Source organism: Tachyglossus aculeatus, chromosome 21 (assembly GCF_015852505.1).
Source record: "Tachyglossus aculeatus isolate mTacAcu1 chromosome 21, mTacAcu1.pri, whole genome shotgun sequence".
NCBI lineage: Eukaryota > Metazoa > Chordata > Mammalia > Monotremata > Tachyglossidae > Tachyglossus > Tachyglossus aculeatus.
The window spans coordinates 36200826-36777541 of NC_052086.1; the positions used below are offsets into that span (position 1 = coordinate 36200826).

The 576716-nt window shown below is 43.9% G+C and overlaps 1 protein-coding gene and 2 non-coding genes across 4 annotated transcripts; 1 reads left to right on the plus strand and 2 right to left on the minus strand.

Annotated features, from left to right (window-relative positions):
• Positions 1-141379: 141379 nt before the first annotated feature.
• LOC119943127 lies at positions 141380-141517 on the minus strand. Its single transcript, XR_005455605.1, has one exon. It is a non-coding gene; the product is annotated as a small nucleolar RNA SNORA7 (small nucleolar RNA).
• Positions 141518-152004: 10487 nt separating this feature from the next.
• On the minus strand, positions 152005-152142 carry LOC119942944. Its single transcript, XR_005455436.1, has one exon. It is a non-coding gene; the product is annotated as a small nucleolar RNA SNORA7 (small nucleolar RNA).
• A 25008-nt stretch (positions 152143-177150) lies between these two features.
• GALNT9 (polypeptide N-acetylgalactosaminyltransferase 9) lies at positions 177151-437862 on the plus strand. Of its 2 annotated transcripts, XM_038763871.1 has the most exons (11): positions 177151-177725; positions 230678-230858; positions 279544-279710; positions 281035-281209; positions 307321-307518; positions 327628-327745; positions 414564-414749; positions 416524-416661; positions 417346-417441; positions 435568-435735; positions 437130-437862. In XM_038763871.1, the coding sequence occupies exons 1-11, from the start codon at positions 177482-177484 to the stop codon at positions 437274-437276; spliced, it is 1818 nt and encodes a 605-aa protein (XP_038619799.1). In that variant the 5' UTR covers positions 177151-177481; the 3' UTR covers positions 437277-437862. The 2 variants fall into 2 exon arrangements, with proteins under 2 accessions (XP_038619799.1, XP_038619798.1); XM_038763870.1 differs by lacking the exons at positions 177151-177725; positions 230678-230858; positions 279544-279710; positions 281035-281209 and adding an exon at positions 306279-306329.
• The last annotated feature ends 138854 nt before the right edge of the window (positions 437863-576716 follow it).

Consider the following 576716-nt stretch of genomic DNA (forward strand, 5'->3'; position numbering starts at 1 on the left):
ATAATAAATGGTTCCCATTCTAAAATAACTGCAGCTCTCTTTGTAGCTACCCAATCTCTGAACAGTGACAGCCTACTACTTGTATTAATATAAACCATATTGAGCAATCAGTAGAGCATATGCAGCGTTGCAATGCAACATCAGCCCTGAAATCATGATAAAATACTTGAGGGGCATCACTACACAGAAGCCCTGTCTTTCACAGATTAGTTTGATATTTTGGTGGAGAGCTCGTTGAGTCTGACACATGCCACTGGATGGAAGGGATGATCAGTTCCCATTGCGTATATCTTTCCACTCATTTAGACTGCGTTACCCAGGTCCTACAAACCATCTCCTCCAGGAGGCATTCCCTGATTCATCCTCCAACTGCCAGTTCCTGGCATCCCCTCAGATAGGAGATTAATTTATTTAAATTAATGTCTGCCTTCCCCTCTAGACTGTAAGCTCTCTGTGGGCAGGGAGTGTGTCTGGTGTTATATGTACCCTCTCAAGCACTTAGTACAGTGCTTTGCACAAAGAGCTCAGTAAATACAATTGAGTGAATGAATAGGCACCCTTAGATACATGTTAGTTGATTTTGCTATTAACTGATATACCTACATGGGGTTTATGTCATCTGTCTACTTGTCCACTCTTCTGAGGACATATAATAATTGATTTATTTCCAATCACCATCCCTGTTGGCTTGAGATTATAGTTTATGCAGCTCTGTGTCTCCTAAGTGCTTAGTACAGTGCCCTGCACACATTTGCTATTTCCTGTCTGCCCCCTACCCCAAAGCACTTATGTGTATATGAATATAACTATAATTCTATTTATATTGATGCCTGTTCACTTGTTTTGATGTCTGTCTCCCCCCCCCCCCCCCCCCCCCCCCCGCCAGACTGTAAGCCCATTGCGGGTAGAGATTGTCTCTCTTCATGCTGTATTGTACTTTCCAAGCACTTAGTACAGTGCTCTGCACACAGTAAGCACTCAATAAATACTGTTGAAAGAACGAATGAATTAATTAGGCACACAATAAATATTGGTGATGACAACATTCCTTGGCAGTCAATAGTGGCATTGGTATTGAGAAGCAGCATGGCTCAGTGGAAAGAGCATGGGCTTGGGAGTCAGAGGTCATGGGTTCTAATCCCCCCTCTGCTGCTTGTCAGCTGTGTGACTTTGGGCAAGTCACTTAACTGAGTCTCTGTGCCTCAGTTACCTCATCTGCAAAATGGGGATTAAGACTGTGAGCCCCAAGTGGGACAATCTGATTGCCTTGTATATCCCCTAGTGCTTAGAACAGTCTTTGCACATAGTAAGTGCTTAACAAATACCATCATTATTATTATTGATAATAATAATAATAATAGCATTTGTTAAGCACTCCCGATGTGCCAAGCAAGCATTGTACTAAGTGCTGGGATAGTTAAAATTTGATCACATCAGACCCTGTCTCTGTTCCACTTGGGCTCACAGATTCTGGGGCTGAGGGTGTGGGGATAACCACATTTGGTATCCCAGGTACAATTAATGAGGGAAACCCAAGGAATGAGTAGCCTATTATTATAGTCTAGGAAGATTTCCTGATTTGGGGGTTGGAAGGGGACCTCCTTCTCTGAAACTTATCTAATAAACTTGGTTTTGCTTTAGGAATATATTAAATTAGTTCTGATGGATCCTATCCACCTGAGTGACTTCAATCTTTGAGAGTAGAGGAAGATGGGTCACTTGTTTTGAGACCCCTCCAGAACAAAGAACTAGAAAATCATGGATAACCACAGAGGATTTTGACATCTGATTTGATCTAATAGTTTAAACTCTTCCACACCAAAACTTTTACTATGAAGCAATATTATCCCTCTTCAAATTCCTTTGATTTTCTTCACCTCTGCCCCTCGAAGGGCACTTGAGGTGATCAATACATGGGGAACAGGAAGGGGGAGAAGGCAAAGGCTTGTATCATCGATAAAATCTTGCATTGTGCTATTTTCTGGATAAGACCATTCATTCAGTCAACTCAGAGTTCTGATTCCAGTAGCTACACTATCAGTGAATCAGTTGTGTTTATTGAGCACTTTGTGTGTGCAGAGCACTGTTAATTATGGTATTTGTTACACTCTTTGTGCGAGGCACTGTACTGAGCTGGGGTAGATACAAACAAATTGGGTTTGTCCCACATGGGGCTCACAGTCTCACTCCCCATATGACTTATGAGGTAACTGAGGCCCAGCGAAGTGAAATGACTTGCTCAAGGTCACACAGTAGACAAGCGGCAGAACCAGAATTGGAACCCATGACCTTCTTACTTCCAGGCCCGTACTCTATCCATTATGCTGTTCTGCTATTATGGACTCCTAACTGATGGATTCATCAGTTCATTTCATTTCTCTGTGCTTGTTACCCTCATCAGTAAAATGGGGATTAAGACTGTAAGCCACCCGTGTGACAGCGACTGTGTCCGGCCTGATTATCTTCTGTCTACTCCAGTGCTTAGTACAATGTCTGATACATAGTGAGTGCTTAACAAATACCATTACAAACCTATCCCGACTGGATTAATGCATCAGCCTCCTTGCTGACCTCCCAGCCTCCAGTCTCTCCCTGCTCCAGTCCATACGTCACTCTGCTGCCCGGATCATTTCTCTACAGAAATGTTCAGAACATGTCACCCTACTCCACAAAAAACTCCAGTGGTTGCCCAACCACCTCCCCATCAAACAAAAAATCCTCACCATTGGATTTAAAGCAGTCACCACCTTGCCTCCTCCTACCCCACCTCACTACTTTCTTACGACAACCCAGCCTGCACACTTTGCTCCTCTGGTGCTAACCTTCTCAATGTGCTTCGATCTTGCCCCTCTCACCACTGACCCCTCACCTACATCCTGCCTCTCTGAAACGCCCTCCCTCTTCAAATCCGACAGACAATTAATCTTCCCCTCTCTCAGAGGCTTATTGAAGGTACATCTCCTTCAGGAGGCCTTCCCTAACTAAGCTCCCCCTTGCCTCTTTTCCCACTCCCTTCTGCCCCTTACTTGCTCCCTCTGTTCTTTCCCCCACAGCTCTTATGTACATATCTGTAATTTTGTTTCTAACATTAATATCTGTCTTCCCCCACCAAGACTGTAAGCTTGTTTTGGGCAGGGAACATGTCTGTTCATTGTTGGACTCTTCCAAGCATACTGGGAGCGCACATTGAGGTTCAATAAATATGATCGAATGAGTGAATCGATGAATCAATGAATGAATGGAATAGAAGGTGTTCTGCCTTTGAATTACTAAGCACCATACTCCTGGGTGGTTTAAACCCACATAAATTATAGCCCTTAAGTCCTTGGGAACTTACAGTGTAAGGAGGTGGCTTTCAGCATCTCATTTCATCCAAAACAATAAAATAAATCACCATTTAATTGGTACATCCAAAAGGGCAACCATCAACCAGTACAGCTCAGGTGGAGCAGCTGCACATTCTGAAATTCTGCATCATTCAAACAAAACTTCTTCTGCAAACGTTTCCACATTTAAGAACCAATTTTTAAAAGACCAGCATCCCCTAAAGGTGGTGACTGAGCTTGATATGTTACCAAATCAACGTGAATAATTCAGGAACCAGCAATAAAAGTTCCTTAACAGGCCAACTAGGGGGAATTGCCTCTATTTATCAGAACCTCTTCTCCCATTCGCTCAAAGATATTAACGTTCTGGATGAGTCTAGCCTCCAGAAAATCAAAAGATAAATATTTAATCCCCTTTGAAAATTACTCTTGACCTGCCTAGGTAAAGCCACGTGGCCTTCTACCTAAGCTTCGTTTTTGATACTGCTAATTGGAGAGGGGAGTAAAGAAGAAGAAGTAAAGAAATGGTGGATGTCTTTATGCAGAAGTGTCTTCTTTTGTTTCACTTGAAACTAGACCATGTAGTAAAAGGGTTCTGAAGGGTTTGTGATGTCCAAGTTACTTATGGCTCATTTTCACAGCTCTCTCTGGAATATCAGTCAATCAGTCATAATTACTGAACTCTTACTATGTTCAGAGCACTGTACTAAGTGCTTGGGAGAGTACGAAACAACAGAGTTGGCAGACCCGTTCTCAGCCAACAATGAGTTTGCCGATTATGTATATTAACTGAAGTAAAAAAAAACCTATATCAAACACCTTATTTTTATCCCCTTTGTTGCCTCCCCCTCCTGTTCTTTCATCTCCTCCTACTTCCCCTTCCCACCCCAAATGTATAGGACTAAGCCATTCCCAGCATTCATTCATCCAATCCTATTTATTGAGCGCTTACTGTGTGCAGAGCACTGTACTAGGTGCTTGGAAAGTACAATTCAGGAACAAATAGAGACAATCGCTGCCGACAATGGGCTCACAGTCTAGGTGTACATTATAGGTTTCTGAATCCCCAGAATTAGCCATTCCTCATGGCTACCAATCTTTAAGGAATTTTCCAAATAGGATGGCTGTCCAAAAGGCTGCATTTTGTTCACTGAACCTGCTGTGGAGAAGGTATGGCCACAAAAGGGAGAAAGGAGGAAAGCAGAGGAGGGTTATCCCCCCTATAGCTGGTCCTTGAGTATTGGAGAGTCAGCTTCAGGAGATTGTCTTCAAAACTCAAGGTGACTTGTTGTCTGGAACTGTTGGTCCCTGTTGCCATCCATTTTCAGAGAAACCAAGTAGAGGGAGGTTTACTGGATTGTAACTAAGCGACACAGGCAGGGCCATTTAATATTGATGATTTACCAGCATCGCGTGAATTCCCATTAAAACCTACTTTGTCCTCCGGAGAGAAGCACATGACTTTTAGAGAGACTTTTTAATTATTTGGGGAGTTTGTGCAATTACCTCCACTGCAATTATTTCAGTTATCCTGTTGTTCTGGAAGGGCTGAGAGTGGGTGAGGGGAATCGCAACAGAACTGGAGTGGAGGAGGGTGGGGGTTGGAGTTGCAAGGATAGGCAATTACCACCAGTCACATAGACACATCACCATAGTCAGACTCCAAGGTGAAGTCTGCTTCCTGGGAGGCTTTTTAAACAGCTATTCCATTCCAATCAGTCAATCAATCAAAGGTACATATTAAGCACTTACTGTCTGCTCTTCACACAGTAAGCAATCAATGAATACCATGGATTGATTGATTGCCTGCAATAGCAAAATGAGGAGAAAAAAAACCAACTGTCCACAGAACATAACTCCTTTCTAGATGCAACTTGCAGTAGAAGTGATAAAATGTATCATGTGTCTATGGGGTACAGTGCACTGAATTGCATGCTTGAGAAATCCTAAATAAGCAAGGGACACATTCTCTACCCATAAGGGAGCTTACACTCTAGTGAGACAGACAGAACAGCATTTAAGCACAAAGTAATGAAATTGATGATGGAATATGAACAATGGAATAAATACATAGTACTGAGAATGGGTGTAGGAGCGTATGTGCTCAGTGATCCATTTGATTCTGAGTGGGATAAAGGCTGTTTCTGAAGGTCAGAACAAAACCTGACCTGATTTTCTCATACAATAAGGGTAGTATTTCTTAAGCACTTACTATGTGCCAGGCACTGTTCTGTGTGTGGCAAATAGTAAAGCACTTGAAAGACACCTTTTTATTTTGAAAACCCCCAAATCCATGGTAGTTTACCATGGCAGGCAGAGAAGGGAAGAAGTGATAGGCATTAGTACAGTGCTCTGCACATAGTAAGCGCTCAATAAATACGATTGATGATGATGATGAGGAACTTGGCAATTATTAACTAATAATTATAATTGTATTTGTTAGCTTACTATGCACCAAGTATTGTACTGAGCATTGGGGTAGATACTAGAAAATGAGGTCTCAGATGGGGCTCACAGTCTATGTAGCATGGAGAACAGGTATTGAATCCCCATTTTACAAATTAAGGGAATTGAGATGCAGAGAAGCTTAAGTGATGATGATGATGATGATGATGACATTTGTTAAGCGCTTACTATGTGCAAAGCACTGTTCTAGGCGCTGGGGGAGGTTACAAGGTGATCAAGTTGTCCCACAGGGGGCTTACAGTTTTAATCCCCAAATAGTAAAGTACTTGAAAGAAACCTTTTTTTTTTTGAGAACCCCCAAATCCATGGTAGTTTACCATGGCTGGCAGAGAAGGGAAGGAGTGATAGAGTAACTTGGCAATTATTAACTAATAATAATAATTGCATTTGTTAACAGCTTACTATGCACCAAGTATTGTACTGAGCACTGGGGTAGATACAAGAAAATGAGGTCTTGCCCAAGGTCCCACCTCAGGTAAGAAACAGAGGCAGAATTAGAACCTAGGTCTTTCCACTAGCCTATGATGCTTCTCAGTCATATGGGACATGGTCGGTGGCCTACAGAGTTTAAGACATGTGGGTGCTAATATTGGGCAGAGGAGTGTCAGATAACTGCTACTTTGAGGTCAGAAACTGATAACATGAGGATGACCTCCTTTTCCAGCCAAATAGCAGCTGAGCCGGGTAACCTGACCCCATTTCAACAGTTTCCAGTACAGACTCGGTTGCTAGGTGTTAATTAATCTTTAAAAATCTAGCAGAAGGCATTAGAAGGGGTGAGCGGCCATATAATAATAATAATAGAATCTGCAGTGGTTGCCCATCCACCTCCACATCAAACAGAAACTCCTTACCATCTCTTTAAAGAGAAGCACCATGGCTCAGTGGAAAGAGCCCGGGCTTGGGAGTCAGAGGTCATGGGTTCTAATCCCAGCTCCGCCACTTGTATGCTGTGTGACCTTGGGCAAGTCATTTCACTTCTCTGGGCCCCAGTGACCTCATCTGTAAAATGGGGATGAAGACTGTGAGCCCCATGTGGGACAACCTGATTGCCTTGTATCCCCCCAGTGCTTAGAACAGTGCTTTGCACATAGTAAACACTTAACAAATACCATCATCATCATCATCGTTTAAAGCCCTCAATCACTTTGCCCCTTTCTACCTTACCACACTGTTTTCCTACTATAACCCAGCCAAAACACACCCATTTTGCTCCTCTATGCCAACTGACTCACTGTACCTCCATCTCATCTAACTCGCTGCCGGCCACTCGCCCATGTCCTGCCTCTGGCCTGGAATTCCCTACCTCTTTATAGCCAACTTTCAAAGCCTTATTTAAGTCACATATCCTCCTTGAGACCTTCCTTGACTAAGCCCTCATTTTTCTCTTCTACCACTCCCTTTCTGCATTACCCAAGCACTTGGATTTGTTCTATTTATTCACCACACAGACCCACAGCACTTATATGCATATTTGTAATTTATTCATTTATATTAATATCTGTCTCCCCTATTTTAGACTTTAAGCTCCCTCTGGACTGTAAGCTTGCTGTAGGCAGGGAGTATGTCTGTTTATTGTTATACTATACTCTCCCAAGTGTATAGTACAGTGTTCTGCACACAGTAAGCACTTAATAAATACAACTGATTGTTTGACTGATTGATTGATTCCTTTGGCAAATAGAATCACTAACCAGTTTGAGACCCATTCATTTGAACATAGTAAAAGAGGAACTTCTGAGAAGAGATAGGGAAAAGTGCCAAATGGTCACTCAGTCAGTCAATCGTATTTATTGAGCGCTTATTATATAAAGAGCACTGTACTAAGTGCTTGGGAAAGTACATTACAACAATAAACAGATACATTCCCTACCCACAGTGAACATGATGTCTAGAGGGGGAGACAGAAATTAATATAAATAGGAAGAAGAGAAACAAAATAATTATCACCAGGAGAATCCATCATTCAATCAATTGTATTTACTGAGCATTTACTGTGTGCAGAGTACTGTACTAAGCATGTGGGAGAGTACAATATAACGAAGTTTGTAGACACATTCCCTGCCTCAGTGAGCTTATAGTCTAGAGGGAATTTAGGGAGCTTATTTGGAAGACAAGACTGAAGAAAGAGAAGATGTACCAGCTTTGGAAAGAAATTCAAGGAGGCCAAAGGTCAGGAGCCTACAGAGGCTGCGAGATGAAATGTTGGGAAAATATTCCCAAACTGTGGATTCAAGAGCCCTTGAAATTTTTATTTCATATCCTCACCTGACTTTTCAGGGAACTCTTTCTGGGGCCCATGAAAGTTCCATACCTTTTCAGAATCAGTTGTCGCAGAAGATAACTTTCTCTTTGCTTCTATATGTTTTGAGAAGCAATGAGGCATAGTGGAAAGAGTATGGACCTAACAGTCAGAGGACATGGGTTCTAATTCCACTCTGTTTCTTGCCTGCTGTGTGACCTTGGACAAGTTCATTCATTCATTCAGTCGTATTAATTGAGCACTTACTGTGTGCAGAGCACTGTACTAAGTGCTTGGGAAGTACAAGAAACAGCGTGGAGAAACAGCGTGGCTCAGTGGAAAGAGCACGGGCTTGGGAGTCAGAGGTCATGGGTTCGAATCCCAGCTCTGCCGTTTATCGTCTGTGTGACTTTGGGCAAGTCACTTAACTTCTCTGTGCCTCAGTTACCTCATCTATAAAATGGGGATTAAGATTGTGAGCCCCCCGTGGGACAAACTGATCACCTTGTATCCCCCCCAGTGCTTAGAACAGTTCTTTGCACATAGTAAGTGCTTAATAAATGCCACCATTATTATTATTATTACAAGTTTGCAACATATAGAGACGGTCCCTACCCAACAGCGGGCTCACAGTCTAGAAGGGGGAGACAGACAACAAAACAAAACATATAAACCAAATAAAATAAATAGAATAGATATGTACAAGTAAAATAAATAAATGAATAGTGTAATAAGTATGTACAAACATATATACATATATACAGGTGCTGTGGGGAGGGGAAGGAGGTAAGGCAGGGGGGATTGGGGAGGGGGAGAGAAAGGAGGGGGCTCAGTCTTTGAACCTGGAAGAGGTGAGTTCTCAGTAGGGCTTTGAAAGGAGGAAGAGAGCTACCTTGGCAGATGTGCGGAGGGAGGGCATTCCAGGCCAGGGGGAGGATGTGGGCTGGGGGTTGATGGTGGGACAGGCAAGAACGAGGCACAGTGATGAGATTAGCGGCAGAGGAGCGGAGGGTGTGGGCTGGGCTGTATGTAGAAGGAGAGAAGGGAGGTGAGGTAGGAGGGGGAGCGGTTATGGAGAGCCTTGAAGCCGAGGGTGAGGAGTTTTTACCTGATGCTTAGGTTGATTGGTAGCCACTGGAGATTTTTGAGGAGGGGAGTAACATGCCCAGAGTGTTTCTCCATAAAGACAATACGGGCAGCGGCGTGAAGTGTGGAATCAAGTGGGGAGAGACAGGAGGATGAGAGATCAGAGAGAAGGCTGATACAGTAGTCCAGATGAGATAGGATGAGAGATTGAACGAGTAGGGTAGCTGTTTGGATGGAGAGGGAAGGGCGGATCTTGGTGATGTTGTGGAGGTGAGACCGGCAGGTTTTGGTGACGGATTGGATATGAGGGGTGAACGAGAGAGCGGAGTCGAGGATGACACCAAGTTGAGGGCTTGTGAGATGGGAAGGATGGTAATGCCATCAACAGTGATGGGAAAGTCAGGGAGTAGGCAGGGTTTGGGAGGGAAGATAAGGAGTTCAGTCTTGGACATGTGTTAAGTTCCTTAACTAATCTATGTCTCAGTTTCTTCATCTGTAAAATGGGGATTCAATGCATGTTTTTCCTCCTACTTTCATTCATTCATTCATTCAATTGTATTTATTGAGCACTTATTGTGCGTAGAGCACTGTACTAAGTGCTTGTGTACTAGATTGTGAGCCACATATGGAACAGGAATTGTGTCCAACCTGATTATTTTACATCTGCTCCAGCATTTAGTACAGTGCATGGCACAAAGTAAGCAAATAACAAATACCGCAATTATTATTAAAATAAACCTTCTTTCAACCTGGAATTTTGCCATCTCACTGAATCTTTCTTGTGATGTGCCCATGTTCAATCTGTTGCTTACTCTTTTCCCCTGCCTGAAAGGTTCTTCTTCCTTGTCTTCCACTCCCTCCTTCCCTTTATTGCTCTCCAGAATCACCTCCCCCAGGAAGCATTCCCTGGCCAATCTTCAACTTTTCCAGTCAAATCATCCCCTTAATACTTGTGTGTGTTGGGTAGGTTTATTCATTCATCCATTCATTCCTTCATTCCATTATATATTGTTTTATTTGTACATATATATTCATTTAGCTGCCGTAATGTTATTTATTAAGCATATATGTCATGCAACATACCATACGAAGCCCTTGGGAAACTATAGAGATCTTATATTCTAATGAATGTGCTTACGGTGCTTAAGGTGGATATACATGCCTAAATGCTGGGGTTGGGGGGAGGGGCATTTTCTTATCCATCATATATTCAGCAATTTATGCTGCTGAGTCCCCTAAGACTGCAAGTTCCTTGAGGACAGGGCTGGCATCTTTTACTTTCTTTACATGTCCCCAGGTGGTGCATAGTGCCTTGCACACAGCAGGTATTCAAATGCAGTTGATGATGATCAAAGCTGATGATGATGAGGATGGTGATGAGAATTGTGAGGATGATGTTGATAATGGTGGTGATGACAATGGTGAGGATGCTGTTGATAATGATGGTGATCATTCATTCATTCATTCAATTGCATTTATTGAGCACTTACTGCGTGCAAAGCACTGAACTAAGCGCTTGGGAGAGTACAATATAACAAGAAGCAGACTAATTCCCTGCCCAAGAGGGAGATTACAGTCCAGAGGGATGATGAGAAGCAGCATGGCTTAGCGGAAAAAGCCCGGGCTTGGGAGTCAGAGGTCATGGGTTCTTATCCCAGCTCTGCCGCTTGTCTGCTTTGTGTCCTTGGGTAAGTCACTTAACTTCTCTGTGCCTCCATTACCTTATCTGTAAAACGGGGATTAAGACTGTGAGCCCCACATGGGACAACCTCATTTCCTTGTAACCCCCCCAGCGCTTAGAACAGTGCATGGCACATAGTAAATGCTTAACAAATACCATCATTCTTATTGTGATGTTGATGGTGGAGGAACCCTCCTGATCCTCCTTAGGCTGCAAAGTGTTCTGGCTGTGGGGTGGCATGGGGGATTAGCTAGGATTTTAGCTAAAATTTACTACCATAGCCAGTGTGAAGGACAGCTTCATGATCAAAACATAAGCTAATTATTCATTTCATCACAATTCATCCTGAAACAAGTGGAAGTCTCTTTAGAATTCCCATAGCAAGCCAGATTTGGGGGAGGAATGTGATGAAAAGAGATGTTAGCAGCTTTTCAATTCTTCCACGAGTCTAACCTAAGCTAACCTAACCTATGAACGTATCTGTAATTTATTTATTTATATTAGCAGTCTTCCCTTCTAGACTGTAAGCTTAATGTGGTCAGGGAATATATCTGTTTATCATTATATTGCACTCTACCAAGGGCTTAGTATAGTGCTCTCCACACAGTAAGCACTCAATAAATAGACTGACTGGCTGATTGACTGACTAAGCCTTATTTGCTTCCCCAAGGGCCTGCCATGAAGCTGGCAATGAATTGGAAAGTTGGAGCCCAGGGATGCTCAGAGTGGAACCTGCAGGGGAAGAGTCTCTATAAATCATGTTCCTTTGGTTCTTTTTCAAAAGACAGATATTTTGTTAAGAGCTTTCCCCCCTTATTAGCAAAAAGCAGAGGAAGAAGAAAGGAGTCACATCTTTGAACTCAGAGAGATGGAAACAAACATTAATGAAGAATGAGATGCATACTTCAGAGGAACCAGTGAACTGTAATTGAGCTCAAAAAGCAAGGGAAGTATTTATTCTTTGGCAGGGTACATTCAGACACAGTCCAGCAAGGCTGCCCTTGGGAAAATGAAGTTCACAATCTAAACAAATTCCTGGCCTCACTACCGGTCATCAGAAATCAGAGTGGCTGATGTCAAGCCTGTATGCCTGAGAGGAGAGGTGCTCCTTTTACACTGTAGTAAAACAAAACCTGAAAGTCAGCAAATCAGTTGTCCAGTGTTTGAGTATTGTCACTCCTCACTCCTCACTGATAAAATTAATCACCGACAACTCACCTTAAGACTGGGAGTCAGGAGACCTGACTTCTAATCCCAGCTCTGCCACTTACCTGCTCTGTGACAGTGGGCTGGTCACTTATTTCTCTGTGCCTCAGTTTCCTCATCTGTCAGATGGGGATTCAATACCAAGTCTTCCTCCCCCTTGGACATTGAACCCCATGTGAGACAGGAACTGTGTCTGAACTGTTGGTATCTACCCCAGCACTTAGCACAGTGCTTGGCACAGAGTAAGCACTTAATAGATAGCTATTATAACTTGACACATATCTCTGGTATCTCTCACTAAATCTTGCCCTCAAACATCCCCTTAGCCGTATTTATGAACTTAGCCTTCCTTTGACCCTCTCTCCTGCCCCAAATATTTCAATCAAGAAATCAATCAATCATATATATTGAGTGTAAAACACTGTGCTACGTGCTAGTGAATGCTCAACCGAAGCAAAGCACATCCCTGTACAAGAGGAATTTGGACCTATCCCAATTCCTAGTCCTAACAAGATTTTTCAGTATTTGAAATTGTTGGTTGTTGATTTCAGTTATTGGAAATGTTACAGATTGGAATCTGCAACTGATGTTTGGTGAAAGGTAGTTGGTCTTGATATGAAGAAAGTCACTTAACTGCTCTGTGCCTCAGTTTCCTCATCTGTAAAATGGGGATTCAGTACCTGCTCTCCCTCCTACTCAGACTGTGATCCCCATGTGGGAAAGGGATTCTGTTCAACCAGATTATCTTGTATTCATCCCTGCAGTTAGTGCTGTGCTCAGCACATAGTAAGTGCTTAACAAATATAATAATAATAATGATAAAAATACAACTTAATGCTGAAAGTGAAGCCCTCAGAAGGAAGCCCTCACAGGCAGTGATTTCACTTTTCAAACCCCTGAGATGCATTGAGTAACAAAGCTTGAGTCTGTTAGTACTCCTGAAATTTGGAAGAATGTCACTCTCAGAGATGAGCATGCTCACCAGTAGTAGCCCACTCTAGTTGTCTTTGTTCTTGGTTCACTTATTGACCACAAAGATCATGAATTATTCTATGCATGCACACTGGAAACTCTATAATGGGAGCTGCCGATGGATTTTCTTCAGTTTGAGCAGGCATTCCATGAAGATGTTTTCACAGACTTTTGACCTATCTGAAGTTCCTCAGTGACTATGGTAGGGAGAAAAAGATTATCTTGGCAAACTTTCCTGGAGAATCAAAAGCTAGCGACGCTGGAGGAAAAATGACCCTGGTGGGCATGAGAAGGGAGTGGAGAAACTGAGAGAAAGAAGAGTGGTAGCATAGTATTAGCTCTCAGTACAGTGCTCTGCACATAGTAAGTGCTCAATAAAAAGCATTGATTGATTAGTAGTAATGGGAGAGAGAGAGAGAGAGATGAGTGAGTTAAGTACAGAAGGAGGCCCAGTCTTAGATGTGCTCTATAGCCATGTGAATATTTTTTATGGTGCTTGTTAAGGGCTCACAGTCATAAACCCCATTTTATAGATGAAGTAACTGAGGCACAGAGAAGTTAAGTGGCTTATCCCAGGTCACACAGCTGACAAGTGGCAGAACTAGGATTAGAACCAAGGTCCTTCTGTCTCCCAGGCCTGTGTTCTATTCACGAGGCCAAGTGGCTTCTCAGCTAAATTTCAGGTAAACTTGGCCTTCTCCTTGAAATGGATTTTTTAACTGAGGTGAGCATGGATATTATGATACCAAAAGTTAATAAATGCTGTATGCTTAGATAAGCTGCTATCCTGGGCTTTTCTTTTCACCAGTCAATGGTATTAACTGAACACTTAATGTGTGCAGAGCGGACACAATCACTGGCCACAATATATTCCTGCTTTTCTTTCTTTGATCAAATTCTTCATTTAAAGCCTTGTGTTTGTGCCCCATTGTTTAGGATGACCTCTACCAAGGCATCGGGACAGACCCAAGCAGAAAAGTCCCATATTGTAATGACCAGGAGAGACTGAAGCAGTGAGGTGGGTAGCTTGATACTCTGGATTCCTCTCCTGATTAGAACGTAGACTACAAGTGTTTTGCCTCTACTGTTGTTCTGAATCCCTTTTATTAGGTTAACTACAGTGTGTGGACAATGTGATCAACCTTGTCACAGAGATCATCAGCTCTGAACAGTAGTAATGAAAATGGTAATGGTATTCATTAAGTGCTTGCTACGTGCCAAAGACTGTACACAGTGCTGGGTTAGATGTAATCTAAGCAGACCAGAGTCTCTGGCCTATATGGGGCTTACATTCTAAAGGGAGACAGATCAGGGATCTTGTCTCCACTTTTACAGTTGAAGAAATTGAGACACAGAGAAGTCACTTTCTTAACCTAAGAAGTCACTTTGCCACTAACCTCCTCACTGTGCCTTGTTCTCGCATGTCCTGCCGTTGACCCCCGGCCCACATCCTCTCCCTGGCCTGGAATGCCCTCCCTCTGCACATCCGCCAAGCTAGCTCTCTTCCTCCTTTCAAAGCCCTACTGAAAGCTCACCTCTTCCAGGAGGCCTTCCCAGACTGAGCCCCCTTCTTCTCCCCCTCCTCCCCCTCCCCATCCCCCCGCTCTACCTCCTTCCCCTCCCCACAGCACCTGTATATATGTTTGTACAGATTTATTACTCTATTTTACTTGTACATATTTACTATTCTATCTATTTTATTTTGTTAATATGTGTTGTTTTGTTGTCTGTCTCCCCCTTCTAGGCTGTGAGTCCGCTTTTGGGTAGGGACCGTCTCTATATGTTACCAACTTGTACTTTCCAAGTGCTTAGTACAGTGCTCTGCACACAGTAAGCGCTCAATAAATATGATTGAATGAATGAATGAATTTACCTGTAAAAGATCAAGACCACAGATCAGACAAGTGACAGATTTGGCATTAAAATCCAGGTCTCCTTCTTCCCAGGCTCTTTCCACTATGCCATGATGACAGTCTACCCTTGTGCCTGGATCAGAAGAGAAAGGGCATGTCATGAACACCAAGTCACACATCGGAAGAGGCTACCCTTGGCTTTCACTTCTTCAAATTCTGTGTCTGTTAAAATTCTGTGCCCCCCTCCCCAGCCCAGAGTCTTTCCCTGCTATTGATGGGAATTTTTCACTAGGAGTGGGCCTGCCCCTCATTTCCTTGACTCAACCCCAATTCTCTTTCTATCTGCAGAGTTCTCCAAACTCAGCATTCAGAAACTCATGCTAGAATTGGAGCAACATATACAGGGTTTTTTCTCTACTCCTGACTGTAATGTCCCAGATCCCTGGTGAGGCAGATGCAATATAAAGGAGTGGCAGATGAGAAAAATAGATGTCTATTTTAAATGAGCCTGCTGGAACTGCTGAAGGTAGCTGTTCTCTCGACTTATTCTGCTGCTTGACAAAAAGAGTGGAATTAAATGGGTAGAAATGCTATGTTCAGAAAAAACTTTGCCCAGAAAGTTCACGTTCCTTAATCTTGAGCCCCTCTGATCTAACGGAGAGGAACTAGATAAATGGGAACACAATTGGCTAAGCAAATCAAAAACAAGTAAATGGACAGATAAATATATGAGATGTATCCGGAATGCAAGGTGGCTAAGAAGGTGGCAGGTCTGACTTAGATTGAGTTGGGTGGGGAAGGGGAGGGTGGGGATTCCTCTGGTTACGACATCCTAGAGTAGGTTTCCTGGTCTGGTTTGCAGGGTCGATGTTGATTAGAACTTTCTGCTTCCCTCTCATGCTCTCCGTTGTTCTCTGTCTTTTCTTTATGCCCCATTAATTTTTCAATTATATCCCAATTCAGAAGATTTACACAAAACCTCCACTGTTGAATGGGAAAAGAGCTCCAGAGTGGCAATCAGCACTGTGTAAATGAAATCAATCAATCAAAGATATTGAGTGCTTACTTTGTGCAGAGCACTGTACCAAGGACATGGCAGAGAATACAACCATTTTAGTAGACAAGTTCCTTGCCCACAAAAAGCTTACAGTCGACAAGGGGAGACAGACATCGATATGAATAAATTACAGATGTGTACCTAGGTGCTATCGGGCTGAGGGTGGGGTGAATAGCAAGTGCTCTAAGGTCACAGATCCAAGGGCATAGGTGACAGGGAAGGGAGAGGGAGTTGGGTAAAGAGGATTTACAGTCTCAAGAGGAGTTTACAGTCTACTGCTTACACAACCGTACTCTTCACTTAGCCTCTGCAGACATTAAGGGAATAGAGAAGACTTGAGTACAATATAATGATGTAACAGAGTATTATGTGCATGGCAGAGTGTAATACAACAGAGTTGGTAGACATGTTACTTGCCCACAACAAGCTTACAGTGAAGAGTAGGAGACAGACATCATTAATATAAATGAATTATTTCTGCATATGTACATAAGTGGTGTGGTGCTGAGGGTGGGGTAATAATACTGGTATTACTACTAATAAAAGTAATGATAGAAGAAGAAGAAGAATAGTGGCATTTGTTAGGCACTACACTAAGAGCTGGGATGGATACAAGCAGATCGGCTTGGTCACAGTCCCTGTCCTACATGGGGCTCGCAGTCTTAATCCCCATTTTACAGATGAGGTAACTGAGGCACATAGAGGTGAAATGACTTGCCCAAGTTCACACAGCAGACAAGTGATGGAGCCGGGATTAGAATACCAAATGCCCAAAGAGTTCAGCTCTATGTGCCTAGATGACACAGAAGGGAGGCAATGGTATTTACTGAACATTTACTACGTGTAGACCACTGCACTGAGAATTTAGGAGGGGACAACAGGAGATTAAAAAATAGATTCATTCATTCAATCATATTTATTGAGCACTTACTGTGTGCAGAGCACTGTAATAAGCACTTGAGAATCTCAGTTATCTGCAGTGAGTCCCAGGCAGTTTGTGGTTCGTTTATTTAACAGGTTACCACTTTTGTCCCTGGACATTTTCAGGTAGATTACAATACTTTATTCTGTGTCAGTGGGCTGTTCTCCTGATGTCCTGTCTGACTTCCCATTTGCTAGAATTCCAAAAAATGACTGGCTTCCCAAAAAGACAGGGACAAAGCTAGTTGGAATAAAATCCAAATTCAAGGTAATATATATAAGCCTGTTGGAAAGCCAGCCCCATTTCATCTCAGAACACAATGGTCTAGTGGAAACAGCATGGGCCTGGGAATCAGGCAACTTGGATTTCAATTCTGACTCTGCCCCTTGCCTGCTTTGTGATCTTGAGTAATTCACTTAATTTATCAGTGTCTCAGTTTCCTCCTCTATCAAATGGGGATTCAATATATGTTCTCCCGTCTATTTAGACTGTAAACCCCATGTGGGACAGTGATTGTGTCCAACCTGATTGATCTGTATCTACCCTAGTGTTTAGTACAGTGCTTGGCAAATAGCAAGCACTTGAAATATTATTATTATTATTATTGTTATTGACATTATTAGGAACTGACAGAGATGCAGGGAGAGAATGGGCTCACCTTTGACTTCTTTTATCAATCTGAGCTGTAGCCTTATTAAAGCAAAATAAGTGGTTTTGTTGAATCTGTGATTTCCTGAGTAGCTTTGTCTGTGAAGGTTGTAAAACAGTAATTGTTCCCTTGACAAACATCTCAAGAGGATTTTATAAAATGAAGGGATGTAGTCAGAGATAAATCAACTCTCCCTACAGAGTGAAATACTTTTTAATGCTAATCCAGGATTTAGGCTGTCACTTCAATCATCCAATTGTATTTACTGAGCACCATGTGCAGATAATTGTATTGGATGCCTTGGTGTATGTCAGATGTTCAATCAATCATATTTATTGAGCACTTACTGTGTGCTAAGCACTGTACTAAGTGCTTGGATTTGTAGAGTATAGCAGAGTTGGTAGGCATGTTCCCTGCCCACAGTGAGTTTACAGTCTAGAGGGGACAGTCTACAGTTAAAGACACAATTCCTACTCCCAGATAGTTTACAAACTAAAGGGGAGGGATTGCAGGCAGACATAAATTATTGTTTCAAATAGCAATAGGAGGAGAAAGGATAAACCAGGAAGATGTATGAGCATGTCAAGATGAATGTATAATTTAACATACATCTGTGCGTATGTGCTGAGCCAGGGAATAAAGATATTAGTTACTTATGGAGGTCACAGTAGTAGCAGTAGTAGCATTTATTGATCACTCATTTGGTGTAGTGCACTGCAGTAGTTTTTTGAGAAGTGCAGAATAAGGATGAGTCCTCCCCTTCCCACAAGGAGAAGACAAAAATATTTACCAGTACCATCAAAATAATTGAGTAGACTAATTGAGCAGGAAAATAAGGATAAGGATAGTGTTAATAAGTTCATAAGAGCTAGAGTTGGCTGAAGGGATGATGTGGGTCAGGGTGATAGGAAATCAGTCTGGGAAAGCCTGTTGGATTCCGTGGGATTGATTCTAAGAGGGTTTTGAATGTGGGGAGAGCTGTGGTCTGTCTGATGTGAAGAGGAAGGGAATTCTAAGCTGCAGGGGAACAACACAAGCGAGAGGGTAGAGATGTGAGAGTCAAGAGTAGGACCAGTTAGGAGACTGACATGGGAAAAACAAAGTAGGGGGTTGGAGAAGAGTGCTGATTTAGTTCATTACAACCCCTATGATTATGCTAATATGCCTGAAAGCTATCTCTACCTCCTCGGCAGTATCAGTGGCCATGGACGTTATAAAGTTGCTGAGTCTCGTCAGACTCCTAGCATAGAAGTTACACTCAACTCAATGCAGCTATGCTGGCTGGGACATGGGACTCATGACAACTCTATAACAACTGCCTGGGGAATTGTCATTGGGAAACCAAAAGCCAGGGGGGTAGAGGAAGCGTTTTGTGGATGCAGTAAAACAGAGCCTCAGACTATGCTGCTTCACAGTTGAAGACTGGGAGACAACTAATAATAATAATAATAATAATAATGATGATAATAATAATGGTATTTGTTAAGTGCTTACTATGTGCAAAGCACTGTTCTAAGTGCTGGGGGGATTCAAGGTGATTAGGTTGTCCCACATGGGGCTCACAGTCTTAATCCCCATTTTACAGATGAGGTAACTGAGGCCAAGGGAAATTGTGACTTGCCCAAAGTCATAGAGCTGACAAGTGGCGGAGCTGGGATTAGAACCCATGACCTCTGAATCCCAAGCCCGTTCTCTTTCCACTGAGCCACACTGCTTCTCTTAATAATAATGGTATTTATTAAGTGCTTATGATGTTGACAACACTGTTCTAAGCTCTGGGGAGGTTACAAGGTGATCAGGTTGTCCCATGGGGAGGCTCACAGTCTTAATCCCCATTTTACAGATGAGGTAACTGAGGCACAGAGAAGTGAAGTGATTTGCCCAAAGTCACACAGCTGACAATTGGCAGATGGGATTTGAACCCATGACCTCTGATTCCAAAGCCCGGGCTCTTTCCACTGAGCCACACTGCTTCAAGATGAGACCAGCATGGGACACCGCTATAAGGAAGAGAGTGGTCTTTTTATGCAAAAGTTGCACAATGAATAAGAGGCAAAAGAGTAATAACGAGTGCCAGGCTCTGCTCACATCAAATATAGAAATGCAACAAGAGCCTTTGCACCCACACCTGCAGTCATAGATGAATTTCACACCCAGAAATGTTTTTTTTTAATGAAATGGGCAAAATATATATTATATATATGATGCATGTATAAAGCGGGTACTGAAGCAACAGTGCTATTAATGTAGGAGACTTTTGTTCAGCGGATTAGTGAACTGTGGTGATTCAGTGTGGTGGCTCAGTGGAAAAAGCACAGGCTTTGGAGTCAGAGGTCATGGGTTCAAATCGTGACTCCAGCAATTGTCAGCTGTGTGACTTCGGGCAAATCACTTAACTTCTCTGTGCCTCAGTTACCTCATCTGTAAAATGGGGATTAAGACTGTGAGCCCCCATGGGACAACCTGATCACCTTGTAACCTCCCCAGCACTTAGAACAGTGCTTTGCACATAGTAAGTGCTTAATAAATGCCATTATTATTATTGTTATTATTATTCACATCTGTGTGCAGGGAACATGTCTACCAACTCTGTTATATTGTACTCTCCTAAGCACTTAGTACAGTGTTCTGCACACAATAAGGGCTCAATGAATATGACTCTGATAACATTACATTAATGTTAATGTTAAAGATAAGTCTGTGATAACATTTAGGGCACAGAGTAGAGAATTACAAATCAGCCTTGTTTATGTTTTCAGGAAGGAAGAAATAAGATGAATCTTCTCTTGCTCAGAACAGAATTCTCAAAGCCAGGGGGAAAAATGAATTGGAAGCAATATAACAAATTGTCCATTCTTCCAAAGACAACTAAGACGGTGACATTGAACTGTGCCATCTGGCGGAGTACGTTTGGGAAGCACCGTGTACACAGAGCGGGAGAGAATTACTAAGTTGACAGTTGGTATGTTTCCCTTTTTGAAGAAAAGGCTTCTGTGGTAAGTACCTCTGCTTCCAAAGTACAGAGATTTTATAGGAGGATTTCACTTTTCCTCAGGGAATTGTCAGAGGTGAGACACGAAACATGATGATCAATTGAGGCATGACGAGATGTCAGGTGGAAAGAAGGTGATGGCATGATGAGCAGATTTTCAAGAAAACTGTGGAGGAGCTGAGAGAGTCATGGTACAATTCAGGAAATTGGTATATCCATTCCTGTGCTCTGAAGACAGCTCATGCCCTGTCTACAGAAAATAAACTTCAGTTAACTCGGTAGGGATTAGCCTGTTTACAGCCATGTCCATCTTGATCCTTTCCAAGTTGCATCCGGAGAGGGAAGAATGTTCATCGATGAGGTTCAACTCTGAGGAAATGGGGTATTAGCACTGTGTTCTGCCACTCTTGCCTTCAGCCAAGCAGAAAACCAGTCTGTGGGATGACCTGGACACAACACTCTACTTTCATTTAGTGACTCGAGATTAATGGTAAGAAAAGAGGACCATCCTACTATTCTACTATGTCAGATACCAGTACTTAAGGCCCAGTATTTGATCTCAGTTGGTGGCAAAGAAAATCACATGTAGATCAGCAATTCAATCTTCTTTCATTTATTCATTCATTCATTCATTCATTCGTATTTATTGAGCACTTACTGTGTGCAGAGCACTGTACTAAGCGCTTGGGAAGTACAAGTCAGCAACATATAGAGATGGTCCCTACCCAACAATGGGCTCACAATCTAGAAAGGGGAGATAGACAACAAAACAAAACATGTAGACAGGTGTCAAAACTGTCAGAATAAATAGAATTATAGCTATATGCACATCATTAATAAAATAGAGTAGTAAATGTGTACAAGTAAAATTAATAGAGTAATAAATATGTACAAATATATACAAGTGCTGTCCAAAATCAATCAATCGTATTTATTGAGTGCTTACTGTGTGCACAGCACTGCACTAAGTGCTTGGGAAGTACAAGTTGGCAACATACAGAGACAGTCCCTACCCAACAGTGGGCTCACAGTCTAAAAGGGGGAGACAGAGAACAAAACCAAACACACTAACAAAATAAAATAGAATAGATATGTACCAGTAAAGTAAATAAATAAATAAATAGAGTAATAAATATGTACAAACATATATACATATATACAGGTGCTGTGGGGAAGGGAAGGAGGTAAGATGGGGCGATGGAGAGGAGGACGACGGGGAGAGGAAGGAAGGGGCTCAGCCTGGGAAGGCTTCCTGGAGGAGGTGAGCTCTCAGTAGGGCCTTGAAGGGAGGAAGAGAGCTAGCTTGGCTGATGGGCAGAGGGAGGGCATTCCAGGCCCGGGGGATGACGTGGACTGGGGGTCGACGGCGGGACAGGTGAGAACGAGGCCTAATGGTGAGATTAGTGGCAGAGGAGTGGAGGGTGCGGGCTGGGCTGGAGAAGGAGAGAAGGGAGGTGAGGTAGAAGGGGGCGAAGTGATGGAGAGCCTTGAAGCCGAGGGTGAGGAGTTTCTGCCTGATGCATAGGTTGATTGGTAGCCACTGGAGATTTTTTAGGAGGGGAGTAACATGCCCAGAGCGTTTCTGGACAAAGACAATCCGGGCAATGGCATGAAGTATGGATTGAAGTGGGGAGAGACGGTAGGATGGGAGATCGAAGAGGAGGCTGATACAGTAATCCAGATGGGATTACATAGTCCCATATAGGATTTACAGTCTAAGTCTCCATTTTGCAGATGAGGTAACTGAGGCACAGAGAGGTGGAAGCAGGATTAGAACCAAGGTTCTCTGACTCCCAGGCCAGAACCTTGGTTAAGTAACTCTTTCCACTAGGCCTCGTCACTTCTCTTTGTTACTTCTCTTGTCAGAGAAAACAAGACAAGAGATCCAGAGAAAGCGTAAATGAGGGCCATATGACACCCATGTTTGTCCTCTTTGCCCTGAGTCTGCATAGATTCTGAAGGCCTTCTCATCCAGTGAGGAGACATCATTGCCATAACTGGTTTGGACACTTTGGAGTACATATGGTAGTTAATTAAAAAGAATGAGTTCAGTGTAGCTCACCATGTGTTGAGTTAAATCTGAAGTGAATTTGCAAACATTACCTTAATGTTCCCAGTCCCTCTGTTCTGCCCTGATTACTCAAGGAACATATGTTATAGGGTAACGGCCCCATTTCTTATACAAAAAGTATGATTCCCTTGAGATTTGGAGCTGAAACAACATTCTTTGCAGCTCTCATTAGTAAGAATACTGAATAGTTGGTCAACTAGAGGTTTTAGCACAGGAAATGCTCGGAGAGATGGAGGGGTTCTCAGCCCATTTGGGGAAATCTTTGTGATATAATAATTTGGGTATTTGTTTAGCACTTACTCTCTGCTAAGCTCTGCACTAAGTGCTGGGGTATTCATTTATTCACTTGTATTTACTGAGCACTTACTGTGTGCAAAGCACTATACTAAGGGCTAGGGAGAGAATAATATAAGATTAGACGGACACATTCCCCACCCACAATGAGCTACAGTCTAGAGGGGCAGACACAAGATAAGCAGGTCCCACAAGGGGCTCACAACCAAAGTTGGATGGAGGACAGGTATTGAACCCCCATTTTGCATATGAGGGACCTGAGGCACAGGGAAGTGAAGTGACTTGCCCAAGGTCACACAGCAGGTGGTGGAGTAGGGATCCTCTGTTTCCCAGGCTCATGCTCTTTCGACAAAGCCATGCTGCTTCCCTGATGCTCTTGGAAACCAAGAATGGAAAGAAAGAGAAAGTAAACCACTGTGAGGAGAACAAGAAATATTTACTGAGCATTTCACTGAGTGCAGTGCACTGTAATAAGCAAACGTCTAACACAAAATCTCCTTACCATTGGCTTTAAGGCACTCAATACACTCTCTATAATAATAGTAATGATGGCATTTGCTGAGCACTTACTATGTGCAAAGCACTGTTCTAAGCGCTGGGGTAGATACAAGGTAATCAGGTTGTCCCACGTGGTGTTAACAGACTTCATCCTCATTTTAAAGATAAGGTAACTGAGGCACAGAGAAGTTAAGTGACTTGCCCAAGATCACACAGCTGACACTTGGCAGAGCTGGGATTTGAACCCATGACTTCTGACTCCCAAGCCCGTTTCCATTGAGCCACGTTGCTTCTCTGAGCCATGCTGCTGCTTCTCTATCTCCTACCTTACTTCACTAATCTTCACCAGTGCAGCCCACACACTCCACTCCTTCAAGGCCAACTTATTCTCTGTGCCTTTGTCTCATCTGAGAAGGAGCATGGCCTCGTGAGAAGCAGCACAGCCTAGTGGCAAGAACCCAGGCTTGGGAGTCCGAGGGCTTGAGTTCTAATCCCGGCTCTTCCAGTAGTCTGCAAGTCACTTCACTTCTCAGTGCCTCAGTTATTTCATCTGTAAAATGGAGTTTAAGACTGTGAGCCCTGGATGGGACAACGTGATTACTTTGTATACACCCCAGCACTTAGAACAGTGCTTGACACAGAGTAAGTACTTAACAAACGCCATAATTATTGTTATTATTATTATCTGTCATCACCAAGCCCTTGCCCATGTACTCTCTCTGGTCTGGAACTCCTTCCTTTTACTATCTCACAATCCAATCAAGCAATCAGCCAATCAATCAGTGGTATTTATCGAGCACTTACTGTGTGCAGAGTACACATCTTCAAAGCCCTACTAAAATCGTATCTTTTGTAGGAAGTCTTTCCTGACAAATCCCCTACTCGACCTAACTTATGTGTCACCTGAACCCTTGGTTCTGTACCCCTTACACACTTCATTATTCACCCCACCCTCGGCACTTGTGTACATATCCTTGTACTCTGCCATTTCCCCAACTGTAATTATTTTAATGTCTGTCTCTCCCTGTAGACTGTAAGCTCATTGTGGACAGCCATCAGGTCTACCTACTCTTAGTTTATTGTACTCCTTCAAACACTGAATAGGGTTCAACGCTCAGTAAATGCTCAATAAATACCACTGATTGATTGATTCAGCTCTTGGGAAGAACAGAAGCACAAGGCAAATTATCTGTCCACAAGGAGCTTACATTCTAATAGGGGAAACAGACATATAACTGATTGATTCTGAAGCCTATAGCTATCCTAATGTGAGACTACTTACACTTTTTTTAAAAATGTTGAATTTAGCAAAGATACAATGATTACTATCAATAATTGTAATAGCAGCATTTGTGGTATTTCTACATGCTAAATACTGAGCTAAACACTGGGGTAGATACAACATCAGCAGTTAAGTCACAGTCACTGTCCCATATATAGCTTAGAGTCTGAGGGGGAAGGAGAAGATAATAATAATAATAATGGCATTTGTTAAGCGCTTACTATGTGTGAAGCACATGTACCTTATCCCCATTTTACAGATGAAGAAACTGAGACACAGAAAAGTTCAGTGCCTTGCCCAAAGCCACACAGCGGGCAAGTGGCAGAGCCAAGGTTACAACACCGGTTTTCTGACTCCCTGTCCCGCCAGGACATTTTTGTTGTGGGAACTGTGCTTCGAATATCATCCAAGCCTCCTCAGATCACCCCCAAAATATTCCTCCAGGACCTTTTAATACAGTTGTCTTTCTCCCTATAAGCATTAGTAATTGCTTTGAACTCTTCCCGCTTCCCACAATAGAGCCACTATCCATTGCATCCCCTAATCCCCTTCTGTTTACCTAAGTGATATCAAGGCAAGAACAGCAAGCTTGCTTCCTGTTACTGGAATAGCTCTAAAAGCATCTGCCCATTAGAAATGGATCCAAAGTTGGTTGCTCTGCTAGTGAAGGTACCAGGTCTTTGTTTCAGGTACCTGTGCTGTGAGACCCATCTTTGAAAATGGTAAGCTGTGGCTAAGCCCCTAGATTTCCCTCAACATTTCCTATGCTTATTGATCTTTCCTTTATTGTGGAACTGAAGCTTGATATGGCTTTTATTGTGCTTTGATTCATATAGATTATTTCATGGCTGGAGAGTGCACTCCTGTATACTGTCCATATTTCCTTCCAATGTTTTCACATCCTCTGAAAATATTATGCCCATGAATAAATTATACTTTGAATTCAATTTACTAACTCAAAAGTCATGCAATTTAGATGAACTATTGGCTTTTTTTATTGCAAACTTTCTTCCAGAGATCATTGTTCTTAACACAGAGAGGCATCCCTGATTTACCTTGCACATTTCATACTTTGTTACCTCTCTGCTTGTACATTCTGCTCAGCCTCAGGCCTAGCAGGATGATCACGAATGCATATTTAAATCCTGAAGAATATAGTAATGTTAAATATTTTTGTGTTTTTATGCTTTTTGAAGTGCACTTAGATTAATCTGGAGCAGGGGCATTATCCAATCATGGAAGAGGACTGTGTGCAGCTTAAAATGAAAGAGAAAGAGGAAAGGCATTTCAGAAATTAAAGCATGGGAAATCTCCAAACTTTGTTGTCAGAGTGTAGGAGTCAGCAGTAAATAAAAACAGAATGAGGGGGTCCTTTCTTGAGTGCGGGATTATTATATTAGCATAAATATCAATAATGCATTAGCAATAACTCTAAACCAACTAACAGGAGCAATATTTTAAAGTGGTCTTAAAGTAGATATGTTGAAACCAGGTCTGTGCATTCTTCTTGGACATCTTAGCCTATTCTTTACAAAGAACCTATGCTCTGGGAAACAGCAAAAATGATTCTATAAGTTTCTGACATTGATATTATGTTCCAAAAGTACTGGTCAAGATGATGAAGAAGACAATGAAGATGATGGTAATGGTGATGATGATGATGACAGTGATGGTGATAGTGATAAAGATTTTGAGATGTCAGTGATGCTTTGCTCCAGCCTTTGAATCAAGGGGAATGCTCTTAAGAGTCTTGCAGATCTGAAGCTAAGAAACTTGGATTTCATTTCTTTAGCCACACTGATTTTTCCCTGTTGGACAAGACCTGCCTAGGTTTAATTGCTTTAATTTATTTCTTGAGAAAATGAGTTCTGCTGTATGATTGGCGATCAGAAGAATCATAGGAAATACAATCAAATCTGTTACTGGGGCAGGAAAGACCACTGGCTGGTAAGTCAGAGGACATGAATTCTAATCCCTGCACTGTCACTTGTCTTTTGTGTGACCTAGGGCAAGTCACTTCACTTCTCTGTGCCTCAGTTACCTAATATGTAAAATGGGGATTAAGACTGTGAGCCCTACCTGGGACAACCTTATTACCATGTATCTACCCTAGTGCTTAGAACAGTGCCTGGCACAAATTAAGTGCTTAACAAATACCATTATTATTATTATCCCAGGATTCCAGCTCCAAAATAAGCATCAAAGGGTGTTTGAAAGAACAGTAGCATGGTTGCTCTCCTGGACATCCCTCTTGGTGCTTAGGGATAGCTCATTGAACATCCCTAACTTTCCCATTACATCTTTATTTTTACCTCTTGCCATTGTAGATTATTAATCCCTGATTTTTTCCAAGCCCTCCTCCCTCCATCCCCAAAACCCATATCAACAAATGTTTCCTTTTGTTTGTTTTAAACCTATCAGCAACAAGTATCAGTGAAGGCCCCACTGACCTGGTGATGCAGGAATGGTGAGAATAATTGCACTTCCAATCAGTTAGTGGTATTAATTGATCACTTACTGCAAGCAGAGCAATGGATTAAGTGCTTGGGAGAGTACAATTGGATAAATAGGCACAAATCCTGCCCTCAGGGATTTTACAGGCTAGTGGAAGAGTTTACAACCTCTTCCTATCCACACCTTTCATAGTTTGGTTCATTTCAATCTTATCCTCCTGCCTTAAGTGTTCAGATCCTTTCTGCTTGTCTTCGTATGAACATTACACCACATGTAAGCCTGGCTATTAAAAACAACCTAATTACTAATTATTGAGACAACCTAATTACACTGTATCTACCCCAGCTCTTAGAACTGTGCTTGGCACATAATAAGCACTTAACAAATACCATCACCATCATTATTGTTGTTATTATTACTAACTAAGAGCTGATGAAGACTGAGATCTCTCAAGACTGTAAGTAAGCTCCTTGTGGGCAGGGAATGTGTCTACCAACTCTTATATGTACTCACCCGAACACTTAGTATGGTACAGTACAGTACAGAAGGAAACCCAGAACTGAGCTTGGGAGGCAGAATAGGAGTTTGCTAACTGAAAAGGAGTGGCAAGAGAGATGGGAGCAGTGTGGCCTAGTGGAAAGAGCATGGGACTGGGCATCAGAGGACCTGGGTTCTAATACTGGCTCTGTCAATTGCTTGCTGTGTAACCTTGGACAAGTTATTTAACTTCTCTGTACCTCAGTTCTCCTATTCTCCCTCCTACTTAGACTACAGGCTCATCCCTCTAGACTGTAAACTTGTTGCTGGCAGAGAATGTGTCTGTTTATTGTTATATTGTACTCTCCCAAGTGCTTAGTACAGTGCTCTGCACAGAGTAAGTGCTCAATAAATATGATTGAATGAATGAATGAATGACTGCGAACCCCATGTGGGATAGGGACTGTCTCCAACCCAATTAACTCCTACCTTCTATAAATCTTACAATAGAGTTTGACGCATGGTAAGCACTTAAGCAATACCATTAAAAAAATGAGAGAGATGAATCACTGATAACAAGGTGAATAGCTTGTGAGACAGGGAGCAGGGCAGGATTTTGGTGGAAATTTGAGGAATTCTGTTTTGCCATGTTAGGTTTGAGGTGTTGGCAGCCAGATGTCCCAGTAGAAATGGCTCGAAAGCCGGAGGCAATAAAAGCCTGCAAAGAAGGAGAGAGATTAGGGCTGGAGATGTAGATTTGGGAACTATCTGCAAAGAGATGATAGTTGAAGCCCGTAGGAGTGAATGAGTTCTCCAAGGGAGTGGGTGTAAACAATCATTCAATCAGTGGGATTTATTAATAATAATAATTGTGGTATTTGTTAAGCTCTTAATATATCCTAGCCACTGTACTAACCAGCTGGGGTGGATACAAGCAAATTGGGTTGGGCACAGTCCCTGTTCCAATTGGGGCTCACGGTCTCAATCCCCATTTTACAGAGCACTTAGTATGTGCAGAACACTGTACTAAGGGCTTGGGAAAGCACAATACAATAGAATTTGCTGATGCCTTTGTTGCCTATAACGAACTTACAGATTAGAGGGGGGAGATAGACATTTGTATAAATAAATAATTTATAATATATAATTTGAAGATAATGTACATTAATGCTGTGGGGTTGGCATTGGGATGAATAGCAAATGCACGAAGGTCACAGAATAGAAGACTGTGAGCTCGCTGTTGGGTAGGGACCGTCCCTATATGTCACCAACTTGTGCTTTCCAAGCACTTAGTACAGTGCTCTGCACACAGTAAGCACTCAATAAATACGATTGAATGAATGAATGAATGAATGAATGAACGGAGCCTGGGAGGTGGACTTGCAAAAGCCACTGAGAAGGAGTGGCCAGAGAGATGAGAAGTAGGAGAGGGCAAAGTCAGTGTGAAGCCAGGCTTAGATAATGTTTTCAAGAGGAGGGAGTGGTGGGCAATGTCGAAGGGAGCTGAGAGGTCGAGGAGGATTAGGATGTAGCGGAGGCCACTGGATTTGTCAAAAAGGAGATCACTGGTAACCTCTGAGAGACCAATGTCAGTGGAACGAAGGGGGCGGAAGCCAGATCAGAGGAAACCAAGGCACAGAGAACTGTCCAAGATTACGCAGCAGGTAAATCCATGTGCAATTGTCCCATTAGAGAGCATTTTTAAAAGAAGCAGAGCTACAGGTAACACTGAATTCGTTTTTGTGGAGGTTCATCCCAGTGCTGAAGAAGGCAGAGAATTGGTTCTGTGGACCATGTGAACCCCAGGCACTGCAACAGCACAGCTTAGTCACAGGAGACACAGCAGAGAGAAGCTCAGGGTTGAAAATTCAAATATGAGATGTAGAAGTGTCCAGTGCCTTATCCAGACCAGACAGGGCACAGGCCCACTAAAAAAAATCCTGTAAGGGCTAAAACCAGACAAGTGGTCTCCTCTTATCTTACTTGATCCTGGACATCATCTTTCGCTGCCCTCGGAGGGACGTGATCCCAAGTAATTGGCCCAGGGCTGACAAATTGGTAGTCACTGAAGGTCTGTCCGTGGACACTGCCTCGGGCTATAGTAAAGAGGAGGCAGAAACTAGGGTTTGGAACATTGCAGCTATTAAAGACTGTTTTCTTTGCCCCTTTGATTGCTACATTCACTGTTGCTGATGAGACCTGGGGGAGAGATTGAAAATGTGCTGAATATTCATTAGATGCAACCATTGCTCAAATCTTCCAACACACCAACAAGATGTGTGTATGTTCTTTTTGCTGACCTACTTTGTGGCTAAAGCAATATATTATGGACTCAGAATGCAATAGGAAGGTAAAAGCAATAACAGAAGTTTATTAAAAAGAGCCTCTTTGGCTATTTCCTCAAGCAATAGCGTCTTTTGAGGTCCTTTATCTCTTATCTGATTAGCATCCTCATCATCACAAGTATTTATTAAATATGCACTTAGTTTTAAATCCAGTATTAGACTCTAGGGAAATCACAGAGGTGGAACTGCATAAGTTACAGCCCTATACAGAAGGAGTTTACAGTACAAAGACGGGAAGGGGAAAGAAAGGCTCAGAGAAAAATGTGGATAATTTCAAAATGATCTTGACATTGGATAAATTTACCAAAATCAACTGGAGCAGGGAACTGAATGTCCAGACTGGAAGCTAGACTTGAGGACTTGCATGGCTTGCAGCCATTTTTTTGTGGTATTTGTTAAGCGCTATATGCCAAGCACTGTACTAAACGCTGGTGCAGATACAAGGTATTCAGGTTGGACACAGTCCCTGTCTCACATGAGGCTTACAGTCTTAATCCCCAATTCAAAGATGAGGTAACTGAGGCACAGAGAAGTGAAGTGACTTGCCCAAGGTTACACAGCTGACAAGTGGTGGAGCTGGGATTAGAAGCCAGGTCCTTCTGATTCCCAGCCTGTGCTCTATCCATTATGCAATTCTGCTTCACCTAGGGAATATAAATCCTGGAGACTGTGAACTCGTTGTGGGCAGGCATTGTCACTATTGCTACATTGTACTTTCCCAAGTGCTTAGTGCAGTGCTCTGCACACAGTAAGTGCTTAATAAATACAATTGAATGAATGATATGCAGACCCACTGAAGCAGGCTTGGAGTCAGATAAAAGTCTATGACTAGAATTGACTTTTGGGGAGAAGGAAAGATCCAAGAATCCCTTGTCACTATATGTGGGGTCTCTAATTAAAACTCTGATCCCCTGGCCAATCTACTCCTCTTTCCAATTTATCACCATGAGCCTCCAGAATGGTGCTACTAGGGGAGGAAATTGGCTGCAGGTAGACCCAAGTAAAGAACCCCAAGGGGTATTTTCCTTTTTCTGAACAAACCCAAGACACAGATGACCAGTGCAATAACTGTCAAGAGGCAAGCTGGGGACAGCAAGTGGGAGATGCCTAAGTTGACTATGTTTTCCATGAGTGCTAAAAAAGGAAGACATTTGGATTTGATTGGCTGGAGAAATCAGAGTAAACAAGCCACTCTTAGTCGACTTGAAATTCATTAGCAAGAATTGTTTTAGTTTGTCTCAGATGACCTTGTGAATGACCCCTGGTTCCAATTTTACCAACCTCATGATGAACAAATGAGCAGGTGTAGGGTTTAAGTGGAAAGTATGAAGACTGGCACTTTTCCAAACTCTCCAATAAGCAAGTCAGTTAATTCGACCCTGATTTACAGAGCTTGGTTTTTCCCATCCCTTTGAAAGGAAATCTTGGTTTAGAACGATTCTCGTCAAGATCAATTTCTATCATTGCCAACTACTGGCCTATTCCCTATTGGCCAGCTCAAAGTGGCTATCTTCATACTTGCTCAAGAGAACTGTCCTAGAAGGGCAGTCTAGCTCAGGGGTTTCCATCTTGGACCCACAGAGGATGACAAGGATACCCCCAAGTAGAATAAAAAGTTGGAAAGTCCTAATTTCCACCGCATAATTTCATCTCTTTCAGCCTTATCCCCACCCAGAAACTCAGTGATCCTCTCTTTTTGTACTTGCCAAGAGCCAGGATCCTGACAAAGCTAAAAATGGTGGCTTGTCCCCCAACAATCTGGGCTAGCGAGCTCAGTAGCTCATTTTCTTTCTGTCAAAGGGCTAACAAATTATTAGTGCTGATTGGGGCTGCGGGAATCTTGGGAAAGATGAAAGCACTGTGTAGCCTGGGTTTACATGTAAATTGGCTTCAATTTTTCATAGAGGCAGATGGGTCATTTTCTATTAGTTCAGTTGCATTGTTCAGTGATTAGGGTCTCTGTGGTCAATGCAGTCTCTCCAGTCAAAATACTACCCTCTGCTGGAATCCAACAATTACTAGAGATGACGAGTCTTGTTTCCGAGCATTATTAATGGCAGCATGGCATTGTGACATCCAGACATTTACTGACATCTGCTCTGAGGTCAGATGGGAATTAAGTAAATGTGTTATCCAGTACAACCCATGCAATCTCCACGATGTCCATTTTAACTGGGCAAATTGAGAGATAATAGATCCACTTTGGCCAACACGCCAATTCTAATTTGAATTTAAGAGGCAGCAGCCTTTTATTCCAAGTAACATCCTTTTAGGAAGCCAAGGAATATGACCAAATCAGAGGCTTTGGTTGGAGGAAACATCCGTTGAAACTTTCAGGAATCAATCAATCAATCAGTGATATTTGTTGAGGGCTTACTGTCTGCAGAACACTGTATTAAGTGCTTGGGAAAGTCCAATAAAACAGAGTTGGTAGACACCTTCCCTGCCTGCAACATGTTACAACCTACTGGGGGAGACAGACATCAATATAGACAAATTCTTCAATTATTCAGTTCAATCATATTTATTGAGTGCTTACTGTACTAAGCATTTGGGAGAGTATGCTGTAACAATAAACTAACACATTCCCTGCTTATAATACGCTTACAGTCTGGAGGGGTATATAAATGATGGGTATTTATATATGTGTTGTGGGGTTGAGGGTGGGGTAAATAATACCAAGTGCCCAAAGGGTGCAGATACAAATGCATAGATGATGAAGAGGGGAGAGGGGGTGTGAAAAAGAGGACTTAATAGGGGAAGATCTTTTGAAGGAGATGTGACCTTGATAAGGCTTTGAAGGCGGGTAGAGGGGTGGTCTGGCCAACAAGATGGCAGAAGTCCAGGGCATTGGAGAATGGTTCTAATGGACCTAATGCTCTAAAGGCTGGTGAAAGGGTAGGGGCGGGAAAGGATCGGAACTCTTCATTCTGGAAAGACAGGCTGAAGGGGAATGAGAATGGACAGAAGTTCAGAAAAAATATTTAACATTTTGGAGAAATTATCAGGTGGGTAGTGTCTTATTTTCAGGGGGCTTCCTCCACCCACTCTGTTTTCAATTCTCTACAGCTGCCTGCTGAATGTTTTAGCGGGCACTGAATCATTGCAATAAATCACTAAATCACCACTCGAATCAGTAAATCAGTGTTATTTAATGAGTACTTTCGGAGTGCAGAGTACCACGGTAATGTTAGGGAAAGTTCTGTGGGTGGGAGTGGGATTGCTAGCTGGGGTATAGTAAGAGAGAAGCAAGGAGTAAATCATGTAACTTCTTTGAGCCTAAGTTTCCTCATGGTAAAGCAATTGGTAATCTGTAGAACCCAGAGTTTAATTAATTCCCAAATGCTAGAAAATTTCAGTAGAGATGATTAACTGACTCATATTGCCACTGGGGCGAGTGAGACTGTAAATTCTCTAAGGGCTGGGAGTGGAGTGGGGGTTGGGGGTTGGCACTAAGGATTGCATCATATGACAGGAGCGGGGAGGTGATGCCAAGTAGGAGAGTAATTAGTAATTGCGGGATTTGTTAAGTGCTTGCTATGGGTCAGGCATTGTACTAAGTGCTGAGGTGGGTACAAACAAATTGGGTAGGACACAGTCCCTGTCCCACAAGGGGCTCACAGTCTCCATCCTCATTTTACAGATGAGGTAACTGAGGCACAGAGAAGTAAAGCGGCTTGCCCAAGATCACACAGCAGACAAGTGGCGGAGCCAGAATTAGAACCCATGACCTTCTGACTCAACCCCTTTGCCTTATTTGATTGGTTGCCCAGGCAAACTCAAAAGTCACAACACAGTTGTTATGCAAATCATACCCCTGTCACGGCACCCTTAAGAGTTTTTAAATATATGATGGGGTATTCTACAGAATCCCCCAGAGTCCCAGCACTGTCCCTGGCCTACTGTGTGATCTTAGGTAGGTCACTTAACCTTGCTGGGCCTGTTTTGTCATTTGTAAAATGGAGATTAGTTAGACTGTAACCCAGGCATCAATTCTATTGTACTCTCCCCAATTCTTGGTATAGGCCTTGCACACAGTGAGTTCTTCATAAATACTTTAGATTGACTTAACCTCTCCTGAATTCTTGTTGGAGGTTACTCCTTATCATTAGTAGTTTGCATTTCTATTTTTTGTTAAGCTAGCCTCCAATGGACTTTCCCTCTTCCTTCCTGGGGGTAGATTAGATGTCTCTGTCTCCAACCCAATTTCCTTGTATCCACCCCATTGTTTAGTACAGTGCCTGGCATCTAATAAAGTACTTAACAAATACCACAATTATTATCAGAGAAGCAGCATGGCTTAGTAGAAAGAGCATGGGCTTGGGAGTCAGAGGTTGTGGGTTCTAATCCCTGCTCTTCCACTTATCAGCTGTGTGACTTTGGGCAAGTCACTTAACTTCTCTGTGCTTCAGTTCCCAAATTTGTAAAATGGGGATTAAGACTGTGAGTCCCATGTGGGACAACCTGATTACCTTGCAACTCCCCCAGCACTTAGAACAGTGCTTGGCAAATAGTAAGCACTTAATAAATATTATTATTATTATTATTATTATTATTATTATTATTATCATTATTATTATCTCTCAAGGTGCTTGTCAGCCCACAGCCCATCTGTTACTGCAAAAGGCCCAGAAAATCAATCAAATAATCATATTGCTCAAGTGCCTGATGTGTACATAGTAACCACTAAGCAAATGCCATTGATGATTGATTGGCTCCTTGGTCTGACCAGATCATTTTAAGGTTAAACCATCCATTCCCCCTGTCCTCGGAGTAGACCATACCTAACGCAATCCACTCAAATGCTCATCTCATAATTTAAAATCCCTTCAGAGAAGGAGATGGTTATAGCATTCATTGTTACCTTTTCCTGACCTTTAATGGTCCCAGTCAGTGCTGAAAATTTTTCTTTCCTTCAAACCTAAAAACTGTTCGTTTCATTCATTCATTAATTCAGTTGTATTTATTGAGTGCTTACTGTGTGCAAATCACTGTATTAAGAGCTTGGGAGAGTACAGCATAACAACAATCATACACATTCCTGCCCACAGCGAGCTCACAGTCTAGAGGGAGCTCCTATTACAGTTTTGCCAATTTTCTTCGGCTCTGCCCTGGGAGAATTATATGATAGCCATTCAGATAAATAAATAGATTTGTGTGTTGCACATACGCAACACACACACACACACACACACACACACACACACACACACACACACACACACACACACACACACACACACACACACACACACCCCCCCCCCCCAGATACACAATAGTGTCTCCAACTGCTGGGTGACAAAATTTAAATGCTTCATTTTTGCTTCATTAGAGGAGGAAGGAGCCAATATGAGTTCAGAACACTGTTTATGGTCTCTGCTTTTCTTTTTTCTCAAAACCCGAAAGTATCCCTTCTTCTTGTCTGTCTTCAAAATATGTTCCATCTCATAACCCTCAGCAAAGCTGCCCCTTGATTCTATCACAAGTCTGTTTTAGTTCAGTTCTTCCCCCAAGTCTTGTGTAGTTCTGTTCCAGGCCCTTTTAACTCAGTTTTCCCGTCCTCCGATTTCCCTGAAACATAAATTTTCCCTCCATGTTATCTGCTCCCCTCACTGCCCGGATGGAGCTGGAGTCTATTAAGATTTAAAGAGATTTAATGCATCGAGACAAGCAGTGGGAGGAATTTAATTTAGTGATAAAAAAAGTAATCAAATCTCAACTTGTGGACATAGAACACTTATCCAAATTGCAGATTGTTTTTATACTTCAACACGCTCTCCATTATGAAGCAATTAACTCCAGTCCATAGATTTCAAGAATAACAGTGTTTGTTTCGAGGGAAAAAACTCCCTCTCCTGTAAAATATCCACTCCCACAGTTCTGCACCTTTCCCTACTGTAAGAAGAGTGCTGCAGGGAGCCTGTATCACTTTTTCACGAAAATCAAATGCGTAATTTAGGGATGTGGAATGTTTTTCTCCCCAAGGGAGTCCTTGTGTCCAATCAAATCCATCTCCTTAGAAGTTGTGAGAAATTTAGAAAACAATTCTGCTTTTGTTTTTGATTTTCAGCTGTCTGTGGGGATAAAAGCACAGCTAGTTTCCCCAGTGATTTCCACAGGCCTGTAAACAGCTGATGGTATTCCCAGCCTTGAGGGTTGGTTGCTTCACCCTAGAATTTTCTCCACTTAATGCCTTTGTTTTACTTCACTCCTCAGCTTCTTGACTCAAGAAAAGTCATCAGCAATGGGTGGATCCAGGAGGAAGAGTCAGATTCCCTAAGGAACTGCCTCCACCCATCCCTCCCCACCATGTCTGCAATGATGGCTGTCTCTCCTTCCCTATGCTCACAAATTTGCCTGACATATGCATTCTGAATCTAAGCCCTTCAGTACTCACACCCAATCGTATTTCATCAATCATATTTATTGAGCGCTTACTGTGTGCAGAGCACTGTACTAAGCGCTTGATTATCAGTCATATTTCTTGAACTCTTACTGTATGCAGAGCACTGTACTAAGCGCTTGTTCTAGTAAATATAACAATATAACAGAGTTGGTAGACACATTCCCTGATCACAATGAACTTACAATCTAGAGGGAGCTCAAGTACATATCTAAATACTCTACTACTACTAGTTTGAATAATAATAATAATAATAATAATAATAATAATAATAATAATATATCTGTTAGGTACTTATTATGTGCCAAACCATATACTAAGGACAGGGATAGAGTCAAAATAATCAGATTGGATATACTCTCTGTTGCTCATGGAGTTCCCAGTCTAAGGGAAGCAAAATGGCCTAGGGAAAAGAGCATGGGCCTAAGAGTCAGAGAATCTGGGTTCTAAACCCAGTGCCACCACTTGCCTGCTGCATGACCTTGGGCAAGTCACTTACTTTCTTCATGGCTGAGTTTCCTCACCTGTAAAATGGGGATTTGATTCCTGTTCTCCTCCTTCTTAGACTCTGAGCCTCATGAGGGCCAGAGACTGAGTCCAAACTGATTAACTTATTTCTATCCCAGCACTTAGACCAGTGCTTGACATATAGTAAATACTTAGCAAGTACTGTAATTGTTATCATTATGATTCAGAAGGGAGAAATAGGGACCTCCTCTTATCTTAATCAATCTGAGAATTTCTATCTCCTGATAGACTGTAAGCTGCTTGAGGAAAGGAACCATTTCTACTAATTCTGTTGTACTCTTCCAAACACTTATTCTCTGCATGGCCTAGGAGGAAGTACAAAGGACTGGAATTCATTCATTCAGCCACATTTATTGAGCGCTTACTTTGTGCAGAGCACTGTGCTAAGTGCTTGGAAAGTAAAATTCGGCAACAGAGACATTCCCTACCCAACAATGGCCTCACAGTCTAGAAAGTCAGTGATCCGCATTCTAGTCCCTGTTCTGCCACTTCCCTACTGGGTGACCTTGGGCAAGTCATTTTAACTCCATTTAACAAGTCATTTGCAAGATGGGGTTAAAATACCCATTCTCTCTACTTCTTAGATGTTGATGATGATGATGATGGTATTCGTTAAACACTTACTGCGTGCAAAGCACTGTTCTAAGCGCCGGGGTAGATGCAAGGTGATCAGGTTGTCCTACGTGGGGCTCACAGTCTTCATCCCCATTTTACAGATGGGTTAACTGAGGCCCAGAGAAGTTAACTGACTTGCACAAAGTCACACAGCTGACAAGTGGAGAAGCTGGGATTTAAATCTGTGAACTCTGACTCCCACGCTGCTTCTCTTCTCTTAGATTGTTCAGATTGCTTAGATTCTCTTAGTTGGCTTAGATTCTCATATTCTCTCAGAAGCTGCTGCTTCTCTTAGATTGTGGCCCCCATGTAGGAACAGGGATTGTACCCAATCAAATGATGATAATTCATCAATCAATCAATGAGTTGTATTTATTGAGTATTTTATCAGTGCAGGACACTGTGCTAAGCACATGGGACAGTACAGTACAATAGAGTTGGTTGACCTGATCTCTGCCCATTGCCCCACTGGTTTTTTCTCCTCCACCCTGCCCCTATACCCAGCTCCCTACCAGACACAGCCAGCCTTTCTGAAAGATGAACCGGCATCAGATGGAAAGAATGCAGAGTTTGACAACTGGCAACTCAGAAAGTTTGGGATGAAGGGGAGGTGGGATTGGGTGAGGGGGAAGCTGGTCTGGAAGCGATCCCTTGGCGAAATTCCTTCCCAAAACACTAGAAATTTAAAAGCCACAGCAACAAGCTACATTTTTATCTATCCTCCATCTGCCACAAGTTCCCTGATCTCTGGAAATTCCACCATTTGAGTTAAAATTTCTGAGACCAGCTAACTTAGGGTGCATTACCAAGATTCTCTATCCTTAATATCAGCTGCTAGTGAAACTGTTTCAAGAAAATCCCTGTTCCTCATGCCTGCCCATCCTGCTTCCGGAATATCCTTACCACAGTCTCCTCATGTCAGTCAAAAAACCAGGGCCACATCCTTTATGCAAGCAAAAGCTTTATTGCTGTGGCATGGCTCAGTGGAAAAAGCCCGGGCTTGGGAGTCAGAGTTCATGAGTTCTAATCCCGACTACGCCACTTGTCAGCTGTGTGACCTTGGGCAAGTCACTTAACTTCTCTGAGCCTCAGTTATTTCATCTGTAAAATGGGGATTAAGACTGTGAGCCCCACATGGGACAACCTGATCATCTTGTATCCCCCCCACCTCCAGTGCTTAGAACAGTGCTTTGCACATAGTAAGTGCTTAACAAATGCCATCATGAATTATTATTACTTCAGGTGCACTCCAAAGGGAGCTTTTCAACTTAACTAACCTCCCATAGGCAGCATGGCCTAGTGGAAAAAGCACAGGCTTGGGAGTCAGAGAACCTGTATTTTAATCCCAGCTCTGCCAACTGTTTGCTCTGTGACCTTGGGAAAGTCATTTAACTTCTCTCTTCCTCAGTTCTCCTGTTCTCCCTCCTACTCAGACTATGAGTCCCACGAGGGACAGGGACTGTGTCCTACCTAATTAATTTGTATCTACCACAATGTTTAGAATTAGTATTTAGTATTAGTATTTGACACATAGTAAGTGCTTAATGAGAACTATAAAAAAAAAAACAGGCAAGAAGACCCGAACCCAACTAAATGATTTTGTTATTTATACACTCCTAACTCTGGATCTACTCCTTCCGTGATGGAATGGTGTATTTTCTGAAAGGTTTTCCATTTTTCCAAAGAAACAGGATGTGGAGAGACAGGCAGCTTTCCTTAGTGGATAGAGCATGGGTTTGGGTATTGGAAGGACCAAGGTTCTAATTCCTTCTCTGCCACTTGTCTGCTGTATGACCTTGGGTAAGTCACTTAACTTCTCTGTTCTTCAGTTGCCTTATCTGTATAATGGGAATTAAGACTTTGAGCCCCATGTGGGAAAGGGACTGTGTCCATTCTGATAAATTTGCATCTACTACCCCAGCAATTACAACATTGCTTGTCTCATAGTAAGTGCTTAAAAAGAATTATTATTATTATCACTATTCTTGACCTCTCCATGAGATCCTTGTTGAAGGGTCTCAGCCAGTTTCAACTAGAGACTTGAGGTGCTCCCTTACTTCTTAGAGAAGCAGCGTGGCTCAGTGGAAAGAGCCCGGGCTTGGGAGTCAGAGGTCATGGGTTCTAATCCCAGCTCTGCCACTTATCAGCCACTTATCGGCTGTGTGACTTCGGGCAAGACACTTAACTTCTCAGTGCCTCAGTGACCTCATCTGTAAAATGGGGATTAAGATTGTGAGCCCCATGTGGGACAACCTGATCACCTTGTATCCTCCCAGTGCTTAGAACAGTGCTTTGCACATAGTAAGTGCTTAACAAATACCATCATTATTATTCTGTTCCACCCCAGCTCTAAGTACAGTGCCTGGCACATAGTAAGTGCTTAACTTGAGAAGCAGCATGGCTCAATGGAAAGAGCACAGACTTTAGAGTCAGAGGTCATGAGTTCAAATCCCTGCTCTGCCAACTGTCAGCTGTGTGACTTTGGACAAGTCACTTAACTTCTCTGTGTCTCAGTTGCCTCATCTGTAAAATGGGATTAAGACTGTGAACCCCTCTTGGGACAACCTGATCAGCTTGTAACCTCCCCAGCACTTAGAACAGTGCTTTGCACATAGTAAATGCTTACTAAATGCCATCAAAAACACCCAAATAGCATCATTAATATTATTATTATTCTCTTCCTCCTGATACATTGACTCACTTTCCTCTGGTGGTCAGTATCTTTTCCACAGCACCTGTCCTTCTGCCTAGGTTGCAAGCCTGGCTTTTTATTTTACCCCTTACATGTAAGACCTTCCACCTTACATCATTAAGCAAACCTGAATTCCACTCCACATTCCAGACCCATATTGGAGTCAGGTGGGACCTTCCCAAGCGCTTAGTACAGTGCTCTGCACATAGTAAGTGCTCAATAAATATGACTGATTGACCTAACACCTGCAATCCCCAGCCCTCTTCTGTTCCTCAAGGCCTCTATCCATCATAATAGAAACATTTTAGACAATTCTCACTCAGTTCAACTACTGAATTACTTCTCCTTGGTCTATTTGAACTGCTCTTCTCAGAGAATTCCAAAGGCAAAATGAACGCATTCCTTCAGATGACTCTTCCTACCGTATATTTGGGGAAAAGAGCAGTTTGGGAAGTTGCCCTCCCCTACAGAAGAGAAAAATTACTTCAGCTCCACAGAAATTTTCACTCTCTTTGCCCTCTTTCACCTCCCTGCCCAGTGTCTAGTGCTTGTTGAAAGGCGTATGGTTCTGAATTAAAATGAAGCAATTGACAGGGTGTAATAATCAGGATGAGCTCTAAGTCTAAAGTAGCCAGAAGAGAGCTGATAATCACCAAAATATTCCGAGCCAAGAATTTCACCCATTGGTTACTTAAACCAGCTCTTTTCAGGGTCAAGGATCGTCTCTGTAAGTGAATTTCCCTGAATGCAAACACCCATTTTTTCAGTAGAACTATCTTCAGGATGTGTGGGAGGCCTGGAGTTGTGAATGTAAAAGGGGGCAGACCCAAGAGAGAACAATAGCACCTTTATCAAGCCCACCCATTCCCACATCAAACCAGGGCAAATATAATTCTTGTTGATAAGGCTGATTGGAGTCCTTCATTCCATGGGCCTTTAGCTATTAACTGGTCAGGCAGATGGTGGTTCAGGGGTTAGGCATAGGGGCACAGGAAGAGGGGAAGGCAGAGATGAGGACTATTCTAGAATCAATGGGGTAAGAATAAAGAGTAGACAGACAGAAGACATAAGACCCTTGGATTTTCAACATTTGTAATCCATTGTAGTTTGAAAAGATGAGTCAACTCATCTAGACTAGATAGGTGAGCTGAGCAAACAATCAAAATGTTGAAATCCTACAGAGTTTGGAACAAATGTGCCTTCAGGTTTAGCTGCAGGTTGAGGGGAAATTGAAGAAGGGGTCTTCCCTCAAAAAAATCAATGTTTCCCAGAATCTGTGCAATCTGTGCAGTTGAGTTCAGAACAGAAAGTCTGAACCAGCAACCCTGCCCCCATTGGAAATGAGGGGTTTAGGAAATTGAAAACATCCTACAAATTTTATGTCCAGGCTGTGTAATCCTTGTTACATGGTAGAAGAGAACAGGATGGGACATCAGGAGACCTGGGTTCTAATCTTGACTCTGCCACTTGCCTGCTTAGTGACCTTGGGTAAATCACTAAACTTCTCTGGTCCTCAATATTCTCATCTGCAAAATGGGGATTAAACACCTATCCTCCTTCCCCCTTAGGCTGAGAGCCCCTTGTAAGACAAGGACTATGGTTTGTCTGATTATAGTATATCTATGTTAGCACTTAGCACAATACTTGGCATACAGTAAACTTTTAACAAATACCAGTTATCATATTATCATTATTATTATTGACTCTGTTCAAGCACTGTGCCTGCCTCTAATCCAGCACCCTTTCAGCACTCAGCAAATGCTGGAAATATGAATTTAAAATACAAATATTCTTCCCCTGGAAATCATTTTTCTGTCTCTGCAGTATTTTCCCCGGTTCCAAACCTTAGAGAACTTGTTCCGATTGCTTCTAGAAATAAGAGGATCATATTTGCCCAACAAAAAATACAAACCAGGGCATCCTGATATCTGTTGCCTGAGGGATAGGTTGTAATGAGGAATGAGGCCTTTTTGTTACATGAAGAAAATGTTTAAGCTTCTAAGGTTGAGAGAGAAGGAAAGTGGGACCGCCTGGGATTTTTTTTTTAATATAAATGGTGATCCTATGTGGAGAGTTTCTCTTCAGAAATGGCCTGTCAGGCTCAGCAGACTAGAACAGACCTAATCCAATTAGGAGATTCTTTTTAACAGTCCATATGTAGTGGTCAGCCTCTCCAAAGCCATGGGTACATTTACCCACCAACAGCCATTCCAGACGTAATGAAGCTCAGCACAGGTGGCTACCAAACTCCTTCCATTGTTTTCAACCTGGTCGTGTCATTCAGCAAGGCACTTTCAGTTGTGTTCTTCTTGCCTATAAATTCAATAATTCAATTTGGGAGTCTTAGGTCCCTTTCCCCAGAAGACATATTGCTGGTTTCCCTTATTTTCTCATCTCCCCTTTCAAGTTAATATGGCCTTTCCATTTTATTATCTCCAAAGCAGAGAGATCATCTGAAGTTTTATCGGTGGAGAAGCTCGTTTGCTTTTAAATGACTCTCAGCCTGGAAGTTTGAAGATTACAGGAGGCTCTTAAATAAATAGCTTGCAAATAAAAAGGGTTTCTCAGTTAACTGAAAATCCAAATCAGTTCAGAATAAAAGTTTAGAAGTTTGGGATTTGGGGCAGAGGTGGAAGAGGTAGGTGGGAGGTTGTTTGGGGAGTTTTCTTAGTCTCACTCATTCTTATTTTTGATTTAGTAATTTTATATCCTCAAGATCTGTCAAGCGATAAGAGGAAAGAGTCTGAGACAGAGGCAGAGAAAGAGGGGGTTGGCCCTATGGTGGGCATCTGTTGCTTCTAGACTCAGTAGAGGAGGACCTTCAATGCTCAAAGAATTCCTCGAGTAAATAATATCAATTAGTCGATTAATAGTACTTATTAAGCTTTTGCTCTGGGTAGGGAACTACACTAAGCACATGGGAGAGTACAATAGAGTCCGTAGATATGATTACTGTCTACAGGAATCTTAGAATCTATCAGAGACACAGACACTAAAATAAATTGCAAGTCAGGAGAAGTTCCCCTCTCAGGATGGCACCTGAAGAGTACTCTACTGGTCTCATCAACGGGAGGGAGAGTATAGGAGGGAGGGAGGGAAGCATAGGCATACCCATTCTATTCCTCGCTTGGGCAGTGGCTAGCAAATGAAAAGCAATCTGCTACAAGTTAAAACTCATCTGTGCTGGACAGAAGTGACATGAGAAAGAGCTGAGGACAGAGATTCAAGTTTACTGCACAGAAGGCAATGGCAAACCACTTCCATATTTTTACCAGGAAAACTCTATGGATACACTACCAGAGTGATTGCAGATGGAGGGTGTGGCATGCTGGGAGAGATGTGTCCATGGAGTCACTATGGGTCAGAGTTGACTCAGCAGCATAAGATAAGACAAGGGAGAAGTCATGGGAGCATGATGTCAGTACCTAAGTACTTAGTTGAAACAGAAGTGATGAAATGACAATAGGTGGGAAGTTAGGCTGTGGAAATGAGTGATTAATTCATTCGATCATATTTATTGAGCGCTTACTGTGTGCAGAGCACTGTACTTAGTACAGTGCTCGGGAATTACAATTCAGCAACAAGTAGAGACAATCCCTGCCCACAACGGGCTCACAGTCTGGAAGGACAAGCTATTAGGGGAGGCTTACTTCAGGAGCTGTGATTTCAGAAAGGCTTGGAAGAGAGAAAGAGGATGTGAAGAAGGAGGTTTTCCCAGGGAGAAGGGGGAATGTGAGCAAGAGGTCAGCAGTGAGAGAGACAAGAATAAGTCCAGACTCCTTTATTGGCCCAGTGCCATTTCTCCAAAGGCCAAGGGGGAGAAATCTTTCATCAGTGTCTATGAGGGAATGTGGGGTGGATTTTTTCTAACTCAGGGCCTGCCTTTTATGAAAGATTATGCATTTTTGTCCCATTCTAGTACCTCAGGAAAAAAATAGTCAGGGTAAGTAAATAATTTAGAATCAAATATGGCAATTGGGACCTTCAGTTTCTGGGCTGAGTTCCTTTCACAACGGGATAATGTGACTGGGCTGATGGTTGGACTTTGCTCTCTCTGAGCTGGGCCAGAGAAAGGGCCCAGGATCTGGTCTAAGGACAAGGTCAGATCTGCCCAGCTGGGGGCTGGATTTTCCTTTCAGTTCATCCCAGGCCCTGCTAAAGATGACTTTTTGCTATTTTTTCCTTCCAGCTGTGTCCCGGATGTGGGTTCTCAGAGCTCTGGCCCAGCTTCTCCCCCAGTTCTTACAGAGGCATGGGAGAAAAGGAATAATCAGAAAAACTGCAGCTTTCCTTTAAATCCCCCTTTTCATGCATTCAGAGAAGGATCAAACATCTTATGAGAGCCTTCTAATCTTTTCACAACCTTTTTTTTTTTCTCCCTTTGAACTTGAGTCTACCCCTTCTCCCTCTCTCTCTCACCTTTGAGGTCTCATCCTGTGCACATTAACAATGTTGAAAGAGAACATATAAATTAAAACAGCAACGGGCATTTCCTTAGGGTTTGGAGAAGAAAGGCCAGCAGCAACGTCTGGAAATGAACACGAACAAATGGTTGGTGTTGGCAGAATTGTCCCACTGAGCTGCTCACCACCTGTTGGCTGTCTCCACCAGAGGAAAAGCAGTAGAAAATCAAGACAGCAAGGCAAAATGGCAGCAAGAGAGATTGAGTTTAAAGAAAATGGAGACTTCTTAATAGCGAAGGTTTTGCAGACTTGGCTAAATTATTCAGTTATTTTACAGGTCTGTCAGTCAGTCATATTGTTTTTTCACTGAGCACTTACTGGGTGCAAAGCATGGTACAAAGTTCTTGGGAGAATATAATATAACAATAATCAGACATATTCCCTGCCCACAGTGAGCTTACAGTCTAGAGGAGTTTACAGTCTAGAGAAGAGTCCAGTTTCGATTTAGCTTTCCCTAAACAATAATGCTGAACATTCAAAGGCAATTTTGGCTAACTAAAGTTTGTTAATATTTAACTGTTTACTTAGGAGTCAACTCAAAATTATTGAATTTGTGGGAAATTATTCAGAACCTTTACTTTTTTGTCTCAAGAAAATAATGATGATGATGATGATCACAAGCGCTGTTCTAAGCTCTGGGGTAGATGTAAGATAATCAGTTTGGATATATCCCACATGGGGCTCATAGTCTCAATCCCTATTTTACAGATGAGGGAACTGAGGCCCAGAGAAGTCAAGTGATTTGCCCAAGGTCACACAGCAGACAAGTGGCAGAGATGGGATTAGAATCCATGACTTCCTGACTCCCAAACCCGTGCACTAACCATTATGCTGTGCTGCTTTTCACTGTCCACCTCTGTCAAAGTATATGAAATAACTAAGCTTTAATCTATTGAAAAGTTTATAAAAGATCATATGCATGTCAATATGCTGTTTTTGCAAAGACATCATCTTAGAAATTAGAATTAGAATTTGAAAAGACAGAGAAGACCCCACAGAATTCTAGAACCATATGATTCATAAGGATTTACTTTCAAGTGCTGGCTGTACTAGCCGGATTTTTCCTGGCACATCTAGGTATGAGGGGGTGTAGTGAGATTTGAAGTTCTGTGCCCCTGGAGATGGATAAATAGGAGATTTGGCTCTGCAGGGAAACAATGACATCAACAGCTACTTTCAATTGAGGAGGAATATTTTGCTTAGGTGATTTAAGGACAGACACCTTTTCCTGAACTACACTGAACCCAAGGCCTTACCTCCAACCAGCTCATGATTCCAGGAGAACAAAGAGGGATGTCAGTGGTAAAGAAGGAGTTCAGAGAAGGACAACCACTTGGCACAAATGATTATGGCCTAGGAGTTGGAATTTTCACAATATTAGTTCCAGATCACATCCTCATTCCCCTAACTACCACCACCACAAGGCGGGCTGCTGCTGAACAAAGTTCCATCATTGATAATTATTGAGCACTTACTACATGCAGAGCACTGTGCTTGGGGGAACACAATATAACAAAATTAGCAGATGTGTTCCCTGGCCATGACAAGCTTACAGTCTAGAGGATGAGTTTATAACCTGGAAAGCAGGCTTCATTACCAAAGAAAGTTTGCTGGGAAAATAAAGCTTTTTAACTGTGGTGATCACTACAGAAAAAAGAGGAGTAGAATGGACATGGCTTAGTGGATACAGCACGGGGCCTGGAAGTCAGAATAATTATGATAGTATTTGTTAAGCATTTACTTTGTGCCAGGCACTGTACTAAGCGTTGGGGTGGATATAAGCACTTAGTACAGTGCTCTGCACACAGTAAGCACTCAATAAATACGATTGAATGAATGAATGAATAAGCACAGACCTTGTCCCACGTGGGGCTCACAGTCTCAATCCCCATTTTACAGACAAGGTAACTGAGGCACAGAGAACTGAAGTGACTTGCCCATGGTCACACAGCAGATGTGGCAGAGCCAGAATTAGAACCCATGACCTTCTGATTCCCAGGCCTGTGCTCTATTCACTACACTAGATCCGCCATGCTCTGCCACTTGCTGCTGTGTGACCTTTGGCAAATCACTTCACTTCTCTGTGCCTCAGTTAATTCATCTGTAAAATGGGGAACAAGACAGTGAGTCCCATGGGGGACAGGGACTGTGTTCAACCTGATTAGCTTGTATCTGTCCCAGCACTTAGAACAGTGCTTGACACTTAGTAAGCACTTAACGAGTCCTCCCCCTTTTAGACTGTGAGCCCACTGTTGGGTAGGGACTGTCTCTATATGTTGCCAACTTGTACTTCCCAAGTGCTTAGTACAGTGCTCTGCACACAGTAAGCACTCAATAAATACGATTGATGATGATGATGATGATGAGTACCATAATTGTCATTGTAAAATGCTTAATAAATGCCATTATAAGAAAAAATAAAATGACATGATGGTGGTAGGAAGGCCTGCATCTCATGGGTCAGAGCCTGATTCCCTGTTCCAGCTGTTACTTTTTCCCTTGCTTCTTCTTCTCCAGCTGGGAAGCCCCTGAACTCACTGCACCTCCCACCCCACTGCATCTCCCAGACGCAAAATGGCCCTGAAAAGGTTTGAAACGGTTACTTCCCAAACTGCAGTGACATATGTTTTCTCTTGGCATTTTTATTGGCCTTTTCCTAACCAAGTTTTTGAAAATGCTTCCAGTTACAGCTTCAATATGTTTAAGGGTTTTTTTTTTCATTTTTTGTTTTTTCCCTAGGCACATACTATTTTAACAACTAGCACCCTGCTCAGTTAGCTCCAATCTTGTGCCTACAGCTTGTTACAAAATTGTAAGCACCGAGGGGGTGGCGGGGTGCAAAAGAAATATGCCTTTTAATTAATTGACGCCCTCAGTCTCACTTGAATGATGCATGTGGCAGGACCCGCTTTCCAACGCTTGCATCAAACTCCCCCTCAGGAGCGGGAATGGCTCCATTCTGCTAGGATCTGGAGATCATGATGATCAGAAGAGGGAAGTGTGAAACTGCGTGTGTGTGTGTGTGGGGGGGGGTGAAACCATTTATTCATTCATTGTCATATTTATTGAGAACTTACTGTGTGCAAAGCACTGTACTAAGGGCTTGGGAGAGTACCATATAACAACAGACGGACACATTCCCATTCCCTGCCCACATTGAGCTTACAGTCTAGAGGGGGAGACAGACGGTAATGTAAATAAATAAATTACAGATACATAAGTACTGTGGGGCTGGGATGGGGGATGAATAAAAGGAGCAAGTCAGGGTGAAGCAGAAGGGAGTGGGAGAAGAGGAAAGGAGGGCATAGTCAGGGAAGGCCTCTTGAAGAAGAGCATGGCTATGTACCATAAATACACAGATCAAAGAGAAACTTCTTGCCATGAGCTTTAAAGTACTTAGTTTTCCCAATCTTACTTTACCTCTCTTGTCTCCTACTACAGCCCAGCCCGACACTTCACTCCCCTAGTGCCAGATTACTCAATGAGCCTCGATTTCTTGCCAAATCCAATGGCTCCTACTCTATCCTAATCCTCCTCGATCTCTCAGCTGCCTTTGACACTGTCAACCATCCCCTTCTCCTCAACATGTTATCCAACCTTGGCTTCACGGACACCATCCTCTCCTGGTTCTCCTCTCATCTCTCTACCGCCGTTCATTCTCATCTCCTCTGCAGGCTGCTCATTCATTCATTCAATCGTATTTATTGAGTGCTTACTGTGTGCAGAACACTGTACTAAGCACTTGTGAAGTACAAGTTGGCAACCTATAGAGACGGTCCCTACCCAACAGTGGGCTCACAGTCTAAAAGGGGGGAGACAGACAACAAAACAAAACATATTAACAAAATAAAATAAATAGAATAAATCTGTACCAGTAAAATAAATAAATAGAGTAATAAATATCACCATCAATCGTATTTATTGAGCGCTTACTGTGTGCAGAGCACTGTACTAAGCGCTTGGGAAGTACAATTTGGCAACATATAGAGGCAGTCCCTACCCAATAGTGGGCTCATATATACACATGCTGTGGGGAGGGGAAGGAGGTAAGGTGGGGGGGATGGGGAGGGGGAGGAGGGGCAGAGAAAGGAGGGGGCTCAGTCTGAGAAGGCCTCCTGGAGGAGGTGAGTTCTCAGTAGGGCTTTGAAGGGAGGAAGAGAGCTAGCTTGGCGGATGTGCGGAGGGAGGGCATTCCAGGCCAGGGGGATGACGTGGGCCAGGGGTTGACCGCGGGACAGACGAGAATGAGGCACAGTGAGGAGATTAGCAGCAGAGGAGTGGAGGGTGCGGGCTGGGCTGTAGAAGGAGAGAAGGAAGGTGAGGGAAGAGGGGGCAAGGTGATGAAAAGCCTTGAAGCCGAGGGTGAGGAGTGCTCCTCCTCCTCCTCCCATCCCCTTACTGTAGGGGTTCCTCAAGGGTCAGCTCTTGGTCCTTTTCTGTTCTCCATCTATACTCAATCTCTTGTTGAACTCATTTGCTCCCATGGCTTTGGCTATCATCTCTACACAGATGATACCCAAATCCACAACTCCTGTCCAGTTCTCTCTCCCTCCCTCCAGGCTCGTTTCTCCTGTCTTCAGAACATTTCCCACTGGATGTCCACCCGCCATCTAAAACTCAACATGTTTCCTAGACTGTGAGTCCATTGTTGGGTAGGGACCGTCTATATATGTTGCCAACTTGTACTTCCCAAGCACTTAGTACAGTGCTCTGCACACAGTAAGCACTCAGTAAATATGATTGAATGAATGAATAAGACTGAGTTCCTTAAATTCCCTCCCAAACTCTGTCCTCCCCCTGAATTTTCCGTCACCGTGTATGGTACTACCATCCTTCCTGCTTCACAAGCCCGCGACCTTGGTGTCATCCTTGACTTAAGGGCTCTCATTCACCCCACACATCCAATCCGTCACCAAAACTTGCTAGTCTCAACTTCACAACATCACCAAGAACTGCCCTTTCATCTCCATCCAAAACACTACCTTGTTAGTGCAATCACTCAACCTATCCTGACTGGATTATTGCATCAGCATCTTTTCTGATCTCCCAACCTCCTTCTCTCCTCACTTCAGTTTATATTTCACTCTGCTACCCGGATTATCTTTCTACAGAAATGCTCTGGGCATGTCACCCCCCTCCTCAGAAATCTCCAGTGGTTGCCTATTGACCTTCGCATGAAGCAAAAACTCCTCACTATTGGCTTCAAAGCTCTCCATTACCTTGTCCCTTCGTACGTAACCTCCCTTCTCTCCTTCTACAGCCCAGCCTGCACACTTCACTCTTCTGCCGCTAACCTCCTCGCTGTGCCTCGTTTTCACCTGTCCCACTGTCGACCCCTGACCCAGGTCCTACCTCTGGCCTGGAATGCCCTTCCTCCTCACATCTGCCAAACTAGCTCGCTTCCCCCCTTCAAAGCCCTACTGAAAGCTCACCTCCTCCAGAAGGCTTTCCCAGACTGATCCCCTCTTTTCCTCTGCTCCTCCTCCCCTCCCCATTGCCACAACTCCCTCCCTCTGCTCTACCCCCCGCCCCGCCCCACAGAACTGGTGTATATATGTACATATTTAGTATTCTATTTATTTTATTAATGATGTATATATCTATAATTCTATTCATTTATTTTGATGCTATTGCTGCTTGTCTACTTATTTTGTTTTCTTGTCTGTCTCTCCTCTTCTTGACTGTGAGCCCGTTGTTGGGTGGGGATTGTCTTTTATCTGTTGCCGAATTGTACTTTCCAAGCACTTAGCACAGTGCTCTGCACACAGTAAGCACTCAATAAATACAATTGAATGAATAAATGAATTTCATCTACTTTGCTGCCAACTCTTTTCTATATCATCCCTCTGGCCTGGAACTCCCTTCCCCTCCATGTACAGGTCTTCTTCCTCCTCCTCTTCCTCCTTCCCAGACTACCATTCCCCATCTCTTCCAATCTTCACTCTTCCCCACTTCCTGTATTTGGTCTGCAGCTGCTTGGTTAACTATTTTAATGTGAAGACTTTTTCCGTACTCTTTTTTCATCCTGTCCTTCTATCCTTACCTGTAATTTTTCCCCACATGTGAATTGGCTCACAAAGAGCCAATGAAACAATTACCTAAAAAAGATACCATATCATGGTAATGTCTGTTTTAGGGAGCTTTTGGCATATTTCAGTTACTATATTTTGTTGCGTCACTGATAGAATAATATCAGATTTGAGCTGAGGTATCACAGAGGGGAAACCAAATTAGAGAAAATGGTTCAAAGACTTCCTGTTTTCATCCTCCCAGTGGCCAGTCAAGTCATCCATCATTTTTACCCAGATCAAGGACATAAAAAAATAAAAACTGCCATTTCTGGCTCAGGCAGGTGAACCAGTCAGCCTAGGACTCTTTAACAGTGCAACAAAAGATTTTTAGAGGAACCATTTGTTCTTTCACATCTATCATCAAGAAGCAGCATGGCCTAGTGGAAAGGGCATAGGCCTGGGAATCAGAGGATCTGGATTCTAATCCCAGCTCTGCCATAAACCTGATGTGTGACCTTGGGCAAGTCACTCCATTTCTCTGTGCCTCGGTCCCTTTCTCATCTCCAAAATGGGGATTACTACTACTACTACTACTACTACTAATAATAATAATAGTGGTATTTGTAAAGCGCTTACTATGTTCCAGACACTGTACTAAGCATCATCATCATCATCAATCGTATTTACTGAGCGCTTACTATGTGCAGAGCACTGTACTAAGCGCTTGGGAAGTACAAATTGGCAACATATAGAGGCAGTCCCTACCCAACGGTGGGCTCACAGTCTAAAAGGGGGAGACAGAGAACAAAACCAAACACACTAACAAAATAAAATAGAATAGATATGCACAAGTAAAATAAATAAATAAATAAATAGAGTAATAAATATGTACAAACATATATACATATATACAGGTGCTGGGTGGAAGGGAAGGAGGTAAGATGGGGGAGATGGAGAGGGGGACGAGGGGGAGAGGAAGGAAGGGGCTCAGTCTGGGAAGGCCTCCTGGAGGAGGTGAGCTCTCAGTAGGGCCTTGAAGGGAGGAAGAGAGCTAGCTTGGAGGATGGGCAGAGGGAGGGCATTCCGGGCCTGGGGGATGATGTGGGCCGAGGGTCTATGGCGGGACAGGCGAGAACGAGGTACGGTGAGGAGATTAGCAGCAGAGGAGCGGAGGGTGCGGGCTGGGCTGTAGAAGGAGAGAAGGGAGGTGAGGTAGGAGGGGGTGAGGTGATGGAGACTTGAAGCCCAGGGTGAGGAGTTTCTGCCTGATGTGCAGATTGATTGGTAGCCACTGGAGATTTTTGAGGAGGGGAGTAATATGCCCAGAGCGTTTCTGGACAAAGATAATCTGGGCAGCAGCATGAAGTTAGGATTGAAATGGAGAGAGACACGAGGATGGGAGATCAGAGAGAAGGCTGATGCAGTAGTCCAGACGGGATAGGGTGAGAGCTTGAATGAGCAGGGTAGCGGTATGGATGGAGAGGAAAGGGCAGATCTTGGCAATGTTGCGGAGCTGAGACTGGCAGGTTTTGGTGACGGCTTGGATGTGAAGCCGTTACCCAGTGATGTAAGCACTGGGTAGATACATGCTAATCAGGTTGGACACAGTTTCTGTCCCACATGGAGTTCAGAATCTTAATCACCATTTTGCAGATGAGGTAACTGATGCACAGAGAAGTGAAGTGACTTGCCCAAGGTCACAAAGCAGACAAGTGACAGAGCAGGGATTAGAACTCAGGTCGTTCTTACTCCCAGGCCCTTGCTCTATCCACTAGACAATGCTGCTGAATATCTGCTCGCCCTTTTACTTAGACTGTGTTTTCCATGTGGGACCTGATTAGCTTGCATCTACCCCAGTGCTTAGTACAGTGCTGGGCACATAGTAAGCACATAACTGTTATTATTATTATTATTATTAATAATAATTATTAATAATGGCATTTATTAAGTGCTTACTATATGCCAAGCACTGTTCTAAGCACTGGGGAGGTTACATGGTGATCAGGTTGTCCCACGTGGGGCTCACAGCCTTAATCCCCATTTTACACATGAGGTAACTGAGGCACAGAGAAGTTAAGTGACTTGCCCAAAGTCACACAGCTGACAATTGGCGGAGCTGGGATTTGAATGACCTCTCACTCCAAAGCCCATGCTCTTTCCACTGAGCCATGCAGCTTCTCTGATAATGATAATCAAAATGATAATGATTATTATCATTACTACTATCCAGCACTTAGTGTAGTGCCTGGAATGTAGTAAGTGCTTCACAAATATCATTATTCTTATTATCTATCTTAATATCCAGGGGATGGTTCTCTTCACATCCAAAAAAATTACCAGAAATTTCACCCATTTCATTGATATTCCTTCTGCAAGTCCATTATGGGTTGCTCATCCCTGAACTAACTCAAACCCCTTTTGGTCCTTCGGTTCTTTTCCACTTGGACAGCTTCCCGCCAGAGTGAATTCCATACATTGATCTCCTGGGTGAAGAATTATTTATTTTCATTGGTCTAAGACATGCCACTCTTGAACTTGATTGTGCATTCCCTCATCCTCTTGAAATGGAATTTGACAGACAGGCAAATACCACCTTTGCCCTGCCTAATAATAATAATAGTCATATTTGTTAAGCATTTACTAATACCAGGTACTATTCTAAACACTGGGGAGAATACAAGCAAATCAGGTTGGACATAGTCCCTGTCCCACACGGGGCTCACATTCTTAATCTCCATTTGACAAATGAGGTAACTGAGGCACAGAAAAGTTAAGTGATTTTCCAAGTTCGCACTCCGGGCACACGGTGGAGATGGGATTAGAACCCAGATCTTCCGAGCTCAATCCACTAGACCATTGCTTCCTACCTGTTTACTGATTCTGTGATGAGAAAGGATTAGATGAATTCTTGGACCTTGGCTATTTCTTTTTTCATGAGTATGCAGAGTTAGCATTCCACTGAACAGCAAAACCTCATTTCCTTTGTTTCCTACATGGGAATAATTTTGCGAATGGATCGCTAAAGTCAGCAACTGATTTCTCTGCTACCTCAGACTTTTTAAAATGAACTGCAAGGTTCGTCAATTACCTTCCCCTGGTCTTCTATTGCTGAGCTGATCAATACTGGGACACAATATAAATCTTAATTCCTACTTTTTCCACACCCCAGATGCTACAGGCAGGAGATCTGTAAGCTCATTCCTCTAGACTGCAAGCTCACTGTAGGCAGGGAACATGTCTATTAGCTCCGTTATACTGTGCTCTCCCAAGCACGTAGTACAGTTATCTGCACAGTATATAGTTAATAAATATGATTGTTCAATTGATTGGAAGCAGAAGAAACCTTTGCTAAAGGGCAGCTGACATTAGAATTCTTCATGCATGACACAGACAACAATCTGTGCAGTCCTTTTCTGAAGAAACAAATGAGACAGTCAGATATTTAGCAGCAAGATGCTAGGTGAGCAGGGGAACAAGCCAGAAGATCCTAGACTCCCTTTAAGGGACCAGCATTTTTAACTGTGCTTCTCAAACTAGGCAAAAATTGGTAGCTTGCACACTAAACGAATTATGGAAATCTGTTCCAATCCAGCTGCTTTATTGTTGCTCTCAGACCTTAAACTTCAAATCAAATGAAATTTTACATTATCCCATATTAACAAATCTGTGATAATGAATACCTTTTCCAGTTGGCCATGTTTAAACCTTTTAAAAAAAAAACCCCGAAGCCTCTTTTGTTTATAACTTCATTGCACGTAAGGGGAAAACAAGTACTACGCCCTAGCTGAATAGTCATTTTAATGGATTCAGAAATGTAATTATATGTATAATTGAAAACATAAATAAGCCTTTTTCTTGGAGCCAAATTAAAATGTTGTGGGTTTTTATACTGTATGTTTGCATCCAAACGTGTATCCAGTTAATGTCAAAATTGTAGATAAAATATCTACACAAACTAATTTCACTTAAATAGGTGCCCCAGAATTTAGAGCAATCTTAGACCCTTGCTTTATTTGAAAATGAAATGGGGTGAGTGTGTGTGTGTTTGTGTGTGTGTGAGTGTTTGTGTGTGTGAGTGTTTGTGTGTGCGTGTGTTTGTGTATGTGTGTGTGTTTATAGCTGCTATCACATACACTGGTCAATCACTGTCCACATGTCTGGGTGAGCCTTAAAAATTATATGTGACTTGCAGTCCCCTTCTCCCCTGCCCACCTTTAAACATTGCCCTCCGATGTCTGGCACCAATTTGAACCATGCCTTCTTAGCACGAGACCCCACTGAAGTCTTTTGCTCATGAAGATCTTCCTTATTCTGAATTTTATCTAAACTGCTTTGATAAAATGTCCCTCCTTGATTACTACATCAGCCTCTTGGCTGACCTCCCAACATCCTGTCTCTCCCCATTCCAGTTGATACTTCATTCTGCTGCCCAGATCATTTTTCTACAAAAACATTCAGTCCATGTTTTCCTCACTCCTCAAGAACCTCCAGTGGTTGCCCATTCACCTCTGCATCAGACTGAAACTCCTTACCATTGGCATTAAAACACTCAGTCACCTTGCCCCGTCTTGCTTCATCTCGCTACTCTCTTACTACAACCCTGCCTACACACTTAGCTCCTCTACCTCTAATGCCAACCTAATCACTGTACCTCGATTTCATCTATCTTGCCACCGACCTCTTGCCCACATCCTACGTGAGACCTGGAATGCCCTCTCTTTTCATATCTCTCAGACAATTACTCTCATTCATTCATGCAATTGAATTTATTGAGCATTTACTGTGTGCAGAGCACTGTACTAACCACTTGGAAAGTACAATTCGGGAATGGATAGAGACAATCCCTAGCCAACAACAGGCTCAGTCACTGGAAGACAGACAACAAGACAAAACAAGTAGACAGGCATCAATAGCATCAGAATAGATGAATAGAATTATAGATATATACACATGATTAATAAGTAGAGTAATAAATATGTACAAATATACACAAGTGCTGTGGGGCAGGGAAGGGGGTAGAGCAGTGGGAGGGAGCAGGGGCCATGGGGAGGGAAGGAGGAGCAAAGGAATAGGGGGGCTCAGTCTGGGAAGGCCTCCCGGAGGAGGTGAGTTCTCAGTAGGGCTTTGAAGTGGGGAAGAGAGCTAGTTTGGCAGATGTGAGGAGGGAGAGCATTCCAGGCCAGAGGTAGGACATGGGCCAGGGGTCAATGGTGGGACAGGTGAGAACGAGGTACAGTGAGGAGGTTAGCGGTGGAGAAGTGGAGTGTGTATGTTGGGCTGTAGAAGGAGAGAAGGGAGGTGAGATAGAAAGGGGCAAGGTGATGGAGAGCTTGCCAATAGTGAGGAGTTTATGCTTCATGTGAAGGTTGATAGGCAACCACAGGAGATTTTTGAGGAGGGGAGTGACATGTCCAGTGCGTTTCTCTAGAAAGATAATCCAGGCAACAGAATGAAGTATTGACTGAACTGGGGAGAGACAGGAGGTTGGGAGATCAGAAAGGAGGCTGATGCAGTAATCCAGTCGGGATAGGATGAGAGATTGTATCAACAAGGTAGTGGTTTGGATCTCTGGCAGGTTTTGGTGATGGATTGGATGTTTGGGATGAATGAGAGAGTGGAGTCTAGGATGACTACAAAGTTGCGGGCTTGTGAGATGGGAAGTATGGTATTGCCGTCCACATTGACAGGAAAGTCAGGGAGACAAGAGGGTTTGCCACCAAGTGCCCTTCCCTGACTAAGCCCTCTTTTCTTTTTCTTCCACTCCATTCTGCATCACCCTGAATATCTCCCTTTGTTCATCCCCACTCCCAGCTGCACAGCACTTATGTACATGAGAGAGTGGAGTCTAGGATGACTACAAAGTTGCAGGCTTGTGAGATGGGAAGTATGGTATTGCCGTCCACATTGACAGGAAAGTCAGGGAGACAAGAGGGTTTGCCACCAAGTGCCCTTCCCTGACTAAGCCCTCTTTTCTTTTTCTTCCACTCCATTCTGCATCACCCTGAATATCTCCCTTTGTTCATCCCCACTCCCAGCTGCACAGCACTTATGTACATATCCATAATTTATTTATATTAATGTCTGTCTCCCCTTCAAGACTTTAAGCTCATTGTGGGATGGGAATGTGTCCATTATAGTTTTAAACTGTACTCTCCCAAATGCTTAGTAAAGTGTTCTACACACAGTAAGTGCTCAATAAATATGATAGCTTGACTGAATACTAAATACCCCTCCAGGACTTGAAATGATTTGAATGAAATTTAGCCGTCAACTTTATATTTCTGTACTAAAAGTATCATTCAGCAGAATTTACTGAGTGCCTCCTGTGTACTATAGAGTTAGTACACCCAATCCCTGCCCTCCAGGGGCTTACAATCTAAAGGACAATATTTCCTTTTCTTAAATTCAGTTTAGAAGGACCAAAATAACACTTTGAATTGAATTACATTTTTTATACCCCTGTGATTGTCACGTATTACACACAACAATTGATTATTGTTGTATTGTGTGCCAGAGAAACGAGTTGCTTTCTATTATTTGATCAAGCAGTGCTCATCTTGCCTCCTAGATCTGCCTTCCTTTGACAGAAATCAAAACTTTGGAGGGCCAGATGGATATGCAACATCCCCTCTAGACTATAAGCACATTCTGGGCAGGGAACCTGTCTTCCAGTTCTGTTATATTGCACTGTACCATATTAGGACAATCACTCATCCTATCCAGACTGGATTACTGCATCAGCCTCCCTTCTGAACACCCAACCACCTGTCTCTCCCCACTTCAGTCTATACTTCACTCCGCTGCCTGGATTATCTTTCTATACAAACTTTCTGGGCATGTCACTCCCTTCCTCAAAAATCTCCAGTGGTTGTCTATCAACCTCCGTATCAAACAAAAAACTTCTCACTATTGACTTCAAAGCAATCCAGCACTTTGTCCCGTTGTACCTCACCTTTCTTTGCTCCTACTACATGTCAGCCCACACACTCTACTCCTCTAGTGCTAACATTCTCACTGTGCCTCATTATCACTTGTCTCACTGCTGACCCCTGGCCCACATCCTACCTCTGGCCTGGAACGCCCTCCCTCCTCACATCTTCCAAACAATCACACTCCTCCCTTCAAAGCCCTACTGAAGGTCCACCTCCACCAAAAAGCCTTCCCACACTAAGCCCCCCTTTTCCTCAACTTCCCCTCCCATCCCCCTCACTCTGACTCACTCCTTTTGCTCCACTCTGACTCACTCCCTTTGCTCTACCCCACCTTCCCACCCTACAGCACTTATGTACATATCTATAATTATATTTATTTATATTAATGCCTGTTTACTTGTTTTGATGTGCATATATTTACAATTTTATTTATTTATGTTGATTCTATTGATGCCTGTTTACTTGTTTTGATGTCTGTCTCCCACCTTCTATACTATAAACCCGTTGTGGGCAGGGATTGTCTCTCTTGATTGCTAAATTGTACTTTTCAAGCACTTAGTACAGTGCTCTGCACACAGTAAGCACTCAATAAATATGATTGAATGAATGAATGAATGACTACTCTCCCAACCACTTATTACAGTGCTCCGCACTCAGTAAGCACTCAGTAAATAACATGGGTGATGATAATGATGAGCTTGTTTGAAGGCCAGACTTCTGAGAGGCAGCTGCTTAACACAATCTGCCATTTCTGGGTGTCACCACTCAGTGAGGCTCTGAAGCTACAGAAACATAGGTTCCCCGGTCTCTAATATTAATGCTAACAATTATGGTATTTTTTAAGCACTTACTATATGCCAGGCACTACACTGAGTGTTGGTGTTGGTATGAGCAAATCAGGTTGGACACAGTCCCTGTCCCACATGGGGCTCACGGTCTCGATCTCCATTTTACAGATGAGGTAACTGAGGTACAGAGATGTGAAGTGACTTGCCCAAGGTCACCCAGCAGACAAGTGGCGGAGTCAGGATTTGAACCCATGACCTTCTGACTCCCATGACCGTGATCTATCCATTTCACCATGCTACTTCTACAGATAACACCACCTGAACTACTGGGGAAAGTAAAAACTCAAACTTTTGGGAGAGCATTGGGAAACCCTCCCTTGGATTCAGAGGGCTTTAGGTTACAGTTCTGAGTTGGGCCCAGCTGGAACTAGAGCAGGGCACAGACTAAAACTGAAACCAATTGAGAGCCATCTCTTTGCCTCTGGATTTTCCTAGCCCAAAAATCTAAGACAGGGAATTCCCTTTCCTCTGGATTTACAGCTCCAGGGGAAATCATAGTTGGAAGGTAAATATAGAAAAAAAAGAATCAAATTTTGGAAATGGCTTCCATAGGTTATTGTCCCTCTTCCTCCCTCCCCTGATTTTTCCTCCCCCAGTTTAAGACCTATAAAATTTAAAATCGATAGACTCATCAACAATGCCATTACTAGGTTAGACTGTTGTGACAAGTCTGTTGTGCCACAGATTCTGTCTCTGCAGAGGCAACAAAAGATGCTGGGAGTATCAGTCACCCAAAAAATCCATCCCATAGCTCTGAGGATATTGGTTTTCCCAAAGCATCATGACTGATCCACAAAATTCTTAAATAACCCAATAAACCTGCAGCCGTGGCAGAAAGAGAACTAGGTTTTCTCCCATCTCTTTGATACCCAGAGAAAAATGTTTTTTGAACTAGCTTTCTGTCTTTAATGACCATCCCTTGGATGACAAGACACGGCTGGCTTATTATACTTATTCCAAAGGTGAGTAAGGGATTTCCTGCTGGTGTTAAGATGTTTGATTTCTTTTTAGTCTCTTCTGAATTTCAAGAGACTTCCATGGGGCTGAAAATATGAGATTCCTTTCAATGTATGGAGCTAGACTTGGGGTTTCCGAGGCACCAACTACTACTGTGGTTTTTTCATAATTATTGTATTTACTTGAATAATTGCCTCCACAGCATAATTCTCAATCCCCAATCTTCCAGGCTGATTTTTGTGAAGGGATTAAAAGGGTTTTTTTTGTTTGTTTTTTTTAAGAAGTGATAGTAGTGCAACTGGAGTGAGAAGAAAGATAGGATCAGAATGCCCAGGGTACAAGCTCAAGGTCTTGTAGATTTCTTTTTTGAAATGTATTTGCACACATTGGAAGAGGAGAAAATGGGGGGAGAGGGAGGTTACCATAATTCAATAAATACCTAATGTATACAGCACTTGAGAGAGTGCAATAGAAATAAGTGCCCTTTCTCTTCTTTCTCTCCTCCTCCTTCCTCCTCATTTTTCTTCTCTTTATTATCCTGCTTCTTTTATTGCTAGACCTTATTCCCTGCAGAATAGCCCCATACCTGTTTTGGGGTTGCACAGTTGGTGCCCAAAGTGGGGCAATTATGTAAATTCATTTGGAGCAGCAGCCCAGACTGTCAGCCAGCTCCCTAGGTGGACAAAAACAAGGCATTGCCATGATGTTGTTCTGTTTTCCCTTCATGCTCTCCTTAGGTCCCAGTCAGTATGCAGAAGTGTAGGACAGAGAACACACGCAACTAGTTCCTTCCAAATCTGGGTTTGAGGGTGGAGATCCTCTTAGGTCTCCCTTCCCTTGAATTCTGATCTGGCAGCTAAGGCAGCAGCCTCACCACCTGGTGTTTGTGAAATTATCATTAGCAATTCCATGTCGGGAATATATTAGTTGGATTAAAAGAATGTATCCAGGAAAGGAAAAAAAAAGAATATGTGTCATTCCCCTGACTTTTTAATGTCTTTTGAGCCTTGAAGTGTCATGCAGAGACTTAAAACTGTTGGAACACATGCAGAGAGGCACACTGGTTTTGCCCACTTTTGCTTCAGAGTAATGTTTTTCAGGAGTTATACCATTCTCTCTTCAATGCCCAGTACAGTGCTTTGCCCACATTAGTGCTTGAAAAATACTTTTGAATGAAGTAATAAAAACCCTAAAACTGGGGCTCTGAATCACTTGTAAAGAGGGTGCACAAAAAGGAGCTCAGAAGTGTTAGTGGATTTGCCTCAGTCAATCAATCAACAAGGGGTATTTATTGAATGCTTACTATCTGCAGTTACTGCACTTATCACTTGGGAGAGTACAGTAGAGTTGTGGAACATCATCCCTTCTACCAAGGGATTTACAGTTTACAGTTTAGTGGTACTGTCCCTTTTCCATTTTCTTTCTCCTTAAATTGGTTAGTAATAAAATTGAGAAAGAGCCTAGCTTAGTCAGTCAGATCTCTCTCCCTTTAATCTATCCACACCCTTTTCCCACTACACCCCAGCTCACTCTCTTCATTCCTCTAAAGGTAATCATCTGAATGTGCCTGAATCTCATCTTTCCCACTTCCAACCCTTTCCTCATGTCCTTCCCTCTCCTCTCCTGATTGCTATGCCAGGCTGGTTTATCTGCTTCAGGAGTTTACCGATTGTTGATTGCTGTATTGTGGTGTTTGAGGCGAAGTTTCACTGAGTCTCTAAAATGTTTTCTTTGCTCCTCCCCATATTGCCATGGGAGAGATTTGGGGGTGTAGTGTGGGATCTACCTGGAATAAAGTTATCTCAAGAACTTGGGCTCGAAGTTAATCCCAAATCTCCCACATGGCTTCTTGGATGTGGGCTCCTCAGGTGAACAGCATTTAGCAGATAAGCAAGTGGATGTAAATTTTCATAAAAGACAGAGCTGTGTAAGCATATTGTGAAAAAAATCAACCCTGGTAGAGAGTTGAAATCAGTCCAGTGATGAAAACATAAATTATGCAACACTGCAATAGTTAATATTTTGCTTTACGTGTCCACATGCTTTATGAAAACATCCTTTTTTACAATGCAATACGATCAACTCCAAGGCTCATTATGCATCAGAAATAATGACCAATTACCTCTCTGAGTAGATGACCTGATACAATGCAGTTGTGAATCTCTGCCCTCCAACTGGGCAGATCTCACTGGAGCCTGCACAAAGCCTTCCCAGCCTACCTTGTGCTCAGGAGGGCAGTGATGAGGAGGTGAACCATAGGGTGGGCAATTGACAAGATGCTGGCAGTTGAGGAATTCTAACACCTGGTGACATCAAAGCCTTTGACAAGGAAAACTAATTCCAGCATGACTACTGCTGATCATTCACTCCTTGCCAGTCCTGCCTATCCCATGCCGGCAGTCATTCCTGCCATCCACAGACACCCTGGAACTCTCAAGGTACTTAGAAATGTGAGCATAAATGAATGAGATGAAAATGAAAGTGGGAGAATGTGTATACGTGTGTGTGAGAGAGAGGGAAAGTGTGTGGTGTCAGAATGACATGATAAAAATGCTAGTTGTATGTGGTTAAGGGCTAGCCCTGAAGGAAATCTGATTGAGGCAAAAACAGATTCAAGCAGGGTCTGTCCAGTACCCTCTGATTTCTCTAACAGCGAACATGAGAGTAATATTGGTCAACTTTCAGCACATGGATTATCCCCCTAAAGGGGCTGCAAATGCTGTAGCAGTTGGAGCCTTCTGCTCTGTGTCTGATTTCTCATAGTGTTTGAGGGGAGTCAAAGGAGGCAGCATTTTAGCATGTGCCCCCGTCTTGAAACTTCATCCAACCTTGGCTTCACTGACACTGTCCTTTCCTTGTTTTCCTCCTATCTCTCTGGCCACTCATTCTCAGTCTCTTTCTCAGGGTCTGACCATAGGGGCCCCTCAAGGCTCAGATCTAAGTCCCCTTCTATTCTCCATCTACACCCACTCCCTAGGAGAACTCATTTGCTCCCATGGCTTCTATTACCATCTTTTTGCAGGTGATTCCCAAATCTAAATCTCCAGCCCTGGCCACTCTCCTTCCCTGTAATTTCTCAATTTCTCCTTCCTTCAAAGCAGCATGGTTTAGTGGAAAACAGCATGGGCTTGGGGGTCAGAGGTCATGGGTTCTAATCCTGGCTCCACCACTTGTCAGCTGTGCGGCTTTGGGGAAGTCACTTAACTTCTCTGTGCCTCGGTTACCTCAACTATAAAATGAGGATTAAGACTGTGAGCCCCACATGGGACAACCTGATTACCTTGTGTCTATCCCAGGGTTTAGAACAGTGGTAGGCACATAGTAAGCACTTAAAAAATATCATCATTATTATTATTATAACTCATTATCTTCCCACCCAAACCCTGTCCTCCCATGTCTTTCCCATCACTGTAGACAACACTGCTAACTTCTCTACCGCACGAACCCCATCTTACCTCCTTCCCTTCCCCACAGCGCCTGTATATATGTATATATGTTTGTACATATTTATTACTCTATTCATTTATTTATTTTACTTGTACATATCTATTTTATTTATTTTATTTTGTTAGTATGTTTGGTTTTGTTCTCTGTCTCCCCCTTTTAGACTGTGAGCCCACTGTTGGGTAGGGACTGTCTCTATATGTTGCCAACTTGTACTTCCCAAGCGCTTAGTACAGTGCTCTGCACACAGTAAGTGCTCAATAAATACGATTGATGATTGATGACGATGATGATAACCTTGGTATTGTCCTTAACTTTTCTCTCTCATTCCACCCATATATTCAATCTGTCACCAAATCCTGTAGGTTCTCCGTTCAAAACATTATTAAACTCTGCCCTTTCCTCTCCATCCAAACTGCTATCATGCTTATCCAAGCACTTATCCTATCCCACCTTGGCTACTTTATCTGCCTCCTCACTGACCTCTGGCTTCCTGTCTCTCCTCACTCCAAACCATACTTCACTCTGCTGCATGAATCACTTATCAAAAAAAACCAGATTCAGTTCATGTCTCCTTCTTCCTCAAGAACCCCCAGTGGCTGTCCATCCACCTCCGCATCAAACAGATACTCCTTACCATTGGCTTTAAGGCACTAATCATCTCACCCTACCCTACCTCAACTCATTAATCTCTTACTACAGCCCAGCCCGCAAACTCCACTCCACTCCTTTAGCTTCAATTTACTCACTGTGCCCTGATCTCGTGTATCTCACTGCCGATCCCTTTCCCACATCCTCCCCCTAGCCTGTAACTCCCTCCTCCTCCATATATGCCAGATCACCTCTCTCTCCACCTTCAAAGCATTATTAAGTTCCCATCTTCTCCAAGAGGCCTTCCCCAATTAAACCCTCTCTTCCTTGGTTCACTCTCCCTTTTGCATTGTCTTTGCACTTTAATCTGTAATCTTTGGAGATTCAATATTTGCTCCACCCCCAACTCCACAGCACCGACTTGCATATCTTTAAATTATCTATTAGAAATTACTCCTTTATTCATATTATTGTCTGACTCCCCTTCCAGACTGAAAGCTCATTTTGGGCAGGGAAGGTGTCTGCTAATTCCAGCACTTAGAACAGTGCTTTGCACATAGTAAGTGCTTAATAAATGCCATCATTATTATTATTGTACTCTTCCAAGAACTTAGTACAGAGCTCTGCAAATAGTAAGCAGTCAATAAATATCATTGCTTGACTGATTCAACCTGAACCTCGAGATAACTTTCTAGGGCAGTTGAGAAGAGCTCCAGGTTTGAGAGATGTGCAGAGCTTTTGATTCCATAATGCAATTCTAGATGCATAGACCCAGCCCAAGGCAATACTGTTTCAGTGTTTTGTGGCTGTAGCAACCAAATTCAAAGAAAAACTGGGTGGGCTGTGGGTGTAGTGGTAACGCTATTGATAACATGAAGCTAGTCCAACTTTATGGACAGTGATACTCATGTTTCATGAATTCTCCAACTTTAGTCATTTTGGAAGCAGCTTTACAAAGCAATTATTCCTTTTCTCAAGGGGAGTAAGGCTCAATGTAGGCATTGCTATAGAAAAGAGGGTAGAGTTCAGGGAGGAAGCAGGGTGGATCAGGGTCCTCCAATGAATTTTTTTGTACATGTTTTTAAAGAAGCAGGAGTAAAGCTACCAGGGAAGTTCTCCTAGGCCCCTCTTTGGTGAAATTGGGGTCCAACCCCTTCCTCCCAGAGACCCCCCTGCCCACCATTTACCCTAAATTTTTCTGGAGCTGGAAATCTGGGTCATGTCTGCTCACCTCCCCAACCTGCTCCCAGCATGGAAGAAAGCAACGTTTTTTCATGAGGGTTCATAGGAAAGCAGAAGGAGAGTTGCCAGGAAGGATGTTGCAGGAAGAGAGTTGCCAGGAAGGATGTTGCCAGGATCCAGCCACTTCACCCTGATATCCTGATTTCCTATTTCCCAGAGTTTTTGGTTTTGTTATGTAAAGAGCACAGGCCTGGGAGTTAGAAGACCTGGGAAACAGAGTGGGGGACTCAACCCCCACTGGATTTTCCCTTCAATCATGTCTGGCCTAGGTATAGTGAGCACTCGGCAGACAAATTTGCCTAATAATAATAATAATAATGTAGGGAAGAGAAATGAAAAAGCACCTCAGTCAGACAAGAGCACCTTTGGTGTGGGGGAACCTAGGAGAATCAGAGTGGCCAAGGCATTTCCCCTTTCAAGACATTGGTGCATATACACTTCACAGATCAAGTCAGTCCTATGGGGAAATATCCTGCTTCCTCTGGGGCCAATCAATCCTCTCATGAGGTCCTTTCCTAACTCCCCAGTGAGCTCCTTTGCCCACTTGAGAAGCAGCAGTGCCTAGGGGATAGAGCAGAGGATTGGCAGTTAGAAGACCTGGATCCTAATCCTGGCTCTGCTGTTTGACCAAGGGGACTTCTCTGTGCCTTAGTTTCAGCCAGCCCCTACTGTGGCAGGGCGCTGTTCATGGAGCTGATGCTGCCTATGCTTAATTCATTCAATCATATTTATTGAGCACTTACTGTGTGCAGAGCACTATACTACATGGGAAGTACAATTCAGCAACAAATAGAGATAATCCCTGCCTATAACAGGCTCACAGTCTAGAGACCTTCCAATCACATCCTACCTGGGGGAACCAATCAGAAGAATTGCTAGGAGGGGTGTATCAATATTTTAATATTTTAAACCAATATTTTAATTGGAGGAATCTGAATAACAAAGATTTTCCCGAAGCCTTTCATATGTCAAGGAAGTCCTGCAACAGCAAGTTTCAAACATAATATCTACCCTTAGTTTTTAGTAGTAATAGCATTTAGTAATCACAATACTGTACCAAGCACCAGGAAAGAATGCTCGTGTGACAATTCTCTGACCCCAAAGGTGCTCATAATATAAGAATAAAGGAGGCAGAGGAGATAGGAGACAGGCACAGAAGGAGAGATGAAACAATAAAACACAACCATAGAGAACAGTGACTGGAGTATAGTTTAGGATGCCTCATGACTCACAGTCCACAGTCACAGCTTTAGTGCTAATCACAGCCCCAACAGCCACTGTAAAAAAAAAAAAAAAAAAAAAAAGAAATAAATTATAATATTTATTAAGCACTTGCTACATGCCAAACACTTTTCTAAGCTCTGGGATAGATATGAGTTAATCAAGTTGGATACAGTCCCTGTCCCACATGGGACTTACACTCATTCCCATTTTGCAGGTGAGGTAACTAAGGCACAGAGAACTGAAGTGACTTGCCAGTTGAAGTGATTTGTTGGGCTACTCTGTCTACTTCAGTAGGCAACCTGGGCTGGCAGGCTCCACTGCCCAAGCCAAACGTCTGGTGGGCAGCTGAAGTACTTCACTTCTGAATGGGACAAAAAACAAAGACAGTGATTAGGGGAAGAGAAGCACAGATCTGAAAGTAAAAAAGAAAGAAAAAGGAAAGTATCATACTAGCCTGACAACAGAGTGATTTTCAGAAAAAAAAACCAAAGTATTCAGAATTAGAATGTAGAAAGTTCAAAAACCTTTAAGATCTTCATTTTATAGGAAGTAGTTTGGCTCAGTGGAAAGAGCATGGGCTTTGGAGTCAGAGGTCATGGGTTCAAATCCCAACTCCGCCACTTGTCAGCTATGTAACTTTGGGCAAGTCACTTAACTTCTCTGTGCCTCAGTTACCTCATCTGTAAAATGGGGATTAAGACTGTGAGCCCCCCATGGGACAACCTGATCACCTTGTAACCTCCCCAGTGCTCAGAACAGTGCTTTGCACATAGTAAGTGCTTAATAAATGTCATTATTATTATTATTATTATTATTATTATTCTAATCCTGGCTCCACCACTTGTCTGTTGGGTGATTTGGGGCAAGTCTCCTCACTTCCTCTATGCCTCAGTTACCTCATCTGTAAAATGGGGATTACGACTGTAAGGCCCAAGTGGGACATGGACTGTGCCCAACCTGTTTAGCTTGTATTTAGCCCATTGCTTAGTACAGTGCCTGACACATAGTAAGTGCTTAACAAATAATAATAAAAATTGTCATTTAACCACATGCCAAGGAAGGACCCTGAGTTTGAGAAAGTAAAAATAACTTGGGGGAAAAGGAAATAATTTAAAGAAAGTAAATTTTAGATGCAACTCTACTGAAAACTCCCATGTGCAAAACAGTCTCTGCACAGAGCGAGCATACTCAATAAATACTATTGATTAGTTTAAGAAAACTTCTAATCAGTGAAGATAAATATATCTTCCTCTCCACCCCCCTGGGCTGGACCTCACTCAACTGTTCAATATATGCAAAGTGTTGTACTAAACACTGTACACATACATCCAGGCATGGAAGTATATCAATGCATTCTACCTGCAGATTAAGTCCTGCTCCACTTATTGGAGTTCTATCATCCCTGATGAACAAAAAATTGACAGATACATGAGTTGAGAGCTCATGCTGTTAAAACCACTTATCTGTGCCTCAGATCCTTGTGAACATAAAGGTTGTCATCAACCCAGAGTTTAGCACAGTGGTAGGGAGCCTAGTAAGTGCTTAACAAATACCATAAAAAAAAATACCTGGATGAGGTATAGACAGGGTCCCTGGTGCTCATCAGGGGAAGAAGAGCACAACTTCTCCTTTAATTCTTTCTCAACTTGGCACTTGATTCTTCCCAGTGTGGGTGGGGAGTCAGAGTGAAACAGCAACTAAAAAAACGTAAGTAGAAAGCCTAATTTTGTGTTGGTAATAAGCCATTCATTCAATCGTATTTATTGAGTGCTTACTGTGTGCAAAGCACTGTACTAAGTGCTCAGGAGAGTACAGTACAACAATAGACACATTCCCTGTCCACAACAAGCTTACAGTCTAGAGAAAGGGAAGACAGACATTAATAAAAATAAATATATGTAAGTGCTGTTGCAGGGAAGAACAAAAGGGGCAAGTTAGGGCAAGGCAGAAGGGAGAGGGAGAAGAGAAATAATAATAATAATAATGATGTCATTTGTTAAGCGATAAATATGTGCCAAGCACTGTTCTAAACACTGGGGAGATACAAGGTAATCAGGTTGTCCCACATGGGGCTCACAGTCTTAATCCCCATATTTCAGATGAGGGAACTGAGGCACAGATAAATGATTTGCCCAAAGTCACACAGCTGACGAGTGCCAGAGCTAGGATTAGAACCCATGACCTCTGACTCCCAAGCCCATGCTCCTTCCTCTGAGCCATGGTGCTTCTCCAACAGTGGGGGATAGTGGTATTTGTTAAGTATTTATGTGTTAAGAAATGTAGTACGTGCCAGGGTAGATACAAAATAACCAGGTTTGATACAGTCTCATTCCCACTTAGGGATCACAGTCTAAGGAGGAGGGAGAACAATTATTGAAACCCCATTGTACAGGTGAGGAAGCTGAGACCCAGAGCAATTAAGTGACTTGCCCAAGGTCACACAGTAGACAAGTGACAGATCAGAATTAGAACCCAGGTCCTCTGACTCCCAGGCCTTTGCTCTTTCCATCAGGCCAATGCTTCTTTTCAGGTTCCAATTAAACCTAGCCTAGAGAAGTGAAAACAGAGCTCAGACTTCCAAACTTAACCAAAAATAATCCCTTCGGGCCCTGGAGAGAGGATTTAAAATAACACAAAAGTATCAGAAGTTCACACTTCAAACCTACTTCGCTACAATCTATTTTACCATCATTCTTGGTTGTTTTTATACCAAGTTTCCCATTTCAAAAGACATTTAATACATCACTCAAACCGGAAAAGTATTTCATTTGTCCCTGGCTCATGGGACACAGTTTCTCCTTGCAAATTAAACAGAAAAATCATTCTGAACTTGCTCATTGTTTTGAGCATTTGGAGCAGAGAATTGTCAGGAGATGATTTCCTTTGAGTAATTGGATCCGTGCCAAGGGAATGTCTGTCTATGTTCTGAGGATCAGAGAATGAAGCATTACACACCGTAAAAGATAATACCATCTCTCCACAGGGGACTCGTGTGTTACAGACTCAATGCTTTCCGGGGCATAGGACATAGTAAGAAAGTGCCTTTCCTCAAATAAAACAGCAGACAAGGTTCTTGTTAGAAAATCATTTTCAAGATTCTTTTTTTTGTTAGAATTCTTTGTGGAACAGAGTAACCTCCAAGTATGAAGGACAAGTTCATACTCTTGACATTACAAGAAGCTTATGCAGATTGGATGAATTGGATGTTTCCAAGTTAACTCTCCATTTTGGATTGGGGATGCAGTACCTGTTATTTTCAACATTGTGAAAATCCAAAATGATTTTGATGACTGAAAGAGAAACAGGGGGACACTTGATGCCTGGGATATTGTCATTCTAATATGTCTCCCTCCATGGAGAGAGAAATGACTTGCTGTCAGGCACCTTCCCTGCAAATGTGGAGGGGGAAATGGGAATTCCTGGAAATTGTTGAGGCTCGGAGCAGAGTGGCCAGTGCAGTCCTATGTCAGAGGGAGACAGGTTGTCCTAAAGATGCCTAGGAAAGCTGACTTCTTTTTAATGGTATTTGTTAAGTGCTGTCCTATGTGCCAGAGTAGATGCAAGCTAGTCAAGTTGGACACAACCCATGGTCTCACACGGGGCTGACAGTCTTAATCCCCATTTTACAGATGCAGTAACTGAGGCACAGACAAGTGAAGTGACTTGCTCAAGGTCACGCAGCAGACGTGGCAGAGCCGGAATTAAAACCCAGGTCCTCAGACTCCCAGGCCTGTCCTTTTTCCACTAAGCCACACTGCTTCTTGCTTTGGGAGGAAGAAAGAAGCAATCTCAGAACCAGAGAGAAGCTGGAGGAGTAGAATTTGGTGGCTGTTGTCACTCCCACTGTCGCAGCTGTTGTCACTGCTTCTCTCCCTGACTGGGGAAGTGTATGTCTAAATTTATAGCAAAAGCTTTGGTGTGGAAGCCTCAGAGAGAAGCAGCACTGCCTAATCGGTAGACCACAGGGATGGGAGTAATAAGGACCTGGGTTCTCAGGTCTACCACCTGTCTGCTGTGTGATCGTGAGCAAGTCCCTTCACATTTCTGGTCCTCAGTTCCACCATCTGAATAATAGGGATTAAGATTGTGAGCTCTATGTGGGACATGGTCTGTGTCCACCCTGATTAGCTTATATCTACCCCAGGGCTTAGTATAGTGCCTGGCACTTAGCAAGTGCTTAACAATACCATTACAAAAAAGAGGACTTTCCATGTCAACTTTAGTCTTCTCAGTGGCTGAAATGTGGTGGACACTGGCAGGAACATACTCCTGGTGAATTCCTGTTTGCACTATCAATCAACTGCATTTGTTGAGTGCTTACTGTGTACAGAACCCTGTCTTAAGAGCTTGGGAGAGTACAGTGCAATAGAGTTGGTAGACACTGTTCCTGTCTTTGAGGAGTTTACAGTTTAGTAAGTCCCTACCTGAGCCCAGGTGTGACTCTGGCTTCTTTTTGTTTCCATGCAATAAGTCTATGCATTGTGCGTCTCTATTACCCTGACATAGAATAGCCATGAATGGCCAGGTTCAGAGGAGGCTGAGTTTGGTTATAAAAATCTTTCTGTTTGTGGAAGCTAAATCTTCTCCCACTGAAGGTGTTTTAACTGCCTGCAGGCAGCAATCTGAGAACAATCCCTCATCCTAGAACAGGGGACACTAAGCTTAAGTTTTACTGAAGGCACATCTCCTCCAAAAGGGCTTCCCAGATTAAGCCCCACTTTTCTTCGTCTCCCACTCCCTTCTGAGTCACCCTGACTTGCTCCCTTTGCTCTTCTCCCGGCTCCACAGCACCTGTGTATATATCTGCAATTTCATTTATTTATATTGATGTTTGTTTATTTGTACTGATGTTTGTCTCCCTGCCTCTAGACTGGGAGCTCATCATGGGCAGGGATTGTCACTCTTTATTGTTGTATTGCACTTTCCCAAGTGCTTAGTGTAGTGTTCTGCACACAGTAAGTGCTTAATAAGTAGGACTGAATGAGTGAAATGAATGAAGGTCTGATTAGATTAGCTGGCCCTTTCAATTTCTATTAATGTATTTTCTTCATTAATTCACTTTTGAATTGCAGGTAGAGAGAGGAAAACCTTCTTCCTAAAAGATCATGATTTTCAATTCTATGAATCACAAAAATGGGTCTAAAGTAACTTACTTTCAGAGATTACTGCAATTTCTTTAACAGGAATCTGCAGGAGAATAAAAAAAAGTTAGTGATGATGGTTCTTCAGTATCAGCAATAATTTGTACCCATATGGTAGACTTTTACCCTCAAGGATGTCATCCCACTTTATAGATGTGGAGACTAAGAGAAGAAACAATCATTCAATTGTACTTACAGAGCACTTATTGTGTGCAGAGCACTGCACTAAGTGCTTGGGAGAGTATACTAGAACAGTAGAATGGAGTTGGTAGATGTATTTCCTGCCCTCAGAGAGCTTACATTCTAGAGGGGGAGATGGACATTAATATAAATGAATAAATTACAGCTATGTACATAAGTACTCTGGGGCTGAGGGAAGGGTGAATAAAGGGATAAAAATCAGGGTGATGAAAAAGGGAGTGGGAGAAGAGGAAATGAGGGTTTAGTCAGGGAAGGCCTCTGGGAGGAGGTGCGTTCTCAATAAGGTTGTGAAAGTGGGGAGAGTATTTGTCTGTTGGATATGAAGAGGGAGGGCATTCCAGGCCAGAGGCAGAATGTGGGCAAGAGGTCAGTGGCAATATAGATGAGATCAAGCACTTAGTACAGTGCTCTGCACACAGTAAGTGCTCAATAAATACGATTGAATGAACGAATGAGATCGAGGTGAGTAGATTGGCATTAAAAAAGCCAGGTGTGCAGGCAGGTTTGTAGGACTAGAGGAGAAGGTGAGGTAGGAGGGGGCAAATTGACTGTTTTGAAGCCAATGATAAGGAGTTCTGTTTGATGTGGCGATGGATGGGTAATGGCTGGACGTTCTTGAGGAGTGGGGAAACATGGGTTGAACCATTTTGTAGGAAAATGTTCTAGCAGCAGAGTGAAGTATGGACTGGAGTGGGGAGAGATAGGAGGCAGGGAGATCACAAAGAAGCTGGTTCATTCATTCATTCATTCAATCGTATTTATTGAGCGCTTACTATGTGCAGAGCATGGTACTAAGCACTTGGAAAGTACAATACAGCAATAAAGAGAGACAATCCCTGCCCACATAGGGGATGCAGTAATTGAGGTGGGGTAAAATAAATACTTAGATTAACATGGTAGTAGTTTGGGTGGAGAGGAAAGGATGGATTTTGGTGATGTTGTAAAGGTTGAACCACAGGATCTATTGACTGTGACTGTGAGCCCACTGTTGGGCAGGGGCCGTCTCTATGTGTTACCAACTTGTATTTCCCAAGCGCTTAGTACAGTGCTCTGCACACAGTAAGTGCTCAATAAATACAATTGATTGATTGATAGATTGAATAAGTGGGTTGAATGAAAGAGATGAGTCAAGGATAATGCCAAGGTTATGGACTGAATCGATAGCGTTGCTCAGAGGAAAGAGCATGGGCTTTGGAGTCAGAGGTCACAGGTTCAAATCCTGGTTCTGCCACTTATCAGTTGTGTGACTTTGGGCTAGTCACTTAACTTCTCTGTGCCTCAGTTACCTCATCTGAAAAATGGGGATTAAGACTGTGAGCCCTCCATGGGACAACCTGATCACCTCGTAACCTCCCAGAGCTTAGAACAGTGCTTTGTACATAGTAAGTGCTTAATAAATGCCATTATTTTTGAGAAGCAGTGTGGCTCAGTGGAAAGAGCACGAGCTTTGGAGTCAGCGGTCATGGGTTCAAATCCCAGCTCCACCAACTCTCAGCTGTGTGACTTTGGGCAAGTCACTTAACTTCTCTGGGCCTCAGTTACCTCATCTGTAAAATGGGGATTAAGACTGTAAGCCCCTGTGAGACAACCTGATCACCTTGTAACCTCGCCAGTGCATAGAACAGTGCTTTGCACATAGTAAGCACTTAATAAATGCCATTATTATTATTATTATTATTAGGAGCTTATTAAAATTATTGTATTTCAAACTATAACTTCTGATTTCTATCTTTGAAGAATCGTGCTGGTTTAGGTAATTGTTTATGCTATAACTTCACTTAATATGGCCTTATCAATCAATCAATCAATAGTATTTACTGAGCACTACTGTGTAGAAAGCACTGTACTAAGCACTTGGGAAAGTAAAATCCAGCAGAGTTGGTAAACACATTCCCTGCCCACAGTGAACTTACAGTCTAGAGCCTTATCTTGGTGAAAGGACAGTCCAAGCAAAGGGAGAGAGAAATGAACTAGTTTGAGGACTCCGGTGTCAGAAATATTGTTAGTACTGGTTATGTCATCTCAAGATTCACTCTGTATTCAAGTTACTGTATAAATTGAGATGGGGTATGCCTATGTATCTAGACACCTGTTAGCAGGACAGAAACCTAGGTTATTTAGAGTTCCCAGACATTTTTGATACATGGAATTGTCTCATATTTTTTAGGAACAGAATAGTATTTATTAAGCACTGACTGTGGAGAAGCAGCATGGCATAGTGTATAGAGCACAGGCCTTGAAAGCAGAAGGTCTTGGGTTCTAATCCCTGCTTCGCCACTTGTCTGCTGTGAGGCCTTGAGCAAGTCACTAACCTTCTTTATGCTGCAGTAATGTCATCTATAAAATGGGGATTGAGACTGTGAGCACCAGGTGGGACAGGGACTGTGTCTACTCCAATTTACTTGTATCCACTTCAGCGCTTAGTACAGTGCCCGGCACATAGTAAAGCACTTAACAAATATAATTATTATTATTACAGACCACTGTACTAAGTGCTACCACTCCTAGTGAGTTGTAGCATAGAGAACACAGGGCCACAGCTCGCTCCAAGTCAGACTCCTTTAATACCACTCCCTCATGGAAGGGCTCAGCCCATGATTGCCAGACCAGGCACTGAGCAGTCCACATACTGAGCACAGGGGAGCCACTTATACAAGAGGGGTTTAAACACATTCTTTCATCTGCATGAGCCCACCCTCCTGGATGACAGAATCAGCTCCCCTTGGCCTTCTTGAAGATGCCCTTACAGTAACAAACCCTCATTAGTCCCCTACTGTCTGTTGGGTTCAGTGGCTTCTCACTGGTTGTTGAGCAGGAAGTGGGCATCCCTCAGTCTCCAACTGTCCCTGTTTATTGCTTCTAGTTCCCCCTTCAATGGTACATTGATCTCTACCTCGTTGCCCGGTCCGCCATCTTGGAACCATGTGGTTGTAAAGGGTGGGAGGACAGGAAACACCCTCAAATACTGGGGTTTTGGGAAGACAAGGGGCACTAGTGTCAGTCCCAAGCTGCGAATGGGTGGTGGTTGTAGGTGTCTGCAGTGGTTTCAGGAGTCACTGCCAGGCATTATTCAGGGGCTGGAAGACATGCTGCAACAACCTGGTGTTGGAATGTGTGTGTGTGTGTATGTGTGTGTGTGTGTGTGTGTGTGTGTGTGGTAAGTCGGCAGTGGTCCTGGGCTGCTGGAGCTGATCAGACAGTAGAGCCTGGCCGCGGGACTGGTAGAGAGTGGGTGGTGGCCCACCGGATGTAGGTCCAGACACCCGCTGCACACTCTGCAGTTGTTCCAAAGCAGTGGTGGCCCATGCCCTCAGTGGGCACCTCAGGGGAGAAGGGACAGTGGAGGAGAAGGGAGGGATGCTGGTTGGAGTCACCTCTGTGTGCTACCAGTTTCACCTTGGGCCATGACATGCTGCAGCATACTTTGAAGTAAGAGTGTTTCCTTCATTCACCCCTTCCTCAACCCCACAGCACTTGTGTACCGATCTGAAATTTATTTCTATTAATGTCTGCCTCCTCCTCTAGACTGTAAGCTCACTGTGGGTAGGGGACAAGTCTACCAACCCTGCTATATTGTACTCTCCCAAGCGCTTAGTACAGTGCTTTGATCTCAGTAAGTGATCAATAAATACAACTGATTGATTGATCTCCCTCCCCACACCACAGCAGAGCTCAGCACAGACTGTGGTTTGGAGTTGAGGAGGGGAAGAAGCAGTGGGAAAAAACCACTGGGGCAGTCCAGAGATGTCCTGTGGTGGGAAAGGCTCTCTGACTGGGGCTCTGTGTTAGAGATCATCCAGGACTCACCTCTCTGCTCCAGAGCCTGAGCCTGAGGAGGGCAAGGGGAATGCTAAGCATTAGAAAATGATATATAGGTGAAAATTAGACATGGTCCCTGACCCACAAGGGACTCACAAGCTCAGAATATGAGGCAGTATGACAGCCTGGATGCAGACGCATAAGGAGAAATGAAACACCAAAGCAAAATAACCTGATCCCATTTTCCTTTTGGGGGCTCAGAATCTAAATGGGAGACTGAAAGCTCCTTGAGAGCAAGGAACATTTCTGTCAACTCTGTTATATTCTACTCTCCCCAAGAGCTTAATACAATACTCTGCATACAGTAAGCACTCAGTAAATAGCACTAATTGATTCCCTGACTGGGAAGAATGGCAGGTATCTTATCTCCAATAATACACATGGGGAAACTGAGATGCTGAGAAGTTAAATGACTTGCCCAAGGTCAAAAAGCAGGCAAATAGCAGAGTCGGGATTAGAGCCCAGATCTTCTGAGTCTCAGACACATGCTCTTTCCACTAGTCCAGGATTGCACATTGATCAAGGCACTGGTCTCCTGGGGTTACATACTAAATCCAGGAGGGAAAACGAGAGGTCCGATAGTGTCAGAATAGCTACAGATCACATCGACAAATCTCCATAAATCATGGTTCAGTGGGCTTTGAGTTATGCATCTGTTTTAAAGAGTTTGGCTTAAAAGCCAAGCTGATAATCATGTCTTGAGGGCCAAGTTGACCAAGATGAATGGCTGATAGCCTTCAAAAGCAGAAGGCTCATTTGAATTCCCCACCTTACACTGTGCCTGATCGTTGAATCAGAATGGGAACCAGAGGATGTAGTGAGCATGGTACCCTTGAGGCAAATCTCCCAGGTGCCCAGCTCTGTTGGCCAGGGATGGGCCCTGAGAAGGGCTCTGAATATATAATTAGCTCCTGGAGTGATGGTAATAGTATTTATTCGGTGCTTATTGGATCAGAGCACTGCTCTTACTAAATGTTGGGAGAGAATGCACAAGTGAAAATTAAACATGGTCTCTGTACCTCGCAATCAAAGAGGAGTGTCATGCTAGACCTGGGGAACCACAGGGACTAGTGGAAAGAGTCCGGTCTTGGGAGTCAGAAAGACTGGGTTCTAATCCCAGCTCTGCTACTTGTCTGCTGTGTGATCCTGGGCAAGACACTTTACTTCTCTGGGCCTCAGTTACCTCATCTGTAAAATGGGGATCGAGACTGTGAGCCTCATGTGGGACAGGGACTGTGTCCAACCCGATTTGCTTCTATCCACCCCTGCACTTAGTACAGCACCTGGCACACAATAAGCACTTAACAAATACCACAGTAATAATAATGTCATTTTATTGTGACTCAGTTCCCTCATCTGTAAAATGGGGGTTAAGACTGTGAGCTCTATGTGGGACAGAGACTGTGTTCAACCAGATTAGCTTGTATCTACCCCAGAGTTTAGAATAGTGCCTGGCACATAGTAAGTGCTTAACCAATGCTACAGTTATTATTATTACTTTGGAACTTCCCTCTCATGCTTGCCAGTGTCAAAACCTGCTCCCTCATCGAGGTGATCATGAGCCAAATCACTGCGTAGACTCTCTTCAGGTAGCTCCAGAAGAGAACTGCTAGAATAGCACAAAGATCTCTGCCTCCAAACTGAGCTGATGAATGGGGTCACTAAAAGCGCCCCAGGGGACCAGGGTGATCACATCCTCCATTTATGTCACATTAGAGCAGTTTAAATCAAGACAGTGACTGCCTTTCCCAAGGGAGGGTTTTACATGCAGTAGTACATCCAGGAAACATCGAGATGTTACCTCCTGAATTGTCCAGAAGCATCATCACAGTTCACAAACCAGGGCACGAAGTGTTAAATTCTCCCCCTTCCCCCCACCCCAACAAATCAAAATCACTCTTGAAACAGTGAAATGCTTTTGGTGCATGTTCATTTAGCCCCACAAAATGTTTATTCATTTTCCTGGAAGTAGCACAGGTTTTCCTGGGTAAATACTGAACCTAGCGATTACATAAACACAGTTTTCAGCTATAATTTTTACACTTAACCCAGTGCAATTACCATGTAATCCCAGAACGGAAATAATTGTGTGTTTACCTGGTACTTATCAGTAATGTCTTTGATTTATGTTCTGCCGTCTGACTTGAAATGATCCCAAACGCCTAAGGGATGAGATGAAGAAATAAATACCTGTTTGGGTAGGGGAGGGACATTTGGGTGCAGAGTTATAGTCTAGAAAAAAACCACAGGCAGTGGTGAGTGCATCAGTATGGCAAAGGAGAAGGTTTAGCTGATACACCTAGGTCTTTTCATTTATAGCCCCTCTCCTGGATAAGATCTCAGCAGCTTGGGAGAGTACAGTATAACCAAGTATAACCAAGTTGGTTGAAACATTCCCTGCCCCCAGTGAGTTTACAGTCTAATAATAATTGTGATTTTTTTAAGTGCTTACTATGTGCCAGGCACTGTACTAAACGCTGGGGTGTATACAAGCAAATCCAGTTGAACACAGTCCCTGTCCTTCATTAATCCTCATTTTACAGATAAGGGAACTGAAGCGCAGAGAAGTGAAGCGACTTGCCCAAGGCCACACAACAGACAAGTGGCAGAGATGGGATTAGAACCCAGGGCCTTCTGACTCTCAAGCCCAGGCTCTATCCACTATGCCATGAAAGGTTACAGTGTCATCATCATCTTCAGTGAAGGTTAGCTCTTTTAAAGATTCTGAAAACTCCCCCAAGTATGGGTTAGTGAGGTATATTGCCTGAGCCTTCCCTACTCTTGTGCCACACTCCATTGGGCTAAAAGACATGTTGCTATTTTTTTCTGGTTATTGTTAAGTGCTTACTATGTGCCAGACACTCTACTAAGCACTGGGGTAGATACAAGCTAATCAGGTTAGACATAGTCCATGTCCCACTTGGGGTTCACAGTCTTAATCCCCATTTTACAGATGAAGTAACTGAGGCATAGAGAAGTAAAGTGATCTGCACAAGGTCACACAGCAGATCCCTAGGCTTCTCATATAAGTGCTTGACCAATTCTATGATTATTATTATTATTCAAGAACAAACTCCCACAGGACAGAGACTGAGGTTCTTTGTTTTGCCTTTCATAATGTCTAGTGTGGTACTCAGCACTGATCTATTTCCAACCATTTGAGAAGCAGCTTGTGTTAGTGGAGTCAGAGGTCATGGGTCCTAATCACAGCTCCGGCACTTATCAGCAGTGTGACTTTGGGCAAGTCACTTAACTTCTCTGTGCCTCAGTATCCTTTCTGATCTCCCAACTTCATGTCTCTCCCTGCTTCAGTCTATACTTCACTCTGCTTCCCGGATTATCTTTCTATAGAAACGTTCTGGACATGTCACCCCCTCCTCAAAAATTTCCAGTGTTTGCCTATAAACCTGCATATCAAGCAAAAACTCCTCACTATTGTCTTCAAAGCTCTCCATCATCTTGCCCCCTGCTACCTCACCTCCTTTCTCACCTTCTTCAGCCCAACCTGCACACTCTGCTCCTCTGGTGCTAACTTTCTCACTGTGCCTCGTTCTCGCCTGCCCTGCCGTCGACCCCTGGCCCATGTCCTACCTCTGGCCTGGAATGCCCTCCCTCCTCAAATCTGCCAAACTAGCACGCTTCCCCCCTTCAAAGCCCTACTGAAAGCTCACCTCCTCCAGGAGGCCTTCCTGGACTAAGCCCCCCTTTCCCTCTGCTCCCCCTCCCCTCCCCACTTGCCCCCACTCTCTCCCTCTGCTCTACCCCCCTCCCTGCCCCACAGCACTTGTGTGTATATATATGTACATATTTATAATTCTATTTATTGTATTATGTGTATATACCTATAATTCTATTTATATTGATGCTATTGATGCCTGTTTACTTGTTTTGGTGTCTTCTCCCCCTTTCTAAACTGTAAGCCTGTTGTGGGCAGAGATTGTTTCTATTTGTTGCTGAATTGTACTTTCCAAGTGCTCTGCACACAGTAAGAGCTCAATAAATACGATTGAATGAATGAATGAATAAAATGAGGATTAAGTCTGTGAGCCCTGCGTGGGACAATGTGATTACCTGGTATCTACTCCAGTGCATAGAACAGTGCTTGGCACATAGTAAGTACTTCACAAATAATGATAATGATAATGATGGCATTATTAACCACTTACTATGTGCCAAGCACTGTTCTAAGCGCTGGGGAGGTTACAAGGTGATCAGGTTGTCCCACGGGGGGCTCACAGCCTTAATCCCCATTTTACAGGTGAGGTAACTGAGGCCCAGAGAAATTGTGACTTGCCCAAAGTCACACAGTTGACAATTGGCGGAGTCAGAATTTGAGCCCATGACCTCTGACTCCAAAGCCTGTGCTCTTTCCACTGAACCACGCTGCTTCTCTAATACCATCATCTTCTCTCTGCTTGTGTAATACCATCATCATCATATACTGAGCACGTACTGTGTGTAAAGGGCTGTACTAACCCTGATGGTTTAGTGATACTCTATGGAGCAAGTAAGAAATATCCTGACTGCTTCTCTACTGATCTCTCCAGGTTTCATTTCTTTGGGTAAAGACTTGAGATGTTCTGTTGTACTGCTTGAGCAGTAGTTTAGCCTAGTGGAAAGAGCACAGGCCTGGGATTCAGAGCACCTGGATTCTAATCCCAGATCTGCTACCTGTCTGCTGTGTTACCCTGGGCAAGTTATTTAACTTCTCTGTGGCTCAGTTTCTTCATTTGTAAAATAGTGATTCAATAAATGTTCTCCTTCATACTTAGGCTGTGAACCTGGTAGTGAAAGAGACTGTGTCTGACCTGAATATCTTGTATCTACCCCAGTGCTTAGTACATAGTGAGTGCTTACCAAATATTATTATTATTATTATTATTATTATTATTTTATTACACCACTGTCAGGATTAATCAGAAAGTCAGTATAAAGGGTGATGGTATTCTCCCAGTTTGCAATAGGCAGAGGTTAGTTTGTCTTGGCTAATCTTTCTTTCCATTGCTAAAATGAATTCACAAAGGACAGTGGTAGTTTAATTACTGACTTCAGTTAAAAATGAGATCAATACTTAGGATAACGAAAGCTTGTAGATAATGGAAACAATTACATTGTTTTCTTTAAGTGCCCTAAAGGATATCTGTGAGAGAATACTTGTTCATACAGGCCGTATCACTAGGAAATTGGTTCTCATCTTTCAGGGGAAGCCAGAGAATTTCCAGCTGCTCCAATGGCATGGGGCTAACAAAAAAATTGAGTCAAGTAGCCAGAAAGGGGTCTGAATCTCCTTCCCCTATTACCATCCATATAGGCTGTCTTTCTTGGATTAGACCCATTGTCCTCCAGCCCAGGATTCTGTACCCAACAGCTGCAACCAGACAGCAGGATCGTGAGTTGGTTCCCCTCCTGGCCATTAAGAAAGCTTTTAGTAAGAGGAAAGTCTCCCATAAATCTGGGGAAATTAATCAAATCAGTCAATCACTGGGAGAGTACAATACAACAGAGTCGGTAGACACTTTCCCTGCTCACAATGAGCTTACGGTCTAGAGGGTGACAAAGACATTTATATAAATTATTACCATTATGTCAGTCTCCTAAAAGATGCAGGTCTTTATATTAAGCTGTAGGTAACTTCTGCCCTTGTTGGTTAGCTGAGATCTTTGGGGAATGGCAAAGAATCCAGAGACAATCAGTGAAAGTGTGTAAATCCAATGATATTTCACCAGATGACCCACTGCCTGAGCCAAGTGTAGTACCGTCTCTTCTGCAGTAATATTTGTTTCCATTTGGGAGTTTGGAAAGTAAGTGTTGGGAAGCATAGTATCTTAAAGCACAGATGCACCCTCCGCTCCTCCACCACTAATCTCCTCACTGTACCTCGCTCTCGCCTGTCCCGCCATCGACCCCCGGCCCACGTCATCCCCCGGGCCTGGAATGCCCTCCCTCTGCCCATCCGCCAAGCTAGCTCTCTTCCTCCCTTCAAGGCCCTGCTGAGAGCTCACCTCCTCCAGGAGGCCTTCCCAGATTGAGCCCCTTCTTTCCTCTCCCCCTCGTCCCCCTCTCCATCCCCCCGCCTTACCGCCTTCCCCTCCCCACAGCACCTGTATATATGTATATATGGTTGTACATATTTATTACTCTGTTTATTTATTTATTTATTTATTTTACTTGTACATTTCTATCCTACTTATTTTATTTTGTTGGTATGTTTGGTTCTGTTCTCTGTCTCCCCCTTTTAGACTGTGAGCCCACTATCGGGTAGGGACTGTCTCTATGTGATGCCAATTTGTACTTCCCAAGCGCTTAGTACAGTGCTCTGCACATAGTAAGCGCTCAATAAATATGATTGATTGATTGATTGATTGATTGCAGCCATATCAGAATCACTGCATCATAACTGCATCAAATCATTAACATTTTACAGGAAACTAATTCTAAGTGTTTAAAGTTCACTGCTTCTATATGTTTATTGGAAACAGTGAATTTTAAGCAGTTACAGATTAGTTCCATTTTACAGCATTTTCCCTGTAAAAATGCTAATGAACTGAGAGAATAGATTTGATACGGAAATGCAATCAAGTTTGTTTGGAACAAGCCTGAAAGTTGTTTACAAAGCACTTTTCCCCACACCTTGGCATACCACTGAAACAGTGTCTGACACAAGGTGATTTTTGTTATCATGGTTTTCCAGGAACACCTATTGCATTGTAGCATGAATAACCATAATGGCAAAGTAGTGGGAATACAGAAATATTTAAATACTAAATGGTGAGTGTCAGAGGGCTGGCTTTTCCATGTCCTCACACTACAGCGAATTTTCCACACCACTGGGGCCAGGTAGTGGAGGAAGATGACAACTGTGGTATTTGATGAATGCTTGTTATGTGCTAAACCCTAGAGCAGATAGGACACAATGCCCTGTCCCATAAGACGATGGTTGTCCCCTCCCTGGCTTCACCTCTGCTTGAGACCTTTTTGGCAGGAAAAGGGACAGGTGCGGCCATGGCATATCAATCAATGGTATTTATTGAGCACTTACTATGTGCAGAGCAGTGTTCTAAGCACTTGGGAGAGTACACTACAACAGAATCGGCACACACATCCCTCATCCATAATGAGCTTACAGTCTAAAGGGTGAGTTTACAGTCTAGTGACCAAAGCTGTTTTTTTTGGTTTTTTTAATTAAGATCTTATGGGAGTGGGTAGTATCCTAGGTTATTGTTCCAGGAATTATTATTATTTTATTGATTTCATTTGTTAAGGTCTTACTCTGTGCAGAGAATTATATTAAACCTAAGGAAAAGTATAAGAACAATAATTCAGGCCCACAGGGGGGCCCCATTCCATAATGAGTAGAGGGAGAGAAACTGGGAATTTTACGCTCTGAACACAAAACCCTGGAGTTGGCAGTATGATTGGAGAATGATCTTAGAACAGACAAAGCCTGTAACTAGCCACATCAGCTGCTGGTAGTGCACTGTCTCTGCAGTCTGGGTACTCTGTTGTGTGAGCTTGGGCAAGTCACTGCACTTCTCTGTGCCTCAGGCACCTCATCTGGAAAACGGGGTGTGAGATTGCTAGCCCCATGAGAGACAGGAACTGTGTCCAACCTGATTTGCTTGTACCCATCCTAGTCATTCATTCATTCAATCAATCGTATTTATTGAGCACTTACTGTGTGCAGAGCACTGTAGTCCTTAGTACAGGGAATAACACACAGTAAGTGCTTGACAAATATGACAATTATTAGTACTATTAGAAGGGATGGTGCTGGCCGTGGGGCTGGCTCCTACTGGGAGGAAGCAGTTGAGTGCTGCTTCTCCCCACAGTGACTCTAGTTCCTCTCTCCCTCTCTTCCATTTACCCCTCTCTCTTCCCTTTTCCTCGACCCCCGAGTTCTCCTGCCTCCCCCATTAGAGTGTGTCACCCCATTAAAGTGTAAGCTGGTTGTAGGCAAGGAATGTGTCTCACGTATGTGTTACACTCTCCCAAGTGCTTGATGTAGTGCATTGCACAGTAGGTTAATCAATCAATTCTATTTATTGAGAACTCATTGTTTGCAGAGCACTATACGAAGCACTTGGGAGAGTAAAATATAAGAGTTGCTAGACACACTCCCTGCCCACAATGAGCTAACAGTCTAGAGGAGGAGAAGGTGCTTAATAAATACTACTGTTACTACTACTACATGAGAGGCAGCATGGCTTGGTGGATAGAACACGGGCCTGGGAATCAGAAGGTCATGGGTTTTATTTCTGGCTCCACCACTTGTCTGCTGTGTGTCCTTTGGCAAGTCACTTCACTTCTCTGTTCCTCAGCTGTCTCGACTGTAAAATGGGAATTGAGACTGGGAGCCCCATGTGGGACAGGGACTGTGTCCAACCCAATTTGCTTGTATCCAGCCCAGTGCTTAGTACAGTTCTTGGCACATAGTATGTGCTTAACAAATACCATAATTATCATTATTATTATTATTTCTGCTACTACTACAACAACATGAGAGGCAGCATAGTGTAGTGGATAGAGCACAGGCCTGGGAGTCAGAAGGTCATGGGTTCTAATCCTAACTCCACTACTTGTCTTCTGTGTGACCTCAGGCAAGTCACTTCACTTCTCTATGCCTCAGTTAACTCATCTGTAAAATGGGGATTGAGACTGTGAGCCCCACATAGGACGGGGACTGTGTCCAACCTAATTTCTTTTTTGTATTTACCCCAGTGCTTAATACAGTTCCTGGCACATAGTAAGTGCTTAACAAATATCATAATTAATATCATAATTATTATAATTATTATTATTATTACACTCTGGGAAATAGTTGTCTTGGTAAATTCAAGGAAAACCAACAATTGAAGAAATATAAGGACAAGAAAAGCCACTGAACAGCACTGCTGAAGCGAATAGTCCTTGGGCTCTTCATCACTCTAATAATAATAATAATAATAATAATAGTGCTTATGGTATTTGTTAAGCCCCTACTACATGCTGGCAATCTTCTAAGCTCTGGGGTAGATACAAGATAATTGGGTTGGACATAGTCCCTGTCCCACATGAGGCTCACAGTCTTAATCCACTTTTACAGAAGAGGGAACTGAGGCACAAAGTGAAGTAACTTGCCCAAGATCACACAGCAGACAAGTGGCAGATCTGGGATTAAAACCCATGACCTTATGACTCCCAAACCTGTACTCCATCCATTAGGCCATACTCCTTCTCAATAAATCTTATCAGGACTGAACAGCCACAGATTCCCCAGCATTTGAATTGTTGAAACAGCTTACCCCTTCTTGCGCCCCCCCGGCTCAGTGGAAAGTGCACGGGCTTGGGAGTCAGAGGTCATGGGTTCGAATCCCGGCTCCACCAATTGTCAGCTGTGTGACTTTGGGCAAGTCACTTAACTTCTCTGTGCCTCAGTGACTTCATCTGTAAAATCGGGATTAAGACTGTGAGCCCCACGTGGGACAACCTGATCACCCTGTAACCTCCCCAGAACTTAGAACAGTGCTTTGCACATAGTAAGCACTTAATAAATGCCATCATTATTATTGCCCCTTTGCATGGGATAAGAGTAGGAAAGTGGTGACTACCAGCTTCAGGCAGCTGTGATAAGCAATGCCATTGGTCTCCCCTTGTCATTCAACATGGCATAGTGAATAGAGCTCAGGCCTGAGAGGTAGTCGGTCAAGGGTTCTGATTCCAGCTCCACCACTTGTCTGCTGAGCGACCCTGAGCAAGTCATCCTATCCCGACTGGATTACTGCATCAGCCTCCTCTCTGATCTCCTATCCTCCTGTCTCTCCCCACTTCAGTCTATACTTCATGCTGCTGCCTGGATCATCTTTGTGCTGAAACGCTCTGGGCATGTTACTCCCCTCCTCAAAAATCTCTAGTGGCTGCCAGTCAACCTATGCATCAAACAAAAACTCCTCACTCTTGGCTTCCAGGCTCTCCATCACCTCTCCCCCTCCTACCTCACCTCCCTTCTCTCCTTCTACAGCCCAGCCCGCACCCTCCACTCCTCTGCTGCTAACCTCCTCACTGTGCCTTGTTCTCACCTTTCCCGCCGTCGACCCCCAGCCCACGTCCTCCCCCTGGCCCGGAATGCCCTCCCTCTGCACATCCACCAAGCAAGCTCTCTTCCTTCCTTCAAAGCCCTACTGAGAGCTCACCTCCAGGAGGCCTTCCCAGACTGAGACCCCTTTTTCCTTTCCCCCTCCCCATCCCCACTCCCTACCTCCTTCCCCTCCCCACAGCACCTGTGTATATGTTTGTACAGATTTTTTACTGTATTCTACTTGTACATATTTACTATTCTATTTATTTTGTCAATGATGTGCATCCACCTTTACTTCTATTTCTTCTGATGACTTGACACCTGACCACATTCTTGTTTTGTTGTCTGTCTCCCCCTTCTAGACTGTGAGCCTGTTGTTGGGTTGGGACCATCTTTATATGTTGCCAACTTGTACTTCCCAAGTGCTTAGTACAGTGCTCTGCACACAGTAAGCTCTCAATAAATATGATTGAATGAATGAATGAATTTCCCTTCATGAAATGGGCCTAAGTTCCCTCATATGTAAAATGAGGATTGAGACTGTCAGCCCCAACCTGTTGATACCTAACATCCAGGCTCCCTTCAGAATGGAGCTTGCTCAGTCAATCAACAAATCAATCAGTGATATTTATTGAGCACTTGCTTTATGCAGAATACTACACTAAGTGCTTGGAAGAGTAAAATGCAATGGAGTTAATAATGATAATAATAATAATAATAATAATAATGTCATTTATTAAGTGCTTACTATGTGCAAAGCACTTTTCTAAGCGCTGGGGAGGTTACGAGGTGATCAGGTTGTCCCACGGGGGGCTCACAGTCTTCATCCCCATTTTACAAATGAGGTAACTGAGGCTAAGAGAATAATAATGATAATAATAATAATGGCATTTATTATGTGCTTACTATGTGCAAGGCACTGTTCTAAGCTCTGGGAAGTGAAGTGACTTGTCCAAAGTCACACAGCTGACAATTGGTGGAGCTAGGATTTGAACCTCTGACCTCTGATTCCAAAGTCTCTTTCCACTGAGCCACAATGAGTTGATTGATACATTCCCTGTCCACAAGGAGTCTTGAGGGGGAGATAGGCATTTGATAGACTATGGATATGTACATAAATGTTGTGAGGTTGAGGGTGGGTGAATATTGAGTGCTTAAGCATTCAGGTTTATATTCATAGCGGACACAGAAAGGGGAGGGAGTAGTGGAAATGAGGGCTTAGTCAGGGAAGGCATCTTAGAGGAGATGAGATTTTAACAAGGCTTTGAATCATATTTATTGAGTGCTTGCTATGTGCAGAGCACTGTACTAGGTGCTTGGGTAAGGGTAACACAAAAATTTGACAGATACATTCTCTGCCCACAACAAGCTTACAGTCCAGAGGGGAGACAGACATTAAGATAAAGAAATAAATGATGGATTATGTACATAAGTGCTGTGGGGCAGGAGGGTGGTGAATAAAATGAGGAAAAAGCAGGGCAATACAGAAGGAAATGGGAAAAGAGGAAATGAGGGCTTATTCCGGAAGCCCTCATGGAGGACATAGGTTTTCAGTAATGCTTTGAAGGTGGGGAGAGTGGTAGTCTCAGCAGGATGGAAGTACACCCTGCTGTGGGAATGGCCACGTTCATCACAATGTGTGCCTGATAGCTTGATCAAAAAGCCTCGTGGTATAAGAGTCAAACAAGGCTTTGTCCCCACTTCTGTGTTGCTCCACCTTCAGCCTAGCCCAGACCGAGATTTGCCCAAACAGAAAGTTATTGATGCTTTGGCAAAAATCCATTTTTTTACCCAAGTGCCAACCTGTTTTGTATGGTATTGAGGAAGCAACATCGAACTTCAGCGAGACCATTCATCTCATTAACCAGCAAGTTATGACAATTAAAAAGAATGTTTGATTACCTAATAATAATAATAATAATAATGGTATTTGTTAAAGCGCTTACCATGTGCCAAGAACTGCTGTAAGTGCTGGTGTCGATACAATGTGTCCCACAAGGGGCTAACAGTCTTAATCCCCATTGTGAGCCCACTCTTCTAGACTGTGAGCCCACTGTTGGGTAGGGACCGTCTCTATATGTTGCCAACTTGTACTTCCTAAGTGCTTAGTACAGTGCTCTGCACACAGTAAGCGCTCAATCAATATGATTGATTGATTGATTTACAGATGAGGTAACTGAGGCACAGAGAAGTTAAGTGGCTTACCCAAGGTCACACAGCAGATAAGTGGCGGAGCCAGAATTAGAACCCATGTCCTCTGACTCCCAAGCCCGTGCTCTTTCCACTAAGCCACAAATTCCTTTTGTTACTACTGGAGAAGTAGAGATTCTGAAGAATTCCAGTCACCTTGATGTTTGCAAAACCCTCACATAAATCTGAATTACCTCCACACATGCATTTATAAGTCTATAAGAGATATTTATTTCCCCTTATTTACTTCATCCCAGATTTTTTTTTTTATGTAGAGAATTTCCAGGGTCTCAGAAATTCACAAGCACCTACTCTTCACCCCAAACCCCTCCTATAATATGTTTGGAAAAATGTTTGGAAAATCCAACATTTCTAAAAAAGACGGTACAATGCGAGGCATACTGGCATACAGAAAAAATGCAGGAACTAGAAGGGTCTGGAGCAGTAAAAGAATGATGAATCTACTTCTCCATGCTCCTGCTTGTCTTTTCTCTTTGCAATAAGACAGGTGCTGCTTGTCACTCCCAAAATGGTGACTCTATTTCTTTCACTCTACAATAGAGAGGTTTTCCAGTTAGTACTGGGTGTAAAGGTTCCCGCTTGCCATGCACCCAGGGGACTTGGAAAACTAGGCTTTCACAGCTGGAATGGAGCCACCAGCCAGGGCAGATGCCTGACCGTGACCCATGCCGAGCCAGAGAATCTCTGATCCTGTTGCCCATATTCCTAGAAGGAAAGGCATTTAGAGGAGGAAGGGAGAGAGATTCCTCTGGAGCAGCCTGCTGGTGGTAGTGATGATTGTGCTATTTGTTTAGCACTAACTATGCACTTGATGCTGGAAAAGATACAATACAATCAGATTAGACACAGTCCCTGTCTCTCATGGGACACACAATATAATTGGAAGAGAGAACAGATATTTCATCCCCATTTGATATATGAGAAAACTGAGGCACAGAGAAGCGATATAACTTGCTCAAAGTCACAGAGCAGGCAAAAAAATGGTATTTGTTAAGTGCTTACTATGTGCAAAGCACTGTTCTAAGCACTGGGGGTTACAAAGTGATTAGGTTGTCCTACGTGGGGCTCACAGTCTTAATCCCCATTTACAGATGAGGTAACTGAGGCACAGAGAAATTATGTGACTTGCCCAAAGTCACACAACTAACAAGTGGTGGGGTCAGGATTAGAACCCAGCTTCCACTGCCTCCCAAACCCAGGTTCTTTACACAGGGCCACATTGCTTCTCACAGGCTCATGGAACAGAGTATTGAGGTTGGGAGTCTTTTTGAAAAGATTTCCTGAGAAGTCTACTTGGAGGAAGGTGCTTATGTAGGAAGCTCCAAACTGACTTATCTACAATAATAATAATTGTGGTATTTGTTAAGTGCTTACTATGTGCCAGGAACTCTACTCAGCGCTGGAGTGGATATGAGCATATTGGGTTAGGCACAGTCCCTGTCCCACAGTCTCAGTATCTAGTATACAGATGAGGCACCTGAGGCACAGGGAAGTGAAATGACTTTCCCAAGGCCACACAGCAGAGAAGTGGCGGAGCCAGGATTAGTACCCTTGACCTTCTGACTCCCAATTCTGTGCTCTATCCACTAACACCATATAAGAGTCCAGGTACAGAGCTAGTCAATCAACCAACAGGATGTATTGAGCACCTACTGTGTGCAGAACAATATACCAAGCAGGTTGGAGCCTACTAGAGTGTTAGTGAACAGTACCCCTGACCTCAAGGAGCATATCATCTAATAGGCGAGCCAAGCACTAAAATCCATCAATTAAAAGGATTTAAAACACAAAACTGTGGGCAAATGTTGAACTTTTATTTATTTGGTTATCTGTCCTATTTGGACTGTAAGCCCCATGCGAGACGGGGACTGTGTCCAACCTAATTAGCTTGTATCTACCTCAGAACTTAGAACAGTGTTTGACCCATAGTAAGTGCTTAACAATTACCATAAAAAATACCATACTCTCTCCCCAACTTTCCCCCAATTTGAGAAGTGAAGAGAGATCATTCCCAGAAAATAATCTGACCAGAATTTCAGATACTAGAACCAAGAATCGATAGTCATTTAGGTAGACCTGAGCAAATGGAACCAGCCAAGATGAAACTGAGGCACTTTTGTCATAGGACAAGGCAGACTTCTAGCTATCTGAGGCAAGCTGAGATATTAACTTGTTCAGTTTTATCAGGAGATCCACTAAGGCCTGTAGAGGTAGGAGACAACAAGGAAGCAAATAAAACAATTCCCACCTCAGAGGCTGAGAGGAAAAGGAACAAAGAAATGGATTTCTGGAAGGCTTATTTTTCTTTTTATCAGTTAACCAGGCCTGGCTGAATTCTCCAAAAGGGTTGGGGCAAAATCTGACTGCAGTGGTAAAAATAGTCAAATAATAATAATGTGGTTTTTTAAATGCTTATTCTGTGCCAAAGCACTGTAATACAAAATGCAAGATGACTGTATTAGGTCTTTCCTACATGGAATGCAGCTATGCCTAGTGGAAAGAGCTTGGGCCTGGGTGTTAGAAGACTGGGGTTCTAATCCTGGTTCTGCCACTTACCTGCTGTGTGACCTTGGGCAAGTCACTTAGCTTCTCTGTGCTTCAGTTCCCTCATCTGCAAAAAATGGGATTCAATACCTGGAGAAAAAAAGGTCACCCAGGTCTCTTCTGATGTTTCAGGTTAGCTAAGAAATCCAGGATTTTTGCTATCTGTTTCTCCAGCTCCAAATCACTGAATCAACCCTCTGATCCTCACAGACTATAAGAGGTTCCAACTTAGAGATCACCAGGGATTCATTTGGGAAGCAGCACAGCATAGTGGATAGAGCATGGGTCTCGGAGTCAGAAGGTCATGGGTTCTAATCCCAGCTCTGCCATTTGTCTGCTGTGTGACCTTGGGCAAGTCACTTCACTTCTCTGGGCCTGTTACCTCATTGGGGGAAGCAGCATGGCTCAGTGGAAAGAGGGAAGGCTTGGGAGTCAGAGGTCATGGGTTCGAATCCTGGCTCCGCCACTTGTCAGCTGTGTGACCTTGGGCAAGCCACTTAACTTCTCTGTGCCTCAGTTACCTCATCTGTAAAATGGGGATTAAGACTGTGAGCCCCAAGTGGGACAACCTGATCACCTTGTAGCCCCCCCCCAGCACTTAGAACAGTGCTTTGCACATAGTAAGCACTTAACAAATACCACTATTATTATTATTATCTGCAAAATGGGGATCGAGACTGTGAGCCTGATGTGGGACAGGGACTGTGTCCAACCCAATTTGCTTGTATCCACCCCAGTGCTTTCTTAAGTGCCTGGCACATATTAAGTGCTTAACAAATACCATAATAATGATAAATAATACCAATAATAATAATGTGTACCAGTGCTTAATGGGCCTCTCCTCCAGCACTTCTGTTGGGGATGGGCTTGTTGTGGGAAGGACTGTGTCTGTTGTTATTTTGTACTCTCCCACACTTAGTACAGTGCTTTGCACACAGTAAGCCCTCAATAAATGTGATTGAATGAATAAATGAATGATGGGGAATGGGGCAGAGGGCGGGGTGAAGGACAGTCTAGAAGCTCTGAGAACACGGTGACCTAAACTCTGCCACCTCCTCTATCTGTAATTTATTTTATTGTCTATCTCCCCCACTAGACTGTAAACTCCTTAAGGGCAGGAATCATGTCTACCAACTCTATTGGTTTGTACTCTCCCAAGCACTTAGTACCTTGTCCAAAGTAAGACCTTAATAAATACCACTGACTGTCCCACCACTAAGCTTTGATGCCTGATAATTCCCTGACTCTCCTCTCTCCTGTTTATCTTGCTCTCCTCCCTCCATGACCTCTTCCCAAATCCATTCCTCCTGGATCTGGAGCATTCCAATATCCCAACTTTCACCCCAGCCCTTATTCACGCCATAGATTACGGGTATCTTCTCTAGTTTGCATCTGTTAATAGATTTTTTTTTTGTCCGCTATTAGAATGTGCGCTTTTGAGTACTGGATGAGTGTTTTACTCCCACCTCCCCTAATGCATTGTAAGATTCTTGCAAGTAGGAACTGGGTATTGTGTTCTGCTCTATAAACACCTTGGCACACCTGGATGGCACCCTACATTCTGCACAATGAATGGATGGAGGGATGGATAGATATATACATGAATGAATGGATGGATGAATACATATATACATGAATGAATGGAAGAATAAATGTATGAATGAACACAAGAATGAAGGAAGGAATGAGTGGATGGTTGGATGGATAACTGAAAGAATGAATGCCAAAGACAGTGCTTACTGTCATCTGCTTATGGGTTTTGACCTCACCCTGAAACCTGAGCTGGTGTTTTGTTTCTTATATTTTCTTATCCATAGCTGAACTGTTACACAAACTCCTATTGAATCCAGGAAATAGAGAAAAATAGATCAAGCCTGAAGTCACGCGGTCTCCCAAATCCATAGGGCCCATTCCAGTGACATAGATTTATGAACTAAAAGCCTCCAATTATCTGTATTGATTACCTTGATCTTATAAACCACTGGTTGCTCACTGGCATAGTCTATTTTCTGTGTGGAGCAGCAGGAAGCATGATTAATTTACTCTCCTTGGGTTTGATAGCTCGCAAATCTCCTAAGGGTTGGAGAATTGGAATGCACTAAGACACTTCGGTATGGATTGAAGCCATAATGCTTTCTGATGTGTTTTAAGGCTCCGGAGCTAGACACCTGGTGGGCTGCTCAAGGAGGGAGATCACAGCCTTAGGCTCCCCACCAGCAGCGTGGCCTAGTGGATAGAGAATGGGCCCGAAAGTCAGAAGGACCTGGGTTCCAAACACAGCTGCGCCACTTGTCTGCTGTGGGACCTTGGGCAAGTCACTTACATTCTCTGTCCATCAGTTATTTCAGCTCTAAAATGAGGATTAAGACTGTGAGTCCCATGTGGGACAGGGACTGTGTCTAACCCGATTTGCTTGTATCCAACCTAGTACTTAGTACAGTGCTTTGTACATGGTAAGCACTTAACACATGCCACATTGTTATTATTATTATTATTATTACTCCAAGCTCCTCCCTCCTTCAGGAGCATTTGGCAAACAGAACTACCTTCCCCAAAGTTAGAGAAGTAAGGATCTAGATCAGCCTACCTGGGGCAATAAAGACACCTGAGGATTATTCCTTCCCAGTAGTAATATATTGCTTTTCCTGGTATTGGTTTTGCTGAGTTTTCCGTTTTCTTTTTTCAAGGGATGACTATACTTCCCTCCCCAACTCCCTTCCTTCCTTTCATTTTAATACAATCAAGTGGGGCCCCTCCATTACTAATAATAATATTAAGAAGAAGAAGAAGCATGACCTAGTGGAAAAAGAACAGGTCTGGGAGTCAGAAGATTGGGGTTCTAATTCCAGGTCCACCACTTACCTGATGTGTGACCTTGAGCAAGTCACTTACCTTCTCTGTGCCTAAATTCCCTCATCTGCAAAATAAGGACTCTCCCTCTAACTTAGAATGTGAGTGCTATGTGGCTGATTATCTTGTATCTACTCCAGCACTTAGTACAGTGCTTACAACATAGTGAGTGCTTAAATATTATTATTGATATTGCTAAGAAAAATTGAAATATTGAGTGAGCATCATCATCAATGGTATTTATCGACTGCTTACTGTGTACAGAGTACTGTACTAAGAACTTGGAGGAGTACAACTGAGTTGGTAGACGTGTTCCTGGCCCACAACGAGCTTACTGTCTGAAGGGGAGACAGGCATCAATATACATAAAAGTTTTATATTGTATAATTTATAGATTTGTGCATAAGTGTTGTGGGTTTGAGGGTGGGGAGAATATCGAACATCCAGATGTCGCAGAGCCAATTGCATATCCAAGTGCCATAGTTGACTCAGAAGGTGGAGGGAGCCAGGGGCAAGAGGGTTTAATTGAGAGGAAGGCCTCCTGGAGGAGATGAGACCTATATGATGGACTAGATACACTACAGTCATAACAGATACACTTTGTTTTCCACAAGAGGCTCAGAGTCTAAGAGGTAGGATGAGCAGGTATTTAATCCCCATTTTATAGATGAGGACACTGAAGCACAGAGAAGGTAAGTGAACTGCCCAAGGTCACACAATCCCCCTCTGCATTATTGGAGGGCAAAGCACCACATTGATGACATTTCTGCCCATCATCACATTTCTAAATGAAGTGATTCAGCCACTTAGAGTGGCTGCTTTCTCCGGCTGGAGGAGCCCAAGTGATTAGTTTCCAAAATGGGTTGGGGTTGTCCCATACCGTAGAGCATTCAGAGTCACCAACACTTTTGCACATGGGAGAAAATATCGCGGGACTTTTAGAAGTCGTCACTATTTTGTGAAATTCACAGACTCTTGAGAGAAACATTTTGCAGTTTTCAGACCTGAATGGCAAAAAGCAAGAGCAAAATTCCTCGGTCCATGAGAGCAAATCCAGAAAACCTCACAGTCCCAAATGATCTGTCCCACAACCTCCCCTTTCTGATACTTCCCAATGCCAAAATCTGGTAGAACATGAGTCATGCCATAACCGGGTGAGATCCATGGTCCATCTAGTCTGTGATTTTGTGGCTGAAAATGGGCACATAATACTAAGAGGAACCATGGGTTGCCCTCCCTGATATCCAACCTCAAGTTTTGAAAATTCAATCAACCAGTCAGAAGGAACTGGGTTCTAATCCCAGCTCCTGTCTGCTCTGTGACCTTGGGCAAGTCACTTCACTTCTCTGGGCCTCAGTTACCTCATCTGTAAAATAGGGATTGAGACTGTGAGCCCCATGTGAGATAGGAACTGTGTCCAACTCAATTTGCTTGAATCTACCCCAGCGCTTAGAATAGTGCTTGATATACAGTAAGTGCATAACAAATGCCATCATTTATTGAGTACTTACTGTGTGGGTGGAGGACTGGGCTAAGCAATTGGGACAATACAACAGAATACATAGACACACTCTCTGCCCTTAAGGATCTTGCAGTGAAATGGAGGAGAGCAACATTAGACTGAAAGCAAGTTGTGGGCAGGGAATATGTCTACCAACTTGGTTATTTTGTACTCTCAAAATACTTAGTACAAAGCACTTAGAACAGTGCTTTGCACACAGTAAATGCTCAATAAATATGATAAATTAACAGGTAGGGCAAGCAAGAGAGGACAAAGGTATGTACATAAATGCTAAGGGTGTACTTTTCCATCTAATTACCAATTGTGTAGCTATCATCCATCTATCTAAAGAACCTTTCTTAGAGTTTCTATTACACTCAACCTTCCCTTCTAACATTCCTATCTTTTCCTCTATAACCTATTATACATGTCTTTCCAAGTTTGTACTACAGTGCTGTTAATAATAATGGTATGTGTTAAGTGCTTACTATGTGCCGAGCACTGTTCTAAGCACTGGGGTAAATACACGGTAATCAGATTGTCCCACGTGGGGCTCAGAGTCTTAATCCCTATTTTACAAATGAGGTAACTGGGGCACAGGGAAGTTAAGTGGCTTGCTGAAGGTCACACAGCAGACAGGTGACAGAGCCAGGACTAGAACCCAAGTGCTCTGATTCCACTAAGCGATACTGCTTCTCTTAATATGATTAATGATGGTGATCACGATTAAGGACTTCATCAATCAATCAATCAATCAACGGTATTTACTGAGTGCTTACTGAGTGCAGAGTACCGTACTAAGTGTGTGGGACAATAAAATACAACAGAGTTGGTTGACATGTTCCCTGTCCACAAGGAACTTAAAGACTAGGGCTTAACAGTTTACAGTCTTTATGAATGTTTACAAAACCTTCATTAATTTCTGGGCATACCTCCTGCCATTTGAAATCATTTTTCCGTTAGTTTTCTTTCAACCTTCAACAAATAGCTCCTCACTTTGGGGATAGAGAAGCAGCGTGGCTCAGTGGAAAGAGCACGGGCTTTGGAGTCAGAGGTCAAGGGTTCAAATCCCAGCTCCGCCAATTGTCAGCTCTGTGACTTTGGGCCAGTCACTTAACTTCTCTGTGTCTCAGTTACCTTATCTGTAAAATGGGGATTAAGACTGTGAGCCCCCCGTGGGACAACCTGATCACCTTGTAAACTCCCCGGCACTTAGAACAGTGCTTTGCACATAGTAAGTGCTTAATAAATACCATCATTATTATTATGTGGCATCTGGTGGACAGCAACTCTGCATACAAGCCTTCCCCACCCTTCATAGTTTTACTCACTTCAATTCCATCCCCATTTACATTGAGAAATCTGAATCTAAGAAATCTAACCTCCATCTCGCTGATGCTTTAGGGGCCTTCTCTGTTGCTTCTCCACCCCTGTTATGTCTTGACAAAAGAAGACAAGGACTGTTTCCAACCTGATAAACTTGTATCTATCCCTGGCTTAGGACAATACTTTACACATAGCAAGTGCTTAACAAGTACCCTAATTGTTATTATCACTATTGTTGGCTAGTGCTAGGAAGTAGTGTGGCTTAGTGGATACAACACGGGCCTGGGATTCAGAAGGATCTGGGTTCTAATCCCAGCTCCACCACATGTCTGCTCTTTGACCTAGGGTAAATCACTTACCTTCTCTGTGACTCAGTTACTTCAGCTGTAAAATGGGGGTTAAGACTGTGAGTTCCATGTGGGACAGGGACTGTGTCCAACCCAATTTTTCTTGTATCCACCCCAGTTCTTAGTACAGTGCTTGGCACAGAGTAAGTGCTTAACAAGTACCACATTATTATTATTATTATTATTATTATTATTATTATTACTAACTGCAGAGTGAAAAGGAGAAAAGTGAAACCCAGGCCATTGGGGTCAGGAAATGTATCTGTTATATTGAACTCTCCTAAATGCTTAGCACAGTGCTCTGCACACAGTAAGCACTCAATAAATATTACTGACCGACTGACAGTCTATTAACATGATTTCCTGGGTTCTGGGTGCTAAGCAGAGTCCACCCAGGGGCAGGGGAAGCCCCTGGATTTGGTGAAGGAGACTTGATTTTCCAACATGCCCTTTCAAGTCGATTGTATTACATGGTCCTTACTGAATAAACCAATCTGTACAGATGTGTTTCTTCACCTTGTGACAGATCTTGAAGTCAGAGCTGTAAACTTTACCCGTAAAATCAATTCCGGATCTGTCCACTTCTCGGAATGAGGCGGAATGATTTTCAATTAAGAGAGGCTTCTCCTGCTGTCTCTGACCCGGGTCAGGATGGTATTATACTGCTTGGAGAAGCATAGCTTTGCTTGATTTTCGACATGCACTTAGCCAAGGCAACAGAAGGCCTTTCACACTACTTTAGATTGTGCTGACATATAGAAATGGCAGGCATTCCTTCCAAAGGGCAGCAGTGGGATCAAAAAGAATTTTCTTTCCTTTCCAAGGCTGTCGGCCTTTGCTTGAGGAGGCTTTTGAGACACATATGAAGGGGGAAGACCCTTTCTAAACCCTAAATTAATGGATCAAATATTTCCAAATGAAATTGGAATGGCAGCCGTGCGGGTATTATCTTTTCCTGAACAGGGCTGTCTTTGAGATGGGAGAGAAAGCTTAGCAAAAAGTAATTTCAGAACCCGACTGCCTTCTGATTACAATTCGGGATTACCGTTTTAATCATCGCTTATCAAGTAATACCACAAACCTCTGAGCATGACCATCTTTCTCAGGGGAAGCCAGATTTAAAAGCCAATTTTCAACAATCCTTCCCCTTTCTCCAACTCATCTGTGGGATAATAATCTGTGATATTACAAGAGACTTTAAGCGATGCCCCAAACTCCACTCCATTCTCAGGTTCCTTCTCATGGCAATTTCTTTCTTTCTTTCTTCTTCTTTTCCTTCTTTCTTTGTTTGGAGAAAAGAGTGGATTGTGTCAGTTGGCTGAAATATTCAAGCCCCCAAAGGGAAGAAGATTCAGATATTGGCAAGAAACTCATATATGAGTTATGCCCAGGAAAGAAAACAAGATGGCAGGCAGCCCCCATGCCTTGCTGGGGATTTTACTCCATCCACAATTGTTCCTGACACAGGAATCCCTTAAGGGTGTTTTTCTCTCCACATCCAAGGGTTACACCAGGTCAGAGACACAGCTGAGGGGAGGAATCAGGGGTCAGATACCAGGGGTATCTGTCTTTGGGATGGTAAAGCACAGGCATTGATAGAGGTGGACTTAAAGAAGGATAAGGGACAGGGTGGCACAGAGGAAAGTAAGCTCTGCAAGGGCAAGGAGCACATCTACAAACTCTCCTGCACTCTCCCAAGTGCTTAGTATAGGACGTTGCCCACAGCACATGATCAATAAATACAACTGATTAATAATAATAATAATAATGATATTATTTATTAAGCACTTATTATTTATCAAGTACTGTTCTAAGCACTGTGGTAGATACAGGTGAATCAAGTTGGACACAGTCCATGTCCCAAATGGGGCTCACAGCATTAATCCTCATTTTACAGATGAGGTAATTGAGGCCCAGAGAAGTGAAGGGACTCACCCAAGGTCACACATCCAACACATGGCAGAGCCAGGATTAGAAAGCCCATGTCCTTCTGACTCCTGACCCATACTTCCCAAGCGCTTAGTACAGTGCTCTGCACACAGTAAGCACTCAATAAATACGATTGAATGAATGAATGAATGACTGTTCCATCCACTAAGCTACACTGCTTCTCTAGAAGTGGTTCAAGAGTTGAGTGGAGAAGGCTGTAGTTCTGGGAATGGGGTACAGAATAAGAAAGGTTCTCTGTGGGGTTGGAGCCAAAGTTGGGCAGGGGATTTCAGGGTAGAAATTGAATTGAATTGGATCCCAAAAGAGGCCTCTAGCAGAAAGTTTTGAGACTGGGAGTCCTGAATGCAAAGAAGCATGTAACTGAGAATCCTGGATCTCAGTTGATGTTGACTGTTGATGCTGGAATCTGCCCCAAGTGGGAGGAAATCAACAAGAGCCCTCCCCAAGTCATCAGTTAGGGATTACACCAGGTGCCACACACTGTAACCGAGGCCATGGAAACATTCTTAGCTTTTCAAGGAAACTTTGATTTACAGGGATGCCATCTAGTCTAATAAGCACAAAATAGAGCCTACCTTTCACTTCCTTCAGCCCACGCTCTAAATCTATGTAATTCATCATGTATCCACCCTCTTCTCCACCAAGAAAATAATAAAACAAATTCCTGGTCATTCTTTTATAAACAAAATGAATCAATGCCAGCAGTCCCAGCACACATGAGCAACCTTCAATAAAGCAAAATGCACTGGAGGAAAAAGATGGAGAAAATACAAGTGAGAAACAGCTCTCTCATTTCCAGAGGGCTTGAAGAACATGTAGTGAGAAAAGTCTCAGCCACTCATTTAGAGAGGAGAAAATACTCCTGGAAGGATCAGGCATCAATTGCTACCCTGAACCACACTGAGGATGATGGGTAAGCACCAAAGGATGTCAGCTCTTCACTTTCACCTTTTTTTTTTTTTGTTATGGTACATGTTAAGTGCTTACTATGTGCCAAGTATGGTTATAAGTGCTGGGGTGGTTAGAAAAAAATCAAGGTGGATTCAGTTCCTGTCCCACATGGGGGACTCCCAGGCCACCCACTGTGCTCTGCACACAGTAAGAACTCAATAAATACAAATGAAGAGAAGCAGCATGGCTCAGTGGAAAGAACACAGGCTTTGGAGTCAGAGGTCATGGGTTCAAATCCCAGCTCCGCAAATTGTCAGCTGTGTGACCTTGGGCAAGTCACTTAACTTCTCTGTGCCTCAGTTCCCTCATCTGTTAAATGGGGGTTAAGAATGTGAGCCCCCCGGTAGCCTTAACCAAAGTCATCCCACTGTGTCACCCCACTGTGTCTTAGAACACAAGCATGTTCACAGGTAAACAAGCACTAGCAGAAACACAAGTGTTTGTTACTTACAACATCTCTCTGGCTGAATTATTGTATGTCTTTGCCACTGGGAAAGACATCTAGATGAGCAGCTTCAAGCTTGGGTATCATTTCTAACTTAAGATGATGTGAGGAATGTATTTGCATTTATGGGCAGGGAGGTGGAATAATATCAACCAGCTAGATACCAAGGCAATCTTGCCCCTACCAGGGCTACAGGTGTAACGAGTTACAAGACAGATAAGAGTACAGTGCGCTGTGATGTCCATTCACATTTTGTTTGCTTGTTTGTTTCATGTACATGACCTAGTTGGGTGAAAATGACCATAACCTAATGCTGAGGCTGTGTCCTGGTGCTTTTTAAGTAGATACTGCAGTCTGCACATCCCATGTCACTGTTGGGAATGAAAAGGTTAACCAATCAGTCAATCAGTGGTAATTATTGAGCACATACTGTGTGTAGAGTTCATTCAATCATATTTATTGAGCACTTAGTGTGCAGAGCACTGTACAAAGCGCTGGGTTAGGTACAAGATCATCAGGTCCCTTGTGGAGCTAGTAGCCTAGTAGGAGGGAGAACCGGCATTGAATCCCCATTTTGCAGAGAAGTTAAGTGACTTACCCAGAGTCACACAGCAGGTAAGTAGTTGAACTGGGATTAGAACCCAGGTCCTCTGAATCCCAGGCGGGTGCTCTGGGTTGAAAGGGTGAATCAATCAGTCAATCAAAGGCATTTATTGAGTACATTCTGTGTGCAGAGTGCTGAACTGTTTGGGAGAGTACTGTACAATAGATATGGTAGCCATGATGCTTTCCCACAAGGAGCTTACAGTCTATAGGAGACAGACATTAAAATAAATTACAGATAGGGGAATGATGGTGCAAAGATAAGAGCATCTCACCATTAGCTTTAAAGCAATGGCTTTAAAGCAGTCCATCACCTTGCCTCCTCCTACCTCACCTCACATCTCTCCATCTACAACTCAGCCTGCTTATTTTGTTCCTCTAGTGCTAATCTTCTCACCATGCCTCCATCTCACCTGTCTCACCACCAACCTCTGGGCCACATCCTGTCTCTGGCCTGAAACTCACTCCCTCCTCAAACCTGACAGGCAATTACGCTCCCGCCCTTCAAAGCCTTACTGAAGACCCATCTCCTCCAAGAGGCCTTCCCAGTCTAAGCCCCACTTTTCCTCATCTCACACTCCCTTCTGCATCACCCTGACTTGCTCCCTTTGCTCCCCCGGCCCCAGCCCCATGGCATTTGTGTATATATCTGTAATTTTATTTATTTGTATTGATGTCTGTCTCCCCCTGCTCTAGACTGTGGGCAGGGATTGTCACTGTTTATTGTTGTATTGTACTTTTCCAGGTGCTTAGTACAGTGCTCTACACAGAGTAAGCGCTTAATCAATGTGATTGAATGAATGAATGAACATGAGTGTCGCGGGGCGGTGAATATCAAGTGTTCAAGGGGTACAGCCAAACCACATCTAAGCCAGTGCTTAGTACAGTGCCTGGCACATGTAAGCACTTAACAAATACCACAATTATCTTCATCATCATCATCAATCTAGTAAGTTCTTTGTTTAGAAGTCTTGACCCCAGAAAACACTCCAAAATCCAGGTCTCCTGATTCCCAAGGACAGCATTATTAGGATTACCAGCGAGGTTCAGGAAGTACCCTGTTCCCAAGCACCATTTTGTTTTGGAGGTGCTTCCCTAGAACTTGTCCAGAATTTAGACGCCATGTCTCTGCTGAGTCTTCTTTCCACAGTCCCTCTGGTGCTGCAAAGGTCTGAAAGGGCTGGAAGGAAGGAGCAGAAGCTAATATTATTCCTCCCTGGGATCCATTTTTAATACCAGAAGGTGGAAATGGCTTGAGGCACATTACAGTGAGCATGTCCAGCCCCAGTGGCTCAAAGCAAGCTCCAGGAGACTAGCTCTCTCGCTAGTTTTCCTCCCCAATTTCAGGCTCAAGCTTTCTAACTGAAAAAGCACTCTTCCCTCATTTGAGCCCCATGCCCATCCCCAGACGACCCTGGGGAGCAAGAAGAAACATTCTTGTCTCAGAAAGGCCCTTTGCACCCAGGTTATCTAAAAGGGTTTCCCCCAGGAGGCCCCATTTTAAAACTATCCTTTTCCATCAGCTCTTGCAGCCAGAGTGAAAGTTTACAGATTTCAATTTGTTATATATATATAAAATATATATATATATATATTTTCCATCCTGCACAATTCTCCTAAGGGGGCTTGCCTTATAATGGGTGAGATATAAGTTGAGTGCACTGTAGCATTTGCTGTTGCCACATAGTAATGAATAACTGTTTAGGGCAAAGACTAAGCAGAATTTCCAGAAGGTTGATGTTTCCTGCCTAGTCATCTGTGTCCCGTATAAAATTGAAAGTATTTTTCTCCCCACATTTTCTCTCCTCCCCGACCTTCACAACCACCCACTGGTATTTTTCTCTTAGTACTCAGAGTTTCAGGTACATTAAGGATATTTTCTTCACCTAGGAAACTAATTACTTCTCCAAGGGATGCCTAGCAAACTTTTGGATTTCAGTTCACTCTATGGTTTGCCTCTACCAATCATCACAGTGGTGAGAATCTTGAAGAGAAGAAATGTTTTATTTTAATTCCAATTGCATTCCCTCTAGACTGTGATTTCGCTGTGGGCAAGGGATGTGTCATATTGCTATATTGAACTCTCCCAAGTGCTTCTTACAGGGCTCTTCACACAGTAAATGCTCAATATATATAATTGAGTGATTGTTTCTGGCAAGAGGGGTCTGGGGATGGACTGTTAAACCAGTAGGATGAAGGAATTAAAGTTGTGCAGGACCTGAGTTGTATCAGCCTTTGGAGAATCCCCACTGAACTAGTGTTCATGATGTGGGAATTCTGACCTCTTGCCCACATCTTCCCTCCTGTGTGAAGCTCCCTTCCTTTCACATCCAGCAGAGCACAGTTCTCTTCATCTTCAAAGACTTTCCGTAATCTTATCTCCTTCAGGAGGCCTTCACTGAAGAACGTCTCATCTCCCCATCCTAGCCTCCTTACCCTACACCTCAGCACTTCCTCATCACCTAAGCACTTGGGTACTCACCCCAGGACTCCTGGGAAGCACTTACGTACCTGAATATACACCATTACTTCGTCCTATCTGCAATTTCTTTTAGTAAATGATTTTCCCACTTGACTGTAAGATCCTTGTTTCTGTTAACCATTGCACTTTGTACAGTGTTATACACATGGTCTTCTTTTTCAAATACCATGGACTCACTTCCAACCCATAGCAACTCCACAGATACACCCTCTTTGGAATGTCCCATCTTCTGTCATAAAGTCGTTCTGGGATGTGTAATCATAGAGTTCTCTTGATAAAGATACGGAATTGGATTACCATTGCCTTCTTCCATGCAGTGTAAACTTGTGTCTCTGCCATTGTCTTTGATTAATGTCTTGATGACGTGATCATCTGCCTTTGACTCTTTCTCATGCCACTGCTGCCCAGCATAGGTGACTTGACTTTGATGCTTCAGCTTAGACCAAAACCAAAAACATTCCATCTTTCCACAGCCCAGGAAGTTGAACCAGTGGCTCTGTCAGTCAATCATATTTATCAAGCACTTACTTTATCAAGCGCTTGGCAGAATAATAATAATAATGATCGTATTTTTTAAGCACTTACTATGTTCCAAGAGCTGTTCTTAGTGCTGGGGTAGAAACAGGGTTTTCAGGTTGCCCTACATGGGGCTCAGAGCCTTAATCCTCATTTTACAGATGAGTAAACTGAAGCTCAGAGAAGTTAAGTGACTTGCCCGAAGTCACACAGGGGACAAGTGCTAGAGTTAGGATTAGAACCCACAACCTCTGACTCCCAAGCCTGTGCTCTTTCCAATAAGCCATGCTGCTTCTCACACAATAATAAACAGACACATTCCCTGCTAATAATGAGCTTATAGTCTAGAGGGGGAGACAGGCATTAATATAAATAAAAAAAGACAGGGACAAGTGCTGTGGTGCTGTGAAGGGGGATGAATAAAGGGAGCAAGTCAGGATGATGCAGAAGGGAGTGGGAGAAGAGGAAATGAGGGCATAGTCAAGGAAGGCCTCTTGGAGGAGATGTGTCTTCAATAAGGCTTTAAAGTGGGGGAGAGTAATTGGCCCATTAATCCACTGAGGAACTCCCTCTCCATACTATGCTGAATGTGTTTGTCAGCAAAATGAGAGAGAATTGAGGGCTCTGTGAACTTGAAGTAATGTCTAGTACTTTGTTAAAGTAAGCACTTAGTACAGTGCTCTGCACACAGTAAGCACTCAATAAATATGTTTGAACGAATAAAGTGCTGAATCTAGTTCTCTGCACATTGAAAGTGCTTAATAAATACCATTGGTTCATTGATGGATCTGTCTCACACCCTGGGTGGCAGCAGATAGATTTAGAGCTGATTCAACAATCTCTCTGCCCTGATATGCTCCCTTTATTCACCCCCACCACAGCCCCACAGCACCTATGTCCATGTCCATAATTTCTTTATTTCTATTAATGTCTATCTCCCCTTCTAGACTGTCAGCTTGTGGTGGGCAGGGAATGTGTCTGTGATATTCCTATCTAGTACTCTCCCAAGTAGCATGGCGGTAATTATGACAAAGAATATTGCTAAGATAGTCATCGGATATAATACTGTCAATGACTGATTGATATCTGTATGATTCAGGGGAAAACCACTCAGTATAACAGTAGCTCAGGTGTATGCCCCAACAACAGATGCAGAGCAAGAAGAAATAGATAGGTTTTATGATGAAGTGCAGAGAGAGAGATTGATAAAAGCTGCAAGCAAGATGTGTTGATTATTATGGAGGATTGGAATGCAAAGGTTGGTAATGGAATGGAAATGAAGGTTGTTGGAAAATATGGCCTTGGAAATCGGAATCAAGCCAGGGACCGACATTGATTTCTGTGAATCAAATGACTTTTTTTTTTGCCAACACCTTTTTTATCCAACCTAAATGATGTGGATTTCATCAGATGGACTGTATAGAAATTAAATAGACTATATTATTTGTAGAAAGAGATGGAGGAGTTCTATTTTGACAGCAAAAACATGGCCTGAAGCTGATTGTGGAACAGATCATGAGCTGTTAATTTGTAAACTCAGGCTAAAACTTAGAAAGATCACTCATGCTTTACAGCTGCCCAAATATGATCTGGTGAGTATTCCCCCTATATTTGAGGACCATGTAAAAAATAGATTTGAGGAACTTAATCTCACAGACAAGGAACCAGAGAAAATGTGGACAGAGATTGAAAATGTCATCAAGGAAGAAAGCGACGCAGTACTGCAAAAGGTCAGGAAGCAGAAAAAGCCAAAATGGATGTTGAACATAACTCTGGAAGTAGCCAGAAAAAGGAAGGAGGCAAAAAACAGAGGAAAAAAGAACCTACTTAAAAATTGAGCTGAGAATTCCAGCGCTCTTCCAGGATTGACAAACAGGAATATTATAACAGCTGTGTAAAGAAATGGAAGTCAACAGCAAATGTGAGTGGACAAGATCACTAGTTCAGAAAACTAAAGAAATTAAGAGAACAATTTGTACTCAGAGTGGCTTAGTCAAAAGCAAAAATGGACTGACAATAAATGACGCCAGTGGAATCAAACAGAGATGGAAGGAATACACACAGGAACTATACCAGAAAGAAAGCAATATACAAGTATTTGAAGAAGTTCCTTTTGAATTAGAGCCACTAATCATGGAAAGTGAAGTTACACTGTCTTGCCCAAAGTAAGGCACCTGGTTTTGACTGGTTTCCTATTGAGGTGTTTCAGGCAGAGGGAGAGGAATCAGTTAAAGTCCTTACCAAATTATGTCAACAGGTAGGGCTGACCACTCGATGGCCATCTGATTGGAAGAGATCAGTTTATGTTCCAATACTGCAGAAAGGAGATACACTAAATGTGACAATTATCATACAGTTTCCTTGATCTCTCCTACCAGCAACCTATTGCTAAAAGTTATAGAGCATTGAATTGAGGCCTACGTGGAACTTGAATTGCCCATGTTCAAGCAGGAGTCCGGAAAGGATGAGAGACGTGAGATATTATTGCTGATGTCTGTTGGATAATTGGAAGGACAGGAGACTATCGAAAGGAAATCAGCATGTGTTTTATTGATTATAGAAGGCCTTTGACTGCGTGGATCATGAGAAACTCTGGAGCATATTAAGGAAAATGGGCATGCCAGCAAATTTAATTACATTAATATAAACAAACCTGTACACTGAACAGGAGGCTACATTAAGAACATAATATGAAGAAACAGATTGGTTTCCCATTAGTAATGGTCTAAGATAATGAAGTATCTTATCGCCTTATCTGTTCATCCTTTATACCAAATACATAACGAGGGAAGCTGGATTGGATGAAGACAAACGGGGAGGAAGGAAGAAGGAATATAAACAAACCTTCGCTATGCTGATGATACTCCCCTACTAGTAGAAAGTGAAGATTTGAAGGGCTTTATTATTAAAAGTAAAGGAACTGAGCTAAAGATAGGCCTACATTTAAATGTTAAGAAAACAAAGATCATAACAATTGAAAGTTTTAACCCATTTGTAGTGGATGGAGAGAAGATTGAAATAGTTGACAATTTTTCTCTGCTAGGATAGTTAATCAATCATAAAGGAGCTAGTAGTCAAGAAATATGCCAAAGATTAATGTTAGGAAGACTTGCTATGAAGAACCTGGAAAAAGTCATGAAATGAGCTGATGTAATAGTTACCACAAAAATACGAATTGTCAATTCTACAGTGTTTCCAGTGACAATGTATCAATCCAAAAGCTGGAAAGTGAAAAAAGAGGATTGGAAATGTGGTGTTGGAGAAGGCTTTTGCGAATACCATGGACTACCCGAAAAACAACCAAATGGATTTTGGAGCAAATTCAGCCAAAGTGGTCTTTAGAAGGCCAAATGAGTCGGCTTATATTAGCATATTTTAGACACATTATCAAGAGGACTAATTCTCTGGAGAAGACACTAATGCTAGGAAAAGCCCAGGGAAAACAGGGGAGGCAGACCAGCAGCTAAATGGATACAGATCATAACAACAATAATGGTAGAACCGTTAGAAAGGTTGTGGATTATTGTAGAGGACAGGATGTTCTGGAGAAAGTATATCCATGGAGTCACTAAGAATTGGAAACAACTCGATGGCACTTAATGATAATGACAATAATAACCCTCCCAGGAGCTTAGTAGAGTGCTCGGCACACAGAAAGTGCTCAATAAATATGATCGATTGATTGACTGATTAGGGGAGTAGAGAATTGAAAGATGGGATTGACCGGGCTGCTTAGGTCTTAATCAAAATCCCTTAGAGGCTCCCCAGGGGAAATTTGCAAGGACCAGATCACATCTCTTGGGTAGGAAACAAGGCAGTTTGAAAAAAATTGACAGGAAATAGTTGATTGGATTTTATTTTGGGGCATCCTTGTCGAGCGTAATTCTTGTGATTCAAACTGAAATGGGATTTGTTTAAGTAAATGTGGTTATGAAATAACCCTGGTAATTGGAGCCTGTGGGACCATTACACTTTAGTTGGCATAATAAAGAGCCTCTTTTTCCTTCTGTTCTTCCTTTTGTACTTCACTACTTACTGTACTGAGGTTGCTCCCTCCAACATTGAAAATTACAATTGCAGCAAAATTCCATTGTTTCAGAATTGATTAGGGCCAAACTCAATCCAGACTCTGTTTTTCTGGAGAATTGAAAAATGCCCTTTCAGAACTTGAAAGGCACTTTCTTCAACCCATTCTGGGAAGTGGAGCTGGAGGGACCATCTGAGAGAAAGGCTCACCAGATGGGCTGGTAACAGCCTCCTGCCCCTGGTCCAAGTATGGCAGGGCTGCCAGGCAGGTGAGCGGTGGCCACCAGACCTCAGACTGGGCTTTCTAGCTGGCATTTTGGGGATTTCAGAACTGGAAGAAAATAGATTTTTCCTGGACTACAGAAGAAAGTGGCCCCTAGCTTGGAACTCCCTCTCCCTCCATTAATGCCAGGCCACCACTTTCTCCATCTTCAAAGCATTGTTAAGGTCACATCTCCTCCGAGAGGCCTGTCCTGATTGAGACTTCATTTCCCCAGCTCACTCTCCCTTCTGCATCATCTATGCACTTGGATCTGTGACCTTTGGACATCTGATATTTGTCCTACCCCCAACCCCACAACACTCATGTACATATCTTTAAATTATTTATTATAAATCTCTTATTTATTCAGATTAATGTCTTGTCTCTTCTCCTCCCCCGCACTGTAAACTCATTATGGGCAGGGAATGTGTGCTAATTCTGTTCTATTATACTCTCCCAAGTGCTTAGTACAGTACTCTGATGATGATGATGATGGCATTTATTAAATGCTTACTATGTGCAAAGCACTGTTCTAAGTGCTGGGGAGGTTACAAGGTGATCAGGTTGTCCCACGGGGGACTCACAGTCTTAAACCCCATTTTACAGATGAGGTAACTGAGGCACAGAGAAGTTAAGTGACTTGCCCAAAGTCACACAGCTGACAATTGGTGGAGTCGGGATTTGAACCTATGACCTCTGACTCCAAAGCCCGTGCTCTTTCCACTGAGCCATGCTGCTACTCTGCATATAGTAAGCACTCAATAAATACCATGGATCAACTGATTGGCAACCCAGTCCTCTACCCAGAAAGGCAGGATGCCAAGGGTGAGTAGCCAGGAGGATAAGGGCCAGGCACCACTGGTAGGGTACACAAGTGTTCTAGTGGAAAGAACCTAACCCAGGGAGTCAGGGGATCTGGGTTCTAATCCCAGCTCCACCACATGTCTGCTGTGTGACCTCAGGCAAGTCACTAAACTTCTCTGTGCCTCATTTAACTCATCTGTAAAATGAGTTTACAGAGACTGAGTTCAAGCTGATTACCTTGTATTTACCCCAGTGCTTAGAATAGTGCTTGGCACAATGTAAGCATTTAACAAAAAGCACAATTATTATTATTATTATTACATATGTAAGTGCACATTGGTTTTATTGCATTGGATTGGATCACGGGCATCTCTTCCACCTGGTAAAAAGGTTGATTTATGACACATTCATGAGCCACATCCTCTGATTGGTTCCTATAGGTGAGATCTGATTGATCAGAAGATCTGCTGACCTTCTCCTACAGTGAAATCACAGTGGCCCTCTAGACTATAGGCTCCCCATAGACAGTAAGATCATTTTGGGCAGAGAACAATGTCCACCAACTCTGTTATACTGTTATATTGTACTCTCCCAACTACTCAGTACAGTGCTGAGCACACAGTAAGCACTCAATAAATGTGATTGATTGCTTGATTGGACACAGACAATGAGAGAGATAAAATATTCCTGTAAAATCAAAATCAGTATCCTTACCCACCCCCACCACCAAACCACACTTAACTATGAGAAGCAATGTGGCTTAGTGGAAAGAGCCTGGGTTTGGGAGTCAGAGGTCATGGGTTCTAATCCTGACTCTGTGTGACTTTGGGCAAGTCACTTAACTTCTTTGGGCCTCAGGTCTCTAAAATGGCAATGAAGTCTGTGAACCCTACATGGGACAACCTGATTACCTTGTATCTATCTCAGCACTGTGAATAGTGTTTTGCACATAGTAAGCCTTAACAAATGCCATTATTATTATTATTATCTCTTCCCAGCTGGGCATGGAGAGGAGTTGTAGAGGTGCTCCAGAGAATGGAGAGGAGGTGGAGAGCAGGCGGAGTTGTGCCAGTGGAGGAGGATAGAGAGGCGGCTGCAGGAAAGATTGGAAAAGGTGTCACCAAATGCCCCATCTGCCTCTTCCCCAATCCACCCATGGTCACAAGTCCTGCACCTAACATAGTTTAAACCACTTAGACAATGGATAGGTGGCAAGATACTGTGATAGTTTATCTGATTATCTTGAAGGGCTTTCCCAGGTAAACTGGTTATAGTTCAAAATCACATAATCCTTTGTGGAACTCTCAGTGGTCAATTTGTGACTGAGGGATCCTGGTGTGCTTCAGGGTTAACCCCAAGAGGTCCGGTCAGATTTGATTTGGGTCTTTTTGTGGATTGCTCCTGGGAGTCAGCAGAGACTCTTCCAGATCTCTCGGGAAAACTCTCTCCTCTGGAGACCTCTCAGGGACCTCACCACGTGTTGTGATTCGGCATTATTCACTTACGTTAGAGAAGCAGCATGGCTTAGTGGAAAGAGCACGGGCTTGGCAGTCAGAGGTCATGGGTTCTAATCCCGACTCTGCAACTTGTCAGCTGTGTGACTTTGGGCAAATCACTTAATTTCTCTGTGTCTTAGTTCCCTCATCTGTAAAATGGGGATTGAGATTATGGGACAACCTGATTAACTCGAATCTCCCCCAGCACTTAGAACAGTGCTGGGCACATAGTAAGCGCTTAACAAATACCATCATCATCATTATTCTTATTATTATTTAATTCACCCATGGAACTTGCACATATATGCATTACCAATTATTTCTTCAATGATTTACCCAACTATTCTGCAAAAATACTATTATCTCAGGTTTTGTATAGCACTTTTCTTTTTCCAAAGCACTTTCACATCAATTACTACAGTTTGTTTTCACACCATCCCAGTGAATAAAGGAGAGGCAGGTATTATTATCCCGATTTTATAGATGAGGAAAAAGAGTCCCAGAGAGGTTAAGTGACTTGCCCAAAGTCAAACAGCAGGTCAGCAGGCCAGGACTAGAATTCAGGTCATCCTGGTTTCCAAGCCTATGCACCTGCTACTTGTAAACCCTCTGAGGGCCAGGGACTGTCTCATTGCCATCCAGTTCTTTTTCCCAGTGCTAAGCACACACAGCCTTCTACACAGAGTAAGCTATTACTACTCATACTCACAATATTACTACTACTACTATTAATATACCATACTGCCTCATGCATATGTTGTACTTACTACCTCTTGAATTCATTCATTCATTCATTCAATTGTATTTGTTGAGCGCTTACTGTGCACAGAGCACTGTACTAAGCAATTGGAAAGTACAAGTTGGCAACATATAGAGATGGTCCCTACCCAACAACGGGCTCACAGTCTAGAAGGGGGAGACAGACAACAAAACAAAACATGTAGACAGGTGTCAAGTCATCAGAACAAATAGAATTAAAGCTAAATGCACATCATTAACAAAATAAATAGAATAGTAAATATGTACATGTAAAATAAATAGAGTGATAAATCTGTACAAACATATATACAGGTGCTGTGGGGAGGGAAAGGTGTTAGGGCGGGGGAGATGGGGAGGAGAAGAGGAAAAGGGGGGCTCAGTCTAAGAAGGCCTCTAGAAGGAGGTGAGCTCTCAATCAGGCTTTGAAGTGAGGAAAAGAGCTGGCTTGGCAGCTGTGTGGAGGGAGAGCATTCCAGGCCAGGGGAAGGATGTGGGCCAGGGGTCGACGATGGGACAGGTGAGAACGAGGTACAGTGAGGAGGTTAGCAGCAGAGGAGTGGAGGGTGCAGGCTGGGCTGGAGAAGGAGAGAAGGGAGGTGAGATAAGGGGGTGAGGTGATGGAGAGCCTTGAAGCTGAGAGTGAGGCTTTGTATTCTTATCCTTCCTCTTGCTCCCTCTGTTTGTAAATAATGTACATCCACTTGCCTCCCCATTTAGATTGTAAGCCCTGTAAGGGGCAGGACCAGGTTGCATTTGACTTTTTTCCCAACTGCTTAGTACAGTGCTCTGTGAATAATAGGCAATCCCATTCATTGACTGTTGCATTATACCTCAGCGATGTGCCTTAGGAGGAATTGGGGTTTTCACCTAGAATCCTGAATTATCACCCATCCCCTAGACAGATACCAGGGAGCTGCTGATGGCTGACTGAGCTCTTCTCTCTGACTGCCTACCAATTTCTCTCCTACTCATCTGAAAGAGTTGAGAGAGAACAGGAGTCCAACTCAATCAATAAATCAATCACATTTATTGAGCACTTACTGTGTGTAGAGTACAGTATAACAGAATTGGTAGACATATTCCCTGTCCAAAAGGAGCACCAAGGCTGAGTCATTTCTAAGCAGTCACCCTAGAAATATGGGCCTAAAAATATGAGAAACTGGAGAAAACAGGAAAGAGGAAGAGGGTTTCTAAGGAAAGGTTACTCTTTTCATAATAATAATGTTGGTATTTGTTAAGCGCTTACTATGTGCCAAGCACTGTTCTAAGCGCTGGGATAGATACAAGGTAATCAGGTTGTCCCACATGGGGCTCACAGTCTACAGATGAGGTAACTGAGGCACAGAGAAGTTAAGTGACTTGCCCAAGGTCACACAGCTAAGTGGCAGAGACAGCATTAGAACCCATGATTCCTGACTCCCAAGCCCTTGCTCTTTCTACTAAGCCACGTTGCTTATCCTTATCAGCATCAGAAACGGCAGGTGCTTTTACTTTTCTCTGTAGAACCAAGCCTCTGTGATCTCGTTAAGTAGTCAATTAATCCTTCAAACGGTGCCATTTATTGAGCACTTATGGTATGCAGAACACTGTACTCAGCACTTGGGAAAGTACAATACAATAGAGTTGGTAGATGCGATTAAGAATGTGAGCCCCAAGAGGTGTCCAACCCGATTTGCTTGTATCCACTCCAGAGCTTAGTACAGTGCCTGACACATAGTAAGTGCTTAACACATACCACGATTATTATCATTATGTGATCCCTGCCAACAAGGAGCTTATAGTCCTCAAGGGAAGCACTAACCAGATTCTCTAAAATGGAGGGGTCAGGGGTGGAAATCTGAGGGAGACCTCCAATGTTCTAAGAATAATTTGGCCTCCCTCATAGAGTCTCCTTCTCATGCCCCATTCTCAGATCATGGACAGTTATAAGCTCACTCCCTCCCAACTTGCTCCCTGCAATTCCACCACATCAGTCCTTCTCTGTCACTTCAAGAATGATTGACACCACACCCTCCGGCTACTTCTAGGATGGCTACAAAATGTTCTCTCGCTGTTTTTTTGTTGGTCGATATTAAGTTATCTTTTGTAGCTTTTCACTTTTATTCTTGGATTTTAATTAAAGCCGTGGGCTTGGTGAGCAGGGCTTTTTTCTATTTAAAAATAAAATAGGACAAGTAGAAATGCAAGTTGCTTTTCTGAGAATGTTCCCACTTCCTCTCCCACACCTCGCAACTTTAATTTTTGACCTTGGGCAGATCATTAAATGCAACTGTGTGAAATTAACATAGGCCCACAGGCCCAGCTTCTAAAAGAAATCAGGCTCTGGGCATTTTTTTTTCTTTCATTGAAAATATGATCCACACCACTGATACATCATTTCTTGAAGCTAAGGCTGCTAGGTCCCATGCACTGTACCATCAATCAATCGATCATTCAACCATATTTATTGAGTGCTTACCATGTGCAGAGCACAGTACTAAGCACTTGGGAGAGTACCATATAACAGAGTTGGTAGACATGTTCTCTGCCCATAGCAAGCTTGTGAGACTTGTTGGCATTTAAAAGCAAATCAGGTTGGGAAGCTTTGGATGGCACTGAGTAGTACTGGGGCCACTTTCTGGCACTGTTCAGGCTCCAGTTTAAAATTGTAAAATTGTTCTGCTATTATGAGATGCTGGAATATTCCCCTTTTGGAAAACTTCAATCCCAGTGAACAATTGCATGTTAACACAGTGCTCTTCCACTAGATCAAAAACCCATTGAGGCAGGGATCGTATCTTCCAACTTTACAATATTATACCTTCCCAAGTCCTTTTGTACTGTGCTCTGCACACAGTAAGAGATAATGATGACATTTATTAAGCGCTTACTGTGTGCAAAGCACTGTTCTAAGCACTGGGGAGGTTACAAAGTGATCAGGTTGTCCCCTGAGGGGCTCACAGTCTTCATCCCCATTTTACAGATGAGGGAACTGAGGCACAGAGAAGTGAAGTGACTTGCCCAAAGTCACACAGCTGACAAGTGGTAGAGCCTGGATTTGAACCCATGACCTCTGACTCCAAAGCCTGGGCTCTTTTCCACTGAGCCATGCTGCTTCCATAAGTGATCAGTAAATATCATTGACTGGTTGACCAACTGCTCCCCCTTAATCCCATCAAGCACTTAATACAGTGCTCAGCACACAGTTAGTGCTCAATAAATATGATTCATTGATTATTGTTAACCCTGACTCTTGATTCCCTACAGTCCATCTGTTCCCCACTTACTCAACCTTCAGCACCCTGATCATTTTTCCCTTTGAGGAGGGATTTTTTTTATTCCTCCTTCAGACATGAATGCATCATACTTGGGAAAGCACGTCATCAGTAGACCTGGGCCTAGCAGGTTGGGATTCTCTCATTCGATTACCGTTCACAAGTAACCTCTCGAACTCAACAGTGGCTTACCACATGGTGAAGGCAGAATAGGGTCTGTTGCTGCTGAGTTCTCGGGGATATTTCATTCTGGGATGACAGCCTGCACCCACTCTAATAATAATAATAATAATAATGATGGCATTTGTTAAGCATTTACTATGTGCAAAGCACTATTCTAAGTGCCGGGGAGGTTACAAGGTGATCAGGTTGTCCCACGGGGAGCTCACTCTACCTACCAACCGCCTTGCAGTGGGTGGTCCTGGGCATGAGGTGTAGTGGGGAGGACACTGAGAGAATGGGGATGGTTCGGCACAAACCATCGCTACTACTTAAAGACTGAAGAGCATGTTCCACTAGTGGTAAGACTCACCTTTCCCCTCTTAAACATTGGTATCTGAGTAGTGCTCACCTGAATGAAGAGGGGCCAGAAAAGGGGCACAGCTCTGTTTTAATAGGTAAAGTGGGCAAAGTACAAGAAATAGAGATTTATCTTTCATCGACACTAACAGTCTTCACATGTCCTTTGGAACCAAAGGACAACTCCTTTACCTTCTAGACTGTCTCCTCATTGTGGGCAGGGAACATGTCATCCAATTCTGCTATACTGTACTCCCCCATCCAATTTACTGTTTCTTGATCTCATCTATCTCCCCATCGACCCCCTCGCCCTGCCTCTGGTCTGGAATGCCCTCCCTCCTCAAATCTGACAATTACTCTCCCACCTTTCAAAGCCTTATACAAGGCTCATCTCTTCCAAGAGGCCATCCCTGACTAAGCCCTCCTATCCTCTTCTCCCACTCCCTACTGTGTTACCCTGATTGGCTCCCTTGATCCATCCCCCCTCCCAGCCCCAAAGCACTTACATACTTATCTGCAATTTATTTATTTGTTTATTTGATTGTCTGCCTCCCCCGTATTCATTCATTCAATCAATCATATTTATTGAGCACTTACTGTGTGCAGAACACTGTACTAAGCACTTGGGAAGTAGAAGTTGGCAACATATAGAGAGGGTCCCTACCCTGTTTGCTTATTGTTATATTGTACTGCCGTGTTCTGCACACAGTGTTCTGCACACAGTAAGTGCTCAATAAATACGACTGAATGATTGAATGAATGTGCCTAGTATGGTGCTCTGCACACAGTAAGCACTCAATAAATATGATTGATGGATTGATTGATCTATTACTAGACTCCCTATTCACAGCAAGGGTGGATGGGGTATCGTCAGTGGCTATTTACTGCTGCAGCTCACTCGTGATGAAAAGTGGCATCAGAAATGTCCATTTGGGATTGCCATTTACAGAGACAAGTTTAAAGAACGCTCTGATCTCTGGGATTCACAGTACTAATTAAGGAATCAAACACAATCAATCAATCAAGCAATTAATGATATTTGTCAATTGCTATGGTGCCACTCTACTAAACACTTGGGATACACCACAATAGAGCTAGTAGACAAAAACCTTGCCCTCAAGCAGTCTATTGGTTATGCCCCACTTGGGGCTCACAGTCTAAATGAGAGGGAGAACAGGTATTTGATTCCCATTTTGCAGATGAGGAAACTGTGGCACAGACAGGTTAAGTGACTTACCCATGGTCACCCAACAGGAAGGTAGCACCAGGATCAGAGCCCATTTCTTCATAGTCCCAGGCCTAAATTCCACTAGGCCATACTGCTGTTAGATCTGAAAACTAGAGCCATGTGAGGGCCTGTAACCTCCTCCCCCTGACCAAAGCCCCATTGGAACTAGGGGAAAGAGCTCAGGACTGGGGAGTCAGGAAACCTAGCGTGGCTCTATAGAAAGAGCACAGGCTTTGGAGTCAGAGGTCATGGGTTCAAATCCCAGCTCTGCCACTTGTCAGCTGTGTGACTTTGGGTAAGTCACTTAACTTCTCTGGGCCTCAGTTAAATCATCTGTAAAATGGGGATTAAGACTGTGAGCACCCTTGGGACAACCTGATCACCTTGTAACCTCCCCAGTGCTTAGAACAGTGCTTTGCACATAGTAAGTGCTTCATAAATGTCATTATTATTATTATTATTATTATTATTAAACCTGGGTTCCAATCCCAGCTCTGCCACTTGCCAACTCTGTGACCTTGGGAAAACCACCAAACGGCTCTCTGCTTTCAATTCTTCATCTGTACAAGGGAGAATATCTGTTTCCTTTCCTCCTTAAACTGTGAGCCCCATGTGGGACAGACACCTATCTGCTATGAGAGAATTGCATCAACCTCAGCTCTTAGAACACTGCTTAACACAGAGTGCTTAACAAATACCACCTTCATTGGCTCTCTCCCCATCCAGAAGCCATCAAGCCTGGCTCTTCCTGGCATAAAGAATGCCAGGATGTATACCCCCTACTCATTGAGCTAGGCTATTAGAAGGGACTTCAAGAGGTCATCCAGTCCAGCCCTCTCCCTCCAGGAAGAAGAGTCTTTTTTATGGTACCTGTTAAGCTCTAACTATGTGCCAGACATTCTACTAAGCACCGGGGCAGATACGAGGTAGTCAAGTTGGACACAGTCCATGTCCCACCTGGTCTCACAATCTAAATCCCCATTTTACAGATGAGGTAACTGAGGCATTGAGGAGTTAAGCAACTTGCCTAAGGTCATACAGGAGACAAGTGGAGGAGCTGGGGGGGTGCGGGGACAGAACCCCAGTCCTTCTGATTCCCAGGCCCGTGCTGTATTCATTCATTCATTCATTCAATCATATTTATTGAGCACTTACTATGTGCAGAGCACTGTACTAAGGGCTTGGGAAGTACAAGTTGGCAACATATAGAGACGGTCCCTACCCAACAACAGGCTCATGGTCTAGAAGGGGGAGACAGACAACAAAACAAAACAAAACATATTAACAAAATAAAATAAATAGAATAGTAAATAGAATAGTAAAAATGTACAATATTAATTAGGCCATGCTGCTATTCCACTCAGATCTATTCAGGAGCTTCTGACTTTGAAATTAATCGTGCCTGATTCTGACCAACTGAGCTAACTATCCTAACACAGTTACCTCTCAATAAAAATAGCCTCTCTACCTACCAAACTCTTCCAACAAGAGATGGGGCATTAGTGACTTCTAAGTGTAGCAAAATGTCAGGACAGCTCAAGTTGTTTTCCAAATATGTGTGTGAAACCTACAATGGGCAGTTTCCATTTAATATCTCTGGGAAATCGATATGTCTAACCTAATGGGTTGATTTGCCATGGCAGGGAAGTGATAACTGTACGTGAAAGCAGGATCTGATGAGTAATTCTGGACAGTTGATATAGCACTGCCATTGCTCGGTGACATTAATAGGAAGAGACAAGTAAAGTAACAATGACAAAATGAGGCTAAGGTGGTTAGCACATCAGAAGAAATTTCATGCCTTTGTCGTGGAGGGTTTGCGGGATGCAGAGCACACAATAGGCTTGGATTTTCAGGATGATGTCAACGATGGTCTTATCATCAACACAAATTTACTGAACACCCACAGGGTGCAGAGCATTTTGGCTAGGCACTAGAATCTAAGGGCCTGGTTCTGATACTGATCAGTTTACAGATTGAAGATGAAAGGTCCAGGAAACAAGATATAACAGATGGTCCATTGAAAAAGGTGCCAGGACCTGCTAAGCTTGAAAAGACCTGATAAATCGAAACAGAGGAATCCCCTGAAGTCATCATTCTAGAATTGATGGCTGTGACATCCAAAATCTCCTGGCAGGGGGAATGCTGGACCTGGGGCTTGGCAAGGAGCTCTCCAAACTCCCAGCTTGCCCATTTGCTGTCTTTTTTACTTTCTTGTTTTCAAATTCATTCATTCATTCATTCAATCATATTTATTGAGTGCTTACTGTGTGCAGAACACTGTACTAAGTGCTTGGGAAGTACAAGTCGGCAACATATACAGTCCCTACCCAACAACGGGCTCACAATCTAGAAGGCGGAGACAGACAACAAGACAAAACATGTAGACAGGTGTTAAAATCATCAGAACAAATAGAATTAAAGCTATATGCACATCATTAACAAAAGAAATAGAAAAGTAAATATGTACAAGTAAAATAGAGTAATAAATCTGTACAAATATATATACAGGTGCTGTTGACAGTGCTATTGAATGCCAAACCTGCCAGCTGTGTGACCTTGGGCCAGTCATTTAACTTCTCAGAGACTCAGTTTCCTCATCTGTAAAATGGGAATTAAATACCTGTTCTCCCTCCTATTCAGTCTGTAAGCCTGCTGAAGGGACATCTCCACTAGGCAAAAACTCCTTGAAGGTAGGGTTTGGGTCTACCAACTCTGTCATATTGCACTCTCCCAAACAAAAAGACTGAGAAGGGACATGACTGAAGCTTCTAAAATCCTGACAGGTGTGAAGAGGCTGAACATGAAACTGTTGTTTAGGAAATTTCACCAAACAATCATACTGAAGCTTCAAGGTGGTGGATTTGAAAGGACATATTTCTTCTCACAGTTGGTTTGCCCCTGAAACTTAGTACTATAGGAAGTTGTATAGTCTAGTACTATCAGGAGATTTAAGGAGGATTTGGAATTATCAATAGTCAAGTGGTCTATATTAGGTTTACAGGGGGAAGGTTGGGGATGTAGAGGGCAATATTAGATCAGATGATTAAAATATTAAAACTATTAGAAACGGATATTCCATCCCTAAGCTTTATAATGGAGGTTAAAGAGAGCAATCATTAATACTCTTCCTCCTAACTTCTCTATCTCCTTTCTGAAAACAGAATCGTTTGCTGGATGGGCTATTGATAAGACTCTGATTCCTGTTTGTTCAACCTTCACAACAGCACTAAAATCTGCCCTGTCCTCTCTATCCAAACAGCTACCACATTAATCCAAGCTCTTATTTTATTCCACCTTGGCTGCGGCATCAACCTCCTTGCCGATCTCCCTGCCTCCTGTTTCTCCCCACTAGCGTCCATACTTCGTTCTGCTGCCCGGATCATTTTTTTTTTTACCAAACATTCAATCCATGTTTACCCACTCCTCAAGAACTTCCAGTGGTCGCTCAGTCACCTCTGCATCAAGCAGAAACCTCTTACAATTGTCTTTAAGGAGAAACAGCGTGGCTCAATGGAAAGAGCGTGGGCTTTGGAGTCAGAGGTCATGGGTTCAAATCCCCACTCCACCAGTTGTCAGCTGTGTGACTTTGGGCAAGTAACAACTTCTTTGGGCCTCAGTTACCTCATCTGTAAAATGGGGATTAAGACTGTGAACCCCCCACGGGACAACCTGATCACTTTGTAACCACCTCAGTGCTTAGAACAGTGCTTTGCAAATAGTAAGCGCTTAATAAATGCCATCATTATTATTATGATTTAAAGCACTCAAACCCCTGGCCCCCTCCTACCTCACCTCCCTAATTTACTACTCCAACCCAGCCCACATACTTCACTCCTCTAATGCCAAGCTATTCACTCACTGTACCTTGATCTCGTCTATCTTACAACGACCTCTCACTTGAATCCTGCCTCTGGCCTGGAACGCTCTCCCTCTTCATATCTGACAGATGATCACTCACTCCACCTTCAAAATCTTATTACAAGAATGTCTCCTCCAATAGGCCTTCCCTGACGAAATCTTCATTTCCTCTTCATCCACTCCCTTCTGTGTCACCCTTGCACTTGGATTTCTACTCTTTATTCACCTCATCCTCAGCCCCACAGCCCATATGTACATATCTGTAATATATGTAAGTTCCTTGTGGGCAGGGAACATTTCAACTACTCTGTTATATTGTACTCCCCCAAGAGCTTAACAGAGTTCTCTGCACCCAGTAAGGACTAAATAAATATGGTTGATTGATTGATTGATTCTGTAATGATATTGTTTACCATTTTATTTTCCTTAGGGTCACCGAGGGCTAATTCCTCAATGAGAATATCATATGTTGTATGAACTTTTAAAGCAGTACAATATTTCCTTTCTTTTCTCCAGCCATCAATCCTGTTCTGGCATACTTCTTGTCCTGCCTCTAACTGAGCTGTATTTCTTGCCACTGATGCACTCAAGGTTTATTAGGAATTGAGTGATTGATTATGGCCTGGGTCAGCAACCTTTTTATGCAGAAGAACCAAACAAAATGAAATGCTGGAGCAGTTGAGGACCCCAGAACCAATCATACCATTTAAATACACATTAAAGAAACTTACTTCAATTTTGAATCTAATGAGTTTCAATGTCCACCTACCCCCACCTTTCCCCTGTCCTGCAAGGTACTCAAGGTCTAAGTGGGGGAGGGCAAACATGTAGAAATTATCAACTGATCAATCAATCAATTGAGAAGGAGAATGGCCTAGTGGACAGTGCACTGGCCTAGGAGTCAGAAGGTCATGGGTTCTATTCCTAGATCTGCCACTTGTCTGCTGCATGACTTAGGGAAAGTCACTTCACTTCTCTGTGCCTTAGTTACCTCATCTGTAAAATGGGGATTGAGACTGTGAGCACCACGTGGGGCAGTGGCAATGTCCAACCCGATTTGCTTGTATCTACCCCAGCACTTAATACAGTGTCCGGTGCATAGTAAATGCTTAACAAATACCATGAGTATTATTTATTATTCTCTGTGCCTCAGTTAACTCATCTGTAAAATGGAGATTAAGACTGTGATCCCTATGTGGAGCATGGACTGTGTTCAACCTGATAATCTTTTATCTACTCCAGTGCTTAGTACAGTGCCTGGCACATAGAAAGTGCTTAAAAAATACCATTAAAAAAATCAGTGGTAAGTGCTAGCTATGTACAGAGCACTGTACTGAGTGCTTGGGAAAGTACAAGTGACAGACCACCATTATTCCCACTTTAAAAGCTTAATAAATCAGATCTCCTCCAAGAGGCCTTCCTCATCTAAGATCTTATTTCCCTTATTTCCTCTCCCGTCTGCATTTCCTGAGCACTTAGATCTGTACCCTTTAAGTTCTGACATTCACCCCACCCTCAGCCCTACAGCACGTATGTACATATTTGTAGTGTATTTTCATGTCTATTTCCCCCTCTAGCTGGTAAGCCAGTTGTGGCCAGGGAATGTGTCTATAAACTTTGTTGTAGTATATTTTCCCAAGAGCTTAATACAGCATCCTGCTCACAATGATCTCTCAATGAACACCAAGCTTGATTGAACTGTACAATACAATAGAGTGTGTTGGCTTCATCCCTGACTGCAAGGAATTTACAGTCTACAACTAGGAATATGTTGTAACTAATGGGGCAATGCAAAATACAAAACTCACAAAATAAGAGCATTGTAGAGCTACGGTAAACAGTCCTTTGGGATGACAGGCCTCAGGTGCTTCTGTGCTCCAGGGCAGCCCTTGGCTATGAACGACTCTACCTCCCAGTATGCTCAGCTGTTCTAAAAGCATCACTTGACACTTCTTGCAGGGGTCAAGACTGGTCTCCAGCAATGGTGGTTGGCCCGGTTTAGTGGGAGAATGCTCTGGATGTTTATTAATAATAATAATAATAATGACATTTGTAGTATTTGCTTAGCACTTACTATGTGCTGTGTTGTGCTAACTGCTGGATACATACAAAGCAATCAGATCGGATACGGCCCCTGTGCATCACTGGATTGTAAACTCTTCAAAGGCAGGGATCATGTTAACCAAGTCTACTGTACTCTCCCAAATACTTAGTACAGTGCTCTGCACACAGTGCATTCAATAAATAGCACTGATTTATATGAGGCTCAGTCTAATGGGGAGGGAGAGCAGGTATTTTAATCCTCATTTTACAGATGAGGAAACAGAGGCACAGAGAGATTAAAAGGACTTGTCCAGGGTGACACAGCAGACGGGTGGAAGAACCAGGATTAGAACCCAGCACTCTTGACTCTCGCCACCAGCCCACACTGCTAATATGCATTCCAAGAGCTGAAGTCAGGCCAGAAATAGAATGCTCCAGGAGATGTGATAAAAGTGCATTACAGAAGGTAGGCTCCCTTTGGGTAGGGAATGTGACTACCAACTCTGTTGTACTCTCCCAAGTGCTTAGTACAGTGCTCTGCACACAGTAAGCACACGATAAATATGAAGCATTGATTGTTTGGGAAGGTACACTTTGAGCAACCCCAGAAAATAATAATAATAATAATGATGGTATTTGTTAAGTGCTATGTGCCTAACAATGTTCTAAGCGCTGGGGTAGATATGAAGTAATTAGGTTGTCCCACATGGGGCTCACAGTCTTAATCCCCATTTTAAAGATGAGGTAATTGAGGCACCCAGAAGTTAAGTGGCTTGCCCAAGGTCACACAGCAGACAAGTGGCAGAGCTGGGATTAGAACCCACATCCTCTGACTCACGCACTCTTTCTACTGAGCCATGCTGCTTCTCTGAGCCACATGAGAAAGTTATCCTGGTCCCATTTCTGAGGGACCCTCGTTCCCCCTGAAGTGTAATAGAGCTGCACAGAGAGACCAAATCAACCCCCCCAGAAGCAATCATTCTTGTCCTTGATCCAGGGAGGCACTATTTAAGGATGGAACTAACCCCTCTCCCCATCTCAGAAAAGCAGCGTGGCTCAGTGGATAGAGTACAGGCCTGGGAGTCAGAAAGACCTGGGTTCTAATCCCGGCTCTGCCACATTTCTGCTGTGTGACCCTGGACAAGTCATTTAATTTCTCTGGGCCTCAGTTATTTCATCTGTAAAATGGGGATTAAGAGTGTATGCGCCATGTGGGACAGGGACTGTGTCCAACCTGATTAACCTGTGTCTACCACAGTGCCTAGAACAGTGCTTGGCACATAGCGCTTAACAAGTACCATTACCCTCATCCCTATCAACCAATTATTATACACACCATTGCCACCTGGACTACTTGCCCCCATCCCCAGTGCTTTAGAAACATGAATGAACCCCAATATTTCTGGGGCCCTGACTCACCCCAATAGTGAGGAGCTCACTTGCTGGGTAGGGAGGTCACGACTCCAACAGCTCATGGTAACAGAGGGGATTTTAGGGAGCAATTTCTTCAGACAAAGTTGTTAAGAAAATTATAGGTAGAAGTGAAATTACATAACTCTTATTCCAATTTGTTTAAAAATTATTTAGATTTAATTGATCAATTAGTTTAAATTATATAGTAGTATGCAGCTGGAAGAGACCCAGACTTGAGTCAGTAAGAGTTTGAAAAGCTCACACTCTCCATCCTAAAGGTCCAGAAGCCTGTTTGTCTGCCTAGGAAATGTTTTTAATTAGGTTGCTAGAGCTTATTTGAGCTACTTTACTTAAAGTAGCAATTGCAGCCGTGGTGAGATGACGGTCTCATAATTAAATGTCGTCTCAAAATTAAATGTTCCTTCCTCTGTCCATAGACCCAGAAAGAAGTATATTTAGATTAGGTTGAAAATATTACACATCAAAATAGCAATGGTATTTGTTAAGCGACTACTATGTACCAAGCACTATACTAAGGACTGGGATGGGTACAAGATCATCAGTTTGGATGGAGACCTTGTCCCACCTGGGGCTCATAATCTAAGGGCGAGGGAGAACCTTTATTTTATCCCCACTTTACAAATAAGGAAACTGAGGCATGGAGAAGTTAAAAGACTTGGACACGGTCACACAGCAGGCAAATGGTAAAGCTGGGATTAGAACTCAAGTCCTCTGACAACCAGTCCTGTGCTCCTTCCAATAGGTCATATGTGAACCTCTGCACTAAATGGAAATTAAGTCATTACTAGGTAGCTCAGTTTCAATTCAGTGTTTGGAACAGTGCTTGGCACATAGTAAATGCTAAGAAATACCATTATTATTATTATTATTATTATTATCATTATTATTATTATTATTATTAATTCCACAGCATCTTCCATTTTGAATCACCCTTACAAACGGTTTTCAAAAGTCATTAGGTCTTCAAAAAATTGTCCATTTCCCAGTGCTGCCCTAGCTGTTTTCTATCTCTCTGCCTCTCCAAAAGAGCATGCTGCTAGGTGTCAAGAGACCTGGTTTCTATTCCCAGCTCTTTCACTTGTTCCCTCTGTGACACTGGGAAGGTCACTTAACTTCTCTCTATCTTGGCTTCCTCATTTATAAAATGGGGATAAAATATCTGTTCTACCTCCCTCTTAGACTGCGGAGCCCCTATAGGACAGGTACTATGTCCAATCTGATTAACTCATATTTACTCCAGTGCTTAGCCCTATGGTAAATGCTTAATATATACTACTACTAATAATCTAACAATAATAATAATGATTATGGTACTCATTAAGCACTTACCATGTGATAAGCATTGTTTAAAGTGTTGGAGTAGACACAAGTTAATCTGGTTGGACACAGTCCCTGTCCCACATGGGGCTCACAGTCTAAATACTCATTTTACAGATGAGGTAACTGAAGCCCAGAGAAGTGAAATGACTTGCCCAAGGTCTCACACAGCAGACATTTGGTGGAGCTGAGAATAAAACCCAGATCCTTCAGACTCCCAGGCCTGTGCTCTATGCACTAAGCTATGCTGCTTTTCTTTAGTATTATTAATATGGCCCCTTCGCATTAGACTTAAACTGGAAAAGTTCCCCTCAACCCTTAGTACGTCACTCCTATGGCTTAACAAATGGCTGAGTCCACAGCCTACTCGCTCTCCTAGTCACCTCACAATGTTTGCCGCTGGGCTCTGGCCGGCTGGGTGAGAGAGTGCGGATGGCTCAGAGCAAACCGTCAGCACTACTGCTAAAATAATTCACGTGCATGTCCTGCCAGCAAAGGACATTCCTTTCTGCTTTTAACTCTTGGTATCTGAGCAATCCTCAAACAAACGGCATGAAACCAGGAAAGATGCCAGACCATATTTTCATGTACAAAATGTGAATGAGATCTCTCTCAAAGTCATTCACACTCATGTTTTGGGCTTGCTGTTGGCAGCATCTCCTTTGAACTGAAAGATGACTTTTGCATACCTGCCCTCCAGCAGATCACTCTGAGCTCTCCATTCAACTCATTGTCCTGTGGAAATAAAAACATGAAAATAACCAAAAGGAGAATTATAATTTCTTTTAGGCTCACGGCTTGATTTTGCTTAAATCCACTAAGATTTCTTTTGGGCAGTTTGTATGCCTGTTTCCATGGCTGTAAATCTCTCTTCTGTGTGTACTATAATATCCATTCCTTCAGATTACCAATATCCTTCAGTCAGACAGAGCAGAGAATAGAGTTTCTTCAGTCCAACTCAGGGGGTGGTTAACGAAGCTCTCAAGGCAATCAGAGCAAAGAGATTTTGGCAGGTTAGAAAAAGAGGAATTAAAAACATTACCGTCTCCCTTTCCAACCTAAGGTTGGTAATACTATTTGCTAGGCTCAGAATGTGTCTACAGTGGACCAAGGTCTTCCTTAAGATTCCTGAACACTTTGGATATTGGCCTCAAAATTTTGGTATGTTTCCAAAAGCACCAACCTTGCAAGTGTGGCTCAGGGAAGCAGGGGTGGGTGTTGCTCACTGGAAGGGGAGCAAGGGAAACAGCGTGACTTAGAGGAAAGAGCAAGGGCCTGGCAGTTGGAGGACCTGCGTTTTAATCTTTGCACTGCCATTTGACTACTGTGCGACCTAGGACAAGCCATTTAACTTATCTGTGCCTCAGTTACCTCTCTGTAAAATGGGGATTAAGATTGTGAGCCCTGGGTGGGATAGGGACTGTGTCCAACCTAATTATCTTGTATCTACTCCAGAGTTTAGTACACTGTCTGGTACATAATACGTGCTCTCATTAAAAGAAAAAGGGCAGGCAGATTGTGTCAGGGGATGGGGAGGGAGAGGATTGGATCCAAGTCAAAGCTACCATGACTACCACCCTCTAAGAATTGCTTGTGCCTCTGGTGCCAGAGCAGCTCTTTGCAGCGACTGTGTCCATTTATGATTGCATTGTAATCTCCCAAGTGTTAGTGTGGTGCTCTGCACACAATAAGTGCTCAATAAATACGATTGAGTGAACTGAATGAAAATTATTAAAGTGGCTTCCCAGTGAAACGAGATAAGTTACTCCAGCTTGAAACTAATGTCCTTCTAGACTGTGAGCCCATTGTTGGGTAGGGACTGTCTCTATATGTAGTCGATTTGCACTTCCCAAGGGCTTAGTACAGTGCTCTGCACACAGTAAGCGCTCAATAAATATGATTGAATGAATGACTGAATGTCTGCCCAACCGCAAGTTGTTTCTGGAAAGGCAGTAGCTGACAGAAGCTGAAGTCAATGTGATGTGGTGTCCCATCAAAGACCTGGGAGGAGGCACTGTAGGGGAAATGGTTGTAGGTTGGTGGAAATATCTTCTGCTTTCAGTTCATGATTTTTTTTTTTGGCAGAAAAATAAGCCTATACTTGGGGCAGGAAACAAAGAAAGGACAGTAACCAATGATGAATTCTTGATCGTTAACATCTAAAAAATTACCCTCTCACAATCTCATATAATCTCCTTTGCTTTATTCACTTTGTTTAGTCCTGTTAACTGAGGTTATAATTGAATTTTTGATGAAATGTAAATGCTGTATTCTCCCTTTGTGGAGTTACATCAACCGGCAGCTGTTTAACACTTTCTTTTGGTTTCTATAATTAAAGAAAAAAATGAATAAAAACACCCATGGAAGACAGGCACAGATTGAGGCTGGGAGTGGGCTTTTTTGGACAGTGATTTCTCTCCAACCTCTATAACAGGTGATAACTGGTAGAACTCCATCAACCTGTGAGGATACATTTAACAAAACATACGTTACCAAACAGGGATTCAAAAGTTGTTAACCCTCACTTTCAGGGAATTATTTTGAACCATCTTGCCAAAAGAAAAGACAACTTAGAGTCATTGGAACCATGAAACTGTTGAACCCATGTTCTTGCTAGTAGACTATAGAATAATCTCTCATATCTGCAAATAGAGAGCAACAATCTCCTAAAAATAATGATTGTGGTATTTGTCAAGTGATTACCATATGCCAAGCACTGTGCAAAGCACTGGGGTAAATACAAGATAATCAGATCAGACACAGTCCCTGCCCCACATGGGGTTCACAGTCCAAAGGGGAGGAAGAAGAGGGATTTTATTCCAATCTTGCACATGAGGAAACTGGCTCTCAGAAATTAGATGACTTGTCCAAGGTCACACAGAAGGCAAGTGACAGAGCCAGAATTAGAACCCGGGTCTCAGACATCATTTCTGAGCTGTTTTCTCTGAGAAATGCTTTAGGAAGGTGAGAAGTTTTAGGCTCGCCTGCTGCTGTCCCTTTTTTGGGGAAAAGACTAAATGATTTATTTTCCAGTTGCATGAGTCAGCCCACCAGCACATGGGATAAAAAAAGTTCCAGGAGAGTAGAGAGGAACGTGAATTTTCAGGGGATAGTATTAATCTTGATCTTTTTCTGTTAAAATCAGAGTCTCCAAGGGAATTCTAACACTGTAATGGTACAAAATCAATCAAACAATCAGTCAATCAATGGTATTTACAGAGCACTTACCATGGGCAGAGCAGTGTTTTCAGTGTTTGGGAGAGTACAATACAACTAAGTTGGTAGATGTCTTCCCCACTGACCTGGAGGTGACAGTCTCAAGGGGGAGGCAGACACTGAAATTGCATATAGGTACAAAAGTGCTGTGGGGTTGAGGCTGGCGTGAATATCAAGTGCCGAAAGGATACAAATCCAAATGAATAAATGATGCAGAAGGTATAAAGCATGCTGGGTCCCTAGAAAATGTCCACCCTGAAATGATGATGGTGGTATTTGATTTATGAAAAATATATCAATGTGATTGGGGAACAACTTGCATCTCCACACTAAATAAAATGAAAAGATACAAGAGAGAACTGGGTTGTCTGCACCTACTCATATATACAGATGACTGTCATAAATCTTTTTGCATGATTGCATTGCTTTGTGGCAATTTCCTCATTTGCGTAAAAATCTGAAGTTAAAGACCCTTGCAGGGGGAAAGAACAGAATGGATTTCCAGATGCAGTTTTGCAGCCTTGGGAGGGCACGGATTGGCAGGTCACTGAGGATCATATTTCTGGATAAACTGTGATGAGAGAATTCAGGCTCAGAAAGGAGAGTTACCTAATCCTGGCAGGCTGCTCAGAAGGACAGCCAAAGGAAACTGGGAGGAAATGACCTCAGCTGCCCACGTGTGGCTTAGAGTCTAGAGGCTTTGAGGGCAGCAGCCGCAGTCCCAGAAGCCTTTGTCATACTCCAAATCTCATTTTGAAGGCAGAAAATTTCCCCTTGAGCATCTCACTGGGTGGGGGGGAGGGGTCTGGTTGAGCCAAAATTGGAGGGATATTTCCCTCTTCACACTAAGGCAGCAGTAGGACCTCATTAAAGTCTTACTTCTGCAGTGTATCAGGAGAAAGAGAAGGAATGTTAAGAAAAGTAAGAAATGACTCCTGTACACCTCTAGTATGATCAGGCAGGGAATGTATATGTTTATGGTTGTATTGTACTCTCCCAAATGCCCAGTACATTGCTCTGCACATAGTAAATGCTCAATAAATACGATTGATAATAATAATAATAATAATAATAATAATAATAATAATGGCATTTGTTAAGCACTTACTATGTGCAGAGCACTGTTCTAAGCGCTGGGGGGGTTACAAGGTGATCAAGCTGTCCCATGTGGGGCTCACAGTCTTAATCCCCATTTTACAGATGAGGTAACTGAGGCTGAGAAGTTAAGTGACTTGCCCAAGGTCACACAGCTGACATGTGGGGGAGTCGGGATTTGAACCCATGACCTCTGACTCCAAAGCCCGCGCTCTTTCCACTGAGCCACGATTGGTCCTGGACTGGCCCAATGGAGACGTTAAAGAGAAAGAACAAGCCAGTGTCCCTGCCCTCTAGAAGCTTAATTTCTAATGTGGAAGACAGGACAGAGAATAAGTGGGAGGTAACATAATAATAACATTAATTGTGGTATTTGTTAAATGCTTACTATGTGCCAGACACTGTACTAAACCCTGAGGTGGATAAAAGCATGTCGGGTTGGACATAGTCCCTGTCTCACATGGGGCTCACTGTCTCAAAACAGATTTTACAGGTGAGGTAACTGAGGCACAGAGAAGTGAAGCAACTTGCCCAAGGTCCTACAGGAGACAACAGGTGGAGATGGGATTAGAACCCATGACCTTCTGACTCCCAGGCGTGTTATCTGTCCACTATGTGTAAGGATCATGGGGTTGGGAGTGAAGAGACCAAGGTTCTAATCTCAACCCCACCATATGCCTGTTGTGTGATGTTGGGCAAATCACCTTACTTCTCTGGGCCTCCATTTCTTCATCTGTAAAATGGACAAGTTACCTCCTTTCCCACCCTCTTAAAACTGTGAGCTCCATATGGGACAAGGACCGTGTCTGCTGTGAGTGTACTGCATATTCCCCTGCTCTTAATATGTAGTAGCTGTTAAATATCACCATTATTAAGAATAAAACTAGACAAAAAGGGCAGACCTTCCCTAAGCCTTCATTTCCCATACTCCCTCTCCCTTGTGTTTCACCCTTGTACTTGGATTTTCCTCTTTATTCACCCCACCCTCAGCCCCAGAGCACTTAAGTACCATACCCATAATTTATTTTAATGTCTATCTTCCCCTCTAAACTGTAAGATCCTTGTGGGCAGGGAGCACATCTACCAACTCTGAGAAGCAGCATGGCTGAGAGCACAGGCCTGGGACTCAAAAGTAAATGGGTTCTAATCCCAGCTCCGACACTTTCATTCATTCAATCGTATTTATTGAGCGCTTACTGTGTGCAGAGCACTGTACTAAGCGCTTGTGAAGTACAAGTGTGCAACATATAGAGACGGTCCCTACTGCGGCATGACCTTGGACAAATTACTTAACTTCTCTGTGCCTCAGCTACCTCATCTTTAAATTGAGGTTTAACATTATGAGCCTCATGTGGGATCGGGACTGTGTCCAACTTGATTAGTTTGTACCTGTCCCTGCCCTGTACGTAGTAAGTGCTTAACATCTGTTATATTGAGTTCTCCCAAGCACTTAGTTTAATGTTCTACACATACTTAGCGCTCGATAAATAATAATAATAATGATGGCATTTGTTAAGCGCTTACTATGTGCAAAGCACTGTTCTAAGCACTGGGGAGGATACAAGGTGATCAGGTTGTCCCACATGGGGCTCACAGTCTTCATCCCCATTTTACAGATGAGGAAACTGAGGCACAGAGAAGTTAAGTGACTTGCCCAAAGTCTCACAGCTGACAAGTGACAGAGCTGGGATTAGAACCCATGACCTCTGACTCCCAAGCCCAGGATCTTTCCACTGAGCCACGCTGCTTCTCACTTATCAAAGAGGGAGCAGACGTAGAGTGCATAAATGTCTCTTTTAAAGAAGTTGTGTGGCCTAGTGGAAAGACCATGAACTAGTAAATCAGAGGACCCGATTTCTAACCCTTGCCATCCACCTGCCTGCCATGTGACCTTGGATAGGCCATGAAAACTCACAGGCAGAGGTTGTGAGGGAATCTTTAGCTCCTGAAGGAAGAAACCCTTGAGGTTGTAATAATAATGATGGGATTTATTAAGTGCTTACTATGTGCAAAGCACTGTTCTAAGTACTGGGAAGGTTACAAGGTGATCAGGTTGTCCCACGGGGACTCACAGTCTTAATCCCCATTTTACAGATGAGGTAACTGAGGCACAGAGAAGTTAAGTGACTTGCCCAAAGTCACACAGCTGACAATTGGCGGAGCTGGGATTTGAATTCATGACCTCTGACTCCAAAGCCCGGGCTCTTTCCACTGAGCCATGCAGCTTCTCTGTAAGTGCTTTAAGATGCTGTAAGTTCTTTTTGGAATAAAACAAGTGGCCAGGCAGTTTCTGGATGGGCGTCTAGGGAAGAAGAGATAGGTCTCTTCCACCTCACAGGCTGTTGTGCTGGCTTTTCCACTTTGGCAGAGGAGATTGATCCTCGTACCAGAGTTGCCAGAGGGATAGGACGCTCTTCCAAGCCCAGGCTGGTGAATCCCTTCCTGGGGGAGGATCTCATGTCACGCAGGCAGGAAGACAGGAAGCTCCTCTGGCCAGATTCCAGTGAGATGCATCCTACCTCGTTCACTAGTGAATAACTACCGAGCATGCTCAATGGGGCAGAAGTCTGGTAGCCCAGTGGAAAGAGCACGGGACTGTGAGGCAGGAGAACTGGACTCCAGTCTGACTCTGCCACTGACCTTCAGTGTGGTCTTGGGCAAGTCACTTAACCTTTCTGTTCTCCAACTTCCTCACCTGTAAAATGCTTTTTGTTTGTGAAGTTACGTGTGAGACAGGGACTGTGTCTGGATGGGGCTTTGATTATCTTGACTCTATCACGACACTAGATATCCCATCATACATGCTTAGTATATAGCATGGGGGGGGGGGGCGGGAAAGGGGGAAGACACTGACTGCATTGGAAAATCCCAGACACCCCACTGCCAACCCTACAACCTAATCTACCTTACACGAAGTGCACCATAAAAGCATTCATGAAAAATCAATCCATCGATGACGTTTATTGAACATTTACTCTGTGCAGAGCACCATACTATGCACTTGGGAGCATACTATGCAGTTGAGTTGTTAGACGTGTTCCCTGCCCACAGTGAGCTTACAGTTTAGAAGGGGAAACAGATATTAATATGAATGAATGTTACGGCTATGTACGTGAGTGCAGTGGGGCTGATAATGGAGGGAACTCAAATGCCCAGAGGGTATAGATCCAAGTGCCTAGGCAATGCAGAAGGGAGAGGGAGTTGGGGAAAAGAGGGCCTCAGCAGGGAAGGCCTCTTGGAGGAGATGATACCTTAGTAAAAAGGTGGAGAGAGTGGTGGTCTGGAGTATATGGAGAGGGAGGCAGTTCCAGGCTAGGGGAAGGAGTTAGAAAAGGGGTCAGGGAAGAGATAGATGAGATCAGGGCACAGTGAGCAAGCTGGAACTAGAAAAGGGATTTGTGTAGGCTGGCCTGTTATAGGAGATTAGTGAGGTGAGGTAGGATGGGGTGAAAAGATAGAATGCTTTAAAGTGGATAGTAAGGAGTTTCTGTTTGATGCAGAGGTGGATGGTCAGTGACTGGAGGTTTCTGAGTAGTGGGACAACCTGAATTGAACTTTTTTTTGGAAAAAATGATCTGGCCAGCAGAGTGAATTATGGACTGAAGTGGGGAGAGACTGGAGGTGAGGGAGGTCAGTGAGGAGGCTGATAAAATAGTCGAAGCAGGGTAGGATAAGTTCTTGGAAAATGTTATTTGTACTTTAAAGATATTGGGGAAGCAGCATGGGCTAGTGGATAGAGCACAGGACTGGGAGTCAAAGGATCTGTGTACTAATCCCAGCTCCACCACACGTCTGCTGTGTGACCTTGGGCAATTCACTTAACTTCTTTGGGCCTCAATTACCTTATCTGTAAAATGGTAATCAAAAGTGTATCCTCCTATAGGAGAGGGACTGTGTCCAACCTGGTTAACTTGTATCTAGCCCAGTGCTTAGAACAGTGCTTGACACATAGTACGCTCTTAACAAGTACTATAATTATTGTTAAAGTTTAGAGAATCTGTACAGTTACCAGGTGAGTCTCTTGGGGGACCCCTGCCCTCCTACCTGCCTCAAATGCTTCAGAGCCTTTGAGTTGCCATCCCAGGTCCCTGTGAACACAAACACCACTTTTTGGGAAAGGGATATGAGGCAGGAGTCTCTGCCCCAAGAAGTTCAAAATTAAGATCCTGAACCTGAAGATCTCCAGTGCTGCATCTGTTCTGAGCAGAGGCAGACCAGATGACCACCCAGTTGACTGGCATAAAACCAGATGAACGGCCAGGCTACCTAAGTCAGTCGCTCTACCAGGTATCAGAGCAGATTCCTGTCAGGATCCCTGGTCTTGAGTGTCTGATTCAAGGGGATTTTTTGGCATGGGAGTTGGTTTCACCATGCCTGTCTTCTCTGGCCCTGCCCCTTTTTGGGCTGGAAGGACAGAAGGAAGAATGGGAGGATGTTATTTGATTCTCCTGCCCATTCCCCTGTTCCACAGTGGTAGCAAAAAACTGGTGACTCTCCAAATGGTTTTATGTCCCAAGCTGCCTGTTTGTTTCAAGAGTTTCAGGTTTATCTCTCCTTCTCTCTGCACATCCTCCAAGCTGCTTTAAAGGAGAAAGAGGAGATGTGGGGAAGGAGGGAGAGAGAGATGGGGATTGGTAAGGGAAGAAGGGGGGAGGAGGAGGAAGTGGAGAAGGAGGAATGAAGGACAAAGAAGAAGGTCGTTTTCTTGAATCTTACAAATACACCAGTTTGACATTCTAGAGTATCAATCCGAAAGCATTAAGAGGGTACAATGGTGGCCTTGAGATCTGGATGTGAAAATGGGCATGGTTTGTTTTTTTTATATAATGGCATTTATTAAGCGCTTACTATGTGCAAAGCACTGTTCTAAACTCTGGGGAGGTTACAAGGTGATCATGTTGTCCCACGGGGGGTTCACAGTCTTAATCCCCATTTTACAGATGAGGTAACTGAGGCACAGAGAAGTTAAGTGACTTGCCCAAAGTCACACAGCTGACTATTGACAGAGCAGGGATTTGAACCCATGACCTCTGACTCCAAAGCCCGTGCTCTTTCCACTGAGCCACGCTGTGCGTGTTCAGGGAGAGATTTGCAAGTTTGTGCTCCATTACCTTCCCAAATGGTACAGAGGGAAAAAGAAAGGAAGTCAAGCAAAAGGTTTATTTGGAGGTGAAATCCACTGAAAACTTTGTTGAGCTTTCTTTCTCCCAAAATAACTCAAGACTCCGATTCTCAAAATGTCTCCCTGGATTCATTCAATCATAGTTATTGAGTGCTTACTGTGTGCAGAGCACTGTACTAAGTGCTTGGGAAGTACACGTTGGCAACATATAGAGACGGTCCCTACCCAACAGCGGGCTCACAGTCTAGAAGGCGGGCTCACAGTCTAGAAGACTGTGATGAAGACTGTGGATGGAAGTCCAGACTTTCAAGTGGACATTTTCAAGAGAAAATCATCTTTTGAAACTGGGCTAGCCTTGCAGCAAAGAAATCTAAGTTCTAAATTTAAACTCAGAAGAGTTGACTTAGAATGTATTATGTATCCAAGGGCTTGAAGATTTTGGGCAAGTCACTTCACTTCTCTGTGCCTCAGTGACCTCATATATAAAATGGGGATGAAGAAGGTGAGCCCCACGTGGGACAACCTGACCACCTTGTATCCCCCAACTTAGAACAGTGCTTCTCACATAGTAAGTGCTTAACAAATACCATCATTATTACTATTATTATTGAAGCACTGCAAATTTTCATCAAATTTCTACAAGACAAAGAGGGAAATAGAAATGATTTTATCCATTTTACCATTTCATCAGTAATATTTATCTAAAGCCTACTGTGTGCAGAGCACTGGGCTAAAAGAGGGGAGGGGATAATAGAGGTAAAAGGCATATCCCAAAATACTGAGGAATGACTGAGGCACAGAGAAGGTAAGGCACCATTCCCTAGTAGTAGCAGACCACTAATCGGAGTTAGAGTTGGGTAAACAAGATCCCTGCCCTTAAGGGGTTATAGTCTACTGTGTGCACAGCACTATGTTAAGCACTTGGGAAAGTACAGTTGGGTTAGTAGGCCCAATCCCTGACTCCAAGGAATTTAGACTCTACTGTGTGCAGAGCACTGTACTAAGTTTAGGAGGTATAGTAGAGTTAGTAGAAATCATCCTTGTCCTCAAGGATTTTACAATTTACTAATGGATAGATATAATACAATAGATATATAATAGATATAATTGTGGTATTTGTTAATCAGTAACTAGGTGCCCGGCACTGTACTAAGCCCTGGAGTGGCTACAAGCAAATTGAGTTAGACACAGTCCCTGTCCCATGCAGGGTTCACAGTCTCAATCTCCAATTTACAGAAGAGGTAACAGATGCACTGAGAAGTGAAGTGACTTGCCCAACATCACACAGCAGACAAGTGGTGGAGCTGGGATTAGAACCCATGACCTTCTGACTCTTGGGCCCATGCTCTATCACTACGCCAGGCTGCTTCTCCAGATAAAATATTGAAAGAAAGTATGAGTAAGGGGAAATAGCAGAGTTTACAGTTCTATGAAGGAAAAGGGGAAAGTGAATATCCAAGTACTTAGGTAGCAAGGGAATGCTAAGAGGCAGGGGAAAGGTGGAAAGGGTGGGGAGATAATAGATTTGTCAGGGAAAGCTTCCTGAAAAAGATATTATTTCAGTACGGCATTGAAGAGCAGGAGGGCAGTGATCTGTGAAGCGGGTGGGAATTCCAGATAGGAGGTAGCAAGAAACAAGAAATCATAGGTGGGAGAGGCAAGAACCAAGGCCCAATGCTTTACCTAAGGGCAGAACACCAGGCAATGTCAGAATTGGGCAGAGGAGCCCTAATTTTCTGAGTCTCAGCCCAAATCTCCGTCCTCCAGATCCTTAGTCCCGTTCCAGCTGGGACAGACTCAGGTTTTTATAAGATATCCTGGGCAAGCAGCATGGCCTAGTGGCAAGAGCACTGGCCTGCGAACACGGTACTAAGAGCTTGGGAGAGTACAACATAACAGTAAACAGACTCATTCTCTGCCCACAATGAGCTCATAGTCATGTGTGGGGGTGGGGTGGGAGGTGGGGGGTGTATGTTTGGAAACAATTTAGTCACCTCTAATTTTGAAAAGGGTAAATTTTCAATAAACCTTTACCTCCGTGGTTATGTTTTTCTATTCCCCAATACACAGATCGGCATTACTTGGTTTGCTCTTTATAAAGCACTCTAATCAAGGCTCCCCTTCCGGCCAGCGGTGAAGGAATTTATCAAGCAATTGATGCTTAGCACTATTATTATGATAAATGTTACCATCAATTACATCAGTGTGCTTCGACAGCAGGAAAGAGGGACCACAGAAAGCAGCTGCCTCTGAGGAGTCAGAATGCCGGCAGACGTTAGATTTTCCTCTCTGCATTGTGTCCAGAAACACAGCTCCCTAATTATGCCGATTGGTATGTTTGGATTTTGCGATGCCTGGGGAGCTGGGGAAGGCTACCTCCGTTCTGGAGGAAATACGCACATTTGTGCTTTTAGAAACAGGGTGGTTTGTCCATATGTTGTTGTGAGGAACAGCACTTCAGATTTCACCAGATAGTCTTTCAGATCCAGCTAAGCTGAAAGTGTGACTTGGATGGCTTAGATGTGGTTTGGCTGGGAAGAGTAAACTCCCCTCCAAATCATTTCCCTTTCCCTCTTCTGATGCCGCAGTAGCAGGGAGACAAGTTCAGGCTACCTCTGAATGAAAACTCTGCAGTCACTCTTCTAAAATTAGGGTTCTAAGACAGAAACAATAAGTAAGTTCCTTAAGGGCAGGGAACATGTCTACCAACTCTGTTATAGTGTAGTCTTTCAAGTGCTTAGTACAGTGTTCTGCACAAAGTGCTTAGTAGAGTTTTCTGCACACATTAAGTGCTAAATAAATAGCACTGATGGGTTGATTGAAGAAACCCTTCTCCAAAGCAAGCCACTTCTAATTGGGAGCCATTTTTAACAGACTTTCCCATTAAGATGTAATTCAAGTGCTCTGTATGCTTGTACCCCCAAACCTACTCTTATTAGTGTTATCCTACTGAAAAAAGAGACACTCAAAGCCTCGCCCCAAATAGCACACAGAGGTGGAAACTTCAGACGATTCTATTGAGCTTGGTAAGTTTTTGATATTTCTCTCCTCCTCCTTCTCAACCTACTCTTCCCCCTTTCCCCAGATAATAATAATGATAATAACCATGGTATTTGCTGAGCACTTACTACATAGCAAGTACCATGCTAAGGGCTGGGGTAGACATCACACAGATCAGTCAGAAACAGCGGAGTTAAAGAATGAATGTGCCATTTCCCCTGGCATGGGTCTGGAGTCCCTGGAAGCAAAAAGTGAAAATGGTTCTGAAACCCTCTTTAACAGCAGTTTATCTCTTCCTTAGAACTAGGAGGGTCTCATCATCATCATCATCATCAATCGTATTTATTGAGTGCTTACTATGTGCAGAGCACTGTACTAAGTGCTTGGGAAGTACAAATTGGCAACATATAGAGACAGTCCCTACCCAACAGTGGGCTCACAGTCTAAAAGGGATAGACAGAGAACAAAACCAAACGTACCTAACAAAATAAAATAAATAGAATAGATATGTACAAATAAAATAAATAAATAGAGTAATAAATATGTACAAACATATATACATATATACAGGTGCTGTGGGGAAGGGAAGGAGGTAAGATAGGGGGGATGGAGAGGGGGGCAAGGGGGAGAGGAAGGAAGGGGCTCAGTGTACAAGCGTTGGAGTTTCCTGCTGCAGAAGGAAGAACAACAGCTTCATATATAACCTGATCATCTGTGGTATTTAGGACCCTCATAGGCCTGAACATGTGTGTCTACTCTTTAATGGTATTTGTTAAATGCTTACTATATTTTAAACACTCTTCTAAGTGCTGGGTTAGATATGAGTAAATTAGGTCAGACACAGTCCTTGTCTGGCATAAGGTTCACAGCCTAAGTAGGAGGGAGAAAAGGTTTTTCCATTTTGCAATTGAAAAAACTGAAGCACAGAGGAGTTAAGTGACTTGCCCGAGATCACCTAGCAGACATGTGGTGGAACTGGAATTAGAACTCAGGTCCTTCTGACTCCCAGACTTGTGTTCTCTCCACTAGGCCACACTGCTGTTCAACGATTCCAACAATATGACTTGTGCCATAAGGAGAACATGGTCTGTGCCACAAAAGAGAGTGTGGTCTGGGACTCAAGGAAGGAAAGGACTGCATGCCAGCTTAATTGCCCACATGGTCCTTCCTTCTTCCCAGGGAGCAGTCACCTTTCTCAGTGCCAGTCTGGGCACACTTGCCGAGGCTCAGACTCCAGCCCAAACAATCCACCTTCAAGGTCTTCCAGCACAATTTGTTTTTAATGGCACTTGTTAAGCGCTTAATATGTGCTGGGCACTGTACTAAGTACTGGGGTGGATACAAGATAGTCAAGTTGGACACAGGTCATGTCCCACATGGGGCTCATAGTCTTAATCCTCATTTTACAGATGAGGTAAATTAGGTCCAGAGAAGCTAACTGTCTTGCCCAAGGTCACACAGCAGGCAAGTGGTGGAGCCAGGATTAAAACCCAGGTCCTCTGACTCCAAACGCCCATGCTCTATCCACTAGGCTACAATGCTTCTCAGGATTAGGATGCTTTTGCTGTAGTTAGTCTGGGGACAGACACAGATCCTATAAACTGGCAGAGAAGCTCCAACATGAATCCCAAGGAAAACCCTGGTGAAAACAAAATCTCCTATCCCATACCACAGGTCTACCAAAATCTGATTTATTTTCCTACTGGATTTTATAGAAGACTCATTTTGGCCACGATTGCACCCGAGACCGATTATCACACCCAGTATCGAGCTAACATGCACGATATTTAGGCAGCCTAGATCTGTTAGCCTCGAGAGATGTTATGCCTGGAGGGCCAATGCTGCAAAGCCATATGGAGGAGATGCTCAGAAGTGGTAAGAAGCAGCTTTATTCTATGGGGGTGGGCCACTGCAAGATTACCGTGAGGAGTTTCTCAAAAGCAGTGAATCCAGCTTCATTGCCAACCTATCATACAGGGGCGCCACATCAGGTGCAATCTGATGGGCGATCTGGGAATCGGGTCATGGGTTCTAATCCTGACTGCCACTCTTGTCTGCTGTGTGACCTGGGAAAAGTCACTTCACCTCTCTTTGCCTTAGTTACCTCATTTGTAAAATGGGGATTGAGACTGTGTGCCCCAAGTGGGACAAGGGAGTGTGTCCAACCCGATTAGCTTGTATCCACTCCTGCGCTTATACAGTGCCTGGCACATAATAAGCGCTTAACAAATACCACAATTATTCTTATTATTCTTATTATCTTTATCAGAGACAGTGCCTACTGAAGAGACTCTCTGGACCATGACAATCTACTCACTTATGGCCACCCTCACTCGGGTCTATTCTTCTGCTATTGGTCCTCTTCTCCATCTATGTCCTTCCATGATTGGTCTGTAAGATATACTAGTGTCCGCTTCTCATCTCAACCGGTTTCAGACAGGGCTTCCGTGCCCCCTGTGGAGTCTTCTCTCCTTCTGATGGTCAATATTTCGCAAGCCGAGCTATTTACTTTACACCTGGCTTTCCTCATTACATCTTTATCTGCATTCGACCTTCCATGTTTTGGTATTCCCTACCTTTTAATGCATAAATCTAGAACCCTTCTCCTTTATCAGTGCCTACCTGACAAAATTCAACAGTTCCACTCCAATCCAAGCAATCAGAAGGCCAACCTGAGGATGATCTGCCAGGGGCTTACTGTGTTGTCTCCACAAGCCCACCTTCAAGCAATCAGTGGTATTTATTGAGCACTTACCATGTGCAGAGCACTGTTTGAATCATTAGGGAGAGTACAGTAGAGTTGGTAGACACAATTCCTGCCCTCAGAGAGCTTACAGCCTGGTGTTACCCAGCAATCTCTGCTGGAATGTAGCCAGAATGATTAGAAACCAATCTCCATGCTTGTTGGATTAAGAGCCAGACTGTTAGGCTGAAAAAGGAATCCATAATTTATTTATGTATAGTAATGTTTGTCTCCCCCTCTAGACTGTAAGCTCGTTGTGGGCAGGGAATGTGTATATTGTTAAATTGTACTCTCCCAAGCACTTAGTACAGTGTTCTGCACACAATAAGTGCTTAATAAATACAACTGAATGAATGAATGACTATAATTTTGTTTGTCTGTTGCATGTATGATTCTGAAGTGTTTTTCCTGGGACAACCAGAGCCTGTGTCCTGGAACCAGAACCACCCAGCTAACCACCCAGGACACAGTAAATGGATAGCAAGTATCCTTGTTATTTTCCTGGGATTCATATGTCATGGGGAAGCAGTGAAAGAGAGAACAATGCCTCTCTCTGGACGTGGAGTTCTTATATGCAGTGAAACATGGATACAAGACACCATCTATGTTTTAACTTTTAGCTTCATCTCCTTTTCCCCTCCAAAAGCATAGATCAGCAGAGTAATATCAGCAAATAGGTCACTATAAAAAGATTTCCTGAGATTAGCATGCAATTAAATTTGTGAAGACAGTTTGAAAGGGAAAATGAACACACTTGGACTTCTCAGAGAGTGAGGGCAACATTTTACTTTAGATAAATGATCACTTCCTCACTGAACTCCCTCCCCCGCCACCCCCAAAAGCAGCACTCCCATTTTAAGCTTCCCTAGCAAACCAGAGTACAGCTTTATGCTTTGGGAACTGAAATGCCAGATCCAAAGCCAAGAAACTTGAAACAAAAGAAATTAAAGACCACAGGAAAGGCCTTCTATTTATATTTGTATCATCCACACAAGCACATACACATGTGCGTGCATGCATACCCACATATACCCATACACTCACATACACGTGCAATCAATCAATAAATGGTATTTGTTGAGCACTTACTGTGTGCAGAGCACTGTACTAAGCGCTTGAGAGAATACAATCCAATAGAGTTTGTAGACACAGTCTCTGCCCACAACGAGCTTACCATCTATAAGTACACAATCTACACTAGTATGCGTGAACCCACCCACATACACATGCACAAACACACACACACATGCATGCACATACACACACTTTCCAGCCCTCATCCTGAGCACATTTGGAAAACATACACAAAGGAATTCTGAAGAAATGTTATTCTCATTTTCTGCCTTGGTAAAAACCTGCAAAGAAAGCCCATTGCCACTGCCTGGCATATGATGTAAAACGGTTTCACAGTTGGCCCGAGGGGCTGACAGGCTGCCGATCGGATCCAGAACCAGAGCTCCAGCTGGTGAGCAATCCGTAGTGCCCTGCTTGATAATCACCAGCCGTGAAAAGTCATGCCTCAATCAATCAAACAATCAATGGTATTTATTTAGTGCTTACTGTGTGCAGAGCCCTGTACTAAGTGCTTGGGAGAGTACAACACAAGAAAACAATGTGCAGTCCATGTTTTCCCTATTCCTCCAGAACCAATGGTTGCCCACACACAGAAGAGATAGAGGTATATGGAGTAGGTTGGCATTAGAGGAGTGATTCATTCATTCACTCAATAAATACGATTGAATGAACGAATGAATCACTCCTCCAATGCCAACCTACTCCCTATACCTCGATCTCTTATATTTCACCTCTGACCTCTTGCCCCACCGCAGCCGCACTTATGTACTTATGTACTTATCCACATTTTATCCATTTTGATTAATGTCTGCATCCCCCTCTAGACTGTAAGCTCGTTGTGGGCAGAGAACATGTCTACCAACTTTTTTATATTGAACTCTCTTCCAAGTGTTTAGTACAGTGCTGCACACACAGTATGTGCTCAATAAATATGATCAATTGATTGCACCCAATAAGCATTCAAGAATTACCATTGACTGATTAATTACTAAGCACATGGGGTAGTTCGATATAAGAGAACTGATGGGCACATTCCCTGTCCACAAGGAGTTTGCTAATAATGGTGGGGGGGTTTCAAGGTATTTACTTAGTGCTTACTATGGGTCAAGTAGTGTATTAAGCACTGGGGTTGTTGTTGTTGTCATCTTGTGCTGTTGAGTTGTGTCTGACCTATAGTGATGCCATAGACACATCTCTCCCAGAATGCCCTACTCCATCTGGAATTGCTCTGGGTAGTCTATCCATAGAGTTTTCCTGGTAAAAATAGAGAAATGGTATACCATTGCCTCCTTCCACACAGTAAACGAGTCTCTGCCCTCGACTCTCTTCCATGCCGCTGCTGCTCAGCCCAGGTGAGTTTTGACTTGTAGCAGATTGCTTTCCACTCATTAGCCACTGCCCAAGCTAGGAATGGAATGAGTACGCTTCTGCTTGACTCTTCCTCTTTTAGTCGAGATTGGTGGAGTACTGGAAACTCTCCAGATGTGACCCTGAGAGGAGCACTGGGGTAGAAACAAGTTAATCAGGTTGTATGAAGTCTCTTTCCAGTAGTCCAAGTAAAATGGAGAACAGGATCTTTCCAAAGATTCAGCTCAAAAAGAGCCTCTCCTTTCTTGGTTGAAGTGACCTATCCTGGTCAAGCTATGGTATTTGAAATTTTATTTCACTATATCTTCAAAATATTTCCTCAGTCTTCCTCTTTTTTGGTTTCCCAATTTCATCTCTCCACGCAGCAGCTTCATTTTCTCTCTGGCACAGCTGTGTTAATGTGAGCTTCAATGCTAGAAAACAGACTTCAGTACAGTTCTTCACTGTTTGTGATCTTATCTTGCCATTTGACTCCACAGTATGACCCATAAACGATGCTGATGGAACTTGCTTGCTGTCCTGCTTCCCGATTTTTTTAAGTATTTGTTAAATGATTATTATGTGCCAACTACTATGCTAAACCCTGGGGTAGATTAACGTTATAGATAACCAAGTCAGCCATAGTGCATGCTCCACATGAGGCTCACAGTCTAAGAGGGAGGGAAAGCAAGTATTGAATTCCCATTATACAAATGAGGAAATGAGGCACAGAGAAATGAAGTGATTTCCCCAAGGTTCCACAGCTGTTGATGGGTAAGGACTGTCTCTATATGTTGCCAAATTGTACTTTCCAAGCGTTTAGCACAGTGCTCTGCACACAGTAAGTGTTCAATAAATACGATTGAATGAATGAAGGAAAGGGGCCAAGCCAAGATTAGAACCCAGTTCCTCTGACCACGCTCTTTCCATTAGGCCATGCTGGAGGGAATTTGGGGTGAAGTATGCTGGTGGATACCCTAACATGCCCATCATTCTCTGGAATGACTTGGATATGCTACTCGCTGCCTTATCCAACCAGAGGGTTGGAGCAGAGATTGGAGAATTGGAGAGCAAGCCCGGTTTTTTCCAGGTCTGTCTGGATAAAGGCCTTGTTGTTGGCTATAGGCTGGGGTTCACCCCACCCTCCGGCCCAGCGGAAAAACCGCCATCAGGGCCGAGGGAATGTGTAGGCACTGTGCAAACCACTTAGCATTCAGGCAATTGCTTCATGAAGGTTCTCGCGTCCAAAGTCTGAGGCCAGAGGCTTGGCTGTCACTGTCAATGGGAGACGCCAGTGTCAAGTGGCGGGGCCACTAAAGGAACATTTCTGTCACTTGCCTGGAAATCAACCTTCTTTACCTGTTGAGTTACTATTTCCTGAAACATGCCTAACCTACTGGGGCCTGGCAGAGCTACAAGGGCCAGATCTGGGCCAGCAAGGTTCTCCCTTTCCTTTTGATGGACATGGAGAGAGAGACAGATGTAGCGTTATTGGAAAAAAGAGTAAACCCAGGACTTCTATATGTCCTGGTCTTGCTAGACTGTAAGCTCGTTATGGGCAGGAAATGTGTCTGTTTATTGTTCTATTGTACTCTCTGAAGTGTTCTACACACAATAGGCACTCAGTAAATAAGACTGAATGAATGAATGAATTTAGAAGTACCACATCAGGAAGTTTTCCTACCTATGCTATTTATGCTTATGCACGTGTACTTGCACATATGTCCTATGTATGATGTACCTCAAGCCTTCAGAGATGATGCTATTACAATGAGCTTCTATCCATGCTTACAAATATTACCAAAAAGATCAATTGGAGCTCAACATACCCTGGTACCTTGTTGACAAATACAGAAAGTTTATTGTTGCGCTAGAGGATTGGCTCACTTCGGGCTTGTTTTGACTTCTTTCATCCTGGTCTTCATAAAGACTTTGCTCTAGGAGAACAACCCTCTCCTGATTTCTGTCTGCCATAGTTGTCATTCGTTCATTCATTCATTCAATTGTATTTACTGAGCTCTTACTGTGTGCAGAGCACTGTACTAAGCACTTGGGAAGTACAAGTCGGAAACATATAGAGACAGTCCCTAGCCAACAATGGACTCATAGTCTAGAAGGGGGAGTCTCACCACAATCATTCAATATCAAGCAATCAATCAATCCATTGTATTTATTGAGTGCTTGAAAGAACCCAATAGAACCTCCTTCTATATCCCAGCACACATACTACACTCCTCTGGTACTAACCTTCTTACTGTGCCTCATTTTCACCTGCCCCACCATCAACCCCTGGCCCACGTCCTACCTCTGGCCTGGAATGCCCTTCCTCCTCAAATCCATCAAACTAGCACATTTCCTCCCTTCAAAGCCATACTGAAAGCTCACCTCCTCTGGGAGGCCTTCCCAGATTAAGCCCCCTTTTCCTCTGCTCCCCCTCCCCTCCCGCCCCAACTCACTTCCTTTGCTCTACCCCCCAACCCCACCCCACAGCCCTTGTGTATATATGTACATAATTATAATTATATTTTTATTCATTTTTATTAATGATGTATATATATATATATATATATATATATATAATCCTATTTATTTATAATGATGCTACAGATGCCTGTTTACTTGTTTTGATATCTGTCTCCCCCGTTCTGGACTGTGAGCCCGTTGTGGGAAGGGATTGTCTCTGTTGCTGAATTGTACTTCCCAAATGCTTAGTACAGTGCTCTGCGCACACTATGTGCTCAATAAATATTATTGAATTAATTAATTAATTAATTAATTAAGTTGGTGAACACAATCCCTGCCCTCAAGGAGCTTACAGTCTAGTGGAAGAGACAAACATCAAAATAAATTAGAATTAGGGAAATCCACAAAATGTAAGAATATAATAATAATAATAATGGTATTTGTTAAGCATTTACTATGTTCAAAGCACTGTTCTAAGCACTGGGGGGATACAAGGTGACCAGGTTGACCCACGTGGGGTCTTAATCCCAGTCTTAATCCCCATTCTACAGATGAGGTAACTGAAGCACAGAGAAGTTAAGTGACTTTCCCAAAGTCAAACAGCTGACAAGTGGCAGAGCCAGGTTTAGAACCCATGACCTCTGACTCCCAAGCCCGAGCTCTTTTCACTGAGCCATGCTGCTTCTCTGTTATGTGTACCTAAAGGATGATGAGGTGATGCTGTGCTGCATTGTTTGAAAGGCAGATAGGAAGTACTCAATAAATGTCAACAGTCAATCAATCAATCAATCAATCAATCGTATTTATTGAGCGCTTACTATGTGCAGAGCACTGTACTAAGCGCTTGGGAAGTACAAATTGGCATCACATAGAGACAGTCCCTACCCGATAGTGGGCTCACAGTCTAAAAGGGGGAGACAGAGAACAGAACCAAACATACCAACAAAATAAAATAAGTAGGATAGAAATGTACAAGTAAAATAAATAAATAAATAAACAGAGTAATAAATATGTACAACCATATATACATATATACAGGTGCTGTGGGGAAGGGAAGGAGGTAAGACGGGGATGGAGAGGGGGACGAGGGGGAGAGGAAAGAAGGGGCTCAGTCTGGGAAGGCCTCCTGGAGGAGGTGAGCTCTCAGCAGGGCCTTGAAGGGAGGAAGAGAGCTAGCTTGGCGGATGGGCAGAGGGAGGGCATTCCAGGCCCGGGGGATGACGTGGGCCGGGGGTCGATGGCGGGACAGGCGAGAGCGAGGTACAGTGAGGAGATTAGTGGTGGAGGAGCGGAGGGTGCGGGCTGGGCAGTAGAAGGAGAGAAGGGAGGTGAGGTAGAAGGGGGCGAGGTGATGGAGAGCCTTGAAGCCCAGGGTGAGGAGTTTCTGCCTGATGCGCAGATTGATCGGTAGCCATTGGAGGTTTTTGAGGAGGGGAGTGATATGTCCAGAGCGTTTCTGGACAAAGATAATCCGGGCAGCAGCATGAAGTATGGATTGAAGTGGAGAGAGACACAAGGATGGGAGATCAGAGAGAAGGCTAGTGCAGTAGTCCAGACGGGATAGGATGAGAGCTTGAATTAGCAGGGTAGCGGTTTGGATGGAGAGGAAAGGGCGGATCTTGGCAATGTTGCGGAGCTGAGACCAGCAGGTTTTGGTGACGGCTTGGATGTGAGGGGTGAATGAGAGAGCGGAGTCGAGGATGACACCAAGGTTGCGGGCTTGTGAGACGGGAAGGATGGTAGTGCCGTCAACAGAGATGGGAAAGTCAGGGAGAGGACAAGGTTTGGGAGGGAAGACAAGGAGCTCAGTCTTTGACATGTTGAGCTTTAGGTGGCGGGCGGACATCCAGATGGAGATGTCCTGAAGGCAGGAGGAGATGCGAGCCTGGAGGGAGGGGGAGAGAGCAGGGGCAGAGATGTAGATCTGGGTGTCATCAGCGTAGAGGTGATAGTTGAAGCCGTGGGAGCGAATGAGGTCACCAAGGGAGTGAGTGTAGATTGAGAACAGAAGGGGACCAAGCACTGAACCTTGGGGAACTCCCACAGTAAGAGGATGGGAGGGGGAGGAGGAGCCTGCAAAAGAGACTGAGAAAGAACGACCAGAGAGGTAAGAGGAGAACCAGGAGAGGACGGAGTCTGTGAAGCCAAGGTCAGATAACGTGTTGAGGAGAAGGGGGTGGTCCACAGTGTCAAAGGCAGCTGAGAGGTCGAGGAGGATTAGGACAGAGTATGAGCCGTTGGATTTGGCAAGCAGGAGGTCATTGGTGACCTTTGAGAGCGCAGTTTCCGTGGAATGAAGGGGACGGAAGCCAGACTGGAGGGGGTCGAGGAGAGAGTTGTTGTTGAGGAATTCTAGGCAGCGCGTGTAGACAACTCGTTCAAGGAGTTTGGAAAGGAATGGTAGGAGGGATATGGGACGATAACTAGAAGGTGAGGTGGGGTCAAGAGAGGGTTTTTTTTAGGATGGGAGAGACATGGGCATGGGCAGTCCTAGCAGAAGGGCACTGAAGAAGTCTAGAGAGCCTTCCTTCCCCTGTCTCTGTCCCCACCCATAGTTGCTCAGAGACCCCGGTTGCAGTCTTTAGGTCCACCATCACTGAAGTCTCTTTCCTTCTCCATAATTTATTGAGTCGACTCCCCAGAAATGTCTTTCTCAAGTAGGAGGGTCCGTCTCTTTTTTAGGCCCTAAGTACAGTGCTCTGCACGGAGTAAGTACTCAATAAAGACCATTTATTGAGTTCATGAGTTCAGCTGTAGGTGGGAAATAATAATTTTGGTATTTGTTAAGTGCTTACTCTGTGCCAGGAACAGTTTTAAGCCCTAGCGTAGATACTAGCAAATCAGGTTGGAGACGGTCCCTGTTCCACATTGTTCCAGTCTTAATCCCCACTTTACAGATGAGGCACAGAGAACTTAAGTGACTTGCCTAAGGTCACACAGCAGACAAGAGGTGGAGCCAGGATTAGAACTCAAGTCCTTCTTACTCCCAGGTCTGTGCTCTATGCAGTAATAATAATAATAATAATAATAATAATAATAATAATAATAATAATAATATAATAATAATACTATTTGTTAAGTGCTTACTATATGCTAAGCACCATTTTATGTGCTGGGGTAGATACAAGGTTGTCCCACGTGGGGCTCACTAGGCTGGAATGAGTTCCTGCTGATTGAGAAAGGCTGTGAAAATTGTTACTGGACCCAAAGAAGTATAAACCATTTTTCTTGCTCCTTAAATCGATCTGTTCTTTATGGGGAACTCCATCTGACAAAGGCTAATAAAGTGACAAAGAGATTTCAAAATTGGGAACCACAAATCGCTCACCTTCTCCTGTACCCCCAGCATGTTCCTGATCAGAGGAATGTACCACTGGTGAGAGTCCAGGAATTGGAGTGAATAATACTTTATTAAAATACAGAGCTGCAATATGATAAAACACAGAGAGCTATTATTCACCGCCAAAAAAAAAAACCCCACCACAGCACCCAAAAATAAAAAAAAAAAAACAAAAGTACAACATTTATTTTCAGGGAGACAATTGAATCTGCCTGGAATCAGGTTCTTAATCCAGAGCTGCCATAAATCAAAGGAGAAAAGAATTAAGTTTCAATTGACTTTCTTGACCTTGATCATCAAACACCAGTTGAAAAATGGTGGTGTTGGGCAATCTAAAATTCAAATCCGTGGCCGTCAAGAAGTTTTCCAGGGAAGGAGATGTTCTGGGCTTTGTGGGCGTCTGATCCATTTATATATGAGAAGTGGTTTGTTGTTGGGGGAGTTAGCCAGGCTAGCTGTCACTGGGATCGCAGGAAGAAACAGTGTTAGTGTTTCAAATGGGAGAAGAGAGGGAAAAGAGAATCATTGATATTTCAGATTCCGATATGTAAAATGTTGCCTCTAGCCTCTTTTGACAGAGGGTGTTTCAGAGTGATAGGTGGCTGGGGCTTATGACCAGTGGCAGTATCTGAGGTGCAAACACCATATTGGCTTCTTCTCTGGGAGAGAGTCTGGAGAATGGGTCGAAAATTTGGTCACAGTGTTCCTCCCGTGGTGTTTTCAGTCTTCACGAGAGCTGGGAAAATTTGCTCTTGTAGAGTTTGAGTCTGTGCTAATACTGATAATTGTGGTATTTCTTCAGCACTTACTATGTGCAAAGCATTGAACTAAGCACTGAGGTAAATACAAGTCAATCAGGTCACTCACGGTCCATCTCACATGGGGCTCACAGTCTTAGGAGGAAGAACGGGTATTGAATCCCCATTTTTTAGGTGAGGAAACTAAAGCACAGAGACATTTAATGACCTGCCCAAGATCACACAGCAGCCAAGTGGCAGAGCTGGTCTAATGCAGTTGAGGAGGGAAAGAAAGCCCAAATTTCTGTAGGAATTTTCTAAGCGGATGCAGACGGAGTTTTTGGCTAGCCCCTGGGGGAAGAGACAAAGGGGCTGGTCAGGTCCCCTGCTAAATTGTAAGCTTCTTGAAGGCATGAATTTTATCCACCTATTCCAATGGCTCCTCCCAAGCACCTAGTATAGTGTTCTGCCCATAGTAAGCACCTCATTAAATACCATAGATTTATTTTTTGGAATTTGGACTCTAACTGAACAACAGGCAAATCCTGTGCCCTCCTCATGAACCTCGTATGACTGCCCATATCCATCCACAACAACTGAAACTCCTTAACACTGGTTTCAAGAAGCAGCATGGCTTAGTGGAAAGAGCCCAGGCTTGGGAGTCAGCGGTTGTGGGTTCTAATCCTGGCTCTGCCACTTGTCAGCTGTGTGACTGGGCAAGTCACTTAATTTCACTGTGCCTCAGTTACCTCATCTATAAAATGGGGATTAAGACTGTGAGCCCCACGTGGGACAACCTGATTAGCTTGTATCTACCCCAGTGCTTAGAACAGTGCTCGGCACATAGTAAGTGCTAACAAAAACCATCGTTATTATTTTTATTATTATTCAAGGACCTTCTCTAGTTTTCTCCTTAGGTTTCACTTCCTCCTCTGCTTCTTCCTGATTCAAACTCTTCACTCCTACCGAAATACACTCTCCCACCTCTCTCCCACCTCCAATCCCTTGCTAACAACTACTCCAACCTGGACCTCTCTCTGCCACCAAATATGCCGGACCTCAGTTCTTCCCAACCTCAAAGCTTTCCTAAATCCCACCTCCTCCCAAAAGCCTTCCCTAATTAATTTAATTTAATTCATTAATTCATTCGATCATATTTATTGAGCACTTACTGCATGCAGAACACTGTACTAAGCACTTGGGAAGTACAAGTTGGCAACATACAGAGACAGTCCCTACCCAACAGCAGGCTCACAGTCTAGAAATTGAGAAGAAGCTTGGCCTAGAGGAAAAGGTACAAGATCAGGAATAAAGAGACCTAAATTCTAATCCACTACGTGCCTGTTTTGTGACCTGGGTCAAGTCATTTCACTTCTCTGTGCCTCAGTTTCCTTATCTATGAACAGAGAAATATTAAGGGAAGTGGCATGGCAAAGTGGCAGAGCAACATTCTGGGATCCCTAGGGCCTTGTTTTGAGTCCAAAATGTGCTGCTCACCTGCTGTGTGACCATGGGCTTATCATTTAATGTCTCTATATCTCAGTTTCCTCATCTGCAAAATGGGGATAACAATACCTGTCTTTCCTAACTACCTCCTGAGGTTTTTGTGAGGGCAAAATTGATCAAATTAACATGAGGGCACTTTGGGGAAAAAAGCACTATAGAAAGCCAAGGTTTTCAGAAGCAGCATGTCCTAGGGGAAAGAGCAAGGGCCTGGGAATCAGAGGATCTTGGTTCTAATCCTGACTCCTCCACTTGTCAGCTTTGTGACCCCGGACAAGTTACTTAGCTTCTCTGTGCCTCAGTTACCTAATCTGTAAAATGGGGATTCAGACTGTGCGCCCCATGTGGGACACGGACTGTGTACAACCTGACTACCTTGTATCTACTCCAGTGTTTAGTACAGTGCCCGGTACAAAGTAAGAGCTTAACAAATACCATTAAAAATACCTGTTTTCTCTCCCCCTTAGACTGTGAACACCATGTGGTACAGAGCTTGTGTCTGACCTGCTTATAGCAAATGTTTCTCACTGCTTAAGCTGTTTTAGGTGATTAACAAATCAAATGTTTATTATTATTATTATTGTTATTATTATTATTATTATTATTATTATTATTATTATTATTATTATTATTAATCAGTGCCTCCTCTCCCAAACTCCAGCTCCAGATTTTCACTCCTTCTTCCCTGCTCAGACCTCTAGGGGAACCAAACGTGCAAAAGATGCTCAATGTAGTACTCATTGCTTCCTCCTCATGCATGAAGTGACACTGGAGTTAAACACAATTAATGACAATTAAATGAATTTGCACTTTCCTCTGCAGAGGATTGTCATAGCACTAAATCTGTTTCCTCCATCTAGCTCCTTAATTATGTTGGTATTGTCATGCTTAATGACAGTGTTCAGCTTACCAATTTTTAGAGTAAGATATTTAAAGTTATCTTTTCTATTGTTTTAAGCTCTCCAGCCCTGAGGGTAAATATTGTTTAGAAAAACCTTTTTAATGCTTTGCTGATCATGCAATTAGGATAATCATCGTGGAGCAAAAGAAATACTTGAAAAGAGATAGTTGGACTTTGGAAAACTCCACTGGAGGAGCCAGACTCTGATTTACAGTATCATCATTTTACCAGTGGCTGCCTTGTAAATATATCCAACGATTCTCCTGAAGCTTGGGACTTTGTTAACAAATACACAATCTCTTGCTCATCTATGATGTTTTCAAGGCTACTAGAGTACCCGGTAGACATCCTAGAAGACTCAGTGTGGCTTAGTGGATAAAGCCCGAGCCTCAAAGTCAGAAGGACATGGGTTCTAATCCTAAGTCCACCACGTGTCTGTTTTGTGACTTTATTAAGTCACTTAACTTCTCTGGGCCTCAGTTACCTCCTCTGTAAAATGTGGATTAAGAGTGTGATCCCAGTGTGGGACAGAGACTGTCTCCAACCTGATAAACTTGTATCTACCCCAGTGCTTAGAACAGTGTTTGGCACATAGTAAGCATTTAACAAATATCATTATTATTATTAATGTTATTATTCTAATCCAAGTTCTGCATCTTCCCTGCTGTATGACCTTGGGCATTCCCTTAACTTCCCTGTGCCTCAGTTACCTCATCTGTTAAATAAAGATTTAAACCTAGTCCCTCCTACTTAGATTGTGAGCCTTGTGTGAGCAAGGACTGAGACCATCAAATTATTTTGTATCCACCCCAGTTCTTAATGCCATACTTGGCACATAGTAAGTGCTTAATAAGTACTGTAATAATAATTATTTTTGTTATTCATCCTGAAATACAGTAATGGAAGTGGTGTAGTCTGGTATAAAAGGTAAATGTCATCCTTATTAAGACTGTCAGCCCACTGTTGGGTAGGGACTGTCTCTATATGTTGCCAACCTGTACTTCCCAAGCACTTAGTACAGTGCTCTGCACACAGTAAGCACTCAATAAATATGATTGAATGAATGAATGAATGAATCTTTGAAAACCAGAACGCTCTTTGCAGGGAAGAGAATAAGATGCTGCCTAAAAATCATAGCAGGCAAGACCCTAACCTGGTGATAGGAATAGGTTGGCACCTGCAGGGATGATGTGATGGACACTATTTCACTTGTCCATAATTTATGTTAATGTCAGTCTCCCCTGGTAGACTGTAAGTTCCTTTGTGGGCAAGGTTTTTGTCACAGAAGCAGCATGGCTAAATGGATAGAGCACGGGCCTCCGAGTCAGAATCCTGGCTTTGCCACTTGTCTGCTGTGTGACCTTGGACAAGCCACTTAACTTCTCTGTACTTCAGTTATCTCATCTGTAAAATGGGGATTAAGACTGTGAGTCCCACATGGGACAGCCTGATTACCTTGTACCTACCTACTTAGAACAGTGCTTGGCACATAGTAAGCGCTTAACAAATACCATCACCATCATCATCCCAGAACACCCCATCTCCATCTGCAATTATTCTGATAGTGTATCCATAGAGTTTTCTTGGTAAAAGTACACAAGTGGTTTATCACTGCCTCCTTCCGCACAGTAAACTTGAGTCTCCACTCTCGACTCTCTCCCGTGCCGCTGCTACTGCCCAGCACAGGTGAGTTTTGACTTGTAGCAGATTGCCTTCCACTTGCTAGCCACTGCTCAAGCTAGGAATGGAATGGGTAGACCTCTGCTTGACTCTCCCTCCCATAGTCGAGACTGGTAGAGTACTGGAAACTTTCCAGGTGCAATGCTGAGAGGAGAGTGGGAGGGTTAGACATTAAAATCAATGATGGGGAAGCAGCAGAGTATAAGGATAAACAGGAAAATGTTGAGGGGCTGGGGTGTGGCGAATATCAAAGTGCTTAGAGCCCCCTGTTTTGAACTTCCCTGGGGCTCTAGGAAGAAACCCCAAGCTCTTGAGATATTTTCCTCAGCTCTTCTACTGAATAATAATAATAATAATAATTGCATTTATTAAGCACTTACTATGTGCAAAGCACTGTTCTAAGCATTGGGGAGGTTACAAGATGATGAGGTTGTCCCAAGGGGGGATCACAGTGTTAATCCCCATTTTACAGATGAGGTAACTGAGGCCCAGAGAAGTTAAGTGACCTGCCCAAAGTTACACAGCTGACAATTGGTGGAGTCGGGATTTGAACCCACGACCTCTGACTCCAAAGTCCCTGCTCTTTCCACTGAGCCACGCTGCTTCTCTATAAATGACCTTGGAATGACCAAGGAATAAAAATGACCTTGACAGACACTGACACCCCACTCCGGCCCAACCCAGCACTCTGCGCCCAGTAAGTGATCAATCAATAATATTGATTGATTGATTGATTTATGGGTTGGGGATGCCAACATCCCAAAATCCCATCCTCAAGGGCTAACGAACCAGTGAAGGATTACCCAGAGTTCACTTGATTCTTGTTTGTGTTCCTTTTTTCCCTTCAAACCTTCCCTGCCTCCGAAGTGCTTTGGACTCTATTACTGAGTCCATTATGGCTGTCTGTGTTAAGCCATACACCTTAAACTGTTTTTTGCCCAGCTCTCATTTCCATTAAGGTTTCCGTTCCTTCTCTGTGAGAAGTTGTACAATTTCATGTGACAGACAATTACTGTTTTGAGACAGATCCTCTAACCTTTTGTCAGAAGTTGAGTAACCTCAGTCCATCAGCTAAGCCTTTCTTCGTTGCTCATTCTGGCATTTTACCCTATTAATTGTATTGAGCATAGGACACTAATCAGGAGAGATGTGGGCATCCCTCTTTGTTTGGGAAAGAGTCAGTCCAACTAGCAGCTGATGGGAATCGAGCATCTGTCCAAGGCCCAAGAGCTACAGCAATGAGAAATCGCATGGCCTAGTGGAAAGGGCATGGACCTGGGAATCAGAGGACCTGAGTTCTAATCCAGACTCTGACACTCATCTGCTGTGTGACCTTGGGCAAGTCACTTAGCTTCTCTGTGTTTGTTACCTCATCTGTAAAATGGGGATTAAGAATGTGAGCTCTTTGTGAGACAGAAACTGTGTCCAACCTGATTATTTTGTGTCCATCCCAGCACTGAGTTCAATGCCTGGTACTTATAAGTGCTTAAAAGATAATATATATATATAAAAAATAACCATTTCTCACTGCAGAAACGAGTGGCAGAAACATAAACTCTGTTCCATCCCTGAACCTTGGGTTTGTGTTTGGAGTGGCTGAGATAATTCCCAGCCTACTGCCTGGGTCCCAGGGCTAGGCCAAGACTGCTGAGAAAGGAACAATTTGTAGTCGGTCATCATGGTTTGGGGAGACATTGAAATCCATCCAATCCTCCATCCAGACTGGTCTGTTCTGGCTTGGGCAAAGTCCTCTCACTGAATGTTGTTCATCCATGAAATATTAATGGGTGTAGAGTAGCCATACCAAGGAATTAATCACTAGTATTTATTGAGCACTTGCTTTATACAAAGCACTATATACTAAGTGCTTGGGAAACTGCAATATGGTTGGAGAATCTGGCCCGTACCCTCAGCGATCTAACAGTCTCTTTATCTCAATGTTTTACAAACTGAGGAATCCATCGATGGATTGGCCACTCTACTAAAATAGTCCTGGGAACTATATTTTAATTCAGCAGAAGTGACCATTTTGGAAGCTAAATGTGTAGAAACTGAATGTTTAGAAACTGAAAGTGATTGTCAGAGCCCTCAAAAGCTCAGGTAAACACTTATTATCATTACTACCATTATTAATTATAAATTATTAATAATAATCATAATGGTATTTTTGAGCACAATGTGCCAAGTTCTCTTCTAATTGTTGGGGTAGATACAAGATAATCAAGTTGGGCACCAGATAGTGTAAGGCTTACAGTCTAAGTAGAAGGGAGTAGAATTTAATCCCCATTTAACAGATGAGGTAACTGAGGCACAAATAAATGACTTGCCCATGGTCACACAGCAGACATGTGGCAGAGCCAAGATTAGAACCCAAGTCCTCTGACTCCCAGGCTAGTGTTCTTTCAACAAAATCACGCTGGCTCTCTAATCTATCCAATATCCTGAATGGATGGATGCCTTTTTGTGAAGATATTTGTGGATGAAGATTCCATTGCCTCCTTTCATAGACATTCCCCTTTAAATCCATCAGTGGATCCTGAGCACTTACTATGAAGTATGGCACTAACCACTTGGGAGAGGACAGAAGAGGTAAAAAGCATGGCCTACTGGAAAGACCATGAGCCAGGGAGCCAGAAGGACCTGGGTTTGAAACTCAGCTCCATCACCAGCCTCCTATGTGACCTGGGGCAAATCACTTCACTTCTCTATGCCTCACTTAGCTCATCTGTAAAATGGGGATTCAATACCTTTACTCCCTCCTACTTAAATAATAAGCCTCAAGTGTGACTGGGAAAGTGTCCAGAATTTAGTACAGTTTTTGGCACATAGTAAGAGCTTAACAAATATCAAAATTATTATTATCCACACCTTCTGGGAGATAACAATCTAAAAGAGGAACAGACATCCAAAATTATATTCAGTTAGGAGGAAAAAGAGAGCTATACCTATTTCCGTAATGTGGGGGTTTTATTTGGGGTGAGCAGATAAAAGGCGATCGTTTTGAATCACTAAGAAGGATGCAGAGGCAAGCGCCTTAGAACACGAGCATTGAGAAAGAGGCCTGTGGAGAGAAAGAAGCAGGAGATCAGCACGAGAAGACTGCAGCACACGGAAGCAGAGAAGAAACATTGACAGAACAGGTTCCCTTGACCAGCAGACTGGTGTTGGTGTAGTGAGCCCACAGTAAGCTACGTTATTAGTGATCCCGCGAACAAGGAAGAGACTTTGCAAAAGTACTGATCAGCTTTCCTTGGGGCCGGTGACTGTGGGCCGGTGGGGGTGGATCAAAGTGGGAGGTGGGGCTTTCTCTCCTTGTTTTACTCTGTAACAGGTCTGGAGCAGTCAATGACTGCATGTGGAGTCACAGCTGCCACCCTAAGGTAAATAAAAGGTGGTTGCTTTGAAAGACGCACTCTCTCTCAAGGGGGCATCTGCTGGCATGCAGAGGACTAGCAGACAGAAGCATGCAGAGATACAGCACAGAGGCATAAGATGCAGAGAGAAGCAAGCATTGGAGCAGCAGAAGCAGAAGGAAAAAACCCCTTGGAAGCAGAAAGAAGAAGGAATGACAGAACAGACTCATTTTGATCATAGACTAATACTGGACCCTTGGTGGAGTGATTGTGCATATGTGTCACTCCCTTGCATGTTGGCAAAACTAAGTTAAAAACTTTCCACATTAACCTTGGTGATCAGAGGTGTGGTTTGACTTCTACTACATGTAACTGAGGCTCCCCCGATCCAGGAATGTCCTGGTTGGGATGAGTTTGGGGGCTTGCAACAAACAAGTGGCAAGGAGGGTGGGATCAGTGGATCTTGGTCACAGTGGTCTGGTGTTTATGATGTCATGGCTTGCTGGCTCTCGATCAACTCATCCCTCCTATTCTCTCACCTTCCTCACGGAGTCCTGTGATAGGGTGACTCAGTGTTGGAATATTGTTATCCACCTGGAACCCTTAACTTTGGGCATGGATCTGCTGGCAATACTGTGCCTGGGGGTATCCTTCTGTGAGAGGAGAACCCTACTAATGGGTAGTGCAGCTGTTTCTTATAGTATGGCTATTGCTAAAGAAGCCAGAGAATCTGGGAATGATGCTATTAAGATAGTTGAGCTTCTCCTGAAAATAAGAGGAAATCAGCCAGGCCCTTTAACTGGGCATTTAAAGTGGGTGTGACCCTGATTGTGTTAATGGGGACATCTGGTCTGATGAGCCAGATGAAGTTGACACCATTTTTATTCATTCAATCGTATTTATTGAGCACTATGTGCAGAGCATTCATTCATTCAGTCATATTTATTGAGGACTTACTGTGTGCAGAACACTGTACTAAGCGCTTGAAAGTACAATTTGGCAACAGGTAGAGACAGTCCCTACCCAACAATGGGCTCACAGTCTAGAAGGGGGAGACAGACAACAAAACAAGTGAACAGGTGTCAATACCATCAAAATAGATAAATATAATTTTAGATACATACACATCATTAATAAAACAGAGTAATAAATATGTACAAATATGCATACATACTGTGGGGGGGAGGGCAGAGGGAGGGAGTGGGGGTGGTGGGGAGGGGAGGAGGAGCAGAGGAAAAAGGGGGGCATTTTAAGGATAACCCCAGTTGTGGTTACCAAAACCCTGGAGAGAGGGCCCCCCCGCCCACTACCGTTACAAGGGATTATACTTGGGTGGAATTAGCTGAGTTAGGTCAGCGATTTTGCAGAGGCTTTGGAGAGCCCATACCAGAGTGGCTTCTCCAGATATATGACCATGGTGCAGCTTTTTTCACCCTTCCTGAAGAGGAGGCCAAGGGTGTAGGGGAGTCAGGGGCAAGGCCATGAGGATCTTTCGTGTTAGCCAAGGAACTCTATGGAATAGGATAATGGAAGCACTAAAGAGAACCTTTGAGGCCCCCGGGAGGTCTCTTACACAGTTAGTTCAGCTGGCCCCTGGCTCCTCCTGGAGTACCCTAGCACATTTGCTAGGCCTACTGGGACTCGGGAAGATCGCCACCGTTGACACTGCATTAGACCATCTAGCTGAGATGGATGAAATGCAGCTCTGGCTCACAGCCGGGGGGAAGGACTCCTCCCATATGGGTCCAAACAGTAGCCATAGAGAAGAGAGGTAGACAGGGACGGGCACTTTATGGAAGGCTGACCCGATCCCAGCGATGTGGAAGCTCTGAGTTGCAATGCAACATGGTGTGGGGCCCATTCCTGGAAGTGGAAATTCGGACAGTGAGAGGTTGACGGGCTACCTACGTCAGTTTTGGAGAGAATCCTCCATACCTTAACACAGAGGAAGAGAGGTAGAAAAGGAAAAAATCCAGGTTTCAAGCAGCCAGGAGTGAGGGCACCCTGTCTTTCTGCTCCCCACTGCCTAGGCCTGTAAAATAAACAGTGTATTAGGGAGACTGCGAGTAGGACTCCCAGACACCTGGGAGGTGCTTATTAGTGCTTATTATGTGCCAAGCACTCTTCTAAGTCCTGGAATAGATACAAGATCATTAGGTTGGACGCAGGCCCTGACACTCATTCATTCATTGAATCGTATTTATTGAGCGCTTACTGTGTGCAGAGCACTGTACTATGTGCTTGGGAAGTACAAGTCGGCAACATATAGAAATGGTCCCTACCCAACAACGGGCTCACAGTCTAGAAGGGGGAGAAAGACAACAAAACAAGCAGACAGGTGTCAAAACCATCAGAACAAATAGAATTGGGGCTCACACTCTTAATCCCCATTTTATAGATGAGGTAACTGAAACACAGAGAAGTAAAGTCACTTGCCCAAGGTGACACAGAAGACAAGTGACAGACTGGGGCAGATAGATGTGAAGGGAGAGAAAATTTGGGGGTAAGGGAAGAAAGTGTAAGCAAAAGGCTAGAGACAAGTGAGGTGCAAGGGAGGAAAGGGAGGAACAGCAAGAAGGTTCACTTGAGAGGAAGATTAGAGTGTAGGTTGGGGCATAAGGGGTGAAAAAGGAAGAAAAGTGATGACTCATCTCTGTCGAGCTTCAAATCCATTGGTCAGCAGTTTTTGCTCAATGCAGAAAAGTAGCATGGCCTAACAGAAAGAGCATGACCTGTTTTGTTTTGTCGTCTGTCTCCCCCTTCTAGACTGTGAGCCCTTTGTTGGGTAGGGACCGTCTCTATATGTTCCCAACTTGGACTACCCAAGCACTTAGTACGGTGCTCTGCACACAGTAAATGCTCAATAAATACGATTGAATGAATGAATGAAAGACCTGGGTTCTAATCCAGGCTCTGTCAACTGCTTTTTTTAATGGCATTTATGAAGCACTTACTATGTGCAAAGCACTGTTCTAAGCACTCGGGAGGTTACAGGGTGATCAGGTTGACCCACGGGAGGCTCAGTCTTAATCTCCATTTTACAGATGAGGTAACTGAGGCACAGAGAAGTGAAATGACTTGCCCAAAGTCACACAGCTGACAATTGGCAGAGCTGGGATTTGAACCCATGACCTCTGACTCCAAAGCCTGGGCTCTTTTCACTGAGCCATGCTGCTTTCCGTGTGCCCTTGGGCAAGTCACTTAATTTCTCTGTGCCTCAGTTTTCTCAATTGTAAAATGAGGATTCAATAGCTGTTCCCTTTCTACTTTGACTGTGAGCCCCATTTGGGATGGGGACTGTGTCCAACCTGATAAACTTGTGTCTAGCCCAGTGCTTAGAATGGTGCTTAACACAGCAAGTGCTTATCAAATACTATAATAGAAAGCCTGTGAGGACTTTTGAGAAGGGCAGTGATGGGAACAGAAAGACATTTTAAGGAAGATGGAAATCTAACCGAATTCCCTCCTGAGTGCACTGTCTCATTGGAAATGAGAGCAACCCATCAGCATCCTCCCCTTATTAATCAATCAATTAATGGCATTTATTGAGCACTTACTATGTGCTGAGAAGACAATTACAGTATTAAGATTTGGTCTGTTCTAGGTCCAACAACTCCATGTCCTTCAGCCTTTCCAGCTAGGGGCTATTCTGCAAACCTCTAATTCTCTGTGATGTTTTAAAGGCCGCCCCACTTTTTAGTGCCATAAAACTCCCAGCTGGGCCTCTCCTGAGTGAGGGCTCAGGGTAAAGGGATTTCCAGAGGCACATCACCAATGGGAATGTAAGGTAAGATTCTATCCTGCAGGACTGCTCTATGCTGCCCTAAAACTCAGTCAGCTCCCAAAAAGATGGCTTTTGTGTAGTCTCTAAAGGCCCTTGGGAACTCTGCTGGTGTTCCCTGCTCAAAGCCAAGTTCCACTGAAGTCATTTGTTGAAAGGACCCACTTAGAAATACACACATGATGAGCAACACCAAAGGTTTGCATTTTCAAACTGCATGAGGGCATTGAGAACCTTTTAAGGGAGGAAAAAAAAACTCCCACAGAATTCTTTTTATTAATTTCTACACAAAGAAAAAGAAAATCCTGAATCACGCATTTAAGTGTGACTGTGCTTTGTTGTCAGATTAAAATTGTTTTTTTGTTTTGTTTTTGTTATTTTCAGTTTGGAATGTGTGGTGGTAATGGGATGAAGTGGAAGGGGGAGAGAGGGTGGGGGAGACAGACATATGATTATAAGGAACAAGCCTGCAAATAATGTCATTGTCAAGTCTGTTTTCAGAAATGTCTGTTCTCTTTTAAGGGTGCCAGTTGCTGTTTGAAAATACACAAATCCTAAAGTTTTGTGACTACTGTGCTTCAGACCCAGCCAATGTCCCTGACATATAAAAAGAAAAGTATGGGGCTCAGCAAAAGTGATTATTATTTTTCCTCTGGAGCTGAACTTGAGGTTATTCGTGTTTAATTGACCTCTCATTCACAGTGTGTGAATGGAGTAATCGAAAAGGTAGGTAGAGACACCGTTTTAGGAATCAATTCCTGTATGGACTGTAGGGCATTTCTGGAGCAGGGAAAATTGAGTGGGGATATCAAATGGCACAGGCCCTTTACTGAAGAAGTCCAGCTTCCCTCCTGAACTCAGCAGCATAACTAGTGTAGGGCCTAACCATCCTAGAACCCATGACTCTCAGACTTGGTCCAAAGGGAGAGTGGTTTGAGAGGTGAGACCTTGACATCAGTAAATAGTTTTGCTCCATAAACCCTTCTCTCCTCAGGTAGATAGTGCGGTGCCCACAGATTTGTTCTGGGCCCTGCACCAATGCTCAGGGTTGGCCTTAGAGGGTTGATTAGCCTGGACATGCCAGAATTCATCAGCAGATATTCTCTTGCCCACCCTCATACCTAGGCCTGACCTTCCACACAGGGAGAGGCACACTCAATCAAGGCAGCCACTTTCTCCTGGCATCTCAGCTGCCAGGGCCCAACCATGTGCTAGGTGACTAGTGGGATGGTTTAAAAACAGGTAGCCCAGTTTTCAGCTGATCTTTTCCCTGTCTGGAACCGATACAGAACTAGGCACACTTTTTTAAAATCTGTTTTTTGGGTTTTGGTTTTTTTTTCTCCAAGCCCAAATCTCCTTCTGCCAAGACTCCTGCTGTCATGATTTGTGGCTTGGATCTGGCCCCAGCGTTCATACATACACACCAGGGAGGTCAGTACAAGCACTCTGGTGAACAGGGGGTGTTCAGGAATCCCCTTGGAGAAATTGTCTAGGATCATATAGAATCATTCTGCTATGTTGCTAGGTTCATTCATTCATTCATTCAATTGCATTTGAGTGCTTAATGTGTGCAGAGCACTGTACTAAGCACTTGGGAAGTACTAATTGGCAACATATAAAGACAGTCCCCACCCAACAACGGGCTCTCAGTCTAGAAGGGGGACACGGACAAAAAAAAGAACAACAAAAAAACAAGTAGGTGTCAATACCAACAGAATAAATAGAATGTTAGCCATAAACACATCATAAATAAGAGTAATAAATATGTACAAATATACACAAGTGATATTGTGTATAGGTTGGGATTACACATGTGATTACACATATCACAGGTGTTTCCCTTATCTGAGGGCAGGGATCATGTCTTGCAACTCTATCGTAAAGTGCTCTACACACAGTAAGCACTCAGTAAGTTCCAGTGATTGATTGGTATTAGCTAGGGCCACCGGTGACCACCATAGCCACCTGTAGAAATTTTCTCCATTGTCTAGATATGTGCTTCCTGGATTATTTCTTGTTGATTGATTTATGGGCTAGGTAGGTAAGAAGGGCTAGGAGAAGAAACATAATGTAGTGAATAGAGCAAGGGGCTGAGAGTCAGAGGGTCATGGGTTCTAAACTGGACTCCGTCACTCATCTGCTGTGTGACCTTGAGCAAGTCACTTCACTGTGCCTCAGTTCCCTCATCTGTAAAATTGGGATTGAAACTGTGAGCCCCACGTGGGACAGGGACTGTGTCTAACCTAATTTGCTTGTATCCACCCCAGTGTTTAGTATAGCGCCTGGCACATAGTTAAGCACTTAACAAATAGCACAATAATAATAATAATAATAATAACGATAAGGGGTTGGCATGACCAGGAGGTTTGGGAGAAATAATCAGAGATGACCAATCAATCAAACAATAGTGCTTACTGAACACCTACTGTGCGCAGAACACTGTACTATGAGCCCTGAGATTGTGAGCCCCATGTGGGACAGGGACTGTGTCAAACCTGATTAGCTTGTATCTACCCCAGCGCTTAATACAATGCCTGACATATAATAAGCACTTAAAAACCCCCATTATTCTTATTGTTACTATTATTATCATTATTGTTATTGAGCCAGAAAGAGTTCAATAGAGACAGAAGATATGATCCCGACATCAATGGATTTAGTATCTAATGGAAGAGGCAGAACTAAAACAACTTAGAAATAGGAACTAGATAATGGAAAGAAAGATATGTGAGTTAGTGCTCAGATTAGAACTTTCGAGGTCTTCCTCCCCAATCTTGTGTTTTTCCTAGTAAAAGCTCCTTGCCTCTAACACCACAGAAAGTTCTGTAGGATAAAAACATCAGCAGGCTCAAATGGGGTTTGGATAAATTCCTGGACAGGCAGGACATAATGGCCCACTAGAGATAAGATGTGGTAAAACTTAGCGATATTACTGAGCCATTCCTAAACAGTAGAATAGATATCAAGGAGCATGGCCTAGTGGAAAGAGCATGGGCCTGGGAATTAGAGGCCTTGGATTCTAAACCTGGGTCTGCTACTTGCCTGCTTGGTGTCTTTGGGCAAATCACTGAAGTACTGTATGTCTCTGTTTCACCATCTTTAAAATGAGGATTCTCTTTATTACTTAGACTGCAAGTCCCATGTTGGACTTTACTATCCAACTTTACTATCTTATCTCCGTCCAAGGACCTAGTCTTGGCAAATAATTAGCCCTTTACAAATACATTAGTAATTAAGGAGAGCAGCTACTACCATTCAGCTGTCCAAGCATCTTAATGCCACTGTAGGAGACTGAGTCTGGGCCTCGATGCCCAGACCCTTAATGGAATTACTAATGGTCTTATAAATAATGATGGCATTTGTTAAACACTTACTATGTTCCAAGCACTGTTCTAAGCTCTGGGGTAGATACAAGGTAATCAGGTTGTTCCACGTGGGACGCACAAGCTTAATCCCCATTTTTACAGATGAGGCAACTGAGGAACACTGAAGTTAAGTGGCTTGCCCAAGGTCACACAGCAGACAAGTGGCAGAGCCGGGATCAGAACCCTTGTCTCCTGATTCCCTAGCCTATGATCTTTCCATTAAAGCCACGCACACCTCCCACCATCACGCCCTGCTCACCCATTCACCTGAGCATTTTTTTCTGCAAAGAGAGCAAATCAGTACATCCCAAGGGGGAAGCACTCACTTATGCATTCCAACTCAGAGACATGATAATTAAAGGCAATTGGAAATCAACATGACGAAGGCTATGGGTAAAAGCATCATCTCCTGGAAAGGCTGGTCTAAGGTTTCTTCAAGGCAGCCCACTGTGAAAATTCACAAGTTCAGTAGTCATCACAATATCTCATTTGTCCCCTGGGGTAGACTGAAATGGTAATGGCCCAGTTGGAAGTAGAATAGAACATGGACCAGTCTCACAACTTTTCAGTCTATTTGATTTTTGCTTTTAATAGAGTGAGCAGGAACAATTGTCTCACCACTGGCTGTCCCAAGGTAGAGAGGCATGTATGAGATCTCAGGCAGCCACATTATCTAATAACAATTGCCATATTTATTAAGAACCTAGTATGTGCCAAGCACTGGGTTAGATTCAATCCAAGCCGATCAGACACAGCCCCTGTCCCATTTGGGGCTACCACACAAATGGAGAGGAAAATCAAGTATTGAGTTTCCATTTTACAGTTGAGGAACCTGAGGCACAGAGAAATTAGCCCCGCAGGCACATGGTGGAGCTGGAATTGGAACCCAGGCCTCGTGACTCTCAATCAAAAGCACTTTCCTCTAGACTCTAGGCTGCTTGTGGGCAGGGAATGTGTCTGTTTACTGTTGTACTCTCCCTGGCGCTTAGTACACAGTAAGCACTCAATAAGTACAACTGTCTAACTTTCCCCCCGACGATGCTCCTAGAGACCCCCAGCATGTGAACTCCTTGTGATGAATTGTCTCCTCTCCTCTGCCATCACAGTTCAGCAATCTCAATGCAGATCATGGAGATGGAGGAAGGGAAGAAGAGACCTTTCAGGTTCCCTCCTTAGACTGCAAATTTTACCCTTCTCCTGAAAGGGATCGTGACACCCTGCCTCAGGGAAAAGCTGAACTGAAAATGAGCTGAAAGAAGTGGATGGTAGATGACCAGGTCTAGCTCAGCATTCAGATTCATTTCATCCCAAAGTAAATTGAAGTTATGTGGCTCAGTGGAAAAAACACGGGCGTGGGAGTCAGAGGTCATGGGTTCTAATCCCAGCTCCGCCACTTGTCGGCTGAGTGACTTTGGGCAAGTTAACTTCTCTATGCCTCAGTTACCTCATCTGCAAAATGGGGATTAAGGCTATGAGCCCCATGTGAGACAAACTGATTACCCTTATCCCCCCCAGTGCTTAGAACAGTGCTTCGCACATAGGAAGCATTTAACAAATGCCATTATTATTATTATTATTATTATTATTATTGAAGGGATCTGCTTTACAAACATCAGATTAGGAATTAGCCTGGCAAACATTTTTGTGTGATACTATAAGCCTCTCTGATAGGAGAGACCCTGAAAGAATGATAAACGTGCCAGAGGATTCAAAGGGATAGGGGTGGTGGGAATCGGGCTGGAGAGAGCAAACATTTTTTATGATATTTAAGTGCTTACTATGTGCCAGGCACTGTACTAAGTGCTGGGGTAGATATAAACTAATCAGGTTGGACACAGTCCATGTCTCATACGGGGCTCACAGTCAATCCCCATTTTATAGATGAGGTAACTGAAGCACAGAGATGTTAAATGAGTTGCCCAAGGTCTTACAGTAGGCAAATGGCCAAACCAGAATTAGAAACCAAGTCCTTCTGACTCCTAGGTCTTTGCTCTACCCACTAGCCCACATTGCATCTTAAGGGAGATTGGGTGCTTTAGGCTCCTATAGATTAAGGTGTTAATATCACCTGAGATTTGATATCAAAGAAGCATCCTCTTCAAACTGCAGGGTGTGGAATGGAGGGGTGTAGAAACCTTGTCTGTTCTAAGCTGGAGTTTCAAGGTTCAAATCTAATTCACATAAGTGTGTTTTGCCTATCTGATGAGGCCAAGATCCATCAATCAATAATATTTATTAAGCGCTTACTGTGTGAAGAGCACTGCACTAAGCACTTGGGAGAATACAATAAAAAGAGAGTTGGTAGACACATCCCCTGCCCCCAGTGAGTTTTGCAGTCTAGAGGTGGAGACGGACATTACTATAAACAGATTATGAAATGGACATATATGCTATGGGGCTGAGGGAGGGGTGAAAAAGGGAGCAAATTCAAGGGCAAGGGCAATGTAGAAAGGAGTGGGAGAAGAGGAAATGAGGACTTAGGGAAGGCCACTTGGAGCACATCTGTGCGTTTAGTAAGGTCCTCTCCCTGATTTTCCCATCACTGTAGACAGCACTACCAACCTTCCCATCTCATAAGCCCACAAGCTTGGTGTCAACCTTGACTCCGCTATCTAATTCACCCCACACATCCAATCCATCACGAAAACTGGCCAGTCTCACCTCCATAACATTGCCAAGATCTGCTCTTTTCTTTCAATCCAAGCTGCTACCTTGCTTGTTCAATCTCTCATCCTATCCTGACTAGATTACTGCATCAGCCTCCTTTCTGATCTCCCATCCACCTGTCTCTCCCAACTTCAGTCTATACTTCACTCTGCTGCCTGGATCATCTTTGTACAGAAATGCTCTGGGCATGTCACTCCCCTCCTCAAAAATCTCCATAGGTTGCCGATCAACCTTCAAATCAAGCAAAAACTTCTCACACAGCTTCAAGGCTCTCCATCACCTCACCCCCTCCTACCTCACCCTCCTTTTCTCTTTCTACTTCTACTTCTACTTCTACTTCCTTTTCTCTTTCTACTTTCTACTTCTACTTCTCTTCTTCTAGAGAAGCAGCGTGGCTCAGTGGAAAGAGCCCGGGCTTTGGAGTCAGACGTCATGGGTTCGAGTCCCGGCTCCGCCACATGTCTGCTGTGTGACCTTGGGCATGTCACTTAGCTTCTCGGAGCCTCAGTTACCTCATCTGTAAAATGGGGATGATGACTGTGAGCCCCACGTGGGACAACCTGATCACCTTGTATCCCCCCCCCAGCGCTTAGAACAGTGCTTTGCACATAGTAAGCGCTTAACAAATGCCATCATTATTATACAGCCCAGCCCACACACTCCACTCCTCTACTGTTAACCTCCTCACTGTGCCTTGTTCTCGCCTGTCCCACAGTTGACCCCTGGCCCACGCCCTACCTCTGACTTGGAACGCTCTCCCGCCTCACAGCCACCAGACTAGCTCTCTTCCTCCCTTCAAAGCCCTACTGAGAGCTCACCTCCTCCAGAAGGCCTTCCCAGACTGAGCCCTCTTTTTCCTCTCCTCCTCCCCTCCCCATCACCCCCCTCCCCCCTTTGCCCTACCTCCTTCCCCTCCCCACAGCACTTGTATATATTTGTACATATTTATTACTCCATTTTATTTGTACAATTCATTACTCTATTTTATTAATGATATGTATATAGCTATCATTCTATTTATTCTGATGGTATTAACACCTGTCTACTTGTTTTGTTGTCTGTCTCCCCCTTCTAGACTGTGAGCCCGTTGATGGGTAGGGACCGTCGCTATATGTTGCCTATTTGTACTTCCCAAGCGTTTAGTACAGTGCTATGCAAACAGTAAGCACTCAATAAATACGAATGAATGAATGAATGAAAGGCTTCGAAGGTGGGGAGAATGATCTTCTGTTGGATACAAAGAGGAAGGGAGGTTATGGGTGAGAGGTCGGTGGTGAGATGGAGGAGATCGAGGTGCAGTGAGTAGCTTGGTATTAGAGGAGCAAAGTTTTGCAGACTGGATTGTAGCAGGAGGTCAAGGGAGGTTAGGTGAGGGGGCAAGGTGACTGAGTATTTAATGCCTATGGTAAGGAGTTTCTGTTTGATGCAGATGTGGATGGACAACCACTGCAAGTTCTTAGGGAGTGGGGGAAAATGGAATAATTTTAACTCTAAGATCTCCCATCTTTCTGGACTTGGGGAATCCATTGACTCCCAAACAAGTTTTTCTGATTGGATCTTCTCTACCGTGGTTCTGGTAAAATGGATGAACCTGTAAACCTGGAAGCCAGCCTAGAGTTGTTACCGATTGAATTTTCCCAATAATAAAAGGGAAATGAGATTTTTAGGGAGAAGTCATTGAAAGCAGTAAGTTCCTTCCTGATATAGCTCTGCAGCTGCTAACTGTGGTTAGGATTCTGTCGCTGGCATGCCTGGAAGGGGTGGGCTATTCATTTGTTGACTATTACAGTCTGCCCACAAGGCCGATGTTGCATAATTGTGTTTGTCAATTTGTGAGTGTGCCCACCCCCGGGGGCTGTGAGATGGACATAGGCTTCACAATTTGGGAAATTAAAGAAAACATAAATTTTTCACTACAGATGAAAATTCTCTGGAAATAGCAGTGAGGCTGAGAAGCACCATTTGAGGGGAGTTTTAAAGTTATCCGTTTTAATTAAAAGGAAAAAAAACGACAAACCACTCAGACCCAACAAAAACACAAGGAGGCAGTAAAATTCTCCCTGGTGTGCAGCAAGAGGTTCTCATTGATTTTAGCAGCACCTGCTAGCCAGTAGAATACAATATGGCTTCAAGATAACTACTAACATGCTCCAGGAGGGTTGGCTTCATCCTCTCTGCCTGTTGACCTCCAGCCTCACCTGCTGCTCTGCTGCATCACTAATCATGCACATCTACAAGTTGACGTAGATCCAAGAAAGCAATTTGCTTTGACTGAAAGAAGAACCTCATGTTAATCAACAGAGGTTTCTGGGACTAGAAGAGCAGGGTGAAAATCCCCTATTGCAAGAGAAGTTGTGTGCCCTAGTGGAAAAAGATCAGGCCTGGGAGTTAGAAGACCTGGATTCTCATTCTAGCTCTGCCACTTGTCTGTTATGTGACCTCAGTCAAGTTACTTAACTTCTCTGTGCTTCTCTTAGGCCAGACATTGTACAAAGTGCTGGAGTAGATACAGGCTAATCAGGTTGGACATAGTCAATGTCCTACATGAGGTTTACAGTCTTAATCCCCATTCTGACAAATGAGGAAACTGAGGCACAGAGAAGTTAAGTGACTTGTCGATGGTCACACAGCAGACAAGTGGCAGAGCTGGAATTAGAACTCAAATCTTTCTGAGTCCCAGGCCCGTGCTCTATCCACTAGACCACACTGCTTCTCAACCTGTTTTAGATTTCTCATCTGTAAAATAAGGATTAAGCACCTGTTTTCTTTCCCACTGAAAATAACAGCCCCATGTGAGACGGGTACTATCTCACTCAATTATCTTAGTTTGTGTACACCCCAGAGCATAGTACAACACCCGGCACATAGTAAGCGCTTAACAAATACCATAAGTATTATTATTAGAAGTAGCATGGTGTAGTGGATACAGCACAGGTCTGGGAGAAAGAAGGTCATGGGTTTTAATCCTGGCTCCATCACTTGTCTGCAGTGTGACCTTGGGGAAATCACTTAACTTTTCCTTGCCTCACTTCATCTGTAAAAAATGGGGATTAAGTGTGTGAGCCTCATGTGGGACAGGGACTGTATCCATTCTGATTAACTTATCTGCTCCAGTTCTTAGAACAGTGCCTGTCACATAGTAAGCACTTAACAAGTACCATGATTACTATTATTATATTGTATCTACCCTGCTGCTTATTACAGGGCTTGACACTTAACAAATACCACAGTGGTATTATTATAATTATTATTATCATTATAATTTTCAATATCATCATCATCATCAAACCATCCCAGTGGCCTTCTTATCCATCACTACAGTGAAGTTGAATGGACAGTCTTCCCATCACTCACCACCCACTGTCACCCACAATTTTTACTGAGCGTCTGCTGAGAGCAGAGAATTGAACTAGGCACCCTACTGACAAATGCTGTCTCCCCAGTCATTAGGTGGGTGGAAGTAGGCTGGAGTTAAGGTTCAGGTTTCTCCAAGTTTCTGACCCCATATGTTTGGAATGGTACAGCCCAGGGAAACTAAGAACCCAACCTTCTCTCATCCGGGTTCCTGACTCAGATTTTCTTGGGCGGATGGATGTCTCCATTTTGGTTGGAGCCAGGATGTTGGATAGAGAAATTCTAAATGAAAGAGGCTAAGAAGCTAAGGTCAGACATTCTGCAGGCACAGCTCCCTGCCCACATTTGCTCTTAGGGTCCCCTTCTGACCCATCCTAAGTCATGGGATGCTTGGGTACAGTATGCGGGACTGTTTTCCCGGTTCGGTCCAGGGAGAGGGCAGTTTCCGACGTAGACCTAGTTCAGTTCTATAAACTTGAGAAGCCATAAGGCCCAATGGAAAGAGCACGGACCTGTAAATCAGGGGACAGAGAAGCAGCATGCTTTAGTGGATAGAGCATGGGCCTGGGACTCAGAAGATCATGGGTTCTAATCCCAGCTCTGCCACTCGTTTGCTGTGTGACCTTCGGCAAGATGCTTCAGTTCTCTGTGCCTCAGTTCCCTCATCTGTAAAATGGGGATTGAGATTGTGAGCCCCACATGGGACAGGGCCTGTGTCCAACCCGATTTTCTGGTATCCACCCCAGTGCTTCGTTCAGTGCCTGGAACATATTAAACACTTAACAAATACAATTATTGTTATTAATAATAATCACGACTCTGCCACTTGCCTGCTGTCACCTTGAGCAAGTCACTTCACCTATCTGTGTTTCCCTTTTCTAGTCTCTGAGGTGGGCATAAAATACCTGTTCTCCCTTCCCTTTGGATTGTGAGCCCCATGAGTGGAAGGGACTGTGTCTGACTTGATTATCTTGCATCTAACCCAGCTCTCAGCTCAGTGCTTAGCTCATAGTGAACACTTAGCGTATATGATTATCATTAAATCTCTCCAGCATCTCGATGGTACTAGGGGCATCCACACACCAAGCACCATCCCTGATAAGTGGTATGTAAGCACTGCAAGGTCATGGGTTCTAATCCCGGCTCTGCCACATGTCTGCTGTGTGACCTTGGGTAAGTCAGTTAAATTCTCCGAGCCTCAGTTCCCTCCTTTGTAATATGGGGATAAAGCCTGTGAGCCCCACGTGGGACAACCTGATCACCTTGTTCCCCCCCCACCCCAGCGCTTAGAACAGTGCTTGGCACATAGTAAGCACTTAACAAATGCCATTATTATTATAAAAGTAAAAATGTCAAACTGCCTCAGTGCAGCCAAGCCTACGTTTCCAGAGCTTAGAGGAAATCAACCTAAGCCACACCTCCCCGAAAGAAACTAAATCTAGACAGATCATCAGGGCAGACAGAGCTCTTTAAATGAGAACATTTAGGAGAAAAATCCACTTTCTGCCCAAATCTGCATGAGGCAAGCCTGAGGGTTTAGTAGGTTGCACAGAGAGGTGATTATTTTGATGATGATTTCTTCTCAGAACTCCAAGCATCAGTACCCAATCTGAATCCTTTCCTAATCTCACCGTGTGGTAATAATAATAATAATAATGATAGCATTTATTAAGTGCTTGCTATGTGCAAAGCACTGTTCTAAGGGCTGGGAAGGTTACAAGGTGATCAGGTTGTCCCACGTTGGGGCTCACAGTCTTAATCCTCATTTTACAGATGAGGTAACTAAGGCACAGAGAAGTGAAGTGACTTGCCCAAAGTCACCCAGCTGGCAATTGGCGGAGTCAGGATTTGAACACATGACCTTTGACTCCAAAGCCCGGGCTCTTTCCACTGAGCCGCGCTGCTTCTCATGCAGGTCTGCTCTGGGCATGAGCTAGACCTGATGGCAGGTTTAAGACATTCACCGACTCTACTTGCAGGCAAAGCTAATGAGAGGGGAATTTGCTCCTGCAACTGTGCTTTCCTACTTTCACACTGTCCATTCGATAGCAGAATCAGTTATAAGGGTGTGGGGGGTGGGGAACGGGATCCAGAGGAAGGGGTCTGCTACCCTGGTCATTGGTGAGGGATCCCAGGACCCTCTCAGTACAGTGGACAGCACTTCCCCCCCGACGCATGCCACCTCTTTGGAAGCAGTGGATCAGATGGTGGCTGCTTCCTGGAGCTGCAGGGATTAGAGAGAAGCAGCATGACTCAATGGAAAGAGCATGCTCTTTGAAGTCAGAGGTCATGGGTTCAAATCCCCACTCCACCAATTGTCAGCTGGGTGACTTTGGGCAAGTCACTTCACTTCTCTGGGCCCATTACCCCATCTGTAAAATGGGGATTATGATTGTGAGCCCCCCGTGGGACAACCTTATCACCTTGTAACCTCCCCAGCGCAGTGCTTTGCACATTGTAAGCACTTAATAAATGCCATTATTATTATTATTATTAGGACATGGTTCAGAGTACACTGGCAATGGTGGGAAAATGGGTGTGATTGGCAGAACTGGAGACTCATCTCTCCCAGCCCTGTTGGTAGTCATTCAATCGTATTTATTGAGCACTTACTATGTGCAAAGCACTGTACTAAGCACTTGGGAGAGTACACTACAACAACAAACAGACACATTCCCTGCCCACAACGAGCTCACCATCTAGAGGGGATTGTATTCTCTTAGTGGAATCTGAGGAGTCTCCAGTTTTGGCTGGAGACTCATTCCCCAGAATGGACACAACCTTTGCTGGAATCTGGCAGTGAGGGGGAGAGAGAGGTGGTTGCAACACAGAGGGGAGACAGGGCCAAAATTTGAACTGGTCTCTCTTCACTGGATGACTGGGCTGGTGCCAGGGTGCTTGGATATTGCTCTTGGCATTGCACTCACCCCTTACATATGTAAGCCAAAGATGGATTTTCCTGAGAATTTTTTTTCTAATAAGTAAGCTTAATAATAATGATGATGGTATTTGTTAAGCACTTACTATGTGTCAAGCACTTGTCTAAGTGCTGAGGTAGATACAAGTTAATCAGGTTGGACATGGTTCCTGGCCCACATGGGATTTACAATCTTAATCCCCATTTTACAGATGAGGCAACTGAGGCCCAGAGAAGTTAAGTGACTTGCCCAACATCACACAGCAGACAAGTGCTGTCTCCTACCTCACCTCCCTTCTTTCCTTCTACAGCCCAGCCCGCACCCTCCGCTCTTCTGCTGATAACCTCCTCTCTGTGCCTCGTTCTCACCTGTCCCGCCGTCGACCCCTGGCCCACATCCTCCCCCTGGCCTGGAATGCCCTCCCTCTGCACATCCACCAAGGTAGCTCTCTTCCTCCCTTCAAGGCCCTACTGAGAGCTCACCTCCTCCAGGAGGCCTTCCCAGACTGAGCCCCCTCTTTCCTCTCCCCCTCCTCCCCCTCCCCATCCCCCCGCCTTACCTCCTTCCCCTCCCCACAGCACCTGTATATATGTTTGTACAGATTTATTACTCTATTTATTTTGCTTGTACATATTTATTCTATTTATTTTATTTTGTTAATATGTTTTGTTTTGTTGTCTGTCTCCCCCTTCTAGGCTGTGAACCCGCTGTTGGGTAGGAATCGTCTCTATATGTTGCCAACTTGTACTTCCCAAGCGCTTAGCACAGTGCTCTGCACACAGTTAGCGCTCAATAAATACGATTGAATGAATGAATGAATGCTCTACCCACTAGACCATACTACTTCTCTATGTGTCAGCACAATCTGGGTCAAGGAAGGGAGGAAGAACTGTGAATAGGCCACTGCAGATTCTTGGTGGAGGGTTTGAGTGAGTTAGGAAGACAGTGGGGATAAGAGGAGGAGGCTTGAGTGGGGATAAGGAGCATCATTGAGACAGTGGAGATACATTGACCACAATGTTCATGGGGTGGCTATTTTCAATCAATCAGTGGTATTTACTGAGCACCTACTGTCTACAGAGCACTGTACTCAGTGCGTGGGAGAGCAAAATAGATTAAGTAGATATGCTCCCTGCCCTCTCTGAGTGTATATTCTATCAGGGAAGACAGACATTAAAACAAATTATAGGTAGCAGAAGCAACAAAGTGTACGGATATGTGCCTGAGTGCCGTGAGGGTCAGCAGAGGAGTGAGTACCTAAGTGATTAGGAGTTAAAAATTCATATCATGAAAATCCCTTTGGTAGATTTTCACTTTTTTGATGAAAAGGAAAGTGCTGATCACAAAGATCTCATCAGATTCAAATTCTGCATCCAGGTTATGGAGAGGAGACTTGTATATAGGCCCTGTTAATGGAAATTTGACATTTCAAAACTCTATCTGCATCAGCAGATGTGGCTAAAATAAGCTGAATTATTTAAGCACATCTAATAAACTACCCATGAGCATTTGTTGAATTTTGTTATATGAAATGGGTATTTACCAAGGAGTATGTCAAAAATGACATCTTTTGTTCAGCGAGAATAGAACTCATAAAATCTGAATGGTGTACACCAGCATTCTGAACATCTGGCAGTGGATTGCCTGGAAGTTTCACTGGCTGATCAGTGTAAAAAATTGAAAAGTCTGCACAGATAGGCACACGTGGAAATGAAAGTCAACCATAGGGCTGTTGGACCCCTAAGATCCCCTGGAAAGCTGAGAGGCTTATTGTATCCTGTAGCCTTGGTTTTCTTGTGTTTTCACTCACCAATCAATCACAGGTATTTATTGAGTTCCTGCTGAGCACTAAGCATTGTACTAGTGTTTGGGAGATGACAGCAGTTGCAAGATGCAATCAATCTAGGGACTGAGCATGTGTGGATTTTCCTCAATGATGGATTAGAATATCAGCTTTAATTGGTCTTCATGGTCTTTAAAGGAGAGGAAGAGATTTAGATTCATGTCTGGCAGTTTGTGCCCATCTCTTCTCAAAATCTCAGTAGAGCCTTTATGCCAAGTCAGATTGGATTTAGGAGCCAATCCACGTTGGAAAATGTCAAGCTACTGCCCCCTCCCCACACCCCAACAATCACCCATAAAACAATAGCACGATGTTGTGGCCTTCCTTGGGGTTGATTTGACTCATTGGATTCTGTGAAAACACAGGGGGACTTGCATAAGCTGTATTGTCTGGGTCAAATTGAGAAATTCCTTGCTTGTTCAGATCTCAGAGCAAGCCAGAAGCCCCTTAAAGCCAGTTAGAGCTAGTGCAGTGGACAGAAGAACTGCCCCCAATCCTAGGGATTCCTACTGGAGCCGTTGTGGCCCTGTGTTTAGTAACTATTTTTATTTTATTTTATTTTATGGTATTTGTACTTATGGTATGGTATTGTTATTTATATTTGTCAAGTGCTTATTCTGTTCCAGGCACTGTACTAGCACTGGGGTAGATAAAAGTTCCCTTCTCAGTATGGGACCTGGAGAGTTTCCAGTACTCTACCAGTCTCAGGTATGGGAGGGAGAGTCTAGCTTGAGCAGTGACTATCAAATGGAAGGCATTCTGCTGCAAGTCAAAACTCACCGGTGCTGGGCAGCAGCAGCATGGGAGAGAGTCGAGGGCAGAGCTTCAGGTTTACTGAGCAGAAGAAGGCAGTGGTAAACCAATTCCTTATTTTTACCAAGGAAATTCTATGAATACACTACCAGAACAATTGCAGATGGAGGTGGGGTGTTCTGGGAGAGATGTGTCCATAGAGTCGCTATGGATTGGAGATGACTGCATAAGACAAGACAAGATACAAGTTAACCAGGTTGGACACAGTCCATGTCTCACATGGGGCTCCCAGTCTTAATCCCCATTTTACAGATAAGGGAACTGAGGCTCAGAGAAGTGAAGTGAATTACCCAAGCTCACACAGCAGACAAGTGGCAGAGCCGGGATTAAGACGCAGGTCCTTCTGATTCCCAGGCCATGCATGTTAGGCTGTAATGGCAAATCCTTGTGACCACCTAGGGCCATGGTGGACTTCAGTTCTCCTTGGAACCCAAGAAGGAATTAGTAACACCATCCTGCCCCAGACAGAAGAAACCCCTTTTCCAAAGGACCTCTAAATCAGTTTTTTTTTTTCCTCTGACATCTCTTCATGTACTCCCCGCTCTGCTGGAGTTGCTGATCATGGCAAAGGTCTCTGCTAAGAATCTGTCCAGCCCTAAATAGAAGGGATGTCCCAGCCGAGAGCCGTTCAGTGCCTCTGCCATCTGCCAGGATGGATGCATCCAGGAACAGGCTGAAAAAAATCGTCCACAAGGTAGAGGATGTTGGATTTTGGTTCCCTTCCTCCAAGCTTAGTCATGGAAGTGCCATGAAAGAGGCCTCAGAGAGTCAGAGTCTGAGGAAAGTGGAGGGAGTTAGACACCAGTAGGTAGAGTAACACACACACACACACACACACACACACACACACACACACACACACACACACGTGTGTGGTGGCTGGAGCACGGTACCTGGGAGTCCGAAGGTCATGGGATCTAATCCCAGCTCCACCACTGGGATTAGTGTGACCTTGGGCAAGTCACGTCACCTCTCTGTGCCTCAGTTACCATATCTGTAAAATGGAGATTGAGACTGTGAGTCCCACATGGGACAGGGGCTGTGTCCAACCCGATTTGCTCATATCCACCCCAGTGCTTAGTAAGGTGCCTGGAACACAGTAAGTGCTTAACAAATACCACTATTATTATTATTATTGTTATTATTACCATGGTCAAGCACTTGTTCTTTCTCTAAATCGGGACAAATGACAATTTTCCCTTAACCGTGGGGGGAGAGGAGGTGAAGGGGAAGAGGGGAATGTCTAAAGGAGGGAGAAAAGGGCTGAGATCTCTGAATACAAGGAACAGAGCCTCAAAATGGGCTTTTGGGCCAGAGTGTATCCTGTATCGTCCCCTTCTATTCACTATGGAAGGGATCAAAGCCCTGACCACTGACCACCAGCTCAGTCCCTGACTAAAATACCTCTGGAGGCCAGACCTTTTCCTCTGTCCCTCCATCTGTTCCTATCCCCCAGATCTCCTCTCCCCTGGGTTGCTCCCGTCTCCTGTATGTCCCCACAACCCAGGAGTGTTTTGTTTTGTTGCCTGTCTCCCCATTCTAGACTGTGAGCCCGTCGTTGGGTAGGAATTATCTTTTACCTATTGCCAAATTGTACTTTCCAAGCACTTAGCACAGTGCACTTAATAAATACCATTATTATTATTATAATTATTACAAGGGGAGTAGTACTGATAAGGCTTGGCTATTGGCTAGAGAAGCAGCGTGGCTCAGTGGAAAGAGCACGGGCTTTGGAGTCAGAGGTCATGGGTTCAAATCCTGGCTCCCCCACTTGTCAGCTGTGTGACTTTGGGTAAGTCACTTGACTTTTCTGTGCCTCAGTTCCCTCATCTGTAAAATGGGGGTGAAGACTGTAAGCCCCCTGTGGGACAACCTGATTACCTTGTAACCTCCCCAGCACTTAGAACAGTGCTTTGCACCCAGTAAGCGCTTAATAAATGCCATCATTATTAGTAGTAGTACAGTGCTCTGCACACAGTCAGCGCTCAATGAATACGATTGAATGAATGAAGGAATGAGTGGCTTTTGGTTGAGGGCGTCTCCCTTCCCCTCCCATCCCTGAGCCAGGGCAGTACAGGGCAGGGGGTCGCCGCCTTGTGGGTCCCGAGGATGGGGAGAGGTAGGAGGAGGGCGGGAGCTGGGGGGGGGGGGGGGCGGCTAGGAGGGAGAGAAGGGAGAGAAGGACTGTCCCGCCGTTGACCCCCAGCCCACGTCCTTCCCCTGGCCTGGAATGCCCTCCCTCCACACATCCGCAAAGCTAGCTCTCTTCCTCCATTCAAAGCCCTACTGAGAGCTCACCTCCTCCAAGAGGCCTTCCCAGACTGAGCCCCCTTTTTCCTCTTCTCTCCATCCCCCCCGCCCTACCTCCTTCCCCTCCCCACAGCACTTGTATATATATTTGTACAGATTTATTACTCTATTTTACTTGTACATATTTACTATTCTATTCCTTTTATTAATGATGAGCATATAGCTTTAATTCTATTTGTTCTGACGATTTTAATAACAATAGTGACATTTAGTAAGCGCTTACTATGTACAAAGCACTGTTCTAAGCGCTGGGGAGGTTACAAGGTGATGAGGTCCCACGGGGGGCTCACAGTCTTAATCCCCATTTTACAGATGAGGTAACTGAGGCACAGGGAAGTGAAGTGACTTGTCCAAAGTCACACAGCTGACAGTTGGCAGAGCCGGGATTGGAGCCCATGACCTCTGACTCCCGAGCCCACGCTGGTTCTCATTTTGACACCTGTCTCCGTGTTTTGTTTTGTTGTCCGGCTCCCCCCTTCTAGACTGTGAGCCCGCCGTGGGCTAGGGACCGTCTCTGGACTTGGACTTCCCAAGCGCTTAGTCCAGTGCCCTGCGCACAGTCGGCGCTCAATAAATACGACTGAATGAATGGATGCCTGGAGGGAGGAGGAGGAGGGAGGATGGCAGGGAGGCGGGAGAGGGACTGCGCCGGGTGCATGCCGATGAATATCCCGGCCACGTCACTCCGCACCGGCGCTGTGGCTGCGAGGCTGGCTGGACCAAGCCGAGGCAAAGGCAGGGAGCATCCTGGAGAGCCGGAGCTCGCCCTCCCGGCCGGCCCGGGCCCCCGGACCCCCTTCCCCCCAGGACCTTCCTCCTGTGGTCTCCCAGCCCGGACCCCTCCAGCTCCATCGCAGCGCGCCCCTCTTTGCTCCCGGGTCCGGTCGGATGGGGCTGCGCCTCTCCGGAGGATGCTTTGGAGCCCGGAGCGCAGCGGGTAGCGCAGTGGGTAGCGCAGTGGGTAGCGCAGCGGGGCCCGCGGCCCCGCCGGGGTGCTGAAAGGGACAGCTCCGAGCCGGGAGCCCGCGGGGAGGCCGTCCGGCCCCAAGCCCATGGTCCCCGGCCGGGGCTGGAGCGGGGCATGCCTTCATGGCGGTGGCCAGGAAAATCAAAACTTTGCTGACGGTCAACATCCTGGTGTTCGTGGGCATCATCCTCTTCTCCGTGTACTGCCGGCTGCAGGACCGCTCGCAGGAGCTGGTCCAGATCGTGCGCCACGCCGACCGGCGGGCACGCAGCCGGCATGCCAAGGCGGCCAGCGCCCTGCTGGACCGCGAGGCCATCCTGCAGCGCCTGGACCACTTGGAGGAGGTGGTCTACAACCAGCTCAATGGTGAGTCCACGGCCAGGGGGGCGGCGGGACGCGGGGGAGCCGGCCCACACCCGGGCATCCACCCGAGGGCACCCGGCGCTGAGCTGGGGACACTAATCATCATCATCATTACGCGCTTCTTCTGTGCCAAGCTCTGTGCGAAGCGCTGGGGGAGATACGAGGATGCGAGGTGATCGGGTTGTCCCCTGTGGAGTCACAGTCTCGGTCCCCATTTTACAGAAGACGGAACCGAGGCACAGAGAAGCTAAGTGATTTGCAGAGCCGGGATTAGAACCCACAACCTGTGACTCCTGAACCCGGGCTCTTTCCACTAAGCCACGCTGACATCCACTCCAGGGCACCCGGAGCTGAGCTGGGGATACTACTAATAATAATCATGGTATTTGTCACACGCTTCCTCTGTGCCAAACACTGTTTGAAGCGCTGGGGGAGATACGAGGTGATCAGGTTGTCCCCCGTAGAGCTCATAGTCTCAGTCCCCATTTTACAGAGGAGGGAACCGAGGCACAGAGAAGCTAAGTGATTTGCAGAGCCGGGATTAGAACCCACAACCTGTGACTCCCGAACCCGGGCTCTTTCCACTAAGCCACGCTGACATCCACTCCAGGGCACCCGGAGCTGAGCTGGGGATACTACTAATAATAATCATGGTATTTGTCACACGCTTCCTCTGTGCCAAACACTGTTTGAAGCGCTGGGGGAGATACGAGGTGATCAGGTTGTCCCCCGTAGAGCTCATAGTCTCAGTCCCCATTTTACAGAGGAGGGAACCGAGGCACAGAGAAGTTAAGTGATTTACAGAGTCGGGATTAGAACCCACGACCTGTGACTCCCGAACCCGGGCTCTTTCCACTAAGCCACGCTGACATCCACTCCAGGGCACCCGGCGCTGAGCTGGGGATACTACTAATAATAATTATGGTATTTGTCACACGCTTCCTCTGTGCCAAGCACTGTTCGAAGCGCTGGGGGAGATACGAGGTGATCAGGTTGTCCCCCGTAGAGCTCATAGTCTCAGTCCCCATTTTACAGAGGAGGGAACCGAGGCACAGAGAAGTTAAGTGATTTGCAGAGTCGGGATTAGAACCCACGACCTGTGACTCCCGAACCCGGGCTCTTTCCACTAAACCACGCTGACATTCACTCCAGGGCACCCGGCGCTGAGCTGGGGATACTACTAGTAATAATCATGGTATTTGTCACATGCTTCCTCTGTGCCAAGCACTGTTCGAAGCGCTGGGGGAGATACGAGGTGATCAGGTTGTCCCCGTAGAGCTCATAGTCTCAGTCCCCATTTTACAGAGGAGGGAACCGAGGCACCGAGAAGTTAAGTGATTTGCAGAGCCGGGATTAGAACCCACGACCTGTGACTCCCGAACCCGGGCTCTTTCCACTGAGCCACGCTGACATCCACTCCAGGGCACCCGGCGCTGAGCTGGGGATACTACTAATAATAATCATGGTATTTGTCATACGCTTCCTCTGTGCCAAGCACTGTTCGAAGCGCTGGGGGAGATACGAGGTGATCAGGATGTCCCCCGTAGAGCTTATAGTCTCAGTCCCCATTTTACAGAGGAGGGAACCGAGGCACCGAGAAGTTAAGTGATTTGCAGAGCCGGGATTAGAACCCACGACCTGTGACTCCCGAACCCGGGCTCTTTCCACTAAGCCACGCTGACATCCACTCCAGGGCACCCGGCGCTGAGCTGGGGATACTACTAATAATAATCATGGTATTTGTCACATGCTTCCTCTGTGCCAAGCACTGTTCGAAGCGCTGGGGGAGATACGAGGAGATCAGGTTGTCCCCGTAGAGCTCATAGTCTCAGTCCCCATTTTACAGAGGAGGGAACCGAGGCACCGAGAAGTTAAGTGATTTGAAGAGCCGGGATTAGAACCCACGACCTGTGACTCCCGAACCCGGGCTCTTTCCACTAAGCCACGCTGACATCCACTCCAGGGCACCCGGCGCTGAGCTGGGGATACTACTAATAATAATCATGGTATTTGTCACATGCTTCCTCTGTGCCAAGCACTGTTCGAAGCGCTGGGGGAGATACGAGGAGATCAGGTTGTCCCCGTAGAGCTCATAGTCTCAGTCCCCATTTTACAGAGGAGGGAACCGAGGCACCGAGAAGTTAAGTGATTTGCAGAGCCGGGGTTAGAACCCACGACCTGTGACTCCCGAACCCGGGCTCTTTCCACTAAGCCACGCTGACATCCACTCGAGGGCACCCGGAGCTGAGCTGGGGATACTACTAATAATAATCATGGATTTGTCGCACACTTCCTCTGTGCCAAGCATTGTTCGAAGCGCTGGGGGAGATACGAGGTGATCAGGTTGTCCCCCGTAGAGCTCATAGTCTCAGTCCCCATTTTACAGAGGAGGGAACCGAGGCACCGAGAAGTTAAGTGATTTGCAGAGCCGGGATTAGAAACCACGACCTATGACTCCCGAACCCGGGCTCTTTCCACCTAAGCCACGCTGATATCCACTCGAGGGTACCCAGTGCTGCGCTGGAGATACTAATAATAATAATCATGGTATGTGTTAAGCGCTTCCTCCTTCCTCTGTGCCAAGCACTGTGTCTAAGCGCTGGGGGAGATACATTCCTTCAATCGCATTTATTGAGCGCTTACTTTGTGCAGAGCACTGTACTAAGCACTTACAAGGTAATCAGTCCGCGTGGGACTCACAGTCTCAATCCCCGTTTTACAGAAGAGGGAACTGAGGCACAAAGACGTTAAGTGACTTGCCCTAAGTCACACAGCTGATAAGTGGCAGAGTCGGGATTAGAACCTACGACCTCTGACTCCCAAGCCCGGGTTCTTTCCAATAAGCCACGCTGGCATCCACTCGAGGGCACCTGGCACTGAGCTGGGGATAATAATAATCATCATCATCATGGTATTGTTAAGCGCTTCCTCTGTGCCAAGCACTGTTCTAAGCGCTGGGGGAGATACAAGGCAATCAGGTTGTCCCATGTGGGGCTCACAGTCTCAATCCTCATTTTACAGATCAGGGAACTGAGGCACAGAGAAGTTAAGTGGCTTGCCCAAGGTCACACAGCAGACAAGTGGCTGAGCCGGGGTTAGAACCCACGTCCTCCGGCTCCCAGGACTGGGCTCTTTCCACTAAGCCACGCTGCTTTTCTATAATTATGATATTTGTTAAGCCCTTACTATGTGCAAGGCACTGTACTAAGCACTGGGATGGATACAAGCAAATCGGATTGGATGCAGTCCCTGTCCCCTGTGGGGCTCACAGTCTTAATCCCCATTTTACAGATAAGGTAACTGAGGCACAGAGAAATGAAGTGCCTTGCCCAGGGTCACACAGGAGATGTGCGTCAGAGCTGGGATTAGAACCCAAGACCTTCTGATTCCCAAGGCCGGGCTCTGATCAATCAATCAATCGTATTTATTGAGCGCTTACTATGTGCAGAGCACATAGTACTATGTGATGCGTGGAGCAGGGTGGTCTGGCTGGCCGGGGAGAGTAGGGGTCGTCAGGGGAGACGGGAAGAAAAGCAGCGTGGCTCAGTGGAAAGAGCTCGGGCTTGGGAGCCAGAAGACGCGGGTTCTAATCCCGGCTCTGCCACTTGTCTGGTGTGTGACCTTGGACCAGTCACTTCACTTCTACGTTCCTCAGTTACCGCATATTTAAACTGGGGATGAAGACTGTGAGCCCCACGTTGGACAACCTGATTACCTTGTATATCTCCCCAGCGCTTAGAACAGTGCTTAGCACACGGTAAGCGCTTAACAAATACCAACATTATTATCATTATTATTATTAAGAGGCCGACTCCCTGCTCTATTAGCTCCAGGGGAGGATGGAAGGTTGGGGGCTTCAACGTCAGGGTCCCACGTTCGGGGGACGGGGGGACTTTGGCTCAGTTTTTGAGTCCTCGCAGCCCGCCCACTCCCGCAGGCTGCTCCAAACTTGCTGCTCCTCAAGAACTTGCAGAGACGGTGGTGTGGAGGGCGGGAGATGCTCCCTGGAGTTACGCAAGACAGCAAGGGGTGGGAGGTGGGGGCGTTGGACAGAAGGGAGGTGGCATGATGCCCAGCGGCATCACGAGAAGTTTGGGTCCTTAACTATTTCAGTAAATTCGGTGGGCTGCCCTCCTCTCTTCAGGTGGAGCTGGAGAAGTGACACGTGGAAGGGAGTCTGGTGAGGAATGAATTTGCTGGAATCAGATAGACAAATCTGGGCTTTTCTACACCCCATCCCTGTTGTCCTAGCTTTGATCTCGAGCGGAAGAACCTGGCTCTCTAAAGGGAGAAGAACGAAATCTCGAAATACACTCAAGTTGGTGGGAGGAAGGAAAGAGGGATTCCAGGGAAAATGCCAGCATAGAGTCCTGGGTGTGAGTGGTAATAATGATGGTATTTGGTAAGCGCTTCCTCTGTGCCAAGCATTGTTCTAAGTGCTGGGATAGATACAAGGTTATAAGGTTGTCCCACTGGGGCTCACCGTCTTAATCCCCATTTTACAGATGAGGTCACTGAGGCACAGAGAAGTCAAATGACTTGCCCAAAGTCACACAGCTGACAAGTGGCGGAACCGGAATTAGAGCCCACAACCTCTGACTCCCAAGCCTGGGCTCTTTTCACTAAGCCCCGAGTGGACGAGATCCCTTCCTCTCAGAGTGGCTTGGAATGAGGCGGGATTCTCAGTGGTGACTGTGAAACTCGGAGGTTCTGAAAATATCCCTCGTGAACTGCTTTGATAATAATGAACTCCCTCCAATCTACAGCTAGCTCTTGCTCTACTAAAAATCACCACTTTAAACTTTGCATTTTTGAGAACATTGAAAAAGAATATGTGTGTGTATGTGTGTGTGTGTGTGTGTGTGTGTGTGTGTGTGTGTGTGTAAAAGAGGGGAGGGATCCCAAACTAAGCTAGTTTCTATAGAATACATTTTTCACAATAATAAATGCTGATAGAGGATTCCCTGTGGTTCGTAAAAATGAAAGCTTATACTCTGTTGGTGAATAGAAGGTTATTGTTGAAGTTAAATTAATGACCCTACAATGCAAAAACAATGTGAATAAATGCATGGTAATATTTATTAATGGTATTTGTTTAAGCACTTACTAGGTGCCAGGTACCGTACTAAGTGCTGGCATAGATGCAAGCTAATCAGGCTAGATACAGTCCAGGTCCCAAGTGAGGCTCACAGTCTTAATCCCCAATTTTCAGATGAAGTAAACTGAGGCACAGAGAAGTGAAGTGCCTTGCCCAAGGTCACACAACAGACAAGTGGTAGATGAATAGGAGGGAAACCCGTGGTTTTTTCCATTTTATATAACAAAAAACCCAAGTTAACAAAGTGTTCTAGGCTACTTATGAAGCTACATATGTTCTGGGTACATATTTAGCCAGAGATATGGGGAAAGAAAACAAATTAGAATTTTTTTGGAAAAGGCACTTCAAAAATGTTTCAAGTGATGGCTTTTATTTTATGCAATGTCTGTATCCAAACTTTCCGCATAAGGAACGAATTTTGCATTTTCAGTGCTCTGCACATAATGTGTGTTCAATAAATTTGATTGATTGATATTAGCATCAGAGTCATGAAGGAGTTGTGTCTGAGATCACATTATGAAGAAAGATCGTAGACTTTTGGTTTTCCCACTGATACATATGATGGAGTTCAACAAATATTCATTCATTCATTCAATCGTATTTATTGAGTGCTTACTGTGTGCAGAGCACTGTACTAAGCGCTTGGGAAGTACAAGTGGGGAAATAGGGATTATAGATGCTATATTTTCTCCAGGATTTCATCCAACACCTAGGAAGGGACAAATATCCTCTTTGGACACTTAAATGGCCCACAAGTTACTTTTGCACTAAAGTGAAGTGCCCCAGTGCCACCCATTGAACTGTGGCGATCCTTATGGGAAAGCAGCTGGTTTAGTGGAAAGAGCAGGTTTTGGGAGTCAGAGGACCTGGGTTCTAATCCCACCTTCACCACTTTTCTATAGCATTTGTTAAACACTCTACTATGTGTCAGGCACTGGACTAAGCTCTGGAGTAGATACAAGTTCAACAGTTTGGAAACATGGGGCTCATAGTTTTTTTCCCCATTTTACAGAAGAGGTAACTGAGGCACAGTGAAGTGGCTAACCCAAAGACACCCAGCAGACTTAGAAACCATGTCTTTCTAACTCCTAGGCTCATGCTCTATCCACTAGACCATATGCTTCTGTGTCTGTTTCCTGAACTGCAAAATGGGGATTCAATCCCTGTTCTCTCTCCCACTTAGACTGTGAGCCCCAAGACTGTGAGCCCCATGTGAAATAGGGACTGTTTCTGAACTGATTACCATGTATCTGTCCCACTGCTTAGAACAGTCCTTGACATATAGTAAGCACTTAAACATATTATTATTATTGTTATTATTGTTATTATGGCACTTATAAGCTATCTTTGTGGGAGATGAAGGGACCCCGCTCTTGTTTCATAACTACTTTCTCCACATACGAAACTCTGATTTTCCCTTCTAAGGGATTTTTTTTTCTCTTTTTGCAGTTTGCAGTTTCTCGAATCTTTCTATGCCTTTAGAGTAACTGAAGAAAGTTTAAGCAAGACACACACTTGGGCCTTCTCCCAGCATGACTCATCCTCTCCTGGGTAGACTGCCACTGAAGTAGCTTGCAGCTTTATTGAAATCTATTTGCCGGAGCGTTATGGGCTGTTTTATGGTGAGAACCGGAGGATTCTATAAAAGCACTGGCAACATAGTGATGTTGTATAACATCATCATGAAACTAGCTCAAGCCTGTTAAAGATTTCCCTCATTCACTCTTCAAGGCGAGAGAATGGATTTGAGTTTTAAAATGGGGTGGGTGAAAGAAAGGCTTGGAAAACAAAGAAACTGCTCCACATTACTTTTGGCCAAGGATCCTGATCTATTTTGGGAAATCTGGGAGTAACAGAGGCACTTTTCAGCTCCAACTGGACCACCACTACTACTACTACTAATAATAATAATGATGGCATTTATTAAGCGCTAACTATGTGCAAAGCACTGTTTTAAGCATTAGGGAGGTTACAAGGTGATCAGGTGGTCCCACGGGGGGTTTACAGTCTTAATCCCCCTTTTAAGTGAAGTGAAGTATTGGCCTAGACCTTTCGACCTCTTTCTGCTCCAATTCTTTAGCCTTCAAGGTGGGCTCTGTGGTTCCCCCTAACGTTTTCAGCAAAGGATGGGGGAAAGCAGAAAATTCAGAATCATTCTCTCGGATAGGACTTTATCATCTCTCTAGCCCAGCAGTTCAAAAGGTCACTTGAAGAGAAGTAAGAAATTATCGGCAAAATAGCTCTATTTTATCATAGGGTCAGGCAACATTTTCAACTATTTTTCCCCACTCTGGCCCGATTCACTCTGGGCCATGGAGATTGGAAATTATTTCTTAAATGTTCCATATGGGACTCGGATTTGGGCAAGGTTGAGGTATAGAAGGTAGAAAACAAAATTGGAACCAGTTTGCCATTTCTGTTCCACGGGCTCGAACTTTCCCCAGAAGAAGCAGTCGAATCAATAGGAAGTCAGGGAATCTCAAGGTGTTAGTGGTCCAGGGGAAAGGGTGTATAGGTTGAAAGGAGGCTTTTTTCCACCTGCTCTCCAGGGTGGTTTGCTGAATCTGCTCTTGTGTCAGTGGAAAAATGTCACCTTTGTCTCAGTGAAAACGGTGAACTCCGTGAGTCTTTGGGCAGGATTTGGCTTCATTGGTGGGCAGCTAAAAGATATGTTGTTTCAAACTATTTCTGATCTTGGTCACAGGAGATATCAGATATGGCTACAGAGGAAAACTGGGTGGATCTGCACAGGCAGAAGGAGAATGAAAGCAGTTAACAGATAATGCAAGCTTTGATTTTGAAGAAAAAGAGACTGGTTTATTGCCTGAATTACGCCTGTTGATTGTCCCACTGATAATATCAACAGATCTCTCCTCACTTAGCCCCAGATCCTCAGTGAAGTCTCCATTTACCCACAGTGCAATCGATCAGACCTTTATGAATTTGCCTTGTCATTTACAGAACAGACAACCTTCTAGGGAACATTGACTCTATGGAAAGTCTTCCTATTAATGTGCAAGTTCTAATTCAGAAGAGGGCTCGCCCCCTGGCCCACTGAAGGATTCCAGCTCCAACTCATCAGTCTTCATCCTCCACCAGATTTGTTCTATGAGTTAAAATATTCCTTTCCCGAACCCATTGCTAATCAGAAAGTCTTAATTACCATGGCAGGATAAACAATAACAATTCATAATACATCTTAATAATTCCTGGCAACCTATCAAATAGTGTCAACATTTCAGTGACTTGATTTTTTCCCCTTCCCTATTGATAATAATGTACTTTTGGAAAGTGGTAAGTATTTACTATCCCAACTAACTGGACATCTTTTGTGCCAAAAGCAATTGAAGGGTCAGTTAGCTATCTTATCGTAATTGCCTATTTTCCTTTCACTGTCTTATTCCAGGAATACACAACAATCAATACCACATACAATTAGATTTCATTCAATCTGAGAAGATTAAGAGCAATTCCTGTTTTCATTTTGATTCTCATTAGGTATGCTTCTCTTCATACCCTCCAACCTCTGGCTGCCTTATTAAGCCCATTTGCACCACTAGACTGCCAACTTGGAGGAAAACTTGGACTGTTTCCTTGATTATTGTTCCCCATGCACGGTAATAGGATTTTTGTTCACTTCGGGAGGATTAAATGCAACGGCAATTTACACTTGGATAAACGGATCTCAAATATCAATCTCAAATATCACCTACATTGAACAGATAGAGGAAGCAGACATTACCCGTAATTGTCACATCCAAGGTTGGGAAATTAGGTAAAGAACAGGATTGGTGCTTTAGGGGCTAATTCACATAGGCAGTGGCTCCTGATTCTAGAGTGGGCTGGAAGAAAAGTGATTGCATTTAAAATTCAGCTGGGCAATCTGCATATGCAAAAGACAATCACATTTTTTTTAAAAAAAGATAGTTTATCCTTGGCTTGACAGAGATCTGGTCCAAGCTCATCTTTCTGAATTTCCATTTGAGTTGTCAGCTGAGAACAAACTGCAAAGGAATGGATCAAAATGCCAAGATCAACCCTGTCAAATTAAAAAAAAAAGAAGAAGTTTTTGTTGGAGAATTTCATTTCAAAGGGGCAGTTTTTCCAGGGAAGGACAGGGGAAGAGAGGTGCTCAAAGTAAAGGATGACTCTTAGTGGTTTGGCCTGATTTAAACTTCATCTTCACACATAAAAGGTTCTGACTGCATGCATGTACCAGCTTAATTTGATGATCCCCAGTGTTATTATGAATCTGACAATTTCCATGCTTAATTGTCATTCTCAGAAAATAGAAACTCATTTGTTGGGTTGTTTAAAAGGTAGTTAAGAGATGCATTTATCTCACAGTATGCAGGCAAGAAGAGAGAGTGGTGCCTTTTTGATGTGTCATAAAACAGCTATTCTGTAAACTAAATATTAGCATGAATGTTATTTCATGCTGGAAATCTATTACTTTTGACTCCCTTGTCACTATACCTTCAAGGGACCGATCCCAGTTCAGTTTTTAAGGTTTTTATGATTCACCAGTTTAGGTGAAATTCTAAGAAATGGGTATCTGAGCTGGATTCATAAATATATAATAGGATTCATCCCAAATTGGGGGAAATTTGTGAGGGAGAAGGTTTAGAATGGTTGTTAACACGGTGCAACATATAAAAGGATCAACAGTGCTCTGCCCCTTGATGGAATATTAAAAAGTAAAGCCAGATTCTCCTAGTATTTGAGAGTTATAGAGAGAGGCACCTTCACATTTTTAGGCCTAAAAGGGGCTATTTAGGATATTTCTGCAGCCCTATGCTCTGTAGTAAGACTAAAACAATTCTCAGTTATCTATGCTAATAGAGGGCAGAACAGTGCAGATAATACAGAATAATGGATAATACAAAATAGAGGAGGCAGTTTGAGCTCCACTTAATGAGCAGGGAGTGGTAATCTTGAGAAAGGTAAAGAGAACCATTTTTGTGGGGCTCACATGCTTAATAATATACTGGAGACCTGAATTAGTTACTCCACTCTCCTAAGGGACATCATTAGTATCCAGGGAGCCAGCCCAGGCCCCGGAAAGATCTGGTTCATGGTTTGTATTGACAGCAATGTAATAGCCTTGCCGTATTTATTGGACTGAGGTTACCACAAGTAGCAATTTCCTTTCTTACTTTCCATTTCTCCGCGGGTCAAATACATCTTCTGATAAGGTATACCTTGTTTGTGAATCGGAATATGTTTCAGGATGAGCTAATGTCGTTGAGCTATTCTTTCTTTCTCGGTGACTGTCCGGCCCCAAATCAGCCGGAGACTCTAAGCCCTCGCCCATCGCTGGCTGTAGTTTAAATAATTGCTATTTTATTTTTAAGTAAATAAAGGTTGTGAAAAGGCAAAGTACATTGCTTGAAAACGCGTTTCCGGGCACTGAGTGCATGGCTGTTGTCCAAGGAAATGATAAGATTTATGAAGTGAAAGGACAGAAATGAGTCATGTTTCACAAATCTTCCAATTACTGGTATCCCTTCCCAGGATCGCGTGCTCCCCCTGCTGAAGGTGAAATCCTCAAGATGGTTCACACTTTCCCACTCTTTTCAATCAATCGACCTACTGAGCACTTACTGTGTGCAGAGCATTGTACTAAAGCACTTGAGAGAGTACAGTACAATAAAACGGCTAGACAGCATCTCTGACCAGAGGGAAGACAGACACTAAAATAAATTGCAGATAAGAGAAATCTACTATTCCTTTGAATTATATCCTCTCCTAGACCCTGTTCCAGGGCTTCATCCTATTCCAGGTTTCCACCTAATTTCAGGGTTTCCTCCTCTCCCAGGGTTTCTTTGAAAATGTCGTTGTTAAGTAAAGGTAAAACATGGAAGCAAATGCAGAAAAAAAAAACCTTACAAGGACTCTGGGGACAGAGCTAAATGCAAGGATCCACATCGACTGATCTCTCAAGAGCCGGTCCATAGTCTATTATTGGAGAATAACAATCTTTTTAAAAAAATCCTTCCTCATCGCCTGTGGGTTAGGGAAAAACCTTCCTGTGGCTGTGAATATCAATCAATCAGCCAATAGTATTTATTGAGGGCTTACTCTGAACAGAGTACTGTACTAAGTGCTTGGGAGAGTACAATATAGCAATATAATAGACACATTCCCTATCCACAGTGAGCTTACAGTCTATAGGGCAGTAACACCAAGAGGGGTTGTTTTCTCTAACAACAAAACAGGGTTGTGGTTGTGAGGGAGTATTGGCTGAGTGGTCAAGAAATGTGTCTGCTTATTACTATGTTGTGCTCTCCTAAGCGCTTAGTACAGTGCTTTACACACAGTGAGCACTCAAAAAATGTGATGGAATAAATGAAGATCTGCTGGACTTTTGGGTAGAGAGGGAGGGGTGGTTAAGGCTCATAGTCTTTAATCATATCCAGTCATAATTAATCCTAATTATAATTAATTAATTATAATTAATCAGTCAATCAATTAAGAGAAGCAGCATGGCCTAGGGGATAGACCACAGACTTGGGAGTCAGATGGACCTGATTTCTAATTCTGTCTATGCCACTTGTCTGCTGTGTGACCTTGGGCAAATCCCTTCACTTCTCTGTGCCTCAGTTCCCTCATCTATAAAATGGGGATTAAGACTGTGAGCCCCATGGGGGACATGGACGTGTCCAACCTGAATAGCTTGTAGATACTCCAGTGTTTAGTATAGTGCCTAGCACATTGTAAGTACTTAACAAATGCCATTTAAAAAAGCAATCCATCAATGGTATTTACTGAGCATATCTCATGTGCTAAGCACTATACTAGGCACTTGGGCAAGAACAGTATAATGATGTAGAGTAGAGTCGGTAGGCATCAGAGCAAGGGGATCACAGGCCAGAGGAAAGAATTTACATGGGAAATTGGTACCTAAGACGATGTTTTTCAAATATTTTGTCTTGTGTCTTATTGCAAGGAAAGCACCAATTTTTGAGACATCTGTACAGAAATACAAAGTGATGGCTCTCCAGGACTAGACCTGCTCCCCACTAGACTCCCTTCTTCCTATTATCACAGAAGTCCAACCCCACCCTCTTTTTTATGGTATTTGTTAAACACCTACTATCTGTCAGGCACCGTACTAACTGCTGGGGTATACATAAGCTAGTCAGGTTGGACACAGTGCATGTCCCACATGGGACTCACAGCCTTAACCTCCATTTTACAGATAAGGTAACAGGCACAGAGAAGTGAAGTGACTTGCACAAGATCACACAGCAGACAAGTGGCAAAGAAAGGATTAGAACCCAGGTCCTTCAGACATCCAGGCCCAGCCCCTAAAACCCTAGACTTCCAGCTAATCCATCCGCCAACCCTTTCATCAACTTTCTCTCTTTCTTGCCTGAGAGTTCAATGGGCAGGAACTTACCACCTATTTCCCTTCACCCTGATAAGCTTGGATCTCCAGTTACCCTTCTGCTCCCCTAACCTTTTTCCTCTGTGAACTCCTGTTCCCCAACCCCACCAAGGTTGGACCTTTCCAATTCCTCATCCTCGTTCCTGTCAGGAGAAAAAGGAACTCTGACCGCAGCTGTCTCCAAGTTCCTAATGGGGGTGGCAGAGTGGGTGGGGGTTCTGAGGTTCAGTCAAGGAGGAGTCTGTCTTACCATGCTGCTCTCCTCCTACAACCCCAGCTGCACTCTTCAATCCTCTAATGTCAACCCACTCACTATATCTCTTTCTCGTAGCCAACCTCTCACCCGTGGCCTACCCCTGGCCTGGAACATCCTTCCTCTTCATATCTGTCAGACAATTACTCTCCCCACCTTCAAAGCAGCATGGCTCAATAGAAAGAGCACGGGCTTTGAAGTCAGAGGTCATGGGTTCAAATCGCGGCTCTGCCAATTGTCAGCTGTGTGACTTTGGGCAAGTCACAACTTTTCTCTGATTCAGTGACCTCATCTGTAAAATGGGGATTAAGACTGTAAGCCCTCCGTGGGACAACCTGATTACCGTGTAACCTCCCCAGTGCTTAGAACAGTGCTTTGCACATAGTAAGTACTTAATAAATGCCATCATTATTATTATTATTATTCAAAGAAGGCACATTTCCTCCAAGAGGCCTTCCCCGACTAAGCCCTCATTTCCTCTTTTCCTGTTCCCTTCCTCATCACCTTTGCACTGGGCTTTACACCCTTCATTCACCCTACCTTGGCCCCACAGCACTTATATACATATCCATAATTTATTTATAGATAAATTATCTATATCTAAATTATCTAAATATCTATCTATGTCTCCCCTTCTAGACTGTAAGCTTGTTGTGGGCAGGGAATGTGTTTACCAACTCTGTTGTATAATACTCTTCCGAACACTTAGCACAATGCTCTGCATAGAGAAAGCACTCAAGTATGATTAATTGATTGATTGATTTAGCCTTTGCAGACCTATAGCAGAATGGGTGGTGCCTATAATAATAATGATGGCATTTATTAAGCGCTTACTATGTGCAAAGCACTGTTCTAAGTGTTGGAGCAGTTACAAGGAGATCAGGTTGTCCCATGGAGGGCTCACAGTCTTAATCTCCATTTTACAAAAGAGGGAACTGAGGCACAGAGAAGTTAAGTGACTTGCCTAAAGTCACGCAGCTGACAATTGGCAGAGCCAGGATTCAAACCCATGACCCCTGACTCCAAAGCCTATGCTCTTTCCACTGAGCCACACTGCTTCTCTAGCCAATAGCCAGGCCATATCAGTACCACTCCCCTTTGCAATAATTATAATAATAATAATGGCATTTAGTAAGTGTTTACCATGTGCCAGGCTCTTTTCTAAGCACTGGGATAGATACATGATAATAGGGTTGGATACAGGCCCTGTCCCAAATAGGGCTCACAGTCTTAATCCTCATTTCACAGATGGGGAAACTGAGTCACAGAAATCCTTCCTCCTTTCTGTTTGTTTCTGACAATTTGGACCCGGTAACATTTTATATGTTGCCAACTTGTACTTCCCAAGCGCTTAGTACAGTGCTCTGCACACAGTAAGTGCTCAATAAATACGATTGATTGATTGATTGATTGATTGATTGATTTTATCTCTACTGGGATAATGTTGGGTTCTTAACCAATTTTCCTAGCATGATGCAGGTCTGACAACTGCCTGGCTGAGGTTTTTTAGCCAAATCTCAGTTTTCTTTTTCTCATTTTAGTATTTACCTTGGAGTCAAGAAAATTGCTTGATATGTTTCTTCTAGTTAGATAGGACTGGTTTGTACTCCCCATCTCTTCCACTGTCTATTTCTGCCAAAGACCACGAGTTTATCCAATCAATCAGTGGTATTTTTGAGCATCTTCTGAATCTGAAGCTCTTAGAGCTTGAGACAGTAAAACAATAATAATAGTAATAATTATGATGGTATTTTCTCAGCACTTACTATGCATCAAATACTGTTCTAAGTGTTGGGTAGATACAAACTAATCAGGTTGGACACAGTCCATGTCCCACTTGGGGCTCACAGTCATAATTCCCATTTTTCAGATGAGGTAATTGAGGCACAGAGAAGTGAAAGGACTTGTCTAAGGTCCGCAGCAAACAGGTGGAGGATCCAGAATTAGAACCCAGGTCTTTCTGACTCCCAAGCCCATGTTCTATGCAGTAGGCCACACATTTCCTCCCCTCAAGGTACTTATAGTCCAATGGGGGAGGTGGACAGAAAGGATTTTATAAAGAGTAGGAGTAGGAAGGAAGTAGTAGTAAATAGTAATGCTGAGTGCTTACTGAGTGCAAGACACTGCACTAAGCACTAAGGAAAGTATGACAGAAGCAAAGGACACAGTCCCTGCCCACAGAGAATTAACAGTCCAATGGGGGAGACAGGTGTAAAAATATTTGCCAGTGATGGAAACAATAGGCAGAACAAGGATCAGTTACAGAGTGGAATGAATAAATTATTGAATGTTCAATTGAGTAGAGGAGCTCATATGATCCTACCCTTGGCTACCAGATAGCTGATTGGCTGGGCCAACCAGGACATATGGTGCCCATTCATCCCCAGAGTTCTGGAAGGAAAAGGAAATCCCCCACCCCTTCTTGGTAGCCAGCCACTCTGTTCTAAAACCCTGGCAGAATAAGTTCCCTTTTATGAGTAACTGAAGTCTCTTCCAGCTGCTCCTTATTGTTTCCATTTTCCCCTCTCTAATTTATTTTAAAGTCATTTCCTTTCTAGACCATAAGCCTCTTGTGGGACGTGGATCGTGTCTATCCACTCTGTTGTATTGTGCTCTCCCAAGCACTTAATACAGTGCTCTGTACACAGAAGGGCTCAATAAATACCATAGATTGATTCATTGATTGATTCTTCTTTTTCCATTTGTGAAGAGAAAAGTATTCTCCTCAACAGTATCCTTCCTGGACATGAAGGCAGTTATTCACTCTCCCCTTAGATTTTCCTTCTCCAGGCTAAACAAACCTAGTTATTATTACCAAAACTCTCCCTTGCAAGCCATAGTTCTGCCAAAATATAGACAGATCTCTCATCTTCTTCCTCAAGCACTGCCATTCCAGCACTTCTGCTTCACTTATGCATTTGACTATCAGTTTATGTGAGCTTATGTGTCTAATCAGAAAGACCTGGGTTCTAATCCCAACTCCATCACTTTTTTGCTGGGTGACCTTGGGCAAGTCATTTCCCTTCTCTGCGCCTCAGTTACCTCATCTGGAAAATGGGGATTAAGACTGGGAGCCCCATGTGGGACAGGGACTGTGTCCAGCCTTGTATCTATCCCAGTGCTTAGTACAGTGCCTGGCATATAGTAAACTCTTAACAAAGACCATCAACATCAGCAGCACTTCACCCACAATTTTACACTCCATCGCTCCCCGTTACCGCTAATTAATTTTAGTGTCTGTATCCCCCTCTGTATTTTAGGTTTCTCAAGAGCAGAGTAACTTCTATTAATTCTATTGTGAATAATAATTCATAATAATAATTATGGTATTTGCTAAGTGCTTATTATGTGCCAGGCACTGTATTAAGCACTGGGATAGATACAAGATAACTAGGTTAGACACAGTCCCTGTCCCACATAGAGCTCATAGTCTTAATTCCAATTTTACAGATGAGGTAACTGAGGCACATAAAGTTAAGTGACTTGCCCAAGGTCACATAACAGACAAGTGGCAGAGCTGGGATTAGAATCCAGGTCTCCTAAGCATTTAGGATAGTGTTCTGCTCAGAGTAAGGGCTCAATAAATTCTACTGATTGATTGATTAGGCTCAATTAGCAAATTGGAGTTCTCCGTTTCTCTGTAAGGGAGGCTTACATAAGTCAAAGATCTGCAGGCCTTAGAAATTTAGTTGGAATATTCCCTGGATTCAGTCCTGGAACCAAAGGGACGGGCTGTTGATCTCCACAGACGGGAGACAAGAAGACAGATTGCATTGTCCAAATCAGTACAATGACCCCCACTTCCTAGGTGAAATATGCCAAGACATTAAAGCAACTGTTGATATTCAAGTGGAACCTCACCTCTATAGTAACAACTATAAAGGAGGAAAGCTATACCACCTCCACCTCCTCTGAGGTTGTATATCATTTTCCACCCTTCTCAGGCTTTAAATTGAGCTGTTCAACAATGTTAGAAGAGAAGACACCGTTTACTGAAGAAATGCCATTCAAGCAAAGAGGCCTGTGACGGTGTCCACTGTAGCTGGTTATGTAATAACCAATAATGATGGCATTTATTAAGCACTTACTATGTGCAAAGCACTGTTCTAAGTGCTAGGGTGGTTACAAGGTGATCAGGTTGTCCCATATAAATTATTTCTACATCTTGGGGCTTTTCTGTTTAATTTCCCTAATGTCACATCTAGATCCTCCCTGCAGGTTAGAAGAGGCTGGTCTCTCTGTGCATTCCCCAGTGCCCTATTTCATTCAGATTTAAAATACTCAATTTATAGGGCTTTCGCCATTTCCCTGGAGAAACCTTTGGCGCTGATTTAAGCTCAATGGTATGAATATTTTGGTTCCTGACGTTCATCTTAAATTTACCTTAACTTAATTTGGGCCACATATTCCTGCTCTCCTCCACTGAATCAATCCCCTACTGTATCTGGATTGGCTGGGGACATTGCCACATGGGATTATGCTCTTTAAAACCAGAAAGGGAAACTATTCTGTAGAACAGAGAAAAAAGCTGAGGAGAATGTTGTCATGAAGAGAGATTTTTCAAACCAGCCTAAATACGTTTAGTCTATTCAATGGAGCTTTGGGAATCCCATATTTTTGTGAGTGGATATAAGATGTCTGATATTGTTGGTTGCTAGGAATGGTGCTTTTTTTTCTTCCTCTTCTTTCCCCAATTTCCTGTCCGTTGCAACAGACCTTGTTTATCTGACTCATATTCCTTTAGTATTAATTTAGTACAACATGGTAAAATGAAGAAGCAGCATTTTTGCGAACGCTGCATAGGCCTTCCTCCTAAGCCTTCTGTGGGGGATTCCATGCCATTCTTGGTAAGCCTCATCATGGGTCCCTGTCAAACACTAGAGAATTTCCACGGCAGAAAGGAAGGGATAATCTGCATGCCTTGCAGCTTTTTCTTTTAAAAACAGCAATTTGGGTGCAAATTGAATCACCCAATCTGTGTTCTGTAAGCCAAAATCAACCATATTGCCTCTGGCATGGCAGGAACCAAACAACCAGCTTTGAGAAAGGGCACAGTTGGCTGGCTTTTGACTCTCTACCCGACCCAGCCAACAGCTTTTTAACCTGGAAAATTACCACTGGTACACAGTACTGGGGATTGAAAGACACAAAAGTCAGTGCACAAAAGAAATCTGATTGCAGGTTGGGTAAGATAGAAGAGAGACTGCTAAGAAAGATAGGGTCATCCTTTGTACTTGAGGAGTAGTCATCTATGTGTGACTAAAACACCTTTGCAATGTGGCAAGGTGCTAATTTGAGAGGGTTGACAAGGCCAGAGCCCACACACCTTGTTAAACTGTCAAGGTGCTGGAGAAGGGTGTGAGCAGGATTTCCCTGAGGTTCATGAAGTTGTCACCTACCCCTTTTTAGGGCCGGGACTCTGTGACTTCTGTTTCTCACAGTCCCTAGTGTGTGGGGAAGTTAAAGAATACTTTGGGAGCCCAAGAAATAATAGTGACAATGATATTTGTCAAGTCTTACTATGTGCCAAGTACTGTGCTAAGCACTGGGGTAAAGCCAAGTTAATCAAGTTGGACACAATCCATGTCCCTCAAGGGGCTCAGAGTCTAAGTAGAAGGGTGAACAGGTATTTAAACCCCATTTTACAGATGAAGAGGAAACCGATGCACAGAGAAGTTAAATAATTTACCCAGGGCATACAGCAGGCAGAGCCAGGATAATAATGGTAGTAATAATAATTGTGGTATATTTGTTAAGCTCTTATTGTGTGTATTAAGTACTGGGGTGGATACAAGGTTGGACACAGTCCCTGTACCATGTGGGGCTCACAGTCTTAATCCCCATTTTACAGATCAGGTAACTAAGGCACAGAGAAGTGAAGTAACTTGCCCAAGGTCACACAGCAGACAGGTGGTAGGGCCAGGAGTAGGGCCATGTCCTTCTGATGCCCAGGCCCGTGCTCTATCCACTAGGCCGTGCTGCTTCTCATAACCTAGTGAAAATCAGTGGCCCTACATGGCATTTAAAGGAGTCATCCTCTGCTTTCTATACAGTTTTGATTTATTTTTTCATGGTGATCTGAGCTACAGGAAAATACACAAATCCCTTTACTCTACTAATTTGGGTCAGGGTCAGGAGTGTGGTATATCAAGGAATGGTGGGGAAAACCCTGCGAAGGTCAGAAGTAAAGGAGTTGATCAGGATGGAATTTGGGAAGCCCAGGGGAGTTGGAAATCTACTTGTAAAGACATTCTACTTTCCCTCACTCCTCCAATTTGCTTCCAACTACATTCTATCTCGCCTAATGGTGCTGGTTCTTTTCATCTTTTCAAAGTACATTAGAGTGCATTTGAATTCCACCTGTGCACCAATGGTACAGGGTTTGCACTTTAATTCCCAAAATCGTAATTCACGCAGTGCTGTAGCAGTTAACAATTCCAGTGAAGAGGAAGAAGTGAGCAGAGGGAATTGGGGTGACTCTGCAGCCTCTGGCTTGCCCTGCCCAGCCAGGCTGGACCCTCCAGACTCACTTCTCACTGTCAGAGGAGAAGCGGCAGACCAGGATGCAGGTGAAAGTCATTCATCATAGAGTGTGGATCATATGTAGTAACTAAATATCAGAAAGTCTTTGCTTGGAAGTAATGGCAGCATTATACAAAGGGTAATTAGGCAAAATTTGCTGCAGATTGGCATTTTATTACTGCTAGGAGCAAGCAGTTCAACATAATACACCTCATATATGCTTTAAAGTGTGATCCATTGAAGGACCAGGAAAATATATTTTGGCAGACATTTCCCGTTACTCCTTATCTCCCTTGCCTAGACCCCATAAATATTCATCTAAGTTGAATGCAAGTATTATGCACGAAAATTTATCAAACATTACATTAGTCTCAGAGAGAATATATATTACAGGTATTGCCACATCCTGCAAAATATTCATGACTTCATAGTTTCAGGAGGGTAGTCAGTGTTTTCAGTATTGACAATAGATTATTAGTTTGGACCCGAAGGGATTTTAAAAGACCTGTCAGTAATGAAATTAGCTGTCATATTTGGAGAAAGTGGATACAACTGAAGCAGATTAAGAGACACTGTTTTAGAAAACAGACCAAGTATTCTCCTTTATATCTCAACTTGGTTATCACACACATCAAGATCATCAGGAGTTGAAGAGCGATATCAGAGAAAGATAAGTGAAGGGCTTCCTTGCTATCAGGGTGGCTTAGTGGAAAGAGCACAGGCTTGGGAGTCAGAGGATGTGGGTTCTAATTCCGCTCACCACTTGTCTGCTGTGTGACCTTGGGCAAGTCACTTAACTTCTTTGTGCCTCAGTCACCTCATCTGTAAAATGGGAATTAAAAGTGTGAGCCCCATGTGGGACAACCTGATTACCCTGTACTTACTCCAGCGTTTAGAACAGTGCTTGGCACATAGTAAGTACTTAACAAATACCTTACTTTTTCCAGCGTTTTGAACAGTGCTTGGCACATAGTGAGTGCTCAACAAATACCATAATTATTAATATAGGATCTCTAATAATAATAATTATGGCATTTGTTAAGTGCTTACTGTGTGTTAGGCACTACACTAAGTGCTGGGGTAGATTCAAGCAAATCAGGTTGGACACAGTCCCTTGTTCCATACAGGGCTCACAGTCTCAATCCCCATTTTACAGATGAGGAAATTGAGGCATAGAGAAGTAAAGTGACTTGCCCAAGCTCACACAGACACGTCACCTTCATATATGTTTGTACAGATTTATTACTCTATTTATTTTACTTGTACATATTTACTATTCTATTTATTTTGTTAATGATGTGCATTTAGCTTTAATTCTGATTTAGCATTTAGCATTTATTCTGATGACACCTGTCCACATGTTTTGTTTTGTTGTCTGTCTCCCCCTTCTAGACTGTGAGCCCATTGTTGGGTAGGGACCTTCTCTATATGTTGCCAACTTGTACTTTCCAAGCGCTTAGGACAGTGCTCTGCACACAGTAAGCACTCAATAAATATGATTGAATGAATGAATGAATGTGGCAGAGCTGGGATTAGAACCCATGACCTTCTAACTCCCAAGCCTCTGCTCTATCCACTACACCATGCTGCTTTCCTCTAGACTATGAACTCGAAGTGGGCAGGGAATGTCACTGTTTATTTTTGTGTTGTACTTTCCCAAGCACTTAGTACAGTGCTCTGCACATAGTAAGCCCTTGATAAATACAGTGGAATGAATTTTAAGCTCCTTGAGGGCAGAGATTGCATCTACTAACTTTATTGCACTCTCCCAGATGCTCAGTACAGTGCTCAGCACAGAGTAAAACCCTCAAAAAATATTAGTGATTGACTGATTGATTAATCATAGGATGCATGATGGCCGTGGTAATTTCACAAGGACAGACACTTGGACACACAGTCTTTTAGGGTGATCCACGGTCACTCAAAGTATCATAATTCCAAGTCAGCAGGTTCCTGGGTCATTGCAGAAAGACAAAAAGTCAAATCAATCTTGCCAAATATGGAACCAGCAAATCCATAGATTAGCAATCTCTGAGGTCCTGTTGGGCCTATGGAATACATATTCCCTGCCAAATGACATCACAAGGCTTCATCACTCCCAAGTCCTCCCATCTTGGCCTTGGAGAGCCACTTCCTCTGTCTTTGGCTTCACCTTTACAGGTAAAGAAAACTGGAAAGTTGAGGAAATTGTCCAGATAATGCAGTCCAAAGTTATTTTTTTAAACCTGAATATCCAGTTGATTGCTGAGAATCCGTGTGGCCTAGAGGAAAGAACAAAGGTCTGGGAATCATCATCATCATCATCATCAATCGTATTTATTGAGCGCTTACTGTGTGCAGAGCACTGTACTAAGCGCTTGGGAAGTGCAAGTTGGCAACATATAGAGACAGTCCCTACCCAACAGTGGGCTCACAGTCTAAAAGGGGGAGACAGAGAACAAAACCAAACATACTAACAAAATAAAATAAATAGACTAGATATGTACAAGTAAAATAAATAAATAAATAAATAGAGTAACAAATATGTACAAACATATATACATATATACAGGTGCTGTGGGGAAGGGAAGAAGGTAAGATGGGGGGATGGAGAGGGGGACGAGGGGGAGAGGAAGGAAGGGGCTCAGTCTGGAAAGGCCTCCTGGAGTTGGTGAGCTCTCAGTAGGGCCTTGAAGGGAGGAAGAGAGCCAGCTTGGCGGATGGGCAGAGGGAGGGCATTCCAGGCCCAGGGGGTGACGTGGGCTGGGGGTCGATGGCGGGACAGGCGAGAACGAGGTACGGTTAGGAGATTAGCGGCAGAGGAGCGGAGGATGCGGGGTGGGCTGTAGAAGGAGAGAAGGGAGGTGAGGTAGGAGGGGGCGAGGTGATGGAGAGCCTTGAAGCCGAGGGTGAGGAGTTTCTGCCTGATGCGCAGATTGATTGGTAGCCACTGGAGATTTTTGAGGAGGGGAGTAACATGCCCAGAGCATTTCTGGACAAAGACAATCCGGGCAGCAGCATGTAGTATGGATTGAAGTGGGGAGAGACACGAAGATGGGAGATCAGAGAGAAGGCTGATGCAGTAGTCCAGACGGGATAGGATGAGAGCTTGAATGAGAAGGGTAGCGGTGTGGTTGGAGAGGAAAGGGTGGATCTTGGCAATGTTGTGGAGCTGAGACCGGCAGGTTTTGGTGACGGCTTGGATGTGAGGGGTGAACAAGAGCGTGGAGTCGAGGATGACACCAAGGTTGCGGGCTTGGGAGACGGGAAGGATGGTAGTGCCGTCAACAGAGATGGGAAAGTCAGGGGGAGGGCAGGGTTTGGGAGGGAAGACAAGGAGTTCAGTCTTGGACATGTTGAGTTTTAGGTGGTGGGCAGACTTCCAGATGGAGATGTCCTGAAGGCAGGAGGAGATGCGAGCCTGCAGAGAAGAGGAGAGAGCAGGGGCAGAGATGTAGATCTGGGTGTCATCAGCGTAGAGATGATAGTTGAAGCCGTGGGAGCGAATGAGGTCACCAAGGGAGTGCGTGTAGATCGAGTCAGAGGACCTGGGTTCTAATCCCAGCTCTGCCAATAGCTTGCTGTGTGGCCATGAGCAAGTCACTGAATTTCTCTTGCCTCGGTTTCCTCAATTGTAAAATGTGGACTAAAGATCTGTTCTCTCTCCTACTTAGCCTGTGAGCTCCAGGTGGGACAGGGATTGGGTCCACCCTGATTAATTTCTATCTACCCCAGTGCTTTTTTTAAAAGGTATTTATTAAGTGCTTACTATGTGGCAAACATTGTTCTAAGTGCTGTTCTAAATCCTAGACACAAGGTAAGTGCTCAATAAAAATAATAATGATTATAATTATAAATGAATCCAGCAGGCATTTGCTCAACTCTTACTTTCATTCAGTGGCTCATTCAGTGTACTTTTCGAGTATCTATAGTATGGAGATCACTACACTATGTGCTTGGGAAAGCACAACAAAACTGAAAGACACAAACCCTGACTTTGAGGAGTTTATACTCCTGAGGAGTTAATAGACTGGATCTACGAAGAAGGCGTTCTCTTTTAGAAATTTGGGGAGAGGGAGAAGAGACATCACCTTTCAAAAATAGAAGCTAGTCTTGTCTTCCCATCCCTAAGCCAGCCAGCTATTGCTGATTTGTTCTTTCCAGGATGGTTTAGATGACACAAGGATTATTTTCTGTTCTGCAGATAACTGTTCTAAATTGAAAGGATAGATTGAAGTAGCTTAATGAAAGAAATCCTTGGAGTCAGAAAACTGAACTTCTCCTGGATTTAAAAGTCCCAACTTTCATTGGTTCCTTTGAAGTCTTCCTTTAGTATTAGCCAAGATAGAAATTAAGCCAGATAATGCTATACCTTGAAGAAATTCAGCATTATCCCAAGTCACTGAGTCATCCATTTATATTTCTATTAATGTTTGTCTCCCCCTCTAGACTTTAAGATCACTGTGGGATGGGAATGGGTGTGTTATATGTTATAGTGTTCTATGCTATTACAGTGCTAAGTACAGTGTTCTGCATACTATAAATACTCAATCAATCAATCAATCATATTTATTGAGCGCTTACTATGTGCAGAGCACTGTACTAAGCGCTTGGGAAGTACAAATTGGCAACATATAGAGACAGTCCCTACCCAACATTGGGCTCACAGTCCAAAAGGGGGAGACAGAGAAAAAAAAAAGCAAACATACTAACAAAATAAAATAGAATAGATATGTACAAGTAAAACAAATAAATAAATAGAGTAATAAATATGTACAAACATATATACATATATACAGGTGCTGTGGGGAAGGGAAGGAGGTAAGATGGGGGGGATGGAGAGGGGGACGAGGGGGAGAGGAAGGAAGTGGCTCAGTCAGGGAAGGCCTCCTGGAGGAGGTGAGCTCTCAGTAGGGCCTTGAAGGGTGGAAGAGAGCTAGCTTGGCGGATTGGCAGAGGGAGGGCATTCCAGGCCAGGGGGATGACGTGGGCCGGGGGTTGATGGCGGGACAGGTGAGAACGAGGCACGGTGAGGAGATTAGCGGCAGAGGAGCACTTTATTGAGCACTTACTGTGAGCAGAGCACTGTACTAAGCACTTGGGAGAGTACAATATAGCAATATAACAGACATATTCCCTGCCCATGAGGAGCATACAGTCTAGAAGGGGAGACAGTCATTCACAATGCCAGTTTCCTGCAGGACCTACTGGCTTTCTCTTCATTTGTCTACCTATGCATCAGTTGACAGTCCTAGTTATGCACAGAATGCAGTGGCAGCTTCATTCATTAAATCATGTTTATTTCTAGACTGTGAGCCCGCTGTTGGGTAGGGACCATCTCCATATGTTGCCAAATTGTGCTTCCCAAGTGCTTAGTACAGTGCTCTACACACAGTAAGCACTCAATAAATACGATTGAATGAATGAATGAATTGAGTGCTTATTGTGTGGAAAGCACTGTACTAAACTCCTGGGAGAGTAAAATATAACAATTTAAGCATAAACTGACACATTCTTTGCCTACAACAAGCTCACAGTCTAGAGGGGGAGACAGACAGCTTCATCACTGGGGTAAATCTTGAACAGTTGGTAGAGATTTTAGGTGGGAAGAAGAAATGGGATCTTCATTGTCTTCAGAATTTTTTTCAGTCCATAGTACTTTGCTAACTGTGCAGTGGTTCAAAATCATGTTCAGGTCATAGCATACATCCTTTATGATTTGATAACTGAGAATGGTTTCCTTTCTCTTTCCTATATCCCCGAAGGCTGGAAAATCAAAGCAGAGCCCAGCAGAGGACAGGAAACCCGGCTCCCTGCTAGGAGGTGCAATGGCATTTCTTATTAATGGGCATTGCTTATTTCCAGGTTTTGGCTGCTATTTCAAAAACCAGACAAAAATGGGTTTAAGAAAGCTTTCTCTGGGTTTAGAAGAGAAAACTAAAGATAGGTAAAGGCTGGGAGGAAAATCAAATGGGAGGATAAAAAACCTGGGATAGCTTTGAAGCTGACCTAGGGTGAACAGTTTTGCAAAAACAGCATCCAAGCCTGCAAACAACAGGCACAATATCACAAGACCAGCCTTTAGGGGCCCACAACGAGGCTGGGATTGTGTACCCTGTGCTGGCCTTTCCAGCTACACAATCCCACCCACAAGGGGAATCTTTCACCAGCAGTGGCACAGGGTTCGAAGGGAGGCAACATGGTATAATGGATAGAGCCTGGGCCTGAGAATCAGAAGGTCATGGCTTCTAATCCCAGCTCTACCACTTGTCTGCTAGGTGACCTTGGGCAAGTCACTTTACTTCTCTTAGTTACCTCATTTGTAAAATGGGAATTTAGACTGTGAGCCCCATGTAGAACAGGGACTATGTCCAATCTAATTTGCTTGTATCCACTCCAGACCTTAGTATAATGCATGTTATTATTATTATTATTATTATTATTATTATTATTATTATTATTATTTGTGAGCAGCTCTATCAACATGAAGCTATGAGTACACAGAGAACAGGGTACAGGGAATTACCCCACTTCAAACGCCTAAATGTCAGATTATTCAAGTCAAACTAGAGCTCTAAAACCTTAATTATTTGAAAAATCTTCATGTCTAGACCCAGTCAGTGACACCCAGGCTGTGTAGCCTCAAAGGAGGGTAAATTGATAAATATAAATCAGTTTTTGTTTGGACTATTGTTTAAAAATTCTTCTGGCCCCATCTTCATAGTACCTGTAACCAGGACTTTTCCCAGCTCTGGTAGGATCCATCAGTGTTTGCAGTGTGCAGAGCACTGCATTAAGCAATAGGGAGAGCACAATACAACAGAGTTGGTACACATATTCCCTGCCCACAAGGAGCAAATCTAGAGGGTCAAAATAAATTATAAAGCAAACTGAAGGATGCTGACGACAGCTGGTTTATTTTCAATCAGTCGGTCGGTCAGTCAGTCAAACAATAAATCAATCAATCATATTTATTGAGCGCTTACTGTGTGCAGAGCACTGTACTAAGTACTTGGGAAGTACAAGCTGGCAACATATAGAGACAGTCCCTACCCAACAGTGGGCTCACAGTCTAGAAGGGGGAGACAGAGAACAAAACCAAACATACTAACAAAATAAAAAAATAGAATAGATAGGTACAAGTAAAATAAATAAATAAATAGAGTAATAAATATGTACAAACATATATACATATATACAGGTGTTGTGGGGAAGGGAAGGAGGTAAGATGGGGGGATGGAGAGGGGGATGAGGGGGAGAGGAAGGAAGGGGCTCAGTCTGGGAAGGCCTCCTGGAGGAGGTGAGCTCTCAGTAGGGCCTTGAAGGGAGGAAGAGAGCTAGCTTGGCGGATGGGCAGAGGGAGGGCATTCCAGGCACGGGGGATGACGTGGGCTGGGGGTCAATGGTGGGACAGGCGAGAACGAGGCACTCATATTTCTTCAGCACTTACTGTGTGCAGAGCACTATATTAAGCACTTCGGAGACTACAATATATTGATGAATGGACACATTGACTGTCCACAATGAGCTTACAGTCTAGAGGAGGAGGCAGACATTAATATTAAATAAACAGCAGGTATGGACAAAAGTGGCGTGGGGCTGGGAGGGAGGATGAATAAAGGGAGCAAGTCAGGGCTACACAAAAGGGAGTGGAGGAAGAGGAATGGAGGGCTTAGGAAAGGCTTCTTGGAGGAGATGTGCCTGCAATAAAACTTTGAAGTCAGGGAGAGTAGATCATGAATAGATCATGAAAGATCTTAGATTTACAGCATCATGGTAAAATTATGATTAAGCAGCATGGCTCAATGGAAATAATAATAATGATGGCATTTATTAACTGCTTACTATGTGCAAAGCACTGTTCTAAGAGCTGGTGAGGTTACAAGGTGATCAGGTTGCCCCACGGGGTGCTCACAGTCTTAATCCCCATTTTACAGATGAGGTAACTGAGGCCCGGAGAAGTGATGTGACTTGCCCAGAGTCACACAGCTGACTATTGGCGGAGCCAGGATTTGAACCCACGACCTCTGACTCCAAAGCCCATGCTCTTTCTACTGAACCATGCTGCTTCTTGCAGTGGAAAGAGCACGGGCTTTGGAGTCAGAGGTCATGGGTTTAAATCCCGGCTCCACCAACTGTCAGCTGTGTGACTTTGGGCAAGTCACTTAACTTTTCTATGCCTCAGTTTCCTCATCTGTAAAATGGGGATTAAAACTGTGAGCCCCCCTGTGGGACAACCTGATCACCTTGTAACCTCCCCAGTGCCTAGAACAGTGCTTTGCACATAGTAAGTGCTTAACAAATACCATTATTATTATTATTATTATTACCTAATTTTAGCAGGAGGAAGGCACTATAAGAGAATCAGTCAGAACCTTCAAAGGAACAAAATGACATATTCTGGTTTTCTAATTTTAAAAAATAAAAGCCTCTCGTGTTCCCTATTTATACTTTGGAATCTTAATGAATACTTCCAATGATAATTACCAAATTTCTGTGTTTATGGAAATTGGCACATACGTTGAAAGCAGTATGGTTTGATTTTTATGAAGTGCCAGTTTTCTATAGATCTGGAAATTTTAAAATTATCATCGGAGTGATCGTTAACATTTCCAAGCAGATAAATGCCAAATTAAAAAATCTCTTACTCATTAAAATTCCAAATGAAAGCTCTCCACTCCTTCTCCACCTGAGGACCCTCACATAGCATTCTACAGATGACCCCACCCCACCCCTACTCTACCCTGCACCCCCCTCCCCCCTGCACAGAAGTTTTTTTAACCCATTGGCCAGCAGATTCCCTGTGGGGTGGAGACTTGACTCTTGTGGATGTCGAGAAAGACCAGGTAAGGTCATCTCTCCAGATGCTTCATTTATTAGGACTACGGTTGACATGCCACATGACAGGGAACATGTCTACCAACTTTGTTATTTTGTACTCTCCCAAGTTCTTAGAACTGTGCTGTGCACACAGTAAGTGCTCAGTAAATTTGATTGATTGAGGGGTTGATAGTTTGATCGACTGGTCCACCCTTAATGCATTCCTTGGGTTTTTGAGGTTTGGAGAATAGGCTAAAGAGGGAATAATTGCTACATCTGATCCCTGGGAGAGACAGCTGGGTGTTCTAGTGGGAGGAGCATGGGCCTGGGAGTTAGAAGATCTAGGTTATATTCCCAGCTCTGCCCTGGTCTGCTATGTGACCTCGGGAAAGAAATTTCCCTCCTCTAAGCCCCAGTTTCCTCATCCTTAAATGGAAATTAGGACACCAGCTCTCTGTTGCTCACAAACATGCTGTGAGCATTGCCAAGAAGCAGATTTGAAAAAATCAAAATTCTGTAAGGATTTGAAGTGCTGTTAGAATGATCATTTGCAAATGGTCAGGTTGGTTAATTACCCATCCAGGTTTAAAGTAACATTTCAAGACTACGTTCTTTTTCCTGTGATTTTCCTAGCATCCTGCCCATCAGTCAATTGTATGTATTGAGCACTTACTATGTGCAAAACACTGTCCTAAGGGCTTGGAAAAGTACAATGCATCAATAAACAGACATATTCCCTACCCACAGTGAGCTTACAGTCCATAAGGGGGGACAGAAATGGATATAAATAATGGTCCTCCCCAATGAGCTGTGCTGAAAAAAAACTCAGGGGTGTCATACTGTTGTTGTAAGTTGCCCTTAAAGTTGCATTTCCCCAAAGCAGACATAACTCACTCTGCCAAAGACCCAGCATCTTCCCTTTAACTAAGTGGAAACCTGCTGTGACAGTGAAGGAAAGGGATCAATAAGTCATATTTATTGAGCACTTACTGTGTGCAGAGCACTGTACCAAGTGCTTGGGAGTATACATTATTATGCAGTTGGAAGACACATTACCTGCCCACCATGAGCCCTCTCCTTCCTCTCTACCTCCTCCCCCTCTCCATCCCCCCCGCCTTACCACCTTCCCCTCCCCACAGCACCTATATATATGTATATATGTTTGTATGTATTTATTACTCTATTTATTTATTTATTTATTTATTTTATTTGTACATATTTATTCTATTTATTTTATTTTGTTAATATGTTTTGTTTTGTTCTCTGTCTCCCCCTTCTAGACTGTGAGACCACTGTTGGGTAGGAAACATCTCTATATGTTGCCAACTTGTACTTCCCAGGCGCTTAGTACAGTGCTCTTCACACAGTAAGCGCTCAATAAATACGATTGAATGAATGAATGAATGAATGAATGAATGAATGAATGAGTTTGCATTCTAGAGGAAAACTGAGTTTGGTTTACACTAGCCAGTGACATGGAGAATTGAGATGATGATCTGGATATTTTAGGCAAAAAGATCTTTGCTGGCTAAATCTGCATGGGACAAGAGTGATCTTTGAGGTGAATTTTTAAGTACCAGTAGCAAATCCTCTTTTTGTCGGAGCAGATGTCATTGGAGCCATTAAGAAACCCAGGTGGAGTCTGTTGGGTTTTTTTTTCTTTAAAGAGATTTTCTGAATCTAGACTAGGACATTGAGCCCCTACTGCGTGAGAAGCAATGAACTACCACCTTTCCTCACCTACCATCTCGGTGATCCTCACAATATCCCTGGAAAGTGGAGAAGGCCCGAGAGTACTATCCCCATTTCGCTGATAGGAAAACTGAGGCTCAAGTCTTCCCAAGGTCAAAACAACTTGTCCACTTTAGAGGAGGGACCCAAAACTCAAGTTCCTTGACTCCCAGTCCACCTCTTTGTCCCAAGCAGGCTCCCTTATTTCCTGATATTTCTTAAGAGCTGACTATGTGCCAAGCACTGCACTAAGCCCTGGGATGGATACAGTAAATTGGACACAGTTCCCATCCCACATGGAGCTCACAGTCTTAATCCCCATTTTGCAGATGAAGTAACTGAGGCCCAGAGAAGTGAAGAGACTTGTTCACAGCAAACATGTGGGGAGTCAGTATTAGAACCCACATCCTTCTGACTCCCAAGCCTGTGCTCTATCCCTTAGGCCACGCTGAAATGGTCATAAGCCCACATTTGGAATCAAGCCCAAACATTCTAAACAGTTAGGGGGAGGCCGATTTGTTAAACTTCCTGTTGGCCCCAGTGAAGCTCCCACATGGCTACCCTAGTACTTCTCTGCTTTGGTGTTGAAGGCAAAAAGCATAGATTGGCAAAATGGAAAAAAAATAAAATAAAAACCTCTTTCCTGATCACATGGGCTGTCAGCTGCCAGGTATTTCCTCTGAGCAAAACATAGCACTCCATCTACAGATCTGTAGCTGGGATTGCATTGACAAACCTGGCAGGGACATCACTGGCACTTTCAAGAAATGTATCAGCTCTCTTCCATGCCAGCCTGGTCTGGAGGAATCAGCCCAGATCTGGGAATCAAGAGACCTGGTGCTAGCAGAGAAGTTGTGTGGCCTAGTGGAAAGACCATGGGCCTGAGAGGCAGAGGACCTGGGTTCTAATCCTGTGGCCCTGCCACCTGTCTGCTGTGTGATCTTTGGCAAGTCACTTAACTTCTCCATACCTCGCAGAGTGGCCTAGTAGATAAAGCATGGGTCTAGAAGACAGAGAGACCTAGATTCTAATACAGGCTCTGCCATGTGTCTGCTGTGTGACCTAGGGCAAGTCACTTCACTTCTCTGTTCCTCAGTTACCTCATCTGTAAAATGGGGATTAAGACTGTGAGTCCCATGTGGGACATGGACTGTGTCCACCTGATTAGCTTGTATCTACCCCAGTGCTTAGAACAGTGCCTGGCACATAGTAAGAGCTTAACAAATACCATAAAAAAGTGTTTAAGTTCTATCACTATTATTATTATTAGTCCTAGCTTTGGCATTTATCTGCTGGATGACTTCATACAAGTTGTTTAACCTCTCTGAACTTTGGTTACCTCAAAAGCAAAATAGGGATAATAATACCTACATTACAGGTTGAGTGTAGAATGAAATATTTGGTGTAAAAGTACTTTGCAAAAAATAAGTGCTATGCAAATTCAAAGTGGTGTGATCATTAATAGCAAAGATACAGGTGTTAACACTGGCCCAGAATCAATTAATTAGTCAATTAATCCATCAATCATATTATTGAGTATCGTATGGAGAGCAGCGTTCTAAGCACTTTGGAGAGTACAATTTAACAGAGTTGGTAAACACATTCCCTGCCCACAAGGAGCTTACAGTATAGAGGAGGAGAAGAACATGAATGCAAATAAATACATTACAGATATGGACATAAGTGCTATGGGGCTTGAGGTGGGTGAATAAAGGGAGTAATAATAATAATAATAATAGTAATGGCATTTATTAAGTGCTTACTATGTGCAAAGCACTGTTCTAAGCGCTGGGGAGGTTACAAGGTGATCAGGTTGTCCCACATGGGGCTCACAGTCTTAATCCCCATTTTACAGATGAGGTAACTGAAGCACAGAGAAGTTAAGTGACTTTCCCAAAGTCACACAGCTGACAATTGGCAGAGTTGGGATTTGAACCCATGACCTCTGACTTTAGAGCCCATGCTCTTTCCATTGAGCCACACTGCTACTCTGGCAAATCCAAGAGCAAGGGTGAAGCAGAGAGGGATCGTGACACCTGAAAAACCATGAGAAGTCAAGGAGGCAACCATGATTTTGAGCTTCTGGGACATTGTGGAGAGGCTCAATAAATACCATTGAGACTGAAATTGATATTGATTTTGAGGATCCCTGATAATGATATCAGTGATGGGCATGTTACTCCCCTCCTCAAAAATCTCCAGTGGCTACAGTCAATCTGCACATCAGGCAGAATCTCCTCACCTTCGGCTTCAAGGCTCTCCATCACCACACCCCCTCCTACCTCACCTCCTTTCTCTCCTTCTACAGCCCAGCCCGCACCCTCCGCTCCTCTTCCACTAATCTCCTCACCGGGCCTCGTTCTCGCCTGTCCCGCTGTCGACCCCCGGCCCACGTCATCCCCCTGGCCTGGAATGCCCTCCCTCCCCACATCCGCCAAGCTAGCTCTCTTCCTCCCTTCAAGGCCCTACTGAGAGCTCACCTCTTCCAGGAGGCCTTCCCAGACTGAGCCCCCTCCTTCCTCTCCCCCTCATCCCCCTCTCCATCTCCCTCGTCTTACCTCCTTCCCTTCCCCACAGCACCTGTATATATGTATATATGTTCCTACATATTTATCACTCTATTAATTAATTAATTTATTTTACTTGTACATATCTATTCTATTTATTTTATTTTGTTAATATGTTTGGTTGTGTTCTCTGTCTCCCCCTTCTAGACTGTGAGCCCACTATTGGGTAGGGACTGTCTCTATATGTTGCCAACTTGTACTTCCCAAGTGCTTAGTACAGTGCTCTGCACACAGTAAGCACTCAATAAATATGATTGATTGATTGATATGCTTCTCATCATAGTATTTGTTAAGTGCTTACAATGTGCCAAGCACTGTTCTAAGCACTGGAGTAGATACAAGTTAAGCAGTTGGAAACAGTCTCTGTCCTATGTGGAGCTCACAGTCTAAGTAGGAGGGAGAACAGATATTGAATCCCCATTTTACAGATAAGGAAACTGAGGCACAGTGAAGTTAAGTGCCTTGCCCAAGGTCACACAACAGGCAAGTGGTAGAACCAGGATTAGAACCCAGCTTCTCTGACACCCATAACCAGGCTTTCTCCGCTAGCCCATGCAGCTATTTTAATTTTTGTTCTGACCCATCAATCTATACGCATTGAGTCCCACATGAGACATAGACTATGTCCAGCTTGATTTGCTCATATCCACCCCAGCGCTTAATACAGAGCCTGGCACATAGTAAGCACTTACAAATACCATTATTATTACTATTATTATTATTATTTTACAGTAGAAAATTTTTTATCAAGTGCAGATGTAAAAAAAAATCCAAATCATAAAGAAAAGTTAGCAAGGGGAGACACAATGGAGAGCTTCTGCCAAATCAAGATAAAGAGCCATCAAAGCCTAAGGAACACTGAACCCGAATAAAAAACAGAAGTAGACAAGGAGGAGATGAAAGTTTTGTCTAAGCCTAGACTTCAAAAGCCATCCACCTGAAAGATAGCCTGTAAATGCAGCTGACAGTTTAGACCTAAATAAGTTCAATCAGAACTCACAGTTACAGGCTTAATATCTGTGACATGTAAGGGAAATCACAAGACAAGAAAACAAATTGTTGAAATGGTTTCCTAACCATGGGTACAGGAAACTATCCAGGGAAGACACACTAGAAAATTCACCACTTGGAAAGGAAAAAATGGAATGAGAGCTCAAATGAGAGATTCAGTGGAATGAAAGGTTTAGGAGAATTCTGGCCTCTCTCCACACCAGGCAGATGCACAATTATCTGCTGAACTCAAGAGCACTGGAAGCAACAACAGGTTTGGAAGTTTATATTGTGAGAATGTTCTCCTGAGGAGGGGAGATGAAAGGCAGGTAGGAGACTTGTCCGACTGGCAAATGCCCCGGGGTTTTGAGACTGAAATGGGTACATGTTTCCAAAATGTGAAATATTTTCCAAACTTTAGAAGAGTGAAGGGTCATTTATCACACTGGGTTCTCTGTCCAGTTGAAAGGTTCAGTCTCAGACAGCCCCCATCTGAACTGAATCATGTCAAATTTGCAGTGGGTTAAAACCACTTGGTTTCTACCTCATAAGAAAGTCATTTATCTAGCTCAGGTTCCCTTCCCAAACGTCAGATCAGCTTCATTGTGTAAATAAGACCCATGTGGTGTTTACCCTTTGAATGTAACCTCTCCTGTGACCTTCCGAAGTCAGATTTGAAACCTTTCAGGCTATAATTTGTGTCTGAGAGAATTCAGCAAAGAGGCTTTTAATGATTATTCCACGAGTGCAGTACCTTTGGACATTAAATGACCTTGCACATAAATGTATTGTATTTTCTAATTAATTAAATGCTGAGGAAACTCAGTACAGGGAGGGAGTGTGCTGCCATTAGAGTCCTGCTGGAAGTTTCTCTTCCCCCCATAGCATATCATTGTATCAGTGCCTGACCTAATTTTCCAAACACAAGATTTCACCCATGGGATTCAGAGAAGGATCTTCCATCTTCCTGATGCCATTGTCTGCTGTGTGACCTCAGGCAAGTCACTTAACTTCTCAATGCCTCAGTTTCCTTATCTGTAAAATGGAAATTTAGACTGTGAGCCCCATGTGGAACAAGGGCTGTGTCCAACCTGATCTACCCCAGCTCTTAGTACAGTGCCTGGCACCTAAGAAGTGCTTTACAAATACCATAAAAAAAATTGGAGAAATACAAAATAGAAATTCCCCAAACATTCTCCGAACACCTTGATACAAAACCCCCAGGGCTTCAGGAATCATGGCCCTTGGCACAGAAGCAGCATTGCTCAGTGGAAAGAGCATGGGCTTGGGAGTCTGAGCTCATAGGTTCTAATCCCGGCTCTGCCACTTATCAGCTCTATAACTTTGGACAAGTCACTTAACTTCTCTGTGCTTCAGTTACCTCACCTGTAAAATGGGGATTAAGACTGTGAGCCCCACGTGGGACAACCTGATCACCTTGTATCCCCCCCAGTGTTTAGAACAGTGCTTTGCACATAGTAAGCACTTAACAAATGTTATTATTATTATCTCCACATGCTTATGCCACGTAGAAAATGGGGTCAGAACTAGGGGTTAGACACGGGACATTTAAGAAGTCCTGAAGACTGTAAACACTCTGTGGGCAGGGAATTTATGTTGTGATGTAGTCTCCTAAGAATTTAGTTCAGTGGCTCTGCACACCCTGAGTGCTCAATGAATACCACTGATGGATTAATTGATTATGAGATCATAACATTCTCCCTTCCTTTACTATTTCCCATTGCTTCACCAAAGAATCAATGTATTCCTTGGATAGTGGCTATGTAGGCAGCAGGAGTGAGAGAACATTTGCTTGCTTTATTCATTCATTCATTCATTCATTCATTCAATCGTATTTAATGAGCACTTACTGTGTGCAGAGCACTGTACTAAGTGCTTGGGAAGTACAAGTTGGCAACATATAGAGACGGTCCCTGCCCAACAACGGGCTCACAGTCTAGTACTTGGGCAGATGCATGATAATCAGGCTGGATACAGCCCATGTCCACATGAGGCTCACAGACTAAGTAGGAGGGAGAATAGGTATTGAAACCACATTTTGCAATTGAGGAAACTGAGGCAAAGAGAAGTTAAATGGCTTGCCCAAGGTGATCCTACAGATCAGTGGCAGAGTTGGGGTTAGAATTCAGGTCCGCTGGCTTTATCTCAGGCTTGATCCACTAGGTCATATTGCTTCCCTAAACCCTGCAGAGACCAAGACTGGGGAGGAATGGGAGAAGTTAGCGCAGAAATGCCTATATAATGGATTAGGAGAGGAAATGTCAGGGATATACAAGAAAAAAGGGTGCTAGACAGTCCAACTCTAATCATGAAGATGGACATCAAGGAGGGCAATAATCAGTTGATTACGCTGTTCTTAGTTCAGTGTTCTGCCCACAGTAAGAACTGAATAAATACCATTGATTGATGGATTGATTGGGTGATACTCCCAGCTTCCTGTTGCCACTTTGAGAATCCACATACTGGACGAGGTGGACCACCATGGCAGCATAGCATAGTGGATAGAGCCCAGGCCTGAGAGTCAGAAGGTCCTGGGTTCTAATACTGCTCTACGTCATGTCTGCTGTGTGACCTTGGGCAAGTCACTACACTTCTCTTTGCCTCAATTACCTCATCTGCAAAATGTGGATTAAGACCGTGAGTGCTAATAGGGGACAGGGACTGTATCCAACCCAATATGCTTGTATCCACCCCAGTGCACTTAGTAAGCACTTAACAAATACCATAATTATTATTATTATTAATAATTATCATGGGACAATGATGGGTATGGTGGATTGAAATGGGACTCATGTAAGCAGGTAAGGCAAAAGACAGAAAGAAGCAGTGCGAAACAGTGAGGGGTGCTGGAGGTTGCTGGAGCAGACAGACAGCTTGGCATAATAATGATGGTATTTATTAAGTGCTTACTATGTGCAAAGCACTATTCTAAGCACTGAGGAGGTTACAAGGTGATCAGGTTGTCCCACAGGGGGCTCACAATCTTAATCCCCATTTTATAGATGAGGTAACTGAGGCCCAGAGAAATTAAGTGACTTGCCCAAAGTCACACAGCTGACAATTGGCAGGGCTGGGATTTGAACCCATTACCTCTTACTCCAAAGCTCTTGCTCTTTCCACTAAGCCATGCTGCTTAGCATGTGACAGCTGCCCAAAAAATTGCTCTTCTCAAACTGAGATAAGCACTTAGTACAGTGCTCTGCACACAGTAAGCACTCAAAAAATATGATTGAATGAATTTGAGGAAGACAAGAGCCACACTTCAATATAGCAACAGGCTCTGCCAGTGACCAATACCCCTTCAATCAATCAATCTATCAAAGCTATTTATTGAGCACATTTTGCTTGCAGAACACTGAACTAAGCACTTGGAAGAGTACGATATGACCGAGGGAGTTGGCATGTTCCCATCAATCAGTCAATCAATCAGTCAATCAATCAGTGGTATTTATTGAACACTTGCTATGTGCAGAGCACTGTACTAAGCACTTGGGAGAGTACAGTGCAATATAATTAGCAGGCACATTCCCTGCCCATAATGAGTTTATAGTCAACAGAGGCCAGCATGTACATGTGTATTTTATTGATCTATATGCATATTTTGTCTTTCATCCAAATATTTATTTCATTATTTTACCCTCATAAATTTGGACTACTTTATCCTTGTTGCTCCTCTAACTTGACCTAATTGTAAATCATTTTATATTGGTCTCTCCCATAATAACTAAGTGATGGTATTTATTAAGTGCTTACTGTGTGTCAATCACTGGCCTGGATAAAAGGATATAAGATCAGACACAGTTCCTGTCCCACATGGGATTAACAATCTACTATGGAGGGAGAACAAGTATTTTGCCTCCATTTTACATATGGGGAAACTAAGACACAGAGAAGCAAAGTGACTTTCCTGAGGTTACAAACCAGACAAGTAGCAGAGCCAGGACTGAAATCTGGGTCTCTTGACTCCCAGTTCCATGCTAGTAATAGTGCCTGTTGTTGGGTAGGGACTGTCTCTAGTTGTTGCCAAATTGTACTTTCCAAGCACTTAGTACAGTGCTCTGCACACAGTAAGTACTCAATAAATATGATTGAATGAATGAATAAATAATAATAATAATGGCAATGATAGCAATAATGATACTAATATCTAAGTGCTCACTTGTGGAAAACACTGTGCTAAAAATTTACATAGATATAGGATAATCAGATTGGACCAGTTCCTGCCCTACACAGGGCTCTGAGTCAAAATGGGAGGGAGAACAGATATTCCCTGTCACTTTTACCAAAGAGAAAACAGAGTTATGAAATGATTGGCACAAAGGCACCCAGAAGTCAAATGGCCAAGCTGGCCCTAGAGCCCTGATCTGCTGACTTCCCCAAGGCCTTTCTCTGCAGGAAAGCCTATTAAACTGCAACCTCCTCGAGAGCAGTGAACATGTGTGGAATGGAGAGTCAGCTCCCCATGGGTTTTCTCTGCCACCCCTGTCCACGTGGCAAAACACATGGGTGTCCACGATTGCCCCTGCCACAGGGCTGCGGGCCCAGCTGGCCACGGTCAGGTTCCACTTGGGAACGTGGCCAAGGCCTGGACCGCAGAAGGCGAAGGTCAGTAATTGGCTTGGCTGGGGCGGTGGAGAGGAGGAGGAAAGCTTTTACAGTAGCATCAGCAGAAGAAGGTGGAGGAGAAAGAGGAAGTGAGTGGGGGTGGAGAGAAGAAAGATGAAGAAGAGGAGTAAATGATAAAGCAGTAACAAACAAGGCACTCTCTAACCTCCACAGGCATTGTGCTGTGCCCCGCTCTCAGCACCACTTAGCCCATAGTCTGCCACGTGAGCCCTGGTCTTTCTGTACCCTGTCCTACGATAGTCCTGTTTCGTTCCTTGGCTCTTGACTAGGGGAGGTTGCATTGCCCCCCATCCCTCCCCCCCGAAAGCACTCTTGATCAAAAGGAGCTGCTTTTTAAACTAACATATCTGTAATTTTATTTGGTTGTATTGATGTCTGCTTATTTGTCATCTCCCTGCCCCTAGATAGTGAGCTTGTTGTGGGCAGGGATTGTCACACTTTATTGTTGTATTGTACTTTCTCACTTGCACTCTGCTCTGCACACAGTAAGCTCTGATAAATATGATTGAATGAATGAATCATAATAATATTATTATTATTATTTTACCTAAGCAGTTATTATGTGTCAAGTATTGTTTTGAGCTTTGGGGTAGATACAAGTTCACCAGGTTGGACACAGTCCCTGTCCCACTTGGGGCTCACAGTCTAAGTACAGGGGAGTAGGATTTAATCCCCATTTTACAGTTGAGGTAACAGAGGCACAGAGAAGCTAAGTGACTTGCCCACAGCAAGCAATTAGCAGAGTTGGGAATATAACCCAGCTCCTCTGATTTCCACGCCCATGCTCTTTCCAATAGACCAGGCTACTTCTCCAAACAAGCAAGAGAAGACCAGTTTATTTTCTATTTGGGTGCCGTTACCAAATTTTCACTGGGTTTTCAGGGGCATGAGACTTGTGGGAGAGACTGATAGATTTCAAAAGAGGTAATGGATCAAACCCCCCTGATCTGGTGGGCCATGGAGGAGTGGGATGGGATGGGGAAGAAGGGAGGTGTTTGGATCCTACATATAGATCCCTGGGCTTGCTTGAGATCTCGAATGAGAGAGGTTGGGCATCCAGCCCCCAGAGCAGTGTGTATGGGGGAGGAATTATGCCCTGGCTCCACAACTGGAAACTCAAGGAAACAATGGTCCTCACTGATCATCATGGCATTGGCACTTAAGACAGTGGTCCCTCCCCCAGTTTCATTTTCCTTTGCACAGAATGGTTCTTGGTAAGAAAAGAAAACAGACTTGTGTTCTTAATAATAATAACAACATTGGATTTTGTTAAGTGCTTACTATGTGCCAAGGACTGTTCTAAGCATTGGGGTAGATATAAGGTAATCAGGTTGTCCCACGTGGGGCTCACCATCTTCATCCCCATTGTACAGACGAGGTATCTGAGGCACAGAGAAGTTAAGTGACTTGCCCAAGGTCACACAGCTGACAAGTGGCAGAGTGGGGATTAGAACCCATGACCCCTGACTCCCAAGCCCGGGTTCTTTCCACTAAGCCACAGTGCTTCTTGACCCACACTAACTGCAATGTGTCAGGGGAAAAGGTGGGTGCCCAGAGGAAGTGAACCAAAGCCCAGATTGCCCAAGGAGGATTGCCACCTGTGTGTCTGCTCAGGCTGTGTGTCTCAGCTGTGGTGGTTAGGTGTGATGGTGTTGTTCCGTTACTCCAGCTGATATGTGCTACAATGACAGCTGCTGTCTGAGATGAGAGAACTGCAGATGCCGGACAGGGAGTGTCAGGATATAACGGATGACAACACTGCTGAAGGTGCACTGGGTGTTAAATGTGAAGCCTGAAAACTAAACCAAGGCCAGGATTGGGGGCAGTTTTCCATCCCATATGTCCTCCCATCTGCCATCCAACTGGCACTGAGGAGGATCGCCTGTCCCCGATGGTTACATTCTCATTGGAGCTGATTTGGGAACAGATATCACAGCAGACACCTCCGCCTTTCCTTTCTGAAAGGAACTGGAACACGTTTGGGAGGTACAAAAGGTACTTCAGCAGTAGGAGGAGGAAGTGGAGGAGGAGACAAAAGAGGAGGGTAAGGGATGGTGAGAGAACTACTTTATAGCTGATTGGGGTCAGAGAATCATCGTGACCATGCCCTGTGTCTTGATGGAACTTGAAAAGCTTCACACTAACATTATTTCTGTACTCTCCAAGTTTATACATGGGTCCTCAAATAAACTCTCTCTCTCTCTCTCTCTCTCTCTCTCTCTCTCTCTCTCCCTCTCTCCCTCCCTCCCCCTCTCTCTCCCCCCTCTCTCCCTCTTTCAGGTTTTCCAGTCAAAGATGTAGCTCTCCATCACCTTGCCCCTTCCTACCTCACTTCTCTTCCCTTCTGCAGCCCAGCCCACACCCTCTGCTCCTCTGACACTAACCTCCTCACTGTGCCTTGTTCTTGCCCGTCCCACTGTCACCCACGTTCTACCCTTGGCCTGGAATTCCCTCCCTCCACATATCCACCAAAATAGCTCTCTTCCTCCTTCCAAAGCCCTACTGAGAACTCACCTTCTTCAGGAGGCCTTCCCATACTGAACCCCCCTTTATCCTCTGCTACTGCTCCCACTCCCTCTGCCCTTCCCCTTCCCCTCCCCACAACACTTGTGTATATTTATACATATTTATTACTCCATTTATTTTATTAATGATGTGTATATATCTATAATCTATCTATTTTGATGGTATTGACACCTGTCTACTTGTTTTGTTTTGTTGTCTGTCTCCCCCTTCTAGACTGTGAGCCCGTTGTTGGGTAGGGACTTTCACTATCTGTTGCCAAACTGTATTTTCCAAGCATTTAATACAGGGCTCTGCACACAGTAAGAGCTCAATAAACACGATTGAATGAATGAATGAATGTAGTGACATGATTTTCAGTCTGGGCACGTTGGCCATCTCTGTGAGCTTCTTTGATTGTACTGATTAAATTGATGTAAATATATTCTATTTATTGAGCACTTACCATGTGGACAGCAGTGTACTAAGCACTTGGGAGAGTACAATACAATAGAATTTGTAGACATGACTCTTGCCCACAAGGAGCTTCCAGTCTTGAGGGGGAGAGCATCATTAAAATTGTCCAGGCTTCTACTGTACAGTCTCCTGTTTTAGCCCATGGCATTGCTGCCTACCCATGCTTCTGGCATGACTTAGAGGTGCTATCTTGAAGCTGACATTCACCAGCTGTGGGTCTATTCTGCTAACTCAGTGAGGACCAAAGGAGTCATCTGAGACGCAACACTGAGAAGGAACACCTGTCCCTGATGGTTACATTCTCATTGGAGCTGATTTGGGAACAGATATCACAGCAGACACCTCCACCTTTCCTTTCTGAATGGAATTGGAACACGTTTGGGAGGTACAAAAGGTACTTCAGCAGTAGGAGAAGCAAGTGGGGGAGGAGAAGAAAGAGGAGGGTAAGGGATGGGTCCATCATATAATGGGTCTCTCAGCAGGATCTTGCCCTCTTAGGTTAGCTTGTGCTATGGGACATGGAATAAAGTAGGTTGTCTGACTCACTACAGTCATCGTCAATGTAATTTATTGACCATGTACTGTGTTCAAAGCACCATACTAAGCACTTGGAACAGTACTGTACAACAGAGTTGGTAGACAACAAGCTTAAAATCTAGAGATGCAATGTCTTTCTTTCCTCAGCAGAACTGGAGCAAGTTTACCATTATGAAATAACCCATCTTGAGTATGTGTTAAGATAGATGCAGTTCTCTGAAGGGAAAACAGATACTATCTTGCAGATTTCTGTGTCTAGAAATAGTCTCAGTGGCTATATTTTTAAAGTAAGGTTATTGTTTTTTGAGTCTGGGTAGAATCATTCTATGGTACTTATTGAATGCTTCCTCTGCAGAGCACTGTACTCAGTGCTTGGAAAAGTACAATAGAAGGGTCTGGGAAAGGCCTTCTATCTAGCTCAAGAAGAGTAAATTCATTCATTTATTGTCGTATTTATTGAGTGCTTACTGTGTGCAGAGCACTGTATTAAACACTTGGGAAGTACAAGTTGGCAACATATAGAGATGGTCTCTACCCAACAACGGGCTCACAATCTAGAAGGGGGAGACAGACAAAAAAACAAAACATGTAGACAGTGATCAAAATCGTCAGAACAAATAGAATTAAAGCTATGTGCACATCATTAACAAAATAAATAGAATAGTAAATATGTATGAGTAAAATAGAGGAATAAATCTGTACGAACATATACAAGTGCTGTGGGGAGAGGAAGGAGGTAGGGTGGTGGGGGGCAATGGGGAGGAGGAGAGGAAAAAGGGGGCTCAGTCTGGGAAAGCCTTCTGGAGGAGGTGAGCTCTCAATAGGGCTTTGAAGGGAGGAAGAGAGCTAATTTGGCAATGTGTGAAGGGAGGGCATTCCAGGCCAGGGGAAGGTTGTGGGCTGGAGATCGACGGTGGGACAGGCGAGAACGATGCACAGTGAGGAGGTTAGCAACAGAGGAGGGGAAGGTGTGGGCTGGGCTGTAGAAGGAGAGAAGGGAGGTGAGGTAGGAGAGGACGAGGTGATGGAGAGCCTTGAAGTCGAGAGTGAGGAGTTTTTGCTTGATGCATAGGTTGACAGACAGCCACTGGAGATTTTTGATGAGGGGAGTAACATGCCCAGAGCGTTTCTGTACAAAGATAATCCGGGAAGCAGTGTGAAGTATAGACTGAAGTGGGGAGAGACAGGATGATGGGAGATCAGAGAGGAGGCCGAGACAGTCATCCACTCGGGATAGGATGAGAGATTGAACGAGCAAAGTAGTGGTTTGGATGGAGAGGAAAGGGAGAATCTTGGCGATGCTGTGGAGGTGAGACCGGCAGGTTTTGGTGACAGATTGTGTGGGGTGAACGAGAGAGCAGAGCCGAGGATGACCCCAATGTTGCGGGCTACTGCCCCTTTAATTTTACCTAGAAAACTCAGGATGAGGCATTAGTGACTCAGAAGAGAGATTATGGTCTGGCTAGAAGGAATTCTGATGAGAAGAGCATTGATGTGGTCACATCTGGATCCAAGGACGTTTACAGCTCTATACAACAGGAGGGAGTGAATGTTTTATTCCATATTTGGATTCAAACTCACTTGAAACATCTGGACCCCTTTGAGTCTGTTTTCAGCTGGAAAGCAGCTATTTCCATGAAAGCCCCAGGGTAGAAGGGAGCAAATCCTAGGGATCCTGAGGGCTGCCGAAATATCCAAAGCCGGGTGCTTGTTTCTTCCAGCCTCTCTGAGGCTCTGCCGGCTTCAGTCAGAGAGAGCAGAAGGTAAGAAAAGAGAAAACCCAGAGGAAGTCTTATTTTCTTCCCGGGATGCCACTAGGGGAACAAATCCCCCTCACACTTTCTGATGAAGCAGAGACTGGTCCTCTTTTTAGCTCTTCCCTTTCTCCAGTGGCATAAAACGACTCAGCTCTTCAGAAGCAATCCTCTGTGAAATAACACATCAGCAAAGTACAAGGGCACTCTGAAACCGGGAGAGATGGAAGTGCTGGAGTGCAGAGAAACACTGAGGGGCAATGAAATTTTTAACCAGAAAAGCCCAAAATCTGTGAATTTAAATATAGCTGCTGAATTGTTAGCCATTTGAGGGAGATGTGATGATGGTTAAAGCTCTCCAAACCTGCTGGGATTCCATCTTTGACTTCGGTTTCTGCTGACAGCAGTGTTTGGAGTTATTTCCGGCCTTCCAAATAAAAGGCTCTGACTGCGGCCCCTCAGCCTCTCCGAACAGGTCTGGGCCGTCGGGCCAATTGAGATCTGTCAAGGCATTGGGCAAGGCCAGGAAACACCCAGAGAATCTCAAGGTTTTACTTTCAGCTCGAGCTGCACACTGCCAGCTCTGGATTGGACAGAGGATCTGTTGCACCAGTCTGGGTACAGCACTGATAATAATAATAACAATAATAATAACAATGGCATTCATTAAGCACTTACTATGTGCAAAGCACTGTTCTAAGCGCTGGGGAGGTTACAAAGTGATCAGGTTGTCCGATGGGGGGCTCACCGTCTTAATCCCCATTTTATAGATGAGGTAACTGAGGCCCAGAGAAGTTAAATGACTTGCCTAAAGTCACACAGCTGACAATTGGCAGAGCAAGGATTTGAACCTATGACCTCTGACTCCAAAGCCTGGGCTCTTCCCACTGAGTCACGCTGCTTCTCGGCTTCTCATAAGCTTCTCATAAGCACTGATGATGCTTATGATGGGCAGAGCAATCTGCTGAGGGCCGGGAGAATGCATGGCACCAATGTGGTTTCTGGCTCTCAATCTGGAGGGGTGGGGCTGGAAGGGAGATCCTTGTTCTTGTCTGTCTCACTGCCGAACTCACTGTTGATCTCTCACTCACGTCCTGCCTCTGGAAAGCCCTCCCTCTTCATATCTGACAGACAATCACTATCCCCACCTTCATAGCCTTATGGAAGGTACACCTTTTCCAAGATGCCTTCCCCGACTAGGCCTTCATTTCCTCTTCTCCCAGTCCCTTTCTGTGTCACCCTCACATTTGGATTTGCTACCTTTATTAACCCAGCCATCAGCCCCCCGGCACTTGTGTCACCACTCACATCCATATCCATAATTTCTTTATTTATATTAATTAATTCTTTCAATCATATTTATTGAGCTCTTATTGTGGCAGAGCACTGTACTAAGCACTTGGGAAGTACAAGTCGGCAACACATAGAGACGGTCCCTACCCAACAACGGGCTCACAGTCTAGAAGGGGGAGACAGACAACAAAATAAAACATGCAGACAGGTGTCAAAACCGTCAGAATAAATAGAATTATAGCTATATGCACATCATTAATAAAATATAGTAAATATGTACAAGTAAAATAGAGTAATAAATATGTACAAATATATTCAAATGCTGTGGGGAGGGGAAGGAGGTAGGGCGGAAGGGCAATGGGGAGGAGGAGAGGAAAATGGGGGCTCAGTCTGGGAAGGCTTCCTGGAGGAGGTGAGCTCTCAGTAGGGCTTTGAAGGGAGCAAGAGACCTAGTTTGGCAGATGTGTGGAGGGAGGGCATTCCAGGCCAGGGGAAGGACGTGGGCCAGGGACTGATGGTGGGACAGGTGAGAATGAGGCACAGTGAGGAGTTTAGCTGCAGAGGAGCGGAGGGTGTGGGCTGGGCTGTAAGAAGGAGAGAAGGGAGGTGAAGTAGGAGAGGGCGAGGTGATGGAGAGCCTTGAAGCCGAGAGTGAGGAGTTTTTGCTTGATTAATTAATATTAATGTCTGTCTCCCCCTCTAGACTGTAAACTAAGTGTGGGAAGGGAGTATGTGTACCAACTCGAGAAGTAGTATGGCATAGAGGATAAAGCACAGGCCTGGGACTCAGAAGGACTTGGGTTCTAATCCCAGCTCCGGCACTTGTCTGTTGTGTGGCCTTGGGAAAGTCACTTCACTTCTTCGTGCCTCAGGAACCTCCTCTGTAAAATGGGGATTAAGATTATGAACACCTATATGGGACAGGGATTGTGTTTGACCTGACTACCTTGTATCTACTCCAGTGCTTAGACCAGAACTAGGCACATAGTAAGCACTTAACAAACACCATATTATAAAAACACATTAGGGAAGGTGGAGTAGTTATCTAGTTAATTTAAACTGGATAATCCAAGCCCTCCCAAGCCTCTTTTTCTTCAAAAACAGGGATTTGCTTTGCAGGAATCAACTGGCTAATTGCTTCAGCTCTTCACTTTATTTCCCTTACTTAGCATCTGCCTAAGACTTCCTGGTTAGGATTAGTACAAGCTAGGGAAAACAAGTATAAAAAAGCTAGAATAAATCTAAGCGGGTTCTGTCTGGCATTTCTTTGTGAGGTGGCATAATTGCTACTACTCAATGGGAAGCTAAGTAAAGCAAAGCTGAAGAGAAATCCTTTCCTGGTGGTCAGTTAAGACTAACAAAGTGAACAAGATTCCATTTCATGAAAATTATGTTCAGTGAGCTGGATGAGGTAAAGATCTGGACAAGCAATTATAGGTGTGGTTTTCGCTAAGAACCAACCATGTGTCAAGCTCTGTGCTAAATAGTCAATCAGCCAATGGTATTTATAGAGCACTTACTGTGTCCAGAACACTGTACTAAATGCTTGGGAAAATACAATAGTACAGAGTTGGTAGACCAGTCCCTTGTCTTCAGTGAGCATACAGTCTAGAGGGGAAGACAGACGGTAACATAAATAAATGAATAACTCTGTTGTATTGCACCCTACCATGTGCCTTAGTGCATTGCTTTACACAGTTAGCATTCGATAAATATTATTGATAAATACATTACAGATATGTACATTTAGGGCTGAGGGCAGGAACAAGCACCCAAATGGTTCCAATCCAAATGCATAGATGCATAGATTCACAGTCTAAAGGGGAAGGAGAATGAGTATTTTATCTCCAATTTACAGAGGAAGCTGAGGCCCAGGGAAGTTCATTTTCTTGCCCAAGGTCATAAAACAGTAAAGTGGCAGAGCCAGGATGAGAACCCAGGTCTCCTGAGTCCAAGGCCCAGGCTTTCCCCTCTAGACCACTCTCTTTTTCTAGGATAGAATAGGATGAGGCAGTGGGAGTCACACTCTGGCGCTGTTGTCTGGATGCATTTCTGAGGATTATTCTTTCATTTAAAATAGGCATCTCCTTCATCATCGCATTGTAATTTCATCAGGGACAGGCCTGGGTCTTCTGAGAAGCAGCATGACATAGTGGGAAGAGCACAGACATGGGAGTCAGAAACCATGGGTTCTAATCCTGGCTCCACCACTTGTCTGCTGTGTGACTTTGGGCAAGTCACTTAACTTCTCTGTGCCTCAGTTACCTCATCTGTAAAATGGGGATTAAGACTGTGAGCCCCATACGGAACAGGGACTGTGTCTAGCCTGATTTTCTTCTACCTACCCCAGTGCTTAGAACATAGTGAGCACTTAACATGTACCAAAATTATTATTATTATTATCCCAAGTAAATCTTTTCAGTAACTCCTACCAGATCATGTCTGCTGTAAGTCTTTGTTGTCGTCTTACATTGTTGCATCATCTCCAACCCATAGCGACTCCATGGACACATCTCTCCCAAAAGGCCTCACCTTCATCTGCAATCACTCTGGTAGTGTATCCATAGTATTTTCTTGGTAAAAATATGGAAGTGGTTTACCATTGCCTCCTTCCATGCAGTAAATATGAGTCTTCACCCTTGACTCTCTCCCACGCTGCTGCTACCTAGCACAGGTGAGTTATGACTTGTAGCAGATTCCTTTCCACTCGTTCACCACTGCCCAAGCTAGGAATGGAATGGATAGGCTTCTGCTGTACTCTCCCTCCCATAGTCAAGACTGGTGGAGTACTAGAAACTCTCCAGGTGCGAACCTGAGAGGGGATGGGTCCTTAGGCATCTCTATTGACTGCTGACCTGAAGGGTTCTAGCTTATTTCTTACTTTAACTGCATGGGTAGTGAGGCACCGAGGTTGCCTGAAAACCAAACAAATTCCAGTTGTCCATTTTGGTCCAGTGGGTGGTCTGCCAGAGCCATCACAACAGGGGAGGAGGATCAGATTGAGGTTGCTACAGTATATGAAAACATGGGACAACAATAAGCGGCATAGAGTAATATAGATAAATGGGCCATACGGCCTTCAATGATTGTATTGGCAAATCCTGGAGGTTGGGAACTACCGAATCACTATCATTGTCCTCTGTCGCCACGAGAGCCACTTTGGCTGGGTAGCTGCAGCGTGCTGACATGGAGTATGAGCTATTTTACTCACCAGTGTGCAGTGTGTTGGTCAATATGACTGCATTAGGATGATAATTGCAAGCAGGCCAGTACACACTGTGGAGAATGAGAACAAAAAAAAGCTATGTTATTTAAGTGAGAAAGAGAGCGATAATGGCCAAATGGCGCAGTAAGATCACATTAGCCATGTGTGTCAGAAATATAAAGCTGAGGATAGTGCACAAAAACAACTGATCTTATTGAAGTGGGTTCTCCTGGAGACAAATGGGGAAACAGGATCAAAAATCATAATACTAAGCACTGGGAGAGAATATACAGATGGGAATTAAACATGGTCCCTGTTCCCTGAGGTACATCCTAAACAGTGTTCCTGTCCTGCCTAGCGTGACTATCCTTGAAGAAATGGAAAGGAAGTGGTCTGCTTTAGAGGGAAATAAAATCTATCGGATGCCAGTTCGATTGAGTACCTGCCTTGTGCCTTTTAGACTGTGAGCCCACCTTTTAGACTGTGAGCCCACTGTTGGGTAGGGACTGTCTCTATATGTTGCCAACTTGTACTTCCCAAGCGCTTAGTACAGTGCTCTGCACACAGTAAGCGCTCAATAAATACGATTGATGATGATGAAGGGAGCAAATCCAGATGTGAAAGTGACGCAGAAAGGAATGAGAGAAGAGGAAATGAAGGATTAATCAGGGAAGGCCTTTTGGAGGACATGTGCCTTCAATAAGACTTTGAAGGTGGAGAGAGTAATTATCTGTTGGATAAGAAGAGGGAGGGCATTTCAAGCCAGAGGCAGGATGAGGGTGAGAGCTTTGCGCCAAGATAGACAAGATCACGGTACAGTGAGTAAGATGAATTAGAAGAGCGAAGTGTGAAGGCTGGTTGTAGTTAGAGAGCAGCCAAGTAAAGTAGGAGTGGACAATATTATTGAGTGCTTTAAAGTTGATGTAAAGTGGTTTCTGTTTGATGCAGAGGTAGATGGGCAACCACTGGAGGCCTTGAGAAGTGGGGAATCAGGTACTGAATTTTTTGTAGGTAATGTTCTTGTGGAACCCTCTTAGTGAATAAGTCTAGCAATTTGGCAGATCTCTGGGTCTTTTCAGCCTTTATCTTCCCACTTATCTTCTTGTACTAGTATATCAGAAACCCTGGGCCTCAGTACAGGATGCAGGGCGAGATGAGAACCTTGCTGCATGACCTTGGAGAAAGCTTGGAGTGACAAGTAAATCACCAGGAGCAGGAACAATAGGAGATTGGTGAATGAGCTTGCTACTAAGACTCCTATAGGAGCATCTGGCCTGGAGGACTAGCTTAGGACCTTCAGAGCCGGTTGCTTCTTTGTCGGTCCTGTGATGGCTACTACCACAGTTTTAAATCCCCGTTCCCAAGCTGGTACTCCAGAAACCAGGCCTCTGTCTAAATGATCAGGACAAGCTTATCTGCCACCACCAGGCTTTCTCGGAATGTTCCTGCCATGGGGAAAGGAAGGTTAGGTGCTGCACAGTATGATGACATGTTTCTTTAAAGTGTGTCACAATAAGCAGCAGGTGTCACAGAAGCAACATGACCTAGTGGAAAGAGCAGGGGCCTAGGAATCAGAGGACCTGGGTTCGAATCCTAACTCTGACACTTGTATGCTCTGCGACCTTGGGCAAGTCATTCAACTTCTCCTTGCCTCAGTTAAACTCATCTGTGAAATGGAGATCAAAGCTGTGAGCACCATGTGGGACATTCTGTGTCCAAACTGATTTTCTTGTATCAATCTCAGTGCTCAGTACAGTTCCTGGCAAGAGTAAGTGCTTAACAAATAAAATGAATAAATAAATTTGTTGAGAACTTGGTAGCAACACATCCAGTTGTTTCAATTTTTCACTGATGACAAGACCCCATTCCAGTGTTCATCTACAAAAAATTCCTTATGAAGCTGAAAACCATTTCACACTGGGGGGGTGTAAGTACTCTAAGTACATACAACTTCCAGGAGTTCAAATTTTGAAATTGTGATCTCAAGTGAAAACTGAAAAGGGCAAAAAATACCCTTAATAATGTAGCCTAGACAGTTTGATGAGGTCATCTGCGAAGTCAGCATTCAGACACTGCATTCTTCAGCATAATGGTACTGTTTGACAGTTGTCTTTTCATATTTTTGGTTATAAATTTGTTATGTGCCAGGCACTGTCCTAAGCATTGAGGTAGATACAACTAATCAAGTTGGACACAGTCCATATCCCATTTAGGGCTCACAGTCTTATGCTCCATTTTACAGATGAGGAAACAGAGGTAGAGAGAATTTAAATGACTTGTCCAGGGTCACACAGCAGACAAGTGGCGGAGCGGGGATTAGAACCCAGATCTTTCTGATTTCCAGACCCATACTCTGTCCACTAGGCCATGCTGATTCTGTGCCATATGCTGCTAATTGTGACACACCTTAAAGAAACACTTCATTTTACAATGCAGTACCTAATCTTAATTTCCTCATGGCATCATAATAGTTTACAATATAACCTGATACTACACCTTCACGTAGATCTGCACATGAGCTGAGCTTCCAGCTTCTTGGTTCAAAGCATAAATATGGTTAAATAACCAGGAAAAAAACTGTCTTCCTCCTCTCTTTGCACAATTATTCATACTCCCATTCTTCTCTTCCTGCAAATCCATTCACACATCCTTCATGATTCAGAAATATTACTTTTTTTAAAAAAGAGCAACACTAACTCTGAGAGATACAAATGGTCCATCCAACACATCTAGTCTCTGGAAGTAACCACTGGGTGCTTGAAAGAACAGTAGCATTGTTTCCTTTCATGACCCTCATTCCTAGCCTTCTTAGCACTGATTCGTTATGGAACAATTGTTCATAAATTATCCTATAAATTTCTTAAATCTATTGCTATTTTTGTCCCATAGAACTGCCTTGAGGAATGAAAACAATGCTTTAACCACCAGCTAAAAGATGAGGTGTTTTCCCTTTTGTTTTGAAACTGACACCTTTAGGTTTCAATATGCTCCCCAGTTCTGTTTTGAAGAAATAGATGAACAATAATTCTGGGTTCTTCCTGTCCACGCCCTTATTTTGTAAGCTTCATTCTCATCCCCAATTTTTTCTTGGCTGATAAGTGCCAGTCACCTATTATTCCTCATGTGAAAGCATCTCAAACACCCATTTTCTTAGTTGCTCTTTTCAGTGACTTCTCCAACTCCAATTTACCCTTCCTATATGAAGGCAGAACTCCAAATGCAGGCATGACTTTGTTCTTTATAGAGGCAAAAAAAACCCTCCTTTGTTAAAGTTTTGGTGTCCTTTCTGATGACACAGCATGGCCTAGTGAATGGAGCACAGGCTCGGGTGTCAGAAGTTCATCAATCATTCAATCAATCAATCATATTTATTGAGCACTTACTGTGTGCAGAGCACTGTACTAAGTGCTTGGGAAGTACAAGTTATGTACAAGTACATAAATTCAAGTACAAGTTCATGAGTTCTAATCCCTGCTCCACCACTTGTCTGTTGTGTGACCTTGGGCAAGTCATTTCACTTCTCTGTGTCTCAGTTACCTCATCTGTAAAATGGTGATTAAGACTATGAGCCCCATATGGGACAGGGATTGTGTCCACCCTGATTATGTGCCACTGGCTGGCACATAGTAAGCACTTATCAAATATCACTATTATTATTATTATTATTTGTTTTTTCCTTTAGTCTGCTGTCACATAAGGAACCAATATTCGAAGAAACAGTTGACAGTAACTCTAAGATCTCTTTCCTGAATTGTGAAGTAACCTGGAATCAAAGCCGTGGAGGAAGAGTTGAGGGTTTATGAGTTATGTAACTGTTAAAAAAGTGAAGAGTGGACGCTCTTAAATGATGCAATTAACACGGGATTGCTCTGGAACTAATCATCCTAGGTAGTCACTAGGGATCTTGTTTCTAATTCTCATCTCCTTCCTGTAATCTGCCTCTTGACTGCTTTTCGGTTTGTTTGCATCTCTCCGAGAGGATGAATTGGAAAGAGGAGTAGAAACCAAGTCAGTCTATTTTGTGAGTTGCTGGTTGTTCTGGGAAAAGTTCATTTTAGGAATGTGGTTGAAATTTTTGTTTAAAACAAAGTTTTTTAAATATTTTATTTTATTTTAGTTTTTTTTTAATATTTATGAATTTCTCCTTCTCCCTGTTATACTAATCCCAAATGAACACCGACAGTCAAGAGTTGGATATATATGCACCAGTCAGATTAGGCTGCCAGATTAGTTCATCTGAGGGAGATTTCTTTCAGACCTGGGAATCCTGGGAAAGGGAATCCAGGACAGCATCTAGTGCATCCTTGCAGGATATTTCCATTTGTCAAATGGCTGGTTGGCTAGGTTGGTAAAAGAAAGAATGCTATATACTGCATCAGCTTTTCCACTAGTACATTCATTCATTAAAGCTTCCAGAAAGGTGGTTTATGTATCTTTTTTTTCAAGGTATTTATTAAGCACTCGTTATGTGCCAGGCATTCTACTAAGCACTGGGGTGGATACAAGCAAATCGGGTTAGACACAGTCTCTGTCCCACGTGGGGCTCACAGTCTCAATCTCGTTTTTCCAGGTGAGGTAACTGAGGCACAGAGAAGTTAAGTGACTTGCCCAAGGTCACACAACAGACAAGTGGTGGAGCTAAGATTAGAACCCATGATCTTCCAACTCCCAGGCCCGTGCTCTATCCACTGAGCCATACTGCTTTTGAGTCCTAAACAAGTTAAGTGTCTTGCTCAAGGTCACAGGGCAGACAAGTGATGGAGCCGGAATTAGAACCCAGTTCCTTCTTAGTCCCAGGCCTGTGCTCTATCCACTAGGAAACACTGCTTCATAAGTGTGTTTTCTGTTAAGCCCTTACTATGTGCCAATTGCTGTTCTAAATAGTGGGGCAGATACAAGATCATTCAGTCCCATGTGGGCCTCACAGTCTAAGTAGGAAAGATAACACGTATTAAACCCCCATTTTGCAGATGAAGGAACTGAGGCTCAGAGAAGTGAAGTGACTTGCCCAGGGTCGCAAAGCAGGTAAGTGGCAGAGCCTGGATTAGAAGCTATGTCCTCTTTCCTCTGACTCCCCAGACTGTATTCTTTCCACTAGGCCAGGCTGTGCCTATCTTGGCACAAATCCAATGATATCGTTGCCCAGCCCCCTTCATGAACTAGCCATTTTGTGTTTGTTTCCTTCTCTAGGCCTTGCCAAGCCCATGGGTCTAGTCGAGGGTCCTGGAGGCCTGGGGCAAGGAGGAATGGCCGCCACTCTGAGAGATGACAGCCATGAGTCTGAAACAAAATATGAAGAATATGGTTACAACGCACAGCTCAGCGACCGAATCTCACTGGATAGGTCCATCCCAGATTACAGACCAAAAAGGTGAGTTTGAGCTCCCATTTCCACCTCCAAGTTTTTTGATAAATGGGTGGTCCCTGGCACAATGAGGACTGGCATCACAGTGCCAGAGTGGCTACCAATGGTTATAAAACATTCATTCATTCAATCAATCATATTTATTGAGCGCTTACTGTGTGCAGAGCACTGTACTAAGTGCTTGGGAAGTACAAGTTGGCAACATATAGAGAGTCCTTACCACCTTCAGAGGAGGGAGTTAATGTGCAGACTAATAGGATGGCCTATGTTCAAAATCTCTAGAAGAGCTGAATAATTCTATGGTTTTTGCTGGCACTGTATAAACAATCAAAAAAATCATCTTCTTGATAATGAGGTTATTTAGCACCTACTCAATGTTGGGGTAGATATAGGATATTCAGATTGGACTCAGTCTCCCATTCCCATCTGCATCACCCTGACTCACTCCCTTTATTCATCCCCACTCCCAGGCCCACAATACTTATTTATTTATATTAATGTCTGTCTAGACTGACTACCCCATCCATTTTACTGATGAGGAAACTGAGACCTGTTTAGCATTTTATCCAAAGTCACACATGCAAGGGGTGGAGCCAGAAGTGAGCTTGGGTCTCCTGAGTCCCAGGCCATCGCTGATATTAAATGCTACGGTGGAAAGAGCCCGGGCTTGGAAGTCAGAGATTGTGGGTTCTAATCCTGGTTCTGCCACTTGTCAGCTGTGTGACTTTGGACAAGTCACTTAGCTTCTCTGTGCCTCAGTTACCTCATCTACAAAATGGGGATTAAGACTGTGAGCCCCAGGAGGGACAACCTGATTACCTTGTATCTACCCCAGTGCTTAGAACAGTGCTTGGCACATAGAAAGTGTTTAACAAACACTATCATCATTATTAGTACATGAAGTCAACTAGATTGGCATAGCAGTCCAATCATCAGCCAAACAATGGTCAGAACAACTGGACAATACAGGAGAAGGCTGTACTCACCCCAGCCATACTGCATGTATCTATATTTCTTTATACTCTTCTATTTCCCCATCTATAACTGATTTTAATGACATTTAGTCTGTAAACTCCCTCTGAGCAGGGGTCATGCCTCCCAACTCTATTGCGTTGCCCTCTCCTAAGCACTTAGAGAAGCAGCATGGCTTAGTGGAAAGAGGTCATAGGTTCTAACCGGCTTCATCACATAAGAATAATAATAATAATAATAATAATAATAACAATGACAATGGCATTTGTTAAGCACTTACTATGTGCAAAGCACTGGAGAGATTACAAGGTGATCAGGTTGTCCCACACAATCACAATCTTAATCCCCATTTTACAGATGAGATAACTGAGGCCCAAAGAAGTTAAGTGACTTGCCCAAAGTCACACAGCTGACAATTGGAGGGGCTGGGATGAATAAAGGGAGCAAGTCAGAGTGACGCAGAAGGGGGTGGGAGAAGAGGAAAGGTGGGATCAGTCAGGGAAGGCCTCTTGGAGGAGGTGTGCCTTCAGTAAGGCTTTGAAGGTGAGGAGAGTAGTTCTGATGGATACGAGGAGGGAGGGTGTTCCAGATCAGAGGCAGGATGTGGGCAAGCGGTTGGCAGTGAGATGGATGAGATCGAAGCACAGTGAGAAGGTTGGCATTAGAGGAACAAAGTCTGTGGGCTGGGTTGGAATAGGAGAGCAGTGAGGTGAGGTAGGAGGGAGCAGTGACTGAGTGCTTTAAAAGCACCAGCGAGACAAACTTACTGGATCTGTCAGCATAGCCCGAAAATGGGACACCAGGACCAGGAATGCCAGCAGGTTGAATACTATTCCATTGATGGCACTGTAAATGTAGTCTCTTGATGGGACCAACATGACAAAGAGGACCACGAATTCCGCGTAGATGACCAGCAACCAGGTGACAACGGCACATGCGATGCCATAGCCATCTCGGATAAACCACATGGCTCCCAGGGAACCGTGGACTTCTCCGGCTGGAGGTATTTGGGCATCCTCTCAATGTCTGTGAAATGGTGAACCAGAGTGAGCATCATAGGCTTTTACGTCCAAACTTGCATCCTAGATTTTTGGAAGCCTCAAGCACTTCCAGATGCCTCAAAAAACCTTTTGAATCTTCACCACCATTTCCGTCACTGTGCTAGGGAAAGTGGACATCTTAACTGTGTGACTTTGGGCAAGTCACTTAACTTCTCTGTGCCTCAGTTATCTCATCTGTAAAATGAGGATTGACTGGGACTACCTGATAATCTTGTATCTACCCCAGTGCTTAGAACAGTGCTTGGCACATAGTAAGCATTTAACAAATACCATCATTATCATTATTATCATTACAGTGCTCAGCACATAATAAATGCTCAATAAATACCATTGACTGGCTGAAATAAGTTGTAGGGTTTTTTGTGGTGCTTTTTCTCCTGAAGCTTGGAGTCAAAAACCTGTTGATCTCACCTTTTTTTAGAAATATAAATAATTGGAATTTGTCAATTATTCTCTTTGAGGAGCTTAATTTCAGGCAACTATTTGCTCCATTTATTTTGACTTGTAGCTACCACCTCTATTGTACTCTCCCAAGTGCTTAGTACAGTGCTCTGCACACAAAAATTGACCCATTAATGTCACTGAAAATCATTTCAAAGTCAAATGAAAATCAAATGAGCTCAGCTACGGGGAAGAAAAGTTGTTAAACCTGAGTAATAGAATTTTACAGATTGGGTGTGGAGCGATGACCTGTAGGAATGGTTTCCTTCTGGCAATTCAGTGTGTCTTTTTTCCCCAACAACAACTAAGCAAGGAGGGCTTATTAATGCTACTAATAATAATAGTACTTGTTAGAGAAGCAGCGTGGCTCAGTGGAAAGAGCACGGGCTTTGGAGTCAGAGGTCATGCATTCAAATTCCGGCTCCGCCAATTGTCAGCTGGGTGACTTTGGGCAAGTCACTTCACTTCTCTGTGCCTCAATTCCCTCAACTGTAAAATGAGGATTAAGACTGTGAGCCCCCCCCCGTGGGACAACCACCCCAACGCTTAGAACAGTGCTTTGCACATAGTAAGTGCTTAATAAATGTCATCATCATTATTATTAAGTGCTTAGTATGTGCTAAGCACTGTTCTAAGTACTGGGGTAGGTACAAGTAAATCAGGTTGGACAGAGTCCCTGCCCCACATGGGACTCACACTCTTATACCCATTTTACAGGTGAAGCAACAGGCACAGAGAAGTTCAGTGACTTATCCAAGGTCACAGAGCAAACATGTGGCAAAACTGGTATTAGAACCCAGGTTCTTCTGATTCCCAGGCCTCTGCTATATCCGCTAAGCCATGCCGCCTAGTACTTTGCATTTGGCACATAATAAGAGCTTAACAAATACTATAACAATAATAATTATTATTATTTTCTAAAGGGCATTTGCCTGTTAATGTTCTGCATTTTAACTAATGTAAATTCACTCTCATCATGAATTCAATTCAGTGTAGCTTTAAAAGTGCCATTTATATCACTGGATCATGTAAAAGAGGCATCATCTCCCTCAGACACAGAATGGCACAAACTAATTAATCTGATAAGTAAGGTCTCAGTGGAACAGAGATCAGCTGTGGTTCTTGCAGACTCTTACCACCCAGGATTGAAAAAGAATTTTTAACTAATTTCCAATAATTGTCTTCTACACCCAACTGGGGTTTCTTAACAAAGATGAAACTTAAATGAAGTGCCTTATTAAGTGGGCCTAAGGACAGATTAATAAAGTTTAACCAAGCAAAAAAACTAAATTCCAAGAGTAAATTTCATATTCTTTTTATTTTTTGATGGTTTTAAACAGTTTGAATTATTGGAGCCTAATCCCTAAGGATGGAATCTTTTTCAACAGAGACTATGAACTTTCACTAATAGCAATCAAGGTATTTGTTAAATGCTTACTATGTGCCAAGCACTGTAGTGGATACAAGAGAATCAGGTTGGACACAGCCCCTGTTCCAAATGCGGTTCACAGTGTTAATCCCACTTTACAGATGGGGTTACTGAGGCATAGAGAAGTTAAGTGACTTGCCCAAGATCACACAGCAGGAAAGTGGCAGAGCTGAGATTAGAGCTCAGGTCCTTCTGCGCCCCAGGCCTGTGCGTTATCCACTAGGCCACGTTGCTTCTCAACCCTCACAATATGGCATAAAAAACTGGACTCCATAATTTTTCCAAAGTTTCTGATTGGGACTCCAAGCCACCAGAACTGTCTACCGAGTAGAGCGGTAGAGGGATCAGAGAAAAGTTCATTGTACCTCTTGACATTCCTAAAATCCCCCTTTGTTCAGAAATTGAAATTTAGTTTAATACACCTAGAGGCAAATATAGGGACAGAGCAAATCCAATTCAAATCTTTACACTTCACTAATCCTATTATAGTTAGGGAATCATTGAATTAGTCAGTTATATTTATTGTGCACTTACTGTGTTCAGTGCGCTGTTCTAAGCACTTGGGAAAGTACAATAGAGTTGGTATACCCAATCTTTGTTCACAAGAAGCTTGCTAAATAGAGAGGGAGATAGACACTAAAAGTAATTACAGGTAGTACAAAGTAATAGAGTATGAAGATATGTTCGTAATGAGTATGAAGGTACGTATGTAACAAGTATGAAGATACATAATGAGTATGAAAATACATACATAATGAGCATGAAGATATATATGTAATGAGTGAAGATATGTACATAATGAGTATGAAGATATCTTTGTAATTAGTATAAACATATTTACAGAACTGAAGCAGTGTGGCCCAGGGGATAGAGCACTGGCCTGGGAGGCAGAATAATAATGATAATAATAATAATGATGGTATTTTTTAAACACTTACTATGTGCAAAGCACTGTTCTAAGTGCTGGGGGGGATACAAGGTGATCAGGTTGTCCCACGTGGGGCTCACAGTCTTAATCCCCATTTTACAGATGAGGTCACTAGGGCACAGAGAAGTTAAGTGGCTTGCCCAAGGTTACACAGCTGACAAGTGGTGGAGTCAGGATTTGAACCCATGACCTCTGACTCCCAAGTCCGTTGCTCTTTCCACTGAGCCAAGCTGCTTCTCTAAATAATAATGATGGCATTTGTTAAGCACTTACTATGTGCCAAGCACTGTTCTAAGCGCTGGGGAAGATACAAGGTAATCAGGTTGTCCCACATGGGGCTCACAGTCTTAATCCCCATTTTACAGATGAGGGAACTGAGGCACAGAGAAGTTAAGTGACTGGCCCACAGCTAATAATTGGCGGAGCTGAGATTAGAACCCACGACCTCTGACTCCCAAGACCAAGCTCTTTCCACTGAGCTACCCTGCTTCTCAAAACCAGAAGGATTTGGTTTAATCCTGGCTATGCCACTTGTCTCCTGTGTGAACATGGGCAAGTCATTTCACTTCTCTGTGCCTCAGTTACCTTGTCTGTAATGGGGATTAAGACTTTGAGCCCCATGTGGGACAAGGACTGTGTCCAACCTGATCAGTTTGTATCCACCCGAGAGCTTAATACAATATCCGGTACATAATAAGGGCTTAACAAATGCCATAAAAAAAGACAAGGTGTGAATATCCAAGGATTTAGGTGAGAAGGAGGAGTTCAAAGCACTGGCAGAGGTTCACATGAATCAGATTCCCATCATCAGCAACCAATCAGGGGATGTTACTCATTAACAGGTGATAAATCAACCCCTTCAAAGGGGTAGAGGAAGATTAGTTAGGGGCATACAGGCATATAATAATGATGATGGCATTTGTTAAGCAGTCACTATGTGCCAGGCACTGTACTAAGGTGTGGGGTGGATACAAGCAAACCGGGTTGGACAGTCCATCTGAAATCCAGTCAAATGCACCCTAGCTAATTAATAATAATAATAATAATAATTTTGGTATTTGTTAAGTGCTTACTATGTGTCAAGCACTGTTCTAAGAGCTGGGGGAGATACAAGGTAATCAGATTTTCCCACAAGGGGCTCACAGTCTTCATCCCCATTTTCCAGATGAGGGAACTGAGGCACAGAGAAGTTAAATGACTTGCCCAAAGTCACGTAGCTGACAAGCAGCGGAGCTGGGATTTGAACCCATGGCCTCTGACTCCCAAGCCCAGGCTCTTTCAACTGAGCCGTGCTACTTCTCAATTAGCACCCCTGTCTGTACCTGATTGGCTTTCTGAAGGAGCCGTACTTCCCAAGCGCTTATTACAGTGCTCTGCACACAGTAAGCGCTCAATAAATATGATTGATTGATTCGTTGACAGCTATGAATCCACAAGCAAACTTCCACATCTACAGTGACTAAATTCTATTAGCTCACAAACCTCTCTGAGTCTAAACACATGTATTCACTATTCACCTTGGGATGTTGGCTATTTAGCCCTATTCTCAGAAAATGAGGCAGGAAATGGAAGGGGCTTGAAAGGAAGGGGCTCTACCCACTTAGCAAGCTCTAGGCAGCTTGCAGGTTAAGATTCATCCCCCAAGGACTGTGGGAAATGAAGGTGCAGTGAGAATCAGTCTCCTTCATCTCCTTCAGATGCCTTTGATCTTCAATAATGTCCTGGACAGCTATCATAACTAAGCAGAAAGGATCCTCAGAAATACTCTGGGTATGAAAAAGGTCAGAATAAGTTAGGTCCCTGGATAAAGAATTCTCCAATTCTCCAATGTCATAGTGAATATAAGAGCCAGTTAGGTGAGGGGATATCGAACACCAGGTTCTCCTGAGACCTCTAGACGGTAAGCTCGTCCCCTAGACCGTAAGTTCAGTGTGAGCAAGGAATGTGTCTGTTACATTCATTCATTCAATCTCTTTTATTGAGAGCTTACTGTATGCAGAGCACTGTACTAAGTTCTTGGGAGAGTACAGTACAATACAACAATAAACAGTCACATTCCCTGCCCACAACTAGTTTACAGTCTAGAGGGGAGGCAGAGACAGACATCAGTACAAATAAATAAATAAATGACATATAGGACCTAAGTGCTGTGGGGCTGGTGGGGGGAAAAGAACAAAGGGAGCAAGTCAAGGTGATACAGAAGTGAGTGGAAGATGAGGAAAGGTGGGGCTTAGTTTGGGAAGGCCTCTTGGAGGAGTTGGACCTTCAATAAGGCATTGAAGCCGGGGTGAGTAATTGTTAATATTGTATTGTCCTCTCCCAAGTGCTTAGTACACTGCATAGCACATAGTAAGCATTCAATAAACATGCTTGATTAATTGATTGGTTTAGCTCCAAGATGAATGTCTGCACTTTGGATATGCCTAAGCTTCATTGCACTTCTTCCAAGCCTTGAACTTTGAAAACAGGGCTTTTGGTGGAGGCTGCTGTGGTCTGAAAACATCTGAACTTCCACTGGCAAAACAATTTTGAGGCAACTGGGGTCTTCTAAAAGCTCAAATGATGGTTCCTTCTCTCCCCGGCAACCACTGCGCCTGAGGGTCTCTGAGGACCTTGGCCCCAGCTGGCCAGCTTCTACCTAATTGCGGCTGTCTACGTTAGAATCAGATTGTTGCTGCAAAAACATTTTTTTTCATCCTTGTGTTGTCTCAGTTATTAGTATCTTTATAGACTTTCTCTCAGCTTTTCTGAAGAGAGTTCCCCAAGGGCAGGGATGATGAGTCTACCAACTCTATTGTACTCACCCAAGTGCTTAATACAGTGCTCTACACACAATAAGCCCTCAATAAATACCAGTTGTGGATTAAGGGAGCTGATTCTTCCTTGAGGATCTACCCAAAAGGAAACAGATGTTTTTTGCTTTTTTTGGGGGGGAGATGTTTTGCTCTGGAAACAAATGTGTGCAACTTTCACTTGTATCTGTACCCTTTAGGTACTTGTTAGTCATTCCACCCCCAGCCCCGCAGCACTTATGTACATATACCTAAATTATTTGTTCATTTATATTAATGTCTGTCCCCTTCTAGTCACAAGTTATTTGTGGGCAGGGAACGTGCCTAACAGCATGGCTCAGTGGAAAAGAGCCCGGGCTTTGGAGTCAGAGATCATGGGTTCAAATCCCGGCTCTGTCAATTGTCAGCTCTGTGACGTTGGGCAAGTCATTTAACTTCTCTGTGCCTCAGTTCCCTCATCTGGAAAATGGGGATTAAGACTGTGAGCCCCCTCTTGGGACAACCTGATCACCTTGTAACCTCCCCAGTGCATAGAACAGTGCTTTGCACATAGTAAGTGCTTAATAAATGTCATTATTATTATTATCTCTGTTGTATTATGCTCTCTCAGTGCTCTGCACACAGTAAGTGCTCAATAAATATCAGTGATTGATTGCAATTCAAATAATCATGCATTCATTCATTCATTCAATCGTATTTATTGAGTGCTTATTGTGGGCAGAGCACTGTACTAAATGCTTGGAAAGTACAATTCAGCAACAAAGAGATACAATCCCTGCCCACAGTGGGCTCACAGTCCAGATGGGGGGAGACAGACGTCAAAACAAGTCAACAGGCATCAATATAAATAAATAGAATTATAGATATATATACACACACGTCAAAACAAGTAAATGGGCGTTAATATAAATAAACAGAATCATAGATATGTGCATATTTACACAAGTGCTGTGGGGCGAAGGGGGGAGGTAGAGCAAAAAGAGCAAGTCGGGGCAATTGGGGGGGTTATTGCTACCCCCAAAATGAAACGACAATCATCCTTTTAAGAAAAGAAACATATCTTTAGGTCATCCTGTGGAAACACCTGCAGCAGTGCTTGTCATACCAGAGGAAAAAATATCCTCTCTTTAAAGGTAAAATAATCCCACTCTAATAGTGTCAGGCTGCTAGGAGAGTTTCTATTTGGTTCAGTGGAAAGCACGTGTCTTGGGCCACTTTTGAAGCAATTGGCCTCTTAGAAGAGAAGAATTTGGAATGCTGTTGAGCCCTTTAGAAAAGCACGTGTCTTCCTCCCCTGTCCCCCAAATCTTGAGTTTGTCCAAAAATGGTCCAGCAGTTCTAAACTACCTCTCCAGGTATTTGCCTCACTCAATGTACATGTTTCATGAGAAGCAGCATGGCCTAGTGGGAAAACTCGGGCTTGAGAGTCAGAGGACCTAGGATTTAATCCCAGCTCTGCCGGGTGTCCTCTGTGTGACCTTGGGGAAGTCACTAAACTTCTCTGTGCCTCAGTTATCTCATCTGCAAAATGGGTAGTCAATCCTACTTCCTTCTTGAGAGCTTCATGTGGGACAGGTACTGTGTCTAACATAGTAATTAATAATGATGGTATTTGTTAAGTGCTTAACTATGTGCCAGGCACTGTACTAAATGCTGGGGTGGATACAAGCAAATCAGATTGAACATAGTGGGGCTAACGGTCTCAATCCCTATTTTATAGATGAGGTAACTGAGGCCCAGAGAAGTGAAGTGACTTGCCCAAGGTCACACAACAGACAAGTGGCAGAGCTGGGATTAAAACCCATGATTAGCCTGACTAATTTATACCTACCCCAGTGTTTAGAACAGTGCTTGGCACATAGTAAGCGCTTAACACGTACCATAATTTTTATCATTATTATATACAACTTTGCCACCCTCCTTTGCCAGGATAAACACTCTGTAGTTTGGGTTTGCAGCCTCCTCACTGACAAGTCAGTTGCAGGGAGTGTGGTCTAGTGGTTAGAGCATGGGCTAAGGAGTCAGAAGGTCCTGGGTTCTAATCCTGGCTCTGCCACTTGTCAGCTGTATGACCTTGGGCAAAAAGATGATGATGGCATTACTATGTGCCAAGCACTGTTCTAAGCGCTGGGGTAGAGACAAGGTAATCAGGTTGTCCCGTGTGGGGCTCACAGTCTTAATCCCCATTTTACAGATGAGGTAACTGAGGCACAGAGAAGTTAAGTGACTTGCCCAAAGTCACACAGATGATCAGTGGCAGAGCTGGGATTAGAACCAGTGACCTCTGACTCCCAAGTCTGTGCTCTTTCCACTATGCCACACTGCTTCCCCACTTCACTTCTCTGTGCCTCTGTTCCCTCATCTATAAAATGGGGATTAAGTCTGTGAGACCTATGCAGGACAGGGACTGGGTCCCACCCAATTTGCTTGTATCCACCCCAGCACTTAGTACAGTGTCTGGCACATAATGAGCTTAACAAATACCATAATTATTAGGGAGGAAAGGGTAGGGACAGGTAAGCCTGCTGGTTCCTATCCTGGTTTGTCCCTCCACAAGGATGTAATAGCCTTTCTAGCTGCATTCTGGTTCACTGGGCATCAGAGAATGTTTGTACCCTGAGACATTTAGTCAGACAGGGTTGATGTGGGGACATGGACCAGGAATAACAATTTGAGTGGCTCCATTGTGAGAAAACTTGCAAGCCTATGTAATCTGCCACCCCCAACTGGTTTCCTTTTATGTCTGTGTTTGTTATTCCTTGGTCCTTCTGCCTACCATTAGCAAATGCCTCTGCATAAGCAACCATCTCTTCCCCTTAAAAACCAAGCCCCCAGAACGGCAGCTCCCTGAACACTTGTTGGCATGCCAAACGAAATTAATTACAGGAAATGATCCATTTGAAATGAATGCTCACGTGTCTGCAGTAATGTGCTCTATTGTGGGCAAAGCACAGTCTCAGAAATTATCCCAAAATGACTTTGTCTGGGCCTTCATTATTCGCCCAAGGGAGATCTTTCTTTTAAAATAGGAAAAATAAAAGTATAAACCCCAGCACTTAGCTCCTTCCCTACCAATTACTGTACTTATAATTTGTCTTTAGTGGAATTTTCAGACAGCTGTTTCCACAGCAGTATTCCGTCCCTGGTCTGGATGTTTGAGAAACTGAGGCATTATTAGGGGTGAGAGGGTGTTTTCCCTCTAGAATGTAAGCTCGTTTGCTTTTTTTATAATGGTATTTGTTAAGTGCTTACTATGGGTCAGGCACTGTATTAAGTCCTGGGGTAGACACAGAGCTAAGTGCTCAATAAATACCATTGATTGATTGATTCTAGGGGAATACAGACTCATGAGACTTTAACACCCTCCCCCCTCTGTCTCTGTCTCTCTTTCTTTCTGCCTCTTTCTCTCTTTCTCCACTTCCAACCCAGAACACTACCCCCTTTTGGTGTTCTTAGAGAGTGATATAACTCTGCCATATTGCACTCTTCCAAGTGATTGGAACAGTGCTCTGCACACAACAAGTATTCAATAAATACAATTGATTGATAGATTAATTGAGCAAGACGAATGTTATACTGTACTGGATTGATGGCAGGCATGTGGGGGGACTGATTACCAAGAAACACAGTTTCTCAAACTCCCCCTCCATCCCAACTCCTCTGGATCACAAATCATTTCACAGTGCAACAGCTATATCCATTCCTCTGGCTGGGTGAATGGAAATTCTCACAAATGCAAACAGCCACTAGAGGATGTTTAGCACCTTCAAACCTGCCTCTTCGAGAAGACCTCGATCTCTGAGAGCCTTGCTCCTATGGGCTAGCAAGTTTCCCAGTCAGTCAATTAATGGAATTTCTTGAGCACTTGCTATTTGCAGAGCACTATACTAAGTGCTTGGGAGAATACTATACAACAGAATTAGCAGACACTTTCTCTGCCCATAACAAGCAGCTTGGGAAGCAGCATTGCCTATTGGATAGAGCACAGGCCTGGAAGTAAGAAGGACCGGGGTTCTACTTCTGCTTCTGCCACATACCTGCTGTGTGACCTTGGGTAAGTCACTTAACTTGCCCATTGTTATTGATAGAAAGGGGTTAACATATGGGTTCCTTTAGTCGATGAAGAGAGGAATGACTCCGAGAGAATGAGTCATAGATCAGAGCAGTAGGAAAGTGGTGAGCAGCCCGTTCCTCTGATAGGGTACGAGTGACTGCAACGCCCCGAATCACCGATGTAAATCGGCAGCAGGGTTTGAGAATCCAAGGTGGTGACACAGATGGGAAAAATGACTCAGAGACATGAATTCAGATAAAGTAGTAAAGGAGGTAGGTGGCTACCTGCCCGTTCACCTCCCGAGAGAGGTTCGAGTGACAAGCAGCCCCGATCCCATTCCCACTGTGTCTTTTATTGAGTTACAGCAAAGCGGGGCAAGCAATTGGGAATTTCAGGACTCCAATTAGGACCGACAGGATGTTATAAATTCTCATTATTCTCTGTTCTCACTGTCTTGTGCAGAATGTTGTTATCTGCCCTATGACCTGGCATAGTTACTGGCCTTGAAGACATCTTGTTGCTGAGCCTTGCAGAAAATACAAAAAAAAAGGAGTTCTCTCGGCCTGCACAAAATGGAGGGTTACTGTCAGCACGCACAAAATGGAATCAGTCATGTTAAGTCCTCTAGTGGACAACACCATGAGACTCAAGAGACTTAAAATGAGGGTTAAGACTGGGAGCACCATTTAGGACAGGGACAGGAACTGTATCCAACTTGATTAACATGTGTCTACTCCACCATTTAGTTCAATGCCTGGCACATAGTAAGCGCTTCACAAATACCATTAAAAAATGAGGATTGAGTACAAGCAGTTTAACGGTTTAAATGAAAGCACAGAAGAACTGCAGGGCTCACCTGGAACATAAAATTGTTTAGAAAAGTCCAATTTTAAGGAAAGTGTATCTCATCAGGCCTTGGAGGTCTTGAGAATGGGTCTCTGTCAGGTCCAAGGAGGGAGATGCATGATCTGCCCCAGTGGTGGATTTTGGGGGCATAAAGCTGAAAATATTCAGAATCAGAGGTTGAGCCTAGTAAATGATGTATCCAGACTCATTCCTTCCCTCCTTCTCCCCCACACCCCGAAGCTGAAAATATTCAGAATCAGAGGTTGAGCCTAGTAAATGATGTATCCAGACTCATTCCTTCCCTCCTTCTCCCCCACACCCCGAAGCTGAAAATATTCAGAATCAGAGGTTGAGCCTAGTAAATGATGTATCCAGACTCGTTCCTTCCCTCCGTCTCCCCCACACCCCGAAATGTTTCCATATTCTCAGAGGAGCAGCATGGTATATGGATAGACCATGTTCCTCAGAGTCAGGAGGTCATGGGTTGTAATTCTGGCTTTACCGCTTTTCTTCTGTGTGACCCTGGACAAGTCACTTCACTTCTCTGTGCTTCATTTACCTCATCTGTAAAATAGGGATTGAGACTGTAAGCACCACTGGAACAGGGACTGTGTCGGACCCAATTTGTGAAATAAAATGAATGATGGCATTTGTTAAGCGCGTATTATGTGCAAAGCACTGTTCTAAGTGTTGGGGAGTATACAAGGTGATCATGTTGTCCCATGTGAGGCTCACAGTCTTAATCCCCATTTTACAGTTAAGGTAACTGAGGCTCAGAGAAGCTAAGTGACTTTCCCAAGGTCACACAGCAGACATGTCAGGGAGCTGGGATTAGAACCCATGGTTTCCCAAGTCCATATTCTTTCCGCAGAGCCAAGCCAGTGGAAAGAACAGTGCCGGGCACTTAGTAAGTTCTTAACAAATACCCCTATTATTATTATTGGCATTCACAAATTGTGTCTTCTCTATTAAACAGAGTGGATGGGTGTAAGCTTCCTCTAAGCATCCAGACTTGGCCAAAACCAAAATCAATAGTACTTGCTGTATCGTTCTGTGCATGCACTAGGAGAAAAGTGAATATGATCCAGACCTTTGGTGACTGCTTAAATCGGTTTTTGCAAGAAATGGGGACCACTGGGTGAAGGTCTTTAATTTAACTGATCTTTTTTGTGTTGCTGAGTGCTGGGAAGCCTGGGGCAATGGAGTGACAGCTCAAATACCAATCTGGGGATTCAGCTTTGTGTCAGAGGAAGGTCCTGTCTCTGCGTCAGGGCAAAGCTTCTTGGATTGTGAAAACAAGGACTCAAAAAGCAAACCTATTTGTGCTGACAGAAATTACATCTTCCCCCATGAGGATCAGAAAATACCAGGTGTGGGGAGAGTGAAAGAATCATTTATTCACTCCCTTTTTACCCTAGGCATGCAGTTTTAGATGTTGAAAACACTTCTAATGGCAGACGGAATGAATTGCTGGGGTTTTGATGGGTAATTAATGATTCACACTGTTTCTCTTTGCTAGCCATTTTTTTCAAAAGACAGTTTAAAAGTGTAAGCCGACAGAGCAGAAACCTACCCCAAACCTGAATAATGATAGCAAAGGGTTTGAGAGCAAGCTGGATATAATAATAATAGTACTCTTAAGCACTTACTATGTGCCAACCACTGTACTAAGCACTGGGGTAGATACAAGTTACTACATAGGGTTCATAATTTAAATAAGAGATCAACCAGGTATTGAATCCCCATTTTACAGATTAGAAAACTGAGCACATAGAAATGAAGTGACTTGCCCAAGGTCATATAGCAGTAAGTGGCAGAGCCAAGATTACAGCCCAGGTTCCCTGATTCCCAGGTACTGTGATCTTTCCACTGGATAACACTGCTTATCCTTGACTCTTCTCTTTCATTTAACCCACAATAAATCTTGTCAGTTCTACCTTCACACCATCACTAAAATCCACCCCTTCTTCTCCATCCAAACTGCTCCTATATTAATGCAAGCACTTATCCTATCCCACCTTGATTATTGTATCAGCCTCCTTGCTGACCTCCCTGCCTCCTGTCTCTCCCCACTCCAGTCCATACTCCATTATGCTGCCTGGATCATTTTCCTTCAAAAATGTTCAGACCTTGTTTCCCCACTCCTTGAGAACCTCCAGTGGTTGCCCACCTCTGCATCAAACCAAAACTCCTCATCATTGGCTTTAAAGCAGTCAATCACCTTGCCCCCTCCTACCTCACTTTGCTACTCTCCTACTACAACCCACCCCACACACTTGGTTCCTCCAAAATTAACTTTCTCACTGTACCTCAATCTCATCTATCTCGCAGCGGACCTTTCACCCGCATCCTATCTCTGTCTGGAACACCCTACCTCCTCATATCAGAAAGATAATTGCTCTGCCCACTTCAAAACCTTATTGAAGGCACATCTCCTCCAAGGAGTCTTCCCTGACTAAGTCCTCCTCTCCTCTTCTCCCACTCCCTTCTGCATTGCCCTGACGTGCTCCCTTCATTCATTCTCCTTCCTATCCCCACAGCACAAAAGTCTATAACTGTAACATTTATTTATTTATTTGTATTAATGTCTGTCTCCCCCTCTAAACTGTGAGCTTACCGTGGGCAGGAAATGTGTCTTTTTTATATCGTACTCTCCTAAGTGCTTAATTCAGTGCTTTACACACTGTAAGTGGTCAATAAATGGTATTTGTTAAGCACTTACTATGTGCCAAGAACAATTCTAAGCACTGGGGGGGAATGCAAGGTGATCAGGTTGTCCCACGTGGGACTCAGAGTCTTCATCCCCATTTCACAGATGAGGTAACTGAGGCACAGAGAAGTTAAGCGATTTGCCCAAAGTCACACAGCTAACAAGTGGAGGGCCGGGTTTAGAACCCATGACCTCTGACTCCCAAGCTCTGGCTTTTTCTATTGAGCCAAGCGATTTAATGAATGTATGAACTCTGAATATTAGACTTTACAAAGGGCACTGATGTTCCAGGATAGCTGACATTATTTATTAAGCACTTTGTGTATAACACTGTACTTTGTGGTTGGGAAAGGTATAAGGATAATCCAACCCAGTCCCTGGCCCTCAGGAGAGATTAGAATCTAACTCTGGGGAACTAATAACAGACAAGTAAGAAGAGTAATAGTGGGGTGGGAGGGAACATGGCCTAGTGGGAAAAACCCAGGACTGAAAGTCAGGAGACCTAGGTCCTAATGCCCTCTATGCTTTTGATATGCTGTGTGACTTTGGGCAAGTCTCACCTCTCTGGGCTTCAGTTTCTAATAATAATGATTATTATGGTATTTGTTAAGTGCTTACTATGTGCAAGGCACTGTACTAAGCGCAGGGGTGGATACAAGCAAATCAGATTGCACACTCCCTCTCCCATGTGGGACTCACAGTCTCAATTCCCATTTTAAAGATGAAATAAATGAGGCATAGAGAAGTGACTTGCCCAAGACCACACATCAGATAAATGGTGGAGCTGGGATTAGAACCCATGACCTTGTGACTCCCAGGCTTGTGCTCTGTTGCCATGCTTCCTCCTCATCTGTAAAATGAGAATAAGATACTCTCTTTCCAAATCAATCAACCCTGTATGATGTTTGCTGTCCCTGCACCCTAGATTTTCATGAGGTAATAGGGAATGTGCCCAGGCTGATTATCCTGTTCCTAGAGCACTGCTTAGCTCGGTGTTTGGCATCAACAAAGTGTTTAATAATTACCATAATTGAAGAGGTATATTCTGCTTTGGTCCTTGAGAGGTTTATCAAGATCATTATTGATTGACACCTACTGCATTGCACCAGGGCCCTGGAGGATAAACAGAGGTAGAACACTGTACTCATGGTTTACAGCCAACTGGGGAAAAAAAATGCCAACATAAGTCAAAGAAAAAGAGCTAAAAGGGAATAAAAATAAGTAATAAGAGCATAAATAAATCAAAAATACATAGAGGTTGACTTGACTTTGATTATCAGTTAAAAGGTGGTAGGTAAATCCTTATCTAAGCAATATTCTTCTAGAGAGAATAGAAGCCTGATCCTAGAAAGCCACCTCTTACAAGCAGTGGGAAGCAATGCAGCCTAGTGGAAAGATCACGGGCCTGGGAGTCAGAGGTCCTGGGTTCTAATCCCATCTCCGCCCCTTGCCTGCTAAATGATCATGGATGAGTCACTTCACTTCTCTGTGCTTCAATTCCCCCATCTGTAAAATGGGAGATTAAGACCGTGAGCACCATGTGGGACATGGACTGTACCTAACCTGATTAGCTTGCATCTATTCCAGTGCTTAGTGCAGGACCTGGCATTTAGTAAGCACTTAACAAATACCATAAAAATAAATAGATAAAAAAGGTGGCTTTTCTGATTTACGCCCAGCTACTTAGACATGACATCTAGGAGCAGCATGGTCTAGTGGATAGAGCACGAGCCTAATGACCTGGGTTCTAATCCCTCTGCCACTTCTCTGCCATGTGACCTTGGGCAAGTCACTTAACTTCTCTGTGCCTCAGTTACCTCATCTGTAAAATGGGGATTATGACTGTGAGCCCCATGAGGGACATGGACTGTGTCCAACCTGATTACCGTATATCTACCTAGAGCTTAGTACAATGCCTGGCACATAGTAAGTACTTAACAAATACCATTAAAAAAAAAACCCAGACATTCCTCCTTGAATGCCTGACAGTTTGTGTCCACTTGGTTTGCTTTTAGAATGGAAGAGCCTCAAGGGCAGGGATCTGTTAAAGGGTTGAAAACGAAGACTTCTCCCTGGAATGCTGATGGGGGAGAATGGGCTTTCAGGGGGCAGGGAGGGCTGCCAGTACTGCCCCCCTCTATGCTTCCCCCTGAATTACCATTCCAGGACTTTTCCTTGTGCCAGATCTGAGTTCCAGCCAGTTCTAGCTTCTAATAAATCAGTGGTATTTGTTGAGTGCTTACTGTGTGCAGAATACTGTACTAAAGCACTTGAGAAAGTACAATATAACAGAGTTGGTCGACCCATTCCCTACCCAAAGGATCTTACAGTCTGGAGGGAGAGACAGACAAGAAAATACCCCACGAATATAGACATACATGCTTGAGGGATGAGGATGGGGTGAATATCAAGCACTTAGAGGATGTAGATCAAAATTAAAGGGTGATACAGAAGGGTTTCTGTTGTACCTATCCAAGTACCTAACCATGTCCTGCACATAGTAGGTCTGCATACACACTGCTGATGATAAGGATGCACTTAGACTGATTCATTAGGGGACTAGGAAAGATTTGCTCCTGTGAGGGTTGGGAATAATCTCCAAATGGTCTCCAAGAGATACCACACTTTTCAATAGAGTTAACACGAAGAGTCAAGGGAAATTGGGTCAATCAGAGGTGATTCTTCCAGCTTTGCCACGAATCGGCAGGGAAGCCGTGTTCAGTGGAGGGCGCCCATGTGCGTCCCTGGGTAAGATGGTTTGATTTGTGCAGGACAGTGCATTAGTTATATTGACTTAATAGAATGATGAAAGACAAGGAGGAGAAAAAAAATAACACCAGGTGCAGCAAAAAATATGTATGATAACACAACAAAGGCCAGACCTTTAATGTGTATAACGTGGCTGAAATTGTTGGTACCATGTTGACTTTTTTAAAAATTATATTTGTTAAGTGCTTCCTATGTACCAGGCACTATAATAAGCCCTGGGGCAGGTACAAGGCAATCAGGTTTGATACAGTCCCTGTCCCACATGAACTTTACAGTCTCGATCCCCATTTTAGATGAGGTAGCTGAAACCAGAGAAGTTAAGTGACTTGTCCAGGATCACACAACAGACAAGTAGCAGAGCTGGATTAGAACCTAAGTCTTCTGACTCCCAAAACTGTGTTGTTTCCACTAGCCATATTGCTTCACAGAAGAATTTTCAAGATGAATTTTTCCACCAGTAGGGCAATTATCTCTCTCTCTCTCTCTCTCTCTCTCTATATATATATATATAGTTGGTTTCTTAAACTTCAGTACTTGTAGCTAGGATTAAAGAAGGCAGAGGAAGGGGAAGCCACTTTGTTCTCCGCATAGACATGTGAAGCAGAGTGGCTTAGTGGAAAGCATACAGGCCTGTGAGTCTGAGGAATGGCTCTGCCTTTTTCCTGCTGTGACTTTATGTAAGTCATTTAACTTCGATGTCTCCATTTCTTCATCTGCAAAAATGGGATTAAATACCTTTTTCCCTCTCCTTCTTAGACTGTGAACCCCATGTGAGACAGGGGACTGTGTTGGATCTAATTATCTTGCATCTACCCCATTGCTTAGTATAGTGTCTTGCACCTAGTAAGCATGTAACATAACATGACTATTATAATTATTGAAATTATTAGGCCAATTGCTGTTTTACCCCTTCCAACACTCATTCCCTATCTGAGGGACTCAGTTTCCCTGCACCTCAGTGAGACCTGCTTATTTCAGGGCCCGAGCCTCACCAGTTGAAAAATGGTATCAACACCCCAGTTGCCCTTGTGAGCAGCGATGATTGGTCTCCCGTTTACCTCCATTCCTCCCCTTTCCCCCAACCCCCATCGACCCCCAGCTCTTGCTGAAGTGGAGGCTTGGGTCGGGTGGCCTTTGAAGGCCCTGAGTCTCTGCATAGCTTGGTGGGAATGAGAAGCAGAGTGGCTTAGTAGATAGAGCACAGGGCTGGGAGTCAGAAGGTCATGGGTTCTAATCCCAGCTCCACCACTTGTCTTCTGTGTGACCTTAGGCAAGTCACTTCACTTCTCTGGGCCTCAGTTACCTCATCTGTAAAATGAGGATTAAGAATGTGAACCCCATGTGGGACAGGGACTATCTCCAACCTGATTAGCTTGTATCTACCCCAGCTCCTGGAACACTGCTTGGCACACAGTAAGTAACTAACAAGCACTATAATAATAGTAATAAGGATGGGGTGGAAAGACCAGCACAAGCCTTTCTGGAGCCTGATCCCCACTTAAACTACTTCTGTCATTGCTAATGTTTCTACAGAAACGTTCAGGGAATGTCATCCCCCTCCTCAAAAATCTCCAGTGGTTGCCTATCCACCTCAATATCAAACAAAAACTCCTCACTATTGGATTCAAAGCTCTCCATCACCTTGCCTCCTCCTACCTCACCTCCCTTCTCTCCTTCTACATCCCAGCCCACACACTCCACTCCTCTGGTGCTAATCTTCTCATTGTGCCTCGATCTTGTCTGTCTAGCTGCCGACCCCCTGACCAACATCCTACTTCTGGCCTGGAAAGCCCTCCCTCCTCAAATCCACCAGGCAATCACTCTCCCCCACTCCAAAGCCTTACTGAAGGCACACCTCCTCCAAGAGGCCTTCCCAGACTAAACTCCCCTTTTCCTCAGCTCCCATTCCCTTCCACATCACCATGACTTGCTCCCCTTCCTCCCCCACTCCTTCCCCCTCCCCGGGCCCCACAACACTTATGTGTATATGTACATACCTATAATTCTATTTATTTATATTGATGCCTGTTTTACTTGCATTGATGTCTGTCTCCCCCAACTCTAGACTGTGAACCTGTTGTGGGCAGGGATTGTCTCTCTTTATTGCTGTATTGTATTTTCCAAGCACTTAGTACAGTGTTCTGCACACAGTAAGCACTCAATAAATATGATTGAATGAATGAATGAATGAATAAAACATGTACAAGTTCTAACAGTTTATAAAGAAAATAGAGCAAGGTCTTCTATTGCAGGGGCTCTTAAAAACTCCATCAGTCATATTCATTGAGTGTTTACTGAGTGCAGTATTAAGTGTTTGGGAGAATACAGAATAAAAGAGCTAATGGATACATTCTCTGCCAAGGCCCCAAGTCAATCCATTACTGAGCCAGACAAAAGGTCCCATCCAGCCCAGGATTCTCTCACCATGAGCCCGTTGTTGGGTAGGAACTGTCTCGATGCGTTGCCGAATTGTACTTTCCAAGCACTTAGTACACACAGTAAGCACATAATAACTATGATTGAATGAATGAATGATAATAGTCACTGGACCCTTGTGGGAACTCAGTGAGGCTTCCCTTCTGGACATGCAGTTGCCTAGCTAGACCCTACCTCATAAAAGCCCTCACAATTTTTACCTAAGCCTACTGAGAGCAAACTAAATTTAAACTGTGAAATGAACGTAGGTAAGAATCTCCCCATTCAGCCCCAGGAATATTTTTAGACTAATCTCATCCTTGAGCCAATCCCAGGAACCCTGACATCAGCCTGTTTGCCTAACAGGGTGCATTTCTGACTTGTCTGCCACCAGCCCAGTCCCCCTCTTACTCACTGCCACACATATCCCGCCTTGCTTGCTACAACAGCCTCCTTCCTGACACTCCCTGCCTCCTGTCTCTCCCTATTCCAGTTCATACTTCACTCTGCTGCCCAGATGGTTTTTCTACAAAAACATTCAGTCCATGTTTTCCCACTCCTCAAGAACCTCCAGTTATTGCCCGTCCACCTCTGCATCAAACTCCTTACCATTCTCTTTAAAGGACTCAATAACCTTGCCCCTGCCTATGTTATGTTACCTCACGGCTTTTCTGCTACAACCCAGTCCACACACTTCACTCCTCTAATTCCATCCTACTGATTTCACCTTGACCTCATCTACCTCGCCGACAACCTTTCGCCCACATCCTACATCTGGCCTGGAATGTCCTACCTCTTGATATCTGACATGTGATTACTCTCCCCACCTTCTAAACCTTATTAAAACCTCATCTCCTCCAAGAAGATTTTCCTAAACCCTCGTTTCCTCTTCTCCATTCTGCACCCTTTACTCACCCCTCTCTCAGCTCTGCAGTATGTATGTCTGTCTTGTCTTATGCTGTCGGGTCATTTCTGACCCATAGAGACTCCATAGACACATCTCTCCCAGAACCCCCAACCTCCATCTGGTAGTGTATCCACGGAGTTTTCTTGATGAAAATATTGAAGTGATTTACCATTGCCTTCTTCCACGCTGTAAGATCAAGTGTCCACCCTCGACTTTCTTCCATGCCACTGCTTCCCAGCACAGATGAGATTTGACTTACAGCAGATTGCCTTCCACTCACTAGCCACTGCCCAAGTTAGGAATGGAATGAGTATGCCTCTGCTTGACTCTTCCTCCCGTAGCTGAGACTGGTAGTCTGGAAATTCTCCAGGTCCGACCCTGAGAGGGGGAGTATGTAAGTACATAAGCATAATTTATGTATTTACGTTAACATCTTCTTCCCCTGTAGATGGTAAGCATGTTGTGGGTAGGGAATGTCTACCAACTCTGTCATGTTGTATTATCCCTAGTATGTAGTACAGTGCTCTGCACACAGTAAGCACTCAGTAAATACAATTGATTCATTGATTGATTGGATGACGAGGGGGAGCTTGGCACCACCAACGCCCTAAGGCAACTGCTGTTAGTCAAATAGCCCCCCAGGATAACTGGGAGTTCAGGCAGGTTTCCAGGTAATAATAATAGTAATAATGACTGTATTTGTTAAGTGCTTACTATATGCCAATGTAAGCACTTTCCGTGTGTTCATGACTCCGACCTAATGCTTTTCACAGTCCTTTAGTGTTGCAAAAATCACTCATCGCAAATCCCCTTGGCTAACGAGGCGGATTTCATTAGGGATGATAAGGAACATAAATTGTGCAAAATCTTCTTAAGTTTGAATAAGATGGCGCTAGGGCAGGCTTTACCATTTGGTCCTGAGCCCTGTTCATATTCAATTAAAGGTTGTTGTTTTATTAAAATGCCTATTAATTTTTAAAAGGAGTACAACTGTAGGTTAGTATATATTGAGTTTCAGGAACAAAAGAAGAGAAACACTCCAATATTGCAAAAAAAGTCTAAAGTCAGGAAAGCCTTTGGCATCTGGAGTGATAGATGTATTAGATTGCCAGCCCCTTGAGGGCAGGAACCATGTCTCCTTTGTTATTTTTATGGCTCCCAATCACTTGATATAGTGTTCTGCACACAGTAGATGATAAATTAATATTATTGAATTGCAATGAATGGTCATAACCCTCACTCTTTCATTAGATTCAAGCTAAATAAGACACAAAAATTGTTCATTTTGACTCGGGGCTCAAAATTGTTTTCTGGTACAATAGGATCCCTAAACCATATCCTACAGATTGAGATGGGGATGCTACTTTTCTGGTCCTGGGAAGGGCTTAATAGCCTTAATATCCCTGGTGAAGCAGCACAGCCTGGTGGTGAGAGCTTTGCTCTGGAAGTCAGAGAGACCTGAGGTTCTAATCCTGGCTCCGTCACTTGTCTGTTGTGTGACCTTGGGCAAGCCACTTCACATTTCTGGCCCCGGTTACCTCATTTGTAAAATGGGAATTAAGGTTGTAAACCCCATGTGAGACATGGATTGGGTCAACCAGATTAGCTTGTATCTACCATAGTGCTTTGAACAGGGCTGGCTCATAGTAAGCACTTAACAAATACCATTAAAAAAGAAATAGGTGTGTCTATTAAAAGGCTTATTTTATGGTGACTTTCTGGGCTTGTCTAATATTACAGAAGCAGTATGGCTTAGTGGATAGAGCACTGGCCTGAGAGTCAGAACGACCTGGGTTCTAATCCTAGCTCTGCTATATAATAACAATAATAATGGTATTTGTTAAGTGCTTACTATGTGCAAAGCACTGTTCTAAGTGCTGAGGGGATATAAGGTGATGAGCCACGTGGGGCTCACAGTCTTAATCCCCATTTTACAGATGAGGGAACTGAGGCACAGATAAGTTAAGTGACTTGCCCAAAGTCACACAGTTGACAATTGGCGGAGCTGGGATTTGAACCCATGCCCTCTAACTCCAAAGCCCGTATTCTTTCCTCTGAGCCATGCTGCTTCTCTATCTGTGTCTGTTGTGTGACATTGGGCAACTTCCTTAACTTCTCTGGCCTCAGTTACCTCATCAATAAAATGGGGATAAAGAGTGTGAGCCCCATGTGGGACAGGAGCTGTGTCCAACCTAATTAACTTGTATCTACCCCAGCACTTAGAACAGTGCTTGGCACTTAGTGAGAACTTAACAAGTGCCAATATTATTATCATTATTATTAGAAGGAAGTAAAAGTCATCCCAATTATCTTGTATCTGCTTAGATACAAGAACAGTGTCTGGCATGTAGTAAGCACTTAACAAATACCATACTTATTATTATTAAAGAGCTTTCTATCCTACTGCAATAGTTCCAGCCTTTATCCTGTCCTCTCCCTGGACCCAACCCTGCAGACACTGGCTTCAGGGCATTTTCAGAGCTTATTTGAGAAGTGGCATGGCTCAGTGGAAAAAGCCCGGGCTTGAGAGTCAGAGGTCATGGGCTCTGCCACACATCTGCTGTGTGACCTTGGGCAAATCACTTAACTTCTCTGAGCCTCAGTTACTTCATCTGTAAAATGGACATTAAGACTGTGATCCCCAAGCAGGACAACCTGATTACCTTGTATCCCCCCCAGGGCTTAGAATAGTGCTTTGCACAGAGTAAGTGCTTAATAAATGCCATTATTATTATTACACCATGTCCCAAGGTCAATGCAGGGTTGGGAGAGTTTAAGGATAGAAATACTGCAGTGGCACCTTACAGCCCCTGCCACTGGGAGAGAAGGGAGAGAGACACAGAGATCCCCTCTGGATCACTGTCCACAGGGACTCCACCACTTATACAAGATGGGTAGGGCCAGGATTCCAGCAGCTGCCAGTTTGATGGAGCCGTAATTATGGTGGTGTTTATCAAGTACCTACTACGTGCCAAGCACTCCACCGAGCACTGGGATAAAACATCAGCTCAAACATAGGCCCTGTCTCACATGGGCCTCGCAATGTAACGGAGAACAGTTTTTGAATCCCTATTTTACAGATGAAGAAACTGAGGCCCAGAGGAAATAAGTGACTTGCCCAAGGTCATTCATTCATTCAATATTTATTGAGCACTTACTGTGTGCAGAACACTGTACTAAGCGCTTGGGAAGTACAAGTTGGCAACATATAGAGATGATCCCTACCCAACAACAGGCTCACAGTCTAGAAGGGGGAGACAGACAACAAAACAAAACATTTTTGACATTTTTGACATTTTTGATTTTGACAGGTGTCAAAATCGTCAGAACAAAGGTCACACAGCTGGCAAGTGGCAGAGCTAGGATAGAAAGCCAGATCTTTTGATGTCCAGTCCTGTGCTCTTTCCACTAATAATAATAATAGTAATAATAATTATCATACTTATTGAGGGCTTATTATGTGCCAAGCACTGTTCTAAAAACTGGGGTAGATTCAAGTCAACCAGGTTGGGCACAACCCCTGTCCCGCATGGGGCTCACACTCTTATCCCCATTTTACAGATGAGGTAAATGAGGTACAGAATAACTGAGTGACTTGCCCAAGGTCACACAGTTGGCAAGTGGCAGAGCTAGGAAAGAAAGCCAGATCTTTTGATATCCAGTCCTGTGCTCTTTCCACTAATAATAATAATAGTAATAATAATTATCAAACTTATTGAGGGCTTACTATGTGCCAAGCACTGTTCTGAAAACGGGGGTAGATTCAAGTTAACCAGGTTGGGCACAGCCCTCGTCCCACATGGGGTTCACACTCTTATCCCCATTTTACAGATGAGGTAAATGAGGCACAGAAAAATTGAGTGACTTGCCCAAGGTCACACAGTTGGCCCACGGCAGAGCAGGGAGCACTAGACAGTGCTGGTTCTCAGAAATGACAAATACAGAAAAATCAACCTTATTTACCCCAGTGATCCTCACCGGGGGGTGGAATTGGGATTAGGATGTAGGGAAACCCAGATCAATCCAGCTCTTGGTCTCTCAGCCTCAGGAATATTTCAGGTGAGTGAATAAGCAATGGCAGGGTTAATCATTTCTGTTTCCAGTATGATACCGTGTCATTTCTCTCTTCTTGGATCATTTCAAGTTTCACCTTCACCAGAACTTCCCCAGCAGAGTTAAAGGTGGTTAATTAAAGAGCTTGGAGAAGCCTGGTAAATTCATGCTCAGACGCTGCTTGTGAAACTCATTAATACTGATTCCCCTGGCACTCAGGGTGCCCATTGAGGTCTTCCCTCCCACCAATAACTGCTCTTCTTATGAGATCTGACAAGACCACAGACCAAGGAACTCTCCCGCTTTAATATGTACAAGATATTGGTTTTGCAGCACTAACCGTTAGCTATTCTGATATCAAACAAAAGTTCCCACTAGCTTATTCCTTTATTGATTTCCCTTTGTTTAGTGCTAGCTGGCTTTTCTAATTAAGCATTGACTTTAATTATGCCACAAACCACATAACATAGATCTTGATTATTAACACTGGCCCATGGGATAATGAAAGGAGGGTTGGCAAATCTAAATTAAACAGAATCATAAAAATGAATGACCTTATCCAAAAACCCATCCTATATTCAAATGCTGTAATTTCCCCCTTGTTACATGTTTGCGGTGTCCTCATGCATATTAATTGTTTAAGCTAAGAACAGCTTGGCTGTCAACCTTAATAAGAGCAGATTTAGTGATTTAGTGGTGATGGAATATGAGTAGTGGAGAACCAGAAACCCTGTGGCTTTGTCATGATAATACATTCAGTTCAACCAAATAGAGAAGGCTAGGAAATTTTATTGTAACATGCCATGGGAGATGAAAATTTGATGATAGAACAGTAAGGGGAGGGTTTTGTTTGTTCCAGAGCCTTTCCAAACATCTACCTCTAGTCACCCTCTTCAAGAGAATGGAGAGGGTTGGCTGTAGAAATGAATAATCATAGTGAATAATTGTGTTATAATAACTGTTGTATTTGTTAAGTGCTTATATGGGACGCTATGTGCGATGAGAATTGTGCCCAATGTAGTTATCGTGCATCTACCCCAGTGCTTATTATAGTACCGGCACATAGTAAGCACTTAACAGATACCCTAAAAAGAGTGCTGGGATAGATTAGGATAATCAGATCAGACGTATTCCCTGTCCATATAGGGCTCACAGTCTTAGTCCTAGTCCAGAAGGGGAAGAAGTACTGAAGAGAGAGGGAGGTGAAACAGCATGGCTTAGTGGAACTAGCATGAGCCTGAGAATCAGTGGACTTGAGTGCTAAACCCAGATCTGCCACTTGTGTCCTGCATGACCTGGGACAAGAAGCTTAACTTCTCTGTGTTTCAGTTTCCTCATTTGTAATATGGGGATTAACAGCTATTCCCTTCTACTTAGACTGTGATCCCTGGGTGGGACAGGGACTTGTTCACCCTGATTATCTTGTATCTACCCCGGTGCTTAGTACAGTGTTTAATACTGCATAATAAATGCTAAACAGGCACTATTATCATAATTATTATTTTATTCTTCTAGACTGTGAGCCCACTGTTTGGTAGGGACCGTCTCTATATGTTGTCAACTTGTACTTTCCAAGCGTTTAATACAGTGCTCTGCACACAGTAAGCGCTCAATTAATACGATTGAATTGAATTGTTATTATTATCATTGAATCCCCATATTACAGAAGAGGAAACACAGACACAGGGAGGTGAAGCGGCTTGCCCCAGGTCACACAGCAAGCAAGTGGCAGAGCTGGGATTAGAACACGGGTCTTAAGACTCCCAGACCTGTGTTTTTTCCACTAGGGCATACTGTATTGCAGACTTTCCATTTCTGACAAAATCCTAGCCAGCATCTTTCTGGACAGGCTTCTGGAGAATAGAGTTTAACCTTGCAATATCTGAATTGCAATGGGGCTGTGGCTTTAGCCCACTATCCAGTGTGGCAGACAAGATGTTTGAGCACAGCAGAGAAGTTCAGAAACCAACAGCTGTATTTGTAGTTTTACAGAAGCATTCAACACCATCAACAAGTCTGAAAGCCTGGACTTGCATGGCTATTAGGAATGGAATGTTTATGGAATGTTATCCATCCCAAGCACTGGGATAGGTAGAAGATCATTAGTCCAGACCCACTCCCTGTCCCACACGTCCTAAAATTTAGGGATAGATTTTAGAGATGAAGAGACTTGAGACCCAAGGAGGCTATCTGATGTTTCCTCCAATATCCCATTGTTCTTCTAGCCATGCTCCCCTAGCTGTTTTGAGAAGTGAATCGTCTCCACATCCAGCCAGATAGAAACCACAGCTATATTTCTGTCATAAGGGTAATGAAAAATAGTAAACCATGAAGAAGAGGAAAGCAGGAAGAGCATGAAACCTATGCTGCCTCTCTTCATCCTCTGCACTCCCAAAGAAATCAAACTGCAGAGAATTATTGTCATAAAGCCAGCCCATAACTCAGACACCAGGCAACAGCAGAATAAGTCTTGGAATATGCAGGGAGCCCTCTTATTTGTGGTTTTTGTTAAGCCCCTACTATGTGTCAAACACTGTTCTGAGCCTGGAGTAGGTACACAGTTTGGACACAGTCCCTGTCCCACAAGGGGCTCACAGTAGGAGGGAGAACAGGTATTTAATCCCCATTTTACAGTGAGAAAATGGAGGCTCAGGGAGGTTAAATGACTTATCCAAGGTCACACAGCAAGAAATTGGCAGAGCTGGGATTAAAACCCAGATTCTTTGACTCTCAGGCCCGTGTTCCGAGTAAGACAAAAATGTATGCAGGAGTGGAGTTTTGGAATTCTGTGGGGTCTGTGGCACTGTGGTTAAACCATGAAGCAGTGTGTACACTGTACAATGTACAGGAAATGTACAATTGACTGTATAATGAGGGTGTGTGTGTGTACACACACACACACACACACACACATACACACACATTTCCGTGTGGTCTAGTGGAATGCGCCAGGTACCGTGAGTCAAGAGACCCAATTTTTAGTCTCAGTTCCATCACTGGCCTGTCATATGACCTTGGATACGTCATTTAACCTCTCGTAGCCTCCATTTTCTTAACTGTAAAACGGGGATAAAATATCTGCTTTCCCTTCCTCTTAGATTGTGAGTGCCATGTGGGACCCTATCTGATCTGATGATCTTGTATCCACCCTTAGCACAACGCTTGGCCCGTAGTAAGAACTCAGTAAATAGTTTAAGTAATGAGTGACGAGTTCCCGATAAGTGGAGGAGAATGAATTGATGGGAGCCCCATCCCTTGGGTCACGGAAAGCTGAGTCAGACTAGGAACTCAGAAGCTGACGGTGGAAGAGGAAGTGATCCTTCAAGGGGAGATGGATGGAGTGAGACTTGCTGCTTGCCCACCTTTTAATATCCATGATGTACTCTCCAGAACAATTGAAAATGATTTGCTGCCCTAGCTGTTTCTTCAGGCAGGCTTCATCTTTCTTGTAAAGCAGATGACCATTTCAAGAAGCACAAAAGTTCAGCGTAGCCAAGGTTGGAGCAGACAGTTATCTATAGTGTTTGGCTTTTTTCTCTTCAGGATTTGGATTTAATGGGACAAGGTCTGTGTCGAATTCCCACCTACGTATTCTGTTCCAGCACCGAGTACAATGCTTTGCACTCAGAAAGCACTTCATACTTATCATTCCTACTATTTCTAATGGAACATAGAGGGTGAAGTCCAGACTCTAATGGGTATTGTACTTCATTCTTTCAGAAACAAAGTATGGAAATGTAGATTCTCCTGAGTCATCCTTGCACCCTTATTCAGCTCACCCTCAGTCCCTCGCACTTATGTGTAGATCCATAATTTATTTATTGTATTATTGTCTGTGTCTCCCTCAAGACTATAAGATCCCTAAGGGCAAGGAATTCATTCATTTATTCAATCATATTTATTGAGCGCTTACTGTGTGCAGAGCACTGTACTAAGTGCTCAAGTGTCTACCAACTCTGTTATAGTGTTCTCTCCCAAGCTCTTAGTACAGTGCCCTGCATATAGTAAGTGCTCAATAAATGCAATTGATTGATTGCTAACCCCAAACGTGCAGAAAAAAAAGGAAGGCTTGACCTTGACCTTTCTCCTTCATTCATTCCTAGCAGTCAGTCAATTCCAGGTATTTATTAAGTTTTTATTGTTCACAGAGCCCTGGAGAGTTCCACTTAGTTCCTCACACCTCAACGTGGCCAGCCCATCACCCATTTCCAGCACTTATATCTGACAGACCACCACTCTTCCCACCTTCAAAGTCTTATTAAGACCACATATCCTACAAGAGGCCCTTTCCAACTAAGCCCTCTCTTCCTTCATCCCCTCCCCCTTCTACAATGCCCTGTCACTTGAATTTTCTCCCTTTATTCACCCCACCATTAGCCTCTTGGCACTTATCAATCAATCAATCAATCAGTCAATCGTATTTATTGAGTGCTTTCTGTGGGCAGAGCACTGTACAAAGCACTTGGGAGAGTACAACATAACAGAGACATTCCCTGCCCAGAGTGAGCTTATGTAGGTATCCATAATTTATCTTAATGTCTGTATGCCTCTCTAGACTATAAACTTGTTATGGGTAGAGAACATGTCCACCAACACTAGTCTGTTGTATTTCCCCAAGTACTTAGGACAGTGCTCTGCAGATAGCAAGCTTTATCATTATTGTCATTTGTTTACTACATGTCAAGAACTACACTAAGCACTAGGGTAGATACAAGCTAATCAGGTTGGACACAGTCCATGTCCCACTGAGGCTCACAGTATTAACCCCCACTTTACAGATGAGGTAAGTGAGGCACAGAGAAGTTAAGTGACTTGCCCAAGGTCACACATCAGGCTGGTTTTGGAGCCGGCATTAGAACTCAGATCCTTCTGACTCCCAAGCCCGTGCTCTATGCATTGGACAGCACTGCTTCTCCGTTCATATCTCCCAAGCACATAGCACATTGTACCCAGCTGATGCTCAATAACAACTATTACTGCTGCCACTTAAGAGTAAAAGTCAAGGTTCCTTCCTTCAAGACATTTAAAATACAATGAGGGAGAAAGGCAAACTCAATTTGTTTCTGAATGGTTGGAGCTGTAGGGGCAACTAGTTATAGAGAGATAAGGGAAAAATGAGTAAATAAATAAATTCATTCATTCAATCGTATTTATTGAGTGCTTACTCTGTCTAATAAATGAGTAAAGCAAGTCCGAAGCTTTCTATTGATATAGACATATGCTAAAGGAGGCTGCTGGAATGACCCAGCATAATTTGGGTGGTGGAAATCTGTCAGGGAAGGCAGTGTGGTATAGGGGAAAGAGCTTGGGCCTGGGAGACAGAGCACCTGGGTTCTAATTCCGGCTCCAGTACTTGTCTGCTATATGACAGTGAGCATGCAATGACTTTTCCTGGGTCTTAGTTTCCTCATTTGGAAAGTGGGGATTAAGTTCCTGTTCTTCCTCCTATTTAGGCTGTGAATGCCAGGAGGGACAAGGACCATAACTACGCTCCCTATTATATTATGCCTACCCAGGGACTTGGTACAGTGCTTGGCACATAGTAAATGCCTACCAAAGTATTATTATCATCATTATTATTGTTATTGCTGTTATTATAACTATGTTATGTGCTTTCTATGTATCAAGCACTGTACTAAACACTGGGGTAGATAATCAGTTAATCATGTTGGACACAGCCTCTGTCCCACATGGGGCTCACAATCTAAGTAGGAGGGACTTCCATTTATTATTCTTACACTTAATCATATGTTCCTCTCCCCATGCATGTAGTCTACGCATAAATGACAGCTGCAGGAGCATGTTAAAAGCTAAAATAGTGACAATGACCTTGGCTTTGGACTTTCTAGTCCCTGGCATAGGCTGCCCCCACATGATGATTTCTGCTGGCCAAAATTAACTGTCTGGGTCAGTGTCAGCTTTGTTAAGAGGTGAAAATCGACTTCAAATTCCCCTGCCAGATTCATTTTGTCGGCCTGACAGCTGTCCCGGAAAGGTTCCAATATGCCAGACAGGGATCTAGAGAAATACTCCCTTCTAATACAAACAGGATGGGATGTTCAATTTTTTTAATGGTATTTGTTAAGTGCTTACTATGTGTCAGGCACTGTATTGAGCGCTAATTAGTGCCAATTGAGCGCTAATTGAGCTGATTAGCAAGCTAATCAGGTTGGACACAGCCTATGTCCACATAATAATAATAATTATGGTATTTGTAAAGCACTTACTATGTGCCAAGCACTGTTCCAAGTGTTGATGTGGCTCACAGTCAATCTGAGGAAACTGATCAAAGAGAAGTAGTTAATAGTTAAATGAGTTACCCAAGGTCACACAGCAGACAAGTGGTGGAGCCAGGATTGGGATCCAGGTCCTTCTGATGCCTGGGCCTGTGCTCTATCCACTAGTCCACTTTGCTTCTCTGAAAAATTGTGAACTGCGACTCCAAGAACAGCCTTGTCACTGAGGTGTTTGCACCTCAGTAGCTAAAGATGTTGGAGTTGGAATCTTGGACGAGGGTTTTCTGCTCTGAGAATAACCCAATCCTGCCCTAGTTTGGTTACCAAGTATCAGGGATAAATTACTCTGCTCACGCAGAAATTTCCAAGATGGCAAGGGTAATTGGCAATTATGTGCCTGGACTGAAAGACTAGGACATTTTTGCCTGGTGTCAAAACAACTTTTTGGCTGACCAAAGTGTTTCAGGGTTTTGGTCAAACAGTCTTGTATCTACCTTAGAGCTTAGTACAGTGTGGCCATTAACATTTGTAGTGATCTGAGGATTTTCCCACTGAAAAAAGGGTCTGGGTGTGAGCCTTACTCTGAATTTCTAGCTAAACCTCAGGGAGGTTTTTCACATCTACCAGACCAAACCAGAGAGAATCAGTAAAGGAAGACTACAGGAAGAGGCTACGTCACAATCAAGCTCTCTCCTTTCCCTCATAGTTTGGTTCTTTGTACTGGAGGAAGGTGCCACTCATGGGGAATATCCCATGAGGTGTGGGGGGGTTGTTGTGTGTGTATGTGCATGTGTGGTGTGTGTGTGTGTGTGTGTGTGTGTGCAAAGCCAGCATGGGACCTCCAGCCCCAACCACTCTATGCACATACAAAGACTGTCACTGTGTTGACAGCCCCTGGTGCTGTTTTTGCTAGCTGCCTTCTTGTTTCTGCTTTGTTTGAGCTCCTTGTTTGCTTGTTGCCTCTTTGTTTCTGCTTTGTTTGAGCTCCTGCTCAAAGTCCTCATTCTGTGAGCCCCATGTGGGACAGGGACCCAACCCAATTATCTTGTATCTGTCCCATTGCTCCTGCTCAAAGTGCTCATTCTGTGAGCCCCATGTGGGACAGGGATCCAACCCAATTATCTTGTATCTATCCCATTGCTTAATACAGTGCCTGGGGCAAGTACCATTTTTTTAAAAAAAGGAGCCTGGTCCTTTTTAGATTGCAGGGCCGGGCTGTCCTGTCTCTCCCATCCATCCCAGAAATTTGGGGTGTCTGCAACTTGGTGAATTTATTTATAATTTGGCTAAAGGTCTTCAAGTTCAAAATGCAAAATGTCTTCTAGCCAAACATGCTCGGGAAGGACCTGTAGCATTTATACATCGAGATATGAAAAGGCAGAGTACTGCCCTTTGGACTCAGCTACACTATCTACTGTTCAATCTTCACTCATTCAGTTGTCAGACAGAATTTCCATAAACATTATTATTATTATTATTTTCTTTGTGTGTGTGTGTGTGTGTGTGTGTTTGGGAGGAAGGGAGGGGTGACAGTGGAAAAGGAAAAACCTCAGATAAATCCACCCCATATTGGACAGGAGACACCTGCCCCAAGTCAGTCCTTTTCAATGATAATAATAATTATGGTATTTGTTAAGCACTTACTAAATGCCAGGCAAGTTTCCAGTTAGTAATGCATTCGTGAACCTTTTGTAAGTGTAAATCTTTCCAAATCTGGCCTACAATTTGGAGGCGAAAATATTCCAAAATGTGCAGGCAGCCACAGATAAATTCTTCCTACCTGTGATTGATGGGAGCGCTTACTGGAGAGCAATGTTTTCTGGTTCAATTCATTCCAATTCCTGGGGTGGATTGGTCTGGGCCTTGCTCTTCCTCCCAAGATAAGGAGGGCACACCCAGGGATTTCTCACTTATGTCCCAATAATCTCCATTCTTGCTTGGCTAGAGCAGATGGAGACAGGTCAGCTGCTCTTCTCCATTACAGGATGCTTCACCTAAAGCTTTCTGTCATTTCTTGATTTGCGATTGCTAAGATAACATGGGAAGAGGATAATAATAGTAATTATGGTATTTATTAAGCATTTACTATGTGCCACGCACTGTACTACGCACTGGGGTGGATACAAGGAAATCGAGCTGGACACAGACCCTGTCCTACATGGGGCTCAGTCTCAATCCCCATTTTACAGATGAGGGAACTGAGGCATAGAGAATTGAAGTGACTTGCTCAAGGTCAAATGGCAGACAAGTGGTGGAGCAGGAATTAGGATGCTTTGTAGTGGGTCGAGAGGGGAAGTGGGTCTCACTTTCCCCTCATTTCTTAGGCTCTGTGTGGGGAGATTTCTCAGTAAGCATGTTTCATAACCTGACCTCCACTCCAAAACACCCCCAGTTCTCAGGAAAGAAGACAGTACCCCAGTGTATGGGAGGAAATAAGGAAAAGAGCCCCCATGGCAGCTTTAAAAACCAATCCTGACACACCCAGAAATACAAGGCATCCTCTCCCTCCTCCCTGAAATAAAGTCACAATTAGGAATGACAACGATTTTTAATTTTTCATATTAATGGAATCTGTGGTACTGGCTTGGAGTCCCCCAGTCACTTGCTTCAAATGAATCTAGTGCCCATAAAACCGAGAATTGGTTCAGGTCTCAGAGATGGACAGAAGGAGGGAGGGAGGGAGGATGTTGCTTTAACTTTTCAGTGTCTGGATCCCTGACCATTCCCAGCCATTCGATCACTACATCTCTCCCTTCCCCAACTCCCATGCCCAGATCCTTTGAGCTAAGACCAGGGGAGCAGGAAGAGCCAAGAGTCATGCCATCCAGTTCATTTTCCCTGTTTCATACTCAATCAATCAATCAAGCAATGGTGTTTATTGAGTGCTTACTATGTGCAGTTCACTGTACTGAGCGCTTGGAAAAGTAAAGTGCAACAGAATTAGCAGATACGTTCCCTGCCCATAATGAGCTTACAGTTTAGAGGGATGAAATTACTGAGAAAATATGGTCATACCTGGACCGGGGGACAGGGGCTGGGAGTTGGGAGACCTAGGTTCTAGTTGCAGTGCTTTCACTCACCTTTCATGTGACTGCAGGCAAGCCAACTTGGCCTCTCTATGCCTCAGTTTCCTTATCTGTAAAATGGGAATGATAATGTCCACCTCCCTCTATTTTACAGGATTGTGGGGAGGATAGAATGAGATGATAAAATGAGAAGGAGCCTGGCCTAATAGAGCCTGGGAGTCAGAAGGACCTGGGGTCTAATCCGGGCTCCACCGCCTTTCTGCTGTGTAAACTTGGGCAAGTCACTTCACTTCTCTGTGCCTCAGTTTCCTCATCTGTAAAATGGGAATTGAGACTGTGAATTCTATATGGGACAGGGACTGTGTCCAACGCAATTACCTTGTATCTAACCCAACGCTTCATACAGTATCTCGCACGTAGTAAATGCTTAACAAGTACTGCAATTATGATTAACGTGAAACTTCTTGGGAAAGATAAAAATACTGCCCAATCAATTATTAGTATTCATTGAGTGCTTACTGTGTGCAGAACACTGTACTAAACACTTGGGAGAGTACAATACAGTAGAGTGGGCAGGCAACTCCCTGCCCACGGCGAGCTTACTGTCTAGAAGGGGAGTCAGACATTCATATAAATAAAGAATTTGTAATATTAATGTTATATAATATTATATGTATAATATATTACTATGTAATAGTATGTATAATAATAAATAATATATAATGTGTATGTAAGTACTGTGGGGCTGAGAATGGGGAAAATATCAAAGTCGATGTATTATTATCAGACCTCTCAGAAAGGATTTGGTTTCTTGAGTCTCTAACTAGAATTGTATAACCAGGCGTCAACATGTCAGCAGTAGGCACAATTGATTAATCAGTGGTACTTACTGAGCACTTACTGTTTGCAGAATGTTGTACTAAGCACTTGAGAAAATTGGTCAATACATTCCCTCCATTTCAGAAGTGCACAGAACTCATATTGAGTTCTCCTTTTTGGTCACAGAGTGCAAGTAGGCCTTAAAAAGATCTGACTTAGGAAAGTGACTAAATTAATATTTATTAACAGGGAATTTGAGGAGAGTGTGGGCAATGGGGGTCCCGCAGATATTCACTTCTCCCGATGCCTATTATTCATGAAGAAACCTGAATTAATAATAATAATGATAATAATAATTATGGTATTTGTTACACACTTACTATGTTCCAGGCACTGTACTAAGCTCTGGGGTAGATATAAGCAAATAGGGTTGGACACAGTCCCTGCCCGACCTGGGGCTCACAGCCTCAATCCCCATTTTACAGATGAGGTAACTGAGGCACAGAGAAGTGAAGTGATTTGCCCAAGGTCATGTGGTGGACAAGTGGCGGAGCCAGGATTAGAACCCATGTCCTTCTATCTCCCAGGCCCATGCTCTATCCACTGTGTCATGCTGAATTACACCAGCAAGTGGTCATTTTATGGCTAATTTGCATTCCATAGCACCAATTAAACACTTCAGTGATTATTTAGGGTCCAGTAGGCTTCAAGCCACTGGCTTTGTTACCAGTGAATGAATCAATCAATGATATTTATTGAGTGTTGACTGTGCAGAGTATTTGGTACAGAATGCTAAGCACTCTGTACATGAGAAGCAGCAGCGCCTGGTTGAAAAAGCCAGAGGTCCTAGGTTTTAATCCCAGCTCTGCCACTTGTCTGTTGTGTGAACTTGGGCAAGTCACTTAACTTTTCTGTGTCTCAGTTACCTCATCTGTAAAATGGGGATTATGACAGTGAGCCTCACAGGGGACATGGACTGTGTCCAACTGAATTATCTTGTCTCTACTCCAACACTTAGTAATGTACATGGTACACAGTAAGTGCTTAACAAATACCATTGAAAAAAGAGCACTCTGCACTAAGCCTTTGGAAGAGAGCAATAGGAGTAAGTAGATACAATCCCTGCCCTCAGCGTTTTTACAGTCCAGCAGGAGAATCTATTACAGATAGGGAAAGCAGACAAATATAAAGATTATATACACTTAGCACAGTGCTCTGCACCCAGTAAGCACTCAGTAAATATGATTGAATTATATACATAAGTGCTGTGGGGGCTGGAGTGGAGTAAGAGTTTTTGAGCTTAGTGGGGAAAGATTCAAACGCATTAAGTGTCCCAGTAAGGAGGGAACAGGGTGAGGAGATGAGATAGTCAAGGAAGGTCTCCTTGTGGAGAAGTGATTTCAAAGGGCTTTGAAGATCAGGAGAGCAAAGGTTTGCAGGGAAAGAAGGGAGAGGTTGTTTTTCCCATAGGAAATGGGACATGAGCTAAGTACCTAAATCTGTTTCCCTCTGACAGGAAGGGAAATTTAGGGACAATAGAATAGGACTGAGAGACCCCTGCAGACTTCAATCTATCTTTTATGCCTCTTTTGGTTCATGAGGCTTTCTTTGAAAGAGGTTGACCAAACCAGCTTTGACTTGTTTGAGGGATTTGTGTGTCCATGCAGATATGTCCCCATCAACTTGAATATGAGATACCCTCCCATAAGTACACGTTCATGGCAAACAAAGTTCTGATCCCAACAACCCTCTATAAAGTACTGAAACTCTAGACTCCTTTCTGGGCTCTAAATCAGTGTTCTTTAAGAACTGGTTCTCTGAGCAACACTCCTTGTTGAACTGTAATTCCTCCCAAATAATATAAACTTCCTTTATTTTCTGACGGACAAGACACAGTGCAATTTAAGTTCAGGGAAAAACCCTGTGGTCACTCTTAAACTGAGTTATTCCAGGGCTGCAGGTGAACAGCGTGATTCCTTTTCACAAAGTTACTTGTATTCCTGTCCCTTGCTCTTTCTTCACAATTGTAAGATGGAGGGAATTTTTCTCTCTAGGAAATTGTAAAGAGGCTAAAATTGCTCAGACAGTGGACAGTTAGCACCCTCCCACTGTGTGATCCATAGAGGACAGCAAGCTCTGAAAAAGAAGTAATTCAGGATGATGGGGTTAATTTTAAAGTGCTCACTCTATGCCATGCATTGTGCTAAACACTGTGGTCGATCAAATGCAATCAGGTATAGACTCTGTCCCACACAGGGCTTAAAGTCACTGGGAAGGGAGAACAGGTATTAGGAGAAGCAGCATGGGCTAGTGGATAGCGCACAGTCAGAAGGTCATATGTTCTAATCCCGGCTCCGCCACTTGTCTCCTGCGTGACCTTGGGCAAGTCACTTCACTTCTCTGTGCCTCAGTTCCCTCATCTATAAAATGGGGATTACGACTGTGAGCCCGATGTGGGACAGGGATTGTTTCTTGTATTTGCTGGTATTCCCCCTCTACCCTAAACTTACTATTCATTCATTCAATCATATTTATTGAGCACTTACTGTGTGCAGAGCTGTATAAGCACTTGGGAAGTACAAATCAGCAACATAGTACAGTGCCCGGTACCTAGTAAGCGCTAAAAAAACCCACGATTATTATTATTATCAGGTATTGCATCCTTATTTTCCAGATAAAAAAACGGAGGACAAGACAAGTTGTCCAAGTGGCAGGCAAGTGGAAGAACCAGGGTTAGAACCCAGGCTCATGCTCTTTCCATTAGGCAACACTGCTTCTCATCCTCCTGATGGGATGGCTGCCAAATGAAATAGTAAAAGGAGCCCTCTTTACCCCTCCTCATGGCTGCTTGTTCTGTGTAATGGTAAAGTATTAGTGAACTGATCCATCCGGCATCATCTTTCTGAGCTGCAAGGAGAGAGATCATCACAGCACAGGAAATTCAAATGTGGTGGCGATGACATTCTTTTAAAAAATGATCGCATAATGCTAATTGGGCTATAATAAGAACTGACCTAAATTTTTACTCCTCATCATCACTAGCAACATTAGTTGAGCACCAGTAATGTGCATTCAACTGACTAGACTGGAGTAGTAATCATATTTCATGCCTACTGTGTGTAGAGTGTGTATTAAGCACTAAGAAGTAATACAGAGGTGAGAGTTAAGACTGTAAGCTTATCTCTAGACTGTAAGCTCGTTGTGGAAGGTAAAGTGTCTGCTTATTGTTATATTATACTCTCCCAAGAGCTTAGCACCGTGCTTTGTACACAGTAAGCACTCAAATACAATTGAAGGAATGAATGAACTAAGACATGGTCCCTGGCCCAGAGAATAAAATGAGAAAGAGTTTGGCGACAGACACAGTAAGGAAAGATGAAATGATGTAAATGCATAAATCAGAGCCTTCCAAGGCCAGTGGTAAAGGGAATGGCAAGGTGTTTTGAATGAATGAATCAAAAGTATTTATTGAGTGCTCACTTTGTGCAAAACACTGTACTGTTTGGGAGGGTATATTACAACAGAATTTAGACACATTCCCCGCTCACCACAAGGAGATACAAAGTTAGGAGAAAACTCAATCAGTCTCCAAGGTCTTTGTGAGTGAGGCAGGAAAGCGTACCAGAAGACGAGAGCTTTAACGTGTATCCAATCAATCAAGCAATCATTTATTGAGTGCTTACTGTGTGCAAGGCACTTTACTAAGCGCTTGGGAGAGTATAGTATAAGAGAGGTGATAGACAAGTTTCCTGCCCACAACCAGCTAAACTGTTAAAATGGAATGGTACTTACAAATGCATCCAACAACCCCCCTAACATGTTGAGAAATATAGGGGGTGAATGGTGGTTTGAGTGGGACCCCTGAGCCCCCCTACCCCACCTGTCAATTTCTCACCACAGAGAAAAGGTATCATTATCTGGAAAAGTAGAGAAGGTGACATTCAGTCTACATTTTTGCACAGATATGAAACCAATAAATCACTCAAAAACTCTAGCCCCAGTTTATTCTCAAAATAGAAGATTTTAGAATTCAGCAGTGATAGTGGACTTTCTAATCTATTTTTAATATCTTAATTCTTGGAAAGGGAATTGCTAGGATATCCATTTCTTTCACCAGTGTTGATAGGCTTCAAAGAAATTCTAAAGTTAAAAAACAAGAGAATATTTATCGCCTATGACAAATGGATTCATCTATAAAACATATCTTTACCTTTCTGCTAACTTCCAATCATATTAAGATGGGAGAAAATCAGGTTTGTCCTGCTGAGGGAAAGGATAAATATTTCTTGAAGATGAAGAATTGAGCCACATTAAGGATTCAAGGCATTACTATTTTATGACAGGAAATCATTTTGATTCCAAAAATAAACAGTAGTAATTTCATAGCATCATGTCGATAAGTGACAAGAAGTCTTTTTCATATAGTTGTTGAAAGGGGAATTAGAACATACTAGAAATAATTTTCAAGGAATGGAATGTTCATAATTGGACTGATGAGAAGCAATGTGGCCTAATGGATAGAGCACAGGCATGGGAGTCAGAAGGATTGGCTCTGCCACTTGTCTGCTGTGTTACCTTGGGCAAGTCAATTCACTTCCCTGAGCCTCAGTTACCTCATCTGTAAAATGGGATAAAGAGTGGGAGTCCCAGATGGGACAGGGACTGTATCCAACCAAACTAGCTTGCATCTACTCCAGTGCTTAGTACAGTGCCTGGCACAATGTAAGAGCTTAACAAATACCATTAAAATAAAAAGCTGCTGAGTCTGCCATCTTTAATTATGCTGCCGGGTTTTTCCATGACCACAAGTGGGAAAGAGCAGCAGAGACATATAATAATAATAATAATAATAATAATAATAATGATAATAATAATAATAGCATTTGTTGAGCGCTTACTATGTGTGAAGCACTGTTCTAAGGACTGGGGGTATACAAGGTGATCAGGTTGTCCCATGTGGGGCTCACAGTCTTAATCCCCATTTTACAGATGAGGTAACTGAGGCTCAGAGAAGTTAAGTGACTTGCCCAAGGTCACGCAGCAGACATGTGGCAGAGCCAGGATTAGGACCCATGACCTCTGACTCCTAAGCCCAGGCTCTTTCCACTGATCCACGCTTCTTCTCTGCAGAGGCCATTCAAACAAAGTGTGTCTGAACTGAGGAGGCTATCCTCATCTGTATCCAGGCAGTAAGCAGTGCCTAATTATTCTCAGGCCTTGGCACTTGGGAGAGGAGTTTTATCCTTTAAATCAATTTAAAAGCATTTTGCTTACGGTGGATTTTGACTGCCTTGGGGGACAGCTTAAGGAAGGCAGAGATCTGAAGGTTTATTAAAAGAGCAGGATTAAGCAGTTTGAGCTGAGAGCATTACTGGAGAGTTAAAACAGAAAAAACCAAAGCTCACTATGGGACAAGACCTTCGTAGGTCATCTAGTGAAACCCCTAGATTGCACTAAAGTGCAAGAGCTACACAAACACCTTCCATGACAGATGGTAGCGCTTTGGAAGCACTTCCAAAGTGCTTAGTACAGTGCTCTGCACACAGTAAGCACTCAATAAATACGATTGAATGAATGAATGAATATTCTACTTCTGAGGACCTCTAGGAATTGAACTCCCATGGTCTCCCTAGAAAGCTCTCCCAGTGTGGCTTAATGAACAGATCACAGGACTGGGAGTCAAAAGGAACTGAGATCTAATCCTGGCTCTGCCACAGGTCTACTGTGTGACCTTGGGCAAGTCACTTAACCTCTCTGGGCCTCAGTTACCTTATCTGTAAAATGGGGACTAAGAGAACGTAAGCCCATGTGGGACAGGGACTGTGTCCAACCTGATCACCTTGAATCTACCCCAGTGCTTAGAACAGTGCTTGGCACATAGTAAGTGCTTAACAAGTACCATAGTCAGTGACATCACCCTGACCTTAAGAAAATGAAGAACACCAGATCCTTGCTTTGGGAACATTTTGTGAAAAGCAATGTGGCCCATGGAAGGGGTTTAGGCCTGGGATTTAGAAAATTTAGGTTCTAATCCGGCTCTACGATATGTCTGCTGTGTAATCTTGGGAAGTCTCTTAACTTTTCTGGGCCTCAGTTTCCTCATCTGCAAACTGGGGAGTCAATACATGTTCTCCTTTCCACCTAGACTGTAAGTCCCATGTGGGACCTGATTATCTTGTTTCTAGCCCAGTGCTTAGTACATTGCTTGACACATAGTAAATGTTTAACAAATACCATTATTATTATTATTATTATTTTGCATTTGGACATTTGAATTTTCTGTTTCAAAGTAATGGTGAGGACCACAAAGGACACTGATTTTTTTCTAAACACTGCTGAGGAGAATGCAAATCATCCAATCAATTTTATTCTAGACTGTGAGCCAGTTGTGGGCAGGGGTAGTCTCTATTTGTTGCCGAATTGTACTTTCCAAGTGCTTCGTACAGTGCTTTGCACACAGTAAGCACTCAATAAATATGATTAAATGGATGAATGAATGAATAAATATTTATTGAGCGGTTAGTGTGTCAAGCTCTGTAGCTAGGAAGAGCACAATACAACAAAGTTAGTAGTTACATTCCCTGCCCATAATGAGCTTGCAGCCTTTGAAAGAGGTTATAATAATAATAATAATGATGATGGCATTTATTAAGCGCTTACTATGTGCAAAGCACTGTTCTAAGCGCTGGATATATTGGCATATCCACTTCTGATGAGGTACAGTGTGGCTCAGTAGAAAAAGCACAGGCTTGGGAGTAGAGGCCGTGAGTTCTAATCCCAGCTCCTCCACTTGTCAGCTGTGTGACTTTGGGCAAGTCACTTAACTTCTCTGTGCTTCAGTTTCCTCATCTGTAAAATGGGGATTGAGACTGTGAACCCCACGTGGGACAACCTGATTACCTTGTATCTATCTCAGTGCTTAGAATAGTGCTTGGCACATAGTAAATGCTTAACAAATACCATCATTATTTAAAGCCTGCTGTTTAATGGAGAGTATGGTCCTAACCATAGTTCTGCTACAGGTCATTCTGAGATCTGCTTCTTTTCCAAAGCAGCAGAATGGAGCATTACAATTAACTCTGCAGTGTGGCTCTGATTTTAGTGGTGAACATCAGGGGACTCAGTTGGTGGTTCCGCACTGAAACCCCATGGCATCTTGCTTTGAAGCCAGCTTGCTTGCTCAGAGGAGAATGAAACCTTTTCCAGCAGGGAACCTTGACTTTAATTTGAGAGCAGTGATGGGAAATGAGCGAAGAGGGTATAGGAGAGAGTATAATCATTTGGGCTCACATGGTAGATGGGTAGTAAAAGAAGAAGGATCTATGTGGGGAAAAGCAGAGAGAGAGGGAGAGTGTTCCAAGGACTTCTCAGGGGAAAGATAGGGAATGGGGCTGGAGCAAACCCCTAGGCCTAGTCTGATCTAATGTCCTTAGCTTACCCACATCAGTCCTGGATTTGAATAGGCTGTCTGGGCAATTTTTGAAAGTACATATCTGACTTTCCCTTCCTTCCCTGTTGTCTGTCACCAAGGCAGGAGGGGAAGAAACAGAAAGAAAACATTAACTCGATGTCCTAATTTTTCTGTCTAGGCGCTGCATGAATCACAGAGTAACGGCTCATGAAGTCCACCAATTGATTGATTTGATTGAAAGCATCCTGGCCTAGTGAATAGAGCATGGGCCTAAGAGTCAGAAAGGACTTGGGTTCTAATCTCAACTTTCCCACTTGTCAGCTGTGTGCCCTTGGGCAAGTCACTTCAATTCTCTATGCTTCAGTTACCTCATCTGTAAAATGAGGCTGGAGACTGTGAGCCCCATGTGGGACAGGGACTGTGTCCAACCCGATTTGCTTCTATTCACTTCTTACACTGCATGGCACATAGGAACCACTATGGGTAGGGAAAGTGCTTATTATTATATTGTACTCGCCCAAGTACTTAGTACTGTGGTCTGCACACAGTAAGCACTCAATAAATACAATTGAGTGAATGAATGAATACCAGTTATTTCCATCACTATTTTTGTCCATGCCCCATTAATGCCGTGGGTACATTTGTCCTGCAGTGACATAGCGAATGCAACAATGGTGGTTCCACAACCCAGTCATGTGTGGTGAAGTGGAGTCTCATACTTCCATTGCCACCATCCATTTCTGTGCCCTCAGACTCCTAGGACATGGAAATCTAGAAAATAAGGCCCTCCCAGATGGTATTAGCAGAACTGCATGCTCCAGAAATTCTTGGGTCATAAAGAACTGCCCTCACAATCTCCCTTCCCCCATGGTCACCCTGTCTCTTCGCCTCACACTCCTTGGAAACAGCTCTGGAGATGATTTATTCTCCATAGCCACTGAGAATAAAACAGGAAGTGGGATTTATTAATAATAATAATAATAATAATGATAACAATAATAATAATGATGGTACTTGTTAAGCACTTATTATGTGCTCCATGTGTTCTAAATGCAGGAATAGTTACAAGCTAATGAGGGTGGACACAGTCCCTGTCCCACATGGGGCTCACACTCTTAATCCCCATTTTACAGGTGAGGTAACTGAGGCTCAGAGAAATGAAGTGACTTGCTCAAGGTCACACAGAAGAGAAGTGGCAGAGCCTGGATTAGAACCCACTTCCTTCTGATTCCCAGGCTTGTGGTCTTTCCACTTGGCCATTTGCTTAAAGGGTAAATAGATGTGGAGGTAAGGGAGGGTCACAAATCTTTTTTTGCTGTCGTCCATTGGTCCAAGATGTTTTTGGTAATCCTCCAGGAATTGTTCTGAGATTATTTAAGCAATTCCAACCTGGAGACAAGCCCTGGAATGAAGGTCCTTTCATCCCTCTGACCCTATATTCTTATGATCATTACACCAGAACTTGGTTTGCTACTGTAGGACTAGCTAAGAAATTTAGAATTGCTCAACTCTGTCTGTGATGACACGAATACACTAGAGACAACATCCAGTGGAAGTGTGAGTCATACAGACACCCAATCTGCACAATCCAGGCTCAAAAAAAGCCATCCTCATCGGCAGAAGCTTCTGTTTTCCAGGCTGCATTACAAGGGTAATTTACTTCAATTTCTCCACTTCTCTACCTGTATAGACACAGCCATGGTGATCATAAATCACCTAAAAAGGCTCTTTCACTTCTAAGACAGCGTCTCCGAATCGATAAGCGTAAATGGGCAGGAAAAGTCAAGCTAGGGTGGTGATAGTTGCTGAGTAGAATAGGACATGAGTATTTTCATCCATCATTGCAGGGAGAGTTTGGGCTTTTAGTGAGGGTTTGACGGCACTGATATCGTGCCTCAGATAACAGCTCTATTTCCCAGGCACATCCACCCTTCTCTCTCTTTTGTGGCTGCACTTTTTTTTAAAAAAAGGTATTTGTTAAGTGCTTATTATGTGTCAAACACTGTCCTAAGCACTGGGGTAGGTACAAGTAAATTAGGTCAGACACAGTCCCTATCCCACATGGGGCTCACAGTCTAAGTAGGAAGGAGAACAGATATTTAATCCCCATTTTACAGGTGAGGGAACTGAGGCACAGAGAAGTTAAGTGACTTGCCCCAGGTCACATGGCAAGCAATTCACAGAACAATTGGCAGAGCCAGGATTAGAACACAGGCTCTCAGGCATGCTCTTTCCTCTCGGTCATCCTGCCTCTCCACATCACCAACTGTGTTGCCCTTGGAAAGTATACCTCAGTGACAGGATGAGAGAGGCAGAAGGTGTTTTTAACCAGTTAGTCTTGAGTTATATGGGTTTATCCAGGTACAAATCCTTGAAATCTTCTTAATAATGATCTCGTGTAACCAGATAATAATAATAATAATAATAATAATAATAATAATAATAATGTTGGTATTTTTTAAGCACTTATTATGTGCCAAGCAGTGTTCTAAGCGCTGGAGTATATACAAGTAACCGAGTTATCCCACGTGGGGCTCACAGACTTCATCCCCATTTTCCAGATGAGCTAACTGAGGCTCAGAGAAGTTAAGTGATTTGCCCAAGGTCACACAGCTGACAAGTGGCAGACCCACGATCTCTGACTCCCAAGCCTGTGCTCTTTCCACTAAGCCGTGCTGTTTCAACCAGATAATTATGCATAATTATCTTACTGTACCCTGGGCATCCACCCTTCTGCTGAGGGTAAATTCCACTTGGGCCTATGAGAATGGATGTTTCATCAAATTTGAGATGACACTGTATCCACGTACTTTCTGAGACAGACCTGGGGAATCTTTTGAAAGAAAGCCCTACTTGTCAACCTTTACAGGATACATGGAAAAATTGACTGAAAGCTTTTTTCAAGACATGCTTTATGTAGGTTATCAGAAATACATGGGCAGAGTCCTATGTTTGTGTTCTTCAATCTGATGTTGGGGATCCTTTGCTCTAGTCTCAGTGAATGGAAATGTTCACAGGTTTGTCTTCCAGACTGGAAAAAACAAGTCCCATTACATTTTTCTAACCACTCATATTTCAGAGCTGCTCTCTGTTGGCCTTGTTCCTGTTTAATTTACTATCAAAACTTCCATTCGTTTCCTCTGTCAAGCCCGAAGAGGGGTACTGAGGGTGATGATATGGCTATATCAATCAATCAATCATATTTATTGAATGCTTACTGTATGTACAGCACTGTAGTAAGCGCTTGGGAGAATACAACATTTCCAAGTGTCAGCATGAAGAAGGTCTCATTTGACTTATAAGAAGCCAGCACTTCTGCTTCTGCAACAGAAAGCATCCATTCTCCTCCTAGCAGAGGGAACCTAAATGAGCAATTGACTATCCCTGGAATTAACCAGGGAAGTTCATTTGGAAACAATCCAGAAAAATCTGTACTGGGTTCCCATCTCCTTTCTTATGATTAGATTTCGGCAGGCAGTTTGGGGGGAAAAAAACCTTAGATTACATCTGAGATTTTTGCTCAAGTTATTTAATTGCAGATATACAAAAAAAAGTGTTGTAATCATAAAGTACTAGGATATCATAAAAGTGTGGTTTAGCCAAAAGGTTTGTGTCAGTTGAGCTAATTTGCAGAGCAGGATATTCAATGATATTCTGCTCCTAGGATAGTCAGAAATAAAATGAAGGAAATAATCACCATTTAAATCCAAGAGGGGAACAAGTTAACAATAGGAAAACTGGATTCCAATAAAGAAGAAATCATTTCTGTAAAGTGAGATACCGCTGAGAGCCCTGAAAATAATGATAGACCACTCTTTTCCCAGTGCATAGATTTCCTCAAAGGGAAAGTTAAATCAAACAAGAAGGTTTGAGGGCTTGGAATGAAAGATGCTAGTTGGTGAGAGGGCCTCAGAAGCAGCACTGAACACGACAGCAGGGGGAAGAAGCCAGAATGCTTTGGTGTCTATGTTTCCTCAGCAATCAAAGAAACCATCAAGAGAACAGCAACGGAAGCTGAATGTTGTTGATTCACATATTCCTGGCCATGACCCAAAATGGCACAGCTATGCTAGAGGTCAAGAGAAAGTTCTCCTTAGAAAGCAGCCCCATTAAAAAGTTACCACCGGAATTTACACTTAGCCTTCTGATTCCAATCAGAAGAATTCACAGGCCAAAGATCGAACAAACTTCATTCATTCGGTCGAATTTATTGAACACTTACTGTGTAGAGATTACTGTACTAAGTAGTCAGGAGAGTACGGTATAATAATAGACACATTCCCTGCCCACAATGAACTTACAGCCTGGAGAACAAACCCCATCAAGGGTAGTACTCCATCTCTCCAGGATGGTTTAGACACCTACCTGCTTGAAGTAAGGGATGGGTGAAATTGACCCCTGCAGACCCCCTCCCCCCACCGGTTTAGCATTCCTTTTATTCAATACTCCTCATGCTGGGGCCCTCAGTTTTGTAAAATAAAATGAGCTGAATTTAATGACCTTACAGATTAGAGGATGCTATTAGGGTATTCAATGGTATTGTATCCAGGCTTCCCAGGCTCAGTGATATGACTCAGTTGACAAATTCTAATTTGACAAAGACTCAGGGAACATGCCTAACAACTCTGTTGTAGTATAATGAATGATGGTATTTGTCAAGCACTTACTATGCATCAAGCACTGTTCTAAGTGCTGCGATAGATACAAGCTGAGTAGTTCAGACACAGTCCCTGTCCCACATGGGGCTCACAGTCTTAATCCCCATTTCACAGCTGAGGTAGCTGAGGCACAGAGGAGTGAAGTGACTTGCCCAAGGTTAAACAACATATAAGTGGCAGAGCTGGTATTAAAACCTAGGTCCTTTTGACTCAGGCCTGTGCTCTATCCACTAGACCACTCTGTTTCTCTACAGTGCCAACTTCTGAATACAGTGCTCTGCATGCAGTAAGCAGTCAATAAATACAATCAGTGGATTGAATACATTTTGTAAATATAGCTCAGCCACTGGTGCACGCAAAACAATAAAAAGGTGGTCCGGTTTGGGATGACCAAATTGATAAAGTGCTTTCCTGCTGCAGTGAAAGAAAGTCTCATTTCTCTTCATCTTCTCTTGGAGAAACATACCTTTCCCTCACCAACGGCGAGGCGGTGATCTTGACTTTGGGAGGCTGCTCGGACTAAGCGTAAGGTAGATCAGAACAAGCCCAGCAGTGTGGCCTAGTGGATAGAGCACGGGCCTGGGAGTTAGAAGGACCTGGGTTCTGATACCGGCTCCACCCCTTGTCTGTTGCGTGACCTTGGGCAAGTCACTTCACTTCTCTGTGCCTCAGTTTCCTCCTCTGCAAAATAAGGATTGAGATTGTGAGCCCCATTTGTAATAATAATAATAATGATAATGGCATTTGTTAAGTACTTACTATGTGCAAAGCACTGTTCTAAGCACTGGGGGGGACACAAGGTGATCAGGGTGTCCCACAGGGGGCTCACAGTCTTAATCCCCATTTTACAGATGAGGGAACTGAGGCATAGAGAAGCTAAGTGACTTACCCAAGGTCACACAGCTGACAATTGGAGGAACTGGGATTTGAACCCATGACTTCTGATTCCCAAGCCCGGGCTCTTTCCATTGAGCCACACTGCTTCGTACTGTGTATTTGTACTGTGTATTTGTACTGTATCCAACCTGATTAGCTTGTACCTACCCCAGCTTTTAGAATAGTGCTTCACACATAGTAAATGCTCAACGAATGCCATCATCATTATTACTATTAGGTTTACGGTGGATCCTTATCCTAGTTGATGTCTGGCCCTGTTTCTTCTAGGTGCAAACAGATGAGCTATGCGGAAGACCTGCCACAGATCTCCGTAGTCTTCATTTTCGTCAATGAAGCTCTGTCTGTCATCCTGCGCTCAGTGCACAGCGTTGTCAATCACACTCCATCGCACCTTCTGAAGGAGATCGTTCTGGTGGATGACAACAGTGATAATGGTGAGCAAGGAAATGAGGCTTATTAATCCTTTGGCTGCCTCTTCCACTTCTGTATTGATTTAGGCCTCTTCTCAGCCCTCGTGGTATTTGAGACATGTACGTTTGAGAGTTCGATGTCTGTCTCTCCCGGTAGAATGTAAGGTCCATGTGGCCAACCAGAGAACATATCTTGCATTTCTTAGGTACTTCCTGAGCTCTTAATTCAGGGCATTGCATGCAGTGAGCACTCAATAAATGCCCCCAGTACTACTACAGTTCCTTCAATCATATTTATTGAGCACTTACTGTGTGCAGAACACTGTACTAAGTAATTGGGTGAATACAACCGAACAATAAACAGATGCATTACCTGCCCACGACAAGCTTACAGTCTAGGAGACAACGAAGCTTATCTTTGATGGATAGGTGGATGGTCACGGGCTGCTGAGTTGCTTCCATTGGACTGGATTTCCAGTGTGTTACCTAAAATGATCCCAAGTTCAGAGCTAGAGACAGACAGAAATAACTGTCTGTCTGAAGCAACACTTGGTTTGCATGCATCTGTTTGCACAGTTGTTTTTGATTAGGATCATCATCCATGTCTCATGGCATGGGATTATTCTCGTCAAGAACAAATTGTGTTGTCTAAATGCCCTCCAGGGTGTAGTGTTTTCTATGGCCCTATCCAAGTCCTGCTGAATAGACACAGAATGTGTCCACTGGGAGCCTACAATCTAAGATAGACAGCTTTGGTATGCACAAGTTGCATTCTGAGACTCATACCTCCCACCCAGTTGATATGTGGGAGGCATATTGTGCTATTTTAAATGCAGCATGGCTTAGTGGATAGACCACAAGCCTGGGAGTCAGAAGCTCCCAGGTTCCAATCTCAGCTCCAACACATGTCTACTGTGGGGCTTGGGGCAAGTCACTTAACTTCTCTGGTCCTCAGTCATCTCATAATAATAATAATAATGGTATTTGTTAAGCACTTACTACGTGCCAAGCTCTGTTCTAAGCTCTGCGGGGGATACAAGGTGATCAGGTTGTCCCACGTGGGGCTTAATCCCCATTTTACAGGTGAGGTAACTGAGGCACAGAGAAGTTATGTGGCTTGCCCGAGGTCAGACAGCTGACAAGTGGAGGAGCGGAGATCTGTAAAACGGGGATGAAGAATGTGAGCCCCTTGTGGGACAGTCACTGTGTCCAACCTTGTATCTACCCCAGAGCTTAGAATTGTGCTCGGCCCATAGCAAGCGCTTAACGAGTACCATAACTATTACTGTTTCCATAATGATCATTCAAGCTGGATCCTGATGAAACGCACTATCGCTTTCCTCTGCAGTTGAGCTGAAATTTAATCTGGACCAGTATGTCAATAAACGGTACCCGGGACTGGTGAAGATTGTTCGCAACAACAAGCGAGAGGGGCTGATCCGAGCGCGGATCCAGGGCTGGAAAGCCGCGACATCTCCCATTGTGGGTTTCTTCGATGCGCATGTCGAGTTCAACACAGGCTGGTAAGGCACAGCCCCAGAGATGCTCCTGTAGTCTCTCCAGGAGGCCACGAACAGATTACATCAACAGATTTGGGCCAATTCCCGGATATGAGCAATGCACAAATGAAATGTTCACAGCAGCAAAGAAGTACTGTGGCCTAGTGGATACAGCAAGGGCCAGAGAGTCAGAAGGGCCTGGGTTCTAATTCCAGTTCTGCCGCTTGTCTGCCGTGTGACCTTGGGAGAATCACTTCACTTCTCTGTGCCTCAACTACTTCAACTGTGAAATGGCCCCATGTGAGACAGGGACTGTGTCCAACCTGATTAACTTGTATCTAACCCGGTGCTTAGAACAGCACTTGGCACATCGTGAGTGCTTAACATCTACCATAATCATAATTACCATAATTAATGTGTGACACGGACTGTGTCCAACTCAATTTGCTTGCATCCATCCCAGTGCTTAGTACAGTGCCTGGCATGTAGTAAGCACTTAACAAATGCTATTACTATTATTATTGTTATTATTGTTATGTTGCTATTAGTGGGGCTTCTCTGCAGACATGAGTTTGCAACATATGTTCAGTGATCTGTTGGCATGTTATTTCTGACTGAGCTTCCATTACATACAGCTATAGTCCTCCGGGCTAGCCTTGGAGTCCTTAGGCAGTGTATGGCATTACTCTCACTCCACTCAGTGGAGACAGATAGAAGCAACTTGCGAAAAAATTAATTTGAGACCCTGCTAGTGGCCTGCTCCTTTAGGTCTGAGGTAGAGGAGAAATTACAGTGAAAGAGCTTACCCTTGGGTTTGCTTTGCGACGGTTTCTCTCATTCTCTTGGGAGACAGACGGACCCCTTAAAGATAAATACCTTTCCTTGTGTTCATTTTTCCCACTAGTCACGCTTGGAAGGAAATTGAATTTTCTCTTGTGCGCATAACTGGAGCTTAAAAATGAATAGGCTTCCTTTATTGTTTGCTTTTGTCCCAACAAGCCGGTTGTGGCGTTTGCTGTTGTAGTGCTTCTGTAGAATCAACGGGGTGAGCTCCCGAGTAGAATGCTTTCCTATGATATATGTCCTTCTCCTGGAAGGATTTTTTTCCTTTCCTTTTCTTTTTTTTTTTCAATTCTGGCTACAGAGGCAGAATCTCATCTGGACCTTTATGAAATGGAGCTTGCTTGAGGGTATACATTGCTTTGCTTTGTTCAAATGTAGCCTCCTATAACAGTTCTGGTGGACCTTTTCTATTAAAGCATAACCTTTGGTGAGAAACTCATTGTAGAGTGGGGAAACAAAACTGCTATTGTAAGAGTCGCCCATGTGATTATTTGTGGCTAAAACCAGCACGTATAAAAGTTTGTTGGGAATTTTAGGAAACCAGAGGCAGACGTGTATGCACGTATGCACATGCGCACACACACACACACACACACACACACGCTCACACACATATGTATACATATAGAAAGAGATATCTATATAGAGAGATATAGATATATTTATATAGGCCATTCATTTTCAAGGATGGTATCTATTTCTGGTAAGATCCTATCAGTGCAACATGGCCTAGTGGATAGAACACAGCTTGGGAGTCAGAAGGTCATGGGTTCTAATCCCAGCTCTGCCACTTGTCTGCAGTCTCTCCACAGTCTCTTCCACCCGTGGAAGTCTCTTTCATGCTTTCTTTCTTTCCCTCTGTATCTGGTACAACCCTTTTGATGCCGATCACATCTTGGAAATAAAAACCCCGATAGATGAGATCCATGGTACTGAAAGCACAGGTGATCTATCATGTCAAAATACAATTTTTGAAAAGGCAGATTTTCAATTTCCATGACTGAAAAATGTATTTATCCACCTACAAATAGCCCCTTTATCCTGAAGCAATAATATACAATGCTTCAGCCTTATTAACAGTGCTTGGCATTTACGGAGAGCTTTTCATCTCTGGAGCACTTTGCAAACATTAATTAATTAATCCTGTTCCCATTGCTGCAAGGTGGTAAACAATATTATTCTAGTTTCTCAGGAAGGAAACTGAAACCTAGAAGGGAACAGGGAGATTCTCATCCTCAAAAATCCTTCAGTCTTCAGTGTATTCATTCCCTCACTCAAGAAACAAACCCTGAAGTGTGGCAGGAGTAGTAGCACTAACTAAGCAGATTCATTCATTCAGTTGTATTTATTGAGCACTTATTGAGTACTGTACCTTAGTACCTTAGCGCTTGGGAGAGAACAGTAAGACAAAAGACACATTCCCTGCCCACTATGAGCTCTCAGTCAAGAAGATGTGCTGTACAGAGTCACTTCAGAGCTGAGCATAGAATAAGCATGTCCTAAATGCTATGATTATTATTAATTGCTAAAATGCTTAACTTTAAGCACTTCTAAAATCCTCAGGTCAGTGGAATGGGGTACCCCAAGATTGAAAATTTGGATGTTCACTAGTTGGAAGGTTCTGCATCTCACTTCTTTTAACATGATAGATGTCAGTTATTACAGGGGAAACAGGAAGGAATTTACTGCAAACAGTTTGTAGCTGACATGGTGGAGGGTTTTTTTCATGGCCTCATTTCTGCTCCTGTTCTCACTTTATTCCTTCTTGGTAGAATTTCCACGGTGAGAAACTTCATCAGTGCAACCACAGGCACCTTTTAAAACATGAATGCTCACAGCAAATGCCATATTCAAGAAAGGAGCCAACTCTCTTTCCTCTTCTTGGATATATACGCCCCTCCTGTCTTTCATATCAATCAATCAGTGATATAAACTGAGTGCTTACTATGGGCAGAACAATGAACTAAGTACTTTTTTATTTCTTCTTATGGTACATGTCACATGTGATGATGATGTTTGTGGTATCTGTTAAGCTCCTACTATATGCCAAGCCCTGTACTAAGTGCTGGGCTAGATAAAAGATAATTGAGTTGGACACGGTCCATGTCCCACATTGGGCTCACAGTCTTAATCTCCATTTTACAGGTGAAGTAACTGAGGCAGAGAGAAGTGAAGTGACTCAGCCAAGGTCACACAGAAGACAAGTGGTGAAGCTGGGTTTAGAACTCAGTTCCTCTGACTTATAGATTCCTTGCACTAGTCCACTTTGCTTCTCTGGGAGAGTACAATACAACAGAGTGATGGTACATTCCCTGCCCACAGTGACCTTACAGTCTAGAGGTTTGGGGGTTTTTTTGGTTTTTAAATGGTATTTGTTAAGTGCTTACTATGTGACAGGCACTGTACTAATCAATGGGTAGATGCAAGCTTAACAGGTTGGATACAGTTCCTGCCCCACACTTTCTTTCTTTCCCTCTGTATCTGGTGCAACCCTTTTGATGCCGATCACATCTTGGAAATAAAAACCCCGATAGCTCACAGTCTTGACAGATGAGGTTCCTGAGGCATGGAGAAATTAAGTGACTTGCCCAAGGTCACGTAGCAGACAAGTGGCCTAGCCAGGATTAGAACCCAAGGTTGTCCAAGGCTGTTTATTCCAAGGGTCCTTTCTGGAAGTACACAGGCTTGCTTCATAGAGGGAGAAAGAAGTCTGGAATTTCAAACTGGGAAATAAGGTGTGACTAGAATGAAGAACAAACCTGGGCTTATAACAGCAAACCCTGACAAACTCGCCATATGACTCTCCATCTGGCCACCTTGGGGAGAAATGTGGCTGCTTTTCATTGAGAAGCTATGGAGTCATTGTGGTTCATTTGACCTTTTTCCCTTTCCTAACTTCCTCCCATCTGAGGTTCCCCAAACATCCTGCCACTCTGCTGCTCGTGACTCTTATGCCCGTAAAAACTCTGCATCCCAATAGGATGGAAAGAATACTTAAGCAGAAGTTTTGAAAGAATTTTCGGGGAGGAGCAATCCCCATCTCATCTCTCTTATAATTATGTATTTACCATTTCAGTAAAGGCTTCCCAAGGTTTGGTGGTAATTTGCCCACAAAAAAACCTATCCACTTGGCAGTCTCTACTATGGAAGCCAGGAGAGCTGCGGTGTGTCACTAATAATAATAATTGTGGTATTTGTTCAGCATTTACTGTGTGCCAAGCACTGGGATAGATAAAATCTCATCATATCAGATATTGTCGCTGTCTCTCATAAAGTTTCACAGTCCAAGGGGGAGGGAGATCAGGTATTTTATTCCCATTTTTACAGAAGAGGAAACTGAGGCATGGGATTTGCCCAGAGTCACACAGCAGGCAAGTGACAGAACCAGGATTGGAAGCAGTATGGACTAATAGAAAGAACTTTCTATTAATAGAAGGAGAAGCAGCGTGGCTCAGTGGAAAGAGCACGGGCTTTGGAGTAAGAAGTCATGAGTTCAAATCCCAGCTCCGCCAATTGTCAGCTGTGTGACTCTGGGCAAGTCACTTAACTTCTCTGTGCCTCAGTTACCTCATCTGAAAAATGGGGATGAAGACTGTAAGCCCCCCGTGCAACAACCTGATCACCTTGTAACCTCCCTAGCACTTAGAACAGTGCTTTGCACATAGTAAGTGCTTAAAAAATGCTATTATCATTATTATTATTAACTTGAGCCTGGAGTTCTAATCCCTGCTCCTTTATGGCCTGCTGTGTGACCTTGGGCAAGCCCCTTAGTTTCTCTGTACCTCAGTTTCCTCGTCTGTAAAATGGGGCTTAAATCATACTCCTACTTAGACTTCCCCATGTGAAAGCAAGTCTGTGTCTGACCTGATTATCTTGTATCTCCTCCAGTACTTACTATGTGCCTACAAAGGTAGTACTTAACAAGAACCATGATTATTAGAACCCAATTCTCCTCACTCCCAGTCTTGTACTCATTCCACTGATAATAACAACCATCAGACTCATTTCAGTGTTCTAGGTTAGAAACACTTCTGGAAAACTGGAAAGAGCATGCTGAGGAGATGGGGCTGTGATTTTGAGAGGAAAATACACCGGGCGGGCCAAAGCCACCTGAATTCCTTTCTATCTCGCCAAATCACTGTGCCACAGACTGAAGTCCAGTTGGAGGGAATGGCATCTACTCTTGGCAGGAGGCATGTCTGAGGTGTTGGGAGGAATCTGGGGCCCTGCAGCTGAATTTGAGGGGGTCTTTGAATGTAAAATGAGGGGAGAGGCCGGAAGATGAGTAGAAAACACTGCCATCTGGAACACAAAAACCCTATTGGCTCATTGTGGCCAGGGAATGTGTCTGTTATATTGTAGTGTTGTACTCTCCCAAGCGCTTAGTACAGTGCCCTGCACACAGTAAGCACTCAATAAATAGAATTGATTGACTGAATGATTGATAGACCATGTGCTCTTGTCCCACCTCACTTCAGGAGCCTACTCTACAGTGACATCAGTACTAGTAGTGGTAATAGTAATAGTGGGGCAATAGTAATCAATCAATCAATCCATCATATTCATTGAGCACATGCTGTGTGCAGAGCATTGTACCAAGCACTTGGGAGAATACAATATAACAGAGGTAGTAGACACATTCCCTGCCCTCAAGAAGCTTACAGTCTAGAGGAGGAGACTAATGGTGTTCATACGTATTAAGCACCTACTGAGGGCAAAGCATTGTACTAAACCCTGACTCCCCTAGACAGAGCACTTGAGAGGTAGTATGACCTAGAGGAAAGAACACAGACCTGGGACCTAGGTTTTAATCCCAGCTCTACCTCTTGTCTGCTCTGTGACCTTAAGCAAGTCACTTAACTTCTCTGTGCTTCAGTTCCCTCATCTGTAAAATGGGGGTTCAATACTTGTTCTTCCTCCTACTTAGACTGTGAGCCCCAGGTAGGACCTGATTATCTTTTATCTACCCCAGCACTTTGTACAGTGCTCGGTACAGAGTAATTGCTTCACAAATACCACGGTTGGTATTAGACAGGTGAGAAATAAGGACCCAGTTACTGGCGTCCAAAGGGCTAAGAATATGGGGGAAAGAGGTCTCTCGGTGGAAGACAGAAAAAGAAAGAGGAAACAAAACTTCAAATCTGCATAAAATACAAAGACAAGGATATCACCAGGGAAGAACTTTAGCACTGGACAGATTCAATAATAATGTTTATGGCATATATTGAGCACTTACAATGTGTCAAACATAGTTCCATGCACTTGGGAAGATACAAGTTAGTCAGGCCAGGCACAGTCCCTGTCTCACATAGGGCTCACAGTCTAAATAGTCTAAGCCTAGACTTGTCCTCCCAAACACAATCCGACATATGCCAGACTGTTAGTGTTTTCCATTTCTCTTTTTTTACTCATTTTATTTATCATATTTGTTAAGTGCTTACTATAAGCATGGCACTGTTCTAAGTATTCGGGTAGATACAAAGTAATCAGGTTGGACACAGTCCACATCCCACAGTCATTCATTCAATAGTATTTATTGAGCGGTACTGTGTTCAGAGCACTGTACTAAGCTCCTGGGAAGTATAATTCAGCAACAAATCAGAGACAATCCCTGCCCACAGTGGGCTCACAGTCTTGAAGGGGAGAGACAGACAACAAAACAAGTAAACAGGCATCAGTGACATCAATATAAATAGAATTATAGATATAGTCACATCATTAATAAAAATAAATAGAACTATATTTATAAATATGTACATATATACACAAGTGCTGTGGGGTGGGAAGGGGGGGAGCAGAGGAAATGGGGGTTTGTCTGGGAGGGCCTCCTGGAGGAGGTGAGCTTTCAGTAGGGCTTTGAAGGGGGGAAATGTGCTGGTTTGGCAGATGTGAGAAAGGAGGACATTCCAGGCCAGAGGTAGGCTGTGGGCCAGGGGTCGACAGTGGGCAGGCGAGAATGAGGTACAGTGAGAAGGTTAGTACCAGAGGAGTGGAGTGTGTGGGCTGGGATGTAGAAGGAGAGAATGGAGGTGAGGTAAGAAGGGGCAAGGTAATGGAGAGTTTTGAAGCCAATAGTGAGGAGTGTTTGCTTGATATGGAGGTTAATAGGCAACTACTGAAGAATTTTGAGGAGGGGGATGATATGCCCAGAACGTTTCTGTAGAAAGATAATCTGGGCAGCAGAGTGAAGTGTAGCCTGAAGTGGGGAGAGACAGGAGGTTGGGAGATCAAAAAGGATGCTGATGCAGTCATCTAGTCAGGATATGATGAATTTTAAGATTTTACTCTTAAAATCTTACAAGTTTAAAAATTTAAATTTAAAGTCTAAAAATTTACAAGTGATTGTACTCATGACTGATGCACAAGGGGCTTAAAATCTTAATCCCCATTTTACAGTTGAGAGAACGAAGGCACAGATAAGTGAAGTGACTTGTCCAAGGTCACACAGAAGACAAGTGGCAGAACCAGTATTAAAACACAGATCCTTCTGACTCCCATGTCCATGGTCTGTCCTCTAGGCCCTGCTGCTCCTCTCTGCTGCTTCTGAGGGCGGGGACCATGTGTCTTCATTTTCTATTTGCACTCAGGTACTCAGTGTATACTCTTGACTGTTTGGTCCATTATGGTCACTTCACATTTTCCCCAACCTTCAAGTCCGGACTGCAACTGGCAGAGAGAGGCCCAGAAGTAGAGCCAGGCTTTGCAGAGCCTCCCTGGAGTGGATGGGGAACCCCTACACCAATTAAATGTCAAAGTTGAAGAATTTAGGGAGAAGAAAATAATTTATCCTGATTTTCATTTTGTTAATATTGAAATCTTTGAGTCAGAGAAGATGCTAAAGACATTTTGGCTGAAGGCACACACTCCTCACCCACCTTGGATGTACAGTATGCCCCTGTGCAAGCTCCGAAGCAGGACCAGACATACTACCCAACCTCGGTAATGTTTTCTTCACCATCATCCTCCAGACAATGTGCTCACTGTGGGCAGGGAACATGTCTATTAACTCGTTTGTACTCTCCCAAGCTCTTAGTACCTCACAGTAAGCACTGAATAAATAGCATTGATTTATAAATACCATCGGCAGCAGCAGCATCTTCATCATCATCATTATCAAAAGTCCAAGTTAGTACTGGGCCTTGTCTTGAATTAACATATTATCACAAGTCTCAGAAACTCAAACTTCCTCACCAACTATTTCCCATCCATTAAGTGAATTCTTCCAGTGACTTAGTGAAGGAAGGAAGAGGCAGCTGGGTGTATGCCCATTTTATCAGTGAGGAAACTGAAGTACCAAGAAGTGAAGCCAAGGCCAAATCATAATAATAATAATGATGGCATTTATTAAGCGCTTACTATGTGCAAAGCACTGCTCTAAACTCTGGGGAGATTACAAGGTGATCAGGTTGTCCCACAGGGGCCTCACAGTCTTAATCCCCATTTTTACAGATGAGATCACTGAGGCACAGAGAAGTTAAGTGACTTGCCCAAAGTCACACACCTGACAATTGGCAGAGCTGGGATTTGAACCCATGACCTCTGAGTCCAAAGCCCGGGCTCTTTCCACTGAGCCACGGAAGGCAATGCCAGAGGGGCAGTCACCATAGGCAAAATATCCAATGAAAATTATTTATGAGAAGGTGGGAAAATCAATGCAGCTTGCAGAGCAGATGAGATGGGGGTGGGGAGGTGTGGTTGGGGGGCAAAGAGAAAGGAGGAATAGAACAGAGAAGTTTTACCTGAGGCTCACATAAACCTATTATTAACCGTAACTATCAATAACTATCATCAGTTGTATTTGCTGAGCATTGTTCGTGGTGTTGTGGGGAATTAATGAAAGAGAAAATGACGCAGTCCCTATCCTTGAGGAGCTTACAAGCTTACAATTTAATAGAGGAGAAAATACATCAGGAACATGCAACTAGAGAAAATATTCTGAAGTTAAAAGCATGAAACATGATTGCAAATGACAGAAATAGGGACGAGATTTACAATAAAATCCCGAAGTACCGGGGTGGCTTGAAACATGGGATTTGGATCAGGGGTTGGAGGGGCGGAAAGCTATTCTATGATTCATAGAAGCCTTGTGGAGTCTAACATCGAGATAATAATAATAATAATAATAATAATAATAATAATAATAATAATAATAATGGCATTTGTTAAGTGCTTACTATGTGCAAAGCACTGTTCTAAGTGCTGTGGGGGGAGGGGGAACAAGGTGACCAGGTTGTCCCAAGTGGGGCTCACCATCTTCATCCCCATTTTACAGATGAGGTAACTGAGGCCCAGAGAAGTGAAGTGACTTGCCCGAGGTCACATAGCTGACAATTGGCAGAGCCAGGATTTGAACCCACGAACTCTGACTCCAAAGCCCGGGCTCTTTCCATTGAGCCACGCTGCTTGGATGAGCATCAGACCCAAGATTTCAGGATCGAGAACCTGAATGGAGGAAGGAATTCTAGGGCTAGGGATTTGCTCAGGGCCACTGGAGAGCTCTGAGAAGTGGCATCACCTAGTAGAAAGAGCACAGGCCTGGGAGTTAGAGACCCTGGATTCTATTCCTGGCTCCACCATTTGCCTACTGTGTGACCTTGGCCAAGTCACTCAACTTCTCTGGGCCTCAATTTCCTCTTCTGCAAAATGGGGATTCGATACCTGTTCTCCCTTCTACTTAGACTGTGAGCCCCATGTAGGGCAGGGACCATGTCTGACCCAATTCATGTGGAGGGTCAAAGTGTTTCAGGGCTTTAGTTGGACAGTCTTGTATCAACCCCAGCACTTAGTACAGTGCTTGGCACATAGAAAGCACTTAACAAATATCATTAGTAGTAGTAGTAGTAGTAGTAGTAGTAGTAGTAGTAGTAGTAGTAGTAGTAGTATCATTATTATAGTTATTGTCCCTGTTTGCCATGCTTCCACTGGACACAGAGGAGAAGTGAGCAAGTAAGCAAGCAGGGGCATGGACTACTGCTAAGTGAACGCAAGGGTTTCTCAGAGCCAGGACTAAGATGACTGCTGTGCTATAGCATCGTGACCCAGTAGGTGGTAGCCATGGCAGAAGCCACAGACTTTGAAGAGCTCTTAAAATAGTCTCAGAGGGATGAAGATTATGAAATGAGAGGATGTACTTCCCAGCGGCAGTCTAGAGAGGAGGTGGGCTTTAAATGATGGAGGAAGGGAAAAAGGAATACTACAAAGTGAGAAAAGAGGGCAGGCAAAGGGAAGTGGTCTGCTGGAGACGAGGGATGGTAATAATAATAATAATAATAGCATTTATTAAGCACTTACTATGTGCAAAGCACTGTTCTAAGAGCTGGGGAGGTTACAAAGTGATCAGATTGCCCCACAGGGGTCTCACAGTCTTAATCCCCATTTTACAGATGAGGTAACTGAGGCCCAGAGAAGTTAAGTGACTTGCCCAACATCACACAGCTGGCAATTGGCAGAGCCGGGATTTGAACCCATGACCTCTGGCTCCAAAGCCCGTGCTCTTTCCTCTGAGCCATGCTGCTTCTCTAAGGACAAAGGATGATGTTTTTCAAGCATTGAAGGCCATAGGGCCAGAGGATAGCATCTGTAAGAGGAAGTGCAAGTGCATGCTAAGTTACGTTTCAGAGAAATACCTGGCGGCTTAAATTATGATGGAACCCAGAGTGAAGCGTTGGAGAGAAGAGGGAGAGGTGTAAGAGGCTGATGAGGTATAGGCCAGTGAGAGAGATCATTAAATGGAGGAAATGATCTGAAGTAGCTCTGGATGCACTGGACAAATGTACTCATTTAAACACTCCATCAGTGGGCCATCCTGTTTTGAAATTCCTGACAAACACTTGAGGTGTCAATGACCTTCAAGGCTCTGCGTTTTCTCCTCTCTAGCTCCTACACCCCCTCTGATTGGTCTCTTCCCTGTGAGTGTCTGAGAAAGAGGGACTAGATCATGGTACCAATAATAATAATAACTATGGTACTATTTAGGCAATTACTGTGTGCCAAGCACTGTTCTAAGCACCAGAGTAGATACAAGTTAATCAGGTTGGACTCAGTCCCTTTCCCACATGGGGCTCACATTCTTAAATCCCATTTTACAGATGAGGTAACTGAGACACAGAGAATAATAATAATGGTATTTGTTAAGCACCTACAATGTACCAAGCACCGTTCTAAGCACTGGGGTAAATACAGGGTCATCAGATTGTCCCATGTGGGGTTCACAATTTTAATCCCCATTTTATGGATGAGGTAACTGAAGCACAGAGAAGTTAAGTGGTTTGACGAAGGTCACATAGCAGGCAATGGCAGAGTTGGGATTAGAACCCACGTCCTCTGACTCCCAAGCCCGGGTTTTTTCCACTAAACCATGCTGCTTCTCTCCAGAGAAATGAAGTGACTTGCCCAAGGTCAGGCACGTGGCGGGGCCAGGATTAGAACCCAGGGCCTTCTGATTCCCAGGCCTGTGCTCTATTCATTAAGCCACACACCTTAAAGCTCCTGTCCAAAATCCAGAGCAGAGACTCCAGCCCATTTTAGAATAAACCCCCCAACTTCTCAGGCAAACATCAGAACTGGAATCAGATTGGGTGTTAGGGGTACGCAGTACATGAGGCAATTATTCATCAGGAAGCTTGTTTCTTCCACCATCAATGTGCAACTAGCACAGAAGACTTGAGGCGATGAGGAAGCTTTGAAACTACACTGTGCCGGGCCTTATTGTGAATTTGCTTCGAACTAGAGCATATTTTAGAGAGCTCCTACAGCCTTAATTAAAACTGTCCATTAGAGCACCATGGAATTCTGCCCCCAATTATGCTTACCTCAGAATAACTGCCCTTTAATGTAGAAATACGTGGGGTTTATGCATGACTTGAAAAGAGAGCTTGAGGTAAACACCATCTATTTAAAGAACATAATGTATTTAGTAAGAAAGGTCCATTTCTCAAGGCTTTGCCCAGCCACTTAGGACCCTTTTGGAAGCTTAATGGAATACCTGCTTCATACAACAAATGTGGACTACTATTGTAAAGCTGAGAAAAGAGAGAAGCGTGTGCTACGTGCCAAAAGCCAAGGCCAATGTTCTCGTGGAGTGGAAGCAGAGAAAGCTACTTGGACTATAGGTCTTATCTAGCCAAGAGTGCCCACTGAATCCTCCCTGCCTGTTTTGCAGAGGTGCAGAAATGAGCAGGCAAATGAGATGAAAATCACTGCATTCTGGACAGTGAGGTAATAACAATAATAATAATGATTTTTGTTAATTGCTTACTATGTCTACATACACCTGTCTACATGTTTTGTTTTGTTGTCTGTCTTCTAGACTGTGAGCCCGTTGCTGGGTAGGGACCGTCTCTATATGTTGCTGACTTGTACTTCCCAAGTGCTTAGTACAGTGCTCTGCACACAGTAAGTGCTCAATAAATACGATTGAGTGAATTAATGAATGAATGAATGAATGAATGAATGAATGAGTGTGCCAGGCATTATATTAAGCTCATGGGTGGAGACAAGCAAGTCGAGTTGGACACAGTCCCTGTCCCACATGGGGCTCACAGTCTCAACTCCCATTTTACTGATGAGTTAACTGAGGTGCAAAGAAATGAAATGACTTGCCCAAGGTCACACAGCAGCCAAGTGAAAAAGTCGGGAAGATTGGATATGTCCAGAGGTCATTCAGAAAAGTGAATTGGGGCATCTGGTTGAAATGAGGGACTTTGTCCCCTACTTGAACCAGAACACCAGAGTTTTAGTTTGGATTTGACCCCTCGGATGGCGAATGTGAAATTGGAAGACTTTCACTTCATCTTGGTCTGGACATTCCTGGACATTGGATACTGCCCTCTGTATTCTTCCAGGCTCTTAGCTGGTGGATGGGTCGCTGGTTGGTTACGAGACGAAATGGGATGGCCACAACACGATCCAATTCAGTGCCATCTCAAAACCCGCGAGCTGGTGGGAGATGAATGGGGCAGTCAGAAAAGTGAAGAGGGATCACCCTACTAGAGCAAAGATTTTGGTAGAGAAGCACCATGGCCTAGTGGATAGAGCATGGGCTGGGAGTCAAAGGACCTGGGTCCTAATCCCAGCTCCAAGTTCTGCTGTGTGAACTTGGGCAAGTCACTTCACTTCTCTGTGCCCCAGTTACCTCATCTGTAAAATGGGGATTAAGACTGTGCCTTATGTGGGACAGGGACTGCATCCAACTCAATTACCTTATAACTACTCCAGTGCTTTGTACAGTATTTGGCACATAGTAAGCGCTTAACAAATACCACTATTATTATTATTATTAAGATCATGATGCTAAAGAAGAGGAATCGAAAACTGGACCACGTGCTGCAAGTAGCAAATGCCACAACACAGCAAATGACAATCTTTTGATGCAATCAGTGTAGAAGTCAGCATCTGTCTTCTCAGCCTCCCCAAATGCACAGATAAAGGTCACAGTTATTAACAATGGCCTCAAACATGAAGGCAAACAGTAAACAGACACACACACACACACACACACACAAAAAAAAAAAATTAAACAACGATCCTTCATTTCTAAAGACGACACTTTGAGTGTTGAAATGCTATCCATAAGTGACTTAGAGAAGCAGCATGGCTCAGTGGAAAGAGCATGGGCTTTGGAGTCAGAGGTCATGGGTTCAAGTCCCAGTTCTGCAACTTGTCAGCTGTGTGACTTTGGGCAAGTCACTTAACTTCTCTATGCCTCAGTTACCTCATCTGTAAAATTAGGATTAAGACTGTGAATCCCCCGTGGAACAATCTGATCACCTTGTAACCTCCCCAGTGCTTAGAACAGTGCTTTGCACATAGATAGCACTTAATACCAATGCCATTATTATTATTATTAGGAAGTGAGTGAGTGTGAGCAACAATCCATTCCATACTGTCACTCTGAGGCCCTTTCACCTTGCTGTCTTCAAATATGTCTTATGTTTTCCCAGTTATCCCAAGTCCCTGCTGGAGGGGAACAGCCCCTCTCTTGATTGCTGTATATCAAAGACTGTCCCTCTACTACTTCCACTTCTACTGAATCATGTCTGTTCATGACAGGAAAATCCATCCACGCAAACTCAGTAGCGGAATTCAGTGTTGGCATTCAGCTTCGGGTTGCCAATTAAATCCTTAGACATTTTCGAAGCAACCCGGTGCATTACTAGTTTTTTCAGACTTATTGTCTGTCCTTATTGCTGTGCCGACTCTGTAAAGGAGCTCTTAATCATCCTTAGATTTTTCCTCTTGAGCAGTCATCAGTTAAGAGCAGTTCCTGGATGACTGTCTCAGAGAATGTTGAAAATGCTCAGAACATATTGAGTTGGTAGAATTTCCCAGTGGAATAAAAGCCTCCACATTTGTTACTGTGTCCTCAAGCATGACAGTATAGAATAATTTGAATGGGACTGATTCTACCATGCATGCTACTTTATGCAGGTTGGGTTGGGGAAAATATGAGGTAGGGTTCCTTCAACTCTAATTCAGCCTTAGGGTCTTGATGAACTTCTCAAACCAGCTATATTTGTATATATATATATTTTTTTTTTTGTGTGTGTGTGGTATTTGTGAGGGCTTACTATGTGCCAGGTACTTTACTAAGCACTGGGATATACGAGCTAATCAGAGTGAACAAAGTCCATGTCCCAGTTGGGGCTCACAGTCTTCATCCCCATTTTACAGATGAGGTAACTGAAACACAGAGAAGCTAAGCAACTTGTCCAAGGTCACCCAAATTGACATCTAGATTTGACACCCAAATCTAGATTTGACACCAAAATCTACATCTCCACCCCCGTTCTCTCTCCCTCCTTCCAGGCCTGTATCTCCTCCTGCCTTCAGGACATCTCCATCTGGATGTCTGCCGCCTAAAACTCAATATGTCCAAGACTGAGTTCCTTATCTTCCCTCCCAAACCCTGTCCTCTCCCTGACTTCCCCATCACTGTAGACAGCACTACCATCTTTCCCGTCTCACAAGCCTGCAACCTTAGTGTCATCCTCGACTCTGCTCTCTCATTCACCCCACACATCCAATCCATCACAAAAACCAGCCAGTCTCACATTCACAACATCACCAATATCCGCTCTTTTCTCTCCATCCAAACTGCTCCCTTGCTGGTTCAATCTTTCATCTGTCCTGACTGGATTACTGCATCAGCCTCCTCTCTGATCTCTCATCCTCCTGTCTCTCCCCGCTTCAATCTATATTTCACTCTGCTGCCTGGATTGTCTCTGTACAAAAACACTCTGGGCATGTCACTCCCCTCCTCAAAAATCTCCAGTGGTTGCCTATCAATCTTCAAATCAAGCAAAAATTCCTCACTTTCAGCTTCAAGGCTCTCCATCACCTCACCCCCTCCTAACTCACCTCCCTTCTCTCCTTTTCCAGCCCAACCTGCACCCTCCGCTCCTCTGCCGCTAACCTCCTCATTGTGCCTCATTCTCGCCTGTCCCACCTTCGACCCTTGGCCCACGTCCTACCTCAGGCCTGGAATGCCCTCCCTCCACACATCTGCCAAATCACCTCTCTTCTTCCCTTCAGAGCCCTACTGAGAGCTCACCTCCTTCAGGAGGCCTTCCCAGGCTAAGCCCACCCTTTTCCTCTCCTCCTCCCCTCCGCATTGCCCCCCACCCCCACCCCCTTTCCCTCTCCACAGCACTGGTCTACATTTGTACATATTTATTACTCTATTTTATTAATGATGCGTACATAGCTATAATTCTATTTATTCTGATGGTATTGACACCTATCTACTTGTTTTGTTTTGTTGTCTGTTTCCCCCTTCTAGACTGTGAGCCCGTTGTTGGCAGGGACCATGTCTATATGTTGACGATTTGTACTTCCTAAGCTCTTAGTACAGTGCTCTGCACACAGTAAGCACTCAATAATACAATTGAATGAATGAATGAATGAATGAAGTGGCAGAGCTGGAATTAGAACTCAGGTCCTTCTGACTCTCAGGCCTGTGCTCGCTCTTCTATGCCATGCTGCTTCCCATATTTCCTAATAGTTTCCAGATCACTAGCCTGCTGACGTCAAATTATTTTGTGCATTTGACCAACACACTATAGAGGCCCTTGATTGCTTCCTGTGCTTCTTCGGTATCTTTCAGGATGTGAAGATCATAACTATGATGTAGCATTTTTGTCTGAAGCCACACTGCAATTCAGGGAAAGCCTGGTTAACCTTATTCATCAAGAGCCTGTCAAGAAGAACTCTGGCTAAGATCTCGTTGGCATAGAACAGTGAAGAAACAGGTGGTCTTTGCAAAGAGTTTTCCCAGCCTTCCTCTTGAAGATGGTGAAAAGGAGGAATTTCTGAAATCGGGAGCGATTGTTCAGTTTTCCAAATGCAGAGGAAATGCCTAATTTCAAACACTGAAGTGCTGTCTCCCCACTGCTTGTAGATTTCTGTGGGAAGATGGTGGAATTGAATTGCTTTACCACACTCCTGGATTCAAATCAGTGATTTCCTCAAAATTTTTTTTTTTGTTTTTATGGTACTTGTTAAGTGCTTGACTCTCTACCAGGCAATATATTTAATGTTAAGCTCTAAGTTGGAGCTAAGGCTAAGTCTAAATCTGGAAAACGAAGCAGGTGTCATTTTTTTTCTTATTTTATAGTATTCATTCATTCACTCAATAGTATTTATTGAGTGCTTACTATGTGCAGAGCACTGTACTATGCTTGGGAAGTCCAAATCAGCAACATATAGAGACAGTCCCTACCCAACAACGGGCTCACAGTATAGAAGGGGGAGACAGACAACAAGACAAAACATGTGGACAGATGTCAAAGCCATCAGAATAAATAGAATTATAGCTATTTGTTAAGTTCTTACTATGTGCCAGGCACTCTACTAAACTCCGGGGTAGATATAAGGTTGTCAGGTTGGACACAGTCCCTGTCCCATGTGGAGCTCAAAGTCCAAGTCGGCAACAGATAGAGATGGTCCCTACCCAACACCGGGCTCACAGTCTAGAAGGGGGGAGACAGACAACAAGACAAAACATGTATACAGGTGTCAAAACCATCGGAATAAATAGAATTAGAGTTATTTGTTATGTTCTTACTATGTGCCAGGCACTCTACTAAACTCTGGGGTAGATATAAGTTTGTCAGGTTGGACACAGTCCCTGTCCCATGTGGAGCTCACAGTTTTAATCCCCTTTTTAAAGGTAAAGTAAATGAGGCACAGAGAAGTTAAATTACTTATCCAAGGTCACACAGCAGACAAGTGGCAGAGATGGGATTAGAATCCAGGTCTTTCTGACTTCCAGGCCTGTGTTCTATCCACTAGGCCATGCTGCTGGGAACAATTCTATAAACTCTGAACTCTCCCAAGAGCTCAGACCAGTGCTCTGCACACAGTAAGCACTCAATAAATATGATTGATTATGTTTTGGCAGGCTTCAAGGGTGAAACATGTTTTTAGATGGTGATATTTTTGCAGCCTGTGATGACAGCGTAACCACCATAACTTATCAAGATTGCTGTGGTAGTGTGAGCGTATATATACACATTCTTGTATATATTATTCATATATTTATGCATCCCTTTTAGAATGAGAATTCTTTGGTTAATGGTGTTTCAGGAAAAAATTGGGAAATGGCTTCCAGGACTATATACTAATGATGCAGGGGAAATTAGCAAGGAGAGAGGAAATTAAAGTGAGGAGACATCAGATGTTCCAACCTAGACCTCTTCCTATGTCTACAATCAACAAATCAATCATATTTATTGAATGCCTACTATGTTCAAAGCACTGTACTAAACATTTGGGAGAGTAGAAGCAGCAGCATGGCCTAGTGGATAGAGCCCAGGCCTGGGAATCAGAAGGTTCTGGGTTCTAATCCTGGCTCCGCCACTTGTCTGCTAACAATAATAATGGTGGCACTTGTTAAGTGCTTACTATATACCGGGCACTGTATTAAGCTCTGGGGTGGACACAAGATAATCAGGTTGGACATCCCAGGAGTAGGGGAGAGGTGTTGGGGGGGGAGGGGGTGGCAGTGGCTGCTGAGATTACATTTACAAAAAGAAAAAATGTTTCAGGTCAAAGGGAGGGGTCATGTTGCAGGCAGGAAAATTTGGGTAAGCCTATTGACTTCTCTGTGCCTCAGTTACCTCATCTGTAAAATGGGGATTAAGACTGTGGGACAAGGACTGTATCTATGCCAGCATACCCAACTTGCTTGTATCTATGCCAGCACTTAATACAGTGTCTGGCACATAGTAAGTGCTTAACAGATGCCACAATTATCATTATTATTACAATACAACAGAGTTAATAGACACCTTCCCTGCCTACAAGGAGTTTACAGTCTTGAGGGGGAGACAGCCACTGATATGAAGGAATAAATTATGAATATGTACATTAGTGCTGTGGGGTAGAGGGGTGGGTGAATGAAGGGTACGATTCCAAGTAGGGGGGAAATGAGGAAGGGAGTGGGAGAAGAGGAAAAGAGGGCATAGTTGGGGAAGACCTCTTGGAGGAGATGTGCTTTTGATAAGTCTTTTAAAGAAGGGAGAATGATGGTCTGTTGGGTCTGAAAAGGGAGGGAGTTGCAGGCCAGAAGCAAGATGTGGACAAGGGGTCAGCAGCAACATGGAAGGGATTGAGGTACAGTGAGTAGGTTGGCATTAGAGGAGTAGAGTGAGCTTGCTGGGTTGTTGTTGGGTAGGGACCATCTCTTTATGTTGCCAGCTTGTACTCCCCAAGTGCTTAGTACAGTGTTCTGCACACAGTAAGTGCTCAATAAATATGATTGAATGAATGAATGAATGAATGAATGAATGAATGAAATCAAATGTCTTCCAGTGGTCCTCTCAGCCATCCCCAAGCTCCCAAACCACTGGGGGCCAGCCAGACCATCTGGGGGAGTGGAAGGGGATCTACAAAGCATAGTGGAGAGAGCTCTGGCCTGGGAGTCAAGAGGTCATGGGCTCTGATCCTGGATCCCCCACTTGTCCAGTATGTGAACCTGGGTTAGTCACTTCACTTCTCTGTGCTTCAGTTACCTCGACTGTAAAACGGGAACTGAGTCTGGGAGAACATCTAGGACAGAAATTGGTTCCAGGTCAATATGCTTATATCCACCCCAGTGCTTAGTACAATGCCTGGCACGTAGTAATAATAATAATAATGATAGCATTTGTTAAGCGCTTACTATCTGCAAAGCACTGTTCTTAGCACTAGGGAGGTTACAAGGTGATCAGGTTGTCCCATGGGGGGCTCACAGTCTATTTTGTTAATATGCTTTGTTTTGTTGTCTGTCTCCCCCTTCTAGACTGTGAGCCCGCTGTTGGGTAGGTACCGTCTCTATATGTTGCCAACTTGTACTTCCCAAGCGCTTAATACAGTGCTCTGCACACAGTAAGTGCTCAATAAATATGGTTGAATGAATTAATGAATCCCCATTTTACAGATGAGGTAACTGAGGCCCAGAGAAGTGACGTGACTTGCTCAAAGTCACACAGCTGACAAGTGGTGGAGCCGGGATTTGAATCCATGACCTCTGACTCCAAATCCCGGGCTCTTTCCACTGAGCCACGCTGCTTCTCTGAGTAAGTAAGTTCTTAACAAAATACTATAATAATGATTATTAGTCTACAGCTTCCAGAATCCCAGACCACTGAGAGGCAGCAAAAAGCCATGCCACCTTGAGGTATGTTGCAGACCATTGGTACAGATGGTTCAGCAGTTTCTAAATCCAAGGTTTGCTGATAAGATCCCAGTGATTCAATGCACTAGGACTTTTCTAGAATGGCTGCCCAGACTTCTTTATTTCCTCTGAGTAAAAAGAGAGCACAGGCAAGGAAAGGCTTAGAAGAGCTGCCTGAAATTAAATTAGTACATAAGAAGGCACTGTAACCTTATCCCGGATATTGGGTGAGGACACTGGTTAACCTACATTCCTTGGGCAGTGAAATGGCTTTCCACGCACCATGCCTCAAGGCACAATTACAGCTTGAACCTCCTGACTGAGCGGAAATGCATTAATGGAGTTGGCAGTCATTTCCCATGAAATCAAGGATAATCAACAGTTGACCTGCACTGGGCTGAGGAGAGGGCTTTATATGGCTCCTGGTCAAAGGGACCCCAGGAGAGTATCCCCACTGCTCCTGTCACAGTGGGGAATCCCTCTTCTAGTCCAGAATCCCTGCCGCAATTAAAGGTCTTACTTCCTGCCTCTGCCCTTTCTCCTCCCTCACTCCTAAGCACTCCCCTGATGTGTCGTGCCATCGAGGCTTCTCTGGTGCCCCACAGGCTCTCCAGGTCCCTAGCAAGGACTCTGTGGACCCCAGAAGGAGAAGCTGCCTTCCATCGAAGCAGAGCATAGAGAAGGAACTGGGAAGAAGTGCATGGTAGTGATTCAGAAAGGAAGGACTCCTGTGGCTTCTGGCTGGAGGGCCAGCCTCAAGACCGTGCCTTAATGTCATGCTTCTCCAATGTTCCCCAGCTTGGACCTCATGAACTGGTAGCTAATAATAATAATTATGGTATTTTGTTAAGCTCTTACTATGTGCCAGGCACTGTATTAATCTCTGGGATGGATACAAGCAAATTGGGTTGGACCCTAACCCTATCCCACTTTAGGTCTCACAGTTTCAATTCCCATTTTACAGATGAGGTAACTGAGACCCAGAGAAGCGAAATGACTAACCCAAAGTCAAACAGTAGACAAGTGGCAGAGCCAGAATTAGAACAGAGGTCGTTCTGACTCCCTAGGCCCATGTTCTATCTGCTATGTCATGCTGCTTCTCTAGCTGCTTTTATAGCTCCATGGGTGCTCCCGGGCTGGAACAGGAAGTAGATTGGCTGTACTACTGCAGGAGGAAGTCATGGAGTAGGCGGTCTTATACTGCAGGACAATTTTGAATGAACTTCTGACCCCTCTGGAAATTTTTTTCCAAAAGTAGAATATCTGACTCTGACTCTCTGTTCAGCTCTATGTCTCTGAGTGAAAGTCCAGATGGTCAGGTACTTGACTGTGAATGCCAATATCTCTGGATGTTCAATCCTAGGGTTGAGGACCCTCAGAGGTCCCAAGGACAAAATTTGGAAGCATAATAATAATAATGATGATGATGGCATTTGTTAAGGGCTTGCTATGTGCCAGACACCGTACTAAGCACTGGGGTCGATCAAGCAAATTGGGTTGGACACAGTCCCTGTCCCATACAGCGCCCATTTTACAGATGAGGTAACTGAGGCCCAGAGAAGAGAAGTGACTTGGGCAAGGTCACACGGCAGATAAGTGGCGGAGCTGGAATTAGAACCCATGATCTTCTGGCTCCCAGGCCAGTGCTATATCCACTAATTGTCCATCTCATCCTCTGAGGAAAGAGATGACACCTTTTATTCAAGCATCCTATGTCCCTTGTCAGTGACAGAACACCGGGATGGATAGAACGATCATAATAACAATATTTATTGTGCACCACCTGGGTGTAATGCATGGTACCAAGGGTCTGAGAATAAAAAACAATCAAGTGTCATGCTCCCTGCCCACAAAGTGTTTGCACTCTAAAGGGAGATATACACATATAAACATTTATGAACAAAGTAATCAAAACAAATAACAATGTACAATCAAATTAATGTGCACTATATATGTGGTGAGGATGGGTATAGATTCACATTTAAGTGCTGGAGAGTACCGATGGATTTATACATACATACATATATATATATAGCTTAATGTGCTGTGAAATAATCAAAGGTGAGTTGGAAGCGGTGGGATTTGAAGCGGGCTTTGACCCAGTGTTATTAACAGTCATTTGTTAAGTGCTCATTATGGGCTAAGGCCTGGGTTAGATACACAGTTATTGAGAACAACACAACCCCTGTCCTACACGGAATTCACAATCTCTCTTATTCCCATTTTACAGGAAGGAAACTGAGGCCCAGAGCAGTTCAGTGTTTACCCAAGGCCGCACAGCAGGTCTCGCAGAGCTGGGACTTGAACCTGGTCGCCTGACTCCAAATCCAGTGAATTTTCCCTGAGGCATCACTGCCTTCCTCAGAACATCCAGTAACAAATGGTGTTGAGCATGTCCTTCTTCCATCTGGGGCCAAGGGTCTCTACCAATCAGGCTGCAGGAACCCAGGAGCACTAAAACTCCTGCTTCTGGTTTGAAAACTGATGCTTTGAAAAGGTCTTCAGATGCAGTTTGACAGCAGGAGCCCCAGATTCCCCCGGGATTGGGCCGCAGGGGCCCTTATGTGACAGCTAAGTGCCATTTGATCTCGGCCAGGCAACACAGAGAGGGAAGAGCCACTTTTCCACCAAACTATTAGGTGACACTTACACCTGTGATTCCTGCCCTCAAATCCTTCAGTTCACAGTTAGATGGAGCAGGGAAGATACAGCTTCCCTGCTGGAGTGGTTATCAGTATCATCGGGGTGGTACAAGCTCAATGGGAGGAGAGGAGAGAGGTGTGGGCTGCGTTGACCCTACATCCTGGCTCTGGGTTTCCTGGAGCCTTTCCCCCACGGGAAACAGAATCTCATATGCAAAGACCCCCATCCTCCCTACCCCAATAATTTGTAGTTTGCATTGCAACCTGCCTTTACAGGACATACTGGGATCTGCCAGTCAGCCCTCCCAAAGCCCCACCGTCCTTCAGACACCACTAATCTTATTGCTTTCATCTTGGATAAATAGCAGGAGCTGCTACTTATTCTGATTTGCCAGACCTCATTGACTCCATGCAAATGTGAGTCAGCCCAGTCCAAAGACCTTATGAATTGGCTTTCTGTTTAATGAAGTACAAAGCCAGCCAGCAGCCAGGGCGGCTCACAGATGTTCCCTGTCCATCAATATAGGTACACTCTGTGCATCAGGAGGAACATGGAGCAGTTTTTCTGGTTTGGGACAATGAGCAGATTGGGGAGAAAGGAATGGGAAAATGCTTGAACCTTCTAGTTCACAGATGTTGCTGTAGTAGTATCTATGAAATGTCTCCCTGTAAGCAAAGCACCAGACTCATTTCTGGGGAAAAAGTACTTTGGCCCCAACTCCTACTTTCTTACTACAACCCAACCAGCACATTTGCACTCTAAATACTAACCTTCTCACTATACCTCCATCTTGTCTATCTTGCCTCCAACCTCTCACCCATGTCCTGACTCGGGCATGGAACACCCTCCCTCCTCAAATCCAACAGACAATTACTTTATCCCCCTTCAAAGCCTTATCAAAAGCACATCTCCTCCAAGCAGCCTTCCCTAAGCCCTCCTTTGCTCTTCCCCTCTCCCTTCTGCATTGCCCTGACTTGCTCTCTTTATTCATCCACCCCTTCCAGCCCCTCAACGCTTAGGCACATATCTGAAATTAATTTGTTTATATTAATGACTGTCTTCCCCTCAAGACTGTAAACTCACTGTGGGCAGGGAAGGTGTTCACTATTTTATTGTACTCTCCCAAGCACTTAGTACGGTCCTCTGCACACAGTAAGTGCTCAGTGAATGCTGTTTATTGAATAATGAATGAATGAACTGGTGAGAATTAAGGGGAACTGCAGTTCTTGGCTTCCAGGGGGCTCACATTCTCTGAATAAGTGGGGGATAGGTTGCAACGGACACATAAGGAAAGATGCAACAATAAAAATGCAGACAACAAAAAAAAAAAAAACAAGGACAGTAGGGTGTGTGAGAAAGCATAGTATCAAACAGAGGCCAATGCCTGACTAATGATAATAATAAGTATGATATTTGTTAAGCACTTACTACAGGCTGAGCACTGTTCTAAGCACTGGGATAGATAAAAGGTAATCAGGCTGTCCCACGTGGGGCTCACAGTCTTAATCCCCATTTTACAGATGAGGTAACAAGCACAGAGAAGTTAGTGATTTGCCCAAGTTCACACAGCAGACAAATGGCAGAGCCAGGATTAGAACTCACATCCTCTGACTCCTAAAACTGTGCTCTTGCCACTAGGCAATGCTGCTTCTCTGACCAACAGTCCCATCCACACTCACACAGTCACCTTTAAATGTGTATTTGCATTTTATTCTACCTCCTGTTTTCACGATCTTCTGGATATCCTTCTGCTGTGCCTCCAAGCTAGATTGTCTGTCATAGGGTTATCTCAGCAATTCTCAGATCTGCTAGGAGACCAAAGCTGATTCTTCCCTGTGTCTTTATCACATTTCTTGCTCCCTTCTTGTTTAAAGGTTGTCCACCTCTGCCCACCATTTGGGTAAGCTGCTGTTACCCATCCACATGACAGACTCTGCCATAGTTAGCAGCATTTCAATTTATTAAGGTCTAGGGCCCCAGTAGTATCAATGTAGCCAGATATACATTTCGCAGCCCTTTATCCTGAGCACTGAAAGAAAATCCCTAGGGTGGCTTCCCCTGAATTTGGTCCAATTTTAGCTCCATCTCTTCTCAGTCTCTGTACTGCTCCCGGACATTGAAATAGTACTAAACCTTTCTCCTTTCCCTGTGGCAGACTATCTCAAAGCCCAATCCCTTGATCCAGTCTTTCTATACCTCTAATCAGCTACTTGCTGGGGCCTTTTGCAGCAAGAAAGGGAGCAATCATATTCAGTCTTATCACCTGTATCAGCATAGCTGTATCATCTGTATAACCATATCACAGAAGCAGTGTGGCTCAGTGGAAAGAGCACAGGCTTTGGAGTTAGAGGTCAGGGGTTCAAATCCCTGTTCTACCAATTGTCAGCTGTGTGACTTTGGGCAAGTCACTTCACATCTCTGTGCCTCAGTTACCTCATCTGTACAATGGGGATTAAGACTAGCCCCATGTGGGACAACCTGATCACCTTGTAACCTCCCCAGCACTTAGAACAGTGCTTTGCACATAGTAAATGCTTAATAAATGCCATCATTATTATTATTATAGCTCGTTGTTGAGTGCCCTCTTCTTCCAAAAGGAGTATTGTGATTTTTAACAAATCATTACTTCCCACCAAGCTGCCTGTCACACAGAAAACCAGCAATGAAAACATCAAAACTGAGCCAGAATATTTAAAAGCATCTTTTGGTAATGAAAAGACTGTCTTGGAAACAGGCTCCTCATCTTCAGACTCTCCAAACACCTGAAGAAAGTTGTCACTTAATCCCTCCCCAGGAGGATACGGTTTCAGAGCCTAATGCTATGAGAACCACCTGGTGTTCCTGAATATTAAAGAGCAACTCTCAAGCCTTACTCTGGGAAGAGATTTCTTCTGTCCATTCCTATTGCTGGGAACCTTTTGCTGACTTATGTGAAGTGGCCAGTTTAGGTTAAATGCCTATAGCCAAGACCTCATCATTTGAAGGGTGGAAGAGTGAGTCATGGTAAGTCATTTGAATAGGCTTTCCAGTACTTTCTCTTCCTACTCAATTGCTGTGGCATAGAGAGTCTACATCTATTTCCACCCACAGTGGCCCCACAAGGATATATCTGAGGTCCACATTCAGGGAACTGAGATAATTGGGAAGCGGCATTGCCTAATGGAAAGAGCATGGGTTTGGGAGTCAGAGGACCTGGGTTCTAATCCTAACTCCATCATCACATGTCTGCTGTGCAACCTTGGGCAAGTCATTTCACTTCTCTGTGTCTCAGTCACCTCATCTGTAAAGTGGGGATTAAGACTGTGAGCCCTATGTGGGAGAAAGGCTGTGTCCAATCTGATTACCTTGTATCTACTTCAGTGCTTAGAACAGTGCTTGGCACATAGTAAGTACTTAACAAATACCACACTTATTGTTGTTATTAGTTAAGGAAGGCCATCTCTACATCTTCATCCTATTTACATGCTGTTTTCAGGAAATTTGCATTGTCCACAATTGATTTCTTTTTTAATGGTATTTTTTAAGCATTTACTTGTGCCAGGTACTATACTAAGTGCTGGGATAGATACAAGCTAATCAGGTTGGACACAGTCCACGTTCCACCGGCTTGATTCTGCAGCTATCTTGACATTAACTTTGTCTTATTGTCTTCTCTACCACCTATCATGTGTATAGGGCCCCTCTGTCCAAATTGTGCCAAAGAGAGGTGAAGACACCCCAAAATTAGGAGAAGAGGAAAGAGTAGTGAAAGCCACCCAGAATCTCAGCTAGGCCATCAATGGCTCTGGAGATTCCTGTCAAGGGAACCCAGCTTTACAAGAATCTTAACTTAGACTAGTAACCCTGTTTGGAACTCTATCTGGCCTGATTATCATGAATCTACTAATGAGCACTTAAGAAGTACCACAGTTATTAAGAATCAGGGCTCATTTGCTCTCTTCTCATTGCATTCTCATTCTCACTGCATGCTCCCTCTTGCTATTGTCATTTTCAGGGTAGAGCCAGCCCTTACCCGGATTAAAGAGGATCGAAGGAGAATCATCTTACCGGCCATTGACAATATCAAATACAACACTTTCGAGGTACAACAGTATGCCAACGCGGCTCATGGCTATAACTGGGGACTCTGGTGTATGTATATCATTCCGCCCCAGGACTGGCTGGACAAAGGGGATGAATCAGCACCAATCAGGTGAGTCTGAGATCTTGATCATGTCAGATGAACAGATTACCATTTCAGGGGTAGTGTGGCCCAGGGGAAAAGGCCCAATGTGGGAATTGGAAGACCTGGGTTCTAATCCTGGGTCTGAGATTAGCCTGCCTGGTGATCTTGGGCAAGTCAGTTGATTTCACTGTTCCTGTTTCCTCATCTGTAAAATGGGGATTCTCTCTCTCTCTCTTCTCATTCTTAGTTAGACTGTGAGCTCCATGTGAGACAGACTGTTGTCTGTCTTTGGTAGATCCAGCAGAAGAAGAAGGGCTTCAGTTGGGTTTTTCTAAATGTAAGGTAAATGATCTGGGATTGTTTCTGAAGGAGTACTGCTTTTCCCCCTCCCTGAAGAAGAAAATGTCTCAAAATTAACTTTAAATGTAGATGATTTGGGGTCTCCACATTGTAGCACTTTGTGTTCCCTATCTGAAAGGGACAACAGCCCCTCAGGCAATGATGTCTCCCAGTCCGGGTGAGCCTGTGTGGGCAGGGAATGTGTCTGTTACATTGTTATATTGTACTCTTCCAAGCGCTTAATACAGTGCTCTGTCCACAGTAAGCATTCAATAAATATGACTGACTGACCTGGGGGATGACTTTTCACTCTTACTTCCCCTCCATCACATCTTGTATTTCCTCTTGGGCCAAATCTGACCCTGCAAAGCCAGGATGAAAATGGTCCAGTCATCTGGAAGAAAAGAGGTCATTTCTGCTTCAGTTATCCAGATACTTGCCCCATCTTTTATTTAGCTCTACTACTGTAATCCAGGCTCCAAAGAAAGGTCCCTTGCATGTATTTCCCTGTAAACATGCCCCTCCAGCTCTGTTTCTTAGTTGAATCAAGGCAGCTAGTGAGATTTGGATCAGGAAGTAGTCCTGATGATGAACTGTTATGAAATGCAATGCATGAAGGTGCTCGCTCATGTAATTGTGTAGTAGTAATAGTACTTACTTAGTGTCCATTGGCTGTAATGCACTGCATTAACCACTTGAGAAGAACATGACTCAAGGAAGTGTGTGTTCTGTGCATGAACACATGTATTTCTCCTTCAGTAACTTCCAGAGGCTTTCACAGGTTTAAACTTTGGATGTGCCTGGGTGTGCTTGGGTGCCTTGGGGAAGCAACATGGTATAGTGGCTAGAGCCCAGGCCTGGGAGCCAGAAGGTCATGGCTTCTAGTCCCAGTGCCATCACTTGTCTGCTGTGTGACCTTGGACAAGTCACTTCACTACTCTGGGCCTCAGTTACCTGATCTGTAAAATGGGGATTGAGACTGTGAGGCCCCATGTGCCACAGGGATTGTGCCCTAGTAGATTTGCTGTATCCATCCCAGTGCTTAATGCAGTGCTGGCATATAGTAAGTGCTTAACAAATACCATCATTACTATTATTATTGCTCATCAGTCTTCTCAGAAAAGACCAGTTACTCTGCGAAAAGACCAAGTTTGACCTCCTCTTGCCCTGATTTCAGGGAGATGTGAAAAATAGGCACAGTAGATGCAGCACAGGAACCAAAGTCAAAGCAAGATTTCTCCTGTTCACAAGGCCAGCCTAATGGCGGGGTCCAGATATCAAGTTCTGCCTGTCCCCAGCAACACTTATGACTTCAAGGTTCTCAGCGAAGACTGGCTTCTGTTGTCAAGACAGGCGAGTGAATGGGGAGTGGGTGGATTTCCTGAAGCTGCATTGACTTTTCAATAAAAAGTTGATATAAACTCATTATGTCAGAAAAATGGACTGGTAAGCCCCTGAAGGCTCATTGGCTGCTTTAACAGTTATTTGTCTTATTCTGAATCCACTTCACAATCCCAAATCGGTAACAAAACTGACGTGGTGACGTTGCTTTATACTGGCTGTTCAAATGTCAAACAGCTGGAAATGAGGTCCTTGCTCCATTAGGGAGCATCCAGAGTTCCAGGAACCAGAAGCTTGGTCAGGATGGAAGCATTTGAGAGGGAAATGAAGAGTTCTCTCTTCCATGCAAGGCCTCCATGCAGTAACCCTTGGGACTTGGTGAGTGGCAATGAGAACAGTTCCTGCAAGAGTGCCCTCCACCTCAGGAGCAGTTTAAACTTCTTCAGAAGCTGCCTCTTAAAAGGAGCAAGTTGAGGAGTGAAAATCTCTCAGGATCCTGCATCCCTTCACAGGAACTGTAGCCACCAACAGGAGGGGAAACATTCTCATTGATTACATCACCAATGTCTGTCAATACCTGAAATTCTGTTGATACCATCTGATTCACTTCCTTGGCCACAAACATCTATGGCCACTTTTGTTTTCCAGGTTTGGGAATAACAATTATGATTAATCAATTTAGCCTTGGAAGTGCTACTTCCACCCCTTCCTTTCTAATTGACTGTAAAGTCTAAGTGACTTTGCGTAAGTCACTTCACTTCTCTGGGCCTCAGTTACCTCATCTGTAAAATGGGGCTGAAGACTGTTAGCCCCACGTGGGACAACCTGATGACCTTGCAACCTCCCCAGAGCTTAGAATAGTGCTTTGCACATAGTAAGCGCTTAATAAATGCCATTATTATTATTATTATTAATTGGACTTTAAATAGGAAACCAAGTCCTCTGCTTCTTTTTAGAGACAATAAATGCTAGTGTGAATGGAAAAGATCACCAGATTGTTCTCACCTTTGGGTCCTCTCAGGCCTGACTAGGACATAATCAGGAAACACTTAGCCCTCAGTGCCTTCTCAGATCCTCCTTTCAACCTTCGTTGTTGGAAGTCCACACTTTTGCCTCCGTCTTCTTGAATGTGTGCCACCCTATTGCAGCTCCTCCAAAGCCTTGCCCATCTGGATTTGCTGGCGTAGGTACAGTCCCAAGTATTGTGTGACCTCAAGACAACTCAACTTCATAGAAAGACATTTCAACCTCACGGAAAAAGCCCTACATGATTAATCCCCTATCAGGACAGCCAGTCACTTGTGGCTGCCCCATTCTTTGCAGACCTGCATAATTAGGAAGGTAATCACTAGGAAAGGCTGCTCTCCCAAACAAAGCCTTCCTCTCACTGACATTGCCTGACAAACAGTGGTGGGTGTCGCTTTTTTGTTTTTCTCCAGGCCTGGGGGATCGGTGTTTGTATTTCCAGGAATAACGAATTCTTAAAAGAAAGATCAGCAAATGCATCCTTGAAGTTTTTGTTTGGGAAATCGAGTCTATTCTTTTCTCCTCCTCCTCACCTCAAGCAGATATGCACAGCATTATCCTGGGGGGGATCAGCAAGAAAGAGAAAACTCCAAATGCCTTCTAAAAGGAACCATTTTATTATTTTGAGCACATACTGGGGACAATTATTTTGTGTCAGAAGAGGCTGAAACTGGAAGATTTACTTCAGGAAGCTTTCTTACCACTCATTATGCCCTGAAGTATGAGAAAAAATGGGAAAAACTCAAAGGTTTGAACTTTTTAAAAGGAAAAATTTGTTCCATGCATTTGAGTGATGATAGGTTGCTCTGGGCCTGTAGGTGCAGGGGTTGATCTGGGTTGAGGATTCTGCAGTCTTCCAAGGCTCATGTGAACCTACTGGTCTGGAAAGCCCCATGCTAGACAGAGATCTCATCATCTTATATCTATTCTAGGGGTTAGAACAGTGATTGCCACATAGTAAGTGCTTAATAAATAACACCATTATTAAAATCTGTTAAGTGAGCAAGAATGGCTCACTCAGTCCTTGTGGGAAGGGAGCATGTCTACCAACTGTGTTATATTGTACTCTCCCAGTGGCTTAGAATAATATTCAGCACACAGTGGGCACTCAGTGAATACCATTGATTGATTGAATGGCTCTTGACTTGGGGGTTCAAGTTTATTTGAACCTAAGATGTCCACCCCGGGCTGTCCTCTAGACCTAAAGGAAGAAAAATCCCTAAAGGAAATGCCTCGAAGTGTCATCTCGTCCTATTTCCATCTAGTATCATCCCCAGAAATGCATGGAATTTGAGGACAGGCCCAGGAAGAGAATCAATCAATTTTATTTATTGAGCACTGACTGTAAGCAGAGCAGCTGGGGAATACATGTAAGAATACAGTGCACACATTCCCTGCCCACAATAAGTTTACCGTCTAAAGGGGGAGTCAGACATTACTAGAAATAAATTACAGATTTGTACATAAGGGCTGAGGGGCTGGGAGTGGGGATGAATAAAGGGAGCAAGTCATGGTGATACAGAAGTGAGTGGAAGAAAAAGAAAAGAGGGCTTAGTTAGGGAAGGCCTGTTGGAAGAGATCTGCCTTCACTAAGGTTTTGAAAGTGGGGAGAGCAATTGTCTGTTTGGATATGAAGATGGATGCAGGACATAGGCAAGAGGTCAGCTGCAAGATAGATGAGATTGAGGTCCAGTAAGTAGGGTAGCATTACAGGAGTGAAGTGTGCAGACTGGGTTGTAGGAGAGGAACGAAGTGAAGTAGAGAGGGCAAGGTGACTGAGTGCTTTAAATCCAAAGCTAAGGAGTTTCTGTTTGATGTGGAGGTGGATGGGCAACCACTGGAGGTTATTGAGGAATGGAAAAACATGGTCTGAACGTCTTTGAAGAAAAACAATCCAGGCAGCAGCAGTCCATGATCTGTCCTCTGTCATCCCTCAAGAAGTGCAGTGTGGCTCAATGGAAAGACCATGGGATTTGGAGTCAGAGGTCATGGGTTCAAATTCCGGCTCTACCAATTGTCAGCTGTGTGACTTTGGACAAGTCACTTAACTTCTCTGTGTCTCAGTTACCTCATCTGTAAAATGGGGATTAAGACTGTGAGCTCCCCGTGGGACAATCTGATCACCTTGTAACCTCCCCAGTGCTCAGAACAGTGCCTTGCACATAGTAAGCGCTTAATAAATGCCATTATTATTACTATTATTATTATTATTATCCCTCATAACTCAACCCCAAATCCTTCTTTTCGACTGTTCATTGGAGTTACTTCAGTATTGGGTGACGTGTGCAAGAAATCCTGCAAATGATAGTCTCTGAAGGGAAATACCACTCTCTTCTGGTTATTCCTATTCCGAACCTCAAAGACTGGTGCATCTGATCTCATTGCTTTATTTCTATGCCCAAACTTTAAATCAGTCTGTCTCTGACTGAAAGGAACAAACTTCAGATGTCTAATTTGTGTAGACTGGACCACAGAAAGGAGATGTGGAGTGGGAAAATGCTTAGTACAGTGCAGTGCACTCAGTATTGTGAGCTCCCCTTCTAGACTGTGAGCCCCACTTCTAGACAGTGAGCCCCTTGTTGGGTAGGGACCGTCTCTATATGTTGCTGACTTTTACTTCCCAAGCGCTTAGTCCAGTGCTCTGCACACAAAAAGCACACAATAAATACGATTGAATGAATTCCATAAATATGTTTGATTGGAGTAGAATCTCCAAACATCCCTTGCCCTTTTGATCCCTCTCTCACATTCCTTCTCTCTTTCTCCATCCCTATATTGATCCTTGGTGGCTTCATTATCCACATAGATGTTCCTGATGACCTTTCCATTGCCTGCTTTCTATTACTCCTTTACTCCAATGACCTCCTGCTCCACCTCAGCTCCCTGACTCACTAACTTGGACACACACTCAATCTCATCATTTCTAATCATACAGGAAACCAGCAACAAAAAGATCAAAACTGATCTCTATCTCCAGCCTGACCAAATCTAAAATCCCTCTATCAGACCACAACCTCCTGACCTGCCTTCTCTCCCAAACACCTCCTCCCCACAAATCTGTGCTCTTCCCCCACAGAGACCTCTGATCCTTCAATCCCATTCTATTTTAATAATAATTATGGCATTTGTTAAGTGCTCACCATGTGCTAACACTGCACATCAGATAGCCCGGGCTTGGGAGTCAGAGGTTGAGGGTTCTAATCCTGGCTCTGCCACTTATCAGCTTTGTGACCTTGAGCAAGTCGCTTAATATCTCTGTGCCTCATTTACCTCATCTGTAAAATGGGGATTAAGACTATGAGCCCCATGTGGGACAACCTAATTACCTTGTATCTCCCCCAGAGCTCGGAACAGTGCCTGACATGTACAAAGTGCTTAACAAATACCATCATCATTATTCTTATTTTTATTAAGCCCCTCCTACTGCTCCGGCTGCAGTTGTATAGTAATAATAATAATGATGGCATTTATTAAGCACTTACTATGTGCCAAGCACTGTTCTAAGTGCTAGGGGAGGTACAGAGTTTTCAGGGGGTCCCAGGTGGGGTTTATAGTCTTAATCCCCATTTTTCAGATGAGGTTATTGAGGCACAGAGAAGTGAAGCGACTTGCCCAAGGTCACACAGTGGACAAGTGGCAGAGCCGGGATTAAAACCCCTGACCTTCTGACTATTGACACCTGTCTACTTGTTTTGTTTTGTTGTCTGTCTCCCCCTTCTAGACTGTGAGCCCACTGGGGCCATCTCTATATGTTGCCGATTTGTACTTCCCGAGTGTTTAGTACAGTGCTCTGCACACAGTAAGTGCTCAATAAATACAACTGAATGAATGAATGAACTCCCAGGCCCCTGCTCTATCCACTATGCCATGCTGCTTTATTTATTGAGCACTTATTGTGTGAAGAGCACTATGCTAAGGGCTTGGGAGAGTACAATATAATGGATTTTGTTAGAAGTGTTTCCAGTCCACAAGTAGCTTAGAGTCTAGAAGGATTCAGCCTTGGGACCAAGATTAATGGCACTGTCAGCTTCCTCTTGATTGACCATTGTGGTCCAATCACCAGTTAATGGCCAGGAAAAATGGTGACACCACCATCAGGCTCAGTATTTTAAGAGAACAAATGGATGAGAGCCAGTGCCTTGAATGAAACAGGGTCTACCATTATATGTAGAAAAAAAAAAAAACAAAACCTGTGTTCATGCTCTCCAGAGGCTAAAGCAAGACCAGTGTTTTGACCCACCTGGCTAGGTGACCTGACCCGTCAGTACACAGGAAGGTGGCAGACTGATGTATGTACCCTGGAGTCACTTCCACGGATTGACTACTCAGAATCCTTTCTGTTTATGGTTTTATCGATCCATCAACCACTTTAAAATCTCCAGGCCTGCCAAAAGCCAAAGAATCATTTTGTAGTATGGATGCTTCCCAGATATTTTCCGTTGCTGTTGTGTGTTATAGGTACATTCTCTCCTAAACCGTTTGACTCACAAGGTCATATCGGGAGCCATATGAACAGTGGCGAGGACACTTCTTAACAGATACTCTAGAAGGAATTTAAACTCTGCTTATGGCCAACTTTAAGGTTGTGTGACCTGAACACAACACAGAAATCAGCATTCTTTGCTGATGGCTCATCATGCACTATGACTGACCGCTGGTGAGTGGATGTGGAACTAACTGCAAGGTTACCTTACCCAAAATAATAATAATTAAAAATTTCTAATTATTGTATTTATTAAGTGCTTACTATGTGCCAAGCACTCTAATTAGCGCTGAGGTAGATACAAAATGATGATGATAAAGCAGCATGGCTTAGTGGATAGATCAAGGTCCTGGGAGTCAGAAGGCTCTGCTGCTTGTCTGCTCTGTGTGACCTTGGGCAAGACACTTCACTTCGTTGGGCCTCAATTGCCTGATCTGTAAAATGGAGATTAAGACTGTAATTAGGTTGGATACAGTCCCTGTCTTACATGAGGCTCACAGCTAAATAAGAGGGAGTAGGATTTTACAGATGAGGTAACTGAAGCACAGATATGTCAAGTAACTTGCCCAAGGTCACATGGACACCACTGTGGCAGAACCAAGATTAGAACCCAGGGCCTCTGACACCCAGGCCTCTGTGCTTTCCACTAATCCATGTTACTTCCTGAAAGTCAAGTACTGCTGCAAACTCTGGTGTATTTTAATATCCCTAGCACTTAGTACAGTATTCAACATACAGTAATTGTTCAGTAAATACCAATGATGACAACTGATGATGATGATAATGCAGTGCAGCTCACCCAACATACTTCACTTTAGTCAGCTCAGTATTAGTAGATGGCCTGGCTATTTCAATCCAAAATTGATCTTCTTTCTTCTGAGGCATTAGATAACCAGCCCAAAGTTAATTTTGTGTCCAGTACTATCTGAGAAATTTGCAGGTGTGGATGTGATGAAAGTAAAATGAAAACACGGGCTAACTTCTAGTGTGATTTGAAAGAGACTTTGATCGAGTCAACCACAATGAAAAAGAAAAGATCAAACTTCTTCACCAGGTTTTACAGCCTTCGAAGTTCCACTTTAGTTTGATTTCAGGATTTTTCAAAAGCATTAGGACAAGAAAATACAATACAGTACCATTGTTTTGCTGTCTCAGTAGAATTTTTGAAGTGTCCATCTACTGCCACTGTCCCAGTCCAAGGGGCACTGTGTAAGTGCTAGGTCAGGGGAGACAGGTCTGCAGACCTCTCATTGGTGAAAATCTTCATGGCAACATGCGTTAAGGAAAACTGAATTCAATAAGCTGCTGTTTTTCTTCCTGCTCATCTGTGCAATGATCTGAAGAAGAAAAGTGTGGCGTAGTGGAAAGAGCATGGGCCTGGAACTCAGAAGGATGTGGGTTCTAATCCCGGCTTTGACACTTGTCTGCTGTGTGACGTTGGACAAGTCACTTCATTTCTCTATACCTCAGGTTCCTCATCTGTAAAATGGGAATTGAGAATGCGAGCCCCTCATGGGACAGGGGCTATGTCCAACCCAATTAGCTTGTATCTACCCCAGTGCTTGGAACAATGCCTGGCATCAAGTAAGCCCTTAACAAATACCGCAACTATCATTATTGTTATTACAAAGGGCACCAGAGACCCCAGAGAGATTCTCTCCAATTCCACTTCCAAAAGATGTTCTTAGTGATGCCAGCATGAGGGTGATGAGGAGCCCTCATATTTTAGGCAGGGATGTGTCTACCAACTCTGTTATAATGTACTCTCCCAAGTGCTTAGTACAGAGCTTAAGTGCAGTAAGTGCTTAATAAATACAATTGGTTAAACTATTGGAAGTGAATGGCCTTGCAGGGCTTCAAGGAACCAGCTCTTGGAGATTGCCATGAATCTAAAGGAAGCTCTTTCTGTAGTGATCAGCCCCAGCCAGGGTTCCTCCCTATGACTCAGCCTTACTAAGATCTGTTTGCAACTGGCAGTTAAAGAACTAATGCCAAAAGTGTAATTCTGAGGTGTAAACAATGATGGAAAGCTGAAAGAACCCCTAGGTGTAGAATAAAAAAAATTATATGCACACACTCACAACCGCTACCTTGCTGATTCAGTCTCTCATCCTATCCCAACTGGATTACTGCATCAGCCTCCTCTCTGATTTCCCATCCTCCTGTCTCTTCCTGTTTCAGTCAATACTTTGCTGCTTGGATTATCTTTGTACAGAAATGCTCTGGGCACAGTGCAAGTGCTTAGTACAGTGCAAGCACTTAGTACAGTGCTCTGCACACAGTAAGCACTCAATAAATACGATTGAATGAATGAATGTCACTCTCCTCCTCAAAAATCTCCAGTGGTTGCCTATCAACTTTCAAATCAAGCAAAAACTCCTGACTCTCAGCTTCAAGGCTGTCCATCACCTTGCCCCCTCCTATCTCACCTCCCTTCTCTTCTTCTCCAGCCCAGCCTGCACCCTCCGCTCCACTGCTGCCACTAACCTCCTCACTGTGCCTCTTTCTCGCCTGTTCCGCCTTCAGCCCCTGGCCCACATCCTACCTCGGGCCCAGAATGCCCTCCTTCCACACATCCTCCAAACTAGCTCTCTTTCTCCCTTCAAAGCCCTACTGAGAGCTCACCTCCTCCAGGAGGCCTTCCCAGACTGAGCCCCCCTTTTCCTCTGCTCCTCCTCCCCATCACCCCTACTCCCTCCCTCTGTTCTTCCCCCTTCCCCTCCCCATAGCACTTGTGAATATTTGTACGTATTTATTACTCTGTTTTTTTATTTATACATATTTATTACTCTATTTTATTAATGAGGTGTATATAGCTATAATTCTATTTATTCTGATGGTATTGACACCTGTCTACTTGTTTTGTTTTGTTGTCTGTCTCCCCTTCTAGACTGTGAGCCTATTGTTGGGTAGGGACCGTCTGTATAAGTTGCCGATTTGTACTTCCCAAGTGCTCAGTACAGTGCTCTGCACACAGTAAGCACTAAATAAATACAATTGAATGAATGAATGAATGAATGAATGAATCACCCCCTGCCCCCATACCATACCCCATAAAGAAGAAAGCCGTTTTTCCAAATTGATTGGACTTGAGGTTGATTCAGTTCATCAGGGGTCCCGAAAACCAGAATAAATTGGGTTTGATGAAGTCGGATAGCATTTTGTTTAGCTATCCAGCCTTTCCCTTTAATGAGCCAACTTCTTGCCTCAGAACATAAATGTGTAAGGCCACGTGCAATCCCATTACAGGGCCCATCCCCAAAAGGGGAAACAGAACATTTGTGGATGAAGAGGTGAAGGTTACTTACTCTCTTTGACCTCCGCAATAGTTTTGAAGTTGTATTTCCTGATGGCACATCTTTCCTTCTAGTAACCCAGCATGGACCTCATCCAGAATTTACCCAAAAACCTCTTTATGAGTCAATCAATCAATTTATTGAGCACTGACTGTGTGCAAAGCATTGTACTAAGCACTTGGAAGAGTACAATATAACAGAGTCAATAGACAACATTCTCTGCCCAGAATGCAGGAGGTTACAGTCCTGAAAATACTGATCTTTTCAGGATGTACAACTTCCTGTGGGGTAACACATTTCATTTGCCTAGCTGTTTCTGGGAGAACAACTGCCTTTGAATATATGGAGATTTTTAAGGTATCTATACATACAGTATACAGTATGCATTCAAAATTCATATATATTATATGTATGTATTGTCCTTTAATTAACAATTGTGTTATTTGTTAGGCACATACTATGTACCATAAGCGTTGGTGTAGATAACCAGATAATCAAGTTGGACAAAGTCCCTGTCCTACATGGGGCTCCCAGTCTAAGAAAGAGGGAAAACAAATATTTAATCCCCATTTTATGGTTAAGGAAACTGAGGCCCAGTGAATTTGTGACTGGCCCAAGTTTATCCAGCAGATAAGAGGCAGAGCCAGGATTGGGACTCAGGTCCTCTGTCTCCCAAGCCTATGATCTTTCCACTAGATCATGCACTTCTTGATTATTATTTCTGTTTAATAATATTTCCTTCTTTGTGCTTAAGGGCACCTCTGATGTGAAGTTTACTACTATTACTACTAATAATAATAATGATGGAATTTATTAAGCACTTACTATGTGCAAAGCACTGTTCTAAGTGCTGGGGAGGTTACAAGGTGATCAGTTTGTCCCATGGAGGGCTCACAGTCTTAATCCCCATTTTACAGATGAGGTAACTGAGGCACAGAGAAGTCAGGTGACTTGCCCAAAGTCACACAGCTGACAATTGGCAGAGCCGGGGTTTGAACCCATGACCTCTGACTCCAAAGCCCGTGCTCTTTCCACTGAGCCATGCTACTTCTCTATGGAATGGGTGTATATGCAACTGGAAAGGCAATGAGGACCCCACAGTCAGGACCATTCTGTCCACCTGCACACCTAGTGCTGTTTTGGCTTGTTTCTTCCTCATTGTTTCATGATCATTATGAAGCTTCTGCTGGAAAACAGGCTCTGCTTTGCTTAATAGCAGTACTTAACTGCTAAGCTACCTGCACCGATTCACTCCCATTTTTCACTTCAGATGCAGCATTCTCCGAGGCCTTGTTTTACTGAAACAGTAAAACATTTCCTCTGTACTATTTTCATTCAGTTTCCCAATTTCAGTTCCCTCTGCAACTACTGGTCAGGTGTACTACTTTAATTCCATTGTCGTTCCTTATCCTAGCCAGGGAAGCCATGGGCCTTTGGGCATAGTTTCCGTGCTGGCCCATATCCTGCCTCTGTCCTGGAACACCCTCCCTTCACAAATCCGACAGACAATTACTCTCCTCCCACCCTTCAAAGCCTCACTGAAGGCCCATGTCCTCCAAGAGGCCTTCCCAGGCTAAGCCCCGCTTTTCCTCAACTCCCACTCCCTTCTGCGTCACCGTGACCTGCTCCCTTTGCTCTTCCCCTCTCCCAACCCCAAATCACCTATATACATATCTGTAATTTTATTTATTTGTATTGATGTCTGTCTCCCCCCCCGCCGGGACTGTCAGCTCAGAATGTCACTGTTTATTGTTGTACTGTACGCTCTCAAGGGCTTAGTACAGTGCTCTGCACACAGTTAAGTTCTCAGTAAATATGACTGAATGCATGAAGGAATGAATGCTAGAAACCTGGCTTGGTTTTAGCTCTCTGTTATTCTGTGCTCCTTCTTATCCTGCTATTTAATTTTATGTCCACAAAGGTCTCTGATGGAACTGCTGAAGGAGTTGAGTGTCGAGTTTGTGTTGGGATCCAGGTCTTCTTACCAGTCTAGACAGTCAGCTCATTATGGGCAGGGAATGTGTCTACGAACCCTGTTACACTGTCCTCTCCCAAGCCCTTAGTTCAGTGCTCTGCACACAGTAAACGCTCAATACGTATACTTGATTGATTGATTGATTAATGGACAGCTAAGGGAAAAGGTAGTCTTACCTCTCTGACATTTACTTCGGTATGGTGACGAATAATAATGATAATGATAGCATTTATCAAGCGCTTACTATATGCAAAGCACTGTTCTAAGCACTGGGGAGGTTACAAGGTGATGAGGTTGTCCCACGGGGGGCTCACAGTCTTAATCCCCATTTTACAGATGAGGGAACTGAGGTCCAGAGAAGTTAAGTGACTTCCCCAAAGTCACACAGCTGACAAGTGTGTTCCTCCCTTATTGACATCCATGCCCATTATCCCTGTCAGCTCTTCTGCATATTTAACTCCCTTCTCAGGCCCCCTGTTCCTCCCCCTCCTCCTTCCCTCACCCACAACGATCTGGCCTCCTACTTCACTAATAAAATTAACTCCATCAGGTCTGAGCTCCCCAAAGTCACTCCTCCCCCTTCTCCAACCCCCCAGCTCTCAACCCTCTCTGCTACTCTCCCATTCTTCCCAGCAGTATCCTCAGATGAGATCTCCTCCCTCCTCTCAAGTTTTACTCCGGCCACCTGTGCTTCTGACCCCATTCCCTCTCAACTTATGAAATCTCTTGCCCCTTCCCTCCTCCCCTCCTTAACTTCCATCTTCAACTGCTCACTCTCCACTGGTTCCTTCCCCTCTGCCTTCAAACATGCCCACGTCTCCCCCATCGTAAAAAAAACTCTTTCTTGACCCCACCTCCCCTTCTAGTTATCATCATCATCTTCAATCGTATTTATTAAGCACATACAGTGTGCAGAGCACTGTACTAAGCGCTTCGGAAGTACAAGTTGGCAACATATAGAGACAGTCCCTACCCAACAGTGGGCTCACAGTCTAGAAGGGGAAGACAGAGAACAAAACCAAACACACTAACAAAATAAAATAAATAGAATAGATATGTACAAGTAAAATAAATAAATAAATAAATAGAGTAATAAATATGTACAAACATATATACATATATACAGGTGCTATGGGGAAGGGAAGGAGGTAAGATGGGGGAATGGAGGGGGGAGGAGGGGGAGAGGAAGGAGGGGGCTCAGTCTGGGATGGCCTCTTGGAGGAGGTGAGCTCTCAGTAGGGCCTTGAAGGGAGGAAGAGCGCTAGCTTGGCGGATGGGCAGAGGAAGGGCATTCCAGGCCTGGGGGATGACGTGGGCCAGGGGTCGATGGAGGGACAGGCGAGAATGAGGTACGGTGAGGAGATTAGTGGCAGAGGAACAGAGGGTGTGGGGTGGGCTGTAGAAGGAGAGAAGGGAGGTGAGGTGATGGACAGCCTTGAAGCCCAGCGCGAGGAGTTATCGCCCGATCTCCCTTTTAGACTGTGAGCCCACTGTTGGGTAGGGACTGTCTCTATATGTTTCCAATTTGTGCTTCCCAAGCGCTTAGTACAGTGCTCTGCACATAGTAAGCACTCAATAAATACGATTGATTGATTGATTGATTGATCTCCCTCCTACCATTCCTTTCCAAACTCCTTGAACGAGTCATCTACACCCGCTGCCTCGAAGTCCTCAACACCAACTCTCTCCTCGACCCCCTCCATTCTGGCTTCCATCCCCTACATTCCACCGAAACTGCCCTCACAAAGGTCACCAATGACCTCCTGCTTGCCAAATCCAATGGCTCCTACTCTATCCTAATCCTCCTTGACCTCTCAGCTGTCTTTGACACTGTGGACCACCCCCTTCTCCTCAGCACGCTATCCAACCTTTGCTTCACAGACTCCATCCTCTCCTGGTTCTCCTCTTATTTCTCTGGCCATTCATTCTCAGTCTCCTTCAAAGGCTCCTCCTCCCCCTCCCATCCCCTTACTGTAGGGGTTCCTCAGGGGTCAGTTCTTGGTCCTCTTCTGTTGTCTATCTACACTCACTCCCTTGGTGAACTCATTCGCTCCCATGGCTTCAACTATCATCTCTACGCTGATGACACCCAAATCTACATCTCTGCCCCTCCTCTCTCTCCCTCCCTTCAGGCTCGTGTCTCCTCCTGCCTTCAAGACATCTCCATCTGGATGTCTGCCCGCCATCTAAAACTCAATATGTCCAAGAATGAACTCCTTATCTTCCCTCCCAAACCCTGCCCTCTCCCTGACTTTCCCATCACTGTTGACGGCACTACCATCCTTCCCGTCTCACAAGCCCGCAACTTGGTGTCATCCTCAACTCTGCTCTCTCGTTCACCCCTCACATCCAATCCGTCACCAAAAACTGCCAGTCTCACCTCTGCAACATAGCCAAGATCTGCCCTTTCCTCTCCATCCAAACCACTACCCTGCTGGTTCAATCTCTCATCCTATCCCGACTGGATTATGGCATCAGCCTCCTCTCTGATCTCCCATCCTCCTGTCTCTCCCCACTTCAGTCTATACTTCACACTGCTGCCCGGATCATCTCTGTGCAGAAATGCTCTGGGCATGTTACTCTCCTCCTCAAAAATCTCCAGTGGCTACCAGTCAACCTACACATCAGGCAAAAACTCCTCACTCTCAGCTTCGAGGTTGTCCATCACCTCGCCCACTCCTACCTCACCTCCCTTCTTTCCTTCTACAGCCCATCTCACACCCTCCGCTCCTCTGCTGCTCACCTCCTCACTGTGCCTCGTTCTCACCTGTCCCGCTGTCGACCCCCGGCCCATGTCCTCCTCATGGCTTGGAATGCCCTCCCTCAGCACATCCGCCAAGCTAGCTCTCTTCCTTCCTTCAAAGCCCTACTGAGAGCTCACCTCCTCCAGGAGGTCTTCCCAGACTGAGCTCCCTCCTTCCTCTCCTCCTCCCCATCCCCCCACCCTACCTCCTTACCCTCCCCACAGCACCTGTATATATGTTTTACAGATTTATTACTCTATTTATTTTACTTGTACATATTTACTATTCTATTTATTTTATTTTGTTAATATATTTTGTCTTGTTGTCTCTCCCCCTTCTAGACTGTGAGCCCGTTGTTGTGTAGGGACCGTCTCTTTACGTTGCCAATTTGTACTTCCCTAGCTCTTAGTACAGTGCTCTGCACACAGTAAGCGCTCAATAAATACAATTGAATGAATGAATGAAGTGGTGGAGCTGGAATTTGAACTCATGACCTCTGACTCCAAAGCCCGTGCTCTTTCCACTGAGCCACGCTAATACCACACTACCTCCACACTCTGACAGTCTCTCAGTAGATGTGCTGGCTTCTCGATTCAGTTTTCCTTTTCCTTATCTATTCTTGCTTATCAATGCACACTCACTTAGCTATGCACATGCATATCTGTGTAATTTCCTACCTTTGTTTCTCTAATTTGTATTAAAATCATTTCTCCTCTAAGAGGCCTTCCCCGATCAAATCCTCTTTTCCCCAACCCCCTCTCCCTTCTGCATCATCTTTGGGCATTTGGTATCCGCCCCACACCAGCCCCCCAGCACTGCTGTACATATCTATAAATTAAATATTATAAATTAATTATTTATATAAATGTCTGTCTCCCCCTCTGGACTGTAAGATCGTTGTGGGAAGGGAATGTGTCTACTGACTGTTGTAGTGTACTCTCCCAAGTGCTTAGTATAATGCTTTGCCCACAGTAAGTGTTCAATAAATACCAATCCTGATGATGATGATGTTACATTCATTCAATTGTATTTATTGAGCGTTTACTGTGTGCAGAGCACTGTACTAAGCATTGCAATTTAGTTGTGATTCTAGAGCACTGAATGTATATGGTGCGTCATATCAATTCTTAGGGGACAGCATCAGGCCTGTGGATATATTCAGTTCATGCAGCACAATGCGGAGTGTCCATAGGTATTGATCAGTAGCAAAGGCCAAATGTATTCAGACCTCCCTGTATCCTCTCTCCCCTCTCCAATCCACATTTCATTCTGCTGACCAGATCATTTTTCTACAGAAAACATTGTTCAAATTTCCCCACTCCTCAAAAACCTCCAGTGGTTGACTCTCCAACAAACTCCTTACTATCAACTTTAAAGTCCTCAATCAACTCTCCTCCTCCTGCCTTGTCGCACAGATTTCCTACTATGACTCAGTCAGCACAATCAATCAATCAATCAATCAAGGGTATTTACTGAGTGTTTGTGTGCAGAGCAGTATTATAAGAGCACACTTCGTTCACTAACCTACTCATGTCTTAGTGGAAAGAGCCCGGGCTTGGGAGTCAGAGGGGGTGGGTTCTAATTCTGGCTCTGCCACTTGTCAGCTGTGTGACTTTGGGCAAGTCACTTCACTTCTCCAGGCCTCAGTTCCCTCATCTGTAAAATGGGGATTAGGACTGTGAGCCCCACGTGGGACAACCTGATTACCTTGTATCTACCCCAGCGCTTAGAACAGTGCATGGCACATAGTAAGCACTTAATTAATACTGTCATTATTATTATTACTGCCTAACAGTGCTCCAGTGCTTAGAAGTGCTTTGCACATAGTAAGTGCTTAATAAATGCAATTATTATTATTATTAATTCCCCTTACCCAAGCCCCTTCTCTGGCCTGGAATTCCCTCTCTTTTCACATATTACAGAACATCACTCTACCCATTTTCAAAGTCAATATTCACCCCACCCTCAGCTCTATAACATTTATGTACATATCTGTAATTGATTTTATCAAGAAATCATATTTATTGAGCACTTTAATAATAATAATTATGGTACTTGTTAAGTGCATACTATATGCCAAGCACTGTTCTACGTGCTGGGGTAGATACAAGCATGGTGCAGTGGAAAGGGCACAGTCTTGGGAGTCAGAGGTCATGGGTTCTCATACTGCCTCCTCCACTTTTCTGCTGTGTGACCTTGGGCAAGTTACTTAACTTCTCTGTGTCGCAGTTACCTCATCTGGAAAATGGGGATTACGACTGTGAGCCTCACGTGAGACAACCTGATTACCTGTATCTCCCCCAGTGCTTAGAACAGTGCTTGGCAATACCATCATTATTATTATATTATTGTTATTACAAGGCAATCAGGTTGGACACAGTCCCTGTTCCACATGAGGCACACATTCTTATCCCTATTTTGCAGATGACGTAACTGAAGCACAGAGAAGATAAGTGACTTGCTTAAGGTCACACAGCAGACCTCACCATTGGGAGGCACAATACTGTATTGTATTACTCAGTAAATCATTGGCATTTATTGACCACCCACTGTGTACATAGACCTATATTGGGCATTTGGGAGAGTACAGTAGAACTATAATACTGATAATAATCAAAAAAATCAGTGGTGTGTATTAGGCAGTAGAAGCACTAGTGTCACAGAGCACTGTACTAATCACTTAATTGTGATATACTAGAGAAGCAGCATGGCTTAACGGAAAGAGCACGGGCTTGGGAGTCACAGGTTGTGGGTCCTAATCCAGGATCTGCCACTTTTCAGCTGTGTGACTTTGGGGAAGTCACTTAACTTCTCTGTGCCTCAGTTACCTCATCTGTAAAATGGGGATTAAGATTGTGAGCCCCATGTGGGACAACTTAATTACCTTGTATCTACCCCAGTGCTTAGAACAGTGTTTGGCACATAGTAAGCACTTAACAAATACCAGCACTATCATTGTTATTATTATATTAGGGCTTACTATTTGTGAGGGAGAGTTTCAAGGTTTTCGTGCAGGACACAGTGCACAATCAATCTTATTCAATCAATCATATTTATTGAGCACTTACTGTGTGCAGAACACTGTACTAAGCACTTGGGAAGTACAAGTTGGCAACATATAGAGACGGTCCCTACCCAACAGTGGGCTCACAGTCTATTCCCATTTTACCGATGAAGAACAGAGGCTCAGGGAGGTAACTATGGTCACAGGGCAGGCCAATGGCAAGGCTGGGATTAAAAACTCAGTTATCCTGACTCTCAGACTTGTGCTCTTTCCACAAGGCCAGAAGGCTCTATCAGAGCTTGGCAATACCATTATTATCATTATTATTATTATTATTATTATTATTATTATTATTATTATTATTATTATTATTATTACACGGAAATCAGGTTGGACACAGTCCCTGTTCCAGAGAACACAGACCTTGGGTTCAGAGAGGCTGTGAGAAGAGAGGACTCTGCCCTGTAAGAAAATCATTGATCACAAATTATCAGAGACAGGAACCTTTGGCATTGCCCCAGATTTTGAACCTTCTGTCTTTCTGGTCTTGATTTTCCTAAACCAGCCAGTAGCCCTGTCATCACAGTTGGTATTTCAGATGCAAATAAGTGTAGTGCCAGCTGATTATGCTACTGTTTCCTTATGAATTTATCTTTAGTTTATTTTGGAACTCTAAGCAATAATAAAAAATAAATCATTACTGGCTATAATTGGCTTGGCAGGGGATTGGGCCCTCAATTCATCTGCGATCACCCTGAGATTATTTAAAAAAAAAAAGAAAGAGGAATGGTTGTTATGTGTTGATGCAATATAACTTAAATAGTGAAATCTGCTATTAAAAACCAAAGGCAGTGTTAAAATTTCATTAGTGTGAATTCTGCGGCCAAAGTCTAATGATGGAACAAATTGGATCATCACGCAAATAAAAGGGTAATCGCTTTTTAATGTCCCTGTTATTTTTGGACCATTCGTGGGCATTTACTTCTGACTTCCTGATTGTCAAGAGCAGAATTATTTTCCCTAAATTATGATCAGGACCAATTTTCTTCCATTATTTGCAATGGTGGGTAATGGAATAGCAAGACACATTATGTGATTCAGTCAATACTAATGCATATAATTAATAATAAAAATTTTCATTCAGGACAGACCTTGAGCCTTCAGAGGCAGTGTGCAACCTTTACCATTCTATCAAACTGTCTCTCTCAGAGCTGCTTCAGTAGAGTCAAAATAATTTTTCCAAAACCTTTAGGTTTTCCCAGACTGCCTGCTCTGTATCCTTTTCTGCCCAATGTATAATTTTATACATCATCATATCCTTAAGTAGGATCCACTTATTAAAGATGTTTATTGAACTGAGAGCTTTTTAACAATACAAGCCAAGTGTGTTGAATGTTAAGAATGTCCCTCTTCATAAGTCAATCTTGGATAGAGGCCATCACGCACTCTCCGCTGTCTTCTAAAACCTTTGGATTTGCATGCATTCACTCTAATGATAATCATAATAATAATTGTGGTATGTGTTAAGCACTTACTATGTGCCAAGCACCATACTAAACATTGGGGTAGATTCTGGATAATCAGATTGGACACAGTCCCTGTGCCCCATGGAGCTCACAGTCTAAAAGGGAGAAACCGCAGGGCAATTTTACAGAAGAGGAAGCTGAGGCCCGGAAAAGTCAAATGAGTTACCCAAGTTGACACAATAGACAAGTGGCAGAGCTGGGATTTGAACCCAGGACCCCTGATTCCCTATGCTCTTTCCTCTAGGCCAAGCTGCTTCTCTACGTACATAGGATAAAGTAAAGCCTTCCTCTATGCACAAATTATTTCCTTTTGTGTTCTTTTCTTGAAACGAATAATGTATGTTCTGAGGTCACTTTTAAGAGTCTCACAGCTGACCCTTATCCTCCCTTTTCTCTGAACAGGACCCCAGCTATGATCGGCTGCTCTTTTGTGGTGGATCGCGAGTACTTCGGGGACATTGGCTTGCTTGACCCTGGCATGGAAGTATATGGCGGAGAAAATATTGAACTGGGTATGAGGGTGAGTGAAAAATTAGAGAATTATCCTAAGACAATGGATTTTATGGATTCTGAAGTTTTCATTTGAACTGGTCTGAGCAGATGGTTTCCCAAAGGAAGGAATGATAAGAGTTGAGGTACCATTTAAAAATCACAATTTAAAGGCATCTCTGATTCCATGACGGTGTGCTAGTTGAGTTCAATGCACCCATGTGGGCTGAATCGAAGGATGACTGGAATGAGCAATAGCTTTTGGACTGACAGGAAAGTCTGATCCTACAGCCCTGAAATTCCTTAAGCTAAGACATAAAGTTTAGATGGTAATTTCTTCAGGACACTCGCATCTGGGTCTGAGAATCAGATCTGCACTAGCCAAGTGACCATTATCCAACCAAACTAAGAGACGATGCTTGCCTGAAATATTCAGACTGGTGAGGTGGGTTTTCTTTCCATGATCCCTGGGAAAAGTGCCTAGATTCTCCACTTCACAGAAAAGTGCCTTGATTCTCCACTTCATTTTGTTACAATTCACCTGCCCATTAAAAAGAGCTCTTTTCGAGGGAGCAAACTCAGAAAATACTTCCTAGTGATCTAAAATATGTGACTTCACTTTGTTAGTCTTTAGGCCCAAAACACTGCTTCGTAATTACCCCTTTGGTTTTCTCTCTAGTCAACATCAATCAGTACCTTTCAGAATTTCCCTCCATGCTTATTCCATATTCTCTGTTGTTAAAATGTAACTTCTTCTACTTGAGGCATAAGCACCGATTAAAGACAAGCTTCCAAGTTTGTATACAGTTACTTCATGAACGGTAAATAGAGAAGCCCCTTAGGAAGAACAAAGATTTGGGTAAAGCAGCTTTGGCAAGAGATGGTCTCACACATTCATGTTTGGGTGTCTTTTTAAATCCAGCGGGCTTTGTCGTTAATGGGTCTTTGTTGAGCTGCTCAGCATCAAGCTGCTGTTAGAAAGCTGCCCTGAGGATTCATTACATTCTCCTTAAGAGGCATGAGAGGCTGGGATAGCACCGAAACTTTGTGAGCCCAGTCTTTTTTTCCTTCACTGAACAAACCTCGTGCTGTCTGATGTCTTTTCTGCATGGCTGCCTAAAGGACAGATCGAACACCCTGGAAAAGAGTCTGGTATGAATACCTTGGTAAATCAGTCCAGGTCGAACTGCGGAGTTCTGTCTCTCCTCTTGAAAGCTAAGATACAAGCTGCAGGGAGACTGTTCATGTTAGGGACTGTGAAAAGAATCTGATTACACACAAGGCCTGGCTGTGGTTACCAGAAGTGCAGCGACATGTAATTTCTCTTGAATTAAAGGGATGAAATATTCAAATCGGAGGCACAAATCCCTGGATACACAAACAGAGTATGTTCATTCATCCATAGGTTCTAAGAACCAGGGCTGGTTTTCTACAAAAAATTAATCTCAGGGTGTCGATTTTCTGGTTTGAGTGAAGGAAGTCAGGGGGTCAGGTGAGGGTAAGTTTTCATAATAACGTTGACCCCAGAATTTGGATCAGATCAAAGTTTGGGTGCTCTGAATAGAGTGGTAGGGTCAAAGAGATGCTTTAGAAATTTATCTTCTGGTTTCCCAGCCTAATCACTTACTTTCCCACTCCTCACTCCTCCCCACCCCATTTAACAAAGGTAGGGCTCTTCTAGGGCTCTTCTAGCAGAAAATCATTCCATCTTTGAGCTTTAACATGATTCAAACTGTCAACTCTGGTTCTTTTCTGTCCTTGCATCAAACTCTCCCTTCAGAAACACGTCATGAGCTACCAGAATCTGTCTCCTTGCAGATCTCTCATTTACCATCTCTTTCAAAGTGGCAATTGATTTATGCCAAATAAAGTTCACTGAGAACCTCCTGGCTTCCATCTGAACATCAGGCTAAAAATACGCAGTTGACCTCCCCACTGGCCTCACTGCTGGGCAAGCTCTGATGGAAGAGGTGGCTGGGGTGGCTTTGGGGAATGTTTTCCCTGGTGTGTGTTGAGGGTCCAGAGAAGTGGGGTGAAAATCACACTGAAAAGCTGTATCTATGGGAATAGACAAGCAGTGTGGTCTAGTAGATAGAGCACAAGCCTGGGAGTCAGAAAGACCTGGGTTCTAATCCCCTGCTCCACCACTGAAAAGCTGAATGGGGTAGTGAGAAGTGAGAAGCAGCGTGGCTTAGAGGAAAGAGCACAGATTTAGCAGTTAGAGGATGTGGGTTCTAATCACTGCTCCGCCACTTGTCTTCCGTGTGACCTTGGGCAACCAACTTCATTTCTCTGTGCCTCAGTTACATCATCTGTAAAATGGGAGTGAAAACTGTGAGCTCCCACATGGGACAACCTGATGACCTTGTATCAACCCCCGTGCTTAGAACAGTGCATGGCACATAGTATGTGCTTAACAAATACCGTAATTATTATCATTATTATTTGTGGTGGTTAGACTGTGGGCCTGGAAGTCAGAAGGTTGTGGGTTCTAATTCCTAATATGACTCTTGTCTTCTTTGTGACCTTGGGCAAGTCACTTCACTTCTCTGGGCCTCAGTTCCCTGTTATATAAAATAGGGATTGAAACTGTGAGTCCCAACTGGGACAGGGACTGTGTCCAACCCGATTAGCTTGTATCGACCCCAGTGATCAGTACAGTGCCTGGAATATAGTAAGTGTTTAACAAGTACCATAATTATTATTACTATTATTACTATCAAGCGCTTAGTACAGTGCTCTGCACACAGTAAGCGCTCAATAAATATGATTGATTGATTATTATTGTCTGCTGTATGACCTTGGGCAAGTCACTTCACTTCTCTGTTCCTCAGTTACTTCATCTGCCAAATGGGATTTAAGACTGTGAGCCCCATATGGAACTTGAAATATGCCCAAACTGATTAGTTTGTATTTACCCCAGCATTTAGAATGGTGCCTGACACGTAGTAAGCACTTAACAAATAACATAAAAAAATATTGAGCCTGAAAGAGAAGATGGTGGGAAGCCTAGAATTTTCAGGAAGGTCAAGTATTGTAAACAAGTATAGGTAGCCATTTGTGCTTAATGATAACAAAGTAGAAGTTACAGTAAGAAATGTTTGGATTAGATGTAACAAATAACTTTGGAGCTATAGAATCAGGAAGACTGGATACCTGAGGACATGCTGAAATCTAAATACAGGAGTAGCAGTGGCATCTAGTTGTCTAAAATGGCCCAAATACTTCCCTGGAATTTCCCTGAAGACAGTAGGGTAATCTGGATACAACTAGAATAATCAGTGGCATTTATTGAGCGCTTACTGTGTGCGAAGCAATGTACTAAACACTGGGAAAGTACAACAGAGTTGGTAGATGCAATCCCTGCCCATAAGGAGCTGACAGTCTACAGTGGGAGAGAGAGAAATTAAAATAACTTATAGATAGGGGAAATAGTAGAGTATAAAAACATGTATATAAATGCTGTGGAGCCGGGGTAAGTGTTAAAGAAGAACACAGCCAGTGGAAAGAGTCTGGGCTAGGAAGACAGAGGACCTTCTAGATTGTCAGCTTGATGTGGGCAGGAACTATGTCTGGTTCTATCGTTATATTGTACTCTCCCAAGCATAGGGACCATCTCTATATGTTGCCAACTGGTACTTCCCAAGCACTTAGTACAGTGCTCTGCTTACAGTAAGCACTCAATACGATTGAATGAAAGAATGAATAGTAACTGTGGTATTTGTTAATTGCTTACTATGTGCTAGACACTCTGGGGTGGATACCAGCAAATCAGGTTGGACACAGTCCCTGTCCCATGTGTGACTCACAGTTTCAATGCCCATTTTACAGATGAGGTAACTGAGGCACAGAGAAGTGAAATGACTTACCCAAGGTCACGCAGCAAACATGACTGAGCAGGGATTAGAACCCATGACCTTCTGACTCCTAGACCAGTACAGATAGAGGAAATGAGAGCTTAGTCTTGTCTTATGCCGTCGAGTTGTTTCTGACCCATATCGACACCATGGTCACATCTCTCCCAGAACGCCGCGTTTTCCATCTGCAATCATTCTGGTACTTTATCCATAAAGTTTTCTTGGTAAAAATATGGAAGTGGTTTACCATTGCCGTCTTTCACACAGTAAACTCAAGTCTCCACCCTCAACTCTCTCCTATGCTGCTCCTTCCCAGAACAAGTGAGATCTGACTTGTAGCAGATTGCCTTCCACTCACTAGCCACTGCCCAAGCAAGGAATGGAATGGGTGGGCCTCTGCTTGTGTGACCTTAGGCATGCCACTGACCTTCTCTGTTCCTCAGTTAACTTCATCTGAAAAATGGAAATTAAGGTTGGGAGCCCCATGTGGGTCAGGGATCATGTCCAGCCTGATTTGCTTGTATTTACCCCAGCACTTAGTACATTGCCTAGCACTTAAATGCATACCTTCTAGACTGTAAGCCCACTGTTGGGTAGGGACCGTGTCTATATATTGCCAACTTGTACTCCCCAAGCACTTAGTACAGTGCTCTGCACACAGTAAGTGCTCAATAAATACGATCGAAAGAATGAATGAATACCTTCCCCCTATATTTTGCATACCCTTCTTACTTATGCACTATTGAGGTTATCCCTATCCCAAGGTGCAGGGTGCTGTGTTTAGCAATCTGCCCCCTACAATGACCCAAACCCAGTGGCCCAACAATAAATATAACTGCAGTTAGACTGTCCCCATCAGGATGGGGGGTCCTGACAAAAGCTTTGAGAGATAAAAATCAAAAACAGCCTGGCCTAGTAGAAAGAACACGGGACTGAGAGTCAAAGGACCTAGATTCTAATCCTGACACACTCACACACCCCCACCACCACCCAGTAGTCTGCTGTGTGACCTTGGGCAAGTCGCTTTGCTTCTCTGTGTCTTAGTTACCTCATCTGTAAAATGGGGATTAAGACTTTGATCCCCATGTGAGACATGGACTTCGTTCAATATGATTAGGTAGAAACCAGCTTATTTGTACCTCAGTGCTTAATATAGTGCCTACCATATTTTAAAGAGATTTTAACAAATCCATAAAATAAAAAGCAACTCCAGGTGAGGAAAACTGTGGTGCAGAATTGAGATGGGTGCAGTGTAGAATGCACTGGCAGTCTTTTTGGCCATAGCTACGCACACTTTCAAACAAGAAGCAGAGTAATACATGTCACTATCTACATATCACGTTAACATATATTGGCTGTTGCCAGTATGGTTAGAGTTGCATGAATATATTCTGTTGCACACATTTACGGATATGCGTATGTATGTATTTGTTACTGAGTAGATAATTATGGTGAGTAATAAACGTAGAGCTTCATATTATTTTTGAACTTCAAGTGAGGCCTTTATTTGTGTATGTGTATCCTCAGCTCCATAAATTCTTTAGGGTGTCTTCTACAATCCCACTGCGTAGCACAAGTCATACCAAACGCAAAGTACTTTAAGCATGCAATGTCCTAAGTACGTAAACACAGCAAGGATCAGAAGCAATCTCCGAATTCATTTTGGTAATGGGCTCAAATTATGAAACTCTTAAACGCAAATGACTCGGGAAATAGAAATCAATAGTTCTTTCTAATGGAGTGTAGGTTATTTACTCACTAGCGCATTAAGGAACTGGAGTGGGTCTCATGCTGCTTCCAACTCCTCTGGTTACCCGGAGCCCCAGTGGTTCTTGGTTTTCGAGGAAGGGTTCAAATAAACCTTTAAACCTATCTTCCAATTTCACCTCATGCGAAGAGCTCATTATCCATATTTTTATAGTAGAACAATTCATATGGAAAAGATCGCCTTCCTTAGTATAAGGAGGTAAACCATTCCGGGGGTTTTTTTGGCCCAGCAAAATGTGATGAGGGGGACTAATGGACCAATTTTATCGATTGGTAAATATCAAAGAGAACACATTGTGTTGATGGCAATAGAAGAACAGGATTTTCTGACAGTTAACCATGGGAGACCATTTTTCACATTCTAAAAGTATTTTCCCAAATCAACAAAGTTAATTGACTTGGTGGATTTGCTTTATCATTTTAAATACCTCAGTGTGCCATAATGAACAATTAGGTATAGTATGAATTACGCATTCCAAGTACATTGGGGTAAGACTGAAGCCAAGTAAGAAGGAAGTGAGGGAAAGGATTTGGAGTGCTTGCAGGGGAAGAGTTACTGATCAAATGGAAAGGTAATTTGGGACAGTTAGTACAGTGCCCTGCATTTAAGCTCATTGTGGACAGGGAATGAGTCTGCCAACTCTGTTGTATTGTACTCTCCCAAGCACTTAGTACTGTGCTCTACACATTGCAAGAGCTTGAAAAATACCATTGATGATGATGCTCCACACATAGTAAAAGCTCTGTAAATACAATTGATAAAGAAAGTAAATACCACTCGTTAAATATGAAACCAGTGAGTGGACTGCAAAGCAAGAGTTTGGATAGAGCAAGGGCCTAAGAGTCAGAAGGACTTGAGTTCTAATCCCGGCTCTGCCACTCATCTGCTTTGTGACCTTGGGCAAGTCACTAAATGTCTCTGTGCATCGGTTATCTCATTTGTAAAACGGGGATTAATGGGGACTCTGTCCAACCAGATTATCTTGTATCTACCCCAGCGCTTAGAACGGTGCTCGACTCATAGTAAGAGATCAGCCTCCTCTCTGATCTCCCATCCTCCTGTCTCCCCTCACTTCAGTCTATACTTCACTCTGCTGCCCAGATTATCTTTGTACAGAAACGCTCTGGGCATGTCACTCCCCTCCTCAAAAATCTCCAGAGGTTGCCTGTCAACCTACGAATCAAGCAAAAACTGCTCACTCTCGGCTTCAAGGCTTTCTATCACCTCACCCCCTCCTTCCTCACCTCCCTTCTCTCCTTCTACAGCCCAGACTGCACCCTCCGCTCCTCTGCCACTAACCTCCTCACTGTGCCTCGTTCTCGCCCATCCCGCCGTCGACCCCTGGCCCGCATCCTCCCCCTGGCCTGGAATGCCCTCCCTCCACACAGCCGCCAAACTAGCGCTCTTCCTCCCTTCAAAGTCCTACTAAGAGCTCACCTCCTCCAGGAGGCCTTCCCAGACTGAGCCCCCTTTTTCCTCTCCTCCTCCCCATCCCACTTCTGCCCTACCTCCTTCCCCTCCCCACAGCACTTGTATATATTTGTACAGATTTATATTCTATTTATTTTATATGTACATATTTACTACTCTGTCTTGTTAATGATGTGCATATTGCTATAATTCTATTTATTCTGACCATTTAGACACCTATCTACATGTTCTGTTGTATTTCTCCCCTTTCTAGACTGTGAGACCATTGTTGGGTAGGGACCGTCTCTACATGTTGACGACTTATACTTCCCAAGCGCGTAGTACAGTGCTCTGCACACAGAAAGCACTCAATAAATACAAATGAATGAATGAACAAACACCATCATTATTAATTTATTTTCTCCAAACTGGGAGGATATAATTGTGATAGTGTCCATCATAGTAGTAGCCGCATTTCTTGAGCACTTGATGCAGTGTACTAAAGTAGGCAATTAAGAAATGCTGAATAAAGAAGCTACATGTTCCCTGCCCACAAGGAGCTTACCATCTAATAGGGGCAATGAGAATTAAAATAGGTTTGTTAGAATGGTCAGAATAAATCAATTGGCACACATTATATACCTGAGTGCTGAGAATGCTGTAAATCACTTGCTAAGAGGTAGAGTTGCCTGAATGGATATTATGACTCAGGGCACTGGGAAATCAATTTGGGAAAAAGTTTGGGGATTTTCAGGCTTTCTATGTGGGGAAAGCTGACACGGGGAGGAAGGGAGTTCCAAGCTGAAGGAACAGTTTGTTTGAGAGAAAGGAAGCAGGAGAGTTGGGATACAATGAGAGGTACAGCTAGATACAGGATCTGCCCTCCCTCCTAAATGAGTTTTCAATGTGGCTCTTCCAAGGACTTCTAAGCCTTGTGGGGAAAGTGATGTGAATGAATTAACAGAATGGGAAGGCCCCACAATATACCTTACCTGATTGGAGTTTCTCTTAACAAAGACCAATATCGGTAGGATGGTAAATGGGGCTGTTATGATTGACAGCTAGTTAATGATGGAGCTCTCTGAGTGAGCAGCTTTTCCAGATCTGGCAAGAACAGGCTGTGACCCTCCACCTCTCTGCTTCCATCCTTCAAGAGTACTCTGGGGAAAGGACTAGGTGGCTAGTCTTTTAGGTTTGACATATTTTATGAAGGAAATGGGTTTCTGTGTGGGGATAGTACAGTGCTCTTCACACGGTAAGCGGTCAATAAGTACAATTGCCGGCACTGCTGCTTGTCAGCTGTGTGATTTGGAGCAAGTCACTTAACTTCTCTGTGCCTCAGTTAACTAATCTGGAAAATGGGGATAAAGACTGTGAGCCCCACTTGGGGCAACCTGATCACCTTGTATCCTCCCCAGTGCTTAGAACAGTGCTTTGCACATAGTAAGCGCTTAACAAATGCCATCATTATTATTATTATTATTAATAAAGCAGTCCATAAATAATGATGGCATTTGTTAAGCGCTTACTATGTGCCAAACACTGTTCTATGCACTTGATTGATTGACTGGGAGAGGATGACTTGACACCTGTCCACATGTTTTGTTTTGTTGTCTGTCTCCCCCTTCTAGACTGTGAGTCCGATGTTGGGTAGGGACCGTCTCTATATGTTGCCAACTTGTACTTCCCAAGTGCTTAGTACAGTGCTCTGCACACAGTAAGCGCTCAATAAATACAATTGAATGAATGAATGAATGAATAAAAGCACAGCTATGCTATTGATAGAATTACTGAAGTGTGTGGGACATTTTAGCAGCATGGCTTAGTGGAAAGAGCATGGGCTCGGGATTCAGAGGTCAAGGGTTCTAATCCTGGCTCTGTCACTTGTCTGCTGTGTGACTTTGGGCAAGTCACTTAACTTCTCTGTGCCTCAGTTACCTCATCTGTAAAATGGGGATTAAGACTGTGAGCCTCACATGGGACAACCTGATTACCTTGTATCTACCCCTGCACTTAGAACAGTGCTTGGTGCATAGTAATAATAATAATGATGATGGCATTTGTTAAGCACTTACTATGTGTCAAGCACAGTTCTAAGTGCTGGGGGAGATACAAGTGTCAGTTGTTGTGTAGGGACCTTCTCTATATTGCCGACTTGTACTTCCCAAGCGCTTAGTACAGTGCTCTGCACATAGTAAGTGCTCAATAAATACGATTGAATAAATGAATACAGGGTAATCGGGTTGTCCCACATGGGGCTCACAGTCTTAATCCCCGTTTTACAGATAAGGTAACTGAGGCACAGAGAAGATAAGTGACTTGCCCAAAGTCACACAGCTGACAAGTGGAGGAGTTGGGATTAGAAACCACAACCTCTGACTCCCAAGCCCGGGCTCTTTCTATTAAGCCACGCTGCTGTTAAGCAGATAATAAGCGCTTAACAAATACCATCATCATTATTACTATTATTATAGCTCAAATGGAGTTTTAACCCAGGTAAGAAAACATTTTTCAGTCAAAGCATCAGTTCTCCTTCCTTCTTAGACTAAGTTCTGTGTGGGACAGAGTCTGTGCCTAAGATCAGAAAGCCTTTCTTTGGTAGTCCACAAGTACAGCCAAGGGCCTGTCGAATGGCCACACACCCCATGACCTTGATTAATGTAAACTGATAAGGGCTTTTCATGTCCACTAGAAATTTCAGAGGTATCTTCCTGGAGACTACATACTAAAGGCTTCTGTGCTTAGGTGGGGGTTAACCCCTAACTCAGATATTCCACTTCGTTAATAGTGTACCGAAAATAAAATGGTTTGAACCTCGTTGCCTAACCTATTCCTACCCCTTTTCCCAGCTCCTTGTGGGCAGGGATTGTGTCTACCAACTGTATTGCAGTGTACTCATAAGCGCTTAGTTTAGAGCTCTGCACACAATAAGCGCTCAATCACTACCATATATTGATTAATTGACTGGCTGGTCAGAGGCCTGCACAGGATTTCCTGTCCCCGTGACAAAATTGCACATTCTCTTCTCAGCTTCCTCTAAAACGTCTGTTCTCCCCTCCCAAACTTAGATAACTGCTGTGGCAAAGAGTTGCAGGCACTTCAGACTGTGCAGCCAGAAATGGATTGCAGTGAGATACTTTGGTGGAAAGGTGAAATGTTCACCCTCGATTTTTACCCTTGACCCCACTTGGTTATGAAGATTTCCTGAACAAGGTTGGTTTAGCGAGTTCTCCCTTTGCCTAGAGGCAATTTCTAGCAGGAATTAAGGGTGATTCCATTCTAGTCAACAAAACACTCCAGCCATGGGTGCCATTTGGTTCTTGGAAAATTTGGAAACATCAACCATGTCAAGCTCTAATGCTTACCCCTGCTTTTCCTGACAGAGATTTGTTCTTTTGGTAGATGTTACTTTTGCATCATAGCCATAAGCCATGAAGATTTATCATCACCAGCACATGAGGGGACCAGGGAAAACAGTAAAACAAGCAGCTTGAATCCCGAGGCGAGAGACGAGATCCCAGCCTCGTGTTGGGAATGGCTGAGCTCAGCCTGTTTGAAACTCCCTCTTCACTGGGGATTTCCTGGTGAATACCTTGCCTGGAAAGGATGATAGGGAATGGAACATTAAAAAGGTAATTTCCAAGATGTTCTCTAAGGAGCTATTTCTAATCACTTTAGCCCACTCATATAAAAAGGTATTTGTTAAGGGCTTATTATGTGCCAGACACTGTTTTAAGCACTGGGGTAGATACAAGATAATCGGGTGGGACACAGTCCCTTTCCCACATGGGGCTCACAGTTTTAATCCCCACTTTACAGGTGAGGAAACTGAGGTATAAAGAAGTTAAGTGACTTACCCTAGATCATACAGCAGACAAATGGCGGGGTCAGGATTAGAACCCAGTTCCTTCTTACACCAGGCCTGTGATCTATCCACTAGGCTATGCTATTTTACCTCAGAGTGCTAAATGATCTCTCAAAGATCTCAACATTTTGTATCTTGGAATGCAAATACTTCGTACTATTAGTGGACCCACTAGATGGGCTATGATTGGAATTCATGATTAGTCGGGAAATAGTGTGGAATCGTGAATAAAACATGGACCTGGGAGACAGAGGACCTGTGTTCTAATCCTGGCTCCACCACTTCCCTGCTGTGTGACTTTGGGCAAGTCACTGAACTTCCTTGTGCCTCAGTTTCCTCAACTGCAAAATGGGGATTCAATACCTATTCTCTCTCCTACTTAGGCTGTGAGACCCATGTGGGACAGAGACTGTGTCCAACCTGATTAATTTAGAACAGAGCTTGACACATTTGTAAGTGCTTAACGAGTACCGTCAAAAATTAATTGTGGTTTTGGAAAGCAGGGCTGCATCAGTGATCTGCATAATAAAGTTTGCGTATTAGTGTTTTTACCTAGAAAAGCCAACCAGTGATCTAAGGGGACCTTGTAAAGCACCTTGAAGGATGCAGAGATGTTCAAGGAAATAGTTCAAGAAGGATGTGCGACTAGACATTTCCTGAAGTGCCAGGTTGGGTAATATTTTACAAACTCTCTCCTGTCCCAGAATCTTCCAAACAGCTTAAGGTTGGAAATGTCAGCCAATTGATTTGTATACACAGTCCCAGGGTTAGAAAATCCCCTTAGATCTAAAGCTCGATCTATGTCTCAGACTCTCACCTTGGACCTGAGGTAGCGGCATGCTCTTAACTCACTGTAACTGAGAAGAGGTAGTGTGGCCTAGTGAATGGAGCATGGACAGGAGCCAGAAAGACTTGGGTTATAATTCCACCTTTGCTACTTGTCTGCTGTGTGTCCCCACGTGGAACATAGACTGTGTCTAACCTGATTACTTTATATATACTCCAGCACTTAGTGCCTGGAACATAGTAAAAGCTTAATAAATAGAATTTAAAAAGAAAAACTGCATTTTTGCTCAGAAGGCCTGGAGAAGAAGAAGGGAACAAGATTAGTTCAGGTTGGTAACAAAATACCCAGCCAGGATGCTGGAAAGGTAGGGGGTGCAGGGTGGAAGAGGTAAGTAGGTAGGTGGGGGGGGGCACGTGTGTGTGTGTGTGTGTGTGTGTGTGTGTGTGTGTGTGTGTGGTCATTTGCAGGGTAGCATTCCTGGAAGATTCGTGGTCTGAAATCTTCCCAAAGTCTGTTATCCATTCTAATGCCATAAGGCCACTGGTTTGCACCGAGCAAAGAATTGCTCTTAAACTAAATCACCTTCATTTAGCCCTCTGTAAACTGGACTAATGACACTTAGCTTCCAGAGTCAGGCTAGCTTAGGGAGAGGGGCAGGGAAGAGGAGTGAGTGTTGCATGGATTTTTGTTTAATTTGTGTAATGTGCTACCTAAGTTCTCAGGGGCCATCTCACTCCTCATCTTCTGAGTGAATGTAATCTTTGTTCAGATGGAGCAAGGGAACTGTTGACTACCCCTGAGTAGTTAGGACAGGTGAGTAGTAGGGTTCAGAGGAGGGGAGCGGGAAAGATGGAAAGTGGTTTGGGTTTTGAGGTGGGTTTAGAAGTTGACTCAAATATTGATTATTCTTGGGATTCTATTGGGTCCACACACAAAAACGAAACAAAGCAAAAGCACAGTTAGCAGTTTACCTCCGTGTTCTGTACAGCCCTTTGCAGATAAGCAGGACTTTACCTGTCCTCTTTAAATTTCTCTTTAAAGGGAGCAATCAAATTTAGGACATTTTCCAAGCAGAAACAAGTAGCCCCTGCTAGATGAGGGCTTGAATAAAGCAAAACCAAAAATTAGTTTGTATTTAAAGTATTACAAGCAAATTGAGGAAGGTTGTAGCTTCTGTGGACTTTTTCTGACCATTTAGTGTTTCTTTGCTCACCTGCTGAAGCAGCCTCTGTAGTCAGTAGAAATCCGCCTCAGGGAGGCCAGCCCTATACATGGGGAAGACCTTCAAATTGGCAGTTCCCATGTCAGAGGGACTAGCCCAGTGATGGAAGACTTTCCAGACTTTTCCACACTCCTCTCTGTTCACCAGTCTATACTGAGTTCAGAGACAATAGCGCAGGGAGCTTGTGTGACTTCTGGGAAGGCCTCCAGAGAGACCTCTTCCACAGGCCTGAACAATCCCAAGATCGCCTACAGTTGGAACAAGGAGGAAAGTACTCTGTGCTTCACTAACCCTCACCTCCCCAGGGGAGCTGCAGACAGCAAGAGGACAGTTAAGAAGATAGAGAATTGACTGGACATTGTGTAAATCAGGTGTGAAATTGGACCAGGCCAAAAATAGACAGAGATTACAAATCTGTTATTTATACCTCCTCCATTCATGAAAACCTGATGTTTGCTCAGCATACCTTTAGCTTGAAAGAGTTTACACAATCATAATAACTATGGTATTTCTTTAAGAGCATACTACATGCTCAGACTGTACTAAATGCTGAGGTCAGTACAAGATAATCAGGTTGGACACAGTCCCTGGCCCTCCTGGGCCTCACTGTCTAAGAGGGAGTAGGATTTAATCCCCATTTTACAGATAAGGAAACTGAGGCATGGAGAATTATTATTGTTATTATGGTATTTGTTAAGTGTTTACTGTGTATGAGGCACTGTACTAAGTGCTAGGGAGAATACGAGCAAATTGGGTTGGACACAGTCCTTGTCCCATGTGGGGCTCACAATTTCAAACCCCATTTTACAGATGAGGTAACTGAGGCACAGAGAAGTGAAGTGACTTGCCCAAGTGACTTGCCCAAGGTCACCCAGAAGATAAGCGGTGGAGCCAGGATTAGAACCCATGACCTTCTGTCTCCCAGGTCCCTTCTGTTTTAGTGAAGGCCACACTGCTTCTCTAAAATTGAGCAACTTTTTCACTGCATCATTTACTAAGGGTTTGCCCTAGGAAACAGGATGGATATGTGAAAGTAGTTGCAAAACTGTCAGCTCTTTAATATATGCCTATTACATTATGTGAGATAATAGCAAAACATCTGATATCCCTGGTGAATATATTTCTTCATTTCTAATTTAGATCTGAACAATTCATAGCCAATTGAAATCATATTTAGCATGACATACGGTACTTGGCTGATAGCACATTACCCTTAGCCAATACAGCCAAGGAATCAGAAATGAGTAAATATGGTATGCCTGGGAATTGTGTTAAGGTGTACTGTTCTAGTATTTGAAACAATTTTATCTATAATAAACTGAGACGTTTGTAGGTCTCAGAAAAAAAAATGTCTTGAAATGGAACTTTTTATACCCCATGAAAGTAAAGTTCTATCTAATTATTTTCAATGACTTCTTACCCAGTGAAACTGAATTAGGGAAAATCCAGAGATAGGAAAGGAATGATAGATGAAACACAAATGTTATATTCTTTGTGTTAGCTAAAGAGATTAGTGCTATAAAATGTCAGCTAAAGAGAAATAACTCATTTTTATCACTGTTTGCTGTAAATTTTCTCTTTATTGGAATACTCGCACCTGGAGAGGAACTGATAAATCAGTAGTATTTATTGAGTACTTGCTGGGTACAGAGCACTGTTCTAGGCACCTTGGAGCGTACAATAGGAGTACATTCATTCATTCATTCAATCGTATTTATTGAGTGCTTACTGTGTGCAGAGCACTGTACTAAGCGCTTGGGAAGTACAAGTTGGCAACATATAGAGATGGTCCCTACCCAACAGCGGGCTCACAGTCTAGAAGGGGGAGACAGACAATAAAACAAAACCTGTGGACAGGTGTCAAGTCATCACAATAAATAGAAATAAAGCTTGATGCATATCATTATCAAAATAAATAGAGTACAAGATGCAGCTGCTGCCTTAGAAGAGTTTATCATTCAATGTGGAAAATAGGCCAAAGCAAAGTATTTGGGGAGATTATTTTCTTTTCATTCCATTGTCCTGATTGGCGATTTTAAGTTGGAACTAGTCAGGAAAAATAAAACTTTCCTGAAGTCCAACGTTTTTATTAAAACGTTTAATTTACATTTAACATGGTGTCTGAGGCAAGGCTTAACCAGAGGGTTGGGGAATTAGAGCCATGTTAGAGATTCCAGCTTCCAACTCCACCTCTCAGCTCCCTGAGACTCATCTTTTCTCCTTTCTCTGTCTCGGTTTTTAAACCAGGGATTTTGGCATAATAATCCTGTCCACCCTTGACCTCACCTACTCTTCTCCCAGACCAGCGATTATAGAGCTACTCAGGATCATTTTGTACTCATTATCAGCAGGTGCGAAGAGAAAGTGTAAAAAGCCTAATATATGTGAACTCCTTTCTTGGTTTCTCCCCACCAAAGTGAAGAAATGCAAGCCATTAGACAGAGGGAGGGAAAGAGAGTTATGGCCATGTTCAATGTTGATAACACTGGTGCTGAATGGTATGCAGACATGTATGGGTTACTGAAAAGACTAATATGTGACCACCATTTTGTGGGTTTGAGGATATAAAAATGGTCTTTTGCCATGCTGTAGCACTTCTTATTTTCAGTGTCTGGTGCTGTTTCTGAGTCTGGCAGTCATAATAGTTGTAAATAATAATAGAATTTTGGTTGAGCATTTGCAAGGCACATTCTAAATGTAGATTAGAAGAGAATTAATTCCCTTCTGTTATATAAAAATTCAGTCAAGAAAGGGTGTCTAAGAACTAGAGAAATGGGTATTAATTTGCTTTTCTCTATAATGCAGTGTTAATAGTCATTCATTCAATTATATTTATTGAGTGCTTACAGTGTGCAGAGCACTGTACTAAGCAGTTGGAAAGTACAATTTGTCAACAGATAGAGAAAATCCCTCCCCAACAATGGGCTCACATCACTCCCCCTCCCTATCCCCACCTAACCTATTGAGCAGAAGTAGCCAGACTTGGTCTGAAAAATTATAAAGAGGTCCTGGACTTCTCAACATCAGCACAAACAGAGGTAGGGGTGAGGAAGGTGTGGGATGAAGTACATAGGGTCTATAACATTCTGATTTCTGGCTAGGAAAAGCTGGGTCTATATCTTTCTGAAAGCAATAAGAATATTTTTCTTTTGTTTCTCCCACTCTTTGAGAATCCCACCCACTGGCTTCCACTCTAATAATAATAATAATAATAATAATAATATTTGCTAAGTGCTTACTATGTGCAAAGCACTGTTCTAAGCACTGGGGGGATACAAGGTGATCATGTTGTCCCACGTGGGGCTCACAGTCTTAATCCCATTTGACAGATGAGGGAATTGAGGCCCAGAGAAGTTAAATGACTTGCCCAAAGTCACACAGTTGACAATTGGCAGAGCTGGAATTTGAACCCATGACCTCTGACTCCAAAGCCCGTGCTCTTTCCACTGCTTCTCATAGCATCTCACTGCTTCTCATGTCTCTCTTATGACACTAGCAGCAAGTTGGTGAACACTTAGCAACCTTGCACAGCACTTAATACAACGCTCTGGACACAGTCTGCACTTACTAAATGCCACTTATCGATTTCTGATGCCGCTGACCCTCCATGAAGGGTGATATTTTGAGGGGAAATTCCACCCACCCGCCAGGGGCTGAGCCAGGAGGACTGTGGAAACGAGGGCCGAGAAGGCGGCTGTCCTGAATGTTTTTCCTTCCTTCCCTTTCACTTGTGTGTGTGTTTATCTCTGAGACTCAGCATTGAGGTATGGAGAGTGCCCTGAATTCAGAGCAGCAACCAAAGGCTTGCTGCCAGTGTGGACATGTCGTCCCTGCTGCTGCAGCAGCTGTAATTTCATTTCACACCCTGCTTCAGTCCACAAATTTAGGACTTCTATTAAGACACCAGAATCCCCATAGCCATGTGCTCTTGCTGCTGTTCTTCCTTGCATTCCTTTGAAGCTGTCATCCATTGGAGAAGAGTCATGTTTCTGAAGAGAATGGGCCTCTGGGACCTGGAAGTTGGTGGAAAATTGTTGACTAAGCTCCATTATTTACTGGGGAGATGCAGAAAACATGTTTCTTGATTACACAAATATAAATACAACTCTCTTATATCATATTCTCCCAAGTGCTTAGTACAGTGCTCTGCACACAGTAAGAGCTCATGTTTGAATAAACACATTTGACTGAATGATATTCCTCAACTTTGAGCAAAAGTCATCTTCTAATTAACTTCCAGGTTAACATGTCAGTTAAGATACCAGGTTCTACTTCAAACCTGTGAACTGAGAAGCAGCGTGGCCTAATGGAAAAAGCACAGCCCTGGGAGTTGGGATCTGGGTTCTAATTCTGGCTCTGGCACATGTCTGTTGAGTGACTTTGGGCAAGTCACTTAACTTCTCTGTTCTTCATTTACCCCATCTGTAAAATGGGGATAAAGACTGTGAGCCCCATGTGGGACATGGATTGTGTCCAACCTGATTACCTTGAATCTACCCCAGTGCTTAGTACAGTGCCTGCCACATAGTAAGCGCTTAATAAATACCAAAAAAAAAAGCGGGGAAAAATATGGAATTAAATATTTATTAGATGCTGAGTCCTATTCTAGGCATTGAGGTGCACATGTGATAATCAGATAAGACACAGTCCCTATCCCTCATGGACCCCATAATCTAAGAGTGAGGGAGAACATGTATCTGATCCCCAAGTTTTACAGCAGAAGAAATTGTGGTCCAGTGAGGTAAAATGTCTTGCCAATGGGCCTTTCTGAGCTCTTACTGTGTTTAGAGCACTGTGCTAAGCGCTTGGGAGAGGACAATAGAGTTTAGAGAGATTCATTCACTCATTCAATCATATTTATTGAGCACTTACTGTGTGCAGAGCACTGTACTAAGCGCTTGGGAAGTACAAGTCGGCAACATATAGAGACGGTCCCTACCCAGCAACAGGCTCACAGTCTAGAAGGGGGAGACAGACAACAAAACAAAACATGGAGACAGGTGTCCAAATCATCAGAACAAATAGAATTAAAGCTATATGCACATCATTAACAAAATAAATGGAATAGTAAATATGTACAAGTAAAATAAATGGAATAATACATCTTTACAAATATATACAAGTGCTATGGGGAGGAGAAGGAGGTAGGGCAGAGGGATGGGGAGGAGGAGAGGAAAAAGGGGGTTCAGTCTGGGAAGGCCTCCTGGAGGAGGTGAGCTCTCAGTAGGGCTTTGAAGGGAGGAAGAGAGCTACCTTGGCGGATGTGTGGAGGGAGGGCATTCCAGGCCAGGGGAAGGACGTGGGCCGGGGGTCGATGGCGGGACAGGTGAGAGCGAGGCACAGTGAAGAGGTTAGTGGCAGAGGAGTGGAGGGTGCGGGCTGGGCAGTAGAAGGAGAGAAGGGTAGTGAGGTAGGAGTGGGCAAGGTGATGAAGAGCCTTGAAGCTGAGAGTGAGGAGTTTTTGCTTGATTCGTAGAGATGATCCCTGACCTCAAGGACCTGGCCCTCTAACTGGAGAGAGATGTGTGTCTCATGTCACAGAGCAGGTCAGTGGCAGAGCTGGACTGAGACAGAGTCCCTACCTCGCATTCTTTCATCTGTCCACTAAACCACACTGTTTCTGAATGAATAAGAAGCAGAATGACCTGGGGAAGAGAGCAGGGGCTTGGAAGTCAGGAATCCTAGGCTCTAATCCCAGTTCTGCCACTTGCCTGCTCTGTGACACTGGGTAAGTTCCGTAACTCCTCTGTACTACAGTTTCATCACCTGTAAAAATGGGGATTCAAAACCTGTTTTCCCTCCTACTTAGACTGTGAGCCCAGTGTAGGTCAAGGACTGTGTCCCTTCTGATTAATTTGTATATCTTCCCCAGGGCTTAGAACAGTGCTTGTTGCATAGTGCTTCACAAGTATTATAACAATGAACCTGAAGCCTAAAACTTTCATTCTATTTGTTCTGACGATTTTGACACCTGTCTACATGTTTTATTTTGTCGCCTGTCTCCCCCTTCTAGACTGTGAGCCCACCGTTGGGTAGGGACTATCTCTATACATTGCCGATTTGTGCTTCCCAAGTGCTTAGTACAGTGCTCTGCACACAGTAAGCGTTCAATAAATATGATTGAATGAATGAATGAATAAAGGGTGAGTCAAAGAAGAAAGAGAACCAAGTTAACTATTTGAATGGCATTTTCTAAGCTCTTACTATGTTCCAGGCATTGTACTAAGCACTGGGGTAGATACAAGCTAATCAGGTTGGACATGGAGCTCACATCCAAAATCCCCAATTTACAGATGAGGTAACTGGGGCACAGAGAGGTGAGGTGGCTTGCCCAATGTCATACAACGGACAGGTGAAGGAGTTGGGATTAGAAGCCAGTTCCTTCTGAGTCCCAGGCTCAAATTCTTTTCACTAGGCCATGCTGCATCTTATCAGCTCTAGTTTAGCCATCTTGCGTATGAGAGCCCGCAGGTTGGTTCCACAGATGTGGGGCCTGTTTAGTCCCAAGGTGCCCAATGTGCCAGCCCTACTCAACTTCACAAACGCTGCTGACAAGTTCCGCTCCTGTGAGCTACAGTTCAAGGTCAAATGGGACTTGAAAATATGAGTAAATGTCAGAGTTTTCAGGAGCATTGATCTTAGCCTTTTTGATTACTGCCAGATCCCATGAATAAATTAGTCTTGACAGGCGCAGTAAATTGTATAGACTACGGAACTTGAACAGTAAATGTAAAAGGACGTAGAGGGGAAAAGGGAAACCTGTACAGACACCAAGGGAGGGGGAATTCAGATTCTATGTTGTGGAGAAAGGGTGTTGAAGGAAAGCTATTTTTTGTTCATATTTCATTGTTTCATATATAAAATATTACATATTAAAAAATGTAAAAAAATTAGTGCTAGAGAAGCAGTGTGGCTCAGTGGAAAGAGCACGGGATTTGGAGTCAGAGGTCATGGGTTCAAATCCCGGCTCCACCGATTGTCAGCTGTGTGACTTTGGGCAAGTCACTTAACTTCTCTGTGCCTCAGTTCCCTCATCTGTAAAATGGGGATGAAGACTGTGAGCCCCCCGTGGGACAACCTGATCACCTTGTTCGAATCCCAGCTCTGCCACATGTCTGCTGTGTGACCTTGGGCAAGTCACTTAACTTCTCTGAGCCTCAGTTACCTCATCTGTAAAATGGAGATTATGACTGTGAGCCCCACGTGGGACAACCTGATCACCTTGTATCCCGCCAGCACTTAGAACAGTGTTTTGCACATAGTAAGTGCTTAACAGATGCCATCATTATTATTACTATTACTATTGTAACCTCCCCAGCACTTAGAACAGTGCTTTGTACATGGTAAGTGCTTAATAAATGCCATTATTATTATTATTATTATTATTATTATTATTCATTCAATCGTATTTATTCAGTGCTTACTTTGTGCCTGTACTCTTCCAAGTGCTCAGTACAGCACTCAATAAATACAGTTGACTGACTGACTGACTGACAGCAGTGGGCTCTGGAGCCAAAAGCATCAATCCAGTGTGCCTGGGACTTGTCCGCTGCTGGTGGATTAATAAAGTGAGGGACAACTTTGCTCCTCCAATGCCAACCTATACATTGTATCTTAATTTTGTCTATACCATGCCGATCCCTTGCCCACATTCTCCTTCTGGCCTGATGCTCCCTCCCCTTAATATTCAACAGTCCACCACTCTCCTTCCTAAATCACATTTCCTGCAAGAGGCCTTCCACATTTAGGTCCTCATTTCCCCTACTCCATCTCCCTTCTGGGTCACGTCTGCACTTGGATCTGTACCCTTTAATCAATCAATCAATCAGCATTATTCATTGATCATTTACTGTGTGCAGAGCACTGTAATAAGTGGTTGAGAGATTACAATATAACAGAGCTGGTAATAATAATGATAATGATAGCATTTATTAAGCGCTTACTATGTGCAAAGCACTGTTCTAAGTGCTGGGGCGGTTACAAGGTGATCAGGTTGTCCCGCGGGGGGCTCACAGTCTTAATCCCCATTTTGCAGATGAGGTAACTGAGGCCCAGAGAAGTTAAGTGACTTGCCCAAAGTCACACAGCTGGCAATTGGAGAAGCTGGGATTTGAACCCATGACCTCTGACTCCAAAGCCCGTGCTCTTCCCTGCTCACAATGAGCTTACAGTTTAGAGTGGTTGTACAAGCAGTGGGTTCCTTATTCATTCATTCATTCAATCATATTTGTTAAGTGCTTACTGTGCGGAAAGCATTGTATTAAGCCCTTGGGAGAGTACAATACAACAAACAGACACATTCCCTGCCCACAGTGAGCTTAGAAGGGCTTGGATGGGAAACTGTTCCCCATTTCATCTCCACAGACTGCATGCTCTCCCAGTGATTACCGACTAATAGAATGCAGCACTGACAGTCTCCGACACTGAAATTTCAGCTGGAGTTTACCTCGAGACAAGGTATAAGATAAGCAGATCAAACACAGTCCCTGTCCTTCATGGGGCTCACAGTCTACGTAGGAGGGAAGACAGGTATCTAATCTCATTTACAGATGAGAAAACTGAGATACACGTGAGATATGTGACTTGCCCAAGGTCACACCGCAGGCAAGTGACAGATCTGGGGTTAGAACTCAGGTTTCCTGCCTCTCAGGCCTGTGTTCTTTCCACTAGGCCCCACTGCTGCTTGCCAAAATTACACCAGAGACGGGTTCTCTTCATGCCCTCATAAATGCTATTTTATTTATTTTCTCTTCCCTATGTCTCGGCACCAAATCCGCACATCCATTTGATAATTAAAATTATAATATGTATTTACTATGGGTTGAGTTCTTTTCTAAGTGCTGAGGTAGAAATGATTTAATCAGATCAGACACAGTCCCTGTCCCACATGGGGATCACAGTCTAAATAGGAGGGAGCACAGGTATTGAATCCCCATTTTGAAAGTTGAGAAAACTTAGTTCAGAAATGTTAGGTGACTTGCCCAAGGTCACACAGCAATCAAGCAGTTAGAGCTGGGATTAGAATTCAATCCTTTTCTTTTTCCACCAGGCTATGCTCCTCCATAAACCTTTAAAATGTTCCCAGGGAGCCAGGAGTTGGGCCATAATTTTGGGGTAGCAGTGATTTTGTAGTCTCCTTGTAGGTAGGGAAGTTGGCTACCAACTCTGTTGTATTGAATTCTCCCAAACATTCAGTACAGTGCTCCTCAATCAATCAATCAATCATATTTATTGAGCGCTTACTGTGTGCAGAGCACTGTACTAAACGCTTGGGAAGTACAAGTTGACAACATAAAGGGACAGCCCCTACCCAACAGTGGGCTCACAGTCTAGAAGTAAGTGCTCAATAAATATGAATGGTTGATTGACTCCAGGCAGCATGTATCAGAGAAGTTGATCAGGAGGAAAAAAACCTTCCCTGGCCCCTGCAGAAGACAGGTTAGCCAACCCCACTGTTGGCTAACCTAGGAGAATCACCTAGGAGATTCTCTTGGTTATGGGTTCTAATCCCAGCTCCACCACTTGTCAGCTGTGTGACTTTGGGCAAGTCACTTAACTTCTCTGTGCCTGTTACTTTATCTGTAAAATGGGGATTAAGACTGTGAGCCCCACGTGGGACAACCTGATCACCTTGTATCCGCCCCAGAGTTTAGAACAGTGCTTTGCACATAGTAAGCACTTAACAAATACCATCATTATCATTATTATTATTATTCTCCAATGGTCTGAAGTGCTTAATAATGGTAAGAGGCTGCCCTGGTGCCCCTCTCCATACCAAATCCCAGTTGGTCGACTGCAGAGATTACATGTCAACAAAAGGAAGCATTACCCTCTCTTACTCCTTCTGTTTACTTCTCATCAGGGAATTCAGTCTCTGAAAATACAAAAAGAGAACGCAGGACTTTCCACCTGTCACCTTGTAGGTGGTACAGGGCCCCCACTGAGACCATCAGGAAATATCCGCCTATCATAAAACCTACTCTGGATAGTATTCAGCATAAAATAGGCTATTGCTCTGCTACCTGTGTTCCCCTGGCTGAGAACATTGAGACCTTCAGAAGCAGCTTGTGCAAATTAAACCAAACTATCTCCTTTATTAAACAAACGATCAACGTTTCCTTAATGAGCACTTTGAAGTAGCCTTATCCCTTAAACTTTAGTAACGCACATGGCTCATTTCTGCACACTTTGCTTTAAGGGCCGTTATCAGTTTACTCTAGCACTGTTTCACATTCTATTTCTGTTCCAACCATGCGTACTGCTTCCTGTTTGATCTTTGTCCTTCCTCTGGCTTTAATGATCTGGAAACAAATTTGGTCTGTCAGTCTACCCCCTGATTCTGAGTCTGATCATTCCAAAGTAAGGTACAGGAAGCAATGTGGCGTAGGGGATACAGCACGGACCTGGGTAACAGAAAGACCTGAATTCTAATCTTGACTTTGCCACTCATCTGCTGTGTGACTCGTCTGCTGTGTGACCTTGAGCAAGTCACTTCTCTGTTCCTCACTTACTGCATCTGTAAAATGGGGATTAAGAGTGTGAGCCCCACGTGGATCAGGGACTTTGTCCAACCTGATTAGCTTGTATCTACCCCAGCATTTAGAACAATGCTTAACATGTAATAAGTGCTTACCAAATACCATCATTCATCATTATTTTTATTACCCGTTTCACCGTAGGTTTCTTAAGTGCAGAGAACATTAATCAGTCAAGCAATCAATTGTATTTACTGAGTGCTTACTGCATGTACAGCCCTGTACTATGCACTTGGAAAAACACAATGCAACAGATTTGGTTGATGTGAAACCTGTAAACAAGGATCTTAAAGTCTACAGTGGGAGACAGATATTCAAAAAAAGTACCAGAACGATTGCAGATGGAGGTAGAGCATTCTGGGAGAGCTGTGTCCAAGGCGACGCTATGGGTCTGAGAAAACTTGACAGCATAAGACAAGGGGAAATAATAGAGCACAAGGATAATAATAATAATGATAGCATTTATTAAGTGCTTACTGTGTGCAAAGTACTGTTCTAAGCATGGGGAGGTTACAAGGTGATCAGATTGTCCCACGGGGGGCTCATAATCTTAATCCCCATTTTACACATGAGGTAACTGAGGCACAGAGAAGTCACGTGACTTGCTCAAAGTCACACAGCTGGCAATTGGCAGAGCCATGACCTCTGACTCCAAAGCCCGTGCTCTTTCCACTGAGCCATGCAAGTGCAGTGCATTTTTCTGGGTACTACTACACACTTTAGGAATACTCAGCCAAACACATGATCAACAGAGGTGAAGGTGTGGACTGAAAATGAAGGCCTAGTCAGGGAATGCCTCTTGGAGGAGATGTGTCCTTAGTATGGTTTTGTAGATGGGGAGGGTGGTGGATTGTCTCAGAAGTTGGGGGTAGTTCCATGCCTGAGGGAGATTATAGGCAAGGAGATAGATGAGATTAAGGTACGGAGATTAGGTTGGCATTAGAGGATCAGAGTATCTGGATTAGGTTGTAGGAGGATATCAGCGAAGTAAGGTAGGAGAGGGAAAGCAGATTGTGTGTCTTAAGGAATAAGGACTTTCTGTTTGATGTGGCAGTGTAGTCATAACCACTGGAGGTTTTTAAGAAGTTTGGGAGCTTTGGATGGAAAGATTTTTCAGAAAAATGATCCAAGTATCACAGTGAAATATGGACAGTGAAATGTGCAAAGGGAAGAGACAGGAGAAAGGGAGCATGGCCCTGGGAGTCAGAAGGTCATGAGTTCGAATCCCGACTCCACCACTTGTCTGCTGTGTGACTTTGGGCAAGTCACTTCACTTCTCTGGGCCTCAGTTACCTGATCTGTAAAACGGGGATAGAGCCTGTGAGCCCCATGTGGGACAGGGACTCTGTCCAACCCAATCTGCTGGTATCACCCCAGCGATTAGTACAGTGCCTGGCACACTGTTAAGCACCTGACAAATATCATTATTATTCTTTCTGTTATTATTATTAAGTCAGAATGGAGGCTGATACAGTTATCGAGGTGTGAAATGATAAATGCTCCTATCAGTGTGGTAGCAGTTTGGAGTGAGAAGGGTGGAATCTAGAATGTTGTGAAGGTAGAACAGGATTTCATGACACACTGAACATGTGGGTTAAATGAAAGATGACTTGAGGATAAAGCCAAGGTTGTGGGCTTGGGAGACAGAGGGAATGGTGCAGTCGTCTATAGGGAGAGGAAAGAGAGGGGAAGGATGGATTTTGGGTAGGAACATGTGACTTGCTACTGGTGTTTTCTCCCAAGCACTTAGTATGGTACCTGACATTTGGGAGATGCTCAAGAAATACCATCATTATTATTGATTGATGACCAGCCCTACCAGAAAAAGGCAATCTAAATGCTAAAGCGACAATGTAAAACCTTATTCTCACTACAAGGCACCTATTTATTGTAGAATAAATTTTCTTGCTCATAGAAAGCTATAATTCTGGCAGTGTAGTCTACTGATCTGAATGAAGGACTATAATTATTATCCAGGAAAGGGCAATCTATTTAATGACACCCTCTTGGCAGGAAAGAGTTTATTCTTCTTCATATGAATATGCCTTCACCCAAATCCTGCCTAGCTCCTCTCGGAAGACTTTAAGGCAGACATTGTTTGATATAGCTCTGCAGTGAAATAGACCTAGAAGTCAGCGTTAATGCTGTAGATAGGTGTCACATTAAGAAGTCAATCAATAGTATTTACTGAACATCACCATGTGCAGAGTACTTTATTAGGCACTTAGGAGAGTACAACTGAGTAAGCAACACTGTCCCTGTCTTCAAGGACCTGCAGTCTAGCAGAGGAGACTAACCCAAAGCTTTCATAAATAATTCAGGTAACAAAAGTTTCACATAAAATATCAACCTATATATAATTCAGTCCCTCCTTGGTCCAGCTGTGGTGTTGACATAGCTAAGAAAAATAAATTCTCTGGAGGCAGATGCCATATTTACATTGGTTCTTATAATAACTGCCGTATTAGTGAAGCAGTTACCCTGTGCCAAGTACTATACTAAGCACTGGGGTAGACATGAGATAATCTAACTGGACAATCCCTGTCCCGTATGGAGCTCATGGTTTAAGGGAGAGGGAGAACAAGTATTTAATTCCCATTTTACAGATGAGGAAACTGAGACAGAATGATATAATAACAATAACAATGGTATTTGTAAGGTGCTTAATATGTGCCAAGCACTGTTCTAAACTCTGGCACTGTTCTAAACACTGATTCACTCATTCATTCATTCATTCAATAGCATTTATTGAGCACTTACTGTGTGCAGAGCACTGTACTAAGCTCTTGGGAAGTACAAATCAGCAACATATACAGACAGTCCCTACCCAATAACTGGCTCACAGTCTGGAAGGGGAAGACAGACAACAAAACAAAGCAAGCAGACAGGTGTCAATACCATCAGAATAAATAGAATTAAAGCTATATGCAAATCATTAATAAAATAAAGTAATAAATATGTACAAATATACACAAAGGCTGTGGGGAGGGGAAGAGGGTAGGGCAGAAGGAGGCAGGTTGATAGGCAACCACTGTAGATTTTTGAAGAGGGGAGTGACATGCCTAGAGAGTTTCTGTACAAGATCATCTGGGCAGCAGAGTGAAGTATAGACTGAAGCGGGGAGAGACAGGAGGATGGGAGATCAGAAAGGAGACTGACGCAGTAATCCAGTCGGGATAGGATGAGAGATTGGGCCAGCAAGGTAGCGGTTTGGATGGAGAGGAAAGAGCGGATCTTGGCAACGTTGTGGAGGTGAGACCGGCCGGTTTTGGTGACGGATTGGATGTGTGGAGTGAATGAGACAACGGAGTCAAGGATGACACCAGGTTTGTGGGCTTGTGAGATGGGAAGGATGGTAGTGCCATTCACAGTGAAGGGAAAGTCAGGGAGATGACAGAGTTTGGGAGGGAAGGTAAGGAGCTCGGTCTTAGACATGTTGAGTTTTAGATGGCGGGCAAACACCCAGATGTAGATATCCTGAAGGCAGGAGGAGATGTGAGCCCAGAGGGAGGGAGCTAGCTCTCTTCCTCCCTTCAAGGCCCTACTGAGAGTTCACCTCCTCCAGGAGGCCTTCCCAGACTGAGCCCCTTCCTTCCTCTCCCCCTCGTCCCCCTCTCCATCTCCCTGTCTTACCTCCTTCCCTTCCCCACAGCACCTGTATATATGTATATATGTATATATGTTTGTACATATGTATTACTCTATTTTACTTGTACATATCTGTTCTATTTATTTTATTTTGTTAATATGTTTGGTTTTGTTCTCTGTCTCCCCCTTCTAGACTGTGAGCCAACTGTTGGGTAGGGACTGTCTCTATATGTTGCCAACTTGTACTTCCTAAGCGCTTAGTACAGTGCTCTGCACACAGTAAGCGCTCAATAAATACAACTGATTGATTGATTGATTGAGAGAGAACAGGGGTAGAGATGTAGATTTGGGTGTCACCAGCATAGAGATGATACTTGAAGCCATGGGAGCGAATGAGTTCACCAAGGGAGTGAGTGTAGATAGACAACAGAAGAGGATCAAGAACTGACCCCTGAGGAACCCCTACAGCAAGGGGATGGGAGGGGGAGGAGGAGCCTGTGAAGGAGACTGAGAATGAATGGCCAGAGAAATAAGAGGAGAACCAGGAGAGGATGGAGTCTGTGAAGCAAAGGTTGGATAGCGTGCTGAGGAGAAGGGGGTGGTCCACAGTGTCAAAGACAGCTGAGAGGTCAAGGAGGATTAGGATAGATTAGGAGCCATTGGATTTGCCAAGAAGAAGGTCACCGGTGACCTTTGAGAGGGCAGTTTTGGTGGAGCAGAGGGAACGGAAGCCAGATTGGAAGGGGTCTAGGAGAGAGTTGGAGTTGAGGAATTTGAGGCAGTGATGAAGTGACTTGCTTAAGGTCACAAAGCAGGCAAATGGCAGCACCAAGATTAGAGCCTAAATCAAAACCCTACTAAAATCATATCTCTTCCAAGAGGCCTTCCCCAACTAACCCCTCATTTCCCTCTGCCTTCCCCTCTGCTTCATCTATGCACTTGGATCTGTACCTCTTAAAGACTTTGATATTCACTCCAACCCTACCCCCAGAACTTTTATTCATATCCTTCTAGTGTAATCTTTTCCCTATCTGTAATTTATTTTACTGTCTGTCTCCCCCATAAGCTTTAAGTTCCCTGTGGGGAGGGATGATATAATAATAATAATAATAACGGTGGTATTTGTTAAGCGCTTACTGTGTGCCAGGCACTGTTCTAAGCACTGGGATAGATACAAGGTGATCAGGTTGTCCCACGTGGGGCTCACAGTCTTCATCCCCATTTTACAGATGAGGCAACTGAGGCCCAGAGAAGTGAAGTGACTCCCCGGGATTCATTCATTCAATTGTATTCACCGAGCGCTCACTGCGTGCAGAACACTGCACCAAGCACCTGGAAAGCATAACTCGGTAACAGATAGAGACAGTCCCTACACAACAACAGGATTAGGGATTAGCCTTCCCCTCGAGGGCCAGAGACAGATTGATTCCACCCATCTCCAGAGGAGGTTGTCGCCACAGGCCTTCTTGAATTGACCCGGGATGTCTAATATATTCCCGTGTGGCTCCTCATTTGCATCTCATTTGCATCTCATTTACACTGGATGCCCAGCGATCGGCTCATTCTCAATAATAATACATCTACAAACTTGATCGTACTGCATTCTCACCAAGGCTTAGTAGCTGAATAATTACCATGGATTGATTGATAACTAGGTCCTCTGGCTTTCAGGCCCATGCTCTTTCCACTACACCACGCTGCTTCTCCATTAATTGGAATTACTTTTTTTACTTTGTAATAAAAATCAATCAATCAATCAATCAATCGTATTTATTGAGCGCTTACTATGTGCAGAGCACTGTACTAAGCGCCTGGGAAGTACAAATTGGCAACTCTGCACTTAAGAAACCTAAGGTGAAACGGATAATAAAAATAATAATACTAGTGGTATTCTTTAAGCCTTTGTTATGTGCCCAGCACTGAACTAAGCATTGTGGTAGATACAAGATCGTCAGATGCCACATGAGGCTCACAGTTTAAGTAGGAGGGAAAATAGGCTTTGACTCCCCATTTTTCAGAGGGGGAAACTGAGGCCCTGAGAGGTTAAGTGGCTTTTCCAAGGTCACACAGCATACAAGTGGTGGAGCTAGGTTTAGAATCCAGGTCCTCTGACTCCCAAGCCCATGCTCTTTCCATTAGTACATGCTGCTTCTCATTAATTGGACTTTCATTCACATTAGTGTTTGGTAGAGCTATGTTGGCAAATCTCATTGTACTTGCAATGTTTAATGTCTTTTTTTCCTCACACTAGACCTCAAGTATGTTTCATATGTAAAGGATATGACTTATTTGTGACACTGGTTCCACTAAAATTGCTAAATCATAGTAAAGGTAGAGGGAGGAATTGAATGTTAAGTTCAGACACGGACCTTATTCTGGATTACCAATATTTTTCCATACTGTTTTTGACTAGGGTCACATTAAGCTTCAAAAGGAGCAGAATACTCACTCTATTAAAACAAATTATTCCTTGTTCTTCTAGCCCTAATTTCAAAGTCAAAATTTTTCAAAAGACAAGAATCCCTAACCATTGAGAGGCAGCATGGCCTGGTGGATAGAGCACGGACCTATCACCAAGGGCAGGTAGACACTGCAGACAATGCTGATAACAGAGATAATTGTACCAAAAACTATTTTCTATTCTAAAATCTCAATATGGTTAGATGAATATAAATCAGAAAGGTTGATCGAGGAAAAGAAATAAAATCTAGAAGTGATGAATCAGTGGATGAATCTGTTTTTCTGTTTATAAATTCCCCTGTTAATAACCTGACTTTCTATATGCAACTCAATAAACTCTGGGTAACAGTCATCAGTGACACCTTCAAATACCGTCTATGTTTATGGCCTTTACCAAGCTCATAAAAGACACCATCAGTGCTCTCTGTAAGTGTATCATTCTGAAGAAACTGATGATTGAAAAAGATCGACTAATGAATAGATGTTTGGCATCATGAGAACCGTTAGTTTAAACTCAATTGGACCAATGGACATCGATTTCTTTGAGTTATGGCTCCAAATAACTGCTTATTTGATGTGCTATCTATAGCCCAAACTGGAAGACCTTTTGATCCTTAATACAGTCAACCCAGTCTTTGAGCTTGAAGCAGAGAGGTAATTTAATATACCTCTTAGTGATTCTTGTTTTCAAATAACTCCCAGTATATTGGATGTTGCATGGCGATGGTGGCTATATTTCAGAAAGGTCATTTTAAGAAAGGAAGTGGATTTAATTAGAAAGTAATGGGAGTGGGTTTTGCTGGTTTATTTCCCCTTTCTTCATCTCTTCGCTTTATTTTTGTTGTTTCCATAATCGCTGTTTGTTTTCCCCTCTCTTCATCACACCAATCAATCAGTCATATTTATTGAGTTCTTACTGCTTGCAGGGCACTGCACTAAACGTTCGGGGGTGTAGAACATAATATAACAGACATATTCCCTGCCCACAACAAGCTTACAGTCTAGAGGATGAACTTACAGTCACTCATGTGCAGAGCGCTGTATTAAGTACTTGGGAAAGTACAATGCAATCTTTATTATTTTTAAACTCTTTTTCACCTTTTGTCCATCCTTGTGTCTGCTTACTTGTCTCTGGAGTTTTCAGTTTCATGGAGAATCACATGGATTTGAGGTGCATAATGGATTTCTAGAGGGAAAAGTAGGGTTGTAGAGAGAAAACACTAAGGATAATAATAATGACATTTATTAAGTGCTTACTATGTGCAAAGCACTGTTCTAAGTACTGGGGAGGTTACAAGGTGATCAGGTTGTCCCATGGGGGGAGTCACAGTCTTAATCCCCATTTTACAGATGAGGTAACCAAGGCACAGAGAAGTTAAGCGACTTGCCCAAAGTCACACAGCTGACAATTGGCAGAGCTGGGATTTGAACCCATGACCTCTGCCTCCAAAGCCCGTGCTCTTTCTACTGAGCCACGCTGCTTCTAGATGACTCATCCCCAGCCATTAAAATGGAGGCCCAGGAGGGCAGCCATCACACAATCCCTCCCAGCATCCTGTTGCCACTATCAGAGATGGAACATTGGCTCGATATGCCATTGGTCTGACCCACTTTGGCACTAATAGCAGTTTTATAGTCTTATATTCTCTTTTAATTTTGTTTAATTTCTTTTCACTTTCTAATCTTCTTCAGGGTCAGCCCTGGTCATGACTCTTCTTTAGGTACCATGATTTTCGTGGGAAATCTTTTAAAAAATATCTATTTCTATGCTCCCAACAAACTAACCTGGTTCCCTGTGTGCAGTAAGCACTCAATAAATACAGATGAATGATTGACTGACAGAACTCTTCCTTCTCTCAAACACTTCCCTTGGACGGAGAAGCTAAAGAGTTGAAGATATTGCCATTTTATTCTGCCCCTGTTCATTTTTGTGCCCAACATCAACCTTAAAGGAGTGACCTAGCTAAACTGATTGCCAGTGTTGTGTTGTTTGGGCTATTTTTCATGCTTAGCGTGCAGCTGGCCAGCTTTCTAAAGAGAAAGGCAAACCAGCTCAGCAGAAATTCAATACTGTCAAACTCCACAGTTTGGGCATGTGGTCTGATTTGTAAACAGATGATTCTAATAGGATTAATTTATCTTGCGGATCCCATATGCGTCCTCTCTGGCAGGGTGGGTAATTGATGGCCTTGGTTGGGTTGGGAGCAGGGCAAGAGCTGAGCTGGCAGAAGGAGTTTGTAGAATTGAAGTTTGGGGTTGGAAATCCGGTTATTGGGAGAGCAGCAATTTTTCTCTTTTTAAAAAAGTTTAGCTCCTTTCTAGAATGGACTCTTCAGACCCTGTCATGATGAGAAGCCTCATGGTGTAGTGGATAGAGCATGGGCCTGGGAGTGAGAAGGTCATGGGTTCTAACCCCGGCTCTGCCACTTGTATCCTGGCATCCTTGGGCAAGTCACTTCACTTCTCTGGGCCTCAGTTACCTCATCTGTAAAATGAGAAGCAGCATGGCTCAGTGGAAAGAGCATGGACTTTGGAGGCAGTGGTCATGGGTTCAAGTCCTGGCTCCACCAATTGTCAGCTGTGTGACTTTGGGCAAGTTACTTAACTTCTCTGTGCCTGTTACCTCATCTGAAAAATGGGGATTGACTGTGAGCCCTCCATGGGACAACCTGATCACTCTGTAGCCTCCCCAGCACTTAGAACAGTGCTTTGCACATAATAAGCACTTAATAAATGCCATCATTATTATTATTATGAGGATTGAGACTGTAGGCCTCATGTGGAACAAGGACTGTGTCCAACCCGATTTACTTATGTCTACTTCAGTGTTTAGTACAGTGCCTGGTGCAGAGTAAGCCCTTAACAAATATCATTCTCATCATTATTTCTCCTGATCTAATAGAGACTCCCCTGGAGAGCTTTCCCATCAGCTCTGTAGAGGAGTGAATTCCAAATGGCCAGGAACCAGGGTCGGGAGAAGAGGCGAGCTAACTGGGCTCCCTGAGAAGGCCAGAATGTGTTGGGCTCTCTGAGCCAACTCACTTATAGCAAATATCACCTCGGGGAGTCCTCCTGTTCATTAGTATTCTTTCTGCTTGCTCAGGGTGTGGAGTGATGCTTTATCACACTGCCCACTTAGAAATGGGAGCAGCAAGGCAGAAGAAGAAGGATGGAATTAATTCACCAGAGCTGTTCTTCAGGCACTTAAGGAGCCATGTAAATTAGGTCGGGCCCAATGGGCCAGAGTCTAAGAGAAATCAGGCTGTGGGCAAGGGAGCATTAAATGAAAATAGCAAGTGTCCCCCCACAAGACCTAGGGCAGTGTTTCTTTAAAGCTATTGAAGCTCCCTCCTAACAGCTCCATTAAAGCTGTGACCCTGGGTTGGGTGGAAGGGTTGGTGAAAGATCAGAAGGGCTACTAGATTCCTTTGAACTGATTGGCTAGCCTGGGCTAAATTGAAGAACGTGTGGCCTGATGGTTAGACCATGGGGCCTGGCAGTCAGAAGGACCTGGATTCTAATCTCAGCTCTGCCACTTTTCTGCTGTTTGACCTTGGGCAAGCCCCTTCAATTCTCTATGCCTCTGTTACCTCATCTGTAAAATGGGGATTGAGACTGTGAGCCTCATATGGGCCATGAACTATGTCCATCTTGATTAGCTTGTATCTACCCTAGCGCTTCAGTGTCTGGCACATAGCAAGCGCTTAAGAAATACCACACAAAAAAAAGCTGCGGTTGGCTAGCAGTCAGGGGAAGTCAGCACAAAAGAACTGCTCCTTAATATGAAGCTGAAACGCTCTCCTACTGATAGTAAATCATTCCATTCCAAGAGTCCAAGGATTTTAAAGGACACATTGCGGGCCAGCAACAGAGATTCATGAAGTCAGTTTCAAGGATCTCTGCTGGCCAGTCTGATCCAGGTAAGATTCATGGGGAAATCATCTTCCATTTTTAAACCATTTCAAACCATAATGTCAGCATAGTACGTCTCTGACTTTGGACCCCAAGAGGTACTTTTAGATTGCCCTTTTGGTTTGATGTTTTCTGGCTTTTATGGCTGTAGGAAGATCATTAGTCTTCCCTGATTCAAGGAGTGAAATGAATTCGCCCACAGTAAGACCAATGCCAGCTGTCTAGAGCTAATCCATATAATGCAAAATGAAATAACAGACAAACCTGCCCACGAAAAAGCATATTTTTATGGGTCATGAGCATGTTTTCCCAGCGCGTGAAACTAAAGGAACATGATGATGGGTTCGTGGAAAGATCACTCCTGTAGATGACAGACAGAAGTTTACTGGTAATACAAGAGGGTCATAACATAATAATGACTGTGTTATTTGTTACGTGCTTACTATGTGGCAGACACTGTACTAAGTGCTGGGGTGGATGCAAGCAAATCGGCCTGGAAACAATCCCAGTCCCACATGCGGCTCACAGTCTCAATCCCCATTTTACAGATAGAAGTAAGTGTGGCACAGAGAAGTGAAGTGACTTGCCCAGGGTCACATAGCAGACAAGTGGCAGAGTCGGGATTAGATCCCAGGTCCTTCTGACACCCAGGCCCAGGTTTTATCTGATAGGCCAAGTTGCTTCTTACAAAGTGCACCCCAGGGCATCTGAACTAAATCCAAAGTGCCCGGCTGGCTTATCCATGCCGGTGCTCTCTAGTAGTTTAACATGTGGCCCAGAAAGACAGCCTCTGGCTACAAACTCAAATAAGCCTTAAGAAGCTCTTTGATGTAGGTTATAGCATTATGATTAAACTAACTGGCAAGCATGAGAATTCAGAAGTGCCATGCAGAATCAACAGTATTCCTTGAGGCAGAACACTAATTTATGACTGCACTGCATGGCTCTGGCAGCCTGCTAATGAATTCTCCAATGACTGAAGGTGCACTAAACCACCAAGATAAATACCGGTCTGCAGAACGTGCATAATATAGATTTATGGGCTTCATGGGGAACAGAGTGCAGATGTTTTGCATATAAGCGGAGGTTGTTTTATGGTATTTTTCAGGCCAACGGATCTGTATTCTAACTCATAAGGCTTTTCCAGTGGAACTTGAAATGAGGAAAGCAATCGAAGCCTCATTTAGATATATTTTAGTAGTCACCACATGGTTGCTCATCTTCAAAGTATCATTTTTATACCACAAAGCCGTCAGAAGGCGGTGTCTGGATGCCCTCAAAAGCTAGCTGTTAAGCAATTTCTGGGCCTTACGAGCTTTCCGTGCCATGCTCCAACAGTGGACACTGGGAAAATCTGTTTACCTGAGTTCAGTCGGCTCTGTCACAATGTGTGTTGACAGTACACGATTTGGTCAGAACACTGTTGGAGGATCAAAGAATCTCCTTTCTACATGACCGTCTGGACAATAAGCTCACTATGGGCAGGGAACTTGTCTACCAAATCTTTTTATACTGTACTCTCCCAACCACTTAGTATACTGCTCTACACATAGTAAGTGTTCAATAAATATGATTGATTGGTAACACCAAGTACAGTGTTCTACTCTAAGTAAATGCTCAATACATACTATTGGTTGATAACAATTGCATGATTCTCTACTAGAAAACACTCTTGTATTCAAGACATCTGTTTTGTATTTTTCTTGTATTGAGCACTTACTCTGTGCATAGGGATCAAAGTCTTAATCCCCATTTTACAGATAAGGTAACTGAGGCACAGAGAAGTTAAGTGACTTGCCTTAGGTCACACAGCAAAAAAAAAAACCTGTTCAACTGGTAGCTGTACAAGAATTTGTCAGTTTCCCCCAAATGGCAAGGGTCAATACAGGCCAACTTTATCCTCATTTCCTAAATTAGAGAGCTCTGCTTTTAAAGACACTTGAGATGAGAAATTCTCACGTATTCCAGGCTGATTTTATTTTGAGCTGTATACTAGTTTAGTCAAAAATTATTTTAGGCAAAAATATGAGTTATTTTCTACAGATTATCTTCAGCCTCCCAGTTTCTGCTCCTGAACTGCTGAAAGTGCCATATTAGTAAATGTTTTTGTTATATCTCCTCCACCTGGGTGCTATTTCCCTGGAATGTTTGGCCTTAGGGCTTTGAGAAGAGAAGGAGATGTAAAATTTATGTGGTTTGACCCAGTGAACATGATGTGTTCACTCAGCATATATGTACGCCTATGCCCAAACATACATACATGCCTACATACATATACATACATATGGCCCTTCTGTTTCTCCACAGGGCTCTGCCAAGCTCTCTTGTTAGATAAATTCTGGGAATCCAGATTATTTCTGATTTGCAGTTAGCTCAAGTAGCCCACACAGTCTTTCTGATCAATTCAACCCAATTAAAAGAGTAATTCAGTTGTTCTAGGGCCAATTTACCTTTCTAGGATTGTATGAATGCCATGGTTCACCTAATAATGAAGTAATGTTTTAGAGCCAGTTAAGTCAAAATGAATCAGTTGTGTCCATTAGGCTTTGATAAAGGTCAAGAAGAAATCAAGTAGGAGATTTTCCTCCTGAAGAACATCAGCTCCAGATCAGACATTGGGAACCATTTGGATCTGCATGGAAAACATTTCCTTAAAGGTCATTACAGGCCAACCTTGTCCTCATTTGCTAAATTAGAGACCTCTGCTTTTGAGGACCTTTAAAAGATGAGACATTCTTATGCATTCCAGGCTGATTTTATTTTAACCAATTCTTTCACAAAGCCCAATCCATAAAAAGATTCTATTAATCCAACTGACTGTGCCCAGGGAAGACAGAAGGATATGATTAGAAGCCATAAACCCTTTCAAAATCATCTGGATAATATGCTGAATGGCTGTTTGAGATGAGCTGTGAGTTAACCACTGAAAATAAATGAGTTAGATGATAGGGTTTTTGTTGTTGTTGTTGTTCCAATTTTCAAACTCTGGGAAATGTAGGAATTGATGTATGTACACAAGGAATAAATCAATTCCCAAGTCAGAACAGAGTATAGGGAAATGATCTGGGCACATAAATGTTCATAGGCTTTTTTGATGATCAGGAGTTTTGAGGTGGAGTAAGGGGGATAAGAACTGAAAAGAAAAATTAATCAGGAAGGCCTCCTGGACAAGATGTAATTTCCTAAAGGCTTTGAAGCTCAGGAGAGAAAGGGTCTGGAGGAATTGAGGGAGGAAGTCCTAAGCACTGGGAAGGCTGTGAGTGTGAAGTCACCGACAGGAGAGTTGAGAACAAGGCACGGTGAATTAATTGGCTTGAGAGGAACCTGGAATGAAACGTGGGATATAGTGGGAGAAGAGAATGGATAAGTAAGGGGAAGCAGCGTGGCTCAGTGGAAAAGAGCACGGTCTTTGGAGTCCGAGGTCATGGGTTAAAATTCTGGCTCCGCCAACTGTCACCTGTGTGACTTTGGGCAAATCACTTAACTTCTCTGTGCCTCAGTTACCTCATCTGTAAAATGGGGATTAAAACTTTGAGCCCCCCGTGGGACAACCTGATCACCTTGTAACCTCCTCAGTGCTTAGAACAGTGCTTTGCATACAGTAAGCACTTAATAAATGCCATCAAAAAAATACCATTATCATTATTATTAAGGGGAGACAGCTGATGGAAGTCTTTTAAAACTAATGATCTGGGGTTTCTGCTTCCTAAAGAGAGGAATGGAGAGATATAAACAGAACAACATTTTAGGAAAATGATCCAGGCAGCAGAATGAAGAGGGCAGAGACTGGAGAATGGGAGACGAGTGAAGAGGCTTTGCCCTTAGTCAAGCTGGGATAAGGCAAGTGCATAAACCAGATCAATCAATCAATCATCTTTATTGATCACTTACTGTATGCAGTGCACCATGCTAAGTGCTTGGGAGAGCACAATATAATAGAGGTGGAAGATGTGTTCTCTGCCCACAATGAGCTTACAGTTTAGAGGGGTGTCAAGTATTAAAATAAACTGAAGATATGTACGTAAATGCTGAGGGGTAAAAATCCACATGCAAGAGCAACACAGAAGGGAAAGGGAGAACTGGAAATGAAAGCTTAGTTGGGGAAGGCCTCTTGGAGGAGATGTGTCTTTAATAAGGCTTTGAAGGTGGCAAGAGTCGTGGTCTGTCAGATATGAAAGAGAAGGGAGCTCCAGGCCAGAGGCAGAAGCAACATGGCTCAGTGGAAAGAGCACGGACTTTGGAGTCAGAGGTCATGGGTTCAAACCCCGGCTCCGCCACTTGTCAGCTGTGTGACTTTAGACAAGTCACTTAACTTCTCTGTGCCTTAGTTACCTCATCTGTAAAATGGGGATTAAGACTGTGAGCCCCCTGAGGGACAACCTGATCACCTTGTAACCTCCCCAGTGCTTAGAACAGTGCTTTGCATCTAGTAAGCGCTTAATAAATGCCATTATCATTATTATTATTATTAAGTGGGCTGTTATAATAATACTGTTATGAAGAACAGTATTACCTTAAATTATTGTCTGTCTCTCCCTCTAGTCTCTAACCTCATTAAGGGAAGGGAACGTGCCTACTAATTCCATTGTATTGTACTCTCCCATTTGCTTAGAACAATCAATAAATCAATCAATCGTATTTATTGAGCACTTTCTGTGTGCAGAGCACTGTACTAAGCGCTTGGGAAGTACAAGTTGGCAACATATAGAGACAGTCCCTACCCAACAGTGGGCTCTGAACATAATTAGTGCTCAGTAATACCATTGATGGATTGATTGAGTAGGTTGGCATTAGAGTGAAGTGAGTCTGCTGGGTTTTAGTAGGAAATAAGATAGCAGGGCCAAACTGATTGAGTGATTTAAAACCAGTGGTGAGGAGTTCCTGTTTGTTATGGAGGTGGATGGGCAACCACTGGAGTTCTTGAGGAGTGGGGAAACATGGATTGAATGTTGGTGGTGGTGGGGCTTTTTTGGTTTATTTTTTGTTGTTTGCAAAATGATCTGGGCAACAGAGTGAAGTATGGGCTGGAGTGGGGAGAGATAGGAGGCAGGGAGGTCAGCAAGGAGACTGCTGCAGTATACTTGGTGAGATAGGATAAGTGCCTGGATCAGCATACTAACAGTTTGGATGGAGAGGAAAGGAAGGATTTCATTGATGTTGCAGAGGTAGAACCACTGGGATTTGGTGAGAAATCGAATATGTGAGTTGAATGAGAGATAAAAGTCGAGGACCACGTCAAGGTTTTGGGCTTGTGAGACAGGGAGGATGGGGATTGCACAGTGATGGGCTAGTCAGTGTACTTATTTAAATGGAGAGGCTCCTCAACACATTAAAATAAATAATATCAACATTTCTTTGCCCAGAAAACAGGGAAGAACTGGAGGAGAAATATTCAAAGACCCGCAGGTTGAGATAACTGCTGAATAACAGATTTTTTTTCAATCAAGACCTCGTACAAAAAGACATGTCGAGGCTTTGTAAAAGAAAATCAATTTATCAGATTGATTTTTAATTATGTGCTAATAAAATAATCAGATTATAATGGCATATTTATTTGAAGAAAATTCTTTAGATTATCCCAAAGAGCTCGAGGAAAAGGTGTTACTCTCTCAAGTGTATCTCTCAATAATGGCTGTGCAGAATCCTGGTTTTGAGCGCATGGTTAATTGTATGAAGTGACTCTGAGTAACAGTTGGTAATGGGACACTTTTCCTTAATTAAGCAACCCTAAAGGCTCCCTCTGGGGATCACCACACACTACGCTTTCCCAAATCGGCAGATTCCACTTACACTGTACTTTCATCCAGGGTCATTCATTCATTCATTCATTCATTCACTCAATTGCAATTATTGATTCAATCATATTTATTGAGCACTTAGTGTGCAGAACACTTTACCAAGTACTTGGGGGAGTACAATACAATAAACAGACACATTCTCTGCCCACAACAAGCTCCCAGTCTAGAGGGGAGTCCCAGAATTGTCATAAAACCTGGGGAGACAGTTATAAAGAAAAGAGGGAGGAAGAATTGTTGGATTGAAATTTTATTGAATTCTAATTTGGGTTAGTTTTCTAGGTGAGTCAGAAATTTTTGGAGAAATGAGGGTCTCCCTTCTCCCTCTTTAGATTCATTTTCACAAAGTCACCCATCTGATTTCGAGTTACACGAAAGAACATGTGTTAGACACTTCAAGGGGAGTAGAGAGAGGGTGCCCTTTATCCACCTGCTCATATTGTTTTCCTAGCTCTCTCACTGACTCACTGTGACCTCTTCTGGACATTTGGACATCCTTCCCAAAGGATACCAGCTATCCTGTCTCTCCAGGATCTTTACTGCTTCATTCCCTGACATCTCCGACATAATTTTTGGCAAGTGCTTCCTGCAGTGGGAGTCATCAAGTCTCCTCTTCGCAGGAGCAAAAATCAACTTTCAGGAGGCAGGTTTGGCTCAAGCTTGCAATAGTGTATCCTCCAGGATGGTGATGTCCTCCTAGGACCAAACACCAATGAAGGCAAAATTAATGAGTCAATCAATAGTATTTATTGAGAATGATTAGTATTAGTAATGATAACAATAATGGTACTTGTTAAACACTTACTATGTGCCAAACACTGTTCTTAGTGCTGGAGTTCATACAGGTTAATCAGGTTGGATGCCGCCCCTGCCTCACATGCGGCTCACACTCTTTATCCCCATTTTACCCATTTACATGGGGCTCACACTCTTTATCCCCATTTTACCCATTTACCCATTTATCCCCATTTTACAGACAGTAAGCGCTCAATAAATATGATTGATGATGATGATTTTACAGATGAGGGAACTGGGGCACAGAGAATTGAAATGACTTGCCCAAAGTCACACAGCATTCATTCATTCATTCAATTGTATTGAGTGCTTACTGTGTGCAGAGCAATGTACTAAGCGCTTGGGAAGTACAAGTCAGCAACATATAGAGACGGTCCCTACCCAGCAACGGGCTCACAGTCTAGAAGGGGAGAAAGACAATGAAACAAAACATTTAGACAGGTGTCAAAATCGTCAGGACAAATGGAATTATAGCTATATGCACATCATTAACAAGATAAATAGAATAGAAGACGTGTACAAGTAAAATAGAGTAATAAATCTGTACAAATATACACAAGTGCTGAGGGAAGGGGAAGGAGGTAGGGTAGGGGGGATGGGGAGGAGGAGAGGAAAAAGGGGGCTCAGTCTGGGAAGGCCTTCTGGAGGAGGTGAGTGCTCAGTAGGGCTTTGAAGGGAGGAAGAGAGCTAGCTTGGTGGATGTAGACAAGTGCTGGAGCTGAGATTAGAACCCAGGTCCTTCTGACTCCTAGATCCGTGCTCCATCCACTAAGCCATGAGCTTTTCCTAAAAGACAGTGTGTGCACCTTCACATAAGGAATTCCCACATTACCTCAGATGGCAAATGTACCAGGAGACTCAGGAGTTTGATTAGCACAGATTATTTTGAGCCCTATAGGATATTTGAAGCTTCATTTCACCCACTTGCTATTTGCTGTTTTGTCGTGGCTGTTCTTGCTTAAGTTAGAAGAAGTTACTGCAATTTATAATACCAGTCCTTAGATGTTCTTTCTCACAGATAATCACATTCAGGGGGAATACCCAGATTTGTGTATGACACATCTACCCATTGGCACACTTTCCTTGCCTGTTCTTCTTCTCTTTTGTCCTTGTTCACCCTCTTGCTCCCTCTCTCTCTCATTTTACCTCATCTCTCACCTGTATATATGTTTGTACATATTTATTACTCCATTTATTTACTTTACTTGTGCATATTTATTCTATTTATTTTATTTTGTTAATATGTTTTGTTGTCTGTCTCCCCCATCTAGATGTGAACCCACTGTTGGGTAGGGACCGTCTCTTAATGTTGCCAACTTGTACTTCCCAAGTGCTTAGTACAGTGCTCTGCGCACAGTAAGCACTCAATAAATACAATTGAATGAATGAATTAATTTTCTTCCTCCCCCTTCTGCTTCCTTTTTTCCCCTCTCTATTTTTCAAGGTATTTGTTAAGTGCTTGCAGTGTGCCAGGCACTATTCTAAGCACTGGGGTACATACAAGGTAATCAAGTTGGACACAGTCCCTGTCCCACATGGGGCTCATGGTCTTAATCCCCATTTAACAGATGAGATAACTGAGGCACAGAGAAGTGAAGTGACTTGCCCACGGTCACACAGCAGACAGGTGGCAGAGCTGAGACTAGAACTCGAGTCCTTCAGACTCTCAGGCCTATGCTCTTTCCACAAGACCACACTGCTTCCCTCTCTAGTCAATCAATTGTATTTACTGAGCGCTTACTGTATGCAGAGCACTGTACTAGGTACTTGGTGGCTCAATGGAAAGAGCACTGGCTTTGGAGTCAGTGGTCATGGGTTCAAATCCCGCTCCGCCAATTGTCACCTGTGTGACTTTAGGCAAGTCACTTAACTTCTCTGTGCCTCAGTTACCTCATCTGTAAAATGGGGATTAAGACTGTGAGCCCCACATGGGACAAACTGATCACCTTGTATCCTCCCCAGTGCTTAGAACAGTGCTTTGCACATAGTAAGCGCTAAACAAATACCATTATTATTATTATTATTGGGAGAGTACAATATAATACTTTAACAGACATATTCCCTGTCCACAGTAAGTTTTCAGTCTAGAGGGTAAAGGGAGTCTCTGCTGAGGAGCAGTGTTGCCCAATTGTTGGAGCATGGGCGTGGGAGCAAGAGGACTTGGTCTTTCCTTCTCCCTCCTCCCCTCCCTTCTCTCTCCCTCTCTCTCTCTCCCTCTGTCTCTCTTGCTCTCTCTCCTCTTTCTCTTTCCCTTTCTCTCCCTCACACTCACAAACCTCAGTGGTGATCAGCTAATTGATTTTCTTCATCAGAGACTGAAAAGTAAGTGGATAGTTTTGAGATTCCGGGTGAGAAAGGAGGGGCTGTGAAAAACCTCTGTCGTTAAAAAAATCACTGTAATTTATCCAGCCCATGGAGAGCTCTAAGAGATGTATTATGGAAACCTGAGCTGCCTTACTGAAAATGAAGAACAGCCCCTATATACTGCACAGATAAGAATAGGAAGCTTCAAAATCTTTGAAAGAGTAGGAATAGGCAATTTGCCAGCTCTTGAGCCAAAAGCACAACAAAAGAAATGGTCTCAGATGGTACAAATAATAAGAAAAATAATAATAATAAATGATAATGATAATATTTGTTAGTTCTTAATATGTGTCCAGCACTGTTCTATATGCTGGAATAGATACAAGATAATCAGACACCTCAAGTGGCTCCAGCCAAATAGGAGGGAGAACAGGCATTGAATCCCCATCATGCAGATAAGGAAACTGAGGTACCAAGAAGTTAAATGCCTTGTCCAAAAGCTGATTTATGTTTTCTAGGTCCTAAATTAAATTTGTTGTTGTCTTATGCTGTCGAGTTGTGCCGATCCATAGTGACACCATAGACACATCTCTCCCAGAATGTCCCACTTCCATCTGCAATCGCTCTGATAGCTTATCCATGGAGTTTTCTTGGTGAAAATATGGAAGTGGTTTACCATTGCCTCCTTCCATGTGGGAAACGAGTCTCTGCCCTAGACTCTTTCCCATGCTGCTGCTGCCCAGCACAGGTGAGTTTTGACTTGTAGCAAATTGCCTTCCACTCATTAGTCAATGGCCAAGCTAGGATTGGAATGGTTATGCCTCTACAAGAATAATATGCAGAAACAGCCTGCTACTTTCTCTTAATGCCAATCAAAGTTAATTTTTGTGGACATGATTACAAATCCCCAAGGGATGGACAGACAAAGTTTGAAGTTTATTGTGAGAGAAATTATTTTTTGTCACAGAAGATCTATGCATTGTCACCTGGAAACTTGATGAGGAAGTATTAAACAATTAGCATAGTGGACCGATGTAATCTAATTACCTCTGGTCCACATAAGTCTCTGGAAATCTGCCATGTAATAAAGCTTGACTCGGATCTTTAAGATTCAAAAGCGTTTGCATAGTGTTTCATCCCAAAGTTGATTTGAAGTGGTACAGACCAAAAAGCAGTAATGAGGACACTGACAAGCCAATTAATCCTGGGGAGATTCATTTCCAGCAAGAGACAGGAGCACTATAACTTGGTATTTCCGCAGAATCACCTTCTGCGTGTTCCCATTAAGCCAGAACCTCCTGTTATAAGAGGGTTAAAATGGATGGAAATTAGGCATCCTTTCTCCAAAAGATTAAAGTGGTAAGTTAACAAAGCAGTTTGGTTAACTGTGCATAACTGAGAAGCAGCATGGCTCAATGGAAAAAGCATGGGCTTGGGAGTCAGAGGTCATGGGTTCAAATTCCAGCTCCGCCAATTGTCAGCTGTGTGACTTTGGTCAAGTCACTTCACTTCTCTGTGCCTCAGTTACCTCATCTGTAAAATGGGGATGAAGACCGTGAGCCCCACGTGGGACAATCTGATCACCTTGTATCCTCTCCAGCACTTAGAACAGTGCTTTGCACATAGTAGGTGCTTAACAAATGCCATTATTATTTTTATTATATGTTGGTTGAGCTAGGGCAGTCCCTGGATTATTTTAGACCAAGCCGGGCAATTTTAGGAAAACACACAAAGGTCCTCGAATTAGAACTGTTCTGGGGAAACTGGTCAGTCCCCCTGACACTGACCCTCCTTCTGCCCACCGTCAAAGCTGATCAGGAGCCCGTCAAATATGTGCACTTCAATGTCCAAGAGAAGCATCTTGGCTCACTGGAAAGAGCACGGGCTTTGGAGTCAGAGGTCAGGGGTTCAAATCCCGGCTCTGCCAATTGTCTGCTGTGTGACCTTGGGCAAGTCACTTAACTTCTCTGAGCCTCAGTTCCCTCATCTGTAAAATGGGGATTAAGACTGTGAGCCCCAGTGGGATAACCTGATCACCTTGTATCCCCCCCAGCGCTTAGAACAGTGCTTTTCACATAGTAAGTGCTTAACAAATGCCATCATTGTTATTATTACTAAGTATGCTCAGTCTCTGTTCCTACCATACTGTGGAGCTTGATGGGCAGTGTGGCCTAATGGAGCAGGGGATTCTAACTCCACCACTTTTCTGCTGTGTGACCTTAGGCAAGTCACTTACCTTTTTTGTGCCTCAGTTCCCTCATCCATAAAATGGAGAAGCAGCGTGGCTCAGTGGAAGGAAATCGGGCTCTGGAGTCGGAGGTCATGGGTTCAAATCCCGGCTCCGCCACTTGTCAGCTGTGTGACTTTGGGCAAGTCACTTAACTTCTCTGGGCCTCAGTTACCTCATCTGTAAAATGGGGATTAAGACTGTGAGCCCCACGTGGGACAATCTGATCACCTTGTATCCCCCCAGTGCTTAGAACAGTACTTTGCACATAGTAAGTGCTTAATAAATGTCATTATTATTAGTATGAGTTATTATTATTATTATTATAAAACAGAGATTAAATACCTGAACTTCCTCTCCCTTAGACCGTGAGTCCCACATTGAACAGGATCACGTCTGACCTGATTATACTGTATCTACCTCCTTGTTTAGCGTAGCACTTGGTACACAGGAAGCACTTAATAATAATAGTTATGGTACTTATTAAGTGCTCAATATATGCCCAGCACTGTTCTAAGCGCTGAGGTAGATACAAGTTAATCAGGTTGGACACAGTCCCTGTCCCACATGGGGCTCACACTCTTAATCCCCATTTTACAGATGAGGGAACTGAGGCCCAGAGAAGTGAAGTGACTTGCCTAAGGTCACACAGCAGACATGTGGTGGGGCTGGGATTAGAACTAATGACCTTCTGACTCCCAAGGCTGTGCTCTACCCACTAAGACACGCTCTGTCACTTGACACTGCTTCACATAACAAATATTATTATATTTATTATTATTGTTGTTGTTGTCCTTGTTTGTTGTTGCTATTATTATTGTAGTATAGATGTCCCAAAATAGTGGATGATTATAACCCCACCCATGACCCTGAGATGAAAGAAAGTTAAAAATCTTGAATTGTGTCCTGAAGCCCAGGTTTGTTACAAAAATAATCAGGTTAAATTAAAATGCACATGTACACACGCATTGATCCTTTTGAATCAAGACCCGTTTCCAAGTTTTCTAAAGGAAGTTGTAGTTAGAAGAGGTTTAGAAAAGGCAATATGGACCCTGACTAATTTCTGAAGATCAATTTATTCCATGCAATTCGGAATAATAACAGCAGAAGCAGCAACCAATCAATCAGTGGTATTTATTGAGAGCTTGCTGGGTACAGAGCACTGAACTAAGTGTTTAGGAGAGTACATTAAAATGAGTTACAGATAGGGGAAATAGTTGAGTATAAAGATATGTACAGACATGTCATGGGGATAAGGTGTGCATAAAAGTGCTTAGTGGGTACACAGACAAGGCCATGAGCGACACAGAGGGAAAGGCAGGTAGGAGACGTGGGGGTTTAATCAGGGAAGTCTTCTTAGAGGAGGTGTGATTTTCGGAGGGTCTTGAAGTTGAGGAGAGTGTTGGACTGTCGGATATGAAGAGGAAGGGATTTCCAGGCCAGAGGGAGGGTGTGAGCAAGTCGTTGGCAACAGAAGAGAAAGAGGTCCGGAGTCCAGAAGAGTCAAGTATCTTTATTCCCTGTTCAGTGTTATTTCCACTAGGCTCTGAGGATCTTCAGTGGCCCTTCATCTGTCTAACTCTCTGCATCCTTAGAATTTACCGGTATACCTCTGTCAGAAGCAAACCTTGTTATTATGTTAAATTGACATATTCTTGTCATGTGTTTATACCAATCTCCTACTCATCAAAGGCGGGGGCAGTTTCACCTTTCTCCGAAATTCTCCACAGTGCCTACTGCACTGAGTTCTTAATCATTACTATTTCCAGGCCAGCTGATTTGTTGAGAAGAATATTTAGGTATTGGAGAGGGGAAGTCCAAGATGGCATTGCCAAACATATGTCTATATGTAAAGGTACTGCAATGATTGAATGTACCTCTGTAAGGAAGTTTTCTGGGTATACAGCATTGCCATTCACCATTATCAACCAATCAATCATATTTATTGAGTGCTTACTGTGTGCAGAGCCCTGGACGAAGCACTTGGAACAGAGTTGGTACATATATTCCTTGCCCACGGAGCTTACTTACAGACTGGCTGGGGAGACAGACGTTAATATAAGTAATGAATTATGGATCTGTACATAAGTACTGTGGAGTTTGCAAAGCAATCCAAGTACAAGGGTGACACAGAATGGAGAAGGAGTAGAGGAAATGCAGGCTTAGGGAAAGCCGCTTGGAGGCTGTGGGATTTTAATAAGGCTTTGAAGGTGGGGAGAGTCATTATCTGTTGGACAAGAAGAAGGAGGGAGTTTCAGGCCAAAGACAGGATGTGGGCAAGGGGTTGGGTGTGAGATAGTTGAGATGAGGTGCAGTGAATAGGTTGATATTAGAGAAGTGAAGTGAGCTTGCTGAGTTTCAGTAGAAAATCAGAAAGGTCAGATAGGAGGAGGCAAGGTGATTAAGCTCTTAAAAGCCAATGGTAAGAAGTTTCTGTTTCTTGTGGGGGTGAAAGGGTAACCACTAAAGGTTAATAATAATAATAATAATAATTATGGTATTTGTGAAATGCTTACTATGTTACTGGATTCCTGGGTTAGATACAAGGTTATCAGGTTGTCCCATGCAGGGCTCACAGTCTTAGTCCTCATTTTACAGATGAGGTAACTGAGGCACAGTGAAGTTAAGTGACTTGCCCAAAGTCACACAGTTGACAAGTGGCAGAGCCAGGATTATTGACAAGTGGGGAGACATGGACTGAACAGTTTTGTAGAAAAATGATCCAGGTATCAGAATGAAGTGTGAACTGGAGTGAGAAGAGAAAGGAGGCAGGGAGGTCAACAAGGAGGCTGATGCAGTAATCAAGGCAGGATAGGATAAGTGCTATAAAGTTTAGCATTTATATTTTAGCTCATAAATATTCCCCATTAAATCACTGCCAGAATTATGTTCACCTTCTTACCGAGGGATTTTACAGTCACTGGCTTTAGAAGTCCTTTTCCTTTTCCTTTTCCTTCCTTCCCATCTCTGTTGACGGCACTACCATCCTTCCCGTCTCACAAGCCCGCAACCTTGGTGTCATCCTCGACTCCGCTCTCTCATTCACCCCTCACATCCAAGCCGTCACCAAAACCTGCCGGTCTCAGCTCCGCAACATTGCCAAGATCCGCCCTTTCCTCTCCATCCAAACCGCTACCCTGCTAATTCAAGCTCTCATCCTATCCCGTCTGGACTACTGCACTAGCCTTCTCTCTGATCTCCCATCCTCGTGTCTCTCTCCACTTCAATCCATACTTCATGCTGCTGCCCGGATTATCTTTGTCCAGAAACGCTCTGGACATATCACTCCCCTCCTCAAAAACCTCCAATGGCTACCGATCAATCTGCGCATCAGGCAGAAACTCCTCACCCTGGGCTTCAAGGCTCTCCATCACCTCGCCCCCTCCTACCTCACCTCCCTTCTCTCCTTCTACTGCCCAGCCCGCACCCTCCGCTCCTCCACCACTAATCTCCTCACTGTACCTCGCTCTCGCCTGTCCCGCCATCGACCCCCGGCCCACGTCATCCCCCGGGCCTGGAATGCCCTCCCTCTGCCCATCCGCCAAGCTAGCTCTCTTCCTCCCTTCAAGGCCCTGCTGAGAGCTCACCTCCTCCAGGAGGCCTTCCCAGATTGAGCCCCTTCTTTCCTCTCCCCCTCGTCCCCCTCTCCATCCCCCCGCCTTACCGCCTTCCCCTCCCCACAGCACCTGTATATATGTATATATGGTTGTACATATTTATTACTCTGTTTATTTATTTATTTATTTATTTTACTTGTACATTTCTATCCTACTTATTTTATTTTGTTGGTATGTTTGGTTCTGTTCTCTGTCTCCCCCTTTTAGACTGTGAGCCCACTATCGGGTAGGGACTGTCTCTATGTGATGCCAATTTGTACTTCCCAAGCGCTTAGTACAGTGCTCTGCACATAGTAAGCGCTCAATAAATACGATTGATTGATTGATTGATTGGTATCGCGCCTATAGTCAGTCATTAATTAGAGGCAGTCAGTCAGTTACATTAACATTGATCTGTCAGAAAAATAGGAGATAATTCATTCCTGTAGTCTTCTTTTCCATTTTGCTTCCACAGCACCACATCTAATAATGATAATAATAATTGTGCTATCCATTGCACTACCATTCTTCCCATCTCACAAGCCCGCAACCTTGGCATCATCCTCGACTCCGCTCTCTCATTCACCCCACACATCCGATCTGTCACCACAACCTGCCGGGCTCACCTCCACAACATTGCCAAGATCTGCCCTTTCCTCTCCATCCAAAATGCTACCTTGCTGGTTCAATCTCTCATCCTTTCCCGACTGGATTACTGCATTAGCCTCCTCTCTGATCTCCCTTCCTCCTGTCTCTCCCTGCTTCGGTCTATACTTCACTCTGCTGCCCAGATTATCTTTGTACAGAAACGCTCTGGACATGTCACTCCCCTCTTCAAAAATCTCCAGTGGTTGCCTGTCAACTTCAACCTACAAATCAAGCAAAAACTCCTCACTCTTGGCTTCAAGGCTCTGCATCACCTCACCCCTCCTACCTCACCTCCCTTCTCTTCTTCTACAGCCTAGCCTGCACCCTCCACTCCTCTGACACTAACCTCCTCACTGTGCCTTGTTCTCGCCTGTCCCACCATCGACCCCCGGCCCAGGTCCTTCCCCTGGCCTGGAAAGCCCTCCCTCCACACACCTGCCAAACTAGCTCTCTTCCTCCCTTCAAAGCCCTACTGAGAGCTCACCTCCTCCAAGAGGCCTTCCCAGACTGAGCCCCCTTTTGCCTCTCCTCCTCCCCATCCCCCCCACCCTACCTCCTTCCCCTCCCTACAGCACTTGTATATATTTGTACAGATTTATTATGTAATTTATTTTATTTGTACATATTTACTACTCTATTTTGTTAATGATGTGATGTAATGATAGCTATAATTCTATTTATTCTGATGGTTTTGACACCTGTCTACATGTATTGTTTCATTGTCTGTCTCCCCTTCTAGACTGTGAGTCCGTTGTTGGGTAGGGACCACCTCTACATGTTGCCGACTTGTACTTCCCAAGTGCTTAGTACAGTGCTCTGCACACAGTAAGCACTCAGTAAATATGATTGAATGAATGAATGAATTTAGTGCCTACTTCGTGCCAAGCACTGAACTAAACACTGAGGTAGATACAAGATAATCAGGTCAGGCACAGTCCCTGTCCCACATGGGACTCACAGTCTAAGTAGGAGGGAGAAAAGGTTTTGAATCCCCAGTTTACAGATGAGGAAACTGAGGCACAGAGTATTTAAGTGATTTGCCCAAGGTCACACAGAGGACGTTTGGCAGAGCCAAGATAAGATCCCATGTCCTCTGGTTCCCAGCCCTGTGTTCTTTCCACTAAGCAACACTACTCGGAGAATAAAAATTTATTCTGAATGCATAGCAACTTTAAATTTAAAAACCACGAATTGGATGGCAGCCTGTGACATCAGTGAAATATTGCAGAAATGAAGCAGGAAAGACAACTGTGAAAATAAGGGAGGGATTTTCTTTGTGCCTACTAGAGAAGATTTTTCTGCCTCAGGCTTCTTTGGCTGCAGCAAACCTACATCCAAAGAAGAAATTCATAAAAATTAATCTTTCTTTATTTCCTTTCTCGGGGAGCCTTCTCATAGAAGTGAAAGTGTGGAGACACATAGAAATAAGGACATTGCCAGGAGAATTATCACCCATCTCAGTGATATAGCTGCAGAAATCCAAGAGCAAATGAAACCAACTCCATAAATACTGGTAAAAAGCAGGTTAAAGCAAGAAATCATATCATCGTTGCCTCATATTTGTACGAATGATCATCATCAAATCACCTCAGTTAGGAAGCACTTCTGTCCTGCACAGAACAAGGTAAACAGAGCTGGTCTTGGCCCCAGTGTGGACCAACATATCAGAGGAACCACTAGCACTGACCAGTGTTAGAAGTAAAATCAGTGCTTGACTTTAAAAAAAAAAAAAATCCCCAGTCGTGTCTTAAGATAAAAACCTCTCCAGGCTTGCTATGAACCAAATCAGAGGGTGAAGGGAAGGATTTGTATCCTGTTTTTAGGGCAACATTTCCAGATCAGGTTATATTGTTTGAGTTAATGCAGATATTGCTTATTTTATGTTTATTGTTCTAATCCTGGCTCCGCCATTTATTGGCTGTGTGAGAGAAGCAGCGTGTCTCAGTAGAAAGAGCTTAGGTTTGGGTGTCTAAACTGTGAACCCGCTGTTGGGTAGGGACCGTCTCTATATGTTGCCGACTTGTACTTCCCAAGTGCTTAGTACAGTGTTCTGCACAGTGTAAGCACTCAATAAATACAAATGAATGAATGAATGAGTCAGAGGTCATGGGTTCAAATCCCTGCTCTGCCACTTGTCAGCTGTGTGACTTTGGGCAAGTCACTTAACTTCTCTGGACCTCAGTTCCCTCATCTGTAAAATGGGGATTAAGACTGTGAGCCCCATATGGGACAACCTGATAACCTTGTATCCCTCCAGCACTTAGAAAAGTGCTTGGCACATAATAAGCGCTTAATGAAAGCCAAAAAAAAGTCACTTAACTTCTCTGGGCTCCAGTTATATTATCTGAAAAATGTGAGCCCCAGGTGGGAGAGGGACTGTGTCCAACCTGATTAACTTTTAGCTACCCCAGAATGTAGAACAGTGCTTAGCACATAGTAAGGGCTTAAAAAGTACCATAATCATTATTATTATCATTATTATATTGTACTCTCCCAAGTGCTTGGTACAGTGCTCTGCACACAGTAAGCACTCAAATACAATTGGATTAATGAAAGGTAGGGTTTCCTTCCTGGATGATTATGTATGTGGACTAAGTACCTGACTGGCCCAGGAGTCTGACTGACATTTCTAAGCATCTTTTAAAATCTTCTTTAGAGAATGAGACTGTGCAAATGTGGAAAAAAGCTGGTTTTGTCCTTTCTACATTAGAAATTTTATCTATCTTGTTGAAGTGGGCCCCTATTTATAAAGATCACTTAGAAAAGCACAGAAGCTAAGACGTAAGCTCATTGTGGGCAGGGAACTTGTATAGCAACTCTATTGTCTTGTACTCTCCAAAGTTCTTAGGACAGCGCCCTGCACACAGTAAGTGCTCAGTAAATATTGTTGGAGAAGGAGCAAGGCCTAATGGCAAGAGCATGAATTAGAGGATCTGGGTTCTAATGTTGGCTTTGCTGATTGGTTACTCCGTGACCTTGGGCAAGTCATTTAACTTCTCTGTGCCTCAGTTTCCTCAAGTGTAAAATGTGGATTCAATATAATAATATTTCATTCATTCATTCAATCGTATTTATTGAGCGCTTACTGTGTGCAAAGCACTGTACTAAGCACTTGGGAAGTACAAGTTGGCAACATATAGAGACGGTCCCTACCCAACAACAGGCTCACTGTCTAGAAGGGGGAGAAGGACAACAAAACAAAACACGTAGACAGGTGTCAAAACCATCAGAATAAATAGAATTATAGCTATATGCACATCATTAACAAAACAGACCAGTAAATATGAACAAGTAAAATAGAGTAATAAATCTGTACAAATATATACAAGTGCTGTGGGGAGGGGAAGGAGGTAGGGCAGAGGTGGGGGGATAGAGAAGAGGAGAGGAAAAAGGGGCTCAGTCTGGTTAAGTGCTTAATATGTGCCATGCACTGCTCTAAGCACTGGGATGAATACAAGGTAATCAGGTTGTCCCATGTGGGGCTCACAGTCTTAATCCCCATTTTACAGATGAGGGACCTGAGGTCCAGAGAAGTTAAGTGACTTGCCCAAGGTTACATAGCAGATAAGTGGCAGAGGAGGGATTAACATCCAAGTCTCCCTTTGACTCCCAAGCCCAGGCTCTTAACACTAAACCACACTGCTTCTCACTAAACCAGACTGTAAGCATGCCTTACAGGGAACATATCTGCTAATTCTGTTGTATTATACTCTCCCAAGTGTTTAGTACAGTGCTCTGCACAAGAGTAAGCACTCAATAAATGTGATTGATTTATTGATTGATAGCAGCTCTGTGAGACAGGGACTGTGTCCAACCTGATTAGACTGTATCTACCCCCGTCCTTACAACGGTGCTAAACATATAGCAAGTGCTTAACAAATATAATGATAATAATAATAACAATTGATTGTAAAATTTCAAGTTAAGAATTCTGAGTGGACTGGTAAAGAAGGCAGGGTCATTGGAATCAGAAAAGTGGACTAATCTCTAACTTTAATTTTAGGGAGTTCTTCCTTGGAGGGGATAATACTAAGCACTTAGCTTGTGCCATGTGTGGGGCTTAGGACAGGGATACATGCAAGATTATCAAACTGAAAACAATCCCGTGCCCCACACAAGACATGCAGCTTAAGAGGAAGGGAAAAGGGGTGCTTTGTCTTCATTTTACAGAGGAGAAAGTTGAGGCACAGAGAAGTTAGGTGAACTGCCTAAAGTCACACAGCAGGCAAGTGACAGAACCGGGACTGGAACTCCGGTCCTCTCACCTCCCTCCCCACCCCCTACCATCCCATGCTCTTTCCAATAGGCCTCTAAATGGAAGATTCTTCAACACCAACTCCATCTCTCCCTCTCTCCCTCACGCCTACACCATGGCCACAGCATAGCTGAACAAAAGTGAGGGGGTAAGGAAATGATCCCAGGATAAAAAGCCCTAAACAAACTGGATGGGCTAGATCATAACTACAGATTCATGCCCCTCTGTTAAAGAAATCCAGTTAATTCTCATCCTTCAGACATTTTTTAGCTTCTGTTAGCTAATCAATCAATCAATCAATCAGAGAAGAAGCATTGGCCTAGTGGGTAGAGCCCGGGCCTGGGATCCAGAAGGACCTGGGTTCTAATCCCTGCTCTGCCACTTGTCTACTGTGGAACCCTGGGCAATTTATTTCATTTCTTTGTGCCTCAGTTACCTCATCTCTAAAATGGGGATTAAGACTGTGAGCCGCAAGTGGGATATGGACTGTGTCCAACCTGATTACCTTGTGTCTACCCCAGCCCTTGGAATAGTGCCTGGCTTAGCAAAGACCATATAAAATATTAATAGTATTTACTGAGCTCTTACTGTATGCAGAGCACTATACTGTTTGGGAAGAGTACAATACAACAGAGTTGATAGACACATTCCCTGTCCACAACAAGCTTACAGTTTCATTAGAGTGGGATCTGCTCTTGCCTCATGAAGATTTGTACTCTTGATATTTTTGCTACTTTCTGTTTGCCCAAGTGCCCAATTGGAATGGAAATGACAAACACAAAGTGCCTATATTCAAGACCTGAATATTGCAGAAGAGCTCATAAACCTGCCTGAGATGTTTTATCACTGGGCTTTGGCCTTTCTCACTGCCAGGCACTTTTCTGAAAGGTCTCTGTCCAGGTAAACAATCCCACTTAAGGAGTCTTGGCTTCCAGCAACTTCCACAACACTATTTGCCGGAAGACGGATGGGCTCTGTGGAGTTGGCAACCAGGTCACATTTCCTCCGAGGCCTTCCCTGACTAAGCCCTCATTTCCCCTACTCTCTCTCCCTTCTGTGTCACCTTTGCATTTGGATTTGTACCTTTTATTCACCCCACTTCCTTCCCCACTGCACTTATGTACCTACCCATACTTTATTTTGATCTCTCTCTCCCCTTCGAAATGATGATGATGGCATTTGTTAAGCGCTTACTGTTCTAAGCGCTTGGGGGATACAAGGTGATCACGTTGTACCACATGGGGCTCACAGTATTAATCCCCATTTTACAGATGAGGTAACTGAGGCTCGGAGAAGTTAAATGACTTGCCCAAGGTCACACAGCAAGTGGGGGAGCCGGGATTAGAACCCATTTCCTCTGACTCCCAAGCCCGTGCTCTTTCCACTGAGCCACACTGCTTCTAAACTGTAAGCTCCCTGTGAGCAGTGAACATGTCTACCTACTCTGTTGTATTGCTCTCTCTAAAGCACTTGGTACTCTCTCTGCACACAATGTTCATTAATTGCCACTGATTGAGTGAGATCCAAGAATGAGTTGTGTCCTAATGAAGCAAAAAGGATAATAGTAATAATAATAACCATATTTGTTAAGCACTTACTACGTTCCAGGCACTGTACTAAGCACTGGGGTGGATACAAGCAAATCGCGGGAGACACAGTCCCTGTCCTGCATGGGGCTCACAATCTCAAGCCCCATTTTACAGATGAGGTAACTGAGATGCAGAGAAGTGAAGTGGCTTGCCCAAGGTCCCACAGCAGACCAGTGGTGGAGCCGGGATTAGAACCCATCCCTATCCACTTGGTGTCTTTATTGAATTTTCAATGGGGTGATAGCTGAGATGTGGCTGAGTTCTAGGCATTAATTGGCTCCTTGCAAAGAAGAGAAGACTTCTTGGAAGAGGTGAGCTTTGAGCTTTGAGGGTGCAATCTCTAGGAGAGAAAGGAAGTGATTTTCATTTGGAAATAGGGGGCTGTCCCAGCAGAGGGAGACGGCATGGTGTGAAGACAGAGGGGATCAAGAGCTTCCCAGACTGAGCCCCTTCCTTCCTCTCCCCCTCGTCCCCCTCTCCATCCCCCCATCTTACCTCCTTCCCTTCCCCACAGCACCTGTATATATGTTTGTACATATTTATTGCTCTATTTATTTATTTATTTATTTATTTTACTTGTCCATATCTATTCTATTTATTTTATTTTGTTAGTATGTTTGGTTTTGTTCTCTGTCTCCCCCTTTTAGACTGTGAGCCCACTGTTGGGTAGGGACTGTCTCTATATGTTGCCAATATGTACTTCCCAAGCGCTTAGTACAGTGCTCTGCACATAGTAAGCACTCAATAAATACGATTGATAATGATGATTAGTGGGTGAGGATCAGTACGGACGTACTAGTAGGTGGAGCTTGCTGTTATTCATTCAGTCAGTCGATCATATTTATTAATAATAATAATAATAATAATAATGATGGCATTTAGTAAGCACTTACTATGTGCAAAGCACTGTTCTAAGCACTGGGGAGGTTACAGGGTAATCAGGTTGTCCCACTTGGGGCTCACAGTCTTAATCCCCATTTTCCAGATGAGGTAACTGAGGCACAGAGAAGTTAAGTGACTTGTCCAAAGCCACACAACTGACAATTGGCAGAGCTGGGATTTGAACCCATGACCTCTGACTCCAAAGCCCATGCTCTTTCCACTGAGCCACGCTGCTTCTCTGTATTGAGTGCTTACTGTACGCAGAGCACTGTACTCAGTAAATCAAGTTACCCCTCAAGGCTCAGTGGGAATGGTTTGCATTCCGGGCCATTGATGACTGGGTTTCTAGAGAAGCATTTAGGAAAGAGCTGGTCAAAATGATGCAGGCCAAAGGTGGACTGGAACATCCTAAATGGACATGTGTCATATGGTGGCAGTAGGAAACGATGTCAGAAGTTTAATCATTCATTCCTTCATTCAATTGTATTTATTGAGTGCTTACTGTGTACAGAGCACTGTACTAAGCGCTTGGGAAAGTACAATACTGCAATAAAGACAGACAATTCCTGCTCACAATGAGCTCCCAGTCTAGGGGGAGGGAGACAGACATCAGTAGAAGTAAACGGACATCAATATAAACAAATAAAATGATAGTTATATACATAAGTGGTGTGGGGCAGGGAGAGAGGGGAAGAGCAAAGGGAGCAAGTCAGGGCGATGCAGAAGGGAGTGGGAGATGAGGTGGAGAAGGTGACTTCATTCATTCATTCAATCGTATTTATTGAGTGCTTACTGTGTGCAGAGCACTGAACTAAGCGCTTGGGAAGCACAAGTTGGCAACATATAGAGACGGTCCCTGCCCAACAATGGGCTCACAGTCTAGAAGGGGGAGACAGACAACAAAACAAAACATGTGGACAGGTGTCAAGTCTTCAGAACAAATAGAATTAAATCTAAATGCACATCATAAATAATAAAATAAATAGATTAGTAAATAAATAGAATAAATACATGTATTTACATTACATTACATTACTCTATGTACAAGTAAAATAGAGTAATAAGTCTGTACAAAACTCTCCTTCTCCCCATCCCCCTGCCCTACCTCCTTCCCTTCCCCACAGCACCTGTAGATATGTTTGTACAGATTAGTTACTTTACTTATTTTACTTGTACATATTTAATATTCTGTTTATTTTGTTAATGATGTGCATCTAGCTTTATTTCTATTTATTTTGATGACTTGACACCTGTCCACAGGTTTTATTTTGTTGTCTGTCTCCCCCTTCTAGACTGTGAGCCCGTTGTTGGGTAGGGACCATCTCTATATGTTACCAACCTGTGCTTCCCAAGCATTTAGTACAGTGCTCAGTAAGTGCACACAGTAAGTGCTCAATAAATACGAATGAATGAACGAATATACAGGTGCTGTGGGGAGGGGAAGAAGGTAGGGCGGGGGGGGATGGGAAGGAGAGGAGACTTCCTAGAAAGGTATTTCGGGGCAAAAGCCCTTTGGAAAGTAGAATAATAGCCAGAGTAGAAAACTTGATTATTTTTGCCAATGCTTCTCTGAGCTCACCTGTGTTTCAGTGGATGTCCTGCAGAGAATGCTGCTGGAGAAACCACTCTGAGGCACAGGCAATGATTACCGCCCTTTTTTATGGTATTTCAGCATTTATTATGTGTCAGGCACTGTTCCTGGCAATGGGGTAGATACATGCTAATCAGGTTGGACACAGTCCCTTTCTCTATGGGGCTCACAGTCTTAATTCCCATTTTACAGATGAGGTAACTGAGGGACAGAGAAGTGACGTGATTTGCCCAAGGTCCCACAGTAATAAAAATAGTAATATTTGTTAGGCACTTACTATGTGCCAAGCACTGTTCTAAGCGCTATGCTAGGTACAAGGTATTCAGGTTTTCTGATGTGGGGCTCACAGTCTTAACCCCCATTTTACAGATGAGGTAACTGAAGCACAGAGATGTTAACTGACTTGCCCAAAGTCATTCATTCATAGAGAAGTAGCATGGCTCAGTGGAAAGAACACGGGCTTTGGAATCGGAGGTCATGGGTTCAAATCCCAGCTCCATCAATTGTCAGCTGTGTGACTTTGGGCAAGTCACTTAACTTCTCTGTGCCTCAGTTACCTCAACTGTAAAATGGGGATTAAGACTGTAAGCCCCCCGGGGGACAACCTGATCACTTTGTAACTTCCCTAGTGCTTAGAACAGTGCTTTGCACATAGTAAGCACGTAATAAATGTCATTATTATTATTCATTCAATCATATCTATTGAGCACTTACTGCGTGCAAAGCACTGTACTAAGCGCTTGAGAAGAACAAGTCGGCAACATATAGAGACGGTCCCTACCCAACAATGGGCTTGCAGTCTAGAAGGGGGAGCCAGACAGCAAAACAGAACAAGTAAACAGGTGACACACAGCTGACAAGTAGCAGATCTGGGATTAGAACCCACAACCTCTGGCTCCCAAAACCATGCTCTTTCCACTACTCCATGCTGCTTCTCTGACAAAGGACAATGGACAAAGGTAATGTGTCTGTATTCTCCCAAGCCCTTATTACAGTGCTTTGCACATAATAAGCACTCAATAAAAACGAGTGACTGTCAAGTGACGGAGCAGGGATTAGAAGCTGCCTATCGCAGTGGAAAGAGCCGGGGCTTGGGAGTCAGAGCTCATGAGTTCTAATCCCAGCTCCTCCACATGTCTGCTGTGTGACCTTGGGCAAGTCACTTCACTTCTCTGAGCTTCAGTTACCTCATCTGTAAAATGGGGATTAAGACTGTGAGCCCCACAGGGGACAACCTGATCACCTTGTATCCCCCCCAGAGCTTAAAACAGTGCTTTGCATATAGTAAGCACTTAACAAATGCCATCATTGTGATTATTATTAGAACCTAGGTCCTCCTAACTCCTAGGCCTATACCCACTAGGCCATCTTCTCGACTTCTCTGCTTCTGCCTGATTTTTATCAATGTGGAGGTTATTACTTTGCACACAACAGGCTTGCAGAAATGGAAGCTGGAGAGGGATTATTTAGAGGCACGGGGACATACCAGGGGATTGAGTTCCATGATGCTCACAGCAGGGAAGCTCCAGGGCAAAATTAAATGAACTGAAAGTCCAGGAAAATGCCTTCATCAGAATGATGTAGAGACAAACTCTTTCAAATTCCTGAACAGGTGATAGGCAAACCAATACTAGGCCAGTAATTGGTTTTTACTCTATGTCATATTTCCCAGGAAGGACCTGCCTTGTTAATAGGAAAGTGGCTTTGGGAACCAAGAAAAATGTCTTTTTGATCTTTTTGGTGACAGCCCAGAATATAAACCATATAGAGATTTTGGAAAAATGAGTGGGTGAGAACACCCGATTTTAATTCAACCTTTTTTTAAAAAAGAAAGTATGAGAGATTGTGATAAACTACCCAGGTCCCATGTTGCTTAGGATTGAAATAAAGTGAAGCCATATTGAAGGGTACCTGCCACTACCCTGGAATTTGAAACACCAGTTATAAGAGTGTGATTCTTTTTCACTGAAATGAATTACCCATTGAAAAAGCTACTGTCTCCTCACAACTAAATGACTGAAGTGGCACTCTGAAATTCCTGAATCCAACTGAGAGTGAAAAATCCACTAGCCACATAGGAGGCAGCAGGGTTTAGCAAAACTGCATGGAACCGGGAGTCAGGAGACTCGGGTTCTAGTCCCAACTCAGCTACTGACCTGCCGTGCGACATTGGGCAACTTATTTAACCTCCCTGGGCCTCAGTTTCCTCATCTGTAAAATGGGGATAAGAGAGTGAGGCCTGAATGGAATAGCAGCTGGGCCTGAACCAATAACCTTATACCTTCCCCAGCATTTAACACATACTGTGTATTAATTTTGGCTCTGTCACTTGTCTGTCAATCGTTAGTCAGTGGTATTTATTGAACACTTTCTGTGTGCAGAGCCCTGTATTAATGCAACATAACAAGAAACAGATGCATTCCCTGCTCACAATAAGCTCACAGTCTTACAGCTCTTGCAATTGGGCAATAGGTGGAGCTTCTTGAGGGGTGGGGAAACACGGGCTGAACAAATCTGTGGAAAAGTGATCCAGGCAGCAAAGTGAAGTGTGGGCTTGAATGGAGAGAGACAGGAGTCAGAGAAGACAGTAATAATAATAATAATAATAACCAAAACCTGCCGGTCTCAGCTCCGCAACATTGCCAAGATCCGCCCTTTCCTCTCCATCCATACCTCTACCCTGCTCATTCAAGCTCTCATCCTATCCCGTCTGGACTACTGCATCAGCCTTCTCTCTGATCTCCCGTTCTCATGTCTCTCTCCACTTCAATCCATACTTCATGCTGCTGCCCGGATTATCTTTGTCCAGAAACGCTCTGGGCATATTACTCCCCTCCTCAAAAATCTCCAGTGGCTACAAATCAATCTGCGCATCAGGCAGAAACTCCCCCTGGGCTTCAAGGCTCTCCATCACCTCGCCCCCTCCTACCTCACCTCCCTTCTCTCCTTCTACAGCCCAGCCCGCACCCTCCGCTCCTCTGCCGCTAATCTCCTCACCATACCTCGTTCTCACCTGTCCCGCCATCGACCCCCGGCCCACGTCATCCCCTGGGCCTGGAATGCCCTCCCTCTGCCCATCCGCCAAGCTAGCTCTCTTCCTCCCTTCAAGGCCCTGCCAAGAGCTCAGCTCCTCCAGGAGGCCTTCCCAGACTGAGCCCCTTCCTTCCTCTCCCCCTCGTCCCCCTCTCCATCCCTCCCATCTTACCTCCTTCCCTTCCCCACAGCACCTGTATATATGTATATATGTTTGTACATATTTATTACTCTATTTATTTATTCTTCTTGTCCATATCTATTCTATTTATTTTATTTTGTTAGTATGTTTGGTTTTGATCTCTGTCTCCCCCTTTTAGACTGTGAGCCCACTGTTGGGTAGAGACTCTCTCTATATGTTGCCAATTTGTACTTCCCAAGTGCTTAGTACAGTGCTCTGCACATAGTAAGTGCTCAATAAATACGATTGATGATGATGATGATGATGACGTGGGCCGGGGGTCGATGATGGGACAGGCGAGAACAAGGCACGGTGAGGAGATTAGCGGCAGAGGAGCGGAGGGTGCGGGGTGGGCTGTAGAAGGAGGGAAGAGAGGTGAGGTCGGAGGGGGCAAGGTGATGGACAGCCTTATATAGCCGAGGGTGAGGAGCTTCTGCCTGATGCGCAGATCGACTGGTAGCCACTGGAGATTTTTGAGGAGGGGAGTAACATGCCCAGAGCGTTTCTGGACAAAGACAATCCGGGCAGCCGCAGGAAGTATGGATTGAAGTGGGGAGAGACACGAGGATGGGAGATCAGAGAGAAGGCTGATACAGTAGTCCAGACAGGATAGGATGAGAGCTTGAACGAGCAGGGTAGTGGTTTGGATGGAGAGGAAAGAGCGGAGCTTGGCAATGTTGTGGAGCTGAGACCGGCAGGTTTTGGTGATGGCTTGGATGTTAGGGGTGAATGAGAGAGCAGAGTCGAAGATGACACCAAGGTTGTGGGCTTGTGAGACGGGAAGGATGGTAGTGCCGTCAACAGTGATGGGAAAGTTAGGGAGAGGGCAGGGTTTGGGAGGGAAGACAAGGAGTTCAGTCTTGGACATGTTGAGTTTTAGGTGGCGGGCAGACATCCAGATAGAGATGTCCTGAAGGCAGGAGGAGATGCGAGCCTGGAGAGAGGGGGAGAGAGCAGGGGCAGAGATGTAGATCTGGGTGTCATCAGCGTAGAGGTGATAGTTGAAGCTGTGGGAGCGAATGAGGTCACCAAGGGAGTGAGTGTAGATTGAGAACAGAAGGGGACCAAGAACTGAGCCTTGGGGAACCCCCACAGTAAGTGGATGGGAGTGGGAGGAGGAGCTTGCAAAAGAGACTGAGAATGAACGACCAGTGAGATAAGAGGAGAACCAGTAGAGGACAGAGTCTGTGAAGCCAAGGTCGGATAGCGTGTTGAGAAGGGGATGGTCCACAGTGTCGAAGGCAGCTGAGAGGTCGAGGAGGATTAGGATCAAGTAAGAGCCATTGGATTTGGCAAGCAGGAGGTCATTGGTGACCTTTGAGAGGGCAGTTTCTGTGGAATATAGGGGATGGAAGCCAGACTGGAGGGGGTCGAGGAGAGAGTTGGTGTTGAGGAATTTGAAGCAGCACATGTAGACAACTTGTTCAAGGAGTTTGGAAAGGAATGGTAGGAGGGAGATGGGGCGATAACTAGAAGGTGAGGTGGGGTCAAGAGAGGTTTTTTTTAGGATGAGAGAGACGTGGGCATGTTTGAAGGCAGAGGGGAAGGAACCAGTGGAGAGTGAGCGGTTGAAGATGGAAGTTAAGGAGGGGAGAAGGGATGGAGCGAGAGATTTCATGAGATGAGAGGGAATGGGGTCAGAAGCACAGGTGGCCGGAGTAGCACTTGAGAGGAGGGAGGAGAGCTCCTCTGAGGATACTGCTGGGAAGGATGTTACAATAATAATGATGATGATATTTGTTAAGTGCTTACTATGTGTCAAGCACTGCTCTAAGCACTGGGGTAGGTACAAGTTAATCGGGTTGGACACAGCCCCTGTCACACATGGGACTCACAGTCTTAATCCCTATTTTCCAGATGAGGTCACTGAGGCACAGAGAAGTGAAGTGACCTTGATCAAAGTCACACAGCAGACAAGTGGCTGAGCCAGAGTTAGAACCCAGGTCCTTCTGACACCCAGGCCCATGCTCTATCCACTAGGCGACACTGCTACTGTCCCACATTGGGTTCTCTGTCTAAGGGGGAATGAGAACAGGAATGTTATCCCCATTTTTACAGATGAGAAAACTGCCACACGGAGAAGTAAATCATAATGATGGCAGTTGTTAAGTGCTTACTATGTGCAAAGCACTGTTCTAAGCACTGGGTGATGTCCCAGGTCACACAACAGCCAAGTGGAGGAGCTGGGATCAGACCTAGGTCTCCTGTCTCCCAGTGCTGTGCTCTTTCTACTAGGCCGTGCTGCTTCTGGACACTTTTGGAATGGAGGAGGTTTCAAATGGGTGGAATCAATCAATCAATCAGTGGCATTTATTCAGCCTTTGCTGTATATAAGAATAATAATAATAATGATAGCATTTGTTAAACACTTACTATGTACCAAGCACTGTTGTAAGCACTGGGTAGGATACAGGGTGATCAGGTTGTTCCACGTGGGGCTCACAATCTTAATCCCCATTTTACAGATGAGGTAACTGAGGCACTGAGAAGTTAAGTGACTTGCCCAAAGTCCCACAGTTGACAACTGGTGGAGCCGGGATTTGAACCCATGACCTCTGACTCCCAAGCCCGTGCTTCTCTAATAGCCAATACTGACTCTATTCTTGAACCTGTGGGGGAAATTCCCAAATGTTGGGGTTTGCATTCTGAGTCAACATTAGAGGCTCTTACTGCGGTATTAATGTGCTGCATGATTTGGAGCTTGAGAGCTCATTCTTGTGCCATATCTATAAGGTTTTTACTTTCTTTCCCCAAGTTGAAATTCAAGTGTAGCCTATGAGTGAAATCAGATCAGGCCATACATCTGGGCAGCTGGCATACTGAGAGATGCAGAGTCGAGCTGATCAGAGAGAACCTGATTCTGGCCATGTGAGACAGTCCATGTGAGACAGGGACTGGGTCTAACCTGATTAGCTTGTATCTACTCCAGCACTTAATACAGTGCCTGGCACATAGTAAGTGCTTAACAAATACCACAAAAAAAAGAGCACAGGCCTGGGAGTTGGAAGACCTAAGTTCTTACCCTAGCTCCTCCACTTACCTGCTGTGAGACTTTGGGCAAGTCACTTAACTTCTCTGGGCCATGTTTTCATCATATGTAAAACAGAGATTCATTCATTCATTCAATTGTATTTATTGAGCACTTACTGTGTGCAGAGCACTGTACTAAGCACTTGGGAAGTACAAGTTGGCAACATATAGAGACGGTCCCTACCCAACAGTGGGCTCACAGTCTAGAAGGAAGAGACAGAGAACAAAACAAAACATATTAACAAAATAAAATAAATAGAATATGTACAAGTAAAATAGAGTAATAAATACGTAAAAATGTATATACATATATACAGGTGCTGTGGGGAAGGGAAGAAGGTAAGGTGGGGAGGATGGAGCGGGGAGGGGGAGAGGAAGGAGGGGGCTCAGTCTGGGAAGGCCTCCTGGAGGAGGTGAGCTCTCAGTAGGGCCTTGAAGGGAGGTAGGGCCTTGAAGGGATTCGATATCTGTTCTCTCTCCTACTTAGATTGTAAGCCCCACAGTGCTTTGCACATAGTAAGCACTTAATAAATGCCATTATTATTATTATTAATAATAAATTCATTCATTCATTCAATCGTATTTATTGAGCACTTACTGTATGCAGAGCACTGTACTAAGAGCTTGGGAAGTACAAGTTGGCAACATATAGAGACGGTCCGTACCCAACCGCGGGCTCACAGTCTAGAAGGGGGAGACAGACAACAAAACAAAACATATTAACAAAATAAAATAAATAGAATAGTAAATTCTATTTAAATTAAATAGAGACTTTATCCAACTTGATTATCTTGTAGCTACCTCAGGGCTTAGAACAGTGCTAGACACATAGTAAGTAATACCATATTTATCATGCTCATTATTACTATCATTATTATTCCCTCTAGACTGTAAGTTCATAGTGAGGAGGGAGCATGTCTACCAACTCTGTTTTACTGTACTCTTAGAGAAGCAGCATGGCTCAGTGGAAAGAGCTTGGGCTTGGGAGTCAGAGGTCATGGGTTCTAATTCCAGATCCGCCACTTGTCAGCTGTGTGACTGGGCAAATCATTTAACTTCTCTGTGCCTCAGTTACCTCATCTGTAAAATGGGGATTAAGACTGTGAGCCCCATGTGGGACAACCTGATTACCTTGTATCCCCCCAGTGCTTAGAACAGTGCTTGGCACATAGTAAGCATTTGACAAATGCTATTATTATTATTATTATTATTATTATTATTATTATTATTATCCTACTCTCAAACACAGAGTACAATGCTCTGCACACAATAAGCACTCAATAATTATAGCAATTATTATTAATGTTATTATTATTATTTGTATTACCACTCCCCCAGTGCTCATGTTCTCTCAATGAGCTTTTGACCAAACTGGTCATAGAGGACAGCTTTCTTTCAGAAAACACCAGCTAGTCAGGAATATTCCACCCCGTGAAAACTGTTTCATCTGTGTTTTCAGGGACAGTGTAAAAAGACCAGCTTCTCCAAAGGAAGAGGACAGGGAGATTTCCTAAAAATCCAGCAAGCAGTCTGCTATTTCTCCAGCTTCTCTTTTTCCCTCCTCTCCCCCCAGTGCTACACAGCTTGTGCAGAGGGAATCTTTGCCAAACAAGACAGCTCCTGTTAATTCCTTATTCTGCTGTGCACTGATTTCCCTCTCTTCTTGCAGTGGTCTAATTGGTGCTTGATTGAATCCATATCCGACACATTAGCCAGTAATTTTCCATGTCTGTAATAGTTAGCCTGTCAAGGTGCTCCGGTCTTGCAGTCAGTCACAAATTCTCAGACAAGTTCCTGGCAATCAGATTTTAGAACAGGAGGGACAACTCTGTTCGGAAGACCCTGGGCTTGCAGATACCCTGGGAGGGATTGCCTTACCCTAGCTATTTATTTATATTAATGTCTGTGTCCCCTCTAGACTGTAGGCTCATTGTGGGCCGGGAATGTGTCTGTTATATTGCCGTATTGTACTCTCCCAAGTGCTCAGTACAGTGCTCTGAGCATAGTAAGCACTCAATAAACATGACTGACTGACTGAAGGACCCTGGCTCCCTGGGAGGTCATAGAACCTAGGTAGAATAAGAAGCAGTGTGTCTTAGTGGAGAGAGCACAGGCTTGGGACTCAGAGGTCGTGGGTTTTAATCCCGGCTCTGCCACTTGTCAGCTGTGTGACATTGTACAAGTCACTAAACTTCTCTGCGCCTCAGTACCTCATCTGTAAAATGGAGATTAAGACTGTAAGCCCCACTTGGGACAAGCTGATTGCCTTGTATCTACCCAACTGCTTAGAGCAGTGCTTGGCACACAGTAAGTGCTTAACAAATGCCATCTTTATTTTTACTATTATCCAAGGAAAAGAAAAAAATCCCTGTATATTGGAAACACAGCAAACTTTTGAGGGGAATTCAGGAGGAAACTGAAGCCCAGAGAAGTCAAAAAACTTGCCTAAATTCACACAGCAGGAAAAAGGTGGAGGCAGAATTAGTATCTATGTCCCTGGGCTTCCAAAGCTGTACTCTTTCCATTAGGCCACACTGCCTCTTTACTATTTAAGACACTGAACACAGTACCACTCAGAACACATCAAGGCATAAATCAGTCAGTGGCATTTGTTGAATGCATCCTATGTGCAGAGGACTGTAGTACGTGCTTGGGAGACTATAAAAATAAATTATGGTATTTGTGAGCTGGACTGGAATCATCTAGGAGCTGAGCCTACAGAATTTTCATGGTCCGCTTTTTCCTTGCTTTTAGGAAGACTGGAACACAGGGCTTCCAGCTCTGGTGTTCCAAGCAGAATTCAAGCTGAGACCCCAGATGTTCTTCCAGACTAAAATATTAGCAATTAATCTGAGGGTGGAGCATTCCTGTATTACCAAACACTCTTAACTTTAATGGTCTTTGTTTGGAGACCTTATTTTAAGGAGCTCAGTACGTTGAAATTTGCATGGTAAAAGACCATTTGAGAACAAAGTGGGCCCTAATGAGTACCTAGTAAATCCCCTGACTGTTTGCTGGAGTCGCCATAAACGTAATGGCTCCAGCTGAATGAGTCTCTTGCAGTGTAAAAAGCTTTTTTAAAAAAAATCCACTAGGATTTGATGTAAATGAAATGCAAATAAGATCTCTAGGAGAGGAAATCTGAAAACAAATATCGGATAACTGTAGAACCTAATGCCATGCAATACCCTCAAATGTCTAGTATTACTTATTGTTGCTGCTTGGAGTTTAATATCACTTTTCCACTGAGGAGCTCGAAGCACTTTTACAGATGATGTCTTAGTCTGTCAATACTGTGGGAAGAGTACTGTATCAAGCATTTGGGAGAGTCCAATATAACAATATAATAGACACATTCCCTACCCACATTGGAAACGCTGCAAACTTTTGAGAGGATTCAAAAGCTTACAGTCTTTGGGACTCAGTTGGTCTCACCCTTCTTCTATGAAGTATTAAGAAATTTCATATTTGGAAACACATGGGGCAAAGTGAGATATGCAACTTCCTTAAACATCTAGTATTATTATCACCTCTTGAAGTATTATGTCACTTTTCCACTGGAGATTGCAGATGACAGATGATGTCATTTGGTCTCACCCTTCTTCTATGAGGTATTTAGAAATTTCACATTTGGATACACCTGCGGTTGGGAAGTGAGGTCCTGCAACTGAGGTAAAATCAGAATTCTGATCTTTGTCTCCTATACTAGATTTGTGAGCAGGAAACTATCTCTTTGCCCTTAATGCCTAAAGATATGACTCTTGATGGGGGTTGTGTGTGTGTGTCTAATAGTTTCTTCCAACCTGTGCAGAATTAAAGATTGTTCTTTGTAACACCTGAGGGTTTTCACTGCCTCTTAGGATCCCTCCACCGAATTATATTTGAAATGAGCTGATTCCTGGCAGAGTAGATGGTCTATCTGATGTTATTTTCTCCCAGAGGTCCACAACTTAGTCACATTATTTAAGGGTGTGCATCAATCGTGACAGCGGCTACTTGGGTATTCTGTTGTCCTCCATCCATGCTCCACATATGTTACACTGGGTAAAGCTTTGCTGGGAGAAGCATTTCCTCAGTGCTGACGAAATGACTGCATTTGAAGACTTGGGGTCGTTTTGCCACTTGATGTTGAGTTGAGGCACTGATAAAATGACTTAATGTTAAATATGGTATTGATGGAAGTTATCAGGCCTCATAGACATAGAAATGGTTTAAAACTTAAGACGGTGAGCTTTGTCATTACTGGGTCACATTAGTGACATTTTCCCCCTTTAGACTGTAAACTCTTTGTGGGCAGGGAATGTGTCTCTCTACTGTTATTATGTACTCCCCCAAGCTCTTAATACAGTGCTCTACACACAGTAAGCGATCAATAAATATGATTGAATGAATGAATGAATACTTACCTACCCATCTTAACTTTTTGTCTCCGAGAGCATCGAGAAGATCCCTGAAGTTAGGATGTTTGCCCCACTTGACACTACCCTAATGTTTGAAAATTACCATCTTCTAACCCTAACCTTTCTCTCTACATTTGTAAATTTCATCTAGCAACCCATTATGGACTTCTTGTCCATGAATTTGCCCAAACACCTCCTAAGCCTGTTGATATTTTGATCGATAACGGATACATACATTTGCCACCCAATGTGTAAAGAAGCGTATTTGCTTTGAATATACCACCTTCAAACCCCAATGGATGTCCCCTGGACCAATTGTTGAGGGATTTGGTGAATAACAATTCCATGTTTCTCCTGCCCAAACCCTCCTTGGTTTTGTCAGTTTCAATCCAGTCATCTCTTACACTTTTTTATGGCATTCGTTAAGTGCTTACTATGTGTCAAGCACTGTTCTAAGCACTGAGGTAGACACAGGATAATCAGGTTGGACATAATCCCTGACCCACATGGGACTCATGATCCAAGACAGAGAGAGGAGGACTTAATCCCAATTTTACTGATTAAGTAACTGAAGCACAGAGAAGTGAAGTGACTTGCTCAAGGTCACAGAGCAGACAAGTAGGGGAGCAGGGTTCTCTTTCTACTAGATCATACTGCTTCTTGGATTTTTCCAAACTATAAGATTTCTGATATCTTTAGACTATCCTCTTTTAGAAGCTTCTCTAACAATCAACCTTCTCCATTCCTTTTTCGTATCTGGTATAGCCATCCTAAAATGTGGCAACCAGGACTGCATGCAATATTCCAGATGAGGATATACCATGGTTTTAAAGAGTGGCAAAATCATCCATCCCATTTGTTTTGGTTTATGTTTTCTTTCCTGGCGATGACCTGTATTTTGTTTGGACATCACTGGCACACTTTAGGCTTTTATTCTGGTCCAGAGCTTGGTGCTACATGTGACTGCTTTCTGTTAGTCTCTCGAAGAACAAGATAATAATAATAATAGCAATAATAGAGTATTTGTTCAGTGCTTACTAGGTGCCAAGCCCCGTACTAAGCACTTAGACAGATACCCCATAATCAGATCAAACAGTTGATGTCCCAATGGGGTTTATAATCTAAGTAGGAGAGGGAACAGGTATTGAATCTCTTTTTTGCAGATGAGAAAACTTGAAGCATTTTCCTTTATAAAATTTTTGCGGCCAAGCCTCCTTCAGCCATAACTTCTGCCATTGAGTTCGGGGGCTCAGAGTCTAACAGGTCTTGGAGGAGGACACAAAGGTCCAGAATGGCTCCTCTGACATCAACATGTTATATCACATGCCCAGTGTATCCTATGAGACACTACTTGCCTCTCTTCATCTGGTATTTGGGAGGGTCATCTATAGCAACTGCAGTGATAACACACAATATTCACCGGTACCAAGGAGAAGGGAACCCTAGGCTCTGAGCTAATTTTTAAAGTCTTAAACCATCTACCTGAGAGAGAGAGGGAGGGAGAGAGAGAGAGAGAGAGTGTGTGGGTGTGTGTGTGTGTGTGTGTGTGTGTGTGTGTGTTTGTGTGTGTGAGAGAGAGAGAGAGAGAGAGAGAGAGAGTGTGTATACACACATTGGGCCTTAGTTTACAAAGTCCCTGCTTTGACTATAACCCAGAGCAGATTGGCAAGACCGAGAAGCATTGCAGGCTTCTGTGTTCTATTGATTAGAAGCAGTGTGGCTCGGTGGAAAAAGCCCGGGCTTTGGAGTCAGAGGTCATGGGTTCAAATCCCGGCTCCGCCAATTGTCAGCTGTGTGACTTTGGGCATGTCACTTAACTTCTCTGGGCCTCTGTTCCCTCATCTGTAAAATGGGATTAAAAACTGTGAGCCCCCCGCCCCGTGGGACAACCTGATCACCTTGTAATCTCCCCAGCACTTAGAACAGTGCTTTGCACATAGTAAGCGCTTAAGAAATACCATCATTATTATTATTATTATTAGCTATTGCAAGCCAAGAGAAAATAATCCACATTAAAAGTAGTGATAAAGAAGGGCCTGAGAGGAGGATTGCGGACGTGATCATTATACATGTGGATCTGGTACGTAGATTGTGTCACAAAATAATACAAGCAACAGTGCTAGGGATCAAAGAAGGAGATACTAGGAAGTCACAGATCTGATTCCTTTTGCGGCACAGCCCCTGGATATGATGTATGTATATCATATCAATATAGGTATGTGATACTTATATCCTGGCCTTTCCAATCTGCTTTGGCTAAAGGCCGGTACAGGGACTTTGTAAAATAGGACTGTGCATGTGCATATGTGTGTGTGTGTGTGTGTGTGTGTGTGTGTGTGTGTGTGTGCATGCGCACACACATTCGAAGGTAGATAGTTTTGAACTTTAAAAATTAACTAAGAGCATGGGGTTCCCTACTCCCTGGTCCAGTGATTTTATACGTATCTGTGTGTGTGTGTGTGTGTGTCCTACATATACATATGTGTGTGTGTGTTTATATATTTATTGCTATCTATATCAGTATGGGAGACAAGCAGCATGGTGCAGTGGATAGTGTCTCCCACTTTTAGACTGTGAACCCACTGTTGGGTAGGGACTGTCTCTATATGTTGCCAATTTGTACTTCCCAAGCGCTTAGTACAGTGCTCTGCACACAGTAAGCGCTCAATAAATATGATTGATGATGATGATGATGATGATGATAGAACGTGGGCCCGGGGGTCAGAAGGTCATGACTAATAATCTTGGCTCCTCCATGTGTCTGCTGTGTGGCCTTGGGCAAGTCGCTTCGCTTTTCCATGCCTCAGTTCCATCATCTGAAAACGGGGATTAAGACTGTGAGCCCTATGTGGGACAGGGACTATATCCAACCTGATTACTTTTTATCTACCCCAGTGCTTAGAACAGTGCTGGCACATAGAAAGCACTTAAATACCATAATGTTATCATTATTTATACATGTCTAACATGGACACATACATATACACACACAAAAACACACGTTTGTGTGTGTGTATACACTACTCTTCATTGTAGAGTTTGTTATTCAAATATGGGTAGAAACTGGGCACAGGAGAGCAGGTGATGGCTGGGAACTGCAGTATCCAGAACAGGCCGTTTTAACCAGTGAAACAGTCTGCCCTTAATAAAGTTTTGATGTCACAGGTTAAGAATTTCATCCTAAGAGGACACGAAACTGTGACTCCTCAGCAGTATCTGTTATTTTCGGTTGAATGCCCGGCTTTATAGAGTTTGTAAGATTCTGAAGCTCTACTGAAAACCAGGGGAGGAGAGTTGGTCTGCCCTCCCTCAGAATGTGAACAAAATTGAGATGTTTTTCTCCAGAGAGCTTCCCAGGGAGTTAAAAGTAAGCAATTTTTCTAATTTAAAAAAATAAAAACTGAAGAGTCTCGTGCACCTGCTGCTTCCACAGTAGTGAGGGTTCACATATTTCTAGGGCTGATTTGTTCATTTTGAGGCAGTAGCACCTGGATCTGGTCCTTGGGATTTTTTAAATCCATTTCTGAAGGTTTAAAACTGGTGTTTGGGCCTGCGTGGGATGGGAACGATGCTCCCACAGAACTACTTCTGGAACTCGTCAGGCAAAAATCCCCACCAAACCAGCTGGACAATTGCTTAACTAAGGCTACCAACCCACTTCCTGTCCCAAATAGCCTCGTGACCACTCAGAATCTGGGCCATGCCACTGCAATAAAGCCAAAGGCCCCTGTGTGAGCAGGCCAATTAATCAGTCATTTTAACTTAGGAAAGAAGAAGATTAAATTTCACCTGGAGAAAGCCCTACTAATTATCATTGTTACTACTGTGAGCGCCCAGTTCGTACCAACCAGGCCCTTCCTGGACCCGGTGACATACAGAAGAGTTCAAACCACACCTCTGATCACCAAGGTTACTGTTTTTACTTAGTTTTACCAATGTGCAAGGGAGTGATACATACACACACTCACTCCACTCCACCAAGGGTCCAGTACCAGTCTGTGTACAAAGGAGCCCATTCTGCCAAGGCTTCTTCTTGCTGCTTCCAAGTGCTGCAGCCTTCTGCTGCTCCAGGTGCTTTCCTTTACTTCTCTGGGTGCCTCTGTGCTGCTTCTCTGCATGTCTCTGTCTGCATTCCCTTTGTGTATCTCCTGGCAATTCAAAACAACCGCTTTTTATCTGCCTTAGGTGTCACAGGTGGAGCTCTATGTGGCAGTCACTGATTGGTCCTGGCCCGTTACTGGGTAGAGCAAGGAGAAAAAGCCCTACTTCCCCTCCATGCTCTGTCCCCACAGGCCAGTAAACACCTGTCTCAGGTAGAGCCCAACAGTACCTTCTCAAGTCTCTTGCTTGTTGATCACAGGATCACAAACAGTCATTAATAAGGCAGCTTTCTGTGTGCTCACCACAATTATTATCATCACTACTACTAATAATAGCATTTCTCAACTCCCTATTATGTGCCAAGCATTGTACTAAGCACTAGGGAGGATACAGCATAATTAGTTGAACACAGTACCTGTCCCCCATGGGGTTCATGGTCTAAGGAGGAGAGAGAATAGGTATTGAATACTCATTTCAAAGATAAGGAAACTGAGGCCCAGAGAAGTGAAGTGACTTGCCCAAGGACAAACAGCAGATAAGTGTCAGAGCTGAGATTAGAACCCAGGTCTTCTGACTCCCAGCCCATGCTCATTCCTTAGATAGGCAAAGCTTTTTTGTCACTGTAGACACTGCCTGGACATAACTTTTGGTCCAGGAGACAGGCCAGAAGATCCCTTTTGACTCCTGGGCCTAATTAAAACCATGAAATGCCAGTTACATTCATTCATTCAATCGCATTTATTGAGCGCTTACTGTGTGCAGAGCACTGTACTAAGTGCTTGGAAAGTACAAATTGGCAACATATAGAGACAGTCCCTACCCAACAACGGGCTCACGGTCTAGAAGGGGACCAAGTGATGCTTCAACAGACCAGAGAACTCAGGGATGGAGATGGGAAGAAGAGAGAGGAAGAGGCTGAGAGTCTGAAAAATAAATCTTGGTGTTTGTTCCTCCAGATAAACACACTCAGCATCATAGTTGGCCCTCTGTGCATCTCCGAGAACCATCAGCATTCCTCCCCTACTGATCCCAAGGTGCTGACCCTGAGCAGACACAATAGGAACCACCCAGCCTAGAGACAGGTTGGGAAAGACCTTAGAATAACTTGGCAGCTGGCATGACTCTGTATGCTATAAACATCTCCCTTGGAGAACCTCGTGCTGGAGCGGAAGGTCTTACTAATCCACATTTCAGCAGCACAGCAGGATACCATTTTTTAACTTTTCCCAGGTTGCTGAACTGGTCTACTGGATTAGATGGACCCTTGGTTTTCGTTCATTCAGTCAGTCATTCAATCATGTTTATTGAGCGCTTACTGGGTGCAGAGAACTGTACTAAACACTTGGAAAGTACAATTCAGCAACAAAGAGAGACAATCCTTGCCCACAACGGGCTTACAGTCTAGGAAGGGGGAGACAGACATCAAAACAAGTAAGCAGACATTAATATAAATAAATAGAATTATAGATATGTACATGTATACACAAGTGCTGTGGGGTGTGGGGGTAGAACAAAGGGAGCAAGTCGGGGTGTTGCATAGGGGAAGGGGAGCTGAGGAAAAGGGGGACTTACTCTGGGAGGGCCTCTTGGAGGAGGTGAGTCTTGTACATATTTACATATTAACTCTTGTACATATTTACTATTCTATTTATTTTGTTAATGATGTGCATTTAGCTTTAATTCTATTTGTTCTGATGACTTGACACCTGCCCATATGTTTTGTTTTGTTGACTGTCTCCCCCTTCTAGACTGTGAGCCCGTTGATGGGTAGGGACCGTCTCTATATGTTGCCAACTTGTACTTCCCAAGCGCTTAGTACAGTGCTGTGCACACAGTAAGCACTCAATAAATAAAATTGAATGAATAGGGCTTTGAAGGGGGGAAGTGTGATTGTTTGGTGGATTGGACCTCTGGACTGTGAGCTCCCTGAAGGCAAGGAATGTGTCTACCAACTCTGTTGTATTTCACTTTCCCGGGTGCTTAGTACAGTATTCCCTCCTGTGTCACCCTTGCACTTGTGTTTGTACCCTTTATTCCTTCCTCCCTCAGTCCCTCAGTATTTATGTACACAGCCTTAATTTATTTATTTATATTAATGTCTCTCTCTCCTAGAATGGTCATTTGGGGCAGAGGGAACATGTTGACTAACTACTATATTGTACTCTCCCAAATGTTTAGTGTAGTGCTTTGCACACTGTAACTGCACAATAAATATGATTGATTGATCAGTAACTATTTATGTACAGATCCATAATTTGTTTTAATGTCTGTCTCTCATTCTTGACTGTAAGTACATTGTAGGTGGGGAACATGGCTACCAACTGTGTAATACTCTAATCTCCCAAAGGCTTAGTTCAGAGCTCTGCACACAGTAAGCATTTAATAAATATGATTGACAGATTGATTTATCTGCTTACGGAAAGCACTCAGTAAATACCACTGACTGCTTGACTACTAATGATATTTTTTTCATGGCTTCCCAGTGCTTAGTATAGTGCTCTGCACACAGTAAGTACTTAATCAAATTATTACTATTATTAGTCAAATTTTTTACATTCTTTGTTTAACAGTAAAGACACAGCTCAGACTTTAGTGATCCATTTTGGGAGAGGGAACTGAGCAGGAGAGTGAGACTAGAGAGAAAATGTGTTTTTCTACAAAGAGTCCTGAGCCAGGAGTTACTGAATGAACTGGGCAAGACACTTAATCTCTCTTTGGACCCTAGCTCTTGGGGAAAAGGGGTTAGAACAATTTCTGACCCCCTCCCTCCTCCCACCAAGGGAGGTTGTGAGGATAAATTGAAACAATTGGCGTAAACTAACTTTTGGTTCTTTGGAAGACAGTCTATAAAATCAAGGTCTTCTTAGTCAAGAAATAAAATATCTCTAAATGTCAGACCATGGAGATAGGGCTAAAAATATTTCAGATGATATTTAAATGTCCCAGTATCTTTGGCCTCCCAAAGCTACCACACTGCTAAACCAAATGAATACCTCTCACTCTTTATGAAGTTTTGTTTTGCAGTTTAATGAAGATGGTTACGCGTGTGTATCTCAAGACTTTCAGATTAAACTCACTAAGCATGAGTGAGTTATTAAAAGGTTAATAGAGTTTCATTTTGTCCCCTGAAATCCAGAATTAATATCCTGGTCATTTCAGGCAATCCCCCAAACTAATTTAACTGAAGGTCTTTCTTGGGACCAGTCAGTTGACGTAAGAGGTCAGAATCTAAACCTGAAAGAGCATTGGAAAAATTGCACCTATGAAATTCTGGTTGAGGAGCAAGGCCAGTGTTGGAAATTAGACCAACATTGTCAAAATCATTTCTCCACTTATGTTTTAGAGTTGAACTCAAAGATAGTATGTGTTCTTATCTACCCCACTGGAAAAAAAGCACTTGGCCAATCCAAATTTCATCTTCCTTTTTGCTCCCCCAAATCTCAAAGCCCTCCCAATAGGACTCCTTCTCTAAGAGGCCTTACTTGATTAACCTTCCTGATATGCTCTTCTCAGCAGCGTAGCTCAGTGGAAGGAACCCGGGCTTCAGAGTCAGAGGTCGTGGGTTCTAATCCCGAATCTGCCACTTGTCAGCTGTATGATTTTGGGCGTCACTTAACTTCTCTGTGCCTCAGTTTCCTCATCTGTAAAATGGGGATTAAGACCGTGAGCCCCACTTGGGACAACCTTGATTACCTTGTATCCCCCTAGCACTTAGAACAGTGCTTGGCACAAAATAAGCGCTTAACAAATACCAACACTATTATTATTATTATTACTCATCAATCATATTTATTGAGTGCTTTGTGTATTTGAAAGGTGCTAATTGTTATCAAATGTCTAGAAGAAAAAGTAAACCAGATAGAAATAATTCAAAGTCCATTATGGCCGTGTAATAAATCACTAAAAATTAAAAATCTAATAGTCAACATGTCAGCTACTTCAAATGGTCTTTTGGTGGCCAATCATTGAGCAAGTCAGTTGGGGACCCTACCCCAATGCCATTCCAAGGGTTCTTGCCCTTCACTCTCCTGCCACTCCAGATTTCTCCCTCTTTTCATTGACCTAATAACAACAATAACTGTGGTATTTGTCAAGTGCTTACTGTGTGCCAAGCCCTATACTAAGTGCTGGACTTCATACGGTATAAGCAATCATGGGGCTTGCCCTAAGAGGGAAGGAGAACAGATGTTTTACCTCTGTTTTACAGATGATGTAACCAAGGCTCAGAGAAGTTAAATGACTGGCTCAAGGTCACACAGCAAGTGACAGAGCTGGGATTAGAAATCAGGTCCTCTGAGTCCTGAGCTCAAACTCTTCCCACCAGGTCCCACTGCTTCTATCCATCAGTCAGTCACTACTATTTATTGAGAACATGCTGTGCGCATTGAGTTGCACCAACATGGGGGATAGTGCCATTCCTCCTCCATTTCTTCCACTTCCACAATCACAGATTCTCTTCTCTGCCGTCCATCCCATTTATCACTCCTTCCTACCTTCTTGGGGAAAATACTCCTAACGTAGTCTCAAAAGCCCTGGAAAATCTTAAATCTTAGAGAAGTAGCATGGCCTAGTGGAAAGAACATGGGCATGGGAGTCAGAAGACCTGAGTTCTAATCTCACTTCTGTGAATTGCCCACTGTGTGACTTTGGGCAAGCCACTTAATTTCCTCTTCTGTGAAATGAAGATTAAATTCCCCACCCTCTAATTTAGACTGTGAGCCCCACATTGGTTAGGGAATGTTCTCCAACATGAAAAATTTGTATCTAGCCCAGCATTTAGAATAGTGATTGACACAGAATAAGAGCTTAACAAATACCATTAAACAAAAAAACAACTCTCTTCACTTCAGGACAGCCACACTGAAGGGCCTGGCTACAAGGTGTGAGGAAGTCCCCAGAGCTCACTAACTGGGATCTCTTTATTACTTTTCTCTCAATGCCCCAGTTGGCCCATTTTCCTTTCTGCAGAGCTTCACTGATCATTAAACATTTTCGGTTCCCCAAATCGGCCAACCAACAACGTGCATGTTCCTTGCCTACTTGAATTCCTTTCAAAAGAGGTCTTTGATGAATTAGTTAGACCGTCATAGGCGGAAACATAAGATCTCCAGTGGACTCAGTGTTAAAAAGTTAAGCAAAAGTTGGAAAACTGAATTTTAAGAGTCCCCCTGCTGTGGTATTACATTGTCCAATAAGGGGCCCACTTTGATAGCCTTCAGGATATAATTGGCCTGCTTCTTGGACCAATTAGAAGGGAATCAAAAAAGGCGTCTGAATGAGATAGCAGTGGAGTGCTGTTTAGCTGAGTTAAAAGTGATTTGATTGATTCAAGCTTAAGTGGAACTAAACTTCTTCCCGGAGAAAATCTTCGGCTGGTGATTTCTGAATGGCTTTCAAGTTCAAAACTGTTCACCAAAGTCTTGATATATGGATTTTATTCATTTGCTTCACAGTTTCTCTACAAGAATTAATGTGCAAGATGAATCAAGGGAGTATTCTGGTTACCTGAATGGGCTGGTGAAGTTTCCAGTTTCTGTTCATTTTCAGAGGAAAAGAAAGAGTCCTTTAAAGGGTACCTGCTGACTATTGTGCTGATCTAGCAACCAAAAAATAGATTTTTAAATGGTATTTTTTAAGTGCTTACTATATGCTAGGCACTTACTAAGTGACTCTAGATTGTAAACTCACTGTGAGCAGGGAATGTGGCTGTTTATTGCTAAATTTTACTCTCCCAAGTGCTTAGTACAGTGCTCTGGACATAATGAGTGCTCAGTAAATATGGTTGAGTGAATTGACTGGCTGACTGGGTTAGATACAAGATAATTGGGTTGGAGGAGTCATAAACCTCTTTCTCAGTCTTCCTTGGAATGCTACAGAGCCACCCTCTGTTTCATGAATGGTCACATGTCGAATTAACTTTCAACCTGGCATGGACCTGTCCTATTCATTTATTTATTCTTTCATTCAGTCGTATTTATTAGCACTTACTGTGTGCAGAACACTTTACTGAGCACTTGGGAAAGTACAATATAATAATATATTGTACTGTGATATTATAGTGATAATAATAGTTCTGGTATGTGTTCAGTGCTTTCTGTGTGCCAAGCACTGAACTAAGTGAGGAGGTAGACACAAGATAATCAGGTTGGACCTAGTTCCTGTTTTTCATCAGGCTCACAGTCAATAGGGGAGAGGGAACAGGTATAGACTCTCTATTTGACAGATTTGTACTTCCCAAGCACTTAGTACAGTGCTCTGCACACAGTAAGTACTCAATAAATACGACTGAATGAATTTGACAGATGGGAGAACTGAGACCTATAGAAGTGAAGTGATTTGTCCAAGGTCACTCATCGGACAAATACAAGGCAGAGGATTAGAACCCAGGTCCTCTAACTCCAAGTCCTGTGTTCTTTTCACTAAGACATGCCTCTTCTCAACTAAATTAATTAGAGAAGGCTACTGGAAGGATGTGGCATTTTAGGAACAGTTTGAAGTTGGGGAGAACCAAGGTCTGGAGTATTTGGTGGCAGAGGAAGGTCCGGGTTGGAGGAAAAGTTGTGAACAAGTGGTTGGATGGGGGAGGGATGGGAGTGGGTATGGTTAGGTGGTGAGCCATGGAGGAGTAAAGATTTGAGTCGGGGAGGAGCAGTGGCATTATATAAGAGGGAGATAGGGTGAAGATCCTGAAAGCCAAGGGTAAGAAGATTTTGTTGAGGTTGATGGAGATAGGTGGTCATTGGAGGTTCATGAGGGGTGGACTGGCTTTACCTGTGCTTATTTTGAGCACAAATTCCAAGAATCAATCAAAGAATTGAGTGCTTACTTGGGTGCAGAGCCCTTACCCGAGTCCAGGGGAGTAGGGAGACATAATCCCTCTGCTTAAGGAGCTTTATTCATTCAATCGTATTTATTGAGTGCTTACTATGTGCAGAGCACTGTACTAAGCACTTGGAAAGTGCAAGTTGGCAACACATAGAGGTGGTCCCTACCCAACAACGGGCTCACATTCTAGAAGCTTTAGTGAAGGACCTTACCAGTCCCTGCTTTTCTTCCCCCAGGCCCCTCCCCAGAACTTGCTCTACTTCAGCTGGACTAGTCCAACCAGATAATTCCTTCCAGAACCCAGGCTTTCTTTCCCTAAATGTACCCCTCCTCATCTGTAGTCCTGTTTGTTGCCAAGCTTGGTGTGATGGATAGATGATGGATAGATAAATGGATAGATGGAATTCTATTGTGATCTTGATGTCTCCACTGCCCATCCAGCCCAGAAAGTCTAGAGCCTTGAGACCTTCAGACATGGAAAAAAAAATCTTTCATACTTTCCATTCTAGTTCTTTCATTGTGGACCATAGAAAAAGGTAAATCATGATTAAAAAACAGAACCCAGATTACCTTGCTTGTGGGTTAATAATAATAATAACAATAATGGCATTTGTTAAGCATTTACTATGTGCAAAGCACTGTTCTAAGCGCTGGGGGATACAAGGTGATCACATTGTCCCAAGTGGGGCTCACAGTCTTAATCCCCATTTTACAGATGTGGTAACTAAGGCTCAGAGAAGTTAAGTGACTTGCCCAAGGTCACACAGCAGACGTGGGGGAGCCAGGATTAGAACCCATCATCATCATCATCAATCGTATTTATTGAGCGCTTACTATGTGCAGAGCACTGTACTAAGCGCTTGGGAAGTACAAATTGGCAACATATAGAGACAGTCCCTACCCAACATTGGGCTCACAGTCTAAAAGGGGGAGACAGAGAACAAAACCAAACATACTAACAAAATAAAATAAATAGAATAGATATGTACAAGTAAAATAAATAAATAAATAGAGTAATAAATATGTACAAACATATATACATATATACAGGTGCTGTGGGGAAGGGAAGGAGGTAAGATGGGGGGATGGAGAGGGGGACGAGGGGGAGAGGAAGGAAGGGGCTCAGTCTGGGAAGGCCTCCTGGAGGAGGTGAGCTCTCAGTAGGGCCTTGAAGGGAGGAAGAGAGCTAGCTTGGCGGATGGGAAGAGAGAGGGCATTCCAGGCCCGGGGGATGACGTGGGCCAGGGGTCGATGGCGGGACAGGTGAGAACGAGGTACGGTGAGGAGATTAGCGGCAGAGGAGCGGAGGGTGCGGGCTGGGCTGTAGAAGGAGAGAAGGGAGGTGAGGTAGGAAGGGACGAGGTGATGGAGAGCCTTGAAGCCCAGGGTGAGGAGTTTCTGCCTGATGCGCAGATTGATTGGTAGCCACTGGAGATTTTTTGACTCCCAAGCCCATGCTCTTTCCACTGAGCCATGCTGCTTCTCAATAATAATAATTATTGTATTAAGCATTTTCTGCATTCCAGGCACTGGACTGGGGTGGATGCAAGCTAATCAAGTTGTACACAGTCCACATCCCACAAGGGGCTCACAGTCTCAATCTCCATTTTACAGATGAGGAAACCAAGTCACGGAGAAGTTAAGTGACTTGCCCAAGGTCACACAGCAAACAAGTGGAGACCCTTATTGGGGTGATTGATTGAATGACCCAGTCAGCATTCCTGGGAAAAGCTACACTCGTCACTCCTCCCAAACTAAGATTCTAAATCTATCCTGCTTTCAACTCTCTCATCTCTGACTCATTCATTGTTCATGCATCTCCCCCTTCAGCGTGAACTTCCTCATCATGCCAGTTGACTAAACCTCTGCACCTTCAAAGCCCTCCTGAAAAGCCATTACCTCCAGGAGGCCTTCCTGGACTCCCAGGAACCATTGCCCTGGTTATGTCATCCCATATCATGGGATTGCTAGTTTGTTTATTCCATTGACTGATACCCTTTTTCGTTTAGTTTCGTTTTCACCAATTGTATTTCCTATGTTTTTCCTCCTACTTTCATTGTTTGTTGAAAATTGGTGCTTCCTGCCTTCCCCAGTCTCATGTTAACTTCTGGAAGCAGGGACTGTGTCTTCTGTTTCTGTGTTTTGTTTCACAGTGTTCTACATAGTAGGTGCACAATAAATATGGATGATGATGATTAAGATTGGTCATGAGGAAACCTAACCAGGAGTAACATTCTACATAGCTGCAGTATCTAAAATATGTGGCAATGAAGCCAGTTGGAAAAGTTGGAGATAGCAAATATAGAATTTTCTACATTAGAGCAGCAGATCGGCTGATTTAAGCATACATTCAACCCTGGTTGTTGGAGTTCTGCATAGTCAGTGAACTGAATTTCCTGGATATGTGAAAGGGGAGAACTTTTGGGTGGGTTTTTCTTGGTTTTCTTGTTTTGTTTTAAATTAAGGAGTTCTGACTGAATCCTGAAAAATGAGTAATGAATAAGGAGAGAAAAAGACAGGAAACCAAGAAAGTCATTTCAGGCATAGAAATTTGAAAGAAGGGTTGAGATTCTCAGCTCTTTAGCCTTATGGACTACAGTTCACAGCTCCCTCAGATGCATATCCAATCACAGACCTAGGAGACTAATGTATATGGGAGAAAATACCAACACTCTCTCTGTAATTTTGAAATGGCACCTGTTCCTTCTCTTAATGTTTTGCTATTTCTGTTTGTGTTGCAATTAACAAAGTTGATTGAGATAATTAGCAGTTGAGACACAAGGTAATGTGCTACAGTAACATTTATATTGCACTGACTTCCATTTATAGCAGCATAAAGAGCATGTTTAAGGCAGAAATTACATGTAGTTAAGGAATGAATTGGCTGCTTTTCAGGGTTATGACACCGTCAAGTAAGATATCACACTACAGGAATCTGACTGACTTTTTACTTGGAAAGGGCAACTTGTGATTACCAAAGGAACAGGGAGAGAATATCTAGCTTTGCTGCCTTTTTCCATATCTTTCTCAGTTACATGGCCTAATGGAAAGAGCATGGGCCTGGGAATTAGAGAACTTGGATTCTAATCCAGCCTCTGCCATTTGTCATCTGCTGGGCTGACCTTGGGCAAGTCACGTAACTTCTCTATGCCTCTGTTTTATCGTCTGTAAAGTGGTGACTCAAGACCTGTTCCCTCCCCTTTAGACTGGGAGTCCCATGTGAGACAGGGACTGTGTCGAATCTGATTATCATCAACTTACCCCATCTCTCAGTATGGTGCTTGGCACATAGTAAGCACTTAACAAATACCACAATTATCATTATTATTATTATTATTATTACTATTATTATTATTTCCACAAGTGTCACTTAAATCTCAGCCTCATTTAGAAAATTTTTGAAAACAATTGTGGCCCTTAAGTCAGCTTAAGCTCCTTGGATATCCTCTAGACTGTAAACTCCTTGTGGGCAGGGATTAGGTCTACCAACTCTGTTATATTGCACTCTCCAAAGCACTTAGTACAGTGCTGTGCACAAAGTAAGTGCTCAACAAGTATGACTGATTCTCTGAATGGAATGTCTAACCTTCCCCAGCCTTCTGACAGCAAACCCTCCTCTTGGCTGCCTTCTTGGGGCTACCCAGAATCCTGGCTCTGCCACTTGTCTGCTATGTGACCTTGGCCAAGCCACTAAACTTCTCTGAACCTCAGTTACCTCACCTGTAAAATGGGGATTAAGACTGTGAGCCCCACGTGGGACAACCTGATTACCTTCTAACCCAGTGCTTAGAACAGTGCTTGGCACATAGTTAACATTCATTCATTCAATTCAATCGTATTTATTGTGATTACTGTGTGCAGAGCACTGTACTAAGTGCTTGGGAAGTACAAGTCGGCAACATATAGAGACAGTCCCTACCCAACAACAGGCTCACAGTCTAGAAGGGGGAGACAGACAACAAAACACGTATAGAGTTGTCAAAATCATTAATGAAATAGAGTAGTAAATATGTACAAGTAAAATAGAGAAATAAATATGTACAAATATATACAAGTGCTGTGGGGAGGGGAAGGAGGTAGGGCCGGGGGAGATGGGGAGGAGGAGAGGAAAAACGGGGCTCCATCTGGGAAGGCCTCCTGCAGGAGGTGAGCTCTCAGTAGGGCTTTGAAAGGAGGAAGAGAGCTAGTTTGGCGGATGTGTGGAGGGAGGGCATTCCAGGCCAGGGGAAGGACCTGGGCCGGGGGTCGATGGCGGGACAGGTGAGAATGAGGCACAGTGAGGAGGTTAGCGGCAGATGAGTGGAAGGTGCAGGCTGGGCTATAGAAGGAGAAAAGGGAGGTGAGGTAGGAGAGGGCGAGGTGATGGACAGCCTCGAAGCCGAGAGTGAGGAGTTTTTGCTTGATTCATGGGTTGACAGGCAAACCACTGGAGATTTTTGAGGAGGGGAGCGACATGCCCAGAGCATTTCTGTGCAAAGATAATCCACTTAACAAATACCATAATTATTATTATATTCCCACAACTAATCCATATCTCCCTGGTCATGTCATCCTGTCAAGCACGATGACCACCCAGCATGTAGGAGGCAGAGTTTGAAAGAAAAGGTCTTATCTGCACATCTATGACATTAAGCACATTATTTCAGGCAAGCCAGTATAATGTGATAACATCATGAGCTGGCCTGAATTTGACCAAAGGAAAAAATTCCAACAGGAGTGGGGTTGCTAGGGGGAGAGAATAAGAGGAGTCAGGGGTTGGAGGTAGAGGCTGCAAAAAGAGGTCCTCAGGAAATGTCAACGGTGATTAACGAGACACAAGAATCAGTGTACATTCCTGCAGAAAAGTAGTAGATGGAAGAGCATTTGATAAGGGCTTACTGTGGGCAGATCACTGTGCTAAAACACTAATCAATCAATCAATTAATCGTATTAATTGAGCGCTTACTGTGTGCAGAGCACTGTACTAAGCACTTGGGAAGTACAAGTTGGCAACATATAGAGACGGTCCCTACCCAACAGTGGGCTCACAGTCTAGAAGAGGAAAGAATATAGGAAAGGGATATACACATAGAAATTTGACATGGTCCCTCTCCCGCAAGGGGCTCCTATCTAAGAATATAAGCGGGGAGAGGGGACTGGCAATGGATACATAAGGGCTTTCTGGTGCCTGCAGACGACTGGGCAGACTGGTACCAACTAAAAAACCCCACAGAGTAGGTCTGATGGGGGAGTTCCTGGCCTGAGCCAGATTTTTGTTATTCAGAACAGGTGCTCCCGCTACCAATGGCCTCCATCTGGAAAGAGGGCATCACCATCATATGTAGCCGTAATTCTATTTATTCTGATGGTATTGATGCCTGCCTACTTGTTTTGTTGTCTGTCTCTCCCTTCTAGACTGTGAGCCCGTTGTTGGGTAGGGACCGTCTCTATATGTTGCCCATTTGTACTTCCCAAGTGCTTAGTACAGTGCTCTGCACACAGTAAGTGCTCAATAAATATGATGGAATGAATCTGTCCAGACTGGATAGGGGATTTGAATCTAATTCCCTGAAAGCTACCACTTACGTAGCATTTGAATCCTCCATTTTACATAAGCATCCATCGTGTGGGAGACTAGGTTGGAAATGATCCTTTACTCCGATGACATATTAGTGCTGGGATCAAAACACATGAGAAAGCATTATACAAGTCATTAACTCTATCATGGAAAAATAACTGTTGGCCAGGAATTATTTTCCTGAATTTCATTCTGGCTACACTACATCAGGCATACAAATTTCTTTTCCGTCATGGAAAATTCAGCAATTATTTTTTCTTATACATTTTGAGGAGAAGGGTAGACCTCACAGCCTAAGTAAGAGATGCCTGATACGATGAAATACAGAGTTCTTTGGTTCAGAGAATTGCTATGAGGGCAAATATAGTAAAATGAATCGTGTGTTTTCTTTTTTTTCTCTTTCTTTCTCTCTCTCTCCCCACCCGCCCCACCTCCCACCCCACTCGCCCCTGCCCCCTCCTCAACGCTTTTGCATCTGTACATGTACATATTTATAATTATAATTCTATTTATTTTTATTAATGATGTGTATATATCTATAATTCCATTTATAATGATGCTACTGATGCCTGTTTACTTGTGTTAATGTCTCCCCCCTTCTAGACTGTAAGCCTGTTTTGGGCAGGGATTGTCTCTGTTGCTGAATTGTACTTCCCTAGTGCTTGGTACAGTGCTCTGCACACAGTAAGCGCTCAATAAATACGATTGAATGAATGCATGAAGAAGGGATACCTTCTCTGGTGAATCTTCCTTTCCACTCTCTTTCCTCCCTCCCTCCCCCTCCACAACCCCCACCATAACTGCCATTACAGCACTTCCACCTATGCCCTTGAGTCCTCACCCCCTAAGCACTTGGTACTCCCTCTTTCCTCCTCTCTTCCCACACCTTTCCCCATATCATAGCAGCTCTTCTGTACACATTTTTAAACTCTGTTTCTTCCCCCTTCCTATAATTATTTAATTATTTTAATCATGACTTGCACCAGGCATCCTGATAGTAGTGATGGGAGCTATTCGTTCATTCACTCATTCATTTATTTATTCATTCATTCACTAGTCTATTCACTCATTCATTCAGTACAGTACTACTCGTAGGGAAGAAGCTTGGCCTAGTGCATAGAGCACAGGAGGCCTAGATTCCAATCCTGGCTCTGCCATTTGTCTGCTGTGGAACCTTGGGCAATTCACTTCAATTCTCTGTGCCTCAGTTTCAATCAATCAATCAATCAATCGTATTTATTGAGCGCTTACTATGTGCAGAGCACTGTACTAAGCGCTTGGGAAGTACAAATTGGCATCACATAGAGACAGTCCCTACCCAACAGTGGGCTCACAGTCTAAAAGGGGGAGACAGAGAACAGAACCAAACATACCAACAAAATAAAATAAGTAGGATAGAAATGTACAAGTAAAATAAATAAATAAATAAATAAATAGAGTAATAAATATGTACAACCATATATACATATATACAGGTGCTGTGGGGAAGGGAAGGAGGTAAGACGGGGGGATGGAGAGGGGGACGAGGGGAGAGGAAAGAAGGGGCTCAGTCTGGGAAGGCCTCCTGGAGGAGGTGAGCTCTCAGCAGGGCCTTGAAGGGAGGAAGAGAGCTAGCTTGGCGGATGGGCAGAGGGAGGGCATTCCAGGCCCGGGGGATGACGTGGGCCGGGGGTCGATGGCGGGACAGGCGAGAGCGAGGTACAGTGAGGAGATTAGTGGTGGAGGAGCGGAGGGTGCGGGCTGGGCAGTAGAAGGAGAGAAGGGAGGTGAGGTAGGAGGGGGCGAGGTGATGGAGAGCCTTGAAGCCCAGGGTGAGGAGTTTCTGCTTGATGCGCAGATTGATCGGTAGCCATTGGAGGTTTTTGAGGAGGGGAGTAATATGTCCAGAGCGTTTCTGGACAAAGATAATCCGGGCAGCAGCATGAAGTATTTGTAAAATGGGGATTAAGACTGTGAGCCTCACGTGGGACATGGACTGTGTCCAACCTAATTAACCTGTATTCATTCATTCAATCAATCATATTTATTGAGCTCGTACTGTATGCACAGCACTGTACTTAGTGCTTGGGAGAGTACAATACAACAACAATAAACAGATGCATTCCCTGTCCACAACAAACACAGTCTTGGGGTGAGGTGAGGGGAGACCGACAGGAATATAAATGAATTACAGATAAGTACATAAGTGCTGTGGGATCTGCCCCAGCACTTAGAACAGTGCTTGACACATAGTAAGCTTATTATTATTATTATCGTCATTATTCACCTCTCGAAACCCAGATCCCAACACTAATTATCTGACCTGACATTTGGCTGAGGTCACCATAGACTCTATTCTGTAGACTAGAATCTTCTAGACTGTAAGCTTATCGTGGGCAGGGTATGTGTCTGTTCTATCATTTTATTGTCCCCCCAGCACTTAGTACGATACGCAGCATACAGTAAGTGCTCAATAAGTACGACAGACTGACTAGTGCAGCCAGGGAAGGTGGTCAGGGATCCTTCAGAATCAGAAACGGAACTTGTCAAGAAGCCAATTTCCTTCCCCGCCCTTGCTCCAGCGCTTAGTACAGGGCCTGGCATGTAGTAAGCACTTACAAATACCATCATTATTTCCCCCTCTCCAATTTCTACAGGTCTGGCAATGTGGCGGTAGCATGGAGGTGCTGCCCTGCTCCCGCGTCGCACACATCGAACGCACCAAGAAACCCTACAACAATGACATCGACTACTATGCAAAGCGCAACGCCCTGAGAGCTGCAGAGGTCTGGATGGACGACTTCAAATCACACGTCTACATGGCATGGAACATCCCCATGACGGTGAGGGGAGGTGGACGGGGGCGAGGTGGGTGGGGGGGCTTCCTTCTATGGGGCACAGCTCATTGATTCATCCAATTCTATTTATTGAGTACTTGCTGTGTGCAGAGCACTGTACTAAATGCTTGGGAGAATACAGTACAACGGTAAATAGACACATTCCCTGCCCACAGCGAGCTTACAATCTCTATACTGGGCTGGCTCCAGGGGCTGCCTCTAAAGGAAATTCATGTACCCTTAAAAGCTGAGGGCAGGAGGGCTCTTTGGCCACTTGGCACTTTATCGGGCATTAATTCTGCCTTTTATTCATTCAGTCATATTTACTGAGTGCTCACTGTGTGCAGAGCACTGTACTAAATGCTTGGGAAGTACAAGTCGGCAATATATGGAGACAGTCCATACCCAACAATGGGCTCACAGTCTTCAGACTCAACTCTATCCAAGCCAGAGGTGGCACATTGTATTGTACTCTCCCAATAATAATAATGATGGTATTTTTTAAGCACTTATGTGCCAAGCACTGTTCTAAGCACTAGAGGAGATACACGATAATCAAGTTGTCCCATGTGGGACTCACAGTTTTAATCCCCATTTTACAGATGAGGTAACAGAGAAATGAAGTGACTTGCCCAAGGTCACACAGCGGACAAGTGGTGGAGCCAGAATTAGAACCCAAGACCCCTGACTCCCAAGTCCGTGCTCTGTCCACTTAGCCACGCTGCTTCTCAAGCACCTGGTATAGTGATCTGCACATAATAAGCAATCGATCAAATCAGTCAATTGTATTTATCGAGTGCTTACTGAATGCAGAACGTTGTACTAACCTCTTGGGAGAGTACAATATAACAGAGTTGGTTGACATGTTCCCCACTCACAACGTGTTTACAGCTCTCAACAAATACTAATGATCGGCTGATTGATTGGGAAATGAAAGCAGATTTCCAACCCCCAAAAAGCAAGCCTCACTTCTCATATGTCTGTGGATCTGGGGGTGAGTTGGATGAGCATAAACGACCCCTATGACTCAGTGGAAAGAGCCCAGGCTTGGGAGTTAGAGGTCATGGGTTCTAATCCCAGCTTTGCCACTTGTCAGCTGTGTGACTTTGGGCAAGTCACTTAATTTCTCTGTGCCTGTTACCTCATCTGTAAAATGAGGATTAAGACTGTGAGCCCCACGTAGGACAACCTGATCACCTTGTATCCCCCACAGCGCTTAGAACAGAGCTTCACGCATAGTAAGGGCTTAACAAATACCATCATTATTATTATTATTATCCTTTTATTCGCGCATCATCGGAAAGCAGTGGACCGTGCCTGGGGGATTTGGGGAGGGAGTGCAAGGGTCAGAGTATTGTGGGGGACATGATGCTGAGCCAATCACGGAGGCTGGGGTTGTAATCAGCCCCCCTGTTCTCTTCCCTTGGAGGCTGGGTGTGGGTTTGGGGCACCCAGAGCAGAAAAGGTATCAGTTGGGGCAGCACGAACTAATTGAGGATCAGTGAATGAATGCCTTGTGTGTTTTTCCAAAACTCTGAATATGGGGCAGGCGTTCTGAGCTCCATTTCAAGGATGGATGGGGATACTGCCTTGTCAGACACTTTCTGAATCAGTTCTTTTTATGGGAAATGTGGTTTTATGGACCATGTCCCTCTTTCTAATGAGCAAGGTCAGCTTTTCAGTTTTTCAGGTCATTGCTGGAGGATTCCAAACCCAGAAAAATCACACCTCCTGTCAGACCCCGCTAACCCCCCAGGCCTCCTCCGTTCCTGTTTGACAGAACCCAGGAGTCGACTTCGGGGACGTCTCGGAAAGAATCGCTCTCCGCCAGAGACTGCAGTGCCGCAGCTTCAAGTGGTACCTGGAGAACGTCTACCCCGAGATGAGGATCTACAACAACACGCTCACGTATGGGGAGGTACTGGCTGATCTGTAAAACGATCTTCCCCCCACTCGCCCACAGCACAGTAGTGTGGCTCAGTGGAAAAGAGCCCGGGCTTTGGAGTCAGAGATCATGGGTTCAAATCCCGGCTCCACCAACTGTCAGCTGGGTGACTTTGGTTATTGTAGGAGCATGGCCTAATAATAATAATAATAATGGAATTTATTAAGTGCTTACTATGTGCAAAGCACTGTTCTATGTGCTGGGGAAGTTACAAGGTGATCAGATTGTCCCACGTGGGGCTGACAGTCTTAATCCCCATTTTACAGATGAGGGAACTGAGGCACAGAGAAGTTAAGTGACTTGCCCAAAGTCACACAGCTGACAAGTGGCAGAGCCGGGGTTTGAACCCATGATCCCTGACTCCAAAGCCCCGGCTCTTTCCACTGAGCCATGCTGCTTCCTAGTGGGAAGAGCACAGGCCTAGGAGTCGGACGAGTAGGGGGAGCCAGGGAAGTCAATGAAGAGTCATACACTTGGCAGATAAAACAGATGGTGGAGGAGAAAATCCTCCTGCTCCTGAATTTGCCGTGGCTCCCACTGGGGAAGCAGGAGTAGATTCACGGAGCCCCCGGGAAAGGCGAAGAAGCAGTTCCGGGGCCCAGCGTGACGCAAAACTCCACCCAAGCCGATGTTTGTTTCTTTTGCTCTGGTTTGCAGGTGAGAAACAGTAAAGCCAGCGGCTACTGCTTGGACCAAGGAGCGGAAGATGATGACAAAGCGATCCTCTATCCATGCCACGGGATGTCCTCTCAGGTAAGTTCGTCCCCAGATTCCAGGCCCAGACCCAGGGAAAGCAGCCCGATGAGGAGCCACCAATTTGGCAACGTTGGTCCGTTGGACTCCAACTTGCTAAGGATGGCAGTCTGAGCCCCAGTGCTCCAAAGTACACGTTAGCTCTTCTGACAGGTGGTTCCATCTCCAGGGCAGCCAGGGAGCCAAAGAGATTCCCGAGGTGCCTCAGGGTATTTGGGGTTAAATCTCATTAGGCCCCAGAGTGCTGACCCCTGGAAACCAATTTGGCCAGGACAGTAAATGTCTTGTGGGCAGCAACTGTGGCCTGTGCTTCCTTTTACACTCTCACAACACTTTGCTCAGTGTTTTCCTGAGCTGAATAGTGACTGACAGTCGGATAGGGACAAGGTAGCCTAGGAAACACCAGTGATGGCTCTGATGAAGCCACATCTCCACTGTCTGCTTCCCTAGACTCAGGGTAAGGGGGGAAGGTGAGAAATGTCAGCAGAGGACATATGGGAAGGATTGGAATTCTCGTGGGAATGACCAAAGGTAAAAGGCACTGAGTTGAAGCTTACAGATTCACAAAGGGCATGGACGGGGTAAATGCGGAGTTGCTGTTCACCTAACTGGACAACTACAGGATGAGGAGGAGGTAATAATTATACTGACAATAATTGTGGTATTGTTAAGTGCTTACAATATGCTAAGCACTGTACTAAGTGCTGGAATAGATACAAAGTAATCATATTGGGCAGAGTCCCTGTTATACCTGAAACTCTCATCTTAAGGGGGAGGGAAAACAGTGTCTGCTGTGTGATCTTGGGCAAATCACTTCAGCTCTCTGTGCCTCAGCTACCTCATCTGGAAAATGAGGATTAAGACTGTGAGCCTCATGTGGGATAGGGACTGTGTCCAACCTGATTACCTTGTGTCTACCCCAGTGCTTATAACAGAGCTTGGGACATAGTAAGCGCATAACAAATACCATCATTATTATTATTATTATTATTATTATTATCATTATTTAATCCCCATTTTAGAGATGAAGAAACCAAGGACCAGGGAAATTAAGTGTAGAAATTAAGGGAAGCAGCAAGGCCTAGTGGACAGACCACAAGCCTGGGAGTTAGAAGGACTTGGGTTCAGATTCTGGCTCTGTCATTTTTCTGCTGTGTGACCTTCAGCATGTCACTTCACTTCTCTGTGCCTCAGTTACCTCATCTGGAAAATGGGGATTAAGACAGTGAGCCCATGTGAGACATGGACTGTGTCCAATCTGATTAACTTGTATCTACCCCTGCGCTTAGTACAGTGTCTGGCACATTGTAACTGCTTACCAGATATCATAAAAAAGTGGCACGTCCCCTATATTGTAAGTTCCTTTTGGTAGGGAATGTGTCTACCAAGAATGTGTATTGTACTCTCCCAAGCGCTTAGTACGTTTCTCAAAATGCAATCAGCACTCAGTAAACATCATTGTACAAGGTCACCTGATAGGCAAATGCCAGCCCCAGCTTCTCTTCTTCCCAGGTCCGTGCTCTTGCCACTGGCCACGCTGAAGTCAATTAGTCATTTGTATTTATTAAGCACTCCCTGTGTGCAGAGCACTGTACACAAAGTGCTTGAGAGAGTACAATATAATAGACATATTCCTTCATTCATTCAATGACTTGACATCTGTCCACATGTTTTGTTTTGCTGTCTGTTTTGTTGTCTGTCTGTCTTGTCTGTAGACTGTGAGCCTGTTGTTGGGTAAGGACCGTCTCTATATGTGGCCAGCTTGTACTTCCAAAGTGCTTAGTACAGTGCTCTGCACACAGTAAGCGCTCAATAAATATGATTGAATGAATGAATTCAATAGTATTTATTGAGTGCTTACTATGTGCAGAGCACCGTACTAATCTTCACTCAGCAGGTGGTAAATGTACAGTATTTGTTACCATAAGACATTTTTTGCAGGCTGAAAATACAGTTGGGTTCAAGAAGTGTCTTGATACATTTTATAGACAAAGAGGTCCTTAATGGGTTACAAGTAGGGAATTTAGGGATGTAGAGGGCAATGTTAATGGGGTGAGCCGATCCATCCTCTCAACATCACTCAGCTCCTCCAAACATCCCATTTCCATGGTGAAAGGTAGAATTATAGGCTATATGAATGGTTCTGACCCAATGGTGATATTTCTTGTTTTGCATTCTCCTCTCTGGTTCCCTGCTATGATCTTCAGGCAGAATTCACAACTACTTTTCTCTCCCCCTTTGCTGTCAAAGACCATCCTAGTGTACATATCTCAAGGTCCCAGGCAAAAATTAAATGAAGATCTGTGTTGTGTTAATCATTTTGCATTAATACTATGTTTTTATTTCATGAGACTGTGTTACTGCTGCTTTTATCTCCATTAATTACTCCAGACATCATTCCCTTTGGAAGACACCCAGAGACTTTACTGCTAATGGTTCACAGTCAGAAAGATTAAATTTTTTTCTTAATGGATGGGGCTTCAAAAATTACTTCTCTTGCTCACATTGATGGCACCGATTTCTTAATGGAAGTTGGATATTATTTAAATTGTCTCAGACTTCTACTTTCTCTTATATGTCATTTTGATACTCCTGATGTGCCACCGAAATCAGAATGCTGCCGAAGCAGCATGGCTTAGTGGCAAAAGCACAGGCTTGGGAATCAGAGGATGTGGGTTCTAATCCCAGCTTCTCCACTTGTCTGCTGTGTGACCTTGGGCAAGCCACTTAACTTCTCTGTGCCTCAGTTACCTCATCTGTAAAATGGGGATGAAGACTGTCAGCCCCACGTGGGACAACCTGATGATCTTGTACCTAACCCAGCGCTTAGAACAGTGCGTAGCAATAGTAAGCACTTAAGAAATCCCATAATTGTTATTATTATTATCATCAGAGCTGCATTAAGGAACAATCTTTCAAGTAGAAATCAATTCTGACCTAACCACAATCTGAACAGCCAAGAGGAGATCAGTTTTACCAAAGACGGGTTCAAATCCCAACTTGTCCGTGACCAGGGCAAAATACTCAACAAGATCGAAAAGCAGTATAGCCTAGTGGATCGAGCACGGATCTATGAGTCAGAAGGACCTGGGTTCAAATCATGGCTCTGCCAATTGTCTGCCGAGTGACCTTGGGCAAGTCACTTAACTTCTTTATGCCCCAGTTTCCTCATCTGTAAAATGTGAATTAAAACTGTGAGCCTCATGTGGGACCTGGACTGTGTTAAACCTGATTTGCTTGTATCTACTCCAGAGCTTAGTAATAATAATAATAATGGCGTTTGTTAGGTGCTTACTATGTGCCAAACACTGTTCTAAGCACTGGGGAGGATATAAGGTAATCAGGTGAGCCACATGGGGCTCACTGTCTTAATCCCCATTTTACAGATGAGGTAACTGAGGCCCAGAGAAGTGAAGTGACTTGACCAAAGTCTCACAGCTGACAAGTGGCGGAGCCGGGAATAGAACCCATGCCCTCTGACTCCCAAGCCCGGGCTCTTTCCACTGAGCCACACTGTATCTGTTAAGCGCTTACTATGTGCCGAGCACTGTACTGAGCGCTGACGTGGGTGTGGCAAAGAAAATGTATCAATACAATATCTTCCACTCCCCCTCCCCCCCCCAGCTTGTGAATATATGTCACCTGCAGTATAAAAGAAGGGATCCTGGTGACCGCGCCTGGCACATAGTAAGCACTTAACAAATACCAATAAAAAAAGAAAAAAAAAGATCTGTAGGAATAAGTACTGCCTCCTAAATTTTAAGTTCCTTAAAGGGATGGTGTCTATTGTACTTTCCCATGCTTTTAATACAATGCTCTGCAAAGAGAAAGTGCTCGATGTATTACTCATGATTAATCGATAGATTGCTTAATTGCTGTTAAAGACAGGAAAAGAAGCAGTGTGGCTTAGTGGAAAAAGCACAAGCCTGGAAGTCAGAGAACCTGGGTTCTAATTTCAGCTCTGCCAGTTTCTTGCTATGTGACCTTAGGCAAGTCACAACTTTATGCTTGAAAGCCTGTTCTCCCTCCTACTTAGACTGTGATCCCTATTTGAGTCAGGGACTGTGTCTGACCTGATTAACTTGTATCTACCCAGCACTTAGACCAGTGCTTGACACATAGTAAGTACTTAAAAATACATAGAAGGCTCAAAGCTACCTACAATCTCAAATGTCCACCTTTAGCCAAAACATTGTAGGAAATTTGACTGACGTTAAACAGTAAAGTTTAGCTGGAGTTCTTTGGATTAAGTTAACAAAACATAATTGTGAAATAAGATGCAATTGGGCTTTCCCTGTGGAACCCTAATTCTCTGAGTCTGTCAGAAATTTATGGGAGTGAGTTTTCCTGAAGTCCAGAAAGGATGTTAAATTCTGTTAGGAAGTCCTTACAAACCCCAGCACTCTGCCTCTTCCCAGAAACTCCTCACCATTGGCTTTAAAGCACTGAATCACCTTGACCCCTTCTACCTCACCTCGCTATTTTTCTACTACAACCTAGTCCACACACTTCACTTCTCTAATGTTAACCTTCTCACTGTACCTCCATCTCATCTATCTTGCAAGCGACCCCTCACCCATGTCCTGCCTCTGGCCTGAAACGCCCTCCCTTTCAAATCCAACAATTACTCTTCCTCCCTTCAAAGCCTTATTGAGAGCACATCTCTCCCAAGAGGCCTTCTCTAAGCCCTCCTTCTCCTCTTCTCCCATTCTCTTCTGTGTTGCCTTGACTTACTCCCTTTATTCATTCCCCATCCCAGCCCCACAGCATTTATGTCCAAATCAGTAATTTATTTATGTTATTGCCATCTCCCCCTCTAGACCGTAAGTTCGTTGTGTGCAGGGAATGTTTCTGTTTATTGTTGTAGTGTACTCTTTCAAGCGCTTAGTACAGTGCTCTGCACACAATAAGCACTCAAAAAATGTGACTAAAGGAATCCAAGTAATGATGTGAGGAGTGAGAAAAGCAGACCAGAATTCATTTTCCATGACTTATTCTTTAGCTATAAACAACCGCCTTCCCAGGCTAGCGTGCTAATGGTGCCTTACTCTCCCATGGATAAACAACTCTCTTTCCTCCATCCCCTAGAGATCTTTCAGAAGAGAACAGGCAACACTCTGTCCTAGATTATGGCAGGGGCAACCCCTGATGTAGAGGCTGAGAACTAGGCTCCAGGAATTCAGTGGGGAGAGACTGTCTCCCCCTTGGCCGTTCCATCCAGGAGTTTGGCAATCTGGAAATTTGCCCAGATGCTATATGGTGGTAGTCCAGGCCTGGCAGAATTTCCTACTATTTCTATCCTGTGCTCAGCAACTAACACTTAATAAATATTTCTTATTAAAAAAAATCATGACTTTGGTTTCAAAAGTAAAGGCAAAGAGTATATTGACATATAAAATCAGCCCATCTCCACCAACCTTCAAAGGTTTCCAGGCATCCAATAATTAAAATTCACTCTTCAAAACCAGATATACAGTCACTGTTCTCCGAGGGCCTCAGACGGAACAGACAATATTGACAGGTGCAAAGTTATAATATTCACCTAATGAATAAGATTGACAGAGTGAACTAGAACGTAAATTCCTTGGGGACAGGGAATAGGGAATGTATCTTAATGATGATAATAATAATACGATATTCATTAGAGAAGTAACATGACCTAGTGGAAAGAGCACAACACTTGGGAATCAGAGAACCTGAGTTCTAATCCCAGCTCCACCTTGTATCTTCTGCGTGACCTTGGGCAAATCAGTTATAGTCTCTCTGCCTCAGTTACATGATCTGTAAAAAGAGAAGCTGGGATAGAACTCAGGTCCTTCTCATGCCCAGGTCCATACTCTATCCACTAGGCCACGCTGCTTCTCAATTAGACTATAAGCCCCAAGGGGAACAGGGACTGTGTCCAAACCAATGACTTAGCATGGCTTAGTGGAAAGAACACGAGCTTGGGAGTGAGAGGTCATAGGTTCTAATCCTGACTCCACCGCTTGTCAGCTGTATGACCTTGGGCAAGTCACTTAACTTCTCCGTGCCTCAGTTACATCATCTGTAAAATGGGGATTAAGACTGTGAGCCCCACGTGGAGCAACCTGATTACCTTGTATCTCCCCCAGTGCTTAGAACAGTGCTTGGCACATAGTAAGTGCTTAACAAATACGAACATCAAACACTTAATACAGTGCTCTGCACACAGTAAGCGCTCAATAAATATGACTGAATATCTACTCTAGTGCTTAGCTTAACACAGTACCTAGCACATAGTAAGTGCTAACAAGTACCATTAAAAAAAATTTCAGAGAGTGGGAGGAAGATGGGAAGGGAATACCTCTCCCTTGCTTCCAGGGTGTCTCAGGAAACTTCCAGGGAATCTTGGAATGATGGAAGCAGGAGGCTTGATGAGCTTCACAAGGAAAAGGGCCCAGGAGAAAGTTCAGTTTAATAGGGATGACTTGGGGACTGGTGGTCTTGGAAAGAAGAGGGAGAAAGAGGAGGCTGAGTAGCCCAGGGCAGAGGGCCAGGCACACTGCAGCTGCTGGGTGATAGGAAGAAAAATCTTTCCCTGATGTTGGAAAGACAGGCTAGCAGGAAACCAAGCAGAAGGCAGGTAAAGAAGCAGTGTGGCTTAGTGGAAAGAGCATGGGCTTGGGAGTCAGAGGTAGTGGGTTCTAATCCTGGATCCACCACTTACCAGCTGTGTGACCTTAGGCAAGTCACTTAACTTCTCTGTGCCCCAGTTACCTCATCTGCAAAATGGGGATGAAGACTGTGAGCCCCATGTGGGACAACCTGATCACCTGGAAGTGTTAATTCATTTATTCAATCGTATTTATTGAGTGCTTACTATGTGCAGAGCATATTATTATTATAAAGAATGAAGAGAGAGGCTGGAAAATATCTCTGCAACTCATTTAAGAGATGATGGGTGTTGCCCTTGGTAAAATGGAAGAGTAAAAGAGCTTCACTCAAGTGACTTATCCTGGTTTACTGAGAAGGGTTTTCAGTTCCCCAGGCTTAAAACCAAACTCTTTCTGTTCCAAGAGCCCTCCTGGCCCTGAGGGGAAATCTTTGAGTGGGTGCCATTCTCTGTCACCATTTCTCCATCACAAAAGGAAGCAGTGTGCAGATTACAGTACTGAAAAGTCCTGTACTTTCCCAAGAACTTTAACACTCATTAATTACCACTGAGTTCTCTGCACAGGGTAAACAATCAATATATACCACTGATTCATTGAGTTTGACAACTGAATCAATCAGTGGTATTTACTGAATGCTTACTGAGTTGAGAGAACTGTACTAAGCTCTTGGGAAATGCAGTACAACAGAATTGGTAGACATGATTCCTGCCTCCAAAGAGCTTGCAGTCTACAGGGAGAGACTGTAAAGAGATTAGGGATAAGGAAAATAATAGCACATAATAACAATAATAATGTTGGCATTTGTTAAGCACTTACTATGTGCAAAGCACTGTTCTAAGCGCTTGGGGGGATACAAAGTGATCAGGTTGTCCTACGTGGGGCTCACAGTCTTAATCCCCATTTTACAGATGAGGCAACTGAGGCTAAGAGAAGTTAAGTGACTTGCCCAAGGCCACACAGCAGACATGTGGCGGAGCCGAGATTCAAACCCATTACCTCTGACTCCAAAGCCCGTGCTCTTTCCACTGAGCCTCGCTGCTTCTCTATTTACTTAAGACTATTTACGTAAGTTTTGTGATTTTATAATCAATCAGTTTAGCACTTACTTTTTGCAGAGCACTGTGCTAAGCACTTGGGAAAGTACAGTACAACAATACAAAGGACACATTCCCTGCCCACAACCAGTTTACAGCATAAAGGGAGAGATAGGCATTAATATAAAAAAATGGATTATGGATATGTACATAAGTGTTGTGGTCCTGGGGTGGGTGGAGAAGAAAGGCAGGAAATCAGGGCATTGCTTAGAGAGTGGGAAGGCAGGAAATGAGGGCTTAGTCAGGAGAGATGTCTTGCAGGAGATGTGCTTTCAATAAGGCTCTGAAGGTGGGGAGAGTAATTGCTGGTTGGATATAAAAAGGGAGGGCATTCAGGCCAGAGGCAGAAAGTGGCCAAGAGGTCAGTGGCAAGATAAATGAGATCGAGGTACAGTGAGTAGGTTGGCATTAAAGTAGCCAAGTGTATGGGTTGGGTTATGTTAAGAAAGTAAGTAGGAGTGCAGCAAGTTGAGGAAGGAGCAGCTAAGGTGCTTTAAAGCCGATGGCAAGGAGTTTTTGTTTATTGCGGAGGTAGATGGGCAACCATCTTGAAGAGCGGAGAAACACAAACTGAACATCTGGACAGCAGAGTGAAGCATGGACTGGAGTGGGGAGAGACAGGAGGCTGGGAGCTCAGCAAGGAGGCTGAAAGAGTAATCAAAGTGGGATAGGATGAGAGTTTGGATTAACGCGACAACAGTTTGGATGGAGAGGAAAGGACAGATTTTAGCCATGTGAAGGTTGAACTGACAGGACTCAAGCATTTTATCCTTAACCAAACTCAGTCCCTAATTATCAATCCATCAATCAATCAATGGCATTTATTGAGTGCTTACTGTGTGCAGAGCACTGTACTAAGAGCTTGGAAAAGTTTGGCAAAACAGAATTGGTAGACACATTCCCTGCCCACAGTGAGTTTACAGTCTCAAGGGAAAGACCAACCTTAATATAAATAAATGATTAATAATATATGATTTATAGATATGCACATAAGGGCTGAAGGGCAAGTACCAAATGTCCAAAGGTCACAGATCCAAGTGCAGAGAAGATGCAGAAGGGAATAGAAGGTAGAGGGAGCCGAGGAAAATATTACCGAGAGAAGCTGCAATTTGAAGGACAGATGATTCCAGAAAATTCGATTTGGAATTTTTCTAGGCCTATTACAATTTTATTTTCCCTCCATAACCCATTTTAAAGAGCCATGTAGCTGAGGCATGTGTCCCTAATAGTTGTATTCTGGGAAATAAGAAGAGTTAATCTAGCATATCATCCAGTTCCCTTTTCTCTCTGGCTCTCCTAATCTGCATTCTGCTGGAAACGCAATGATTAACTGGGTGGGGGTGGGGGAAGGCTGTTCCATCTGAGCGTTTTGCAGATAAGCATGGCTTGGAGTCACTCACTTACAGCCAATTTAATTAATGATTACACAGCTGGAAAACTTGTATCTTCTCCACCACAATTTAGAAAATTAATTCAGTGTGAGGGGCACAGCTGTACAAGCCCTAATCAAAGCACAAACCATAAAAGGTGTTGGCAGCAAGTGTTTTAAAATGTTAAATAAGCATTTTTTTCAAAACCCACTGTAATCAACTAGAAACCAACCTTATATGCAGTGGTTGCCAGTTTTGCTTCTGTCCCCTAGCCTCATGAAGACTTTGGCCCCTATAAAGAAGGGCTAAGATCTCGAGTAATTACTAATATTTGTTGAGCACTTACTGTGTGCAAAGTGCTGAATTAAGTGCTTGGTAGAGTGTAACAGGGTTAGTAGAAACATTCCCTGCCCACAACCAGCTTACAGCCTACAGAGGGAGTTTACTGTTTAGCATTTAGTTTGCAGTATAAAACCTCCTTTGGGGCTAGATTCCACCTACCCACCCTGTGCTGTAGGGAGGGGATCTGCCCCTTCATGAGCCAGGGTGGGACAACAACAATTCTACATTCATTCTGTCAGTACCCTGTGGGCAGAAGCAGGGTGACCTAATGGAAAGAGCACTGGATTAGAAATTGGGTGCACTAGCTTTGAATCCCAGCTCCTCCACCTGCCTCCTAGTGACCTAGAGCAAGTCACTTGACTAATCGGTGCCTCAGTTTCCTCATCTGATAAAATAAGGGAGCTTCATAATAATAATGGCATTTATTAAGTGCTTACTATGTGCAAAGCACTGTTCTAAGCCCTGGGGAGGTTACAAGGTGATGAGGTTGTCCCATGGGGGGCTCACAGTCCAAGTCCCCATTTTACATATGAGGGAACTGAGGCACAGAGAAGTTAAGTGACTTGCCCAAAGTCACACAGCTGACAATTGGCGGAGTCGGGCTTCGAACCCATGACCTCTGACTCCAAAGCCCATGCTCTTTCCACTGAGCCACGCTGCTTCTCTGTCAGAGACTGTCGTTAACGGTATTTGTTAAATGCTTCCTATGCATCAAGCACTGTGTACTGAGCATGGGGGTAGATGCCATTTAATCAGGTTGGACTCAGCCCATGTCCCACGTGGGGCTTACAGTCTTAATCCCTGTTTTACAGATGAGGGAACTGAGTCCAAGAGAAGTGAAATGACTCACCCAAGGTCATACAGCAGACAAGTGGAGGAATAGGGATTAGAACTCAGGTCCTTCTTTCTTCCAGGTCCATGTTCTTTCCACCAGGCCGCGTTGCTTCTCTGTGTCTGATCTGATCTTCTGTTTCTATCCCTCTGCTTGGCACACAGGAGGGAAGTGGAGAGTATCACAATTATTATTAATATCATAATAAAATCGATGATAACAATAATATATAATATTAATAATTGTGTTCCTGATGATCATAATAATTGTGGTATTTGTTAAGCTTACTACATGCCGGGCACTGCACTAAGTGTCAGGGTGGCTACAAGCAAATCAGATTGGGTGCAGTCCCTCTGCACATCCACCAAGCTAGCTCTCTTTTCCCTTCAAAGCCCTACTGAGAGCTCACCTCCTCCAGGAGGCTTCCCAGACTGAGCTCCCCTATTCTTCTCCCCCTCCTCATCCCCCCTGCCCTACCTCCTTCCCCTCCCCACAGCACCTGTGTATATGTTCGTACAGATTTATTACTCTATTTATTTTACTTGTACATATTTACTATTCTATTTATTTTGTTTTGTTAATATATATTGTTTTGTTCTCTGTCTCCCCCTTCTAGACTGTGAGCCCGCTGTTGGGTAGGGACCATCTGTATATGTTGCCAACTTGTACTTCCCAAGCGCTTAGTACAGTGCTCTGCACACAGTAAGCACTCAATAAATACGATTGAATGAATGAATGAATGCCCCACATGGGGCTCAGAATCTCAATCTCCATTTTACAGATGAGGAAAATGAGGCACAGAGAAGTGAAGTCACCTCCCCAAGGTTACACAGCAGACAAGTAGTGGAGCCAGAATTAGAACCCATGACCTTCTGATTCCCAGGCCTGTGCTCTATCCACTGTGCCATGCAGCTTCTAATAATAATAATTATTATTATTATCATTGTTACTACTACTACTCTTCATGGTTTTAAACAATCTGGCTATGAATTTATCATGGTTAGATTTGTCTGGTATCACATACTCGTCCTCAGGAAGAGCACACAAAGACCTGGATTTCTTGTGATCCAGGCGCAGATCCAAGGTCCTCGCCCTGCATGTGGGCTATGAGTGAAGTGGCAGGTGATAACATAGAATACATGCTCTGTTAAAAGGCCTCGGGTCGATGCCTGAATAGACAGGCTCCCTCCTGGAAAGAGAACACATCCAGAGACCTGCCTGATCTTCCCCAAGCAATAATGGATATGTTCAGAATGCCGGACCTAATGGGGAAATTGTAAAAGCCAGCTATTGGCAACCCCAAGATCTGTCAATCACGCGCAGAAAGGAAACAATCTCACATATTAGAAGGAAAATATGATACCACCTCGAGACACAATAGGTGGTGAGTTTGGGGGTGAAAATAGCATTTCTCTAATCATCCTGAGGCATGCGATGGGTGGAGGAGTTTCTCAAACACACCGCTTGCTTTGGAATCACTTAATTCTTTCATTTTCAGTGAGATGAGAAGGAAAAGTGGACTTACTGGGCTCAAAAGTTGGCTACTGAAGAGTGAGGGGAGGGAGGCTAGCGTGGGGCACTGAGGGCTTACTTAGGGCAGGTCTCTTGGAAGTCATGAGTTAAGAGAAGCAGTGTGGCTCAGTGGAAAAAGCACCGGCTTTGGAGTCAGAGGTCATGGGCTCAAATCCTGGCTCTGCCAGTTGTCAGCTGTGTGACTTTGGACGTCACTTTACTTCTCTGTGCCTCAGTTACTTCATCTGTAAAATGGGGATAAAGGCTGTGAGCCCCCCGTGGGACAACCTGATCATGTTGTAACCTCCCCAGCGCTTAGAACAGTGCTTTGCATATAGTAAGTGCTTAATAGATGTCATTATTATTACAGAGAATAGTAATACTGGACTAAGCCCTTGGGAAAGTACAGAAGCAGGAGGCACACTCCCTGTCCACCAGGAATTTACATTCTGAAGAGGAAGACACACATAAGATTATTTCTAAAGAGAATCTGAAAAAAATAAATCGAACATACACGTATGCGAGTTCTGAAATGAGTATAAACATTTCCATAAGTGTTAAAGGGGTGTCATTCATTCAATCATATTTATTGAGCACTTACTGTGTCAGTGGGTTGAATAATAATAACATTATATTCAGCCACGACTGAAGCTATTGGGAATTGGATGGGGAAAACTTGTCGGAGAGGTGAAATTTTAGAAGAAGGAGGAGGAGGAGGAGGAGGAGGAGGAGGAGATGAAGGGGGGTAGCAGATTTAGTTGGGGAAGAAGAGTTCCAGGCCAGGAGCATGGTGGAAGCTGGCTAGATGAAAAGGGGGCACCATTAGGAGGTGGACAGGGGAGGACCGAATGAATAGAGCTGATGTATAAAATGGGAAGAACTGGAGGAGAGACTTGAAGCAATGGGAAAGAGTTTTGCTTGCTGCAGAGGAAGATAGGCAACCACTGAGAAGCAGCGTGGCTCAGTGGAAAGAGCCCGGGGTTGGGAGTCAGAGGTCGTGGGCTCTAATCCAATCTCTGCCACTTGCCAGCTGTGTGGCTTTGGGCAAGTCACTTCATTTCTCTGGGCCTCAGTTACCTCATCTGTAAAATGGGGATTAAGACTGTGAGCCCCATGTGGGACAACCTGATTACCTTGTATCCCCTCAGTGCTTAACAAATGCCATTATTATTATTATTATTATATTATTGGAGACTCTTGAGAAAAGAACAGAGGGGTGCGGAGTGATGTTTTAGGAGGATGAACAGAACAGTAGCGTGGAGTGTGGACTGAAGTGGGAGAAGCTAGAGGTGGGAAAGATGAGCGAGGGAGCTGATTGATACATGGTACGTCCAACGGTGATATGATGCATGTGTAAACCAGTATGGTGGCTATTTCAGTGGCTGTAGGGGCGGATGCAAAATATTTTGCAGGAAGAATCAGCAGGATTTAGCAATTGATTGTGAGAGCTTGGGAAGCAGCATGACTCAGTAGAAAGAGCCCCGGCCTGGAAGTCAGAGAACCTAGCCCCACTGCGATCTGTTGTGTGACCTTGGACAAGTCACTTTAACTTCTCTGTGCTTCCATTTCCTCATCTGCAAAATGGGGATTCGATACCTGTTCTCCCTCCTACTTAGACAGTGAGTCCCATGTGGGACCTAATTATCCAGTGCTTAGTACAGTGCTTGGCACAGTGAGCAATTAACAAACACCATTATCATTATCATTATTATCAGATACTCAACCACCAATGATGGTGATGGTGGTGGCGATAACGATGACTGATGGGTGGAAACAGAATGGATCAGAGTCTAGGAAATTAATACACAAATAAATGCAGGTTGTTTCCAAATTCTGGATGATAGAAGATTTCTCCTGGTGATTATTCACCTCCAATTCAGACCCAAATTCATTAATTCTTTCAATTATTTTTTGAGCACTTACTCTGTGCAGAGCACTGCACTAAGCATTTGGAAAGTACAAGTCAGCAAACATATAGAGATGGTCCCTACCCAAAAATGGGCTCACTGTCTAGAAGGGGGAGACAGACAACAACACAAAACAAGTAGACACGTGTCAGTACCATCAGAATAAATAGAATTATAGCTATATACATCGAATTAATAAAATAAATAGAATAGTAAATATGTAAAAGTAAAATAAATAGAGTAATAAATCTCTACAAATATATACAAGTGCTGTGGGGAGGGGAAGGAGGTAGGGCAGGGGGAGATGAGGAGGAGAGGAAAAAGGGGGTTCAGTCTGGGAAGGCCTCCTGGAGGAGGTGAGCTCTCAGTAGGGCTTTGAAGGGAAGAAGAGAGCTAGTTTGGCAGATATGAGGAGGGAGGGCATTTCAGGCCAGGGGGAGGACGTGGGCTGGGGTTCGACGGCGGGACAGGCGAGAATGAAGCACAGTGAGGAGGCTAGTGGCACAGGGGCGGAGGGTGCGGGCTGGGCTGTAGAAGGAGGGAAGGGAGGTGAGGTAGGAGGGGGCGAGATGATGGACAGCCTTGAAGCCGAGAGTGTGGAGTTTTTGCTAGATTCGTAGGTTGACAGGCAGCCACTGGAGATTTTTGAGGAGGGGAGTAACATGCCCAGAGCGTTTCTGTACAAAGATAATCTGGGCAGCAGAGTGAAGTATAGACTGAAGTGGGGAAAGACAGGAGGATGGGAGATCAGAGAGGAGGCTGTTGCAGTAATCCAGTCAGGATAGGATGAGAGATTGAACCAGCAAGGTAGCGGTTTGGATGGAGAGTAAAGGGTGGATCTTGGCGATGTTGTGGAGGTGAGACCGTGATCTCCCATCAAATCAAACCATGATCTCCCATCACCAATGCTTGGTGATTCTCCTGAAATAAGTGGTGTGAAATGCATCATTTCACATTTTTATTTTCAGTGTAGTTGATAGCAGATTCAGTTATCGATAGCTCAAGCCACAGGCGGTTACTCAGAGCCCAGGAAGAAATGGGTTATGGAGCTAACGAGATAAATGCAGTTGAATTTCAAGTCTCAGTCTAATTTTGCATACAACTCCCCTCAAGCTATTGCTTAGAACAATGGTTATAAATCATCACAACAGCCCAGTAATGCTCATTTACGAATGCCCTATGGACAGGCCTTTCCTAAAATAAATTCTCTCTCACCTGAAATAAACACTCTAGAAACCCCAAATCAGTTTTTCCTTCCCGCAGCCTTCTTCTAACTTGTATTAAATCAACAGTAATATGGGAATGTCTGCCTCCTCTGTCCTTTCTTTGTCCTTAACTCAGCCTACTCATGAGTCCCAGCCTAAGGGTTTTCTAGGCAATTTCCATGGAGGCCTTAATAGAGCAGAGTTTACAATCGTACCTTTCGTGAAACGCTTCGAGAACCTGTTAGGGAAAAGGACTCAAAGAATGAAAAATCAATCAAACAATCGTATTTATTGAGGGCTTACAGCTAAGCATTCAGGAAAGCACAATGCAGCACAACTGGTAGACATGTTCCCTACCCACAAGGAATTTACAATCTAGAAAATTTAGTGAACTATCACCATTAGGTGAGCTTCAGGAGAGAGGGGCCTTGACCTTTTCTCCCTCCCCCCCCCCGACACACACCAGGAATGAGATTATAAAATCCTTGTGGGCAGCGATTATGTCTACCAAATGTATTGTATTGTGCTCATCTAAATGCTTAATACAATGCTACGCACACAGTAAGCGCTCAGTAAATACCATTGATTGATCGATTGATGACAAATATGGACCTGCCTTACTCTGTGCAGAGCAGTCATTCAATCGTATTTATTGAGCAATTACTGTGTGCAGAACACTGTACTAAGCGCTTAGACTGTACTAAGCACTTGGGAGAGTACAATATAACAATATAACAGATACATTCCCTGCCCACAACGAGCTCATAGTCTACAGGGGTCGCTTCCAGTTGAGAGGGGACCCGTTTTCTGGGTCTCAAGGGTGTGAGGACCCACAACCTAACCACTGGCTGCTAGGTTGTTGGTCTCTGGAGGTCACCAACCCAAGGATACCACCCGAACCATAGGAGTCAAGGTTGTTCAAAGGACCCATGCCAGAGACCCGGACAGACTCCTCACCTTCCCCATTGATCATGCCATCTCAGTGGCCAGAGGAAGAAGCAGCACAGGTCTAGGAGTGCCTGCAGCCCTGCCAATCAATTAATCAATCAATCGGTTTCACTGAGCACCTTCTCCTGTCTTGGGCCCCGCAGAGCTCCCCCAGTCACCCAAACCCTATCCCCGTCTGACTTTCTGATCACTGTAGACAGCACTACCATCCTCCCTTTCTGACAGTCCTGTAACCTTGGCATTATCCTCAACTCATCTCTCTCATTCAACCCACATATTCAATCTGTCACCAAATCCCATTGGGTCTACCTTTACAGTATCATTAAAGCCAGCCCTTTCCTCTCCATCCAAACTGTTACTACCCCAATCCAAGCACCTCTCATAACCTACCTTGACTGCTGCATCAGCCTCTTTGCTGATCTTCCTGCCTCCTCTCTTTCCCCAGTGCAATCCAATTTTCACTCTTCTGTCCAGATAATTCTTCTAAAAAATAAGTTCAATTTACATTCCCACCCCCCACTTCTCAAGAACCTCCTGTGGTTGCCCATCTACCTATGCTTCAAATAGAAACTTCTTCCATTAGCTTTAAAGCCAATAGAGAGGCAGCATGGCTCAGTGGAAAGAGCCCGGGCTTTGGAATCAGAGGTCATGGGTTCAAATCCCCGCTCTGCCACATGTCAGCTGTGTGACTTTGGGCAACTCACTTAACTTCTCTGGGCCTCAGTTCCCTCATCTGGAAAATGGGGATTAAATCTGTGAGCCCCACGTGGGACAACTTGATTACCTTGTATCTACCCCAGTGCTTAGAACAGTGCTTTGCACATAGTAAGCACTTAATAAATGCCATTATTATTATTATTATTATTATTATTATTATTATTATGAAAGCATTCAGTCACCTTGCCCCCTCCTATCGTACCTCACTGGGTTTCTACTCCAACCCAGGATGCACACTTTGCTCCTCTAATGCCAACCTACTCACTGTACCTTGATTTCATCTATATCAATCAATCAATCAATCAATCGTATTTATTGAGCGCTTACTATGTGCAGAGCACTGTACTAAGCACTTGGGAAGTACAAATTGGCATCACATAGAGACAGTCCCTACCCAACAGTGGGCTCACAGTCTGAAAGGGGGAGACAGAGAACAGAACCAAACATACCAACAAAATAAAATAAGTAGGATAGAAATGTACAAGTAAAATAAATAAATAAATAAATAAATAGAGTAATAAATATGTACAACCATATATACATATATACAGGTGCTGTGGGGAAGGGAAGGAGGTAAGACGGGGGGATGGAGAGGGGGACGAGGGGGAGAGGAAAGAAGGGGCTCAGTCTGGGAAGGCCTCCTGGAGGAGGTGAGCTCTCAGCAGGGCCTTGAAGGGAGGAAGAGAGCTAGCTTGGCAGATGGGCAGAGGGAGGGCATTCCAGGCCCGGGGGATGACGTGGGCCGGGGGTCGATGGCAGGACAGGCGAGAGCGAGGTACAGTGAGGAGAGTAGTGGTGGAGGAGCGGAGGGTGCGGGCTGGGCAGTAGAAGGAGAGAAGGGAGGTGAGGTAGGAGGGGGCGAGGTGATGGACAGCCTTGAAGCCCAGGGTGAGGAGTTTCTGCCTGATGCGCAGATTGATCGGTAGCCATTGGAGGTTTTTGAGGAATATATCACCACTGATATATATATCAGTATATATATATAGATAGATAGATAGATAGATAGATAGATATATCTATATCACCACTGACCCCTCACCCATGACCAGTCTCTGGTCTGGAACTCTCCCCCTTCATACTCGACAGACTACCACTCTCTCCATGTACCTCCAAGAGGCCTTTCTTGAGTGAGCCCTCGTTTCCCCTACTTCTTCTTCCTTCTCCATCTCCCATTCCCTTGCATCTGTACCTTTAAGCAATGGATATTTACCACCCCCCTCAGCCCCACAACACTTATGTATACATCTATGATTTATTTAAATACCTGACTCCCCCTCTAAACTTAAGCTCCTTGTGGGCAGGGAACGTATCAACCAACTCTATTGTATTGCATTCTCCCAAGCACTTTGCTCAGTGCTCTGTACAAAGTATGTGCTCCATAAATACTACTGATTGATTGATTGTAATCTCCCTCTCACGAGACTGTCACATGGGAACTCTACTTCAGGACTTGGGGAAAGTAGAGATTTGCACCCTGCCTGTGAACCTGTTTTCTGAGATATTTAGCCCTGGATAATGCTGCCCGCCACGATTCCCAGCTGATCTCTGTCCTCTCTCCCTCCAGCTTGTGCGCTACAGTGCTGAGGGTCTGCTTCAGCTGGGCCCTCTGGGCTCCACTGCTTTCCTGCCCGACTCCAAGTGTCTCATCGATGACGGGAAAGGCAGGACGCCCACTCTGAAGAAATGCGAAGATGTCTCCCGGCCTGCCCAGAGACTCTGGGACTTCACCCAGGTACCTTGGGGTGGATATAAGCTGTCTCTCCTTGTGGGGAGTAAACAGTGGGAAATGGGATTAGAAAAGCCCACCCAGGCCAAGAGGGGAAGGAGGCCGGGAACTGCTGGACCCTTGGAAGTTGGCACAGCCATTTCCCTGATTCTCCTCTCTCCCCAGGAACATAGAATGAAGCTGACTGCTCGGGTGAGGAACACCTGGGCCAGTGGCCACAGAGACTTTGACAAGCAATTATAATAATTGTGGTATTTGTTAAGCACTTACTATGTGCCAGGCACTCTACTAAGCACAGAATAGGTACCAGTTAATCGGGTTGGACACTGTCCCTGTCCTTCGTGGGGCTCACACTCTTAATCCCCATTTTACAGGTGAGAAAGCTGAGGCACAGAGAAGTGAAGTGATTTGCCCAAGGTCACACAGCAGACAAGTGGCAGAGCCAGAATTAGAACCCATGGCCTTCTGACTCCCAGGCGTATGCGCTATCCAGTATGCCATGGCAAATAGGGGAAGACACCGAAAATTCCTCAGCCTGACACCTGTAAAGATACTAAGCACTTAAAGATGGTTTTTTTAAGCACTTGCTATATTCCAGGCACTGTACTTAGCACTGGGATACAAGAAAATCAAGTTGAACAAAGTCCCTGTTCCACATAGGGCTCACAGTCTCAATCCCCATTTTACAGGTGAGGTAACTGAGGCCCAGAGAAGTGAAGTGACTTGCCCAAGGCCACACAGCAGACAAGGGGCAGAGCTGGGAAGTTTAGGGATGTGAAAAGATAGCTTAGTCACAGACCCATGAGTTGGAGGAGTAGGAGGCGAGAGAGGAACAGAAACGATTGTCCTCATTTTGCAGATGGAGAAATGGAGATACAGAAGGATTAAATGACTTTTCACCTCACGCAGTGAGTCAGCAGGGTAGTTGGGCCTAGAAAGTAGGCTTCTTATGCTGTCACCCGGGGGATATGGAGAAGATAAATGAGAATATCTGTGAAAGCATTTCAGGGTCTTGTTCTCAAAGTGAAAAATACTTATTAAACTCCCAGGCCCCACTGTATTGTTATTCTGGGGGCTCTGTAAGAGCTGGTCAAACAGGCACAGTTCTTGACCTCTGGACCCTATCATTCCAGAAAGACAGACACTATAGAAATCTGAATCATTGTAATAATTGTTTTTCTTAGATTATTTTTGCATTATCTGCATTTTATGCTGCAGAATCACTTTGAGATTTACAAAAAGAAATCTTAATTATGGAAGAGGGATCCAGAAATATTGTTTGAATGGTTGCCCATGATAAAGAAAACCCAGAGTCTGGTGTGGTCAGAACCACTGCCCTCGCCATCCCACCCAGCATTCATGTTGACATGTTTCCTTTCTCCCCTTGGCCATCCGCTCAGAGTGGCCCCATCATCAGCCGAGACACGGGACGGTGCCTGGAGGTGGAAATGTCCAAGGATGCCAACTTTGGCCTCAGACTGGTGGTTCAGAGGTGCTCGGGGCAGAAGTGGATGATTAGAAACTGGATCAAACATGGACGACACTGACTCCAGGGCAGAAAGACTGGCACTAGCCGTCTCTTCCCTCCTTCTCTCCCCACCGGGTCATCGTCCAGCCTGGTGCTGGACTCCCCCCCGCCTCCCCCGCCGAGAACTTCGTGGGAAACTGACCTCGGGCAGGAGAGACCCGTAGAGGGAACCTTCATGCGGCAGGGAGTCCTGGGTTCAAACAGCAAGGCCCCGGACACCCTTCTGCTCGGCCTTGGGAATCCAGGCAAGCCTGGTGATGTTACAGAGTTGATTCATCATATTGGGATGAACAGACAGTTGGGTGGAAACGAAACCTCCCTCCTGGAGCAATCAGAACTTTATTCCACTTGTGTGGAACTAATGGAAATCATTCTACTGCCTCCCCGAAGGAAAATTCCTCCCCGGATGGAGGGCCTTTTAGCGTTAAGTTATTGACTGGTGCACAACTCCCATGATGAATAATCATGTGCCTTTTTACTGTACTTCCTATTCAAGCAGGCGGGCAGCCCCACCCTTTCAGCATGTACTGATTTATTGTACTAAAGAACTGATCGTGTAGATAAACACAAGGCAAAATACACTATATTGTACATTTCAAAGATGATTGCCCGGGTGTCTTTGTTTGATAACACAGGGCAGCTGGGCCTCCAGTTGCATACCACTGTCATCCACGTACCATCGTGGTGGCACAGTGGACTAGTGACTGAAGATCGCAAGTTGCTTAGTTTATGCCCTTGTTCGGCTTTCTCGACTACAAACAGAATGAAAAAAAGGGCATTGTACCTTAAAATAGCGAGAGAGATATCTATGAACCCGTAACCATCTGATAAAAGAGCACGCCAAGAAGAGTCGCCATTTTTATAAATTCAAGGGAAGAGATTCGGCCTTCTTTTCTTTCCCATACACAGACCCGGGCAGACAGGCACTTTAAAGGCTCTTTCAATGAGTAAGATGAAACAGGCTCACATAAACCAGATCACTTGCGGAGTCTGGTTTTATCAAGAATGCCATGATACCCCCTGGGACATGGCCCAGACCACCGTTTTTAATCTCTAGTGTTGGAAATGAGCATATTTAACTTTTCAGGACTCATAACTTAATCACACTCCCTGCATGCCCTTAGCACATACACCCCCTTCCAATAAAGTAAAGCCAAAGAGGGAAATGAAGGCAGGAGAGAGTGGAAAATCAGGCTGCTGTTCAAGACAGTCATGTTAGCAGCCAGGACCTGTCTAGCCCTGCCCATCCCAGTGTGACTTCAAAGTCACTGTAGAGAGAAAGGAAATGTTATCACCGAAGAACAAGAGATAACAGGTTAAGAATGCAGCCTGAAAAACATAAAGGAGTCCCTTCTGATTCTTAGGGTTGTTAAAATCTGTCCTCCTGGGTTCAGAAAGTCAGAATTACAACCCTGAGAAGGCTCTACTTTAAATCGAGACTCCTACCTGCCTGTGCTAGCTCAGGTGAAGCTGTTCAATCAATCAATCAATAAATCAATAGAATTTCTGGAATGCTTACTGCCTGCAGAGTGATAAGATCTTGAAATGTGGGAGGGCATCCCACGCCAGAGGCAGGATGTGAGCGAGAGGTTGGCAGCCAGATGGACGAGATCAAGGTACAGTGACTAGGTTGGCCTTAGAGGGGCAACAGTAATAATAATAATAATAATAATAATAATAATAATGGCATTTATTAAGCACTTACTATGTGCAAAGCACTGTTCTAAGCACTGGGTAAGTTACAAGGTGATCAGGCTGTCCCACATGGGGCTCACAGTCTTAGTCCCCCTTTTACAGATGAGGTAACTGAGGCACAGAGAAGTTAAGTGACTTGCCCAAAGTCACACAGCTGACAAGTGGCAGAGCCGGGGTTTGAACCCATGCCCTCTGACTCCAAAGCCCGGGTTCTTTTCACTGAGCCACGCTGCTTCACAGTGTGTGGCCTGGGTTGTAGTAGGAAAGGCAATGGGTGGGTTGCTCGACTCTGGAGACCCCCTATGATACCCTAGCCTTTTTTGCTCCATAAACACTTGACAGTTTGAGAGAGGCGAATGCATTCCCCATCATGTCTACTCCAAAACATCCCTCAAGAGGCTTCCATTTTATCTTGTCACTATGGAAAGTCGAAACAGGAAAGACAGTAGTATTAATAAAAGTAATTTAGCACTTACTGTGTGCAGGGCACTGTACTGCGCATTGGGAAAGAACACCCAAGAAGGAACTAGAAACAGTACCTAGCCCTCAGGGAACTCGCAATCTAATAATGTATTATAAATACTTATTTTCAATTAATGTCTGTCTTCCCCTCTAGACTGTCAGCTCCGTGTGGGCATGGAATGTGTCAGCTAACTCTGTTGTATTGTACCCTCCCAAGTGCTTAGTACAGTGCTCTGCACATAGTAAGTGCACAATAAATACCACTGATTGATTGATTGATTGATTGATGAATAAGGGACACAGTTCTACTCAAAGAAGGTAAGGGCACCACCAATTTTAAGGAGGCCATTTGAGTGAGGAAACTAAGGAAACATGATATAAGTTCAGAGTATTTTGCCTTTGTTTGACCTTGCCTTTACAAAGGAACAGGAAGGGCTTTGAGGAATGACTAAAAGTTCCACCCATTACAAGGGCAGCTGCTAAAAATCAAGTGTTTTAAAAGAAGTTTTACAGGCTTGTGCTTCACCTTGGGATTTTAAAAAACAGAAACATAAAACGAACCTGCTATCAGAAAAACTCACAAGGACAAAACCAAATGGAAGAACTCTTCCTTGATATTTCAAGGAAGAAAACTAATCACTCAAGCTAGTAACTAAGAGGTAAGAAGGTATCCAACCTTGAGTTTGGTAAAGAATTATAAATCTTCTGAATTTGGGTAGGGGAAGCAGGGTGGAAGTGAGTCCCACCACTGTAAAGAGGCTTGAATTAAATGGCAGCTGTTGAGATACAAGTGGAAATCTCTAGACTGTAAGCTCTTCTCAAAACTGTAAGCTCCTTGTGGACAGGGAATGCATCTACCAACTCTCCCAAGTGCTTAGTACAGTGCTCTGCACACAGTAAGTCCTCAGTAAATAACGTTGATTGATTGATTGACTGAGGAGCATTCAATCATATTTATTGAGCGCTTACTGTGTGCAGAGCACTTTACTAAGAACTTTGGAAAGTACAATGTAACAGACACATTCCCTGCCCACAACGAGCTTACAGTCTAGAGGGGAAAAGGCCTCAACTCTCCTGACTGCTTGGTAAGAAAATGCTGACTGCCTGATCATCAGAATCAAAGCAATTTTTGTTCCATGGGCCTTGTAGGCGAGGGAGCTACCTCTCTGCTGCTCCGCTGATTGCCTAAGGATAATGGTGACCCAAAGCCATAGACAAACGGAAATGTCAGTTATCCTAAGATGCCAGTCCAAACCCCTTCTTTGCCTGACTTTGATCCCACAGTACTTATGAAGGGCCTACTGGGTACTTGACTGAATTCTGGGAGAATAATAACAATAGATGTGGTATTTGTTAAGAACTTACTAAGTGCCAAGCACCATGCAAAGCCCTGTAATCTCCTTGAGGGCAGGGTGGCAACTGAGGCACAGAAAAGTTAAGTGATTTGCCCAAGGTCACACAGCAGACAAGTGGTAGAGCTGGGATTTAGAAGCCAGGTCTTCTGACTTCTGGGCCCACACACCCTTCTAACTAGGCCATGCTGTTTCTTGAAATGGTAAAAACAACAAAATAATGATCTCCGTGATGCTGAGATCACTCATTTCCAGAGAATATTCCTTGCCACAAAAAATGACGAAGAATCGAGAATCCAAGCAGGTCTGTTGAGAGCGCATGTTTCAAGCTGGAAAAGAAGCCTGGAAAGTTGACTCATGAATGCTAATTTCCAACTTTATGGCAGCTCCTCATAATAATAATTGTGAAGCACCTACTATGGTCCAAGCACTGTATTAAATGTTGGGGTCAATACATCATAAGCAAACTGGATGCAGTCCCTGATCCACAAGGAGCTCACAGCCTCAAGGGATAGAAAACAGGTATTTTTTCCCCATTTTTACAGTGAGAAAACTGAGGCACAGAAAAGTTAAGTCACAGACAGATCCTGCTACTCCCAGGTCGCTCCTCTAGGCCACACTCTTTCTCCCACTATTTCTCTTACAGGATATCATCCTCTATAATCCCAAAGTCTTTTGGTGGAACAAGGAATTAATTTTCACACAGATATATCCCCAAAAGAGTACTTTATACTTGTTTAAATAATAATAATAATAATGGTATTTGTTAGGGGCTTTCTATGTGCAAAGCACTGTTCTAAGCACTGTGGGGATACAAGGTGATCAGGTTGTCCCACGTGGGGCTCACAATCTTAATCCCCATTTTACAGATGAGGTAACTGAGGCACAGAGAAGTTAAATGACTTGCCCAAAGTCACACAGCCAATAAGCGGCAGAGCTGGGATTAGAACCCATGACCTCTGACTCCCAAGCCCGGGCTGTTTTCATTGAGCCACTCTGCTTAAACCTCTCCATCAATACAGAAAGCATCAACTCCTCAAAATACAGTGAATTTGGCCTTCACCGTGAATATTAACATTTCATTGAGCAAATGGACAAAGTCAAAATCTGCTAGAGACCATCCATTATTCATTCAATCGATTCATTCAGTCAAAATTACTGAGCCTTTACTGTGCACAGAGCACTGTACTAAGTGCTTGGAAAGTACAATTCAGCAATAAAGAGAGATAATCCCTGCCCACACCGGGTTTACAGTCTAGAAGGGGGGAGACAGAATCAAAACAAGTAAACAGGCATCAGTATAAATAGAATTATAGATATGTACATATATACACATGTGCTGTGGGGTGGGGATAAGGGGGTAGAACAAAGGGAGCGCGTTGGGAGATGCAGAGGGAGAACTGAAAGGACTCATTCATTCATTCATTCAGTCGTATTTACTGAGCGCTTACTGTGTGGGGAGCACTGTACTAAGCACTTGCGGGAATACAATATAGCAATATAACAGACACATTACCTGCCCACAATGAGCTTACAGTCTAGAGGAAAACAAGCTTCTCATGAAAATAGTTAACTTCTGGTTAAGCAATGGAAAGCCCACCCATGCTGGGATAGATATAAAAAATACAGACTGGTTACGGGTCCTTGTCCCTCTTGGCATTTACAGTCAAAAGGAAGAACACGTTTTGAATCCCCATTTTGTAGATGAGGGAACTGAGGCACAGAGAAGTTAAGTGAATTGCCCAAGGTCACACAGCAGACAAATGGCAAAGGCAGGATTAGAACCCAGGTCCTCTAACTCCGAGGCCCAGCTCTTTCTACTAGGCTGGCAGGTCATCTCTACCTTAGCCACAAATGATAGGCTTTCCAAACTTTCCAAGGGATCAACTTCCTCATGCAGAATTATACAGCTCAAATACATGTAAGCTTTATTTTTTTTATGGTGTTTGTTAAGCACTTACTATGTGTCAGGCACTGTACTAAGCGATGGGGTAGATTCAAGCTAATCAGGTTGGCTGTAGTCCACGTCCCACATGGGATTTATAGTCTTATTCCCCATTTACAGATGAGGTAACTGAGGCATAGAGAAGTGAAATGACTTGTCCAAAGTTACATAGCAGGCACATTGTGGAGCCAGGATTAGAAGCCAGGTCTTTCTGACTCCCAAGCCTGTGTTCCAATAGGCCATGCCCCTTCTCCTTGTGAGCAAGGATCATGTTTACCAACTCTATCATATGGTAGTTTCCCAAGCACTTAGCACAATGCTCTGCACACCGTAAGTGTTCAATAAATACCACTGATTAAACGACTGATTTTTTTTGCCACTTCCATAGCTGCCACTAGAGTCGAGGTGAGAAAAAGGACATGGGAGAGAGAAGGGGACTCTTTCACCTTCATCCCTACATCGATACCCCCTGAGAAGGGGACTCTTTCACCTTCATCCCTACACTGATACCCCCTTCAGAAGAGGTTGTTGGAGAACTGTTGGTGAGAATCAGAGAGATAGGAACCAGGGCTAGTGATGAAATCCCAACTATGCCCCAAAATTTCCTTGTCTGAAACCTAAGTTATTTTTTAAGCAAGCATGGTTAGACAGCAAGGATCTAAGTAAAAAAAAAATTGAAAAAAGTATCAATAAACCTGATTCACCTCACAGTTACCACATGAACAGGTTCTAAGCAGAATTTCAAAAAGCACACATAATAATAATAATAATAATGTCATTTATTAAGTGCTTACTTTGTTCTAACTGCTGGAGAGGTTACAAGGTGATCAGGTTGTCCCATGGGGGGCTCACAGTTTTCATCCCCATTTTACAGATGAGGGAACTGAGGCCCAGAGAAGTGAAGTGACTTGCCCAAAGTCACACAGCTGACAATTGGAGGAGCTGGGATTTGAACCTATGACCTCTGACTCCAAAGCCTGTGCTCCTTCCATTGAGCCATGCTCGTGGGATCACTCATTTGTAACCATACCCACTAACCAGACCACTGGGAAACAGTTTTAATTGAACAGCTGCTACTGATAAAAAGCAGTAAACTTGATTTTTGTTTCTCTGCTCCACATAAATCATCAGGTATCCAAAGTGAATTTCCTTAATAAAAATGGTCCTTCCTCTGATGAGGCTCCATTTATAGCTGTTGGAGTCTGAAGCGCTCTTAATTCTGGCAGGATGGTGATCCGAAGCAAGACAGGCCCAACTCAATCCTAAGAGGGCAGATTTCACTTAACTTTTAGAAGGGCCAGATGCATTCAGTATTGTCGTTGCCAAACTGACTGTGCATGCCTGGGGGGCTCAAAGCTCCATTAGACACCATTCCTCTGCCCTAACCAGAGCTCCTCAAACCCCTAGATAACTCTAGTACTAAATTAACCATGACTGTGGCAGAGGAAAGGGAGGTCCTTAGGCATAGCAGTGGAGAAACAGGGTGGCCAAGTGGAAAGCCCACTGTTGGGTAGGGACCGTCTCTTATGTTGCCAACTTGTACTTCCCAAGCGCTTAGTACAGTGCTCTGCACACAGTAAGCGCTTAATACGATTGAATGAATGAATGAATGGAAAGAGCACCAACCAAGGAGTCAGAGGATCCTGACTCTGTCCTTTGCCTGCTGTGTGACCTTGGGCAAGTCATTTAACTTCTCAGTGCCTCGATTGTCTCCTCTGCAAAATGAGGATTAGAAACTTGTTCTCTCTCCTATTCAGACAGGAAGTCCTATGTAGGATGAGTGTTTCCAAACTGATTATTTTAAGTCCACCCCAGCATTTAGTACAGTGCTTGGTTCATAATCAGAGCTTAACAAATACTTGAGAAACAGCGTGGACGAATGGATAGAGCACTGCGCCTGGCGGACAGGAGGACCTGGGTTCTAATCCCAGCTACTCTACATGTCTGCTGTGTGGCCTTGGGCAAGCCACTTAACTTCTCTGGGCCTCAGGCCCGCCACCTAAAGCTCAACATGTCGAAGACTGAGCTCCTTGTCTTCCCTCCCAAACCTTGTCCTCTCCCTGACTTTCCCATCTCTGTTGACGGCACTACCATCCTTCCCGTCTCACAAGCCCGCAACCTTGGTGTCATCCTCGACTCCGCTCTCTCATTCACCCCTCATATCCAAGCCGTCACCAAAACCTGCCGGTCTCAGCTCCGCAACATTGCCAAGATCCGCCCTTTCCTCTCCATCCAAACTGCTACCCTGCTCATTCAAGCTCTCATCCTATCCCGTCTGGACTACTGCACCAGCCTTCTCTCTGATCTCCCATCCTCGTGTCTCTCTCCACTTCAATCCATACTTCATGCTGCGGCCCGGATTATCTTTGTCCAGAAACGCTCTGGGCATATTACTCCCCTCCTCAAAAATCTCCAGTGGCTACCAATCAATCTGCGCATCAGGCAGAAACTCCTCACCCTGGGCTTCAAGGCTGTCCATCACCTCGCCCCCTCCTACCTCACCTCCCTTCTCTCCTTCTACTGCCCAGCCCGCAACCTCCGCTCCTCCACCGCTAATCTCCTCACTGTACCTCGTTCTCGCCTGTCTCGCCATCGACCCCCGGCCCACGTCATCCCCCGGGCCTGGAATGCCCTCCCTCTGCCCATCCGCCAAGCTAGCTCTCTTCCTCCCTTCAAGGCCCTGCTGAGAGCTCACCTCCTCCAGGAGGCCTTCCCAGACTGAGCCCCTTCCTTCCTCTCCCCCTCGTCCCCCTCTCCATCCCCCCATCTTACCTCCTTCCCTTCCCCACAGCACCTGTATATATGTATATATGGTTGTACATATTTATTACTCTATTTATTTATTTATTTTACTTGTACATTTCTATCCTATTTATTTTATTTTGTTGGTATGTTTGGTTCTGTTCTGTGTCTTCCCCTTTTAGACTGTGAGCCCACTGTTGGGTAGGGACTGTCTCTATGTGTTGCCAACTTGTACTTCCCAAGCGCTTAGTACAGTGCTCTGCACATAGTAAGCGCTCAATAAATACGATTGATTGATTGATTGATTGATTGATTGAGGATTAAGATTGTGAGCTCCATGTTGGACAAAAGACTGTGTCCAATCTGATTAAGTTGTATCTACCCCAGTGCTTACAACAGTGCTTGACTCATAGTAAGTGCTTAATAAGTACCATAAATTAATTCATTCATTCAATCGTATTTATTGAGAGCTTACTGTGTGCAGAGTTTAACAAGTACTGTAAGTATTATTATAAGTATCATTCTTCATATTAGTAGTAGTTGTAGCATCATTTATTGATCACCCACATGTACTGGATACTTGGAAAGTAGAGGAAAAACCAAGTGACACGTTCCCTGTCCTCAAGGAGCTCACACGCCAATGGGGGAGACAAACATCGATATTTACAATACTGTCAAAATTAATCAACTGAGCAGAAATATGCACATGAGATCATTAGAGGGTGTAATAAGTCCAGGAGGGTTAGAAATTGTACCTTACTCAATGGCTATGAAAGGGTTCAACAGACTGTGCTCTAATTGCCCACAGAGTATGCAGTCAGGGGTGAAGGGGTTTGGGGCTGCCAAAGATAGAATTACCATATGGCAACTTGGAAAAGTCACCTGGACCTGGAATAAGCAGAAAACCAGGCCCATGAAAGCCCAAACAGAATGAGAGTAGAAGCCAGAGGATGCAGTTCCACAGCACTTATGCACATATCTGTAATTTATTTATTTATATTAATGTCTTTCTCCCCTCTAGGATGTAAAGTCATTGTGGGCAGGGAATGTACCTGTTGTATTATTAGATTGAACTCTCTTAAGCGCTTAGTACAGTGCTTTGCACACAGTTAAGTGCTCAATAAACACGACTGACTGACATTTGAAGGATGAATGTCTCATTCGAGGGTTGCAACCCACCCGAGCTCTGAAGCGCCCTTCTAACAAGACTGTTGAGGCTTCTCCCCGACTCCCAATCAATCAGTCAATCGTATTTATTGAGCACTTACTGTGTGCAGAACACTGTACTAAGTGCTTGGGAAGTACAAGTTGGCAACATATAGAGACAGTCCCTACCCAACAGTGGGCTCACAGTCTAGAGGGAGCCTCTGTAGGGCCCCAGGAGCCCCTGAAGACTGGGAACACCAGTTATTCATCTTCTCCTCCTCACCCCATCCCCGGACCCTCCCCAGAGCTGTCCCTTAGGGTTCTGCAAAGTTTGACACATTTGGGTGGGTTTCACAGCCAAGACAGAAGCTTCTGGCTCTCCCAAGTCCTGGTTTAGAATAAAAAACATTTTGCAGGTGGATTTATGCTAACAGCAGTTTGAATTCACAGTCACGTGATGAAGCATTTACAATAACTGAGGAGCTCATTATGGGCAAGGAGCGTGTCTGCTAATTCTTTTATATTATACTTTCCCAAGTGCTTAGAACAGTCCTCTGCACATAGTAAGCACTCAATAAGTACCACTGATCAACTGATTGATTGAGCAGTGTTCCCTAGTGGAAAAAACATGGGCCTGATAGTGAGAGGATTTGGGTTCTAATCCCGGCTCTGTCACTTGCCTGATGTGTAACCTTGAATAAATCACCTAACCTCTCTATGCCTCCATTTCCTTATCTATAAAATGGGGAAATCAATGCCCATTCTCCTCCTTATTTAGCTCTTGAGCCACATTTGGGACAGGGACTGCGTCTGACTTGATTAAATTGTATACACCCCAGCACTTAGAACAGTGCTTGGCATATAGTAAGCGTCACCTTGGGGACACTCTGGCTACCATTGGGTCACTGTAGACAGGACACTTTATGGGCAGGAAATACGTCTACGAACTCTGTTGAACCGTAGTCTCCCAAATGCTTTAGTACAGTGCTCTTCACACTCTATGAGTGCGTTTCTCCCCAGTCTTAAACTGATTGAAGACTTATTCACCAAGTTAATAAATATGCATACGAACAGTGACATATTATCTTTCGGTTATCTCTCAAGCCCAATAACAATTTCAGATAGAAAAATGCTGCCTGACCCCGACCAGTGAATCGAATCGAATGAGCTGTGAAGATTCATACCTTCGCTCACGCGTGAAATCACACTGCCCCATCAACTCCCCGAAAGCCTCCGTTTCCAAGCCAATGAACTTCTAGCGCAACCTGAGGAAACGCTTGTTTGGTCACCCCGAGAGCACAAACCTGAAATGGAAACCCAGGGGAGCCAGAGAAAGAAACAGAAAATCTCCTGTGGGGAGGCCTCGGAAGGGTCATAGGCCCCAGCGTGAAGCTAAGTGGGGCCAGAGAGGCCTCTCCCCTGTGGAAATTGAAAGGAAAAGGGCTCCAGGGTCAGTCTGGCCATTAAGGGGTGATCCTCACTATCTAGATGTCACTGTGAGAAGCAGAGTGCCCTAATGGAAAGAGCTCGGGCCCGGGAGTCAGAGGATGTGGGTTTTAATCCCGTCTCTGCTCGTATGCTGTGACCTTGGGCAAGTCACTTAACTTCTCTGTGGCTCAGTTACCTCATCTGTAAAATGGGGACTAAGACTGTGGGACAGGGACTATATCCAACCTGATTACCTTGTATATACCCCAGTGCTTAGAACACTTCTTGGCACACTGAGAAGCAGTGTGGCTCAGTGGAAAGAGCATGGGCTCGGGAGTCAGAGGTTATGGGTTCTAATCCCAGCTCTACCACTTGTTAGCTGTGAAACTTTGGGCAAGCCACTTAACTTCTCTGTGCCTCAGTTACCTCATCTATAAAATGTGGATTAAGACTGTGAGCCCCACGTGGGACAATCTGATTACCTTGTATCTACCCCAGTGCTAAGAACAGTGTGTGGCACGTAGTAAGTGCTTAACAAATACCATTATCATTATTACTATTATTATTATTATTATAGTAAGCACTTAAATACCACAGTGAATTAATTACTTTGGCCATCTGGCCTCTGTGAGATCACTCTGACCACCATGGGGTCACTCAGTATCTCCACACCTTTCCCCTACCTCACTCACATGTAGTCACTGGTCAGGTCTAAGTGGTTACTTCCCTGAGCCAGTCCGAGGCCTGGAAGTGGTCAATCAATCAATCAATCAATCAGTCAACGAATCAGTAGTATTTATTGAGCTCTTACTGTTTGCAGAGCACTGTACTAAGAGCTTGGGAGAGTACCATACAATAAAGTTGGTTGGCATATGCCCTGTCCACAACAAAGCAGCGTGGCTCAGTGGAAAGAGCCCGGGCTTTGGAGTCAGAGGTCATGGGTTCAAATCTCGGCTCTGCCAATTGTCAGCTGTGTGACTTTGGGCAAGTCACTTAACTTCTCTGTGCCTCAGTTATCTCATCTGCAAAATGGGGATTAAGACTGTGAGACCCACATGGGACAATCTGATCACCTTGTAACCTCCCCAGTGCTTAGAACAATGCTTTGCACATAGTAAGTGCGTAATAAATGCCATAAAAAAAACCAAACAAACTTGCAATCAATAGTGGGAGTCAGATGTTAACATAAATACACAAATTACAGATATATACATATGAGCTGTGGAGCTGAGTGAGGGGGTGAACAAAGGGAGCAAATCAGGGACACACTGCATTGTGCCTCCTCTCCTTTCCCAACACCCCACTCCCAGCATGACTATCTTGCCTAATCCATGACTTGGCAAGGGGAAGTGGATTGAAGAGGAAGGAAGGGAGGAATGGAAAGAAGCAGGACAGGGCAACTATTTCGAGCCTCCATAATGACTTCAGGGAAGGGAAAGGAGAAGGAGAAAGGACCCACTAAATATTTTTACCCGGAAAAGGTTTATTTCAGCCATGAAAATAATCCCTGGCCCAGAGCATTGGGCAGAGAGAATTGGGCAGCCAGCCTGAAAAGATTATCCCTGGCAGCAGTTCTTTTCTCTTATTTTCCGGTGCTTTGCAGAGGAATTGCTCAGTGGAATCCGGGCTGGCTTAACAAACCATCCGTCCCACAGGTCTCCCTACTTATTCAATGCCAGTGTCGTGATTGAATTGGTTCATTCATTCATTCAATTGTATTTATTGAGCGCTTACTGTGTGTAGAGCACTGTACTAAGCGCTTGGGAAGTACAAGTCGGCAACCTATAGAGATGGTCCCTACCCAACAACAGGTTCGTAGTCTAGAAGGGGGAGACAAACAACCAAACAAAATGGTTCTATCTGGCTCCTCACCTGTCACCCCAACATCACTGCTCTCAGCTCCAGTAGCCAAAAGGGGAAGGGACACTGATGGGGGCTGAAGAATAAGGTCATTGAATACTTTTGACACACAGTGCTTTGCACACAGTAAGCACTCAATAAATACTACTGCATCAGTCTTGAAATACAGCAGCCAGAGGTGGTGACAGGTGGCAGCAGCATGGGTGCCCAACAGGAAGATGCTGGCATCTCATATCTTACTGGATAGAGCTTGGCCCTAGGAATCAGAAGGACCTGGGTTCTAATTCAGACTCCACCACATGTCTCCTGTGTGACCTTGGGCAAGTCACTTCACTTCCCTGGGCCACAGTTGCTTTATCAGTAAAAAATGGGGATTAAGAGTGTGAGCCGAATGTGGGACAGGGACTGTGTCCAACCTGAATAACTTGTATCTACCTTAGCACTTAGAACAGTGCTTGGCATATAGTAAGTGCTTAACAAGTACCATTATTATTATTATTATTATTATTAATAACTGCTCTTCTCCTGAGTCACTCCAGGGTCAAATCACATGCCTTGGAGAAATGCTGTGGTTATGGAGGGACTCCAGTGATGGAGAAGGTAGACTAGCAGGCCACAAGGTAGCCCACATAGGTTCTCTACAGAAACTACCATTGGGGCTGACACTTCTTTACTTGCTGGAAGAGAGGTGTCCCACCCCAGCTTCCTTGTCTACTGCAGAAAATGGCAGCATCTCCTCTTCTGGTAAGGGACAATTATCTGCTTTCCTCAGGGACAGCCTCACAGTCGGACTCTTCACTTGTCTATCTAATGCCAACCAACTCGCTGCATCCCGATCTTGTCTATCTTGCCCACGACTCCTCGCCCATGACCTGTCTCTGACCTAGAACATCTTCCCTCTTCATATTCATTCATTCATTCATTCAATAGTATTTATTGAGCACTTACTGTGTGCAGAGCACTGTACTAAGCACTTGGGAAGTACAAGTTGGCAACATATAGAGATGGTCCCTACCCAACAGCTGGCTCACAGTCTAGAAGTTCATATCATTCTCTCTACCTGCAAAGCCTTATTAAAAGCACCTTCCCTCCAAGAGGCCTTCCCTGATTAAGCCCACATTTTCTCTTTTTCCACCCCCTTCTCTGTCATCCTTGCACTTGGATTTGCATTCTTTATTCACTTCACCCTCAGCACTTATGTCCATATAATAATAATGATGGTATTTGTTAAGTGCTTACTATGGGCAAAGCACTGTTCTAAGCACTGGGGGGATACAAGGTGATCAGGTTGTCCCATGTGGAGCTCACAGTCTTAATCCTCATTTTACAGATGAGGGAACTGAGGCCCACAGAAGTTAAGTGACTTGCCCATAGTCACAAAGCTGACAATTGGCAGAGCTGGGATTTGAACTCCTGATCTCTGACTCCAAAGCCCATGCTCTTTCCACTGAGCCACGCTGCTTCTCAAGTGTATCCATATCCACATTCATTTATATTAATATCTGTCTCCTGCTCTAAACTGCAAACGTATTGTGGCCAAGGAACATGTCTACCAACTCTGTTATATTGTACTCTCCCAAGTGCTCTGCACACTGTAAGTGCCCAATAAATACAACTGAATGACTGATTAGAGTTTCTAAAATCCACAAGAAGGAAGTCTTTTTCAGAGTGCCTTCTCCTCCAGATAGGTTGATTCGGTTCTGGGATATTTCCAAAATGAAACTTTCCTTGGGGTGATGGGAGGTCTCCAAGCGACTACAGAAAAGGAAAAAAGAAAATGGGATTTGTCATCCAGTGTGATTCTCAAAGTGCTTCGGTGCTTTTCTGCAAATGGAAAAAACACTCATTGCATCCTTACCCATATGTTAGACACATTTGAATCCTTGTAAATGAATTTTCCTAGACCCAATCAGATTAACTACATATCAGAAGTGCCATTTCAGCAGACAGCTTCTCTTGCCCCTGGCTATTATCTAATAAAACTCCATAGGCAGCAGCAGAAAGCAGAGATAATAGATTGGCTCCTCCTTGTATATGCTAAGCAATCCTGCAAATACAGGTGAATTTCATGGGTGTGCTTAGTCTAGATCTCTCAGGGTGAACTCTTTAGCAGCATTATCAGTCAGTCAGTCAATCATATTTATTGAGAGCATACTGTGTGCAGAATACACAATAAGTGCTTGGGAGAGTATCTCAATGCTGATGACACCCAAATCTACATCTCCACCCCTGTTCTCTCACCCTCCAGACTTGTATCTCCTCCTGTCTTCAAGACATCTCCATCTGGATATCTGCCTGCCATCTAAAACTCAACATGTCCAAGACTGAGCCCCTTATCTTCCCTCCCAAACCCTATCCTCTCCCTGACTTTCCCGTCAATGAAGATAGCACTACCGTCCTTCCCGTCTCACAGGCCCGCAACCTTGGTGTCATCCTTGACTCCGCTCTCTCGTTCACCCCACACATCCAATCCATCACCAAAACCTGCCAACCTTACCTCCGCAACGTTGCCAAGATCCACCCTCCAAGCTCCATCCAAACCACTACCTTGCTGGTTCAATCTCCCATCCTAACCTGACTGGATTACTGCATTGGCCTCCTTTCTGATATTCCATCCTCCTGTCTCTCCCCGTTTCAGTCTATACTACACTCTGCTGCCCAGATTATATTTGTATAGAAATGCTAGAGGCATGTCACTCTCCTCCTCAAAAATCTCCAGTGGTCGCCTATCAACCTTCGAATCAAACAAAAACTCCTCACTCTTGGCTTCAAAGCTCTCCATCACCTCGCCCCTTCCTACCTCACCTCCCTTCTCTCCTTCTACAGCCCAGCCCACACCCTCTGCTCCTCTGCCACCGCTCACCTCATCACCAGGCCTCCTTCTCGCCTGTCCTGCCACAGACCCCTGGGCCCACATCCTTCCACTGTCCTGGAATGCCCTCCCTCCACACATCGCCAAACTAGCTCTCTTCCTCCTTTCAAAGCCCTACTGAGAGCTCACCTCCTCCAGGAGGCCTTCCCAGGCTAAGCCCCCATTTTTTCCTCTCCTCCTCCTCCTCCTCCCCTTCTAATCTCCCCCCTCCCTCCCTCTACCCTGTCCCCTTCCCCTCCCCACAGCATTTGTGTATATTCGTACATATTTATTACTCTATTTATTTTATTAATGTGTATATAGCTATAATTCCATTTATTCTGATGGTATTGACACCTGTCTACTTGTATTGTGTTATTGCCTGTCTCTCTCTCCTAGACTGTGAGTCCATTGTTGGGCAGGGACCATCTCTATATGTTGCTGATTTGTACTTCCCAAGCGCTTAGTACAGTGCTCTGCACACAGTAAGCACTCAGTAAATATGATTGAATGAATGAATGAAAGATGCATTCCCTACCCACAATGAACTTACAGTCTAGAGGGGGAGACAACAAATAAATTACAGATATGTACATAAGTGCTGTGGGGTTGGGCGGTGGGATGAATAAAGAGAGCAAGTAACAGTGACACAAAAGGGAGTAGAAGAAAAAGAAAATGAATTATGAATGAATTAATGGTACTTGTTAAGCACTTACTATGTGCCAAGCGCTGTTCTAAACTCTGGAATAGATACAAGGTAATCAGGTTGTCCCACATGGGGCTCACAGTCTTAATCCCCATTTTACAGATGAGGTAACAGAGGCACAGAGAAGTGAAGTGACTTGCCCAAGGTCACACAGCAGACAAGTGGTGGAGCCTGGATTAGAACCCACGTTCTCTGACTCCCAAGCTCGTGCTCTTTCCAAAAAGAGAGCTTAGTCAGGGAAGACCTCTTGGAGGAGTTGTGCCTTCAAAAAGGCTGTGAAAGGGTGGGGGAGAGTAATCATCTGTCACGTATGAGGAGGGAGGGCGTTCCAGGCCAGAGGCAGGATGTGGGTGAGAAGTCGGCAGCGAGATAGATGAGATCGAGGAACAGTGAAAAGGCTAGCATCAGAGGAGCAAAGAGTGCAGTCTGGGTTGTAGGAGGAGAGTAGCGATGCAAGGTAGGAGAGGACAAGGTGACTGATCAATCCATCAGTATTATTTATCAATGGCTTCCTGGGGCCTGAGCTCTGTTCTAAGTTCATGGGGGAGTTGAGTGGAGGGAGCTGAAACAATCCCTGCCCCCAGAGAGCTGTCAATCTAGCCTTCTGTAAGGTTGGGATGACTTGGGTCATGACCTGCAAGCTGAATTGGTTCCTTTCCCACCTGGTGTCCTTTGCCCCGCCATGTGCTGAGGTCTGGCTTGCTGCATACTAATGGCGGAAGCTCTCCCTCATGTTCTCACATCTGGTGAGTCTGCTTCTTCGGTTAGGATTCGCTATGTTTTCTTACTCCAACAGAGCCACTAGGGGAATTTTTCTATCATAGCAAACTTACACTTGAAGGATGTAGAGGTTGGGGGGCAGATGGGGAGGACAGGATGCTTTACTATTTAAGAGTCATCTAGCATTAAATTACCCCTAGCAAACGTAATTGGTTGAAAATCTCAGCACTCATTCAAACAACTCACCTGGCTAGAGTGGTGATGATCTTTTAGGGAAAGGCTGAATTGGGTCCATTTCGTAGAGACAATGGGAAGTTAAATCTGTATCTTATTGGTAATGCCGACCTTGTAATTAAATCAGGATGGATGTCTTTTTTCATAGAAGCACTTTAAGGGGCCACGATAATTGTATCTGAAAGCACACCTCATCAGACAGAGAAAATATGGGTGAAGCTTCTTTCCATCAAGGGCAGGCACAACTGAGAGAAGGAAAATTGAAACATCTTGTTCCTCCAGACCTTGGAAGACAGCTGAGTCCATATGAGAGGAATTGGGGGACTGGGTTGGGGGACTGGGAGCCATTGTGGCCTAATGGACTAATGGAAAGAATATGGGACTGCAAGTCAAGAGACCTGGGTTCTAGCCCCTCTCTATCACTTGCCAGCTTTGTGACTTTGGGCAAGCTACTTTACTTCTCTGGGCCTCAGTTTCCTCACCCATAAAATGGGGATAAAATTCCTCTTCTCATTCCTTCTTGGGATGCAAATCCCTTGTGAAACAAGGACGGTGTTTAGTTTGATTTGATTCTCTAGTATATAGCCTAGTGCTCAGCACCGAAATAAACTCTAAATAAATACCATTATTATTATTTCCATTCTGCATTTAGGGCATAAAAACTATTCTGATTTCTCAGTTTAGGACAAACCATTCATTACTTAATTCAACTAGGAGCAAATGTTTCTGCCACAGACAGCCAGGTGTTGAGGGTGGCACAGAGGGAGCGGGACAAGAAAGCCGTGGTCAGCGTGACTATGAACAGAGATCTTGCTTTGAGCAGGCTTCCCCGCAGAGGCCAATTGAGTTGAAAAGCTGGACAGCACTAGGGGTGAGATCTTTCCAACCTCTGCATTGGCATTTATTGGTTAAGTAGCACTTACTGAACACCCTTTTAATTCAGTGCACAGAACTAGGCACCTGGGAAGTTTAAGATCATGAGAGATATACTCTCTGCCCACAAGGAGCTCACAGTCTAGTGGGACAGTCTAGACCAGGAAATCCAAAATCCTAACTGGGGACCACAGCCGGCATGGATTAGATGCGTGAGCTAGTGGATAGATCACAAGCCTGGGAGTCAGAAGGACATGGGTTCTAATCCTGACTCTGCCACTTGTCTGCTGTGTGACTTCGGGCAAGTCACAATTAAGTGTGCCTCAGTTACATCACCTGTAAAATGGGGATTAAGACTGTGAGCCTCATGTAGGACAGGGACTGTGTCCAATCCAATTTGCTTATATCCAACCCAGTACTTAGTGCAGTGCCTAGCACATAGTAGGTGCTTAATACCCCAAATAATTACTATCATTATTACAGATCCAAGTGCAGTGAAGCTTGTTGTGTTCTCCCAGTCCAAATACTGTCCACTCATGACCTAGACCAACTTGACAGATAAATTTGAGACTTATCTCCCTCCCCAGTTCCCTTGCCACAGAGTAAAAGACATTAGATGATCTCCCATCCTTAGCAGACTGAAGGGATCAACAGTCCTGATTTCATTCATTCAATCATATTTATTGAGCGCTTACTGTATGCAGAGCACTGTACTAAGCACTTGGGAAGTACAAGTCGGCAAGATATAGAGACGGTCCCTATCCAACAGCAGGCCCAAAGTCTAGAAAGGGGAGACAGACAACAAAACAAAACATGTGGACAGGTGTCAAGTCGTCAGAACAAATAGAATTAAAGCCAGATGCACATCATTAACAAAATAAATAGAATAGTAGATATGTACAAGTAAAATAGAGTAATAAATCTGTACAAACATATATACAGGTGCTGAGGGGAGGGGAAGGAGGTAGCAGGCAGAGATTTGCCTACAGCCATCTGACAGTAAGTTAGATTTAAACATTCCAGAGGAACTGGGAGCTGAAATATTCCCCCCATTATGGGCTGGCAAAGTCCCACGATTTCCCAAAGAATTAATGTCATTTTGAACTATGATAGGTTTATCCGGCAATATCCTCCAATGTGATCAGATAAGGTGCTTCAGTATCTTGTCGTCTATCCATTGTCTAAATGGTCTAAACCATGTTAGTCATTGCCCAAATGACAAGGGAACAGGGATGGGGAGGAAAATTCATTGAGCCCAGCTTCTACCTCCTGTCCCTGGTGACAAAGAGGAGACAGAGGGAGGCTCCACTGTTGTCACTCTTCTCCCTCCTTGGGGCTTGGAGAAGGTGGAGCTGGACTCCATCATCATCCCCCAGGACAGAGAAATTGTGACACTCATGTGGGTGGGGCAGCGGCAGCTGGGAAGCGAAGAATACAGCAGAGCAATTGGGCTGGGGATTGGGAAGGATAATGATTTTGATTTTTCAGAAACATTTTCTCTGCCTCTCATCTCCATGTCCCACTATGATTTCACTGTATCAGAAGATGGTAGATCTTTCAATCAGATCCTGTCTGCAGAAATCAATCAATCAAGGAATCATCTTTATTGAACACTTACTGTGTGCAGAGCATTATATGAAGCACTTGGGAGAGCACAATAAAACGGAGTTGGTAGACACACTCTCAACTTCAACCACAATGTGCTTACAGCCTAGAGAGGGAGACAGAAATGAATACAAATACATAAATTATGGATAAGTACATAATAATAACAATAATGGCATTTATTAAGCACTTACTATGTGCAAAGCACTGTTCTAAGCACTGGGGAGGTTACAAGGAGATCAGGTTGTTCCACAGGGGGCTCACAGTCTTAATCCGCATTTTACAGATGCGGGCACGGAGGCCCAGAGAAGTTAAGTGACTTGCCCTAAGTCACACAGCTGACAATTGGCGGAACTGGGATTTGAACCCATGACCTCTGACTCCAAAGCCCGTGCTCTTTCCACTGAGCCATGCTGCTTCCCCAAGTACTGTGTGCTGAGGGAGGAGTGAACAAAGGGTGCAAATCCAAGAGCAAGGGTGATGCAGAAGGGAGTAGAAGAAGATAAAATGAAGGCTTAGTCAGGGAAGGCCTCTTGGAGGAAATATGCTTTTAATAAGGCTCTGAAGGTGAGAAGAGGGATCATATTTAGGAAATGAAAAGGGAGGGTTTCCAGGAGTGGGTCGGTGGTGAGATAGACAAGGTCAAAGTACAGTGAGTAGGTTGGCCTTGGAGGAGAAAAGTGTGCAGGTTGGGTTGTAGTAGAAAATCAGGGAAGCAAGGTAGGAGGGGGAAAGGTAATTGAGTGTTTTAAAGCCAGTGGTCAGGAGTTTCTGTTGGATGTGGAGGTGGATGGGCTCCAGTGGAGGTTCTTGAGGAGTGGGGAAATATGGCCTCAACAATTCTGCAGAAAAATGATCTAGGCTGCAGACTGAAGGAGGATGATGCTGATGCAGTAATCAAGGTGGGATAGGATAAATCCTTGGATTAACATGGTAGTAGTTTGGATGGAGAGGAAAGGGTGGATTTTAGTGTTGTTGTGAAGTAATATGAGATGGCAGGGAAGGAGAAAGATCAGAGCTGGAGATGGAGATTTGGAAATCATCCATATAGAGTTGATAGTTAAAGTCATGGGAACAAAGGAATTCTCCAAGGGAGTGAATGTAGATGGAGAAGAGAAGGGGACACAAAACTGAGCTTTGAGAGACTCCTACAGGGGGAAGGACTCAGAGAGGAGTGAAGGGTAAATTTTAGGAAGATCACACCTGGTGGTTTCAATTTTATCAATAAAGTACTTGCCTAGGTCATTAGGGGAAAGAGACTGGAGTGCAGGAACAGGAGGTTTGAGGAAGGAGTTAACTTCTGAAACAGTTGGTGTGGGCAGTGGGCACAGAAATCAATAAAGATAGAGACATTATGTTGTCAGGTGGAGGAGAGGACAGAGTGCTAACCAAGAACATCTTTATGACTTTTTGATGTCACATTCTGCGTCTGGAGGCAGTGGACCAGGAAGGGATTGAGAATCCTATTATCTCAAGTGATTGAGGAATAATAACGATACTTAATAATAATCATAATAAATGTGGTATTTGTAAAACACTATGTGCACAGCACTGTAGTAAGCGATGGGGTGGAAACAAGCAAATCGGGTTGGACCCAATCCCTGTCCCACTTGAGGCTCACACTCTTAATCCCCATTTTATAAATGAAGTAATTGAGGCACAGAGAAGTGAAGTGACTTGCCCAGGGTCACATAGCAGACAAGTAGCAGAGCTGGGATTTGAACACATGACCTTCAGGCTCTCTGGCCCATGTTCTCTATCCAATACACCATGCTGCTTCTTCTGATTGAGCTCCTCAATCTGCCCCAAGTCCCCTCACATCCATTTCTGATGCATTCAACCACTGATTCATGAAATTGCATTTCTGCCACATCCTGAGAAAACCTCCTCATTTGCATTCATTAGCAGAAGCTGCTGAAATTGGGCAAAGAACAAAGACAAGAAAGCAGTAGAGAATAGGACAGAGGGATTCCTGCTGAATATTTGTAATGATCTTCAGCCCCCAAGCTGAGGTGTGTGTGTGCACGCATGTGTATGCTTAAAGCTTAGGGGTGAATTTGCATTTATTAATATGTGAGTTCACATTCTTAAACCTAGTGTGAGCTACAACTTCCCCAAATCCCCTCTACCTTTGCTAAAGTGTGCTTAGAACTCTAATGGCCCAAAAAAGAAAATGGCAGGTGGGGAGTAGAAAACGGAAGCAGTCATTCTTCTGCCATTCTTATTGTTGTCATTAATATGGTTATCCATTCAATCGTATTTATTTAGCACTGTGCTAAGCATTTGGGAGAGTATAACAATTACTCTCCCCCCGTTTCAAAGCCTTACTGAAGGCACATTTCTTCCAAAAGGCTTTTGCAGGCTAAGCTCCACTTTTTCTCATCTCCCACTCCCTTCTGCATTGCCCTCACTTGCTCCCTTTTCTCTTTTCCCTCCCAGTACCACAGCACATATGTACTATCTATCTGTAATTTTATTTGTTTGTGTAGGTGACTGTCTCCCCTACTCTAGACTGTAAGCCCCTTGTGGGCAGGGAATGTGACTGTTTATTTCTGTATTGCACTCTCCCAAGTACTTAGTCCAGTGCTCTGCACACAGTAAGTGCTCAATAAATACTAGTGAATGAATGAATGAACAACAGACACATTCCCTGCCTACAACGAGCTTACAGTCTAGAAGGAGAAACAGACATTAATAAAAATAAACATAGTGCTTTTTGCTTGCTGGGACTCGGCCTCTTGGGGAAGAAACAGGGGTAACCAATCTATCAACCACATGTATTGAGCACTTACTATATGGTAAAAGAGAAAGGGAACATAAGGACATAAGAGAGGGAGACAGCCAAAGCAGGTGGGATTCAGGAGACAGGAGGAGGAGGAGACAGGACAGCAGGAGACAGCCTACCTACAATTACACTCTTTATCAGGTGGGATTCAGCTGAATGGGGGAACTGGGAGGGAATGGGGGAACTGGGAGGGAGTGGGAATGGGGAGAGACTGGCCTTGGGTCTCTTCCTCCTCACCTTCATCCTTCAACACAGAAAGTTCTCTGGCCAGTGAGAGGCAATAGCAGGAAGGGGTTCTCTGAGGGGAAAGTAGAATGTAAAGGCCAGTGAAATGATAACTTTGTTGGGGTTTTTGGATGGCATTTATTAAGTGCTTACTATGTGCAAAACACTGTTCAAAGCACTGGAGAGGTTACAAGGTGATCAGGTTGTCTCACAGGGGGGCTCACAGTCTTAATCCCCATTTTACAAACGAGGTAACTGAGGCACAGAGAAGTTAAGTGACTTGCCCAAAGTCACACAGCTGACAGTTGGCTGAGCCGGGATTTGAACCCCTGACCTCTGACTCCAGAGCCCAGGCTCTTTCCACTGAGCCACACTGCTCACTTGTCTATTGTATGACCTTGGGAAGTCATTTAACTTCTCTGTGCCTCTGTTCCCTCATCTGCAAAATGGAGATTAAGACTGTGAGCCCCATGTGGGACATGAACTGTGTCCAACCTGTTTAGCTTGTATCAACCCCAGAGCTTAGAACACTGCCTGCCACATAGTAAGTACTTAACAAATACCATTAAAAAAACAGAAATGGGAATGAAGAGGGCAGAGAGAATGGAAAAATGGGAAAGAAAAGGACAGCAAAAGTAGGAGGAAAACCACTGTTCTATCTGATGCATGTGGGCACACACACACAAAAATCAAGCCTCTGTTTTCAATCCATGCATCATACAATTGCACATATATTTCTACAAGACCAGTGGAAACACACACACACCGCGACCTCCAATCTTCCCTATTGTCTTCCCTATTAGTTTCAAGGCTCTCTGCCAGCTGTCTCCCTCTTACCTAGCATCTTTCCTCCTCCTTCACCTCAGCCTACACCCTCTAGCCCTCCAGAGCTAAATTTAAACCTAGCTCATGACTCTCTTGTGTCTGGTCCATTGCTCTTGTAAGCTTTACCTTCAGGATGCAACTCCCTCCCCCTCCATTTTGCAAAATCCTGTCTATCTGAATTCTTTAAAGCCCTCCTAAAACACCACCTCCTCGCAGACACAGCCTCAAATTAATCCCGTTCTTCCCTGCTTATGCCACACTAGTCTCCTCACTGTGGGAATACAGCTCCACCTACCAATTCATGCATCAATTAATAGCCTACTTTTCTCTTTTTCATGTCTATCTAAACTCTTACTCTTTTCCCATCTGTATATTGGGTAGTCTGTGTTCATTTGTCTCCCCCCTATAGAATGTAAATTTCTAGAGGGAGAGGACTGTGATTTTTCCTTCTGTTAAAGATTCCCCAGAACTTAGTACAGTGTCTGGTGCACAGTAGAAGTTCACTAAATGCTCTTGATGTTGGAGTCCTCATGCTGTCCACCTCAGCATGAGGAGCAGCATGGCTCAGTGAAAAGACTGCAGGCTTAGGAGTCAGAGGATATGGGTTCTAATCCTAGCTCCACCACTTGTCTGCTGTGTGATCTTGGGCAAGCAACTTAACTTCTCTGTGCCTCAGTTACCTCATCTGTAAAATGGAGATTAATACTTTGCGCCCTACGTGGGACAACCTGGTTCCCTTGCATCTACCCCAGTGCTTAGAACAGTGCTCGGCACATAGTGAACACTTAAAAAATACCACCATCATCATCATCTCAGCAACCTCTGTGAGTTGAAGGATGGAATGGTGATCTTGAGACTGCAAACCTCAAATCCAGTTAAGTTTCTTCAGTGCACTCATTCTTTCTACTTTGCTCCACCTTTCCTAGTCAGTCAGTCAATCGCATTTATTGAGCATTTACTGTGTGCAGAGCACTATACTAAGCACTTGGGAGAGTATAATATAACAACAGACACATTTCCTTCCCACAGTGAGCTTACAATCAAGAGGTCTACACGTAGCACCCCAGCAAATAATGCTGCTAGTACTACTTGTCTTATGCCGTCGAGTCGTTTCCGATCCATAGCGACACCACAGACACATCTCTCCCAGAACGCCCTGCTCTCCATCTGCAATCATTCTGGTAGTGTATCCAAAGAGTTTTCTTGGTAAAAATACAGTAATGGTTTACTATTGCCTCCTTCAGCACAGTAAATCTGAGTCTCCGCCCTCGACTCTCTCCTGTGTCACTGCTGCCCAGCACGGGTGAGTTTTGACTTGTAGCAGATTGCCTGCCACTCGCTAGCCACTGCCCAAGCTAGGAATGGAAATGGGTAGGACTCTGCTTGATCCTCTCTCCCATAGCCAAGACTGATAGAGTCCTGGAAACTCTCCATGTGGACCCTGAGTTGGGGCTAGTACTACTACTACCTACTATTATCCATTGAGGACTTACTATGTACCTTGGTACACTGTACTATGAACTGGAAAAGATACAAGTTGTTCAGGCCATACACAATCCAAAGTGGGACTATTAATTCTGCTAAGATTAATGTTAACAATTGTATATTTATCAGTGTACCCTATACTCTCCTATATTGGATTGTAGACCTGCGCTTTTCCATTCTTTTGTGAAGAGTAGTGTTGCTTAATGGAAAGAGCACAGGGTTGAGAGTCAGGAGATGATCTGGAATCTAATCCCAGATCTGCCACTTGCGTGCTGAGTGAGCTTAAACAAGCCATATAACTTTTCTGGGCCTTAGTTTTCTCATCTGTAAAATGGGGAGTAAGTATCTGCTCCTCCCCTTAGACTGAGGGCCATATGGGATTATTTTGTACCTACCCCAGCACTTCATACAATTCAAGGCACACGGTGTGCATTTAGCAAATATCGCAATTATTTTTGTTAGTTTTTCCCAAGAGTTTAAACAGTGCTCCGTCCATGATATGCTGGCCCTGATAAGGTTTTAGAGAAATTTCAGCCTGCCACATTGTAGTTCCCAAGTGCTTAGTACAGTGTTCTGCACACAGTAAGTGCTCAATAAATACGATTGAATGAATGAATTTCTCTCACGACCAACCCCATGTTCACCCCATCCCTTCTCCTTCATTTCACTCTTCCTACATATTACTGTATTATTCTCTCCCAAGCATTTGGTTCAGTGCTCTGCAATCAGTAAGCACTCAATAAATACCATTTATCGATCCTCAGTGGAATTATTCAACAAAATAGGGCTGCCTCCCAGTCATCAGGTCTTTCCTGAAAAAAAGAGTGAAGTATTCATTCATTCAATCGTGCTTACTGACATTTACTGTGTGCAGAGCACTGTATTAAGCACTTGGAAAGAACAATTTGACATCTTCTTCTACCTTTATTGTAAGCCCCCAACAATAAGCATAGTGCTCTGCACAGCATATCTGCTCAGTTAGACTATTAATATTCAGCTAGTCCCCAGAACAGGAATTTCAAGACCTGAAAGAATTATGGTAATGGTATCTGAGAAAGATGACCTTGCTAAGGTACAAAGAACTACGAAATGATGGAACCTGGAGACCTTTGATCACATTCTACCAGTTAGAAGCATTGTTATATAGGGCATTAATGGGTCATTTCTTCTGATTGGTTGGGTAGGGACCATCTCTATATGTTGCTGACTTGTACTTCCCAGGCGCTTAGTACACTGCTCTGCACACAGTAAGCGCTCAGTAAATATGAGTGAATGAATAAATTGGTTCCCTCAGGTGGGATCTGATTGCCTGGAAGAGGAGGAGGAGAGAAAATGTCATCAATAGCTACAGTCTTTCCTGGGAATTTTATGTTTCAAAATTTAAAAATGTCCTATAATCCCTGAAGAAAATGAGATTAAGTTTTTGTTTTTAAATATGTACAGTTCACCCTGGAGGCATTGATGTGAGCATGGCAGCAGCGGCAGCTAACTTCCATGAGGAACTGGAATGAGAAGGGAGAAAGCTTCCCTCACAGGGCTCAGACTCACATTACCAAGCAGGATCTGATTGGTGTCCCTATCAGGTTTTTGTTTTGTTTCCTAATTTAAAATGCCCTAAAATCTCTGAGGAAAAACAAGATCAGGTTTTTATTTTAAAGCATCCATAGTGAAAATTGTGGAATCTGGCTGGAAAATGAAGGCATCTTCCCTAGTACAGTTTGGAATCAAAGCTCGCTCTCCGGGTGGGGACACTGCCATGGCTGAAGGATCAGAAAGAGTTTCTGGGAACTTCATGTTTCATAATTTGAAATGTCCTAGAATACCTGAAGGAAACAAGATCAAGTTCGCGTTTTAAAATATGGGTAGTAAACACTTTGGAGTTCGGGAAGTGGTTGGGGCATGTTTCCCAACACAGTTCAGACTCACTGTTTGCTACTGGTGGGATGAAGCAGCCTTATTTGCTGGGCAGGAGAGGAGGGAAGGCCCAAATTCCAAGGGGAATCCAGGTAGAGGCAAGAGAAAGGATTGACCCTGCTTGCTTCCCTGACCCTCCCCCATTTCACTAGTACTGGTGAAAGTAATTGTGGATAAAGCACGGGCCTGATGTGTCAGAAGGACCTGGGTCCTGATCCTGGCTCCGCCACTTGACCTCTGGGTGACCTTGAGCAAATAATAATAATAATGGCATTTATTAAGTGCTTACTATGTGCAAAACACTGTTCTAAGAGCTGGGGAGGTTACAACGTGATAAGATTGTCCCACGGGGGGCTCACAGTCTTAATCCCCATTTTACAGATGAAGTAACTGAGGCACAGAGAAGTTAAGTGACTTGCCCAAAGTTACACAGCCGACAATGGGCAGAGCTGGGATTTGAACCCATGACCTCTGAGTCCAAAGCCCATGCTCTTTCCACTGAGCCACGCTGCTTCTCTATGTCTCAGTTACCTCATCCATAAAATGAGGATTTAGACTGTGAGCCCCATGAAGGACACGAACTGTGTCCAACCTGATTAGCTTGTATCAACCCCAGCGCTTAGAACAGTGCTTGACACCCAGTAAACACTTAGCAAATACCATCATTATTAAAGGACTAGGGAAAGAGTTGAGTCGCTGCCAGTCCTTAAAGGATTCACCAGATAGAAGCTTCACTGTCCTTAAAGGCATTGCTCCTTCAGGGAACAGTTGTGAGCTCCAAGCTTCAGAGAGACTGTGTTATTCATTCATTCAGTCATATTTATTGAGCTCTTACTGTGTGCAGAGCACTTTACTAAGTGCTTGGGAAAGTACAATGCAACAATAAACACTGACATCCCCTGGCCACTACGAGCTCACAGTCTAAAGTTGGGGATCAATTGGTACAAATAAATAAAATTACACCTATGTATATAAGTGCTTTGGGGCTGGGAATGGGGAAGAGCAAAGGGATAAACCAAGCGCTTAGTACAGTGCTCTGCACACAGTAAGCGCTCAATAAATACGATTGAATGAATGAACAAAATTACAGATATGTACATAAATTCTCTGGGACTGGGAGCAGGGAAGAACAAAGGGAGTGAGTCAGAGTGTCCCAGAAGGGAGTGGGAGATGAGGAAAAGCATTATCTCCCCACAGCCCCCATATAACATGGTAAAAAAACTCATTCCCACCCACATTTCACCATCCACCCCTCCATCTTTAAACACAGTGAAAACAAGAGCAAAGTGTTGAGCCACCCAGGAAATGTCCGTGTTGGCACATCCCAAGCATTCCACTGGTTTTCCTCAGGCGTCCTTCAGGCCTAGGAAAACCAAGCAAACCAGAGCCCATTCCCATTGTTGACTCCAGGGATGAAAAGCCCATCGTTGGTCCCCGGGGAGGAAATATGCTGAGCCTAGCAGTCCCTGAAGCAACTAGTCTTGCTTTGTTTTTCAACCTAAGGGTGTGGTGGGGAGTAAGAAAGGGGGGTTCATGCAATTTCAGTGAGAAGCAGTGTGGCCTAGTGGATAGAGCCTGGGGCTGGGAGTCAGAAGGACCTGGGTTCTAATCCTACCTCTGCCACTGGCCTGTCACTTGTGATTTGTTTTGTTTTTTTTATTGGTATTTGTTAAGCACTTACTATGTGCCAAAAACTTTGCTATTGCTGAGTTAGATACAAGCAGGTTGGAAACAGTCCATGTCCCATGTGGGGCTCACAGTCTTAATCCCCATTTTACTGATTAGGGAATTGAGGCATAGAGAAGTTAGGTGACTTGCCCAAGGTCACACAGCAGACAAGTGGCAGATCCAGGATTGACTCTATCCACTAGGCCACGCTGCTTCTCACGGTCCATGCAACTGCCCTGTCACACACATACACAGCCCCTACCACACCATTGTGTTGAAAACAAATGCCCTTCTTCCTGCCCTTTGAAAAAGGCAATACAAAATCCCTTTGAACCCCATTTTCCAGACAAGTACCATGGAAAGAGAAAGGAATTTCAGGAGTAGATTTCATTTGGATCTGTATTCTTTGGACATTTGGTATTCACCCCTATCCTCAGACCCACAGCATTTATATACATGCTCTTAAAGACTCTAAGCTTGTTAATGGTCAGGGGACATTTCTACTAATTCTGTTGTGTTGTACTCTCCCAAGTGCTTGGTACAGTGCTCTGCACATAGAAAGGGCTCAACATATCTGAATAATAGTAATAATAATGCCATTTGTTAAGTGCCTACTATGTGCCAGGCACAGTACTAAGTGCTGTGGTGGATACAAGCAATTGATTTGGACACAGTCCCTGTCCCATGTGGGACTCACAGTCTGAATCCCCATTTCACAAATGAGGTAATTGAGGCACAAAGAAGTAAAGTGACGCCCAAAGTCACACAGCAGACAAGTCGTGGAGCTGGGATTGGAACCCATGACTTTGTGACTCTCAGGCCTTTGCTCTATCCACTACATCATGTTGATTGATTGATTGAAAACATGTCCAAAAAATTATTTATCTTAATGTCTCTCACCCCTCTAGACTGTAAGCTCACTGTGGGAAGGGAATGTTCTTAGCAACTCTGTTGTAGTCTCCCAAGCACTTAGCACAGAGCTCCGCACAGAGTAAGCATTCAATAAGTACGATTGAGTGATACAATTTCAGAGCGAGGTGAAAGCCCGCAGCAGATGCTCCTCAGGATGTCGCATGCTAAATCAGCTTTTGAGATGCTATTTCTGACATTGTTACTTCAGACTTCCCCGTCTGCTCTTTGCCATTCCCGGTTTTGGGTCAGCCCGCTCTCAACTTGGAGCACATACTTAATCTCAGGTTTTCCCAGATGAGCAGTTGCCAAATAAAAATTGCCAGAGGAAGTGATCAGAGTTGGCATCTAGCTGGCCCTAAAGCTGGAAAGGATCTGGTCAGGCCTGGGACTCAATCTGCAGCCCCAATATTCTGTGGGGACTGATCTCTTCTCAAGGTTATGATTTGAAAATGAAATTACCAATACCAAGAGATGATTCCACGAGGCGGCTCTTCCCATTTTTAGGACCCTAAAGAGCACCCCATGGGGAGGAATAGTTGCTTCAGTCCCAGGTGAGGGGAGGGAGCACAAACACCCAACCTGAAAGGGGAGGGAGGAAGGGAGAGGAGGAGGCAAGGAAGAAGATCCCTTTTCAGTGCAGTTGCTGAAAAGCAAGCAGCACAGCCTACTGGAGAGAAAGAACCAGGGCTTGGGAGTCAAAAGGACCTGGGTTCTAATCCCGGCTCTGCCATTTTTTTCCTGTGTGGCCTTAGGGAAGTCACTTTGCTTCTCTGTACCTCAGTTACCTCATCTGTAAAATGGGGATTGAGACTGTGAGCCCCACAGGGGACATGGACTGTGTCCAACCTGATTAGTTTGAATCTACCCCAGTGCTTAGTGGCACATAATAATAATAATAATGGCATTTATTAAGTGCTTACTATGTGCAAGGCACTGTTCTAAGCGCTGGGGAGGTTACAAGGTGATCAGGTTGTCCCACGGGGGGCTCACAGTCTTAATCCCCATTTTACAGACGAGGTAACTGAGGCCCAGAGAAGTTAAGTGACTTGCCCAAAGTCACACAGCTATCAAGTGGCAGAGCTGGGATTTGAACACATGACCTCTGACTCCAAAGCACATGCTCTTTCCACTGAGCCACGCTGCTTCCCCATAGTAAGTGCTTAAAATAATACCATGAAAAAACTAGTTGCAGCATGCTACAGGCCTCAACTCTGAGGAACGCTTAATGGGTGGGTGGGTTCAGTAACCCCATTTCCTAAGTTTAATGATCTTGCGGTGCAGATTGAAGGGTCTCTGGGTTGACAATACACTGGTGAGAAAAAAAGTATTCAAAAAGTAAATTTGCAAAGGTTCCTCTTTCTTCCTGTCTGGCTACCATAAACCAAAAAACCTATAACTTCTTAATCAATCAATCAATCAATTGTATTTTTTGAGCCCTTACTGTGTGTAGAGCACTGTACTAAGAGCTTGGGAAATACAAGTTGGCAACATATAGAGATAGTCCCTACCTAACAGTGGGCTCACAGTCTAAAAGTGGGCTCACAGTCTAAAAGTGGGCTCACAGTCTAAAAATGATCAATCTGAAAATGATCTTAATAATCAGGGGTGGCTATGGAAGGCTAAAAATATCATCACCCACTCTCCCGACTCCCACCTTCATTCCGTGGCAGCAGTTTAGGGTGAAATTGGTTTCCTTAATCATCTTATTGCTGGTAACAGGTGAGGAGGCTGTCTGTAGTTGCTACGGTGTCATTCCAACCTTTATGAAGGAGCCACTCATCAGAATAAAAGAGCGAACTAATACGAACATGTCAGTTCCTGTCAAAAGTAACTGCCAGTCAATCCTGGTGATTGACATTCCATCAAGCGGAACCAGTGAGCCCCTTCACAGGGGAAAGAGAACCCCTGCTACACTTGGAAATACCTCAATCTACGGCATAACATACCTCTACAGTATTAGAGAAGCAGCGTGGCTCAGTGGAAAGCGCCAGAGTTTGGGAGTCAGCGGTCGAGGTTTCTAATCCCGGCTCCGTCACTTGTCAGTTGTGTGACTTTGGGCAAGTCACTTAACTTCTCCGTACCTCAGTTACGTCATTTGTAAAAAGGGGATTAAGACTGTGAGCCCCATGTGGGACAACCTGAATATCTTGTGTCTCCCCCGCACTGAGAACAGTGCCTGGCACATAGTAAGCACTTAACAAATGCCATTAATTATTGTTATTATTATTATTCTTTACTGTGGGCAGTACTGTGAAACCATGCAGCCTACTGGATAGAGCACGGACCTGGGAATCGGAGGACCTGGATTCTACTCCTTACTCTGCCACTTCATCATCATCATCAATCGTATTTATTGAGCGCTTACTATGTGCAGAGCACTGTACTAAGCGCTTGGGAAGTACAAATTGGCAACATATAGAGACAGTCCCTACCCAACAGTGGGCTCACAGTCTAAAAGGGGGAGACAGAGAACAAAACAAACATACAAACAAAATAAAATAAATAGAATAGATATGTACAAGTAAAATAAATAAATAAATAAATAAATAAATAAATAGGGTAATAAATATGTACAAACACTTGTCTGCTGTGTGACCTTGGGCAAGTCACTTAACTTCTCTGTGCCTCAGTTCCCTCATCTGTAAAATAATAACAATACTACTAATAATAATAGTATTAGTTAAATGCTTACTATGTGCCAAGCACTGTTCTAAGCACTGAGGTAGATAGATGAGGTAGATACACTGTTCTAAGCACTGAGGTAGAGAAGCAGCTGTGGCTAAGTGAGAAGAGCACATGCTTGGGAGTCAGAGGTCATGGGTTCTAATCCCGGCTCTGCCACTTGTCAACTGTGTGACTTTGGGCAAGTCACTTAACTTCTCTGTGCCTCAGTTACCTCATCTGTAAAATGGGGATTAAAAGTAACACGTAGGACAACCTACCTTGTACCCCCACAACACTTAAAACAGTGCTCGGTGCTTGGCACATAGTAAGCGCTTAACAAATGCCATTATTATTATTATAAGATAATTGGGTTGGAAATAGGCCCTGTTCCAAATAGTGCTCGTAGAATTAATCCCCATTTTACAAATGAGGTAACTGAGGCCCAGCTAAGTGGTTTGCCCAAAGACAAGGTCACACAGCAGACAAGTGGCAGATCCAGAATTAGAACCCAGGACCTTCTGAGTACCAGGGCTGTGCTCTACCCACTAGGCCATGCTGCTTCTACTGTGAGTCCTATGTGGGATAGGGACTGTGACCAAACCAATTATCCTCTATTTATCCTACCACTTAGTGCAGTGCCTGGCACACAGTAAGCACATAAATACTATTAAAAACAGGGGAAAAAAGCACCTGGGAGAAGACAGCAGAGGCAGAATATATAAACCCTTCCCTCAAGCAGCTGAGAATCTAACAGGAGAAACAGAAACAAAATAGTTTCCAGATGGGAGAAAGAAGAGATTGGAAATGGATATAAGGAAAAAGGCTGAAAGAGTAGGGCACATGATCCGATACGGATAAAAGTGTCATGGGCAGCTGTGCTGAGCGCAGGCTGCTGAGCTGGCAATTGGAAGAAAAAAAATTGATCAGGGAAAGCCTCTTGGAGGAGGTGGGATTTCAGGAAGGCCTTGGAGATGGGGAGAGCTGTGGTCTGACAGATAATAATAATATGCTATTTGTTAAGCACTTACTATGAGCCATTCATTCAGTCAGTCATATTTATTGAGCGTTTACTTTGTGCTGGGTACTGTACTAAATGCTTGGGAAGTACAAATCGGCAACATATAGAGACGGTCCCCACCCAACAACGGGTTCACAGTCTAGAAGGGGGAGGCAGGCAACAAAACAAAACAAGTAGACAGATGTCAATACTATCAGAATAAATAGAATTAGAGAAGCAGCATGGCTCAGGGGAAAGAGCACGGGCTTTGGAGTCAGAAGTCATGGGTTGTGCTCTATCTCTACACCATAATAATAACAGCATTTGTTAAGTGCTTACTATATGTCAGGCACTGTACTAAGCGCTGTTGCTGCTTCTCCAGTATGATTTGATGAGGGAAGAAGTTCCAAGGAGGAGGATGGGCCAGAAAGCCCAGGTTACACCCTATACACCCTACCTGGGGCTAAGGAGAAGTGGGCTTCAAGCCAGGGGGGAAAATTTTCCTTCCATTTAATTGACCTTCCTTCTGCTCCACTAACATATCTCCCAACTGGGTCTTCCCATTGCCATGGGGGATGGTGAGCTCACCTCCTCCAGGAGGCCTTCCCACACTGAGCCCCCTCCTTCCTCTCCCCCTCCTTATCCCCCCCGCCCTACCTCCTTCCCCTCCCCACAGCACCTGTATATATGTTTGTACAGATTTATTACTCTATTTATTTTACTTGTACATATTTACTATTCTATTTATTTTAGTTTTTTAATATGTTTTGCTTTGTTGTCTGCCTCCCACTTCTAGACTGTGAGCCCGCTGTTGGGTAGGGACCATCTCTATATGTTGCCAACTTGTACTTCCCAAGCACTTAGTACAGTGCTCTGCACATAGTAAGTGCTCAATAAATGATTGAATGAATGAATGAATGAATGAATGGTGGGTCTTGACTCTGCTCTAGGCAATGAATCCCTTCCAATAATAATAATAATAATGGCATTTATTAAGCACTTACTATGTGCAAAGCACTGTTCTCAGCGTTGAGGGGGAGGGGATACAAGGTGATCAGGTTGTCCCACAGAGGGCTCACATTCTTAATCCCCATTTTCCAGATGAGGTCACTGAGGCCCAGAGAAGTTAAGTAACTTGCCCAAAGTCACCCAGCTGACCAGTGGTGGAGCCGGGATTTGAACCCATGACATCTGACTCTTTAGACTTTTAGACTGTGAGCCCACTGTTGGGTAGGGACTGTCTCTATGTGATGCCAATTTGTACTTCCCAAGCGCTTAGTACAGTGCTCTGCACATAGTAAGCGCTCAATAAATACGATTGATTGATTGATCTGACTCCAAAGCCCGCTCTTTCCACTGTGCCATGCTGCTTCCCATCAATCTATTTATTGAGTACTTACCTTGTGCAGAGCAGTGTACTAAGTGCTTGGAAAAGTACAATAAAATAGGGTGGCCTAGTGAAAAGAGCCCAGGACTGGGAGAGAAGAGACCTAGGTTCTAATCCTGGCTCTCCCATTTCTCTGTGCCTCACCTCCCTCATCTGTAAAATGGGAACTAGATACCTGTTCACCCTCCTCTTTAGACTATGACCCCTCTATGTGTTGGTTATGATTGCATTAGATCTACCCCAGCACTTAACGCAGTACTTGGTACTTAGTAAATCCTTAAAAAATCACTATTATTATTATTACTATCATTATTATTATTATTATCCAACTCTCCACCCCAGAGAAACCCTTCAAAAGGATATCAGTTGTATTTATTAAGCATTTAATAATAATAATAATAATTCTGATATTTGTTAGGCACTTACTATGTGCCAGGCACTGTACTAAGTGCTGGGGTGGATACAAGCAAATCAGGTTGGATACAGTCCCTGTCCTATGTGGGGCTCACAGTCTCAATCTCCATTTTACAGATGAGTTAACTAAGGCACAGAGAAGTGAAGTTACTTACCCAAGGTCACACAGCAGACAAGTGGCAGAGTCAGGATTAGAACCCATGACTTTCTGACTCCCAGGGCTGTGTTCTAGCCACTATGCCATGCTGCTTCCCTGTGCAGAGCACTATACTAAACACTTGGGAGAGTACAACATAGCAGAGTTGGTAGACATGTTAGGGGAAGCAGTGTGGCTCAGTGGAAAGAGCCCGGGCTTTGGAGTCATGGGTTCAGATCCCCACTCCGCCAATTGTCAGCTGTGTGATTTTGGGCAAGTCACTTCACTTCTCTGTGCCTCAGTTACCTCATCTGTAAAATGGGGATTAAGACCGTGAGCCCCCCATGGGACAACCTGATCACCTTGTAAACTCCCCAGCAATTAGAACAGTGCTTTGCACATAGTAAGTGCTTAATAAATACCATCATCATCCTGTTCCCTGCCCACAATGATCTTGTATCCTGGAGGACATCGATGAGGTGGTGCTGATGCTCTGGGAAGCAGCCAATGACCAGAGACCTACCCGTCCGTGGGGAGGAAAGGAAGAGAGGGGCGCTCTGCACATAAGAAATGCTCAATAAATACCACTGATTGATTGATTGATTGATTTTGGAGATGGCGATAAAAGCCCAGAGAGGGTGGTAGGAAGACAGGAGTTAGGTGTACCCAGCCACCACTCCCAACCCCTTCAGATGGACCCTATTTAAGCAAATGGGGATGAGCATGGATTCACTCCCCTCTCAGGGTCACACCTGGAAAGTTTCCAGTACTCTACCAATCAATCAATCAATCATATTTATTGAGCGCTTACTGTGTGCAGAGCACTGTACTAAGCGCTTGGGAAGTACAAGTTGGCAACATATAGAGACAGTCCCTACCCAACAGTGGGTTCACAGTCTAAAAGAGGGAGACAGAGAACAAAACCAAACATACTAACAAAATAGAATAGATATGTACAGGTAAAATAAATAAATAAATAGAGTAATAAATATGTACAAACATATATACATATATACAGGTGCTGTGGGGAAGGGAAGGAGGTAAGATGCGGGGATGGAGAGGGGGACGAGGGGGAGGTAAGATGGGGGGGATGGAGAGGGGGACGAGGGGGAGAGGAAGGAAGGGGCTCGACTCGACTACCAGACTCGACAACAGGCGGGAGAGTCAAGCAGAGGCATACCCATTCCATTCCTAGGTTGAGCAGTGGCTAGTGAGTGGGCGGCAATCTGTTACAAGTCAAAACTCACTGGTGCTGGGCATGGGAAAGTGTCGAGGGCGGAGACTCAAGTTTACAGCATGGAAGGAGGCAATGGTCAACCATATCTGTATTTTTACCAAGAAAACTCTATGGATGCACTTCCAGAGCAATTGCAGATGAAGGTGGGGCGCTCTGGGAGTGACGTGTCCATGGTGTTGTTATAATAATAATAATAATGGCATTTATTAGGCGCTTACTATATGCAAAGCACTGTTCTAAGCGCTGTGGAGGTCACAAGGTGACCAGGTTGTCCCACACGGGGCTCACAGTCTTAATCTCCATTTTACAAATGAGGTAACAGGCACAGAGAAGTTAAGTGACTTGCCCAAAGTCACACAGCTGACATTTGGCAGAGCCAGGATTCAAACCCATGACCTCTGACTCCAAAACCCATGCTCTTTCCACTGAGCCATGCTGCTTCTCTTATAATAATAATGATAATGATGGTATTTGTTAAGCGCTTACTAAATGCAAAGCACTGTTCTAAGCGCTGGGGAGGTTACAAGGTGATCAGGTTGTCCCACAGGCGGCTTACAGTTTTAATCCCCATTTTACAGATGAGGTAACTGAGGCACAGAGAAGTTAAGCGACTTGCCCAAAGTCACACAGCTGGCAGTTGGGGAAGACTGGATTTGAACCCATGACCGCTGACTCCAAAGCCCGTGCTCTTTCCACTGAGCCACGCTGTTTCTATAGGTCAGAGATTACTCGACAGCAGATGACGGATGGATTCACTCTCCCCTCCTTGTTTCATCTTCTCTCCAAATCCCTGTCATTGCAGGCGCCAGAATAACCAATCCCTTGTCCTGCTTTGTTCTGATCAGGGAGGGGTGGGGCTGTTGGCGAGATTGCACTCGATGGCTCAGGTTTCCTGTCTACTAACAGATCTGGCGGGTTCGAGGCTCTCCTTCAACCTCACTTAATAATAATAATAGTAATAGCATTTATTAAGCGCTTGCTATGTGCAAAGCACTGTTCTAAGCGCTGGGGAGGTTACAAGGTAATCAGGTTGTCCCACGTGGGGCTCACAGTCTTCATCCCCATTTTACAGATGAGGTAACTGAGACCCAGAGAAGTTAAGTGACTTGCCCAAAGTCACACAGCTGACAATTGGCAGAGCCGGGATTTGAACCCATGACCTCTGACTCCAAAGCCCAGGCTCTTGTCCATTGAGCCACACTGCTTCTCTAATGCCACCGATGCCTGACCCACGTTCGAGTAGTCCGGAGCCAAGTGACCACCAAATTCAACCGTAAAGAGAGAAGGTAACCGATTCTTGGAAGACACAATACCTGGCTGGGAACTCGCATTTTCATCACTGAATTCTCATGCCAACGTCAGATGGCCACAGGAAGAACACCCCAGGAGAATCTATCCAGCTATCTATCGTATTTATAGAGCACTTACTACTTACAAAGCACTGAACTAAGTGCTTGGGAGAGGAGAAGTCAGGATTGCAGTCCCAGGAAAAGATTGAACTATGAAGAAACAGCATGGTGTAGTGGATATTCATTCAATCATTCATATTTATTGAGCACATGCTGTGTGCAGAGTACTGTACTAAGCACTGGGATAGTATAATTCAGCAACAAATTAGAGATAACCCTGCCCACAGTGGGCTCACAGTCTAGAAGGCGGGGAGGCAGACATCAAAACAAGTAAGGAGGCAAGACAGAGCACAGGCCTGGGAGTCAGAGGTCTTGGGTTCTAATCATGGCTCCATCATCTGTCTGCTGTGACACCTTGGGCAAGTCACTTCACTTCTCTGGTCCTCAGTTACCTCATCTGTAAAATAAGGGATGAGAATGTGAGCCCCACGTGGGACAAGGACTGTGTCCAACCCGATTTGCTTGGATCCATCCCAGCGCTTAGTACAGTGCCTGGTGCATAGTAAGTGCTGAACAAATACCACAATTATTATTATTATTATTATTATTATTATTATTAAGGCATCCTGTGGCAAGAATAATCCTTCACTCTATACACAAGGAGGCTCAAAGAGACTGAGCCAATTAAACAACCCTGCTTCTGCCCCCCGACTCTCCCTCTTAACTTCTCTCCCTCTCAACTCCCGAAATAAAGTCCTGAGACCAGTTGACCTGACCAGTGGTAATGTGTTGCTGGAGGTTACGCAGTGACCTGACATTTCACAGAACTGGTAGTCCAAAGGACCCACAATCAGCTTTGCTGACTTCAGAAAACAGTGACCTTTTCCCATGTACAAAAAGGACCAAAAAAAAAAAAAAAATCTTGATCTTGCTTACGACAAGTAACTGTCTCTCAAGACTACAGGGGAGAAACAGGGACTCCTTCACCCTCTTCCACCATCGCAAAAATCAATACCCAATTAACCTTCTCTCTGCTACACCCCTTCTATATAGGTAAAATCCGAATGAAGATAGGAGGAACCAATGAGACAGTCCAGGAGTCTGAAGAAAGGGTGGAGCTCTAGCTCCACTTTTCCTCATCTCCCACTCCCTTCGCTTTTTCCCCTCTCCCAGGCCTAAAACACTTATGTACATATCTGTAATTTTATTTATCCTTTTGCTCTTCCCCACTTCCAGCCCCAAAGCACTTACACACATATCTGTAATTTTATTTATTTGTATTGATTGATCTGTCTGTATCCCCAAGTATAGACTGTGAGCTTGTTATGAAGAGGTAATGTCACTGTTTACTGTCGCATTGTACTTTCCCAAGCTCTTGGTACAGTGCTCTGCACACAGTGAGCGCTCAGTAAATACAATGGAGTGAATGAATGTACTAACACAATTCCTTGGTCTTCGCATGTAGCCTTTTCCTCAGCTTTCTGGAAATTATTTTTCCCTGTTCAGTAATAATAATATTTAAATGCTCACGACACGCCGAGGATTGTGCTGAGAACTGGGACAGGTCAGTTCAGACACAGTCCCTGTCCCAAATAGGTTTCATAGTCTCAGAAGGGGTACTTAATGCCCATTTAATCTTCAGAGAAGCAGTGTGGTCTTGTGGATAGATCACGGGCCTGGGAATCAGAAGGACCTGGGTTCTAATCTCTGCTCTGCCACTTCTCTGCTGTGTGATCTTGGGCAAGTCACCTCAGTCCTCTTTGCCTCACTTACCTCATCGGTAAAACGGGGATTAAAGCTGTGAGCCCAAATCCTACCTCTGGCCTGAAACACTCTCCCACCTCATATCAGACAGATAACTGCTCCCCCCCCACTTCAAAACCTTACTGAAGAAACAACTCTTCCAAGAAGCCTTCCCTGACTAAGCCATCCTCTTTTCCAACTCCCTTCTGTGCCGCTTACTTGTTCCTTCATTCTTCCTCCCTCCCATCCCCACAGCACGTATGCATAGATCTGTAATTTATTTATTTATATTAAAGTCTTTCTCTCACTCTAGGCTGTGAGCTCTTTGTGGGCAGGAATGTGTCTGTTGTTATATTGTATTCTCCCAAGCACTAAGTACAGTGCTTTGCACACGGTAAGCGGTCAATACAACAAAATGAATACTATGTGCCTAGCACATAGTAAGTGCTTACGGAATACAATTATTATTATTAATAGTAGTAGTAGAAGCAGTAGCAGTAGTATTTTGCAAATGGAGAAATTGAGTAACAGAAAATTCAGGTGACTTGTCCAAGTTCCCATAGCAGAGAAGTAGCAGAGCCAGTATTCAAACCCAGATCCTCTGACTGCTGGTCCTATGCTCTTTCCATTAGTCCTTGCAGCTTCAAGCTGTCATGCCCAGAAAGCTTAGAATTGTGCTCTAATTATCCTCCTCCAATGCTGGGGAATAAACTCATTAACTTCAGTGTTCATTGAGCCACACACCTATCCCCTAATTTCCAAGAGACTGCAGAGAGAGTGGCTTGTTGGTGTTGTTCCCAAGGAGTACAAGGCTCTTAGAGGGTGAGCCCCAGGTGGGACAGGGACTGTGTTTGGTCTAATTCATATCTACCCCAGTGCTTAGAATAATGGTTGATTTGAAGTAAGCATTTAAAAAATACCATTATTATCATCGTCCGTTCAACTGCTGGCCTGTTGGAAAGAAAGAAAAAAGATCCCGGCTCTCTGTTCAGGAGATACTGGGCAGAGGGTGCACTGGAGAATTATGGGAGTGGGAAGGGTTTTAGTAGGTGAAAGAGTCCCTCTTCTATCTTCATGCTTATTTTTTTAATAGTGTTTGCAGAACTCTTACTATTTGTCAAGCACTCATAAACCAGGGGAGATAGAGAAGCAGTATGTTATAATGTTTTTAGACTGTGAGCCCACTGTTGGGTAGGGACTGTCTCTATGTGATGCCAATTTGTACTTCCCAAGCGCTTAGTACAGTGCTCTGCACATAGTAAGCGCTCAATAAATACGATTGATTGATTGATTGATTGATAATGTTACATATTAAAACATATGTTTCCAACTTGTACTTCCCAAGTGCTTAATAGAGTGCTCCGCACACTAAGCACTCAATAAATACGATTGAATGAATGAATGAATGAATAATGGAAAGAGCACGGGCTTTGGAGTACAAGGACGCAGGTTCTAATCCAGGCTCCGCAACTCTGCTGTGTGACCTGGGCAAGCCACTTAACTTCTCTGTGCCTTAGTTACCTCCTCTGTAAAATGGGGATTAAGACTGTGAGCTCCATGTGGGACAACTTTATTACCTTGTATCTACCCCAGAGCTTAGAACAGAGCTGGTACATAGTAAGCACTTAAATACCATTATTTTTATTATTATAAATATGGTAGGTTGGGGACTGTCCCTGGCTCACATGGGGCTCACAGTCTAAGTAGGACAGAGAACAAGTGTTGTATCCTCATTTTATATTTGGAGAAACTGAGGCCCAGAGAAGTTCATTGACTTACCCAAGGTCACACAGCACGTGGTAGAGCCAGAATTAGAATCCAGGTTCCCTGGCTTCCAGGTCTGTGCTTTATCCACTAGGTAACACTGCTTTCACACCATCCTTCGTATAGGAGATTCCCAGTCATTCCACTAGAGGAAGAGCATGGCCTAGTGGAAAGAGCACGGGCTCTGGAGTCAGAAGATCTGAATTCTAATCCCAGCTCTACCACTTACCTAGGTGACCTTGGTCGAGTCCCTTGACTTTTCTGTGCCCCAGCTTTCTTATCAGTAACATCTTCTTCAAGAGGCCTTCCTTCACTAAGCCCTCATTTCTCCTATCCACTCACCCATCTGTGTTGACCATGCACGTTGCTATCTACCCCTTTAGCACTTTGATTCACACCCTAGCCCCAGAGTATTTAATGTACCTATAATCTCCAATCTTCCCTATCTGTAATTTATTTTAATGTATGTCTCCCTCTGTAGACTGTAAGCTCCTTGAGGGAAGGGATCTTTTCTACCAACTGTATTGTTTTGTCCTTTACCAAGCATTTAGTACAATGCTCCGTACAAAGTAAGCACTCAATAAATACCAGGGCTTGATTGGGGATTAAATTCCTGTTCTCTCCCCTCAGGCTGTGAGCCTACGTATTACAGGGACTTTGTCCAACCTGACTAACATGTACCTATTCCAACACTCATTACGTTGCCTGGCACATTGTAAGGGCTCAACAGATACCACAATAATTATCATTATTTTAGTCGTCTTCTTCTCTAGACTGTAAACTCATTGTGGGCAGGGAACATGTCTATCAACTCTGTCATATTGTTCTCTACTGAGCACTTAGGCACAGCCCTCTGCACAGAGTAAGTACTCAATAAATAACACTGATTGATTGGCGGCATCTGCAGACAAATCATCCCTACAAGCTCTCTCGATCAGGCAAGGTGATGATTCGGTGATGCCCAAACGACTCCAGAAGGTGGGACCGAAAGGCACAGAAAAGTCCTGGAAATCTACAGTGTGCTAAGGTAGTGCCCAGCTCTGGGGCCACCGGCTTCCCACTGGCTGTCGCCACCAGCCCAGATTTTAAGCCCCAGTGCTCTGAGTCCAGGGCTGGAACCCAGCCTGGCTCATGAACAAACCCACCGAAATGGGTCCCTGTGCATCACTTTGCAAAGATGCTACTGGTGGAAGCTTCCTCCTTTCCCATTCCCAAAGCCTGGGGCCCAGGTGGCAGGGCATTCAGATGCCCAGGTACTCCATCCCATAGCCTTCCTCTGCAGCTGAGGCAGCTCTGATTTACATGAAAGTGCCGGAAGCCCTGGCCGCTTCCCCGATCTTGATATTCTCCTGGATCATCCCATTGATTACTTTTTTTCATATTTGTTAAGCACCTACTACGTGCCTGGCACTGTGCTAAGCCTAAATAAATAAATGATGGTTATGTGCATAGTGCTGTGGGGCTGGGAGGGGGGATGAAAAAAGCAGTTGTCCCACATGGGGCTCACAGTCTTAATCCCCATTTTAAAGATGAGGTAACTGAGGCACAGAGAAGTGAAGTGAATTGCCCAAAGTCACACAGTTGACAAGCGGCCGAGCCGGAATTTGAACCCATGACCCGTGACTCCCAAACCCGTGCTCGTTCCACTGAGCCATGCTGCTTCTCCAACTGAGGGAAGCAGCTGGAGCAGAAGCATGCAGCTATTTATTTATATTCATGTCTGTCTCCCCTTCTAGACTGTAAGCTGATTGTGGGCAGGGAATGTGTCCTATTTCTTACATTGTACTCTCCCAAATGCTTAGTACTGTGCTCTGTGCACAGTAAGCACTTAGTAAATATGATTGATTGACTAAGCACTGGAGTAGATACAGGTTAAGAAGCAGCATGGCTTAGTGACAAGAGCACAAGCTCAGGAGTCAGAGGTCATGGGTTCAAATCCTGCCTCTGCCACTTAGCTGTGAGACTTTGGGCAAGTCACTTAATTTCTCTGTGCCTTAGTTACCTCATCTTTAAAATGGGGATGAAGACTGTGAGCCCCACGTGGGACAACCTAATTGCCTTGTATCTACCCCAGACCTTAGAACAGTGCTTTGCACTTAGTAAGTGCTTAACGAATACCGTTATTATTATTATCATCATTGTTCTTATTATTATAATCAGGTTGGACATTGTCTCTGTCCCACATGGGGCTCACAGTCTTAATCCTCATTTTCCAGATGAGGTAACTGAGGCACAGAGTGTCGCAAGCCCCCCCCCCCCCCCCCAGTTCATACCACCCAGGACCTTCCTGGACCAGGAAAGCCTCAGTGACACATTGTAGAGTTCAAATCACACTTCTGATCACCAAGGTTACTGTGGAAAGTTTTTTACTTGGTTTTTACCAGCGTGCAAGGGAAAGGCACAGACACACACTCACGTACACTCACTCACTCCATTCCACCAAGGGTCTGATACCAGTCGGTGGTCAAAGGAGCTCATTCTGCCAATACTTCTTCTTTCTGATTTCAAGTGCTGCTTTCCAGCTGCTTCTCTCAGAGTGCTTCCTTCTTGCTGCTCCTCTGCATGCTTCTGCTCCAGCTGCTTCCCTCAGTTGGAGAAGCAGCGCGGCTCAGTGGAAGGAGCACGGGTTTGGGAGTCACAGGTCACGGGTTCAAATTCCGGCTCGGCCACTTGTCAGCTGTGTGACTTTGGGCAATTCACTTCACTTCTCTGTGCCTCAGTTACCTCATCTTTAAAATGGGGATTAAGACTGTGAGCCCCATGTGGGACAACCTGATCACCTTGTATCCTCCCCAGTGCTTAGAACAGTAAGCGCTTAACAAATGTCATTATTATAATTATTATAATTATTATTCTGCACTTGCCTCTTTGCAAGCCTCAGTGCTGCTTATCTGTATGCCTCTTTCTTCATGCCCTCTTGCATGCTTCTGTCTGCATGCAATCCTGCTTCTTGCCTTCTGCATGCCTCGTGGCAATTCAAAATGAGCACGTTTTATCTGCCTTTTAGGCATAACTGTGGCACTGCATAGCAGTCAGTGACTGGTCCAGGCCTGTTACCAGTCGCGTTACTGGGTAGAACAGGGAGAGAAAGCCACGCTTCCCTCCATAACAATAATAATAATAATGATGGCATTTGTTAAGCGCTTACTATGTGCAGAGCACTATTCTAAGCGCTGGGGGGGATAGAAGGTGATTAAGTTGTCCCACGTGGGGCTCACAGTCTTAATCTCCATTTTACAGATGAGGTAACTGAGGCTCAGAGAAGTTAAGTGACTTCCCCAAGGTCACACAGCAGACATGTGGTGGAGTCAGGATTCAAACCCATGACCTCTGACTCCAAAGCTCCACCCGCACAAGCCCACAATTCCCTGCCTCAAGTAGAGCCCATCAGTGCCTTTGCCAGTCTTTCTACCTTGTTGTTGTTCGTGGGATCACAAACAGTCATTAATGAGGCAGCTTACTGTGGGCTCGCCACACAGAGAAGCGAAGTGAGTTGCCCAAAGTTCCTCGGCAGACATGTGGAAGATTAGAACCCAGGTCCTCTGACTCCTAGGCCCTTGCTCTTTCCATTAGACCACGCTGTTTCTTCTTTCTTGATGGGCAAAACCCTAAAATTTAGGCTGTGCTGGGAGACAGACCTGGGCAAGATCTCCCAGTCTGAGAGGAAGCTCCCTGTAACTCAAGCCTCAATCTTGGACAGAAGAACAGGAGGCAGGCTAGCCTAGTGGAAAGAACACAGGCTCAGGAAGCAGCTAGAAACCCAAGGGCCTAGGCTTGGCTCCTCCAGCAACTAGCACTTCTTCCCCTTCTGTAAAATGGGTCTCAAGAGGATAATAATAATAATATTAATGGTATTTGTTACGTGCTTACTATGTGCCAGGTACTGTACTAAGTGTTGGGGTGGATACAAGCAAATCGGGTCGGACACAGTCCCTGTTCCACATGGGGCTCACAACCTCAATCCCCATTTTCCAGATGAGGTAACTGAGGCACAGAGAAGTGAAGTGGCTTGTCAAAGATCACACAGCCAACAGGTGGCAGAAGCGGGATTAGAACCCATTACCTTATGATTCCCAGGCCCATGGTCTACCCACTACGCCATGCTGGGCAAATGCAGTCAAGGAAGCAGCGTGGCTCAGTGGAAGGAGCCCGGGCTTTGGAGTCAGAGGTCATGGGTTCAAATCCCGGCTCTGCCAATTGTCAGCTGTGTGACTTTGGGCAAGTCACTTAACTTCTCTGTGCCTCAGTTACCTCATCTGTAAAATGGGGATTAAAACTATGAGCCCCCTGGGGGACAACCTGATCACCTTGTAACTTCCCCAGCGTTTAGAACAGTGCTTTTCACATAGTAAGTGCTTAATAAATGCTATTATTATTATTATTATTATTATTATTATGGGTTCCAATCCCAGCTCTGCCACTTGTCAGCTGTGTGACTTTGGGCAAGTCACTTCACTTCTCTGGGCCTCTCAGTTCCCTCATCTGTAAAATGGAGACGAAGACTTTGAGCCCCACATGGGACAACCTAATTACCTTCTATCCCCCCCCAGCTCTTAGAACAGTGCTCAGCACATAATAAGCGCTTAACAAATGCCATCATCATCAACACTTTCTAATGAGATGTACTTTGGATGTAGAAATTCAAGATGTTTTCTAAAGGAAAGCAGCCACAAAACAAATATCTTCCTAACTTGGGAATATTTGCCTATTAACACTCAGGAAGAAATATTGTCCACACCAAACAGAAACTCCTTACCACTGGCTTTAAAGCACTCAGTCACCTTGCCCCCTCCTATCTTACCTCTCGGATTTCCTATTACAACCCAGCTTGCACAGTTTACTATTTTAATGCCAACCGACTCACTTTACTTCAACCTCATCTGTCTCACCACTGACCCCTGGCCCACAGCCTGCCCCTGGCCTGAAACTCCCTCCCCTTCATATCCAACAGATCATCACTCTCCCCATCTACAAAGCCTTATTAAAATTGCATGTCCTCCAAGAGGCCTTCCCCCCAAGCCTCATTTCCTTTTCTCCCACTCCCTTCTGTGTTCCCCATGTATTTGGATTTGCACCCTTTATTCAACCCATGCTCAGCCCTACCACACTTAATTTATTGTGTAATTTATTCATTCATATTAATATCTGTCTCCCTCTCTAATGATGACGATGGTATTTGTTAGGCGCTTACTAAGTGCCAAGCACTGTTCTAAGCCCTGGGATCCATTCATTCATTCAATCGGATTTATTGAGCGCTTACTGTGTGCAGAGCACTGTACTAAGCACTTGGGAAGTACAAGTTGGCAACATATAGAGATGGTCCCTACCCAACAACGGGTTCCTGGTCTAGAAGGGGGAGACAATAACAAAACAAAACAAGTAGACAGGTGTCGATACCATCAGAATAAATAGAATTATAGCTAGATGCACATCATTAATAAAATAAATAGAATGGTGCATATGTACAAGTAAAATAAATAGAGCAATAAATCTGTACAAACATATATACAGGTGCTGTGGGGAGGGTAAGGAGGTAGGGTGAGGGGGATGGGGAGGAGGAGAAGAAAAAGGGGGCTCAGTCTGGGAAGGCCTCTTGAAGGAGTTAAGCTCTCAGTAGGGCTTTGAAGGGAGGAAGAGAGCTACATTGATATTTTGGGGGGACCCGAACGATAAGGCTGTCAACATGGAGCAGCGGTCCAAAGCGCTGCTCAGTTTACTACTTCTTTTGGACAGCAGAGATTATACATTTCTTGTAATAATTATGGTAATAGTAATAATTATGGTATTTGTTAAGCACTTACTATGAGCTAGGCACTCTACTAAGCGCTGGAGTGGATACAAGCAAATAATCAGATTGGACAACATCCTGGTCCCAATCAATACCATTCTAAATGGAGGGAGAACAGGAATTTTATCCCCATTTTTCAGTTGACTTGTTTAAAGCCACAGAGCAGCGCCTCTAGATTGTAAACTCATTGTGAGCAGTGTGTCTGCCAACTCTGTTGTATTGTACTTTCCCAAGTGCTTATTACAGTGCTCTGCACACAGAATATGCTCAATTAATACCATTTATTGATTGATTGATAATAGTAGAACAGGGACTAGAATCTAGATCACTAGACCTCCAGTCCTTTGTCCTTTTCACCAGACCACACTTTCTCTCTACCCTGAGAATGGTCTTCCTAGGGGCAGCTGCCCCAAATCTCTTCCACGGTCCAACCAAAAAAATTCCACCCAAATCTGACCCACAGGACAACCACAACCAGGAAAATACACACCCAACCCAGTGAGCCCCTAGCATCCAAAAGGCCCAACTAAAATGAGAGTAATTTCAGATGAAGCAAGTCAACCAATGCACCTTCCCCATTTGCTTCACCAATAAATCTCCCAATCCCAGTCTCAGTGAACCTGAGTCTTTTACTCAGCTTTCACCACACCCTCATAACTCCGTGCCAATCTGTGCCACCAATGAACCTACTCTCTTTCCCTGGCAGGTGGTTCGGGTGCCCTGAGGGAGACCAAAAATCTTCAAGGGAGGCAGATCCTCAGTGATGAGAAGTGGGAGAGAGCAGTGCCCACCAAATAATATCCATCAATCAATAGTATTTATTGAGTGCTTACTGTGTGCAGAAAACTGTACTTAGTGCTTGGGAATACTATGTTCAGAGTGGTCTCCCCCCTTTAGACTGTGAGGCCATTGCTGGGTAGGGATCGTCTCTATATGTTGCCAACTTGTACTTCCCAAGAGCTTAGAACAGTGCTCTGCACGCAGTAAGCGCTCAATAAATACAATTGAATGAATGAATGAATGGTATCAAGTGCTTGGGAGAGTATAGTACAACTGAATTAGTGGATATGTTCCTTGCCCAAAACAAATATACAGTCTAGAATCTGAGATTATTTTTTCACTATACTGTGGTTTTGTCTTGTTTCCAGAATATCTGGGAAAGGGAGATCTTTTGATTCAACTGTGCGAGAGATTTGGGGAAGCTGCTCATAGGAAGAGAATTATCATGGTGGAGAGAAAATGTGGTCTAGTGGAAAGGAGAAAGAACTAGGTTCGAGTCCCTATTCTGCCACTATCAGTCAGTCAGTAGTATTTATTGATCATTTTCTGTGTGCAGAGCACTGTACTAAGCACTTGGGAGAGTACAAAACAACTAGGTTGGCATATTCCATGCCCACAATGAGCTTACAGTCTAGGGGGACTGCTCTGTGAATGTGAACAAGTCACCTACCCTCTTAATCCCTCCATTTTCTCAAATGAAAAATGGGGATAAAATTCCTGTTCTCTCTCCATTTAGAATGTGAACTCCCTGTGGGACTGGGATGATGTCTAATCTGATTTTCTTGTATTTATCCCAGCACTTAGAATGGTGCTTGATGCCTAGTAAGCACTTAATAGAGTGCTCTGCACATAGTAAGCACTCAATAAATACCACTGACGATCGATGATAGTATGGGCTTAATAAACTCATTCAATCTTATTTATTGAGCACTTACTGTGTGCCAAACACTGTATTAAATATCATTATTACCTCTATCCTTCTCCTCTCCCCATCCTTCACCTCCTCATCTACTGAAACCAAACCCAGGTTGGCTAAAGTATGGCCTATGGGAAGAAGTGTGGCCTAGTGAAATAGAGCCCAGGCATGGGAGAAGGACCTGGGCTCTAATCCCAGCTCTAACACTTGTCTGCTGTGTGACCTTGGGAAAGTTACTTAACTTCTCTGTGCCTCATTTGCCTCATCTGTAAAATGAGGATTAAGACTTTGAGCCCCATGTGGGAGAGGGACTGTGTCCAACCCACAGCGTTGGATTGGACACACACAACATCGAGAAGCAGCATGGCATAGTGGAAAGAGCCCGGACTTGGGAGTCAGAGGTCATGGGCTCCAATCCCGGCTCCGCCACTTGTCAGCTGTGATGTTGGGCAGTCACTTAATTTCTCTGGGCCTCAGTTAACACATTTGTCAAATGGGGATGAAGACCATGAGCCCCATGTGGGACAACCTGATTACCTTGTATCTACCCCAGTGCTCAGAATAGTGCTCGGCACTTAATAAGCACTTAAATACCACCATTATTATTTTTTAAGCACTTAGTCCAGTGTTCTGCACAGAGCAAGCGCTCAATAAATATGACTGAATGAATGAACCCAATTTGCTTGTATCTACCCCAGCTCTTAGTACAGTGCCTGGCACATAGTAAGCACTTACATTCCATAATTATTACTATTAATTAAAGTTTTTGAGGGTAGTTGGGATGTTAAATAGGTGATATGCCCTGTTGACCTGGCTCAGCTGGATTTCAGCAGCCCCCCCCCCTTCTAGATTGTGAGCCCGTTGTTGGGTAGGGACCATCTCTATATGTTGCCAACTTGTAGTTCCCAAGCGCTTAGTACAGTACTCTGCACACAGTAAGCGCTCAATAAATACGACTGACTGAATGAATGACCTGCCCTGACTGGTTTGTAAAGTTGCCCAGTTTAACCGGGTCAACTATCACAAGTGTAGCCTCTTTCTGACAGTGGAAGCAAGTCAGGAATCTGATGTTTACGACCTGGCTTCTACTGGTTTTAGACTGTGAGCCCACTGTTAGGTAGGGACTGTCTCTATATGTTGCCAACTTGTACTTCCCAAGCACTTAGTACAGTGCTCTGCACACAGTAAGTGCTCAGTAAATATGATTGATTGATTGATTGGTTTGCCACCTCCCCAAGACCGCCGACAATACTAACCTACCCAATACCCAGGCCGGGCTGTGGAACTGGGGGATTTGAAAAGCCTAGGAGGAGGCAATCAGAAGTTCCTGCTGAGCAGGGGCTCTTAGAAAATCCTCACAATAAAATGGTTTCAGTAGAAGTAGCAAGAAATGTCTGGTGTATTAATGGGATGTAAATTGGTGGAAAATACACCGGGACTACATTACTTAAAATATCATCATCTGTCCATCAAGTGTCTTCACTCTAATACTCTGCAGTGTTTCAAAAAGTCCCCAGAAGGCTCTGGCTGCCATCATAGCTGTAGGAAGAGATTTGGATCTGACCCCCATGTCATTAAGCTCATTTGAGCTTCTCGCAGCTGCCTGGGCCATTAGCATCTCAGGAGTTCCAAACTGCGTCTGCCAGTCACCTGGTTTTCTGCTCCCCTGAAAAGAAACTGCAGGGGTCAAGGAGAGGTGGGGAGGAATGCAAGCGAAGGGGGGCCAAAGGGACTGGCTAAAAGTGCAGGAGGGGCCCAGCCTGCCTCTCTCAGCTGTTCTGTTTTCCGGACTCTCTCTCACTGAGTTCCCAAAATGGTAGCTAAGAGGGTTTGAATTCAGAGGGGTCACTAGAAGCTACTGTGCAATCCTGTGGCAGTATAGTCAGTGATCTTAGGCATTAATTCATTCAGTTGTATTTATTAAGTGCTTACTGTGTGCACAGCACTATGCTAATAGCTTGGGAAAGTAAAATAAAGCAATAAACAGTGACATTCCCTGCCCACAAGGAGCTTACAGTCTAGAAGGGTTTAGTCTAGTATTCCCATCACTTATTACACTCAGCAGGCTCTCCCCCACCTTTCCAAGCCATGCTGAACTCATTAACTACCCCTTTCCACCGGCACATGTCAGAAGCAAACCCAAACCTGAGAATAATAATTGTAATAATAGTATTTGCTAAGTGCTTACTGTATGCCAAATGCTGGACTAAACACTGAGGCAGACACAAGATGATCAGGTCCCCTGTGGGGCTCACATTCTAAAGAGGTGGGTTCTGAATCCTCATTTTGCAGATGAAGGAACTGAGGCACAGAGAAGTCAAGTGACTTACCCAAGGGAACACAGCAGACAAACGGCAGAGCCAGGATGAGAATCCAGGTCTTCTGACACTCAGGCCTGTGCTCTTTCCACTAGGCCATGCTGTTTGATGAGAATCTCTCCCCCCAAAATAAATCGCAATAATTTCAACTCTTTTTTGTTGGGAACTGGATTTTTTTTAACGCAACCTCCTTTACAAAAAGCAACTATTGAAGGATAATAAAATCTCAAGCAGCAGGCTGACTTCCATTCCAACCAGCAGCATTTTCATTATCATTGAGTTATGAATGGCTCACAAACCCAGAATTACATTTGGAAAATCTTCCTCCCACGCAGAGCCTTAAGAAAGAATGTCAAACAGGGATCTAGACCAGCTTTTTTTTCCCCCAAATTCTCTAGTTGCAACTCCAAGCTGATGCTTTCATTCTAGATAATAATTCAAACCTCTCAACTCCACCTAGCAGACTTGCCAATTCACAATGGGAAAGCTTCGGGTGGGGTCACGGATCTACAGCATGGCCTAGTGAATAGATCCCAGGCTTGGGAGTCAGAAGGACCTGGGTCCTAAGTTCAACTCCACAACTTGTCTGCTGTGTGACCTCGGGCAAGTCAGTTTACTTCTCTGTGCCTCAGTTCCCTCATCTGTAAACTGGGGATTAAAGCTGTGAGCCCCATGTGGGAAAGGGACTGTGTGCAATCAGATTGTCTTGTATCTATCCCAGCACTCAGTACAGTGCTTGGCACATAGTAAGCACTTAAACACCATCATTATTATTATTATTATTAGCTGGCATCTTGCCCCCTCTCCAGTGTCCTCAAGACAGGTGTCGGGTTAGATATCTCCACCTGGAAATGTCCATTTCACCACTGAACCTGGCTCCCGTTTGACTCTCAATATCCCCTAGGGAGATGGCATTTGAAGAGAGGCTACCTCACCTGTCAGAACCACTTTTTCTTCCTGCGTTCCCATAGGCCATCTTGTAGAAATACCAGACCACAGTGAATAAAGCGGTCTCCCCCAAGCTTCCTAGATGACTGGGCATTTTTAAAAACAAGTGGGATTGGATCCTTCAGGTCCCTCCTCCCTGTGACATCACCCCTCCGAGGGTAGGAGGGCCACCAGTTTTCTGCTGAAGTCTGTCACCGCTGGACTAGGAACTTTAAAACAGGCCTTGGTGATGTGTCCAGAACAAAAAGCCTGTGAGTTCAACTGAGGCCTTTGGAGAGAGAAGGTAGAAACTTCTAAGTTTATCAGGTATTAGAAAGTCTTTGTTTTCACTAAGACCAGCCCAGTAAGCAAGGATTTTTCCCATTTGGTGTAGCAGCTCCAGGATACTACTACAGTTACTACTAATAATAATAAAAACGGTACTTAAGTGCTTACCGTGTGCCAAAAAATCTAAGTGCGGGAGTAGCTGTAAATACGTTCGGAGACACAGTCCCTGTCCCACACAGAAAGTAGCTTGGGATAGTGGAAAGAGCACAGCCCCGAGAGTCAGAGAGGATCAGCAGTCTAATCCTTTCTCCATGATATACCTACTTTGTGGCCTTTGGCAAGTCACTTAACTTCTCTGTCCCTCACCCAGTTCCCTCATCTGCAAAATGAGGATTCAATACCTTGTTCTCTCTCCTACTTAGACTTTGAACCCTATATGGGACCTGGCTATCTTACAACTACCCCTGCACTTCTTATAGTGCTTGGCACATAATAAGTGCTTAAGAAATGCTACAGTTATTAGCATTGTTATTGTTCTTCTTCTTATTATTATTATTATGCACGACTCACTAAAAGGAAGGAAAGACAGGTATTTTTTCCCCATTTTACAGATGAAGAAATTGAGGCACAGTGAGGTTTACGTGACTTAGCCAAGGTCACCCAGCAGGCAAATGTAGAGCCAGGATTAGAACCCAAGCATCCTGAGTCCCAGGCCTGTGCTCATTCGACTAGGCCACGCTGCTTCTCGGAAGTCCGCTAAATCGGGGGCTCACCAAACCTCCCGTGCTGTGGCTTCCCTGAGACACCCAAGGACCCTCTCATCTCAAGGAGCCCCCATTCATCTAGTTTGACTTTGAGCTGAGTCACCCCTCATCACCCGCAAAAGGCAACTAAATCTATTTTATTCATATGGTTTTCCAGCATCAAGCAATAGAAACAAGAAAGCCCATATTAAAATCAGTTTCTACTACAGAGCCGATCTATCACCCAAAAGATTTATCTATGCAATTCTTTCATCATTACCTTATCAAGGCACAGAAAAAAAAAACACCCTAAAATCTGGGTTTCAATTCCCTGGCATTCTACAATTGAAATCCTAAAGGTCCTTGGGGTTTGGGAAATGCAATTAAACTCCTCTGCCCTCCCTCTTCCTCCAAGTGCCACAATCTCACAATCAACCCCGCTCTCGATGCCACTGACTTGCAAACCGTCGTGGCTTTATGATCTTAATGATTAAAGGATGCAGATCTCTTCTGATTCCACGTCCCTTAATAGGAGATGAATGCCTTCTCTCATGGAAGAGCCAAGGCAAAAATCAATACCTACTTTTTGAAAATGGCATAGATCTTTTGGAGTTGGCAGCAGTGAATTGAAAATGGGAACATAAATTGCCCAGCCCTGTGCGACGTGAAAAGCAAAGTGGGCCAGAGTTGGCTGATTGGTTCACTGACTGCAATCCTTCTGGCAGGCGCCTGCAAGGAAGGGGAAGGGGTTGCGGGGGTGGGGGCTGCATGTTTACATTGAATCCCACTTAAAATTCTCCCAACTGCCTTTCTCGTGACAGATTTCTGATGGCTTCAACGTGAAATGTCAAAGAAAATATGTTCTTGCCAGCCCTCAAAGAACCAGAAAGCTTCTAGACGCCTTCAGTGTGTGGGCAGAAGTCTTTAAATGGAACACGATGACTGGCTAGGCTAGGCAGGACAAGGGTGTGCCCTAAACACATGGAGACAGTTAATACTGAGGCTGAGAGAGGCAGGCAGGGAGGAAGGGAGGGAAGGAGGAAGAGAGGGAAAGAGGGAGGGGGAGAGGGAGGAAGAGGAGGAAATCAATAAATGGTATTTATAGAGTTATTACTGTATATAGAAAACTGTATTAAGTAAGCACTTAGAAGAGTACAATACAACAGAGTCAGTAGACAGGTTTCCTGACCAAAAGGGAGCTTAAAGTCTAAAGCAGAAAGAGAGGGAGAGAGCAATAGAGAGACTGTCATCTCCAGAGCACCGAAAGACAGTCTTTAAGGGTGATGCAATTCTTTTCCCTGGTGAACACATTTTCCAATGACTTCGTTCCATGAGAAGCAGCGTGGTGAAGAGGATAGAGCTTGGGCCTGGGAGTAAGGAGGCCACGGGTTCTAATCATGTCTCTGCCACTTGTCTGCTGTGTGACCTTGGGCAAGTCACTTTACTTCTCTGTGCCTCCGTTACCTCATCAGCAATATGGGGATTGAGACGGTGAGCCCCACATGGGACGGGGACTGTGTCCAACACGACTTGCTTGGATCCACCCTAGGGGTTAATATAGGGCCTGGCATGTGGTAAGTGCTTAACAAATACCACAATTATTAATTATTATTTCCAGGAACCAAGAGAAGGATTCAAAAGGGTCAATCAATCATATTTATTGAGTGCTTCCTGTATGCAGAGCACTGTACTAAGCGCTTGGGAAGTACAAGCTGGCAACATATAGAGACAGTCCCTACCCAACAGTGGGCTCACAGTCTAAAAGGGGGAGGCAGAGAACAAGACCAAACATACTAACAAAATAAAATAAATAGAATAGATATGTACAAGTAAAATAAATAAATAAATAAATAATTTATTTATTGTCATTATTCTGAGGACTGGGGGAAGGGATGGGGTATCACACGTGATGTGTGACTGCAGAGGAGAAGGCGGTGGCGTGTTGATCTGAAGTCTGGCAGACTTTTAGGTTAGCTCTATATTCAAGCAAATAGCATGAACTTCCTTATCCACCCTTCTTCCAGTAGCCCAGACTGGCTTAACAGGACACCATGTCAATAGAACATTTTCTCCCAGAATGTGAAGGAAACCAATGCCCAGCCATTCCTCACATTTTCTAACGACTAACTCCCATTACGCATTTGGCCCTAGAACCCCAATGCTGGAGACCCAGAAAGAAGATATTAGTCAGCAGTAACAATATTTTTGGAGCCCTAGTCTATGCAGAGGCCTGCATCAGGCAGCATGGCATAGTGGATAGAGCACGGGCCTGACAGTCGGAAGGTCATGGGTTCTAATTTCGGGTATTCCACTTACCTGCTGTGTGACCTCAGGCAAGTCACTTAATTTCTCTGTGCCTCAGTTACCTCATCTGTAACATGGGTACTAAGACTGGGAGCCCCATATGGGACAGGGACTGTGTCCAACCTGATTAGCTTGTATCTACCCCAGCTCTTAAGAACAGTGCTTGACACCTAGTAAGCGCTTAACAGATACCATAATTATTATTATTATTATCAGTCTCTTGGGAATAAAACACTAGAAGCGAAAGAACTAGTTCCTGGCCTCAAGGAGTTTCCAATCTAATGAGGGAGCTGAGCAACCCTAAATTGCCAAATATATGTACCCTATAGCTATAAATGAGAGAAATAAATGTAGGAAATTAAATAGACAGGCGGGAGTGTTCAGGAGGCTAACGGAAAAACATGACCCAGGAGACCAGCCCACTTGTGAGGAGACAGTCAGAAAGTAGCATGCTTGGAGGCAGTGTGGCCTAGTGAATCAAAGGACCTGAGTTCTAATCCCAACACCGCCACTTGTCTATGGTGTGCCCTTAGTCAGGTCATTTAACTTCTCTGTTCCTCAGTTATCTCATCTATAAAATGGGGGTTCAGAATGTGACAATTGCATCATCATCCTGAAAACAGTCCCATATCTCTGTGCCTAGCTAACAAGATGAGAATTCCCTCTCATTTAATTATCAATTGTTGTTGGGGTCAAAAAGTGGCATGACCTAGTGGCTAGAACATAGGGTTGGGGCTCTCGATTAATGAGTGGTATTTATTGAACACTTACTCTATGCAGAGCATTGTGCTAAGTGATTGGGAAGGTACAATATGATAGAGTTGGTAAACATGATCCTTGCTCACAGGGAGTCAGAGGTCATGAGTTCTAATCCCATCTCCGCCTTTTGTCAGCTGTGTGACTTTGAGCAGGTCACAACTTCTCTGTGCCTCAGTTCCCTCATCTGTAAAATGGGGATTAAGACTGTGAGCCCCACATGGGACAACCTGATCACCTTGTATCCACCCCAGAGCTTAGAACAGTGCTTTGCACATAGTAAGTGCTTAACAAATGTCATTATTATAATTATTATTGTTATTATTATTATTAATCCCAGCTCTGCCATTTGTCTGCTGTGTGACCTTGCGTAAATCACTTAACTTTCCTGTGCCTCAGTTACCTCATCTGTAAAATGGGGATTAAGACTGTGAGCCCCACGTGGGACAACCTGATTACCTTGTATCTACCCCAGTGCTTAGAACAGTGCCTGGCACATAGTAAACGCTTAACAAAATAATATCATTATTATTAAGGAGAAGGGGCATAGCCTATTAGAACGCAGGCCTGAGAGTCAAAAGGACCCGGCTTCTAATCCCGGCTCCACCACTTGTCTGCTATTGGACCTTGGGCAAGCCACTTCTCAGTGCCACAGACATCTCCATCTGTAAAATGGGTTTTAAGACTGTGAGCCCCATGTCGGACAGGGACTGTGTCCAATCTGGTTAGCTTGTATCTATCCCAGCACTTATTACAGTGCCTGGAGTGAGCACTTAAAGAGCATAATTTTTAAAAGCCCCTTTTAATGGTATTTGTTAAGCATTTACTATGTGCCAAGCACTGTTCTAAACATTGGAGTAAATACAAGTCAATCAGGCCAGACACAGTATTGTCCCATGTGGAGCTCACAATCAAGAAGATATTGAATCTCATTCTGCAGTTGAGGAAACTGGGGCACAGAGAAGTCAAGTGATTTGCCCAAGGTCACACAGCAGGAAAGTGGAGGATCTGGGATTAGAAACCAGGTCCTCTGGCTCATAAACCCATGCTTTAACCAGTAGGCCATGCTGTCATAAAGGACATTTACAATAGCAAACTTATACATAAGCAGTGATAGTTAAGTAGCAAAGGAGAAAGTCTTGGTTGCCTTAGGGAATTGCTGTTGAAATGGGAATTTTCACCAATCAGATTAAACAATTGATTATAATGCTTCAGAAGAAGGTTTAAATTAAACAAATCTCGGCTAACAAATGGAGGCTAGCTCCACTGAATATTTATAACACGCCGTGCTTAGAACAGAATCATTGTTGCATCTCTTTCTTTCCATTTACTGTATTCAAAGCAGGGTGCAATTGTCTTTACAGTAACTGCTCCACATGTTTTTCGGGTAATTATTTCTACTGGCATGGAGCAAAGCCTGCCTCATTAATGAATTATCATTAGATCTTAAATTCTCACTCTAGCATCTTCTGGCAATGCATTTGTTGACAGAGCAAATCAAAGGCTGATGGAAAATTCCAGTCACTTCTCAGTCTAATCCGTGAGTAATATTCATCCATTTCCACCTTCTTGCCTTCCCCATTGAGGGCAGGAATCTCAACTTATGCTTTCTTGAATCTCTACCAATAATTCTTTTCAGTATTCTGCCCATAGAAATCAATACTAATTATCATACTGATGGAGAAGAATGAGTAGAGGAATGAGTGGAGGTCATAATAATAATATTAAGCACTTACTATGAGCCAAGAACTACCCTGTTCTGTTATATTCATTCAATCATATTTATTGAGCGCTTACTGTGTGCAGAGCACTGTACTAAGCGCTTGGGAAGTACAAGTTGGCAGCATATAGAGACGGTCCCTACTCAACAACGGGCTCACAGTCTAGAAATGGGCTTACAGTCTTCGTACTCTCCCAATGCTTAGTACAGTGCTGTGTACACAGTAAGCCCTCAGTAGATGATTGACTGGAGAAGAGGAAAGACAACCAGATTGGACACAGTCCTTGTCCTGCATGAGGTTCACAGTGCTAAGGGGGAAGGAGAACACGTTTTTAATCCCCATATTCTTGAGGCACGGGGAAGTTTAAAGACTTGCCCAAAATCACACAGCAGATCAGTGGTGGAGTCAAAACTAGAACTCAGGTCTCCAGCTTCCCGGTCATGAGCTCACTCCACTACCATTATTTTATCTGACCATCTTTCTCCCCCACTAGATTTTAAGCTCTTTGAGGGCAGGGCTCATGACTACCAATTCTATTGTATTGAATTCTCTCAAGCGTGTAGTACAGTGTTCCGCACACTAAGTACCATTGATAAGCTCCAAACTGATCATGAGATCTGGCTACCTCAGTTTCCCTCCATCAAAGATGTGAACTGGTCATGTTGGGCTGATAATTCAGGACTGTCCACGCCGGGGGCTGCAGGCCAAAATGAAACGGTATCACCAACGGCTTTTCCCATCCCTCCACCCACACCAAAGGCAAACCCGTCTGCTCTTCCCTGGAAGCCAGAGCCCAATCAGTCAGTCAGTTGTGTGTGTCCACCCCAGTGCTCCAGTGACACGTAGTAAGTGCTTAAACACTGGAATAATAATCATAACTCCCTAGTCTATTGTAGGATCTCAAGTGCTCAATACAGTACCCTGCCCAGGGGAGGTACTGAATATAAGCACTCAGGAGATAGCCAGGCTGAATGGGGAGAGAGTCTAGAGTGAGGCCCACTGCATAGCTTGTATCCATCCTAGTGCTTAGTAATAATAATAATAATAATAATGGTAATTATTAAGCACTTACTATGTGCAAAACACTGTTCTAAGCACTGGGGAGGTTACAAGGTGATCAGGTTGTCCCGGGGGGGCTCACAGTCTTAATCCCCATTTTACATATGAGGTCCGTGAGGCACAGAGAAGTTGTGAGTTGCCCGAAGTCACACAGCCGACAATTGCCGGAGCCAGGATTTGAACCCATGATCTCTGACTCCAAAGCCCATGCTCTTTCCACGTAGCCATGCTGCCTGGTACATAGTAAGCACTTAACAAATACCCTAATTACTTCAATTATTTATTAAGCACTTACTGCTTGCAGAGTACTGTACTGAGCACTTGGGAGAGTACAACAGTAAAGAGATGCATTCCCTGCCTACAGTGAGCTTATAGTCTAAGGGGGAGACAGACATCAACATAAATAAATAAATTATGGATATGTACCTAAGTGTTGTGGGGCTGGGTTGGGTAATGAATAAAGGGAGCAAGTCAGGAGATGCAGAAAGGAGTGGGAGAAGAGGAAAGGAGGGCTTAGAGAAGGCCTCTTGGAGATCAATCAATCAATCGTATTTATTGAGCACTTACTGTGTGCAGAGCACTGTACTAAGCACTTGGGAAGTACAAGTCGGCAACATATAGAGACGGTCCCTACCCAACAACGGGCTCACAGTCTAGAAGGGGGAGACGAACAACAGAACAAAACATGTAGACAGGTGTCAAAATAGAACATCATTAACAAAATAAATAGAATAGTGACTATGTACAAGTAAAATAAATAGAGTAATAAATCTGTACAAATATATGTATACAAGTGTTCTGGGGAGGGGAAGGAGGTAGTGTGGAGGGGATGGGGAGGTGCCTATGCATAGCAGTGCTTCGGTTGTCATGTTGTGACAGCTTAAAATCTAAACAGGAGTGACTACAGGGGGTCATGAGCCATCCAAATCTGGTCTCACAGCCCTGGATCACCTGCACAGTCCACCTCCTTCAATCTTGTGCACAAGCCGTAGAGTGTCGCTGGAGGAAATCTAAACATCATCATCATCATCATCAATCGTATTTATTGAGTGCTTACTATGTGCAGAGCACTGTACTAAGCGCTTGGGAAGTACAAATTGGCAACATATAGAGACAGTCCCTACCCAACAGTGGGCTCACAGTCTAAAAGGGGGAGACAGAGAACAGAACCAAACATACTAACAAAATAAAATAAATAGAATAGATATGACCTCCAGAAAAGAGGAAGGGGCACCAGACCCTCCGTGCACAAAGGCGAAGCTCCAACAATCTAAAAGTCCTTTATTTCCAGTGAATCGAGACCCGCTGCCCCAGGGCGGGAATTGGGGGCAAGTGTGAAGAGGGGGCGCACAGCAGCGGGGAACGGGTGGGGGGTAAGACACCCCCCAACTCCAGCCCCACTCCCCTGACTCTTCCCCTAAACCTGCCTGCACAGCCCCCTCCCAAACTAGCCCCAGACCCCCCAAGGCGGGGGGGGGGGGGGGGGGCCTCAGGGCCACCCTAACCCCTGGTCCCAGGCTGGAAAGGTCAGGAGGAGAGAGACTGCTGCCTTGGGGGTCAGGTGGGGGTGCGGGGGGGCTAGCTCCAAGCTCAATAAATTATGCCAGTCTCGAGGATGGGGGCGGGTGGGGGGTCGCCAGTCTCTCTCCGGCCCCGACTCTCCCCCCCTTCAGCCCCACCAGGCCGGGGGGCGTCTTCCAAGCAAGGGGATGCGGGCAAGGGGGGCCGGGGTCAAACATCAGGCCCACTTCGCCCACTTCAAGTTTATCCTTGCATGCTTTAACTCTGCCCTCTCCTTTGCCTGGCAAAATTATTTCCCCACCCTTGTTGACACCCAGGCCCACCTTCAATAAGGCTTTGAAGCCAGGGGGAGAGACGTTGTCTGTCAGATATTAGGAGGGAGGGTGTTCCAGGGCAGAGGCAGCCTGGGGACAAGGGGTCGGCGGCAAGATAAGCGAGATGGAGGGACAGTGAGAAGGTTAGCATTTGAGGAGTTAAGTGTGTGTGCGGGCTGGGTTGTAGCAGGAGAGTAGTGAGGTGAGGTAGGAGTTCATCCCTTCTCCTCCTACCATCCGTTCCCTCGCCAGGCCCTTACCTCAGCCCCCTGTTGCACAACTGAGCGTGGCATCAGAATGCAATCAACTACAATGGGTTTGGAGAGGGGTGTCCCGTTGGGACCAACTACGGCAAATCCCACTGGGCTCAGACACCCCCTCTCTATCTGGACAGGGCCGATTTGCTCTTTAATTTGATGGAGGTAAGCTCCAGAATGCCCACCCGCCGACAGAATCACATTTTACATCTCTCCCCGGCAGACACAAAGCCCTTAAATCTCCAGCTAGGGAGATGGACTGATGTTTATTTGCACTTCCTGGTGGTTTGCAAGCAAAGCTCCCAAATCCCCACCTGCAGGCAGAACCTGATGAAGGTTTCTGAAGACAAATTGACGGAGCAAAGTGGAAGCTCAAACCCCAGATCCCAGACTTTAGCAGCAAAGTAACTGTATTTTCTTTGGAAGAAAGTCCTGATTATCTCTACTCCCAGAAATCAATGTCCAGAACAGATTTATTTTCCCTTATAGAACAGGGTGGCAGAGAAGCAGTTTGGCTCAGTGGATAGAGCCTCGGCCTGGGAGTCAGAAGGAGTCAGAAGTTCCAATCTTAGCTTCGCTACGTGTCTGTTGTGTGACCTTGGGCAAGTTACTTAACTTCTCTAGGACTAAATTACTTAATCTGTAAAATGGGGATTAAGACTGTGAGCCCCATGTGGGACAGGGACTGTGTCCAACCCATTTCACTTGAATCTACCCCAGCTCTTAGAACAGTCTTTGGTGCACAGTAAACACTTAACAAGTACCATAATTATTATTATTATTATTATCATTAATCAGGGGACACTTCTTAAATCCATGTTTTATGCATCACTTTGCCACAGCTCTTGCAACTCGGTTCTGTGGCTCAAGGGCCTTGGGTTTGAGGGATACAAAATCCTTGGTTTGTTGTGGGCAGGGAACGTGTCTGTTTATTTTTGTATTGTAATAATAATAATAATAATGATATTTGTTAAGCACTTACTATGTGCCAAGCACTGTTCTAAACACTAGGGTAGATACAAATAATTAGGATGTCCCACATGAGGCTCACAGTCTTAATCCCCATTTTACAGATGAGGTAACCGAGGCACAGAGAAGTGAAGAGTCACACAACTGACAAGTGGTGGAGCCGGGAGTAGAACCCACGACCTCTGACTCCCAAGTCCATGCTCTTTCCACCAAGCCACACTGTACTCTTCCAAGCGCTTAGTACAGTGCTCTGCACAAAGTAAGAGCTCAATAAATATGATTGAATGAATGAAAGCGGGAGGTTTCAGGGTTCCCCCAGAGAGACCCATTAGGTTTGCATGAAATTGACATACTTCTGCAAAGTGGGAGATGTCATCAGCATGTTACAGTCCCAGCATAACACATGTGACATCATGGGCGTCCGTCTCTGCATTATCTAGAAACTCTTGGGCATCGGTTGTAAGGCTCTCATTCAGCACTCTCCCCACTACTTGATCCTACTACCTCCACACACTTTTCCCCTCTAATACCAACCCACTCACTGCACCATCAACCTTTGGTTCACGTCCTACCTCCTGCCTGGAGTTCTCCCTCCACTTCGTGGCCGACAGACCCCACTCTCCCCATCATCAAAGTCTTATTTAAAATCACATCTCCTCCAGGAAGCCATCCTTGACTAATCTCTCATCTCCCCACCTAATTTGCCTTCCGACTGTGTCACCTAGGTACTTGGGTCCGTATTCTCTATGCACTTGGATACCCATTCCCAACCCCCTACACTGCACTTGGGTATATATTCTTATAATAATAATCATAATAATAGTATTTGTTAAGCACTTACTATGTACGAAGTACTGCTCTAAACATTGGGGAGGTTACAAGGTGATCAGGTTGTCCCACAGGGGGCTCACAGGTTTAATCCCCATTTTACAGATGAGGTAACTGAGGCCCAGAGAAGTTCAGTGACTTGCCCAAAGTCACACGACGGACAGTTGGCAGAGCCGGGATTTGAACCCATGACCTCTGTCTCCCAAGCCCAGGCTCTTTCCACTGAGCCATGCTGCTTCTCCTGTTGCATTCCCTATCCGTATTTCATTTCGCCTCCACATCAAAACAGAAACTCCTCACTACCAACTTTAAAGCAATCACCTTGCCCCCTCCTAGTTCACCTCGCTACTCTCCTACTACAATGCAATCCACACACTTCATTCCTCTAATGCTAACCTTCTCACTGTACCTCGATCTTGTCTATCTTGCCACTGACCTCTGGCCCACATCCTTCCTCTATCCTGGATCACCCTCCCTCCCTCCCTCCCTATCAGACAATTTCTCTCCCCCATTTCTAAGCCTTATTGAAGGCACATCTCCTCCAAGAAGCCTTCCCTAAGCCCTCCTCTGCTCTTCTTCCACTCCCTTCTGTGTCACCCTGACTTCTCTTCAGTCACCTTCCCTCTGATCCCCACAGTTCATACGTATATACCTGCAATTTCTGTATATTAATGTGTCTCCCCCTCTAAACTGTGAGCTCATTATGGGCAGGGAATGTGTCTGCTTTTATATTGTACTCTCCCAAGCACTTAATACAGTGTTTAGCACAGGGTAAGCACTCAATATATACAACTGAATTACAACTGAAATTTTAAGATGTCTCCCCCCTAGATTGTAAGCTCCTTGTAATTGTCTATCTGTAGCGTACTGTTGCAAGCACTTAGTACAGTGCTCAATAAAAACCTTTAATTGATTTATTGATACTTATCCAGTAAGCCATGAAGGCTATCAGTAGCTTCCTTAACTGGACCTACCTACACCATACCACAGGCCCATTTGAAATCCCCACAAGTTTAGACACTCCTGAGCCATTCGATTCTCCAACTTTTTTCAGCATCCCAAATCTCCCATTTACTGAAAACATGCAGCATGTGTTCATCTTCAACTCACTCACATGTAGCCCCGGGGGTGGTGAGAGGAGAGGTGAGGAATTCGGTTGCTATTTCAGCAACTTAATAATAATAACTGTGGTATTTAAGCGCTTACTATACGCCAGACACTGAACTAAAAACTGGGGCGGGGAGAATACAAGTAAATCAGATTGGACGTAGCCCCTGTCTTATTTCAGGATCACAATCTTAATCCCCCCTTGACAGATGAGGTGACTGAGGCACACAGAAGTGACTTGCCCAAGGTCACACAGCAGACAAGTGGCAGAGCCAGCATTCGAACCCATGTCTTTTGACTCCCAGGCCCATTCTCTAGCCACTAGGCCATGCTGCTTCTCTACTTCCATAAATCAAGGTAAATCACACTCTCCCAGCTACCCCCGTGCCTTCAAACCCGAGCCAAGTAACACTCCCTTCTCTTTCCATCTGTTCCTTGCTTCATCTCCAGGTAATAATAATAATAATAATAATAATAATAATGGTATTTATTAAGACCTTACTATGTGTCCCGCACTCTACTAAGCTCTGGAGTGGATATAAGCAAATTGGGTTAGGCACAGTCCCTGTCCCATGTGGGGCTCACAGTCTCAATCCCCCTTTTACAGATGAGGTAACGGAGGCCCAGAGAAGTGAAGTGACTTACCCAAGGTCACAAAGCAGACAAGTGGTGGAGCAGGGATTAGAACCCATGACCTTCTAATTCCCAGGCCCATGCTCTATCCACTAATAATAGTAATAATGGTATTTGTTAAGCGCTTACTATGTACCAAGCACTGTTCCAAGCTCTGAGAAGGGTACAAGGTAATCAGGTTGTCCCATGTGGGGCTCACAGTCTTCATCCCCGTTTTACAGATGTGGGAACTGAGGCCCAGAGAAGTTATGTGACTTGCCTGAAGTCACACAGCTGACAGTGGTGGAGCTGTGATTAGAACCCATGATCACTAAGGCATGCTGCTTCTTCCTAAATCGTCCTAATAGCTATTACTCACCCACTCCTGTGCTTCCTAATCCTTTCATCATTAATATCGATTTCAGAGGATAAAGGCCAAAAATCTACCTCTACCTGGATATTATTCAGGCCCAGTTCTGACAACTGATTAGCTTGCAAAGACTAGAGCAGAGTGAGACAAAGGCTGGAGGCATGGAAAACTTTTTACGATCTATAAATAGATATATCAATCAATCATCTTTATTGAGCACTTACTGTGTGCAGAGCACTGTACTAAGCGCTTGGTAGTACAATATAACAGAGTTGATAGACAAGTTCTCTGCCCACAATGAGCTTACAATCTAGAAGGGGAGACAGCCATTAATACAAATTATGGATAAGTATGTAAGTGCTATGTGGCTGAGGGTGAGGTGAATAAAGGGAGCAAATTCATCCATTCAATTGTATTTATTGAGTGCTTCCTGTGTGCAAAGCATTGTATTAAGCGCTTGGAAAGTACAATTCAGCAAATTAATTCATTCATTCATTCAGAGAATCAGCGTGGCTCAGTGGAAAGAGCACAGGCTTTGGAGTCAGAGGTGGTGGGTTCAAATCCCAGCTCTGCCGATTGTCAGCTGTGTGACTTTGGGCAAGTCACTTAACTTCTCTGTGCCTCAGTTACCTCATCTGTAAAATGGGTAGAGACTGTGAGCACCACATGGGACAGGTACTGTGTCCAACTCGATTTGCCTGTATCCACCCCAGTGCCTAATACAGTGCCTAGCACATAGTAAGCACTTAACAAATACTGTCATTATTAGGCCACAATGCTTCTCCCGAGCACTCACTATGCTCAGAGTTCTGAACATAGAAAGTGTTCAGTAAGTACTATTGATGAACTGCATCCACGGAGAGGAAACCCCCGGCCATTATATTGAAGCAATATATCTTTACATATGGAATTGCCTTAATAGCTTTAAGGGCAAGGATACAATTATGGTTAATAATTACATTTTATAATAAAAGCTAGACCACTTTTCCAATGCTGCCAACCGAGTTCCACGTAGCCTGAACTTATTGCTATGGCAACCATCTGCATTAGTGGCTAAAAAAAGTAATTAAACCTGCTAAGTCACTTTGCCCTTAGATGTCAGATTAGGAAATAAAGTGTTTATCATTTCCTATGGAAAAACCGAGTAGCGAAGAGTGTTACTAATAGGCGCTGCTGTATTGAATGACACAGAGGCTTTCAGACACATGACCTCAAACCCGTTTCATTTTGAGGGCTTAACTTAATAACTATTATTCCATGTCATTTACACTGATTTTCCCATCTGGGATGACAGCAGCGGGAGAGCATTTAACAACATTAAGCCAGCGCTGAAGTGTGATGAAGTTATGACCGGAAGAATCCAAACTGAGTTTTCCCACTTAGCCTCTTCTAACGAGTAAACCAATCGATCGATTGTATTTATTGAGCATTTACTCTGTGCAGAGAACTGCACTAGACCCTTAGAAGAATACAATAGAGTTGGTCAACTCGATCCCTACCTTCCAGGATTTTGCATTCTACTGGAAGGAAGACAGACATTAAAATGAATTACAAATAGGGGAAGCAGGAGAGTATATGTACTAAAGTGCTGTGGGTTTCTAAACTGTGAGCCCATTGTTGGGTAAGGACTGTCTCTATATGTTGCCGACTTGAACTTCCCAAGCGCTTAATACAGTGCTCTGCACACAGTAAGCCCTCAATAAATACGATTGAATGAATCAAACTGCTCAGAAGCTATGGCCCCAAGTGCCTAGACAATGCAGAAGTGGGGAGAATAGAGTGAAAAGCTAAGAGGTTAGCCAGGGAGGGCTTCCTGGATGGGATGGGATTTTAATTGAGTTTTGAATAATGATAATAATAATTGTGGCTGTGTGACCACTTCACTTCTCTGTGCAACAGTTACATCATCTGTAAAATGGGGATTAAGACTGTGAGCCCCACGTGGGACAACCTGATTACCCTGTATCTACCCCAGTACTGAGAACAGTGCTTGGCACATAGTAAGTGCTTAGGAAATGCCATAATAATAATAATAATAATTAAGCACTTAAGATGTGCCAAGGAATATACTAAGCACTGGGGTAAACATAAGAAGATCAGACACAGACCATGTCCCACATGGGGCTTAGAGTCTAAGGAGAAAGTGGTGATCTGCCAGATGAATAAAATTTATTGAGCACTGACTATGTGCAGGGCACTGTACTAAGTGCTTGTGGCTGCCTGTCAACCTATGAATCAAGCAAAAACTCCTCACTCATGGCTTCAAGTCTCTCCATCACCTCGCCCCCTCCTACCTCACCTCCCTTCTCTCCTTCTACAGTCCAGCCCGCACCCTCCGCTCCTCTGCCATCACTAACCTCCTGACCGTGCCTCATTCTCGCCTGTCCCACCATCGACCCCCAGCCCACATCCTTCCCCCAGCCTGGAATGCCCTCCTTCCACACATCTGCCAAGCTAGCTCTCTTCCTCCCTTCCAAGCCCTACTGAGAGCTCACCTCCTTCAGGAGGTCTTCCCATACTGAGCCCCTTTCTTCCTCTCCTCCTCCCCATCCCCCCACCCTACCTCCTTCCCCTCCCCACAGCACTTGTATATATTTGTACAGATTTATTACTCTATTTTACTTGTACATATTTATTATTCTATTTATTTTGTTAATGATGTGCATATAGCATAACTCTATTTGTTCTGACGATTTTGACACCTGTCTACATGTTTTGTTTTGTTTTCTGTCTCCCCCTTCTAGACTGGGAGTTCGTTGTTGGGTAGGAACTGCCTCTATATGTTGCCAGCTTCTACTTCCCAAGCGCTTAGTGCAGTGCTCTGCACACAGTAAGCGCTCAATAAATATTATTGAATGAATGAATGAACATAATTTAACAGAGTTGGTAGACACGTTACCTTCCCACGAGGAGCTGGATGTGGAAGGAGAAAGAAGTTCTAGGAGGTGAAGAGGGCATAAGTAGGGGATTGGCAGTAAGAGAGACAAGAGCAAGGCACAATGAGTAGTGGATCTAGACTATAAGCTCTCCTCCCTCTAGACCGTGTGCCCATGTGGGGAACAAGTCTACCAGCTGCTATAAGATACTCTCCCAAGAACGTAGTACAGTACTCTGCACAGAGTAAGCGCTCAATAAATATGAATAACGGATTGATTAATCATGGGCCAAGTGTTTGTGGTGAGAAAGTTGATCGAATGCCTGAAAGAGGATGGTCAGGAGTTTCTGCCTCTAAAAGATCCCAGGCATTTTCTGGATAAGTCTTTCCAAATCCACCCCTGTATGAAACCCCCTCTTTAATCCAAAATTCCATAGGAATGTTTAAGGAACGGCAGAGAGCTGTGGTTTTCAAGCCCGTGCAGGCTACCCATTTGACCTAGGGCCTTTTGCCGTCCAATGTGCCTCCCAATTGGCCCAGGTGTCTATGGGATAGACAGTGGCCACCCAAGAATTCTGGAAGCTGTAGGTTGCTCCTCCTCCTTCTGTCAACTGTCCTGGAGACCAACATCTGAAAACTCAGGTCAGCAGCAGGGACAGGTTAAGGGCCGAAGTTGATCAGGCAGAAGTATGGGGGACAGTAGCTAAGGGCTGGCTCCTGGATGGACTACTGCCATGCAGAGCGGCTCATTAAATATTTACTCTATTCCAAACATTAGATTCACAGTGCGGCTTAATGGAGCTAGCACGGGCATGGGAGTCCGGGATGGTGCGTTCTAATCTCGACTCTGTCACTTGTCAGCCGTGTGACTTTGGGCAAGTCACTTCACTTCTCTGTGCCTCAGTTACCTCATCTGTAAAATGGGGTTTAAGACTGTGAGCCCCATGTGAGACAGGGACTGTATCCAACCTGATTACCTTGTATCTACCCCAGCACTTGGAACAGTGCTTGGCATAAAGTAAGCACTTTACAAAAACCACAGTTATTATTAGGCAGGAGGGGAAACAGGTATTGAATCCTCATTTTACAGTTGAGGAAACTGAGACACAGAGAATCAATCATATTTATTGAGTGCACACTGTGCAGAGCACTGTACTAAGCACTTGGGAGAGTACAAATATAACAGATTAGGTAGACACAAAGCTTCCTTCCTTCATTCATTCATTTAATCATATTTATTGAGCGCTTACTGTGTGCAGAGCACTGTACTAAGCGCTTGAGAAGTACAAGCCGGCAACATATACAGTCCCTACCCAATAATGGGCTCACAGTCTAGAAGGGGGAGACAGACAACAAAACAAAATATGTAGACAGGTGTCAAAATCATCAGAACAAATAGAATTAAAGCTATATGCACATCATTAACAAAATAGAATAGTAAATATGTACAAGGAAAATAGAGTAATAAATCTGTACAAATATATATACAAGTGCCTTGAGGACGGGAAGGAGGTAGGGCAGGGTGGGAGGGAGGGGGAGGAGGAGAGGCAAAAGGGGGCTCAGTGTGGGAAGGCCTCTTGGAGGAGGTGAGCTCTCAGTAGGGCTTTGAAGGAGGAAGAGAGCTACCTTGGTGGACATGTGGAGGGAGGGCATTCCAGGCCAGGGGATGGACATGGGCCAGGAGTCGATGATGGGATAGGCGAGAACAAGGTATATTGAGGAGGTTAGAGGCAGAGGAGCGGAGGGTGCGAACTGAGCTGGAGAAGGAGAGAAGGAAGGTGAGGTAGGAGGGGGCGAGGTGATGGTCCTTCACCGCCTCACTCAAGCAAGAGATGATTGCTTCATCCAATAGACAAAGTTCAACATCTAAATTGATAAATAACCCTCACAAAGGCAACCTGGGAACCCAGCAAGGTAGGGGAATCAAAATGAAAGCAATAGCGTAGACCAACTGTCTTCCCGAGAGGAGATTCCATTAGGATAGTAATGAACCATCAGGCCCAGCCGGCAAGGTACTTACCCTCCCAGGAACTTAATTATAAAACTAACTAAAGAACACCAAGCTGGCCAACTCCTAGGGTTGGGCCTCCTCCCAAAAACCAAATTGCTCCCAAAATACATCCTGCCTCATCTGGGTCTCAGACCCACAATCTTCTGGGAAATGCACATTTACAAAGGCAAAATAGCAGCCTGCCTGATTCTTTGTCCATTTCAGTTTAATAATACTTATAACAGACACCCCGAAGCAGAGACAATAGGGAGACGGTTTCAAGAGGATTAAACCGTCCACAAGACAGACGCATGTAGAAATGTGACACTTGGACTTCTAGAACACCTGCTTTTAAAACAGACATTTATAGAGGCGGTAAAAGCTATTCTTCTTGCCTAGCTGATGTCATTTTGTCTCTGTCGGGGGTTTCTGCTCAAGACTCACCTCCTCTGGCATCTTTCCAAAGCAATTCCACTTGGCTTCAGCCAGGTCAGTGACTATGTAGGTGTTGAGATCACTTGAGTTTATGGATAATTGGGGTTCTGGATTTCTTGGGCATGGGGAGAGGGGATGTTGGGTGTGTTTCTTCCACCTCTCACCTGAGTCTAAGTCACAAAAGCTGTCTCAGAACAATCCATTTGATCCAATGAGTGATCTTGCCCAAGTTTTTGCCTGGCCTAATGGAAAAATCACAGGCCGCCCGGAAGTCAGAGGACCTGGGTTCTAATCCTGACCCTGCTACTTGTTTGCTGTGTGACTTCAGGCAAGTCACTTATCTTCTCTGTGCCTCAGTTCCTTCATCTGTAAAATGAGGATTCAATTCTTGTGCTCCCCTTTAGACTGTGTGACCTATTCAGGACCTGATTCTCTGGTATCTAGCCCAGTGCTTTTTTACAGTTCTCTGCTTGTAGTAAATGCTGATAAATACAACTGATTTGATTGATTAGCACATAGTAAGTGCTTAAAAGTACCACAAATTATTATTATTATTATTATCTTGCTAATAGGGTGTATCAGAAGCCACTTTTAGACAGGGCTCTGTCTCTTACTAGCCTGACAGAGGGATTCCTGGGGATTCAAAGCTTTAATGTGGATCTTACTTGACTCCTGCAGGCCCCTGACTGATGAACTCCAGTGCAGACAACATTCCTTCAAGCCTGCTAGGATGGATATGGAGTCTTTCCCCAGTCCAACCTCTTGTGCTCAAATTCACCCAAGAACCTGCTCTTGGATTTCAACAAGTTTACCCTGTCACCTTCACAGATCATCAGAGATACCGTCATTGACCTAACCCCAAAAACTCAGACCAATCTTAATCCCATTGGTGAGACAAATAATAACAATAATTGTGGTATTCATTAAACACTTACAATGTGCCTGTCACCATTCAAACACCTAATATCAAATTTCCAATCAACTATCAGATTGGACACAGTCCATGTGTCACATGGGCTCACAGTCTTAATCCCCATTTTGCAGATGAGGTAACCAAGGAACAAAGACGTGACTTGCCCAATGTCACCCAGCAGACAAGTGGTGGAGGCAGGATTTGAACCCAGGTTTTTCTGACTCCCACTCCCGGGTTCTATCCATTAGGTCACTCTGGATTAGCCCCTCTAGACACTAAACTTGTCCCTCTAGATTGGAAGCTCATTTAAGGAAGGGGACATGTTTACCACTTGTATTCTCCCAAGTGCTTAAAACAGTGCTCTATACACTCAAATATCATTGATTAATTATTAGGCTATCTCCAAAAGAAATTCTGGATTGCTCTTTTTAAAATTTATGATCCTTCTGCAATGTTCACTGTTGGAGAAAAATTCTATAAAGATTTCAACAAATTCATCTGAGTACTGCAAATACCTTTTTTATGGCAGGTTTTTATCGTGGCAAGTGAGGTCACAAAATAAAAACTGTGATTCATAGTCATTCATAGTCCTCCGCTCCTCCGCCGCTAATCTCCTCACCGTACCTCGTTCTTGCCTGTCCCGCCATCGACCCCCGGCCCACGTCATCCCCCGGGCCTGGAATGGCCTCCCTCTGCCCATCCGCCAAGCTAGCTCTTTTCCTCCCTTCAAGGCCCTGCTGAGAGCTCACCTCCTCCAGGAGGCCTTCCCAGACTGAGCCCCTTCCTTCCTCTCCCCCTCGTCTCCCTCTCCATCCCCCCCATCTTACCTCCTTCCCTTCCCCACAGCACCTGTATATATGTATATATATTTGTACATATTTATTACTCTATTTATTTATTTTACTTGTACATATCTATCCTATTTATTTTATTTTGTTAGTATGTTTGGTTTTGTTCTCTGTCTCCCCCTTTTAGACTGTGAGCCCACTGTTGGGTAGGTACTGTCTCTATATGTTGCCAATTTGTACTTCCCAAGCGCTTAGTTCAGTGCTCTGCACATAGTAAGCGCTCAGTAAATAAGACTGATTGATTGATTCATTCATTCAACTGTGTTTATTGAGCGCTTACTGTGTGCAGAGCACTGCACTAAGCACTTGGGAAGTAGAAGTCGGTGACATATAGAGACAGTCCCTACCCAACAATGGGCTCACAGTCTAGAAGGGGGAGACAGACAACAGAACAAAACAGGAAGTCTAAATTGGAGCAAGGAGGGGCAGGAGGCCGAGAGGCCAATAAGGAGGCTGAGAGAATAGCTTTCTCATAAAATGTGTTAAGTTTGAACAGTGTGATTCTCTTCTAACACAGTGCTTGTCACATAGCAAGTGCTTGATAAATGCCACAGTTATCATTATTATTTTTATTAGAAGTGTGTGTGGAGAGGAAGGGCTGGATCTGGTAGCTGATGGCTGGAAAGGACCGGCAAGATTTTGGTTACATCACTGTTTGGTAATGGAGAACATTCAGACTAACTCACTTTGCTCCCAATTCTAGCAATAATAATAATAATAGCATTTATTAAGTGTTTACTGCATGCAAAGCACTGTTCTAAGCACTGGGGAGGTTACAAGGTGATCAGGTTGTCCCATAGAGGCTCACAGTCTTTATCCCCGTTTTACAGATGAGGTAACTGAGGCACAGGGAAGTGAGGTGACTTGCCCAAAGTCACACAGCTGACAATTGGCAGAGCTGGGATTTGGGCCCATGAGCTCTGACTCCAAAGCCTGTGCTCTTTCCACTGAGCCACGCTGCTTCAGTGAAAGGCTAATATATCAAAATGACACCCAAACTAATGAGATTTTTCCAGGAGCTCTGAGGCATCACCCTAAGAAGCTCACCCGCAAGTATCTCTAGAAATCGTGAGTGGGCAAGGGCCATTAAAAACCTTCAAGACTGTGGGCACCAGTTGTGGATCCCAAGGCTGAGTGAGACCTGTTCTGGACAACCAGCCAGCTCTCTGGTGGAAGGGAATATCTGAGTCCCAAAAACAGGCCCATTGAAAAATCAACTCTGATGAGGAGGAGATTAATCCTGCAAGACATCCACACCAGAACAAAGGAATAATAATAATAATGTGCTCACTATGTGACAGGCACTGTACTGAACACTGGGGTAGGTGCAGCATCAGGACAGAGACTGTTTCCTACCTAAATGGGACCCACAGTCTAAGCGGGAGGGCAAGCATTTCAACCCCATTTTACAGATGAGGAAACCAAGGCACAGAGAAATTTAGTGACTTGACCAAGTTCACACAGCAGGCAAGTGATCAAGATGGTGTTCCTTCTAATAGGCCATGCTGCTTCTCCACCAATAAAAGCCTGCAACATCACAGGCATTTTTAAAGTCCAAAGCTGAAGAAACCCGGTGTTACATAGAGCACCACCTTGCTACCTAAAGATTTCCGTTTATCTCTGAGAGCAGAGAGCAAAGCTGAATGGAAAATTTTCCCAGAATTCTGGAATCTGGGCAGTCCATCATCCAATGATCCCCAAAAAGAGAAATATGGGGCAGGCAGGGGTGCTGCACTTGGTGAAGTGGACGTGAGAGTTGTTAAAGTCTCTGGCCCGGTGGGAACTTGCCTGGCAGGGTCAAGGGAGTGTACATAGACGTATGGAAATTGTTAAACACATAATCAATTCTATCATGCTAGTTCTCTGTCCCAAAGATTTTATGACTGGACATAGGCTTATCCCTCAATTAGGATGGAAAACCCCATCCTCAACTGACAAAATTATAAAAATACCAGCTCCCACAGGAAGAAAGGAGCTAGGATATAAAATGTCTTGGCAGCTCTTGGTATAACCCTAAATCTTCTCCAAGTCCACGGATACCAAATTATCTATTATGTTATTATATTTGTTAATTGCTTACTATGCTTCAAGCGCTGTTCTAAATGTTGGGGTAGATACAAGTTAATGAGGCCAGACACAACCACCTTCCCACAGAGGGCTCACAACCTACGTAGGAGTAAGGACAGGCACTGAATCCCCATTTTACAGCTGAGAACATAGAAGTGAAGTGACTTACCCGAGGTCACACAGCAGGCAAGTGGCAGAGACAGAACTAGAACTCCGGTTTCTATGTCCATGCTCTCTCCACTACGCCACATTACTTCCCAAGTGCCACATTGATTTATCAAGGTCAACCCTCTCCTCTTGGCCTGGGAGTCATTTTAGCTCAAATTATTTTCCTCTTTTGCCAATTTCAGAGTTTCTTTTTTTTTTTTTAGAATACGAGCCCTTCAGAGACCATTCCAAAAGGACACTCATCCTCCTTTGTGGCTGAAACATCTTTGACTTTAGATCAATGTAGAACATCACACTCTGTCTTTGAAATCATTCACTTCCCCCTTCTACATTTCACCAGAAACTCCTGTTTCTCTTTCCAATCTGACAGTTATGGAGGTAAAGTCACTTTCATCTTGAAATTTCTACTAAAGAGCTAACAGCCCAGCAGAACTGATAAATCATCCCCAAAGAGGATTTCCTAGCTCACTACCTGAGATCTCCCTCTTGGTTTCTGGCACCTGTTCTCTCAGTTTCATCTTGGATCCCTTAGAAGCCTAATTACATGAGGAGAGAAAGGACTGTGTTCCTTTACTTTTAATTCTTCTCCCTCCCAACTACAGCTCTTCACACACAATGGATGCTTAGTAAGTACAGTGCTCTGCACACAGTAAGCGCTCAATAAATACGATTGATGATGATGATGATGATACTGCTGTATAATATTAATGCAATTTATTAAGCATTTACTATTTTCCAAGCACTGTACTAAGCACTGGGGCGAATACAAGATAAGGGTTCACAGTTTAAAGTTGAGGGAGAGCAGATATCCCCATTTTACAGGTGGTAAAACTGAGGCCCATAGAATTTAAGTGACCTGCCCAGAGTCACACAGCAGGGAAGTGGCAGAACTGGGATTAGAACCCACATCCTTTGACACCCAGGCCTAGGCTCTTCCCACCAGGCCAAGCCCCAGAGAAATTTGGCATGCAGATTTTTTTAGGGTGCCCCTGGTCTATGAGGATATGGAAAATTCCAGATTGCTGGGTAAGAACTGAAGGAACCTGTTGATTTCATATCCATTGGGAGTCTGCCCCCCCTCAGTCATTCCCAATTCCTTTTCCCTTCAGGTCCTGTAGAAAGCTGGATCAGTTGGCCATCTTGAGGAGTCCTTTCAGGACCTGATCAGGTCTGTCTGGTACCCCTGATTTGGGAGGGACCTTGATTTTGTGGCATTAGCAAAACCCAGGCTTTTGACAAGACCTGAGAGTTTCTAATCAGGGATGAAAAGACCCCAGATGATGACTTTCTGGCTTTGTTAGCTCTCGAGATCAGCCTCATCACCCAAAATCTCTGCTCCTACTCTCAAAATGAAAAGTAGGTACTATGTACATTCCCTTGAATTTGGAGAGCACCCTAAATTTTTCCAAAGTACTTTCACACCAGTTGTTTCATTTTATAGGGAAGCAGTGTGAACTAGTGGAAAGACCCCCAAGTCAGAGAACTTGGGTTCTAATCCTGACTCTACCCCTGTCTACTGTGTGACCTTGGGCAAGACACTTAAGTTTTCATTACCTCCTTTTCCTTGTCTAGTAAATAGGAATTAAATCCTATTCCCTGTACTTAGAGTGTGAGAGCCTAGTTAGACAGAGAGTCTGACAGACCTGAATAGCTTGTATATATGCCAGTGCTTAGTACAGTGCTCGGCATCATCATCATCATCAATGGTATTGACACATATTAAGCACTTAAATGCCATTATCATTATTAATAATTATTATTTATAGTTGCTCATCCCTGTAAGAGAGGGAGAGGTTGTAATCCCATTTTCTAGGGGAAAAAATATTGAGGCCCAGAGAGGTTAAATGACTTTCCTAAAATTACCAACAGGCCAGTGGCTGAGGCAGGTAGAACCTAGTGGTGGAACCAGGACTAAAAGGAAGGTTTTCTGACTCCCACAGAGCTGCAACCTCTTGCCCACATCTTCCCTTCTGTGAGGATCAAAGGAATTTACTGAGCATTTCATTTTTTAATAGCATTTGTTAAGCACACTACTATGTGCCAGGCACCTTACTAAGCACTGGGATAAATACTAGTGAATCATGTCCCACATGGAGCTCATAGCTCTGCCATTTGCCTGTTGTGTGACCTTGGTCAAGTCACTTCACTTCTCTGTGCCTCAGTTACCTCATCTGTAAAATGGGGATTAAATCCTACTCCCTCCTACTTACTCCCTCCTACTATTCCCATAACCTGCCGGTCTCAGCTCTGCAACATTGCCAAGATCCACCCTTTCCTCTCCATCCAACCCACTCCCCTGCTCGTTCAAGCTCTCATCCTCTCCCGTCTGGACTACTGCATCAGCCTTCTCTCTGATCTCCCATCCTCGTGTCTCTCCCCACTTCAATCCGTACTTCATGCTGCTGCCTGGATTGTCTTTGTCCAGAAATGCTCTGGGCATGTTACTCCCCTCCTCAAAAATCTCCAGTGGCTACCAATCAATCTGCGCATCAGGCAGAAACTCCTCACCCTGGGCTTCCAGGCTGTCCATCACCTCGCCCCCTCCTACCTCACCTCCCTTCTGTCCTTCTCAAGCCCAGCCCGCACCCTCCACTCCTCTGCCACTAATCTCCTCACCGTACCTCGTTCTTGCCTATCCCTCCATCGACCCCCGGCCCACATCATCTCCCGGGCCTGGAATGCCCTCCCTCTGCCCATCCGCCAAGCTAGCTCTCTTCCTCCCTTCAAGGCCCTACTGAGAGTTCACCTCCTCCAGGAGGCCTTCCCACACTGAACCCCTTCCTTCCTCTCCCCCTTGACCCCTCTCCATCCCCCCCTTTTACCTCCTTCCCTTCCCCACAGCACCTGTATATACGTATGTATGTTTGTACATATTTATTACTCTATTTACTTATTTATCTTACTTGGAAATATCTATTCTATTTATTTTATTTTGTTAGTATGTTTGGTATTGTTCTCTGTCTCCCCCTTCTATATTGTGAGCCCGCTGTTGGGTAGGGACTGTCTCTATATGTTGCTGACTTGTACTTCCCAAGCGCTTAGTACAGTGCTCTGCACACAGTAAGCGCTCAATAAATATGACTGATTGATTAGAGCTTGAGTCCCATGTGGGGCTGGGACTGTGTCCAACCTGATCATCTTGTATCTACCCCCATCACTTAATGTAGTGCTTAGCACATAGTAAGGACTTAACACATGCCAAGAGCATAGTACAGTGTTCTTCACACAGTAACACTCAATAAATACAATTATGTACCATTATTACCATTATTATTACTGAGGAAGGAGCATTGCATTAGAACTTACACTCTGGAAACAGAAGCAGCTATGGAAGACCAGAGCACAACCCTCCAAATTTCTTGGGGCTGACCTCTCCCTTTTCCCCCACCCTTCTGGTCTAAATCTGAGAGATACCGCTGCATAATAATAATAATAATAATAATAATAATAATGGCATTTGTTAAGCGCTTACTATGTGTGAAGCACTGTTCTAAGCACTGGGGGGATACAAGGTGATCAGGTTGTCTCATGTGGGGCTCACAGTCTTCATCCCTATTTTACAGATGAGGTAACTGAGGCTCAGGGAAGTGAAGAGACAAGGTCACACAGCAGACATGTGGCACAGCTGGGATTAGAACCCATGACCTCTGACTCCAAAGCCTGTGTTCTTTCCACTGAGCCAATGGCTATTTGTATAAAGTGGGACAGTCACTTGAGACATCTATCTCTGAGCTAATGGGGAATTCAGTGACGCTCCTGGAGTCCTAAACAGGTCTGCCGGGGGCAGTTTGCAGCAGAAAGATGGCATAAGGGCAGTATCCCTGTGAGTTGGCTGGTAGTCATGGCCTAGTGGATAGAGCACGGGCCTGGGAATCAGAAGGTCATGGGTTCTAATCCCAGCTCTGCCACTTGTCTGCTTGTGCAAATCACTTCACTTCTCCGTGCTGCAGTTTACTCATCTGTAAAATGGAGGTTAAGAGTGTGAGCCCCATGTGGGAAAGCGACTGTGTCCAACCCAATTTGCTTGTATCCACCCCCGTGCTAAGTACAGTGCCTGGCACACAGTAAGCCCTTAACGAATACCATTATTATTATTCTTATTATGCTCTTTAAAAAAATGGCATCAAGTGGTTACTATGTAAGCACGGGAAGCAGCATGGCTCAATGGAAAGAGCACGGACTCTGGAGTCAGAGGTCAGGGGTTCAAATTCCGGCTCCGCCAATTGTCAGCTGTGTGACTTTGGGCAAGTCACTTCACTTCTCTGTGCCTCAGTTACCTCATCTGTAATATGGGGATTAAGACTGTGAGCCCACCGTGGGACAACCTGATCATCTTTTAACCTCCCCAGTGCTTAGAACAGTGCTTTGCTCATAGTGAGTGCTTAATAAATGCCATCATTATTATTATTATTAGCAGGTAGTGTATTTTCTAAGTGCTTACTATGTGCCTCCCATGGGACAACCGGATCACTTTGTAACCTCCCCAGAGCTTAGAACAGTGCTTTGCACATAGTAAATGCTTAATAAATGTCATCATTATTATTATTATTACCAAGAACTGTATTAAGAGCTGGGGTAGATACAACTTAACCAGGTTAGTCACACTCCATGTCCCACATGGGGTTCACAGTCTTAATCCCCATTTTACAGATGAGTTAACTGAGGCATAGAGACATTAAGAGATTTGTCCAAAGTCACAACACAGACAAGGGAAGCTGGCATTAGAACCCAGGTCCTTCTGACTTCCAGTCCCTTGCTCTATCCACTAGGCCATGCTGCCTCTCTGTGCTCTTTTTGGGCAGAGAACGTGTCTACCGACTCTGTTATAGGTCCTCTCCCAAGTGCTCTGCGAATAGTAAGCACTCAATAAATGCCATTGATTGGGCGATGGAGCAAGTCAAAAGGAGGGTAAAAAGCAAAGGAACTGAGAAGGATGAGAAAAGAGGAAAATGCCTCGTCCTTAAAATCAACCAATCTGACTTTTAGAGTGCTTACTATGCACAGAGCACTGCACTAGACACTTGTGAGAGAACAATATAAAGGATACGTTCCGGGCCCACAATGACTTAAAAAAAAAAAAGGAATGCAGTCTGGGAAAGGAGACCAAACAGCTCGCAATGAAATATGATCTAATTTTATAGCAACAAGCAAAATGCTGAGAAATTTATCACCCCTGTTCTCCACAGTGTTAGCAAAGCAGAGAAAGCTGTTCGAGAAGCAGACAGCGTGAATCCAAACTACTTTCATGCAAAGCCTACAGTAATGAATCCCATTTGTGCCTGAGAGCAATTTTTAAGAAGTGTGCAGGGGGGAGTTTGGAATACTGACTTTTTTTTTAGGATCAATTGGATTGAGATGATAAAATTAGACCACCAGAATGAACTAAGGGCAGAGGTGAAGAGGGTAGGTGGGAGGAGTCTCATGCTACAGGTGCTAGGCTAATAATAATAATGATACTTGTTAAGTGCTTACTATGTGCCAAGCACTGTTCTAAGAGCTGGGGTAAATACAAGCTAATCAGGATTGACACAGACTCTATCCCACAATGGGGCTCACACACTCAACCTCATTTTACAGATGAGGTAACTGAGGCAAACACCAGTTAAGTGACTTGCCCAAGGTCACACAGCAGGCTGATACTACAACCTTATCCTTGAAACACATTCACCCCTCCCTCCCACCACCAGCAGACCCTCTTGTTGGAGGACCAGTAAGAGACTCATCTCGGTTTATGCATTAGCAAATACAAAGACACAAAGGAGGGGCTCCCATCTCTTTCTGCTGAGCTAATTTAAATCTCATTCCTCCCCTGGGGCTCTGGCTGGAAGGGAGAAGGAGAGGGGGAAATAGAATAAAGGGCATTCTAACATTTCAGTTGACGGATGACTGTACTTTGCAAAGCACAGTGAAGCTTGTTAGATTCTCCATCGCTTATGGGAAGCTTATTGCTGTTAGATCTTGTGATAGGGCTATAATTAAACATGCTCATCCACTTAGCCAGGAGGTGCCAGCTGCATTTTAAAAGGCTGCTTCACAGAACTGAAGGAGCTGTGGCTAACATCAGTGGAAGGGAGAATAGAGAAAGAAAGAGATCTGGGAAAAATCGCTACCTGCCAAATCATAGGTTCATCCAGGTCACAGAGGGCAAAAATATCCACCTGCTCTTTTTGTGAGCAAGTCCGAATGACCAAATTTACTCTCTCCCTAGGACCTGACCTTTTGAATATCTAGTTGTTCTTTCTTTTTGAAGAAACCTTTTTTTATTTTAATGGGACATTTATGATGATGATGGTATTTGTTAAACACTTACCATATGCCAAGCACTGTTCTAAATGCTGGGGAGCATACAAGGTAATCAGGTTGTCCCACATGGGGCTCACAGTCTTTCTCCCCATTTTACAGATGAGGGAACTGAGGCACAGAGAAGTTGTGACTTGCCCAAAGTCACACAGCTGACAAGTAGCAGAGCCGGGATTAGAACCTGTGACCTCTGACTCCCAAGCCTGTGCTCTTTCCATTGAGCCACGCTGCCTCTCTGACCACTTATTATGCTCCAGGTACAATATTAAGTGCTGATGTAGGATAGAAGATAATCAGGTTGGACTCAGTTCCTGTCCCTTGTGGGGCTCACAACCTAAACTGGAGGGAGGAGGATTTAATCCCCGTTTTACAGATGAGGTAACAGGCACAGAGAGGTGAAGTGATTTGCCTAAAGTCACTCAGCTATCAAGTGGAGGTACAGGGATTAGAACACAGGCACTTCTACTCTCAGGTCCGTGCTCTTTCCACACTTCTTCCCTATACCTGCTGAGTATGTGTGTGGCTGAAAAGGCCAAAGTGGGACCCACAGCCTGGCCACACTGTGAACCATCCTGGGTTCTAATCCCAGCTCCGTCACTTGCTGCTGTGTGACCTTGAGCAAGTCCCCTAACTTCTCTGCTTCAATTACCTCATCTGCAAAATGGGGGTTAAGACTGTGAGCTCCAAGTGGGACAGGGTCTGTGTCCAACCTGATTCATTCACTCATTCAATTGTATTTATTGAGCATTTACTATCTGCAGAGCACTGTACAAAGTGCTTGGGAAATCCACCAAGCTAGCTCTCTTCTTCCCTTCAAGGCCCTACTGAGAGCTCACCTCCTTCAGGAGGCCTTCCCAGACTGAGCCCCCTCCTTCCTCTCCCCATCCTCTCTATCCCCCCACCTTACCTCCTTCCCCTCCTCACAGCACCTGTATATATGTATATGTGTTTATATGTATTTATTACTCTATTTTATTTGTACATATTTATTCTATTTTATTTTGTTAATATGTTTTGTTTTGTTTTCAGTCTCTCCCTTCTAGACTGTGAGCCCACTGTTGGGTAGGGACCATCTCTATATGTTGCCAACTTGTACTTCCCAAGTGCTTAGTACAGTGTTCTGCACACAGTAAGTGCTCAATAAATACAATTGAATGAATGAATGAATACAATACAGCCATAAAGATGATCTTGTATCTAACCAGGGCTTAGCATAGTGCCTGGCACACAGTAAACACTTAAATACCATTATTTTTAAACCCCCAAAAAACTGTCCCTTGTGGCGTTGTCATATTTTAAGTCATATGTTCTCTTTTTCCTCCTTGTTTCTTGTTTGATGTTTAGTTTTGCTCAAAAAGCTGCTCCTTTCCTGACTGCAGTGCACCAGAGTGATCTGTACCACCAAGTGGCCCATGGTGGGTATTCAATCACTGAACCTTAAAGAGATGCCCCCTCCTCTTCTCTCCCTCCTCCTCCAGCCCTGGGCTTAGACATCCAGATACAGTAGGCCCAGCCAGACCCCAGAACACAGGGCTTTTCTCGGTCTCCTGAAAGAATCTTACAACTGAGAAATGGAGAGGGTGAAAGCATCTCCAAATGCAACCTGTTCATCTCCATAAGAACTGATTTGGTGCCCAAGCAAAAAAAAGAAAAAGGTCAAGAGGTGCATAGGGAATTTCCAGCAAGATGGAGAGATCCAGAAGGAACAGTGGGAAATAAGTGATTCCCTTTCAATTACCAGCAGTCAAGGGTGTTCAGGACCATCTGGCTCAAGATAGACTAGAGTATATCACTCTTTAGTTGGAAATACCCTAAGCTGCCAGGAGAAGTCCCAGAGAGAAAAAGGAGGGGAAGGGGAGAGGTAGAGAGGGAGAAAGAGAGACAAAGGGAAAGAGAGAGAGAAAGGGGAAGAGAAAGAGAAAGGGAAAGAGTGAGAGAACAAGAGAGAAAGGATGAGAGAAACAGAAAGAGAGAGGTAAAGAGAGAAACAGAAAGAGAGGTAAAGACAGAAATGAGAAAGGAAGAGGGAGAAAAAGGAAGAGGGAGAGAGAGAAAGGAAGAGGGAGAGAGAGAGAGAAAGGAAGAGGGAGAGAGAGAGAGAAAGGAAGAGGGAGAGAGAGAAAGGAAGAGGGAGAGAGAGAAAGGAAGAGAGAGAAAGGAAGAGGGAGAGAAAGGAAGAGGGAGAGAGAGAGAAAGGAAGAGGGAGAGAGAGAGAAAGGAAGAGGGAGAGAGAGAGAAAGGAAGAGGGAGAGAGAGAGAAAGGAAGAGGGAGAGAGAGAGAAAGGAAGAGGGAGAGAGAGAGAAAGGAAGAGGGAGAGAGAGAGAAAGGAAGAGGGAGAGAGAGAGAAAGGAAGAGGGAGAGAGAGAGAAAGGAAGAGGGAGAGAGAGAGAAAGGAAGAGGGAGAGAGAGAAAGGAAGAGGGAGAGAGAGAAAGGAAGAGGGAGAGAGAGAAAGGAAGAGGGAGAGAGAGAAAGGAAGAGGGAGAGAGAGAAAGGAAGAGGGAGAGAGAGAAAGGAAGAGGGAGAGAGAGAGAGAGAGAGAGAGAGAGAGAGAAAGGAAGAGGGACAGAGAGAAAGGGAGACTTTTATATTTTGGGAACTTGAATCCCTCATTTCCCTATGCAAGACACCCAGTAGTTTGGTCCCAGTAGACACTTGGAACCTCAACCATTTTGATACCAGCACATCAAATAAGAGCCACAGTCAATCAATAGTGCCCTTAATCAATCAATCGTATTTATTGAGTGCTTACTGTGTGCAGAGCACTGTACTAAGCGCTTGGGAAGTACAAGTTGGCAACATATAGAGACGGTCCCTACTCAACAGTGGGCTCACAGTCTAGAAGTCTTAAGAGTCTACAGTCTACAGAGCACTGAAGAAAATCACAGCAAGACACAATCTCTGCCCTCAGTGAGTTTTAAATGAGTAAATAAATAAATGTGGTATTTGTTAAGTGCTTACTATGTGTCAGACACTGTTCTAATGTTTCTAATCTAATGGGGGACAGGCTGACATATATGAATAGAGCAAAATAGAGAACAAAGTCACAGTGGATAATAGCAGGAGTATGGGAAGGTAAGGAGATGAATAATTACATGAAAAAAAACAAGTAATAAGTGTAAAATGCTGAATCCCCAAGTTGCAAAGATTATTTGACAAACAAAAATGTGAAGTGAGGCTTTGGGTCGATGTGGCTTAGAATGGTGGAAATGAATCAAGAAGGCCTCCTGGAGGAGATAGACTAGCTTCCTAGATGGGGAGGGCTGAGGGAACTGAGAAAAGGGTCTGAGCAAGAAAGTGAAGCTAATGTATGGTCAGAAGTTATTGCAAAGAAAAATGGGAAACCCAGGTCAGTTTAGAGTAATGGAGTGCCGAATTAATTTTCAGAAAAATGATCTGGGCAGAAGAGTGCAGTATTTACTAAAGAGGGCAGAAATTGAAGTGAGGGAGACAAATAAGGAGGTGGATAAATAATCCAGTTGGAAGATGAAAAGAACTTAAATAATTAATAATAAAATTAATAAAATCAATAATATAAATGGCATATAGAAAGTGCTTACTACTTAACAAGTACTGTGCTAACCCTGGGGCTATCAATCACTCAGTGATAGTTATTGACCAGTTACAGTGTGCAGAGCACTGAACTTAATGCTTGGGAGAGTATCATTCAGAGCAGTTGGTAGACATGTTTCCTGCCCACAATTTCTTACACTAGAGAGGGAGACAGAAATTAATATAAAGAATTTACAGATACATACCAAAGGGCACTGATCAAAGTGCATAGGTGACACAGATAAAAGATTATCATATCAGACACAGCCTTCATCCCACAAGAGGCTGACAGTCTAAGAGGGATGAAGAATAGGTGTTTTATCCTTATTTATCCTCTAGTTTGTAAGCTCGCTATGGGCTGAGAATAGTCTGCCAATTTTGTTATATTGTACTCTTCCAAGCACTTAGTACAGGGCTCTCCACACAGTAATCACTCAATAAATGTAATTGATTGAGATAAGAAAATGGAAACACAGTGGTTCAGTGACAAAGCTAGGACTAGAACCCAGGTTTCCTGACGCTTTCTTCTAGGCAATCCTGCCTCCTGGTATGAACCTATCTACACTCACTCCCTTGGTGAACTCATTCGCTCCCATGGCTTCAACTATCATCTCTACGCTGATGACACCCAAATCTAAATCTCTGCCCCTGCACTCTCTCCCTCCCTCCAGGCTCGTATCTACTCCTGCCTTCAGGACATCTCCATCTGGATGTCTGCCCGCCATCTAAAACTCAATATGTCCAAGACTGAACTCTTTATCTTCCCTCCCAAACCCTGCCCTCTCCCTGACTTTCCCATCTCTGTTGACAGCACTACCATCCTTCCCGTCTCACAAGCCTGCAAACTTGGTGTCAACCTCGACTCCGCTCTCTCGTTCATCCCTCACATCCAATCTGTCACCAAAACCTGCCAGTCTCACCTCCACAACATCGCCAAGATCCACCCTTTCCTCTCCATCAAAACCGCTACCCTGCTCATTCAATTTCTCATCCTATCCCGACTGGATTACTGCATCAGCCTCCTCTCTGACCTCCCATCCTCCTGTCTCTCCCCACTTCAATCTGTACTTCATGCTGCTGCCCGGATCGTCTTTGTGCAGAAGCACTCTGGGCATATTACTCCCCTCCTCAAAAATCTCCAGTGGCTACCAATCAACCTATGCATCAGGCAGAAACTCCTCACCCTCAGCTTCAAGGCTGTCCATCACCTCGCCCCCTCTTATCTCACCTCCCTTCTTCCCTTCTCCAGCCCAGCCCGCACCCTCCGCTTCTCTGCCACTAACCTTCTCACTGTGCCTCATTCTCACCTGTCCCACTGTCGACCCCCAGCCCACGTCCTCCCCCTGGCCTGGAATGCCCTCCCCTCCGCACATCCGCCAAGCTAGCTCATTTCCTCCCTTCAAAGCCCTACTGAGAGCTCACCTCCTCCAGGAGGCCTTCCCAGACTGAGCCCCCTCCTTTTCCCCCTCCTCCCCTTCCTCATCCCCCCGCCTTACCTCCTTCCCCTCCCCACAGCATCTGTATATATATATATATATATTACTCTGTTTATTTCACTTGTACATATTCTATTTATTTTATTTTGTTAATATGTTTTCTTTTGTTGTCTGTCTCCCCCTTCTAGACTGTGAGCTCGCTGTTGGGTAGGGACCGTCTCTATATGTTGCCAACTTGTACTTCCCAAGCACTTAGTACAGTGCTCTGCAAACAGTAAGCGCTCAATCAATACAATTGAATGAATGAATGAATGAATGAACGAACTTAGATGCAGCCATTTGAAGGGGAGGGTTAGATCCCCAAATATTGTGAAGGCAAACCTAGCAGGAGTGACAGACAATGTGAGAGTTAAAAGACAGAGAGGAGTCAAAACTGACACCAAGGTTCTTGGCTTCTAGGGCAGAAGACGTGGTGGTAAAGTCAATTAAAATGGGAGAATTAGGAGAAGGCAATGGTTCAAGAGGGAAGATGAGGAGCTTGATTTTAGGCCATGTTGATTTTGAGGTGCGAGGGGTGAAACGAACCACACCCCCATCTCCCAGAAGCACCTACTTTTGACTGCACTTTCATGAGGCCAGGTACATTCTATTCATTGATAGAAGATGGGTTCCAGAAGAGCCAATTTTAATTAAATTGACAATCTTGATAAGTCATAGAGTTAATCGCTTGAGGATAAATAAATGAGCAGTCTTGTTTGTTATTTGTTCTTGGTCTTTTAAAAACCCAATAGTAATTCTAAAATTAAATTAAATTGCTTATCTGCGCTAATACAAATTGACAGGGGCTATATTTCTTCAGTAAATAAGCGATGACTGTTAAGGTACACGTGGTGAAGACATTATTCATCGGAGCCCAGTTTAGCTTGGCGATATTTATGCTTCTTTCAGTTTCATATTTCAAAGCAGAATTCAATTATTATCCCCTGAAGGTCGCATTTCAAAGGATTTTTTTAATGCCAGAAATGTACTTATTAAATAATAACATTTAAAAATTTAGTATCCTACATAGGGTGCTAGATGGTGCAAGTCATAAATCCCCAGTGACTGTGAATGTTGCTGGCTCAGAATAAAATGGTCCCAGAGGCTCCAGGCTCCTCAAAGTACAAATGCCCCAGTGGCAACATTCTTTGCCTCTGAACATGCCTCCTATGCTGGTCAGCACCACAGTGACTTCTGCCCTACTTAACAGTCAACAAAACACACCAGGATATCAAAAAGGAAAAACTTAAGGAGTGCTTTCAATCAATAAATCTTATTTATTGAGCACTTGTGGCTGCAGATCACAGCACTAAATGCTTGGGAGCACACAATAATAGACTCGATAGACACATTCCCCACCCACAAGGAACTTAGTCTACAGGGGGAAATGGACATTAATATAAATGAATTATAGATATTGCTTAAGTGGTATGGGACTGAAAAAAATTCCAAGTGCAACAAAACTACCCAAGTTTTCCTAATAGTAGTGATGGTAGTATTAATCAGTCATTGGTATTTATTAAGCACTTACTATGTGCACAGCACTGTACTAAATGCATAGGAGAGTACATATAACAGAGTTGATATTCACATTCTGTCTATGAGTTTACAGTCTAGAAAGGGAGTCAGACATTAATATAAATATGAACAAATAATTTAGGATATATAATTTAAAGATATGTATGTAAGTGTCATGGGGTTGAGACTGGAGCAAATATCAAATGACCAAAGGTCACAGATCCAAGTGCATTGATGACACAAAAGGGAAAGGGAGCTGGGGAAATAATGATAATAATAATAATAATGGCATTTGTTTAGTGCTTACTATGCACAAAGCACTGTTCTAAGCACTGGGTAGATACAAGGTAATGAGGTTGTCCTATGTGAGGCTCACAGTTTTAATTCCCATTTTACAGATGAGGTAACTGAGGCATAGAGAAGTTGTGACTTGCCCAATTGTCACACAGCTGACAATTGGTAGAGCCGGGATTTGAACCCATGACCCCTGACTCCCAAGCCCGTGATCTATCCACTAAGCCAATCCAGGATGCGATCTTAATTATGCTTTCAAAGTGGAGAGAGTGGCGGTCTAGAGTATATGCAAGGGGAGGGAGTCAGAGGCTAGGGAGAGGATGTAGGAAAGGTGCTGAACATGGGAAAGGGATCAGTGGTGAGACAGATGAGAAGGGGCACACGGAGAAAACTGGCATTAGGGGAACAAAGTGTGTGCACTGGGTTGTAATAGGAAAGCAGTGAGGTGAGGTAGGAAAGGGCAGGGTGATTGTTGTCCACCACTAAACTTGGCTTGACTGACTCCATCTTGTGCATACCAACAGTAACCCTCCAATTTTGTGCAGACCGAAAGCACTCCAGGGTGTAAAGCTACATTAACCAAAGTAGCCCCACTCTGTTTGGGATGTCCCCATCCCATGCTGATCATTATCTCCTGATAGCATCCTGATAACAGGGATTTTGACATTAACCAAACCACGACAAACAAAGGGTTGTAATTTAATGCAGGATCTAGGAATGCCAAGGTTTCACGCGCAGCACATACGCAGGAATCCTATGTGTAGCCCATATCTGGAACCAAATAAAAGAGGAAGAAGTGGCTGGGATCAGGGCTGCTTGCCACTCGTACTTCTCTCGGGAGGTGAACGGGCAGGTAGTCAACCCTCCTACTTTTCCTGCTCTATCTGAGCTCATGTCTCCGAGTCATTTTTCCTATCTACATCACCACCTTGGCTCAAATTCTGCGACCGATTTACACCAGTTAACCTATTTTGCGCCCTAGTTTTTGATAACAGTGATCGAGGGCTTTAAAGCCGATGGTAAAGAGTTTGTTTGATGTGTGGTGATTGGGCAACTCCTGGAGGTTCTTGAGGAGTGGGGAAATAAATAGAGCCATTTTGTAGAAAAATGATCTGGGCAGCCGAGAGAAGCATTGACTGCAGTGGAGAAAGTTAGGAGGCAAGGAGGTCGGTGGGATAGTGTGAATCAGTGTGGTAGCAGTTTGGATAGAAAAGAAAGGGCAGATTTTAACAATGCTGTCAAGACAGAACCAACAGGATTTGATGACAGATTGAATATGTGGGTGGAATGAGAGAGATGAGTCAAGGATAATGCCAAGTTTATGGGTTTGTGAGATAGGGAGGATAGTGGTATTGTCTGCGGAGATGGGAAAGACTGAGGGGAGGACAGAGTTAGGGTGGGAAGATAAGAAATTCAGCTTAGGACATGTTAACTTTGAGGTGTCAGGCTGCACATCCAAGTAGAAATGTCCTGAAGGCAGGAAAAAATATGAGATTGCAGAGAAGCAGAGAGGTTGGTGCTGAAGACATAGATTTACAATCATCCACATAGTGATGGTAGTTGAAGGCCACGGGAGAAAATGAGTTCTCCAAGTGAGTGGGTATAGATGCAGAATAGAAGGGGACCCAGAATTGAGCCTTGGGGAACTTCCACAGTTTGAGGGAGAGGCACAAAGGAGGAATATGCTAAAGAGATTGAGAATGAGCAGTCAGAGAGATAGGAGGAGAATTGAGCCCTGTGTGCACAGCACTGTGCCAAGCACTGGAAAATCAATCAATTGTATTTATTGAGCGCTTACTGTGTGCAGAGCACTGTACTAAACGCTTGGGAAGTACAAGTTGGCAACATATAGAGACAGTCCCTACCCAACAGTGGGCTCACAGTCTAAAAGGGGGAGACAGAGAACAAAACCAAACATACTAACAAAATAAGATAAGTAGAATAGACATATACAAGTAAAATAAATAAATAAATAGAGTGCTTTTCCAAGCACTGGAAAAGAAGACATAGGTAGGAATGTAAGCACTGTCTGGAGTTTTGTTCCTGTCCCACATTGTGGAGGAGAGCTGTCACAACCTATGACTTAGTTCCTGTCAAAGTCTGCTTTTATCTGTTTTGCTGTATCCCAGATTTAAGCTGCTTCTGCCTATACATACCCCCTCAGTAAATTCATTCATTCATTCAACCGTATTTATTGAGCGCTTACTGTGTGCAGAGCACTGTACTAAGCGCTTGGGAAGTACAAGTTGGCAGCATATAGAGACAGTCACTACCCAACAACAGGCTCGCAGTCTAGAAGTGGGAGACAGACAACAAAACAAAACCTCTTTGGACTCATACTGTAGACTATACACTCTACTGTAGACTTCATCTTCTAGAACTATAAGTTCATTGTGGGCAGGGAATGGGTCGGTTATATCGTTGTATTGTACTCTCCCAAGCACTTAGTACAGTGCTCTGCACACAGTAAGAGCACAATGAATACGATTGACTGACTCAAATTTTCTCCTTCATTCATTCAATTGTAAAGTAGCATGGCTCAGTGGAAAGAGCCCAAGCTTGGGAGTCAGAGGTCATGGGTTAGAATTCCGGCTCCACCACTTGTCAGCTGTGTGACCTTGGGCAAGCCACTTAACTTCTCTGTGCCTCAGTTACCTCATCTGTAAAATGGGGATTAAGTCTGTGAGCCCCACATGGGACAACCTGATCACCTTGTATCCCCCAGCGATTAGAACAGTGCTTTGCACATTGTAAGTGCTTAACAAATGCCATCATCATTATTTATTGACCCAGAGAGAGGTGGGGGCCAATTGCCCCTTTCTAAGTCTCCTCCGTGGGCCATGCACTATGCCAAGCATGGTAGATGGTAAGAAGAAGAAGAAGAATTATGGTATTTTTTTAAGTGCTTACAATGTGCCAGGCACAGAGAAGCAGCATGGCTCAGTGGAAAGAGCATGGGCTTTGGAGTCAGTGTCCATGGGTTCAAATCCCAGCTCCACCAATTGTCAGCTGTGTGACTTTGGGCAAGTCACAACTTCTCTGGGCCTCAGTTACCTCATCTGTAAAATGGGTACTGACTGTGAGCCCCCCATGGGACAACCTGATGACCTTGTAGCCTCCCCAGTGCTTAGAACAGTGATTTGCACATAGAAAGTGCTTAATGACATTATTATTATTATTATTATTATTGTTATTATTATTATTATTACCAAGCACTGGGATGGATACAAGCAGATCAGATTGGACACAGCCCCTGTCCGACTTGGGGCTCACAGTTCCAATCCCCATTTTACAGATGAGGTAACTAAGGCACAGAGAAGTAAAGTGACCTGCCCTAGGTCACATAGAAGACAAGTGGCAAAGCTGGGATTAGAACCCATGACCTTCTGACTCCCAAGCCTGTGCTCTATCCACTATGTCATGCTGCTTCTCTAGAATGATGCAGACCTGGCTTTGAGTCGGTCTGTCAGTTAATCGTATTTATTGAGAGCTCACTGTGTGCAGAGTTCTATACTAAGTGCTTGGAAGAGCACAATATATCAGTGTAACAGACACATTCACTGCCCACAATGAGGTTACAGTCTAGAGGGGTATACAAACATCGATATAAATAAATGACAGATATAAGTGCAAGTGCTGTGGGGCTGGGAGGAGGAATGAATAAGAGAGCGAGTCAACAGAAAAGGGAATAAGAGAAGAAAAAAACGATGGCATTTATTAAGCGCTTACTATGTGCAAAGCACTGAACTAAGCACTGGGGAGGTTACAAGGTGATCAGGTTGTCCCATGGAGGGGCTCACAGTCTTAATCCCCATTTTACAAATGCGGTAACTGAGGCCCAGAGAAGTGAAGTGACTTGCCCAAAGTCACACAGCTGACAATTGGTGGAGCTGGGATTTGAACCCATGACCTCTGACTCCAAAGCCCGAGCTCTTTCCACTGTGCCACGCTGCTTCTCAATCAAGGGGAGCCTCTTGGAGGAAATGAGCCTTCAATAAGACTATATTTAACTAACATTATCCCCAAAATGAGGGCTTTTTGAGGAGAGGTGCAGGAGGATGGGAGAAAGACCAATCTTTGGCTTAAAGAGGAAGCTACTATCTTACAACTGGACTTTTTCTTTCCATCTTGTCAGGGCAGAGAAAGAACCAGAAAAGAGGAATGGGAAATCTAGTTGGGATTAGCCCATAGAGCTCCTTCTCAGCCTGACAACGGAAATGAGACTCATCTCTAGACATCTCAACTAGGCTAAAGGAAAGTGAGGAAACAGACACCAATAACCTTACACAGCAATCAATCTATGGTAATTATTGAGCTCTTACTATGTGCAGAGCACAGTACTGTGTTTTGGGGGGACTAAAATGTGATGGAGTTGGTATTCACATTCCCTGCCGAAAATAGGCTTATAGTCTAAATAAACCCTACTGTAATGTGAGGCCCAAAAGAGAACACCTCCAGGGTTGACAAGACCTCAGAGAGTGAAATTAAAGAACAGCTTACCTCACCTCAATCTGTCTGTTCCTCCTCAGGTCCTGCCCTGCTCCATGATGGGAGCAGGAAGCTTGAAGAAACCACCAGGCCCACCTGCCTGGAATGAAGGACAAATTCTCTATTGAGTCTCCACAGAATCAATCCATCATTTGTCTCATACCTTTTCTGCGCCTCAGTTACCTCATCTGTAAAATGGGAATTTAGACTGTGAGGCCCATGAGGGACAGAGACTGTGTCCAAACCAATTTGCTTATATCCACCCTAGTGCTTAGTACAGAGCCTGGCACACAGTAAACACTTAACAGATACCATAATAATAATTATTATCTATTGAGTGCTTACTGTGTGCAGAGCACTGTACTAAGAGTTTAGGCGTGTACAATGTAACAGAGTTGGTAGACAGACAGGTTCCCTGCCCACAACAAGCTTGCATTCTAATGGAAGAGACAGATATTAATATGGATAAATACATTAAAGATATGTACATAGGTTCTGTGGGGCTGAGAGAGGTGTGAATAAAGTAACAAAACCAAGTGCAAGAGTGATGCAGAAGGGAGTGGAAGAAGAAGGAATGAGAGCTTAATCTGGAAAGACCTCTTGGAAATGTGCTTTTAATAAGGTATTGAAGATGGGGAGAGTTATTGTCTGTCAGATATGAAGAGGGAGGGAGAGTGTTCCAAGCCAGAGGCAGGACATGGGTTAGAGGCCGGAGATGAGATAGAAGAGATCCAGGTACTGTGAATAGGTTGGTATTAGAGAAACAAAGTGTGTGGGCTGAACTGTAGTAGGAAAGTAGTGAGGAGAGGTAGGAAGAGACAAAGTGATCAAGTTCTTTGAAGCTGAGGGTAAGGAGTTTCTGTTGATCTGGAAGTAGATGGGCAATATGAGCCTGTTGTTGGGTAGGGATGTCTCTATATGTTGCCAATTTGTATTTCCCAAGCACTTAGTACAGTGCTCTGCACACAGTAAATGCTCAATAAATACAATTGAATGAATGAATGACTAGAAGTTCTTGAGGAGTGGGGAAACATGTACTGGGTGATTTTGCAGAAAAATTATCCAGGCAGCTAAGTGAAATATGGACAGGTAGTGGAGAGATGAAGAGATCAACAGGGAGGCTTATACAATAGTCAAGGACAAATAGTAGTACTTAATAATAATGATGACATTTATCAAGCACTTACTATGTGCAGAGCACTGTTCTAAGCACTGGGGAAGCTACAAGGTCATCAGGTTGTCCCATGGGGGGCTCACAGTTAATCCCCATTTTACAGATGAGGTAACTGAGGCCCAGAACAGTTAAGTGACTTGCCCAAAGTCATACAGCTGACAACTGACGGAGCTGGGATTTGAACCCATGAACACTGACTCCAAAGCCCGGGCTCTTTCCACTGGATCAATGTAGTAGCAATTTGGTTGGAGAGGAAAGGGTGAATTTTAGCGACATTGTGAAGCTTGAACCAAGAGGATTTGAGGACAGACTGAATAGGTCAATCAATCATTTATTGAGCACTTACTGGGTGCAGAACACTGTACTAAGCATTTGGGAGAGTACAACATAACAGAGTTGGAAGACATGTTCCCTACCTGCAACAAGTCTAGAGGATTATGTGGGTTGAACGAAAGAGAGGAATCAAAAAGCTGATGTTATCAAAGCTGGTACCCCAGGAGGAAAGGTGTCTGTGGTGGGCCCTGAAAAGAGGCAAAGCAATAAAGTCTGACCCTTTGTATGGCTAGCCAGGTCATCACAGAGGCCAGCCTGAAAGCAGGAGCCCAGAAAAGAACATACCAGATATCTCACTTCTGCTCTTCTGGGCTTCCATAGACACATTTTGGGTCACATCCCCAGAAAGCTGGGGCTGAGTAATAATAATAATGATGGCATTTATTAAGCACTTACTATGTGCAAAACATAGTTCTAAGAGCTGGGGAGGTTACAAGGTGATCAGGTTGCCCACGAGAGGCCTCACAGTCTTAATCCCCATTTTACAGATGAGGTAATTGAGGCACAAAGAAGTGATTTGCCCAAAGTCACACAACTGACAATTGGCAGAGCCAAGATTTGAACCCATGACCTCTGACTCCAAAGCCCGTGTTCTTTCCATTGAGCCACGCTGCTTCTGAACTACTGAACTATTGAAGGTAGCTCTGAGCAAAGTGGCAGAGTAGATAAAGACATTTTAGGTGACTTACCCCTTGAGTCCAGTAAGAGAAAATGGCTTGATGTTGAAGGGGCCCCTCACAGCCAAGCCTCAAGCCAACAGCCTCAGAGAACCATTTCTCCACTCTTTGGCCAAGAGGCTCAGAACACACTAAAAAGGCGAGTCAGAACCACATGGGGTCAGAAAAGGAAACAGGTGAACCAGTAGCTGGAGTTAATTGCCTCCCTTAAAAAGGGGCTGAGAGCCACATGGAAACAGTTGAATTCCCTTGCAATCGAAAGAGGATGTAGACTGAAAAAAAAAATAAAGACTTTTCAGTCTGGAAAGTCAAAGGCTAAAACAGCAGTCAAGCAATCAATGGTATTTACTTAGCACTTACTGTGTCCAGAACACTGTATTGAGAGCTGGAAGCACATGACTGAATCTAAAGTCTCTTAAAGGAAATGGCTAAAGCCAAGATCAATCAATCAATTCAGGGTATTTACTGAGTGCTTATTGTGGAGCACTGTACTAAGCAATTGGGAGAGGATGATGCAACAGAGTTGGAACTGTTCCTCATCTAAGCCCTAACACCAGGAGCAGGTGGCATGAACTGAGTCTCGAAAGCAGGGATGACATGAAATTAGTTAGTGCAGGAAGGTATACAGACAGAAAAAGTCTGTTGTCCACTATGGGCAGCTAATGGTGGGTTAGAAGAGGGAAGAGTAAGATAATTATAGTGGTAAATGTTAAGCACTAGGGCAGATATGATATAATCAGTTCGGACAATTCCTGTCCCAAAAGGAGCTCACAGCCTAAGCGAGAATGCCAAGCGGTACTTGATCACCATTTTTTAGATGAGGAAGGTGAAGCACAGAGAAGTTAATTGACTTGCTGAAGGCCACACAGCAGTCAAGACACAGACCTGAGATTAAACCCCAGATTCCCTGATTCATGGTCCTGTGTTTTTTCCATGAGAACAGAACCGCTTTTAGTTAGGAACATAGGAAGATATGTTCTTAATCATACAAGTGAGTGGCAGAGAAAGAAGATGATATAATGGAAAGCATATGAGGCTGGGAGTCAAGAGACCTGGGTTCTGGGCCAGACCCTACCCCAGGCCCAACTTTATGTGAGGCAGTTAAACTCTCTGGGCCTCAGTTTCTTTTTCTTTTTTATTAAATGGCACTTATTCAAGTGCTTACTATGTGCCAGGCACTGTATTAAGTGCTGGGGTAGATAAAAGCTAAGCAGGTTGGACACGGTCTGGGTCCCATATGGGGCTCCCATATAAGGGAAACAGCATGGCTCAGTGGAAAGAGCGAGGGCTTGGGAGTCAGAGGTCATGGGTTTGAATCCCAACTCAGCCACTTGGCTGTGTGACCTTGGGCAAGCCACTTAACTTCTCTGTGCCTCAGTTACCTCATCTGTAAAAGGGGGATTAAGACTGTGAGCCCCACATGGGACAACCTGATCACCTTGTATCCCCCCAGTGCTTAGAACAGTGCATCGCACATAGTAAGTGCTTAACAAATACCATCATTATTTATTATTATTATTATTATTAATTCCCATTTTACAGATGAGGTAACTGAGGCACAGAGAAGTTAACTGACTTGCCCAAGATCACACAGCAGACAAATGGCAGAGCCGGGATTAGAACCCTGGTCCTCATCAATAGGAATGTGCAATGGCAGAGGAATGGGGGGTGAGATTGGGGGGATGGGTTGTGCCTGCACGATAGCCATTTTGGGATGGTCTATGAAGGGTAACATCTTCCTAACACCCTAAGCAGTGGCCATGTTAGTAGAGCAAGGAGGCACAGGATGGCCACCTAAAGTAGCAGCACCTCAAGTCATGCATCTCTTATGGGACATCACCATCTATGAATCTGTATGGATGTTCCCCTGGATAACTCACTTTGGCCCCCTGGAGCCTGCAGAATCTGCCAAGAATGGATATATTTCCCAGTTTTGCTACTAAATAGCTGCATGAACTTGAGCAAATCACCTAACCACCCTGAGGGGTGGCTTCTTAATTGGCAAAATGTGCACATCACCTCACTGTATCTCCCAGGGCTCCTCTCCGTCAATAAATAGCATTTATTCAGCACTTTCTGTTTGCAGAGCATTGTACTAAGTATTTGGGAGAGTATGATACAATTGGTAGACCCAATCCCCATTTACAACGAGGTTACAATCTAATGGAGAAGACAGACAATAAAATGAATTCCAAGTAGGGAATGCAACAGAGTTAAAGGGTATGTAATAAGTGCTCCAGAAGTTGGAGTGAGAATCAAAGTATTAGCAAATACGGATCCAAGCACATAGGTGACACTGGAGGGAAGGAGATAGGGTGGGGAGATGAGAAGTCAGTAAGGGAAGGCTTCCTGGAAGAGATATGATTTGAATAGGGCTTTAAAGATAGACAGTGGGGGTCTCTCAGATGTGAAGGAGGCAGGGTGAACAAGGGGTCAACGGCAAGAGAATCCAGCTGTGCAGTGGAAGAGGAGCATTGTTGTATTGGATTGAGGGTCTTTAGGTTAATAGTGAGGAGTTATTATTATGTCCAACATACATAAAACATCGAATAAATGCCAGACTCTCTAGTTCCTTACTGCCATAGCCTGTGAACACTTCTTCAAGAGATAATAATAATAATAATAATTGGGTATTTGTTAAGCAATCTATTATGTGAAAAGCACTGTTTTAAGCATTGAAGTAGATACAAAATAATCAGATCAGACACAATCTCTGTTACACATAAGGCTTATAGTTCATGTATGAGGAAATTCTGTATCAAATATAATGAAGTGGCAAACATTGTTGCCTTTATTTTGTTTCACCATCTATAAATGACAGTATTCTCACTTTCCATATATAGACATATATAAATTATCTATACCTTCCTATATCTGTAGCTATCCATAATCTATCTACCTATATAGATAGCTATCTCTATCTACTTACCTATATCTCACTCTAGCTCTAGGTATCTATATCTCTCTACCTGTAGCTAGCTAGGATAGCTTCATGGGTTTGGGAGTTCATTTTTCTAGGGATCAGTTTAGCTATCACAGAAATTTACACATTAATAGACACAGAGTTTTCAGTTTCCAGACTACAACACAGAGTAACCAGGACTCCAGTTCTACCACATTTCCAGTATACCCTTTTGAGGCCTTGCTCCAGGACTGACACTACCATGGAATCCTTAACTAGAGATGAATTTTTCTCTAAAACTCTTACTTGTAACCAAGAAGCATTCTTTCCCTCGTCCAGCCTCCCTTCTACTTCGGAACTGTTTTCTACCTAATAACATTTAGGTTTCAGGCAGTGTTTCTGAGGGTGAGGAGTAAATGAAATGTTGATTCAGGCTGAGGTCAGACCAGCTGATGAGAAGCCCTTCTAATAACGTTTAGGTTTCTGCCAGTGTTTCTGAGGGTGAGGAATAAATGCAATGTTGATTCAGGCTGAGAGTCAGACCAGCTGATGAGAAGCACTTTTTTGGAGGGTAAGGATTTGAGGTTACCTTCAGAGGCCAATAATTGGATTGGCAGGCACCCTCTGGGTCAAATGCGCAAATGATTGGGGTTGTTCCCCTGACTGCCTACAAACAATTAAAGCTTTTACATGAAGATACCAGAACATCCTGCCAAGGAGAAGGAGAGAGACATGCATTCTGAGGTATCCCACAGAGAGAGTCCTGGGAGATACCTGATTCCTGATTCCCTATGTCACTCAACTTCGTGGTCATCTGTATACACTAGACGTCCCTTAATAACAACGACTTTGGTATTTGTCGGGTGCTTATATTGGCAAACTCCTCATATTCCTACCCAAATCCTGCCCTCCCCCCATCCTTCCAATTACTGTAGAAAGAACCACCATCCTCCCTGACTCACAAGCCCATAACCTTGGCATTATCCTCCACTCAGCTCTCTCATTCAACCTATATATTCAACCTCTCACCAAATCCTGTTGCCTTCACAACAAGGCTAAAATGCTCACTTTGGTCTTCATCCAAACCCCTACTAACCTGATCCAAACACATCATATACTTAAGGCGCATCTCTAAGAGGCCTCCTGCTCATTATGGACAGGGAACTTTTCTGCTAATTCTGTTGTATTGTAGCTTCCCAAGCTCTAAGTTCAGGGCTCTGCACATAGTAAGCACTCAATAAATACCACTGATCGATTGACTGATTGATTGATCTAGATTCCAGGTCCCCTTTCACAAAGGACGGAATCCCAAGAGGTTATCAGATTGCCTCTACCACCCTCCAATTCCCAGGTCCATGACTCACAATAACAATAACAATTGTGGTATTTGTTAAGTGCTCACCATGTGCCAGGCATTGCACTAAGCACCGGGGTAGATACAAGCAAATTGGTTTGGACACAGTCCCCATTCCACATGGGGCTCCAGGTCTCAATCCCCACTTCACAAATGAGGTAACTGAGGCACGGAGAAGCAAAGTGATCTGCCCAAGTTCATACAGCAGACAAAATAGCAGAGCAGGACCTGGACACAGGTCCTTCTGATTCCCAGGCCCTGGCTATAACCTTTACGCCATGCTGCTTTGAAGAGAAGGTTAGGACTGAGGCGATGGGTAATGAAATCAGGGATGGGGGCTCCAGACACTTTTCTTCTCTTCCTCCTTCTCTTCTTCCTCACAGCTCCCAGCCCCAGAGGCTTGGGACCAGCCCTGCAGAAAACAACATAGCCTGAGCAAAAAACAATGGGAAGAAATTGATCAATTAATAAATCAAACAATCATATTTATTGAACACAATGTGTGCAGAGCACTAAACTAAACACTTGGGAGAGTACAATACAACAGAGTTGGTAGACATGTTCCCTGCTCACAAGAAGTTTACAATCTGGAGAGGGAGAAAGATATACACTCTTGCCATAACTTCAAGCTACGACAGAGGATCTGAAATTGATGTTATTTCTTTTGGAAAGGGGAAGAGGATCATGGAGAGTGGGAGCAAGGGTGGTAACATCAGCCCCAGAGCTGCAGCAGAGAGCAGACAAATGTGTCTCACAAAACAGGACCAACCACCACCTGGAGTCCAATAGTGGCATGATCCATGTTAGCAGATGTTCTCCCTTAAGGAAAATGATGGAAAGATAATTACAGGTGGAGAGGAATCAAAACAAAAGAGAAGAAAATGAATAACCAAAGACTTATCATGACTTGATCCCAAAAATAAAAGCAACTTCTACTGAACTTGTCTTATCTAGTCAGCCCTCTTCAATCATACCACAATAAATATCATTGATTGATTGATACCATGGGGAAGAGCAAAGACCATTAAAATCTACAGATAATTCAGAAACATGTTGACCAAAGTGTGCTCTCCATTTTTTATCCCTTTATGTCATTGGGAGGAAATTCATTCCCATAATCCTGATTGCCAACTGACTTGTTTTCAAAATGGAATTTTTCCAAAAGGAGAAGCCTGGAGATGATTCATTCATTCAATCATATTTATTGAGCACTTACTGTGTGCAAAGCACTGTACTAAGTGCTTGGGAGAGTACAATATAACAACAAACAGACAATCCCTGCCCATAGTGAGTTCACAGTTTAGATTAAAAATAGATACATCAGTTTTTCTAATGTTCCTTTCACTCAGCCTCCGCTTTTTAATGACAAGACTTCTTTTCCCAAGGAACGACAACCTCCATAAAGGAGTCTTTTCCTTGCCCTTTTTATTCTATTCTTCATTACAATTTTCATTTTCGGTAGTCTGGCCATCAGGAGAGGAGGTAGCAAAGTAATAGGTGAAGAGAAGACTTGGGGGTAAACAGCAGAGGCAATTTTGCAACTTTCATCATGTAATCTACAGCTGCCCGTTAGGTTCAAATATGATGCTTTCACCAGAGAGATTCTCTCCCTGGGCATGAGTGTGGATGAGAAACCAAAGCCTGAGGACTTCGTGTCTATAAAGATTTGCCATTTTCTCACCATCTTCTTGATGAAGCCTTTGTTCTGAAAGAGTCATTCTGTTTCCTAATGGTTGTCCCTCAGGGCTAATAATAATAACTGTGGTATTTGTTAAGTGCTTACTGTGTGCCCGGCACTGTACCAAGTGCTGGGGTAAATACAGTACAGTGCTCTGCACACAGTAAGTGTTCAGTAACTAGGATTGAATGAATGAATGAATGAATGAATGAATGAATGAATGAATGAATGAATACAAGCAAATCTGGTTGGACATAGTCCCAGTCCCATGTGGGGCTCACAGTCTCAAACCCCATTTTACAGATGAGGTAACTGAAGCACAGAAAAGTGAAGTGACGTGCCCAAGGATACAAAGCAGACATGTGGTGGAGTCAGGATTAGAATCCATGACCTTCTGACTCCCAGGTCTGTGGTCATTCATTCATTCAATCATATTTATTGAGCACCTACTGTATGTTGAGCATGGTACTAAGCAGTTGGAGAGTACAATTCAGCAATAAAGAGAAACAATCCCTGACCACAGCGGGCTTACAGTCAAGACATGTGGTGGAGTCAGGATTTGAATTCATGACCTTCTGACTCCCAGGTCTGCAGTCATTTATTCATTCAATCATATTTATTGAGCCCTCACTGTATGTAGAGCACTGTACTAAGCCCTTGGAAAGTACAATTCAGCAATAAAGAGAAATAATCCCTGCCCACAGTGGGCTTACAGCCAAGACGTAGGTCTATCTACTGTTTCATGCTGTTGTTTGGGATCCCCTACTTTACACTTTACCCTGACTTTTCACTGCTTTAGGGAGCTCATCCACTACCGTGGCTTCAACTACCAGCTCTGTAGAGATTCATTCATTCATTCATTCATTCAATCGTATTTATTGAGTGCTTACTGTGTGCAGAGCACTGTACTAAGCACTTGGGAAGTACAAGTCGGCAACATATAGAGACGGTCCCCACCCAACAACTGGCTCAGTCTAGAAGGGGGAGACAGACAACAAAACACAACACGTAGACAGGTGTCAAAGTCATCAGAACAAATAGAATTAAAGCTATATGCACATCATTAACAAAATAAATACAATAGTAAATATGTACAAGTAAAATAGAGTAATAAATGACTCTCAAATCTACTTCGCTAATAATAATAATAATAATGGTATTTGTTAAGCACTTACTGTGTGCCAAGCAATGTTCTAAGCTCTGACAATTTGGAGAATGACAGCTCCCAATAAATGATGATGGTGGTATATGTTAAGCACTTACTGTGCCAGGCATAGTACTAAGCACTAGCTCCAGGCTCTCCCCAGTTCTGCAATCTAACACTTCCTCCTGCCCCTCAAGCGTAAGTTCATGGATGGCCCTCCAGCTCCTCAAGCTCAGTATGTCTAAAATGGAACTCCTCAACTTCTCTCCCAAATTCTCTTCTCCACCTAATTTGCTCATTTTAGTTGTCAGCACTGCCATCCTCCCCATCTCTGAAGCTCAAATCCTTGGGACTGTACTTGATTCCCCCTTCATAACACCTTTATTCAGTCTGTCACCAAATCCCACCGTTTCTTCCCCCTCAACAAATAATAATAACAATGGTACTTGTTAAGGGCTTGCTGTGTGTGCACTGTACTAAAATCTGGGGTAGGTACAAAATAATCAGGTAGGACACAGTCCCTGTCCCACATGGGGATCACTATTCCAGGATTCTCCCCTTTTTCTCCATCCACAGTGTTCCAAGCTCTCATAAAATACTAAGGTCAATCCTTGGTTGAGTATAAGGGCCTGCCAAGTGCAGGCTGGCACACTGTCTCAGTCTTCTTCAGACCAATCATTCATTCATTCATTCATTCCATTGCATTTATTGAGCACAAACTTTGTACAAAGCGCTGTACTTGGGAGAGCACAGTATAACAACAAACAGAAACATTCCTATCCACAATGAGCTCACAAACTAGGGGGTGAGATGAATAAATAAATAGATGAATAAATGCAGACATATGCAGATACAGATATATGTGTGTCTCAGTGGAGAGAGCACGGGTTTAGGAGTCAGAGGTCGTGGGTTCTAATTCCAGCTTCGCCACTTGTCAGCTGTGTGACTTTAGGCAAGTCACTTAACTTCTCTATGCCTCAGTTAACTCATCTGGAAAATGGGGCTTAAAGACTGTGAGCCCCACATGGGACAGCCTGATTATGTTGTATCTCCCTCAGTGCTTAGAACAGTGCTTGACACATAGTAAGTGTTTAACAAATACCATCATTATTCCCTGCTTCAGTCTATACTTAACTCTGCTGCCCAGATTATCTTTGCACAGCAATACTCTGGGCATGTCACTCCCCTCCTCAAGAATCTCCAGTGGTTGCCTGTCAGCCTTAGAATCAAGCAAAAACTTCTCACTCTTGGCTTCAAGGCTCTCCATCACCTCACTCCCTCTTACCTCATCTCCCTTCTCTCCTACAGCCCAACCTGTACACTCCATTCCTCTGCCGCCGCTCACCTCCTCACTGTGCCTCGTTCTCACCTGTCCTGTCGTTGACCCCGGCCCATATCCTTCCTCTGTCCTGGAATGCCCTCCCTCCATGTATCCACTACACTAGCTCTCTTCCTCCCTTCAAAGCCCTACTGAGAGCTCACCTCCTCCAGGAGGTCTTCCCAGACTGAGCCCCTTTTTCCTCTCCTCCTCCTCCTCCCCTCCCCATCGCCCCCCTCCCTCCCTCTGCCCTACCCCCTTCCCCTCCCCACAGCACTTGTATATATTTGTACATATTTATTATTTTATTTATTTTATTTGTACATATTTACTATATTCATTTTATTAATGATGTGTATATAGCTAAAATTCTATTTATTCTGATGGTATTGACACCTATCTACTTGTTTTGTTTTGTTGCTTGTCTCCCCCTTCTAGACTGCGCACCCGTTGCTGGGTAGAGGCCTTCTCTATATGTTGCCAATTTGTACTTCCCAAGCGCTTAGTACAGTGCTCTGCACACAGTAAGCGCTCAATAATTATGATTGAATGAATGAATGAATGCTGTGGAGGTGGGAGGGAGGATGAATGAAGGAGCAAGTAGGAGTAACACAGAGGGAGTGGGAGAAAAGGAGAGGAGGGCTCAGGCAAGGAAGGCTTCTTGGAGGGGATGTGCCCTAAGGGAGAATTACCAGGATAGAGCAGTTTCTGTATGACTCTTACAGGAGCTTGTTGTGGGAAGGGAATGTGTCTGTTACACTGTAATACTGTACTCTCTCAGAAACACTTAGTACGGTGCTCTTCACACAGTAAGTTGTCAATAAAAGCAATTGAATGATTGAATGAATGAATGAATACAATTGACTGACTGACTGACTAATTATGCCACCACCCTCTCCCCCCTCCCCTAACCTGACTAAAGCCTCATTTCCTCTTCTCCCACTCCCTTCTGTGTCACCCTTGCACTTGGATTTGCTCTCTTTAGTTACCCCACCCTCAGCCCAGTAGCACTTATGTACATATCCATAATTTACCTATTTATATTAATGTCTATTTCCCCCTCTAGACTCTAAGCTCACTGTGGGCAGGGAATATGCCTACCAACTGTTATATTGTGCTCTCCCAAGTGCTTAATACAGTACTCTGCATACGTAAATACTCAATAAATATGATTGATTGATTGACTGATTGGAGGACTTTCAATGTTGCCCCTAGCTGTTGAGTTGGAAGTGTTTCCTAAAAAACCAAAGTCCTACACCAATGCCAGTTTCTTGCTGCAAGCTCATACATAACTGCTTAGAATAGCTGAAACGAAGCTATATCCATCAATCAATCAATTGATGGAATTCACGCTCAATGAATACTTCTCCAAGTGTACATGTGATGCATTTGGAAGAAGGAGTAGCTGGGGAAGACCTCTTTGAAGAGCTGTGATTTTAATAAGGCTATGACGTTGGGATTAGTTTTGGACTGCCGCAAATGAAGGGAGAGGGATTTCCAGGTCAAAGGGAAGTCACAGGCAAGGGGTCAGTAGTGAAAGAGACGAGGTCAAGGTACAGACAGTAGTTTGGCACTAGAGAAATGAAGTGCATAGGCTGGTTATAGTAAGAAATCAGCAAGGTAAGGTATGATGCAAAGTCCAGAGATAAGGTAAAGAGTTAAGGTAAGCTATATCTGATATGTAACCCTGCCTTATTCTGTTGGTGATGGAAAAATGATCTATCAAGGCCTCTTCGTCCCTGATGGGGCCCACCAGATTAATAAAGCACAGCCTTGGTTTGGAGGTGAAGTTCTCAGAGCTACCGAGCTTGTTTAGTGACGGCTACTACTAATGCTTTGGTAGGGCCCAGCTACCCATACATTTAGCCCAATTCTAGTGTTCAGCAAAAGCGTGATCTCTTTGTCCCACTGAAGTCTGAAGGCACATAGAGATTCTGGAGCAAATGGTTGAGGATGCTTTTTCATTCATTCATTCAATTGTATTTATTGAGTGTTTACTGTGTGCAGAGCACTTTACTAAGCGCTTGGGAAGTACAAGTTGGCAACATAAAGAGATGGTCCCTACCCAACAACGGGCTCACAGTCTAGAGGGGGGAGACAGACAACAAAACAAAACATGTGGACAGGTGTCAAGTCATCAGAATAAATAGAAGTAAAGCTAGATACATGTCACTGACAAAATAAATAGAATAGTAAATATGTACAAGTATAATAAATAGAGTAATAAATCTGTACAAACATATATACAGGTGCTGTGGGGAGGGGAAGGAGGTAGGGCATGATTAATGGAGAGGGGTAGAGGAAAGGGGGAGAAAGGAAAGAGGAAAGACTTTTTTCTAACAGTCCTAGGACAATGAGATTCCACAATATTTCCACTGTTAGCTTTCTCACCCCTTTTCTTGATAAGAAACAGAATCACAGAAACCACTGGTTGCTTTAGACTACAAAAAAAAAAATGAAACTCTTTCCTAGAATACCAAATCATACCTCCAACAAACTGAGGATAACATTACCAAAACGATCACAGGAAATCTCTAATGGACATGAGTCAGATTTGAGTTTGCTTCAGTGCTTCACTGATTACCAAAACTCAGTTCATGCTACAATAATCACTTCAAATAATGTTATTATTTAGGGTGGAAAATTGCTACCAACCCAACAGCTCTTACTGAATTCCTAACAATGTTCCCAAAACATCTTAGGCTGCAAGCCCCATGTGGGACAGGGACTATATCTGATCACTATTATTATTATTATTATTATTTCCTTTTAAACTCATATTATTTCTGCTTTTTCTAAAACAGAGGCAACGTTGACATTTTGGTAAGCCTAGTAAACCAGATTCAGTTGAATTTTTGTGGGTTTGCAAGATATGACATTAGGTCATTTTGATAATGTGCATCTTTAGTTAATTATTGTTTCACTTGTTGACCCACTAAGAACAGCCAATAGGCATTTGCTTGTGGTAACAGTCTTTCTCTCATTCTTCATTTATCTCTCACCTCCAGTTCCCACTTCCTCTCAGTTCCCCAGAATTCTTCTATTCTCTATGTGACCTCATCACTTTGCTCTCAGCCTGTAGGTGAGGGGTGTTTTTCAATAATTGAAGCCCCGGGGGTCATCTGCCTAACATCAGCCTAATCAGATTGAAAGGGGTGGAAAAAGGCAAGAATGGAATCAAGTTTTATAATCCACCCTACAACCATGCAAGTGGCAAGCTCCAGTGGAAGTTTTCACTGCCATTCTGGGAGAAAAAGAAAGGGCTTCTAGTAATTTTAAGAGAAGCCTCACAAATTGGCAGATTGAGCAATTTTTAAAGGGAGTACTATGAGAACAGAGATCTAGGTGTAACAATGAGAAAAAAAATTGTAGATAATGGGGGTTATTTTCCTCTCGCTAGGAGGGAGATTTACACACCTAGAGTAACTGCGATCAGTTTAATGGGAGTTAAGTGTAGGAATCCTTCCAGTAGAGAAAGGAAAAAGACAGTTTCCTCCATATGTTTATTTCTGAATGTCTGGAAGTGTCATCTCTGGAGAGTTCATGGGTGCTCTTCTAGGGTCTAAATTACAATTGACTGCCTCAGACATCTTATGGGAAAAACTGAGGGGGATAAAGAGGTGGAATTACATTATAAGCAGATCTGAGGGGGAAAGGATCAAAAAGCCTTATGGATTTACCTTGTATTTAGCTAAGCCCTTAATATAGTTCAGAGTATATAGTACATAAGTGCATAATAAGCTTTCGGTAAGCGAAGAAAATTTTAGGAAGAGAAGATAAGGACATGCTCATAATAACCAGCAACATCTACAGCATTCATTGTGACGCTACTGTGTGTAGTTCAGAATGCAGAGGAAAATCCAAGAGAACTGTATTCTTTTTTTCTCAGATACCCCACCCTTTACAAAGTTCTAACCTTTCTTCACATGTCTTGGACTCACCGAGCCCCTCTAATCCTCTCAAAAATCTTTCCTCCCACATCTGTCCTTGAAGTCAAGGGTTGTGTCTACCAACTCCGTTGTGCTGTACTCTCCCAAGTGCTTAGTACAGTCCCCCACTTTCTAAGCCTTGTTAAAATCACGTCTCCTCCAAGAGACCTTCCCCTTCTAAGCTCTCATTTCCCCTACTCCTTCTCCCTTCTGTTCTTGGATCTGTCCTCTTTAAGCATTTGATATTTACCCCACTCTTAACCCCATAGCATTTATGCGCATAAAAAAAAAATAATAATAATAGTGATAATAATAATGGTATTTGTTAAGCGCCTACTATGTGCCAAGCACTGTTCTAAGTGCTGGGGTGGTTACAGGGTAATCAGGTTGTCCCACGTGGGCCTCACACTTTTAATCCCCATTTTACAGATGAGTTAACTGAGGCACAGAGAAGTTAAGTGACTTGCCCAAGGTCACACAGCAGATCAGTGGCAAAGCTGGGATCAGAACCCAGGACCTTCTGACTCTCATGTACTTACTTTCTCCTCTAGGCCAAGCTGCTTCTCAAAATGACCCAGGATTAAAACCCACATCCTCTGACTCCCAAGCCTGTGTTCTTTCTTCTAAGCCATGCTGCTTCTCTAACTGTAATTTATTTTAATATTGATTTCCCCTTCTAGACTGTAAACTCTTTGTGTGTAGAAAATGTGTATATAAATTACATATCTGCAATTTATTTATTTATATTAATGTCTATCTCCCCCTGTAGACTGAAAGCTCATTGTGGACAGGAAATGTGTCTGTTATACTGTTGTTTTGTACTCTCCTACTTAGCACAGTGTTCTGCACACAGTAAGTGCTCAATAAATACAATTGACTGACTGGCCAATGTCATGCCTCAGTCTCCTCCTCTTCCTGTTTTCCATCACTATTAACCACCCCTCTCTCTCTCCCTTGTAGAAGCCTGAAACCTGAGTGTCATCTCTCCTTCCCACATTTAGTTCTGTTGGTTCTTCCTTCATGTGAAAAACAGTGTGGCCTAGAGGGACGAGCCCCAGCCTGAGAATTAGAGGACCTGGGTTCTAATCTCACAAACCCGCAATCTTGGTGTCATCCTCGACTCCGCTCTCTCGTTCACCACTCACAACCAATCCATCACCAAAACCTGCCAGTCTCAACTCCGCAACATTGCCAAGATCTGCCCTTTCCTCTCCATCCAAACCACTACCCTGCTCGTTCAATCACTCGTCCTATCCCGACTGGATTACTGCATCAGCCTCCTCTCTGATCTCCCATCCTCCTGTCTCTACCCACTTCAATCCATACTTCACGCTGCTGCCCGGATCATCTTTGTACAGAAACGCTCTGGGCATGTTACTCCCCTCCTCAAAAATCTCCAGTGGCTACCAATCAACCTACACATCAGGCAAAAACTCCTCACCCTCGGCTTCAAGGCTCGCCCTCTCCTACCTAACCTCCCTTCTCTCCTTCTCCAGACCAGCCCACACCCTCTGCTCCTCTGCCACGAATCTCCTCACCGTGCCTCATTCTCACCTGTCCCGCCGTCGACCCCCGGCCCACGTCATCCCCCAGGACTGGAATGCCCTCCCTCCGCACATCCTCCAAGATAGCTCTCTTCCTCCCTTCAAAGCCCTACTGAGAGCTCACCTCCTCCAGGAGGCCTTCCCAGACTGAGCTCCCTCCTTTCTCTCTCCCTCCACCCCCTCCCCATTCCCCGGCCTTACCTCCTTCCCCTCCTCACAGCACCTGTATATATGTATATATGTTTGTATGCATTTATTACTCTATTTTATTTGTACATATTTATTCTATTCATTTTATTTTGTTAATATGTTTTGTTTTGTTGTCTGTCTCTCCCTTCTAGACTGTGAGCCCACTGTTGGGTAGGAACCGTCTCTATATGTTGCCAACTTGTACTTCCCAAGTGCTTAGTACAGTGCTCTGCACACAGTACGTGCTCAATAAATACGATTGAATGAATGAATGAATGAATCCACGCTCCTCCAACTACCTACTATTTGAAACTTGTCCGAGTCACTTAATTCCTCTGGGACTCAGTATCCTCACCTATGAAATGGAGATTCAAGTCCTGTTGTCCCTCCTCACTTAGACTGTGAGCCCCATGTGAGACAGGGATTATAGCCAACCTGACCAGCTTGTATCCACCCCAGCACTTAGCGCTTAACAAATACCACAATTATTGTTACTATTATCATTGTTATTATTATTGTTATTATCATTATTATATGATTTCAAAGATCTCCCCTTTCCTCTCCTCCACGACTTCCACCACCCTAGTTAAAGCCCTCATTTCCTGCCAGGACTAATTCTAACAGCTTTTTTACTGGTCTTTCAGCTTCCTATCTTGACTCTCTCCAGTCCATCCTACATTCAGGACCTGGATTCTAATCCTGGCTTTGCCATTTGTCTGCTATGTGACCATGGACAAGTCACTTTACTCCCTCTGTGCCTCAGTTGCCTCATCTGTAAAATGAGGACTAAGACTGTGAACCTCATGCAGGACAAAGATTGCATCCTACCTGATTACCTTGTATCTATTCCCATGGTTAGAACAGTGCTTGGTACATAGTAAGCGCTTAAGCGCTTAGTACAGTGCTCTGCACACAGTAAGCACTCAATAAATACGATTGAATGAATGCATGAACAAATACCATAATTATTGTTATTAATGATTAGTTATCATTCAGTGGCACATCACTCCCCTTGTCAAAAAACCTCCAAGAGTGGCCTATTTCTTCTCACATAAAGCAAACACTTCTCTAATTATTGGCTTCAAGTTTTCCCTCTAGTTTCCTCTCTCCTGCTGCCCCCTAATTCACATTCTTCACTCTTTTGAAGCAAATCTTTTTGTTTTTTGGAATGGTATTTGTTGAGCTCTTACTATGTGCCAGACACTGTACTAAACACTATGATAGATATAAGCTAATCAGATCAGACACAGTCCATATCCCATGTCCCACAGAGGCTCACAATTTTAATCCCCATTTTACAGATGAGGTAACTGAGTCACAGAAGAATGAAACTGCTATGGTCTGGTCCGCTTCTCATGCCCTTCTCCCACCCTGAAATGCTTACTGCCATCAGTCCTACAATCAATTCATCAATAGATCAATGATTTTTGCTGAATTCTTACTATGTGCTTACCACACTAAGCACTTGGAAAAGTAAATATAATAGAGTGGGTAGACATGATTCCTGCCCAAAAGTAGCTTCCAGTCTAAAGACAGACACAGACATTATAGTAAGTTACAGATGGTGGAAATAATAGAATATAAGGATATGTACGTAAGTACTGTGAGGCTGGAGTGAGTATCAAGCCACCTAACCAAGTCTTTCCCTTTCTTGAAAAATCCTCGGTAGCAGAGAAGCAGTACGGCTTGTCAGATGTGTGACTTTGGGCAAGTCACTTCCCTTCTCTTTGCCTCAGTTACCTCATCTGTAAAATGGGGATTAAGACTATGAGCCTCACATTGGACAATGAACTTTTGTATCTATCCCAGTGCTTAGAACAGTGCTTGGCACATAGTCAGCGCTTAACAAATACCATCCCTATTATTATTATAAGCTGTTAGTCAAGAAGGTCTAGCACCACACAGTTCCTTGAAGCATCCTGTTGTCGATGTTGGAAACACAAAGCTGGGTAGAACTGAACAGGTTCAGTTATCATATGGCTTTAGGACAGTGACTTTTTTTTCCTACCTGATGGACCCGTTTGCTTCACCAGTTAATGATTCGGGGTTTCAATTTGATAGTCTGGGTGTTTGTGTTCTGAGCAATGCAAGGAGCATTTACCAGAAAGTAGCATTATTTTTAAGATTTCAGAACAGCAATTCCGAAATCCATAGAGGGACCGTGAATCCGGGCAAATGAGGAGATTTTTAAAATGGGAGCAGGATGGATTTGTAGCAGTTTCTGGACAAACATTAAAAATTTTTTGGCATCAGGGGAAATAATGAAATTTGGAAAGTGATGAGAATCTGTTCAAAGAAGGGATGGCAGCATTTACGCAGGGGAACATGTGCATGAATATCAGGAGGGCACCACCTCAGCTCTCACATGAACACAATAATTTTATTACCTCAGAGCTAGAAAATGAGAATGTGCTCCTTGCCATCAGCTATAAAAACACTCAATCAGCTCACCCCTTCCCACCTTACCTCACTGACTTCCAACTAAAACCCAGTCTACACACCTCTATCCTCTAACACCAGGTTACTCACTATACTTCCATGCTGACCCCTTACCCATGACCTGCCTCAGGCCTGGAACTTTCTTCCTGTTCATATACCATAGACCATCCCTCTCCCCCGGCTTGAAAGTCATATTAAAATCCCACCTCCTCCAAGAGGCCTTTTTTATAGTTACTTGTTAAGTGCTTACTATGTGCCAGGCACTGTACTAAATGCTGGGGTAGATACAAGATAATCAGATTGGAATCAGTCCCTGTTCCACATGGGACTCATGGTCCTAATCCCTATTTTACAGGGAAGGTTACTGAGGCACAGAGAAGTTAAATGATTTGCCCAAGGCCACACAGCAGACAAATGGTGGAGCCAGGATTAGAACGCAAGTCCTTTTGACACCAGGCCCATGCTCTATCCACGTAGCCACACCTTTTTTCCTTCTCCTTCTCCTTCACACAGCCTTCCCAAACTAACCTCTTATTTCCCCTACTCCCTCTCCCTTCTGTGTCTCCTATGCACTTGGATCTGTCCCCTTTAAGTACTTGATATTCAGCCCCACAACACCTGTTGCATTGCACTCTCCCAAGTGGTTAGTACAGTGCTCTGCGTGTAGTAAGTAAGAGAAGCAGCATGGCTCAGTGGAAAGAGCATGGGCTTTGGAGTTAGAAGTCATGGGTTCAAATCTTCTAGACTGTGAGCCCACTTTTGGGTAGGGACCATCTCTATATGTTGCCAACTTGTACTTCCCAAGCGAAGCGCTTAGTACAGTGCTCTGCACACAGTAAGTGCTCAATAAATACGATTGAATGAATGAATGAATGAAAATCCTGGCTCTGCCTATTGTCAGCTATGTGACTTTGGGCAAGTCACTTAACTTCTCTGTGCCTCAGTTACCTCATCTGTAAAATGGGGATTAAGACTGTGAGCCCCATGAGGGACAACCTGATCACCTTGTAACCTCCCCAGCACTTAGAACAGTGCTTTGCATATAGTAAGTGTTTAATAAATGCTATTTAAAAAAATAAATACCATTGATTGAGTGATGTACACATCCATAATTTATTACTATTGCCTGTTTCCCCCTCTAATAATAATAATAACAATTATGGCATTTGTTAAGCGCTTTCTACGTGCCAAGCACTGTTCTAAGCCCTGGGGTTGATACAAGGTAATCAGGTTGTCCCATGTGGGGCTCACAGTCTTCATCCCATTTTACAGATGAGGCACCTGAGTCATAGAGAAGTGAAGTGACTTGCCCAAGGTCACACAGCAGACAAGTGGCGGAGCCAAGATTAGAACCTATGACCTCTGACTCCCAAGCCCATGCTCTTGCTGCTAGGCCATGCTGCTTCCCTAGACTGTAAGCTCCTCATGGGCAGGGAATATTTCTACCAACTCTGCCATATTGCACTTTTACAAGGGCTTAGTACAATGCTCTGCACACAATAAGTGCTTACTAAATACCATTGATTGACTGATTGTGCCTAAAGCCTGGCAGAGTTAAGGCTGTGAGTGTCACACATTTCTTTCGCTTCCTCAGAAATACTGCCTCCGTAAGTGGCAACTCCTCCCAGGAGAATAGCCATTGACATTCTGACACTCGTGGAATACTAACTCTTTCCTTATCGATCCAATAAGCTGCAATTCACACACAGACACACAGACATATAGGCACACATATTTATTCTCTCCCCACACTAGTAGCAACAAGAAGCCCTCACAAATGAGCAGCATAAGGGCTTTTGAGGGAGATTCCTTCTTCGGATTCAACCTGAACAATCAACAAGACAATCAGAGAAGCAGCATGGCTCAGTGGAAAAACCATGGGCTTGGGCGTCAGATGTCATGGGTTCTAATCCTGCCTCCACCACTTGTCAGCTGTGTGCCCTTGGGCAAGTCACTTAACTTCTCTGTGCTTCAGTTCCCTCATCTGTAAAATGGGGATTAAGACTGTGAGCCCCACATGGGACAACCTGATCAATTTGTATCCTCCCCAGCACTTAGAACAGTGCCTTGCACATAGTAAGCGCTTAACAAATGCCATCATCATTATTATTATTATTATTATTATTATTATTATTATTATTATTATTATTATTATCAGATTTGAACCAATGAGAAACAGTGTTGTCTACTGGGAACAGCACAGATCTCGGAGTCAAAGGACATGGGTTCCAATCCCGGCTCTGCCATTTGCCTGCTGTGTGACTCTGGGCAAGTCACTTAATTTCTCTGTGTTTCAGTTATGTCATCTGTAAAATGGGGATTCAATATCTGTTCTCCCTCCTACTTAGGTTGTGAGCCCTGTATGGGCCAGGGACTTTGGCCTGATTAACTTGTAACTTCCCCAACACTTAGAACAGTGCTTGGCACTTAGTAAGCCCTAAAGAAATGCTACTATGATTTTTGTTGTTATTACCATTGTTACTACTATTATTTTTATTAATAATCATTACATTGTATTATTAATAATCACATTAATTATTGTATGTTATTGTGTTATAATTACTAAATTATATAATAATAATAACAATGATGGCATTTATTATGCACTTACTATGTGCAAAGCACTGTTCTAAGTGCTGGGGAGGTTACAAGGAGATCAGGTTGTCCCACGGGGGGCTCACAGTCTTAATCCCCATTTTACAGATGAGGGAACTGAGGCACAGAGAAGTTAAATGACGTGCCCAAAGTCATACAGCTGACAATTGGCAGAGCTGGGATTCGAACCCATGACCCATGACTTCAAAGCCCGTGCTCTTTCTACTGAGTCACGCTGCTTCTCTAAGCCACGCTGCTTCTCTAGAGTGTAGCTGTACAGTTGGACAGTCTCTGTCCAACTTGGGGCTCGCAGTCTTAATCCCCATTTTACAGATGAGGTAACTGAGGCAAGGAGTAGTGGAGTGAGTTGCCCAGGGTCAGACAAGTGGCAGAGCAGGAATTAGAATCCACCTCCTCTCACTCCCAAGTCCATGCTCTTGCCACTAAGCCATGCTGCTTCTCTCAGCTAATAATAATGATTATTATAGCATTACAATAATTATTAATAATAATCAAATTATTGATTGTTGTTGTTGTTGTTAGTATTATTGAGGTTAAAGCAATCTAGCACATCAGATATAGGCCAGATATTGCCTGGATTACAGCTGTTCCAGGGAGTTCCCCTTTAGGGACCCATGAAGAGGAAATCCTACCAAGTCCACCCTGGCCCGTAGTCCTGCCTTAGTCCTGCTTCACCACCAAGTTCTGCATCAACTCCAGGAGACTTCATCCCCTGCAGACCTCTTTTGACCAAAATGTTCTTTTCTCATGGTCTTAAAAGTTGGACTAAAAGTAAAGTTGACACTACAAACAAGTAAGAGAAGTGGAAATGTCTCAGGGTCACGAATTCCTGAAATGGTTTTGCCCGTGTTAGAACTCAGAGAGTTTAGGCTGGCAGGTGTCCCTCTTCTTCAGTTTTGTTGGTTGGTTTGTTTAACGGTATTTGTTAAGTGCTTACTATATGTCAGGCACTGGTCTAAGCACTGGGGTAGATACATGTTAATCAGCTTGGACATAGTCCCTGTTCCACATGGGAATCACAGTATAAACTGGAGGGAGGATTTAATCCCCAGTTCACAGGTGAGGTAACTGAGGCACAGAGAAGTTAAGTGACTTGCCCAAGTTCACATAGCCAGCAATTGGAAGAGCCAAGATTAGAACCCAGATCCTCTGCTTCTCAAAGCAGCATTGAGGGTGGGGCTGCATCACAATCAATCAATCAATCAATCGTATTTATTGAGCGCTTACTATGTGCAGAGCACTGTACTAAGCGCTTGGGAAGTACAAATTGGCATCACATAGAGACAGTCCCTACCCAACAGTGGGCTCACAGTCTAAAAGGGGGAGACAGAGAACAGAACCAAACATACCAACAAAATAAAATAAGTAGGATAGAAATGTACAAGTAAAATAAATAAATAAATAAATAAATAAATAGAGTAATAAATATGTACAACCATATATACATATATACAGGTACTGTGGGGAAGGGAAGGAGGTAAGACGGGGGGATGGAGAGGGGGACGAGGGGGAGAGGAAAGAAGGGGCTCGGTCTGGGAAGGCCTCCTGGAGGAGGTGAGCTCTCAGCAGGGCCTTGAAGGGAGGAAGAGAGCTAGCTTGGCGGATGGGCAGAGGGAGGGCATTCCAGGCCCGGGGGATGACGTGGGCCGGGGGTCGATGGCGGGACAGGCGAGAGCGAGGTACAGTGAGGAGATTAGTGGTGGAGGAGCGGAGGGTGCGGGCTGGGCAGTAGAAGGAGAGAAGGGAGGTGAGGTAGGAGGGGGCGAGGTGATGGACAGCCTTGAAGCCCAGGGTGAGGAGTTTCTGCTTGATGCGCAGATTGATCGGTAGCCATTGGAGGTTTTTGAGGAGGGGAGTAATATGTCCAGAGCGTTTCTGGACAAAGATAATCCGGGCAGCAGCATGAAGTCACAAAGCCATACGGAGAGGGAGAACCCTGTATTTCCGGAAAAGGGAGTGCAGCAAACCACCACTTTCATCCCCGACATGTACAGGAAGCATCTTAGCCCATGTCCAGCCCTGGACACTTACTCAGTTAGGCCCTTCCTTAAAGAGGACAGTTGTTATTCCAAGAATTCCAATAGTCACAAGATCCAACTCTTTCCTCTTCAGTTTGGTTTGGTTTATTGTTCCTATTACCTGGGCCTTTCCCAATATCCTGGATTATGTTTGGAACATTTCTTCCTGGGAATTGCATAATAATAATAGTGATTGTGGTTTTTGTTAAGCACTTACTATGTGCCAGGCACTGTACTAAGCGCTGGGTGGATACCAGCAAATTGGGTTGGATATAGTCCCTGTCTCAAGTGGGGCTCTCAGTCTCAATCCCCATTATGCAGTTGAGGTAACTGAGGCACAGAGAAGTGAAGTGACTTGCCCAAGGCCAGCAACAGATAAGTGGTGGCGCTGGGATTAGAACCCATGACCTTCTGAGTCCTAGGCCCGTGCTCTAACCGCTACACCCTGCTGCTTCCCCATGATTGTGGGCCCCTCAAGGGACAGGGTCTGGATCTAATTCCCTCTTGTATACTCTTTCCCAGTGCTTAGACTAGTGCTCTGCACACAGTAAGCACTTAATAAATACTACTACTATTACTACTATTACCACCACTACTATTACTATTTTCAGATTTGTTTTCAATGATCCCCACAACTTCCCTGGGAGACCAAGAGAGGCAGAGAATATGATCTCTATTTTATAGTTCCAGAAGCTGAGACTCAGAAGGTCATGAAATCTTGTGCCAGTGGAAGGAACACGGGCCTGGGAATCAGAGGACCTGAGTTCTAATTCTGGCTCCACCACTTGTCTGCTATGTGACCTTGGGAAAGTCACTTAACCTTTCTGTGCCTCAGTAACCCTATATGTAAAATGAGGATGAAGACTAGGAGCCCTACATGGGACATGGACTGTGTCCAACCTGATTAGCTGTGGACCACCCCCTTCTCCTCAACTTGCTATCCAACCTTGGCTTCACAGACTCTGTTCTCTACTGGTTCTTCTCTTATCTCTCCGGTCGTTCATTCTCAGTTTCTTTTGCAGGCTCCTCCTCCCCCTCCCATCCCCCTACTGTGGGGGCTCCCCAAGGTTCAGTTCTCGGTCCCCTTCTGTTCTCAATCTACACTCACTCTCTTGGTGACCTCATTCGCTCCCACGGCTTCAACTATCATCTCTACGCTGATGACACCCAGATCTACATCTCTGCCCCTGCTCTGTCCCCCTCCCTCCAGGCTTACATCTCCTCCTTCCTTCAGGACATCTCCATCTGGATGTCTGCCCGCTACCTAAAACTCAACATGTCCAAGACTGAACTCCTTGTCTTCCCTCCCAAACCCTGCCCTCTCCCTGACTTTCCCATCACTGTTGATGGCACTACCATCCTTCCCGTCTCACAAGCCCACAACCTTGGTGTCATCCTTGACTCCACTCTCTCATTCACCCCTCACATCCAAGCCGTCACCAAAACCTGTCGGTCTCAGCTCCGCAACATTGCCAAGATCCGCCTTTTCCTCTCCATCCAAACCGCTACCCTGCTCGTTCAAGCTTTCATCCTATCCCGTCTGGACTACTGCATCAGCCTCCTCTCTGATCTCCCATCCTCGTGTCTATCCCCACTTCAATCCATACTTCACGCCGCTGCCCGGATTGTCTTTGTCCAGAAACGCTCTGAGCATGTTACTCCCCTCCTCAAAAATCTCCAGTGGCTACCAATCAATCTGCGCAACAGGCAGAAACTCCTCACCCTGGGCTTCAAGGCTGTCCATCACCTCGCCCCCTCCTACCTCACCTCCTTTCTCTCCTTCTACAGCCCAGCCCACACCCTCCACTCCTCTGCCACTAATCTCCTCACTGTGCCTCGTTCTCGCCTGTCTCACCATCGATCCCAGGCCCACGTCATCCCCCTGGCCTGGAATGCCCTCCCTCCCCACATCCGCCAAGCTAGCTCTCTTCCTCCCTTCAAGGCCCTACTGAGAGCTCACCTCCTCCAGGAGGCCTTCCCAGACTGAGCCCCCTCCTTCCTCTCCCCCTCGTCCCCGTCTCCATCCCCCCCGTCTTACCTCCTTCCCTTCCCCACAGCACCTGTATATATGTATATATGTTTGTACATGTTTATTACTCTATTTATTTATTTATTTTACTTGTATATACCTATTCTATTTTATTTTGTTAGTATGTTTGGTTTTGTTCTCTGTCTCCCCCTTCTAGACTGTGAGCCCACTGTTGGGTAGGGACCATCTCTATATGTTGCCAACTTGTACTTCCCAAGCGCTTAGTACAGTGCTCTGCACACAGTAAGCGCTCAATAAATATGATTGATTGATTGATTAGCTTATTATCTACTCCAGCACTTAGTTCAGTGCCAGGCACATAGTATGTGCTTAACAAATAACATTAAAAAATACAAAAGAAATCAGTGGCTAGAACCTGGATCCCCTGACTCCAAGTCTAGTGGATTTGCCAATAGAACATACTGACCATTCTCATCTATCCCAATGTGTTAATTTAGTAGGCTCCTCAATGAGATGACTGGTGGGCCTCATCGTTTTTGTTGAAAAACAGAACATCACTGTTCCCACGTACTGCCTCTGGCTGGGAACACCCTCCTTCTTCATATCCAACAGACAATTACTCTATCCCCTTCTGAAGCCTTACTGAAGTTACATCTCTTTCCAGAGGGTTTCCCTGACTAGCCCTCCTTTCCTCTTCTCCCACACCCTTCTGTTCCACCCTGACTCACTCCCTTTATTCATCCCTGCTCCCAGACCCACAGCACATATTTATGCACTATAATTGTATTTATTGATATTAATGTCTACCTCCCCCTCTAAACTGAAAGCTTGTTGTGGGCAGGGGATGTGTTTTTTTATCATTATATTGTACTCTCTCAAGCACTTGGGAACTGTATCAAGTGCTAGGGAGAGTGCAATATAACAATAAAAATACACATTCCCTGCCCACAATGAGTTTACAACTCAGGGGAGACAGACATTAATATAAATAAATAAGTTAAGTAAATTAATTAAAGTTTTGTTAATCGAGCAGTTACATTGTGCAAAGCAGCTCTGGGGAGCAGATGCAAGGTAATCCTTGGGCATTTGCCAGGCGATTCTAGGGTATTTGTTTAATAATTGTTATTTTTGTTAAAGGCTTACTTGGTGTCAGGCACTGTACTAAGTGCTGGGGTGGAGAGCAGCAAGTTGGATTGGACACAGTCCCCTATCTCACATGACTTTCAGGCCCATGTTCTATCCACTAGACCACACTGCTTCTCCTATTCGATGTTAATGGTCCCTGCCTTTGAGGGATGACGATAGGGTGTTGTCTACCTTCTCAGCAGGTGAATACGGCCCAATTCCTGATGCTCAGAAGTGCTTTCACTACCATTGCCCGTGACTTGCTCACAGTCTGCCAGAGGTCTCCGTGCCAAGTTGGACATCTTCGCCAACTTGCTCAGACTGAGATACGAGGGCAGACCCATCTCTGAATGAGCAGCCCAAAGAGATGCCCACTGACCGTAAAGGGAGCCATTGTCCCTTGTGTTCAGGGGTTCCTGAGGGGTGAGTAGAACCAAGACAGGAAAGCAGGCTGTTAGTCATTCAAAGAGCCTCCTGTTGAACAGCACAATCGAGTGTTTCTAAAATGCAGAAGGGTCTCTGCTGAGCTGTTCACAAATAACACATCCACCTTTCCAAGGAGGGGGAAATGTTAGCCAAACATTCACCAAAGAAAGGAGGGAGTAGAGAAAAGGGAGGCTAACAGAGATGGGACATGGGAAGAGGCATATTTGAGATGACCTTCCTTGGAATCACATTAACCATGGTGGTCCCCCTCCCCAACCTGAATTCTCATTTTCTTTCTAACCTCTTGTCAAGGAGCAGTTGGAATGCCATTGGCTGGCTCCTTTCAGACTTAAAGGCTCCACTTTGTTACTGAAATGCAAAATAATCAATTCTGTCTTCCAGCCAATGACAAGCTAAAAGCTGTAGTGCTCTCAGCTAATGGATTCTCGTTTAGGCTTTTTGCATTTGAGGGAAAAACATCTCACAGGATAGTTTTTTGTTTTCTTTTTATCCTTTGGGACTCATTTGGACTCCAGACACCACCTTAGTATCCCTTGACCCATCCTTAATTTAATTGTCAGAAGATCAAGAAAATGAATTATAATTGTTTTAGGGAATGTTATCCTTACTTACAGTAAGAGCAAGTTTTATGCCTCCCCATCATCAAGCAATATTATGTCACCCTATAAATATGTTTTATTAGAGCTTTATTCTCTTGTTGAACTGTAGAACTTCTTTCAGATAACTGACAAGCACACTGCTAAAGCAATATAATGCTGTCAACACAATGAGATGGAGAGTGTCACAATAATCTATTGCTATTAAAACATTCCATTACATCTTATAAATGCTAGATGTAATGCATATCCATAATAGGGCTCACTCTGCTTTTACACAGATGTAATCTCTCTAAAAATCCCAATTAGGTTGCCCTGCTCTTAGTAGGAGAAAAAAAAAAACCTTGTTTTATCCAGTAGCTGATGTGCCAGATAGCCACGTCCAATTTACTACAGTAATGGAAGCTTCAAAATGGATACAGTGTTCTCCCTCTGGTCTCTAACCCTTTCTGGCTCTTTGTAATTTATTATGCAACATTAATAAAGACAATCCAAGGAGGGAAAAGAAATAGCTTGCTTCGCAAACTGGGTGCCCACAATAAGTAGGCATGGGAACAGGCAGACTACCCTTCCTTTGCTCTGAAAGTTTCTCTGTAAAGAATAAGAATATATAAACTAAAAGCATAGGAATAATGAGAAAGAGAGAGAGAGAGAATGAGAGGAATTATTTGGTGCAAATGAGGAATTTGGAATAAATCTCCTACTCTCAACTCATTTGTTCCATAGCTGCCTAGGGAAAAATATCTTGAGATGGATTTTTTATTAGATCATATATCCAGAAAGTCAAGTTGGCTTTCGACCTTCATATTACTTAATATTTTTCAAGGTTTCATCTCAGGCACCAAATAAAAGACAAATATCTCTCTTTCATTCCCCAGCCCTTTTTTTCTGAAATGTTTGTATAATGACAGTCAGTCCCAACTTAAATCTTTTCCCTGGGGGAAAGACATTCTTTTATGGCTCATTCACTAATTGCCTTCTGCAGCAAACATTAAGACAACTTCCCTTCACATCCCTGGTCATGTCATCACATCACAGATTATCAGCAGTCATTATAGATCTATTTATTTATTTCACTTACTCATGCATGTATTAATTTTTTTGCTTAACATTGTTTCCAGGTGAATCTGCTTTTCCTCTAGTTACCACTGTATGGAACTATAACTGCCCATCTCCCTCAGTAGACTGGAAGCCCCTCAAAGGCAGGGACTGTATCTCCTACTTTTACTGTACACACCCAAGCACCAAACACTGTGCTCTTCATGTAGCAAGCACCAGTTGTACTCAGTACACACCAAATGACTGACCCAGAATTTGACTTCAGTGGAATCCTCCCTGCAGTCATCATCATCATCATCATTATCATCAGTGGTATTTATTGAGCACGTACATGTGCAGAGAACTATACTAAGCCCTTAAGAGTGTACAACAGAGTTGGTTGCACATCCTCTCCCCAGAATGACTGTAAATTGTGCTGATTTGAAAAACTTGCCAAGAAACCCCACACTGAAAATCTGGACAGAATGGGATCTGGAGATGCCATTCTGGTCGAGTTTTAACATCTAGAATTATCATTATTTATTGACTGCCTACTTGATGCGACACTGCACTAGGCATTTGGGAAGCACAGAATAAAGAAGTGGAATGTTTCTTGCCCACAAGGAACTTGCACTTTAGCATACACACACATACACACACACACACACACACACACACACTTGCAAATGGAAAAAAAAATAAATATAAGGGTGCTGAGGATCCATATAAGTTCAAAACTTCTGGAATTTAAAATACTTTAAGTCATTTCCCACCACTCAGGCACAGGTGTGAATTCCTTTCCTGGGCAAAGGGAAATGGAAGAGAAAGAAAAAGGCCTACAATTAACATCTAGCAGAAATTCTAAGGAAATGGGAAAGTGTATTCCTTAGTGAAGCAGTGTGGTCTAGTGGAAAGAGCATGGGCTTGGGAGTCCAGAGGACCCGGGTTCGAATCCGGACTCTGCCAATTGCTTGCTGTGTGACCTTGGGCAAGTCACTTAATTTCTCTGTGCCTCAATTCTCCTGTTCTCCTTCCTACTTAGAGTATGAATCCATGAGTGCTGGGACTGTGTCCAACATAATTAACCTGTACTCCCCAGCATTTAGAACAGTGTTTGACACACAGTAAGTGCTTAAAACCCCTCTCAGGATGCACCTGGAACATTTCCAGTACTTTACCAGTCCCAACTACAGGAGGGAGAGTCAAGCAGAGAGCTACCCAATCCATTCCTAGCTTGGACAGTAGCTGTACGTGCTACAAGTCAAAACTCCCCTGTGCTGGGCATCAGTGGCATGGGACAGACTCGAGGAGGAGACTTCAACTGACTGTGCAGAAGGAGACAATGGTAAATCACTTCAGTATTTTTACCAAGAAAACTTTATGGATCCACTACCAGAACAGTTGCAGATGGAGGTGGATCACTCTGGGAGAGATGTGTCCATGGTGTCGCTATGGATCGGAGAAGACTCGACGGCATAAGACAAGACAAGTACTTAACAAATGCCATAAAATATTCCCCTTTATCTCAAATAAAAGCAACCTCTGTTCAGTATAGTCACGCTGAAGGAACCAAGTGACTATAAGAAATGCCTTACCTCCATGAATGAATAAAGCCATTAGCCAGGAGGTTCTTGGTGCTGTTCCTTTTAGGCAGAAGGGGTCATTCATTCATTCATTCAAACAAATTTATTGAGCACTTACTGTGTACAGAACACTGTACTAAGTGCTTGGAAAGGACAATTAGGCAACAGATAGAGACAATCCCTACTCAACAACAGGCTCACAATCTAGAATGGGGAGACAGACCTCAAAACAAAACAAGAAGACAAGCATCAGACTCTACAGACTTTTAGGGCTAACCAAGGACCTGGAAAGAGGGGTTTGAAAGATAAATTCAAATTCACCCACAGATCCCTCAAAAATAGACCGTACAATCCCCACCTGGAATTCTGTTTCTAAACCACTACAACTAGTCAACTGGAGATCCAGAGCAGAGCATCTAGAGAGCCATTCTAGACAACAGGCCTGGCCTAGTGGAAAGAGCATAGAATTGGGAGTCAAGAGATAAAAATGGCACATAAGATAGAACAGGAGCCTTGCATTTAGCAAGGGTCTGTATCTGATCTCAGAACCTTGTACCTACCTCAGGGCTTAGCACATAGAAAGCACTTAATAAATGCCAAAATGAATCAATGAATTAACCAGCCATGCTTCACGTTAAGGAGTTTGGGTGCAAACCGATAGTATGTAACACTACCGGATACCCTGTTACCAGTCCCGTAGGGTGACCACAGATAGTTCTGGTGAATTTTAAACAAGGGTAGAACGTGAAATCACATGATTTACACTGTGTACCTACCATAATATGGTGATTTCACATGAATCATTTTGTCGACGTATGTCTAGTTCAAGCCATCTTGGAACATTTCTATGGAGGACATTTGCCCACCCCCACAATCAATCAATCAATCAATCAATCAATCGTATTTATTGAACGCTTACTATGTGCAGAGCACTGTACTAAGCGCTTGGGAAGTACAAATTGGCATCACATAGAGACAGTCCCTACCCAACAGTGGGCTCACAGTCTAAAAGGGGGAGACAGAGAACAGAACCAAACATACCAACAAAATAAAATAAGTAGGATAGAAATGTACAAGTAAAATAAATAAATAAATAAATAAATAGCGTAATAAATATGTACAACCATATATACATATATACAGGTGCTGTGGGGAAGGGAAGGAGGTAAGACGGGGGGATGGAGAGGGGGACGAGGGGGAGAGGAAAGAAGGGGCTCAGTCTGGGAAGGCCTCCTGGAGGAGGTGAGCTCTCAGCAGGGCCTTGAAGGGAGGAAGAGAGCTAGCTTGGCGGATGGGCAGAGGGATTGGGGGCATTCCAGGCCCGGGGGATGACGTGGGCCGGGGGTCGATGGCGGGACAGGCGAGAGCGAGGTACAGTGAGGAGATTAGTGGTGGAGGAGCGGAGGGTGCGGGCTGGGCAGTAGAAGGAGAGAAGGGAGGTGAGGTAGGAGGGGGCGAGGTGATGGAGAGCCTTGAAGCCCAGGGTGAGGAGTTTCTGCCTGATGCGCAGATTGATCGGTAGCCATTGGAGGTTTTTGAGGAGGGGAGTAATATGTCCAGAGCGTTTCTGGACAAAGATAATCCGGGCAGCAGCATGAAGTATGGATTGAAGTGGAGAGAGACACGAGGATGGGAGATCAGAGAGAAGGCTAGTGCAGTAGTCCAGACGGGATAGGATGAGAGCTTGAATTAGCAGGGTAGCGGTTTGGATGGAGAGGAAAGGGCGGATCTTGGCAATGTTGCGGAGCTGAGACCGGCAGGTTTTGGTGACGGCTTGGATGTGAGGGGTGAATGAGAGAGCGGAGTCGAGGATGACACCAAGGTTGTGGGCTTGTGAGACGGGAAGGATGGTAGTGCCGTCAACAGAGATGGGAAAGTCAGGGAGAGGACAAGGTTTGGGAGGGAAGACAAGGAGCTCAGTCTTCGACATGTTGAGCTTTAGGTGGCGGGCGGACATCCAGATGGAGATGTCCTGAAGGCAGGAGGAGATGCGAGCCTGGGGGGAGGGGGAGAGAGCAGGGGCAGAGATGTAGATCTGGGTGTCATCAGCGTAGAGATGATAGTTGAAGCCGTGGGAGCGAATGAGGTCACCAAGGGAGTGAGTGTATATTGAGAACAGAAGGGGACCAAGCACTGAACCTTGGGGAACCCCCACAGTAAGAGGATGGGAGGGGGAGGAGGAGCCTGCAAAAGAGACACACTTTCATCAATCAATCCATCAATCAATCTATGGTTTTTATTGAGCACCTATTGTGTGCCAAGCCCTGAACTAAGCACTTTGGAAAGTAAAATATAACAGAGTTGGTAGACTTGTTCCCTGCCCGCAGCGAGCTTGCAAACTAGAAGTGAAGACAAATGTTAATATACGTAAATAAATTATGGTTATGTACATAAGTGCTCTGGGGATGAAGGTGAGGTAAATAAAGGGTATTCATTCATTCAATCTTATTTATTAAGTGCTTACTGTGTGCAGAGCACTGTACTAAGTGCTTGGGAAGTAGAAGTTGGCAACATATAGAGACGGCCCCTACCCAACAGTGGGCTCACAGTCTAGAAGGGCCAAAGAGAGTGTGAGAAAAAGAAATGAAGGGTTAGTTGGAGAAGGACTCTTGGAGGAAAAGTGCTTTTAATAAAACTTTGGAGAGAGTGATTGGCTGTTGGCTATGAAGAGGGAGAAAGTTCCAGGCCAGACGCAAGACAATGGTGAGGGGCCAGCAGTAAGACAGATGAGAGCTATATAGAGGCGAAGCAGCTTGATCCAGTGGGTTCAAATCCGAGCTCCGCCAATTGTCAGCTGTGTGACTTTGGGCAGGTCACTTAACTTCTCTGAGCCACAGTTCCCTCATCTGTAAAATGGGAATTAAGACTGTGAGCCCCACATGGGACTACCCGATCACCTTGTATCCCCCCAGTGCTTAGAACAGTGCTTGGCACATAATAAGCACTTAACAAATACCATCATTATTATTATTTTTATTAGTGGAAAGAGCATGGGCCTTCGACTCAGAAGGCCTGGGCTCTAATCCCAGTTCCACCGCTTGTCTGCTATGTAATCTTGGGCAAATCAGAAGCAGCATGGCTCAGTGGAAAGAGCACGGGCTTTGGAGTCAGAGGTTATGGGTTCAAATCCCTCTCCACCAATTGTCAGCTCTGTGACTTTGGGCAAGTCACTTAACTTGCAGAACTTGAGAAGCGGCATGGCTCAGTGGAAAGAGCCCGGGCTTTGGAGTCAGAGGTCATGGGTTCAAATCCTGGCTCTGCCAATTGTCAGCTGTGTGACTTTGGGCAAGTCACTTAACTTCTCTGTGCCTCAGTTCCCTCATCTGTAAAATGGGGATGAAGACTGTGAGTACCACATGCGACAATCTGATCACCTTTGTAACCTCCCCAGCACTTAGAACAGTGCTTTGCACATAGTAAGCGCTTAATAAATGCCATTATTATTATTATTATTATTATTAACTTATCTGTGCCTCAGTTACCTCATCTGTAAAATGGGGATTAAAACCATGAGCCCCCCGTGGGACAACCTGATCACCCTGTAACCTCCCCAGTGCTTAGAACAGTGCTTTGCATATAGTAAGTGCTTAATAAATGCCATTATTATTATTATTGCTCAGTGTCACATAGCGGACAAGTGGCAGATCCGGGATGAGGCCCTTAATTTAGGACCTTTGAATTCCCTGCCCAGGTTTGTGTGAATTTGGTGGGAGGAGCTATGGCGGAAGCAGAGGAGCTCGGAAAATTAAAATATGGTCCATAAAATGGTCCGGTGCCAGATCCTAACCAATCAGGGTCACCTGAAAAATGGACTGTCCTTGGAAGGCCAGACCCCTAGGACACCCTGCACCTTCTCCCCTGCCAACTCCACCCTCACAATCCCAGAGAGGTGACAGGCTAGCTGAAAAATGGATTGCCTGGCAGAAAACCAACTGAATGGGCCCCCTTGGTACAATAGAGTGGAGAGTTTTAGAGTCCCTTCCCCAACCACACAAACACAGACACACTTCCCTCTAATAAGCTTTCCACCAGGTTTATGTCACTGGGCAACAATCATCACTTCTGAAATGGCTGCAGTCTTTATGCACACAGGAAAAATAGGCTTTCTGCTCTATTCAATACACTGCTCTTGAATTATTTACCAAAGGACAATTTTACGCAAAATAATTCAACCTAAGTATTTGCATTTTTAAGGCAGCAATTTTGTTCAGGGTTAAAACTACCAGTAGATTTAGAGGAATTGGGAAGAAAAAAATTATTTTTCTGCCCGAGTTTAATTTTTCAAATGTGACAGAGAACCAGTCAACGTGAAAGACTGATGCTGAATGCTCATTTGCCACTCTGTTATTTCATCAGACTCCATATTCTACAAAACAAAATTGTCCGTGAAAAACAAGGAATCAGATCAGGAAGATCGTGCTGGTGTCTGAGCAATCTGTGTTCACTTATGAAAGAACAGACCTGCCTTTTAATGAGAGTAGAAGCCAACTTTAAGAGCAAATGAGTATTGTGGCAATGAAGCGCTCAGAAAATACCACTGATTGGTTGATCCATTGATTAAATTGCCTGATGCTCCAAAATCTGAGGGAATAGTGAAAATCCTGTGAGAATCCCAGAGTCAACCAATCAATCAATCAATCGTATTTATTGAGTATTTATTATGTGCAGAGCACTATACCAAGCACTTCAGTGAGTACAATGCAACAGAATCTGCAGAAAGAGTGGCTCGGTGGAAAGAGCATGGGCTTTGGAGTCAGAGATCATGGGTTCAAATCCCAGCTCTGCCAAACTGTCAGCTGTGTGACTTTGGACAAATCACTTCACTTCTCTGTGCCTCAGTTACCTCATCTGTAAAATGGGGATTAAAACCGTGAGCCCCCCATGGGACAACCTGATCACCTTGTAACCTCTCCAGCACTTAGAACAGTGCTTTGCACATAGTAAGTGCTTAACAAATACCATTATTATTATTATTATTATTATATTCCTAGCACTTGATGAGCTTACTGTCTAGAAAGGGAGACACTAATAAGACAGTTTATTGTGAGCTCACCACAGAAATAAATGGAATAAATAAGAAATTTATTGTATAATTTAAAGATATGTTCATAAGTACTGTGGGATTAGGAGTGGGGTGAATAGCAAGTGTCCAAAGGTTACAGATTGAAGTGCATAGACGGTGCGGAAGGGAGAGCAAGCGGGGGAAATCAGGGAAGGCCTCTTGGAGGAGATGGGACCTTGGAACTGCATAGAAGGTGGAGAGAGTGGTGGTCTGGTTTATATGAACAGGAAGGGAGTTCCAGGCTATAGGGAGGATGTGGGAAAGGGGTCAGCGATGATATAAATGTGATTGGGGCTCAGTGAGGGAGATGGCACTACAGGATTGGAGTGTACGGGCTGGGTAGTGGGAGATTAATGAGGTGAGGCGGGGTAGGGCAAACTGGTTGAGTGTTTTAAAGCCAATGGTAAGAAGTGTCTATTTGATGCAGAGGTGAATGGGAAGCCATTGGAGGCTCTTGAGGAGTGAGGAGACGTGAACCATGAACTGAATATCTGTGTTGATAAATGACTCGTGGAGCAGAGCAAAAAATGAATCAGAGTGGGAAGAGACCGGAGGTCAGGAGATCAGAGAGGAGACAGATGCAGGGGTCAAGGTGGGATAGTATAAGAGCTTGGATCAGCATGGTGGCAGTTTGGATGGGGAGGAAAGGGTGGATTTTAGCATGGTTGTGAAGGTAGAACTGACAGGATTTGATAACAGATTGAATACTGAGTCAATGGCATTTATAAAAATTGTGATATTTTTCAGCAGTATGTGTCAAGCGGTAGAGTAGTTACAAGGTAATCATGTCAGACAGAGTCCCTGCTCCACATGGGGCTCACAGTTTCAACAGGGAAGCAGCATAGCTTAGTAAATAAAGCATAGGCCTGGGCGTCCTGGGAGTCCATATACCTGTATATATGTATATATGTTTGTACATATTTATTACTCTATTTATTTATTTATTTATTTTACCTGTACATATCTATTCTATTTATTTTATTTTGTTAGTATGTTTGGTTTTGTTCTCTGTCTCCCCCTTTTAGACTGTGAGCCCACTGTTGGGTAGGGACTGTCTCTATATGTTGCCAACTTGTACTTCCCAAGCACTTAGTACAGTGCTCTGCACACAGTAAGTGCTCAATAAATACGATTGATTGATTGATTGATTGAGTCAGAAGGAACTGGGTTCTAATCCCAGCTCCACCACTCATCTGCTGTGTGGCCTTGGTCAAGTCATTTCACTTCTCTGTGCCTCGGTTAATTCATCTATAAAATGGGGATTAAGTCTGTGAGCTCATGAGGGACATGGACTGTGTCCAACCTGATTATCTTGTCTCTATTCCAGTGCATAATACAGTGCTTGTCACATAGTAAACGCTTAACAAATACCATAAAAAACCAGAATTGAATCCCCATTTTACAGATGAAGCAACTGAAGCACAGAGAAGTGAAGTGACTTGCCCAAGGTCCCCCAAAAGACATGTGGTGGAGCCAGCATTAGAACCCAGCTCCTCTGAGTACCGGGTCTGTGATCTTTCCACTAGGCCAGGCTGCTCTTTATTGAGCCCTTACTGTGGGCAGAACATTGTACCAAAGGCTCTCTTGCAGGACGAGTATCTCAAGACTTACTCCTTCCGTGAAATGCCCTCTCTTTCAGTTAAGAGATAAAGGCTTATTCAATTCAAGGTAACAGAATTCAGGGCACTGGGTTTATCGAAATGTTTGCTGAAAACCCCAGCTGGTAAAGAGGGAACAATTCAGGGAGTTCTGCCGGAGGGTTTTAAGAGGAAAACTTCAAAGATGGTTTACAAGCCAACTGTGAAAGCTAGGGAAGGGCTTAGTAAAAAAAACAAGCCTCCCAGGAGAGTTCAGAAGTCCTGACCCCCCCCCCCATTTCATTATCTCTAGAGAAGTAAGGGCACTGAGGTGCCTCTCCAGTCATCCACCTTCAATAAGCAACTTTAATAGAACCCCAACTTGGCAAACAGGTCAACAGCAAACAGGCTCTCCCGGCCACCATTAATGAGCTCGGGAAATCAGAATGCTGCAGTAGTCTACAAACCCAGGGTGGAGATGTCAGGCTCCCAGACTGAGCCCCCTCCTTCCTCTCCCCCTCGTCCCCCTCTCCATCCCCACCGTCTTACCTCCTTCCCTTCCCCACAGCACCGGTATATAAGTATATAAGTTTGTACATATTTATTACTCTATTTATTTATTTATTTTACTTGTACATATCTATTCTATTTATTTTATTTTGTTAATATGTTTGGTTTTGTTCTCTGTCTCGCCCTTCTAGACTGTGAGCCCACTGCTGTGTAGGGACTGTCTGTATATGTTGCCAACTTGTACTTCCCAAGCGCTTAGTACAGTGCTCTGCACACAGTAAGCGCTCAATAAATGCGATTGATTGATTGATTGATTGATTGATGTGGACTATCAAGGAAACCTGGGTCTCGTCCTGTGTGGGAAACACAGTTTTCCCCAGTCCAGAGGCAAGATAGTCAAAACCGGGAATGCAGCAAGCAGGTGAAATCTCATTCTCCCCTGCCTCAAATCAGAAGGAGGAGGGGAGGGGGGTAGAAGGACAGGCCCCAAGGTGGCGTGTGTGTGTGTGTGTGTGTGTGTGTGTGCGTGTGTGTGTGCACACATGTGTTGGGGGTGGTTGGAGGGGTACACTGGAGCGGTACTGCATGTTCCTAAGCACTTAATAAAGTGCTCTGCACACAGTAAGCGCTCAATAAATGCAATTGAATGAATGAATGAATGATGTGCAATAATAATAATGATGGCATTTGTTAAGTGCTTACTGTGTGCAAAGCACTGTTCTAAGCGCTGGGGAGGATACAAGGTGATCAGGTTGTCCCAGGTGGGGCTCACAGTCTTAATCCCCATTTCATAGATGAGGTAACTGAGGCACAGAGAAATGAAGTGACTTGCCCAAAGTCACACAGCTGACAATTGGCAGAGCTGGGATTTGAACCTATGACCTCTGACGCCCAAGCCCCTGCTCTTTCCACTGAGCCACGCTGCTTCTCTAATGTGCACTCCCTCGGTCTCTGCCACCAGACTGTAAACTCTTTGAGGGCACGGATCTTGTCTACCGACTCTATTGTACTGTTGTCTCACAAGCACTTTAAAAAAAATGGCATTTGTTAAGGGCTTATTATGTGCTAGACACTCACTAAGCACAGGGGTAGATGCAAGCTAATCAGGTTGGACACGATCCCTATCCCATATAGGGCTCACGGTCTTAATTCTCATTTTACAAAAGAGGGAACTGAGGCACAGAGGAAGTGAAGTGACTTACCCAAGGTCATACAGCAGATAAATGGGGTAACTGGGATTAGAACCCAGGTCCTTCAGACTTAGTACAGTGCTCGGCACATAGTTAAGCTCAGTGAATACCTCTGAGTGATTGACTGAGAGCTTGAAGGAGGCTAGGAGGGAGGAAGGGGGGATCAGGACTATGCAAGGGCTTTGAGAAGCCTGAAACATGTAAAACTGAGAAACTTCTTGGGAAGTGAAAAAGGGGAAAAGGCAGGGGTGAAAGGATGTGGAAAAGGCAGAAGAAGGGGAGAGATAGCATAGCTTAATGGATAGAGCATGGGCCTGGGATTCAGGGTTCTAATCCCAGCTCTGCCACTTGTCTGCTGTGTGACCTTGAGTAAGTCACTTTACTTCTCTGGGCCTCCATTACCTCATCTGTAAAATGGGGATTGAGACTGTCAGCCCCACTTTGGACATGGACACTATCCAACCTGATTTGCTTGTATCCACCCCAGTGCTTAGTACAGTGCTTGCTATGTAACAAGCACTTAACAAATACCACAATTATCCTCTCTTGCTGGCTTGTGATCTCCTCAAGCCAACAGTGTTTTTAGAGCCAAAGTGCTCCCGAGTCTTGGTCACCCTCCATGGTCCCAGACCATTCATTCATTCATTGTCGTATTTATTGAGTGCTTACTGTGTGCAGAGCGCTGTAATAAGTGCTTGGAAAGTACAAGTCGGCAACAGATAGAGACAATCCCTACCCAACAATGGGTTTACAGTCTGGAAGTGGGGAGACAGACAACAAAACAAAACAAGTAGACAGGCATCAATAGCCTCAAAATAGATAAATAGAATGATAGATAGATACACATCATTAATAAAATTAATAGAATAATAAATATGTACAAATATACACAAGTGCTGTGGGGCAGGGAAGGGGGTAGAGCAGAGGGAGGGAGTAGGAGCAATGGGGAGGGGAGGAGGAGCAGAGGAAAAGGGGGGGCTTAGTCTGGGAAGGCCTCCTGGAGGAGGTGAGCTCTCAGTAGGGCTTTGAAGGGAGGAAGAGCGCTAGTTTGGTGGATGTGTGGAGGCAGGGCGTTCAGATATTCTGTTCCGTGACTGCAACCTTCAACCAATCCATTCTACATTTTTTTTTGATTCGTTAAGCACTTACTATGTACCAGGCACTGTACTAAGTGCTGGGGTAGATACAAGTTTATCAGGTAGGACACAGTCCATGTCCCACATTCATTCATTCATTCATTCAATCGTATTTATTGAGCGCTTACTGTGTGCAGAGCGCTGTACTTATCGCTTGGGAAGTACAAGTTGGCAACATATAGGGACGGTCCCAACCCAACAGCAGGCTCACAGTCTAGAATGGGGAGACAGACAACAAAACAAAACATATTAACAAAATAAAATAAATAGAATAAATATGTACAAGTAAAATAAATAGAGTAATAAATATGTGCAAACATATATACATATATACAGGTGCTGTGGGGAGGAGAAGGAGGTAAGGCGGGGGGATGGGGATGGGAGGAGGGGAAGAGGAAAGAGGGGGCTCAGTCTGGGCTACACATAGTGTTAATGGACAGCATTTTTTTGAAATTCATATTTTTTTCATTCATTTGTATTTATTGAGCGCTTACTGTGTGCAGAGCACTGTACTAACCACTTGGGAAGTCCAAGTCAGCAACATATAGAGACAGTCCCTACCCAACAACGGGCTCACAGTCTAGAAGAGGGGGACAAACAACAAAACTAGGCCGCAGGGCCTCTGGTGAGGCTGTCTCTCCTTTTCCCCCACCCCGATGGCAGAGAAACGCGGGCCGGCATTAGAAATGGAAATCTAACCCTACTTTCTCTATTAACTTTAACATTTTGTTTATGAATCCACTGTTAGTGCATTTTTGGTGATACATAACCACCCTCCATGAGGCATTTCTTGATCAATCTCTCCTATCTCCACCTATAGTTCTTCTTCTCCAACTGCCACTAAAGCACTTCTCTGTTCCCTACATGGGGCTCAAAGTCTTATCCCCCATTTTTTACAGCTGAGGGAACTGAGGCACAGACAATTTAAGTGACTTGCCCAAGGCCATACAGCAGACAAGTGGAGGAGCAAGGGTTAGAGCCCAGGTCCTCTGATCCCCAAGCATGTGTTCTATTTACTAGGCCACACTCCTCCCCTAGGCAACTAAGGCACAGAGAAGTTAAGGGGTTTGCCCAAAGTCACACAACAGACAAGTGGCTGAAATAGGATTCGAATCTAAGCCCTTCTAACTCCGAGACCCATGCTCTAGCCACCACTAATTCTCTCTCATTGTACTCTACCAAGCACCTACAACAGTGCGCCGCCCAATAGTAAGCGCTCCGTAAATACCATTGATTGATTGACTGCTGCTTCTCCTCTACTGTATACTCATTGTGAGCAGGGAATGTGTCTCCCAACTCCATTATATTGTACTCTTCTCAGTCCTGTATATATGTATATATGTTTGTACATATTTATTACTCTATTTATTTATTTATCTTACTTGTACATATCCAGTCTATTTATTTTATTTTGTTAGTATGTTTGGTTTTGTTCTCCGTCTCCCCCTTCTAGACTGTGAGCCCGCTGTTGGGTAGGGACTGTCTCTATGTGTTGCCGACTTGTACTTCCCAAGCGCTTAGTATAGTGCTCTGCACACGGTAAGTGCTCAATAAATATGATTGATTGATTGATTGCTGAGTACAGTGCTCTGCACACAGTAAGCGCTCAATAAATATAATTGATTTATCGATTTATCGATTGATTGAAAATGCATGCCAAGCATTGTACCGAGCCCTTGAGAGAGTATACCCAAAGTAAAAGGCATGGTGCCTGCCTTCAGTGGGCGTCCAATCTAATAGAGGAGCCAGGTAAGCCTAGCTTCTTTCCGTCAGCTATTTCACAATGCATACATGGCGTTGTGGCTAGAGCCTGGCCCTGGGAGCCAGAAGGTCATTGGTTCTAATCCCGGCTCCCCCGCATGTCTGCTGCGTGACCTTGGGCAAGTCACTTAACTTCTCTGAGTCTCAGTTACCTCATCTGTAAAATGGGGATTAGGACTGTGGGCCCCATGTGGGACATGATCACCTTGTAACCCTCCCAGCGCTTAGAACAGTGCTTTGCACATAGTAAGCGCTTAACAAATGTCATCATCATCATCATCATCATAAAGCCAGGCATAGGGGTGATCGGGCAAGAGAGTGCAGTGGTTCTATGCCCCCCATCTCCACTACTAAAAAAAAACATTTCAAGTGCATGCCATGTTGGTGGTAGGACAATCTTTGCTCTATAAACTATAGGCGTCTGAGCAATGCTCACCCCTAATGGCAAGAGACCAGAAAGGGTGGACAACTGTGCTTAGTACAGTGCTCTGCACGCAGTAAGCACTCAATAAATATGATTGAATTGAATGAATGAACTATATTTTTGTAAATCCAGGATGCAAATTCCAATAGATTCTTGAGACATAAATACAATCTCACCATCCATAGCAGCCTCATCAAACAGCAATGAGTAGCTCCTTTCCAACCTTGCCTGCCTCTCAAATCAATCCATCAATTAATGGTATTTATTGAGTGCTTTCTAGGTGCAGAACACTGTACTAAGCACTTGGGGCAACAAGGAACAACAGAATTAGCAGACATGATCCCTGCCTATAACAAGCTTACAGTCTGGAGGGGGAGACAGACATTAATATGAATAAAGAAGTAATTTATAAAATATAATTTAAAGATATGTACATAAGTACTGTGGAGTTGGGGGTGGAAAAAATATAAAATGTCCAAAGGTCACAGATAATAATAATAATAATAATGGCATTTGTTAAGTGCTTACTATGTGCCGAGCACCGTTCAAAGCGCTGGGTTAGATACAAGGTAATCAGGTTGTCCCATGTGGGGCTGACAGTCCTAATCTCCATTTTACGGATGAGAGAACTGAGGCACAGAGAAGTTAAGTGAGTTGCCCAAAGTCACACAGCTGACAAGTGGCAGTGCTGGGATTAGAACCCATGATCACTGACTCCCAATCCCGGGCTCTTTCCACTAAGCCACGCTGCTTCTCTAACATCCAAGTGCCTAGATGATGCAGAAGGGAGAGCAAACTGGGGGAAAAGAAGGATTAATCGGGGAAATCTTCTTGGAGTCGATGAGACCCTAATCATGCTTTGAGGATGGAGACAGTGGTGGTCTGGTGTAATGGAGGGGGAGGGATTTCCAGGATAGGGGGAAGACGTGGGAAAGGGGTCAGCGGCAAGACAGACGAGATGGGGCACAGTGAATTAAGCTGGCACTAGAGGAACAGAGTGTGCAGTCTAGGCTCAAAGGTTAGAGTTTCCTCAGTCTCCCTACCAACCTTATCTTTAACCTGGAGACGTTTCAACCCCTCTTAAAAAGCACTTCCATCCTGCCAAAGGTTGCATTATCAGGCTGTCAGATCCGTGCCTTCTCTGCTTGCCTCCTGCTCTGTATCATGTAGGACACAAACATGTTTTGGTGTCTTTCTCTTCTTTGCAATCACAGGTAGTGATTAGAGTACTATACATTATGCAGTGCTTTCTTTTCGAGAAAGGCTGCTATTATGCACAAAGAAGCAGATCAGATCACTAAGAGGGCGATTATAAAAATCTAAGCGTAGGAAGGAATTTTGTGCTTTTTTTTTTAATTAGGACAGGGACAGACAAGACAACCCTCATGATGTACAATCGGTATAATCACGTCTCATTGGCTTGGCAATCATAGCATGTCACAAGGGTATTAGACTAGATGACAGGTGGGGATCAAAGGATCTGAGTCCTTTGGGTAAACAAGGCTTCCCGGGGACAGGGAGAGGGGATCACAACTCACCTTCTCTCATCAGTCACCACTGCAGACAGATGCCAAAAGCCTCCTATACAAAACCCAGCTCAGTTTTCCATGGACTCCTGCAGGCATTCTATCAACTATCAGTCACATTTGATGACTATCTACTGTGTACAGAGCACTGTACGAGTAGAATGGGAGAGTACAATTTAATTATTAGATCTGATCCCTGCTCTGTAGGATCTTACAGTTTAATGGGGATAATCAGTGAGAAGTAATACAGCATCAAGATTTGTACATAAGTTCATTCTGTGTGCTTAAGTACTGAGTTGGGATGAAAATGCTAGTGTGAAAATAATGAAATAGCCTTTGGAAGCTATGAAGTAGGGAGATTAGAGGTTAATTTGGGAGGATCTCCTGGAGGAGATGTGATTTCAGAAGGGCTTTGAAACTGGGGAGAGTTTGACAGTTCTGGAAAGAAATGAGGACATGAGCAAGATGTTGGTACTGAGAGAGAGGAGAACAAAGCATAGTGAGTATGCTAGCTTGTGAGGCCCACTTCATTTTGGCCATAGAATTAATCAGTGCTATTTCTTGAGTGTTTATTGAGTGCAAACTACTGTACTAAGTGCTTGGGTGGCTATCATAATAATGCTTGGGCACGTTAATAGTGCTTAGGTAACAAAGCACTTGGTAGAGTGCTCTTCCCCCAGTACGTGCTCCATAAATATCACTGATTGATTGATTGGGAGAGTGTCACAGATGTTGACTTCAAGAAGCTTACAATCCTCTAGACTGTAAACTCATTGTGGGCAGGGAATATGTCTGTTATATTGTTATATTTTACTCTCCCAAGCACTTAGTATAGTACTCTGTGCATAGTAAGTGCTTAATCAATATGATTGACTGACTAATGAAACCCTTTCTTTCCACCTCAAGAAGCCATACTCTCACTGTCAGGGGAAATCTTCTGCATAAAAGACTGGCCCAGGAGTTTCCTGCCTTACTCTGGGTTTAATGAGAATAATAATAATAACCGTAGTAGTTGTTAAGCACATACTACATTCTAAGCACTACGGTAGATTAAGAGATAATCAGGTCAAACACAGTCCTTGTCCCACAGGGAGCTCACAGTCTAAGAAAGTGGGAGAACAGGTAATTCAATCCTCATTTTGCAGATAAGGAAACTGAGGACCCAAGAAATTAAGCAACTTGCCTAAGGTCATAGAGCAGGCAAATGGTGGAGCTGGAATTAGAACCCAGGTGGTCCCACTGCTTGGCTGGGCTCTTCCCACTAGGTCATGCTGCTTCTCAAGGTGACTAATAACTGTAGACTGTAACCTCCCTCTAGACTGTAATTTTGTTATACTGTACTCTCCCAAGTACTTAGTAATAATAATAATAATGATGGTATTTGTTAAATGCTTACTATGTGTAAAGCACTGTTCTAAGCTCTGGGGGGATACAAGGTGATCAGGTTGTCCCACGTGGGGCTCACAGTCTTAATCCCCATTTTACAGATGAGGGAACTGAGGCACAGAGAAGTTAAGTGACTTGCCCAAAGTCACACAGCTGACAATTGGCGGAGTTGGGATTTGAACCCCTGACCTCTGACTCCAAAGCCCGTGCTCTTTCCACTGAGCCACACTGCATAAACTAAGCACTCAATAAATACGATTGAATGAAAATGAATGACTGTACTTGCTAACCAAAGGTCCCTGGTGAAGGTTCTGGGGAAGGCCCTCCCAGCAGGAGCTTCAGAGAGGTGGGAGCAGGGGAGGCAGGTGACTGGGTGGGTAATACAGCTGCCCCTCACAGACTGGTGTCTGTTGGCATTTGGGGCAGGTGGGACTCTCTCTTGGACCCTGGGGAAGACAATACCGTCTTCTCCCTCAAGAGCCGACAGTGAAATAAATACAATTCAGCCATATGGAAAGGAATTGTGTTTTTTTAGCCCAAGTAAATTTATTCATTCGTACTTATTGAGCGCTTACTGTGTGCAGAGCACTGTACTAAGTAAATGAAATTCTACTAAACAACAATGTTTTTGTTGGTGTTTCCTTTTTCTCTTTCTCCACAGTAAGAGATAGTACAGAAAAAATAAGATAGGAAGAACATTGATTCTTTTGAAATGTGGTGTTTGGAGAAGGCTTTTGTGAATACCATGGGCTGCCCGAAAAACAAACAAATGGATTTGGGAGCAAATTAAACCAGAATGGTTTTTGGAAGGCCAAATGACTCTACTTAGATTGGCATATTTTGGACACATAATCAGGAGGACTAATTCTCTGGAGAAGACTTTATGCTAGGAAAAGTCCAGGGAAAACGTAGAAGAGGCAGACTGGCAGCTAGGTGGATAGGGACCATAACAAAGATAACTGAACAACTATTAGAAAGGTTGCGGATTATGGCAGAGGACAGGACGTTCTGGAGAAAGTATATCCATGGAGTCGCTATGAATAGGAAATGACTTGATGACACAATAATAATAATAATAACAACAATAATGAGATCATGCATTATGGCCTAGTAGAAAGAGCACAGGCCTGGGAGTTAGAGGACCTGGGTTCTAATCATTGCTCTGACACTTGCCTGCTGTGTGACCTTGGGCAAGTAACAACCTTTTCGTGCCTCAATTCCCTCAGCAACTGAGATTGAAATGCCTGTTATCCCTCCTACCTAGACTGTGAGCCCCTTGTGGGACAGGGATTGCATCCAACCCGATTATCTCAAATCTACCCCAGTGCATAGCAGGGTGCATGGTGCATAGTAAGCGCTTAACAAATACCACAGTTAATATTACGCTTTGAGGTTAGTGAGGGGAGATTGGACAATAACAAGATACCCAAACTGCTGCTTCATATAGGACAGACCACAACCCTCCCCATCTTCAATGCCTTATTAAAATCCAAGAGTTTTTTCCTAACTAAGCCCTCATTTCCTCTACTCCCTCTCCCTTCTGTGTTATCTAAGCACTTGCTAGTCACCCCACTCTCAGCCCCATAGCACGTATGTACATATCGTAATTTATTTTAATGTCTGTCCCTCCCTGAAGATTGTAGACTGTAAGCTTCTGGTGGCAGGAAACATGTCTACCAACTCAGTTGTATTGTACTCTCCCAAGTGCTTAGTATGCACACAGTAAACACTCAAGAAATACCACTGAAAGATAGATTGATTAGTGGGACATGGACTGTGTCCAACCTTATTATCTTGGTTCTACCCCAGAGCTTAGTACAGTGCCTGGAACTTAGTAAGTGCTTAACAAATGCCCAAGCTCTTAGTACAGTGCTCTGCACACAGTAAGCTCTCAATAAATACAATTGAATAAATGAATGAAAATGCCATTAAAAAGACCATCACCGTGCTGACTTTGTATTAAGGGAACTTACAGTCCCCTCGAAAGTGTAAGCTCCTTGCCGGCAGGGAACATGTCTACCGATTCTGCTGCCTTGTATTCTCCCAAATACCTCGTACAGTGCTCTGTGCACAGTGAGTGCTGGGTAAATAGTACTGATTGTTTTGTTTTATTGTCTCACATGACCAAAGGCTCAGCTTATTAAACCCAACTCCAGCTTTTAACTGCACTTTTAAACCTTTTGTCCTCATTCACCAAATTGTTCTATCCAAATGTATAGTGGAAGATTAAGTAATGCCTCTCTTTCCATGGAGGGTTAGGTGGGCCCTGAATTTTGGAGAAAATTAAATTATCTTTCCTACTGTTCACTCATATTGTGGCAGAGGAAATATACTTCTATTTTTACCATGTAATAGTACCAGTTAAACTCACTTGTTCAAGAACATGGCTACAAGAATAGATGCAATTTGTCATTTCCAGCTCTCCAGTGGGATTTTTGTTAGTTACAGAGACTCTCCAAAACAGCAATATCCACACACAGTCAGCAAACATTAATGCCCTCCATGTGTGGCATTAAAGATGTCAGCTGAAATGTGGCAAGCGCAAGCAAAATGCCATCTCCTCTCTAAGTCCCCTAGATGAAGCTCGGCACCTCTCAATCTGCCCAGGCTTCGTCTCCTGCATTGGCGAAGGAAAGCCGGGACTCTAATAACCCCACATGAGCGTGGATCTCCACCGGACTCAGTGGATTCAAACCTAATGTCTTCTCTTATCCCCTTTATGCAGGGCCTGAGGCTCCCGCTGGAGAAGGGTTGAAAGCACAATGCTCAGCTTCTACCCTAAAATCTCACCTTTTTAGAAAGCAGGACGTGATGTTCTGTTCCTCCCTGCTTTTCCATCACCCCTAATAATAATAATTATTATTATGGCATTTTTTAAGCACTTACTATATGTCAGGCACTGTACTAAGCACTGGGATGGATACAAGCAAATCGGGATGGACACATCCCCTGTCCCACATGGGGCTCACAGTCTTAACCCTCATCTTACAGATGAGATAACTGAGGCACAGAGAAGTTAAGTGGTTTGTCCAAGCTCATACAGCTGACAAGTGGCAGAGCCAGGATTATTATTAATAATAATAATGGTATTTGTTAAGCTCTTACTATGTGCCAAGCACTGTTCTGAGCACTGGGGTAGAAACAAGGTAATCAGGTAGACATGGGGCTC

Bases quoted from the DNA above. Each gene is read 5' to 3' on its own strand.
- GALNT9 (XM_038763871.1), top strand. From the start codon at position 177,482: ATGGCGGTGGCCAGGAAAATCAAAACTTTGCTGACGGTCAACATCCTG. The intron at 307,519-327,627 runs GTGAGTCTGAGA...TTCTCTGAACAG, and splicing joins GATGAATCAGCACCAATCAG to GACCCCAGCTATGATCGGCT. The intron at 416,662-417,345 runs GTACTGGCTGAT...TCTGGTTTGCAG, and splicing joins ACACGCTCACGTATGGGGAG to GTGAGAAACAGTAAAGCCAG.